The 572869-nt window shown below is 35.6% G+C and overlaps 11 protein-coding genes, 2 long non-coding RNA genes and 2 other non-coding genes across 21 annotated transcripts; 8 read left to right on the top strand and 7 right to left on the bottom strand.

The window, feature by feature from the left end:
* The first annotated feature begins 44349 nt into the window (after window positions 1–44349).
* LOC112052179 (uncharacterized) lies at window positions 44350–46153 on the top strand. Its single transcript, XM_024091161.2, has 2 exons — window positions 44350–44601; window positions 45408–46153. Exons 1-2 carry the CDS (start codon window positions 44466–44468, stop codon window positions 46055–46057), a joined length of 786 nt encoding a protein of 261 aa, XP_023946929.2. The 5' UTR covers window positions 44350–44465; the 3' UTR covers window positions 46058–46153.
* Window positions 46154–54345: 8192 nt separating this feature from the next.
* Window positions 54346–58016, bottom strand: LOC112052170 (GTP-binding protein Rhes). The gene is made up of 2 exons (XM_052885718.1): window positions 57842–58016; window positions 54346–56799 (listed from the first exon to the last, which is right to left on the bottom strand). Exons 1-2 carry the CDS (start codon window positions 57994–57996, stop codon window positions 56349–56351), a joined length of 606 nt encoding a protein of 201 aa, XP_052741678.1. The 5' UTR covers window positions 57997–58016; the 3' UTR covers window positions 54346–56348.
* Window positions 58017–64945: 6929 nt separating this feature from the next.
* On the bottom strand, window positions 64946–84090 carry LOC128198815 (uncharacterized). Its single transcript, XM_052885925.1, has 2 exons — window positions 83738–84090; window positions 64946–65147 (listed from the first exon to the last, which is right to left on the bottom strand). The coding sequence occupies exons 1-2, from the start codon at window positions 84088–84090 to the stop codon at window positions 64946–64948; spliced, it is 555 nt and encodes a 184-aa protein (XP_052741885.1).
* Window positions 84091–143657: 59567 nt separating this feature from the next.
* Window positions 143658–169604, bottom strand: LOC112051545 (E3 ubiquitin-protein ligase MARCHF6). Its single transcript, XM_024090244.2, has 10 exons — window positions 168278–169604; window positions 164100–164351; window positions 161913–162113; window positions 160420–160605; window positions 159215–159343; window positions 158273–158363; window positions 156190–156371; window positions 154951–155135; window positions 153344–153533; window positions 143658–152783 (listed from the first exon to the last, which is right to left on the bottom strand). Exons 1-10 carry the CDS (start codon window positions 169340–169342, stop codon window positions 152658–152660), a joined length of 2607 nt encoding a protein of 868 aa, XP_023946012.1. The 5' UTR covers window positions 169343–169604; the 3' UTR covers window positions 143658–152657.
* Window positions 169605–170233: 629 nt separating this feature from the next.
* LOC128198774 (uncharacterized) lies at window positions 170234–175775 on the top strand. Its single transcript, XR_008251477.1, has 2 exons — window positions 170234–174870; window positions 175518–175775. It is a non-coding gene; the product is annotated as an uncharacterized LOC128198774 (long non-coding RNA).
* A 746-nt stretch (window positions 175776–176521) lies between these two features.
* LOC128198773 (uncharacterized) lies at window positions 176522–178657 on the bottom strand. The gene is made up of 2 exons (XR_008251476.1): window positions 177593–178657; window positions 176522–176736 (listed from the first exon to the last, which is right to left on the bottom strand). It is a non-coding gene; the product is annotated as an uncharacterized LOC128198773 (long non-coding RNA).
* A 169-nt stretch (window positions 178658–178826) lies between these two features.
* On the top strand, window positions 178827–187981 carry LOC112052163 (adenosine 3'-phospho 5'-phosphosulfate transporter 2). 2 transcript variants are annotated; one of them, XM_052885713.1, is made up of 7 exons: window positions 178827–179008; window positions 179047–179088; window positions 179829–180192; window positions 181113–181339; window positions 182128–182354; window positions 183803–183984; window positions 185203–187981. In XM_052885713.1, the coding sequence occupies exons 3-7, from the start codon at window positions 179894–179896 to the stop codon at window positions 185378–185380; spliced, it is 1113 nt and encodes a 370-aa protein (XP_052741673.1). In that variant the 5' UTR covers window positions 178827–179008; window positions 179047–179088; window positions 179829–179893; the 3' UTR covers window positions 185381–187981. The 2 variants fall into 2 exon arrangements, with proteins under 2 accessions (XP_052741673.1, XP_023946904.2); XM_024091136.2 differs by having other exon boundaries at window positions 178836–179088.
* Window positions 187982–189396: 1415 nt separating this feature from the next.
* Window positions 189397–312955, bottom strand: LOC112051516 (tyrosine-protein kinase Src64B). 6 transcript variants are annotated; one of them, XM_024090201.2, is made up of 9 exons: window positions 312753–312955; window positions 256264–256291; window positions 238722–238788; window positions 202640–202724; window positions 198492–198629; window positions 197017–197227; window positions 196184–196437; window positions 195465–195652; window positions 189397–194974 (listed from the first exon to the last, which is right to left on the bottom strand). In XM_024090201.2, exons 4-9 carry the CDS (start codon window positions 202686–202688, stop codon window positions 194240–194242), a joined length of 1575 nt encoding a protein of 524 aa, XP_023945969.1. In that variant the 5' UTR covers window positions 202689–202724; window positions 238722–238788; window positions 256264–256291; window positions 312753–312955; the 3' UTR covers window positions 189397–194239. The 6 variants fall into 6 exon arrangements, with proteins under 6 accessions (XP_023945969.1, XP_023945987.1, XP_023945979.1 ...); XM_024090219.2 differs by lacking the exon at window positions 238722–238788; XM_024090211.2 differs by lacking the exon at window positions 256264–256291.
* A 1853-nt stretch (window positions 312956–314808) lies between these two features.
* LOC112051486 (tonsoku-like protein) lies at window positions 314809–331927 on the top strand. Its single transcript, XM_052885711.1, has 14 exons — window positions 314809–314990; window positions 315067–315324; window positions 316164–316329; window positions 316962–317238; window positions 318045–318198; window positions 319592–319796; window positions 320321–320510; window positions 321251–321485; window positions 322784–322896; window positions 323712–323898; window positions 324813–326151; window positions 326856–327031; window positions 327596–328298; window positions 329276–331927. Exons 1-14 carry the CDS (start codon window positions 314978–314980, stop codon window positions 329619–329621), a joined length of 4362 nt encoding a protein of 1453 aa, XP_052741671.1. The 5' UTR covers window positions 314809–314977; the 3' UTR covers window positions 329622–331927.
* A 384-nt stretch (window positions 331928–332311) lies between these two features.
* LOC112051496 (U3 small nucleolar RNA-associated protein 6 homolog) lies at window positions 332312–337330 on the top strand. Its single transcript, XM_024090167.2, has 8 exons — window positions 332312–332529; window positions 332792–333104; window positions 334076–334264; window positions 334405–334605; window positions 334692–334793; window positions 335497–335703; window positions 336122–336307; window positions 336906–337330. Exons 1-8 carry the CDS (start codon window positions 332438–332440, stop codon window positions 337314–337316), a joined length of 1701 nt encoding a protein of 566 aa, XP_023945935.2. The 5' UTR covers window positions 332312–332437; the 3' UTR covers window positions 337317–337330.
* LOC112051507 (mitochondrial carrier homolog 2-like) lies at window positions 337321–338528 on the bottom strand. The gene has a single exon (XM_024090180.2). The coding sequence runs from the start codon at window positions 338457–338459 to the stop codon at window positions 337572–337574; it is 888 nt and encodes a 295-aa protein (XP_023945948.1). The 5' UTR covers window positions 338460–338528; the 3' UTR covers window positions 337321–337571.
* A 374-nt stretch (window positions 338529–338902) lies between these two features.
* On the bottom strand, window positions 338903–380520 carry LOC112051477 (axotactin). Its single transcript, XM_024090146.2, has 30 exons — window positions 379892–380520; window positions 371716–371847; window positions 368138–368363; window positions 367243–367379; window positions 366238–366389; window positions 366037–366100; window positions 364726–365010; window positions 364319–364425; window positions 362961–363575; window positions 362188–362368; window positions 361209–361326; window positions 360345–360493; window positions 359750–359952; window positions 357241–357452; window positions 355605–355819; window positions 354918–355091; window positions 352950–353175; window positions 352090–352337; window positions 345942–346370; window positions 344739–344942; window positions 343998–344215; window positions 343320–343399; window positions 342651–342763; window positions 342175–342378; window positions 341634–341827; window positions 340907–341059; window positions 340575–340691; window positions 340190–340322; window positions 339789–339931; window positions 338903–339050 (listed from the first exon to the last, which is right to left on the bottom strand). The coding sequence occupies exons 2-30, from the start codon at window positions 371822–371824 to the stop codon at window positions 338934–338936; spliced, it is 5526 nt and encodes a 1841-aa protein (XP_023945914.2). The 5' UTR covers window positions 371825–371847; window positions 379892–380520; the 3' UTR covers window positions 338903–338933.
* On the top strand, window positions 347514–347631 carry LOC112052295 (U5 spliceosomal RNA). Its single transcript, XR_002887297.2, has one exon. It is a non-coding gene; the product is annotated as a U5 spliceosomal RNA (small nuclear RNA).
* On the top strand, window positions 348441–348562 carry LOC128198828 (U5 spliceosomal RNA). Its single transcript, XR_008251527.1, has one exon. It is a non-coding gene; the product is annotated as a U5 spliceosomal RNA (small nuclear RNA).
* Window positions 380521–396026: 15506 nt separating the features above from the next.
* Window positions 396027–567388, top strand: LOC112053988 (uncharacterized). The gene is made up of 11 exons (XM_052885691.1): window positions 396027–396376; window positions 450373–450415; window positions 505511–505620; window positions 556960–558805; window positions 558891–560993; window positions 561071–561348; window positions 561653–561859; window positions 562147–562436; window positions 562999–563110; window positions 563727–563990; window positions 565871–567388. Exons 3-11 carry the CDS (start codon window positions 505552–505554, stop codon window positions 566000–566002), a joined length of 5301 nt encoding a protein of 1766 aa, XP_052741651.1. The 5' UTR covers window positions 396027–396376; window positions 450373–450415; window positions 505511–505551; the 3' UTR covers window positions 566003–567388.
* The last annotated feature ends 5481 nt before the right edge of the window (window positions 567389–572869 follow it).

Raw genomic sequence — 572869 nt, 5'->3', positions numbered from 1 at the left:
TGTGGGGGAGGCCGCCATATTGGATTTGTAATAACGTTTCTTAGCTAGTCATGTATTGTCATCAGAACACAAGCGTGTGCAAAATTTCATCCTAATCGAAGACCGGGAAGTGGGTCAAATTAAGATTTCAAGATTTTTTTACATACAAGTGATTGGGGGGGGGGGGGGGGGGGCACCATATTGGATTTGTAATGACGTTTCTTAGCTAGTCATGTATTGTCATCAGAACTCAAGTGATTGGAGGGGCCACCATATTGAATTTGTAATGACGTTTCTTAGCTAATCATGTATTGTCATCAGAACTCAGAGCGTGTGCAAAATTTCAACCAATCGAGGACCGGGAAGTGGGTCAAATTAAGATTCCAATATTTTCTTACATACATAGTTACAAGTGAAGCTAATATAAAGCGTGTAAAAATGTTTTACGGATTCTGTAATATTAAGTACTTGTAATACTCTTGTAAAATATTGTAATGTATTAATTCAAAAGGCCAGTTCATTAACGACTGGCAGTGGAGGGAATTAATAAGACGGTAACCATTTGTCTGAAAATGTATCCAGTTAATTTAAGGGGTAGAAGAGCTCATCACGGACATCATAATTAATTTGTCAGTTGTGCCTCTGGGCCTCCGACCCGCGTGTCTGTTGTGATAACGAAGGGCAAACCGCTCTGCACCTCGCTACTGGCCAAAGAGGAATGAGTTATTATAGACTACGACAACGAAGTGTGGGGTGGGTTCGAATCCGGTCAGGGGCATGCACCTTCAACTTTTCAGTTATAAGAATTTCAAGAAATTAAATTAAATACATATCATCTGTCTCAAACGGAGGAAAAATCGTGAGCAGACCTGCATAACAGAGAATTTTCTCAATTGTCTGCATGTGTGAAGTCTGCCAGCGTGGTGGACTATTGGCATAACCACTCTTATTCTGAGAGGAGACTCTAGCTCACCAGTTAGGCGAATATGGGTTGATAATGAACGAATATGACCTGGGATTTAGTGGTCAAGTACTGATATTTTCTAGTTTTTGACATAATTCAAAACACATTATTGCCTCGTGGAACCAGTGGTTAGGCTAAGTGGTTTAGGATTACGAGGTCTTGGGATCGAATCCTTGACGGATCATTGAATGTTTACTGAACTTTTCTTTCTTCTAAGATTTTTTTCAGTAAAAAATCTCATCCCAGTTCGGTCCCAGTTATTGTCATTAACATCCGATAATGGCCATTAATTTAACATTATCATCCTAATCTCACCAACCCGTATTGGAGCAGCGTGGTGGGTCTAAGCTCCATATCTCCTCTCCCAAAAGAAGGGATGGCAAATTTTCTTGGGGACTCCTCAAACTAAACGCTTGGATTCGTTTGCTATCCTCAAAATAAATTTACGACGTTTCGATTATGTAAAAAAACACCAAAATTAATTTGAATGATAATGAATAAAATTATGAAATTATTCAACGACATTATAGTGTACCTTAAATCAATCTTTGATAAATGTGTCTTTATCCCACTGTTATTAATCTTCGGTAAAGTATAAGCGCACTGGCCATATAATAGTCGCCCGTACAGAAAGACCTGTTCCTTCTACAAATACTTATAGTCTATACCACTGACCCTTTCAATTGGCTTGCAAAATTCATCGCCCACTGTAAGTTTCTCTTCATTTAACTTTATATAAAGTCGTTGGTTGCGAAATTAATTTTAATAATGTCTTCCTCTTTGTCAAAGTGCCTAAAACCCGTAATGTTTTGAGTTGTTCGAAAGTTGTCAATACATAATTGAATCTGATATAGATAGGGATTATTTTAAAACCAATAATTGACGGATGATACATCTGATGTAAGATGAAAATCTATAATCTGTCTTTATTCAGCCAACAACAAATACCTACATAGTATGAATGAAAGTGATAATACACATAATTTTTAATTTAATTATTAATAGGTGGAAATTATTATTATATTTGAAGATGATTTCACTTACAGAAAATAAGTGCATATATTACAAATATCTTATTATGCCAAGAATTTTGGCGGGAAAAATCATAGGAATAACAACTCTCGTGTTATTTTCATGAAGGAAGAGTGTTCTAAGCATACCGAATCGTAAATCTATGGTTCTAAGTTATTCGATGTTCCCACAAGACTCTATCAAAAGTTATGATAAGTCCGTCCGTCCGTCCAATTGTACGACAATGGCGGACGATGTACTTTATTACAATTTTTGCTATTTGTGAAATAAATAATAAACTTAATAGCAAGCCAAAACTCATTAATATTATTCATTATCATCGAAAATAATATAATAATTTATGTTAAAATTGTTAACGTGTTGTAAATTTTGAATGAAACAGGAAACCAATTCTAATTAACGTAACATAATTTATAGGTTTTGCGTCGAATGCGTAATATTCGGACAAAATGCCCAGCAATATATAGCCTCAATAGTCAACGGTAAAAACGGTCGGATTCATCACCAAGGGGTGGTGGTTCGATCCTCGCCCCGTTGGTCTATTGTCGTACCCACTCCTAATACAGTCTATCCCGACTTGTTGGAGGGGGATGAGAATATTGGTCATATTGAAAAAATATGACAAACTATATTTAAAAAAAAAACTTCTGTATGCGATGTGTAGTGCTGATAAAAATTAATTGTACTTATTGGAAAACTTTCAGACAGCTTAAATATTATTACTAAGTATAAAAATGTAGTAAAAATAATTAAATATTTATCAATAAACCGTGAGCCTTCGCCCGAGAGATCGAAGAACCGATGGATATTGTGGTCCATTGAAATGAATGGCGACACCGCACTAGAAAGCGCAGTGTTGATCGACCCCCAACCAGGAGGACTGACGACACAAGTCGCAGGGATTCGCTGGTTGCAGGCGGCTCAGGATCGTGATGTTTGAAAGTCCCTACAAAGGACCTGTTTCCTGCAGTGGACGTCCATTGGCTGATATTATGATGATGATGATAAGCCAGATATTTTTCATTTGAAAAAGCTCATCAAGCCCACCTGTGTTTGCAAAATAAACGGATTTTCACGCGGTTATCTCGAACATTTTTCAAAAGGGTTTGCCTAAACGGGATCAAATAAGGACCGCCTTCACAAACTGTAACTTAAACCTACCCTAAAAATATGAATTAGGTGTTTTTATAAATCGGATCGAGAAATCAAAAAAGAACACCCTTTTTCATAAATCCTTTTTATAGAAAACAAATATAACAGAAAAAAAACAAATTTCACGTGGACGAAGTCACGAGATTCTAGTACATAATATTTCATACCAACCATTTTTTAATTACACAAATTATTTATTTAATTATAATTAGTCGTCGACGACTCACCGTGAACCCATGCGGTTCGTAGATCATTTAATTAAGGAAATTTAATTAAATCTGTCTATAACAGTTCACTTGATGATAACCAATTATTATATTAATAGTCCTATCATAATTAACAATTAACACTGTTAATTATTTGGTCCAGGAATCAGGATTACACGGAATTTGGGGCTATTTCTAGGTCTGATAGCTGATAGCTATATAGATAGATAACTTAAAAGCTTCTATATGTGGAATGGAATTACTTCATTATTAACAACCCATATTTAGTTCACTGTTGAGCACGAATCTATTTTCAGAATGAGAGGGGTTAGGCTAATAGTCCACCGCGCTGGCCTAATACGACAGACTTCATACATGTAGAGAATTAAGAAATTACTCAGGTATGCAGGTTTCTTTACTATGTTTTTCCTTCAGCGTTTGAGACACGTGGTATTTAACTTCTTAAAATACACATACTCGTTACTGAAAAGTTGGAGATGCATGCCCCGAACCGAATTCCTACGCCCTCCGAATCGAAGCAAAGGTGATTTACTGGGCTATCCTGATTCAGCTCAATCCACTTCTGAAAGCCGCATGAAAATCTGTGCAGTGTGCAGTGGTACATCTGTTCAGTAATTTCCGAAGAGTAGCGCTAATATACAGAAAATCGGATAAATTACTTAATTTATCCATTAATTATTAGATTATGATTAAGAAATTTTTCATCTTACTAGAAAAGAAGTTATATTTCTTAAAGTTTTCAATGTAGATGGTATGCACAGGAGAACAATTTTGCAGGAAGTATACATTACATAAATGGATGTTAACGAGCATCGTAAAACTTTAAGCGCCGACATCCGATAGCTCCAAGCGCTCTCCGGAGGTTAAAACTATGTTAGGGTCCACACAACCGTGTTAGAGTCAGGGCATTCCGGATTCCGGGTCACCGGAACTGATGAAGTCACTTACGACCGTTATATTCTGTGTCTGTATTCTGCATTCCGTGATACATACCTACGGTTATGAATATCGATACATCCATTGTATCGATATTCATGTACGTATGTATCCACATATGACATAGGACAAGATTAGATACGCATCTGTTTCTTGAGATAGAGTCCTATTAAAGATGTTAAATTAATTTATATTTCAGTATTTTTTAACCAACATTTTTAACAACATTTAGAACCAACATTTCCATTCTCAATGAACTAAAGATAAAAGAAAGACTTTCGTCGACTGTGCTTTTACGGGTCTTGAAGTTCTTTGGCCACATCTCCAAAAATCATGATTCAATTGAGCAGTTGGTAGTGCATTGCCAAGTGGAAGGCAAAAGATCCAGAGGCCGATCTCCAACCCGCTGGACGAATTTAGTTAAGGCTGTTACACAATCATCTTTGGTGGAGTGTACTCAAAATGTGAAAAGTGCAGCCAATCGCCAAAAGTGGAGGAGCATTGCAAAGAAGGCGTCGCTCATCGCTGCAACCACGACCACTCTGCCAAGAGTGTACGATTAAGAAGAATTTTTTAACCCTCGACACAAAGTTATAAGTTTGACGTGTCTGTCTGTCTGTCTGTCTATGGCACCATAACTCCTGAACGGATGAAGCGATTTATTAGTATTTTTTTTTGTATTAAAGATGACATAAATGCGAGTGTTCTTAGACATGTGTGATGAAAATCTGTGGAGCCGTTTAAAAGTTGTGGGGGGTGAAAGTGGAGAAGAATAACCTAATGTCTACAAATATACTCGAATGGGGTCTCAGATGAAAGTGCACTGAGAGCGATTGTTGATGACTTGATCGTGAGTGTAATTAATAATTTCAGTGTTTTTTTTAAAATTAAATTTTATGTTATTAAATATATATAATAGATATAATATATCCTGTTGAAATTACTAATTTTCAGAATTCCCCAAATAAATAAAATAATATAGATATACATCTATAGGGAATCTATATTTTTAAAAGAAGACTGAACAAGTTTCTACTATATCGTGTTTCAACTGAGGCTATATCTACACATTGTAGCGTGCAATTCAATGGAACATCTATTGACTTATTCGTCAGGAAATAGCGCTAGCTTTCAGGTTAATGTACTTTGAACACATATGGGTTCTAACAGGACTCACTTGGGACTGCAATATTACTCCACGAGTGACAGGTAGATACGGTCTGTGTACCTAGATTTAGTATGCTAGTTTCTATATCTCTATTGCCTTGTTATTTGACGGCCTCCGTGTCGAAGTGGTATGCGCGGTGGATTTACAAGCGGAGGTCCTGGGTTCGATCCCCGGCTGGGTCGATTGAGGTTTTCCTAATTGGTCTGGCTTATTCACTATCTTTGAGGTACTCGTATGTTTGTTGACATATATGAAATAGAGATTCTATGTAACAAATGTCATCCGATGCCAACTGGTGGATATCTTACAGTTATAGGTAGGTATATGACATTTTGTCAATTTATTTGTTGTTTATTTTAATAGGTGGATAATAAAAACCAAAATAGTAAATAGGCTATCAGTTGGCCTATTCTCTATTTTGGTCTTTGTTATCAACTTAATAAAATAAACATCGAATCAATTGACAAAATGTCATTTACCTACTGTTTGATATTCACCAGTAAAATCCGGATGTCATTTTTCCATAGAATCTTCATTTCGTATAAGTCAACTAGCATACGTCAAATATAGTGAATTAGCCTGCTGGTCCTGTAGCCTTGTGACACGTTGATTCTCTGTCTACAAACGCTTCGCTAACGCTAACGCTTCGAAAATTAACAAAATGTATGGGATTGACAGATCCGATCGACGACTTGATCTCGTGATCTGTCGATAGTGATGAATGTCATTCTCATACATTTTGTTAGATTAGCAATTGTAGAAAGAGAATCGACATGCCACATGGCTACAGCCCAGGTCTAGTGGGAGGCTTCGGCCGTGGCTAGTTACCATTCTACTTGCAAAAATGTACCGCCAAGCGATTTAGCGCTCCAGTACAATGTCGTGTATAAACTGAAAAGGGGGTGGATTTTCATCATCCCCCTAATAGGTTAGCCCGCACATAAATTGCATCATCACTTACCATCAGGCGAACACTTGGACTTTTTCAAAACATTGTTTGTAGCATCCCGAAAAGGCAAATTCTGGGGTGTTATATGATAGTAACATATTTCTATAGTACGCGCGTTAACAACTGAGTCTTAGGGCCATAAATCATTTCTCTATATCTATCTCGCTTGCACTTATGGGTCTTATGGAGCCGTCTAGTGAAGGGTGTAACAATGAAAGACATATTATCGATAAGTAAAGTTTATTATCGTATCTTGTTCACAAAATTAAAAAAATTAACAATATTTGATTTAATATAATACATATTTCATATTATATAATTATTAACTAAATAAAATTAATCTTCATCTGAGTCTTCATCATCAGAATCTTCGTCTTCTGCCAAATTTATTATAAGCGGCGCGTGATCTCTAATTAGAGCTTTTTGTAAATCTTTGTTTTGAAGTTCTTCGGCATGCCTAACACATTTGGCCCAGTCTTCTCGTGTGACATTTTCTATGGCTCGGTGGAGGTGATTTTCGACATCTGCTATCTTGAAGGTATTATTATTCTTCGCAACTTCTCCCTTTACTTGTGCCCAAATTAATTCTATTGGGTTATATTGACAGTGATATGGAGGGAGCCTTATTACTTCATGACCTCGTTCATTTGCCAGATGGTCTAAAGCGTAGACCTTCTGCGGGCCATGTAATTTCTTCAGATCAACGTTAGAAAATAAAGTATCCATAGTGCGCAACGAGTAACACATGAATGTATTTATTTAATTGCAGTAAACACATTTATAGCAAAAAAAATACGCAATGCAATTACATTAGAAACCGACCAATCAGAATCGTCCAAATCATTATTGACTCATCATTAGCACGTGCGCAGGTAGCCGTTTATCGATAATTAGGGTGCGCAGGTAGGCGCGCTGCACATTCCTATCTTTTTTGACTTTTATGACCGGACGACTCAGATGATAACGCGCATACTATAGTCTAGTCTTTATAAAAGTTTTATTATATGCAGTGGTTTAAAGCCAAATCTAACGCTACTCCGATCATTTGATTCTGTAACTAGTGTAAGTAACCTCATATTTCACACTATTTAATATGTATTCGTAAGTACCTAGATACGAGCTAGCAGGTGCTCTGATAAAGTTTACGCGCACATCCCAAGTTTGCTCGAGATAGATATTACACTTAACATGTTTCCTTTTATGCTAGACTAGTGGACGCCCGCGACGTCGTCCGCGTGAAAATCCATGTAAACTTTAAACCCCTATTTCTCCACTTTAGAGGTTGAATTTAAAAATTCTTGAATGACATTATATTTCGTATTTTTTTTCATGATTTATGAACAAATTTTAAAATTTGTAACTCAAAATTAAGGACTTTCCATATAAACTTTCAACCCCTATTTCACCCCCTTCTCATTTTATATACGCGACAAAAAGTACCTTCTAAGTATTATGGTTTTAAATCGTGCCAAGTTTCCTTTGAATTCATTCTTTCAGGTAACTGAAATAATCATCCATAAACACCGAGTAGGTCAAGCCATAAGTAGATTATTTTCTTTATTATTTTTGATTTTCCAGTTGTTTTTCCAGAGTTAAAGAAAACGTATAAAATGTTGAAAAAAATGCAATTTTTAGTGCACCCGTAAATATACAAACTAACTTGAACAAACATACTTAGTGTCGAGTTTCAAAGGTAGGAGATAGAAAAGCAAACATAATTTGTAGATAGAATCCTTAAATGGTAGACGAGTAAATATCTGACTGATGCAAAAGGAAATAGAAAACCTCATAAGCTCGTAATGAATAAATTTTCCGTGCGACTGACTGGCCTGCTCGCTGCGCCACGAGGTTGTGTATTTTCTACAGCTAGGGCGCCTTTATACTGGGCAGAATAGCAGTGTGAGAATGCATGCATTCTAGATGAGTTTCTAATCTATACTAATATATAAAGTTGAAGAGTTTGTTTGATTGAACGCGCTAATCTCAGGAACTACTGGTCTGATTTGAAAAATTCTTTCAGTGTTAGATAGCCCATTTATCGGGGAAGGCCATAGGTTATATATTATCTCCATACTCTTAGAGCAGAGTTTCAGTGGGCGATAGAAAGCGGGCAATAGTCAAATCAGAAACGAGAAGATTTGTTAAAGAACCAAAGTTACACATATAGGAGTTCACCTCAACGAGTCGTAGAGTTAAAGTGATCGATGTGTCAAAGGTTGTTGGGGTCCCAAAGTGTACAAATGTAGCAATTGAAAAACCCTTGTTTTAACAGAATAGCACTTTTCAGGGTGTAATTATACCGATTCACTTGTAGCCCAGTGACGTTGTTGCATCCTACGTCTTTACTCTCGTTCAATTTCTGGGAAACTTTATGTTCTCAAAAAAAAATTATATGTGGCTCCCTTATCAACAGGGACCTCTTACGTGTAAAAACTAAAATAAGTAAAATGTAAGATTAAAAAAAAATATTATTATGAAATCCTCGTCTGTGGACCGCGTTTAAAAATCTCGTCTGTGATTAGTACTGATGATTATATGCCATCCTTGTTCTTTTTACTACATGTGAAATAAGTTAGTGTGACAAAAATAGGTTTAAACAACAAAAAAAAGGTCAAAATGATATGAGTATGTCATCAATCTTTAGCTTGATCCACAGACAGGGTGTTTAAAATAAATCTACTCAATCGTGATCCACAGACGGAAGGGTATACTCATAGGTTCTTCAAACATATTTGTGTTTTTAGAAATCTTCACCCTTCTTAATGGGCCCCCAAGTAATTTTGATACAGGGTACCCCTCCAAGGCACGCTACGCCACTGGCAACACTGTTTCCGACTAAACAAAGTAACACTTGAAAAACTTTTGATTTAGCGGAAAAGTCAAAGCTTCAGAGCAAAGTTTCTCTCTCAACTATCAGCTACATAGCACAATATGACGGCACCTTTATGCATTGTCTTTATAAACGCATTGTTTGTGTATCTTACATAGCTTTCTATCTTGCAATAGGGTATTGATTGCGAATGTGTTCATATTTTTACGGAACAAACCGATAAAAAGCTATACAATGATGCGTTTACGGTTGCATTGAAGTTTTGTATACCGTGTATGGAGTAGGTATAGTACGCGGTCTATAAGTTGAACTATGCAGAATCATGATATTTCAGCATGGTAGTAATGTACAGCTAGTTACCATAGCGACTTTGACGCCATTACAATAGGGCAGCTGACTTATATCAAATTAATTATAAGCAATATTAATTACGCATAGTACATGGAATACGGGTAAGAAATAAATCGATTTTAAATAAAAAATCCTTAACTTTTACGATTTCTTATATAACTTAATTTAAGAACCATGTTTTTTTTTAAATTTTCCAAACGTCAAAATCGCTGTCGTCCATTTTGTGACGTCACAATGTTTCTTGGTGTACTAAACGTCAAACTAATTGTTATACTAATATTTTCGTGAAACGTTCCGTTTGTAAGGTGTTGTTATAGTGACGTCATGAAACAGTTGAATCAAAGACCATCATGATTCATGACCGACAGGTGTTTTGGCTCGTATTGTCAAAACCACATTTAAAAACTAAATTTTTTATGTAATCACGTTTAAAAAAAAACATTTTTTCAATCTAGTGGAACGATAATAAACTGTTTAAGACCATTTAAAAAAAAGTTTAATATACACGTGACCTGTCGATAGCAAACGTCATTCCCATACATTTTTCTAGTTTTCGAAGCGTTTGCGATCGTAGAAACAGAATCGACGTGCCACTTTACTATAGCTGTAGCCTATAAAGGCAAACTAGATCATCAATAATTATCCTAAAATCCTTTGTAAAATACATTTATTTTGTCGTTTTAATTTTTAACTTGTTACTAATTTTAGTGTTTTATTAAGTACTAGAAGACTTACAGCGGTTTCACCCGCATAGATCCCGTTCCCCTGAATACGTGGAATACATGTTTATTTTAAAACCTATAACACTCACATATAACGTTACTTTCTATTCGTAAGAGAATTTTCAAAATCGGTTCAGCAGTCCAAGACATTATCCACTACAGCCTCAGAAACTCACAACCTCGGAAACTTTACCTCTTTTCGGACGACCGCAAGATTATTAAAAGTTTTAATAGTTTTATTGAATATTTCTATAAGTTGTAATATATTGATTTTTTCTAGAAAACCTATGTTTAATATGGTGCATATATATTTCTATGTTGTGTGTTCGAAGTTGAATAATTTTGTGAAAATAAATGGGTAAGTTTTTTGCATTTCGTGAGCAGTTTTTTTTTATTCTTTACAAGTTGGCCCTTGACTTTATTTATTCTTTACGTGGAAGCGGGCTAACTTGTAGGAGGAAGATGAAAATCCACACCCCATTCGGTTTCTACACGGCATCGTATCGGAACGCTAAATCGCTTGGCGGTGCGTCTTTGCTGGTAGGGTGGTAACTAGCCACGGCCGAAGCCTCCCGCCAGCCAGACCTGGACAAATTAAGAAAATCTCAGTCTGCCCAGCCGGGGATCGAACCCAGGACCTCCGTCTTGTAAATCCACCGCGCATACCACTGCACCACGGAGGCCGGAAATGTACTGTACTTTGTGGAAGCAGTTTACTTTTAAACCCTGGATGGACCTGGACATTCACACGGTTATAATATTAGTAAAATATATTTATTTGCTAGAGTTACCAATTAAATTAGTATTTTTTTCATAGAAAAATTGGAAAATTGAAAATGCTCGCAATATGGATGTGCAGTCGACGTGAACAGCCCTTGCGGAAATTTGAAGAGTGCTCGTTTTCTCAATCGAGCATACAGCATCGGAAAACCGAGTACATTCTATTCTCAATGAAGAACTGACAATACGTGCCCTATATATGTACATATAGTGAGCCCTGATAGCCCAGTGCTTATGACCTCTGCTTCCGATTCCGGAGGGTGTGGGTTCGCATCCGTTTCGGGGCATGCACCTCCAACTTTTCAGTTGTGTGCATTTTAAGAAATTACATAATGTCACGTTTCTCAAACGATGAAAACATCGTGAGAAAAACTGCATACCAGAGAATTTTCTTAATTCTCTGAATGTGTGAAGTATGCCAATCCGCATTGGGCCAGCGTGGTGGACTATTGGCCCAACCCCTCTCATTCTGAGAGGAGACTCGAGCTCAGCAGTCAGACGAATATGGGATGATAATAATGAATGATGAAACGTTTCTCAGACAGTGTTCTTTATTGTAGCTTTTACATAACTACGAGTATACCCAACGATTTTAATAATATAATTCCTCTTTGGCTAAACCTGAATTTTACCCCGATTTTACACTTTAACACTATCACTATCGGATAAAAACTGCGATATATTTCATAAAACTCGGATGGATTTATGACAGTTCTATATCACCGGGGGCGTATATTTAAGTTCCACCCCAAGTTAGGCAATAAATTTCCCTTTTGCACCGTTGGTATAGGTATAACATGTAAATTCCATTTCATGCTCGAGACCTTCGCATTTTACAAGGTTTTAATTATATCTCGCACTGTTGTTTACACCTTTATTTAAGACTAGCGAATGCCCGCCACTTCGTTCGTGTGGAATTCAGTTTTTCACAGATCCCGGGAGACCCATGGATCCGGGAGGATCCTATTCAGAGTAAAATCTATTACCATTCCAAATTTTAGCCAAATCGCTTTAGTAGCCGCTGCGTAAAGGAGGAATAAACATACATACACACTTACATACACACAAACTTTCGCCTTTATAACATTAGTATAACTAGCGTACGCCCGCTACTTTGTACGCGTGAAATTCAGCTTTTTACAAATCCCGCGGGATCCATTGATTCTTCCGGGATAAAAAGTAACCTATACGTTGCTCAATAACCTACTCTATCTGCCAGTGAAAGTCCCATTAAAATCCGTTCTGCCATTTCAAAGATTAGCCTGGACAAACAGAACAAAAGACAAAAATTTGAAAAAAGCTGATTGTGTTGTTGAGAAAATGCTGTTATCTTGAAATGATAGACAGACACTTAGATTCTATTTATGTGTATTGATAAAGTCTTCATTCGCACGAGAGTTAAAAAACCGATACGTTAAGCCCTCATTCGCACGAGAGTATTTTTAAAAAAGCGTTTGTATAGAAAACCTGCACACCTGAGAATTTTCTTAATTCTATACGTGTGTGAACTCTGCCAAATCGCATTTGGCCAGCGTGAAGGACTAAAGCCCAACAGTGAGTCGAATATGGATTGCTAATGATGATGATGACCTACTAGCGCTTAGTAGGAAAAACCTATGTATCTTAGTGCGGGCACTTACCGGACACTGTAGACTCAATAGACACATGTTCAATCTTAAACTCCGGGACACAGATCTGTGCAGACTTTGCCCAGAGGCAGAGGAAACACCTATGCACATCTTATGCAATTGCCCAGCTCTAATACATAAACGCAACCTCCACTTAGGGCATTCCATCCACACAATGGATCCAGAGGAGGTGAAACACATCCCAGCCAAGAAACTGCTGCTGTACCTGGCAGCAACCAGTATTGGAGGGGATATCTAGTCAGTGGCGATCACAATAGATCGGTAACGGTCAACGTGATACAGGACTTCAAGAAGACCTGTAGGGCCGCGACATCAAAAAGAAGATCGGGCGGGCGCGTACTAAGCGGTTTAGTTCCTCATTCCTTATACGCACTGCAAAGATGTGGAATGCTCTCCCAGATTCAGTTTTCCCCACCACCTACAATATGGGTATTTTCAAGTCAAGAGTGAATAGGCATCTTCTAGGCAAGCGTGTTCCACCGTAGGCTGCATCATCACTTACCATCAGGCATGATTGCAGCTAAGCGCTTGCTTATTCAAAAAAAAAAAAAGATGAAGAATGTTGATGATGATTATGATGATGAAATCTTGTAATACGTTGCTCGCACCACGTTGCTTCAAACTGACCCTAGTTGTCGGCAACGTTTTGTGGTGGGTTTGAGCTCTGAAATAATAATGTATTTTTTATAAAACAAACTATAATCCCCAATATAAAAAGGCGGTCTCAATTACTCTTCAAAAAATTAAATATCCAAGTACCTGAGTAGTAATAGTCTTAATCTTTAATTTGTTTTTTTCGTTTATTTATTTTATTTTAGTATAGTATTATTATAATTATTTTTTTTCTCACCTATTTGTGTTTTGTTGTATTTTTAATTATTATTGTTATTATTCTCCCTATTTTTTTAAACTGATTTATGTTTGTGTATTTTGTGACGCCATTATTTTCGTGTGTGAATTCGAGGATAGTATCGTTGTTTACATGTTTAAAATATTTTTACGTTTATTTTAGATTTAAGAGATAATATGTAAATGTTAACTATCCCTAAGAAATAAAAATAAAGTGAAATACGGTTTTTGCAATATTTAGTGCTCAGTAGCAGGGTATTTATTATGTAACAGAAGGGAGGATTTGTGTCGGCTTTATCTGACAGAGATGTAACTTCTGTTCCAAGTTTTGGTGACAAATTCCCCTAATCTAGATGTTGTTTGCAGCTAATATTTCGTGGTGAGGATTACAACACTTGAATGGTCTTATAAAATTTTGTTGGAGTTTGCGAGCTTTGTCTGAATTTGTGAAAAATTAACAAAGATATTTTGTTTTGTTACTAATTGTACAATTTATTTTACAATGTATTGGGTTAAATTTATAATTTATAATAGTTAATTGTTGTTTTTTTTTCAATAATCTTTCCTGAAAAACAAAGTCTTCCTACTTACGAGTAGGTATTTTGATACAACGCAATGTCTGAACCATCAATACAGCGTTATTCTCTAAAAAAAGTTTCTATAAAAAAATAAGTGTAAAAAAATTTAGTTTTTGTCGTTCTTCGTTATCAACCCAGATTCGGCGCACTGCTGAGCTCGAGTCTCCTCTCACAATGAGAGGTCTACGCTGGCCCAATGCGGATTGGCAGACTTCACACTCGCAGAGAATTAAGAAAATTCTCTGGTATGAAGGGTTTCCTCACGATGTTTTCCTTCATCGGAGGATTTATTCAAAAACGGATGAACGTATTTGGATGAAATTATGACATACAGAGCTAACTCTAATGGAATATCTGTTACGATTATTTATGACAAATATTTTCATTTTTAATTTGGAGCAGTAAGTGTCTATGTAGGCTAGTAGATACCTATAAGTCTTTATTTCAATGATATAGATAAGGGATTTTATAAAAAAAAAACAGTATTCGTCATTTTAGTACTCGTTATATGCATCGTAATAGGTGTTTAGAAGTGGAACAAAATTACACGTCGTACAATACAAAGCAATAAGTATCAAAGTGTTGGAGGCACGCGCCCGCCGCCGATTTCAATTTATTTCACTTTGTAACGCGGGAACTGAATGGAAAACTAATTCTGTTAAGCATGTAGGTGCAAATTTGCGGCGTATCTTGTTTGTTTATTGAAACAAATGCTGATGAGTGCTAACTTCTTTCTTTTCTCCATTTTCAGTTACACTCTTTATTGATAATGTATTCTGATTTGTTTTTGTAACTTTGTTTATTTGCCTCCGTTTTTTTCGTTAACGTATTTGTGTGTTTTCCTTCGCCTCGTTGGTTTAATGAGTGTGGCCTGAGTTGTGGTTTGCTTTTCAGGAAATGATCAGGCTGGAGTTGAATTTTTTTTTATTTTTTTTTATTCTTTACAATTAGTCCTTGACTGCAGTCTCACCTGTTGGTAAGTGATGATGCAATCTAAGATGGAAGCAGGCTAACTTGTTAGGAGGAGTATGAAAATCCACACCCCTTTCGGTTTCTACACGACATCGTATCAGAACGCTAAATCGCTTGGCGGTACATCTTTGTCGGTAGGGTGGTAACTAGCCATGGCCGAAACCTCTCATCAGCCAGACCTAGACCAATTATTCCACCATCGAAACCAATTAAGAAAACCTCAATCGGTCAAGCCGGGGATCGAACCTCCGTCTTGTAAATCCACCTCGCATACCACTTCGCCACGGAGGCCGTCAAAATACTCAACGCATACAATAATGACTCGTATAATAAGGTTATTTGTTATCATCATATCAACATAAAATCAGCTATTGGATGTCCACTGTTGGACATGAGCTTTTTGTTACAAATAAGCTGAGACAGTAACGTTGGCAAACGGAAGGGGAAACCAACGTCTAGGGAGACGTTGAGTATCGCAGGAGACTCCCTAAGAGTAGGGCGTCTCCTGCGAATCTCGAGCCTCAGTGGAAAATTGGTAGATTAATACGTAGATATATTTTTATATTTAAAACTGAGATGCCTCGCAGTTTCCAGCGTAGTTATCGTCTCCGTGGGTATACGGGGATATAATATTTTAAATACTAGCGGACACCCGCGGCTTCGTCCGCGTGGGAATCAATATAAAAGCCCTATTTCACACACGACTGGCAGCGTATCGGTGTCTCCGCTGCCTAACAAACAACTGAGCTCAAGTCATCAAATATCCTCTTATTTATACCAATACTGATACCTCCCCTCTACAATAACATAAATAATGAATGTTAATATCACGTGGAATCGAGAAAATTTAACACAAATAAAATGACTTTCTATTGAAAATTAGATCCAAAGAGTCCAATATTTTATTTGTATAGACTAAAATAGTTGAATTTCCCTTAACAACTCTGTTACACAAGACACAGGTCTTGTACAAAACGGAAAAGGAGAAAATACGGAAATCGTATTATAAGATTTGGGCATGCTCGTTGTTTGCCGCTATCTCAGACAATGAGCTCCCACGAGAGATACCATTTTCCAGGTTTGGCACATTAAGACATAATACGAGAGCCCAACGTATAATGTTCTGTTTATGTTTATTTTGTATGTGGTATTTCTAATGCCTATCTATCGAGAAATATAATTAGATATGCTTATACAAATTGCTTATTTTTTATGATTTTTTGGGCAATAGGTATTACTACATACTTGTTGATGTTAATTATAAATATTCTTTGATAAATCATGATTATATCGTCCAAAAATCACAGGATTCAAGAAAGTTGTACCTATTTATTACCTAAAGAAAATTCCCATATTGACATAAGAAGTCAAGTTACCCAAAAAATTAAATAAGTAATATTTGTGTACGGTCCGAAATTTTTACACCATTGACGTAACATGCTGGCAAATATTTCATAATATTTTAGTTTTGAACTACAACTACGTAGACGACATTAAAAAGGAAAAGGGAAGCCGATAATGATTATGAAAATATAATATTTATGATTTCATCAGAATAATGGTTAATGGATAATCTCCTTTTACTTGAAAACCACTTATAAATCGCTCAATTCGCAAAAAGATCAATAATGCTACGTGGTATCTATGTATCTAATGTCCTTGTAAATGATACTTGAAATTTCAAAGAAGCAAGTTAAAGAGACATTCTTTAACTTGGTCCTTCGAATTAAAATAAATATCTAAGTATACCATCAAAGTGGAAAAAAGTCATTTTGTCTGTTACCTTTCACGGGTAAATAAAAATTTGGATTAAATTTTGGAATAGTAATTAATAAGATTTTGGAATAGGCATAGGCTACTTATTTTGTTGTGATAATATACGTGTGAACGTGTGGAATAGCTTATATAATAGCTTACATATTTTATGAAAATGTATGCACATACTCTCAGATAAATTTTTAATCGCTGATAAAATTTTATAACAAATATAAAATTCTTAAAATTTCAGCCGTAAATGGTTGAAACAGGGGTTAAGAGTAAGGGGTAAATTGTTCATATTTTATGTTATAATTATGAAAATTGGTAGGTACTAGAACGATCGGTGAATTAGAAAACAAAATGTGTTTCAAGAATTTTGAAATTCCACCTATACAGGTCTTTTAAATTTCCTCTTTTATAAATAGGGGTTGAAATTTGTATGAAAGTCAAACATTTTTCGAGATATACTCAGGAATGTGATGCTATTTTCTCGCGGACGAAGGTACTTCCGCTAGTAATACACAATTTCACGTTTAGCTAGTAAATTGGAGTTAAATTGCAAATCTAGTCGTGAGTGCCCGCCCACGTCACAGTCGTTTTATTTACTCGTGTAACACGAGGTAAAGTTTTAATAAGCAAGGTAGAGTGGACACGATTCGAGAGTTTGTAGAGGAGTTCACCGATTGCAGACTAGAGAACCCGCAATCGGTCAACTAATCTACGAACTCCTCATCGTGACGTCAATTATTTTCTTAAACCATATAAAAATAAGATGACATTCTTAATTTGATTTCAAAAGAGGAACGAGAGCTTTAATAGCCTGAGATACATTATGTTAGAAAGTTGAAAGTTTGTCAGTTCATGCTTTTTTGGAAGTATTTTGTATTGGTGCCTTGTGTAATATCTGGCGTTAATCGGGCTTATTATACTCGTATGTGGCGTTAATCGGGCTTATTATACTACGAGTATAATGAGATTTCTCAATTAATTTAATTTTTCTTGTTTCTTCATATTTTTCAATGCATAGAAATATGAAGTTTTCTGAAGAAAACTATGAATTTGACAGACACACGACATCAAGCTTTCGCTAGGAAGTCCCAACAAACGCCCTATGTCCTGCAGTGGACGTCCATCGGCTGACATGATGATGATTTTAGAAAATGTATGTTTCTTATGTGTAGACTCCATAACGGAAGAGGTCACTAAGGACTAACGGCGTTTATGGGCTGAGTGATATCAGTCCTGACGCCACACAACCGTAATAATCCTAAAAATGACGTAAGAAAACCTGCGAACACTTGGTAAGTATAATGAGAAATTAAATATGCAGGCTACATTGTCCCGCAAAGGTATTTCATCACGGCAAGTCGGATGAACTTGTACAAGTGTTATCTGGCAGGGCTTAAGTTCCGCTTTAAGTTTGGGAATAAATCCCCGCGGCTCGCTTCGACCGCTCAACTTGCATCAGCTTGCAGAGATTATATCCTCCGTTGGGTTTGCACGAGTAAAATGAACACCTTGATTAATTTTAGAATTTAAACTATCGTCAGTGTTATTCATATTAATTGATTATGAAACACGGCTAAAACTCACGTGATATTAGGTCGGAGTACGCTTGATTAGTTTCGACCCATACGGGGCCCTTAGTCATGAGCTGGTTCTTGCAACGCGGCACGATCCAAACTGCGAAGCATTTTAAGAAATCATTATCACGTGTCTCAAACGGTGAGGAAACCTGCATAGCAGATAATTTTCTTAATTCTCTGCATGTGTGAAGTCTGCCAATCCGCATTGGGCCAGCGTGGTGGACTATTGGCCTAACCCTTCTCGTTCTGAGAGGACACTCGAGCTCAGCAGTGAGCTGATAGGTTGATAATGATGAATGATGAACAAATCATAATGAGATTTGAACCCGGATCTCTTTCGAAAAAGGGGGGCTTGAAATACGATATTCAAATTAGATAAATTAAAAGAATACAATTGAAAATAGTAAAATAATGCTGAAAAAGTAAAGAGAAAGTAAAGTTAAATACTCACTCAATTTCGACAGTGTCTATACTGAACACTATCGAAAACATTTAAACCGAAATCTGCAGCTTGTTTGGTATCTTTATGCTCAAATATTCGCTTGAACCGTATGCAGGAGATACGTTTTCAAATGTTCAAAGTGTAATTGGCGTAAAAGTTTCAAAGTGTTATATATTCGAGCGCGCACTAAAGGTGCATGGAATAGAAGCGTTGGAGCGAACTTATTATCTTTTCTAAGGCGCTTTTTGCATCTGATCCAAATTTAAGAATACTAATTGTATTGGATTCCCATCTCCAATTAGTTGGAAAAGACCGTGTCACGGCAATCGGCTGGTGGAACTATTGAGGCATTTTTTTTAGCATTCAATATATATATAACTATACTATCTATAGCCATTAAACATAATGATGATGATGGTAATGAGTGAATGATAGCAATCATTCATTAATCATTTTCATCGACCATCGTATGCCTGTTTACCGTAGCAAACCGTGCGAAGGGTAGCGCATCGCTAGTAATTATGTTTTAAACATGAAGTTTGTTGGGGAGGAATTAATCTTAATTAAATTAAAAACCCTCCAACGATTAAGTGGACTGTATTTCTTGTTCAACTATTATTACAAAGTTCACTAATACAATGTTCACTGGTACTTCGCACTATACCTTGGGTTCTTGATGGTTCATTGGTTGGTTGGACCAATCAGCGTTAGTCACCACTGACGCCGCACGGGAAATGTAGCTCCTGTCCATAACAAAGTTAAAAATAAATATTGAAGCAAATCACATATTAAACAGCTAATATTTAGAAGAAATAAAATCCCCAATACAAAATTAAATGATACATAAAAAAGGTATGATATAGGTAAGGTACTAAACTCAATCTCTTTTATTTGACTAAGCGTTTTACAAGCCGGCGCCGACCTGAGCAAACCGCTTAGGGCGTTAGGCTAACCACAGTCAAGCGACTAAAAATTCACATCTAAATATTTATCATTAGAATATGTTTTATAACGCATTTTTTCTACCATAGTAATGAAACATCGTGATATCTTAGGATTGCTTATTCTAACTAAATCTAAGAATCTTCTCTCTAAAATCTCAGTTTTATAGGAAATAAACTGAATTCGTGTCGGTTCATCCACATACGAGATTCGTCGCCAATTATAGACACAGATACATAGATAATAATTAGATACTCATGGCAAACCTCTGAAATTCTTTTTCGTCAGGGGTAATAGTAAAAATCAGGAATCATTAAATAGAATCGCAATGCTGGAATTTTGATTGATGGACTGACATACTATCAACTAACATTCGAAACTTCTTGGACTCCTAATACCATAAAATATGCACCTGACATATTATTATGTAATAGAAACCCGTTGAACCAATCAGATTTGTCGACCAGTAATCGGATTGCCGATGCCTCTCACATTTTGATTATCGTAGTGAGAGGTAGAGAAGTGTACATTTCTACAAGATTCTCTTAGGAGTTAGAATGAAGGATTATTTGAGTAAGATTACAAAAAAAAAATAACTTCAATGAAACCCCAAAAGTACCTGGCGATATAGGGGATGAAAATCAGATAAAATGTACTTAATGCGAGTGAAGCTGGTATGTACAATAATAAATCGTTAGTCTATGCTGAGCCTTAGCCTCCAGGGACGCAAAATTTTGCAGGGTGGATACCTAACTAATATTTGAGAGAGGATAATGTGCTGTCATGTTACTCTTTTACGCTGTTACAAAAGGGGTAACTTGTCACGGGAAGGGCAAAGGTTATTAACGTAGCTATTAGTTTAAACTATTTAATTACTTTCAGAAAACGAACAGTGTACCGCTATATTCTGACAGCTTGGAACAGTAAAAAGGTCGAAGGGAAGAACATGATTTATAAAGGCCCGCGTTAAAGGATTTTGATTGATAACAAGCTTACAGTTAACTTCCCCTGTTTGTTTCTATCATTGGGAGCTAATTAACCCCTGACGAAAAAAGAGGGGTGCTATAAGTTTGACGTGTCTGTCTGTCTGTAGCATCATAGTTCCCGAACGGATGAAGCGATTTCAATGGGGTTTCAAATGAGGGGTGATTTTTCAAAATTTTCTTAGAACCACTTTAATGTATTTTTTTTCTCCTTGCTATTAGGTACCTATTACCTATTAAGTAATTTGGACTATAATAAGAAGGGAAGATCCCGGTTTTCGAAAAAATCGACTGTTTTATCGGATCCTTTATATATTATAATAAAGCCTTCCTCGATAAATGGGCTATCTAACACTGAAAGAATTTCTCAAATCGTTCCTGAATAATTTCACGAGCGCATTCAATGAAACAAACAAACTCTTCAGCTTTATATATTAGTACAGATTTAATACCTATTCAACAAGAAGATTTTAAGAAATCTCAAAAACTAAATTTCTATACATTTACAGACTCTCTCGCTATATTTAGTAAATTATTTTATTTTCAGCCATCCTGCTAATAAACTATTGCAATATTATTAATATTTTCCAAAACAGAGCACTTACGCCGGCAAGCGCGTAATCCCGCCAATTCATCACAAAAGTAGGTTAAGACTCTTATAGTCTGGAATCCCGGAAATAATGACGGAATTTCGGTTGCTAGCAACATTAATGTGCACAGAAATACGCCTCTCCAGTGTACGGGTGTGAAACTATATAATGCATCAAAGACCACGCTTGAGTACATTGCCAAGACACGCGACGCGTGTTGCGCCGAAATAAACATTTAAGTGCAACAGTGTATTAATAACTTATTAATCACTACCAGATGGGAATACAGCTATGACATTCACAAATAACGTCGCTTTCTGTTGGTAAAAGGATTTTCATAATCGGTTCAGTAAACTAAATCGGTCTTGGATTGGATATACCCCCTAGAAGCTTATAAAATCACAAACCTTACCTCTTTATAGTAAGTAAAGTGCATAAATTAAATTATAGTATATAAATGTTACCAGAAAACCTGTCTTGCATTCTGTAAAGTTACAGCGATATTACATCGCCCATTGCCAACTTCGTTGTTAGTGACATTTTTTTTTTGGAATCCCAGATAAGTAAAGTTCAAATTCCAATAAAATTTGTTATAATTCGCCTATAACAAATTTTATTGGAATTTGAACTTTATTTATCTGGGATTACATCGACGAGTATAAAATAGAGGAATCGCACCCTTCATCCACCATCTTCGATATTAGATTTATAACGTCAAATAACTACCTCAGACCAATTATAGAAGGACCTGTATCACACTCATAGTCACAAGCAAAATTGACTGTCATTTTTTGAGGAAAACGAGCTTCGATTTGGTATATATCTTATACTAAACTAGAAGTTTTTGCCCGTTTTTTACACCTCCTTCAACTTCACAAAAACATTTTTAAGGAGCTCTTTAATCGACGAACACAATTACAACTATTTAACATCGATTCTATAGTGACAGTTTTTGTAATCGCATTAGATTGTTGATCATATACTTTGACAGAAAAGTAACGTCTAGCGAGGCAGGTCCAATACAATAATTGGTCTGAGATAACTACCCATGCACTGACATTCAATCGACTAAACGTGTGTATAAAAAATAATCAGTACTTGTTGAGAAGCTATTAGACACTAATTAATTATCAAAATATGGTGAATCCGGTTCCAAAACTTTGAAAATACCTAGTTATATTTATAAAAGTATCTGACTGGATTTAGTAGACACATCTAAAGCGGTTTTGCCCGTCGTCTCATCACGTTACCACATTAATTAACACGCTTATGGATCCTCCACACGATCAAGCGACTTATTCCAACGTTTTGTAGAAACGGAAACGTTGATGCGATGAACGAAAAATTCAGAGGTACGGTACAGTGGTATAAGGTATTTTACAATACAAAATATGGTGGAGGAAAAGAACAAGTTATTTATTAATCGATTCAGCCATCCATACATTCATAGATTTATTGTTCCAGTAAGTATATTTTCATGTGCACCTATTATGCAAATTCTGCGTAAGCCACACTAAAATGTACATGATAACCTATGTAGGTATTACTATTATGTATTCTGTGATATTACCACATTATGACTATAAATTTATTTTGTATTTGGAATTGGATTTTAAGTTTACTAGGTATTATAGGAAACTGATAGCCCAATCATTTAGCTTTGTGCAAACTTGTAATAATTTGATTCCAACGGTTTGATCGTCTAGTAACTCCTTAAGTACAGTGGGAAGACTAAAACTAAGTTAGGTCTTGTAGTTAGTACTATGCTGAGATAACTTAGGAGCCATAGTCTTAAATGTAGTATTAAAGTTGTTGTAAATGTTTCTACATAATGTAAGTACTTATCATTTAGTTAAGATTCTTCTTTTTTTTTTAATTGTCTATGAATTAGCCCTGAAGGTAAGTGAGGCAATCTAAGATGCAAGCGGGTTAACTTGTTTGGCGTAGTATGAAAACCAACACACATTTTAGTATCTACAAAATAATTTAGATAGTAAGTTCAATAAGTTAAAATATTCACCTTAGAGAGATAAAGGTATAGACGAACTTACACCGCAGAGCGAGAGAGCATTGCAGTCCGAGTGATTTTTCGGCTTCGTCTCATTGCACAATAGACAGGACGAGTGCTACAATGGCTAATTACGTGCAGTGGCAAACAATACTTTTTTCTACGATCATGATAAAAGACATAAAAGAATTATCAGATCTTCGTAGGTAAATAATATAATAATTGGCGTTGGGCTTGGCCTCCTCGATTTCGTATCGGCATGGCCTCTTAGATTGTCTCTTTTATGGAAGTCTGAGTTTTTGTAGTTAATGCCATGAAACTATTAAAAATTAAAATAAAAAACATTATAGCACGGTCGTGTGCTAATTAACATTACCAAACCTGTAGGAAAAAATAGCTTTGTGATATTGTTTGAGGTTTTATAATTAGTAGATTACGAAATGGGAGTAGAAAAACATCGCTACAGAATAGCGTTACAGGTGCGAAATATATGGGATGCCAGTGACTTAGATATGAGAGATTTGTATAAAACTAATTAGCTTTGCGTTCACGTAAGTAGGTTTATGCCTTGTTCAGACCAAATAACTACTCGTATTTAAATAGCACGAACTCAAACATTTTATTATTATTTACGATCATCGTGCTTAAAATTGTCTTAGCTGATACAACTGTTACAATTTCGTCGATTACAGGTGGTATTAACATTCGTTATTTACGAGTATGTCATTGTAGAGTAGATTTCAGTGTTGGTATAAATATGAGGGTATTTGATGACTTCAGCTCAGTTGTTTGTTAGGCAGCGTAGACACCGTCACGCTGCCAGTCGCTTTATTGATTTTGTACTGTCGCTGCTACCCGTCACGTCACATTATGTATATCTCTTCGAATTTGAATACCTTTTGAAATGGAACTTCATGCAAAATAAATAGAGCTTTTCGTTGCAATATGGCAGTCTATGACACGTAAGTTTATCGTTTGGTTTAGTGTACCTTTCATCAAAATGCTTTTCAGTGTACATAGCTTGAATAGTATATTTTTGGCCAGCATACACACCATTTATTACTTCAGATTTTAATTACTTATGTACAATACCTTACGTACAAAGTTGTCCCTAGTTACCTAGTCACGACGCATATCTATTTGGATACATACATAGTGAAAAGGCACATTAATAAATACTTTACATACAATCATATTCAATTGAATTGAAACAGCGGTATAGTAACTTTAAATAGTTTAAAAAACTAAAATCACGCTTTTAGCACTCATTATAAATTACAAATATTGGATTTAAGTCACGTGATTATTTTTTTCGTATTCCTGACAGCAAACCCTTTCATTTGATATCCATGGGGGTGGATTTGAAACAGCCAGACCGCCATTTTGGGGAGGCCGCAATATTAGATTTGTAATGACGTTTCTTAGCTAGTCATGTATTGTCATCAAAACTCAGAGCGTGTGCATAACTTCATCCTAATCGAAAACCGGGGAGTTACAAGTGAAGCTAATAAAAAGCGGGTAATAAATAATGTAATATCTATCTCAATATTGACAAACGGATCAGCTTCCCGCATTTGAATAGACTTTGCCAATAATAAGCGGCGTTATATGAATAAGGCGTTCACAATTCTCATGCGAGTAAAGTTTCGCGTGTTATTGCTTTGTGTAAAGGAAGCATTGTATGCAAACGTTTGTTACGAAGTAAAACAACCCTCGAGAGATAGTGGGTAGGGATTTGAAACACGTCGGAAAGAGGGACTTTCTGTTGTGATAAATATTCTCTGAATCAAATTAAATTGTCGTCTATCTCTCTGTTATAGGTTACACGACTTTAATCAACTTCGTAAACGTAAACTTCGCATCCGTATTGACTCCTGCGACTTCATCCGCGTGGAATTCAGTTTTTACACATCCCGCGGGAACCATGTATTTTTCCGGGATAAAAAGTAGCCTATGTGTTAATCTAGAGTAAAATGTATTTCCATTCCAAATTTTAGCCAAATCGCTTCAGTAGCCGCAGCGCAAAGAAGGAACATACATACACACTTACACAAACTTTCGCCTATATTAAATCGTGTTATGTGTGTTAGTCCACGATACTCAAAAACTATTTTCTACAAAACAAAAACAAAATTTCAGGAATAGTTAGTAGAGAATTTAAAGGTCCGTTTTTCATTATAAAATATTCAAACTTATTTTGTTTTAGAAATATAATTCTTTAAAAAAACCGACTCCTTCAAGTTTAGTTACTTATTTTCCTTAGTTTACATTTCATTAACCACTCGGGGTTCTTTCGACCCTAAACGATTTATTAACAATGAAATAACGTTTTAGTTCGCTGGCAGTCTGATTATTTTACTAACTTCCTACCTTCTTTGTTTTTAAAGTGTTACTTGGTTATCAGTGTATAGTAAGAGTAATGGACAGACATACTTACTAACACAAATATGAATATTCATCAGTCAACTAAGTACCCGAGTGAGTGAGTGAGTGAGTGAGTGGGTGAGAGGTGTGATCCGATTCCGGTCCAGGCATGCACCTCCACTTTTCAGATAGGTGCAGTTTAAGAAATTAAATATAACGTGTCTCAAACGGAGACGAGTTTCAAGGGGAGACTCGTGCTCAACAGTGAGCCGTATATGGGTTGATAATGATGAACTTAGTACCCGCACACAAGTTTCGGCTAGATAGCGATTTTTATAAATGGCATAAGGCATACTTTAATTATTTCATAGTATTTTACTTACATGATGTTGCATTGCCATAGTTGGCATAAATTATGACATAATCATAAATACCTCCATAATTGTTGCAAGACTATAAAAAATTCGCGTGAACATAAATAAACCTTTTACATGGCACGCTATGGAACGCTATTTCTCAAGAAGCGAAAATAATTTTCTCATTTCGCGGCGCGAAAAATGTTCATTAAATAGAAGTACTCTCATACTCGTATTTATAACAAGGGCTGAAAAGGAACACGCTCTTATATTCCACCCAACAACTTTACCTCCCAACTTCCTTCCGCATTTATTTCGTTTTGAGTCTCAAACTTCTTGTTTAGGAAATATCAAAATATTATTATTAATATTTCTTAAATGCCTTGCTGGTCCAACTGTAACTGATCATAAATTCCTAAGTTCGATTTCGGGGTCGAGCTATAAAACGTACATACGAGGTACGTCAATCAGACTACACGCAGCATAAGTGCTCTTTGTTCTGTGATCATTATCACTTGGTGACTTTGGTTCTTCAGCGGATGTCCTCCTTTCTGATTCGATCACGCAGATACTCCGAGCATAGTTCGTTCTATCGCCCGCTGAGTGTCTCTGAGCCTTCCATAAGGCCTATAGTTAGCGATCATCGCTAGCACCACGTGGTCAATCACGTCTTATTCTTGTAGAATTAAAGATCACACTGCTACAATCTTTGTATATCTTTGTTTCTTTCATTGTCATCAACGGGTGGACAAAGACTACATCCTGCCACTCGCTACAATCATTGCATATCTACTTTGTTTCTTCCATTCACATCAATCTTTTCATATATATTCCTCGCTTAAGAGTATACTCTTGATCTGGTCTTCATTGAGACCATCCTGGATTTGGTTCATGAGCGTTCGCTTTGGCCTTCCCCTTCTAAAATTTTCATACAGCTCGACTTATTACCCTTTCATTAGTCTCCATTAATCCTCTATAAAACAAGAGCTTTTTTATTATATGTATTCCGGTTACATTAATTTATCATCAGCCGATGGACGTCCACTGCTGGACATAGGCCTCTTGCATGGACATTCCAAACAAAACGGTCTCGAGCTGCCAGCATCCAGCGGCTCCCTGCAACCCGTTCGATGTCTTCGGTCCACCTAGTGGGGGGTCGACCAGCACTGCGCGTTCCGGTGCGAGGTCGCCATTCCAGCACCTTGGGACCCCAACGTCCCTTTACGTTACATTCCTTATTCTAATTAAATTATATACTGTAGTCTATAGGTACTACTGTACTATTTAAACTCCATAAACTTAGTAAAAAGTAAATATTTAATGTAGATTAGGATTGGAGAGCTATTTCATATAATTCTTCCAAGAAATTCTCATTATTAGCAGCCCGTAGTTGAAAATTTGGTGTTATATTCTCTTCCCAGAATGTTTCGTCGGTTCCGGGTACTATCATTATCACATAATACCAGGAACCTAAGGCCTCCGTAGCATAGTGAAATGCGCGGTGGATTTACAAGACGGAGGTCCTGGGTTCGATCCCCGGCTGGTTCAAAAACCGTTTCCAAATCATTATCATCATCATCATCATCAGCCGATGGAAGTCCACTGCAGGACATAGGCCTTTTGTAGGGACAAACTGCATCCAGCGAATCCCTGCGACTCGCTTGATGTCGTCAGTCCACCTGGTGGGGGGTCGACCAACACTGCGCTTTCTAGTGCGGGGTCGCCATTCCAGCACTTTGGGACCCCAACGTCCATCGGGTCTTCGAACTAAATACAAAATAATGATTAAATAGTTATTAGTTTCGAAATACAAAATAGTAATTAATTCACCACGCCAACATTTTTGAATAGTCAAATTAATATAAATAGTAATTCTACAGCGGTACAATATTCTAATTTGATTGAGAAGAAGGCTGCAAGAATCTCAGTAGTTGCTCTTCTCTAAAATCAACATTGCCGACGTTCAACATAGATTTTATTCCATTATCCAGTTCAAAGCAGTGTTACTTTTTCATCATTTCATTACCTAAGTTTCTTTGCCAAGTGTTGTTTTAATAGGACTCCACTGTATAGCGATGAGTAGGACTCTTTATTAGCATAACAGTCATTTTACTAGTTTAAAACGAATTTTATTACTAAAAAGTTTTGAAAGTGTGCCATAGAGAAATGTTTTGCAAGAAACAGAATAATTTCCCATTATATTCGCGGCGTAGCGTGGAAATTGTTCATCTAAAATATCTTTAGACAATATTTCTTGGGAAAAATGTGTTTATTTTTGTATCTATCCACTTAATTTTTTTGTTATAAATTTAAACAACATATATGCCACAGAGCGTTATCTGTTCTGTGATATATGCCGATGACTTGCAGGTACGTACAAATCTAGCCTACAAAGCATTTGTAGAAGGTATTAATTTAATATGTCCCATTAGATATTAATGTAAGTAATAAACCTAGGTAAGAAAATATAAAACAAAATTAGCTTTGATTATATGTAAGTATACTAAAAAAAAAATTATCTAACCTATTGACGAAAAAGTCGAAATATTTGAGTTGAGATCCACATCTTACTAGCCTTTCCAGCATCTGTGTTTTCCAACACATTTGTGTACGTACCTAAACGGCTAGAGATAATTATGCACCTTCAAGGCAAGCGCGTTTAAACTTCTACAGCATTGCTTTCCATGAACCATGATTGTAGTCAAAGGCAAACGCAAACCTATTTCGTTTAAATAAAAATAAAGAAATATTTACTGATAAGCTATATCTATATTTGTACGTAAGCGAACAGAATACACGTGGCCCCGTTAATGCTACTGCTTACGTATTACATATTATAAACTCGTAAATATGCGAGAAGCAATCTCAAGAGATTTTAGGCGCTAAGTGTTCAGGTTAATGCAACTTAACTTTGAAGGAAGCCGCATCCAGTTGAGAAAGCTACGTACATTTTCCTACTTGCTCTAACGTCGCGATGAGGTATGTATGAGACAGACTTCATCCCAAGTATTTTACACCCATGGAAAGGTTAACATTTTTAGAGGTAGGTGTGAAAACTACGTACTTACTCTAACGTCATGATGAGGTGTTTATGAGACAGACTTCATCCCAAGTAATTTACACCCATGGAATGGTTAACATTTTTAAAAGTAGGTGAGAAAACTACGTTCTTACTCTAACGTCATGATGAGGTGTTTATGAGACAGACTTTATCCCAAGTAATTTACACCCATGGTAAGGTTAACATTTTTAGAAGTAGGTGAGAAAACTACGTACTTACTCTAACGTCATGATGAGGTGTTTATGAGACAGACTTCATCCCAAGTAATTTACACCCATGGAAAGGTTAACATTTTTAGAAGTAGGTGAGAAAACTACGTACTTACTCTAACGTCATGATGAGGTGTTTATGAGACAGACTTCATCCCAAGTAATTTACACCCATGGAAAGGTAACCACATTTTTAGAAGTAGGTGAGAAAACTACGTACTTACTCTAACGTCACGATGAGGTGTTTATGAGACGGACTGTTTTTTTGACGGCCTCCGTGGCGCAGTGGTATGGATTTACAAAACGGAGGTCCTAGGTTCGATCCCCGGCTGGGCAGATTGAGATTTTCTTAATTAGTCCAGGTCTGGCTGGTGAGAGGCTTCGGCCGTGGCCAGTTACCACCCTACCTGCAAAGACGTACCGCCAAGCGATTTAGCGTTCCGGTACGATGCCGTGTAGAAACCAAAAGGGTTGTGGATTTTCATCCTCCTCCTAACAATTTAGCCCGCTTCAGGTGAGATCAGGTGAGGTGATCAGAGTGATCAGGTGAGATTGTAGTCAAGGGCTAACTTGTAAAGAATAAAAAAAAAAAACAGACTTCATCCCAAGTAATTTACACCGCTGCGGTCCAATAAATAGTCCAATGGTACAGTTGCAGCTGCTGGTACTCTGGTGCTGTTGAAGCGGTTGCTAGTGGCCGTCGTTGATAGTGCGGTGCCTTGTGAGCGCGGTATTGTGTGATGGACGCGCTGGACAGCTGGTGGTGCGCAGGTATGTGCATGTAATGCCTTGATCACACGTACAGAGCAAACGGGCAAGACAGTGCCCTCGGCCGAGTACTCGGTACGTACAAACATACCGACGAGTGCTCGGCCGAGCATTCGGCCGAACGAAGCGCCGAGACAGTAGCTCGGCTCCCGTTCTATCTACTAGGCCGAGTGTCCACCCTCCCGCGTCCCCGCACTGTCTCGCTCGCTCAATTGCCAGGTCTGAACATGCATTGTCTCGCCACTCGGCCGACGGCCACATGATTATCGTTACGTCGCCGCATGCGCCTTTTCTTATGATAATTTTCGTTTAAAACAATTCCAAATAAAATAAAATACACCATGTCTGTTAGTAACAAATGGGATGTCGAAACAACTATTAAATTTATACAGTTATGTAAACTACCTATATAAAATAAACTATATCCACTAAATCCGACGTTGCTTTTTTCCTAACAATTCCTTTAATTCTTCTGCTAATAGTGGAATGAGTAACTTTGTATATAATAATCGTTTTGGGGTCCATCTTATCTGAATTGTAGTCTCAATTTATCTGAACTGACTGTGCTAATTTCAAAACACGTGTGAACAACTACTCGCTTACATTACTGTCTCGGCCGAGGATCATTTTACTCTCTCGTCCGTTTACTCGGTACGTGCGATCAAGGCATAAGGTACCTTGTAACGGTGAGTGATGTACATAGGCGGCGGTGAAGCCTGGTCCGGAAGCGCTTGTGAATTTTGTTTGCTGTGCGGATGCAGACGGGTCGTTTGCATATTGAATTCCGTTTGTAATGCGCGTGAGTTGATAAGGTAAATCGATAATTATCACGTCGGTGTTACCACTTTGCTGTGTGTGAGAGAAGGCTTACATTCTCTCATCTTCGTGAATAAAAGCGTGTTTATCGATCACTGTTTGTTTAATGTTCAACTGATTTTATATTTTACATAATGCTACAGCTAAAATATTCAAGTTAAGTGGTTGGCAAGCACATGGCGTCAACATGTGCATGCCACATGTGATTTACACTATCGTTATAAATTTATGGATAAACTACAAACTAAATATTACTATGGATAACGCTACAACGTAAATAATTGGAACGTTTGTTTCTTTTAAATGCCACATTGATTGTTATAGCATACTATAAACATGTTATTCATAACGAGGTCATTGTACTTGCATTTTTTGTATTTAATGTTTGTGCATTTGTATGCATAGATTTTTTTAAATTAACGTCTGGTTTCACCTTACTGACTTTAGTCACGTCATGCCTTACGTATGCAAATTATTTAATATAAAACATATTAAAATAACAGCGAACTAAAAGGACTTAATATAAACATTCTACCCTTGCTTTATCATATTTATTCAAGCGATTCCTACCGTTATCACAACTGAAATGAAAGTTAGTTTGCAATAATATTTGTGCCTTTAGGGCTATAGTTATATTAATTAATAAGTAATTAAATAAAATAAAATAAGTAATTACTGGGTTTTGAGGTTCCTTTCAAATAAACTAAAAATGTAGGCTTACTTTTGATACAATATTATTTCTTGTAGTCTTGTCTTGTATTATTTTTTTAACATGCAATCCCATGCGTGTATAGAAGAGGTTCAAATGTTAAATACTTGGCGCTCGCGCTTTTTAGAAATTGTGAAGTGACGATGACAGTTTTTTAAATTGTATATAAATAAAGAGAATACTAATAGTAAAGCAATTTTGTAAAAGTAACAGGGTATCTGCGATCATTACTTTCGGAGTTACAGCGAACTAAAGGGTCAGACTTACGGCGCTGCCACGGATCCCCGAAAAACGCCCCATACAAAATGGCACGAACTAATGACGTCGTAGGTAATGTAATGATCGTTAGATTTGTATGTGCGTTCAAACAAAATTACTAATATCTTTTTTATTTGTGCGTTTATGTTTATAGTTCAAATATTAAAAAATGTCACATTTAATGTAAAGAAGCTAAAACTGTATTTTAAAAATAAAAATTCTAAATTTTTCATCTAATTACGATAAAAGATTTTTAATAAATATTGAAAGGAGATCATTCACGCTCCATACATTTTTGGGCTCTTTTGAAAGTGCCGGCCAACAAAAAAAAATGGCACGACTCGTTAGAATTAGCTATTTGGAGCAATAGTTAGTACGGCATAAAAGTTGTCAGGTGGCTCTGAACCAAGTTATACAGGTTCGAAGATTCCTTATTTCCATACATTTTGTCAATTTTCAAAAGTGCCCGCTAAGAAAAAAAACTGATACGTATCGTTAGAACTGCCCATTTGAAACAATAGTTAGTATGGCACAAATGTTGTAAGATTGCTCTGAATCAAGTTATACAGGTTCAATGACTCGTCACTTCTATACATATTTTTTGGGTTTTGTAAGTGACCACCTACAATATAAATAATACGTATCGTTGTAACTAGCATTTGCAGCAATAGTTACTATGGCATAAACATTTGAGTATTGCTCTGTGTCCAGTTATGCAGTTTCGATGATTCGTCAAATCCATATGTTTTATTGATTTTCAAAGTGCCGTTTTACAAAAATATGCACTTATCACTGCACTTATCGTTAGAACTGCCCATTTGGAGTAATATTTAGTACGTCACGAATGCTGTAGGTTTGGTCTGAACCAAGTTATAAAGGTTCGATATCTCGTCACTTATATGCTTTTTATTGAGTTTTGTAAGTGCCCACCGAAAATATTAATGATACGTATCGTTATAACTGGTCATTTGTGGCAATAGTTAGTATTACACGAATGTTGTAGGGTTGCTCTAAACCAAGTTATACAGGTTAAATGGCATGTCATCTCCATACATTTTATTAATTTTAAAATGTGCCTGCCAATAAAATTCTTACAGGTATCATTTTAACCGATCATTTAGACATACTTTGTCAGTTAGTATGGCAGACACGTTGTATAAATGCTCTGATCTAAGTTATACAGGTGTGACTATTTGTAATATCCATACATTTTCTTGATTTTTAAGTCGTCGTCATCAACCCATATTCGGCTCACTGCTGAGCTCGATTCTCCTCTCAGAATGAGAGGGGTTAGGCCAATAGTCCACCACGCTTGCCCAATGCGGATTGGCAGACTTCACACACACGACACGTGATATTTAATTTCTTAAAATGCACACAACTCAAAAGTTGGAGGTGCATGCCCCGGACAGGATTCGAACCCACACCCTCCGGAATCGGAGGCAGATGTCATATCCACTGGGCTATCGCTACTCGATTTTTAAGTGCCAACCATTAAAATGGTACGTATCATTAGAACTGGCTGTAATAGGAACGGTTATTTGCGTTCGATGATTCGTCACTTATGTTTTTGTTGATATCTGAATGTAATGGGGAACAATAAATAGGTAATAATGATGAATACTTAACTAATAATATGAAATAAATGTCATCATGGTGTAAGAGCTGTGTCATCATTATTTGTTATGTTCTTCCTTCTGGACCGTTTCTGCACTTGGCCATGTGATTCCCCGTTGTACGTGTATTTGTTATGTTATTTAAGCTTGTAAACCGAAATTACCATTACTTGAAGAACTTAATAAAACGTTTTTATTTCTCTCAATGCACAATAACACAATTTTTAGTTACATTTGCACCATAATGTTGAATTTGTGCAAATGCTTAGAATCATTATTTCTATATTTTATATTATTGCTTTTATGTTTTCCAACTTTTTTGGAAATCAATGAATGAAAGTTATATAACTTGTTTCAGTACTAGAATTTTTTTGAAGCGTGTGCAACGTGTTACTAACTATTACTCCTAATGACTAGTTTTAACGTTAGGTACCATATTTTAGGTGAACTGTACTTTGAAAAATCAGTAAAATATATGGTTATGACGAATCATCTAAACAGTATAACTTGAATCGGATCTATACTACAACGTTTATGCCATAGTAACTATTACTGAAAATGGCTAGTTATAACGATAAATAGCATTTACTTTGTAACTTACAAAACTCCATCAAATACATTGAAGTGACGGGACATCGAACCTGTATAACTTGGTTCAGAACAATCTTGCAACATTTGTGCCATACTAACTAATACTCCAAATGGGCAGTTTTAACCATAAGTACCATATTTTTGTTAAACGGTACTTTAAAAAATCAATAAAATAAATGGATTGGACGAATCATCGAAACTGTATAACTCGACACAAAGCTATACTACAATGTTTATCAGTGCAGTCCTACAACATTTGAGCCGTAGTACTATTGCTCCAAATGGACAGTTCTAACGATACGTACCAGTTTTTTTTCTTGGCGGGCACTTTTGAAAATTGACAAAATGTATGGAAATAACGAATCGTCGAACCTGTATAACTTGGTTCAGAGCCCTCCTACAACTTTCATGCCATATTAACTATTATTCCAAATGACTAGTTCTAACGATTCGTGCTATTTTTTTTCGTTGGCCGGCACTTTCAAAAAGGGCCCAAAATGAATGATCTCCTTTTATAATCTCAAATATTTTGCAAATATCCAGACAATCTTTGTTTTTTTTGTATAAATTAGTTATCATTGACCCTATTTACCCGATGTATCATAAAAATCAATATATTCAAACCTAGTCATCATCCCCATTCTACGAATTTGATTAAGTACCAAAATTATTTACTATTTTTAATTTATCCTACTTTCATCTATAGAACGCTCTACGCCTCTATGGCCGTTTAGAAAATATTGCAGTAGAATTAAAAAACTGATTCTAAAAAAATATTCGAAAGAGAAATGAGCATTTTCAAATGTTTCCAAAGAAAATTTCTAAGGCGTTGTCTATACTATCTCGCAAAGCTTTATGTCCGTTATTTGGTACGATAAAACAAAACAAACGATTGGGTCTGGGAGAAAGTAGAGATAGCTTATTTTTGTTAACGTCGTATTTATTTGACTTAAACAAAAGAAGAATCAAAAGTAGACTCTATTTGAAGAAAAAACTGTTTTTTAAACTTGAGCAATATTTACTTTCCACTCCAAATAAACGATAGGTCTTTAACAGTTATATATATTCTGTAGTAGCAGTGGATATAGCAATCTAAACTAATATTATAATATTACAAAGCTGAAGAGTTTGTGCGTTTGTTTGTTTGAACGCGCTAATCTCAGGAACTACTGGTCCGATTTGAAAATTTCTTTCAGCGTTAGATAGCCTATTTATCGAGGAAGGCTATATGCTATAATATTATCCCTGTATTTCTACGGGAACGAGAATTTTAAATATTTATTCTTAGTTAGTCGAATTCATCTTGATTTCTTCTCAACCATCCTCTTTTTGACGATATGAGTGTACTGTTGCGGCAATTTGAGAAGTCTTTTTAGAAGAGCAGTGATTTTGTAGGAACGTAACAGGTCTATAGTATAAAATGTCTTTGCCCAGACGAGCTCCGGCACAAATACGCTACTTTATACGTTTAAATACGCACGCATCGTATTTTGTTCAATTTCAAATCACGAGATATTTGGTTAAGCCGACGCAATAAATTTGCGAACATAGAACGCAATTTGGCCATCACGGCCGCATGTTATACTAATCGATACCTACATTTAACTACTTTACCTGCTCTAATAGAATGCAGAGTGAATAAACAAGGCCACCATTATTGCCCGTTGCACTCTACCATAGTTTCCCAAAGTGGTCAAGGTGAACCCCCAGGGCTCTACCGAAGACTCGGCGGGGGTCTACGTTGACGTGACATACAAATGGAGGTTCACGATTCGTACGCTGGGGTCCGTGATAGTTTATCTGGTATCACACCGAATGGGGAGTTTTCTAAATAAATTAATTGTGAATCGATTGCTTCCTTGTGCTGTGAAAAGATATAACTAATTAAAGTTGGCTGAAATAACTTAAAGCACAATAAATTAATTAATTAACTAAGTAATCAATTCTCACAATTAAAAAAAAAACACTGTTATTTCGTGGTAGTGGCTGTTAATTCAGCTGCAACGGAAATTTTCATAAATGAATCTAAATAGATTTTAATAGTAATTTTCCACATCATTTCAGTGAATCCAGAGATTACCCCGTACAACACCACAAGCTTTACCTCTTTATAATATTAGTATAGTAGTATAGATTATCACAACAGGTCCGCCAACCAACATTAGAATAGCGTGGTGGGCTTAAGCTCTAAAAGCCCATTATATATAGGAGAAACTGTCCTCTGCAGTGATCAATATAATAGACTGATGATGATTTAACAAAAGCTTTGCCAAAGAAGAAACATTTTTTGACGAGTTTTAGATATTAGCAGGGGGTCCCGGGAATAGTTATTTTAGAAAGTATTCTATGAGAAAAAAGTTTGGAAACCTCTGCACTGGATCGTTGCTCACACAAAGATAATACGGCCATTTTGGCACCTATATTCCGGTATTTGCAAACTTTAGCAACATTTCTATCGCATTCAATTTAAATTGAATGCGTTGATGGATTCGTGTTGCCATTGTGAGTTTTTCGATTTCCCCAGCAATTCGTGTTTAATCTAGTTTTCGTTTTCAGTCACATTATTTGCTACTAGATAATAATATTACTTTAAAATTCGGATCATATCCACTTGGGTTATCACGGCTCGATAGCCGAATTTTCTGGTGGACTATCGGCCTTTTTATCGGACTTTTTATTTTGAGATTTTGAGACTCGACCTCAGCAGTGAGCCGAATATGGGTTGATGATAGATTATCACAATAAGTCTGCGAACCAACATTAGAATGGCATGGTGGGCTTCAGTTCTGAAATCCTTATACATTTAAGGCTGTCCTCTGCAGTGGGCATTAAAATTTATTGATGGTTTCAAAAGCTTTAACAAAGAAACACAGACAATGTAGCGTTCCAAACCGTTGCACTCGAAAATATAACTGATATTTTCTCACCTACCCACTGTTTTATTTGTATGTATGTTTCCTTTTAATTGAATACAGTCCGACTCTTCAAACAGAATATTTTGATGGAATAGAGGTGAGAGCGGATATTCTGTATATTTCGCTCACTTTTCAATGTATTTCTTTTGAAAGCTCAAAATAAAGTTTACTGGTACACACGAATACCCATGTTTATTATGTTAGCTTACGTATACGCTTTTAGAATTATGTAGGTACATAACCATAAAAGGAAAAAAAGGAATCCTATACCTTACCTTATCTTATCAGCCGATAGACGTCCACTGGACATAGGCCTCTTGCATGGACCTCCACGCACAACGATCTCGAGCCACCAGCATCCAGCGGTTCCCTGCAACCCGCTTGATATCCTCGGTTTACCTAGTGGGGGGTCGTCCAACACTGCGCTTTCCGGTGCGGGGTCGCCATTACAGCACCTTGGGACCCCAACGTCCATCGGCTCTTCGAACTATGTGGCCTGCCCATTGCCACTTCAGCTTTGCGACTCGCTGAGCTATGTTTGGTTCGTCTGTGGATCTCTTCATTCCTGATTCGATCACGCAAAGAAATTCCAACCATACACCCGCTGAGTCCTACCCTATAGGACCCTATAGGATTACTTTTTTTGTCCGTCTATCTGTCAAGACCATGACGCTGTGAAAAAATGAAACTTCTACTGGACTCGATGAGTTTATTTTGATTGGTTTAGATGTTTCCGGTACTAATATAATTATGTAAAGACAAGTTTCACATATTGAGGAATTTTCGTCTAAGTACTCAAATACATGAAAATAGTTCTAATTTAGCTTCAAAATTTTAATAATTTTACCCACACATTCTAACAGGGCAAGTTAAACAATCAAATATTATAATTATCACAATATTTGTTTAGATACCACATCCTAACGCTTACTAAAGCCAACGATATTTTATACTATAGACATGTACTGTGACTACAAAATCACCGCAAATGTAATCCAAATTTAGCTACTCCACTGATGCACAATTTTGTGTTTACTTACATTATATATTTATGTATATATAGTTTTTACGCTTCCTAAACACACAACTCGACATTGTATTTAGGTAAATCTGTGTGTTAAATAACTTTCGTTCTTTAATGAGTAACTGAATGAAATTAAGACAATTATAGACATTTGTCCTCCTCAGTTTTGATGCGCTAGTGCCCTATCTCTGGTATAAAATATCATTGACATAAAGCTTATAAATAAGTAATAATGAACTTAGACGAACTCTACACGATACTTCTGAACTAAGCCAACTCACGCATTGACAGATCGTGTGACGTCATCGTTCAGCTATCTCGACGCTAAACAGCACCTAAAGCTTAGGTAGATAATAATGAACTTTTAACGAACGAGGATGTCAATGAACTCTCCACGATACTTCTGAACTAAGCCAACTCACGCATTGACAGTTCGTGTGACGTCATCGTTCAGCTATCTCTCGACGCTAAACATCACCTAAAGCTTAGATTGATAATAACGAACTTTTAACGAACGAAAATGTCAATGAACTCTCCACGATGCTTCTGAACTAAGCTAACTCACGCATTGACAGGTCGTGTGACGTCATCGTTCGGCTATCTCTCGACGCTAAACAGCACCTAAAGCTTAGGTAGACAATAATGAACTTTTAACAAACGAAGACGTCAATGAACTCTCCACGATACTTCTGAACTAAGCCAACTCACGCATTGACGACAGTTCGTGTGACGTCACCGTTCGGCTATCTCTCGACGCTAAACAGCACCTAAAGCTTAGGTAGATAATAACGAACTTTTAACGAACAATGTCAATGAACTCTCCACGATACTTCTGAACTAATTCAACTCACGCATTGCGCATTGAGAACTCGTGTGACGTCACCGCTCGGCTGTCTCTCGACGCCGAACAACACCGAAGGCATGCGACGCGCAGGCGAGACGAGCGCGGGGAGGGCGCGGTACGCTAGCGGCGCGGCATTGACGTGGCATATTGCAAAATAGTTGCCCCTCGGCCCGCTCGCTTGCCGGTTCCGTGCCGATAACGGTCTCGTCGCGTTGAAACATTCTCTTGCTCGTGTAGCTTTTCGGTAACTGTGTTTGTTATAACTAGATTACGCGAGTTTCGAATTTCGACTATCTGTATAGACTACTAGCGGACGCCCGCGACTTCGTCCGCATGAAACTCGATGTAAACATACTACCACTACCCTAAAATCATTCAAAGACCAAATATTATCTGCACTGTTCTTATGTCTACATATGCGTACTTGTTTTCATTTCAAATTCAAATTCAAGATTTTTAAATAAAAAAAATGGTTGTTGTGCCTCACTCGACATAGATAGGTATAGTGTGCCGCGGACTTTCTGTAGATATCTATAGGATCTATAATTAATTAGAACATTTTATCGTTCTATTCTATCTTTTATAGTTTAGGCAGCGTACGCAAAATAAGTAACCTTTCTGGTTATTTTTTTTACACTTTGTGTTTGAAAAACTCAAATATCTTACGGAACCCTATTTTCTTCCAAATTAAATTTAGCCTATGTTACTTGTGGATAATTTAGCTTCTGAGCCTATTCATTACAAACAAACAAACAAAACAAAGTTTTCCTCTTTTTAATATTAGTATAGATACAATCAGACGATAGCCAGGCATACCTCATTCATAAAATGTGATAGGTAGGTATGCCTGGCTATTCCGATTCAGATTATCCTTCTAGTACTGTCATGATATTGTATGAAAAGAGAAAGATGACGCATTCGAAACGAATGGGGTCGAGTTATTAAACTTCCATAGACAATATATTAACTGTTTTGTCAAAAATCTTCCTACTTTCCTATATATCCTGATAAAATCATTGATCCTGCAGTGTTCTAAATCTAAATGTTTAAAAGGTGTCTCAAAATCACCTCTCAGTCAGTCTTAGGTGCGTATTAGAAACGATTTTCACCCATGTGTTTAATGTATGAATAGTGTTTTATATTAAAAATTATGATGTTAAAAAATATGTTGCGAGTAGGTTGCCTCAAAAACTCCTAGCTAAACTTTAATTAATGATAGTTAATAATAGTATAGCCAGAATTTTTTTAGTTCAGTCTGCGCCCCCAACGACTAAAAGTCATTAAGTACGAAACTGACATAGTTAAAAAAGGACTTTTTGAAAGCGTTTCTAATTTATTAAATGAATTTTAATTTGAATAGGTACTATTCGGTAGTTCCTCTTTTTAAAAGTGACTTTGTCAAACATTCACAGCGTAGTGAAAGTTCCAATGGCATTCCAAAATAATTGCGACATTTCATTTGCGCTTTCCATTCCTATGTCCCGGGAGTCACATGTGATTCATTGACATTGTTTAACCCATAGGTTCTCAACCTTATTTAGCCCACCCTTGAGAATATTTCAGCGTTCGATTTTCATCTCTAATTGTGTGATTATCACACGCATAAAAAAATTAAAAGGATTTTTAGGGTTCCGTAGTCCACAAGGAACCCTTATAGTTTCGCCATGTCTGTCAGCCCGTCCGTCCTTTTATCCGCGATTTAGCGCAGGGTCTATTACTACTAGGAAGCTGTAAATTAGCATGAATATGTAGATTAAATATACTATGCACAAAAATTAAGGGAGCAGAAAAAAAATCCAAATTTTTGGGGGATTTTCAACAGGCTGTAACTTATACAAAAATGGTCGTACAGCAAAAAAATAAAAAGCAAATTGTAGCTCTAAGTGTTTAGTTTTTTTTATATATGAACAAAGTCGTAAAATAAAATCTTTAAAAAAATTATTCTTAGAGTACCCAAGTATATGTTAAGTGAAGATGATTTTTTTGGACTCGTTTATTTCGTAATGTCTTTAAAAGATATGAGGGGTTTTCTACGAATACTTTTCCATGTAGGGATCCATTTGTAAAACATTAAGCTCTTATGAGCTAATTTTTGTTAGTGTCAAGTGTACTTCACGAGAGTAGAATATAAAATACTACTAATTCCGTTGTTAATTAAAAACAAAAAGTTTTCAGTGAGATCATTTTCACTCAGAGTCTGATAGAACTAAAAAAATGAAATTTAGTGTGGGGAATTTTATTAATTACGCCTCTAAAAAGGTAAAAAGAAAATTAAAAATTACATGCAAACTGAGAGTGAATTTTTATGGTCTATCCTCTGGTATGGAGCATCGTTATCGGTATTTTTGTGCAATACAAAAGAGATTAAAAATGCTAACTTAATTTACGGAACCCTACACTGCGCGTGGCCCAACACGCACTTGGCCGGCTTTTTATACTACACCTAACTATTACTTTGATATGACCTGCTTGCATCCCTTAATTAAAATCCATCATTTCAATGCCCTCTGGTTTAAACTTTCTCAGAGTCCCTTGAAAATCTCAACCAAGAGGTTAACCACTAGAGGGTGTTACCGCTCTATTTGAGAACCTATGGTCTATAATTATTGCGTCCGTGGGTTAGACAGGGTTGTTGTAAAAAATCTTCAGAATCAACTATGTCACTCTAATATTTTAGGCTGTGCCTAGAATCATAAAATATTCATTGTTTATTTTTGTGATCTATAGGTATACTAAATATTATATTATATAATATAATATTTAGTATTACATCACTTTTGAAGCGCAGACTCTCTGTCACAAGCTATTAAATGTGTGGATTTCCACAGAAATAGATTATAGTCTGAAAGGAGATCATTCATTTTGGGCCCTTTTTGAAAGTGCCGGCCAACGAAAAAAAATAGCACGAATCGTTAGAACTAGTAATTTGGAGTAATAGTTAATATGGCATGAAAGTTGTAGGAGGGCTCTGAACCAGGTTATACAGGTTCGACGATTCGTTATTTCCATACATTTTGTCAATTTTCAAAAGTGCCCGCCAAGAAAAAAAACTGGTACGTATCGTTAGAACTGTCCATTTGGAGCAATAGTTACTATGGTTCAAATGTTGTAGGACTGCACTGAACCAAGTTATACAGGTTCGATGACTCGTCACTTCTATACATTTTACTGAGTTTTGTAAGTGCCTGCAAACAAAATAAATCATACGTATCGTTATAACTAGCCATTTGCAGCAATCTTTACTATGGCATAAACATTGTAGTATAGCTTTGTGTCGAGTTATACAGTTTCGATGATTCGTCCAATCCATTTATTTTATTGATTTTTTAAAGTACTTTTTAACAAAAATATGGTACTTATGGTTAAAACTGCCCATTTGGAGTAATGGTTAGTATGGCACAAATGTTGCAAGATTGTTCTGAACCAAGATATACAGGTTCGATGTCTCGTCACTTCAATGTATTTGATGGAGTTTTGTAAGTTACAAAGTAAATGCTATTTATCGTTATAACTAGCCATTTTCAGTAATAGTTACTATGGCATAAACGTTGTAGTATAGATCCGAATCAAGTTATACTGTTTAGATGATTCGTCACATCCATATATTTTACTGATTTTTTAAAGTACCGTTCACCTAAAATATCAACCTAACGTTAAAACTAGTCATTAGGAGCAATAGTTAGTAACACGTTGCACACGCTCCAAAAAAAATTCTAGTACTGAAACAAGTTATATAACTTTCATCCATTGATTTCCAAAAAAGTTGGAAAACATAAAAGCAATAATATAAAATATAGAAATAATGATTCTAAGCATTTGCACAAATTCAACATTATTAATAAGAGTAATTGTAATGAAGAGTAATAGTAATTTCGGTTTACAAGCTTGAATAACATAACAAATACACGCACAACGGCGAATCACATGGCCAAGTGCAGAAACGGTCCAGAAGGAAGAACATAACAAATAATGATGACACAGCTCTCACCATGATGACATTTATTTCATATTATTAGTTAAGTATTCATCATTATTACCTATTTATTGTTCCCTATTACATTCAGATATCAACAAAAACATAAGTGACGAATCATCGAACGCAAATAACTTGGATCAGAGCAATCATACAATGTTTCTGTCATACCTACCAACTAACTGTATTGCTTAAATCGATAAAATGCATAGAAATTAAGACCAGGCCTACAACGGTTGTTATACTATACTAACTATTACTCCCCGTTCCTATTACAGCCAGTTCTAATGATACGTACCATTTTAATGGTTGGCACTTAAAAATCAAGAAAATGTATGGATATTACAAATAGTCACACCTGTATAACTTAGAGCAGAGCATTTATACAACGTGTCTGCCATACTAACTAACAAAGTGTGTCTAAATTATCAGTTAAAATGATACCTGTAAGAATTTTATTGGCAGGCACATTTTAAAATTAATAAAATGTATGGAGATGACATGCCATTTAACCTGTATAACTTGGTTTAGAGCAACCCTACAACATTCGTGTTATACTAACTATTGCCACAAATGACCAGTTAAAACGATACGTATCATTAATATTGTCGGTGGGCACTTACAAAACTCAATAAAATGCATATAAGTGACGAGATATCGAACCTTTACCTTTAACTTGGTTCAGACCAAACCTACAGCATTCGTGACATACTAAATATTACTCCAAATGGACAGTTCTGACGATAAGTGCAGTGATAAGTGCATATTTTTGTAAAACGGCACTTTGAAAATCAATAAAACATATGGATTTGACGAATCATCGAAACTGCATAACTGGACACAGAGCTATACTAAAATGTTAATGCCATAGTAACTATTGCTGCAAATGCTAGATACAACGATACGTATTATTTATATTGTAGGTGGTCACTTACAAAACTCAAAAAATATGTATAGAAGTGACGAGTCATTGAACCTGTATAACTTGATTCAGAGCAATCTTAAAACATTTGTGCCGTACTAACTATTGTTCCAAATGGGCAGTTCTAACGATACGTATCAGTTTTTTTTCTTTGCGGGCACTTTTGAAAATTGACAAAATGTATGGAAATAACGAATAGTCGAACCTGTATAACTTGGTTCAGAGCCACCTGACAACTTTTATGCCATACTAACTATTGCTCCAAATAGCTAATTCTAACGAGTCGTGTCATTTTTTTTTGTTGGCCGGCACTTTCAAAAAGAACCCAAAAATGTATGGAGCGTGAATGATCTCCTTTTGATTGATCCTGATAATTATCATTATCTACCACAACACAACATGCACGACAATAAATCTGTCAGTTTGTATTTCACTCCCACCTCTGGCCGCCTTTTAGATATTTAAGTACCTAAAAACGACTGAGTATTCATTCAATACTGCAATAATGTGAAATTATTTTTGTTATTATATCTATCAAGAACTTGTGTAGTGAAAAATATACCTCGTAGCTTACCTTGAAAACTTTTTGAAAATGTCATCTGAAGTCCGTCTAGTCCAGGAGATTGAGAAATACGAATGCCTGTACAACAACAACGTAGCCGAGTACAACAGAAAGGATCTCACAGACGAAGCGTGGGCGCATGTCTCGTGCGCCACTCATTTGACAAGTGAGTCATAATGTGGAAACATTACATGGATACCTACTATGTGCGCTTTATCATGGTACAGCGGGCGATGGAACGTTCTATGCTAGGAGTATCTTTCCGTGATCGAATCAGAAATGAGGAGATCCGCAGAAGAACCGTCACCGACATAGCTCGACGTGTCGCGAAGCTGAAGTGGTGTAGGCGGGGCACATAGTTCGTAGAGCCGATGTACGTAGGGATCCCAAGAAAAAAGACTACGCACTACAAAGCGCAGTGTTGGTCGACCCCAACCAGGTGGACTGACGACGATGGCATCGTTTACATTTATGTGAACTTACACTTATTGGATGCGTCGCATACAAAATGTATGAAACCGATTGTTCTGATGCGTTACGTCACGTCATGTCAGACAAATGTAAAACCGCCTTTATGTATCTCGATGTACCATTCATGTAATTAATCACTAATCAATCTCTACATTCGTATTTTCGTTTTGGTAAATACCTATCTAACATTGTGTTTTCAACGAAATTGCATAATTTATCGTCAATTTACGTAAAGTTACATTAATATAGTACTTAGTGGAAGTTATTTTAACAAAAAATTGGTATTTATGTTATTTTGTTGAAATATTCATGTTAGATGATTTTCAGGAAGAATAGCAAAATAATATTATTTTTCATTTAACGATAATGTTTTGAATGATAAATAGATGTTAGATGTGTGCAAAAACAATTAACGAGCAAAACAAAAAAAACAGTAACATGAAACATTTATACACTGAAATGAATATCGAATGAAATATTTAAGTGTAACCTTCTTTCCAGTTCCCGAATGCAAAGAAAAATGGCGTAACATACGAAGTTCACTGCTCAGAAGCCTAAAACCAACCGAAAAAGCCAAGAAGCCATATTACCTGTCTTCATACCTCACCTTCGTCTTACCATTCATGAAACCGCTCAACGGCTGGGAGTACAAGGAAGACATCTACAATCCCACTGCTGGTAATTCAAAAGATAACGAAATACTCATATGCGCTGTTAAATCTGAGGAAGATTCTCAAATAAATAGTGAGGCATTGAACGAAACGCAGTTCAACGAAGTACAGTTAGATCCTTTATTCAGCCCACTATCACCAGTCAGGCGTAAAAGGAAGAGAAACATCGACAGTACATCAAATCGTAAGAAAACTACTGATGAATCAGATCACAGAGACCAACTGTATCCTCTCACTCAAGACCCTCCAAGGACCAACTTAGAATCAATGCATTATTTCCTAATGAGTCTCATACCAGAGTTTGAAACAATGACACAAGAACAGACTAGACTCTTCAAAATAAAAGTCATGATGTTGATTGATGACATAAAATCAGATTATGATCATGTGAAACAAACTACCACGACATCTTCGGAAACGAATCGTCTCAATAAGCGGCTTGTAAATTTACTAATAAAGAATCTTGAAAAGAAAACTTGAAGGTGCCATTTCAAATTCACGATTTTTTAACTAATTTGACAATTTCAAAAGTGGTACCATACTTATTTACGTTTGTGTGAGATGGTGCTACTTTAAAAAATAAAGATAATGAAAATTAAAAATAATATTACATTAATAATAAAAAAATTCAAGAAACATCTTTTATTAATTTACTAGCAGACGCCCACCAAATTCGTTCACGTGAAATTCAGTTTTTAAAAATCCCGTGGGAACCTTGATTTTTTTCGGGAGAAAAGTAGCCTATATAATCCTCTGTCTTCCAGTGAAAGTCCCATTAAAGTCGGTCCAGCCGTTCCAAATATTAGCCCGTGCAAACAGACAGAAAGACAGAAAAAAGTTCGTGTTTTATAACTCTTAAATCTGAAAAGACAGACACTTCAATTTTACTTACACGTATGTATTGATTAAAACTAACTAAACTTCAATCTATAAGTTTCTACCTCAGTAGGTACAGCTCAGTATCAGCGTTGTGCTAGCCCAGTGGATATGACCTCTGCCTCCGATTCCGAAGGGTGTGGGTGCGAATCCGGTCTGGGGCTTGCACCTCCAACTTTTCAGTTATGTGCATTTTAAGGAATTAAATATCACGTGTCTCAAACGGTGAAGGAAAACATTGTGAGGAAATCCGCATACCAGAATATTTTCTTATTTCTCTGCGTGTGTGAAGTCCGCTAATCGCTAATCCACATTAGGCCAGCGTGGTGGACTAACCCCTCTCACTCTGAGAGGACTTGAGCTCAGCAGTGAGCCGAATATGGGTTGATAACGAACAGCTCATACCTTGTTGTTCGTACATTCATTTCAGCTAATAAAGTGACAACACTTTCACTCCATATATTGTTCATGTTAAAGTATCTTCTTGACAAGTTAGGTTATAATTTGTTTGGTTACTTTGTTTCAGTATGCATACTAAAATACTCTATAGAAACTAAACTTTCACAGTTAGAAAGTAAGCAAATGGGTGCATACTAATATAAGGAGGAATATTTTATAGAAAAGCAGCTGATGCTTATTTATGTTTAACCCATCGAGAAACCATTTCTAACTTTATATACTTACTTATGTATGTAGTTATTGTATATATTGAGGATAACTACAAAATCGTTAATAATACGGTTCACCAGTAGATCATGAAAGCAGTTAGCAAAGTGGAACCTTTGAGTATTAAAACAAAATTTCATCATCATCATCATCATCATCATCATCATCATCATCATCACCATCATCATCATCATCATCATCATCATCATCATCATCATCATCACCATCATCATCATCATCATCATCATCATCATCATCATCATCATCATCACCATCATCATCATCATCATCATCATCATCATCATCATCATCATAATGAACAGCCGATGAACGTCCTTTGTTGGACACAGGCATAGACTTCCAAACACTACGGTCTCCGCCACCATCCAGCGGCTCCCTGCAACTTATATTTACCAGTAATAGTACAGGAAATCTAGGAAATATGACTAAAAGAATTACATGACTCGAGATTTTTTAACCATCGGTAGGGAGCAACCCAACAAGCTTAACTTGAGTACATCGACCCCCCCTCCCCTGGAATGGCTCAGAAACTCAAAAATCTACAATTCTCATCTACAATAATTAATGTCATTTTTGATGGCCTCCGTGGCGCAGTGGTATGCGCGGTGGATTTACAAAACGGAGGTCCTGGGTTCGATCCCCGGCTGGGCCGATTGAGATTTTTTTAATTGGTTCAGGCTGGTGGGAGGCTTCGGCCACGGTTAGTCACCACCCTACCGACAAAGACGTACCGCCAAGCGATTTAGCGTTCCGGTACGATGTCGTGTAGAAACCATAAGGGGTGTGGATTTTCATCCTTCTCCTAACAAGTTAGCCCGCTTCCATCTTGGACTGCATCATCATTTACCATCAGGTGAGATTGTAGTCAAGGGCTAATTTGTAAATGATAAAAAAAACTATCGTACGTGGTTTACAAATATCTTTACGATTTTTTCTACATTTCCTGTACTATAGTTTAACGAAGAGATAGTTAGTGGCAAATTATATTCTAATTTGTTGTAATTCTAGAAGCGAGGTATTCAGAAATTATAGCCATTTTTCAAAAACATATTTATTTTCAGCATTACGGACAAGAAGGTATAGATAAAGATCACAAAAAGATACACAGTAGAATATTAATTTCTTAGTTACAATAGTATAAAGGACATGATACAAGTGATACGCAACGAGTATTTACTTATAAGGTACATAACAATGACATTCTTGTTATATCATTAGAAATATTTATACATAAAACATAAATTAAAGGAGATATGGCGAAAGGTCCGTGTTGTAAAAGCATCACATACATTGATATTTTTATGCAATACCTGCCGACGCCCCACGGTTTCACCCAATTAGTTCCCGTTCCTGTGAGAATACGGGAATAAACTAGCCTGTGACACTCACAAATGACGTGGCTTTTTAGTGGTAAAAGAAATTTTCAAATTCAGTAGATCCAGGGGTTACTTCGCACTACCATAAACTTAACCTCTTTATAGTATTAGTGTATAGAGCTTACGTGTATAGATAGTATAGCGTATTGTAGTCTGCCGTTGCCTTATTCGATAACTCGGTGTCTTTCTCTAAATTCTGCTTACTGTCTGATGTTAGAACGTTTTAGGTAACTCTTCAACTATATTCCGTGGCATTCTTATCTTCTACTAGCTAGCTGATGCCACGCGGTTTCACCTGCGGGGTTCCCGCTTCCGTAAGAATACGGGGATAATATAGCCTATAGTCTTCCTTGATAAATAGGCTATCTAACACTGAAAGAATATTTCAAATCGGACCAGTAGTTCCTGAGATTAGCGCGTTCAAGCAAGCAAGCAAACAAACTCTTCAGTTTTATAATATTATTATAGATAAAAAACACAGTACCTCAGTTACTTAACTTTTTGGCTTTGAATATATTAGTAAGATGACAAGCCATATGCGTTTGTTTAGAAACTGATGAAGGAGCATTATTACTGCAGATTGACAAGTAAAAGTGTCAGTTTTACCCAATGCAATTGTTTGGGGCACACTATTAAAGTTTGTTGGAGTTATATTATTGATGCCCAGTGAATGTTTATGTTTGCATAAATTTTAGCGCAGCAAATTACATGACGCTACTGTACTGATTGATATGAAACTATTGACTATAACATGATCTCGCAGAGGTTACACGATCAGGGCCTGTAGCTAAGCGGCACGTTGATTCTCTTTCTACGATCGCAATTGCTTCGAAAATGAAAAAAAAATATATAGGAATGACATTTGCTTTCGACAGGTCACGTGATCAAGTTATCGATCTGATCTCTCATTCCCTTACATTTTTCGAAGAGTTAGCGTTTGTAGAAACAAAATCGTCGTGCCACATGGCTACAGGCCCAGGCACATGCTCATTTATGTAATGGTCAGTTTTATTCAAAAGATGTCTCTGCTTTTTAGCATGAACTCCTTTACATCACCAAGAAGTTAAATCATTATCTCCATTTAAGAACGATTTAAAGCATACATAATTTATAATAATAGGATCTAATTTAATTCAACTAGTTTGCTATATTATTATGCGGGGTGCCAGCCTGCCTCCTATGTTATAAAAACTCTAGGACTCACCGTCTGGCTGAGTTTCTATAATCGCCCAAATCTTCCAATGATCCTATTGTTGAGTCCACAGCAATATCATCATCAACATTATCAGACTTTCTTATTGGTGATTAAATTAGTTTGTATGTTTTAGCAAACGATAGGTAAATCTAGGTAGAGTATTGCATTAAATAACTTAGCCGGTTCTCAATTTAAGAACTATTTTGAAAAGCTGTGAGTCACCCCAATCATGTAATTCATCTTTCAACCTCGACTTTAACGTTCTCTTATTTGACATCTTTACTGGGCCTGTAGCCATGTAGCATGTCGATTCTCTTTCTACAATCGCAAACGCTTCGAAAATTAAAAAATGGGAATGACGTTTGCTATCAAAAGGTCACGTGATCAAGTTATCAATTGACCTGTCATTCCCATACATTTTTTTAATTTTTGAAGCGTTAGCGTTTGTAGAAAGTGAATTGTCGTCAAAACCCAGTAGGGAAAGGTACCACCTATCTAATAAAACCAGCCCCTGTAGATCGTCTTTCTACGATCGCAAACGCTTCGAGAACTAGAAAAATATATAGGAATGTTATTTGCTATCGACAGTTCACGTGATCAAGATCTGTCATTCACAGGGGCTGGTTTTATTAGGTAGGTGGTAGCTTTCCCTAACAGGTCACGTGATCAAGATCTGTCATTCACAGGGGCTGGTTTTATTAGATAGGTGGTACCTTTCCCTAACAGGTCACGTGATCAAGATCTGTCATTCACAGGGGCTGGTTTTATTAGGTAGGTGGTACCTTTCCCTAACAGGTCACGTGATCAAGATCTGTCATTCACAGGGGCTGGTTTTATTAGGTAGGTGGTACTATCCCTACTGGGTATTGCTCACTCATTTTACCAACTAGGATTAGCTAATTTTCTTGATGCAAAGTGTAAGAATGTAATGTCGTGATATTTAGTAATTTTGTGTTTGATTTACATCGAAGTCTTTAGTCCAATAAGCAAAAAAGGTACCTAAATAGACATAATTACCATAATTACTAGTAAACCTAACGGAACATCAAAAAAAATGTTTACGACCTTATAACTAGACATGTTAGGTCCACTTTTCTATAACGTTATTTTGTTTCGATTGTGAGCGTGCAAATCTCATACGAAGGGAGTGTCCACATGTGACTATTTAGATAAAATTTATAAAATAACAAATATTTCATTAAATGGGTTCTTGGCACGATAATAAGCGAAATAACGAACAGTATAAAAAACAAAATCGGTTGTCTGTAAAATCGGTTTACTGACGATAGTTGAACGTGACAATGCCATAAGACGAAACTGATGGAATTGTTGCATTTTTTAAAAGAAAATGTTTGTTTTCTTAAATAATGTTCTACATAATCTTCATAGACCAAAATATACTTTATGTCTTGTAAAAAAGGTGGCAACCCTGGAGCGAGGGAACGACGCATGACGTCATCTTTTTTCGAGTGCGCAGCCGACTCCATCGAATTATAAGACGTTGTCACGTAAAAAAATATATTTGTCAGTTGTTTGCACTTTTAGATCGGTCAGCTAATTCACTAACTTTGACGTATGCTAGTTGACATATACGACATTGAGATTCTATGTAACAAATGTCATCCGGTACCTACTGAGTACTGACAACCCTTCGTGGATATCATACAGTAGGTATATGACATTTCTCAGTTGATTTGATGTTTATTTTAATAGGTTGCTAATAAAAACCAAATAGGCCAACAGCTGGCCTATTTCCTATTTTGTTTTTTTATTAACAACCCATCAAAATAAAAAACAAATCAATTGTCAAAATGTCATCCACGTACTATGATACAAATTACAAATTTCATCCGATTCTTACGGTGTATATCATTTAATATGTAGATGACACTTTGTTGTCTACTTCAATAAGTTGATAATAAAGACCAAAATAGTGAATAGGCCAACAGGACGGCATGAATGACAGATCCGATCGACAACTTGATCACGTAACATTTCGATAGTGAATGTCACTCCCATACATTTCGTTACTTTTCTAAACGTAAGCGTTTGTAGAAAAAGAATCGACATGCCACATGGCTAGGGGTCGAGGATCTTAGATGTCGGCTATATATTACGTATTTGTATATTATAATGTCGGTTTGTAGATGCTGACGCTTAGTTTAACCGCCATGTAATGTGAGTTTACGGAAATTCTATTAGTCAGTCCTTACCGTACCGGCGTGCGCATAAGACATACAATAAAGTGAATTACAGTGAATATTAAGGACTATTTCTCACCCCGCAAGGTCAACCGAATACGCTTACCATCATTGTGGATTAGAAAGAAGAAAGAAAGAAAGAAAAATATTTTTATTTGGTCAGTAAACTTAAAAAAAAGCTTTTATATTTTACAACGAAGAAGAAAAGTGAAAGTAAAAGCGCACTGACCAAATAAAGGTCTCGCACTCAGCAAGCTGCAGCTAGCTGCAGCGCTGGTTTTCAGTGGAAGCCTTTAAAAGGGTGACATCACGGGCGCAAACAACAGTTATTAAAAGTAATAAAATAAGTAAAACAAAAAAAAAAATTACAAAACAATATAACTACAAAAATATAAAATATAACTAAATAAACAATGCCTAAAAATAATAAAAATCACTACAAGTACTACACTACACTAAAAAGTAAATAATAAACTAAAAATAAAAATAAAACTGCCTACTTTTTCTCTATTAAATGTTGGAACTTTATGCTCAAAAATTCTGTAACCAATCAACCCCAACATCCAACATTGGCATCCAACAGATTTATATGTTACGTCATGTATGAACGCACCTTAGGCTTAGAGTAGGCCGACCCGGGCCATACATTTTGTATGAAGGCGTGCACATTCGTCATCACGGCATCACGACAGTGTCCGCACTACACACCTTCATACAAAATGTATGGCCTAAATACGGCTACGTCATTCCTCAGTACTACGAGTATAGTCAAAGCTTACATGCATTTTCAGTAACCTATACTAGCTATATCCCACCAACCCACATTGGGGCAGCGTGATGGATCTGAGCTCCATATCCTGTCTCTTATTAGGAGGGAGGCCTGGCCTTGTGGTGAGTTTTGGGTTAAATAGGCTGATAAAGAATACTAAAACATGATGAAATTAATGATGGAGTTTGGAAGTCCTTTCGGGACAGGCTTTTGCCCCGCAGAGGACGTCAAAAGACGTGAATTTTTAACCGACTTCCAAAAAGGAGGAGGTTCTACGTTCGGCTGTATGTATGTTTTTTTTTTTTTTTTTTTATGTATGTCCAGCGATAATTCCGTCATTCGTGGACCGAATTTAAAAATTCTTTTTTTGTTTTGAAGGGTTTGTTTCCAGGGTGGTCCCATTTTTTTCATGTCAGGATCTGATGATGGCATCCTGGAGAAATTGGGGGGAACTTTCGAAAATCGTAGGGACGGCTAGTGCGTTTGTTAGTGTTTCCATAAGGTATTTTAAACCACTACAATTTTATGAAGGTCTAGAGTTGGTCTGATGATGGAGCCGAAACACAGACGATGGAACTCGTCAACGATTTACAGCAGGTACCTTTTGTTTGGGCTTGATTTATTTGTATTGATGAGTACTTTCCACCTAGATGGGTTGTGACTGTATTAAGGGTCTGATGATGAAGACGAAGGTCAGTTAAGAGAACTCCTCAACGGTTCACAGTAGCTACCTTGTGTTTGGACTTGATAAATTTGTATTGAAGAAAACTTTCCACCTAGATGGGTTGTGACTGTATTAGGGGTCTGGTGATGAAGACGAAGGATAGTTAAGGGAACTCCTCGACGGTTCACAGTAGCTACCTCGTGTTTTGACTTGATAATTTTGTATTGATGAGAACTTTCTACCTGGATAGGTTGTGACTGTATTAGGGGTCTAGTGACGAAAATGAAGGAGAGTTAAGGGAACTCCTCGCCGGTTCACAGTAGCTACTTTGTGTTTGGACTTGATAAATTTTATATTGATGAGAACTTTTCACCCATATGGATTGTGACTGCACAGGGAGTCTGCCGATGAAGACGGAGGACAGTCACCTTTCACGTTTTTCTGAATATTCATATTACGTGAAGGGTGAGTGAAATTTTGTATATGAGTTAAAGTAGTATTTTTAAAATTGGAATTGTAGGACGTAGATACTTATCATAAGAAAATAACGTTTCAACTAATTGCTCATTAATTTTTGTTCACACTCAGTAGGTGTGCTAACACTAAAAATTAAAAAATAAAAATTTTAATAAAAAAAATTCAACCGACTTCCAACTGAAATATTAACCTAAACTAAAAAGCAAAAAATAACATCTTACCTACGTGCTACCTTCTGATCAGTTTGAAGGCGGTGCCAATCCAGTAACATGTTTTAATTAAAGCCGTTTCTGAAAGAACCACAGAAATTGTGTAATTTATACGGCTTGAATTAAAACATCACTGGCTTGGCACCGCCTTCAAACTGATCGGAAGGTAGCACGTAGGTAAGATGTTATTTTTTGCTTTTTAGTTTAGGTTAATATTTCAGTTGGAAGTCGGTTGAATTTTTTTTATTAAAATTTTTTTGATAATTATGTACCTTCTTTTGATAAATCAATATATAACAGGCCCTAGACCCCACTACTATCTAAGCTGGTTAGATTTTATCCAGTAAATATATCAAATATATACAAATGAATAAAAATGCTAGGCTTCTTTATCATCAGCTCTGTTTCGTTTTCGAATTTTGCTAAGTTCAGTTCTATCGCGAGTTTTTCTTACTCGGGGTTAATAAGATAGTATAATATGAAGGAGTTCTGAACATAAATATAGCCGGCTAGCTTTATTAAATTAGATCTAGTTCAAACAAACAATTGAAACAATTAAATTTCTTATAAGCACGTAATTTTACTACGGTGTATCCACAAGCCTACATATTTTCACACGAAGAGAGAACATTTTTGGTCCCTTATCAACGATATAATGTTAAACTCTCAACCAACAACGTAAATAGAAGTCGAATACACATAACTCCGAAAGATTACAATAGAGAGAATATAAATACAAAAGCAATAGATATTCACAATTAGGTACACCGAACCACTATGAACATACCAAGCATTCCTTTAAATATAAACACTGCATCAACATAGCAACACGATCATTTTTGAACATTTTCAATAACATTAGCGGCCATTTATAAACGTGGATTACGATTTAAATCTCAAGTTTCTTCAAGTAAAGTGGACCTAATCGCTAGTGTTAAAAGTTCACTTTATCATGAAGATATTTTGGGTTAAAATTTTAATCTATGTTTATAAATATGGCAGAAAGTGTACAAGGCCCTGACTTTACGACATTGACGTTGAAAATGCATTTGGTCACATTTTCGGTAGAGTAGCGTAGGTTTTCGCCACAACTTGAATTGTTACTTGAAAGTTCTAATACTTTAGTCAGTGGATTTAATTTAAATCGTACAACGTATTAAAAAAATCAAGAATAAACGACCACTGCATAGAAAGAAGCACACGTCATTAGAAAAACTGAGTGAGCCCAAAATTACTGCAGACTTTGAAGTGGCTAGTTGCTAAATAAGTTAGTTTTTGTCTAACGAGTCTTATGAGAAGTGTACATTTGGAATTTCCAATTCTTTTTATTTTCATTTAACTTGTCGTGATTTTGTCATTTTGTATGGCGACCGAGGGAGGAGGCCCTCAGTGCTCCCACGTGGCTTTGCTAATGCATTTTAACGACATGACGTGAAAACGCAAAGTTTTCAATATCATAGAGAATCAGAGTCTTTCCACCTTCCAAGAACTTTCCGTTGTTTTCTAAACAATCGATCTGTCTTTTGCCATTGTGTTTTACGAAGCTTACCTGTTGACAATGTTGTTAACAAAATTAACATAACTTTTTTAGCAACTTTGTTATTTGTCCATTTAGGTTAACTTTGACCGTTAACCACAATGATAAAGTTTTTTATTAAAATTACTGACAGTTCGCTTGTAGAAAACAATCGTTTGATTCTTTACAAAATTCTTGCAATTAACTTCTTATATCTACATAAGATATGCAATACATAAGTATATAACGATTTTGTAGTCGTACTGAATTCACAAATGTATTTTAGATTGGCCTTTTTACAGATATCTACTATAAATAAAATATTCAATTCCAGAAAATACTTTTCATAAACATCTTGATAAGAATATCGTAATATCCAAAAAGATCTCGGGGTTTATATCAGCTACAGATATTCAAATGAGAATTGGACGGAACTCTGCTTATTTAAACTACTTATAAACATTATCAATATATATAAATCCTTAAATTTAATATAACAATACTTCAATAATTATTTAAAATTTAACGACCATAGTTCATTGATGATTTGAATTTATTTTGCGTGTGAAATTGTCGACATTATTTCACATTTGCAGAGTCAATCCAATTCTCATTTGGTATTAAAACATTCATCAATTGCGGTTTTGTCCTATTGACATTGTATTCATGGTTCGAGTTACAGCTATTGGGGCCTCGAAATCGATCAGAATTACAAGCTAATTTATCATTTAGCCCGTCTGCTGATCCATATATAGCACCTGCAACCAACATTTAATTGCCTATATTCCTTTACTGTTACTATCACTGAATCGCGCAGGACCGTTTGTCATTTTGCGGATTCGAACGCACTAACCTATTTAAGTTGAGCTTTGGGCTGCCGCTTACACTGTCATTGTCTCCTTTGGCACACGTCTTGGTTCTCATGATCATCAGGTCGGTGCGGATGCTGGGCCTCCTAACGTTAGGTGCGACTACTCCACAAGCGTCGGACAATCTTCTTTTAATGGATAGGGTGCATTTCTTACTTCTACTACTTTGACTGCTGGTTGGAGGTAATGTGCAAGGGCTCCCGAATGCAGTGCTGACTCGTTTGTGGTGGTTCGGCGCCATTTCTAAAGGTAGGTTTGCTACAACGAAGAGTTCGTAGAAGAGGTCGTCGACGTGGAAGTTCCTTTTAGCCGACGTCTCGACGAATACGCACGCTGAGTCCTGTGTAGCACAGTACGCGCTCGCTTCCTCGGGTTGTACAGTCCTGGACAACAATATAAAACTACATGAGAAGAGTTTCCTTTATGCAAACTAGAGTGTCTGAACATACACAGACTTGTGTCCGTTAGCTAAATATGTAATATTGTGGTTACGAGCCGTACTATGTCAGCTGATGCATGAAACGTAAAGTAAAGGAAACATGAAATCCTGAGTCAGGTTATGAAATAACTGTTGTTTCTTTAAAAAGCTTTTCAGTAATCATTCTACAATGTTTACTATATATTAAGATATATAATTTGAGAGTGATAACCTCGGTCATTATTAATAACATCTTATAGTGATTGTTAATAAGTCACCTTAAGATCGGCAAGCTTCATTGGTTGATAGAACCTCCAGCGTGATGGATTAAGCTGTATATCTCCTCTGTCTCCTAGGAGAAAAGCCTGGACCCGTCGTGGGCAGTTAAGATGATAACATAAATAAATATATGCGGACGACACACACTATCTAGCCCTAAAGTAAAGCTTGTGCTGTGTGTGATAAGATAACTGTTTCATCAAAAACTATTCTATATATATATATATATATATATATATATATATAAAGTTGGAGGTGCATGCTCCCGACCGGATTCGAACCGTGATAACCCAGTAGATATGACCTCTACCTCCGATTCCGGAGGGTGTGGGTTCGAATCCGGTCGGGAGCATGCACCTCCAACTTTTTCAGTCTTTCTTGAAACTTTCTTGAAATGCACACACATTTCAAGAAATTAAATATCACGTGTCTCAAAACGGTGAAGGAAAAACATCGTGAGAAAACCTGCATACTAGGAGAATTTTCATAATTCTGCCAATCTGCATTGGACCAGCGTGGTGGACTATTGGCCTAACCCCTTCTCATTCTGAGAGGAGACTCGAGCTCAGCAGTGAACCGAATATGGGTTGATAATGATGATGATCATATATTTATATACTACTCTAAATACTGATATAATGTATAATATAGCTGCTGATAAGTAAGTCGATAGGTTATGCAACGTTTGATCGTCCTTATTGAACAACTCAAAGTTGAATAGTTCTTACTTTAAGTCTCTGTCACATTTGTTGCCAGCTATCGCCATGGGAACCCTCGGAGCCTGTTTCCGGCCCCGACTGCTCCCGCTGCTGGCATTAGCCTTCGTCTCCAGGATCTGCTCCCGCAGACGAATCACCTCCTCGAAGGATTCGCGGCAATCCATCGCGAATACTAACACGAAGAGGTCACCTGTAGGCGAAAAGTAAAATGTCAGTTAAAAAGTATAACCGTGATAGTCCAGGGTATATGACCTCTGCCTCTGATTTCGGAGGGTATGGGTTCGAATCCAGTCCGGGGCATACACCTCCAACTTTTCAGTTCTGCGCATTTTAAGAAATTAAATATCACGTGTCTCAAACGGTGAAGGAAAACATCGAACCTGCATACTAGAGAATTTTCATAATTCTCTGCGTGTGTGAAGTCTGCCAATCCGCATTGGGCCAGTGTGGTGGACTATTGGCCTAACTCCTCATTCTGGCGGAGACTCGAGTTCAGCAGTGAGCCGAATATGGGTTGATAATGATGTTGATGATGATGAACGTCAGCACAGAAAAAGCGCATTGTTAAATTATTTAGAGTTAAGATATATGATAGGAGGTCTATGATATCGAGAGCCATTTACCGAAACACCTTACAATAAATTAGTAAATAAAAATAATGTAGTAGGTACGGTAAATAATTAGCAGGAAGTATCACTGAGAACAAAGTCTTTAGAAAACCCGGTAAAATAATGGTTTTGTTTTACAAATCGTTTATTTATAGTTCAGTGAGCACTAACATTGATAAATATATAAAACCGAGAGCTCGATGCGCCTCAGATAGTCTGTATTTAGTCTTAAGGAATAAATCATTGTAATTGCTTAATCAATCTGGCTTTCGTCCTGCGGACAATAAACGTCTTAATTCGATTTGTAGATGAATACCATTACAATTTGAAATGAAATAATTATGAGTTTTCAACCGAAGCGACGTAAAACGGAAAGATAGTTATTAATTCAAAGTGTGTATTTTTTAATGTATGAACACGTGTAACTTTTTGTTGAGTAGTCCGATTTTAAAAGTAGATTTAAAAATAAGAAAACCAATGACGAACAAAAGTTACGATTCACAATATTGGTCAGGACAACTTAATTAACAAATCGAAATGTAACCAAAACAAGAAAAACCAATGGCAGAGAATGACCTTGAGTGGAGTCACGCACTTGTAAACGTTGTGTGTAGGGTTTAGGGCCCCCTTCACAGTTAACTAACACTCCCCTTTTCCACTCAAGTCACTCTCCCCGCCTATCCCAAGTAACCTATAAAGAATTACACAACAAGAAATGCGGATGGCTCGGACGCCACGAGCATACTAAATCCGATCGTACGTCGAGCGCCTTATATTGCAAGTCATTCCCGCCAACCGATTGCTACCCTCATAATCTACCCTAAATGCCTACTTTTTACGGAAACAAGTCGCACCACCTAGCGTCGGCACGAGCCAACACGAGCTCGAGCGACGTCGTATCCATCTAGACTACTATTTTCTACATTATATTAATTACAACAATTAGGTACATAATAAGCAAAGATACATCCGAAGTTAGAAAGCGCTTACGCTTGACTTGAAACCGATATTAGAAATAATATTAAAACGGCAGCTGGATTGGCATTCCATATCACCGCAGTACGAAGAAGAATCAATAAAATAAAAGTATAAGGTTAAACCTGCACGTAAAAGGTGCAAATTGAAAAATCGTGACTAGATAATATAACCTCTGGCGAGCTGGAAACCGCTGAATCTTAAGAGATAAGCGGAACAGTCGTTCCTTTTTATGTCTTAACGGAGCTGCTAAGAAAGGTCTTCCTCAAATTGAACTTTGTGCCGACCTGACTTTATGAGTTACCAATTTCAAATAAGTACGACTGGCTATAGGAACCAACTGTAATAAAATTGTAGAGTTATCAACGTTTCTAATAAAAACTGTTAAGATGTGGAATGCCCTTCCGGCGTCTGTACCTACAATTTGAGCACCTTCAAGGCAAGAGTGAATAGGCATCTTCTAAGCAAGCTCGCTTCATCTTAGACTTCATCATTGCTTTCCATTAAGCATGATTGTAGTCAAGCGCAAGCCTTTCGTTCGTTCGTTATCAACCCATATTCGGCTCACTGCTGAGCTCGAGTTTCCTCTCAGAATAAGAGGGGTTAGGCCTTAATCCACCACGGTGGCCCAATGCGGATTGGCAGACTTCATATAATGTTTCTCTTTCACCGTTTGAGACACGTGATATTTAATTTCTTAAAATGCACCCAACTGAAAAGTTGGAGGAGGATTGTTCTATAGGCCTGCGCATGAATACAGGAAACAGACGCCGGAAGGGAACTCCACATCTTAGCATTTCTTATTAGGAAAGTTGACGCAAAACGATGCCATTTTTCATGGCGTCTCGCTGTTCTGTGGTAAAATGGGGACGGAGGAACTAGATTGTTTGTTCCTGTGCACACTCTCCAAAGTATATCCGATAAAAGAAATCCTCATGATATCCTGTCATCATCATCATGCATGCAGGACATAGGCCTTTTGTAGGGACTTCCAAACATCACCATACTGAGCCACCTGCATCCAGCGAATAATTCTCGACTCGCTTGAAGTCGTCAGTCCACTTGGTGGGGGGTTGACCAACAGTCCGCTTACTAGTGCGGGGTCGCCACTCCAGCACTTTGGGATCCCAACGTCCATCGGCTCTTCGAAATATGTGCTCCGCCCATTGCCACTTCAGCTTCGCAACTCGTTGAACTATGTCGGTGACTTTGGGTCTTCTGCGGATCTCCTCATTTCTAATTCGATCACGCAGAGATACTCCTAACATAGCTCGTTCCATCACCAGGTGTGTGACTCTGAGACTTCTTATGAGGCCCATAATTAGCGACCAAGTGAACACCTATGGTTCCGAGACTAACCTAACTATTTTGCTAGTAAGACCATAGAAACTACTGAGTTATCTAGAGTCATGGTCTATAAGTAGAGTGTTGACATGCTAAATTAAAATTATCTATTACACATTTAATAGAAACAATTCCCTCAATCTTTTCCGGGAGGATGCTTGCACCATCCCCGTATCACCCATATTAAAAATGTATACAGAAAATATCTACCCTTATTACACATGTAAACAGATACAAATTGAAACACGTGATGTTTACAAATGCTAATTGGTAGCGACCGTACGCCGGAAAATTGTAAATCTCCCGCCATTTGAGTGCCATTAATTCATGGGATTTCCGTTGAGCGTGCAATGGCAATAATTCGGATATGAAAGTTGTGTATTTCACCCGTTTTTATAGCCGTGTGTGATTATCGAATAATCTCACTGCAATTTGTTTTATTACCATTACATTTCAACAGTAGCGGACGTGTGGATTTTTTTAACAAAAAAACATATTTTGTGTACAGTAATATCGATGTTACGGTTTTAAAATTAAAAATACGGAATTACTTTTTGATGTAGGTACTTATCTATACTAATATTAGCTCTATATTATAAAGCTGAACAGTTTGTTTGTTTGTTTGATTAAACGCGCTAATCTCAGGAACTACTGGTTCGATTTGAAAAATTCTTTCAGTGTTAGATAGCCCATTTATTGAGGAAGGCTGTAGGCTATATATTATCCCCGTATTCCTACGGTAACGGGAACTACGTGGATGAAATCGCGTGGCATCAGCTAGTATTGTATACAGTATTTATGTAGTTTAAACACTAGAAGTTTTTACACTTCCTGAACACACAACTTGACATTGTAGACAATATTTATAGGTATTACTTTCGTTTTTTACAATGCGACTAGATAAAATTGTCTTAATTTTATCTAGTCGCATTGTAAGCCACCTTTGTTCGCCTCATTTTTGCCGGATTAGAGACATATCTAATGATGTAAAATCTTTGTTCAACATTATCATTCCCAAATCCGACAAAAAATTGGGTCAGTGTGGCGGGTGTAAACTCTATAACCCCTGTCCCATAAATAGTGGCATGCCCTTTAATATAATAAATGCAATAATGCTTTGCTTACCCTTAGGCATCATTGCGAACCTTATTGAAGAAGGAACTTTCTATTTTGTACAATTTGTACGTATGCTTACCCTAGTTAGAAACTCTGTGGACTACCTTTAAGGAGATGGCGGTCAAAATAAACTGTTAATGACTTCGACTAATGAGTCATTACCATTAGCCTTTGACTATTTAGACTATGGACCTGTCAATCATCTTCATTAGTAATGACGATGATTGAATGTGTGGGCAGCTTTATACCCCAGTAATAGTAAAAGAGCGAGTTACCGCGGCTTCAATGACGATGATGGAATGTGTGGGCAGCTTTACACCCCAGTAATAGTAAAAGAGCGAGTTACCGCGGCTTCAATAGCAGCGTTACATGAAACTTGTTGCGACATGAACAAGTTGACTCGCAGATAGGAAGGCCTTTGTTCTCAGTAACAAAAGAAGCAGAGTAACGCTGCGCTCCAACGAGTCGTTTAACCGGAAACAAAAACTTAGTAATCTCATTACTAACTGTGCCAACAGGCGGACAATATTTGCTAAATGCTTAACGAACACTACGTAATTTACGACTTGTTATCGCCGCGTTTGCCGCTTTTAAATTTACATGTTGTTAATAAATAATGTAGGAAATAGTAGTCTGTGTCGGATATGACGTCGCTCGATCTAGTGTCGGCTTCAGTGTGCTCGTGGCGTTCGAGCCGTCCACATCTTTTGTTGTGTAATTCTTTATGGGTTACTTAGGATAGGCGGGGAGAGTGACTTGAGTGGAAAAGGGGAGTGTTTGTATACAGTCAAAGGTACCTTTAACCCTACACACATCGTTCACAAGTACGTGACTCCACTCAAGCTCATTCTCTGCCATTCTAGGGTGTTATTTTGGTTACAGTTTGATTTGTTAATTAAGTTGTCCTGACAAGTGTTGTGAATCATAACCTTTGTTCGACATTAGTTTTCTTATATTTGTAATCACTTTTGGAGTCCTATAATAGGCTTTAGGATTTCATTTAATTTAATCTAGCTACACTTATTATAAAAAAGTGTAGTTTGTGGATGTAGGAGGTAGTCTCTGGATCTACTGAACCGATTTAGAATTTTTTAGAATTTGAAAACCAATAGAAAACCACGTTATTTGTTAATGTCATAGACTATATTTTATCCCCGTATTTATATTTATATTAGTATATACGTGAACGGGAACGCGGGATGTTAGTTATTACATAAATATGTCTGTGTTCTAGTACATAAGAGTTTTTTAATATTTTTTTACCTACTCCTTAATGGAATTTGGCAAATTTTTATATCTTGAAATTTTGATATAGTATAGTACACTTGTAGTATACACAGTAGAATTCTGATAAGTTTAATTAGAACAAACAGAGATTTACAATATCGTGTTCCATCACCGAGAACCATAGCAAGAGAGAAGGGATGTCACAGACAATATATGTAAAGAATCAATAGATAACATCGACACTTACACTATGGTTGTAGGGCGATATAAGATAAATAGGGTTAACCATGGGTTACCAATATATTATTATTTCCACTTTGACAATAATAAATAACTGAACACTTTACGCACGCCTTCACTCTAATGACAATAATTTATCAGTTTGCCGAAGGGACGCACTATAAATAAACTGAGGCCGTAAGATCAGTAAGCAATAAGTCGTAGACCAAATAAAAACGTACGTGTAAGTACCCGCCCTAGCTGAGTGAAAAATTCAAAAGCTCGGAGCTTTCAGGTTAAATATACTAAGGCTGCAGGCGTTATGAAATTCGTCGGCTCGTTTTTTTTTCTACGCCCGCTGCAAACACGGCTGAATGATTTTTTATTCAGGCGCGTGTGTTTGACGTATATTTACTGCTGTGAAGTGTTGGGCGCTTTTTATAAATCGACTAAGGAATGTACCTGCTTGTTATAAGCCTTAATAGCATCGTGGTGCAGGAGCGAAGTTTAAATAACAGAGGTTCTAGATACGATTATTTTTATACCCAGGTTTTTTACTTAATTAGATGAAAAGTAAATCACTTGTTTGTCGTACACTACCTGTGCCTCGCGTTTTTATCCAGATAGATTATTTTCCTGTAGGAAAACTAGAGTAAAAAGTAGTATTTGTGCTATTCCATATTGTATTTCTTTAAATGCACACAACTGAAAAGTTGGAGGTGCATGCCCCGGACCGGATTCGAACCCATACCTTCCGGAATCGGAGGCAGAGGTCATATCCACTGGGCTATCACGGCTGAAATTAAATATCACGTGTCTCAATCGGACAACATCGTGAGGAAACCTGCATGCCAGAGAATTTTCTTAATTATCTGCGTGTGTGAAGTCTGCCAATCCGCATTGGGCCAGCGTGGCGGACTATTGGCCTATTCCCTCTCATTCTGAGAGGAGACTCGAGCTCAGCAGTAAGCCGAATATGGGTTGATGACGACGACATTATATTCTTTATGCCAATTTTCATACAGGACCGGTATGTCTTGATTTAGTAACAAACACACTTTCACTTTATAATGAAACGAATATTAAGGATTCTAAGAAATCAACATTCGGGTGCCGGGTCCATAGTATGGCAGAGAGAAAACCTTCGACCAGAGCCTTTGGAATTGAGAGTCGCATGTATTTTAAGGGGCTCAACACACCTTCCTGCCCAGCCTAATTTGGTAGGATCCTAAACATATAGCAAGTTCAAGCATTAATCATCAAGCAGCCGAGAAAAATAGTAGGTTGTATGTTTAATTATTACTCAAACATCCTACTAATATTATAAACGAGAAAATTTGTAAGGATGTTTGGATGTTTGTTACTGAAGCAATTTAGCTGAAATTTGAAATGGAAATAGATTTTACACTGGATTGACTCATGTTTGTTACTCTTTCACGTCTTAACTACTGAACCGAATTAGCTGAAATTTGGTATCAAGATATATTATAGCCTGGATTAACACATAGACTACTTTTTATCCCGAAAAAATCTGTGGTTCCCGAGGGATTTGTGAAAAACTAAATTCCACGCGGACGAAGTCGCGGGCGTCCGCTAGTATAATTATAAAACCTTGTACCTTGATTTACCTACCAGTCAAAAAAGAGAGTCTCCTCATAGCAGGAAACGGGTGGTTACCCGAAGTGTCGAGCAGGTCGAGCTGGTACACCTCTCCACGGATCCGGTACAGCTTGCGGTGGAAGTCTTCTATGGTGGGCGTATAGCTGTCCTCGAACTTCGTGCCCAGGAACCTCGCTACCAGGGACGTTTTGCCCACGCGGGCTGACCTGGGAAGGAGAAGAGTCATCATCATCATTCATCATCATTATCAACCCTCAGCTCAGCAGTGAGCCCAATATGGCTCATTGCTAAGCACAAGTCCCCTCTCGGAATGAGAGGGGTTGGACCAATAGTCCAGCACGCTGGCCCAATGCGGATTGGCAGACTTCATACAAGGTGAGAATTAAGAAAATTCTCAGTTATGCAGGTTTCCTCGTGATATTTTTCCTTCACTGTTTGGGACACGTGATATTTAATTTCTTAAAATGCACACAACTGAAAAGTTGGAGGTGCATGCCCCAGACCTGATTCGAACCTACGCCCTCCGGAATCGGAGGCAGATGTCACTGCTATCGGGGCTCGGCTCGGTGAGGAGTCATCACTACATATTGCCTGGTTGGTCTAGTTCTTGGCATCTTCGGCTACGAACAATGAAGCCCTGAATAAAGTAGACCTATGCGTATATACTCGCATCCAAATCCAAATTTAAAGATTACCCTCTACAACCTCACAAGCTTTACCTCTTTATAATATTAGTATAGATTAAGATTTTGTGTCAATTCACTGAAACATGACATTGATTGATTAAGATGTTAGAATCATGCTGACTGGGATATTTACTGGTGCCGCGTGAATCAATAGTAGGTACGAGATATAGCAACAGGCTGATACAATTAAGCAGATGAAATATTTGTAGCATATTTATGCAATATAGGCTTATGCTTGACTACAATTAAGTCTGATGGAAAGAATTAATGCGGTCTTAGTTGGAGCGCGCTTTCCTACAAGATGCCTATTCACTCTTGCTTTGAAGGTGTTTAAATTATAAGTGTCAGAAAACATTCCAGCATTCACCGTGCGGGTACTTGGTCCATCGTGTGGCAGAGAGAAAAACCCCGAGCAGATCTCCGGACTTGTGACCGATGGTGTTTAAGGACACTCCCCTTCTCCGCTCGTGTTGTTCTCCCTGCCTAGCCCAATTTGGCAAGATCCTATTAGAGCAACTTGGGATGCCTGCCACTCTAGTGAGGCGTATTAGTGAAAAACAACTTTTGAAAAATACACTCCTCGTATCTACTAGTTACATTTCTTAAATTGACAAATTATAACAAAAAGAAAAATATCAAACTGTTGTGTCTAAAAATTAATATGAGGCTTAAAAGTGTAACTTAACACGATATTCCTTTATTACAATTTTATTTTCGGGACTTAATAACAGTAAATTTATTTTACTTAATTCCTTGACCTTGCTTAAATAGTATAACCAAAATCTAACACCAATTAAACAGCAAATTAAATTACTTAGGTCCTATTATTAGATACTAGCTGATGCCGCGCGGTTTCACCTGCGTGGTTCCCATTCCCGTAGGAGTACGAGGATAATACATAGCCTTCCTGGGCTGGGCTATCTAAGACCGAAAGAATTTTTCAAATTGGACCAGTATTTCCTGAGATTAGCGCGTTTAATCAAAGAAACAAACTCTTCAGCTTTATAATATTAGTATATATTAGAGTTATAGTTTGCATTAATAACTAGAATTTTGATAAAAAATAGGAAATATTGAAGCAAAAAATAACTAAAACAACGCTATCCACAAGAGAATAATGGCACAGTATTTTATTACGGTCGAGCCGTAAATCAGAGCGAATAAAAGCCTATAAAATAATTTCATAAAAAAAAACTTTGCATACTCTTTTTATTTCTTTATCGTTGCGAGCCATAACTTTCATTCAAACCTGAACCATAATTTTCTTTTAAGAGCGGAGGGTATGAGATAAAAACCTTTGAGTATCAGTTTCCGGTTTGGGGACAATTTTACAAGATTTTCTTAAAAGGTTCAAGAGTTCAGCTATAAGTAGACTACCTAACTCTTTCTTTACGTTAAAGTTAAACTTGTTTTTAGGGTTTCGTGGTCAAACTCAAAAGGAAAAAGGTAACCCTTATATGATGACTTTTTTGTTCGTCTATTTTATGCAAATAGGCTCGCGTTGGACCATGATCTAACCCGATGGTAAGTGTAGATACAGTCTAAGTTGGGACACGCTTGCCTTGAAAGTGCCTATTCACTCTTGTTTTGAAGTCATAAGAAATCAGAAAACACAAACTTGGGAAGGGTATTTCTTAGCCGTGCATATGACAAAAGAAGGCGCAAAGCGTTTTGTACGAGTTCTAAGAACATCAGTAACTTCGCGTTGAAACCGACTGTCTGTCTTTTAGAACCTTTATTTGGAGAATGCGAGCAGGTATCAAGTTGCATAAACCGTATGCGCGGTGGATTTACAAAACGGAGGTTCTGGGTTCGATCCCCGGCTGGAACGATTGAGATTTTCTTAATTGGTCCAGGTCTGGTTGGTAGGAGGCTTCGGCCGTGGCTAGTTACCATCCTACCGGCAAAGCCGTACCGCCAAGCGATATGATGTCTTATAGGAACCGGAAGGAGTGTGGATTTTCATCCTCCTCCTAACAAGTTAGCCCGCTTCCATCTTAGATTGCATCAACACTTACTAATAAAAAAACATTAACTAGGGAGTTTGAAATCAAAAACTGAATAAAACAACTTTAGATGGATCGTTGTGGCGTTTCCTTAAGCGTTTCCTATTTGTGATAACCCAAAGAAAATACCCTTAACCCATAAAGTTATCTCGCCGAGAGTTTGAATTTGCATTCAGATATACACACTCAAGATTTTATCCCTCGCCCTTATTCCAAAATTTCGGAAGTTACACAAGTAGGTTTACCAACTTTACCGGATATCTCTAATCGGCCATCTTTTTAAGTAATTTGGGGCCACATAAAACACCAGCTTTATAATTATGTAAACATTATATTTTCAAATAAGATCAGGAATAGCTTCACACCATGCAATGATACGGATAATTAAAGACTAGAGAAAGCATGTTCACAATTTAGTTTAATTTCGCGGGGTAGTTAGCTTATTTTTGCCTTTAAAATGCATTGTTGTGTTTATATACTTACTTTTCAATGACATTACAGGTACGAGGGTACCTGTCTGACAGTTAATGGGCATTGGAAGCGAATTTTATAAGACATCTAGTCCTTTGCATGCCCTGTAAAGTATTATTTTATAGGAGATGATTTTCCATTACCATCACGCAGCCATATTTTTCATAAATATAAAAAAATCGAATATTCATCATAATCATCATCATTAACAGCCCATATTCGGCCCACTGTTGAGCACGAGTCTCCATGATTAGGCTAACAGTCCACCACGCTGGCCCAACGCGCGTTGGCAGACTTCCCACGCGTAAATTAAGAAAATTCTCAAGTATGCAGGTTTTCTCACGATGTTTTTCCTTCACCATTTGAGACACGTGATATTTAATTTCTGAAATCTTAAAATGCACAACATTGAAGGCAGTAGTCATATCCACTGGGCTATAAGGGCTTAATATTCACAGCCCTGAAATAATTTTACAGACATGGCAACCATTACGAGGTAAGTCGTCGACCTAATTGCGAATGCGATTAGTGTATTGTAGCTAAGTCAATGGCAAGTCAATTTGGAATTGGATATTACTCATAAGGAGTGCCCGGCGAAGGAGTGGCCCTTTCGAAGGGACTGACTCAAGTGCTTTAGATATCACTCTTAGAGTGAAGTCAATATTTACGATAGAAGTATAAATGAATAGAATGTAGAATAAATATAATATAATTTAATATTATATTTAACCGGTAAGTGGCTCAAGTATGACAGAGAGTTACATATTTGTACCTTTTGCCGTGGAGACCCTTGGGCCATGGAGTCGCAGTGCCAAAAAATGTTATCGAATAATTTCACCGCGGCTAGTTGCCTCGACTGGTGACAGAAGGGCTGGCTCATTTTTTGCGCAAAGGATCAGCCTGGCTGTCCAGCGCGGAAATGCAGCCAGTATTCTCGCCACCATTCCACGTGGGCATGATTTGTATAGTTATTAGGATAAGTTAGCTTAAGTTCCATATTGTATTCTTTCTCATATTTAAGCTAGTATTTTGAATCTATTAAAATAAAATTTCAATGCTATGTCTGACATATTGGTCCATGCGTCAGGTGACCCCAGAGCTGGCGCTTATTTGGCCCAAAGGTTACAGTCCAGAGGGCTATTAGCGCCAACGTATTGGGTACATTGCCTCTGGGTGTACATTTAGATGGTGTGTACTTCTTATAATTATTTTATTTATTAGAAATTTAAATTTAATTTACTGTTGATTCTTAGTTTTAATTTATTTTAATTAATATGTCGTTAGCTAGTATTAGATAAATATAACCTTACCCTTACCTTACCTTAACAGTCGATATACGTCCACTGCTGGACATAGGCCTCTTGCATGGACCTCCAAGCACATCGGTAATAAATAAATATAACATTGATTTTAATTTTTAAAAAGGTTTATTTTCACTAACTGCTCTGCTAGGCTGTTCTGTAATAATATTTTTCTAACTCGTAAGTGCGAGTTTCGAATTCACCTCTATCTCTCTCTGTTTAACACGATACTATAGAATGAGAAAGACAAAGGTGAATTCGAAACTCGCACTTGCGAGTTATATAAACAACGTTAGAGAATAGCAGAAATAATAACAGAAATGTCAGTTTCCACCAACAGTTTTCACATGTATTTTTTTTAAATATTTTCGAGCTTGTACCTGTTTTTTGGATGTTTTCTTATAGTCTGTATAATTAGGTGAGTACTCTAATTAAGTAAATGACACAATAATGAAAATTATTTTAAACCAAGTTTTGTGTCGAGCAGATTGATAAATATCATTTTTTATATCTATAGTTTGTATTCTAGTTCTATTTTTACAACAAAATCAGAGTACAAAAGATCATTTTATTCGCAAGCGTGAAGAGTAAATTTGAATTGTACTATGTAGACGAAAAGGGGAGTAAAATAGCAGTACAACTGTATGCGTGTACCAATTATTAGACAAATGGTTTTACAATATTATTGTAGTAATAGCCTAAAGACAATTCGGTTAGTCCTAGTCATTACACCACTCTCCTCGTCAACCTAGGACGCCTATTGATCAGACAAAACAATAAAATCGTGATGCACGTAAAATTTCTTTCAATAGTCAATTACTGTACAAAACATTACCTCATGATACGCCCTACGATTATTATTTTATGATTATTTCAAGTATTTGTAAGAAGAGTACGTCAAGCGTTATTTAACACGAGCATCATCCATCTTCGAATGAATACCGCATTAAAAGCTTCTTGCGTAATGGATAAAGGACGGTCGCTTAATGAAGCCTTCAAGTAATCCATATCACAGACACAGGTGAAAATGTTTATGTTACGATCATCACAGCAAAGTCCCAACAAACTTTATCCATACATATCAACATAATCGACGTCTTCAATCACAAATAAACAGGCACAATCTCTCTAACCCAGGGATCGGCAACCTTTAGAATTTGTAGAGCTAAAAATTTTAATTTACATTTTACGGTTTTTAAAGAGACAGCAATATTTTTCTTGGCAGTATGTTGGTCTTGCTTATTCTTTTATGATATTTGATTTAATTAAAAACTTGAAAATTTAATACAAAATCATTGTGTGTGTTTAATACAAAATCATTGTGTGTTGGGGTGTATTTGAAATTTTAGATACATAACTAGTCGGTGGTACTTAGGTACTCGATAATTCATACATTCATTGCATTGAACTAAAAAAAACACTTAATATTTGCATATGGAACTGAAAAAGCGTTTGGCAACCTGGGTGGACCACATTGACAACGGCCAACATTATTGGTCAAGTGCGGAAAAGGCCCGGGAAAGAATATGGAACTAAATAGTCGCAATTTAACATCGGCGCGAAAGTCGTAAGTTTAAAAAAATAAACAAACAAATGAAAAAATGTTACCGACCCCTGCTTGGACTAGAACTTTAGAAGATCTCACGAAGTTAGCATGTTTATAAAGTTGTATGTTTATTTAGGACGCCCGGTGACGTGCCCGTCTCCTTGGGTCGGCGTGAAACACATTGTTCCTAAACTTTAAATTGCTTACGGCTTTGCTTGGGTTCTTCAGACTTGAGATAACAAGTTTGTTACGACCACGTGCGAATGTGGTATTTATTTGGTTTGTCGAAGATTGTAGTGGAACTGTAACGACGACAACATTGATGAGTTCCTTAATGATAAAGATGCTTGGAGGCCGTTGGATCAGCTTCCACCTTCACACAGGAAGTAAAACTATAAGAAATGTAAACAGTAATTGTTATCAATTGTAAATTATAATACTGTATGACTTTTTCAAAAGAGCAACTGTTGAGTTTTTTGCCGGTATCTTCTCAGCAGGACCTGCCTTCCGAACCGGTGGTAGAATCTTTACAAATAGTCAACTGACGTGTCAAAAGTGCTTGTAAACTGAGCCTACTAGAAATAAATGATTTTTGATTTGATTTGATTTGACGACACAATGGTTAGGAAATGAACTTAAATGCAATAGGGAACTTTGTTTTAGAGAAAATTGTAAAATGGTAATGAAAAAACCGCCTATGTTTGCTGTGGGCTCTTTTTGAACCAAGGCGCGTCTAGAACGCTCGTAACTTTAATTTCAAGTTTTCGAATTTAATTATTACCATTATATCATGATATAAACTGACGTTTCAAAAGTGCTTGTAAACTAAGCCTAATTCAAATAAATGAATTTTGACTTTAATTTCAATAAATACCCGGGGTTATTGGGTCCCGTACCTATCTTAAAAAGAAACAAAACCAGCCAGTAAAAACCAGAAAGTATATGTCAGGCTACGCGCATAGTAGGGTTCCGCAATCGTATGACACCAATACCGAAATATATGTTAACACAGGCATACTATTTTTTAAAAACCCATCTCTCAATCCCCATCATCAATCTCACACTATCGGATTATAAAAAAAAACAATAGACTCGAATTGAGAACCGATTTTTTTTAAAGTCATTTAAAAACTCATACACTTTACATTTAGTCACCTTGTTAACAAAATTATGTGGGATTCATATCACTTTCGTTGTTGTATATTTTCAAAGTCTATTTCAAAAAACTTCATTCGTTTTGTCGATATAGTCTTTCGCGTCACAAAACTCTCGCTTATTGCGAAGAGTCATTGCACGGTAATCCCCGGCTCAGCTGTAAGCTCTGGAATTAGGATTGTTCCTAATAGGACGGCGAGAGCGTTCTTTTAATGAGGCCTTAGCTTGTTACGCGATTCGCGATGCTGGATCCGCCTCTGCGTCTAAATTGTCTTTTTATACTTCGTTAATTTGGACGTATCTCTTATACTGTTCTACTTTCCTTAAATTATTAGCTCATATGTTCTTTTATTTGCGACTTCATTGCTTTACTTTTTATTCGTATTGTTAGGATGTAGGTCAAATCTTACAAGCTAAATTAGTAACACTTCTTGATGTCATCTAATAAGACAAAAATTTGGTAACCAATAATATACCGAAAGATAAGTAGGTATACCTACCACCGAGGTGGTCTGCTGCATGATGGTATCGGAAAGTGACCTTAGGAACGCCTAAACGCTCGTTTCTCTTAGCAAACATTCTGGTGCTGCATTTAAATAAAAGATTATTATAAAATTTAAGTTTTCATTAGAAAATTGTAATTTACTGCCTGCCCCAATGGATTTTTTTACGTACCATGTAGATTTTTCTGCTGCAGGTGAGGATCGCCTTTGGTATCTTGGGTTAATTTGGGATTTTAGTCCGGTTAGCCACCAGTATAAGGTGGCTTCAGGTATAATTAATTACCGCTCTAACTCAGTGGCGTAGCTAGGTAACTAAGGGCCCTGGTGCAAATAAAAAAATGGGCCCCACGACTATGTAAACTGTTTAGGTTTTATCAAGTAAAAATATTCATCAGCTCTTTTTCTTTTTCAAAATCTTCTGAGTTAAGTTTGATCGCGATTATCTGGTCAGGATTAAAGGGGCCCCCTGAGCTTGAGGGCCCCGGGGCATTGCACCGCCTATAGCGTGGCAAGTTCGTTCGTAACACTCCCGATGGCCGCGCGGGCCGGGGGCGTGTAGCGATGAATGAAAAACCCACGACTGATGCACCTCACTTGCCCGCACGCACGATTTCACATGCGTAGTTTTCCCCCCGTCGCCCGCATATCATGGGAGTGTCATCAACGAACTTGCCAAGCTATAGCCCCTGAGTAGCTACGTCATTGACCTAGCGGTAAAGAAGTAGATCAAAATAATTTATTTTTCCAACACCATAACTGCATAGAAACTAAATGCAATTTAAAATGTTTGTTTAGTCACCAAGTACTACCTATTTTCATAACGATTTTACGCAAAAATTATAAATAACACGCACAAAGAAATAAAGTTTGCCAGAATTTTAGCTTGTAGCTCTACGTAAAACGCCCAGACACCTCAGATATTTAACAAAACTTTGGCTATCACGTCATTATCATTCTTCTTGCAGAATATTAAATATTTAGGAGGTCTGGTCTATAAGCCAAGTTCAAGCTATAAGAAAGTTCCGCTGGATGAAATGTTAACGCTCCAAAGTTGCTAATAAGTGTCGTAACAGTGACTTTTAATAAATAGACGGGTCATAAGCCAAAATTAATAAACTTCCAAACGTTAATGGCGCGCGCATTCCTGGGCCTGTCATTAATGTAATGACCCAAGGCGCAGCCACAATAGAGAACGCCAGATAAAGTATACACTCACTCACCAATAAATAAAAAATAAAATGGATATCGAGAATCATAGTAAACATAGCTTTCAAAACGCCTAGAACTAGAAAGATTAAATTTAAGTTGTATCTAACCTATAATTCCGAGACTTGGTCGCTAACTATGGGCCTCAAAAAAGGCTTAGAGTCACACAGCGGGCAATGGATTGTAATGTTTGGAAGTCCCTACAAAAGGCCTACGTCCTGCAGTGGACGTCCATCGGCTGATAGATGATGATGATGATGATAAGTTGTATCTTGAGTTTTAGGCTACCAAGCTCCAAAGCAAAAAAAACCACAAGTTTCATGTTAACGACTAAAATTATCACCATTACTCTACAATAATGTTAGAGTTCATTCAAGAGCTCCTCTACCTCATAATTTATGTATAAAGGACACCGCAGTACATGCTCCTGTAATAAATATATGAAGCACTGTAACGATCTACGAAGCTAACAATTATATATCGCAGAAAACATCAAGAAGGCAACTGAATTGAAAAAAGGTATGACGCGACAAAGATATTTATCGCGACTCAAGACGAAAGCCAGGCAATTCATCATTTCCCATATTCGGCTCACTGCTGAGCTCGAGTCTCCTCTCAGAATGAGAGGGGTTAGGCCAATAGTCCACCACGCTGGCCCAATGCGGATTGACAGATTTCACACACGCAGAGAATTAAAAAAATTCTCTGGTATGCAGGTTTCCTCACGGTGTTTTCCTTCACCGTTTGAGTCACCTTATATTTAATTTCTTAAAATGCACACAACTGAAAAATTGGAGGTGCACGCCTCGGACCGAATTCGAACCCACACCCTCCGGAGTCGGAGGCAGAGGTCACCAGGCAATTACCCTATTTTTATGCCGCGTTTTTAAATAACGCACAACGCATCTATACTTATTAAATAAACTTAACCTCTTAATTTGTATTTCGAAAGGGCGTTAGGGCGGCAGTGCCGAAGTTTGCTAATATTGGCAATAACAATCAATCAGTGTCGGCGGAATCGCGACGGAAACAATTAGGTACACTTGTTGACACGACCCTCAGAAGCCCGGAGTTGGAAAGTTGATGTTTTACACCCTTGTGTCTCGTAGAGCACGATAACTACTCGGTTCCGGTTATTACCAGCAACATCTGATAGTGTTCGTTACATAGTTCTATTTTATCAACTAAACTCACCAATCTGCATTAGAACAGATTGTGAGTGATTGTGGTGAGTCTAAGCTCCAAATATCCTTTTCTATAAGAAGAATGGCTTAGAACCTGTGCCTGTGTCATTCTTTAAGCAGAGGACGTATATACGTGAACATTGATAAAGCGCTGATAATCGGTGGAAGCGCTGAAATCTGTGCTTCTTGGGTCTTCTAATACTTTAAAACCCATAACCTGAGCGAGAGTCTACTGACTTCTAAACGCTTCTGAATTTTCGGCGTTAGGTTAGTTTTAATAATTATCAAACAAGACAATTTTTGAGGTCCAGGTGAAAATAATTCCAATTGTTCTCTCTGTCAATATAATTGGTACCACAAAATTTCTTTATTCCGGACCAGTGGCGCAGTTAGACGCAGGCGAAATGGGCCCTACCCACAGTGTCGCACTAAAATGTTCTCCGTGACAACTTGTGGGTGGTTTTGAGTTAATTACCTTCAAGTCCCGTTTTTGTTTAAAAAAAAAAGAATATTTGCCATATTTTTTATAATATGACCAGTATTCCCATTCCCCTCCAGTCGGTAAAGTCGGTAGTCAGGAAAGACTGTGCTAGGAGTGGGTACGACAATAGACCAACGGGGCGGGGATCGAACCACCACCCTTCGGTGATGAGTCCAACCGCTCTTACCGTTGAGCTATTGAGGCTATTGCGTTACCGTCAAATTGACGGTATCACAGTCAAAAAAGTTGCGCAAATTGACAAAGCTACCTTCAAATTCAAATTGAATGTGGCTTTTGTCAAATGACAATTAACGTTATTTTCATATCTGGATCCAATGATGTCATTGTTTGGATCCAAAAAATGTGTTAACAGTTTTTCGATAATAGCTATTTTAGGAAAAATTTGGATAATTATATTTGGGAACAGTTACTAAAAGTAAAGGGGCCTAACTGATGCAACTTTGCCCACGTCTAGATTAGTCTACGCTATACCACTGCTTTGGGACCCAATTAAAAAGTTCGCGTAGACAAACTACCCACGGTTAGTTAGTAGATAGATTTACGAGTATAACTTTTACCTTACTTTTCTGAAGATTTCTTACTTATATGCAAAATCAGATATGAAAAGGCAAAATGTGTCCTCACATTACTTTCGACATCCTTGTATGTGTGAAAATGAAAATATATTCAAGCTTAGGTAGGTACAAGTATCGTACTAAAGCAGAGTTTTTTTTTATCGTGAACATTTTCGTGCTTGAAGCAACCTTTTTCGAGGCTCTTCACATGAATGCTAAGTATCATTTTGTTTGAGATTGGCGAATAAACTAAAGCTCCTCATTGCTTGACAACGGCATCTTTAATTTGAATTCTAACAATTCAAAGTGTAATGTAGTGTATTAATACAAGTATAATTTATTACAAGTAAGTTTAATCTATATAATACGGTCATTTTAAATTTATAATATAATAATTGTGTCATTAATTTGAAAATAGAATCACTAAAGGCTCTAAATATGTCTTCCAAAAAAAAACAGCATAGCAGACAATAAATTTCGTCCGCGTGGAATTTAGTTTTTAACAAATCCCTCGGCAACTATGGATTTTTCCGGGATGAAAAGTAGCCTATATCCAAAGTAAAATCTATTTCCATTCCAAATTTCAGCCAAAGCGGTTTAGTAGTTGCACCGTTAAACAGTAACAAACATACAAACTTTCACTTTTATAATATATAGTAGTATATGATTTTAAACATATTTCGTGATTGTTCATTATGAATATTATTTAAAATATCGACATTAAAAAATCTCGTCGTTTTATCGTGGTATGTACTCGTTTAAATCACAGATATAAGAAGCGTTAGCGTTAGCTTTTAGCGATCTCTGTTCTGTAGTTTAAATAATATTCATGTGTAGTAGTATGGTAGGATGTGACAGTTTTCAACCTAATCTAAAATTCTTTAAAAAAATATGTTATTGCCACATAAATTCATCCTAAGTATATATTATTTTTGCAACCAATAGTAGTCAACCAAGAACTATAAAAATAAACTGAGCTGAGCTAAAATAAAAATCCTCAAAAATAAATGTGCCACATTTACAAAATTAGTAGGCCACTTGCAGCTATTTTCACATTTATAATACCGGGTAGGGTATCCCACAGGGAGCGGATTCAGACTTTCAAACATTATCAGGATATCGCGTATAAGCTTTGTAAATATTAAACAAGATCATAAGCCCCGCGGGAATCCAACGAGTATACGTTATATTTTAAGGTTCGTTCTGTATTCAGCTTATGAATTTTTATACCATGCTTAACGTTCCACCGATTTTAGCATTGTTTAACCGTTTTTTTTGTTGGAATTCTGAGAGCCTCAATTTAGTAAATGACAATTATCTAATCTATTGACGGCCTCCGAATCTAGAACCTCCTTGAACCTTGTGATCCGAAGTCGCAAAGACTATCCACCAGACGCCCTGACACACAGATAAATAGTTAACCTCTGGGGTGTGAAATTGATCGGTTACAGCTTATTTACGAGTACTTTATTGCTACTAAAGTACAAGTTTATTGGAATATTTGTATAAACCTTTTATTTTTTACAAGCGGCTTGTTTCCTACAGATTTAACTCGTGATCCCAGGGGAATATCGGGGTGAATGTGCCGATGTATTATTATTCCAAACTATTATCTCTATGCCAACCATAAACAAATTTTATAGAGAGGTAAAGTTTGTGGTGTTTAATTTCTGGATCTATCGAACCGATTTTGGTGATTCTTTTACCAATAGAAACGTTATTTGTGAGTGATATATTTTATCTCCGTATTTTCACGGAAACCGCGGGCATCGGCTAGTTCTTGTATAGATGTATTAAAGTTAAGTCCATACACAAAACTGTACACAATATAACCTAGTACCTGAACCGATTTTTGAAAATTCTTTTACAAATTGAAAGCCACGTTATTTGCGAGTGTCATTAGAGAAAGGCTTATCTATACTAATATTATAAAGAGGAAAACTTTGTTTGTATATTTGTTTGTTTGTTTGATTGTAATGAATAGGCTCAAAAACTACTGGACGGATTTTAAAAAAAAGTAACATAGGCTACATTTTATTATGGGTAGGCTAGGCGTAGCGTAAGGGTAGGGTAGAGGTAGAGTTATAGGGGTAGGATAGGTGTACTCAAAAGTTTACATTGAGTTTCACGCGGACGAAGTCGCGGGCGTCGGCTAGTTTTATTATAAAGCGGGCAAAACCGCTGGGCGTCTGCTAATGTATTGATAAAATAGTTACAGTGACGAAAAAAATCAGTTCTTTAAAATCAGTTTTTCAGTACTTACCTACGGTAGCCAGATAACCATAGACTATGGAGTTTAAGTTATGGTGGCTTATATTTTATATCCACGTTTGTAGTAGTCGTGCCGTGGTCTTTAACAGACCTAGCTAATGGCCATCGTATTGTAGGTCATGTTATTAGTACCTACTCGTGTCTACTGTAAACTGTTTTGTCCACAGACGACGGTTTCAGTGTGCCTAGCCACAGTTCAAACAAAACAATCGAACGACTGCACCGTCACGTTAATCGATTAGGGACACGTACTTCAGTGAACTAACTGCCTTGTTGGTCCTGTGGTTAGTGTATGTAGCTTCGGATTACGAAGTCCTGGGTTCGTCGTTATAAAATGCTGAGCTTTTCCTTCTTCTAAGAAATTTTTAGTAGAAATTCTAAGCCCAGAGTTGGGAAGTTAATGGTGGTTGTGGTAATGGTGGTCGTCAAACTTTCACCCTTTTCAGAGTTATCATGGAACTGCATGGCATTACATCGTGCTAATCTCCTCTTTTTCTGTTTTTTCGCTTCTTATCATTATTTTCTTATCATTATTATGTTTGTGCATATTTCTGCCACTCGCCTTCGCTTGAGATTTGTGTGTTTGTTAATCTTTCACGCCTCGGCTACTAAACTGAATCATCTGAAATTTGAAGTTGAGATAGCTTATAGTCTGGATTAACACATAGGCTACTTTTTATCCCGGAAAAATGCATGGTTCCCGCGGGATTTGTGAAAAACTGAATTCCACGCGGACAATGTTGCGGACGTCAGCTAGTCACACTAAAGGCGAAAGTTCGTGTGTATGTGTGTAAGTATGTTTGTTCCTCTTTTACGCTGCGACTACTGAAGCGATTTGGCTGAAATTTGGAATGGAAATAGATTTTACTCTGGATTAACACATAGGCTACATTTCATCCCGGAAAAATCCATGGTTCCCGCGGGATTTGTGAAAAACTGAATTCCACGCGGACAATGTTGCGGCGCTAGTACTACATATACGACAGGCTAGCATTGTATGTAATGTGATGTAATAAAGCAGAACATTCGATAAAGTACAAAACAGTGAGCGTAGTGTAGGCAATACGTTCCGAGTCTCGCTCCGATGGTTATCAGAGCGAACACTTGAACGCGGAATTTGCAATTTGGTTCGCTGAGGATTGTCAGCGTTGATTTATTGCCGACGCGGATCTATTACTGAACGGCTGAATGTTTTGTTTGCTGTGTGTTTAGGGTCTGCGTAGCCAGAGGTTCCCAAACTTTTTTGGAGTTTACTCCTTAAGAATCGATTTTTCATATATAGTCCTCGGTATGAATAAATATGGGCAGTAAAATACGATGAACGAATGACAGCGTTACGTTTTTGGGCGCAACCTATTCTGCGCACCTTTCACTTTTCAGGCGTAGTTATTGAGACGTACATTGTCTATGCTGCGGGGCAACATACATCTATTTAGACAGTCGATTTGAAAAAGTAAAATCCATTCGAGCGTCGGAGCTGACACACACTTTTTTTTCACATAGACAGTGGTCTAATTCCACTGTCTAATTGAACTGATACCGGTGCACCCCCTGCTTTTATATCCATAGCTCGAAAAAAATGTGATTAGATTCATCTACGAAAATTATTGTTGCAGCTGATTCAACAGCAACCAAGAAATAACAGTTTTTTGATTAAGTATTAAGATTGTGCTGTGCGTGGATGACAAAAAGCAAAATTGTCTTGACAAAAAGTTATTTCAGCCAGCTTTAGTTTTTGATATCTACTCACATATCAAAGATTAATTCACAATTATTTTATTTAGGAAACTCCCCATTTAGTACTAAATCAGCTAAATATTTGTGGACTCCCGCTTACGAATCATGAATCCCCATTTTCATATCACGTCAACGTAGACCCCAGCAGAATTTTCAGGAAAACCACTTTGGGAATCAATGGCTGAACATTTGAACTCTATATAAATAAAATTGTGTCTATCTGTGACTTCTAGATAACTGTGTTTTCTCAAGCGGATACCAAATCACAAACAAGCTATTTAAAAAGTTTTGTCTGTCTTTCTGTTTTTGTTCTGGTGTTTAACAGGACTTTATCTGAAATGTAATGCAGGTTATGGTGCAATATACTTTTTATTCCGCGGTGTTTGTGAAAAACTGAATTTTACGTGGATGAAGTCGCGGGCAACCGCTAGCAGGTATTTACTAGACTAATGTGATCTCTTTGTATTTCTGCGTGATCGAATCAAAAATTAGGAGATCTGCAAATGAACTTAAGTCACTGACATAGCTAAACGAGTCGCGAAGCAGATTAGGTTAATGGACAGAGCACATAGTTCAAAGAAGGAGTCTCAGAGGAGATGCCCTTAGAGTGTCGTTCAAAAGGCCATCTCCTGCAGTGGACGTCCATCGGCTGATTATGATGATGATGATGTAGTTTGCAATTTATACAAAATAGTTTTCAAACAATAAGGATGATGACTAGGTTTGAATATATTGATTTTAATGATACCTTTTGGGTAAATAAGGTCAATGTTAACTAATTTACACATAAAAAGCAAAGATCGACTGGATATTTGCAAAATAAATAAGATTGTAAAATTTCAAAATCTATTAAAATATTTTATCGTAATTAAATAAAAATTCATACAGTTTTAGCTTCCTTATATTAAATGTGACATTTTTTAATATATGAACTATAAACATAAACGCAGAAATAACAAATATATTAGTAATTTTGTTTAAACGCCCATATAAATCTAACGATCATTAATTGCCTATGACGTCATAAGTTCGTACCATTTTGTATGGGGCGTTTATCAGCGATCCGCGGCAGCGCCGCAAATCTGACTCTTTCAATCCCTGTTGCTCCGAAAGTAATGATCGCAGATACCCTGTTACTTTTACAAAATTGCTTTACTATTAGCATACTCTTAATTTATATACAATTTTAAAAACTGTCATCATCCCTATTCGATTTGTTGAGTACAGTCAGCGTTCCTTTATTTCCGAACATACAATGACAAAAACGGATGATTTAATTTATGGTCAAGAGTATAGTCGACGTAAATGTAGACGGGTGGCGAACTTATAATCTATTTTTTTTTTAATTAACTCCATAAAAATGTCTGTACAATTTCTAAGGAAATAATTACAACTAAAAATACACTCTCGACCTTCCGTTAATAAAAAATTCTTGGCCTAAACTAACCATTCGTGCTATTGTTACATTTTTGCGTTTGCCTTTGCCGTTTAAATAACGTTTTCGTGTCTTACTAGACAATTTGTTATAAACTAAGAAGTAGATTGAAAAATATTTCATAAATGAGGCGCAACCAGAAAGTCAAAGAGCCCAAAGTGACTCGCGAGGCACTGTTTGCCGACTGTGGAGTAGACGAATTCACGAACCTTCTTTTTTTATTCTTTACAAGTTTAGCCCTTGACTACAATCTCACCTGATGGTAAGTGATGATGCAGTCTAAGATGGAAGCGGGCTAACTTGTTAGGAGGAGGATGAAAATCTACACCCCTTTTTGGTTTCTACACGACATCGAACCGGAACGCTAAATCGCTTGGCGAATTAGCGTTCCGAAAAAGAATAACTCACTTTACCAGTAAACCACTTTCTATTTATTCCTTATTCAGTTATTAATTAATCGATTTAAAAACTATTTCGATTCGCCATGTTTAACAATAGTGTTTAGGTCCACTTTTCTTTGAAGAAAATTGAGGTTTATATCTCAATCCATGGTTATGAATATGGGGGCTATGGGTGATCACTTCCCATCATATGAAAGATCTGCTTTGTTCAGAAAGTTTGTGTGTATGTTTGTTCCTCCTTTACGGTACCTAAAGCGATTTGGCTGAAATTTGGGATAGAAATAGATTTTACTCTGGATGCTATGCTACTTTCATGCCGGAAAAATCCATGGCCCACGCGTAGAGCTGTGATAGCCAAGTGGATATGACCTCTGCCTCCGGTTCCAGAGGGTGTGGGTTCGAATAAGATCCGGGACATGCACGTCCAACTTTTCAGTTGTGTGCATTTTAAGAAATTAAATATCACGTGTCTCAAACGGTGAAGGAAAAACATTGTGAGGAAACCTGCATACCAGAGAATATTCTTAATTCTCTGCGAGTTCGAATTCTGCCAATCCACATGGGGCCAGCGTGGTGGACTATTGAATAGTCGAGCTCAGCTCAGCTCAGTGAGCCGAGTATGGGTTGATAATGATGATGATGATTTGGGGGTTTACTAAAATAGTAATTTTTACACATAACAAAACTTCACGGCCTATCTACATACCTACACGTTGCTAGATTTTGGCGCGCCAGAATCGTGCTAATCTAAACTGGAATGTAGGTAAATTGGCGGTTACGGAGAAGATATCGATTGTGTCGGTTTGATTTGAAACCATTAATTATTTATTGGTTAATGACAGATTTATTGACTAACCTATGCATTGATAAAGTTTACTTTTCGAAGTGCATTGTACTTACGAAAAGCCAAAAACAAAAGAAGAAGAATAAAGTTTTCTTTGACCTTAGGAAAGCATTCGCTAGTATTCCGATGACAAAGAAATTAAATCCTACTAATATTATAAACGCGAAAATTTGTATGGACGTGGATGTTTGTTTGGATGTTTGTTACTCTTTAACGCCGCAACTACTGAACCGATTTGGCTGAAATTTGGAATGAAATTAGATTTTACTCTTGATGAACATATAATCTACTTCATCTCGGAAAAATCCATGGTTCCCGAGGGATTTCTGAAAAACTAAATTTTACGCAGGTCGCGGACGTCCGGTAGTAAACTATATTACTTGTTATAGCCGTGATTCTGATAATAAAATTTTCACTGATGAGGCTTTATTAAAAACTAGTGGACCCGGTCAAGCTTCGCTTTGACTTATGTGCACTTCTTCCCTATCCCTCTACTCTACACTACTCTACCCCTACCTTACCCTACCCCTTGACTCTTAAACGTTTGTATGGGAAATAGAAAAGGGTCGTTTTTATGGTTTTCCCGGCAATAATTCTAATTTTTCTCACCTTTTAAACCTTCCCTATACCTCCACGAACATTTGAAGACCAAGATAAAATAAATCCGTTCAGCCGTTCTCGAGTTTTAGCGAGACTAACGAACAGCAATTCATTTTTATATATATAGATTTTCTTAATCTTATTTCGCGGAACCAATATTTTTTCTTGTTTTCTGAAAAAAAAGTTACAACTAATCTATTGATTAACAATTCGCAGGGCATGGCAAGAAACACAGTCTAGGTATATTGGGCACAGGGCTGTGTTATAGCCGTCTAATTGTGAAGCCTGTGAATTCATCTGCAACTATACCTACAGTTCAGACAGGACCACGCTGGTGCTAAAGAAAAGTATGGCGGCAGTTCTATTACAACTAACATTATTATATAAAACTTACCCCAACATAACCAGTCTAAAGCAGTTCTTCGGAGGCGGGGCAGACTCCTCACATCCCTGGGGCAACGGTGCGCTGGGGCCAGGTAACTCTGATCTGACCGCCTCTTCCACACCTTCAGCGCCAGCACCTCGGCGGCAAAGCCAGGAAGCACCACACTTATCCCTTGCGTCTTCTACCGGAGGGGCAAACTGGCATCTCCTCGGTGACCTTTGTTTCCCCGCTGGGGACAACGAGGATTTTAAAGGCGACGGCGGCGCTCGCACGGGGCTTGATGACGCTCTCACAGGCGAGGGGGACACTTTCACTGGGGACGATTGGATAGAAGGCCCCCCCTTGTCTGTCCCGTTTAACATTTTATATAAACACTTGGCACATGTCACTTGTCAACGCTGCAAAAGTTAAACACAGATAATGCACTCCAAACACACTCTGACACTGTACTGTGTATGTCCGTTACACGCGACACTTAGTTTGATGATAACAGTCATGATATTTTGTTTTATTACTTTGTAATTGTTTTGTCTGTTATACGAGTATACACACAAATAAAATAACTTAATGATTTTGGTCACAAATTAACGAAAGTGACACATAAAACTAATTAAAGTATTATTCTTGTCTGATGTCAGTATGTTCACGCAAATTTTCGAAAACACTGACGTGATCATCCTGAGAGGAGACTTGTGCTCAACAGTGAGCTGAATATGGGGTGTTAATGATGATAAAATGTTGTTAAATGTGAAGCACACAGGTTCGGGATATAGAGTATATATATCTATACTTTAAGTTTCTTCTCTATCTCTTATTTAAGTTAAAGCCAGTCTTATTTAATTTAAAGCCAATTACCTAGCTCTATGAATAGAAAATATGTATACGAATAAAAAAATAATTTCGATTTTGAATTTGTAACAAATTTTCACACCTCAACTACTTAACCGATGATCATGAAACGTATTTGTCCTAACTCATAACAGAAAAGAGGTACTATCTTTTAATTAAAAAAAAAAACATATTACCAAGGGATAAAATAAATATTTTTAATTATAATTATACGTGGTAAAGGCTCAGGAGTAAGAAATAAACGAATAAATCTAAGTTGTATTCGTGCTTATTCAACTAAATTGCTCTAAAACCCTCGTACAAACCTACCGGGGATGTAATTAGCAAGCAAATGTAGCTTGGATAAATATAATTTCTATTAACTACTGTCTGCTATTATAGACGAAGTGCCAGCGACAGCCAGACCTTTGACATTTTATAAAAGGTGGAAGTTCTTTTTAAAATTACACGAGCACTTAGCTGCAATCATGCTTGACAGAAAACGATGAAAAGGAAAAACCTGGCTGAATTTGTTGTGGGCTCTTCTCGGACCAAGGCGAGTTTGGAACCCTCGTAACTTTAATTTTAAGTTTTCGACTAATTATTATCACCATTATCTTAAGTATAATATTATTACCTGACGTTTTGAAAGAGCTTCTAAACTAAGCCTATTTGAAATAAATGAATATTGATTGATTGATTGATGATGCAGCCTACGGTGGATCGCGCTTGCCCAAACGATGCCTATTCACTCTTGACTTGATACCCATGTTGTAGGTTGTAGGAAAACGGAAGCTGGAGAGGCATAACTAACTCGCAATGCAGATCAGGAACGAAAAGCCAAACGCTTCGTACGAGTCCAAGGGACATCAACTACGTATGGAAGCAGACCCCTGCGATGCCTGGCAGTTCTATGATAGAAAGGTAAAGAATAAAAACAAAAAAAGGAACTAGATACAAAGTTGTTGGGCGCACTGTCCGAAATAAATCCTGTAGAAAACTGACAGGCAGGAAACCTTTCGGCAATGCTCTGACGATTGTAATTTAGCGTTAGATAAGGCTTCTAGGGTGATGAACTCGGCGACCCATTGAATCTAGAGCAGCGACCTGGTATTTGACTGATCCATCCCATATATGGGAGCAGTAGGCTCTCTGTTGGATACCACAGCACTATCAATTTCTCCCGAAAGGTCGTCACCTCTCAAAGTAACCATGGTGTTAACTTGATACGTAGCAACTATGGTAGAAGCTGCTAACAAACTTCCAGCTTTTTAGGGTTCCGAAAGTACATAGTACAAAAACGGAACCCTTATTTTAAAGGACGAAGGTCTGGCTGTCTCTAGCTCTTAGTCTATTATAAACAGAACCGCTAGACCGTAGCCGCATAATTACTAACACTTCACTACGAAATTGCTTCTTATGGAAATTGAATTTTGGAAATTGCCCGTTTTGATGGTGTTCCAGGTAAAATGGGTCTTCAATAACCATATTACTGTATTATCCTCGAAGGTGAGACCTTGTACGTAGTCCCTTAATTTGCATATTAAACTGTAAAATGTATTTCCGTAGTAGATTATGTGTTTCAAGTGTTTTTTTTTTAAGTTTATTCTCAATAATAAATAAGCACTTAACTATGATTTCACTAGAGTATGTATTCGGCTGGTTGGCCGTGGCTAGTTACCCTATACCTACGCACCACCAATGACTTACGGTTGAAACCGAAAGGGGTGTGGATTTTCCTCCGCCCCCTAACAACTTAGCCCGCTTTCATCTTAGATTGAATCATCACTTACCATCTGATGAAATTATAGTCTAGGGCTAACTGTAACTTTAACTGTAAAGAATAAAAAAAAATCGCTTACTCGATACCTTTCAGAAAGCCGTCGTACTTCTTTAATATGAATTTGGTTCTATAAAAAGTATAATACGATTTTTTATCAGTCAATAAAGTTACAAAGATATAGTAGGAATATTTATGGTCATTAGACTTGTCACCCGAAAGGCACCGAGTTAGCGAATGTCCCAGGAAATGGTACAGTAGTCTAGGCAGACTACGCTTATTCACTTCGAAGTGAATAGGTACTTAACATCGTTTAAGCAGCAAAAGTTTTAATTTTATTTTTCAACATTATTTTATGAAAATCTCTAGTTTTTGAAGAAACTTTAAATTATTATAAAATTTTACACGACCGAGGTCATTGACATCTGCTTGATATGTCGAAATTAAATCCCTGCAAGAATAATGCAATTTTGAATTCAAAGTAAGCCATCATTGCAATTATATTTCCTCAATTCAAAAAGGGAATTATATAAAGCGTAAAATCGAAATTTAAAATGCTCTGCACGCTGTCACAGTAGATATATTACAAGCAGTATAATAACTCGGCCATATTTTTGAAATAAATACCTACAGCCGCGCGCTCCGTAAACATGTGATAGGGCTGCCTGTCTCCAGCATTTTAATTACATTTGCCAACTTTGTGTTTCCATTTAGTTATGTGATTGTAAATATACTTTTTTTTAAATAAACAAATAAAATACTTTGTAAATTGTAGTAAAATAGGAAGTGATCAATAAAATGCGTGTTGTTTTTTGATTGGTAGATTTAAATAAGGCTGATACTAATCAATGATCTTGAAGGACCTTCATATATTTATTTTGGTGATGCCATCTATCTATTACCACCACACTAGGTGACCAAATAATAAAAAATCGGTCAAGTGCGTGTCGGGCCACGCGCAGTGTAGGGTTCCGTAGATTATGTTAGCACTTTAACCCCTTATGTAATGTACAAAAATACCGATAACGATACCCCCACACTATAGAATAGACGATAAAAAATTGACCCTGACTTGGCATGTAGGGAAGGAACTACAAAAAACAAATTGAGATTGACCGGGTTCGCTAGTAGTTTAATAAAAAAATCTGGATAGGTATATTGATATCAGCTGGCTCTTTACTTTTTTTATTCAAATACATTAAAGTATGAGCAACACAATAATGTTGTTAAATTCAAACAACTTCTTTACGTAACTTCTTTATTACCTTAAAATACAGGTATACAAAACATACATGTCATAAGATTTAAATCTATGTATTACATAATAATCAAAGAAAACAACCTAAATGAAGAAGTTAATAAATAATTATTTAATAATATTATATTAACGTTTACGTCATTTACCTATTTACACAATTTTATCATTTAAGCATTTATTTATATATATATTTATTAAATTATGCCTTTAGAATACAAAATATTAATCAAACTTTATAAAAATAATAACTTTTTTCCTAGTCGTCATAATTAAAAAATCCAATACACTGCGTTCGTCACTTCGGCACAGTCGCAACGGTCTTCACCCCACGATCACCCCACGTACGCGCTGCGTAGGTATAGCTCGCGTTTCGACCTTTAGTATGAAGTCCAACTACTGCTTGTAATATATCTACTGTGACGCTGTGCAGGAGTGTTTTCAATTTAATTATTTTCGCCATACATTACAGTCGTGTCGACGGATGAATATAAATTTCAATTTTGTTTTTGAAACTCATTCCCATGTTATTTTTCATTCGTTAATTTCCACCAAATTCTAAAGCTTTTTATAAATGAATGAATTTGAAACATGAATTTCAATTAAAACATATTTTTGTCACTGTGTTTAATTGATTGAACTCCGATCTCAAATTTTAGTTGTTTAAACTTCAATTGGTAGGTATTTTTCACTATGTAAATGATTTTTTTTTTGCGATTCGGTTCATGTGAAAATCTGTTATTTACTAATCCCGCAAGATTTTTGAATTTAACATGTAAACATTCAACACCCCTACTCTACCCCTACCCTACCCTACCTCTACTTTACCGTACCCTACCCCTACCCTACTCCTACCCTAACCCCTACCCTACCCCTACCCTACACACTACACAATGAGGGTAGTAGAATAAATGATTTTAATTAAATGAATGAATCATTTGATATTATCGGGCCGCAATTTAACTAGGCATCCTATTTGCAATGTGTCAATGTGAAATTTCCATCATTTATTTTTTATTTCTAATAAATAACAGACGAGGGTATATATTTCTAATGTCGGATCTCGTACTAACACTCGTTTGGTGTAATTCTTTACATGTAGCTTAGACCAATTATTACCTTCTTTGGACCAACAACAAAATTGTCTCGAAAATATTTAACACCAATAAATACATATATCCTGTGGACTAACTCTACACACAACTATAAATTTAAATCGTTATACACTCACATTCAAAGACGCAGTATGAAAACGTTTGATCATGATCAAGTAGTTTTGACAGAGGGGTAATCTTTACCGAGGCGGGTCCTATAGAAGGTAACTGGTCTCAGACCAGTTACCTACATTCTATAGGACTTATTTCATGTAAGTAACACCCACAGTATGCTGTATTGATTGGATCTGTCAAGTACATTTTTCCATTGTGTTTAGTCTGTAACCTATAAACCGGAACGACAAAGGTAAACGTTGCACGAGTTAATTTATTAACGCTCCGCTTAACCCAATTGTTGCCGGCCACTGATGGGAAACGCGAGATAAACAGAATCGAATACTATCATGTAGATACTCAGACCAATTATGGTATAGACCTGCCTCGCTAGACGTTACTTTTCTGTCAAAGTATATGATCAACGATCTAATGCGATTATAAAAACTGTCTCTATAGAATCGATGTTAAATAGTTGTAATCGTGTTCGTCGGTTAAAGAGCTCCGTAAAAATTTCTTTTTGTGTAATTGAATTGTGTAAAAAACGTGCAAAAACTTCTAGTTTAGTATAAGATATATGCAAAATCTAAGCTCGTTTTCCTCAGAAAATGACAGACAATTTTGTTCGTGACTATGAGTGTGATACAGGTCCTTCTATAATTGGTCTGAGTGTAGATATAATGTTGTATAACTCAGAAGTGGATTAAGGATACAATTAATATAGCTAACTAGCCAACGCCTCGCGGTTTCACCCTCATAGTTCCCGTTGGTTTATTCACTAACTCAATGTCTTTTGGCAGGTAAAGTAAACCGAGCTTTTTCATTGAGTAGTACAAAAAATATTTCGGAGCATATTTTTTTTAGGAAAACCATTAAATGTCGAACGAAATCGTTGACTTTAATTTTCTAAAAAAATCGGTTGTCTGTAAAGTCGGTTTACTGACGATAGTTGTACGTGACAACGTCATAAGAAAGTACTGATGGAATGGTAGCAATTTTCAAAAGAAAATGTTCGTTTTTCTAAAATACTGTTAAATACTGTTTAATAATCTTCATAGACCAGAATATACTTTATTTCTTTTAAAAAAAGTTGGCAATCCTAGAACGACGTATGACATCATCTATTTTTTAAGTGTGCAGGCGGCTCCATCGAACTATAAGACATTGTCACGTCAGAAGATCGAATTAGCGAATATCACTAAAATATATTACTTTTTAAATTAAATAACTAAAGGCCAACGTCTAATAGAATTTATTAAAAAATATGTATATATTATGTATTTGATTTGAATATTAAGATATTGATCACTCCCAAGAGTTTGCAACTAATTTGAATATTGTGGTATTAAGTTTAAGACAGCGTCTCAGCGGAACGACGTTGCTGGTTATAATCTGGCTTTTTGATAAGCTGTAGCTCTTTCCAAAATGGCTAAGTTTTATAACTGTTTTTTTAGTTTTCTCTCATTCATCATCATCAACAACAACCCATATTAGGCTCACTGTTGAACACGAGTCTCCTATCAGAATATGAAGGGTTAGGCTAACAGTCCACCTCGCTCTCTTCACACTTGTAGAGAATTAAAAAAAAAATCTCAGGTATGCATTTCTTGACGATGTTTTTCCTTCATCGTTTGAGACACGTGATATTTTTTTTTTATTGCACTAAACTGAAAAGTTGGCGGTGCATGCTCCGGAACGAATTCGAATCTACGTCCTCCGAATCGAAGGCAGAGGCCATATCCAATTGGCTGTAACGTCCCTCAACAAATTTTCTCTCTTTCTGTTTGAAAATGCCGATATCTTGGTATTCTTGGGATCGACTTATTGAATCGTCATTACATATCTATATAGTTATGAATCAACTCGATTATATAGTCAAGCTTCAACCGGACGAAACAACATCATAGTCCATTCATTTAGAAGGTACTCCAGACCGACTTATTTTTCTACAAGTTAGCCCTTGACTACAATCTCACCTGATGGTAAGTGATGATGCAATCTAAGATGGAAGCGGGCTAACTTGTTAGGAGAAGGATGAAATCCACACTCCTTTCGGTTTCTACACGACATCGTACCGGAACGCTAAATCGCTTGGAGGTACGTCTTTGTCAGTAGGGTGGTAACTAGCCACGGCCTCCCACCAGCTAGACCTGGACTAATTAAGAAAACCACAATCGGCCCAGCCGATGGGATCGAACCCAGGACCTCCGTCTAGTAAATCCACCGCGCATACCACTGCGCCACGGAGGCCGTCCATACTCTTATACAATGACATATAACTCCAAATTATATTATAACATTTACCTCTATTGTACGTCGGGTGTTAAAAATACTTAGGTATAAGAATAAAATACTTAGGTACGACGTCGTGTAGAAACCGAAAGGGGTGCCAATTTTCATCATCCTCCTAACAAGTTAGCCAGCTTCCATCTTAGATTGCATCGTCACTTACCATCAGGTGAGATTGTAATCAAGGGCTAACTTTTAAAGAATAAAAAAAAACATATTCAAATTCATAGAGACCCTATTATACCCCAGCCAGACACTACAAGTCCAAATTATACCATCCCTCTATTTTAGGTCAGATGACAAAAATAGATACGTATAAGGTATTCAAACTCAAAGAGGCTCTCGCACGAGTGACTTTCGAGGTGATGGCAGAAAATTGAAATCAGTAAATAATATTTTAATTTATTATTCAGCACGCGCTCTTTCGCTGCTGAAGTATGTCCTTAGCCTACCTATATCTACACTAATATCTTTATTTTTATTCTATACACTTTGACTACAATCTCACGTGATGGTAAGTGATGATGCAACCTACGAAGGAAGCGGGCTGGCTAACTTGTTAGGAGGAGGATGAAAATCAGTTTCTATACACGACGGAACGTTAAATCGTTTGGCGGTCTTTGCCGGTAGGGTAGTGACTAGCCACGACCGAAGCTTCCCACCAGCCAAAACTATTAACTGAGTCGTAGGTCCAGTAGTTAGCTTTTCCAACTACGGATCATGAGGTCCATGGTTCGAATTATAGATAAGGCATTCGTCAAGTTTATGAGGATGGCTAATTTGTACCTAACAACTGTAATTGTTTTTTGTACAATAAATTAAAAAATAATTATGGCACTAAAATCATTATGGTTGTTAATTGATTATGAACTTGACCCCTCTCCCAGCGCGCAATGCGAGCAGCGGCGCGTCGCGCAGCCGCTTCGCAGTTTGGATCGTGCCGCGAAATGTAAAATATGGGTTCGAAACTAGTCGGGCATACTCCGACCTAATATCACGTGAGTTTCATAAACAATTAATATGAATAACTCTCACGATAGTTTAAATTCTAAAATCATAGTTGTTAATTAAAAACAAGTATTTGACTTTTCCAGATGCTTGCAAAACTAATGTATTTTGCAAAAAAAAATTAAAACCCCGACAGGCTCATTTAGTTATTTTTTTGCTCTTTAAATATTTAATTTAGAGGTAGGAAAAAATATTTAATTTTAAGAAACAAGGTAAGCATTTCAGATTACGCCAAGAAATTGTTTGTAGAATAAAAGCCACAATCCCAAGCCATTTCGGTGTTAGGCTAGTTTATGAGAGATACCGGACTTTTCCGCTAACCTCTAATTCATTAATTACCAACCCATATTCGGCTCACTGTTGAGCACGAGTCTCCTCTCATGAGAGGGGTTGGACCAATACTCCACCACGCTGGTCCAATGCGTACCCAAAAATGTCCAGCTCACGGAATATTGCTTTCTACTTAGCATTACTATTACTACAAAAACTACATTTTTAAAAAGAAGTTGTTATCGGAAACATATATCCACATAGTTTTTTTTTCTAGACAAAAAAATAAATGATAAAAGAAAAACATTTTCTGGACTGTTATTTATTGGATTTTGGATCAAAAAACTCGTTTTATTTATCAAAACAAATAATTGCTATCGTACAAACAACAGAGACTTTATGTTCTTAATCTTTTGTGCTGTCTTTTAAGATCAAATAAATAATGATCTTGGCAACAGATAGAAGCCAGATCGGTGTAATCAGAGCCTTTGAAAGGTTCTAACGGTTGTACTAGGTTTACCTCTGATCCAGAAGTTTGTGTAATAATAAAATACCTTGTACAACAATACCTTTGACCTTTTAAATTTTGAAGGCATTTATAATGATCTACATTTTAATAAGTAAACATAGGGTACCGAGAATACAAGATTTAATACATATTGTTATGTAAGTTAGTGGGTTTACAAGACAGCTTGTCCAGTGTAAACCCACTAGGTGGACCGAAGACATTAAGTGGGTCGCAGGGAGCCGCTGGATGCTGGCGGCTCGAGACCATTTTGTTTGGAAGTCCATGCAAGACACCTATGTCCAGCAATGGACGTCCATCGGCTGATGACGACGATGAATGACGATGATGAAGTTTACAATATATGGATTTGATATTACCTAAAATTGACAAATTGCCAATTGCCAATTTATATAAAAAAGTAAGCACTTGACTTAAACACCTCTGCATTCTGCAATGAGATAACGGGCATAAAGCAGCTAATAGCGCCTTTGGCACCCAATATACGAGTAAACGCGAATGTTGATTAGTTTGTTACGCTTTCACGCCTAAACCAGTAATTAAAGTTATTTAAAAATTCTTTCACCAATAAAAAGCCACAATATCAGCAAGTAACAGTACGTTATCTCCGTATTCCAATGAAAACAGGCATTACGCGAGTACAGCGTTTACAGTTCAAATAAAGTAAACTTCGACTATGCGTCCTCTAGTTTTAAATAAAGTAAACGCTTTCGAATTTTATATCTTTTACCAAGTACCTTGACGCGATAACAAAGGTGGTCTCGGTTTCTTCATAATAGGGATGATGACAGTTTCTTAAATTGTATATAAATTAAGAGTATGGTAATAGTAAAGCAATTTTGTAAAAGTAATAGAGTATCTGCGATCATTACTTCTGGAGCTACAGGGATTTAAAAGGTCAGATTTACGGCGCTACCGCGGATCCCTGAAAAACGCCCCATACAAAATAGTACGAACTAATGACGTCGTAGGTACATAATGACCGTTAGATTTGTATGGGCGTTCAAACAAAATTACTAATATCTTTGTAATTCGTGCGTTTATGTTTATAGCTCATATTATATTCAAAAATGTCATATTTAATGTAAGGAAGCTAAAACTGTATGAATTGTCATTTAATTACGATAAAAGATTTTTAATAGATTTTGAAATTTTATAATCTTATTTATATTGCAAATATCCAGTCAATATTTGTTTTTTATGTATAAATTAGTTAACACTGACCTTATTTATCCGAATGTATCATAAAAATCAATATATTCAAAAATAGTCATCATCCCCATTATATGGTTTCTTCATATCTTTGTAATCTTTTCACCATGACTATTAAAAAAAAAACATACTTGGCCTTAGCCTTAAATTCATGGTTCGAGTCAAGTTTACACAGACAGTTGAAATAATTATATCTCTGATATATATCATCGAACAATACTTGATTAAAAGAAAACAGAATTCGAGCTGCCATTGTTGAAATGGGGGCGCGATTGATGGTATTGCTTTGAAAAAACATTATATTATTCTCTGACAAAATCGATGAAAAGAAATATCCAATACTTTGATAGATATCTAAATAATAATAATTATTATTATTGCGAATCTCAAAGACATAAATTATTGAAAGTTTATTAAAATACTTAAACTTCGTCCACCCTTTTAATCCTAGATGTGGCACTTTCGTAAAATCCATTCTTAGCGGACATCTATTACTAAAATTGTTACTAGCGGATGCCCGCGACTTCGTCCGCGTAAAATTTAGTTTTTCTCAAATCCCTCGGAAACCATGGATTTTACGGAATGATAAGTAGCTTATGTGTGAATCCAGAATAAAATCTATTTCCATTCCAAATTTCACCCGAATCGGTTTAGTAGTTGTGGCGTTACAGCGTAACAAACATCCAAACAAACATTCATACAAACTTTCGCGTTTATAATATTATTACGATAGCAATAGGTAGGTATAGCAAATCCACATTAGGCCACCGTGGAGTAAAGCTTAACCCCTCTCATTCTGAGAGTGGATCTTAGTTGTACTGGAACGTTAAATTGCTTGGCGGTACGTCTTTGACGGTAGGGTGGTAACAAGCCACGGCTAATGTCTCCCTTCCACCAGCCACACCTGGACCAATTAAGAAAATCTCAATCGGCCCAACGGACGATCGAACCCAGGTCCTCCGTCTTGTGAATCCACTGCACCACGTAGGCCGTGATAAATTTGGTGGTGTTACTTACCGAGCTTCAGAAAGCATATTAAGCTATTGATCCCTTTTATTATCATTAACATCTGATAGTGGTTACTAAATAAATTAACATTATGACCCTAAGCCCGCCAGCCAGCGTTGGAGCAGTGTGGTGGGTCTAAGTACCATATCTCATCTCCTAAAACAAATTTAGGTCGCCTAGGCAACTTACCTAGTGAAACACACGTATAATCAAGAAACTTTCAAATAACAGAATACGAAACCTATGAGTACTTTTTTTTTTTATTCTTTACAAGTTAGCCCTTGACTACAATCTCACCTGATGGTAAGTGATGATGCAGTCTAAGATGGAAGCGGGCTAACTTGTTAGGAGGAGGATGAAAATCCACACCCCTTTCGGTTTCTACACGGCATCGTACCGGAACGCTAAATCGCTTGGCGGTACGTCTTTGCCGGTAGGGTGGTAACTAGCCACGGCCGAAGCCTCCCACCAGCCAGACCTGGACAAATTAAGAAAATCTCAATCTGCCCAGCCGGGGATCGAACCCAGGACCTCCGTCTTGTAAATTTACCGCGCATACCACTGCGCCACGGAGGCCGTCAAATCAAACAAAAAATTGTTTATTATAGATGCCTGGTATGTGGGATAGATAGGATAGGATTTACTTTAATCCGTTTGTTTACTCAAAATAAGAGAAACAATATGTTTCGCAAAATAAAATTATAGATGGAGTCGCAATACAAAAACTGTAGAGCGTTGACATTTAAACAATTTAAAAAATTCTGATTTTGAAAAAAAAAATAAGAAAAACGGCAACTGTTTTTAACTGGAACTTATTTACTTAATATATAAAGATAATTATGCTATTATAGGTATACATTTTTATTTTATTTATTTACTTAATCATTATTTATTTAAGTGATCAGAGAAACAAATGGAAACAGTGATCAGAGAGTAAAATACAAAAGAAGAGTAAAATATTAGTAACTAGCGGACGCCCGCGTGGAATTCAGTTTTTCACAAATCCCACGGGAACCATGGATTTTTCCGGGATGAAAAGTAGTCCATGTGTTAATGCAGAATGAAATCTATTTCCATTCCAAAATTCGTAGTGTAACAAATACATAAGTCAATACAAAGCTTGACTAGGTCCGCTAGTATAATTATAAAGGCTACTCCTTGGCTGAAGTGAATAAGCAGCATTATGAAATTGGTTTGCCTAGAAAGAGTCTGTTCACTCGTTACTCTACGTTATAGTTAGTAATGAAAACAGAAACTGGAAGGGACCATAACACGCAGTGCGAATCAGGAACGAGGGGCCAACTTAAATCAGTTTTACACACAAAACCAATTAACGTTATCGAGATGGCGAATCCAGTGCCAGGCAGTGAGCGTAGGGTAAGCCCTAAATTGCAATTCTCATATACGAGTACGGTAAGCTATCAAATGTTACACCGGTCCGGACCAACAAAGAGAATCTACCTTACATGTAGACCACTAAATGCAAATGAGTTTCCAACTTTAGAAAGCTTCCACTACGACCTAACGTTCGGTCATTTTATTACGTTCGGTCACTTTCGACATTTCACGAAGAACATGTCGATGTAACTTCGAATGGACTAAGAACCTGTGATAGCTAGATATGCTTCATTTTCATCATCATTATCAAACCATATTCGGTTCAATGCTGAGCTCGAGTCTCCTCTCTGAATGAGAGGGGTTAGGCCAATAGCCCACCACGCTGGCCCAATGCAGATTGGCAGACTTCAGACACGCAGAGAATTAAGAAAATTCTTTGGTATGCAAGTTTCCTGACGATGTTTTCCTGCACCGATTGAGACACGTGATAGTTAATTTCTTAAAATGCACACAACTGAAAAGTTGGAGGTGCATTCCTCGGACCGGAATCGAACCCACACCCCTCCGGAAACATATTACGAAAACCTCAATCGGCCCAGCCGGGGATTAAGCCCAGGACCTCCGTCTTGTAAGTCCACACCACTGTGCCATGGCTGTCAAAATCTTATATTTGGACGATTGGAAGATGTCTAATAAATACTTTGACGATTAAGGATTCGACAAGGGTGTAGCACTTGAAAACTGCTTCCTTCCAAAGCCATTGTGATCCAAAGTCCATAATTGTCTACCGTACCGTACTAGAGTGCCTATAGTACATCATTAGCATGAATGTATAATTGTATATATGCATGCATAATTATATATAATAATAATATAATTTTATATCATTATGCAGGCTGACAAATTTTCAGCCTAGGTACGTCTGGCCATTGCATACTCTGTTGACCGGACCAGTATTGAAAATCGATTATAACAACGACTGCGCAAATTTCAGCAAAGCGCAGGTAAGCTCTGAAAACATAAAATTTAAATTAGCGTCGAACACGGTAATAGGTTCAGTGAAGTCATACAAGTTTTCAAAGAAAAGAGATTCTGTTCATGACTACTAGCGACCCGATAGACGAAGGGAACGTTGGCTTACTGAAATGAAAACTTATAAAGTAAAACTTTGTTCACTTTATAATATATAAAATTTACTCTCACTCCTAATGCTAGCCACAAACGGTCTATTATTCTCACGTTTCTGTAGCACCCACGACTTTAATAAATCGTGTGTTCGTCATTACGTACATGACGGTTGGACTTGAGCCGTCATGTACGTAATGCCGTAATGAATAATAATTGAACGTCAATGGGGCCCATTAGGGCCTTATCATACTAACGGTGTGCCAGCGGTTGCAAAGCAGAGTGTTCGCGCAGAAAATGTGTCGCTAACACGTCGCACTTGCGCAGCGAATACGTCGCGGAAGCGTGGCGGATTCGCCTTTCCTCGTCACTACTGTTTTATTTATTAAAATTTATTTTCAAAAATCAGATTTCTGGTTAAAAAGCTATAGTTTATATTGTTTGTAATTTTCTTTCCAAACCAACAAATCAATAGGTTAATTTTTCTTCAACTAGTAAATATTTTTAGTTCGTTATGATGATGGGCCTAAAATTTGAAAAGATCGTAAATTTTGCGTACGATTTCGATTAGTCGATCGTACATCGTACAAGAGCCAAAAAAGTCGTACTAATACGATTTAATCGGACATTTGACAACACTGGGACGGACTGGCGTTTGTACGAGACAGTACAAACGTGCTTCTGGTGACAGTTGCCTTATGAAGTTCATAATACTTAATATTATCGTGAATCGCGACAAACTTTCGCGAGTGAAACGATCTGTCACCCGCACCATGCTATAGCGCACGAACTATAACAGGCATCTTTTAAGCAAGCGCGCACTGTATAGCCTGAAAACCTAACAACAACATTTTTGCTTTAGTTTACTATTGTAAGAATGTTACAAGCATATTATATACCAATAGGTATATAAAAGCTGAAAATTCAGCCCATTTGCTCTTATCGCAGCCAGCTTTAAAGATAAGTTAAAGGGCTTTTAGGGTTGCCACAAAGGGGAATGCCCACCGCCCAATACAACTTCCCCGGAAGACCAGGTACGCCCCTGTGTATAAGTACCTATATGGAGATAATATGATGTATAAATAAGGATCTGATTAAATAATTGGTTTAATCTATACTAATATTATAAAGCGTTATTTAAACGCTGTAATCTCAGAAACTACTGGTCCGATTTGAAAAATTCTTTCAGTGTCAGATAGCCCATTTATCGAGAAAGGTTATAGACTATTATTATCCTCGTATTCTTACGGGAACGAGAACCACGTGGGTAAAACCGCGTGGCGGCGTCAGCTAGTCAAAGTTCGTAAGAACAATCCATTTTCTTATAATTGTGGTATGATCCCCGCCCACTGGGCTATTTTCGAACCAACACCTAGCATAGTCTTTTCCCAATAGTGGGAGGGGATTGGGAATTTTTGTCATATTAAAAAAAATAGAAGATAGAATGTCGCAGTGGCATGTTGATTCTCTTTCTACGATTGCTAACGCTTCGAAAACTAGAAAAATATGATCAAGATTCTCATCATTCTCATAAAATTCTCTATTTTTCGAAGCGTTAGCGATTGTAGAAAGAGAATCGACGTGCCACTTGGCTAGGGCAACTTATCATCGAAGACTAATTTATCATCTCTGCGACGACATTTTCATTTTTCACACGTAAAATTGTGTTGTACGAGCGTTATCTCCCGCAAAAAGATTTGAATACAAACAAAAGAAATTCTGAAGATGACATAATATAGCACGGGCAAGATACCAGAATCAGAACCATTGCCGAAAAGGATCCCTCATACCTTTTTACGCTACACGGAACGATGGTCTCGCAGTTAGCCCGCCGAGCGAATGAAATATTTCGTACTATATATAATGCGGGAATATTTGATATCTCGTAACACACTCCTATTTCTTGGGGAAAATATTTTCTCCGTCTCGTGTAACTGCAAATGATAGTTCCGTGACAATGGTCGTTTAAAATATTCTACTGAAAAAAATGCTTGCCCCGAGGAATGAAACGAGTATTTTGTTACTTACTTTTTTACTTTATAGACAGCCTTCTAGAATAAAATTCTACTTGCACATTTCTACAAGTCATAATATTTATTATTCTAGGAGAGTTTAATAAGGTACTAAGTGTTTAATATTGGAATAAAATTCACATCTCAATAAAAATTAAATGAAAATTTATTTTAGTCTTAAAACCAGTAAGTAAATTCGTGCGCCACCTACTCGTATATTTGACGAAAATCCAACAGACCGACTAGGATATTAAAAAATATTGCCCCTACAATGACAAATGAATAAAAAATCCCCTATTGTTGAACATACATGTGATAATTATGTATTATACCTTATACTATACGTATGTATTCTGTAATGTGTTCTACAAAGTACGAAATAATAAAATAAAAAAAGATTTGTATTTTTGTGTGTAACGAATAAACTCAAAAATTTCCGAACCGATTTGAAAAATTCTTTCACCAGTAGGTAAATATATTATCAGGGACTCAGGGAGTATTAAAGGCTAGTTTATCCCCAGTATAGTTTATCGCCATATTCTCAAAGAAATGGGAACCACGCGGGTGAAACCGCGTGGTATCAGCTAGTAGTAAATAAAATTCAACAGAGTGAACTGACTTGACAAACGGATTGTGATGAAAAAGCATCTAAAGTATACTTATCGCGATATACACAATAAACTTCCTTATTGGTTGAACCGGTTATGCATGATTACAAACTTCCACATCCAAATGAAAATTGCATTTTTTTGTTAAATTTAATTAACATTTCTAATATTAGTAGAACAGTAACTTTTAACACTTAAATTTATAACTTAAATGTAGTTATGTACATTAAAGTTCTTTTACCATTAAAAATATCTAGTTCCTTTGCAAACTATAGACTGAGAATTTTCCGGAAGAAAAATTGATTATCTCTACTTCATAGGAGGTATTAGTGATCGCAAAATCTATTAAAAACGACATTATAGTGTGCTCTTCACCTTGGGCTGATCTTATTAAACGCTACTCCAGAGCCTCGGAGGAAATTAATTTAGCATCATATATAGTATCTTAACAGGGTATTTCACGCGAACAAGTTTTTATATTTTTTTAGATGATACAACACAGTGGCGTGCACTTCATAGATGCAAAAATGCACTGCCTACCCTACAGCAACAATACAAACCTATGTTGGACCACAGAATACACAGTTTGACATGGATTTTTCAAATTTTTACTTATAGTGCATACCCTAGTTGTTCACCTTGTGCACAACTGACACTACATACTGTATAAAGTATGTAGTGTCCACTGACACTACATACTTTATATCCATCTTTTAAAATTAAAACACGACTTTAAAGTGCCTTTAAAATAAGCCTAATTGAAATAAACAAATTTATTTCAACTACTAATCGGGCTTTTAAGTGTGTAACATTTAATATCCTCTTACAAGATGGTACACCTAAGTCTCATATTTAAGGTCGCAGGGCAGCACTTTGAACGTGTTCCTTGAATGACCTACGGTCCTTTCAATGTTTATAGCCTTAGGTCCTCATAAGAAACGACCTTCACCCATCTGTTTATTGCATAAAAAGCGTATATATTGCATAATTTTATATCAAATTTAGTTTCGAGTAGGTTGAAAAGTCTTGTGGTCAATCTATCATGAATAGTTTAATATCACACTTTTCATTCAATAAACAGATGGGTGAAGGTCGTTCTTAATACGGATTTTCTACTATTATAGGTAATCTATACTAATATTATAAAGCTGAAGAGTTTGTTGGTTGGATTCAGTGTTAGATAGCCCATTTATCAAGGGAGCCTATAGGCTATATTTTTTCCCGTATTCCTTCAGGAACGGGAACCACGCGGGTGAAACCACGCGGCGTCGGCCAGTGGTTTAATATTTACTACCCCGGTGGGCCATCTGCTTGGTCGTAAACTATTGTTATAAAAAGTGACATAATTGAGATGATTAATGATGATTCGAGATGAAGAGAGAGATGATAAGCAAGTCAGAATATATCGTCGTTTTTCTGTTATGGTGGAAAGAATTTCTGTCATACAAGTCGTTATCGGATTTATTAAACGACATTGGAAATTTTCGACTAGATAATATCACCGACTTTTGACGTGACAACGTCTTAAGATTCGATAGAGCCGGTTGCACACTCACAAAATTTATGTAATGCGTCGTTCCCTTGCTTTAGGGTTGCCAACTTTTTTTACAAGAAATAAAGTATATTCTGGTCTATGAATATTATTAAATAGTATTTTAGAAAAATTTTCTTTTAAAAAATGCAACTATTCCATCAGTATTTTCTTATGACGTTGTCACGTTCAACTATCGTCAGTAAACCGACTTTACAGACAACCGATGTTTTTAAATTTGACTTCATGTGAGCTAACTTGGTCTGTTATTTCCAGTAGAAAGCGTGTAATCTAACTAAAAATGAAACAGGTCTCCCAACATCATAATACATACCTACTTCAAAATGCACGTAGTTATTATTCGTATCTCGAGTGTAGGTAATAACATTCACATCTACCGCATAACGGCGTGTACTGTGTGCTAATATTAATGGATGTTATCACGCAAAAGCTATGGACTGAGAGCTTGTAATAGCCAGATCAACCTCATGTTTTTAAATCTTTATTTTAAGGAGCTTGGTCCATTTCGGACTATGTCGATAAGGCAACCTTTGTATGTGTGACTTATATTAATTATTTTTTTTAAACATAATTAATTCCTCATCCTTTTTTTGTATAGTTTTAGGTACCAGTGCCGTGGCCTCCTCTGATTGAGGATGGGCCAGGACACTATAACAGCCCACCTCTCTTAGTACAGGAAATCGTTGTAGTTGTTCTTATAAGATGGTTGAAAGTTTGTTGTGTGCTGTGCCTGTGTTTTTTAAAAGTAAGTACGGAGTTTGGACTGTGGTGACTTTTGTAGGTAGTTTTCATAGATTATTTTTATATATATTTCTCGGTATGAGAAATCATCCCTAGTTGCCAGACATTGAGCTTCGCGGTAAAACACCATTGTATATCAAGCTTTAAACGTTTGTAAGCATAGCGAAGAATTACCACAAAGCTAAGGATCTGTCAACTGGAGACATGATTCCTAAGTATATCCCATAGACAAAATGAAAAAATGCGTTTTATACTGTCACAATAGAGAGTCTGAACCCAAACAAGCCTGCTATATTTTTAAAACACCAAGGCCTAAACTCCACAATAGCTACCGTACTTCATATTCGTAAGAGCATAGGCTGACAAACTTTTTGTAATATTTGTAATTTTTATACACCACATATAGTATAATCTCTCTATGGCTCTTGGTATCTATACATTATATCTAACCTATATGTTGATGAACAAAATTATCATTCATTCGTTCATTCAGCTATCGTAAAATGAGGTAAGTCTGACTATCGCAGACTCTTGTTCTATCACGTAAAAGCTACGCCAACTCGTTTCACGCAACACCTACATGTTGAGCCAAACGAAGCATAATAATTATTATTAGCCTATTTTAACAACTACAGGGTTAGCCTTCCCACTATATAGGAGAAAAAATATGCAGCTTAGATCCACTACGCTGCTCAAATGCTGACTGGCGGACTTAGAATGATAATGATTGACTTTGCACCGATCACTATCGTCGATACAGAGAGCCGTGATAGCGCAGAGGATATAACCTTTGCTTTCGATTTCGAAGGCGTAGGTTCAAATTCGGCACTTACAACTTCTCAGTTTTGTGCATTTTAAGAAATTAAATATCAAACGGTGAAGGAAAAACATCGTGAGGAAACCTACATCTGAAAATTTTCTTAAAATTCGCTTTAGGCCAGCGTGGTGGACTAGCTTAACCACTCTTATTCTGAGAGGAGACTCAACAGTGAGCCGTATGGGTCGTTAATGGTGATACAGTGCTTGGGTCACTCGATATCGAAAAAGCCGTCGTACTAGGTGGTCAGGTGATGCCGCAAGTTTTAATTGGCTCGTTTGCAGACCGCGTCCAACACAGCCGCAGCCCGGGGGAAATGACAGGCGGGTTTTGGTTCCAAAAATGAAAATAAATGGAAATACACCGCTCGACAATGATATTTGTTAAAAAAGATTGATAGTTTCACCTTTGTATAACAAAAAATGCCATTCTAAAAGATATCTAATAAATCGAAAAAATAAAGTGAAATTCATACTTTATATCAACATCATTCTCAACCTATATACTCACTGCTGAGCTCGAGTCTCCTCTCATAATGAGAGAGGTTAGGCCAATAGTCTACCACGCGGGCACAATGCGGATTGGAAGACTTCACACACGCGGAAAATTAAGAAGATTCTCTGGTATGCAGGTTTCCTCACGATGTTTTTCCTTCACCGTTTGAGACACGTGATATTTAATTTCTTAATATGCACACAACTAAGAAGTTGAAGGTGCAAGGACCAGATTCGAACAACACCCTCCGGAATCGGAAGCAGAGGTTATATCCATTGGGCTATCACGGCTTATACTTTATATTAGAGGAAATATTTGTATTTTAGTATATAACAAATAAACTCTAATAAAAAGTACTGCTCTGATATGAAAAATTCTAACATCAACATATAGCTACATTATCAGAGAGTAACTATGGTAATATTTTATCCCCGGAATAGGAACTCATCATCATTCATCATTATCAGCCGATGGACATCCACTGCTGGACATAGGCCTCTTGTATAGACTTCCAAACATCACGGTTTTGAGCCGCCAGCTTCCAGCGGCTTCCTGCAACTTGATGTCCTCGGTCCATCTAGTGGGGGACTGCGCGCTGCAAACATGCGCTTTCCGGTGTGGGGTCGCATCTTTCTAGCACCTTAGAACCGATAGGAGCTACGTGAGTAAAACCGCGAGGTTTTGCTAGTGTATTTAAAAAAAACGTGTGCGTCTCGGGACGCTTGGCAGAAGTGATAACTTAATTAAGAAGAGGTTAACATTTTGACAGCAAAAACATAAAAACTATTGCAATAGTCTGTGGACGTAAAATCAGTCCGCAGTTCGCTCTGTCAAGTGCAAGTGTCAAACGTGCCAACTTTAGCTGTAACGCGTTACGTTACAAAGCTGTTAAGCATCCCATAAGAAGTATAATTTCAAAATTACTACCTAAAATATTATACTTTTATTGTTAAAAAAACAGTTTAATTGACATTTACCACCATACAACTTGGAAAACAAGCTGACAAAATTGTTTACCACATTTGAGAACAAAAAGAGACTTGAATGTTTTACAATTTGGTGTTTAAAATATTTTAATGTTATATTAATTTTCATATGTAAGAAGACATATGTAAACGCTTAGTGTACCTGATGCACTCTACGATGGTATCGTACTAACATGATGAGGGTACTATGATTACTTTATAAACCTACATTAAGATATCACAGTCAAAGTTCTCGTTTAATAAAAAAGTTAATAAAATCTTCTCTATTCTTTATTTTCTTAGTCGTTTTACTTATTTTCCTTCTAAAATGCAAACAATGCCAGTATTTATGTAAATTAGCATTCCACTTCGACGCCATATAATAATAAAAAAAAATTAAAAGTGTATAAATACTCTGTAGTTCCACAGTTCAATTCAGACTGGACTCAATTCCAAGAGGCACTTAATTGAATTCCTTTCCCTTAGACTATTGTCTTACCCACTCCTGGCACAGCATTTTTGCTTAATTAGAGAGGAAAGGGGGAAATTAATCAAGTATACGAGACATGCCTTAAAAGAAATTGAATTGTATTAGTAGATCACAGCAGAGCTTGGAGAATGCGCGATAATATGCCTATTTCTGTCGCCAGTCATTATGTTCGGTAGGTACTGAATTGTTTTTATTGTAGGCTAACAAGGTTTATGACATCTGCTTTAGATTTTAGACGTAGGTTACCGTATACAGCGTGTGTCTAGTATGTTCTTTGTGTCATACATCGGCTTTTACCGTCTAGACTAGCTAAGTGTACTCGTATAAGCAACGCCTCGTTGGTTCAGTGGTTCAATCAATCAATCAATTTATTTATTTGCAGATACATGCATTATATATACAGGTGGTCGGTAGATGTAGATGGTAAACGTATCTTGCGAATTTGGCATGCAAATTATTTATTAAGTATTTAATGATTCAAATGACAATTTCACCATTTAAAATTTACATCTTTACATTAATTTTATAAGTAATTATATTACTAAAAATAGTTAGTGTGTACCTTTCTGTCTATCGGTTAGCCTATGTGGCTTCAGATCTAGAGGTCCTGGATTCGAGTCCTGGGTTTGAATCCTGGGACTTGTCCTGTGACGGGTTATGAGGTATTGGAGTTTTCTTACTTAGCTCGTAGTTAAGAAGTTGGATTGTTATACCCCGTGCTTTGGAGAGCACGTTAAGCTGTCGGTACTGGTCACTAGCTTTGACATCTGATAGTGGTCGTTCAAGACACATTACCACCCAAACCCGCATCGGAAGCGTGATGGGTCTAAGCTCCATATCCCCTCCCCTTTAAGGAAGGAGGCCTGGAGCTGTAGCGGGCCGTTAAAATAGACTGATAACGATGATGATGATCACCACATAACAACCAAGCTCTAACTTGGCATCGAATATGAAAAAAAAGACAACGTAGACGGGAAGACGAACGAGCAGATAAAACGATTACTTACCACTCCGCGGTGGGAAACGCCAGCGATTGCCAACCTTTCCTTTGACGCCCCTTTTTTCTTTATTAGTTCTTTATTGCGGTCAGCTTTTAGCGTTTGCCGCTTAGAATTACGGAGACGCACGGAATGTTTATAAATAAAGTTCAATTTAAAAAAATAAAACCTTTTTTGGGAAACCTCTACGAACAATTTCTGAGAAATACAATCGCCTAATGGTATAACGAGGCGGGCTTGAAAGTAACTTACTAGGCCCTATTAGTAGGGGTAAGCAATCCAAATTATGTATTACCTGCGCGCGGTTTCACCCGTGTGGTTCCCGTTTTCGTAGGAATACGGGGATAATATATAGCCTTTATCCATCCTTAATAAATGGGATATCTAACACTTAAATATTTTTTCAAAACGAACTAGTAGTCCCTGAGATTAGCACGTTCAAACAAACAAACAAACTCTTCAGCTTTATAATATTAGTATAGATTTTATTGACATCGAATTTATTCTAGGTATTTTACAGTTTAAAATATACAAAATTTTTAATACCATTTGCAATTGCTATTTATTTAATGCTAACTGATTAAAATTGAAATCAAAGGTTAAATGTCATCCGGTGGCTATTGACAACTCTTCATGGACATGCTTATGGATTGTCCAGTTGACATTGTAATATTTCTTAATATTTTACGGAATACCATTATTGCATTTCCTAAAGATTTGACGTAAATTATATTAGGTGGCTAAAATTTGTCAAATATAGTGAGTTGACCAGCAGTCAGCGTGAAATTAGCTATTTAAGTTATTGGAGTTAAGTTATTGTCAAGAATTCGTTGATTAATAGAAACTCAAGAAATGTAATAAAAATATACCTGTTATATTTAAGTACCGAATGCTGGTTATAAATTACATTTCGTAATAAGTCAATAATTGAAAAAAATAGAAAACCTAACTGCCTGACCTGCGCGCACTCGCTATTAGTAAATAACGTTTATCTATTAATAATAATTTAATAATTTGATACCAATATCACATATCTATGAACACTTGGGTTATCAAGACAAAATTAACAATGTCTTAATTATGTAAACCCCGGGTTTGGAAGATATGAGGTAAAAATTACATGGTTACATACATACATACAAAATACGCGTGAAAAACATTTAAATAACCCTTCTTGCAATTGGGTCAAAAAGGGGTGGAAAGATTTCGCCTCCCGTAAACTTGAGAATAGGTATATTCTGAAATTCTAGAGGGCCAAACCGAGAGCTAAAGCTGGTTAACATAAAACAACGCTTGTGTATAGTATCAGACAAACGATCGGGGGAAGGAACGGGCGAGATTTGGATATTCGATGCCTCTGAAATTTCTCCCACAGATATCTTATCAAACTTCAGTGTTTGAAGAAAAACACAATCGAAGTTATCCCCGGAACGAATTGAGGCCGCCGCTGATGGATTGCTTTGTTAATAGTTCTTTTCCGACCGGGGATAAATAAATAAAGGCTCAATAGCTTCAAATGCCTCTGTGGCGCAGTGGTACGCACCGTGGATTTACAAGACGGAAGTCTGGCTGGACCGATTGAGGTTTTCTTAATTGGTCCAGGTCTGGCTCGTTACCATCCTACCGGCAAAAACGTACCGCCAAGTAATTTAGCGTTCCGATACGTTGTCGTGTAGATACCGAAATGTGGATTTTCATCCTCCCCCTAACAAGCTCACCCGCTGCCATCTTAGAATGCATCATCACTTACCATCAGGTGCATCAGGCCCGCCCCGTTTCACCTTCGTAGATCTCGTTCCTGTAAGTTTACGGGGATAAAATACAATTTATGGTACTCGTTAATAATGTAGCTTTAGATTGGTGGAAGAATTTTTCAAATCGCTTTAAAAATTTTAGAGCCTATTTAATGCAAACAAACAATCACTCCTTTATACACATTATTAGCTTAGATGAGTATGGATTACCCAGGGAGTGAAGGAATGTAATTAAATCGATAAAACCCACTACAACCCACTACAGTACAAGCGTTATACGCTATTTTCCAAGAAGATTTTAATCAGTTTTCCACTCTTCAACATTATTACAGATTTAACCTTTATAATAGCGAGGCGTATCGTGCAATACCCCTCGTAATCAGGGGAACAGAGCGTGGCCTCCCACGCCGCGGATTATATACAGAATACATAAACGTTTTCTGTCTATCGACTGATATACTGGCTCATACATGGACTATTGTTACAAGTACCTACCTCGATTACAGGTGGTATTCACATTCATTATTTATGTTATTGTAGAGGCTAGGTATCAGTGTTAGTATAAATAAGAGGGTATTTGATGACTTGAGCTCAGTTGTTTGTTAGGCAGCGTAGACACCGACACGCTGCCAGTCGTGTAATAATGTTCTGTGTTGTAATTATTGTTTAGTGTTGGCATGGATAACATGTCGGGCAGAGAAGGTGAGTGTTGATACATTCGAAGGGATTCCTTAAACCTACTCTCAAGGTCACAAGTCCTGGGACCTGCTCGATGTGTTTCCTCTACCATTTAATAATGGTACAATCTCTCTGCTACCCGTTACGTCACACTGTACTTATTTGAAACTGAAAGTTTTTTGTTACATGCATTATATGTTATTGGAAGAATTGGAACTTGCTGACTTTCTTTTTGAACTTACGTTATAATTGTGTAATTTTGGTAATATTGAAATACGTGTATGTTACCGGCAATGCGTATAATTCAGGTATTCTACACAATGTCTAGGCAACGTATAAAATACCTGGGGTGTTTTGGCCTCGTATATTTGGAGTGGAAACTACACTACACAAAGGACATTATTATCAATTACACAATCAACATTCTCTATTCTCTTCTAGAGTCGCACGCAGCACAATGAAATTATTTCGTTCTGCCTGGACGTCACCTCCTTGCGTGGTCTCATCATACCTTCTTTTCTGGCTAAGCATCAGGTATTGTATAGAATACCCAGGCAAGGTATAAAATCAATAATATTTCATACATTGCTTTGCCTACACGTTTTAGACATTTTGTACATTACGTAGACATTATAAAGAATGCTAGATAATAAAAATTGCCGGCAACATATATACCTATAGCTTGGCAACTTCGTAAAACTCCCGATGGTCCACGCGGACCGGGGGGCGTGTAGCCATGAATGAAAACCTCACGACTGATGTACCTCACTTTCCAGCACGCACGATTTCACACCCGCGCAGTTTTTCCCCCCGTCGCCCGCATATCATCAATGAACTTGCCAAATTATACACAAGTGTTTCTGGTGCCATTATTTTAACGACATCCACTACGTATGCTCCTATGTCAATAGAAAATGTGAAAATGTTTTTTTACTATTCAACGAGCACTAATAATGATCAAAAGCGAGACCGATTATGTGCTTTCCAAGGCACAGAAGAACACCAAAAATTTCCCAACTCTGGGACTGAACACTAAAAATTTCCAAGAAAAATGAAAAACTTAGTACTTATAGCTCGAACTCATTGTAAAGCCATATCTTATATATATATATAAAAATGAATTGCTGTTCGTTAGTCTCGCTAAAACTCGAGAACGGCTGAATGGATTTATCTTATCTTGGTCTTGAAATGTTCGTGGAGGTAAAGGGAAGGTTTAAAAGGTGAGAAAAATTAGAATAATTGCTGGGAAAACTATAAAATCAACCCTTTTCTATTTCCCTTATAAACGTTTGAGTTTTAAGTAGGGGTAGGAGTAGGATAGGGGTAGAGTAGGGGTAGGGTAGGGGAAGTGTAGGGGTTGAGTAATGTAGTGTAGGGATAGGGAAGAAGTGCACATAAGTCAAAGCGAAGCTTGACGGGTCCGCTAGTATGCAATAAAACAGACAGGTAACGAGTATGATGGACCTAAATGGTGGGTATATGCACACCTGAACTGAATAAGATAAACCTGTATGTAAGTACTATATTGAGAGTTGGGTATATGCACATCTGAAGTGAAAAAGATAAACGTGTATTTGTTGTATATACTTTGTTGAGTAAAATCTTCTCGTATTTGCTTCATCCTATCTACTTTAAATAAGATAACCCAACAGATATTTTTCATTTTTCACGAAGATGCTGCTATTCCAATATTTCATTTATACAATTGAATTTTCTGAACAAACTTTGGCAGACATTTTTGTTTGGACTTTATCAATGTTTCGATGTGTACTTTGGAATTTGGGAGGTAAACTTTCCTATAAGTTTATTTTATAGAAAGTAAAAATGAATGAGTTACTATTTTTTTTAAAGAATATTAGCCATGTCTTTTTATAATATGACCAATATTCCCATTCCCTTCCAACTAGTCGGAAAGACTGTGCTAGGAGTGGGTAAGACAATAGACCAACGGGACGGGGATGAACCACCACCTCTCAGTGATGTGTCAACCGCTCTTACCGTTGAGCTATTGAGGCTATAAAGAGAACCTACACCACCATCAGAAAATAACATAAAATTGAAAGTTTTTAAAAACCCCCGAATGTCATGAAATACTCGATCAAGTCTCTTTCAGTGCGCTTTTATTTGAGACCCCCCTCGAGCATATTTGCAGAAATTCGGTTATTCTTCCCCACTTTCACGCCCCACAACTTTTAAACGGCTCAACCGATTTTCATCAAATATGTCTAAGAATACTCGCGCATAAGTCACCTTTAACACGAAAAATTGAAATTGAAATCGCTTCATCCATTCGGGAGTTATGGTGCCACAAACAGATTGACTGACAAATAGACACCCCTCTTTTTGCGTCGCGGGTTAAAAAGAGCAGCTATTATACTTTGACGGCCTCCGTGGCGCAGTGGTATGCGCGGTGGATTTACAAAACGGAGGTCCTGGGTTTGATCCCCGGCTGGGCAGATTGAGATTTTCTTAATTTGTCCAGATCTGGCTAGTGGGAGGCTTCGGCCGTGGCTAGTTACCACCCTACCGACAAAGACGTACCGCCAAGCGATTTAGCGTTCCGGTACGATGCCGTGTAGAAACCGAAAGGGGTGTGGATTTTCATCCTCCTCCTAACAAGTTAGCCCGCTTCCATCTTATCACATCTGCATCATCACTTACCATCAGGTGAGATTGTAGTCAAGGGCTAACTTGTAAAGAATAAAAAAAAACACATTAGTACAAATGAGTCTTAGGTATTATCTGCCTACGATAACAGAAAGTAACTTACTAATGTCTCAATGACCCGATTCAGAGTAATCTCCTGAGTTGAAGTGCGCTCAAACAATTCTCTACTTCTTCCTCCGATATCTGGGGCAACGAACACAATCTATTATTGCTCCGATAATAAGCTTGCTGTATAAATACGTACAATATTTTAGTTATTATTAGTTTTAGTTGTAAAACTTGTGATATTAGTTTGTGGTTATTATTTTATATTTCGTAATAAACGCCCGTGAGTTTTCCCGCGTGAAAACCTTTAACATTACTTTCAAACAAAGTTACGTCTCATTTCGACACTTTCAACATTTACCATCATATTTCACCAAATTTATACAAAACTTTGAAAATTATAAACTTAATCTTCATGCATGAAAATCCGATAGACAGTTTTCAAGTCCAACATCTTACAGGATACGTTAATAACCAGTGATACAATGTGTTTTTAAAGTTCTTTATAGAACAATACATGCAATCACTAATAGCCCCTTTCTGTATCCCCCCTTAGAATGTAAATCATGTCTTCACGCTAGACCTAGTATTTAACTAAAAGCCTTCCCTTTAAAATTTAACTCTTGAAAGTTTGAAAAACCTTCCCTTTAAAATTTAAATCTCCAAAAATGCTAACCTAAGCTGTGTGTGTCGTCGTCATCAACCCATATTCGGCTCACTGCTGCAATAGTCCACCACGCTGGCCCAATGCGGATTGGCAGACTTCACACACGCAGAGAATTATGATAATTCTCTGGTATGCAGGTTTCCTCACGATGTTTTTCTTCACCGATTGAGACACGTGATATTTAATTTCTTAAAATGCACACAACTGAAAAGTTGGAGGAGCATGCCCCGGACCGGATTCGAACCCACACCCTCCGGAATCGGAGGCAGAGGTCATATCCACTGGGCTATCACGGCTCTCTGCAGATTTGGCAGCTGTGTTTGTAATCCATAAATAAACCAAACATTAGCTCTTGATATTTGTGTTGGATGTAGATATAGCAGACATATATCCTTTCATAGACATAGGTATAAATATCACGCAAAAAAATATCTACTTCAGAAGTGGGTGCTTTAAGAGATCCCAAAATTAATTGGAATTGGGCTAAGCATTCTTTCATCGGCCTGAAATCTAAGAGCCTTCTCAAATCCGTCCTCGATCCATTAGCGAGACATTAACGTTAAATTTCAGGAAAATAATAAAGAAGCCGAAAGTAATTCAGTGTAATGGCGGTCGGAATAGCGTTGGATTAACTCGAATATTCCCACTCTGGAAGTTGAAAGTTTAAACGGATAGCACTTTTAAACTTCTTACAAAATGTTACCAAGCTATTAAAGTATGATCCCATACAGTGGGCTTCAGATAATATCGTTAAGAAGCTCTAAGCCTCTTCGGACTCAATGTTGCCAGCAAGTGCTATAAAAGTTTAAATAATCATGATTTATCTTAGGAGACACTAGATTTTTGTACATTTAGTAACATTTTCATTAATCAATATATAATAATAATATATAATATACATAAAAATAAAGTGTTTGTCTGTGATTTCAAAATATCTGTTTTTCAATTGCTTGTTTAAATTTTTTGTCTGTTTCCAGAGATTAACCCAGACGTTAATCTCTGAAATGACTAAACCCATTTCAATAGGAAGGATTTATTGTCATGATTTCCGTGGGATTTGTCAAAAACTGAATTTCACGCGGCCGAATTCGCGGTCATCCGCTAGTAATGTAAAAAGTAACCTGATGTTATATGAAAACACTGCCATTGGTAGAGCCTCCTACCTCATAACCTAAGATCACTTTATACTATCGGCTTCACTTTCTTTCTATATTTATCTTTCTTTTTTCCTACAATTATTAAGGTAACTTAAGTTAAGCGTTATATTATGCTCATAATAATCGATGTCGAAACAGATAAGCCCATATTCCTACCATAAATACGAGTAAGTACGGTTGGCAACTATATAGTTTGAACCCTGGTAGACTTGAGAGGGTTTTTAGAAAGTATAGATCGAGCCTTTAAAGACTAACACGAGTAGATGGTGCCAAATAACAAGATATACTCGTAAGTATATTATATATAACTATCTATTAGAATACGCTCAAAAACATAACCCTACTTTTACTTTGGTGAGTCTGCTCAGAAACTTCACCATCTAGTTCCTTCTTCTCCTTTAAACGCCTCAAAAGTGAAAGGTGTGCAATCAAGGAGCAGCAGGCCGCGGCGTGAGCGCCCGCCAACATGTGCACGCTATTGGCGGCAGCGCACGGTGAAAGGTGCACAGAATAGATTGCGCACAAAAAACGTAACGCTGTTATTCGTTCTTCGAATTTTACTGCCCATATTTTTTTCATACCGGGGGCTACACATACATGAAAAATCGATTCTTATCGATTAAACTCCAAAAAAAACAAATATAATTCACGTAAAAATACCGAATTTCGCGCAGACGAAGTCATAGACAAAAGCTAGTGCCGATTTTATTCGATTGGACTGTAAGGTCATAACAAAGTATTATCGGTTTACGGGCGATTAATTTTTGAACGATTTAGTACCGCAGTTACGATCGACTTGAGGTTTGCTCGAACTTTCTATGGAACTTCGGAGATAACATTGTGAACGTGTTGAACTTTATAGCAGTTGTAAAATTTTTCAAATATTCAATAAAACTCTTAAAATATTTGGCAAAACTTGTGACTTTATACCTATGATATTACATATAACCTTTTTTGTACCTCCGATCTTATTAAAATGCCATCAAAGACAACACTTTTAAAATAAAGCACTTAGCCCAACTCATTTATTCTACCGTTAAAAGTTGTGAGATCCATGTAATACCAAGTCGGTTACTCTATTCAGTCGGTAATTAAGGGATTTTCTGTCTCAAGTTATTACGTATTTAGCTAACCTAACAATATCTTATACTGACCATATCAAAATTAAAAATCTTTTATATTTTATAAATAACATAGATTGACTTGGCCATCGCATGAATATAAAATATATCTCACAAGTAGCACACACACAGTATATTCAATAAGATTGCTCAGAGCGAATATTTGTCTGGGGGCAGGCTTTCTTGCCGTGTAATCCAATACACTGTAACCTAAGTTAGTGTTTTGGGTATATAGGGCTCATTCGTTTTCGTTTGTTGAGCTCTACACCCAATTAAATAAAATATATTTCATAATATAATTATAATTATTATTTTATAAATAATATTTTATAATTATTATTTTACCAATATTATCGTCATCATCATCATCATCATTAGCCTATTGTCTTTTTCTGCTGAACGTATGCCATCTTTAAAGATATCCAAATACCATTGGCCTACAAGCTCCCAGTAAAATTCGCCTAAATATATTACAGGCAAATGAGGCTTAACGTATGCCTCAGGGTCCTCAGGTTGACAAACAGAGCGTATTTATTGTATGGCGCTGCAAAGTATTGCTTGGGAGAATTACCCGATAACTAATTAATGTTAAAAGCTAAAAGTTAAAAGCCTCAGTAGCTCAACGGTAAGAGCGTTCGGACTCGTCACCGAGGATATGCGACCAGTAAAGAGAAATATACACAAATTTCGTCCAATGGTGTTGGAGTTGTCTCAGACCCATCTCTTTCGTACCATCGCAACGAAAGAGATAGCGGTATTTCCGGTTTCACTGCCATTGGTTGAAATTTGTCGATTTCTCTTCACGAGATTGTCTCGTTGGTCGCTACTGGATCTCGACCTTCATTATCCGTAGTCAAACAAGTTGAACAATGTACTGGAGGGAGTTAAAATAACAATAAGTCCTAGACATAACAGTACCTAGGTAAAAATATCTTATGACCAAGGTTCATATTTTCAGTAGCAATATTTCATAGAGATAAACTGTATAAAATAATACAAGAACTCTGCCCTCCAGAGAACATCATAACTTTTTTTATTAAGACAAATAGCGCCCGTCATAACCAAGAAGGAAAGTTCACCTTTTTCCCTCACGAGAAGTTTCCCGTCATACAGGAAATTCCGTTGAGATATAGGTGTACAATATGAAACAAAAAACATTATATTCTTACAGTCATATATAAAATGGTACAACATTATACTACAATTATCAACGTAAATACTTTTCTTTAATTCATTATTGTGATGTTTGAACATTTTAGTTTATTCTTTATATGTTGACTACAATATCACCTGATCGTAATTGGTAAGTGATGATGCAATCTAAGATGGAAGCGGGCTAACTGTTAGGAGGAGGATCCACACCCCTTTAGGTTTCTACACGACATCGTACCGAAACGCTAAATCGCTTGGTACGTCTTTGTCGGAGGGGTGGTAACTAGCCACGGCCGAAGCCTCCCACCAGCCAGACTGGGACCAATTAAGAAAACCTCAATCGGCCCAGTCAGGGATCAAACCCCACTGCGCCACGGAGGCCATAAAACGAACGAACAAAATTGAGCCAGGCAGATTTGAAACATATTTATAAGAATTCAAACGCATAACCTGTGTCGTCACTGCAATTTTTACGCTAGATACACCAATATTTCACAACAAAAATCATTCCTTTTGCTGGCCACCCTTATTGGTCAAAGAACTTCTACGCCTTTTGGTTCATTTCCGGGAAAGAAAAGCTTTATACCTACCTAGTTTATAATATGATTATTCTTGGTATTTATCCTCTTCTGTTTGTTAATTACTTTTGTTCCTAAATATTGTATTATATAATAATAAAACCAACTGTGGTTTGTGTTGCACTATGATTTGGCTTAATTTAAATGTGTTTTTTGTTGAATAATAAATAAATAAATAACTACCGGTGCTCGCCACTTCACCAGAGATTCACATTCCCGTGGGAATTATGGGATAAAAAATAGCTTATCTAGACTACATTTGTAATATACATGACTGCATGTCAACAGCCTGCTGACTGTTGACATGAAAGAATTCAGTGTTGTTACCGGATGTTATCAATATTATGACAGCCGGATACAGTCTATGACACGTGGTCGTGATAGTGATGAACAGGATGTCAATATACCAACTATTGCAGTGACTATATAAATACAACCCTCTCATGGGAGTGGGGCTCAGTCTTGTCTAACAACAACATTACTAATGCATTTAACCAATATTGTTTTTTTTTTTATATTCTTTACAAGTTAGCCCTTTCAAAAATATAACGCAATATCAATTCAGACTCGCTTCGAGTAGAAACCCCAAAAAGATATCTAAAACCCGCTTATTACAAAAAATAAGATGAATCTGAAAACTTTACCCTAAAACGGCTCAATAATCCATTTAACGGTTCTACGTGTGTAACGCCTGGCCACGAGAACTAACTAACTGCTTCTAACTCCTAAGTCTAACACCTCCGTGATCTTCTAGTCCCAAGTAGCTCCCGTCCCCGTTAGAGCCTATGTCACTCGCTAATAATGTAGCTTTCCATTACAAAAGATTTTTTAAAATAGATCTAGTGGTTTAGACGTCAAAGCTTTACAATAACAATATCCCATTCACATTTTAATAATACGAGTAGTTGAGTTAACTTATGGACTGATAGATCTGGACCCTTAAAATTTGCTATCTTCCACAGCTACCACAGTCCAAAAAACATAACTGGCTACCGTACTTACCTATGGTAAGGGCATGACAAACTTTCAGCCATTATAAAATGAGCTGTCTCGATTACAGGCTTCCAATCTATTATCGTATTTCTGTATCTAGCGAATGGCCTCATTCGCACGAGAATAAGCCCTCATTCGCACGATGACTTTTTTAACGGACGTCAAAAAAAACGTTCAAATACAACAAACACACACAGACACAACGCTTTTTTTCGAGGTGTGTTGCATTTTCAATTTTGGCGTTGGAAATAGACCTTCATATAAATTCATAACTTTATAACGTTATTAATGTAATTCATTGTCCATTTAAAAGGCTCAAAATTGAAAATGCAACACTTGTCGATAAAAAAGCGTCGCGTTTTAAGAATACTGTCGTGTGAACATATACCTGGTTGCATTTGAACGCTTTTTTTGCGTCCGCTAAAAAAATCTCGTACAAATGAGGTCTTAGATACAGAAATAGAACTAAACTAAATCGTATTTCTGTATCTAACAGTAGAATTCATAGACGTTGTAGTGGCACCCCCTGTGAACCATTCACCTGTGTGTCGAATTATCAAACGCATAGTGTTATCGCCGCGTTGCAACAACTTGCGGTACGGACGGCTTCAGTGTGCTCGTGGCGTTCGAGCCGTCCACATGTCTTGTTGCATTCTTTATGGGTTACTTGGGATAGGCCGGGAGAGTGACTTGAGTGGAAAAGAGGAGTGTTTGTTAATAGTCAAAGAATCCTTTAACCCTACACACATCGTTCACAACTGCGTGACTCCACTCAAGGTCATTCTCTGCCATTCTAGGGTCTTATTTTGGTTACAGTTTGATTTGTTAATTAAGTTGTCCTGACAAATGTTGTGAATCGACAACCTTTGTTCGACATTAGCTTTCTTATTTTTGTAATCATTTTTGAGTCTGCTAAAAATAGAGTTGAAATTTAACACTCGGCGGGTGAACGATCCCCTAGAGACGCTCCCACAGCATATATGAATTCCACTGTAAGTCGCTTGTCGTCTCGCAAAACGCACCGCTCGTATTTTCACAGCAGTGAATCTTCCGTAGCCAGTATGAAACTCCAACACGATTGCCCCGTTATCCCAAGGTCGTTCGTGTAAAAACGATAATCGTTTGCCGGAATTGTTATCAGATCGTACGTGACGGCGTTAGAGGAGGAAGGATTTGAAAACGTTTTCGACGCTGACAGAACCATCACACTTTTTATTGCGCGTTTGCTTTTATTTGATGCATGGTACCGATGCATAGCTTGTTACAACCACAAAATAAAGATGATCCTGAATGAGTCTTTACAAGCAGCGTTGTGAAGCCGGTGAAACCAATAAAAAACATACGTCACGCGTCTTCTTGCAATCCGCTTAAACAAACTTTTTTCATAATTTGTATTTCAAAATTTAGCATAAAATAACAATCAATAATTACCTACAGATAAAATACTCCATCTTATTTCTTCAGTGTTTGTGAACAGTTTTTAAAATATTTACGAATTCATCCAGAACTTTGTAGGGGTTGTTCGTGCTTTACTATGGGCTAATGGTATCAATATCATAAAAATAAACTATAACCTTAAAATCACAAAACATTTACAATTCCATTCCAAAACGTGCTCAAACTTTATCCTTAAAACGGACCAATAGTCCATTTAACGTTACGTGTCTAAATTAGACACTTACCCGTTACACGAAGGCTGTTCAGCTTAAAACGATAACCGTTTGCCGGAATTGTCAGCAGATTCTACGCGACGAAGGGATTTAGAAAAGTTTTCTAAGCCGACATTAGCACAGGAGTTTCATTGTATTACGTAATTAATTAATTATATTTGTAAGCGTTAATTGGACATACACAAAAATGCTTTTACCGGAATTAATTATTTACACTGTAAATATATTTTTATGGAATGTGGTTATTGCTTAATGTTTGTAAAACACAATTATGAAACTCATTTGCAAAAATGTTTGTTGCTTTTGTATTATGATTCTATAAAAGCTGGCGCACAGTGTTATATATTTTATTTTACTGGTAAATCAATCAAAATTTAGGTTTACCAACGTGTGTTTACTGAACTACTAAACATCCGGATTTAAGAAAAAAATACGATGTTCGCAAGAAAAAATCGGTCATATTTTATAACTATCGTCCTTTTCTTATACGTATAATTAAATCAACACAACATGTCATCGGTCTAGATTTGATACCTCGTAACTAACAATTTTGGTAAAAATTGATTTTGATGCAGAAAGCTTCAAACAGGTTTATTCGGTGGTAGCCCGTAAATATTTTGTAGTACATACATTAAAAACGTTTTTGGTCGCATAAAACGACTTTTAGTGATACTTAAAGATGTTTCTTATCTCTCCTGTAAAGTTCGTCAGTTTGCATTTTCGAGCTATCAAATCTATACCGACGATGTCATTCCATAAGTATTTACATGTTGTCTTACATTTAAAAATTCACTAACCTATCCCTGAGAAATCTATGAACTCGTATTCTCGAATTATAGTAACGGTTGACGGACCTACATATTACATGTATGTGTATAAACAACCCAGATATTGAATCAAACAAATATTTTCCATTTGGGAACAAATCCACGGCCTTCGATACAACAAGCACTAACCACTACGCCAATCGGGCGTCAAGCTATACATAATACAGCAGGCTGATTAAAGTCGATAAAAAGACAAACTGTCCGTGGAACGATTTAATTACAGCGGGAAAGAAACACAAGAAGGCTTCGTCCGCCCGCGAAACGTTCCGTGGACATTGCTCTAATTAGCCCCATTATTTACTCAAACGGGAAGTCTCCTGTAATATTTTATTAAAAGGAGGTGTGTTTTTAACTGACTTCTAAAAATGTGTTCCGTAAGTATATACGAGTATATATTATATGTCAGAGGCTCAGACCAATTATAGAAGGACCTGTATCGTACTCATAGTCACGAACAAAATTGTCTGTCATTTTCTGAAGAAAACGTGCTTAGAATTTGTATATATCTTATACTAAACTAGAAGTTTTTGCCCGTTTTTTACACAATTCAATTAAACAAAAAGGTATTTTTACGGAGCTCTTTAACCAACGAACACGATTACAACTAATTAAGATCGATACTATAGAGACAGTTTTTATAATCGCATTAGATCCGTTGATCATATACTTTGACAGAAAAGTAACGTCTAGCAAGGCAAGTTCTATACAATAATTGGTCTGAGGTCGGAGGATTAGATAGTAGCGCCATCCTACATTAATTAGAGTAACTAATTAGGTGGCGATATCTGTTAGAAACTTCAAGGAGTTCGTTTATCCGTCAGTTGTTGTCTGTGGACATCTGACGATCGTCTCAGAGATCGTCAGTTGACGAGAGCTCGTGGTAGATTTCAAGTTTATTCAGTTGAACGCTTTAGCTAGATCTAGTCAGATTAGCAGTGAGTGAAGGAATTGGGTGAATCAGTTATCTGTATAGTGAGGCCATTATAATAATAACATTGTATTGTTAGTTACTTGGCTGGGAATCAACACGAGCGGGGATGGGTACAAGGGCCCTTTTACATGTAGTAAAAGGGCCCTTTAACCCAACTACTAGCGGTTGCCAGTCCGTGATCCTGCTCGTGCTTGACTCTCTGCTCCACAATAGTTCATCTTGGTTTACATCTGATAGTATCAGCGCTGTATTTAATCAATATTGTAGTTAGAGGGTAGAACTGTATAAGTAAGTTAAGCGGTCGTTCCGGTAATGATCGATAGTGTTAGTTCGTGTATCTGCCATCCTTGACACGTAAAGCTTAGAACCTGCTTTGAGGCTACGGCTTCTCCGTTATCAGAAGTGGAATTTAGTCTGCTCCGCCGACATATACGTATGTCCGCACTTTTGTTTAAACTATTATTAAATGCATATGAAAATAATCTGTTTTCCTTCAAAATTGTTTTACTTGCTGACGCCCCGCGGTTTCACTCACGTATATCCTAATCCCGTGCGAATAAGGGGATAAAATATAGCCTATGATACTCGCAAATAAAGTGTCTTTCTACTGCTAAACGAATTTTCAAAATCGATTCAGTAGACCCCCTATAACCTTACAAACTTTACCTCTTTATAATATTAAGTATGAGTTGGCAAAAAATAAACACGAAAAATATTGTAATTTATGTTAAAAATGAAAAGTCTATACCTGAATAAAATCTGAATAAAACATATTACAAAATTCGGATCCTACAAAACTCAAAAGGAGCAAAAGAATTGTATAAACACACAAAATATTCAAAGTGATTCTATAAATAATTCGGATACCAAAATACCAAGCTGTTATTTTTAAAATTCTCCCAATGTTGGAGAAATTTCATACTTCGTCGAAAGCTTTCGGTAAAGTTCTTAATTCTAACTAAGTGTAATGCTGGTTATAATTCGGAGATTTGCCTTCTGCGAAAATATCTTAATAATATTTTGTGGTAAACTGTAAATAATAAATTTAATTTGCCACTTTCCGCGAAAACTTAAAATTCTGCTTAGCCCTTGGCACAAAGTAAATCTATTGCATACACATAAATACAAATGTGCATTTTACGAAATTAAATATGTCGCATGTAATACGTGTCTCAAATGGTGAAGGAATTCTTAATTCTCTGTGTGTGAAGTCTGCTAATCTGCATTGGGCTAGCGTGGTGGACTAACCCTCTCATTCTGATAGGAGACTCGTGCTCAACAGTGAGCCGAATATGGATTGTTAATGATATTAATGACAAATACATAGATCTAATTTAAAATAAAGTTAATCTATGTTCATGCTTGTAATATCATTTTTAATTGTAACTTGTATGTACTAGAGTCCTAACCATAATGTTCTTGTATCAAAGTACCTTGTAGTATTCCAAAAGGGTTTTTTAGAATGCTAGTCGTAACTAGAGTTAAACGAGCGTTGATAGTATACTGAATCGATACATCAATGGTACTTTGTCTAATTGCGAGAACCGAAATAACAGCTTATTAAGCTAAAAAAAAAAAGAGAGCTGTGATAGCCCAGTGGATATGACCTCTGCCTCCGATTCCGGAGGATGTGGGTTCGAATCCGGTCCGGGGCATGCACCTCCAACTTTTCAGTTGTGTGCATTTTAAGAAATTAAATATCACGTGTCTCAATCGGTGAAGGAAAACATCGTGAGGAAACCTGCATATCAGAGAATTATCTTAATTCTCTGCGTGTGTGAAGTCTGCCAATCCGCATTGGGCCAGCGTGGTGGACTATTGGCCTAACCCCTCTCATTCTGAGAGGAGACTCGAGCTCAGCAGTGAGCCGAATATGGGTTGATGACGTGAAGCTAAAAAAAGGTTGCAAATGTTTTCGCTAAAATAGCAAAATAAGGTGCGTTGTGTTGTAAGATGAAAAATAAAGATCTAGTTATTTCTTAATTAAGTGTAAATCTCTCAAATTTTTATTCGTCCTTTTTAAATTTTTATCAATGTTAATAAACATCTGATCATTAATATCTCGTTTATTTATTTGCCCTTTTTAAAATTTTTAACAATGGTAATAAAATACAAAATATAATACAGAACACTATTAAAAAATTACTAAAAAAAGTTTATTTTTTACCAAGCTCTTTAGTTACGTAGTATGTTAATTAAGAAATCAATTAAAACAGTATCACCTACTTCTATTTAATATTTTGTGATAAAGCATTTAGTGTTTGAAAAGTGTGCACTACATTCGACTGAATATTTAATAAAATGACATACTTTATCCATATATTTATAAAGGCTCCAGGGAGTTTCAGAATTTTGTTTTAAAACTACTTTGTTTGCTAGTTTAATTAAAAATGTAATGGTAGCAATATAACTAATGGCACAATTGCCAAACTTAAATTTACGACTAACAATGAAGATTTTTATTTTTAATTAATACATTAAAAGCGATCCGCGCATAGTTGCAATTTTAATGTCGAATTAGTGAATTGATTAATTATGTAATTAATTAATTAATAGCATACATATTAGAAGGATTTTCAATTACCTAGCCGTTATCTAGACTTTTACAAAACTAATGTATTGTTATAACTTTCCAGAAAATTATATTGTGTGGTTTTTCTTTATCAATACGTACATAGAATTATTTAAACATTTGACTACATATGCGTTGAATTTGATTCTTTGTTTAATTTTGTTACTTACGACAATAATAAAAACAAAATCTACAATTATAAATCACTATTTTTCACATTTATGTAACAGTTAATCACTTTTGTTCACTTCGGTTCTACGAATTGCCCGTTCGTAGTCGCTACGTGCTACGGAGCTACGGCGCTACAGCGTAGTGGACGTGTGTCTACGACCAACGCATGAGCTACACTGAAAGCGCTGCTGAATTCAAAAGCTTCAGGGATACCACAGCCAGTGTTAAATTACCTTTATGTAACCTGCTTATTTGCAAAATATACTTTTCATCTTACTTTCAAAATAAATAGTGTTGAAACTGAAAACCGTCGCTTTTAGTCTGAAATAAATGTAACTAACGTGGTTTTTTATCCATTGCAATCCTGTCGATATGAAATGACTTGTCAACATAATATGAATGCATGTAGCAGCTTTTATTTGGTTAAATCATCATTCATCATTATCACCCATATTCGGCTCACTGCTGAGCTCGAGTCTCCTCTCAGAATCGCTCAATGCGGATGCAGGTTTCCTCACGATGTTATTTCTTCACCGTTTGAGACACGTGATATTTAATTACTTAAAATAATTTACTTATTTTTTTTTAAATATAGTAGTTTAACTTAGTAGCATTAAGTTTTTGAGGTCACTACATATGAGAATAGAATAAATATATCAATATTTTTAACTTTTTTGCTTACATAACACTCGCTGTCGAACCACAAAAATACACTCACATCGGCCAAGTTCGTAGTAGCAACAGATTATCTGTTGCGCTTTATAGGCCGCCTGTAGCCAATATACGCTAGCCATTTATATTTATTACTCTGCTATTATAGACCAACGACATATAGTACCTCCGTCCATAGACTGATCACTGTTAATCGCTCGGCTCATGGATTTGACAGAATATTCGTTTAAAATTTAATTAATAAATAAATTTAATTGTAAACAACTTTTTTATGAAACGTAACTGCATTCAAGTACAAACTATATATCTACGGAAACGGTTGATGACTTCTGAAGATAAACGAAATATAAAAAATAAGATAGAATACTTACTTCACGGAACCTACTTTGTGGTAGTTCATTAATTTCTTGTATTTAAAATTTACATGTTACATTACCCCTAGCATTTAATGACAGCTTGTCAAAGCAATAAGTGGCGACAGTTTGTGTGTAAGTTTGTTTGTTACTTCTTCAAACTTACTACTTTTTGTTTGAGAAAATCGTAATAAATATTATATCCCGGATTACCACATACTCGTAGGTCACCTTTTTATCTCAGAAAAATACATGATTCCTACGGTTTTTTTGAATAACTTAATATTATAATAATTTGCCCGTATATTTACACTAATATTATAAAGCTGAAGAGTTTGTTTGTTTGGTTGAACGCTCTAATCTCGGGAACTACTGGTCCGAGGAATCGAGGAAGGCTATTGGCTATATATTAACCCCGTATTCCTATAGGAACGGAAAACCACGCGCGTGAAACCTTGTGGCATCTGCTATTTTAACATAAGCCATGTTCCCTGCTCTCCAATTAAGTGATAATTCGAGAGTGTACGATAATATTTCAACGATTTATGGACATCGAACCCTAGACCTCTAGGTTTGAGTACGGTCTTTTAATCGTAGAGCTACTGTGGCTTATGTCGGAATGGTCTATCAAAAATCTTTTTCAAATTGAAAAAAAAGTAATAGCATCCCTCATTTAACACAGACGCACCCAAAGTATTTACAATTAAGTACCTTATGATTGACGGCGGTAAATTGAATTTTGAACTCCAATAGAACATTTCTGTCAATCATCCTAAAATTCTCCACGTCCGTAATACTTTTATCAACACCATTCGCCATAAAAACGGATCGTTCAATTAAATTCCTGTTTTCAAGTACATGAATAAAGTCACCCTACATATACAGGGTGCTCGGGAGTATTTCCCACAACTCTAGGGTTATATTCTTTAAGGAAAATTATTCAATTTAATTCAATTCAATTTATTTATTTGCAATTGTATAGTTAGGTACATTAGCTGGTATACAATAAATGTTGATGTAGGTACATTACACAATTCGCCCTAAACTGGCATGCAAATTTCTTAAAACACAATCTAAAAATCACTAGTCAAAATAAATACAAAATTAAATTTGTTTTTTACAATACCATATGCGCACTATATTTATTTATGTAATTTCAAATGTCATATTCTCTAAAGTGTCAATCAATTACGTCAAAGTTTACTAAAAATGTCAATTAAAAAATCTTTAATAGAATATTAATTAATCAAAAATGTCTGAGGAACATGTGTTCTAAAATGAATAATTGTCTCTTATATCGCATCCTTATATTATGACATAGCCAAACTTATTCATTGATAAATATCATGAAGTAGCTTACTAGTGAAGTGCGGAGTGCCAGTTGCAATATATCGTATCGATATCGACAGTCTTATCACTACGATAACGTATTTTAAAATGCAAGGATAGATAAAGACGTGTGTTGGCATAGGTAGAATTAGATTATTTGAATTACTTTGTATGAAAACATAAAAACTTTTTTTACTTAAAAAAATTAGTTACGCAGTTCGTCTCGTATATGTGAACTTGTCAACACCTTGCAGTTATGGGAAATACTCCCGATCACCCTGTATATTTATAAATAGACCGTACAAATATTTAGCAGTATGATGTTTTAGAAATAGACGGGATACTGAGAAAAATATAATCCATCTTAAAACTAACGGATCCGTTTCTATATCGTTCTGTTTTACATTTCTTTATCTACCAGTGAAAACCGTTAATCACAAATCCATTAAGCATTACAAGAGATTTTTGGTTTTATTAACCGACTTCAAAAAATGGAGGAAGTTCTCAATTCAACGCGTATGATTTTTTTAATGTGTGTTACCTCCTAAATTCATCATTTATTAACCAATTTTAAAAATTCTTTTTTTTGTTTGTCTGAAAGAGTAAGTATAATTCCAGATTAATCCCATTTCATTTAAATGAAAATCGGTTTAGTGATTTTATGTTCCATTTTTATGTTAAAAAGATTATTGTGTACTACTAATCTTATATCGCTAACTCGATTTTTCGTAATTAAAAAAAATAATACTTTGCATGCCGCCTTGCTTATCGCCCGAAGACCTAAGACATAGGTGCTAAATAACTTAAGTTTGTAATTTTAACGCTAGTCATACCCTTTCAGACCACAGCAAAAATAAAAATTTGTACATTGATAGAAATCCCCAGACGAGCTTTATCACAAAGAATTTCTACTACAACTTACTACTACTTAATAACTTAACAAGACATGGCGTTAAAAACTTGGGTTTTTGCCTCAATTACATAAGTTAGCCACGCCATCTATTCTTCTCTAACATCTTAGTCACAATATATTTGGATTGTCATTCTGAATTCGTTCGCTCATGTCTCACAGAAAAGTCCTTCACATACTTCTGTGTCCCCAATAAAATGGGATTTTGTGTATTTTGTTTTTATTTTACTTTACTTTATTTTGAGGTAAAAGTACAAACATAAAAATTTGTAATTGATAGTATCATGTGCAAGGATTGCTTTGCTTTTGTACGTGAACAGAAGACATGGGTTCTTATTTATAATGTCGGTAAATGTTCCTATATAATAGTCTATTTATAATGTTCAGAAACTGTGCCTGTGAGAAAAGGCTTAGACTAGTTATTTTAGTTTAGTTATTAGGCTTAGACTCGCCACGCTACTCTGATGGAAGTTGACGGCGTTAAATAATGTTTGATTTTATAATCATCACTAACAGCTGATCTTAATGATAATGACCGACTGTTTAATGAGTCAGTTAGAATATTTATTCTAGAGGGAAATACAGTAAAAATCTTTTCCTAACTTAGGCTATCATCTTAGTTCATGACGTAACTGAGGCGAGACCAGTCAAAGTACAATAAAAAAAACTCCGATATACCTACACAAATATATTTTGTAATTCAAATCGAACGGTTTATATCCCTGTCCAAATCAGATAAGTCGTTTATGAAAACTCGCATACAAGATATGTACACATTGTAAACATAAAAGTCTTTTTTAGAAGTCGGTTTATAAAGATTAATACAAACTGTAATGTACGTAAGCCATTATATTTTAAAGTCGTAAACTGTTTGTTTTGTGCGCGTCAAAATATTTACGACGTGACCCGTAAAAGCAACATAATGTCGAATTATCGTAAGTTCATACAAGCGACATGTTGTCAGACAAAATGTTGGGACATTATCCATCACCTATAAATCAGTAAATTTAATTTAATTAACAAGAAAAATAAAAAATATATTGTTTTAACTAGCTCCTTGGCGAAAAGACTGTTTTAATTTTTTTTAATAATCTAAATACCTATTGTCTGTAAGTTAAAGAAGCAAATTAAACTACGCCAAATACTAATATAAGCTATAATTTCATCATTTCAAAATCATTATTAATTTTCCAGATTGTGGTAGTGTAAGTTAGTCATACTTCTCATAAATTGCGGGTACAAAAGTAAATCTAACCTCAATGTTTCGGCATCATAATTATATTATACTTGAAGATCATATCATCAGAAAGAGCATAGCATTTAAAATACAAGCATAATATAAGACTAACCTATATCTAAGGCTAAATGGCACGTGATTTGAATACTTACGAGAGTAGATAAGTATGTGCTAATGAACATAACATTACGTTCGAGACAAAAAGTCTTGTGTATGTCCTCAGACTTAAGTACACAAACGCGTCTCCTTTACAAATTTGTGCGTCCTTGCCGCTATAATTACGAGTTCCATTTATTTACTTTCTCTGCAATGGCTTCTTTGAAATTATATTTGATACTAGCGATAGCCTCTAACCGGACTTCTAATATTTCATTCGCAAAATAGTCTTCAAATTGTTTCATTAAATTTTTTTCCCTAATTTTTGAATAAATGCAGGCTTTACTGTCTTTATGAACAAGGAATAATTAAATATTTTTTGTGCGAAAAACCTAAAAACGACTATGCATCCAAGACCCAACAAATAACCCTATACTTACATCATATGTTACCCATCCGGAATTTTCCATCCTACATCCTACGTTTGTTCCAAAACCAGGAGCAACCTTTGGGATTTGACTCTACAATTTTTAATTGTAAAACTTTACAATTATACGAGTATACAGTGGGTATTGTATACTTTTACAATTATACGAGTATATTACAATTATACGGTGGTATTGTAAAATTAAAATTTAACAATTGAAATTTGTATTGTATACCTCTATTTGCAAGTGGATAGTTACTTTCAAGTAGAGATTTTGCCCAAAATGGCTCGAAAAGATATCATTATTTTATCATAATTATCAGTCAATTTGAATTGAGTTTAGGGTGTTTAACTCTGTAACGACCACTATCAAATGACCGGAATCGATGGCATAATTATAGTCTCCGAAGCACTGAGGCGTAACCTTATCAACTTCTTAATCTCGAGCTGCTTCTGAGAATTTCTCAGCAGAAAGAAAACCTCATAATTGTGTGGTCACAAGATTGACCCCGACTATGTTATGGCCCAGTGAAGATGAGCTCTGCTTTCGATTCGGAGGGCGTAGGTTCGAATCCGAACCGGGGCAAGCACCTCCAACTTTTCAGTTTTTACTGACCAATTAAAAATATTTCTCTTTCTTTCTTTCATATTTTTAAGAAATTAAAATTCACGTTTATCAAACGGTAAAGGAAAAACACCTGCATACCAGAGAATTTTCTTAATTTTCTACGTATGTGAAGTCTGCTAATCCGCATTGGGCCAGCGTGGTGGACTAAAGCCTAACCCCTCTCATTCTGAGAGGAGACTCGTGCTCAACAGTGAGCGGAATATGGGTTGTTAATGACAATTTGACCTCAGAGACTTATTGAATCAACGAGGAAATTACTATTATACCGTAAATATAAACATTACTTTTATATAAAACTTCTAAATCCACTAGATAGTTCTTATTAAATTATTATGCTATACGAACTACTGATTTAATACACCCAAACGCCCGTAGAGCTGTATGTAATAAAAAAGTTTCTCGTCTGCGTCTCTAGAGATTTCGTTATTGATTTATATGAAACGTTGACTCCGTACCAATGAGTTTAGTATAGTTGGTATGCGTAACATGGTAATTTACGGATGGGTAACATTTCACGCGTCTAAGGTTGTGCTTTAGGGTTAGCAGATAAATTAAAAACAGACTTAATAATTTTAGGGGCGGCGAGAAAAGAAACTCGAGGTTCACAATACGTATATTGACATAAGTTCACTTATGAATTATGTCACTATACGATTTTAAATATATTTATTTATTTTAGTTTAGTTTAGTATATTTTAGTTTAATTTTAAGAACAATAACAAGAATTATTCGTCATTATACGTCATGATAACTACGTATATTGACAACACTACAGTTATAACAAGGTTGTTTGTAACATCTAATGTAGCATATTCGTTAATACAAATGCCTTCTTAATTAATTTTCTAACACTAAACAAATAAAAAAAATGTTTGCAATCTACTATATAAAAATAAGTCGGGTTTTCTTTCCTGACGCTATAACTCCAGAACGCACGAACCGATTTCCACGGTTTTGCATTCTTTGGAAACGTCTCTGGCTCCGTGAGGTTTATAGCAAAGAAAATTCAGGAAAAATTTCAACGTAAGGTAGAGGTAGGGTTGGGTACGGGTAGTTCCTGATCGGACCATTAGTTCCTGAGATAAGCGCGTTCAACCAAACAAAGAATCAAACTCTTCAGCTTTATAATATTTAAGTATAGATGTTAGGAGTGGGTACGATACGTCAATAGTCCAACAGGTGGGAATCACCACCACCTCTCTCGGTAATAAAGTGTAGCCCCTTTACCACGGAGCTATTGAGGATTCAATGTCTGTAAAAAAACAAAATGCCTCTTTTGTATTTACATTACGCTTAAATATGATAATGTACTACTAATGCTTAATTACCCTTAACAAGTAACAACGTAATCATTCGATATTTTTACCATAGCACACCAAACTACATTGGAGCATCATGGTGGATCTAATTAATTACTTTATAATTATGTAGAAAATACACATAAAAGACGATAATGTTGATATAATCCCATTACTCAATCCGGCGCCAAGAAGCCTGTGTTATAGTGTGACCAAAATTTTGATACGAACCAATTTTTTGAAGTACTGTACAAATAAATCATGCGGGTACAAATATAAATTTGCAAAATTCAAAAGTCTCGTATAAAAATTTTTGTCGAAAAAATAAAAAAAGCCCGAAATTGGGCCTACTCTTTAGAACGATACAGAAATGTCATAAAAATCTTGTATTATTTAAAATGATATTGGCTAAGAGGAAAAATAAGCTGAATTTATTCTTTTCATACCGTTCCAGCTTTATAAACTCGCGCTGTGTTTGAATGTGAACGTCAATGTCATCAGATACGTTTGACAGTAAATTAATTCTATTATACTATTATCTTTGTCAAACTGACAGTTTTCCTAGAGATTTTGACAAAATGTGTCAAATTTATATCAAATCCTTAGAAAACTGTCAGTTTGAGACAAATAATGCAATGTATTTGATATCAAACGGATTTGATCAAGTTGTTATTAAGTTTGCTTTAGCTGATTTAAGATTGTGTGGATACTATTCCTCTATGTTCTAATTTATGGTAAATTTTCAGCTTTGTATCGTTTGAAATTTCTTTTATCAATAGAAAGCCACGTTTTTTGTGTGTGTCATAGGTCATGTCTTATCCCCGTATTCTCACGGGAACAGGAACTACGGAGGTGAAACTACGGGGCGTCTATTAGTAACTAGTAATTAATAAATACGTTTTATCGCCAATTATTTGCTAAAACCATGGTGCCCCTAGCGAGCATCGTTAAGCCAACCACCCGTTGCTTTACATTGAGAGCTTTTTAGACCGTCCGTGCTTATCCTTGTGTCAACATATCTCTATACTGTACGAGTAGCAGCTATTTATGGGTCAATGACCTGCAACTTAAACCATATTAAGCTTTTAGAGCATAATGATTAAGGGGCTAAACTAATGAAATTCTAGGTTCGATACTCACAAGCACTGGCTTTATTACCAGTTTGATAAAACTCGGCCAATGTAAAATAAATATTTTTGACAATACTTGACGCCAGAGCACGTTCACTCAAGTCATAGATTGGCTTAAGTGCTGTGTTAAGTTAATCAGTCTAATAGGTAAGTACACCTATTAGACTGATTAACTTATTTCTTCTCCCTTTCATTCCATTAAAATTTATATATCTAACTAGCGGACCCGGTCAAGCTTCGCTTTGACAAATGTGTGCTTCTTCCCTACCTTTCCCTACTCCAACCCTACCCTACCCCTACCTTACCCCTATCCTACGCGTACCCAACCCCTACCCTATACATGCTATGTATCAGAGATGGTGCTGTATGTGAAAAAAGATTTTCCCGCTTTTCTGTTGAAATTTTTCCTGAATTTTCTTTGCTATAAACCAATTTTCAACCAATTTTATATCTTCTTATATCTTATTAAATCGTCATAGATTACCTTTGAACTGGATTATGGAATCAATGTTGGAGTTCAATAGAACGTTTTCCATTGAAAACAGTATTTTGAGATTTGTACGTGAAGGTAAATGCTGTCATTTACCGTTTCCCGTTCACGTCTAGTCGCCTGCTATGTAAGCTCAGCCTGTCTTCTTGCTTTTATGATGAAAAAAATCAATTTTAAATTCATTCTTATACTATTGTAATGTAAATTATGGATATAAACGGTCGTGTATTTGTATGCTTGTTAATTTGTTACACAATCACGCTTAAACTACCGAATACCTAGATCTTTTAGGTTCGCATATAGAGTAACGTTAGGTAATCAGTGTGTCTGTTTATAAGTGTGTGTGTCAAATACTTATTATATTTTTTTTAAAGGTAACATGTTATTTTTTTCGAATGTATTTACACATTTTAACATTAACATTTTAACACTTACTTATCGTTTATTAACCGACTAGCGGGCGCCCGCGAAGTCTGCTTGGACGTTCGTTCAGTTTTTCACAAATCCCGCAGGAACCATGGATTTTTCCGGGATGAAAAGTAGCTTACGTGTTAATCCTAAGTAAAATGTATTTTAATTCCAAATTTCAGCCAAATCGCCGCAAAATTGTCAAAGTTTCATACAAACTTTCATTCCCTATTTTATCCCCTTGGGGTAGAATTGATCATAATCCTTTCTTAGCGAATGCCTACGTCATAATATCTACCTTTATGCCAAATTTTAGCCCGATCCATCCAGTGGTTTGGGCTGTGCGTTGATAAATCACTATGTCTAAACTTTGAGTTTTATATATTTAGATTACGTCTTAACCAAAAAGAAGGATCCTTATATCTTCCTATATCCAATTTATATATTCTTGTATATTTGTAGATATGTAGGACTTATTTTCCTCAAAAACACCTCAAAATATTCATCCGAATTTGTTGAATGGTATATGTACAATGTACACTATATTTTCACGTTTTTATTTATAAAATTCGACTATTATTTTTATTTTATTTCATTCTTCTTTATCAAGTTTTACGCGTGAACTTGTCTTAACGGTTCTTTATAACTCTGGTAAAGCATCAAATTTCAGGTTACCTCGTAAAAGACCGTAATATCTGTCTGCATTTTAATATAACCCTGAAATTTCGCACACAAAAACAAAAAGTAACGTAATTACACCTAATGACTTGAGGAATTTCATTTTCTCGCGTCAATAATATTATATGATCGCACATTATAGAGCTTCAGCAAACTCCAGAAACTTCGTCCACGAAGAAAACCCTGATCTATTTAACTTCAAAGAATAATCTTATAGAAAAAATAAATCCATCATTTATAATCAATATTTACACTTTATAGGGTAAATTAGAATAAAATAGGCTATAATTGTATTTATCAATAGCTGACTCTCGCAACATCGTCCGGGTGAAATTCGATAGTATATAATTTTTATTTATTTTTATGAGACATTCGGGTAAATAAGGTTAACTAATAAATTAACTATTTAATACATAAAAAACTAAGATTGTCTGGATGTTAAAAAATAAATAAGATTATTTTATTATTACAAAATCAATGAAAAATCTTTTAACGTAATTACAACAATTTATGCATTTTTAGCTTCCTTTCTTTTTTTTTTTTTTTTTATTTTTTACAAGTTAGCCCTTGACTACAATCTCACCTGATGGTAAGTGATGATGTAATCTAAGATGGAAGCGGGCTAACTTGTTAAGAGGAGGATGAAAATCCACACTCCTTTCGGTTTCTACACGACATCGTACCGGAACGCTAAATCGCTTGGCGGTACGTCTTTGTTGGTAGGGTGGTAACTAGCCACGGCCGAAGCCTCCCACCAGCTAGACCTAGACCAATTAAGAAAAACCTCAATCGGCCTAGCCGGGGATCGAACCCAGGACCTCCGTCAATAATTCCACCGCGCATACCACTTCGCCACGGAGGCCGTCCTTTCATTCAATGTGTCATTTTTCAGTTAAAATAAACACACATTAATAACAAAGATATTTTAACGCCCATTCAAAAACGATCTATCTCAGCGACGACGTTATTATTTTGAGCATAACAGCAACGCAAAATTGACCCTTTAAATCTCTGTAGCTCCGAAAGTAATGATCACAGTTACCCTGTTACTTCTACAAAACTGTTTTACTTTTAGTATACTCTTAATTTTACAATTTAAAAAGCTGTCAAAGTTCGTATATTTGAAACTGAAATTGTCAAACAGTAGTATTCGAGTAACCTTGACAGTAACAAGTGATTTGATGTGCGTTCAGCACTGAGTTAAAGTTTTTTCTACCGACATTAGTCCTAATCGCAAAGATAACAAATTACTGTGACCGTCGCTTTCGTTGTAAGAGGTAAAATGATCTTACGTCCACTTAAAATATAGTCTGTTTTTCGCTGAAAATAACATTTCTAATTATTTCAGTTACAAGGATAGTTAGCATTAATTGTAAAATATAAATACGTCACACTAAAAGCTAGTTTTAAGTATTTATTTTTTTATCAGACTGAGACTGCAATACGAACAGAAAATTGAAGACGAAAATCTATGTAATAGACTAAAAAATTGATTAAAATTTTATTGGTATTACTTAAACTAAACATTTCATGATTAGCTTTGTTTTCAAACCTAAAGCGTAATCCAATCCAGCCCAGTTTAAAATTTAGGCATAGAAAATGCATAGGGACATAAGTGACATCATACAATAGCACGTTAATATTATAGTATATAGGTACAGTTATTTATTTAGGTATTTCACAAAGAATATAATATTAACTATAAATTAGGAAAAGGTTCTTAAAAATACAACTTAGTAGGTATATCTTTATATTTGCTGGTGGATAGCCAATATCCACCAGCAAATATAAAGATATGGTGGAAGATGGAAGGCTTTGGCCGTGGCTAGTTACAACCCTACCGGTAAAGCCGAGCCAAGCGATTTACCGTTCCGGTACGATGTCGTGCAGAAACCGAAAGGGGTGTGAATTTTCATCCTACTCCTAACAAGTTAGCCCGCATCCATCTTAGATTGCATCATCACTTACTATCAGGTGAGATTGAAGACAAGGGCTAACTTGTAAATAATAATAAAAAACCTACAGTGCTATATTAGGTTTATGTAGCAAGCTATACTATATAAGCTTGGGTACACACAATCCAGACAAAAATGTCTGTATCGCCCTTAGACAAATAAGACGGGGAAATGTACCTACTCTAAGCAAGAAGGTAGATTTTATTGGGGAGCCCTGAATACGGGAGCCAATATTCTGTTGTTTAGTACGCAATAAATATATCAATTTCGTTTTAGGTATAATAGAGTTTTCGGGCTATAAAGTAAGGCTACGCGGGTACAATAAACGCATTCCACCGTACATATTGTTTTTATTGGCTTTCTAACTCTTAAGGAGAAACTGTTGCCAGTACTTCTGATAGAATATAACCTTTTTTAACCGACTTCAAAAGAAGGTGGAGGGCCTCAATACGACGCGTATGTTTTTTTTTCTTTTTCAAAAAAAAAACATACGCGTCGAACGTATGTTTTTTTTTCTTTTTTTTTTTATTTAAGTGACGATGCAGTCTAAGATATTATATGGGATAACTTACAGGTGCAATTAGATACAATTCCTCAGACTTTCTGTTTATTGAGTTGGATAACTAGGAGAAACTTGCAGAAGAAAAAATCCACCTCTTAATTTTATTTTTTTATTCATTTATTAGGTTTACTTACAATCACTTGCACTAACTACAATAATAAAATGTAACTAAATTATAAATAATAATAATAATAAGTGTAGTAATTATTTACAAATAAACACAGCATGAAATAAAGAAGAACAGTGTGCCTAGTAGGAGTTACTATCACGTTGACTTTTACGCAAATTTATATGGAATTGTGCAGTAGTGCCACTATAGTATGCGCATTATCATCTGAGTCGTCCGGTCATAAAAGTCAAAAAAGATAGGAATGTGCAGCGCGCCTACCTGCGCACCCTAATTATCGATAAACGGCTACCTGCGCACGTGCTAATGATGAGTCAATAATGATTTGGACGATTCTGATTGGTCGGTTTCTAATGTAATTGCATTGCGTATTTTTTTTGCTATAAATGTGTTTACTGCAATTAAATAAATACATTCATGTGTTACTCGTTGCGCACTATGGATACTAATATATAATAAATTTGGCAGAAGACGAAGATTCTGATGATGAAGACTCAGATGAAGATTAATTTTATTTAGTTAATAATTATATAATATGAAATATGTATTATATTAAATCAAATATTGTTATTTTTTTTAATTTTGTGAACAAGATACGATAATAAACTTTACTTATCGATAATATGTCTTTCATTGTTACACCCTTCACTAGACGGCTCCATAAGACCCATAAGTGCAAGCGAGATAGATATAGAGAAATGATTTATGGCCCTAAGACTCAGTTGTTAATGCTATTAGTATAGATGGCGCTGTTTCAATTCCTTAGAAATTCGCCTTTACGTTACGTGACAGTAACAGTATCAAACTGCCACTAGGCCCTCAGTAAATAAAAGATAACTTAAATATCACAAAAAAAGAACATACTCACTCGTATTATTCACTTAAAAAGAAAAAAAAATAAATAAAAAAAGAAAAGAAAATGAAATAAGGTGAGCACATTTTAGTCATAAGAGTACCTACCATGTGGAGAGGATTTTTTTCCGAAAACTATATATTGATTCAGAGTAAATGTTTACTTTAAACGTTTACTTTGATATAACAATTAAATACATCGGTTTTTGCGGAAAATATAACAAATTATGCAAGTACATAAATTATTCACTAATCATAATTTCGTTAACTTAAAATTAAGCTTGATAATATGCCCATAGGTAGATATTTGTCGATCTTTCGTATAAAAGCAGGATTAATACACTCAGTTAGGTAGGTAATATGTAGAGAACCCCTTAAAGCTTCAATTCCCGGTGCGTTGGGTTTTATCGTCGTCAATCTGTTACACGTGATCGATTCAAATCAGCAGATTCTTTTTACGACGAATGATCGCTGAAGCTTTTTGATTCTTTATATAGCTGGTAAAAAGGCGATAAGTATGTAGTTACTACGTACCTGCCAGCGTTGTAAATAAAAAGCCCGTTTTATAAAATACTTTCCCACATCACAGTATAGGATATAAACTTGGCAACTTCGTTCGTAACCCTGCCGATGTTGCGCGCCCGGGAGGCGTGTAGCGATGAATGAAAAACCCACGACTGATGCACGTCTCTTCTCCGCACGCACGATTTCACAAGCGCAGTCTTTCCCCCTGTCGCCCGCATATCATGGGAGTGTTATCAACGGACTTGCCAGACTATAGTTATCTAAGTTGTAGCGTCTATGCGGCTTCGGATTATTCTAATATCCTCTCCAGCCTGATAAAAGAAATTGTTTTTGTTATCAACCTAAACACAAGCTGTGCAAATTCTCGATAATCCATTATTATATTATGTTTCCAACAAACAGCTTGCCAGGAATAAAAATAGTTCAAATTATTATAATTGAAAGATTATGAATGTTCTTAAACATTCATAAAATAAACTAGCGGATCCGGTCAAGCTTCGGTTTGACTTATGTGCACTCTTCCCTATCCCTACTGTACACTACTATACCCATACCCTAACCTTCCCCTACCCTACCCCTATCCTACCCTACCCCTCTTTACTCTTAAACATTTGTATGGGAAATAGAAAAGGGTTGTTTATATGGTGTTCCCGGTAATTATACAAATTTTCCTCACCTTTTAAACCTTCGCTATACCTCCAAGAACATTTTAAGACCAAGATAAGATAAATCCATTCAGCCGTTCTCGAGTTTTAGCAAAACTAACGAACAGCAATTCATTTTTATATATGTAGAAGAAGATAAAAACTAAAACTAGATATATAGGTTATTTTTAAATATCTACTAATGCAAGTGGTCGCGCGGATTGCATACACCTATGTAGCTAATTGATCACACTTTGCGGAGGTCCTGTGACACAATTATTGGTGATTGGTGCTTGTGCGACTCTGAACTCTCTCCAACGTCCATTTGAAAGAACCTAGAAGCGCAAGATCTAAGGCATATAATATATATATTTAATTACATAATGTAATCCGCGCGACCACTCCAGAATTATTTTATTTATTTTATTATAATTGGATTATCAGCTAAAGTTCCAATGGATCATGTCCATGTTTGCGCGAACCATAACTACGTACAGTACAGCCAAACATTTCATAACACGCATTAATTCGCGCGAAAGAATTTAATTTGCCAGCGCCTCACTCATTCGGCTCGCATTCCTATTCCACTCATAATGGTTCATTTTGTATTTGCAGATATGACCTCTCCGACCCAGTTTATTTTATTTTCGTTTACAACAGATAGGACCTGGGTTCGAATGCAAACTTGGCTCAATTTAGAGGTATGCATTTTCTAAATTACTCTTGCCACGATCTCCTAATGTTAAATTGACTTCAAGAGCTAATTATTATACAAAACGCATATTAAGTATATACTTACCTACATTAATTATTTAGGTACGAGAAAAACGCAACTATACCTACCTAGATTAAGTTTTTTTCTAGATTCGAATCTTGAGTCGAGTGGGCTATACAATTCGAGTTTTTCTTTTTTTAAATCCCAAGTATAGAAAATGGTGGCGGTAAACCCTCATGCATCGTAAGCCGTCTGCTACAAATTATTATTATTAACATACGATAGTGATCTTTAAAATATAGTCACTCTTTAAGCATTCGAGTAATTTTTATTGATATAAGCTACTGTCTACTACTATTACTAGCATACTTACCTTCATCATCATCATCATCATCATCATCATATCAGCCGATGGACGTCCTCCGCACATAGGCCTTTTGTAGGAACTTCCAAACATCACGATACTGAGCCGCCAGCATTCAGCGAATACCTACGACTCGCTTGATGTCGTCAGTCCACCTGGTGAGGGGTCGACCAACACTGCGCTTTCTGGGGCCGCCATTCCAGCACCTTAGGACCCCAACGGCCATTGGCTTTTCGAACTATACATACCTTACTATCTCATATCTTCGAAACCCCTTTAAGGAGAGATGCTTGTACCCACAGTAACCTATTAAAATAGGCTAATGATTAGCTATAATAATAATGTTTTTTTTTATTTATATAAAGATTTCCTAAAGGAAGAAAAATACTGTAATACCCTACTAACATAACCCTTTCTACTAACATAAAACGTGACCACATTTGTCTCGTTTAGCTATGTACCTATGCTTTTTAAACAAAAGGCCTATATAAAGGGAATTTATTACAGGAGAACGATCCGCTCTTTGAATTTATACTAGACGTGTTTGACGCCAACATAAAAGTTCCGAACGCATTATTTAGTTGTGGGCGATATGAATTCAACTCGTGTCTTACAAACAGGGTGACCATAATACGAGACCTTCCTGTTGAATTTTTGAACGCATTATCTGAAGGAAGCTTCAAAAAAGGTATACAATAGACATGTAAAGTTATTCTATGAATATTGTATTCAGGTGTATTATACTGTCCGTTTTGCGTTTAGGTTGTTCGCTTGCAGTGTGCCTAGTGGCAGTTTGATACTGTGACGATCGTGTAAACGTAAACGCGAATTTCTAAGGAATTCAAACAGCGCCATCTAGTGGCACTACTGCACAACTGTTACTTTTACGCGATCGTCACAGTATGAAAACATTGAAAACTCCTACTACGCACTCAGATCACATCCCTTCATTGTAGTTTTGATATTCAGCTTTCATTCAACTCTTAACAAGCTAGTCCTCTTCAATCTTAGATAGCATTATCACTTACCATCAGGTGAGATTGCTTGCATCTTAGATTGCATCATCAATTACCATCAACAGGCTAATTCACTATTTTTGACGTTTGCTAGAGTGCTAGTTGACATACGAAATTGAGATTCTATGTAACAAATGTCATTCCGTGCATCAGTAGGTAGATGACATTTTGTGAATTGTTTTGGTGTTTATTTCAATAGGTTGATAATAAAGACCAAAATAGTAAATAGGCCAGCAGGAGAGATTGTAGTCAAGGGCTTGACTACAATCTCTCCTGCTTGGGCTTGTAAAGAATAAAAAAAGCTTTCAGAAGTCGACATTAGCCCTCTTCTTACCTACTTAGACACAGTTCTTCGACAAGACTCGATAAAATGAATAAAGTTAGAACATTGCATCGGCATTAACATCAACAGGCACCAGCATTGCATCAACGTGTCGCGAAGTTCAAGTGGTAATGGGTGGGGCACATACTTCGAAATGCCGTTGGGGTCCCAAGGTGCTGAAATGGCGATCCCACACTACAAAGCGCAGTGTTGGTCGACCCCCACTAGGTGTAAGTCTTACTGACTTGCTGATACGCTGGATGCAGGAGGTTCAGGATCGTGATGTTTGGAAGTCCCTACAAAAGGCCTATAGGTTCTGCAATGGACTCCATCGGCTAATATGATGATAATGATTGCATCGGCTTGCAAAATAAGTACTTTTACTCTCTATGATATTTAATTAAAACACTTAAAACGCACACAACTGAAAAGTTGGAGGTGCATGCCCCGGAGCGGATTCGAACCCACACCCTCCGGAATCGGAGGCAGAGGTCATATCCACTGGGCTATCACGGCAATAAAAGAAATAATTAAATATCACGTGTCTCAATCGGTGAAGGAAAACATCGTGAGGAAACCTACATACCAGAGAATTATCTTGATTATCTGCGTGTGTGAAGTCTGCCAATCCGCATTAAGCCAGCGTGGTGGACTATTGGCCTTACCCCTCTCATTCTGAGAGGAGACTCGAGCTCAGCAGTGAGCCGAATATGGGTTGATGTCGACTCTCTATGAAGCCCTACGCTCGTATATTTTAAAAGTATTTTCTGCCATTATATGCAGCTATATGAAAAAAAAAAATCAAAAATTCATTTATTTCAAGTAGGCTCAGTATACAAGCACTTTTGATACGTCAGTTATCTATTTGTAAAGATTCTACCACCGGTTCGGAAGGCAGATTCTGCTGAGAAGATTCTGCTAAGCATATACTTCATACCGAAGGCAGCAATTGGCCGCATAGATAATTAAATATGGCGGCAGAACGTTTCAGAACGAACTTAATCACAAACTAATTTAAGAAGGTAGATTATAATGAAATACCTATCAAATGGTTACCCTAATCACAAGACGCAATATATCGCACGGTCTTGATATATCGCTACGAGGCCTTGATTACAAACCACGGCCTCGTTTCATAAATATGTCGTCGTCAGGGGAAATATAGGCGCTGAAATTAAACATTTCAACTCTATTAAACGTATTGAACTTAGCTTCGTCACTCGTCATTTCAACTGATTGACTTTCACTGAAGTCGGCACTAGGTACATATCGTCGATCAAGATGTGATAGCTCGTAAGTACAAACTGACGAACTTTACAGGAGAGACAAGAATAGTAGATTGTTAACCAAGGGTGGAAAGAATAAACTTCCGAAGTATTTAGACGCACGAGCGTAGCGAGGGCGGCTATAGTCCGAGTAGGAATTGATTCTTTTACCCGTGTTAAACACTCTACTTTTCATTTCGAATATGAGGAAATTTCATTTCGATTACGAGGAAATTATAATTATTGTCTATTTTTTGGCCCGCTCTTGGAACGTCGGTAAAGCAGACGTCAAATTGGACGACTGCTTTACCGACGTTGTGACTACTCCTCGAGGCGACTCTCTCTAAGGAGAATGACTTACGTAAAAATCTCGACATCCTACTTGAAAACCACTAATGTTATAGAATTCACTTTTCCTTTGGTGGAAGACCTATATTGCTTCTTGCAAGATAAAATTACTGGTTCACATTTATATGGTTTTTAAAATAAACCTTCAGATAGCAAGCACTATGCACCTTAAAAACGTCTTGTTTAATCCACCGTCTTGGGGAAAGAGAAAGAGAGAAAGCGCGAGAAGAAATGAGACGGTAAATAGTCGTTCGGAAATAAATATAACTTTAGACAAAATTCAGTTTAGATTTTTTTTTAATATTAAATACTATATATAATATATAATATTTCAAACTAATTGTCATTTTATTTTTTAATCATTATATATTTTTTTAAACTCCGTCACTGTTATGTATCCCGCCAATTTATGTCGACTTTTCAAATTTTATTAAGGGAACTCAACACGTTATAGTGGCGGCTTATTTTGATTAAGAAGTTTGCGCTAAATTTACACTGGCTGTTTAGAAACTCACATGGCCGTAGCATTTTTTTTATAATTACTTTACTTTTTACATAAAAGTTTTCCTCTAGAACTTCATTGACGTCTGACTGAACAGGCTGTATGGTCAACGATCTTTGCCTGTCCCCGAATTTAGTTGGGGACAAATTAAAAAAAAAAACATAAAACTCTTCACAACTGATGACAGCAGTTCTAATTTTAAAGTTCATTCCGGCCCTTAGGTGGGAAGTAATTTGTATGAGTTATTCCCTCCCTGTGTAGGGAATCAGCATTTTCCACCCAATACTCAGATCAAAACAACACTACTTTCCGAGTATGAGAAATGAAAACATCTTTTAGGTGTCACTAAAAGTCGTTTTATGCGACCAAAAACGTTTTTAATGTACCTACGTACTACAAGATATTTACGGGCTACCACCCGAAAAGCTGTTTGAAGCTTTCTGCATCAAAATCAATTTTTACCAAAAATTATTAGTTACGAGGTATCACATCTAGTATATATAACTTTATACATTTGAATATTTAATATGCCGGCGCTATATTTAGCTTTAAACGTTCGAACACTTGATGTCATTATACGAATACGTCATAGTTATTAACTAATAATTAATAATTTTGTCAAACACTCCGTTTGGTAAGGTAAGTGTGACGTCATAAAACAGTTATAATATAGACCGTCATGGCAGACAGCGTTTTGGGTTGTACTGTCAAAAAAATATTTAAAAAAAAAAATTATGTAGGTATGTATTTGTCTCAAAAAAATACTATATTTTTTCAATCTTCTAGAACGCTAATGGACAATTTAAGACCCTTTTAAAAAGTGTCAACTAGCCTTTTACATTTAGTTTTACATACACCACAAAATTTTATGTAAATATTTCCTTCATGTTTCGTTCTCTTGTTTGGTACTTTACCTATTGTTTGAATGACGGCCTCCGTGGCGCAGTGGTGTGCGCGGTGGATTTACAAGACGGAGGTCCTGGGTTCGATCCCCGGCTGGGCCGATTGAGGTTTTCTTAATCGGTCCAGGTCTGACTGGTAGGAGGCTTCGGACGTGGCTAGCTACCACCCTACTGACAAAGACGTACCGCTAAGCGTTTTAGAGTTCCGGTACGATGTCGTGTAGAAACCGAAAGGAGTGTGGATTTCATCCTACAAGTTAGCCCGCTTCTATCTTAGATTGCATCGTCACTTACAATCAGGTGAGATTGTAGTCAAGGGCTAACTCAACAAAAAAACTTTTGTTTAGTTAAATAAATAAATAAATATACTTAAACAATACACATCACTATCTAGCCCCAAAGTAAGCATACAGAGTAACTTGTGTATGGTTACTAAGTTAGTTGATATTATAATATTCATATACATTTATATACTACATGTAAATACTTATATAATGTATAAATACACACAGACACTGGAAAATACCCATGCTCAGCACACAAATATTTTCCAGTTGTGGGAATCGAACCAACGCCCGTGGATGCAGAAAGTAGGGTCACTACCCACTGCGCCACGCGGCCGTCAGTTTTTCGTATTTACAAAGGGACAACAATAAAACATCAGACTTAAATAAAACAGTTTATTGATTTACAAATTATTATTATTTCTTCCATCTACATCTACCTATCCTCGAGAAACTCGTCTCCGCAACCCATCCTATCATTTTCAATTTAATTATAATAAGAAGAATATTTACACAAAATTAAGTGAATTACCTATACGCATTGTAACATATCTTTCACCTTTGACGAGACTAATTTCATTTTGAAAAAAAAAAAAAAAACTAAAACAACAATAATTTTGACTAAAATTTTTAAACCAAAACCTAATAACAATTTTCTTACATCTAAAATAACACATACTATACAAACAAATTTTATTTTCACCAAATATATTTTTTTTATTAATTATTATTATTACCAAAGGTGAAAGAATGGGGCCTTATATAAAGACATGCCTAGAGAAAATACGTTAAATAAAATATTACAACAATTATTTATAAAATTAAAATGTATTTTTTATATTTATTTCTAGAATTTATTGGTACTATTTTAATTTAAAAAATAAATGGCATACTTTATCTATAAACAAAGCAAATTATTAATAATGATTACTGGTCCAATCACATATAACAGGGAAGACCCGATCTGGGTACTTAATTGGGTATGTTTGGATAAATCTTAAAAATATAAAAAAAGACAAACAATTGGATTGAGCATTATATAAATAACAAAAAGTATTACCTACTTAACAAGACTACGGAATAAAGTCACAGACAAGACAAGACAGTCGCTTGTCCTAGACACAAGGCCGACAAGTATTTAGGGCCCCTTTGGTAAGTAAAAGAAGTTATACGACACAAAAAACATTTTTCTATTAGGATTTATAATATTATGGATCGACAAGAATTTTCATATGAATGATTTGAAGCTAAAAGAAAACATGAAGTTCCACATTTTATCTCACACACATATACAGGGTGCTCGGGAGTATTTTCCCATAACTCTGGGGTTATATTATTTAGCGAAAATTAATTAAAAATGTTCAAGGAATATGTGTTCTAAAATTAATATTTTCGGGGTGAATAATATTTATTTTGTAAATAGATCCTAAAATGTGTTCATTATACGCAACCTTATATTTATGACGTAGCCGAGTTTGACGTACTTTAAAATGCAAGGATAGATAAAGGCGTGTGTTACATGGATAGTCGGAATTATTTGAATTACTTTGTATGAAAACATAAAAAGTTTTTATTTTTTAGTTAAAAAAAAAAAATTAGTTATGCAGTTCGGCTCGCAAATATGACCATGTTTCCGAATTTCGCGAAAAACTCAAGTGGCCCTCGATCCGCCTTCGCAGGAATACTCACATTCTGTCTTTTTTGTATAATGTCCTGTTTAATCCTACGACTCCGATTTATTTAAAAGAGCGTTTTAGCTTTCTAAGTGATACTCACTGTCGCTCCCTTCGCTCTGAAGACAACCTAATCTTAAAAATTCCTTCCCATAATACTTCCTTCTATTCTAAATCCTTTTCTGTTAAAGCTGCTCGGCTCTGGAATTCATTGCCCTTAGACATTCGGCGTGCCCAATCTCTAACCTCTTTCAAACGGCTGGTAAACATGCACTTTTTTCCTCCCTGATCTTTTAATTTAACTTATTAATCCAAATTACGCTTGTATGTGTATTATGTTTATTTATTATTATTTTTGAATTATTTTGTTTATTTATTTTTCTTTTGTCTTCCCTTAGATGCCGTCTTGTTTTTATATTTTGCAGGTTTTCATGTATGTATGTATGTGTGTATGTATGTATGTATGTATGTATGTATGTATGTATGTATATATGTATTTCTTTGTATATATGTATGATGTAGTTAAGTATAGTCTATGTATTATTATTATGTATTATTGCTTAATATTTATGTATTTAAATTACTTAACTTTTCTTATTTTTTGTGTGCGTATACCCGAATCGGTGCTTACGTTTTTTTTTTTTTTTTTTTTTTTTTCTCTTCCACAGTGGTTGTCTGGAAGAGATCGCTCTTTAGCGATAAGACCGCCATTTGTACATTAGTTTCTAAGTGTTATTATAAGTTATTGTTTATTTTTGTTTTTAATGTACAATAAAGTATATTTCTTCTTCTTCTTCTTCTTCGGCTCCTATAAGTGGACTCGTCAACACCTTGAAGTTATGGAAAATACTCCCGAGCACCCTGTATAATTTGATAGTAACTACAACTTTTCCATGGTAAATGGTACTAAAGTAACACCTTTTATTGAATCTTTAAGCAAAATATTTCTTAAATAATAAATATTATTTGTTTTTTTATTGACATTTCACGGTTACATTTCCTCTAGTGACATGACTACATAAATTATACTATTGATAAATAAAGTTAATTAATATATGAAATGGTGCACCAATTTTCAATTGTCAAGCATCAATAACAACAATTTTACAAGGATTGTATTTAAAATATATGTGAATAAAAGGAGTTTTATATATATTTTTTTCTATAATAAAAAGAATTTACAGGAGCCAAATTATTTCTCACTTTAGTCTTTTAAATAAATTTTAGAAAAATAAAACATCTATTTTGAAGCCATTATAATTTTAATTAAAGTGCCGACACGATAAGAAATCTATGTGACTTCATATATAGTGGAAATCAAAAATAACTTTATATACATAACACATTTTATTGAGACAAAAATATTTACTTAATATATTTAAGGCCGGTTTAACCACTTTGTTGGATAGTCCAAGTGTATATATTGTCTCTTTCTTATAATATATCAACCCATGTTCGGCGCACTGCTGAGCACGAGTTTCCTCTCAGAATGAGAGGGGTTAGGCCAATAGTCCACCACACTCATAGAGAATTACGAAAATTCTCAGGTACCTATGCAGATTTCCTCACGAATTTTTCGAGACACGTGATATTCAATTTCTGAAAATGCTCATAACTAAAAATTTGGAGGACTACCTACGCCCTTCGTGACAAATACTCTTAAACTATCAAACACTAATCAGAAGGTGGTGAAACTGGCCCTTAATCAACTAATATAGCCAGAGTGTCAGAACCATTCCTTCATCACTTAAAAAAGTTAAAAATTTGACAGCCCTTGCTTCTACCAAACAACACACTATCCTCCTAATAAACTCATGTCATCAGGGGTTGCCTGTTAGAAATTGCTTATAGCAATAAGGCCGAATTTTTATTTTTAATTATTCTTTATTTAATTTGTTATGCATTTTTGTGTGCAATATAGTATATTTCTGCTTCTTCCAATCTTTTAATAGACAGCACACAAATTTTTTATATGACCGCCCTTGCATGCCAATTTTCAGTGTTACCTATTTTTTTTTAATTTAATCATATCTATATAGTCTGTGTAATAAAGTGTTTTCTTCTTTTATAAAATAACGAAGGTATGGTTATCACAAGCGCATTGACCTCAACTTTACTAGTATCAAACTTACAGTTCGGGAACGAATGAAGGAAACAGACTAACTCATTTCACGAAAACTTACCATTCATTCATTATTCATTCAAATGTACTACGAGTACAAACTTCATTTACTTCAAAATATACTTCCACCAACACTTTTGCATTTGAAACAATATATTTACGTAAAATATACTATGTGTTTATATTATCTTTTCTAGTTCTGCCTGGTCTATTTCAAATCAGAGGGCCTAGTGGCAGTTTGATACTGTTACTGTCACGTAACGTAAACGCGAATTTCTAAAGAATTGAAACAGCGCCATCTTGTGGCACTACTGAACAACTGTTTCAATTCCATATAAATTTGCGTTTACGTCAAGTTTAGTAACAGTATGAAAATATTAAAAACTCCCACTAGGCACACTGAACCATATGCCCTATAAAGTATAATATAGTCACTGTCTGTTTACTGTAATTCTTTCTTTGAACGTGGCTGTAAAGGAGAATGCCCACTGGCCCATACAACGTCGGCCTAGGGAACCCAGGTATACCCCCGTATAAAAGTACATGGAGATAATAATAAGATGTCTAATCTGATTAAATAATAATTGGCTTAATAAAAGTATGTTGCTTGAAGAAAAAAAAATTGTTATCGATCTTCTAGGGCAAAATGTACGCCGGCGCAAACATTTGAACTGTATTATATATTTCTTTGTATTATTTCTACTGTACCAACAAGCTTAAAAAATAAGAAAACGAAAAACAAACAAATCATAAGTCTTCAAAAAAATCGTAAAACTCAGGCTGTATGGGCAACGATCATAGCTTTTCCCTGTTGTGGACAAATAAAAGATGATTTAAAAATGTCGTAAAATGTTGTAGCAAACTTTTTTATTCAAAGTAATGATTTCATTATTAAAGTAGAATTTATCAAGATTTTTTTAGATATAAGTAAATTGCCGGGTGGTTAGGGTAGGCCTGGACCCAGTGGCGTGCATAAGGTTGTCGATCAGGGTATGCACTAGTAATAAAATGAAGCAAACTGGAATAATCCGTATTTAATAAGCACTAAGAAGACAACTCTTAGGGTATGCAGTACTTTAATGCATGTATGAAGTGCACGCCACTGCCTGGATCGGGGACGGGCATTCCCTTTTATACAGACTCTCGTAAGTGTTGAAAACCTCAAATTGGCCCTCCAATTGTGCCGCTACAACAATCAAAGTCAATAGTACTAGGATATGACGTCACGTATTTTATGACGTCATAACATACCAAACCGGCTTTTGCAAGAGACCTAAAGAGATTTTTTTATACACAAAATCTATTATAACATTGAAAAGACTAACCAATAACCCTAGAAGTAGTAGAAATACATAAATATAGCTTTGCAACTTCGTTCGTAACACTCCCGATGTTCCGCGCGGGCCGGGAGGCGTGTAGCGATGAATGAAAAATCCACGACTGATGCACGTCACATCCCTGTACGCACGATTTCACACCCGCGCAGTCTTTCCCCCTGTCGCCCGCATATCATGGGAGTGTTATCAACAAACTTGCCAGATTACAATACACCATTGTACGTGATATATTATTTCTATTGAAAATTTCACAATATTTTTTTCTAATAAAAGTCCGTGTCAAGTCTTTTAGGGTAAAATTAGTAGTACCTTATAGTTAATAATATGTATTATTAATTTCTATTGTCTGTCTATTTGTTTCGGCATGACTGGAAAATTACTTAACAGTTTTTAATGGGACTTCTACTGTATGATAGGTTACTATAGCTCGGCAAGTTTGTTGATGAAACTCCCATGGTATGCGGGCGACGGGCGAGGAAGGACAGCGCGGGTGTGAAATCGTGTATTCTCATATCAATTTATGTTGTATAGAATATTCGGATATATCTGAAGACTTATTCGTAACGTAATAAGTTATGTGTAGCGGTCAACTTTTTGCTGTCATCGCTACCAGCTCCCCGGCCCCCGCAGACCATCGGGTGTGTTACGAACAAACTTGCCAAGCTATAGTCGTCAAAATTGCGTGATAACCACGGAGGCCAAACCGTGGATAAAAGCTAGAATGTTTTAATGATTTTTCACGAATATATACGAATATAGTACAGGTTCATATTATACACATTAATTTCCGGCCGCTCAGAAATAGCGTTTCTGACAAGTCGTGATCGAATCGGCGAGGTAACTTCGAACTTGCGCACAAGGTTAAACTGAGCTGTTTCAAGGTTATGCCAACTGTTTGTCTTTGTAGTGATGAGACAAAAAACGAGACAATTGTAATCAAATATGTTTGTCCCATTCGATCACGACCTGACAGAAACGCAATCTCTGAGCGACCGGATTTTAGGATAACATATAAACGTAAATTTTTCAAACAATATACAAATAGTGATCGGAATTATGTAATATTTCGACAAATGTAAATAAGTGCTTCAAGTCAAATAAGAAATGATACTATCTTACAATATTTAATATTGCTTTTATTTAAAAAAATTAAATTAAAAAAAAAAAAATTATGTCCTTTATCACATTTTATACAATCATCATAGTGATTTATAATCCCACACAAAAATATCAAACGCAAATCTCCAAGCAATGGCATAGACTATAGAGTATAGACAAACCACATAACTGAGTCCAGTGGCGTACACATCATAGGTGCAAATATACTTCTCATTACGAACCTGTGTTTGAATAGAAATTTCCCATTTTGTACAATAGGGTAGTTGACTCATATCAAATTTATCATCTAATATATAAAATTCTCGTGTCGCGGTGTTCGAACTTGAACTCCTCCGAAACGGCTTGACCGATTTTGATGAAATTTTTTGTGCATATTCAGTAGGTCTGAGAATCGGCCAACATCTATTTTTCAAACCCCTAAATTCTAGGGTAGAGTAGTGGTAGGGTAGGGGTATGGTATAGGGATAGGGTAGGGGTAGGGTACCGGTAGGGTAGGGTAGGAGTAGGGTAGGGGTAGGGTAGGAGTAGGGTAGGGGTAGGGTAAGGGTAGGGTAGGGGTAGGGTAGGGGTAGGGTAGGGTAGGGTAGGGGTAGGTTAGGGGTAGGGTAGGGTAGGGGTAGGGTAGGAGTAGGGTAGGGGTAGGGTAGGGGTAGGGTAGATGTAGGGTAGGGGTAGGGGTAGGGTAGGGGTAGGGTAGGGTAGGGTAGGGGTAGGGTAGGGGTAGGGTAGGGGTAGGGTAGGGTAGTGGTAGGGCAGGTTTATGGTATAGGGATAGGGTAGGGTTAGGGTAGCGGTAGGGTAGTTGTAGGGTAGGGTAGAGTAGGGGTAGAGTAGAGGTAGGTTAGGGGTAGGGTAGGGGTAGGGGTAGGGGTAGGAGTAGGGTAGTGTAAGGTAGGGATAGGGAAGAAGTGCAAATAAATAAATTAATAAGTCAAAGCGAAGCTTGAGCGGGTCCGCTAGTTATACCATAATAATTTCGTATATTACCAATACCAATTTGAATATGAAATAGAAAAAGATTATTTTAAAAACTGCGTAGTTAAAAATTGCGTAAATATTTTATATTTTTGTCCAAAGGTCCCCATTTCGTGACGTCATAGTATTAGGAAACATATATACGTCAAACTAAACGATGTCCGATTTTTTGCTTAAAAACGATCTATATGCTTTGAATCACAGTTTTCCAGCAATTTCGTTAAATACAAAGTGGTAAAAAACTACCTTGACGTTAGTCACAGATAACACATAGACCATCACTGCGGACGTTTTCGGACGTTTAATCAAGATTTATTTAAAATTAAAATTTAGGAGTATTGAAGTCTCAAAAAATTCAATACATTATTTTACGTTCTAATAGAACGATAACAAATAATTTAAGAACGTTTATAAAAAAGTCAACTAGCTTATTTGTACGTGTAGTGCTTACCCTAGTTAACAAACTTATGCATGCCACTGACTGAGTAATCCCCTACAGGGGTATTAGGCGAGAAAGTATGTAGCGGCTAGTAGGCACATTCTACTACTATTTATTCTTTGACGGGCGCACGTGTTTCTCAGTTATGTGGTTTGCCTATAAAGGTTTAGCCGGCTCATATTACTGTCGGATCCGATTATCGTGTCGTCTCATTTAAAGGCGATTTATTCATTATACGACATTATTGAGTCTATCTTTATTGCAAAGCAGAAATTTAATTTAAAATGGATTTATTACCCTTGTAATTGAATTGGCTTTTCTACTTTTTATGCTAGAAAATATTGTGTTAACACTGCTAATATGGATTTAGTGCAATGAGGATACAAATAGATATAGACATAAGATAAATAATAGTATTGTTTTAAATTATTTTTTCATGTTAATCACTGCAAGATAGGCTAATGATTCTGATTTGTAGCCTTTTTAAAACACTTTATAATTCTCAATCACAATGATTAATATCATAGTAAATAGTTATCACACGTATGTATGATAGAACGAAAATTTCAGAGACTTATTATTTACTAATAAACATCAATATACAGATCTGTATGTTAGTTATACTCGGAGGGAATGAAATGGTTATTATTATTTAGCTGAGCAAAGATAAAATCTTCATATTAATTAGTTACACCGAATTTTTATTTGTTATAATAACAAAAAATTTTTTTTACAAAAAATATATAATTTACGCATGGAAAAAGTTCCCGTTCGTTTTTTTCACAAAACATTTTTTTATATGTTTCACTAAAATTGCAATAACTATATTTACTAAACCTTACCTGCATGAATTCGATAATAATATTATACGGGACGATTCGCACAGCGTTGAAACAGAATCACATATAGAAATAAAGACAAAAATATGCAACATATATTCAGCTTTTCATTTTCATTTTCATGAAAAAAATTGTCACGTGACTTAAATCCAATATGGCGGACGTCCAAGATGGCGGACAGGCTATATGAAATGCAAAATAAAAATATGCAACATATATTCAGCTTTTCATTTTCATTTTCATGAAAAAAATTGTCACGTGACTTAAATCCAATATGGCGGACGTCCAAGATGGCGGACAGGCTATATGAAATGCACCCCCATGATAGGTATCAAGCGTGTTTTTTAGTTTTTCAAACTATTCATGTTATTACTAAATATCTTTGCTTTCTAAAAAACCAAGTGTGCTGTAGACCACATGACTGTAGCAAAATTTCTTTAAAAAAAAAAAAAGAAAACTTATCGCATAGAACGCCATCTATGAGCGCCAGGCATAACTGCAATGCAACAGGTTCTTGAAGTGTACATAAAGGGATTGTTTCAAAGTTCTCTACCAACGCCATCTACTGGTACATACAAAAAACAAACGCAGTCTCACTGTGCCTGTAGATGGCAGCGTGCGTCACCCAATTACAATTTTCGTAACGCATTCACCAACTTACTACTCAAGTCTAGCGTACGTATAAAAGGTTTACTCGTACGATACGATACTTGAAAAAATCGTACGATACGACTTTAAGACAATCGGATCTGATAATAAATGTGCCGCGACCTGTAAAATTTACCTTAAATCTAGTCGCCATCACAAGTGCATACAAGGAGATATAAGCCCGTCTCTGTCGCACGCGGTCACGATTATCTATCTGTCCCTTTCCCTCTCTAGTGGTGAGATGAGATGGTGCTATGTTGTTGCTTGTGCCGCCGATGGTCGTAATTCACGAGCCTCTGCCCGACGAGGTATTTGTCGTTCTTTATGTGTTCGTACAGTTTGCGGAACTGACGTATCTGTGAAAAATTAAACGGATTTCATTACTATGGATAGGACACAGTTTCAAAAACCGATGGACTTTGGGGTCTATAGCTTGGCAGATTGATGACACTCCCATGATTTGCGAGCGACGGGGGGAAAGGACTGCGCGGATGTGAAGTGGTGCGCGCGGGCAGAGGAAAGGACTGCGAGGGTGTGTAGTCGTGCGCGTGGGGCATCTCTACCCCCGGCCCGCGCGGACCATCGGAAGTGTTACGAACTAATTTGCCAAGCTATAGCGACGTAGCGAAAAGAACAGTGTGTTGGTCGACCACAATGTGGAATTCTAGTGTGGAAAGAAAATGTTTGGAATTCAAAAATTTCTTGAGAACGATGTTTTCATTTCCGCAGCTATTGGTTGACATTCCTTTCTCTCGTATCGAGATATGTTAAGGTGCGCAACTGACGCCTGCTAGGTTCAGAATGCACGCCACGAGATTTCGTCCTATTGCGATAAGAGCGATATTTATGATTTCGCCGCTATTGGTCGACGCTGCTGCGACGCATACTAGCGGTAGCTCCAGAAGCTACCACTCACCTGGAACAGCGCCAGCCCGGCGAGCATAGCCAGCAGCAGCAGCGCCGGGTACACCCGCCGCGCCAGCAGGTTGCGCTGCGCGGGCGCGGTGACCACTAGCGGCGCCACGCTGTGCGCCAGCGCGTACGGCACCGCCAGCGCCAGCCCCAGCCAGCGCACCAGCGGCGCTGCCACCTCGCGGAGGACAAATCTGGGGACACGAATAAATTGTTATAGCTTAGCAACTTCGTTCGTAACACTGTAGCGATGAATGAAAAACCCACGACTGATGCACGTCACTTCGCCACACGCACGAATTCACACCCGCGCAGCCTTTCCCCCTGTCGCCCGCATATCATGGGAGTGTTATCAACGAACTTGCCAGACTATAGTTGTTATCAATGGTTATGGTCTAAGATACGGAATAAGATATATAGTATTTTTTTTTTATTCTTTACAAGTTAGCCCTTGACTACAATCACACCTGATGGTAAATGATGATGCAGTCTAAGATGGAAGCGGGCTAACTTGTTAGGAGGAGGATGAAAATCCACACCCCTTTCGGTTTCTACACGGCATCGTACCGAAACGCTAAATCGCTTGGCGGTACGTCTTTGCTGGTAGGGTGGTAACTAGCCACGGCCAAAGCCTCCCACCAGCCAGACCTGGACTAATTAAGAAAATCTCAATCTGCCCAGCCGGGGATCGAATCCAGGACCTCCGTCTTGTAAATCCACCGCGCATACCACTGCGCCACGGAGGCCGTCAAACGTACGTTTGTAACACTCCCGATGTTTCGCGCAGGGGGGGGGGGGGGGGGGCGGCCGTGTAGCGATGAATGAAAAACCCACGACTGATGCACGTCACTTCGCCACACGCACGATTTCACACCCGCGCAGCCTTCCCCCTGTCGCCCGCATATCATGGGGTTGTTATCAACGAATTGCCAGACTGCAGTTGTTATCAATGGTTATGGTCTTAGATCCAGAATAAGGAATATAGTATACCCTCATCTGTTATTTATTTGGGTTAAGAAATAAATTATAGAAAATATTTACATTAACACATTGCAAATAGGTTGCATAGTTAAATTGCAGCCAAACCAAATAGGAAACTAGATCAAAGGCAATTTAATACAGTAAAATTAAGCATACGATGTGATAGTCCAGTAGAATCTCTGACTTCAATTCCGGAGGGTGTGGGTTCGAATCCGGTCTGCGGCATGCACCTCCACCTTTTTAGTTGTGTGCATTTTGATAAATAAAATATCAAGCGTCTCAAACGGTCTTTCTTAATTGTCTGCGTGTGTGAAGTCTGCCAATCCGCATTGGGGCAGCGTGGTGGACTATTGGTCTAACCAGGCCTGGCGCACTCCGTGTTTTAGCAAAAACGTACAGGTCGCGGTACCCTAGGCAGCGGTTTAAACAGGCGAGTGTCACCGTTCGGATCGGACGATTTTGCACACGCTGCGCGACGCGCCAGACGACGAGCGCCTTATATCGCAAGTCGTTCCCGCCAACCGATCGCTACCCCTCTCTAACTCCCTACTCTTTTCGGAAACAAGTCGCGCCACCCAGCGACGTTATATCCGTCTCTACTATTTCCTATTGTATGTACAGTATACTCACTTGAGGTCCATCTCCCTGATGCCGTCCCGGTAGGCCTTCTCGATGGCGCGGCGCATGCTCCAGTCGGGGCCCATCATGATGAGCGCGCACACTATCTTGGTGTACAGCACGCCCAGCGCCCAGTCCTGCCACACGAACAGCACCGGCGACTGCTCCAGTGGCACGCGCAGGGGGATCACCAACACCTGCAATTATAAAAAAAAAAAATAGAATATTTGCCATACTAGGGTTCTGAACGTACGTAGTACAAAAACAGAAGCCTTATTTAATAATATGATGAATATTCCCAATCCCCCCCCCTTCCCCCCTCCCAACTAGACTTAGGAATGGGTATGACAGTAGTACAGCGAGGCGGGGATTGAACCACCACCTGTCGGTGACGAGTCGTAGAGCTATTGAGGGTCTGAGATTATACTTTTTATCGACTCTAACTATCAAAACTATCAATAAACTTGAATAATGCATTTAAAAGATATATTATCTTAATTTTTTTCCAAACCGAAAAAAAATCATTGTAAGTCTGAACACTAAACTTGCTTTTCTTAATGAGTACTGTTTACCAACAAATAAATTAGAAATGAAGGTAGAAAACGCATGTCATTTAATAATTTATTTAATTTAAATTATGTATAGTTTGTTTAAAAAATGTTGTTCTAAGTTTATTAATTAAAGGAGATGGTCCATTTCATTTCCACTCCTGTACCCCGTTATCATTATAATTTAAAAAATACAAGGTTTTATGACATGAAAATTGACAGCAAACGTCAAATTGACTACTGCATTGAAAACGTCACCTATCCGCCATTATGATACAATTTTGTATCATCTCCTTTATGTTCATTAATTAAAGAACAACTTCATTGTAATTATTATTAGGTGTGAAATTACTAGTGATTTATACCATCATTTTTAACTTGTTTGTAAACAGTACTCATCTAGAACAGCTGCAATATAATAGAAATATTCAGTCATAAACTCGACACCAAAAAAGATAGATTATAACAAAAGTATGGACATCATGGTAACATGCAAAATCATAATCTGCATGCTTTTCTAAGTTCAAAACTGTAAACAGAATGTTGTCCTCGAATTATGCACACTTAATACTTCACAGCGCCTGGTCTTAATGGTAGATAATACTTTTATAAAAAAAAGAACAAATAACATGGAGAAACTTTTTTAATGAACCTGGACATTTAGAACGACGCCATTAATAATGGAGAGAAACTCATGACTCACCAGTTCCAACAGAAGTCCAAACATAAGAGGGACCAGTCCCAGCAGCGCCAGAGCCGCCAGCGCAGCCCTAACGGCGCGGTGCGTCCACAGAGCTGCACGGGCCAGCAGCGCAGCCCTGCCGCCCTGCGCCCAGCCGGCCGCTAGCGCTCCGCCCCGTCCAGCCGCCCAGCACACGTACATACCTGTGTACAACCCGAAGCTGACATTCTTAACCTACTTCAAAAAAATCGGTTATCTGTAAAATCGGTTTACTGACTATAGTTGAACGTGACAACGTCATAAGAAAATACTGATGGAATGATTGCATTTTTCAAAAGAAAATGTTCGTGTAAGGTCCCTTGTCTGTAATAGCAGTAAGTCACTGTCTCACCACTACACTATTATACACTATAATGGCCAGCAGCACACGTCCGCCTCCTCTCGATGCCAGAGACAGACTGCCCGCTTTCTCCCACTACCGGTGTATATATACACAAACACTACAGTTCGTTTTTCTAAAATACTGTTTAATAATCTTCATAGACCAGAATATACTTTATTTCTTTTGTAAAAAAAGTTGGCAACACTAGAGCGAGGGAACGACGCATGACGTCATCTTTTTTCGAGTGTGCAACCAGCTTCATCGAATTATTAGACGTTGTCACGTCAAAAAGAAGGCGATTCTCAATTCGATTTTTTTTATGTTTGTTACCTTATAACTCCGTCATTTACTAACCAATTTTTAAAATAATTATGTTTTGATATATTCGTATTCAGATTGATCTCATTTAATTTTCGCAAAAGTCGGTTCAATAATTTCGTTTTATGATCAAAATAACTGAAAAAAAATGAACAAATATGCTACGAGTAGGACTCACTAAAAACAGAAAAATAAAATCTTTTTAACAAAAATTATTAACCGACTTCAAAGATACATTAGTCTATAAAGGGATAAATAGCATTGCACCTAAGTCCTTTCTATTGATCGGCTTGAAGGCGGCGCTAAAAAACCAAAATATGTCATCTGATGAAGAACCGCACTAAAAATTACAAATATTGGATTGAAGTCACGTGACTATTTTTTTCGTATTCCTGACAGCAAACCCTTTCATTTGATATCCATATCATGGGGGCGGATTTCAAACAGCCAGTCCGCCATCTTGGGGAGGCCGCCATATTGGATTTGTAATGACGATTCTTAGCTAGTCATGTATTGTCATCAGAACTCAGAGCGTGTGCAAAATTTCATCCTACACGAAGATCGGAAAGTGGGTCAAATTATGATTCCAAGATTTTCTTACATACATAGTTAAAAGTGAAGCTAATATAAATGACTACAAGCCCTTGAACAAAAATTATGTGTGAAATGTACCAACATTAATAACGCTTAAAAGGCTGTTACTATATCAGAAAATAACTCTGAGCACTATGCCGTCATTTCTGAGCGGTACAGGTGAGTATGCGAGTGAAGAGTAAGGCTTGCGACCCTTATATTTCGACTCCTGCGCTGGAAATATGTACAAAAGGAATTGCACAAATTCCTTACAGTAATAAATGACCTATTTTGTTTCTGCAATTTTCGACGAATTAACATTTGTTCTGACTTCCGGCACCACCATTTTAGTACGGCACTAGGATTGTCGACATTTATTTTTAATCATCTTTAACACTATAACAATAAATAAAATAAAATAAAAATAAAAAAGCCTTTTATTTCCAGTACAAACATACATATACAATTTTGTGAGAATTACCTACTTTTAAAAATTAATATGTAACTATTCTATGGTATTTATTTAAAAAAACTATATTTGCTGGAACCCCTCTCAGGTAAAGGCCACCTCCAAAGATTTCCATTTTTCCCGGTCACACACTATAACAAAGCCGTACATTATTAATTAGTCGTAATTCATCATTTGTACCTGAGAAATTTCATTCTCTCGCGTACTCACCACTGTACCGCTCAGAAATGACGACATAGTGCTCAGAGTTATTTTCTGATATAGTAACAGCCTTCTAAGCGTTATTCACGTTGGTTCATTTCACAGGTAATTTCTGTTCAAGGGCTTGTACTCTATAAAGCGTGTAAAAAAAAACAACTCACCGCATGCTGCCGTATACAATTCGTGCACACCTTGGGCTGCCTTGGGTAGCCATAGTGCCATCACTTTTCTGCCTATAGCCACTGGTATGACCTACACACATAATACACATTTAGTCTCTATCGTCCCAATATGGGGTCCTAAGGTGCTGGAATGGTGACCCGCACTAGCAGTGTTGGTGGACCCCCCACCGGGTGGACTGACGTCATCATGCGAATCGCAAAGATTTTCGGTTTCTACATATCGTACCAGAATGCTTAATTGCTTGGCGGTACGTTTGCCAGTGATAACTAGCTACGGCCGAAGCATCCCACCAGACCTGAACCAATTTGGAAAACATCAATCAGCCTAGCCAAGGGTCGAACCCAGGAGCTCTGTCTTGTAAATCCACTGCGCATACCATTGCGCCACGGAGACGACCATGTTGCGTTGACATTCAGCTCTACCTCGGTTCAGGTGACACCACCGATATGCAAAACCGCACAATGACATAAACCATAATATTAAAAACATAAAACAGTTACGTGCCGACAAAATCACTGCAAAAAGTGATCCGAATTTACATTATATGTTTATGTTACTTATTTTATATAGTTTTTACACTTCCTGAACACACAAATCGACATTGTAGACAATATTTAGGTATTATTTGTTTGAATAACTTTCGTTGTTTACTACTTATGCGACTAAAATAAATCAAGACAACTACAGTTCGTTTTAATGTAGGATGGTGCGAGTGACTGTTCGTTTCACTTTTGAAAGTTTGCCACGATTCACGATAATACGTATATATTAGGTTATATAGTACGTATTATGAACGTCATACAAGCGATTGTCACCGTTACCATGCTATCTGAAAAACACTTTAGCCGCTTGTGTTCGCCTCAGTTTCAACGCGCTAGTATAAAATCTTTGTTTGTGTATGCAACCTATAAAAGACTTACAAGAGTGAGCGCGCTCGCTAAAACCAGCGAGACGGACACCAGTGCCAGAAGAGCGCCTAGTCGCAGCGGGAACCACGACACGCGCACGTAGGGCTCGAAGCCTGCCGGACCGTCTCGCCACATCAAAGCCTGGAAACAACGTCACAATCATTATACATCTTCACTGGCATGCACAAAATATTTAACTAAGGTAAGCACTATCATAATTCACCCTACTTTAGCTCCAATCACAAACCGATGCCTTGTAGCGAATGACGTTACAGTTTATGATTGGCGTTTGCGGTGACATGATTCATAAAAATACAATTTTGTTTTATAAAAATATTACAATTACGAGATTATTTTCACAAAATAAAAATGTGATTAGAGTTTTCAGGCATCTAAACTGCCTTCAAAAAATCTTTAATCTTTAATCTTTACTGATATGAAAATATGTAACTTTCTAATATTTTTAATGAATATTACGAAATTGTTTAATTACGTCACACTTATTGTTAATTTGTTAGGATTACTAACTCATTAGGTGCGGGGACAGGGCCTGGTGTCTTGCAACACAGGTTTTGTACCCAGTGCGAGCACCAGTCCCCACATTATCATGTATATTCAAATTATAACCTAACATAGTTATATTTTTGTACATAATTCAACCCATATTCGGCTCACTGCTGAGCTCGAGTCTCCTCTCAGAATGAGAGGGGCTAGGCCAATAGTCCACCACGCTGGCCCAATGCGGATTGGCAGACTTCACACACGCAGAGAATTAAGATAATTCTCTGGTATGCAGGTTTCCTCACGATGTTTTCCTTCACCGATTGAGACACGTGATATAAAATGCACACAACTGAAAAGTTGGAGGTGCATGCCCCGGACCGGTTTCGAACCCACACCCTCCGGAATCGGAGGCAGAGGTCATATCCACTGGGCTATCACGGCATAATTATTATCATAATGTGGAGAAAAATAAATTTCATTTCATTTCATTTCATATTTACCGGGTCACACTAGAATAAAGTTTGGGAAACGCTGCTCTAGGGCTTAGAGCAATGCCGCAACGGATCAAAAGGATGCTCTCAACAAAGCATACAAAACAAATAAGCGCTGTCCATCGTCTGTTGAACGTGTGTACTGTGATTTAAAATATATGCAAACGACGACTCTGCGTCATTGCAACGTAACGCAACGCACTAATGGTACATCTCCCTTACCCGGTGAGCAGCCCCCAGCTGGTGCGGCGGATGCGGCGGCGGGTGCGGCTCGTTCTCCCGCGACGCCTCGCCCAGCAGGTACGAGCGCAGCCCTAGGGCTCCAGCCGCGCACGCACACCACGCGCGCAGCCCTGCCTTGAGCCACGTGCGCGTGTGGGACTGCTCCAAGAGTGCTGGGAGGATCACCTGGAACAATAGGGTTAAATAAATCGACAATTTGGAGCCTTACTATCATTATCAGACTATTTCAAACAGTCCACCATACAGTGGCGTAGCGTGCCTTGGAGGGGTGCCTGTATCACAATTAGTTGGGGGGCCCAAATGAAGGATAATGATTTCTCACAAAAGAAACAAATATGCTTGCTTAAAAGAAATATGACAGTGACTTAAACTATGTATGTTTCCAACTTTTGGGCACACGCTATTTTACTATATTTTGCATTTACACGTACGGGGCCTCTGTAGTCCGGGGGCCCCGTATCATTGACACGGCTGATATGGCGGTAGCTTCGCCCCTGACCAGTCAGGCTTTCTTATAGGAAAGGGGATATAGAGCTTAGACCCACCACACTACTCCAATGCAAGACCACTAACCGATTTTAATGAGGATGACCGGGAGCAACGTACTCTACGAGGCTTAAGATTAGGGTTTAACACCACCAATTTCCCAACTTTGGGCTGAAAACTTCTTTATCACCATGATCATTAGCAACAACATTTCGGCTCACTGTTGAGCCCGAGTCTCATCTCAGAATGAGAGGGGTTAGGCCAATAGTCCACCACGCTGGCCCAATGTCGATTGGCAGACTTCACACACGCAGAGAACTAAGAAAATTTTTAGCTATGCAGGTTTCCTCATGTTTTTTCTTTACCATTTGAGATATGTGAACTGAAAAGTTGGAGGTGCGTGCCCCGGTCCGGATTCGAACCTACGCCCTCCGAATCGAAAGCAGAGGTCATATCTACTAGGCTATAACCCAGGATATAATGTTCCCATACCATGTAGACTATCATTGCATGAACAAGACAGTTAGATAGTGTTTTTCAGATAGCATAGGTACCTACAGAGACAGTCCGTTTCACTATTGAAAGTTTGTCGCGATTTTTTTTTTTACAAGTTAGCCCTTGACTACAATCTCACCTGATGGTAAGTGATGATGCAGTCTAAGATGGAAGCGGGCAAACTTGTTAGGAGGAGGATGAAAATCCACACCCCTTTCGGTTTCTACACGTCATCGTACCGGAACGCTAAATCACTTGGCGGTACGTCTTTGCCGGTCGGGTGGTAACTAGCCTCCCACCAGCCAGAGCTGGACCAATTTAGAAAATCTCAGTCTGCCCAGCCGGGGATCGAACCCAGGATCTCCGTTTTGTAAATCCACCGCGCATACCACTGCGCCACGGGGGCCGTCATAAGATTCACGATAACAGTACGTATTACAACGTCCAGCTGTCACCGTACCCATGCTATCTGCAAAACACTGTATACTTACTTGCAACAACAGCAGTTCCAAGCTGAGTTCATTGACCGGCGCCTCGGTATGTACTGCCACAGCGTAAGGCAGAAACCCTGGCAGCACATACTTGATCACCCGGATGGGCAACCACAGCATGAACAGTACAGCCGTACCGAACACCATAGCGGAGACCACTAGCCGGCGGATGTGCGACCACACTGGCAGGTGGATCATTTCCTGAAACCAAATCTATATCTATCATCATCGTCATCGTGTCCAGCTATCCACTGGTTGGCCTATATAAAGTACTAGCTGACGCCGCGCGGTTTCACCCGCGTGGTTCACGTCCCCGTAGGAGTACGGGGATAATATATAGCCTATAGCCTTCCTCGATAAATGGGCTATCTAACACTGAAATAATTTTTCAAATCGGACCAGTAGTTCCTGAGATTAGCGCGTTCAACCAAAAAAACTCTTCAGCTTTAGAATATTTGTACCGATTACTAGAGGACCCGTTCACACTTCGCTTTGACTTACGTGCACTTCTTTCCTGTCCCTATCCTACTCCTACCTTAACTCTACCCTACCCTACCCCTTACCTTGGGTACCCTAAAAAAAACTCTCCATAAGATGCATACTCATACTTCAAAGAGTATTTCTAAATAAAGAATTAACGAAATTGGTTAGGCCGTTCTCGAGATTTGCGCTTAGCAACACATTAAATACATTAATTTTCATATATATTAAACTTAATTAAGCCCAACAAATATTTTACAAAACTAATAACTCAAAATACTAACGATTTATAGTTAAAATCTTCGACTACTTTTTAACCATTTAATTTTGAAAAATCTTGAATGAGATTATTTTTAGTATTTTTCTGGTAATATCCATTATCTCAGGAACCACTGGTCCGAATTGAAAAATTCTTTCAGTGTCAGATAGCCCATTAATCAAGGAAGGCTATAGGCTATATTTTATCCCTGTATTCCTACGGGAACGGGAAACACGCGGGTGAATCAATTATATATTATAAAAAATACAAATGTAACTTGAAAAATTAAGGACTTTCCATACACACTTTAAACCTCTGTTTCACCCTCTTCGGATTGAATTCGCAACAAAAAGTATCCTATAATCATCTTCGTATTATGGTCTCAAATCATCAAGTTTCATTTGAATTCATTCAGTAGTTTCAGCATGATAGTCAACATAAAATATGGGTATACAGACAAATAATTAAAAAAATATATATATTTTTGGCTTCAGTATCGATTATGATGCCCTACAACAAATATTTTCAAAATATCATAAATGTACATAATTCGACCTGCTACAGTATTATTATAAGTATAGATTGTAATCACTATCCTAAATAGTACATGTACTAGCATACATACATAATATGCTTTTTCCTGAATACTTGCATATAAATTAGCTGCGAATTTAAAACGATCGAATTCTACTGACGTGGGTAAATAATGAATTAATTTGACTATATAATCAGGCGATGCATTAATGAGGCATACAAAATTGACCAATAGTACATGTCCAACCGTAACAGTTGGATAAAAAATATTTCATTAGCTTCTCTGATATAATATGCTAAGTAAACGCGTGCTTGAGGGGTCTATTCGCGGTTTATGAATATAAGTAATTGGAAATAGTATTCATGATCATATACTTTTGACAGAGAGGTAACGTCTAGCGAGGCAGGTCCTATTGTAATTGGTCTGAGGCCACACACCAATATTTTTTGGCGAGTTCGTAAATGTACTTCTGGTCTGCTAGCAAATGTGTTTGACATCCAGTCAGTTACTTAGATGTTTCTCTTAAAGCTAATTGTATGTTGAATGTTTCCTGGCATGTATGATTTGTGTGCTTTTGAAGCAAGAGTGTATAAGCATCTTTAAATAAGAGGGCTTTAATATGTAGCCTACAAACCTGTTATATTGTGTTAAACCTCACATCCTTGTAAATGCACCAACAAATAAACCATTTAGACCAGAACACAGCAATACTGTTTGGCAGCAGAAGTAAATATAACAGTAGTACTTTCCCAGATAAGCTGACACTACTACAATAAATCTACTCTTACTATAGCTTTGCAAATTGGGTGATGACACTCCCATGATATGCAGGCGACGGGAGGCGAAGGACTGCGCGGATATGAAGTCCCAACCCCCGCGGATCAATTTGCCTAGCTATATATTGAAGACTCACCTGCACTGGACTGAAATCGGGATCGTTCAAATTCTTCAAGAACCACAGGACGCCGGGCCTCAGCACTTCTCTTAACAGCAAAATGAATGACGCGAAGTAATACACGTAGACCATCCCAACGAGCCAGTGTATGAAGATGAGGGTCCAAGGAGCAGCTTGGAGACTTGACTCGCGGTCCTTCAGAGTGGCGTCGAACATTGAGAGGGAACATAGGTCCAGCCACCATCCACATACTAGCGGAATGACCCCAATCTGAAAACAATAAGACATCGTCTTTATCAGACTTTAATAGCAAAGTACAAAGGGGGTTTTGGTAATTAACCCACCACCCTGTTCTGTGGGTTGGTGATAATGTGTCTTTTTTTTGTATGAGAATATTTGCCATGTCATGTTAAACATGACCAATATTCCTGTAACCCTACAATTAATCAGCAAAGGCTGTTAAGAGTGGGTTTTTTATACTTTTCAAGTTAGCCCTTGACTGCAATCTCACCTGATGGTAAGTGACGTGGAAGTGATGCAATCTAAGATGGAACCGTTCTCAGTTAGGCGTAGGATGAAAATCCACACCCATATCGGTTTTTACACGTCATCGTACCGGAACGCTAAATTGCTTGGCGGTACATCTTTGCCAGTAAGTTGGCCACGGCCGAAACCAGGCCAGACCTGGACCAATTAAGAAAACCTCGTCCCCAACTCCTCACAGGGGTAGGGTAGTGTTCTTGGTTCAACTGTCTTCGCGAGAACACCTATCAAGTTATAGTGGTTATGTATTGCAATATTAATAAAATATTAACTAATTAATAAATAAGTTAATATTTTTTACTTATTAAAAGTATAATTTATACATTCTTCTGCATTTCTGAAATGAGGAGAACCGCAGAAGAACCAAAGTCACCGACATAGCTCGACGTGTCGCAAAGCTGAAGTGACAATGGACGGGTCGCATAGTTCGAAGAGCCGATGGATGATGGGGTCCCAAAGTGCTGGAATGGCGACCCCGCACTACAAAGCGCGGTGTTGGTCAACCATCCACCAGGTGGACTGACGACATCAAGCGAGTGGCAAAAATTCGCTAGATGCAGGATCATCAGGTTCAGGTTCAGGATCGTGATGTTAGGAAGTTAGTTAGGTCCCTAGTCCCAAAAGGTCTATGTCCTGCAGTGGACGTCTATCGACTGATATAATGATAATAAATATTATACATAGTATTCCTAAGTTGCGTGATTAATCAACAAGTTTAAAAGATAATATATAGCAACTAATCATTCATATTCCTTGCTGAAATATCATTTATTTAAGAATTAAAGAATAATACTATGATAAATTAGTTTCACATTCTAACAACAACAATGCAATACAATAACCTACTTAGTGGTACTTATAATTTTTATTAAACTTCTATTAATTTGATAAGCGCTATCGATCGAAATAAAATAAATTTTAATGGCACTTAGCGCCTTAAGTGCAATTAAAATGCATATTAATTTAATATTTCCGCGCGAAATGCTATTTATATTTATCATGTTGCTGACCGCGTGACGTCATTAAGGCACCTAGCTCATTAGACGGCCACGAATACGACTAGTCCTTGACCTTGGTCGCAAAAGCCACATTTGGTGTTTGTTTGCGGTTACAACTACAATGGTCTGGTCATTAAGTATCCAATTGTCTGGCTGCTGCTGTTATTCTGCCCACGCAACACTGGCTGGCACTCATAGTTAGACAACTTTTACGCGAGTGCTCATAGCAAACAATACGCAGCTTGGTCGCATAAACAGTCGTGCCAGGGCAGCCAAGTTTCCTTGGCAACCATATGGTTCAGTTAACGTGGTTGTTGTGGTCACTTGTCATGGTAGAGGGACTTCTTAAAGAGACTTAGTGTGCAAGGTCCCTTAAATAGTAAGCAAGTGAAACACGATATTGTTACAAATAAAAACTCCACTATAATAATGGAACACATTTTATTACATTGTTGGTTTGTTTACTTGGATTCATCATAAATAGTCAGTCATATTTTTTTTTAATATAAGCTTTAATAATACTGGGATTGATGATATGTGTGCATTTAATAATTTGTTTGGACAAAAATACATAAATGTGCAGGAAAAAAAAAACAACTTTATTGCCCTTTTCCAAACAGGTGCAAAATACAAGTTCTTAATGCATGTTTGCAATATACAATCAGCTGCACAAAATAACACAATTCTTAAGTGCACAAGTTACTAACAGGAATTTCAAGAAGAACCTGTTATTGTCACCTGTTTATTCACACTCATAAATATTATAAATGCAGAAGTTACTATCTTAGTTTGTATGTTGCATTAACACCTAACTATTGATGAGTAATAAATAAATCAATTAAACAAATAAAAAACCTGACTGCATAAAGTATAGAAAACTGAAAAGTAAAAAAAACAAGCTCAGTCCAGAAGTAATGTAGAAGAAAATCATTCTATCCAATATCTAAGGTCCCGACTGTTTTCCAATTGCTTTCTACACTTCTGGACTGAGCTTGTTTTTTTTTTCTTTTCAGTTTTTTTATACTTATGCAGTCGGGTTTTTTTATTTGTTTAATTGATTTATTTATTTCTCTCTTTTTAGTTACGATATATGGTTAATTTTGGATTTATTTATTACGTTTATTACAAAGTATGATTACATGAAAAGTTTCTGAGTGTACTATACATATGTATAAGCAAGTAATAGGAAAGTATAGTAGTTCCTATAAAGTTATAAGTTACAAGGGTTCCAAAGAGTTGAGCCTCAATAAGATGGTAAGAGGGTCAGACTCATCACAAAGAGGTGGTAGTTTGTTCCTTCTGTTGGTCTATTGTCATATGATAAAAGATATGGCAAATATTCCTTATTATAAAACAAAAGAAAAAGAAACTTGCCTTAGTCTGCAAAGTATTTCAATCATTAGTATTAAATATAATATACCTACTGAATGATACTTCACAGTATTATATCTTATAAATCAGCAAGGCAAATGCGCTTTGATATGATAATTTACCTATGTTACACAACTATAGTGGCAAAATCTATTGTTATAATATTTTTAGAAAAAAATGGCACTATTTATAATCTTACTAGCACAAGTTTGCCATTTTGTCCATGTGGAAAACGTTTGACAATCAACATAATATGTTTAAGTCTTTTTTTCAAGAACCTTTAGAAGAGGACCATGCCTTCATAATATATGTTTTTTGCATAACTTTAACTCTTTATGCAGCCCACACCACAGAATCTCTCAAAAGGAATATTTTTACCCATTTTTGGCACAGTTTTCATTTATGCTCCACTCCTATTGGACATAGCATGATGAATGTTTAGCTTCCTTGATAAATGTTTCATAAAAAATAAATCTATACTAATATAATAAAGCTGAAGAGTTTGTTTGTTTGTTTGATTGAACGCGCTAATCTCAGGAACTACAGGTCCGATTTGAAAAATTCTTTCTGTGTTAGATAGCCCATTTATCGAGGAAGGCTATAGGCTATATATTATCCCCATATTCCTACGGGAACGGGAACCACGCGGGGTAAAACCGCGCGGCGTCAGCTAGTCTATAAATAAATCCAACAAAAAGTGTTCAAGTGTCAACTAAACAAACTCTTCAGTGATTTATTATAAGTACAGATTTGTGAATGTAAAACATCTTTTAATTATTGTTATTCAACATACATAACATTACACAATATAGATTTATTATAGTATTTATTAATTATTATTTTCAAGGAAAAATAAGATTTAAACTTGTAAATAAACAATGAGGAAAAAAATCAAGATTTTGTATTACATTGATTCTATGACATTCAAGTTGAATAACTACTATTTTTAACATGACCTCAAAATTTGACAAACTTTAAGATCACTAGGAATGAATTATCATCATCACTAACAGCCGATGAACATCCACTGCTGGACACAGGCCTCTTGCATGGACTTCCAAACAAAAGTCTTGAGCCACCAGGAATAAGAATCATTATGCTTGATAAATTTCTCAATGGATCAGGTTTCTCGCAAATGCAGTTACTTTCAGCTTATATTGAGTAAAATGTGCTTTCCAAACTGGTGCAAGAATCACTCAACTCACTGGCCCTCTTAACTTTTGAAAAGTACTGAAATATTTTTATTAGAATTAAAGAAACTTAAGAATAATAATTGTCACTCACCTCAACTACAGACAGCAATGCCACTTTCACCACCAGATAACAAAATCCCAAAGCTTGTTTCACACCCCGTAGTCTCAGTAATGATGCCATTCCATGTAAAACAGCTAGGAGAGCGCCAACCATCACATATCCAGCCAGGGTAGTGAGAAGACCAGCAAATGGACCTTCGGCTGTTAAACCAGCTAGTGTAGCTCCTACTTTGCCTATATGGTATGGACAAAAGGCAAAGACTACAATGAAAAATGTGTTCAGTGACACAACCCAGAAAACATGCTCTAGGAACACCATAGAGCCGTCTAAGCCCAGCAAACGTGCCCACGTTAATTCTTCAGCTGCCGCTTGATCCCATTCCATAGGATTCCAATTCGCCTCATCTCCTACTAAAGCCTCTTCACCACCTTCAGCATTAGGCTCTTCTCTAGCTCCCACTGCTCCTTCTGCTTCTCCTGCAGGTTCGTTTACATGATCATTGTTATTGTCTTGTAAAGGTAAATCCTCAACAGGTTGCGGAGGCAGATTCTCCCGTTCCATCCAATCAGGGCCACCCCCATGCTTAATCTGCTCTCGTAACCATACCAGTCCAATGAACGAGAATAGAGTACATGTTACTATGAAGCAACCAGAAAACACATCCTTTGCTAGATTTTCTGCTGACACTATATCAAATGGAAGTGATATTACAGGCTCCAATGACCCGGAAAACAGGCAGCGATACGTGCGACAGGCGGTGAGAGGCACTATTCCAAGCCAAGCGAGCGCGACTAACGTGTAATGCAGCCAGTCTTTCACGGCTGAAGCGACGGACGTGACCAGCCCGCCGACAACGTCCGTAATCGGCAGCCGGCGCGGCATATCAGGGGAATAGATCGGCATAAACGAAAAACGATGCCCGCACAACTCGCAAATCTCCTTCCGCGAATATCGCATCCATTGCACCAGGCACTCTTGATGTATCCACTTTATCGAGCCTGTACATATACAGGGGTGGTACAACGGCCGGTCGGACGACGCTTCCGATCTGCAGAACCGGCAGAAGTCCGCACCAGACGGGTCCGAGTCCATCATTGTTGCGATTCGGTTCCGTCAGCTCGAACTGCGAAGTCTGCGAAAGTTGACGTGCTGTTATTCGCGAGCTCTCGTACAGTTGTTGCACAAATAAGACACTGGTCACTGAATCTACATGTGTACACTGTTCTACACACCCGTCCTATTTATTAATATTATTGGCACTTTATAATCATTTATCAAGGGAATTTAGAAACGTTTTACTCTATCAATAAATTATTTTGTTTAGATTAGGACAACACAGACAGAAAATGATATTGCAGAGTTGCCATAAAATTTCTTGATTTTCTACCTTTTCCTTAAAATACAGGTTATAAAAGGTAGAAATTGAATAGTGATGTGAACTTTGACCTTAGACTTAGTACATAAGGACTTGTATCACATCCAAATTCACCAACAAAATTGTAATTTTTGAGGGGACGAGGGGAGGAAGTTCAGCTCACACATCGAAAATATTTAATATCAGTCACAGATATGCAGTTAAAGCGTACGGAACACAACGGTGTCATAGCTATATCGAAATAGTTTCGAGAGAGCTGTTTCATAAAATTTGCTAATCCGTCATTAATTTACATTTAAGTCTCTACGATTACAACAGTAAAACAAATATTTCAAACAATTTATAAAAACGCGTTAGATCGTTGGTCTTTGACGGAGAGGTAATTTCTAGCGAAGCAGGTCCATTTAAAACTCTTCTGAGCAAAAACTATGCACGATAGAAATAGAACAGCAACAGGGTTGCGGGCTTTGGGCACAGAAAATATATATACAAGTACAAGTTGGGGTTTATTTCGTAAAAGACCCATGGGAAGATATTTATTTTGTCAAAACAAAAGACTTCTGGGTGCAAAGCTGCAAACATAAACTGTGGGAGTGAATCCAACAGTTCGTGGGCCTAATTGTCTAACGCAAACGATTGAATTTGACAGTTGAAATCGTACGTTTTTACTTGTCAAACGGCTATTTCGGATTGTGTAAGCCAATGGAAAGCCATCGGTTGGGCATAGTTAGTTCATTACGATTAGATCGTTATTTTTATACGAAGAGTGAATGATTTGTTAAGATTTGACAGTTATTTGCGATTGTCTTCGAATTGTGTAAAGTTTTATGTTCATGGCTTATGTCAAAAACTTACGATGGGTCTTGAGTCACCTTTGATCGTAAAACGGACAAATTGTGGATGTCCAAAATTCCAAAATAATAATTTATATTTTATTAAATATCTAAAATTAATATTTTTTCCATTCTAAATCTCTCAATTCAGTCTCCCCGTCCACAGTTAGCATTTTTAGGACGAAACTTTGCGAAGTGTTTTGTTTGTAAACAATGAACTCTGTTAAAAAGAGTATTAGATAATATATTCTTTGCAATGAACCTATAAAGTCAAAACAATGAAGTTAATTGAGTGCTATTAATCGATTTTTTTTTTTTTTCTCTTCTTCACAATATTTTACAATTCATTTAACTTAAAGTAGGTATTCATTGTTATTATTAGTCAGTCACAATTTTTAAAACAACACATTACATAATTATTCTGTTAGATAATCATAATCCATGCATTTTCATAATCATAAAGAATATTTAATTAATTAATTACAATTTTAAAACAATAAATCTAAAATTACACATGTTTCCTATTCTTATTCCGTGCATATACCTAGTCATTTAACATAATTATAATCCGATCTAATCATTTATTCTAATGCATACATTTTTTATCTAAAATATATAATTTATTCAATACATTTAGTCATTTAACATACTTAATCATAATCACACATAGTCATTTAAGTCAAAAAAAATATATTTAATACCGTTATGAGTAAATTTTCATTTTGTCTTTTTGTTTTTTTTTTTAGCAATTTAATTTATTATTATTAGATTATGTCATATTATTGTATTTTTTTTTTTTTTTCTTTCTTATTCTTTAATTTCCAAAATTATGTTAGGTTGAAGATGAGAACCCTCTCGGGTGTAGGCCTCCTCCAAAACAGACCATTTTTTTCTATCTTTTGCAGACTCTTGCCAGTCTTTACCAGCGATGGCTGCTATATCATCAGCCCATCTAGACACCGGTCTGCCGCTTCTCCTCTTGCCCTGCGGCCCTTTCCATGTAGTAACCTTATGAGTCCATCTGTTATCTTGTTGTCTAGCCACATGTCCAGCCCACTTCCATTTTAATGATTGTGCTTGTTTAAGAAAATCTAGAGTTTTCGTTTCAGCTCTTATGTCTGATGCTTTGATTTTTTGACATTTTTTAATGCATAAGAGGCTGCGTTCCATTGCTCGTTGGCACACTATTATTTTAGTTTTTACACTTTTTGTGAAAATCCATGTTTGTGCACCGTATGTTAGGCATGGGAGAACGCAGGAGTCCATTGCTGTCTTTTTGAGGCTTACTGGCAGTTGGCTTTTAAAAATTTCTTTCAGCGACCAGTATCTGTTCCAAGCAATTGTTATTCTCCTGTTTACCTCCTCTACATTAGAGTATGGGTTAAAAGATATCTGCTTCCCAAGGTAAACATACTTCTCTACATAATCTAAGATTTTATTGTCAATATATATGGGAAGGGTGTGAGCGTTTGTCATTAGTTTTGTTTTCTCTTCATTTATATCCAGCCCAACATTTTGACTAGCCTTATGTAGAGTTTCTAACATGTATTGCATATCTCTTCTAGTTTCTGCAAAGAGTATCAGATCATCCGCGAATCTTAAATGTGTTAGGAGGGAACCATTGATTTTTATGCCCTTATTTTTCCAATTAAGATTTTCAAATATTGATTCGAGTACTGCAATGAAAATTTTGGGAGAGAGTGGGTCTCCCTGTTTTGTGCCTCTGTTTATATAGATTGGTGGTCCAACGCTCTCCATCTTTACTCTGCTTTTACTTTTGTTGTATATATATTTAATTATATTGATATAGTTTTCATTTATTTTGCAGTCTTTTAGAGCTTTCCATATACTGTCATGGTAAATAGTGTCAAAAGCTTTTTTGTAGTCTATAAATGCCACATAGAGTGGCACTCTGTTCTCTTTATATTTTTCAAGTATTTGCTCTACCGTATGAATGTGATCCATGGTGGAAAACCCTTTACGAAAACCAGCTTGTTCTTTTGGTTGTTTGGAATCTATTTGGGTGTTAATTTGGTTAAGGAGACAAGTCGAAAAGAGTTTATATAAACAGCACATCAAACTTATTGGGCGGTAATTCCTGATATCTTTCGGATCTCCTTTTTTGTATAAAAGAGTGATATGTGACTCTACCCATTGATAGGGAACGGTTTCCTCTTTTCTTATTAAACTAAAAAGGTTATGTAGAGGGCCTAATAAAAGATCAGCAGCATATTTAATCGCTTCGTTTGGAATGTTGTCTGGACCTGTACTCTTTTCGTTTTTCATACGTTTGATTGCGTTCATTATCTGAAGCTCATTCCACTCTTCACTCACTAGTTTATCAAACTCATATTGGTCAGTTTTTACATAGGAAGTGATTGTTCCGGACTTATTACTATAGAGATCTTTATAGAACTGAGACGCTGTCTCTAAAATAGCTCTTCTGCTGTTTTGGATCTTGTTTTTTGTCTTGCAAACAAGGCACCCATGTTTTACTGAATGTGAGCTCTTTATTTGCCTGTTTCACACTACGTCTTTCTTTAAGATTTTTTTCGATTACTGAGTATCGGTAACTTTTGTAATCTTCTTTGATTTTGTTATTTATTATTCTATATATTTTTGAGAGCTCTTTTTTTATTTCTGGAGTTTTTGGGTGGGCAGTTTGGAGTTCCAGACGTCTTTCAATTAAGCGTTTTGTCTCTACAGTTATGATATTTTCATTTAGTGTTCCTTTTCCATGGGACTTGGACTTTTTTTGGCTTGAGTTTGTTATGCCATGTTTTATGTACTTCTCTATTTTATCGTAGTAACTTTGAACAGTGTCTTCGTTTTCTAATTTTAGGTCGATAATGTGCTCTATGAGACAATTTTTGTATGCTTTTATCTCATGGTCTTGTTTCAGAATCTTTTTATTGCAGCAAAATTGAACTCTGCTTTTCTTTTCTGTCTTGAGTAAAACTTTTGCCCGTACAAGTCTATGATCAGAAGGAAAGGCTACCCTGTTTAAGATTTCAACGTCGAAGATTATTTTAGGTGTATTTGTTAAGATAAAATCAATTTCATTCTTGGTTTTACCATCCGGTGAGCACCAAGTCCATCTTGAGTTAGATCTCATTTGGAAGAACGAATTCATTATTGATATATTATGTTCCTGTGCATAGCTTATCAACAGCTCTCCCCTTTCATTCCGTTCTCCTTGGCCATATTTACCTAATATTCGACTTTCTAGCTTTTTTGGTATTCCGATCTTTGAGTTAAAGTCTCCCATTATAATGTAATGCTTTCCAGCTTCATTTTGGGCTTTTGTTAGGGTGTTAAAGAAACTTTCCACTTCTAGATCATTTGCGTCGGCTGTAGGTGCATATGTTTGTATAAGAGAAAGTGTTTTATTGTAGAGTATTAATTGAAGCATTGCCACTCTATCGGAAAATCCAACAAAGCTATGTATATTAGGTTTATACTTCTTTTTTATTAGAAAACCCACGCCGTGTAAGCCTTTAATTTCACCTGAGTAACATAATATGTGTTTATCATATTCCTCTATGTTGCAACCTTGCCTTCTGGTTTCTGAAAGTCCGATGATGTCGAATTTAATTTGATCTGTAGCGTTTAATAATTCTAATAACTTTTCTGTGGTTGATAGAGTCCTAACGTTGTATGTACAGATGTATAGATAGTCATTTGTTTTGAGTTTTGGAGGGTTTTGGTCTGTCTCTCCCGCGGTGACCAACCGTGGTGGGAGGGTTAGAGAGTTCTCTATGCTTGATTGCTATTTTTTCTGAGTATACTTTGAATGAGAGGGGTTGACGTTACTGGATTCTTTAGTTCTCAAATATTCATGTAGAGATACCCTATTCTTTTTTGCTGACACAAAAGTTTTATTTTCTTTATCTTTTGAAGGTGGTGACTGAGAGAGATTTCTTTTTCGGTTTGCGCTAGTGCTTCTTTGTGTGTGTTTCGAGTTTTCCTTGTCCAACACGATGAGTTTATCATATTTTATGATAGCCCTGTTACCATTTTGTTTTTCCTTTTCTAATTCTTTTTGCAAAAGTTTTCTTTTTTCCAGTACCTTAGGGGGGAAATCTTCTTTTAGATAATAATCCGTGTTGTGCAAGTTATTTTTGTTTTTTATTATAAGAATTTTTTTTCCGAGAGTTGTCAGAGTAACTATTATTGGGCGAACTTTACCTTCAACCCATTTTCCCTTTCGGAACACACTTTCTATTTCGTTCTTCTCGCAATTTACCTTTATTGTGTTATTAATAATTTTTAAAATATTTTCTTCTAGCATTGTATAGCTTTTTTCGGTTTCTATATAATAATAATAATAATAATAAAAGGCTTTATTATTATTATTATTATTATTATTATTAATCGATTTATATAGGATGCTGAGACTTGGACTCTGAGAGAAAGTGAGAAAAAGAATATACACGCTCTAGAAATATGTTGAAGAAGAATGCTTGCATATCCTGGACACAGTCTCACTCCTCCAAGAACTGGGGATCAAACAGCATCTTTCTTCCAGCATCCAATGTCTTCTTACACACACTTTCTTTGGACGTACCAGAGAAAGAGACGATAAGTCCATAGAGCGACATAAACTCAATACCTACGATATTTAATACCATACCATGTTTTAGATTTCTGCGACATCTTGCATGTTGTTGTATCCAATGTGTTGGGATCTGTGTTCCAGGGCTTATGTGTGTGATTTAGTTAAGTTTGCTGGTTACTAAGCAAAAAGGAATCGAATTTCATTTTTAAAATTATGATTATGGCGAACGTACTCTTTCGTCATCGCTCATAGGTACATTTACATTTTCCATTGGTGCATGCCCACCCTAGGAATCCTAGGATTCTGAGCTACCGAATAGGAATAGGAAATAATAGTAGATAAGCCAATGGGTGGGAGTAGAATAGGATAGGAATAGGGAATGAGTCAAAGCGAAGCTTGTCTGTCTGCTATATTATCTTAGTACACAAACTACACTTACATTGAGACTAAATGTTGATGTGTGTATTTTATAATATGCTCAATATTAACAATTTTGCTTTACAGGATATTTGGAACATGCCCTATAACTGCAGACTCCAATATTGCAAAAAGCACCTGCAATACAGTGGAATAACATATTGGTGTGCTGAAGAAAAGATGGCAAAGGCTTTTAGCTGATAGGACATTGTACTGATGACCCTGTTATCTGGTCAAATCATAAATGTGTGTGTATTATCAAAATATTTGCATAGATTGTGAAATGCTGATGATATTTGATTTGGTCTTTGATATTTGAAAATAAAAGAATACTTACTTCGCTGAGTTTGTTTTTTGTAGTCTTTTCCAAAACTAAAGCTTTCAGTTTAACATTTTACTATTAATATTTTTTTTTACCATTACAATAATTAAATAAATTATTCAAAAAAGTGTAGTTGTAAAAAATACATTTATAATACCTGTGTATGTTCGCCCCCCTGCAGTTTCACCCACATAATTCCTGTTCCCGTGGGAAGGAATACATGGCCTATAATACTCAAATGTGGATTTTTATTGGTAAAATAATCTTCAACATTGGTTCAGTAGGTCCAGTGTTTACCCCTACAATCTCACAAACTATCTTTTTATTACAGTATCTTGACTACTAGTATTCTAAGAATTATGAAAATGACACCCTGAGGGTGAAATAGGGCTTGGAAGTTTATAAAAAAAAGATTTTTTTAAGTTTATTTATTATAATAATAATAAATACAGTAAACATAGACTTTCAGTTAGACATTTTTTAAACCCTGAATCCACAAAGCTTAAAAATAATCAAATATATACTTCTCATCCAAACAGTCGGCCTGTACAGTACTTGCAGACACTGTTTTGATGATTAGTATATTTTCTTAAATCAGAAAAACGAGTCATCAATCATGGATTCAGCCCTGCCCACTGTACTTGACAACATATTGGCCATACTTAAATGTTAAAGCATGTTTATTTTTAAATATGTTTTACCGTAAATAAATTATTACAGATGCTATCTTTCTAACAGCTAGCAGGATAGGTACAATGAAGTTACACACTAAATAATCAAATTTATTTTATAATTAACAAAAATGAGTAAGAATATAGATGGATGGCTGACATAGAGAGCTCCTGGAATTAGACACACACACACACCACATAATTCTTAAGCTGGCTCAGCTAGTCAGTCTTGTTGTCAAAGCACTCATCTTCATGTCTCTGAGTCAATATCAGTGGTTCATCATAATGGTCTGTTCATAATAATCATTTTAGTCTGAAATTAAAAAAAAAATAATATTTCATACTAAAAGTTAGATAGAATCTTTGAGAGGAAAACATTAGCAGTGGTGTCCTGGGTTTGATCCCTGGCTGGGCTGATTGAGGTTTTCTCAATTGGTCTAGGTCTGGCTGGTGGGAGGCTTCGGCCAGTTACCACCTTACTGGCAAAGACCTACCACTAAGCGATTTAGCATTCCGATACGATGCCATGTAGAAACCAAAAGGGGTGTGGATTGTCTTACTACTCCTAACAAGTTAGCCCGTTACCATCTTAGATTACATCATCACTTACCATCAGGTGAGATTGTAGTCAAGGGCTAACTTGTAAAGAATAAAAAAAAAACCTGCTCCAATGTGGATTGGTAGTTATGGTGTTAATATACCACTATCAGATGTTAATGATAATTAATGTTCCGAAGGTCCTGTGTTTGATCCCTGGCTGGACCAATTGAGACTTACGGCCAAGCGATTTAGCATTCCAGTGTGATGACGTGTAGCAACTGAAAGGGTTGTGGATTTTCAGTTTAACTTGGAAAGAATTAAAAATAAAATAAAACAGTAACATTTTGCTCTCAGTAGAGGATTTTGAATGGTATATCTAAATGCCTAGATAAACTAACTCTGCGAACCCATTGTAATTATGACACTGTTGTTGGCTGGTGAAGGAATAAAACACCCTAAAGAGCTAGAGAACTGTTCAAATCCTTTAATAATAAGTCTGTTTGTGAAGTCACTCATCACACACTTGGGTAAACCTATGTATATTAGTGCCGATTCATTCGAGACTTAGAGATTAACACTGGGATAAAAATAACATGCGGACTTTTCTAAGAGACAGAGGAAATGCCCACCCTCTCCTTTTGTGCAGCTCGGATGTGCTAAATACTTCCGAACAAAGAAATTACTGCTATAACTAGTGCAGGGACATGAGTAGACAAGCAGCGCGATCACTTATTAATCGGGCATTGTTGATTGTTCTTCAGTTGGCTAACTGTAAGTAAACCACTTGTAGTTACGCTAACCACCTTAGCCCTGCCTTGCCTGAGTTAAGGGTTGTTTTAATGAGAAACTTCTTAAGAAATGGACATCGACAAAATTAGATAGAGGTAGTTTTCTTTTTTGTTTACTTTTATATTTTTGATTAACAATAACACAAACGAAGTAAACTTTGCTCCTAAGATCACTATAATTTAGTAAAACTTTGCTCAATTTCTAAATTCTCTTTAAAACCTGAAAAATAAAAATTTTGTTTTGTTTTGTTAAATTAAAATTTCTAATCCACAGGTTATTAATATGCTATGTTTCACCACAGACTAATAGGATACCCCGTTATTTTGACACTAGCCTACACAGACAACAGGGAGATTACCAAATAGTCCAAATAGCCCTTGGTTAAATTCGTTAATTGCGTTTTGTTACTTGAGTTGCATGTACCATTTTCTCATGCTATTTTCTTCAATAGTAGATGTTTTTCGTGAAATTTAATGCTTCTTTAATGTTTTAAGTAAAAGAATTAAAATTTTGTTAAAATATATGCATTATTATGGAGTTTAACTTAAATTTGATAATATTATTAACGATAGTTTCACTATCGTTTTGCATAAACAATACGCAATCTTCATGAATGATTTCAGTTCATCGTTCACCATCCGGTCTTCATATAATGAACTAAATTAGACAATACCAATGTAAAGTTACGATTGATCGTTGATCGTAGCCGATCGTATGAACTTTACGATCAATGAACTCCGTTAGACAATTAGGCCCCGTGTGTATAATTTGTATTCGATATATTCATGTCGATACCAATGCATTGTTTGAGATGATACAATGACTTCAGCTGCGATTTTTATCAATTTTTTCACCGATTTTTCAAACGTTTATATTTTAAAACTGGACTCAATGAATCATTGATCATATGCAATTTTTGTGCAAGTTCTATTTTGTATTCAGATAAATTATAAAATTATTTTTGTTTTGATAAATTCTGGACGCAACTTATTTTTACGCTGTTTAATGTCATTTGTCAACGTCAACAATCGAGATTTGAGAAAAAGACTCATCAACATCAAGTCATCAAACAAATTCGAATTTCGAAATTTCGATTTCGATTTTCGATGTTTCGTTTCGGAAATCGGCTTATAAATTTATTTAAATAAATTCAGAATTTCGGAATCTGGCTGTCGTGTTGTGATTGTAATTAATTAGATTTCGGTTCTAATTATTGTTGCGATGTTCAGATTCAGGAGAAAATTAAAGGCATGAGATTTCGTTCGCTGTAAATTTATGATTAAATGTAAACGTAAATTGTTTACAAGTAAAATATTGCTTGACTTAGACTTGTAATGTAAGTATTCAATATCACTTGTTTAAGTACTTTAAATGCCGGTGTGTACTATGGTATAGGTATATTAAAAGCATAGCTTTTACAATAATATTTATAATAAATTTATCATTGGTAGATAATATGCTTACAAAGGTGTGATGTGGAACCTTTGCCACATTGTTAATCTTGTTCACTATTTTTAGTTTTGTAGGTTTAATTGCATTGCCCAAGAAGAACTACTACCATATTATTTTAATGTATTATGTACCTTCTTCAAACAATAAACGAAAGGAGTATTAGTTGGGACATGCAGCTCTATTAATGACCCTTAATAGAACAGCACTATCCAGGGCATGTTCTTCACAGAGAAAATAAATTTAAATGTGCTCTCCTGGGCCTATCACCTGAGGCATAGGTATTAAATATGCCTCATGCTGGTAACCATATATTAGACCGGAACAGCATTGCTGGTTGAAGTATAACATGTGACCAACAACTTATCTTGTGAAGAGGAACAGACATTTCAACAAATGGCAGCAGAGTAGTTCCCATCTCATTCATCTTTAATTTGTGGTTAACAGTGCTGGATACGAAGAACTTAAATAAAAGAGAAAAAAACTCAAAGCAATGAAAAAGATAGCTGTATTTCCAGTTGTGCCTCTATTGGTTGAAATTTGTCTATTTCCCTTCAGGAGAATGTTGGTCTCATGTTACGCGAGGAGTACTATAGCAAAATTATAACTGATGACTAATTTTTTCAGATTACTATATAATGATGGAATGAAAAGAGTTTTTAATCAAATAAAAAATCTGTGATATTATTAAAATGAACTCCGCAAAGGAAGTCCTAATCAAAATAGACGATGCAGGTACTACAAATGGGCAAAGAAAGTCTGAAGTGAATATCTTATGTCTGGATATAACATCTCTCAGTCCTCTACTGCAATTTGTGATATGTTCTATATTTGTTTTTGTATGCTACTTAGCATATGGATACTTCTTGGAATTAATATTCTCGGTACCAGAGGTTAAACCAGTGAGCTTGTATATAACTTTAGTACAATTTATTATAACAATGAGTCTAAGTTATGTAGAATCACTAATAAGGAATCCAATCAAAAGAAAGTGAGTATAATGTTTAATATAATTATGTTTGTTCCTTTTAACACGTTTGCTGCAGCACTGATATTTACTGAGTTACGAGGTCAAGAGTTACAAGGTCCATTGACCTCGTAACTCTTGAAGACGCTAGGCGAATCGCAGCGAATGTGTTAAAAAAATAATAGTTTTTAGTTTCTAAGCTAATATGTGTGTTCACCATAATCCATCCAAACCATACTCTACCATAGATGTAAGGATTGTGTGTGATCATATGGAAATCTGTTTTTCACGAATGCCACATATTGCATATTCATATTCATTTATTTATTGAGAATACAGAGATTAATAGTGTAATTATGCATTCAACCATTTCTGGCATACAACAATTTAGAAAGTCACGATTAATTAAAAAAAGTCAATAGCAATTAAACGAAACTTAATTGGGCATGGGTATAAGAAAGTAGCCTATGAGCATAAGCCTTTTGCCAAATCGGTTCAGTAGTTATGGTGTGACAGAATAACAAACACATACAATTTTATAATATTAGTGTGATTTTTTTTTTATCCTTTACTAGTTAGTCCTTTACTACAATCTCATCTGGGGTAAGTGTTGAAGCAATCTAAGATGGAAACATAGTAACTTGTTCAGAGTAGGATGAAAATCCACACCCATTTGGGTTTCTACATCATACCGGAACGTTAAATTGCATGGTGGTACGTCTATGCCAGTAGGATAGTACTTGTAGTCACAAGTCCTGGACTTTGCTTGGTGTTTTTCTCTCTACCACACGATGGACCCGGCACCTGCACAGTGAATCCATGGAATGCTAAGATATTCGTCTCTGGCCACGGCCCACCAGCCAGACCTAGTCTAATTAAGAAAACCTCAATTGGCCCTAATTTTACTGTTATATCTATTGACATCATATATGTTTCATTTACAGAGTACCATTACGAACATACGCAATCTTAGCTGCGCTAACACTAGGTACCATGGCATTCTCAAATCTAGCACTAAGTTACCTAAATTACCCAACTCAGTTGATATTCAAGAGTTGCAAACTCATTCCCGTGATGATTGGCAGTATTATTATTTTGAACAAACGATATGGACTATTGGACTATGTTGCTGCTGTTATAATGTGTATAGGACTGACTATGTTTACTTTGGGTAAGTTATAATCTATATATATGTAAATGAATCCATATATCCGTTGAGACCAATGTCACAATTGTTATTTTTTGATGAGTTTGTTATTGTCAGCAAAGTTCTTATGACAGAAAAAAAATAAAAAATTGAATGTGTAAGGTAGGGGTACGGTAGGGGTAGTTGAAAGTTTACATCGAGTTTCACGCGGACGAATTCACGGGCGTCCGCTAGTTATATAATATTTTTCATACAAAAGAATCTAAATACTATATATGTATAAAAGTGAAAGGAAACAAAATTCTTCTTTCTTCTTAAAATCTTGAATACTGCTTGACGTAGAAATTAGGCATGGTGGTAGTTTATAGTTAGTAGAACTCCACTAAGAACAGATAAAGTGACAGAACCGGATTAAGTCTTTGTGGCTCATAGAATGTTTGTCAAGAAATGTGAATTCCAGCCCAGTGCCTTTGACATTAGAGTTACCTTTAAAATTATATTTGTTTTTTATTTTTATCATCTTCATCATTATCAACCCATATTCTGCTCACTGCTGAGCTCGCGTCTCCACTCAAGATGAGAGACGTTAGGCCAATAGTCCACCACGCTGGCCCAATGCGGATTGGCAGACTTCACACATGCAGAGAATTAAGAAAATTCTCTGGTGTGCAGGTTTCCTCACGATGTTTTCCTTCACCTTTTCAGACACGTGATATTTAATTTCTTAAAATGCACACAACTGAAAAGTTGGAGGTGCATGCCCCCGACTTTTTTTTTATGTTTATTATATATTTTATTTTTTATTCTTACAGCCGACTCAAACACATCCCCCAACTTTGACATAATAGGGGTGATAGTGATCTCCCTTGCGTTACTCTGCGACGCTATCATTGGTAATGTGCAGGAGAAAGCCATGAAACAGTTCCAAGCAACCAACAACGAAGTTGTGTTCTATTCATATGCTATAGCATGTGTTTATTTACTTGTCATAACTGGGTTCAGTGGAGTGTTGACTGATGGATTCACTTACTGTGCGAAGGTGATTATGGTATTTTTTTTTTAATATGAAGTAATTGTTCATTATTTGTAAACTAGTGGACACAAGCAACTGCGTGAATTTATATTTTTCTCAATTCTCGCAGGAACCAAAGTTTTTGTCTGGGCTAAAAATGTTATGCTTTAATGTCCAATTTATCCTTCTTTTTCTTTTTTTTTCTCTCTGTTGTAAAGTACCAATTAGGTTCGTCGTAAAATTACGATCTAGCCTACTTATGTGACTAATTAGTAATTTATATTTAACTTGCAATAAATTTAATTACCAAAATTCATCAAAATTTTTATCCCAGTTTTCTTGCGGGAACGGTAACTACACGGGTGAAACATGGGTGCGTCGGCTAGTCACTTATTAAATGTCACTATATTTGACATTGGAACAGTTTATTCATCAAATTTTGGTCTTAGTCAATGTCTGAACAATGCAGTCTTCAATGGCTGGACCCTTAATCCATCATAAGTCCCTGGATGGGCTTGGAGATTTATTCTCTGCCACACAATAAAACCAAGACCTGTATGATCTTCTTAAAAGTGCCTCTCCATTACTGAAGGTCAGCGGTGAATTTCTTCTCCTTGTCCATGGCTAGGCGGAAAATTCTCCAACTGTCTGTATGCCAGTCCTCTCTATTATGTTTCGTAGCCACGACTTCTTCCTATTCGCCAGTAATCTTGCCCATCATAATGATTTGAAGCAAACTGTATCTATCGTATCTCAAAATATGCCCTAGGTATGATACTAACATTAAAAAAAAATTACATTTGCTATATCTAAGACTGTATTAGGAGTGGGTACGACAACAGTTCGAGGGGCGGGGATCGAACCACCACTCAGTGATGAGTCCGGCTGCTTTACAATTGAGCTATTAAAACCAGGGCATAGCTACCGCTATATCAGCTGTATGAATGATAAGGGGCCCCTGAACTACAGGGGCCAACAACTAGTAAAATATAGGTACCTAATCCACAATCTCTTTGTTTCCCTGTTAAGCGTGCCCCAAAAGTTGGAAGCATCTTATATTCTAAGCGAGCAATTCCCTCTTCGACCCTTCATTTTGGTCTTCCAACTAATTTAAAGCCAGGCATCCTTGGCAAGGCACGCCACACATTGAGTCTCTAAAACCTTATGTTGTAGACTCCATCAACAATGTACGCCAACATCTGCAAGCTGACTCTCGGCGTAACTCTGCGTGTATGAAAAATGGTCGGGCTCCTTTAGCTGGACTCTTAATCCATTACAAATTCCGGGATTTGCTCGGAGATTTATTCTTTGGCACACAATGGAACTAAGACCTGTATGATAGCAAACCTTTTAAATATGACCAATATTCCCATTCCACTTCTAATACAGTCAGGAAAGACTGTATTAGGAGTGGGTACGACAAAAGTGCAGTAAGGCGGGGTATCGAATTGGGGCTATAAAATCTCATGTTGTAGACCCCATCAACAATGTACGCCAACATCCTCCTGCTAAGCGTGAGCGGCTACATGGGGCTGCAAGCGGTGCTGACTCTGGTGCGACTGTGCGGCGCGACCGTCGCAGTCACCGTCACCACCATGAGGAAGGCGCTCTCCATTGTCATCTCGTTCCTGCTTTTCAGCAAGCCGTTCGTCTTCCAGTAAGTATGCTATTAAATTCAAATCTATTTTATATGGGATATGTTAGGTGCCTGCAAAATCATCACAAATAATCTTTTTAACATAAAAATGGAACCGACTTCAAAGACATATTTCAGTTGTTTTGATTTTAACACAAAATTACAGAACCGATTTTTATGATCTCGATTTTTATTATCTGGAAGTTTCAATTCAAACAATAAAATAATTTTAAAATTGGTTATCACAATGGCAAAGTTATGAAATACCAAACATTAAAAAAAAAGTACTCATCTAATTGAACCCATAGATTATTATACTACTACTATACTACTATACTACTATATGTACTTATAATACTGAAAATTGAACCTTACCTTTGAAGTCGATTAAAAAACTCCACAGTTCAAATTGTGGATGTATGCGCTATACAGTCACCGTTGGATTGTAAAACGTTAGTTTATAATCTCACTTGTGAAATTATAATCTGCCGTTATATTGTGAACTGAACATACTGATTACAATTTAACGTGTTATTTTTCGGTATACCATAATCTATATACTTTTTACACTTCCTGAATACACAACTCGACATTGTAGACAATAGGTATTTGTTGTTACGATTGTGTACGTACTTGGTTCTGATAAAGTATAATGGTGATAAACAAAAAAATATATATACCCTGGCTGAGTGTGCTCTTCTCGGACCAAGGCACATTTGGAACCCTCGCAACTTGTTTTCGACTAATTATTATCACCGTCTAGAAACCTGGCGTTTCGAAAGTGCTTGTAAAACCAAGCCTAATTGAAATAAATTAATCTTTCATCATCATCATTATCAACCCATATTCGACTCACTGCTGAGCTCGAGCCTAACCCCTCTCAGAATGAGAGGGGTTAGGCCAATAGTCCACCACTCTGGCCCAATGCGGATTGGCAGACTTCACACACGCAGAGAATAAAAAATTCTCTGGTGTGCAGGTTTTCCTTTCACTGTTTTAGGCACGTGCTATTTAATTTCTTAAAACGCACACAACTGAAAAGTTGGAGGTGCATTTCCCGGACCGGATTCGATTCCACACCCTCTGGAATCGAAGGTAGAGGTCATATCCACTGGGCTATCACGGCAATGAATCTTTACTTCAACTTAATTATTATTAGAATTAAATAATATTTATAAGTTCATTTTGTATTGTTTATTTATAACCGAGTTACTGACTTCATAATATCTTTGCTTTCAGATATGCCTGGTCAGGTATGTTGGTAGCATTGGCTATATACTTGAACCATTATAGTAAGAAGAACCCGCAATATGTTCCAGGGGTTATTTTGTCGTGTTGGCACTACATGCAATCGTACTACCAATCAGAGTACAGGTATCTTAGGATTAAGAGCAAAATGTATGCGGATACAGTTTAGATAGTCACAAATATTATAATTATTCTATGTCATATCATTATTTTATATTTTGTTATATATTATATATCTTTAGAATTAATATTGTAAAAAATATATGTAAGAGTTCTTTCATACTAGGGCGTATATGCCCATATACGCACTCATTCGCACGTGAGTTTTTTTAACGGACGTTAAAAATATACGCCGTTTATATACAACAAATACATTCCCAAGTAGATAGTCATAGTCATATTTTATTCATAATTATACATATTACTCGTCACAAAATCATTATTATTATACTTAATTATAAATTGTTTATATCAATAAATTATAAAAATATTTTTAAAATCATTATACATTACAGTACTTACTAACAATGTATAACAAAATAAATGTCACAAAAGTTCATTTTCTAGAAATTCGTTGTAGCTATATATATTCACACGACAACGTTTTTTTACTGAGCAGTTTTGCGTTTTCAATTTTGGGCGTTGCAAATATACCATGAATTAAATTTAGAACGTCGATAAAAGCCCTGGGTTTTAACGTATCGCTATTTTAACTTTTTAACAGACGTTGAGAAACCCTTCAAATATAGTATCAAGTTAAATGGAGGTCTATTTCCAACGCCCAAAATTGAATATGCAACATTGCTCGAAAAAAGCGTCATGTTTTCAAAACGCTGTCGTGTGAACATATACTTGGGAAAGCATTTGTTGTATTTGAACACTTTTTTAACGTCCGTTAAAAAAACTCTCGTGCGAATGAGGGTTTGTCTCTAGAATTGAAAAAATAAATACTTTTAAACTTTGTTTTAAAATATTTTAAAATGTTAGTTGTGACTTGTATTTATTTAATTCTCCAGAGTTTTTTTTAATTTATATTTATTATTTTTAAAGACTTTTAAAAGAAGTATATTTGAGTCCCGACGGCTAATACTGAGACAGACCAGGTAGAGAACCCATGTAAATGCTAGTATGAAGAGGCCTTAACAGTAAATTATTTGCAGTTTCAATTATTTAATTTAATTGCAAACTATTTGTCTCAATTGTTTGTCACAAAATATTTTATATTTGTTTATAAATTGTTTTCTGTTACTGAAATTATTTATTAGGAGACATGGCATATAAGTCGTGAGTAGCATAAATTATTATGATATTATTTATTAGATTAAGACAGAAAAGGCTCAAAGTGATTGGTGTAGAATTAGAACTTGAGTTACCATAATAGAAACTACTTACTTTGTTGGCCTAAACAGCCTGCTTGGTCAAGAAAGCCTTTGTGGCTTCGATTTTTTGTGGTTTTTTACAGTCTATGGTTACATTCATGAAGTCTTTTTTTTGTCTGTCTATGTCTATGTATTACTTATAGTGAGAATGTTTGATTCTGTAACTGTATTAGATGTTAATTGTATCGACTGGGATAGACGGCTTCTATATCCCGGGCCTTTAGCCATTTGGCACGTCGATTCTCTTTCTACAAACGCTAACGCTTCGAAAATTCAAAAATATACGGGAATGACATTCACTATGGATAGGTCACGTGATCAAGTTTTGTTTCACATCACGTATGATCACATTTTGTTAGTTTTCGAAGCGTTAGCGTTTGTAGAAAGAGAAACGAAGTACCATATGCCTAAAGGCCCGGGATATAGAAGCCGTCTATCCCAGTCGATATAATTAACATTTAGTACAGTTACAAAATCAAACATCATTATAATACATGCCCGCCAATCGGAATGGGGATGATGACTAGGTTGGAATATATTGATTTTTATAATAAATTCGGATAAATAAGTTCAATGTTAACTAATTTATACTTAAAAAGCAAAGCTTGACTGGATATTTGCAAAATAAATAAGATTATAAAATTTCAAAAACTAATAAAAATCATTTATCGTAGTTAATTAGATAAAAAATTATACAGTTTTAGCTTCCTTACATTAAATGTGACATTTTTCAATAAATGAACTATTAACATAAACGCACAAATAACAAAGATATTAGTAATTTTGTTTGAGCGCCCATACAAATCTAACGATCAGCGAGCCAACGACGTCACTAACTCGTGCCACTTTGTATGAAGCGTTTTTCAGGGATCCGCGGCAGCGTCGCAAAACTGACCCTTTAAATCCCTGTAGCTCCGAAAGTAATGATCGCAGATACCCTGTTACTTTGACAAAATTGCTTTACTATTATCATACTCTTAATTTATATACAATTTAAAAAACTGTCATCATCCCTATTGGAGCAGCGAGGCGGATATGGAGCTACACCAGCTCCATATCCTCCTACAAGGAGGCACGACCAAGCAGGCTAATTCACTTAAGGGGACTACTCATCCCCAGCCTAGGCCTACCCTAAACACCCAGCAATTTACTTATATCTAAGAAAAACTTGATTAGGTACTTTAAAAATAAAAGTTTGCTACAGCGTTTTACGACATTTTTAATTCGTCTTTAATTTGTCCACAACGTGGATATGCTAAGAACGTTGACCATACAGTCTGAGTTTTACGATATTTTTTCATGACTTATGATTGGTTTGTTTGATCATTTTCTTGTTTATTAAGCTTGTTGCTAACATAAAAAAATAATATAAATAAAATAATACAGCTTTACTTCGCCGCTTCTCTACACCGGCGTTTTACTCTTGAAGAGTGATAAAAAACGTATTTTTCTTCAAGAAACATACTCATCTCCATATACTTTTATACGGGGGTAAGTATACCTGGGTTCCCTGGGCCGATGTTGTATAGGCCGGTGGGCATTCCCCTTTGACAATGTTAGTTGACACATACGAAATTGAGATTCCAAGTAACAAATGTCATCTGGTGCCTACTGACAACCCTTCGTGGATATCATACAGTAGGTAGATGACATTTGTTATATAGAATCTGAATTTCTCAGTTGATTTGATGTTTATAGTTTATAGGTTTATAGTTATAAAACCAAATTAGTGAATAGGCCAGCTCCAGAGAATAAAAGGCGCACATCTAGACCTAGAGGTTCTACTCTAGAGCCCTGATCGCTATTGTCTGGACCTAACTTTGACAGCAATGGTTGTTCTTTAACATTCTTTATTGTATTTAGTTGTATATATTTTTATGTACATTGTTAAAAATATAAAAAGTAATACCTAAATACATAGATAATTAAAAATTTTGATGTGTTTTAATTAGGTACCGTCATATTTATGAATGCAAATGTGAGTTTTTAGTTTTCCTTCTCCGGAAACTAGATTCTCAGCAGCGTTCTTGGAAAAATTATTTCCCCTTACATGTATATGTATAGATTCTACAGAATAGATAATAATTAGTACAATATAAACGGCTTTATTGGCTATCATCATTAGCAACCCATATTCGGCTCGCTCTTGAGCTCGAGTCTCCTCTCAGAATGAGAGGGGTTAGGCCAATGGTCCACCACGATGGCCCAATGCGGATTGACAGACTTCTCACACGCAGAGAATTAAGAAAATTCTCTGGTATGCAGGTTTCCTCACGATGTTTTCCTTCACTGTTTGAGACACGTGATATTTAATTTCTTAAAATGCACATAATTGAAAAGTTGAAGGTATGTGCCCCAGACCGGATTCGAATCTACGTCCTCGAAGGCAGAGGTCATATCCAATGGGCTATCGCGTCTCAGGGCTATTGGCTATATCTCGGGGAAATCTTCATTGCATACCATAAAGTCTGTTGGGGTCTAAACTGCCCCCCTAGCCAAGTGGCATGTCGATTCTCTTTCTACGATCGCTAACTCTTCGAACACTAAAAAAAATATGGGAATGATAGATCTTGATCACGTGACCTGTCGATAGCAAATGTCATTTCCATACATCTTTCTAGTTTTCGAAGCGTTAGCGATCGTAGAAAGAGAATCGACGTGCAACTTGGCTAGGGGAGCTGAATCGATTTAAAAATTCTTTTGCCAAATAGAAAGCTACCGTGAGCTATCACCAAGAAACAAGGTTATATTTTTTACTCCCAAGGGAGTAAACCCGCGGTATTTCTGCTAGTAAAAAATAAAACAATTTTATATCAATAACATTTATTCATTGTATGTACAAAATCTTACAAATCTAATTGTTTCATACAAAAGTGTCCAAAGTTAGTGTTTGATTACTTGGAATGTTTTAAGACACTATATTATAATTTTTTTTTTATCTCAAATTTATACAATCACTAGTTGGATGAGAGGAAATGGTTAAGTGATTAAAGCATACCTTTAATACTTATTTGAGGCGAAAAAATTTGCTAAGTCATGGATTTTTGATCAGTGGCCATGTTTTATAGTAAACAAATGCGACACTTAGATCTAACTGCTATTTGGAGTTAACTTTTTAATCGATTTTCATGTAAGTATTATCAATAGGGTAGTTGACTCATATTAAATTTAATATAACCAATGTTAGGTGATTTCGTATTATACATGAAATAAGGGAAATATTATCGATATCAATTAATAAAAGTTAAGGATTTCTTAACTTAATTTAAAAATCACGTATTTTTAAAAATTTTTCAAAAGTAAAAAATGCTGTCGTCCATTTTGTGACGTCATATTGTTACTTGATGTACTAAACGTCAAACTATTTACTAACTAATGTTTTTGTGAAATGCGCCGTTTGGTAAAGGAAACAACCTAACGTGACGTCATAAACAGTTGAAATATAGACTATTATGGCCGACAGGTGAAATATATAAAAATTAAAATTTTCATGACATCGTCCCAAAAAAAAATATATTTTTTTTTTATCTAGTAGAACGATAATTAACAATTTAATATCAACTAGACTATTCCTACTAGTTGTTGTTTTTGTAAATAAAATATCATCACCATCATTATCATTATTTTTAGCTATTTGGAGTTTACTTTAATTGATCGAATATATAACACTTCTTGTTGTTGCTGCTGTTGTTGTTGTTATCGTTGTTGTTGTTGTAAATAAAATATCATCATCATTATTATCCGATGGACGTCCACGGCTGAACATAGCCCTGTTCTAAGGACTTCGAAACAACATGAAAACTAAATAAAATATAGTTATAGATATTTATAGTTTCTATATTATCGAATAGTTTTTTTGTATATTTTTCAAATTTGATTGGCCAGTTCTCCTTTATAACTCAAAGTCGTAGACAGAAAAGTAGTCGCATTTTTAACTTGAAAACATAAACAGACACTGTCAGCATATTATTTGAATGTTAAAACGTTTTCACAATATCCGGTTTAGTTTTGGAACAGTAACTATATGTCGTATTATTCAAAAATAATATCATTAAAGACTATTGAAGGAATTTAATATTTTTTTGGTGGATTGTATAAATTGTTTTGTTTCACTCAATTAATTAAAAATTTAAATATGTTTTATCTTTTTAATAACGTGTAGTTATGATAATAGTTATTTTTAATAAAAGTTTTTAAATATTGATATTATGATATCGGGTATTATGAAAACGTTCCAAATAATTTTTCGATTACATATTAATCAAAAAAATTAGTAATACATATGTAAAAATTGGGAATATTGGTCAAATAATTAACAGTAGGTACACAGGTCACAATTTCTAACTAGTCTAAAATTAAATATGCCCCCCGCTTATATATCTATCCTGCGTTCGTAATGTACAATAACTCTTTGGTATATGGTCCTAAAGCTATTTTTATTTTATTTTTCTCATGTGAAGGAATTTGGCCCCTTTGCATTCAGACAACTTGATATATGTCAACATTAGAATTTAAAAAAAAAACAAGGTCCGATTCCACAAAAACTTAATTCCCAAATAGTGTCGTTCCTTAGGGCGGTATCGATATCTCGTACAATACTGGTATCGTTTCAGTATATCGTTCTTTTTTCGCCTTACAAAAATAAATCTTACATAATATTGATTATCTATGGTAGTTTTTAAAGTTTACAATAAAAAATCGCAAAGGAGCCTAAATAATTTCAGTCGAGTGAATATACGTTATAAACTCTGTATAAACTTCGGTATATTAAAGTGGGCATCCAAATTTTTTTTTTTTAATTTTAATATCTATACACGTGTTTTCATTTAGCTTATCTATGATTTCTTTTCACTAAAAATGGACTGAACATATTTTGTACGCAATATAAATTAGAATCGTGTTCTGTGTGCAAATTAGCAAAAAACAGAATTAAGGATAGAATAAAATTAAGGATAGTCGACCTCATTGTAGATAAAACTATATGAAAGTTGGAACCATTATTATAAATGAGGGAAACGGTTAATTGACATCAACATTTTTATCATTTAAAGAATATAACACCTAATTTACAAGTATTAAGAAATCATTTTTTTTTCCAAAATTCAAAGAATACATTTAGGCTTAATATACATACCATTATCAAAAACAATACTTATAATAAAAAGATTAAATAAAATATTTCTAAACAATCACAAAACATCTCCCAAGATATTTTGTAGGAAAATTATTCAGTAACTCTTAAAATATTCATCAGATTTTTTTCTATTCTTACAATTATTTTTGTACAGAGATCTCAACTTTGGTTAAATTATTAGAAATATTGAGGCCGACTACTTACTAGCACCACATTGAAAGTAAAAACAAAACAAATGAAGCGTGTGCAAAAATTTATATGAAATTTTGAATTCACGTGATAAAAAAATATCACATCTCAATTTAGAATATGAAAATATTGCGTTAGAGCGTTTTTACACTATCCGACCCAATATCGGTGATAAGTATCGAAATAACAATAACGATATCAATACGGTATCGATATTGAAATAACGATATCGATGCGGTATCGATATTGAAATAACGATATCGATACGGTATCTAAAATGTTATTAAAAAAAGTGTTATATTGCTTTGAATCATTCTCAGTATAGAACCAGTAACCAATGTCGGATAGGATAATATGAAAATGTTCTTACGATTATTTATTATATTACGCATTTAACCTTATTGTTTAATCGATAGTGAACAATTTTGTACAAATGCAAAGTAATGCCTAAATATGCTTAAGCTACAGCTAATAAATAAGAAAATAGGTGTTTGCGTAGACTTAGATATCTCTCAGAAACGCGCAAAATTACGGGCGGTAATCTTAATTACACTTTATTCTCATAATCCATATAATATAAGGATTATATTCAATCTCATGTACTGAGTAATAGTCAACATATTAGATCAGTAAAACTTAAAAATTAAAATATTAAAACTTTACCCAAAAAAAAGATGTCCACTAAACAAAGAAGCTTAGTTCATAAAGCCCAGAGCAAACTTTGAAGGTGCTTTTGGACTTTGACTTTGACTTTTGGACTTTAAGGACTTTGAAGTCAGTAAGATGCAGTCATATTATAATATATTGTTTTCGCAATATCAATTACCGATTCGCATAATCACTGCTAGTCGGCACATTTCGTAAATTGCGCTTTTTTTTTAAATATCCAAAACATTAAAATATCACCTAATCAATCTTTCATTATTAAATTAAGCTAACTCACTAATTCGTCATTAAAAGAATGATCGATGTATTTTGACGTACGGTTACATTAATAATGTTGTATAAATTAAAAAAATTTTAACTATTTAAATTTATATTTATATTTATCAATCAAAATACCGCCCGGCATTTTGATGTCGATTTTTGAGAGACGCGATGTTACTTAAATTATTTTTCAGTGGACTTACATTAGTTCCATGTGATTTCCGTCAACTTACATTATATTTTCTTAAATTACCTCATTCGTATTGTTCATAAATTATATGAAAAGCCGGTGAATAAAAATGACAAGCTCAAACTTTCCTGTATAGTTTAGTAATGCTTTTTGAGTATAAAAATACTAAAATGGAAACTATAACTGTCTGTGTGTGTTCAAATTTCTTTCTAATAGGTACTTCAACACGTTTGATTTGACTTGCCAAGACTTGATTATATCTAACATCTGATGTTAAGTGACAATGGAGTATAAGATGGTAGCACTCTACGTTGGAAGGGTCAAGGGATATATACCTATACCCCTGACTGGTTCCTTATTGTCTTTCATTTTTTCACTTTTACTGATAACTAACCATGACCGAATCCTAATAAGTTAGGACTTATTAGGATTCGGTCATGGTTAGTTGATTTACAAAAAAACCTTATTTAAGAAATGTCCTCAGGACATCAATAATAACGAAGGGTGAAGGTCTACTGCTCCCTTGAGATACTGTTTCTTAAAGGATTTTTATATATTGGAAGGAGAGAAAACCACTGTAACGTAACATACAAAACACTGCTAAAATGATTGTCAAAATCAATTAATTTTCCAGATCGACACACACAAACCTGTTATACTTCCGTTTATTCGCTAAGGACCCTACACAATTTAAAACTTTAATCCCTCGCACTTCCTATACATAATCAACGCTCACATACTAAATGTCAAGTTATCATTAGTTCAGTGCATTAATTTTCGTCGTACAAAACAGTTATTATTTTAGTCATTTTATAATTCATTTGAGCTAAGAAAATGATACAAACATGTAGGCCTAGCATGCGATCAAACGACGTATTTCGAGAAGAGAAATGGACAAAATTTCAACCAATGGCAGCGCAACCGGAAATATCGCTATCTCTTTCGTTGCATTGGGAGACTGAGTCTACTCCACCGCCATTGGTTGTCTATTTTCTTCATAATATGTAACTTTGGTCACATCGAGTCTAACAGTGCATCACTATCCTTGACTCAAATGAAATATATTTGCAATACAGCAGCATGTCACCGCCAAAAAGCAAACCATTAGTTATCAACAGTCTACAGTACCAAATTTGAAAAGAATACGGCTCATCACTTCACTTGTTCACATACTAGAGTGTACATAACCTATATCACTATATCACAGCACTAGTCTTGCACTTCTCTGTACGGTATCTCACTGGTCACTGTGAAAGATTCGAAATAGTGATTGAGGAATTCGAAAGTTGGCCTTTTCTCGGGTATAGCGTCCCAACATTGTAGCATCAGTCTATAGATATCATCCGGTAAGTAATGGCCAACGGGTTTTGGCATTCTATAACCCCTTTCCACTTGTTCTATAACTTCCTTCCCATGCAACCCCGGGTACGGAATCTGTCCATATGTAAACAATTCCATTAAGAGTATACCGTACGACCAAACGTCACTTTTAATGGAGAAACGTCCGTAAATTATAGCTTCTGGTGCTGTCCATTTTACTGGGAACCTTGAGCCTTGTTTCGGACAGTATTCATTGTCCTCGATAACTCTGGCAAGTCCGAAGTCACATATTTTCGCTACGTTATTTTCACCTATTAACACATTCCTCGCTGCCAAATCTCTGTGTATCAGCAGTTTGGATTCGAGGTACTCCATTCCACTGGCGACTTGCGCTGCAACGTAGACTAAATCTTCGAAATGGAGAGACTTTCCTTCGCCATTCCTCAAGAATTCTAGGAGGGAACCTTTGCACATATACTCTTGTACGATGTATACAGGCTCCTGTTGGGAGCACACTGCGTATAGTGCGACTAGGCGTTTGTGACGGAATTTTTTCATTATGGCGGCTTCTTGGAGGAAGGCCTGTTTGGACATCGTGCCTTCTCTTAGCGTTTTTACTGCAACCTGGAAAATGGAAAGGAAACAATGTATTTTAACTTGGAAGCGGTTGTGAGTTATGATCTGTGAAAAAGTTGAGATATAAAGAGAGAAGACAAGAAACGAGAATCTTTGTAACAAGATTTAAAATAATAACCTCTTTGACCATTTTTCTGTTACTGCAAAGCGTTCTTTTAAATTTTTTAAGTATACAACACGTACAACAATATGTATATCTGTTATTTCAATTCAAGTTACTTATTTCAAGAAGAACTTCTAAAAGTTAAGTCTCTCTATTCACTCCACAGTTGGTTTGGGAAACATACAAATGTACTTAGTACATCCGGCAAGAAACCAAGCATTTGTGATGGAAGCTAGGACAAGATACCTGGGAAACATCCTTGAAGGCAGCCTTCGTCTCAGACTACGTCGGACGTCTTCGTCGCTATTCGAGTGACGTAGTACTCTTAATAGCTCTTTTAATACTGCTAAAATTATGTAAATAATAATGTCTCACCTCAATATTGTTACACCATTTCCCATAATACACTTCTCCGAAGTTCCCTTGCCCAAGTTTCTTGATCAGTTGTATTTGACTCCTAGGGATCTCCCATTTGTCCCTCAATTCTGGCCCTAAGTCCCACATCTGGGGCTCGGGCTTCGGGCAGGGACGGGCTAGCACGTGACACAGGCCTAGCGCATTCTCTGTAAAGTGTGAGTACACATCATTGGAATTATGAGTTATTCTCGGTTAGTTGGTTAGGTTTCAGGTTATGAGTGCTATTTACATTTTTAGGAGTTTGGGCACTTGGATTGTTATAACTACAAATACATTTAAAGCAGTAAAGATAGGAATTAAGAGGAATTAGTGTTTTTAGGATTTACCCAAAACCGAATAAGAGAAATGCAAGATAGTGTAAATTATAGAAATACTTTTAAAACACTTTCATAGGGATGACCATTGATACCTATAAAATAAATCTTGCTGCCGGCTCAATAATAATCTAGTGGAATGGTTTTGTCATTTAATTGATAGAAATAACTTTGTCAGGTTTAAAACCATAAATGATTTTTTGAAAATCTACATAGGCTCGGGTTTGACCATGATCCGACCTGATGGTAAGTGTAGATATGGTATAAGATAGGATATCGCTTTGCCTAGAAAATGCCCATTCATTCTCATTTTAAAGATACCCAACTCCAAAGTTATAATAGAGGTAACTCAAAAAGACTCACTCGTATAAGACATAACCAGTGCCGGTAGACTAGGGAAAGTCTGATTGGTTGCTATATAAAATCCTCCATTGTCCAACGGCTTGATCTTGTAATGCTTGACATGGTACCCGCGCCCTTCCTCCCAGTCCTTGACGCTGAGGCTGAAGCCGTGAGGGTTGTGCTCCGCCGGCCGCACGAGGAAGGTCCCTCGAGGGTTGATCTCAGCCAGGAGGAGCTTATCAGCCTCCTTTCTTGACACGTGCGGGAAAAACCAGCTGTAAAATGAAGAGAATGAAAATGAGTTTATTACCACTTCGTTTATATAAGCTCTTCTGTTGGCCTGGGCCGCGCCCAATATATCTTAGTAGAATCTTTCTTTAGACCAGTAGAAACAGACTAATTGACTTTCCAGAAAAGCTAGGATGCGTTAAATACATGTCTGAAGATAAAAAGACTATATATTGTCGCAACGAAAAGAATTCTTTTTCGTATTCGTTTTCCGCTGTTGTGAAGGCAGATTCTATTGAGGCTTTCGTACAGTATTTTCATTAGTCTATCTTCCTACCTAGAGTAGCCACGAAGTAAGCCGCCAATCATTCCGCCTGATGGACAAGTTCAGGACCCGCCACATGTTGGGCTCAGCATCGCTCAGCACCTTTGGTATCCCTTTAAAAGGAGATGCTACAAAAATGTCCAACACACTCTTCACATTTCACCGAACTCTCTTCAGCCACCAAGTTAGCCAGCATCAACCCTTCCTGCCTGGTTTACAGTTTCAAAACTGTCAACGGATCGTTCAGCACCTCTATACGGTCTCCCTTCGAACGGAAAAGCAACGAAAATGTCCTACTCACTCTTCACACTCCACCGAACTCTCTTCAGCCACGAAGTTAGCCGGCACCAATCCTTCCCGCCTGGTGGACAGGTGCAGGACCCGCCACCAGTCGGGCTCGGCGTCGCTCAGCACCTCCATACGGTCTCCCTTCCGGAAGGAGATGTCGGACTCTGCTCGAGCCGTGTACGCGCATAGTGCTTTCACTACACGTCGACCACCGTTCGATATACCTGAAATAATACAAATTCAAGTCATTTATTTGCTAAAATTGATAGACTAACATCAGAATTAGAAACGGCTTTCACCCATCTGGTTATTGGTTGGTATTACATTAAATTAAATATGTCAACTACTCTACCCACCACTAAGTTGAGCGACGCAACTCCGGAAGGTGGCTGTCATCGATTGGATGCAAAAAGCCAAAGAAAGAGCGCTACTTAAAATAGGTGTATGTCCAGCAGTGAATGCATAACGGCTGGTGATAATGTTCGAAAACCAGGGCAATTTTTTTGCAGACTACCCTATAACACCGTGTTCGTAATGAAATTTTAACTTGAACTTTAATTATTTATCTAAACCAGTGCTATTTACTAATAGCCTTAAGAGTTGTGACGGGAAACTTTCTTGTGCGAACATATAAATTTTATTCCACTTCATTATTTCTATATTTATGTAGGTTCATAACCAAAATATACGCCAACCTTCTACTTATTTACTCCAGATATAGCAGATCTCGTGTAAACTTCCTTTTCACAAAGTTAAGATTTTCGTTAGACTGAATTAGCGTGTATTGGCATTCAGCCAAGCCTACGCCTTCCTTGCCCTTCCCTGGCGACAGCGCTTTATGAATATACATGCGTAACTTGATGGCATAATTTCATTTTATTAATTCAGATCGTTATTCCTCAACTGCCATTGCCTTATCAGTTACACATTACTCAGTGACTCATTCCTAGTATAAATCACTGAATGTTTAATTAAAATATTCACTGTTTGTACAGTAAATGTGATCAATAGGTATATGTGATTTTTGAGGAAAATGTTTTTTTCGTTTATGTCACATTTCCCTAGCGCAGTTTTCAGCGCAGAAGAACTTATGGACGTTGCTATCTGCTCTTCTTGTACGCTCGGTATTAAAACTAGTGTGATGACTCATGCCCCAGGGTTCCTGGTGCGCACGATGTCGGCCGGGCGGCGAGTGACGGCGCGGTTGTTGGCCTTGCCGGTGTAGCGCGTATCTAACCAGGGGCAGCTCGTGAAGCCTGCTTCGTTCTTCTTATACCCTGGTATTACGAGTAAAACTAGTGTGACGTTGATGACTCACATGCCCCAGGGTTCCTGGTGCGCACGATGTCGGCCGGGCGGCGGGTGACGGCGCGGTTGTTGGGCTTGCCGGTGCAGCGCGTATCTAACCAGGGGCAGCTCGTGAAGCCTGCTTCGTTCTTCTTATACCCTGGTATTACGAGTAAAACTAGTGTGACGTTGATGACTCACATGCCCCAGGGTTCCTGGTGCGCACGATGTCGGCCGGGCGGCGGGTCACGGCGCGGTTGTTGGGCTCGCCGGTGTAGCGCGTCTCCAGCGAGGGGCAGGTCGTGAAGCCTGCTTCGTTCTTCTTGTACGCTGGGTATACTGGAATATAGAAGAATGCAAATTACAAATAGGGTTCCATTTCCAAAGCTAAGATAATAGGGAAAAAATTAGAAATGGTACACAAAGGATTGTAGGACTACTTGTATATTTTCATTTGTAGCAACTGCAAATTGAAACAGTTGGTAAGTAAAGGGAAGGCGCCATCGGTACGGGCGGCTAATATTTTTTACTCCTTTTGTTTATTCGTACAGTTCTTATTTCGTAGAGAGCGTTCGGAAACAGTGAAAATGTTTTCCACGCTTAAATGTATTGATCATTTGCAAAAGCTGCTTTTCGTCTGTTTGAAATACCTACTCGAAATTTACTTTTGGCGTTTTAAAATGCAGGCAGTTAGAATTACACACCGAAAATCAATGGAGATTCTACTTTCACAGGGTGCAAACTTTATTCTTTCCTTCCATAATTGAAAATTTTAACTCAAGTTTACATCGGACTTGCATTTTTCATCGGAACGTTGTAGAGTTAATATCTCCTGAAGATGCTCCGATTTCCGTGTGCAACGTGCGTAGAATCTTTTTCTCTCAGATTTGGGTGACGTTGTCGCTAGGGTTCGTTTTTTCGCCGGTATTAAAAACAAATTAACTATTTCAAATTAAAATCGAGAATAACTTTAAATACTATAAAAAACTAAAAAACACGCTTTTAGAACGCACTAAAAATTACAAATAGGTATTGGATTTAAGTCACGTGACTATTTTTTTCGTATTCCTGACAGCAAACCGTTTCATCTGATATCCATATCATAGGGGTGGATTTCAAACAGCCAGTCCGCCATCTTGGGGAGGCCGCCATATTGGATTTGTAATGACGTTTCTTAGCTAGTCATGTATTGTCATCAGAACTCAGAATGTGCAAAATTTCATCCTAATCGAAATCCGGGAAGTGGGTCAAATTAAGATTCCAAGATTCTCTTACATACATAATTACAAGTGAAACTATTAAAAAGCGTGTAAAAAGAAATATCAAAATCGATGAGTTAAATTTCTGTTTACAATCTTAATTTGTTAAAGTTCATGTGATCTATAACTACAGAAATAATATAAAAAAGCCTGTTTCATTAAGTGAAAGCAAAGCTATTGAATGAGAAAAAGAAAAAAAAAGAGAGAATCCTTTCTTCAATCCTTTCATACGCTGGTAAATGCACGAGAAAAGTACAGAAAAGTAACCGAGAAAGTGGAACGCATTCACAAGAACGTTATTGAGCCGAGCATATTGATATTGCTAAGGCTACTTACACTTGACCGAAGTTAAATAGGTCTTTGGCCGACGATCAACCCTGTTATCGCGTTTGATATGTACCTAATAATACAACTGTATGACAGTAATGGCAATGATTGATGCACTCGTACGTACGATATGCAGTATCATCATCATCATTATTATCAACCCATATTTGGCTCACTTCTAAGCTCGGATCTCCTCTCAGAATGAAAGGGGTTAGGCCAATAGTTCACCACGCTGGCCCAATGCGGATTGGTAGACTTCACACACGCAGAGAATTAAGAAAATTCTCTGGTATGCAGATCTCCTCACGATGTTTTTCCTTCACCGTTTGAGATACATGTATATGTTTTTGTAATTATGGTATTTGGTCTTCTGGAGTGCAATGGAATTATAAATATCCCAGCGTTTACCGATTCACGGTTCCATAGCGCATTAACACACAATAGACAGTGAAAATACAAAACGATAAACTTTTTTCAAATAACCAACCCACCACATAGTTCAAACCCACTCATGAATTCAATTGTCTTTTAACAACAATTCCATCTATTTCTAACAAAATATCATTAAAATTAACCTTAATTCATAAAACATTTCATTCAAAAATTTTTGTAGATATAAATCGACAAAAATGTCACTCAGAAGTCGAAACTAACTTTAAGAGGAATTTAGAAAACAACAATAATAATTCTCAACTACAAATACTAAAGAAGATTGCATTGTTCCTTTTTCAACCATTATAAAATACTAACAGTTTTAAAGTCAAATAGCTGATGTGACCAAAGTTATACAAAATACGAGAAAACCAAGGGAACAAAGAAAAAATAAACGCAAACAGACCAAGCCCTAAGTGAGCAACTTAAACATCGTGCGAAAAAATGTCGAGGATTGTTTTTAAAGAAAATTGTTTCCGTTCTGGCGTTCGAGACTGGAAATTTTGCGGTATTTAACTTGGATGATGAAATGTTTACATTTTACAATGTAAAAGGAATATTGAAAATGTAAATTATTTTAGTAACTTTACCTTTGTATTTTAATAACGTCTCAAATAAAACTGAGACGAACAACAGGAACTGCCGAAGGCCGAATATTACAAAATTTAAGAGACTAAACTAATCTGAGTTAAAAAAAAAATCACAATGATGCTAAGCAACTGCTCGATTACAAATGTATAGATTTTGCAAAAAATAAAGATAATAGACTTGATGGGTATCTAATTTCACGTATTTAAATTCACAGTCTTATCAAATCATTGAAAAAAAAAAAATAACCAAACCAAATAACGGTTAACATGGTAAGGAGCCATGTTAAAATATTAAGCAAACTCATAAAATTCCTCAAAACTACTGAGCAATAAAAAACTACTACACATAGAAACTATACAGTATCCTTATGATACAAAGAAACAAGTTTACAGCAGCAATGCGGCTAAAAGTTCCCAAATTAACGGTTCCTCAAACTTTGGCAACTTACGGTTTTGTACTTATGGGAGCTTACTTCAAGCGTGCACCGCAAAGAGGATTTAGTTGTAGGAGTTAGTGGGAGACAGGTATACTTAAGAAACTTTGAGAAAATCGAGTTTAAAAAGTTTGGATGAATAAGCAAACCAATACCGACGTAGTTATATGACTTTCTGATAGATACTCATTTGTGCACAAAATTGTAAAGGAAGATAAATAATTATTGTCTAATCAAGGGCAAATAAATGATTTGCTGAATGGTCAAGATCGGCAAAGTTTTAAAGACTAAAAGCTTATTAATATGCTGTCGGTTCTTGAGACTAAGCAAAGTAATCTATTAAATAAATATACAATTGAAGCAGCACTCGAGACCACGGCAAAAGGGTAGACGGTCGTTCACGGCAGACGCGACAAATAGAATAGAGTGATTTAAAACCGTGCAAAGTTTGAGTGGAACTTAATTCTAAGGGACACCCGCTTAAATTCTTTATGTAATAGCCAAGGAGCATACATAATACGAGTCCATTACGGTTCTTGAGAGTTAGCGGTTTATTACTATCAATCTTATATTTATCTTCAGTCATAAATGTACATTTACGTACAATTTTATAGACACTATTTGTCGATCAAACTGTACATAAATTTATGTAAAAATAAAAAAAAATGACAGCTATAAAAACAGGTATTCACGGTGATAATCATAAAAAATATTTTGTACGCTTCCCCGCATATTGTCTCTTTGGGAAATGTTTAAAAACTCGCAACATTGTCTCGATAAATTAATACTATAATTTATCGAGACAATGTTCTGCAAGTAGGTTTAATTATCACATTTGTGCATTAATCTATGGCATATGCATGTATGGCATATGCTTGTAAACTAAGCCTACTTGAAATAAATGAATTTTGAATTTTGAATTTTTGCATTGCTTAGTGGAGGCAAAAAGCTTTGTCATAAAGATCTCTTTTGTGACGATTTTTATGCGTATGCTAACTTTCATATTGTCGCCTAAGAACCTAGGTAATTCAACATTTGATGCTACTTATAAATTCACCTCATTCAGGTTAACGTTTACTTCTTATCAGGGAAATAAAAAGAGCCTCGCAAAACTAATACAAATCAAAAAAATCCAATTTTGGTCCAATGTTATTTGAATGAGTGTAGAATTATTGGGTATGATTGTTGTATTCGTTTATTCAAGATGGCAGCGAAAAGATCACCACGGGAATAGTTAAACACGGTTAAGCTTTGGCTTGCGTAGTTTAGGGGGCACTTTACTGGGCAGGGGGTCACATCGTACTCACCCAGGGGCCGGTCGGGGTCGTGGCGGCGGCTGCAGCACTTGTTACCCATGGCGCGGCCCGCCCGCTACGCCGCGCCAAGCCGCTCCTGCGAACAACACAAACTATTTGTTAATTACAATTATTATAAGCACTAGCGGAAGCCCGCGACTTCGTTCGCGTGGTATTTAGTTTTTCACAAATCCCTCGGGAACCATGGATTTTTCAGGGATGTAAAGTAGGTATCCTATATGTTTATCTAAAATCTTCCAAATTTCAGTCAAATCGTTAAATTTCATTTAGTAGCCGCAGCGTAGCGAACAAACATACTTACACACACACACCCACACACACACACTCACAAACTTTCGGCTTTATAATATTAGCTTTATGAATAATATATGATAGCTTATGAATCGAGAACTCCTGGTCAACAACAAAAAAAATTATTATCGATCAATACCGTCAGAATCGAAATTATCTTTCGTTGACTGACTGATGATTTTTTTCAAGAATTAATATAGTAGTGGGTATAATCTGAAATTGGGAAGTTGGTGGTACTACACATCCGTGCCTCGAAACACAAGCTAAGTTATCTCGATCGGTATCATAAAAAGTTGATAGTCAAAACATTATCATCCTAAGCTATGTAACCAGTATAATATAAGTTCCTAAGCCTAAGGATGCCTGGTAGAAATCGCTACTAAGCGATAAGATCGCCTTTTGTGTTCTGCTTCTTTTTGTTTCTGTTTTGCTTGTTTTCTAATTATGGTGGTGTACAAATAAAAAGTATAAATAATAACATTAAATTGAAAATTTTGAAAAACCCCTGAATGTCATGAAATTATTAATTACACTCTAGATCAAGTCAATATTCTCTTTCATTTGAGACCCAACTCGAGTATACTTGCAGACATTCGGTTTTTCTTCCGCACTTTCAACCCCCACAACTTTTAAACGGCTCAACCGATTTTCATCAAATATGTCTTAGAACACTCACCCGTAAGTCACCTTTGATACAAAAAAAACTAAATTAAAATCGATTTATCCGTTCGGGAGTGATGTCACAGACAGACAGACACGTCAAACTTAACACCCCTCTTTTTACGTCGGGGGTTAAAAATAAACCAGAACTGCACTTGCATGGTGGGTCTGAACTCCGACTCTCTTCTTTTATTTAACTTTACCAGAGAGTAGGCGTCAATAACAACTTACGAGTACCTTAATCATATTTAATTCCAATTTGTTTCCGGAACACTGCAACGGTTATCTGAGCAGGCACAATTTCCTGGTACCATTTCGAGCGACGATAAGCGAGTGGAATGGTTGATCCTATTAATCACGTCATATCAACTTGTCCCGCTATCACTATCGCTGAGTCCACAACCAGTTCCCACGACTCTTTCCGATACGCGATCGGGAATATAGCGCCGATAGGCTGTGATTTATTGTATCGTGTTCATTGATATAAATCATATGATTACAGGAAAGGATCGATTTTACAAACGGATGATGTAAGTGATGATGTTTTGGCTGAATATCGGCCACGGCGGACACCGGTCAATTTAATGATGAGAGTTTCAGATCGGCTTTGGATCATTAGGGTTCGGCTCCTAGGTCTGAGTTTGAATGAAATACCGACTGAGTTTTTCGTTACGCTAAATTTTTCCTAGCATTTGAGTAGGAAAGTTGATGTTACACTACTATTCTTAGGAGGTAATAGGGGTCGTTACTCGTCACAGAGTCAAACCTCAAATAGTATCATAGACACGAAGTCACACGAAGATGTATTAGAACATCGTGGTGGGTCTAAGCTCAAATCCCTTGTATAAGATAGGCGGCTTTGCCCGCTAGTGGAATGATGATGATGATGATGATGTTGAATTCTTAAAATAGGTCTAGGTTGGTAAGGTAAAGCCTAGGTAGATATTACATGACATTAAAAGTGACTATCGCAATCAAGTTAGGTGATTTGTGCTATTAAACAATCGTAAAGCTGAAGTAGCAACAAGCGAGACATATAGTTTGAAAAACCGTTGGACGATAGGGTCCAAGGCACGCCCGCGAACCCACACTGCATAGCTCAGTGTTGGTCGACCACCTACTAGGTGGAACCAATGACATCAGAGAAAGAGGGTTTTCTAAAGCTGCTGCATGAAGGTAAAAGGAGACTAGTGGTCTATACCCAGCATGAGACTCAATCGGCTGATAATGATGATTATAACAAAGTTTAACAAATATAATCATTTATTTTATTGTATCCAAAGCCAATATTTGCCTTTAAGTCAGAGAAAAGTTCGAGAAAACTTATTATTTGGCCGTAAATGAATTGTACACAGTTGGTTATAAGAATAAAAGAAAACCAAATCATTATATAGTTCTCTCACGGAGTTTTCTTGAAATTTCCAAGACCGTAGCGAATCCTTTGGCGTCAAAGGAAAACAACTCGTAGGTAGGCGCACGTTGATATACAAAAGGTAAGATAAGAATGTAAATTCAAATACATTGACTGATGTGATTCGAATACTATCCTGACTATACTATTTTTCCAATAAAACGAAAAAAATAACGGAATAAAATAAAAAAAATAAGGTAACTGTTTAGACATGTTTAATATGTAATTTTATAGCATTTTTTTGTTGGAATTAGTTAAAGCGTTAAGTGTTCTACGTACTGTGGTACTCAGACCATTAGATCAATACCAAGAATCAAGTAGTACAAACACCAAGACATATTGTTATATATTATGGTACAGCACTAAGAAGGTAATAATTCAGAATTGCACTTCATGAGCCATTCATTGCATTATTTTTGCAAAAAATACGGTGCGTCATAATACATAATGCTAACGCTATAGAAAGAAACAGTGTATAATTAGTTCTGTTATATAGACGTTATCATACGTATTTTTATTTACCGACCACGCGTTTCGATCGACTACTAATGAAACGCGCATAATACAATGGAAGGTGGAAAAAGAAACAGTGTATCTTCGGTTTCGTTATATCAATGTTATCATACGTACTTTTATTTACCGAACATGTAATACGAAGAAAGCCAGTTAACAGAACGCGCTATGAATTCCGATGCCACCGTCATAATCGGAATACTGATATCGAATCACATTTTTGTTTGTGTTCAAGTTTCTAATTGTTATGGAAAGCATGCGCGTTCCTATCGTACACAGACAGATAACTAGCAACAAATCATTATGGTGCTTGCTTAGTAATATGAAGTATTTATATATAATAACTAGATGATACAACGTGACTTCGTTTACGATGATTTAGGGTCAAACGCCTTTCAAAATTCGGTGACAAGAGTATCACACTAATATTATAAAGGCAAAAGTTTGTTTTGGCTGAAATTTTAAATGGAATTAGATCTTACCCTGGATTAACACATAGACTACTTCTTATCCTGGAAAATCCATGGTTCCCGTGGAACATAGGCACAAATCACAGGAACAGGAAGTAGTCGTATTTGTAACTAATAGTCCTAAAAAGTCTTTGTTTTCATACAATTTTTTAGTTAAAAAACTATTAATTACGCAGTTCGGCTCAGTGGACTCGTCAACACCTTGCAGTTATAGGAAATACTCCCAGCACCCTGTATATTACTGGTATATAATCTTAAATTGTGCCGAGTTGGTTTACAGGCGGAACCCGGTAACCAAACCAAAACATAAACAACTGTGCTAGAGAAGTATCATCTACAACTTCTGAATGACATAAAATATTCACAATGAAACAGCTTCTAGCATAGTGTGTTTTACTAAAACAAACATTCACAAACTGTAAAGAGACAAAGGACTGTGAGTGTGTTGTGTATACCCGCAAACAAAGGGCATGAAATAGAATTTACAATTGATTCGTTTCAATGGCTGCATCTGTAATTTACTATGAGTTTGTAATATACTTCATAGCTGCATGTTGATATTTGTAACATAAAATTTTGAAATTATTAGATCATGAAATTCTTAATTACACTCTCGATCAAGTCATCAATATTCTCCTTCAGTGCACTTTCATTTGAGACCCCACTCGAGTATATTTGCAGACATTCTGTTGTTTTTCCCCACTTTTAACCCCCAGAATTTTTAAACGGCTCAACCGATTTCTATCAAACATGTAAAAAAACACTCGCCCATAAGTCACCTTTTATAGAAAAAGAAACTAAATTGAAATCACTTTATCCGTTCAGGAGCTATGATGCCACAGACAGACTGACGGACAGACAGACACGCCAAACCTTTAATACTCCTCTTTATGCGTCGGGGGTTAAAAATACACTAGAAGTAGATATTTAGTTTTAGAATTATAATTACACCGTAATAAATTAAGAAATATCTGTACAACAAATAAACCATGGGGCCTAAGGTGCTACCATGGCGACCCGTACTGAAAAGTGCGTTGGTCGATGGCTTACTAGATGGAACAACGATACTAAACGAAAGAGGAGGGTCATAAGCACAAATCACAAGAACAGGCAGTAGTTGTAAGTATTTGCAACTGATAGTCCCTACAAAAGGTCAATGTCTAACAGTTGAGATCCATCGGTTGACGTGATGATAATGATGATGATGACCAACAAATCATTTAAATCAAAGCAATTCATGTATTTCAGGAAGCCCTGGTGCAAAGTTAAGTTGTTATTTTTTACAATAAGGATATACATATCAGGATATCATACAGTATAGGATTGTACAAAAGGATTCGCCTTGCTGAATGTTTTATTAATAATACCCCTAGGGCTTCATTAACAAAGATAGATTCATGATGGAATACGAACTTATTGTTGCAAAGAGAATTCACCTTGATGTGTGTTAATTACCAAAAATTCTTGGGTATTCAGGTGTGAATCTATACTTAATATTATAGCTGAAGAGTTTGTTTGTTTTTTAGTTTGTTTGGTTGAACACGCTAATCTCAGGAAACTGGTCTGATTTGAAAAATTCTTTCAGTGTTAGATGGCCCATTTATCGAAGAAGGCTATAGGCAATATATTATCCACGATTTCACCCGGGTGGTATCAGTTTGTGGTAAAATATATACGCAACATACAAATAATAATAAAAATTATAAATTGCAAGTAACATAAAATTGCATTAAAACAAAACAAGCTGAATATTATGTCGCAGTTAGGGAATAAGTTAACTAATTAATAAATAATTAATCAGTTTGTAGAATATGTTTTTAATTTATATGATCACGATGTTATAGAGTAAACAAGCGAGAAGTTTAAAACACATAAATAAACAGGAAATAAATTAAGCCCAGCCATTTATTTGACGAATAAAACACATCCCAAACTCCCGAATTGAAGGAGGCTCTTGAACCAAATTTGTGAAGAAAGTGAAGGTGCAAGCAGTGCGGGGGGCGAGACGCCCCAACAACTTGTTGCCGCCAATCAATAACACCACCAACGCCATACTGCTCATATACCCTCATCCGCCGGACCCCATGGAATTATTCACGAAAATCCCTTTTGAAATGCTCCGTGAGCTATACAATTTTGATAAACAAAATATTTTACTGCACACTCTTTGTAAAGGTGAACTTGGGAAGGATTAATTTTGATAATAGGCTTTTTAAGGGTTGTACAACTATTTTGTATACGGTAGCTAAGTTATAGAGTGACTATAAGTTGTATTGTAAATGGTGAACATATTGCAAATGATTAAATTATAATCTCCTCTAGAATACAATGTCTCAATTTCCAATTTCATATGAACCAAAAAACATATACATTAAACAATACAATGATTTGATTAAAAGGATTCTGATGAAACGGATTGTATTAAATTGAGATATGAAAAGAAGAAAAGCATGGCAGAGGAAAAGGATAACATTATTAATTTTGTTTAAATACCTATTGGGGTTTAAAGGCAACAAAGACAACAAAAGGAACGAACGGTTGGTTTTAAAATATTAACATCATAAGCCCAATACTAAATCCGTGTTCCGAAATTGCCGTCGGGTAACACGAGTATGTAATAAAAAGGGCTTAACGAAAGCCTGTTCAAACAAACACGATAAGAGAAATAATCAATATAAATATTAATCTTACTAACTCATCTAGATTATTATTTATATGGTTCTTGAACTGAAATAAAAATTCATTTTATTTATTTTATTTATTTAATACGCAAATAACTGGCTGAATGCTCATAGCCAGTCGCAGGATGAATATAAAAAGTAATATTTGTATAACATTTTAGATTACTAAAAGGAATATAAGATAATTTCCCAATGTATTTGAATTTGTGGAACATTTCGAGGAAACTGCTTGTCGCGCATGTACCGAACGCGGTCAATAACCCCGGTGGGCGGAATCTTGAACTTGAACTATATAGCGAAATGCTAAAACATGAAATCCAATTTCTAAAAGACAAATATATTTGAGTTTCATTGATAAAATCTAGCACGAACGCTAAATAAATTGTGTCTACTGAATGGAAAAATGTCTGAATGAATTAGGTAACAAATGGGATTCCGATACGGCCAAGGATGAAACCACCGAAATACAATCGAGGATAGATTACATACTGAACTGTATGTCGTTATTTATTTTAACCAAAGGAAATCTACATCGTATCATCTTCTCGTGGTATATTGTCTTTAGTTACAAGTAACTTTAGCCCTCGTGTCATCCTTAGAATCAACCAGAAATAAACCACATAATAAGGAAGTAACACGATCGATCTTATAATGACATTATCAGTTTACTAAGCAAGTTTAATTTTTATGAATAGCGAGTCATCAAACCCGTTACTGAAGGGGTTTTTTCCATAGACAACAGTATAATTTTTTGTGAATTGTTATCTTAATGGACATTTCCACAAAAACTAATTATTGCTCCGGCGTTTACGAAATCTAAACTGTGAACGGCTCCGACATTGCCATTAATTTTAGTTTAGATGTCTTATGATCTACATCTACAAATTAAAATTGGTAATCAAAATTTGATAAATGAACACGTAGATGTCAGTTTCACTTGCTTTAGTGATTATTTAATTATTTTTTGAGTGGTTTTAAATAACTTTTAATTAAAACTCTCAACGTCGTTTTAATTAATTATGGCTAGTGAAATATGTGGATATCTAGACAGATTTTGATATGCGCAGACCAGAGAGTTGTTAACGAATCCCCACACGTCGGTTCTGTTGAACTTGACAATGATTTGTATTTAGAGGACGTCGGCCGGCCGTCGGGCGCAGCTGCGGGCGAGACAATGGGTGGGTGCCTGAATGCTGTTATGATTACCGTACTCACATCCGCGGATTTGCTTTCATGTAATATATACCAACTGGGTAATCAAGAGGCCGCGGCTGTATTGTGACAGATTAATATACCATAAGCTACTCGGTTAAATTAAGAACTTGGGGATCATTCAATGCTAGCCTACCAAATATCAATAAGTGGTAAGGTAAGCTATGATTTTAACGTACTTACATCTTCGGATTTGCTTTCATGTTATATATATCACTAGCGGACGCCCGCGACTTCGTCCGCGTAAAAATTGATGTAAACTTCTCTATCTCTACCTTACCCTGCTCGTAAACCTACCCAACCCTACCCTACCCTATCCCTACCTTACTCCTACCCTACCGCTAACGCTAACCCTACCCTCCCCCACCTTACCCCTACCCTAACCCTACCCGTAACCTATCCATACCCTATCCTACCCTATCCCTAATCTACCCCTACCCTACCCTTACCTTACCCCTAGCCTAACCCTACCCTACCCGTACCCTACCCCTATCCTACTCCTCCCCTACCCTATACGTTCCATATCCTTCCCCTACCTCTACCTTGCCCCTACCCTACACTACCCCTACCTTATCCGTACCCTACCCTACACTTTCCCTAAATTACCCCTACCCTACCTCTATCCTACCCCTTCCCTACCCCTATCCTATCCCTACCCTCAGCAAAATTGGTCCAGCCTTTTGTGCGTGGTGCAATGACCAAAAGACTATTTCCCAAGCGACTTCTATGCTAATACTATAAAGAGGTAAAGTTGGTTTGTGTGGTTGTCGGGGGTAATCTCTGGATCTACTGGACCGATTTGGAAAATTCTTTTACCAATAGAAAGCTACATTATTTGCGAGTGTCATAGGCTATGTTTGGTCCTCATATTCACACGGGAACGGGAACCACGTAATTGAAACCGCGGGGCGTCATATAGCGGCAATTTCTGCGACTTTCAGAAATTTTGTATTATCTCCGAAACTATATAACTAATTAACACACTGTAAAGGGCAAATCTTATCTCTATAATATCCTTGTGATTATTAATTAATTTATTTTAATAAGGATTTAAGTTTAGTTGTGTAAATAATGACGTAAACCTTAATTTAAAATTTAAATAATTTATTAAAGTACTAAAGGTAATATATCTGCTAAAATAAAAAAGATAGATATATGGTGTCGCAGACTTTTTTGTAGAACTTTTAAAGGTTCAAAAAGCCTCCATACATTTATTTCAGTTATACGCAGTGGTTGAGGCAGCGCATGCGAATAAGTAAGTTTTTTGGTCCGACCTGTAAGAGAAAACCCGCGATAACTCAGTAGTTATATATGATAGAAATATAAAATATAGCCTATAGCACTCCCCCATAACGTAGCATTCTACTGGTGAAAGAATTTTTAAAATCGGACCAGTAGTTCCGAAGATTACCCCATTTCAAAAAATTGTTACAAACTTACAAACTTACAAACTTTACCTCTTTATAATATTAGTATAGAAGAGGCAGAGGCTGAAATGTGACAGATTAATATACCTAAAGCTACTTCGTTAAATTAAGAACTTAGGGATCATTCAAAGGCCAATTTTTTTTTTTCAAAAGCAAATGTTGTTTTGTAATTCAATATTCAAAGTTATCTTTGTATATTTAAATTTGAAATAATAACGGATGCCGTTTTGAGGCTTCAGTCAACTTTATTTACTATATGGATCAAATCATCATCATCATCACCATCATTATCAGCCGAGCCGCCAGCATACAGCGGCTCCCTGCAACCCGCTTGATGTCTTCGGTCCACCTAGTGAAATCTAGATCAATTTAATGAGGTCATTAAATGGATTAAATCTAGATACATTTAATGACCAAAATTGAAATTAGGTAAATAAAGGATAATCACTACAAATAAATAGTATAGGCATACAGTAAATAAGTACGTATATAATACGAGTGTAATTTTTCTGTACGCCGTATGATTTCATCATGATATTATCACAGTCTATTTAATCATTGTATGTTAATGTCAAATGAATTATATTGCGTGATTTGCGAATTATGCCTTGCTTGGTGAACTGTAAAATATTTGTGATACCAATTAGGTATGTACTGTAATGTATGAATTTCCATGTTTCAACAGTTAAGTAATCTTAAGAGAGTTATATAACAGCTGTTATCGACGCGAGATATCTCAAGACCTAATTGCATTGGGACACGAAATTGCTTCTCGGGAGAAAAATCTAGACGCAAAAGTAATTTCGTATATAACTCGTGAAACTCGTTCTAGGAACGCCATTAATATGTTGTCTATAACTTTGGAAATACTGAGATAGATGAGCAAATTTCGAGACAAATTAGAGTTCAGATCATCTTGAAACTTACTTTGAAGACCATCTCAGTGATGACACATGCGAGTCTATTAGACGAGACTCGGTAAAGAGGTGTAACTCGTATTAAAGAAACTTGTCATCAGATGATTGATGAGTGATTTCAAAATAAAGCTAGTTATTAGCAAGAGTTTATAGTTATTTATACGATACTAAAACAATAATTTTTTTCTTTATTTTGGTCTGGACTGTCTGTCTAATTGTCCAGGCTAATCTCTGGAAAGGCTGAACCGATTTTGATGGCTGTTTCACTGGAACAGAAGAGGTAATTGAGCAACATAGGCTATATATATTGTATATATATACTTTTAATTCCGGAAAAGTCCAAGGTTTCCGCGGAATTTGTGAATAACTGGTGTAAAAATCTGAGTATGAAATAAAAACGCAACATTCATAAACCTGGAACGAAAACAAATTATCGTTTATCGACAAATTGACGCAATCGCTAATTATAAGCCAAGTGTGGAGACCAACATTAAACGATACAGCGAAGCATATAGCATTATAACCGACCGTGAAACCAACGGAGCGAGCAACGCCAACCATGATAAACTACATAGCAAGGTTTCCCAGGAAAACGACTGCTGATTATGCAGGAAACGTCGAGTTACAAGTGTTTGGTACCAAGATTATAATAAGCCTTATTAAAACTCTATGCACGCTGCGATGGAACACTGGAGGTACTGCGAGACGCTTTCCGCCGGAAACCGTTGCTATGTGAATCTTGTTAGAACATACATCAAGACAAATATATTTTTACTATCGATACATATATATTTTTTATGAAAGATAGGCTCCCGCTTGACTATAACTATGCCTGATGGAAAGCATTAATGCGGTCTAAGTTGGAGCGCTCTTACCTAGTGGATGCCTCTTGCTATGAACGTGTTTAAATTATAAGTATTCAATAAATGCCCTGAGAAGGTTTTTTTTAAATGCTACACTGTTCTGTAAGTCACAGGAATTATCTGATATAACATTCAAATTCAGATTCAATATCTTATCCTTCTGGTAATAATGTTGCTTACATAAACGTAAATAAAGTGTTTAAATTGTCGTCTGTTTACTTATTTCAACGTTTTTTGTAATTAGGTGTGCTATCTACGATTTATTGCTGCATTTACTACAACAATTTACAACTATAGATACTACTTACGGTTGATAAAGTTTTGCTCTTATCTGAAATCAATAAAGTCGACATTGTAAAATTTATGCCCTTTCGAGAATTTTAAAGTAGTATTCCTACCGCGTGACGCAGAACGTATCTATGATAATATACTCGTGTTTATAAATATATGTTTATATCTAATGTTAATTACTGATTCAGTAAATATACTAACTTATACAGTACCTAACTCTGCTACTTTCCGGCTTTTTAAACGTTGGAAATTAACGATTTTAAGGTCTAAATACTACATTTTTTGTAGACTAGCAACTTTAAACTGGATATTTAACAGTTCATCGCATCCTCCAACTGGTGTAATAAAAATTTAAATCGATCCAATCAAGCGTAAATTTATAATTGGTAATCGCGCGTAAAGCAATAAATTTATTTAGTATAAAACGAGAAATATTAGATAAAAAGTTATGTTTTAAATCATCGTAAATATTATAAATTATATAGGAAAGCAACAAACCTCATCTTTGCTTTGCTTAGTTTTTGTATAAAGCTTGAAAAGGAGTAATTAAATACGAAGTTAGGTTTTCGAACCATTAGAAATAAGTATTGCTTCTAGTGATAAATTAGTATGTATTTTAAATTCTGCTTTGCTAAATTGTATTGCACTTACCGTCAGTGTTGCTATAATCCTTTGGGATGTTCCATTTCATAAATAAATCACAAAAGCCTATCTTACGCTCTAAATCATCGCTCCCCCAGGACAAAAATATCTCGGAGATTCTCCATCTGACCCTTTGCTCGCGTTTACATAATATTCACTGACCGAAAGGTTTTAGAGCGCATTTTGTTTTTGTGGTTTACCTTTATCATAGTTGCAGTAACTATTTCTCTTGTATTAAAAAAATGTCTCGTGCAGTGGTTTTGTTCTTTTGGTTCGATTTGGAATCGGGAGTTTTTAAAAATGCTTTGATAGTGATTTTAGATGATGATTTTAGAAATGTAACACAACACACCAATCGATTTAGCGTTTATTTAAGGTATTTTTATTGATACCAATTTTTTCAAGTGATTGATTTTCATCATCCATATAATTTCATCGAATCATGGCTAAAATGGTAATTAGTAATCTTTGTTTAGAAAAAGACAACAAAGTTCAGTTACATTCTTAAAAATCTAATAAATAAAAGAAAGAAAAAAAAGAATGACTTTTATTTCAGACTAGCGGACGCCCGCGATTTCGTCCGCGTGAAAGTCGTTGTAAACTTTCAACTACCCCTACCCTAACCTACCTCTACCCTACCCTACCCTACCCTACCCCTACCCTACTCGTTAAGGCTGCACTTCTTTATTTATTCCTCCCACTGCGAGTCGCGTCGAGCGCGGCAACCGTTACACAAAAATAATCCAGCATGAATTAGTATTCACGCGCGATGGCTAAGCGTATTTCGTGTATAACTTTGGTGTTTCTTTACCGATTTTTATGATTCTTTTTTTATTGAATAGGTAATAATGTTAACTTTCTTATTAGGTATGACTGATGAGTGTTATAAACGTAAGAGTACACAAATATAATTAGAAAGCTCAGAACTGCTAAGCTATCGGGAGTTACACGTGTTATTGTGAGTCAACCATAAAAGATAGACATATATATGCTGTTGTGTTTTTATAGATAATTATAAGGAGAACATTTCCGTCATACATGATTTCTATGTAGCTTTAACCATTAAGGCTGTACACGCGACGGAATCTTAAAAAATTGAGTAACTTCTCCCGTTTTCTCAACATTTCTCTTCACTGCTCTGCTCCTATAGATGGTAGCGTAATGAAAAGTATACTATAACCTGCCCAGGAGTATGTTGAATAATTGTACCAAGTTTCGTTAAAATCCGTCCAGTAGTTTTTGTTTCTATAAAGAACATACAGACAGACAGACAGACAGACAAAAATTTTACTGATTGCATTTTTGGCATTAGTATCGATCACTAATCGCCCCCTGATAGTTATTTTGGAAATATATTTCATGTACAGAATTGACCTCTCTACAGATTTATTATAAGTATAGACGAAGACGATAAATTAATGTAGACCTAAGGGCCTAGTGGCAGTTGAAGTAGAAGTTGATACTGTTACTATCGCGTCAACGTAAACGCGAAAGGAATTGAAACAGTGCCATCTAGTGGCACTAATGCACAACTGCATTCAATTCTATATAAATTCGCGTTTCCGTTAACGCGATAGTAACAGTATGAAAATATTGAAAACTCCCACTAGGCACACTGTTATCAAATCGAGAACTTTCATTTGCTAGTGGGTAGCATACGCAATGATAAACCTAATATTCTTTGAAAAATTTGGATAAAACCACGATTGATAATACATTCTGTAAATAATAAAACCGGCGTCTCTTTGTCGCCATTTTCAGACTTCACGCCGTTAATCTTGTTTATCTCGCGAAGCCACCGACATGGATCATAGAGGGCGGCGTATAGAATAACCAACAATGCACCTGCATATGGGCAGTTTGACGCAATCTTGTTCCGGCATACATAAAACATTTATATTTTTCATCTCCCTATAGTACCTATCGTTTACATCAATGTTACAACGGTGCGGTGGGTTATATTTTGATAAAAGGGTTCTTTTAAGAATGTGTGATTTTATGTATGTTTTTCTTTTTTTAATCTCTAGGGGCTCTAACATCTTCTTATTTCATCTTAACTTATTGACATCATATGAGACATTGTGAATCTCGAGACTGATAATATTTTGGGATATAATCTATCAAAGTTTCACAGGTAATTAGATAACATCGATACAATAATATATACATTTGAATTTGTAGTCCACAAAGTCAGAACAAAAATTAAACTACACAGAAAATGACCAATGACCAAACCAAATCAAACACGGACTTACTAATACATTAGTCCATAAAATTATTATGCTAGAGGCGTAAATATGACTTAATTTAGTAAGCTCGTATCCTATTACGCACTGATTAAGTTATATTTAGTTAACCCACTTCCTTTGGTACGGGATGTTTATTTGAGAGCAAAATAGTACCAGGGCAGACATGATCTGTTGTCAGTAGTCATGATCGTTCTGCTATTACAAACTAGGACTACGCCGAAGCAAATAATGCATTATATGTATATTTAAAGAACTTATTTTGAACTAATACTTGGCATATCAGATTTACCGACAGAAGACAATGCTGACTGGCGGCAGAAATAAGCGTTTCCGTTGTACTTTCCTAAACTACCTACGTCCACACAAAGGTCTTTATAACCTACTTTCAAACAGGAGGACATTCTATGTTTGTCACATCGTCATCTTATTAGCTGTTAACTTGTTAAGATTCTCCACAATTTAAGCTGTATGAGGTCATTCCAATTATTACACATTTAATGTATTAGGGAACGCCGCTGGATGCAGGCGGTTTAGGATCTTGATGTTTGGAAGTCTCTACAAAAGGTGTATAGCCTGCAGTGGACATCCATCAGCTAAGATGATGACGATGATAATGATTAGGCTCAAACCGCTAATCGGATTTTAGACGGCTACTTCTTACCGGCTAGTTCTTACCGGAGCTTAGACACCCGTGACTTGCTTGAAGTTTTTAAGTAGGGTAGAGACACAATACAAATTATACAAATTACTAAAATCCTTCTCAGTCAAATTACTAAAATCCTTCAGAGTCATTACATAAGCAGAGCTTTTTTGCATGTATGTGTGCGTCACTGGTAGATACTATTACCAGAACGCTACGAGTATCAATACGCATCAGTGTATGCCAGTAGACTGGAAATCTCAAATACACATATGTTGGGAATGTTACCCAGATCTTGCAAATTCCGAAGCGTATACTGAATTCCATGATCGATTATTCACTATTGTTGTTTTGGTGATCAAGTTCGAGTGTATTTTCTTTGACGAACAATAATATTGTAGTTATGAAATCAACTGTTACAGGATGTATAATGAAACATACGAGTATATTTTAACACATATGTACTAGAACATTGTTCAAACTAATTACATAAATTTAACCATATTATAACCTAAAATACAAAAAAAAGATCAACATTCAAGATACCAGAGATAGAATAAATGCAACCCGAAATAATCGAGTTTTTGACTATGTTAATAAGTAATGACTAATAATTATAATTTGAATATCTCAATAGATTTTCGATTTGAATTCAAGGTTATAACTAAACCGTAAAACATATTCGAAGTTAGTAGCCCTACATGCAATGGTACCAGACAAAACACGCCACAACTGGGACATATCCACACTCGTGTCGATTAAAAACAAGGCGCCATTAAGAAGATTGGAACGGATGCTTGATAGCTATTCACGACTTAAAGGATGTTAGGAAACTGATGTAGTCCTTTTGTGAAGTCATATCCTTTTCTGCATGCAAAAAATAGCGTCATTTCAAAAACAGATTGGGCCGTTTGTATGACTAATCATTATAATGGTTGAAAAAACAAGGAACTCATCTGCGCCAGAAATGCTAAAGTTTTCAGACGTTGAGGATTGGAGGGGGCAAAGTCAGATGTTAGGCGGTCTTCTTTCGAAAGAGAAAGAAGGCCACGGTCGTGGTTAGTTACCACTTTACCATAAAGCTATTTTAATAATGGGCAATGATACTTTAAAATCTAGGGGAATGAATTTAATAAGCCCTTTCAAGTTTATGTCGAACCATCTTAGCTTGTATGCTGCTTTTGATTGTTTGCTTTTTGGGTTTTCGTAGTACCAAAGTAGCAGCAAGTGTCATTGTTTGGGGGAAAAGGACGATTGCGTAGTCACTTCCATCTGCAGAGATATTGAAATCGATTTTTATATAGATTTTGAATTTAAATAGATCTACAAAACATACTTTCGTATCGCACGGGATAAGGTAAAACATAGCATAACTGAAGAAATATATAAAATAATCACAATAAGTGCAAATCGCCAAGTACAATGTGACATTCAAAAAATAAATGAGAGATTTAATGTTATGATTACAATTTGCAGTATAGCAACGGAGAGTCGACAAAAAAAAACAAAGTTTTGTAATCGAAATATTTGCCGTTCTCGTTTTTACTGTTAACAGTTTGCACAAAATACGCACAAAACAATAGTTTCTCGTTCAGCAGTAACAAAAAAGGCTTTTTCGCGTAAATATAAAATCATTCCGGAAACCGGAGTAATTTCACAAACTACTCACTTTTGTTTTGCTTATTTGCGTCATTACAATACTTACGGACAACAATTTAGTATGCAAATTTAATTTTGCCTTCTGAAAACAATTCACTTAGACCGGTAGGTAGGTTTGTTAATAGTTAAAGTCACCACATTTGTAAACACACGTATTCTTGTAAGTCCGAAAATCTATTGAAATGAACGTAATAACCGTATTGATAAAAAGATCATGATAATAGAATACAAAGTCCGAAATTAGAGACGAGTGGAACGCAAGTTCCTAACGGTAAAACTATCAAAACTCTACAAAGCAAATAAAGTAAATTCGCCAAAATTCATTTGCCAAACAAAAATTCATCCAATAAGTAATCAACGTCCAACACAACTTTGTAACAAAACTAATAAAACTTTACAAAGCAAATAACGAAACGTATTTCCCAAAACTCACCTTCCTAAATAGATAAAATGCGGATATTAAAACCAGTATAGCAATAACGCAGACTACAAAATTAAAAACGAAATTGAAAATTTCACTACAAAGAGCGGTATGAATATTTGAATGGAGTAAACACTTTTCAATAACATTTATAATATAACATCGTTCATTCATGTAGCGCTGAATACAGAATAATTGGATACAGTAGAGACGAATGGACTAAATGGAACGGCGAAATTAATTCCTATTATTGATAACTATTTATCAACAAAATTAAGAACACAATTCACGTAGATAATAAGGGCTATAGAAAACTTGGCCTATTCAGTCGACTTGTTTACAATTAAAGCTGATTATTGTGGTGACTCTAAAATAAGAAACACTTCATTGAATTTTAAACTTAATATTGACATTCTGTATTATTTCTTCAGATAATTATTTTAGAGTAGTAATTATGATAGATGAATACTAAGATCTAGGCAACTTTCTCATTTATCTTGATAGTTATTTGGTAAATGTACAATAAACTATTTACATACACATTCATTTAAACTTGCCAACTTAACCTATTTATTAAACTGACACTGATTAATTGAAATTCATAACTAATCAAAAGTTTTGTTAAAAATGCTTTCGTCCTTATCGTGTATCGGCTATGAAGCTATTTCATTTGATAACTATAACATAGTGGTTGTTCTCAAAAATCATAAATCGCCATGTAGTCGTACATCGGCCATTTTGGATTAAAGATGGCGGTATTTTAATCATAATACAGTCACCAAAACCTAATTTGTGTGCCAAATTTCTAGTTCAATGTCTCAAGTAGAAGTAGTAAGAAATAGCAAACTTCCAGAAAATATTATGTGCACGACCAATAAAGTTTAATATAAGTAGAAATACAATTCAAGCAGTTATGAGGGTATTATGAACAGTCAGCTGACATTGTGCATGTTTAGTGGGAACCGGGAGCGCCCTCCTGCCGCCGGTGGTCACGCGTGGCTCGATCAATACAGGGCTTCCCTACCGCTTCGGGCCACGAAACAATACGAGCTTCCTCGCCGAAATATCCTTTATGGGGCACCATTAAATACGTATATGACTACAATTAAATACACGCAACGAAATCGACAAAATGGCTCCATATAGTAATCCGTAAGGATTTATTAAAAACGAAACCTATTTATTTCTCTATTTATAAACTTTATTACAAATGCATGTGTGTTTTACGCAAATCAGTGCGATTAAACTAAATTGATAGCTTGATCATGTTACAACGTTTAGCTTAGTTTAAATAGCTAAATGTATGCTATTTGTGTCTTGGAAACCGACAATTTATAGCTCCCGTAAACTACAGACTTTCCATCGGCCGATATTAAAATCGCATTGCACGTAAAATGGACCCAGTAAATAGTGTTGATGATAGAAAACTTTAAAAAAAAACGAAAGAGAAGAATTATGTAGAGAACCGAAAATATTAGGTGCTGGCGCGAATACATGCAAATAATGTTTTACATTACACAATGCAAATTTTTACCTTACATCGCATACATACCTACTTATAAAAGCTATAGGAAAATGAGTGCCGCCTAGGCGAGCTCACAAGGATTAATTTAGATTTTCAAGGACGTTGAGATCCTATCACACACTTTGTGGTGTTTGATAGCTGTAAAGAGAGATATGAAAAATTAGGTTAAGATTGACACACATACCTTTGATCTTCAATGGCTATGATAAATAATAATAGATAGCAAATATATTTTTAATACATATCTAAATGTTAGTTGGATTCGGTAAGCATCTACATCGGCATAGCGCAGACACATAATGTAAAGTATATAAGGATACTATCAGCTACTATAAATGAATGTTCTGGAAGCCGGAAGCTACATCCTGTGGTCAGGAGGGTGTGATCAATAAAAGGCTTCCCTACTGACAGTGCAAGACCACAAAATGACAGGAATTACTCGTTGAGCAAATTCCGCCCGTTCCGTGAAGATGCCTGCAGGGCCATGGGGTGGCAATCTAAGTTTTCGGCTGACTATTGTTATATCGTTATTGAGAATTAAATCTGAAATGTGACGTTATAGTTTTGGATTTGAGAAAATTCCAAGTCACTTATTGTCTTACATCAAAAGAAATTTCAAATATGTGTAATATGTTAATAATATCAAAAAGTATACAAAGAATTTGTAAATATAAATCTGTCAATGAGGACAAAGACGTCGACGTCCGATAGTAAAATTCCAATTCAAAGGATTTACAATGTAGTACAAATACAACCTACCTAAATCATAGACCATAGAAAACGCTAAAACTGATGCTTTAGTGATGTAAATCATCATTTGCATATGCGAAAAAATTGTCCCCGCAGTAAAATAATTCATACGCACTACATTATCAAGTCACAGAGGAAATATTTATAGGGATGTCGTGGCCAGACTTGCAGGATACTAGTGAGAGACGCCTAGGATCCTCCCGGCAGATTGAGTGCCGACGCGTGATAATATGCGAGCCAATGTAGGCTTATTAAAATCAATGACGGTATCAGGGAACAGTGAGGAACACTGTTTCACATGTAAACTTAATTGAAATACGGCTACCAGTTTTATTACATTGGCGAACGAGGGAGATAAAAATTGGGGAACGTCTATCTATAAACGTACGCAATTACACTAATTCAAATAAAGGGGAGGATGTTTGACAGAGTAATACACAGAATGGCGTAGGAGTGATATGATTGCCGACTGTCTGGACTTTTGGTACCGATATTGGTATTACTTGTAACTTTTAAGAAATGCAAAGTTAGAGACAAATGATTAGTTCACATTTGTAACAACAAGCATAGATGATGTACATAAAACTATCTACGTACCTTTCACTAAAAAACCGGAACATCCTTAGATGTTGACTCAACCATATAAATCAGTTGATTAAGAGCACATTAAGCTGTCAATAACCTCGGTAGTGAACAATTTAAATTTAATAATAAAATTAATCAAGGTCCAAGTATCAAAATACTTGGACCTTGCTCACGAGATTACCGCCATGTGGAATGTTGAGTCAACTACTATTGTTCCGATAGTTGTTTCAGTCAATGGTCTTATAGCAAAAAGCTTCGACCAACACCTTAAGAAGCTTTCGCTTAACTGTTGGATCAAGAGTCGGATACAAAAGGCAGTGATTCTTGAGACGGCGCGTATTGTGAGGAGGTTCCTCACTCTGGAGCCCTGACCGCCGGTTGCTTGGACACTCAAATGTCCCGCAGCGGGAGGGTGAATTTTTTTTTTTATAATTTTTTAATAATGTTTTGTATTTTATACTAATATTGTTAAAAATTTACAAAAAAGAAGTAATAAATAAATGAGAGATAAAATTAATCATACCTTAAAGCAGCGAATTACAAGTCACTAATTTAACGAATCATTTACAAGAAGTAGTTATATTAATCACGCACATAAACTTCTAACAGTAGTGTAAACTTAATGTAAAATTAAAAATTGCTATTGAAGACGAAGTGCAAAAATGCAAAAGGAAAACATGGGGACTTAAAGCGTGACTTTAATGTGAGCGTAGTATCCGAGGCACTCTGCGAATCAGCCTCTGGCGGAAACCCCGTCCGCATAATAGATACAAGCACTACGCCTGTAAAAACACACACATCTACACACACTAAACATATTTAGACTGCATTAATGGAGACACAATCGCTTGGTTTCATTATAACAACATAACGTTTATTGCACAGAGCTTTTTCATTTGTTTGCGGAATGTATTTTCCGCTTGTTTATACAAAGTAGGATTTCGGTGCGTATCTTTAACCGACTTCTAAAAATGGGGATGTAATATTTTGGTTGTATGTATTTTTTCAAACACTTGTTTACGTAACTTGCCTGTTTAGCCTTGCTTGCATGTGAAAGCTTAATTATTACCCTTCTTCTGTCGCAGTCGGGTAAAACCAATACCTTCTATGCAGTGCTTTGGTCAATTTATTTTACTTGAATCTAGAAGATATGAATATACTAGTAAAAACAGCAATAAATTAAACTATTTGTGCATAATGATATCATAAATTTCGTACAATATTTTACACTAAAAGTGATAGGTTTTACACAAACAAAAAAAAAGATGTATGAACTATGAACTTAAAATTACTAATAATATATTTTGTTCGCACAACAGCTTCAATTCAGTTTTGTCTGCTTAGCTATCCAGCCATACCTAAATGAATGGATAGCTAAACAGCCAAAACTTGGCAACGATCAATATAACAGGGATTTCCGCTATGCAAGCAACTAATAAGTTCTCTGCGCAAATATTATATTTGATATCTACCTACTCCTACGTCCAGAACTCCAGACGTACCTACCTAAAATATATCGCACGTAAATAGTTTTGTATTTAAAGATATTTTTCATATTATTTTTGTATTTTTTTCAATAAATAGACTAAACACAAGTTCATTTCACAGACTATACCTCAATAATTATGTATATTTGTAAATGCGAAAATTTTTGTTTGTTACGCTTTCACGGCTAAACAACTTAACCAATTTTTAAAATACTTTCACCAATGGAAAGCTACATTAATTCATAAGCGAGTAACGCCAGTATTTTTTATCTTTTGGAAAATGTAGACAAATGTTCTATTAAACTCCGCGACGAACCAAAACGTAGCAAAGCGGGAAGAATAAAACCAGCAAGTATAGGTAAATTTATTTATATCCAAAAGAAATGCGGCACACGTCCTCTACGTGACATGATGAATTCTCTCCAAGATGGATACCCTGTTTTATATCCCCGCCATACGGCTGTTCGGGGGTTTATAAAAGAAGGTGCAAGTCCTATAACGGATCGTTCCAAACGAAAAGAGGAAATACGTATTTGTTGTTGTGCAAAACTTTTCTTCTTAACATCCTACGTATATCTAGATATATGCACTTAAAGAGTATATACGTATCCCTCTACAATCATCTACGTGTATTGTACAAGGATGATAATGTTTTGTGAAGTTCCAATTTCCATGTTCAAGTCTAAGATTATCGTAAGATTCTGGACAAACTTAGATAGCAGTGGAATATGTACTTACTCGTATTAGCGACGTCGAAAAACGTGACTAATATTTTACTGTAATTATTATGGTCGTTAGAGCATTGATAATTTCATATGTATACCATGTTGTGACGTTATATGACTGGCAAATTGTTACTATTAGACGAGTACTACGGGGATTATTTTTTGTTATAGACAGACTAAAACTCTTTCTCTCATTTAAAAATATTTTTATACTTTTAATTCTTTTTGATATTTACAACAGGTTCATTTATTAATTATTGTAGTTATTAAGTATTAACTTGATCATTTTAAATTTATGGTACATTAATTAAACACAAATTGATTGGAAAATGTAAATAACACAAATGCGGCGACAAAGAATTAAATCTACCATTTTATGTAATCTTCAATGTTCACAAATAAATAAACAACAAATTTAATTTTCAAAACAAATAATGAAAGGGAAATCTTTTAACATGCCGCAGTGAAAGTAATAGGATCGCGATTCAAAAAGGTTCAATGAAAATGACGACGCGACTGTTGATTTAAATCTTTTGAATGGAAATGATTTCCAGAGAAATTTTCAAAGCAGAAATCCATTGAAAAAAGAAGTCCTTTATAATGCAGGTGAAAGTGATTCGATCCGAATTTTAAAGGTTCAATTCAGAGTGTCAATGAATGAGTGGTATGAGTACGAGGTATAGCAGGTCGCAAACGAGTAACGAAATATACTAGTACGGAAACGGTACGGTACGGAATTACGTGGAAATAGAATATTTGCCTTCAATTCTACAGCAACAAGGTTTCTTTTATACTAATCAATTGATGCTTGTCTAATTCAGAAGGGCGAAAAGGCACATAAAGCGCTTATATTGTCTGTGGCCTAAACGATCCTTATTCTATCTGATGTAATAAATACCAACTCATGCACGTTAGGAACTTGTATTACAATACTAGGATTCCCTGCAACCTTCGTATTTCGCGAGCTACAACCTTCAAACGGGAACACAGAGAGACTGCTTCACAGCAGAAATAATTCGAATGAGCTCACAAAGAGCAAATAATAGTCCATGTGCTATTCCAGACTATTAAGTGTCTCTATTGCTTAATGTCTTTCATATCCGTTCAGACTCTAATAAATGGTGAAATCATAGTAGATACCTATAAGATTTACTCAAAAAATGTTTCTTTGTGGATTTTTAATTATATTTATATCTTACTTATACCACTACCGAATGTGAAAACTGCAAACTCGTACTAAGGATGCAGAGCGCTATTTGACCTAGATCTTTATAAAGTTCACATCGAGTCATTGCAGTGACTATATGAATGGAATACTATCGTCACGATTGAAAGCAAACATCAGCGTGTCTATTTTAAGATAATAATAGTTACTCTCAATTTAGTAATGCGACCTTCGCGCAAATACAGTTGGTCAAATCGGAACGATATTTTAACAGCATTTATTCATACTAGTGTTTTTATAAACCAGAAAGCAGAACTGTTTGAATAATTAAGATTTTCATTAATATTAATGAACTTTGGTAAATGAAAAGAATAAAGGCTTTTAAAGAAATTCATTGTGTCATTAAAATAAAACTTTAATTGGGTTGAAACAAATGAAGAATGAAAGTTTTAGAACTTATCATTTCTATGAAGCGATCAGACACTCCATTACGAAAATTGAGAACTTATCGTAAATAAGAAGTTTCGAGTAGGCAAAACTATAAAAAATGTAGTTAGATACATGAAGTGGCATTACTTGACTCATTACCGGAAAGATGTTTGCTCGATAAGAGATCTTTTAAGATCTAATTAAAGAATCTTGTGGTTTTATTCAGAATTAAATTATTTTTGAAAGGCTTGAGAAATAAATTAAATGCTAGTGTTACTGAGTTCTTTTAGTAATTGAAAAATTACGTAATGTACCACTTACATGATTTTTTAACATTTTTGTAGTACTTTCACTATTAAGACGAGAAAAACAGTAAATTCTAGCAAAAACAATTAACCAAAGCAGCTGCTCGTAACTCGTGTAAGTAGATCCGCAGGTAATTTAAATGTGGATTTCCAGTGCCAATATAACACTAAAAATGTTTGCTTAAGCAAATGAACCCAAATTAAATGAGTTTATTTTTTTCAGATTCCGGCATAAGACCAACTCCATAGTAGGTACAATTTAATGCATTATCACCGAAGAAGTCAAGTATATCTTAATTGAGTACGTTAGGAAGGGGTTCTAAAGAAGCTTTTATATATATTTTAACCCATATACATACTAAAAGGGCAAGTTAAAGAAAAGTTTGACAAGCAATATTTAACACCACCTAAATAGACGCCTAAAAGCATCAATAATTTTATACTGGTTATTTTTAAAGTAAACATCCATTCATAAATAAAACAACTACTCCTACTTAATACGTCACATTAATGGCATGGAATTCGGACGACAAACATCAAGTTCAAATGCAAAATCAAGATTCTCGAAAGAATCTTGTACTACAACTATATAATATTCAAACTTGTTTGATCTCGCATCTTTGACAACAATCACGACACAGTTTTGATATTGAGAATTCTCACCTTACCTAAACTTAAGTTTATGTAGGAACATCGATACTAATTCGATTAGCTGGATGTAATTGCCAAATAATGACCTGAGATGCTTGGAAAGCATTTCTTCGGGGGCAGGAACTTCCAATAATTTATTGCCTCTTTCCAAAGAGAATTATGGCCCTCAGTTGGAAGGTCCTAAAGTTTTCCTAGTATTTTTACTTATGACGCAAATAAACCTTTTCTCGGGAGAATTACCTTTTTTAGCAGATACACGTAACATTACGGTAGCGAGCTCTGTGAATATTTTAGGCAAAGGAGAATGATAAATAATTTATTAATACGCAATATTCAAATAACGTTATTTGTCACTTTAATAATATACGATGAAGACTATTTGGTACGGCCCCTAGATATTTTGTATATTGAAATTAGTTGCAGGAATTCTTTAATGACATTTCCGAGATATTTATTGCTTTGCCACAATTTAATAAGGCTATTTTTATTATATTACTCGTATTTAATGTTCTTTTAGTAATATATTTAATTATTTATAGAAGCAGGCATACTTTGAGAAAGTTTATTATGATTAGTAGTTAATTGATCTACATTGTTATTATCCTCGAAAAACTGACAAATCATTGCCACGACATCCAGAACCGATAGTAAACTATCAACGCACGTTTCACTCAAAACTTAAACATTCTCCATCCAACAAGTGATGTTGACTTAACAATATTCAGATACGAAGAGAAAATTACTTTAATCTTTTTACTGTAGAACAAGATTGTTTGGTCATTCAAAAATCAACTTACCTAATATTTTATACTAAAGGAATAACAAGAATCTCCATAAAATCACACCAATGTTCAATTTAAACTCTTAAGCTTAAAAAGCTCCAAAATAAGCGCTTCGGCTAGTTTTGTATTCAAAATGAATGCCATCAATAATAATCCAGAAAAAGGATGAAAATGGTATTACGGTTACATTCAGTCTGGGAATGACCAGAATAACAATGACAATAACGTAAAAATAAATGACCCACGAAAATAAGGGAACCTTGCCTCTTATAACTTTGACTACTTTAGTAATATAGCTTTAGTTTAATAATATTGCATAGAAGTAGGCGTTATTTTGCGCAAGGTAAATATAAAGAATGAATAATTGATTTATATCCAAGTTGAAATGACAATCATCCTGACATGATATTTTACACTACGTATGTGTTTCACTTCTAAACATGAACATTCTTGTAATGAACTTTTACAAAGCAAGGCCTGTTTCTTGAGTTTTTGATTAAGTTTTCTGTTTAGGTTCATTAACTTAATACATACATCACAATTGAACATGTAAATTTATTTAATTTAGTTTTTATACTTGGTTAGTTATATTCGTTGAATTATGCAGCAGTCGAAGGGGAAAATGCTGCAGGATTTTCATATTACAAAAGCCTAAAAACAATTCGGTCACATCGACTTTAACCGACCGCAATGCAGGAATTGGTGCGGGCTTGAAAATTGAAAAATACAAATAAAAAAGAATATCTGAAAAGATATTTTTGCGTTTCGATAAAATGATCGAGTTTTTGTTGGCGACTCTGGTGATGATTTATATTGATTATTATATACTCGATTAAACATAAGACTATCTTATAATTCTAGTGTTATAATTATATAGGGACAAGTCTATCTTAAGTGTTATAATTATTAATGTTTAGAAGTCCCTATGACTTCTAAACATTGCTGACTGCATCCAGCGAATCCTTGCGACTCGCTTGATGTCGTCAGTCCCAGGTGGACGACGTAATAACCTGGTAGTTACTCGAATAATATAATTATAACATTAACTTAGCGTTTTGGTACTTGTACCATTCCTTTGTAAGTGGTAGGGTGCATTCACGTGCCTACCTTCCTTCGGAGGACCTATTCTTGATAGTAATAGAGATGTCCATAGCGCATCTCAGGGACTTCGATTTGAACTGTGGTTTTGGTGCGAGTTTAATAATAGGTGAAAGGCACGTAGTATTCGAGGTGGGTTTGCTACGACGGAAATCCGCTAGCGAAGTTCGCGGTTCATAACTTCCCGTGTCTCCGCCGTTAAGCGGTGAGATGAAACTTCGTAGGGTTTCAGTCGGTAAGAGTCTAAAAGCTTCGCCATCCCCTTGGTGCAATGGTATCAATTAGTATAGTATTCCTCTACGGCAAAAAATGCATGGCCTATCACCACGCTACTTCAACATGCAACGATTTTTGTCATAAATTTATGCATTTATAATTTTTAGTAAGAAATCTGTGGTCGATACATCATACGTACATTTAATGTCATCATATCAGCCGATGCTACTCTCAGGAACTACTGGTCCGATTTGAAAAATTCTTTCAGTGTTAGATAGCCCATTTATTGAGGAAGGCTATAGGCTATATAATATCTCCGTATTCCTACAGGAACAGGAACCACGCGAGTGAAACCGCGCGGCGTCAACTAGTATATAATATATTGTAAAGACTTCCAAAGAACACTGCATTTTCTAGGGCGGGGTCGCCATTCCAGCATCTTGGGACCTCAACGTCCATCGGCTCTTTGAACTATGTGCTCCGCCCATAACCACTTCAGCTTTTTTTTTTTTTTTTATGCTTTACAAGTTAGCCCTTGACTACAATCTCACCTGATGGTAAGTGATGATGCAGTCTAAGATGGAAGCGGGCGAACTTGTTAGGAGGAGGATGAAAATCCACACCCCTTTCGGTTTCTACACGGCATCGTACCGGAACGCTAAGTCGCTTGGCGGTACGTCTTTGCCGGTAGGGTGGTAACTAGCCACGGCCGAAGCCTCCCACCAGCCAGACCTGGTCAAATTAAGAAAATCTCAATCTGCCCAGCCGGGGATCGAACCCAGGACCTCCGTCTTGTAAATCCACCGCGCATACCACTGCGCCAAAAAGGCCGTCAAAAAGCTTCGCGACTATTTGAGCTATGTCGGTTCTTCTGTGGATTTCCTTATTTCTGATTCGATCACACAGAGATACTCCAAGTTTGGAGTATAAACAATTAAACATAGCTAGTTCCATCACTCACATCACTCACACATCGCTGTGTGATTTTGAGCCTTCTTAGGAGGCCCATGGTTAGCTGCATTACTTACATATAAATAAAATCTATATAGTATCTGTTTCTGATTTCAAAATAACTGTCTTTTTTCAAGTATTTTTTCTGTCAGTCTGTTTGTTCAAGCTAATTTCTGGAACGGCTTAACTGATTATAAAGACACTTTCACTTTCTTACTATCCCGAAAAAACCAGGCTTCCCATGGGGTTTGTGAAACACTGAATTTTACGCACAGTCGCGGGCATCCCCTAGTGCACATTAAATATTTGGTCTATTAGTGTAAACACTGCATTGTTGACTTTATAATGAAACTTACAAATGCATTTACACAAGCAGTTATTGCTTATAAGAATTTATTACTATAGTCTAAACTCTACGATTTACGGGGAACCTAATTTTCGGTCATTATTTACCTCACAGTTTACAAAGAACTTGTTTCTGCTAGATTTATGCGAAAATAGCTGCAACCGTGTTGTATTGAAAATATTCGCTCGGATTTGTTGTAATCAATTTCGGTTTACATTCATTTGATCTATGAATAGGAGTGGTGAATTCTCTTGTATCTCTTGAAGAAAACCTTATTTCGTTAGTTCACGGTAAGGCGAGAACAATAATAATATGCTCCTGACTGAATTGTTGTTTCTTTCAGCCATGGCCAATCTCATTTTTGAGATAAACCATGTACGCAGGAGATAATTTTATAGTGCACAAGTGTGAGTGCATTCATAGGTGCACTCTTTATTCTCTCACTCTCTAACCCTGACCTCCTCCTGTATTATTTATTTCAGGCATTTAATTCGTTTGAAATACTTTGTATAATTATTGAAAATTAATGATTATTATCAAGTTTACAAAAGCTTGTTGTTGCTTGAACCACAGAAAGGTCGATGAACTTTATTGCCAGCTCTTTTGGTACGGAGTATAGAGCTCGATTTGATTCACTCGATTTTCTTGTATAAGATACTAGCCAATGTCCCCCGGTTATTCCCGTTCTCGTGAGAATATTGGGATAAATTCGGGCCTATAACAAAATAACGTGTTTTTCTAGTGGTAAATGAATTTTTCAGTGTTTCCTAATTCTTACAACCCGGTAATTTTTAAGATGAGAGTGAATACGCATCTTCCAGGCAAATGCGTTCCGCCAAGCTACATCTACAGGTGAGACCGTGGTCAAGCGCGACTTTATTCCTCATTAAAACAATAAAAATTTGTTTAGTAGATCTAGATATTACCCCATACAACACCACAAACTTTACCTCTTTATAATGTCAGTATTTGGTATAGACTAGCAAAGGCTTTTCGCTTAGTTGAAAACAAAAAGAAAATGTTAGTTACGCCTGAAAACGGTAGCTAATATTCTATTTTTTTTTTCAATAAAAAATTTGGTAGACATAGAGGTACCTGTAGCGGAAATCCTTTAGTTTTATTGTGAACTGCGAACCATATAATCATTTTGAAAGCTTTTAAGTCTTTTATCCTTTTTCGGTGTCGAATTTCAAACGACCAAAATACGTGGTACCGGGTACAATACAAGCCAAAACAAGAGGGCCATCGCGAAACTCCCGCTGTTTTTAATGTAATTACAGGGCTATTGTTTGTTATTTAACTGAGGGGTGATTGTTGAGGTCCGACGCGACCAAGTTTGTTTTATATACTTGCTAAATAACTAGTTTTTGCCTTCCACTCCAAATGCATATATTACATTATTTTGTGTGGGTATTTACTTTGCAGCTTACAGCAGTGTGAACTGCAGGGCTAGCACGGGCAAGGGAAAAAATTATCCACGGGGAGAGGATAAAACGTTTATCCCCCACACTCGTTTTATCCACTCACCGCGCATGGGCACGCCGGTGGATATAATATCCCCGGTGGATAAACGGAGGGAAAGACTTGTCAACCCATTTGTATATATCTTATAAATTGGCATTAGGTATATTAATAGTCCGAAATAAACGTAAATTTGATAATATTTGGTTATTTTGTGCATATTATTTATCTGTTTTATGTTGGCATTGTTTTGTTTGGTGATTGTTTTTTGCGGTGGTTTGTAGTAGGTATCTATAGTATCTATCATACTAGCGGACCCGGTCAAGCTTCGTTGTGACATAAGTGCACTTATTCTCTATCCCTACTCTACCCTTCTATACCTCTACCCCTACCCTACCCCTGCCCTACCCCTACCCTACCCCTGCCCTACCCCTACCCTACCCTACCCCTACCCTACCCCTACCCCTACCCTACCCCTACCCTACCCCTACCCTACCCCTACCCCACCCCATATTGCGAAGCAATTGTTAAAGACCAAAACATGCGAGACATAATTGTTTTTTTAAGTAAAGTTTTATCCCCACATCAACTTCACAGGGATAAATTTATCGCGTTTAAATGTCAAAAGTCCCAAAGTATATCATTTTATCCACTCCATATGCCATAGTCGAGGAAAAGATCTCCACGCGTAATGTCAATCGGGGATTAATTTGTCTTTCCCTTGTGGCCATGCTATGACGGGTGGATTTATATCCTTAGTCAGTGGATATAATGGGTGGATTATATCCACTGACTAAGGAAAATTTTATCCCTTGCCCATGCTAGCCCGGCTGGTAGAATGTGGTAGTGGTCGTCATGTAGCGATACAGCGTTAAACAACGCTTTCTTCGTGTTTAACATATAATTTACACGGAACTTTTTATTTAAATTTTAACTGGTATTTTTTTATTTAATTTTCATTCTAGAAGAATTGATAAAAGAATTCATTCTAGAAAACACGCCCTTGAAAGCGATCTCACCTGAAATTATGTGACGGTGGTAACAGGCTAACAACTAATTTGAAGAAGTACAAGTCCGAGCGGACCGAGTCGCGGATACCTGCGAGTATGTATTTAAAGAAACCTATGTAATTAAAGAAACAACATTAATCAGGGAGATGATACTTTAATAGGTAATTTTTTTTTGTATATAGTAGACCCGTAAAACTTTGTAAGTATGGTTGCTACCTATATAGTTTCTTTTATTTATTTTGATTTACAATCACAACCCCAAATCCCCAAATCAATACAAAACCAACTTGTACATGATTGAACAAAATTTAAATATTTCCAAAAGTATGAGTAACACAATGTTTGGTATATTTTTTAGTCAACCAGCAACAATTCTATTTTCAGCCTTCGCCGTCCCCCACACGTAAACCAAGTTTAAGACAGAGGCACACTTATAACTGTTCTTGCCACGTTTGTGTAATCAAAACAAAATATTATACGTTCACAAATATTATAGTTCCACAAAAATATTTCGACGACCTGTAGGTATATATTTCTCAATGGTTTCGCAAAGATTTTTTACTGAAAAATATCTAATAGGGTTTTTTATATGTGACCTCGACCTTCATTGTTATTCCTGCCGCTAAGAAGTATCCTAATTACTTAATATTTTTTTTAATATCTTTAAAGTTGATGGTTGTGGTTTAGTCACAAGTACATGATTATAAAATATTCCACTATCAGGTGGGCCCGTTACGTCAATTAAATACTTGTCTTTAAAAATTAACAGATTCGCCATTTAGTCAAGTGAATGCATTTTCTCTTACGTAGAGAAGATAATTATTTCACACCGTTTTTAGATTCTTGAGATCCTAGGAAGCTATCCTGATTGTTTTACGATAATATAAAATGCTATGATATTCATAAATCTGAATATATGAATATCATAGCATTTGAATGGCTAAGCCTTTATGAGCTCAATGATAGCATTAAATATCATAAAACATTTGAACCGCTATTGACAATTTTTTGTAAAAACACGTTCAAATTCACTATGACTGGGTTCTGAAGTATAAACAAAAAATAAAAAAGTCTATTAGCGTCTTAAAAGTGTGTTCCCACTCCTAATTCTACACGATCCCTTTGTACAACAATATATATACGATATATGTATTATAATTTATATGTGTACACAGTACCGCATTTGTTATAAGCATACTTAAAGCGGTCGTCCTTAATTCGTCCGTACATAAAGTATAAACACCTATTGTTGTGAACTAGAGAGCTGTTGAAAGCATTTTATGCTCCAATTAGGCAAACCTCTCGTATGTCGGAAAAAACTTTAGAATTTCATTGCGGGTTACGTAAACCACACTTTCGCTTGTGCTATGCGGTTGCGAGTTTTTTTTTAATATTAATTGTTTGTGGATTTTTTTTTAATTACTTAATGAATTTTTTTTCACAAATGGCAATTATTAATTTTTTTTAAAGAATAATTGCCATATTTTTTATAATGTGACCAACATTCCCGTTCCCCTCCAACTAGTTGGGAAAGACTGTGACTGTTACGACAATAGACTAGCGGGGCGGGGATCGAACCACCACCGCTTGGTGATGAGTCCAACCGCTATTACCGTCGAGCTATTGAGTCTTATCCTTATCCGGAAAAAGCTAAAAAACTCAAATTACCGACTCATAAAGTGTGTTTGATTATTATTATAATTTTTCAGTAAAACCTCCATTTAAGAATCTGCAGAATACATCAAAAGATGACGAATGGAAAAAATGGGCATTAAAAAGCGTTTCTTTGTCAAACAAAGAATTTTGAAAGAAAAGATTTCTCCGGTTTTCTAAATAGTCATTTCATTTGTAACAAGCCGAAAGTTTTGACGGCAAAATCATTAAGGATGAAATAATACCGGGGGTATTACGTCTACAGAGTTAGTATTAAAATTTTGTCATCCTGTCAGAAACACAAAAGGCCTGAACACTAAGCGATTAAGCGTTACGGTACGTATAGACGAGAAAATGAGTTATTGTTCTCTACATCTGCGTACAGTGAAGTTTGAAATACTTTTATTAATCAAATACAGATTCTTTAAGAATGTTACTTATTTCGCATAATAAAATCGCATTAGGCAACGTATCGTGTGATGTTTGTGCATTTTAGATTTCAAGGTCTCAGTAGCTCACGGTTAAAGGTGTCAGATTCAAAAAGTGTAGGATTCGATTCCTGGCCATTGGACAACTGTCTTATTACCCTCTAACAATATAAGACATTCGCTCACCTAAAGGGTGAAATGGGTAATATATAATTAATTCTTTTTTTCATATTTTAAATACTAACACTATAAAAACTAAATAATTGTTTCACTACTAAAAACACAGGCATGGAGGTAGGTACAACTAAATTAAAAAGGTTGCAGCTTGCCATTAATACAAATAAAAATCAAAGGTTAAAATTTTAAAATGTGTTAATACTGCGATTTAAAAAAGCATTCATTATGCGAAAACTCCTAAAATTATTTCTGAGCTCAGGGTTTACCAGTGAAGATGATTCACCTCGTCAAGATAGCATAAGAAATGAGCAAAAACTTTATCGTTTATTTTGGTTTAATGACATTTATCTTCAAGTACAAAATTAATGGAAAACGTCTTTTTCTAAGATCCGCTTAGCGTTATACTGAGTCATTATAACGATAATAAAACTAGGTTTTTATAAACTGACTAGCGGACGCCCGTGACTTAATACGCGTGAAGCTGTACACATACCCTACCCTACTTCTACCCTACACCTACCTTACCGTACCCGTACTCAACCCTACCATACCTCTACTCAACCCTACTCCTACCCTACCATACCCCTACTCAACCCTACTCCTACCCTACCTCTAACCTATCCTACCCCTACCCTGTCCCTATCCTACCCTATCCCTATACTACCCCTACCCTGTCCCTATCCTACCCTATCCCTATCCTACCCCTACCATGCCCCTATCCTACTCTATTCCTATCCTACCCTCTCCTACTCCCACACTGTCTCTACCCTACCCAACTTCTACCCTACACCTACCTTACCATACCCGTACTCAACCCTACCATTCCTCTACTCAAATCCTACTCCTACTCCTACCCTACCATACCCCTACTCTATCCCTATCCTACCCCTACCCTGTTACTATCCTGCCCCTAGCCTGAGTATCATGTCAGTATATGTCCTGGCTCTAAGCTACCTCTCCACAAATTTTCAGCCAAATCGGTCCAGTCGTTCTTGAGTTATAAATAGTGTAACTAACACCTATTTCCTGAGAAGACCATCTGTTTTTCTAACTATGAAAAAAATTGAGAGATTGGCATTAAAATAAACAAACAAACTCTTCCGTTTTATAATATTAGCATATAGATAGGCCCTTTGAATTAAAATTATTAATTAGATCTTTGTAAATTTTGAGTAATTCCTTTGCGTTGCTTCTTCATTAGCTACCTATTAGCATCCGTTAATATAGATGAAGTAGGTACCAGATAAACGTTTTAAGGAAATAATTTGTATACGACCTTTGAAATAATTTACTAAACGAATTTACATCCTAAATTAGTATCAAGTATATTAAGTATGTTTACCTAATACAAGGTTAATTTTTTATCAACAATTTATAATACGACTTACGTTAAAGCAAGTAAATATTTTTTTTTCACAAGAAAAACCGAACCGCCCTTGTATTATGTCAGCCATTGACGATCAAGTAATCTCACATGCCTGCATCGCTAACGGCTTGACGTCCGATAAAACTGATCGTGTATTGGTCGCGATCGCATGACGTTAGCGCTGCAGCCATGTGAGATTACTTGATCGTCAGTGGTTGACATTATGTACTATCTTCCTTGAGAAAATATGCATTTAAATACCTTAACTCCATCCAAATCAGATTAGCAGAGAATTTGATTACAGACATACAACCAACAATTGTAAAAATACACTCGGTTTCGAATACAGAACCACCTTTTGTCAGTTGAAAATATTCAAATGTCATATATTACCAACGATGTTCACGTTATAATTAATCAGAATTAATCTAATGTCGGTAAATAACGGTGGACTTTCAATAAAGTACTTAATTTTCCATCCACTTTCGCCGATAATCATGCATATTGATACCTATATCGTTATTTAATACATATTTCCAATAACAAGTTTTATATAATACAAGTTAAGTTGGCACTTGTCCATGACCGGTAAGTGTAGATATGGCCTAATAAGGAACGCAATTTAAGAAGCTACCGTTTTTTTTTAATTATACCCAAGTTATAGGATACATTGTAAGATCATTAAAGAGAAAGCCCTGGAAGTAAGGCTTGTGTCTGAAAGCCATGGTAAACTAGAAAAGAGGACTCGAAAGGGTCTCTAAGATATAGGCTACCGGGTTAGAAAGAAGGAAATCTCGATGGTTTTCTTTCAGAAGCTTTAAATATACACACCCTTATATATAACACACTCTTGACGTCTTGAGAAAATCCACCAAATCCCTGATATCCTCATTTATTTGCGACGCAGACATCTAACTCACAGTGAAGTAAATTAAACAGAAAGTAAAGAAAACACGGCAAAATAAACACATTATACGCCCATGTTTAAAGGAACGTGGTTTCGTATATTTGACGTGTAAAACAGAGATATATATTTTATAAGACGGGTTATTATTAAAATGGAGTTTCACTCTGTGAGTGGAAGCTAGCAATATCGCCCTTGTTTCTGAATGGATGATCAATAAACCGGTTAACTAACATTCCAAATAAGATAATTTGGAAGATTTAAACAATATGAATACGTCATGAGAAGTATGGTTATGTCCTATATTATAAAACTCAAGTAATTTATCCTTAATTATTGCAAACACCCAGTATTTTATTGTTAGTTTAACAGGCGAATAATGTTACGGAAATGCTAATAAAGTTGTATATACCTTTGCGTTTAACAAGTCTAAAATATTATTATGACTTATTTTCGACGAAACTCTGCGGTGATCACTACAACTATACGATGTTAGGCTTTATTTATTTGGTACATCGACCAGAAGAACAATATTACAACGCTGAGTTAGATTATATCAACGATTAAAATGTTGATTAGCTAATTTTACCAAGGATTAATTAATGTTTCATAAACTGGGCGGCCCCGTAGTTTACTGGGTATAAAAGTAAATAATGAATACTCAGAAATCTTCCAAACATTCAAACTGCCTAAACATCGTAAAGCTGTTAAGAATAAAGGAAGTGGGTGCGGTTAATGATAACAATGAACTTATAAAACTATTTTGTGTTTGCTGGAGCTTGCATGACGCGGCGATAAAGTTGAGAGATAAAGAAAATTAGATACTTCTTTATATGGAAATGTTAGGAAACTAAATGTCTATATTTAAAATGATGATATCTTTGATGTATTGAATGAAATGGTAATAAAAATAATGGATATTTTACATTATAATGTAGTACGAGATCCGGCATAAGAAATATATCCCTTCATCTGTTATTTAAATGAGATAAGAAATAAGTGATAGAAAATATTCACATTGACATATTGTACATAGTTTGCCTAGTGAAATTGCTAAAAAAAAAGTAAAGATTGCCTTATATCACACAGTAATGTAATGGTTTTTTTTTTTTTTTTTATTCTTTACAAGTTAGCCCTTGACTACAATCTCACCTGATAGTAAGTGATGATACAGTCTAAGATGGAAGCGGGCTAACTTGTTAGGAGGAGGATGAAAATCCACACCCCTTTCGGTTTCTACACGGCATCGTACCGGAACGCTAAATCGCTTGGCGGTACGTCTTTGCCGGTAGGGTGGTAACTAGCCACGGCCGAAGCCTCCCACCAGCCAGACCTGGACAAATTAATAAAATCTCAATCTGCCCAGCCGGGGATCGAACCCAGGACCTCCGTCTTGTAAATCCACCGCGCATACCACTGCGCCACGGAGGCCGTCAACTTTTTAGGAGGAGGGAATAGGTATTTATATAGCCTCATCAGTTATTTAGGGCAAATAAAAGCTTATTTTAACTGCAATTTAACTAGCATATTATCTATCATTTATTTCTTATCAATAATGAATAAGAGATGAGGGCATATACTATGTATACAATACATATGTTCTGTCATATTATGTAGTGAAATAAATGGTTATTGTTATACCTATCTGGTATAAACCACAGAACAGCAAACATCACTTAATATAGCGTTTTATTACTAGACGATGTTCTTACCCGTTCACAAGTCATTCCAAAACTTCTATTTTCATAAATAACATCTGGTACAGTGTCAATTACCCACCTGAAACAAAGAAAAACAATGTTATTCGAATCAAAATTATTTTAGCATAATTATTTTCCTAAAACAGACAAAACTGTTTTTGCTTTAGCTTTTTAAAGCTCGAGAAATTTTGAAAGACAAAGAACGCTGTAGATTTTTACATCGGATCGTCTTTACACGGATAATAATAAAAATCGCTTGTAAATAAAGACTGACGCAAATGAAAATGGCACCAAAAAGCGAATGTTTTATGAATGAAATGAAAGGATATATAAAAATGGCACCAAGAAACGAATGTTGAATGAATGAAATGAATAGACATATTAAATATACGATGTTCTATAACTCGTCAGTGTAAGTTTAGAATTCCTGTCCATCTCTCTCTATTAATATGGTGTTACACAAAATACCATTGAGAAGAATCTAATACTGAGACACACTGTCACCCAGGTATGAGAACATTATTACTGAATAGCCCTACAGTTTTATAAACCACGCGTAGTATAGGGTTCCGTAGATTGAATTAGAACTAGCAAAACATTATTTAATACCGACAACGATACCCTACACTATAGGATAGACGATTAACAAATCATTCTCACTTTGCATGTAGTGAAGGAACCCAAAAACATGTACATATACTCATGCTAAATCACAGCTTTCTACTAATAATAGGGATGATGACAGTACATTAAATATAAAAGTATGTTAATAGTAAAACAATTGTGTAAAAGGAACAGGGTATCTGCGATCATTACTTTCGGAGCTACAGGGATTTTACGGGTCAGATTTGCGGCGCTGCCGCGGATCCCTGAAAAACGTCCCATACAAAATGACACGAACTAATGACGTCGTAAGTAATGTAATGATTGTTAGATTTGTATGTGCGTTCAAACAAAATTACTAATATCTTTGTTATATGTGTAATTTTTGACTATAAGCTATTGTTAAGAAGCATCAATAAATCATACATGTCGTAGAAATCGTAGAGTCATTAATAAAAAAATGGACAGAACCGCTGACCTAACCTTGGTCATCGGCTCTGCCAATTACAATAGGTATGCTATGCTTAACCTCACTAATCGCTTACACAATAATCTACTCTTAATTTTACTATTTTACCCTGGTAGTTGTGGTAGAGGAAGTACATCGAGCAAGTCCCAGGACTTGTGACCATTGGGTGTGGTTTAAAGGCGCCTTTTAATACTAGTAAACACTCACCAACCCTGCCCGACGTGCTCTCCATGCCCACAGTAAACAATTTAAGATCAATAATTACTTCATCACGAAACATTATCGAACAAAATCACTAACGCGACAAGCAGCATGACGCCTCAAGCTGCTCAACAAAGAATTGAACCAATTAATAGCCCAAGTCACTAATTACTTTCCTTTTCTTAATAACACTACTTAACACTTCACTATTTCACTATACTTAACAGCCGACTACGGAGACAGACGGAGGCAGGATGCCTCACTAGAGTGAATACACAGTGACGGTACACGCGTACGCGCCATTTGGGACGCGATGCCATTGGATGAGAGTTACGTGATCTCCTATTGGTCGATCGCCGCCACGTTCGTTATGGTGGTAACGTTTTACAATCTTAATTACTTCAAGAGTAAATAATCAAAACCTAATTACATGAAAACTTGATTCTAAATTTATTAAATTAATTAACGTAGATTTTGCTGACCATTACGACAGCAAAATCTCAACACAGAACCTAAAGAGTTTTTATTTTCTACTGCTGTCAACTGTCATCATTACTTGAGAGACCAATTATTAATCAAATCAAAACGGAACAGTATTTTGACTGCAAAATGATCAGACCACTAGATAACAAGTCGATTCGAAATAACCACAGAGCAAACATGACAACTATTAGGTCTGAGGCCATAGAGCCCTCAGTGAGCCAAGCTTCCCCGGCGACATACATGTTATCATAAAAGCAATAACTCGAATGGTCAGTAAACATTGTGTAACTCTTCCATATAGCCGGCACATAAACATTATTTCCCATCATGAACCAGGTCAGTTGTGATTGATGGGGTGATATGGTGATTTCTTTGTACATTGGCGACTAGTCTTTAAACTGTTTATCGCTTCCTTGCGGGAATACGGGATTGGGTAATGACTTAAATAAATTACGTAGATACATTTGTAATGTATTTATGCCATAAAAATCAACTCATTTGTTCTTCATTTGTTCGTAAAAAGTTGTGAGATTCATGTAATACCAAAACGGTTACTTTATTCAGTCCGTAATTAATAGAACTTCTGTCTTAAGTTATTACGTGATTGGCTAACCTAACAACATCTCAGGTTAGGTTAGGTATGGTCACACCTAACCTAACCGACACAATTCACTTTACAATTAAAACTTAATATATTCAATAAGATCTTAGAGCGCCAAGTCAATCAGATTTAGAGATTTTAGTTTTTCGATCGATCGAAATCGATTTTTCATATATAGCCACCGGTATAAAAAAAAATGTGGGCAGTAAAATTCTATGAACGAATGACAGTGTTACGTTTTTGGGCGTAACCTATTTTGCGCATCTTTCACCGTGCGCTGCCGCCAAAAATTAATGCGTGCGCACGCTGTCGATGGGCGCGCACGCCGCGGCTTGCTGCTCCTCGGTTGCGCACCTTTCACTTTAAATGCGTTAATATTGAAACGTACATAGTGTATGCTGCGGGGCAACATACACCTATTTAGACAATCGATCTGAAAGAGTAAACTCCATCCGTGCGTCGGAGCTGACACACACTTTTTTTTTATTACTTGACTCTTATTTGTCACTTACGAGTGTGTAGGTAGTATATTTCTAGTTCAAGAAGCTCAAAAATAGGTCCAAATGAGTACACTTGCACGTTTAAAACGGTTAAATAAAGCCAAGAACTTAATAGCGATATTTTTACTCTGAACACTTGGACTGAAATTTAGAGCATACGGGTCAAAGAAGTTGCTAACTCTTTTTTACCGCAAAGCTGTGAAATAGGTCAATCCATACAAACTGTTGAACGAGTGTCGGCGTTTCACGACGTACGTATGCGGTGACTCATATTATTATAGAACGAGAGCGTGTGTCAGCCAGACCTTAGTTATTGAAGTGATAACTTATTATGGGAGGGTAAACCTGAGCCATGATAAAATTCAAAATTCATCTATTTTTATTATGTTTAGTTTACAAGCACTTTTGAAAATCAGGATTATGTCATAGTTTAATTTAATCTATGGTGGTAATAATAGTCCAAAACTTAAAATTAAAGTTACGAGGGTTCCTTGGTCCGAGAAGAGCCCACAACAAACACAGTCAAGGTTTATTTTTTTTTTGTTTACCACCATTTTACAAACTTATACATATAGCCCAGTGGAGATGACCTCTGCCTCTGATTCCGGAAGGTGTGGGTCCGGATACCGTCCGGGGCATGCACCTCCAACTTTTCAGTTATGTGCATTTTAAGAAATCAACGCCTACGCCTTCCGGAATCGGAGGCAGAGGTCATATCCACTGGGCTATCACGGCTCTTAATAAAATAATAATAAAAAGAATGGAGGAAGGTCTAGCCAAGACTGACACATAGTACAGTATGTTCGGTTCCAACTTGCGTATATGCTCGGTGTCTATTCGTTCAATCAGTTCAGAATAACTCCTTTTATTCAATTGAATCATAAATGTTCACTTTAAACCATCAATGTATTGGGCATGTATGCGGAGTGATGAAACTTGAAAGTAGAACAAACAGAAATTTAGGTAGAAGAATTAAAGAGAAGAGGAAAGTAGAGATCGTTGGAGTATATCAAATAGTACCCTGTACTAGACAGTGCAGTGTGACCTCACCAGGTAGACTGCGCGACGCGAGCGAAGCGAAGTCTCTACAAAACGTCTATGCCCTGCAATGGACGACCATCGGCTGACATGGTGATATTCCCTATTCCAATTACTCTATTAAATGCGGGAAAAATTAAATTATAATAAAATAACAACTGCAATTTGTTACATGATAAAATAAAAGGTAAAACAAAACTCTATTAGAATTATTGGTGCAAACAAATGCGGTCAAACCTATGCTCGTTTTATTGATAACCCAATAATGGCAATCATAATGTAGTGGATATAAACAACATTGGGACGTGTGTGGCAATTAGCAGCTGCGCTTTGTTGCAGAATACATAGATAATTCATGTGTGGTGTTACATCGGCTGTGTTTAATAAGCGGGCACCATTTGCGGTCACGTTTTTAGAGAAATAGTTAATAACACACGACTCAGGTGCTAATGTACAGGTTTAGGTGATTACCTTTATGTGTATATGTTACTGGCAACGTATATAACTCAGGTATGCTATACAATGCCTAGGCAATGCATAAAATACCTGGGGCTAGCTTCATTCTGGACCGCCTTCACGAGCTTCTGGCTTCGCTTCATAAAAACAAGGAGAAGACAAGACTGCGTGGAGTCGACATAAAAGTGAAGATTAGCGAGGAGTAGTCAGATTCAATACACACTGCTATTATTTTCTAGTCTTTAGTTTCCAAACGATGGTCTTCTTCTTCTTCTTCTTCTTTTTTCCTGGGCCTTTTCCGCACTTGGCCAAACTTGGCGAGATGTTATTAAGCATTGATACATGCAACCAATTTCCAGTTTCCACTCGACTACAACGTAGTTAACTCACGTAACCTGCAATCTGTTGCAGACGCCTCGCGCTCACAGTCGGTGCACGATCACACGCTCAATTACACTTCGGGAACCAACCCTCTGTAGCGACATCCTAGGTCAGTCTTTACACAATACACTTGTATATTCTATCTAATATATAAATAACGCACGGTGGTATTAACTATTGATACGTAAAACCAATTTCCACTCGACAACGACGTAGCTAACTCACGTAACCTGCAATCTGTTGCAGACGCCTCGCACTCACAGATCAATTACACTTCGTTAGGTTAGCCTTAACACTACATACATACTACCTCCTAAGGATTTGAACTAAGTATGTACGAGTATAACAAGTCCAATTTGTTGTAATACTCTTGTAGTATGTCCAGAACACTAACTACATTTATATTTATATGTATGTATACCGCAGAAATATATAACAAGTCCGAATCACAATCTTCATTTACACTTCGGAAACCCTCTTTGAATGCTCTCTAATTACTTGGATCATGCAGCAAAATGCTGAGCTGGTACCTTTTTTAAAGTTGTGCCAAACATTACAGTGTGGTGTTTGATGCTTCTGCTGCTTGAGTTTTGGTCTTCCCTTGCTCAGGTGGTTTAGGCATCAATCGCTGCATCGGTTTTATGGTGTGTGGCACAATTTTAAAATGAAGGTTTTTCCTTCTTTCTTTATTTAGCGACATCTAAATCTTCACACAATAGACTAGTATAAAGTAATCTATAGTAAGGCTAACCTAGGCATAATCTAGCAAGCTATGACTAACAATTGAACCAAATATCTATTATCTGCTTCTTGGTCATTTTCTTCATAACTGAATGAAGTCATCTGCTTTTCTGATAGTCGATGTAAAAATGCAAGTAAACTTTAAGTGGCTAGATGATCGACTGAATAGTCGTTTTCGCTATACCCTCCCACAACTGAGTTTATTAAAATAAGAAGGAAGAAAAGAAATACACAAATATTTCGCGCAAAGACGTCTAGTTCCTCCATCACCTTTCTACCACAGAACAGAGAGATGTTGTGAAAAATGGCATTCCTTTGTGGTCAGGGTCCAGTAGATACGTACGAATTCTTTTGCATCAACGTTTCTAATTAGAACTGCTAAGATGTGAATGTCCTTCCAGCGTCTATTTCCTGACACGTACTATTTGTGCTCTTTCAAGGCAAGAGTGAATAGGCATCTTCTAGGCAAGCGCGCTTTTTAGCCCTCATCATTGCTGTCCATCAGGCATGATTGTAGTCAAGCGCAAATCTCAAAATAAAAAAGACGTCTACTAGTGAACTGTATATAAAATGTTGATCGAATACAAACTGTATCCGTACGACGCTGAATGATGTTTACCGTAAGCTACTGAGAAACAAAATAGCTAACAAGCTTGTTTGCAAGCGGTTCGCCATAACAGGACAAGATATTTCATGCAAGCGGCGCGGAAAATGTGGGAAAAAGCGTATACGATTGGAGCAAATACGTAAACAGTTATCGTTATAGCGAGCCAAAACGTAAATAGCTTAAATGGAATTCAAATGCAAATGTGTATGTTTGTCAGTTTGTTTGTTGTAACGCATTCACACTGCACAAATGATTATCCTTATTAGAGAAAGAGCCTGCATAAGCAGACATGACACATTTTATAAGGGCTAAAAGGAGAAACCCAGTCGGTACTCTGCGCCAAATGATACAGAGATGAATATTGGCCTAAAATTAGGATAACTAAGGAGAACTCACGAGGCCAATTTTCAAAGAAATCTATATTTGGACAATAAATAGTATCCCTTTGACTTGTAGGTTTCAATGGACCAGATACAATTGAATACATTGTAAGTACAATAAAAGTGAATTTGACATTTATTTATCCCCAAGACGAGAAGAAATTTTAAATAAAATAAGAAAGAGTTTCTTTCTAAGAAAAAAATATTTAGTCACGACTCATGAAGTACCGGTTGAAGTTCATTTGAGCTTACTCATGCAATCTGGTTGTGCAGATTTGAGTTCGTATGCACGCGCCGTATTATAAATACTCTTTCAGTTTCAAGTTCAAGAACCTGGGAATGTATCGGCTGCGACGCCGTTAGGTCTAGCGGCTCGTTTAGTACTTTTGTTTTTTATTCTCTCCGGTTATTATTGGTGCTATTTATCTTTTCCGGTGTATTTAGCTCCCTTGTGCGATGTTACTGATCAACTGTTATATGGGGTTGTTCACTGAGCAGAAAAATATATTCCTCTCAATTTAGACTGAAATAATATACAATGAGAACCGATGTATTCAACATGGTATGGAGGTTGGCACATTGAAGAGGCGTGATAGCCCAGTGGATATGATCTCTGCCTTCGATTCCGGAGGGTGTGGGTTCGAATCCGGTCCGGGGCATGCACCTCCAACTAAGAAATTAAATATCATGTGTCTCAAACGGTGAAGGAAAACATCGTGAAGAAACGTGCATGCCAGAGAAATTTCTTAATTCTCTGCGTGTGTCAAGTCTGCCAGTTCGCATTGGGCCAGCGTGGTGGACTATTGGCCTAACCCCTCTCGTTCTGAGAGGAGACTCGAGTTCAACAGTGAGCCGAATATGAGTTGATATTGATGAATATACAATGAATAAATGTAGATCAAATAAATCACGTTGTCCGAATTTAATTATAAACGCAAAGTAAACGTCTACCTATCTGTTACCTTTTCAACTAAACCGACTAATGAATTTTTTGATTGCTTGATTTTAAGAAATTTTTGTGTAGAAATAAATTGGACTTAGGAGCAGAACATAGGCTATGGAAGAAAGTCCTTAAACAGGGGTCCTCCATTTTTCAAGTAAATGGTAAAAATAGGTACATACATCGTGAGGTAGGTAAGTAAGTGTAATGTGATTGAAGTTTTTTTCGACCCTAATAAAACTGAAGCAGGTCCAATTCTGTATACTGAAGATATTTTGAAAATGTTTGTTGGGGAGGGGCATTATATACGGACATTATATATGGATACTGAAGTTAAAATTTTTGTTTTTTCGATTTCGTCTGTCTGTCTGTCCGTGTTTTTTTGTTAATTCGGCATCACGCTGAAACTACTAAATGAATTCAAATGAAACTTGGCACGGTTCAAGACCATAATACGGAAAAGGTTATAGGATAATTTTTATATAAAATTAGAAGGGGGTGAAATAGGGGTTGAAAGTTTGTATAGAAAGTCCTTCATTGTTAACGTTATAGTTTTACAAATTTGTTCATAAATTATGAAATGTTCATTTTGTAGGTTTGGGTGTACTCTTCTATAACAAGATCCCCAAGACTGTGATAGACCTGCCAATGCATAGCTTTAAGCATGTGTCAAATAACATTTACTTAGTCGAGGTTACTACACCATTGATGAGTTCCTCAATGATAAAGATGCTTAGAGGCCATTGGAACAGCTTCCACCTTCACACAGGAAGTAAAACTATAAGAAATTGTAATGTTATCATCAATTGTAAATTATAATACTGTATGATTTTTTAAAAAGAGCAACTGTTGAGTTTCTTGCCGGTTTCTTCTCAGCAGAACTTGCCTTCGAAACCTTGGTAGAATCTTTACAAATAGTCAACTAACGTATCAAAAGTGCTTGTAAACTGAGCCTACTTGAAATAAATAAATAAATTTTATGAATTTTCAAAAATACGAGATATGATTGATAATATGATTCAAAAATTTTTAAAATTCAACACTTATAGTGGTGAAATAGGGCCTGAAAGTTTACATTGATTTCCACGCGGACGACCGCCAGTGACGCATATTGCAAAAGTTCTATTACCTATCAAATGTTATAAAAAAAAACGGAAATGAAACAAAATATGACAAAGCATAATTAGACCGTCATTAGAACAGTAACGTGTTTATCAATAGATAGCACTAAAAATGTAAACATCCACCCGCAACGCAAACAGGTATTACTCGTACCAGTGAGAATAGATATCGCAACAGTGGGGCCCTCTGACGACATTAATGTTGGAAACAAATGATGGTGAAATACACAGAGCGTATTTACTGCTCTATTTTGTGCAGTTGAGCAAGAATACGAGGCTAATCTGTACTGCATTATAATATTATTGTTATAATGCGGTGCTATATGCACCTTAAATCTATATTCTATACTAATATTATAAAGCTGAAGGGTTTGTTTGATTGAACGCGCTAATCTCAGGAACTACTGGTCCTATTTGAAAAAATATTTTAGTGTTAGTTAGCCCATTTATTGAGGAAAGCCATAGGCTATATATTATTCCCGTAGTCCTATGTGAACGGGAACCACGCGGGTAAAACCGCGCGGCGTCAGCTAGTTACGTATAATATGTAACACATACTTAATATATTATACATTATAATTACTAGTGCTACTGACTGAGTCATCAACACAAAGCTAGAATTACTGAGTCTAGAAAGCAATAAAAACATTGGTTTAAAAAAAAGGATCTTTAGACATTTTAACACTAAGTCATAATCAATGTAAAAATAAAAGATGTCTTAGCTCAACAAAATATTTGTAGAAATATGTATTTATTTATTTATTATCATTCAAGCAATACATATTTTACATTATATAATATAAAAATTATACTAGCCACACTTTTATTACATAATGCAAGCTATGGAGCCCAGTTTGGGCTTAGCTTTAGTTGTCGAGTGATAGGGAGATCGTTTTTATTATTTTTCTTTATCATGCATGTAGTCATTTACAGCGTAGTAGCATGTAATACTTCCATTGTGTCCTTTTATTGAAGTTATTCAAGGATTTTATAACAAAATCGGTCTACAAATAACGGAAATATCGCTGGACATACCAAACCGAACAGAACCAAACGAAGAGCTTCCTCCTTTTTGGAAGTCGGTTAAAAAATTACCTCAATATATTTTTGAGTTCTAAATCTCATAACGTCATTCTCAAGAACGCCTTTTAGTTTAGTTAGTATTTAAGTCTACAATCAGTTGGGGGTGTGACAAAACTTTTAACTTCTACAGTTAACCTCGTTCGTTATCAACCCATATTCGGCTCACTGCTAAGCTCGAGTCTCCTCTCAGAATGAGAGGGGCTAGGCCAATAGTCCACCACTGGCCCAATGTGGAATGGCAGACTTCACACACGCAGAGAACTAAGAATATTCTCTGGTATGCAGGTTTCCTAACGATGTTTTCCTTCACCGTTTGAGACACGTGATATTTAATTTCTTAAAATGCACACAACTGAAGAGTTGGAGGTGCATGCCCTGGACCGGATTCGAACCGGAATCGGAGGCAGAGGTCATAGCCACTTTGCTATCACGGCTCTACAACCAGTCAGTTAACCTACTAAAAGATAACTTAAGCCGCATATTTTTACACAATATTTTATAGCACAAAAACCATAAAATAAATTTTCAATTATATCACAAAATAAACTATTTAATACAAGTTTCTAGATACAAGCCAAGTGCGGGTTTTTTTAATGTTTTCAAGGATTACTACTCTATGCGGATGATGACACCGCATTTAAATACGTACTCGTGTTCTTTACAACAAAAACTGATTTTACCTTTTTTGGACTTGTAGCAAACAGTCGCAACACAATACCGACCCAGCGGCTGTTCATCTACATTCTTTAACATATGGCTATTCCAGTTATTTATTTTTCAAAAAACAGGTGTTCCCATATTTGAACAATAGTCACTGATTAACATGTGAGTCATACGCACAGGAGGAGGATTCGAAAGAGATAAAAAACATATGATTATGTTTAAATTCCTGTAAAGTATGAGTCAGATAATTTAATATTTGACTTTGGTTACGTATGAAGTTCATATGCCGGCAATGTATTAAATACTAGCGGACGCCCGCGACTTCGTCCGCGTCGAATTCAGTTTTTCACAAATCCCGCGGGAATTATGGATTTTCCGGGATCAAAAGTAATTTGTCTATGTGTTTTTACCACTAGAAAGCCGTGTTGTCTGTGAGTGTCATTTGCTATATTTTATCTTTGTATTCTCACGGGAACGGGAACTACGCGGGTGATACTACGAGGCATCGGCTAGTGATAAATAAAGGTCGTTATCGATCTATTTTAATGTTAAAATAGACCCCAGGAGAGGGCATATGGAGCTTTAGCTAACCATGTTGCTGCAATACTTGTTAGCGGGCGTATGGGTGACACTTTTTTTATTCTTTACAAGTTAACCCTTGACTACAATCTCACCTGATGGTAAGTGATGATGCAATCTAAGATGGAATCGGGCTAACTTGTTAGGAGGAGGATGAAATCCACACCCCTTTCGGTTTCTACACGACGTCGTACCGGAACGCTAAATCGCTTGGCGATACGTCTTTGTCGGTAACTAACCACGGCCAAAGCCTCCCACGGTATTCCCACCAGCCAAGAAAAAAAAAACACTATAATGAAAAACATAATAATGAAGTAAGCTCATATTATATTTTGAAGCTCGTAGGTATACAAAATAAGAGATGTCAACATTGCTGGAAATATAATGTGTTACGTCGTTTATGATAATAATATAATTTAGAGATATAAAACTGTCCGCTATTACGTCCTTCCTGATTCACATTTCTTTTATTTCGTTACTCAATATAATCTAAAAATAACAACCAGATACTGTCATGTATTCAACATATTTTTCTGATAAAACAAAAATATTTTAGTTGCAACATATTTATTATTAACTAGTAGACGCCGCGCGGTTTCACCCATTTGTTCGCATGGTTCCCGTTATATAGCCTATAGCCTTCTTCGATAAATGGGCTATCTAACACTGAAAGAATTTTTCAAATCGGATCAGTAATTCCTGAGATCAGCGCGTTCAACCAAACAAACAAACATTCTCTTCAGCTTTATATTAGTATAGATGTTATCTAGGTATTTTTACTGTCTCGTCGGTCCAGCGGTTAGTTTATATGGCTTCGGATTGCGAGGTCTTGGGTTTGAATCATGAAAAAGTGTGAAGCTATGAAATACTCAGCTTATCCTTCTCCCAAGAAATTTTCAGTACTATTTATTATCATCGAGTTGAGATGTTAGTGGTGGTATTTCCCGTGCCTCGAAGAGCACGTTGAGCCGTCAATCTCGATCGTTATCATTAACATCAGCTGGCCTATTCACTAATTTGGTCTTTATTAACAACCTATTGAAATAAACATCAAAACAACTGAGGAATGTCGTCTACATAATTTATGATATCCACGAAGTGTTGTCAGTAAGCACCGGATGATATTTGTTACTTAGAATATCAATTTCGTGTATGACAACTAACATATGTCAAAGATAGTGAATTGGCCTGCTGATGAGAAATACGTAATTCGTCTGACTTGACATCAAAACCACGTAACTTAATATCAGGCAATTTACGTGAAGGGATTGCAAACTGGAATACGTACGTGATCTGCACTTTACCCCTAGTACATATTTTCTTATGTTAAAAAAAAACGATAGTAAGAAGTCCATCCATATAACGCTCAATATTTTATTTTAAAACAGAGTGTTCGTTATTAACCCTTATTCGATTCACTGCTGAGCTCGAGTTTCCTCTCAGAATGAGAGGGTGTAGGCCAATAGTCCACCACGCTAGCCCAACGCGGATTGGCAGACTTCACACAGGCAGAGAATTAAGAACATTCTCTGATATGTAGGTTTCCATACGATGTTTTCCTTCACCGTTTGAGACACGTGATATTTAGTTTCTTAAAATTCACACAGCTGAAAGCCGAAGGTGCATGCCCGGATCGGATTCGAACACACACCCTGCGGAATCGGAGGCAGAGGTCACATCCACTGGGCTATCACGACTCTCGTACATCTTTACAGAGTATTACATAAATTGACTGGATTCTGATAATCACTAACGGCTCTACAACTAACAATGTCAGAATACAAGTACATAATTTTAATTTTATAAAAGCTGAAACCACGTTATTTTATTTGGAATAGAAGTATAGGTTTCATTAAAAAAAAAAAAAAAAATTTTTAACAAGTAGGCTTAGTTTACAAGCACTAGTGAAATGTCAAGTTTGACTATTTGTAAAGACTCTAGCACCAGTTCGGAAGGCAGGATTTGCTGAGAAATGCCGGCAATAGACTCATACATTATTATAATTTAAACGTACTTAATAGTTAAAACTAATACAATTTCTTTTCATTTCACTTCCTTTATGAAGGTGGAGAGCTTATCCAATGACCTCCAAGCATATATAAAGATATGGCAAATATTCTTAAAGAGAAACATTCTGTCAGCTGTGTTACTTTTACATTGTGAGCACAGAAGCTTATCCAGAATATTTATAGAGTTATATTTTTTTAAAAGTTGGTTATTTTGGGTTTCTATCTAATGTACTGTAACCAAATAGTATCAACTTTGTGTTCATTGATTTTAGTTAGCCTAGTTTAGCCGCAGGTATAATAGTAAAAGGTAAAGCATAGTTTTCGAGAGTTGGTAAACTTGTACTAGGGTTGTTGAACGTGATCTGGGGCGGCCTGCTTATGGCATCCCGATTTTCGGTCAACGAGCCCCGATGGGCTTTTGCAGCCTAATTCCACTGAAAGTTTATCCCAACAAATTCATCTTACTGACATTTCACGGCCAAGTCGAACGCTTATCTTAACAAGACGACTTACTGTGTCGCCCACAGTTTATGTGAGGGTTGGAATTATATGATTTACCTAAGCTCAGGAATTGGGTAACTAGTATGAGGTACTGAAAGTTAGATACTCTATGTCACTTGAATGAAGCATGTGGTTATAATATTTATTAATACTTTATCTAGATATTATACTAATTGAATAAAGCTAATCACGTACATTTGTGTAAACGTTTTAATCTCCTACCAGACTAAATTGAGATGTTTTTGCATTTCACAGAACAATCATTAAGATTATTAGGTTTCTTAGTTATAGATATAAGCAATTATCTGTTACGATTTCTCTAAACTGGTATTGAAATTGCAGAGCACAGCTTTTAGACTTTGAAACTACAGGACCGTTTTTGAGAGTTCTTTCACCAATGGAATTACATTATTAGCGAGTCACACAGTCTATATTTTTATCCCCGTATTCTCAAATGGAATTATAAATTACAATTTTCTTGCCGACTGTTCTCGGCACCATTTGGTTTCCGAACCAATGATAGAGTCACAACTTACTAACAGATTTGACAGACTTGACTTTTCAAACGTGCTTTAATTTACATAGCTGGACCCGCCACGCCTGTACAACACAGTGTTGTATCAATGCATTACTAAGTTGGTAATCGTATAAGGGAGCGATCCACTTAGCGGTGAGCTGTCGATGAAGCCATAACAGGCCAATAATAAGATTGCATCCCTTGCATTCTAACCATAAGTGACGCACATCACATCACTAGTGGGTTAAAGAGTACAATATTGTAATATCATTATGCATTAATGTCTATAATTGTCTATCAAATATTAATACTGTAATCATTAAGCTGATCTACTTTACAAATATATTTAATTAGTAGCATTATTAAAAATTCTTTAACTGATAGGGTTGAAGTTTAACTGATACTTCCCAAGAGGAAAAGTTGAGAAAAGTTATAAATTTTTCAAACTTAACTTTTTCTCCTCTAGGGCAGCATATTAATTCAGTCTTAAATGTCTTCATCTCTATAACTTACCAATAATAGATGATACTTACAACTTGGTGACATTTTTAAGGGTGTCAAAATGCAAAAAATCACAAAGATTTCATTCTGATGAGCTGTTGAACCTAAAAGTCAACTTGAGGATTCACTTGTAATGAGCATTAGTGATGTTACATGAGAGAAAATACGAGAACATTTTAGCGAGCATTCTATAGAGCGTTCTGGCGAGCATTTTAGCGAGCAGATATGCTTGGAGCTTATAATATACTAATAGACACATGTTCGTCGCAATATTTGGCTCTATGCTTGGCTCGGCCCGTTGTTCAGTTCAAAAAATATAAAAACGGCGAATGCTCAATATTCTGTTCCAAGTGAATGACCAAGTCTATCAGAACCTTAAAATTCACGCTATGCCAGTATTTCATCTCGTTATAGTTAACTTTATGATAAATTAGCATTACAAATCCCAATAATTTTCTGTATGTAAAAACGTGATTATGTTTTATTATGCCCCATTTTCCACTTAAGTTCTTTATTTATAGTTAACAAAATCTATTCTGTACTAGTTCTGTGATATATTTCAACGTTTTTTTTTAAATATTTCCTTTAAATAGAACTAGACAAACAGTATATATATACCTATCAGTGAAATTCAGGGCGAAGTCGAATTAAGTATATGGCATAGTTTTGCGACCACATCACGTCATATGGCGTCATACAAATCACGTCATATAAATCAGAGACGTTGAAGTTATGATTTGTCGTTGTTTCTGAAAGTTGGAAAGTAAGTTAGAAATCATGGCAAAACTGGCGTGGTATATGCCTACGATATTGAAAAGCAATTCTATGTATTAGAAGTAGGAATAACTACTGTTTCTTACAACATGATTATTACCATAGAAATGTAAAATAGAAATGGCGTGTTCAGCTTAAGAACTATAGCAAACGGTAGCGTCAACAGTTAATTTGATTCTAAATATGTTTGTTTCTGAATGTGTAGCACTATGAGCCGTGATAGCCCAGTGGATATGACCTCTGCCTCCGATTCCGGAGGGTGTGGGTTCGAATCCGGTCCGGGGCATGCACCTCCAACTTTTTCAGTTGTGTGCATTTTAAGAAATTTTAATATCACGTGTCTCAAACGGTAAAGGGAAAACATCGTGAGGAAACCTGCAAACCAGAGAATTTTCATAATTCTCTGCGTGTGTGAAGTCCGCATATGGTAGACTATTGGCCTAACCCCTATCATTCAGACGATGATGAATAAAAACTTGGTTTTAAAAAGAGGTTTTAATTGTAGTCATGTTTATTTCTTTCTGTAATGATATTGACAATATGGGCGTCAAGTACTTAGATTTCTATAGTATTTTTACCAATACATACTAAGCGGAACGTGAGAATTTCTTGCAACGAACTTTCGCTGACCAAATCATTATCGTGACAGTCTAACGATCGGTTGACGCGTAATAACTATAATTAAAGTTACACATCGCCTAGGGGACAGTCCTACAGAGCTACATTGTAAATCTCACCATTATTATTTACCACCCTTGGATAAAATTAAAGAAATTGTGCACCCATTGTCCAACTTTTAAATTATCCCTATTAAAGTCCACATAACAATGCCTAAGAACGCTTTTATTTGTATTCATTATAAAATTGTTTTTATTTGTATTGAAATAAGAATACAGTTTTTAATAATATCACATTTACGAAGAAAATTCTCTCTATGTATACTGAGCTTTGCAAGTTCTTTTGCAATTTGCACCTTGTCAATGAATTCAATCAATATCTAATAAGTATATGCATCGAAAACCCCTATAAGAAAAGTATATAGAATCCGTTACGCCTGCCATTAATGGCAGATGTCCTCAGATCCGCATTGGACTCGTACGCATTTTAGTGTTCTTTGTATAAAGAGTCATACAAGTGCGTCCACTGATCCGCATCGTACGGATCGCATTGAACGGATTTTATAAAAAAAAAACAAAATTCATTTATTTCAATAAGTTTACAAGCACTTTTGAAACGTCAAGTTATGTCATAATTTAATGGTGGTAATTAAAGTCGAAAACTTAAAATTAACGTTACGAGAAGAGCCCACAACAAACTCAGCTAAGGTTTATTTTTGTTTACCAACATTTTACAAACTTATCTAGAACAAAGTACACAATCGTATAATGCAGTTCAACACCAAGCTTTTTTATAATTTACCTATAATCCTTTACACTTTATTACGATTTTCTCATAAGCTTCGGTTTAAGGCCCCTGTGATACAAATCGCACGAAACGCGCAATGTTCACTCTACTACAACTACATTTTATGTAAAATTGTATACGCTATAAAACTTCCCTTTAATAAAAACTTTGAACTTTTTGAGAGATATAATACTAGCTAACGCCGCGCGTCTAGGAGTACGGGCATAATATAATATAACCTATATAGACCAGTAGTTCCTGAGATTAGTGCGTTCAAACATACAAACTCTTCAGCTTTATAATAATTATTATAGATATTATCTACCATAAATCAAAAATCCATTTGATGCGATGCGTCCGATACGTACGGTGCGGATCAGTGGACGCCTAACATAACGTTCTCTCCGAGACACGAATAAGATTAATGTAGGTACAAGAAGAAAATAAGTAATTTTCCATAGTTGAATCGAGAAAACACCGTGACTAATTGTTAAGGTTGTTATACTCTAAATATTAAAGGTCAAAGTCCTCTTGCAGTCATGTATGGTTACGCGTAGGTTTCTGTAACCATAGACGGTCGATGATCCATGCCCAGTCACGCAGGGGTTGCCATGTAAATGAATATTCCTTTTATGGTTAATAAATCGTAACCACAAATCTAGGTAAGTTACAACCCACTTGGATTATTCATCGGAGATCTAACAATATGGTTTACAACTAAATAAATAAATTATTCATTATGCATTAATTATAATCATTTTTTTTATGCGTTTTGATCGTGACTTGTGTTTTTAAGTTGTTTGTTTATAAGTATCATTGAAATCTTATTTAGATCGCATACGCAAGGCTGTTAAACATAAATAAAATTTAACACCTAACGGATTATTTTTTTTATTATAAGAAAGTTTCGACCTCTATTTTTCTTATTATATTGTATCTTGTTAGACAGAGAGAGAGAGAGAAAACAATAAATTCATAAAAAATAGATATTTTAAATCATACCGCTAAAACGTAATTACATGACGCGTACCTGAAAGCAGAAAAAAAATCAAATATAAAAAAAGGTAAAATATTTTTAGTATCTATGTGCCTTACACAAATAAAGTACGGAATTACATTTATCTTAATCTTACAGTACAATATAAATTATGTCATCATATTATCTCAGAGATATGACAACATTCCTCCTAAATCATGTTGCGATTATCGATCGATATCAAATATCAATAATATCTTTTTAACATAAAAATTGAACTGACTTCAAAGACGTATTTCATTAAACCTATTTTCATGAAAATTAAATGGGACCAATCTGGAAGTATACTCTTTTAAACAACAAAAGAATTTTCAAAATTGGTTAATAAATGACGACGGGGTAACAAACATTACATAGGCCTCGAATTAAGAACCACCTCCTTTTTTTGAAGTCGGTTAACAAGGAAGTAAACGCCAAAAGTGGCACTCAAAAGATGGATATAAAACTTTATCTACACTAATAAATGTTAATATACAAAAGTTAGCGCTCGAACAATTTTCAACTAACTTTCAAATGAAAATAATTGATAAGGGCATGAAAAGATAATGTAAGATGAACCTTTTTGCCAGGAAATAAGGAAAAAGATTTTCAGATCAAAAAGATCAGATAAAGATTTCAATCAGAAAATACTCATCAATTCTGATGTACATCAATTCCCAATGTTAAGGTAACTAAGCCTCGCATGAATACATCGTAGTCATCCTAACTTATCTAGCATACAAAATATCTCCGTTTTGGCGAGCGAGGTGAATAAATAGCTAAAAGTTTTAGGCATGACAACATCGTTGCCGAGTTTATTTGCATAGTAACGGTCTTCAAGCAAATGCGTTAACAAAGTTAAGAAGTACTGCGAAATTTAAACATGGTAGGTATGTACTTATTTAATATTAGCAGACGCCGTCCGGTTTCACCCGTGTGGTGCCCGTTCCCGTAGGAATACGATAAAATGCCTGGGGATGGTGTAGTTTTTCAACAGTGAAAGAATTTTTCAAATCGGTTCAGTAGTTTCGGAGCCTATCAATGCATACAAACAGACAATCAAATCTTTCCTCTTTATAATTTTAGTATAGAAGTATAGATACTAACACTTGGAGGTAACAAAATTAATTAGATATTGACAATAATCAGTTCATTAACTAGCTTACTAAATTCTAAATAACTATTATCATAATTATCAGACTATTTTAGCAGTCCATTAAAGGGCAAGGTCTTCCTCCTATAGGAGAGGGGATTTGAAGCTTAGACCCTCCCTGCTGCTCTAAGTAGTAAAGTAGGGTAGTCGAGCTAAGGGTAATGAAGTTTTGACCATTTAACGATCACTATCAGATGTTAATGTTTACGAAAGTTCGGGATTCGGAGGTACTGGGGAGCAACATATTAAATTTCTCAACTCATGACTGAAAATTACTAAAAAGAAAGAAAGTTCTGCTTTTCATGACTCAGGATTTGAACCCCTCTTGATCCGAAGCCGCAAAACTAGCCATAGGTCTTACAAGGCATGATTATGTAATAGATAGGACATAATGAAACATAAAACAAAATCAGGAAAAGATTGTACAAATAGAAATTCTTGATGTAAGATAAGAATTTCAATATATATAACAAACTACTTTCACTATTTAAGGTTGTAGATCGAATGACGTACGAGAAATAAATTGCAAAGGAAAAAACCCATTGTCAACAATCACAAATCAATTTATGATCAACTTATTCTTTTGATGATAAGAAAAACAAATTCAATGTAAGTGAAATATTCAATATACACGTACGAGAGAAAGTTGTTTATAAAAAAATATCTTCTAGTTCATGCAATAGGTACTAATTTATCTAACAAAAAATTTCGTACTTTCATGTCTTTTTTACAATTTTGTTTGTATGCTTTGGTTTAGTTTTATACAATTATCTAATATCGTTTTATAGTTTATAGTAGGTATAGTATGCGAATTTCTTTTTCGTGCGACAATTTTCAAGGGGAATCAGTATTATTTTTTACTATACACTATACATATTATATATAATAGTCAACCGCTCTTATTTAAACGAAACTGGAACTTTTATCTCTAATCTTTTTCCGTCCAAAACATTTTAACTGATACTGCGCGCAAAGGATTTGTGAACAAAAACAAAAGAATGGCCACATGACCGTTCTTTAATTTTACGACCACTTGTTGAGGTCAGCGCACCACAAACATCGGACTACCACTCCCAACTTTATGGTCCCTTATCAAGGTACCGTTTAGACATCGACTTTATACTGCCGTTGTTTCCGCTAGAATGGTTTTAAGCGTTTCGACCAAACATTCGTTCTGAATTATTTTCTATTTTAAAATTTACATTTATATTTTTAGCAGATAAGTGGCACAATTATTCCTCTCTGACCGAGAGTTACATATTTGTTCCTTTTGCCGTGGAGGCTTTTGGGCCATGGAGACCAAATGGAGACGCGAAATCAAAAAAAATCTCCGAACTATTTTACCGCGGCTAGTTGTCTCGACTGGTGACAGAAGGGCTGACTCATTTTATAAATATATATTAAATAAACGGCTTGGCTGTCCAACGCAGAAATGCAGCCAGTATTCTTGCCACCATTTCCACGTGGGCATGATTTGTATTGTTATTAGGGTAAGTTAGCTTAAGTTCTCTATTGTATTATTTCTAAATTTACATTCAAAATGTGGGAATCTTCTCCCCTTGCTTGTTTATTTATAAGTTTTAAAACTATTTCTGGGACATCAAACGCAACGGTGGTAAAGTCTCAATCATAACAGTGTGTTAATTAACAGGCAGATATTCGACACTTTGACTCTGTTCGTCTACGCTCAAATCGGGTGGATCGTTCAGCTTTCTTTGATGTGGGACTTACGAAAATGATATATTGCCACATTGTCAGAATAGCTATAATTGGGCTCCTTTCGACAAAGTGTTTGTGCATCTATTTTAAAACCTTTTAAGATTACAATATGAGTCTCTCGTAACAAGTTTTACATTAGCCTATTAAATTCCATAGTTTAAACATAAAACAATATTCGTTTTGCGCTAAACAAAAAGTGTATAAATGTAAATTTTTATCGATGGTAAAAGTTACGATTTTTTAAGGGAGTTGTACCATTGTAATTAATTTTTATTAGGTATAATTAAACACTTAACTAATCACTAAATAATCGCTTATTTTGAAAATAGCTGGCAAGATATTTTGATAAAAGTCTGTCAAAGAACTTCTATAGCCTTTATAGCCTTTAAAGCCTTTATCATATTACTCCTATGTTTAAAAACTTATGATAGGTACGTACATAAATTGTGTGCTGCAATTTTGTTCCTAAGCTTTTTCAAGTAAGCAACAGTTTTATACAAGCTATTGATAAAAATCACATCAGTTTTTATGAAGAGTACCAAAACAAATGACAAACATAAAAAAAATGTTTTTTGTGTAAAAGATGGTTAATTGGCTGCAGCTGTTTGAGCTACATCATCTGCATAATAAGAACAAAAGTATGGGGCCGTGATATACAATGGCCTTTAATAAAGAGCGCCTCCGCTAAGTAAACCAGGTCGGGATATAATTTTTTGTGGTATGATATTGTCCTGCTAGCAGCGAAATGCGAATACAAGAGGAGGCAAAATACAAGGATTTTTACTTAATTTAATTTTTGGTGAGAAATATTTTTCTTTCTCTTACCACATCATTAATATAATTTTGTTAAAATATGTTGAAATTATTTATATATTGATTATGCAGCAACTTCTGATTACGCAGATTGAAACGAACTTTAGTAAAACTGAAAGTTTTAATTTTCTTACCCTAATAAGATAATTTTAGATGTTATGTTGGCTATGGAAGAGTGAAGCCTTCTGGCTCAGGCACCATAGTCCATAATGCCCAAAAGAAGGTCTCAACAAGCTATTCATAAATTTGTATTTGTATTTTTTAAATATTTCACTGGTACTTTTAAGATTCCATTCGTACCTACCTGGCTAGATAATCGCATTAACACAATTCTAAAGAATTTTATCTCGACTTTTTAACAAAATTTAGATGAGAAAGTTAAAACACATAACAATTTCCTAAAAAGCTTTCTAAAACTACTATTCCATGACCACTTGAAATATTTAGTTGTTTATGTGCTTCAACATTTTTCATAATTAGTGTTAGATGGAAATTTTATAGTTAACGTTTCTATCTGCCTTTGAAGTTATGGGATCGCCCACGATTAGAAGTTAAAATGTCACACTCACAGCACTTTATAAATGGAAACTTTATTAGCTGAATCTCTGGCAATTTTATCCCTCATTAGCGTCTATATCTGGTGGTCCCGCTTCTACGATTTTATTACCAGCCGATGATAGACCGGACCAGTTAATGGGTGTGTCTGGAGCGTTAATTGAACTTAACTGCACGCCCTTGCGTTCAATCACGGCAATCGCGAACGCTTCATCAACTATAATTACAATGATCAAGTATTAAACAAGTTACGGGTAAGTGTTAACAACAACATCCTTTATTTGTTTTGTAGACACTCTGAAGTCTTTATCCATCGTCAGTTATAAGATTCGAGTTCCAGTTTCGATTGAAACAAATTACAAGAATATCACTATCTAGCTTTTGCAAGCTACGCTCACTTTAATGTAGATTTTATCAACCAGTTTTATTTGGGAATCTACACCTATACAATAATGTTATAAAGAGACTGTCTGGGAGGTTTTTTTAGGATTATCAGGGAGTAACATGGGCTTTATTACAACGGAAATTTGAACTATGCGGGTGAAAACGCCGAGTTCTGCTAGAAGAACATAAGGAGTGTTTTCTGTGTTTTTAACAATATTTCGTGATGATCTCCGGTTGAGTTGTAAAGGTGTGAAAGCGTAAAAATAGACTCACATTAGCATTTATAATATTAAAGTTAGAATATGGATTACTACTAACATAAACATCTAGTGGACACACCAGTAGACATTTATGTTAGTAAAGTTATATAGACACTTTAACAATTAGACCTAATAAAAGATAGTTTATCTAATCTAAAATATAAAGTTTTGGCGTAACTAATAACTATTAATGATGTCCAAAACTTTAAGAATTATCGTTATTAAAACATCTTATACGGAATAAACAACTTCCTCAATTTTGATTTAATTATTAGTTGAATATGCTAATACGATATCACGGACCGCTAAATGGAAAGAATTAATAGAAGCATTTGACACACATCGATGCCCAGGGTGACGGTGACGCACGGAGCCAATGGCCTCCTTGAACATTTTATGGAGAAATGGACAAGCCCATTATTGTTCACGCTTAGCAACGTTTTTAGGGTTCCGTAGATAAAGGGTAAAACGGGCTCTATTACTAATCCGTTTGTCTGTCACCAGGCTGTATCTCTTAAACCTTGTCTGTCACGTTACTATAAAATTGCAAAACTTTAGTTCAATTAATGGCAACTCCGACGGATACTCTGTTTAAGTCAGGGATTATTAAATTATTTTAACGTTTTTCAATTACGTTTTTACCGTCGTTTTTTTATTTTATTTTTTTTGTAGTTTCCTTGCTTTTTATTTCAAACATTTTAGAGTTTCATACTTCGCTATTCTCTACAGAAATACTTATTTTCAATTTCTATCGAGTTTTTGAAATATATGGCAATAAAGTTAAGCAGTAGTAATATGTTAATATAAATACTTCAGCTCCCTCCAGTGAGGTACTACCGTTACGTATAGTTACTTGTACATATGTTTTCTGTGCTATAGTAATTTGCAAATGTTTTGGCGTTTTATAGATAATGGTGTGGAACCCTTAGAGCGCGAGTCCGTCTCGCCACTTGGTCGGGTTTATTTGTTACGCCTTCTAGCGATTGAACTGCTTTTCACCAAACCTTATCTAAAAACTAACCTTAACCTTTAATAAAGCTCGTAACGGCTATTTTGATTATATCGGAAAACTTTGTGGGAATACAATATTCTACGCAGCCACGCTATAGGTTAATCACCTGTATAGCACCAAGGTTAAATAATTCGAATGCCCGCGAAGGACGTGTTTTAATTTAACTTCTGTTATACGAAGTTTTATTGACACTCCCACACATAAATTTGCTTATTCACAGCGTTATGAACAATATTCAAAACGAGATTTATCAGTACATACATAATATAAATTATGATACAAGTACTATAGCATAATAAAATTTATTGATACTACTCGTAATCCACGCGAAATCGATGTTATCTTGGTGCATAAATTTATCAATTACACATGTGAAACCCAAGAAATGATCGATTACCAATATTATGCACCCATATTAAATATAAAAAAAGAATTATACGGAGAAATATTTCGTTAATAAGAGTTGTTGGTAATTGAAGAATAGATAATGCGGTTTTATGATCGCAAGGTGTGGATCCTACACTAGGTGGGCTAACGACAAATAAAACATGATGCGGTGAGCCGATCCCAGGTCCTCGGTTTTCGGAAGTCCGTACAGAAGAACAGCAATGGTCCTCCAATGACTTACGTTACATCTTATTGCAATTGCAATTATTTATTTTATTTTAAATTATTGCAACTGTACTTTTGACATAAATATTGTATGAGCTGTTGGTTATACTGATAAAATAAAAATTTAATTTTATTACCAAAAATAGTTGTCAGATGTCAGTTAATAAAAATTTTAAAGAATTAAATGCATAATTTTTAGTTCAACGATGATTTGGACGACAACATATTTAGTTGCAAAATCACCTTCAAGTAATTGTTTGTTGTAACTAAAGTCATCACGATTAGTCTTATAATGACTTTAATCTCCCGTCTTCGTGCGCCATCAGTAGGAAACGAGACTTCCGTTCCGCATACGTTTGCGCTTCGCAGCATGTAATTATACACAACTAAGGAATAAAAACAAAGATTATTTTGATACCAAACTAGTCACCGCGCAGTTCATACTATGATCACACATTTAAAGTTTTGAAAAACCCCTGAATGTCATGAAATTAATACAATTACAGTCTCGGTCAAGGCATCAATATTCTCTTTCAATGCACTTAAACGCTCTCTACTCGAGTATTCTTGCAGAAATTCTGTTATTCTTCCCCATTTTCACCCCTCACAACTTTTAAACGGCTAAAGCGATTTCCATCAAAGATGTCTAAGAACACCCGCGCATAAGTTATTAAAAAAAACTTAATTGTAATCGTTTCATCCGTTCGGCAGTTATGGTGCAACAGACAGACTGATGACAGACAGACACGTCAAACATATAACACCCCTCTTTTTGCGTCGGGGATTAGAAATCGAAATTTTTGCAAAGCACAAATTTATCTCCGAATACCACTTTTCGGTGTTTGTGAGTCTTTAGGTCCTAAAAGTTTAATAAACATTTGGATGAGTTAAAAATACTTCACCGTTGTATTTGTATTCTTTACTATTGTACTTCTGAGAAACTGGGGTATCTTTCTATCGAAAGTATTACCTTCCAACTTGTCATTTTAGTTTAAATCGTTCGTTTTGTCTAATGGCTATTTTCTGAGGGTAACAATTTCACTAATTTAGGTATTAGATAGGCAGTATAAAAGCAATCAAAGAATTGGTTAATCTCAGAATTAAGATTTGGTAAAGCAGTTGAACTCAATGCCAACAGAAAAGCGTAAGAATATCTACGCATTGTTATTACGTTATAAGTAATGATGTGTACCAAATCTTTTCACATCAATAATCCCCCAGCCTTGGCATAAACTCTTTGACGAGCGCTTTTGGGTCGACTTATTCAAATACGTTACTCATTGAAAGCGCTGCGTCGATACTGATTTTATCAATTTTGAAATGTCATCATACGATATAAAGGTTATGGGCCTACAGACTATTATCTACCGTATAAAGTAGGTTAATGGTTGCTCCAAAAATGAATAATTCACAGAAAAGTTTAACTTTGGAGAATATTAAAAATACAATAATCGTTATTAATTGACAACATTTAAAGAATGGTGTCAATTAACTACAACCATTATCTACTATTAATGTGTATGACTGATTAACTATTTTCTATTCCAGAGTTCCATGACTTCCATGACATGACATGACTCGGCAGATAGATTTCTTCAGGTCAAATATAATAGATATCTCGAAAAATTATATTTTATAAGATAATCAAGTAATAGATAATAAGGTAATAAGATAATAAAGTAATCAAGACTATTTGCATTAAAAATAATAATGGTATTTATTATAATTGAATTAGTTTGTTTAATTAAAATAGGTGCGATTTACTAATTACTCATTGTAATTAGTAAATCGCACTAACACTTCATATTAGCAAATAGAACGTTTAAAAAATTTAAAAAAAAAAGTAGATATACGTGTATTTAGAAGCGGATTCTGGAAAAACTAGATTACACAACTAGCTGATAGGATTGTCGAAAAAAGATCGGCACATCGGCATTGTCTGTTTAATGAAACTTTGAGCGATCTTTAAAATTTCTGCCCTGCATAAAGCGCATAATTCGTTGATACGTCCTAGGCCAGGGTAGGCGAACCAATGGCACGCGTGCCATTGATGGCACGCGACACAATATTTTGGGCACGTCGCCGATCATAAAACATGTGTAAAGTAGGTATTTGACATAAATTATTTGTCATCTAACCTGCAGCAACAGAAGTCACACTAATTTTACAATAATTTAATTTATGCGTGTAATAAAAACATTCCAAAATGTACCTCTTTTGTTTACTTTATTTCATAAAGAGTTTTGATAGTATTTATTATTGTTATTCTCCAAATAATCAGAAAGTCCAAATTATTTGATGGCACGCCAATGACCCCATTAAACATTTTTTAGAAAAAATGGCACGTTGATGCATAAAGGTTCGCCTACCCTGTCCTAGGCTGATATTCTATGGTTGCTGTTCACAGCTGTATCACAGCCTGTTTGTATGATGAATTGCCACTTAGCATCAGGTGGGTTTAGCATTTACTGATTCCATCAACTATTAATATAAATAATAAATTGAAATCCCCATGAAAATCCATTTAGGACTTTCTTAGATTAGCGTGAAGGGACACTCGATTTCTACTCTTTTATTACAATTACCTGTAGATGATATTTTAACGAGCCTTGAGGTACGATTCGCATCGGATATATTAGTGTCAAGATTACTTATGCCAACAGCGTTCGCAGGGTCAGGATGGTACGTGGAACGTTTCGCAACTGCCGTTGACATCCCACGTCCGTCTGACAATACCAGTCTTGATTTCTTCGGATAACGAGAATTTGTAATAATGTCACTGAAATAAGGACGAAAAAGCTTGCGAAACGACGATCGTTATAACAGGATTTTATGTTTCAACACCGACTTCTTCACAATACAACATAATATTTGACAGAATTATGCGGATGGATAGATTAGGGCGCGTAGGTCCGTAAAGATTGAATAAATATACAACACACAACACAACATAAGAAACCTATTTTTAAAATATGCTGCCGATTAGTTTAATTATATTTTGGACTGTAGATAAATATTAACTGCAACACTGGCTACCAATTTTGTTATCAACAAAATCCAAATAACCTCACTCTTTGTTAGCAAAAAGAACGACAAAAATAGAGTAACAGAAATTTTACGCGAGATGTAAAAGTATCTAACGGCTACCTCGATTCACGATTGGAACCGTAGCAACGGAATGTCGATAAAGTCTGCAGTCGGGTGGAACATCTCCATTTATTTCCATACAAAATTGATGCACTACGGGCAGGAAATGGTGACAGCGACACGGTGCTGTCTCGACTCTTGTGGATAGCGATCGTTAGCCGTGTTAGTCATACCACGCGTGATATGGATATTAACTGTGATCAACTCATTAACTCGACTAATTATACTTTGGATTGAGATATTCTGAAATTGATATCTAAGTTACTAGTACTAATTAAATGTTTAATGCCTCAATAGCTTCCTAAATAGTATTTGAAATAGGTTAAGGATAGGTTATAACAACATGAAGGTCAAACATAGGGAACAAACTATAAATTATCCGAGTGACTTTGAGTGAGGTCTACAGGCAACGTACATGACCAGACCAGACTTGTGCCAATTAAAGAAGTTAGAAATGCCTTATATCCCAGAGCACGACTTTACCTGAGGATTTATATGCTTTATATAGACTAGCAGACGTCCAAGTTTCACCCGCGTAATTCCCGTTTAGTTTTGGAATACGAGGATGAAATATAACCTATGTCAGTAACAAATAACGTAGCTTTCTATTGGTAAAAGAATTTCGAAAATCGATTCGATAGATCCAGATGTAGCCTCCTACAATACCACAAACTTTACCTCTATAATATTAGTAGGTATAGAAAAGGTAAAGTAAGGAAAAGTAGTTATGGACGGACCAAAGATCTTTCAGATTTTAACGAACCTTTAACCGTTAAACTATTATAAGCTTAAGTATTAAAGAGCTGCGGGAATAAACAAAAAGATTTTTATGATCACGTTCTGTTCTTATAAGAAAGTTATGTATTGGTGCACAGGTTTGTTTCCCCGGACGCTAGATAAAAGGCAGGCTATAAATATTAATGACAACGATTCAATGGCAAGACCGCAGAAAGGTCAGCGGCCTTTGATCCGTTTGTTTGATGCTCATATCTCTGTCTTAATTAGAAATGCCTATTAGGCTAAGACACGACGATATGTGCATGAATAAAATATTAGATAGAATTGTTAAATATTTGACGTTGTTAGGGTTTTAATAAAATTTTAATAAAGACAATTATGCACGACATTGATGCAGATTTGATAATACTAGATGCCAGTTACAACCTTTTACAAAATTTCGAACATTATAATTTATACCAACTTGTGATAAATAGATCACACAAAATCTTAAAAATAACTTACATCCACGCGAAATTGATTTTGTCTGTTGTTTCTTAAACATAAAATAAGTGATTGATTTATTTTGCTATTTGCGCGACGAATCCAAGCGTCTACCAAGGGTCGCGTATCACCCCGAAACCAATACATCCTCAGAAGGTATTGACTTTAAAATATTAAGTAGGAAAGGTTTGATCACGCCTTATGCTTTACTAATGTTTAAACTATGTTTTTGATAAGTACCTATTTGCAAAATTCACAAGACAGCCTAAGACTGATGTTACGTTACCTAATATGTGTTTTTATAACAGTTATATTGATACTTTTACAATCAACATTCAAAGATAAACATTAATTGATGAGCCAACTACTTGTTATCAATACATTACACTGCCAAACTTGTTTGTTATATGATTCATCTATTAACTAACAACGGGCCTACAATGGGGGAGCTCACTGTTATTACCTATTCAATCATAATAATAACTATCGAAGACATTATTATCAAACTATACTCATATTGTTAATCAAAGGTTCCTTCATAGAACCTAAATCTACTTTTCCTAGAATATTATCGTAAAATATAAAATGCTAATTAATTAAGCTAAAAATCATACTTAATCTTAATGTAATTACGTTTAAAATTATATTGTCTTAATACGATTACACATATGTACAAATATATATCTAAATATTTATATATTTCTCCGATACATTTCACCGCGCCTAGTTACCTCGTCTGGTGACAGAAGGGCTGGCTCATTTTTTTGTGTAAAGGATCAGCCTGGCTGTCCAGCGCGGAAATGCAGCCAATGATTTATTTAGTTATTTGGATAAGTTAAGTTCCTCATTATATTCGATGTTCTTTATTCAAGACTGTTTAATATCCTGTCATGTCTTCATCGCTTCGAACACCATGGTCTTAAGCTGCCTGCAACCAGCGGTTAAGCTAATTTCTATGTAGATTATAGTAAAAGAGGAATAGCAAAAACGTATAATGTAGATTTACAGGATTTAGACAACAGAGGGGCTAGTAACATACATCTTGAAATAAGCATTGTATTAAGGTTAGATCTGATTCTATGACATTTTGTAAATCATTGTTCGTTTTATCTTATTTTTCTAACGGTAAAAGGAATCCGGAATATCGGGTTAGATGCTTATTTCAAATGATACAGTTTAAAACATGACCTGTAAGAAATTTGTGGATTTTAAATTTTCAACAATCGAGGGTTCAGAAAATACAAACAGAAATAACACGAAACTATTAGCTATGACTAATAAACCTGTTCATTTTGAGCTAACTGAACCAAATACACTTGGCAAATAGTTTGCAAATGAAACACACTGTGTCAATTGTGGTCATGTTTACCATTTTGTTTAAAATATACATTTCAAACTTTGCATTGTAACAGAAATCATACATGTGTATTATGAAGCTTCAGATATTAATGATTTTAGTTATGAAATTAATTATGTAACCAGATATACAGATATTTAAAGCGTTAATAAATATAACATTAAAATGAATATTAACCGTAAATCATCAGACAGTAGGTCACTGTCCTATACATTGACTATAAGTGATCTCTCACATCAATAAAGCAAATTAATGCTTGTGCGTAGTCGACAAACACATTTGGCCACTATCAATAGAAAGTGGTTGCCTTTGTTGTTCAATTGATTCTAAAACCAAACAATGAGAACAAAGCTTTGGTAGGTGCTTAATTTACAAAGGCTTTTAATAAATACTTTTAAATCACTCGTGTGAGTTTTTTGTTTTATTCTCTACAAGTTAGCCCTTGACTACAATCTCACCTGATGGTAAGTGATGATGCAATATAAAATGGAAGCACTTGATTGGAGTAGGAGGAAAATCCACACCCCTTTCGGTTTCTACACGATATTATACCAGAATTTGAAATTGCTTGGCGGAATAACTTTGTCGGTAACTAGCCACGGCCTCCCACCAGTCAGACCTGGACCAATTAAAAAATCTCAATCAGCCCAGCCGGGGATCAAACTTAGGACCTCTGTCTTGTGAATCCAAAGCGCACACCGAGGAGTTTAGTAGTTTTATAATAACTTCTAAATATCTGATTTGGATGTATGAGTATCATTATTGATGACACTTGCTATGAACTTGGAAAATCAATACTTAAAGCAATCATATTTTTCGAACTTGTATTTCTGATTATGACGCTATATTTGTTTCAAACATCAGAAACCAGATAATAATACATTGGTGAGATAGGACAGATTCGTTGCGATTCTCTCGTCCATGGAGATTTAAACATTTCTGATTATGGAAACTGGGTCATTAAGTTACTTATAGCATTATTTGACCCTAGCATACTAACACAATGAAGTGAAACAAACGCTTTAATTATATGTGTTGAGTTAATAAAAAAAGTAATTGTAACGTTTGGTGGCACACATTTAAGTAATTATGAGTCTACTTTGTATGGAACTGCGAAATAGCCCTGTGAAACCAAATTAAAATAATTTAACGTGAACGTTTATCTTATGCAAGCTCGGATTGCGGTTGAGATCAGCTTTAATTATAACGACTTAAAACAGTAAGAGTTCGGTAACAATTTTACAAACTGCCGTTAATTTTGATGATAATGCACATTTCTATAGTTATAGCAGTAAAATAACGGTAAATCTTTTTGATTGAGCAGTTAAGTTTTAGGCTTAACTAGACAACGTCCGGAGGATTCACCAGCGTAGTTCCCGTTCCCGTTAGACTAGGGGGATAAAAAAACAGCCTATGATATAAAAAATATGTCACTTATTAGTGGTAAAATAATTTTCAAGATCGGAACAGTAGATCCAGAGATTTTACCAATTAGAATAACACAAACTTTATCTCTTTATGATATTAGTAACGATGACATATAATACACATAATATGATATATATATATGTATAATATGACACATATACAGGTACGATAATTGTATGAGACGATGTAAATTTTATAGGTAATCAACTAAATTAAAACGTACTGGCATATGAATAAGAGTGACTTTTTCAGTTCGTTCCACAGTATTTTGAAGTTTTTGTGATAACTTTATAATTCGTTAATTACATATAAAAAAAAATCCTTAAAATACCGTACTCAATTACAATTAGTCACAATGGTTGAAAATGAATAATTCTATAAACAAACTCAATAGGTCGTTTACGTAATCTCAATAAACAATGCAGATATAGATGACCGCAAGTGATCAGGCTTAGGTAATACCTACTTACATACTATTTGCATAGAATAAATTGTAGTAACATTGCTTTTATGGCAATGTTTGATCCGCTAGAAGAGGTATCATTAGCAAATTAATATATACCTACGTATTTACAATAACTTACTAGAGTAGAACTAGAGCTTTTAGTGACACAGCGGCTATAAATAAATAAAATGACAAATTGTTACGTAAAGATTTAAAGTCTCAAGGACTCAAATCAGGACAGGTCAATCAAGGACTTAAATCCTATAAACGTAAGAGATATCTTAGGGTTAAGGGACATGATTGCTACAATTTTAAATAATAAAATTGAAACACATAATATCTAATACAAGTTAGGCCGTTGGTAAAAAATTATCACTACTGATTGTATAGATTAGGTACCTACCGCGTAATCGACACGGTAATTCGTGTTACATCTTTTTTAGCGTCATTAATAGTGATGACAATCTATTTACGTAGATTGTTAGAAGATAAAGCATTGACCAAATATTTGATCAACGTGTGCATATTTTCCGATTTAGTACCATATCCCCAATACTTTGAATTGCAAATTCTAAAAAATTAAGAAACTTCACGAACATGGTACGGCAGTTTTTCCAACTATATTTTTGAATTAACATATTACAGGTAATTAAAGTAAATTAAGACTACAACGGAGTAACGGAGTCTGAAACTGCCCTCTTCGTTAAACTTGGTAAGTTACGAGTAAGTAGGTAGCATTGTCCTTTACATGAGGAATATTTATAAATATGAAGCAATAATTAAACAAAAATTCTGGTAATAGGTATATAAATAATGTTTTATTATAATTAAGAATTGTAATTGTATCTTAATTAGTATATTAGTATCTTAATAAGTATGGAATAGAAATTACAAATACAGATATAGCTAGTAAACTAGTTCTAACAGATGGTCTCTTATGTACCGAGAAAGTAGATATTTGTGAAAAGGCGTTATTATGCTCTTGATCTATTAACTTTCTAACTTTGCGAATAAAGAAAAACATTTATCGTGCAAACACATCTTTAATTAATTGTTAGAAATAAATTGAAACACTAATTTGTTACAGTTCAAGATATATTAATCTGGTAGGTTTTTTAAATTTAATATAAACAAGATAACGAAACGTAACGTACAAACATGTACATTCATGATAAAACATGGACGATATGGGTCCCATTACGTCAATATACTAAACCGGAAGAGACCCTAGTTAAGAGCACGCACACAACAATATATGGTGATGTATTGTTTATACCTACGTGTAATACAGTCAAGTGACTGAGTGACAAGACGTAAAAGTAATTTAGATATTTAATGGGAAATAACAAAGGACAATCATTAAAACATGTTAAAATCTTTTAACTAGCAAGACTGACGACTTTTTTCAAATCAAAATAACGAAAAATGCTGACATCTTCAGATTAGTTTATTAAAACAACAGCTACTCGCAAGAATCTTCTCCCTAAAAATATTTTCTGATTTAAAATGTATGTGTTTAAATCGACCCACCCGTTTATAAGTTACAATGCCACCAATATACCCACGATAAACATATAACACACTTCCATTGCGTTGAGGGTTAAAAAGCCTTAAGACAAAAGTAGTAGAAGTAATACACCACTTTGTGATGCAGGTAAAAGTCAGACATTTTCTAGTGTGTCGAACGCAACTTTAAGTTCGATAAGGATTTCAAGAATCCACTAAATGCCTGTCTGAGTACATTCTCCTGGAAATCCCTCTATTGTGCTCGAGTGCTGTAAAGCACTGGCAACCCCTGTATTGGAATATGGCTATCTCGTTTCCCCACACCATACCGTGTTCCACCCTCCGTTCAAAACATCGTGGGATAATTAAATATTTATGTCATAGCAGATGGCAGTAAATTTGTAGACGTAAATAAAGGTTAATTAAAACTTGATACAATTATTTTTAATTGCGCTCTTAATCGTACCAAATTACTCGCTACAGACATAAAACATCGCTAAGTGCACACATTACAAAATGTGAAAGATGAGAAGGAATGTTAATATTTCATAACAATGGCCTATTGTCATGTATGAAGTTATAAATTAAATATAATGTTGAAGCGGTTTCATGCAACGAAATTAATACCTGTTTTCTTTGCAAGACTCTTAAACTGTTTGAGACATCCCGTCAATTGACATAAACACATTCACGAACTTAGTTAAAATAGACGATACTGACACAAATTTAACCGTTAACGATCCAACGATAAATTACACAAGCAAAAGTGCATACACTGTTATCACTGACACTGAATTAAACGCAGTTGTAATGTAACTTATGGGGCAAACAGATAACACTTCATTATAATTACGATATACAAAGCTCGATCACGAGAGAAGCTTTAAATCGATAATGGCGACGTGCGGCCTTTCTGACGACAGAAATGAGACTGCATCAGTCGGGGGCAGTTGGGGACGGAGGGGAGTAGGAAGGGGGCGCGCGTCGGCCACTCGCTCGGAGGCGTCGAACCAGCTTTGTATCGCGGTGATATGATTACGAATGTTTACAAAGTTGTCGACATCACATCCAGAAAAAAAATCTTCGTACTGATAACCTTCTCTTTTTGGAATTCGGTTATCAGGAGATAATATGAATGTGTAAAAACATTTTTATTTTCACCTTTTTAATACCTAATTCAAAAAACATCATTTTCCTGAGTAAAACATCATTCAGACAGACGGGAAATATAGCGAACTTTTAAATATTAGGAACCCTAAATATCATTTAGATATCACGAAGTCGAACTGTAATATGATAGATATATTATTGTTTTTTGATGAATGCGCAAAAACAAAAAAAAACGACGAAGCATACAAGTATAAAAAAGAAATTCCTGAGTAAAATAAAGCTATCATGGAAAATAATAACAAAATTAATCTATCAGAAAATCTTGCCGGCGTATCGAGGAAATTAAGCATGTAATAAGCAACGGGAAACAAAATACGTAAGTTTCTTGATGAATGTCGAAAAGTTGATCTCTCTTTCTGTCCGTTCGTAACTCGTGCCAAAGTAAACAAAAACAAAAAGAGACTGTTATGTTACGCCTTACGTAATTAAGAAGCATATGGTCCTCATTCAAATAGCTGGGCGGTGTCAGATACTTAAAGAAGAATTATGGCCTTTAAATATAAATATATTGTTATTCCAATAAACTTCTTGGTCGTATCAGTAGTCATAATATTGGATAGATGAAAGTGTACTTTTTCACTTCAATATAATATAAGATCGTTAACTGAATGTTAAAATGAAACTTTTGAAAATCGCTACATAATACTAACATGATCATTACAATTATCTTGCAATTTATAAATAATAATCTGTCCATTAGCAAACATTTTGAACTTAATATCTATAATATATAAAGATTTGTTCAAAATAAATATAATATATAACTAGAACTCATTTAATAAAGCTTTAAAGCATATACGTTTCAATTGAGAAACCTCCTCCTGTTTTAGAAGTCGGTTAAAAAGAAGATCTACATTTACAGATTTAGAGATATTTTTAAATTGGTTTTCTTACGACTCAAAGGTTTGATACTCGTCTTTAAAAGCAGTATTTTGACTCGTTACTCGTATGTTATATCTCATGGAAACTGGAAGTTATATAATTACTTTATCCGATATTAAATGCAAATACCCTGTCGCGATGAACGCATTGCTGCTGATTCACAAACTGGATCGCAAAATCAAAGTAACCACTCAGCCAGTAAATGAGTTTGCAGCTCATGTGCAACGATACAATTCCTATTAATGTAGTAGAAAATGTATAATTGTTGTATTAAGTAATATTAATATCGAACAGAATTATGCCACTACAGCAACTAGAATAGATGGTTGAGGGATAATTAAAAACTGCTAATGCTCAGAGTCACCATGATCCAAACTCCATAGTTTCTAACTTACTAATAGAAGGATCGTAGGGTCGGAAGGCAGGGTCTCCGAAACTTTCAGCTTTTAAAAAATAACAAAGATCTTGCATATCATTTGGAAAAAAATAAAAATCCATGTACGAGTAAAATGTAACAGAGTCGCAAGTTTTATAATAAAAACTAATATTTATGTTTGTTAATACGTAAAAAAACTATTGACAATACAAATAATATTGTTTCATAAATAATTATCTTCTGAATTAATCTCACATCTAATGCCTATTACATAAATATATTCGACATGCGAAGTAGAAAGCGATACCTCATTAAAAGTTAAATTCTATTCAAACTTTCAGAAGATCGTAACAATATACGGTTCTGGGAATACATTAAAAGTAAAATAATTATACGAATATGTATAACATTAAGTAAGTGTCCTTGAAAACTGAAAATTAGCGCTGGGTATTGTATACCTATGATTAATTGCAATACACGACATAAATGCTGAGGTACAGTGATGTACACCCATTCCCTTTGGTGTTGTAGACAGACAGACGGACATTATACGGATTAAAAATGTTTGTGACACTAAATATGCACTAATGCATTTTATCCATTCGTTTTCTTTCTAGAAAAAATCATTGCTATCAAATGAAAACTGATTCAGCTTTAAAAAATAATTAAACAAAAAACAAATGGCATAAATCATTCACAGACTGAGTCACAGCCATTAAGACATTAGTTAAAGCAACTGATGCAGATGGAATGGAATAGAAAGAGTAATAAATAACACGCGTTTGCCGCTTGCCCGTCCCCAAAGCATAGATCCAAGAAAGGCGTTCACTTTTAATCTACACAAAGCAAACAAACACATCGACATTTGGTATAATGTCCAGGTAGACAAACGAACATACGAGTATATCTCAATATGTGCAGATTTTCTAGACGAGATATAATTTAAACATACAAATTGCTATCAAATAATTTGGTATATACTATCAATGGGTTTTAATGCAAATAAATATTACGGATACGGTGAATAAGACAGAAAATGGTTTTCAATTTCATAAATACCTCATCAGAGAAACTCAACTAAAAGGGACCAGTGATCGCACACGATGGAGGAACATCGTATCGTATATCCGGGGTTACTCGCCATGGGATTATCAGCCATGTGGGATGACTATAGAAAGAGAGAGATCAGAAAAGTATCTGTCTCTGCTTTTCAATAAAGGTACTACTTTTTTATGGTAATGTTAACTTCATTTTCAAATGAAAAATATTTTTTCCTCCTGAGATGGGTTTCATTAAAACATCTGTTGGTTACTTAAGAATAAGCATCAGCTGTTTTTGGTAATCGGAAATCGGTTCAGATACACCTGTATCAATTAATTCTTTAAATTGCCACCTGACAAGGTGAAAAATTTAATTAATAAAACCACAACACAGATAAGTAAATCTCAGTCTTGAGTGGAATAAAAAGAAAAATGTTAAGTAAATATCGTCGGCTAAATCAACAAAGCAAATAACTCCTATAAATATCGGTCATAGAGAAGTAAACAAGTTCAATGTAAAAGAAAATGGCCTAAGAAATTACATAAGAAACAAATGGCATATAATAGCGGTGAAAGTCAAACGTCCCATGCTGTGACAAAGTGTGGCAATAAAAATACACAAGGGCCCCGCCCTAGTGGCACAAACGTGCCGATCTGCACCATCTGAGTTTGTTGGTCGTATTTTGAGACGAGCTCGGTAAGCAAACGTTAAAGATTTATTGCCAATCAGTGCGTGTGGCAAGCAGTGCTGTTTAGCACTCTGCACCTCGTGTCAAGTATAGCATCAAATTCGACGGCTAGTATTTGGAGCGTTATTCATTTGAGATGAATTTAACATTATGAACAATTTATGGTTTCTTGATAATCAAACTTATAGTTTCTCATTCTCAATCTTATTTGACGATCCCCTTAGAGAATATTTTGTTCATCCAACGTATTTCTTATGCTCTAAAAATTTTATTGTTTTTTTCTAGCATCTGATTGTATTTAAATGTAAATGAAAAATCTTCCAGGTCCATATAATTATGTGAATTTTCTCACATACTAAAATTATTTTGAGAGTCTTAGTTTTTAGGGTATATAGTATATATTAATTTAATTTTAATCCTAAATGTTGATTTCCCTTACATGCTATTATGCACTTTAACTTCCTCTGGGTTTTGTGCCTCCTGAAAATCACACACACACAGGGGGCATTGAGAACCTATGATCTACCTATATATATCAGATTTTGACTAGTTATCTACTTATTAATTTTTAAACGGTAAACATTTTGATATTGTCAGCCACGTTCCGTTTTAAAAACCTTACAATATATTGTTAAGTTTCTTTATTATGTATTGTGATAATATTTCTCAATCAAGTACCGCTTAGCCTTCGTAATTATTTAAAAATGCGTAACGATTTGGACACACTATTGTATGTCGTTGTGTGAGTGTGTGATTTTTTTCATTATGACATAAACTTTTAAAATAGAGTTGAATAAATGGTGCACCCTTACAAGCAACAATACAATTATTATTATTGACTAATTACTACTTTCCTTGAAAACTATTAATAATAATATATTATGAGATGGATTAAATAAAATAAAAAGTACAGCGACAGTGGAAGAGACAATTTAAATGCAAAATTAGGTAAAACTAATTTACGAGTAAGTTACAATTAAAGTAATATAGCAAAGAGAGCTTTTAAAATGTAGGACAGAGTCCAACTTATAAAAGTTACTGAGGAAATAGGTCGCTGTAAAAGCTGGAATATTATGAGATAGATTATATGCCTACTTTGTGCTGTAATTTGAGTTGAATGGGCACTGTAGTACTTCGTGATAATTTTCTTTGAAGTACTAATTAAATGGGAGCATAATTGCTTCGAAATGTTTGAGGTTTTGAATTCGCAAAACAAGACACAAAAGCCAAGCACAAAGAAATTGTAAGAAGTATCATTATAAAAGCTTTTAAAATTACTTCAAAGTCATAATCTTGTAATACTATCACAAAAATTTACAGACAAACTTATAAAACGACTAACACGATTGTAGTTTAAAATTTAATTTGACGCCGACAGAGCAAGAGTTATTGAGAAAGTTTGCATATAAATACCGTACATTAACCTTAAGAACGATATAAAAACAGCACGTGCTCAATAAGGATCGCCCCACGACAAGTATGCAGGGTTGAATTCTGTAGCTAATGCCAGCAGATGTGGACACTTATATAACAGCATATTGCAACTGACGGTAGCCATTTACATTTGCCATATGCTTTCTAAAGTTTTTAGGTGAAAATATTATAAGGTCTCAATGCTACTTGTGTTTCAAATTAAGTAACTTGGCTTCTTAAGCATAAAGGGCGTACAAATTATGAAACCGATACGTAAACTTGCATATCAGATGACAACGGCGTTCAAGTTTCCATCGCAAATATAATTGTGCGTAATCATCGGCCACAAGACAATCAAGGAGACGTCAGACGGTTTCCTTTCATTATCTCATTGTGGATTACTAACGGAAGCAAAAAGCGTACTCAGTACTTGTATGAATAACATTCTAGAACTTTGCCCAATTCATTTGATTCATTCGACGCCTTAGCGAATTCACAATCAATATTGGCAAATCTTCTCTAAATATCTTTGATGGTCTGTATTGGAGCTAAGTTCATATTTTCAGGACTGGAAAGCCATAGCATGAGTATTTTAGTAATTTATAGTGTAAATTATTAAGTTATATATACAAATTGCACCATACTCTCTCTCCACGGGTTCTGTCATTAGCAATAAGGCCTCTTTTGCACAACTTCATTTACTTCTTCTTTGTATGTATTCTTATCTTGTGTGCAATAAAGCGTTTCTACTTCTTCTACTAGATCACATTCAAAATCTGGCGATCTCATTCGTTGCTCTTAAATAACAAAAACAGTCGACATTCTTCGTAACAGTGTAGGTGAGAAGTTTACTAACTTTCGTAGGCATCAACTTCAATTTGTAATTGATCTCCTCCTTATCGGTATTCCATTCCAAGCGGTTGCTAACCAAGCGGTCTCGGATCATGATAAGATTAGACGACTAGGAACCGAAGTTATCAAGGCCCTTAGTAATTAACAAGGAACTAGCACGTGCGTAGCTTTGGTTAATGACTTGGTATTTGCTCTACTTTACTAAAGCTTCGTCCTAGTCTAGTTTCTGTATTTCGTATTTGTTTGTACTGGTTTCCTGAGACTGGGCAAAGTTTTTGTTTTTTAAATGGTTTTGTTTAGCTTGCCCTGTTTATACTTAAACTTAATAATTTAAATTTTACTGCGTGCCATGAGAGCGGTTAGGCTAATAGTCCACCGCGTGGTGGACTATTAGCCTAACCGCTCTCACTCTGAGAGGAGACTCGAGCTCAGCAGTGAGCCGAATATGGGTTGATAATGGTGAATTAAAGGTACTAAATGAGGACCTTGGTGTGATGACTGGTACCTATAACTTACCGAATTATTTTTTGGCTTTTAATACGTTATCTACAACATAAAAACATTAAACTTGAAAATATTTTTACTTATTTTATTATTTATTAGCTTGATGAATTTCTTAAGTTTTGAAAGTAAGCTCGCAAAGCTGTTTCAATGCGGTCTAAACACAATCAAAAGTTTCCGAAATATGCAGATTTTATACAATGTTTTGCCAAAAAGCGTTGATTAACGAAATTAAATCAAAAGCCAGAGACGGGGAACGGACAACATCTTATACATAAAACTAGCCGTGGTTTCACCCGCATAGTTCCCATTCCCATGAGAATTTGGGGATAAAATATAGCCTATGATACTCACAAATAACGTAATAGTACATGATATAAATGCGGTAAGTTGAAAATTACAGCCGAGGCGACATTTCAGCTCGAGCCAAAGGCAAGAGCTATAGTAAGGAAGCAGAGACTGTAATTATCAAAGCGCACGTATGTCATACGACGTTTTATAACACATTTGCGAGAAAACACACTTTCTGAAAATGAATTTGCATCTTTGCCTGTTTTCCTTATGATGACATTTTGATACGCTTGTCATTTTTGCAACAGATTACGAAATGCGCACACCAGCGTTTGTTTCTTTTGTTTTGTGTTACTGATACAGATAAATGGTTGACATTGTCAAAAATTATTAAAATTAAAGAAATAAACGTTTTTTCATTATATTTTATATCACAAAGTAAATTCTATTTATAAAATGTTGAGCACTTTTCTGACATAAAAACTCTTTGCCAAGATTTTAAAAAGTACCGTTCGTTATTAGACGGATGATAAAGGTTTTATATTACATTACGGCACATGCGCCTAAAGAGATTCATTACGATATTGAAATTGGTGAAATAAGCAATACTTTACGAGCAAATGTTATAAAAGATTTTTTCAAAATCAGTTCAGTAGTTCCAGATATTACCTCCTACAACCTCACAAACTTTAACTCTTTAAAATATTAGTCTACGTTACGAAAAACTTTATAAAGTTACAATATATTACAGTTTACTATACTTAAAATGGTAAAAGTTTTTTTAAATGTTTATATATTTTTAATAATCGAGTTCATGATAATATAAAATGAATATGAATAAAAGAAAATGTACGTAAAGTAAAGTAATCAAGAAACGCTCCAATAATATGTGTTCCTACAAGCCCATTTTTACTAAAAACGCCGAGGATTCATTGTATATTCTCAATAAGGTTCAAAACAATATGTGGGAGTAATTCTATTTGGCGGTTCGCTGTTCTGAATGGAGCCCCTTTCTTTGATGAATTAATTCATGTTTATAGCACTTATATTTAATAACATTTATGAAATAATATTTAACGTCTCTCCAGAAATTTATTAACGAACCGGTACGACGTCGTTTAGAAACCGAAAGAGTTGTGGATTTTCATCGTCCTCCCAATATGTTAGCCCGCTTCCATCATAATGGATTCCAATATCATAGATTACATCATCACTTACCATCAGGTGAGATTGTTGGTTTCGGCGTTAAAGAGTACCTAACTAATAATAATCAAACGCACATTTTCATTTATATTATTATATTAAGGATTTTTTAAGTTAACAGAACTTATATTTCTGAAGTTAATAATACTTCAGATAACATCATAAGAATTTTACTATAGAACATTGTTTTATAAATTAGTTCTAGGAATTCATAGTAATACCAATTCTTACTTACATATATTTAATAGCGGATACCAAAAAGCCAAGATCATTAAATTGTTATACTCGTAATTACTAAGAAGTTAATGACTTCTAATAACATAAGCCACATATTTCGCCAGCAAATTATTGGCTAATCTTACCCAGTAATGAGTTATTACACCCTAGTGACTTTACCGAACATTTAACATCATACCAATCAAATACAAAAATATATAAGCCTCAAAACTAATTTTTATGATTTACATTGTACTAGCAGACGCGCAGACTTCGTCCGCGTGGAATTCAGTTTTTCACAAATCCCGCGGGAACTATGGATTTTTTCGGGATGAAAAGTAGCCTATGTGTTCATCCAGATTAAAATCTATTTCCATTCCAAATTTTAGCCAAATCGCTTCAGTAGCCGCTGCATAAAGGAGGAACAAACATACACACTTACACACAAACTTTCGCATTTATATATTAGTGCGATGTGACATTTATTTACGAAGGTGCATCAAGCAGATCGCTCACTTTTAATTTAAAAAAACTCACTTTACCAGATAATCCGTATTTCGGTATATCCCAAGTGTTAATTAATTACGTTCAACACAATCGTATTTGCGTGTTTAAGTAACATTAAAAAAATACAAATTTTCACATGTATGGTGGGGTTTATTTATATAACCATTTGAATATGTACTATTGATTTGTTCAGTAAAGCTCATTGGTTAAGAAAAAAATACGCAATAAGAACGTTTTTAAATAAACATTTTGTATACTTTTATCATGTACTAGCGGACGCCCGCGACATCGTCCGCGTGGAATTCAGTTTTTCACAAATCCCGAGGGAACTATGGATTTTTCCGGAATAAAAAGTAGCCTATGTGTCAATCCAGAGTAAAATCTATTTTCATTCCAAATTTCAGCCAAATCGCTTCAGTAGCCACAGCGTAAAAGAGGAACAAACATACTTACACACTTACACACAAACTTTCGCCTTTATAATATTAGTATGAATTGTATACATGGTAAAGGTAGGTATATCTATAAAACAATAATTGTAATAAAAATAACTATTGGCTTTTAACGAAAAAATAAAAAAAAAACAACTTCAACTTTAAATCTTCACAAACCAAAATCCCGAAATTAAAAAAATATAACACAAACAATATTTTTAAATGAAAGACCTGTGTGCTAAGCCGCGGACCAACGGATAGACAGACAGACAAAGTCAATAGGGTATAAACTATTAGGGTTCCTAGTTGAAGCTCTAAAATCGATTTAACAAAGATAGATTTATGTATTGATAAATTGTTGAAAATGTCCGAACATTATCAACATGAATATTAATTAAGCACAGCATGATCAATATCTCCCGTCCCACAAACTGCCAGTTAATCACAGCCGCTAATTACTCAATTTACTCAGGACAGGACGTGATAACGTCAAAGAATTGCTCAGCTATCAAGTACGGCAACGTTGAGCTTGATAGATATTTAATGAAAACTTCTTCAAAGTATCATCTAGTAGGAATTTCCGACTTAGACGCGACATTTTATAAATTAAGACATTTTCTGGAATAAAAACAGGAAAATATTTTACCTAAATCTTTTGAAAAGTTAATAGATGAGATATTTTTAATCTTTCCTTCCCGGTGCGCAATTAATAGATGTAGTCGTATAAATTGCAAAGAAGAAAACCAAGCTTTAAGCGATATTAAATTCGATATTTCCTGCTCATTTTTAATAGGTGTTTCATATTATTACTGACACCATCAACATCTTAGAGATTTTATTTTGTGAGCCACTCAAATTAATTATAGTAGGGTAGGGGTAGGGGTAGGGTATGGTTGGGTAGGGGTAGGGTAGGGTAGGGGTATGGTAGGGTAGGGTAGGGTAGGGGATGGGTAGGGAATGGGTAGGGGATGGGGTAGGGGATGGGGTAGGGGATGGGGTAGGGGATGGGGTAGGGTAGGGGTAGGGTTTTGTATCCAGTGCGAGCACCAGTCTCCACATTATAACATATTCAAATTATAACCTAACACAGTTAGTTATATTGTTGTACATATCATAATGTGGAGATAATAAATAAAATTTCATTTCATTTCATTTCAGGGTAGGGGTACGGTAGGGGTAGGGTAGGAGTGGGGTAGGGGTACGGTAGGGATAGGGTAGGGGTAGGGTAATGCTGGTTCTTAGACCATAAAAGGTGGTCGAGGTCGCAAAATCACGGACAATTATTACTCAATTTAATACAACTCAGCACTAATGAATAGGTATTCAAAACCTTATCCTACATTATTTCTCCATTATTCATTCATGGACGTGACGAATTAAATACTAGGTAAATCGAAATCTAAGAAAGTAGGTACTTAGCATTCAAGTCTCAGAAATATTCCAACGTATTATTAAAGGATCTATATTCTACGTGCTTCATCTATTAGGTTGTCAACCTCAGTTTTTCAAATTAATGGTCTAAAAGTCTTTGAATGTCCTTGTCATTATATTATTATTCAAGGTGAAATATTGTCAGAACTACCTCCTAATAAAAGTAAGTATGACAAGGCAAACATGGAGTTTGGACCATGGTTATTTTGGGATATAGCAGGTTGCAAAGGTCGAGACTATAGCTTCATCACAACCCGTCGTTAAGCCCCTATAAAATTTAAATTAGTATCTATAGCCAAGGTTTATCATGGAGCTAAGTGCCTTAGTAATTGGGTACAAGATTCCATAGAAATTAAAACTAATACGCTTTGTATACTTATGTATTCGTTGCGCTTTGTATACTTGGGCGGTTAAGGGTCTTTGAAACTAACTACCTCAAATAAAAATATCATTGGATTCTATCTAGTAAAGTAAGTAATCAATAATTAAAAAAAATAAAAAACCCCACTAAACCTGCTCGCACCCTAGTCATCCACCTCGCGTATTTTGTATAGCGATTAATAAATAACTTTTTTCTAATTGTGCATTATTGTTGATATGGCCATGAATTACCATTTTGTAATCCACTTGATGAGCCCTTGAATTTGATACCCATATTGCAATATTCGAAAAAAAAAAGAAAAAATTTCAGCTCGAGTCTATAGCGTCTCACAGTGATTCGTGTTGATTTTTTTTTAATTTCACCTATCTAAGAACACTTGAATTATTAAGACAAATCTAACGAAATTATGAGGTAATAAAGAGTATTACATACATACAATATACGCGCGAAAAACATAATAACTCTTCTTGCAGTCGGGTAAAACACAACCGTGGTCCAAGCTTAATAGAAGTCATACTTACCCATGAGAACTGACTGACAAATAACTTTTACTGAAAGACGAACGTCTAAGCATTCACTTGCTCTTGCTCTAAAATGTTTAATTCATGTTAGTGAATACCGAATTATAATTTTGTTAAGACTAAACGGGAATAACCACTTAGGCATTAAGATCAACGTCACATTACAACACTATGATAGGTCCTACTTAATGAAAACGCTGTGTCACTTAATCTTCCCCAGAAATAATTACCAAGCTCAAGATAGATTAAACTAATTACTAAGGTTTTAAAAGGTTTGCAACAGAATAGATATAACATTAAGTGTTTGTATAATAACGTATGTTTTCTAAGTTTAATATCTTCTAATTTCAAATTAAAACTTATCGTTAACTCTGTTGACGATAAGTTTTAATTTGAAATTATGAAAATTAATTTAGAGAATTTTCTGCATGATGGCTTTATAGATATAATGAGGCTACCGTATTTTAGACACAATCAATCTAATAAAATCCAAGAAAAAAACATTCATGTATGTAACCTTTAGTTTTTAAATAGAAAAGAAATCTAATAATGTAAGGTTTCTGTACATCTCCTTTAGTAAATAACAAGTGGAAAGGTCTTCAATTTCTATTGCATTAATAAACACACTCATTTATTTGATTCATTTAAGCATCTCTTTTAAATCCGATGACAATTTAACCCATCTGAGTGGCCGTTCCATAATTCTTCATAATTATTGCCGCTATAAATAAAAAATTTCAATAAAGCCATACACCACGCCCATACTATACACAGAGTTTATGGGTGATAAACGTCCCATCAGCAAAGATAATTATAAACGGAACGGACGCGACCTAAATACTGGTACACGTGAGACTATTTCCAGAACTGGAAGGTATGTCAGGTAGATTTCGAAATAGCACCTACATTTTGTGGTGTACATTTACTTTTAGCAACGGCTTATTTATATAAACCTCTGAAAGTGTCCTTCAAAGAATAACGGGCTCTGTAGATGTGCCAGTGCCTGTGTCATATCACGTTGTTTTCCACATCCCAGCAACTAACGCAAAATAGTTTGGGTCTTCTTTCATCATCATCATAACAGCCGATGGACGTACACTGCAGGACGTAGGCCTTTTGTAGGGACTTACAAATATCACAATCCTGAGCCACCTGCATCCACCGAATCCCTGCGACTAGCTTATATCGTCGCTCCACCTGGTGGGGGGTCGAAAAACACTTGCACTTTGTAGTACGGGGTCGCCATTTCAACATCTTGGGGCCCCAACGGCTCGAAGAAACGAACGAAATTTTTTAACTAGCTATTGTTAGTATTAGTAATATTTCGAAATATTATAAGCCTACTGACAACCCTTCGTGAATATCATAGAGTAGGTAGATTGACATTGCCCAGTTGATATTGTGCTTTAACAATGTGCTTTGCGGAATACGAATGCAGTTGTTATTGATTTGATGTTAATTTCATTAGGTAGCTATCATACGACAAAGTTAATGAATTGGCCGCCAGGAATGTACTACAGCTATACTTGTTGTAGCCTAGGCTCGCTATGTTTCAGTATAAAGATTGTGGTTGCCGGTGTAACGAGGCTCAATAATAGATGAGGCTTAACACTGCAGGTGGATGGGCAGTACAAAGCTTTGTAAGACGTGTCCCTAGTGAATATATGGATGGATACTGGAAGATAATGTTCGTTAAGTATAAGTGCTGGTTCAGGGTTCGTCAATTTCCAGTATGTGTACATACAGAGTAAAAAATTAGAGTTGATACAATTATTTATTACATACTTTATAATAAGAGTCAAACGATCTTTTCGACAAGCCCATCTTCATTCTTCATCTTTGCTTTCTGATAAAATAATTAATATTCTCTTTTATTTTTTACAAGTTAGCCCTTGACTACAATCTCACCTGATGGTACGATGCGGTCTAAGATGAAAGCGGGCAAACTTGTTAGGAGGAGGATGTAAATCTACACCATTTTTCGGTTTACACACGACATCGTACCGGAACGCTAAATCGCTTGCAGGTACGTCTTTTGCCGGTAGGGTTGTAACTAGCCACGGCCGAATCCCCCAACCAGCCAAAGTTATTAGTTAGAGTATTTTTGCAGCATTGCTAAGTGATAGTATACGAGGACGGCTATGTTTATTTTACGTAAAGTTTCTTCTTATTTCACACTAAAAGTAGAGGCAATATGCCGAAGAAAATCTAAAAGGTTTTCAAAACTCACACGCTTTTAGTTTGTCGGTGCTGTCGATGGAATATTGTTCGAAAATGCAGCAAAGGCTAAAAAAGAAAGCACATAATTGGACACCCCAACAATAGCTGCAGATATACAGGAGAGCAGACGGGATGCAAATAACAAAAATCAATACGATGAACGGCCGAACGCGGCGGTCCAGTATGAACAAAATTAACCATAGGTACCTACTCCACTCACATTCGTTGCTCTATAGTGTTATACTGCTAAAATTAAAATCGAATCAAGTGATAAAGAAAACCATCCATTTCGAATGGATTACAAAACAATCAGTTATTTAAAAAAATGCCAGGAAATCAAATGATTAATCAGATATATATTAATAGAACAATGGTGTCGTTTCAAACGGAATATTTTTGTATTTAATAACAAAAGTTAATTATTTAAAAAAAATACAACGAGTATGTAGCTAAGCTACGAGTACATTTCATTTTAAAATTACAAAAGCCAGTATATCCTGATTAAGTGCCAATCCAAACAAACCAGATAAAACTATATAACTCATTTTAAATTAATTAAAGCATTGCGTGGAAAAAATAACTGATGAAATAGCAACCCACAGAACCAGAAACAAAAACCAAACCAAATACAATATACATCGAAGCGCAAACTAGAGAAATAAGGAAAACAGATAAACTTCAGAAACAAAAAATCGTTCTTAAAGTAAAATATATCTCAGTTATTACTTATTACATTTCGCTATACAGCTGACAACATCGTTACGATGTAGATGGAGCAGACTAAAGCTAATGCGTATAGTTTCAAACTTTTATCAATTTTGGCAATACGACCAAAAGAACTGGCAAAGTCTGATGTTTTCAAGTGAATCTCTTCGGATATTAAGATTGAAATGGATATAAAAAAAAATCTCAGTGTCATATAAATTCAAAATCAGTTCGATGTAGACTTTTCAAACAAGATGATGAAACAAAGTCGAATAGAATTGTTGTGTGAAAGACTACTTGGTAAGCGTAATTTCTCCGCAACTACGAGTAAGGTCTTGCCCTTCGTGCAAGACAAAGGTTCTGGGTTCGATCCCCGGCTGGACCGATTGAGATTTCTTAATTAGTCTGGTGGTGAGCCAAAACCAGGTTTGGCTGGTGGAAGGCTTCAGCCGTGGTTAGTTAGCCCTACCGACAAAGACGTACCGCCAAGCGATTTAGCGTTCCGGTACGATGTCTTGTAGAAACCGAAAGTGCTGTGGATTTTCATTCTCCTCCTAACAATTTAGCCCGCTTCCATCTTAGATAGCATCATCACTTACCACCAGGTGATATTGTTGTCAAGGACTAACATGTAAAGAATATTAAAAAAAATAGTTATTAATATTAATGGATATAGAAAAAAAACTCAATCTATATTAATACTAGCGGACTCCCGCGACTTCGTCCGCGTAAATTTTGATGTCAACTTTTCTACTGCCCCTACCCTACCCTGCCCCTAACCTACCACTACCCCAACCCTACCCTACCCAACCCCTACATCTACCCTACCCCTACCCTACCCTACCTTACCCCTACCTCCACCCTACCCCTACCCTACCCCAAACCTACCCCTACCCTACCCCTACCCTACCCCTACCTTACCTACACCCTACCCCCTTCCTACCCCTACCCTCCCCGTACCCTATCCCTTTCTTACCCCTATCCCACCCGTACCCCTATCTCACGCCTATCCTACCCCTACCCTACCACTTCCCTAACCTACCCTACCACTACCCTACCTCTACCCCTACCCTACCACTACCCTAAACCCGGCCCTAAACCTACCCTACCCCTACACTACCCCTACGCTTCCCTACCCGTACCCTACCCAACCCTGTAACTTCTCTATTTGACTCCTACCCTTAGCAAAATCGGTCCAGTCCTTCGAGAGTGGTGGTATGACCAAGAGAAATAGAGACTTCTATGCTAATAATATAAAGAGGTAAAGTTCGTGTGGTTGTAGGAGGTAATCTCTGGATCTACTGGACCGATTTGGAAAATTGTTTTACCAATAGAAAGCTACGTTATTTGCGAGTGTCATAGGCTATGTTTGATCCCCATATTCACACGGAAACGGGAACTACGTAAATGAAAGCGCCGTGCGTCATATAGCGGAATTTCTGCGTCTTTTAGATATTTTGTATTATCTCCGAAACTATTTAAGTAATTAACATACTGTAAAGGGCAAATCTTATCTCCATAATATCCTTGTGATTATTAAATAATTTATTTTAATAAGGATTAAAGTTTAGTTGTATAAATAATGACGTAAACCTAAGTATATAAAATTAATAATTTTTAAAACACAAAAGGTACTATATCTGCTAATATATAGAAGATAGATATATGGTGTCGCGGACTTTTTAGTAGAACTTTTCAAGATACATAAAGTTTCCATACATTAATTTCAATTTTACACAATAGTTAAGGCAGCGCATGCGAATAAGTCTGTTTAAGAATATAATGATAACTCGGCTAATATATATGATACATACAGGAAGAAATTTTTTTTAGTGCGGATATTTTTATATTTTGTACATAAACAAAATTTAATGATCACGTATTTTTTCTTTTTTTTTTTAATTCAAAAATAACAAAATTATCGTTAGCTAAAGTTATTTACTTTTGAACAGAATTTTAGGGTCACCCTATTGTGCGTTTATTTTATTTTCGTTTGATACCTAAAGGACGTCACCAGATCACTTTTAAGCTGAATATATCTTGTTTAGTAATAATATGTACATTATTTTGTTATTTTAGAGACATAAATTAAAAAAAAAAATTACATTAAATGTATCGAACTGTTTGTAGATTTATATTCTATTAATGATACAGAACCACGAAAAAAAATATCCGCACTAAAGACCGAATCACCCTGTATATAAAATATAGCCTATAGCACTCCCTGATAATGTAGCATTCTACTGGTGAAAGAATTTTTAAAATCGGACCAGTAGTTCCGAAGATTACCCCATTTAAAAAATGTGACAAACTTACAAACTTACAAACTTTACCTCTTTATAATATTAGTATAGAAGTATAGATTATAAAAAGGTAATAACAAAACAGGCTAATTCGAGGATTTTGATTTTTTTTTACCACTAAAAGGTCACGTTTTCACCAGGGAACGGGAACTACGCGGGTGAAACCGCGGGGCGTCAGCTAGTGTAATATAAATTCAAATAAAATTAGTTCGATGTGGTCTCTTCAAACAAGATTATGAAACGAAGTCGAGTCGTATTGAGTAGGTAGACTTGGTAAACGTCCTTTCTCCACAACTAAGGTCTGGCTCTAGATAGCTAGTTATTAACCCGTCTGCGTCCCTAAACGGATGTCAGATGATCTATTGTCTATTGCGAATATGTCTGTCCGTCTGGGAATTCTGTCCGCGCAAACGTTGTATCTCAAATACCTTGTAATTTGTAAATCATACCGCTTTTGGACGTATATGCTCTTTGTTGCATTGTAATTTTCCGTCCATTGTCTAACGAAATAGCTATTTCTGTTTTGTAAGTTAATAAACAACTTAAAATGCGTGATTTTAGCTTAAATAACTATAGTAGATAAGTCTTCAGAAGATTTTTTTATTAATTTTCTGTGTTCGAATATAATAGTGTGTGTGTTAATTTTAAGTTTTACCATTCCGATATTTCAATATTTTTGGCATTTCCTCAATTTTTGGGATTCAAATAATTTTGCATAATTTTAACAGCAATAACAAAATTCAAGAAAACTAGCGGACGCCCGCGACTTCGTCCGCCCTTTGACTTTTATAATCCGGCCCTTTCGAAAATTTGTCCTTAATCGATATCTACTAACTATAACCTACCTCCCTGCCAAATTCCATCTTAGTAAGTCAAGCGATTCTCGATATTTTGTGATGTGATTGGATTACCTTTCGCTTTTATATATTAAGAATAAAGAAAATAAATAAAGTATATTACCAAATTCAAAAACATCAAAAACCTATTGCCCTAATCTACTTATTCAATGTTCTAGATTCCATCTCGAAATAATAGCATCACTGTTATTTTATTTTATGGAGAGTTATGTATTATGTACGTAGCCTAAGTGTTTGAAAGAATGAGTCTACGAGAATCTTGACCTAGTGAAGAAACGCCTCAGGTCACAAGCACTTCATATCAGGTATACTAGACATAACTCTACCATAGCGATCGTTACTTCCTCATAGTATATTAAATTGTCACATGCCATTGGTTAGTCTGGCAAAATATGGCTTCGAATAATGACGGCCTGCGCTTGAATCCTAGATCTCGCTATGAAATATTCTATGATAGTTATCGCTATTGACTCTAACATTATCAGCCTAAGCCACCCTAAGCCTAAGCTTACGTGGAGCTAAAGCTTTAACTAGAACTTGCGAGCTTAGGCTCATCGCAATAGCATGAGGAGTCAAAGCTCCAAATCGCGTCTTCTATAACGCTAACCACCCACCATCCAATAAACCTACATGTCTACAGTGCATCCGATCAAACTGATCATGTGTTGGTCGCGATGTGCATGACATCATACAGATCACGACCAACACACGATCAGTCCTCACATTCTGTAAAGTTACATCGCTGCGACATCGTTGGTTTCCATGGAAACTTCGTTGTTTGTGACATTTTATTTTTGACATCTCATAGAGTTAAAGTTCAAGTTCTAATAAAATATGTTATAGGCGAATATTACATCGTCGAGTATAAAATAGCAGAATCACATCCCAGTTTTATTGGATGTCAAGCCGTTAGCGCAACAGGCATGTTAGCTTATTGGTGGGGTTTACAGGTACGGGTGCTTGGCCATAATAATCTAGTCTAATCTCTTCTTCTTAATCGTTCACTCTTGGTAGTGTGGTCGTGGTTGCAGCGATGAGTGACGCCTTCTGTGCAATGCTCCTCCACTTTATCCTTCTCCCACGGATGATTGTGTAGCCTTAACTAAATCCGTCCAGCGGGTTGCAGATCGGCCTCTGGATCTTTTGCCTTCGACTTGGCCCTGCACTACCAACCGCTTAATTGAATAATGATTTCTGGAGATGTGGCCAAAGAACTTTAAAACCAGTTAAAGCACAGTCGAAGAAAGACTTTATTTTATCTTTAGTTCTTTGAGAATGGAAATGTTCTGAACGCTGTCCAAGAAATCCTCAACAAACGTCTCCAACACCACATCTCCAGTGCATCAATATTGCGAAGGTCTTGTAGACCTTCACACGTTGACCACGCTTCATCTAATCTAATCTATTTAAAAACACCATAGTTAAAGTACAATTTTACAACAATAATATTGCTATACTACACTGGCCTTTCATGTAAACATTAAACACAAGGTTCTAGTTGTTTACAGGTACGTAGGCGATATAAAAATGTCTTCGCACAACAACAAACAGCTGTCTAGACAGAGACACTACAGACACGAGCAACTTCGTTTGTCGAAACAAAGACAATCTTAGAACTTGCAGCCTCATTACCGCTACACTAGTATCTGAGCTACTCTAGGTGTTTTAATGTAGCTTTTTTAGCTATTAGCATAGTGGACACAGTTAGGGTTAGATTTTTATCTTAAGGGCGAAAGTTTGTGTTTATGTGCGTGTGTGTATAAGTATGTTTGTTCCTTCTTTACGCTGAGACTACTAAAACGATTTGGCTGAAATTTTCAATGGAAATTACTCTAGATTAACACATAAGCTACTTTACATCCCGGAAAACTCCATGGTTCATCCATTCGTGAAAAGCCGCGGGCGTCTGCTAGTCTCTTTATAATTTTGACGGCCTCCGTGGCGCAGTACTACAAAAAATTCTTGAAAGAAAGATATACCCGTCGTTATCAACCCATGTTCAGCTCACTGTTGAGCTCGAGTCTCCTCTCAGAATGAGAGGGGTTAGGCCTTAGTCCACCACGCTGGCCCAATGCGGATTGGCAGACTTCATACACGCAGAGAATTAAGAAAATTCTCTGGTATGCAGGTTTCCTCACGATGTTTTCCTTTGCCGTTTGAGACACGTGACATTTAATTTATAAAAATGCACACAACAGAAAAGTTGGAGGTGCATGCCCCGGACCGGATTCGAACCCACACTATTCGGAATCGGAGGCAGGGGCCATATTTACTGGGCTATCACGGCTCAATATACACAATACCAGATTTACTTGCTGCATATTCAGAAGGTTACGAGTAAGTAAACTTATTTGAGTAAAGTACATTTTGATCCGAAGATAGAAGACGGAATCTAAAATGAGATATGGGGAGTTTATAGAAGCGTATTATCTTCGCTGCATTGTGCATTAGGAACGCAAAACCACTGGCTTCTATGTGACTGGAAATGTAAAGGGTAGCTAAAGCGTCTAGCATGCTCGTATGCGAACTTAAAAATACCTTTCGTTCATTAGATTAATACGAAAAATGCTGTTAATCTATATATATATAAAAATGAATTACTGTTCGTTAGTCTCGCTAAAACTCGAGAACGGCTGAACGGATTTATCTTATCTTGGTCTTCAAATGTTCGTGGAGGTATAGGGAAGGTTTAAAAGGTGAGAAAAATTAGAATAATTGCCGGGAAAACCATAAAAACAACCCTTTTCTATTTCCCATACAAACGTTTAAGAGTCAAGGGGTAGGTTATGGTAGGGGTAGAGTAGTGTAGAGTAGGGATAGAGAAGAAGTGCACATAAGTCAAAGCGAAGCTTGACTGGGTCCACTAGTAATTAATAATTTTTCTGGTGCTAGGCATACGCCATTGATACTTACCACCCTACCGGTCAGTTTTGGTTCAGGTACGATGTTCCGTGGAAACTGTCAGTGGTATGGTTAAAATAAACTTGTACCTCTTCGAACTTTGACTGCATCATCTCTTAACATCAGATGAGATTACAGTCAAAGGCTGATCAGTGGCGTAGCAAGGCGTGGGCGAAGTGGGCAATTTTATTGTATTATTGATACCGTTATCAATCCATATTCGGCTCACTGCTAAGCTCGAATTTCCTTTTAGAATGAGAGGAGTTAGGCCAATAGTCCACCTGTAGTCCACTAGTACCACGCTGGCCCAATGCGGATTGGCAGACTTCACTCACGCAGGTTTCTTCACGATGTTTTCCTTCACCGTTTGAGACACGTGATATTTAATTTCTTAAAATGCAACTCAAAAGTTGATGCATTCGGATTCGAACCCACACCCTCCGAAGGCAGAGGTCATATCCACTGGGCTCATTATTATATAAATGGTTTTAATTAATGTAGCACTACATAAAATATCTAAAGGAGAAATTCTAGTTTCTTTGAGGTATACTCATGTAAACAAAAAAAAAACCATAAAATTCGGACAAATGAGAACCTGCTCTACTTTTTCGTCGGTTAAAAAAGGGCCTCGCAGGTGCGTTATTGCCCACACCTACATTTGTACACGCTACGCCAATACACACGTGTTTTAATGTAAAATTAGCCCCAATTTTACATTAAAACACGTGTGTATTGTCTTATGTGTTCTGAGCTAGATCTAGTGACTAATACACTGGAAAGTATCCCTGTTTATCTCACAAGCCTTCTAATTGTGGTAATCAAAATCACTGCCTTGGATAGAGTATGCCAGGTCTGTCACTGCATCAATAGGCCGTCAACCGATGATTGGTTCATATGGTGGAACTGATACGAATAGGCATGCAACTATAACCCCGTTAATTGCGAGACGGGTACAGTCACCGTTTCGCTACAACTGTAGCCCAATTTGATGGACACTGTACCAGTTTCACGAAATTCACGGGTAAAAGGTTTTTGGAGCAATAAATCGATTGGCAACTTCATTGGTGGAAAATTCGCTATCTCCGTTTGTGACTGACGTCCCATTTCAGGACATCAAAGGATTTTGTTTTCCATTAAAGTTTAATTTAGCTTAATTTTCAACTATTAGAATTAGTTTATTATGAAGATCGAGATGACATTCGGGAACCGTCGGAGAGTGTAAGGGAACCTTCACTCCTTTCTCAACGAGCGCTGCGAGCGGCTGCACGAGCCGCCGCGTTGCAAGAACTAGCTCATGACTAAAGGCTCCGTATGAACTCGAAACTAGTTGGGCATACTCTGACGTTGTACCATATGAGTTTAAGCCGTGATTCATAATAAATTAACATGAATAGATACTCCTCACAATAGATTAAATTCTAAAATACAAATTATAATGGTACTTAAATAGCCACATAGTAATTGAAACGCGAACTTTGTACAAATCATCTTTTACTAGCTAAAAACAATAACCTATTTAAGTCTGACAAGCTGTTGATTATCAAAATTTTATTGACCTAAACTATTCCCCAAACAAACGAAAAAATCCCTATAGCTTTATGTTTAAGTATACTAGCTACTAGTAGACTACTAGCGGACGTCCGCGACTTCGTCCGCGTGAAAGTCGATGTAAACTTTCAATTATCCCTACCCTACACCTACCCTACCCCTACCCTATCCCTAATTATCTTTGCTATAAACCTCACGGAGCCCTAGACCTTTCCAACAAATGCAAAACCTTTGAAATCGGTTCGTGCGTTCTGGAGTTATAGCGTCAGGAAGGAAAACCCGACTTATTTTTATATAGACTACTAGCGGACGCCCGCGACTTCGTCTGCGTAAAATTCGATGTCAATTTTACTACTACCCCCTAACCTAACCTAACCTACCCTACCCCTACCATACCCCTACCCTATCACTACCCCAACCCTACCACTGCCCCAACCCTACCCCTACCCTACCCCTACCTTACCTATACCCTACCCCAATCCTACCCGTACCCTCCCCGTACCCTATCCCTTTCCTACCCCTATCCCACCCGTACCCCTATCTCACGCCTATCCTACCCCTACCCTGCCACTTCCCTATCCTACCCGTACCTCTACCCTACCACTACCCTACCTCTACCCCGACCCTACCACTACCCTAAACCCGGCCCTAAACCTACCCTACCCCTACACTACCCCTACGCTTCCCTACCCGTACCCTAACCTACCCTGTAACTTCTCTATCTTACTCCTACCCTTAGCAAAATCGGTCCAGTCCTTCGAGAGTGGTGGTATGACCAAGAGAAATAGAGACTTCTATGCTAATAATATAAAGAGGTAAAGTTCGTGTGGTTGTAGGAGGTAATCTCTGGATCTACTGGACCGATTTGGAAAATTGTTTTACCAATAGAAAGCTACGTTATTTGCGAGTGTCCAAGGCTATGTTTGATCCCCATATTCACACGGGAACGGGAACTACGTAAATGAAAGCGCCGGGCGTCATATAGTGGAATTTCTGCGTCTTTTAGAAATTTTGTATTATCTCCGAAACTATTTAAGTAATTAACATACTTTAAAGGGCAAATCTTATCTCCATAATACCCTTGTGATTATTAAATAATTTATTTTAATAAGGATTAAAGTTTAGTTGTATAAATAATGACGTAAACCTAAGTATATAAAATTAATAATTTTTACAACACAAAAGGCCTTTTTTCTTCTATATATCAGCTAATATATAGAAGATAGATATATGGTGTCGCGGACTTTTTTGTAGAACTTTTAAAGATACATAAAGTCTCCATATATTAATTTCAATTTTACACAATAGTTAAGGCAGCGCATGCGAATAAGTCTGTATAAGAGGATTTTCAGTCCGACCTGTATGACAAAAACTGTGATAACTCGGCTAATATATATGATACCAATATAAAATATAACCTATAGCACTCCCCGATAATGTAGCATTCTACTGGTGAAAGAATTTTTAAAATCGGACCAGTAGTTCCGAAGATTACCCCATTTAAAAAATGTGACAAACTTACAAACTTTACCTCTTTATAATATTAGTATAGACTACGTATGCATATCTTTTACAAAATTAAGTTAACACAAAACACTATAATTACACTTACTAAGTTTTAATTAATTTATATACACAACAATCGAAATAATACCATAAAACGAAATAATAACTAATTACACGAAATACGTATGACGAAAGTCGAAAGTCGAAACGAAACGAATAAAATAAAATTACAAATTATTTATTTGAATTTAAAGTTTAAACCTGATTACCTGAACCTGGTCCTGAACCTAAACAAAGAAAGTACGACGTATCTAAACTATAAATTAAAACTTAAAGTATGTCAGATGTCTCTAATCTCTAATCTCTATTTCTAAATCTAAAAAGCAAATACGTAAATAGACGAGTCAGACAAACAGTACCTAGCTAACTTTAACTACCTACGTGGTACGTGGCTACGTGCCTAGAAGTAAAACATATTCAGTAACAATTAACATCGACTTGCCAAAATCTAAGTAAATTTTTCACCACCAACACCAACAATCAATCAATTTCGATCATCATGTAGTCGGCATAAATCTCCCTAGCGCCGTACAAAAATATGGTGTTTTTGCTCAACGCCATCTATTGGTAAATGGATAAAACGCCTACATAGAGTTTAGTAACCAAAAATGCTGATCCCTATAAAATACGTAGAAACCTATAGAGGAAGGTTCAACTTAATTTGGCGGTTGGCGCTTAAACATAAGCGGCATTCCGCCTTTTAGAAATTTTGTATTATCTCCGAAACTATTTAACTAATTAACATACTATAAAGGGCAAATCTTATCTCCATAACATCCTTGTGATTATTAAATAATTTATTTTGATAAGGATTTAAGTTAAGTAGCATAAATAATGACGCAAACCTAAGTATATAAAATTTATAATTTTTAAAACACAAAAGGTACTATATCTGCTAATGTATAGAAGATAGGTATATGGTGTCGCGGACTTTTTTGTAGAACTTTTAAAGATACATAAAGCCTCCATACATTAATTTCAATTTTACACAATGGTTAAGGCAGCGCATGCGAATAAGTCTGCCTGAGAGGATTTTCGGTCCGACCTGTATGACAAAAACTGTGATAACTCGGCTAATATATATGATACCAATATAAAATATAGCCTATAGCACTCCCCGATAATGTAGCATTCTACTGGTGAAAGAATTTTTAAAATCGGACCAGTAGTTCCGAAGATTACCCCATTTAAAAAATGTGACAAACTTACAAACTTACAAACTTTACCTCTTTATAATATTAGTATAGATATATAGATTAAAACAAATGTGGCAACACAGCACTGTGGTAAAATCTGGGTTAATATCTCAAGAAGGTACTGAAGCTGTGAACTTATTGACCCAGAACGTGAAGCGAATATCCACTTAAAGCACCGATTATTGACACACTTACTTGTAGTTGTATGTAAAGGCGTATCTTTATTGTACCTTTTCTCTAAAAAACGGACAAGTATGAGTTGGACTCGCACAACAAGAGTTCCGTACGTAGGATCATTATAAATCGTTTAGGAAACGAATTGCGCAGTTTTGCCAAACTTTTCCCCAAATTCAGCTTCAAACACTCAAAAAATTAACGATTTATAATAAAAAACTTTAACCCTTTATAACCTTTTAGAGGTACTCTGGTTTTAAGTTACATTTGTAAAAATTGGTTTGTGTAACTAAAAGACTTAGAAACTTTCAACCCCTGTTTGTCCCCCTTCTGATTTTTCTCGACTAAAAGTATCTTATAGCCTTTTTCATATTATGGTCTCCAATCGTGCCAAGTTTCATTTGAATTCATTCATTAGTTTCAGCGTGATGCCCGGTCAAATAAATACGGACTGACAGACAGACAGACAAAAAATAAAATATGAAATATTTCTGGCGTCAGTTTATGCCCTCCAAGTATAATTTTCACCTGTACAAAATTTTACCTGTTTGATTATAAGTATAGATTTTTATAGTAATAACCAATTGATGAATCACCTGATGGTATTTGGAAAAACATGTCCTATTTTTATTTATTATAAGTAACATGTCCTATTTTTATTTATTGTAAGTGATGATGCAGTCTAAGATGGAAGCGGGCTAATTTGTTAGGAGAAGGATGAAAATCCACTCCCTAAACGCTAGGAACGCTTAATCGCTTGGCGATACGTCTTTGTCGGTAGGGTGGTAACTAACCGCGGCCGAAGCCTTTTTTTTTTTTTTTTTTTTATTCTTTACAAGTTAGCCCTTGACTACAATCTCACCTGATGGTAAGTGATGATGCAGTCTAAGATGGAAGCGAGCTAACTTGTTAGGAGGAGGATGAAATTCCACACCCCTTTCGGTTTCTACACGGCATCGTGCCGGAACGCTAAATCGCTTGGCGGTACGTCTTTACCGGTAGGGTGGTAACTAGCCATGGCCGAAGCCTCCCACCAGCCAGACCTGGACAAATTAAGAAAATCTCAATCTGCCCAGCCGGGATCGAACCCAGGACCTCCGTCTTGTAAATCCACCGCGCATACCACTGCGCCACGAAGGACGAAGGACGAAGCCTCCTACCAGCCAAAAATGGCCCACCCTTGTTTTTTTTATACTCAGTTCATTATTATTATAATTTAATAAACACATAATAAAAAAGGTAATTTTGTAATAAGAAATATAATTCCTTATAGCAATATCTGAAAAACAACCCTTGGATACATGTATTAAAATGCAGGATAGTACAAAATGAAAAAGGTGAACATAATAATATACACGTGGAAAAAGGAGTATTTTAATTTTGAATCCACTAATTTATAGCCATGTAATATTTGGTTCAGACTAATAGGTATTTGCATACAATTAACGAAAATGGAAATGCATTTTCATCTCTCGTCTGTATGTAAATTTGCTGCCCAAACCTAACTATATTAGTGATAGCAAAAGTTAATTCATATAAATAATAAGTAAGTATACATTTTACAGTTGGTTTTTATTAATTAGGTAATGTGGTTTCATCACTTTAATATTCGCTCTTGTGAATTACAGGGTACTAACCAAAGTTTTATTTATGGTTTTAGAATGTTTTTTTTGTGTACTTTGATTTATTATTTAACAACCAAAACCATTGCCTAAAAATAGAGTAAACATTTCACAGGACTTGCAAGGAACACGTCCACCGTGTTTACCAAGACATAATGAGTCCAAACTCAATGATCGTAGTTCTTTTAGTTTAGGAGTTCCCTTGGCCACCTTCCGCCTGTATAATCAGATCATCCAATGTACCATATTATTTACTTGTCACCGAACATTCAGAAGTATAACAAGAATTAAATACAACTTAGCTTTAACTCTTCTTCTAATTTAATTTCCAAGAATTGACCCACATATACTAAAGGGTAGGTACACAGAAATACAGGGCAAGTTTAATAAAAGCATGTAAAATACTGTTGACGTAACATTCGTAGCACCGAAAGTGGGCCATTTAAGCCACTTGTCTAACTCTGAAAACCCTCAAAAACGAATTCAAAGACACGTGAAAAAAAATTGAAATTCACGAGGCAACCTTTTCGAATTCACTGATTTTAAAAGGCTCTCAAATGTAGAATCACGTCAAAACTTCAAGTGCGCCCCACTTTACGCCTGCTGTATTCACAGGCATAAATAACTAGTTTCTGGTTTTCAATAGTTTTTGAATGAGTTATAGCCCTCTATTATTATTTTTTGGTGGATTTACTATGCGCAAAGGCTTACAAAGCCAGTAAGACTTTATTTTTTGGTGGATTTACTATTTCAATAAGGCTTACAAAACTGGTAAGGCTTTATTGCAACGAGAGACCTATCCTATATCGATTTCTTTTATATGTGTAGTAGATGACTACAATTACATCGATTTCTATAAATCTTTGCTTCAAAACTGCTTTTGTTTTAACATGCGACTGCCAAATAAAGGTTGTTCTTCAAATGTACGTGTGTTAATAAAGTTGATAAACAAACGCGGCTGAAACCGCGTGGCATCTGCTAGTTAGGTAATACATATTTGTAGTAAGATACAGGTAGTAGGTATGTAGGAAAATTGTATATTCAAAAAAACATCATTACTCGCAAGAACAAACCTCAAAGCGTTCCCGTTAGCCTCGTGTTGACAAAGGCGAAGATAACGAGGCTATTCTAAAAAGTACGAGTAAAATCACACAATAAGCCATGATTATGAAAAACACAAGTTCTTGAAGATAAGATGAAAGGAGGCCGGTACTCGGATACCACAGACGTTTACCGCCTACACACTCGCGTGGGTGGAAATACTATTGGACTGAAGCCTGCGCAGTCAGACTTACTTCATTTTAAGTAGGCTGAATATTTGTCAGCCTATGCTTTTACAATAAGTGAGTACTGTAGCCAATTATGGAATTTGAACTGTGGCTTTGGGTTTGGAAGGTAGCAAGGGCTCTCAAGCAAGTTAAAGGCGTATTTTTTTAATTTGCGGCATAATATGTGAATTCGAACAGCGAATGTTACGCAAACAAGCGAACTATGGGCTTCATAAGAAGGTTCAGAGTCACACATCGGACGATGGAAAGCATTTGTGCATGATCAAATCAGAAATGAGGTGACCCGTAGAACAACCTAAGTCACGAACATAGCAGAGAAGCTGAAGTGGCAATGGGCAGGGCACATATTTCGAAGAACCAATGGACGTTCGGGTCCCAAGGTGCTGGAATGGCTGACAACCACTAGAAAGCGTAGTATTGGTTCACCACCCACCAGGTGGACTAACAACATCAAGCGATTAGCGAGTTGCAGTGAATCGATGCAAGCGTCTCAGTTTCGTGGTGTTTGGAAGTCCCTACAAAAGGCCTAAGTCCTGCAGTGGACGTCCATCTATGATTATGAATATGAAAAATCATGTCCTGTCATGTAAAACACCGGTATAGATCGATCAAAATTTTAGAATCTATAGCGAAGAGTTGCCACAAAGCTGATTCTGATTGAGTCTGGTGATTGAATATACGATTTCTGATGGTATCCTGTAGGAAACACTAAAAAACTATATTTATCCTTGGACAATTGAGGATGTGGTCCCCTGAAAGTAGAAAATTGCTAGCTTCCAATTCCAAAGCCACCACGATCCAAACTCTATAATTCTCCATCGTACTTACCTATGTGAGGAGAACTGGCTGATAAACTTTTAGCCTTTATAAAATGTGGTTTGTCTGGCTATGGCAGATTCTCGTTCTATGTGAGCTTATTATAATCAGTAAATTTGAATAACGATCCCCGATTTATCTTATAGATTCTATAAGGAGTAAAAAGACGAAGGAAGTTTTAATTAAACCACACAATGAATCCAGTCTGTTTTCCTAATCCTGAGATAAAGATACTAGTAGCTACCAAGTGATAAGCTTGCCATTTATTGTACTTCTTTCCTTCTCCTTTACTTGTTCTGAACTTATAATATCACTAGCGGACGCCCGCGACTTCGTCCGCGTAAAATTCGATGTCAACTTTACTACTAAAAATATAGATACAATGTAAAAAAATAGTAATCTACAATTTTTTTTACATTGTATCTGTATACTTACGTATTAAGAAATTGTTTCTTTATCATAATAAGGCTAGTTCATTAATAGCTTCTCTTCTCTTAATTGTAGAAGGGATTTAGGAATTCATAATTCGTAGATTATTAAGTGGTACGAGACAGTTGCATCAATAATGAAGAGAATTTGATACGTATGGTCATTGGTCATATTGATTTAAAAAGCATTGGTCTACACGTATAATATTGAATTTCATTGCATCTTTTGATTATGACTATTGTTTTTAGAGAGTATGTAAAACTGGCTTGTACTGAACCCATTCCTGTGTCCCACTTTGGAACCGGTAACGATTTTCGCTTACCGCTGAGCTTAAATTGGGGTCTTACAGAATACATAATAAATGGCGTGATAAAACCGCCGATTACTGCCTACTGGATTAATCTCTAAAGGAAACTATACTGTCATTTAAAATATGATGATGGTGGCGATGATACAATGATATGAGATGTAAATAATCCATTACACTTTAGCCTGTGTTAAGAAACAATTGAAGCCGTGGATATGACCTCTGCCTCCGATTCTGGAGGATGTGGGTTCGAATCCGTTCCGGGGCATGCATCTCCAAGTATTCAGTTTTGTAAATTTTATGAAATTAAATATTACGTGTCTCAAACGGTGACGGAAAAACATCGTGAAGGAACCTGCATACCAGAGAATTTTCTCAATTCTCTGCGTGTGTGAAGTCTGCCGATTCGCATTGGGTCAGCGTGGTGGACTATTGGCTTAACCCCAAGCCAAAACCACCGGTTTTATGTTCGCCCACCAAATCAGTCAGTCCCGGTTCAGTCAGTTAAGGTCTCAACCGGGGAAAAAAGGCCGAAATTGACCGTAAGGGTTCATTTACACGAGCGGCAACTCTACCGACGACCGCAGTCGACTGCAGTCGGCGACGTGTTGGCTGTAGCAGCAGCTGCCGCTCGTGTAAATGAAAACTAAGAGCTCTGCGTCATTAAGACACCATGGCGACGTCGCTGGCTACGTATCCAAGCAGTTAATATTGAAATGTATGGTACCTAACTCACTTGGCGATAGTTTGGCAACGTCGCCAAAATGGAAGCGTGGCCACGAGCTATATGTCTCTACGTGGCTTTTGGAAACTCTGGCGGCTTGGCGATGTTGCCACTATAATGTACACGTCACGGTAAACTGCACCTCGCTCACTCAGTCGCCAGTCAGCCGCCATTTTGGACGCTCGCTCGAAATATATTACAACCTAGTTGATGTTGTAAATAATGAGTTTCGATACTGAAAATTTTATAATAGAAATTCAAAACTGTCCTTGTATATGGGATAGTTCATCTAATGAGTATTCTGATCGTAACTTCGCATTTTCGTAAATCTTCATACAGTTTCAAAAAATACCACTTCGGTTTCGATCTTATTTAAAGGATGAATCCATAGTTTCTTTTTTTCTATTTTTCTACGACGTAGATAACAAAGAAGTGCGATTTCTTCTACGTCCATGCCAGAAGTAGCCAGGCCGGCGCCGCTGGCGACGTCGCCATGGCGTCTTAATGAGGCAGAGCTCTTACTGTAACATAGGCAATGGTTTCCCGCCTAACGTCAGAATAGCTGACGTATAGTGCAAACAAACACACCCAAAGAATGCCTACGTTGTGCCCAAACCGTGAATTCTCGCGATTATTTTTAAAACTCCGCAAACGTGCAATGAAATTTGCATTTATAAACTTTTAACCTATTCCGGCTTAGTGATATAACTCTTTAAATAGCATCCGACGTGGCTTACTTCCGTCCCGGTCCCGTGTTCCGCTTTTAAACCAGTAACGATTTTCGTTTAGCCTCAACTTGCTATTGGGCCTCACTAACTGCATGATAGATGAGGTCTATAATAAAACCATTCAAGCTGTATCTCGGTCGTTGCTCTGATATGGTATTTTTGTTTATGCTCTGTTACTGTGTGAATCTTGCATTGTCTATTTTATTCTTCTCTTATTTTTAAGCGTATTGTTATAGGCTGCTAGTTTACCTAGCAAAGGTTGTTTTACCTTAAAAATTACTAGCTGACGCCGTGCGGTTTCACCCGCGTGGTTCCCGTTCCCGTAAGAATATGGGGACAATATATCTAACACTGAAAGAATTTTTCAAATCGGACCAGTAGTTCCTGAGATTAGCGCGTTCGATCACTCAAACAAACAAACTCTTCAGCTTTATAATATTAGTATAGATTTACATAGAGATATGAAAAACCCACCTACTCCATATGCACACAAAATTTCATAAAAATCGCTTAAGCTGTAGATAATATAAACGATAATTGGCAATGACATTGCAATATGTTTTAAACTATTTTGTGAAATGATTATAACTAAGTAAAGTAGGCTCTTCCCAGACCAAGGCGCATTTAAAACCCTCGTAATGTTAATCTTAAGTTTTCGACTTTACTTAGGTACCTAGCTAAACGTAACGTGACGTTTTAAAAGTGCTTGTAAACTAAGCCTTATTCTGTACTTGAAATAAATTAATTCTAAATTTGAATTTGAACACAAACTGTTAGATAAACGAGTGCTGGTAAACTAAGCCATGGGTATTCTGTACTTGAAATAAATTAATTCTAAATTTGAATTTTAACAAACTGTTAGATGCGTCTAATGCGTACTTTAATCACATTAACATCAAGCAACGCTGAATCATTTCGCTTTAATTAGAACCGGAATCGCTGTACCGTTCGGACTTCGGACACATCGCGCAGTGCCGAATGCATACTGTTCCGAGAAACGGGGTGATTTAGAAGATGCCGTTGAGTGAATCAATGACCGGTTGACCGCCCAATGTACGGAGATCTCTCGATTTAAATGAACTTTTGATCTCTTTATTCTACTTACAATTATTAGGATGGGCCTGTAGCCATATGGCACGTCGATTCTCTTTCTACAAACGCTAACGCTTCGAAAACTAACAAAATGTATGGGAATGACAGACCCGACTACTTTATTACGTGACATTACTGGCCTATTCACTATTTTGGTCTTTATTATCAACCTATTAAAATAAACAACAAATCTATTGACTTAATGTAATCTACAATACTATGTGATATCCAGCATTTAAGCGCCGGATGACATGACAGATGACATTTTGTCAATTGATTTGTTGTTTATATTAATAAGTTGGTAATAATTAATAGCCTCAATAGCTCAACGGTAAGAGCGGTCGGGCTCATCACCGGGTGGTAGTTCGATCCCCGCCCCGTTGGTATATTGTCGTACCCAGTCTTAACACAGTCTTTCCCGACTAATTGGAGGGGAATGGGAATATTTGTCATATTTAAAAAGATATGGCAAATATTCTTTAAATAAAAAATAATAATAATAGTAATAAAGACCAAAACAGGAAATAGGCCACTGTCGATAGTGAATGTTATACACATACATTTTTAAATTTTCGAAGCGTTAGCGTTTGTAGAAAGAGAAACGTGTCACATGGCTACAGACCCTGAATCCGAAATTTCGGCCGTTCGTGTTCAAGCGCATACTGCTGACCTGCGGACATTATTTACAAATTCTTAAAACAAAAAACCCCACTGATTGAGTGGATAACCTTTGAGGATTCAGATCATGAGTACGTAGGTTTGGCTCCTGAGTAGGTCTATGAAATATTTTTTCATTCTTCCGCTAAATTCTCAGTCCGAAGATTAGGAAGTTTATAGTGTTAATCCCTGTGCCTCTGACAGCACGTAAAACAGTCGTTTCCGCTCATTATCGTTAAAAATCTCCTCTCATCTATGTAACTTTAATTTTTAAATTTCACTGTACTTATTTGTATTTCAAAGATATGTTGCATTTTACGATGCTGATACACAATATCTAGATAAATGTGTAATTGATTGTATTTACAAGCAATCGATTCGATTGCTAAGGTAGGTACCTACTTGTACCTAATCCAACCTAAGCGTGTTAATCTAATGCAAGATTAAGCAGCTTAAGTGATTAGAAAGTGATTAAGGGACGTAACGTATGAGTTAATTGTATGAAACTCCTATAAAATAGTATACATAATACTCACTTAAAGGAGGTATGTTTAGGCATTGCGACTGGGACCGGAAGTTCCGGGTTCGAGTTTTGGGTTGTGCTATGAAATATCGAGTTTTCTTTCTTACCAGAAATTAAAGGACCTGGTTGAGAAGTTGATGCAATTATATGCGTAAACTGATCTAGGATGCTGGAATAACGACTCCAGTATCGGTTGGTTTTCCCCCCACTAACAGTGGAATTCATAGACGTTGTGGAGGCGCCCCCAGGGGATCGTTCACCCGCTGAGTGTCGAATTTAAACTCTATGCATTTGAGAATTCGACACTCAGCGGGTGAATGGTCCCCTGGGGGTGCCCCTGCAACATCTATGAATTCCACTGTAAGTGGACTGACAACAAGTCGCAGTATGTTGCTGGATGCTGCCGCGTTTTTACCGTGTTATGTTTGGATACGCCTTTAGGTTGATGGACAGAAGGCGGCACTTCGTTCGTTGTTACTTACATGCTCTGTAAAGTGTTGCTCTATTATGTAAAGTCGATGGTTATCCACTTACTATCAGGTGGACTTGATACTAATTGCTTGGTCCGCTTATTATATCTATAAAAAAAGTTCATCAAAATATTTTACTACTATAGACTCTAAAGTTAGGGTCATTAAAAGTTTGTTTTTAAGCACGGAATTTGTCACCGAACGTTTCTATAATTCCGTGGAACGAGAAAGTACGTAAATAACTAAAGTTCACGATACTGATTGGCTTCCACCAATAGAATAATGACCTACTTGTTGGAGCGTGTTGTTAGCATGAATTCAACGTTGCTCTGAAATGTGTAAATAAAAATGTTCGAGACTCGGATTTATATTTATCTAGACGCCGTTTGTTCCTTAGTAGTTTACTGTTTAACATACTTTAATTATTATTATTAGCAAACTATGGACGACGGTATTTGAATCTAAATGATAGATAGATAGATAGATAGATATACTTTATTTGCACACCACAAAGACAAATACAAGTAAAATAATAACAAATTAGGCAGAGATCAGCATACAAAAGGCGGCCTTATCGCTAAGTAGCGATTTATTCCAGGCAACCTTCGGTTTAGGAAAACTTAAGAACATCAGCAGGTGGCGTAAAACAAAAATAACTATAGTATTAGTAATACACATACATACAAATAATTTACATCATAATACATAAACAATATTACACAAATACCTACAATAATGAATAAAATACATATCAAAATATACTAATAAATACATTCTATTGAAGAGAAATAATAGATACAGATCGTCTTTACTGCACCAGATAATGAGACTTTACGGCATTTTTAAAAATGATGATGATGACCACGAATGTTCTATTTAGTCGATAATTATTAGAAAGTTTAATAATATATAGTTTAATATACATGATAATTTTAGACAAAAATACATTTAGGTTATAGCTAGCTATTTCCCAGCAAGCAAGTTGAACCAAAAAAGCTCTTATCTGCGCACGTATGTACAGCTATAAACCAAAGTGTTAAACACGTGCTCCGTGTTTGCCCAGTACATTAAAAATGTGAACTTACTGAAAATATCGTACGCGACTGTAAACGAATCAACGAGTGCCAATGGTCACTCGACCCCACGTAGCTGTACTAACTCATTTGTGGTTGTAGCTACGTGGGGTCGAGTTAGCCCCACGTAATAAAAATTAGTTACTGTGCATAGTTCAACTTATAGGCAGCGTCTAATATTAAAGTCTACTTCTCAGAGCACGTATTGAGTAAAGTCCTATGGAGTTCCAATTCTTTCGCTGGCGGCGATGACAACGTAATCACACACCACCCTAAACATCAATGGAGTACACCGATACAGACCTACCACAGTCAATACGTGCCTTAGTTATACAAATTCAATAAGTAAAACATTTGTACTAGGCACTAATTTCTTCACTACTTATAAGACGTGAATATATGTATCATTTTATAGACATGAAATCTACAGTGTGCGGCATCTAGCTAAATACATGTCCGTGTTTAGAATGCTTTCTTGGCCCACTTTTGCCGGTTCGTCGGCCATTTTCGCGTTTATTTCATGAACGGATTCCTCAACGATATCGCAGGTGAAGTTGGCTTGGAGCGCCGGTTTCAGACTCCAGGATATATTTATAGGAAAATTGATTTTGTATTCCAGCATTCGGTGCCCCGGGAAATATATCTGCATTTCATACGAGTAAATATTGCAGGTGAAGTTTATTGGAATTTATAAAAATAGTATTGTCTAGCAAGTGGGACTAGGAGTCTCAAAGCTGAAGTAGCAATGGGCAGGGCACATAGTTCGAAGGACCGTTGGTCGTAGGGTGTTGGAATGAGGAGTCGCTATTCAAACACTACAAAATTGCAGTGTTGGTATATCGCCTGCTAGGTGGAAGGACAAGAGTCGCTCGAGCTTGACATAGGACTTATGTCTTCTAGCAGTGGACGCCCGTCGGCTAATGATGATGTGATATACCGGGATAGAATAGTGATCTAAAGTATACAGATAATGTACCGTAGAAACCACGTTTTTTTTTTATTCTTTACAAGTTAGCCCTGGACTACAATCTCACCTGATGGTAAGTGAAGATGCAATCTAAGATGAAAGCGGACTAACTATATAGTTAGGAGGAGGATGAAAATCCACACCCCTTTCGGTTTCTACACGACATCGTACCGGAACGCTAAATGGCTTGGCGGTACGTCTTTGTCGGTAGGGTGGTAACTAGCCACGGCCGAAGCCTCCCACTAGCCAGATCTGGACCAATTAAGATAACCTTAATCGGTCCAGCCGGGGATCGAACCCAGGACCTCCGTATTGTAAATCCACCGCGCATACCACTACGTCACGGAGGCCGTCAAAGTCACGTGTCGGAATAATATAATTAAAGATAAACCTAAAAACATAAAAGAAGAGAAGGGAACATAAAAACCAATAATCAAATTATCCGCCTTTCTAACCGATCGCTGTACTTATTCTCCGAAACTAATAAAAGGATTTTCATGAGTATATTACAAAAAGATAAGGAATGAGAGTAGACAAAGACATGGTCATTAATGGTCTTATAACGAGAATTTGAGTTGTAAAATTTCTGCCATCACTTAATTATCTATATATCATAGATATTTTATTATAATAAACCACCAGATGCTATCAGAAGATAACCAGATGCCATCAGAAGATAACATCAGGTAATCACTGATATTTGATGGTATCCTAAACCTACAGCTACTGTTCAGAATACCAACGCCAGATAATGTTATCTCTAAAATAGGTACTTAAAGATCAAATCTTTAAGATCATTATCTTATGTATGACTAACTTACTTTAAATAGATAAGTAATTATCACAGATATACGTAAATTAGAAGGTTTTTACATAAGATATACGCTCAAAAATTAGCACGTGTAACATACATACACACTGGAATAATCTTAATATGCTTAGTATACGAAAGAAATGAGGAGATCCGCATAAGAACCTAAGTCACCGACAAAGCTAAACGAGTCGCGAAGCTGAAGTGGCAATGGGCGGGGCACATAGTTCAAACAGCCGATGGACGCTGGGGTCCCAAGGTGCTGGAATGGCGACCCGCACTACAAAGCGCAGTGTTGGTGGCGACCCCCCACCAGATGGACTGACGACATCAAGCGAGTCGCAAGGATGCAGGCGGCTCAGGATCGTGATATTTCGAAGTCCCTACTCCCTACAAAAGACCCATGTCCTCCAGTGGACGTCCATCGGCTGATATGATAATGTTATGAAAGAAACTGACGTGCCAAAAGTGCTTGTAAACTGAGCCTACTTGAAATAAATGATTTTTGATTTTGATTTTGATTTTTGAAAATCTCGAGTATCATTTTACATCATGATTCTATGTCGAGTTTAGTGTAAGCAAAGCCAAATCGTGGCCTTGCCATTAATGGACTCAGACTCAGTAGAGGTTGCGATTCCCAGACTTACCTAATTTAATGAAGGTTGAAACTTTGGTAGTATATGCTCCTATCATAGGTAAATATGGCAGCCAATTATAGAGTTTGCACCGTGGTGGCTTTGGAAGGTAGTAGGTTTCAAGGGTCCAGATCCTCAATTGTCCAAGTATACATCGTAATTTTTTGATATTTTCTACGGAATATCATAAGGAATCATGTCCCTTCTCACCAGACCCTTAACTTCGTGGCAACCCTTCCCGAAAGACCCTTGAAGTTTGATCTTTTACGGTGTTTTTGGAACTGCCTCGAAGCTAAGTAACTGCAGGAGTCATGATTTCTCACATTGTTCTCCTTCTTCTGTTAGTGCCATTTCCTATCGGAGGTTAGCAATCTTTAAGGCCATTTTAATAATTTTAGTTCATTCACTGCTGCCCGAAACAGTGATCTGGTACGCATATTGAAACCATTGACATAAGTTATTGAGCCAAGTTTTACGTCTACGACCAGACCTTCGTTTTGCCTTTCCCTGGTTAATGAGTTGGAGCACGTCATATTTGGAGTTTGTTTTATATGACCCAGGTATTTGAGCTTCCTCCTTTGAACTTGCTGCAGGACCACACACATTAAAAAAAATCGGGAAGTACGTACTGTTTACGACCAGACCTTCGTTTTGCCTTTATCTTTCTTTAATAAGCCGAAGCAGATCATATTTGGAGTTTTGTTTTATATGACACAGGTATTTGCGCTTCGTCCTTTGAACCTGCTGCAGGACACAGGCACACACATTTTAAAAAATCGGGAATATGTGAATAACAACTCGTGGCCATGAGAATAGTCTGAAAAAGGCTAGAATCTAGAGCCGTTACGTCAGTTAAAAAGATGTCCGTATGAATCGAGATGCGCTAAATAGGGAAGGTCGCAACTGGCGCCTTGCTCGGCGCCGGCACGTCGCCCTAGCACGGGAATGTTAAAGATATAGGGACAAAACAGCTATGATATTATGTCGTCGACCCATGTCCCATGGCGTAATGTGGGGATCGATACGCGCTTATTGAGTTATTGTTGTGCTTATTGGATTTATTTAAGTTACGTATTTTTTCATCAGAATATTTGCCATATCGTTTAAAACTGTAAATCATTATTTTCAACCCATATTCGGCTCACTGCTGAGCTCGAGTCTCCTCTCAGAATGAGAGGGGTTAGGCCAATAGTCCGCCACGCTGGCCCAATGCGGATTGGCAGACTTCACATACGCAGAGAATGATAAAAATTCTCTGGAGTGCAGGTTTCCTCACGATGTTTTTTCTTCACCGTTTGAGACACGTGATATTTAATATCTTAATATTATTGTTTAAATATGACCAATAAAGCCTGCAATTACTCGAAATAGAGTGAGTTAGTGATGGGTATACAATAGTTTTCACATAGTATTTAAGAAATAAATATCACGGGTCTCAAACGGTGAAGAAAAAACATCATGATGAAACCTGCATACCTGAGAATTTTATTTATTCTCTATGTGTGTGAAGTCTACCAATCCGCATTGTGGGCTACTACAGTTCGTTTCATGTAGGATGGTGCAGATGACAGTTCGTTTCACTCTTGACATTTTGTCGCGATTCACGATAATAGTACGTATTATGAACATCATACCACTGTCAATGGCGACTGTCACCGTACCCATTCTATCTGAAAAACACTTTAGCCTAACGCCTAACTATTGAGCATGAGTATCCTCTCAGAGTGAGAGGGGTTATCATTCTGAGAGGATACTCGTGCTCAATAGTGAGCCGAATATGGGTTGTTAATGATGATAATAGTCCAGCAGATGGTGATGGAACCCACAACCTCTCAGTGTTGAGTCCAGCCCCTTTACCGTTGAGCTATTGAGGCTTCTTTGTAACCCTCAAAGGTTCAATTTAAGGTCTACTGTTTCAATAATAAATTTAATAACTTAACAATAATGTAAAAATTTACATGGCAAATACACACCCTACTGACAATTTGAAACACGGAAAAATAAATAAAATTAAAGTATTAGAAATATAACCCCCTGATAGTTATTTTGGAAATATATTTCATGTACAGAATTGAGCTCTCTACAGATTTATCATAAGTATAGATAAGTAAGTTTAGCTACATAGTTTGTACTGTGGTGTCTTTGATAGGCAGCCAATTTTAGGAGTCCTTGGAAGAGACTTGGAAGCTCCAAGTATAAAAAGTATGTTTTTTAAAGTATTTTTCTCATCATAATATGACAAACTAGCAGACACAGTGTGCTTTCACCCTGTTCCCGTTTCTGTAGGAATACAGGGATAAAATATAGCCTATAGCAGTCAGGGATAGTAAAAGTCAAATCAGTGCTGTAGTTTCAGAGCTTATCTAATGCAAACAAACAATCAAATCTTTCCTGTTTATAATATTAGTGTAAATATGGTTTCCATTTGCCACATAGCTTTGGGGCAAGCCCTCCGAAAAACAATAGATCAAACTTTATTAGAATAGTCTCACACATGGTTCCCCTATGGCTTCCCCATTCACTAGGCACATTGCTTCATGGCAAACCTTTTCCATGAAGCAATGTGTCTAGCGACTGGGGACATGATTTTTCATGATATCATGTAGAAAATATTTAAAAAAATACATTTTATAAATTACTTGGACAATTGAGGGTATGGATCCTTTAAACCTGCTAACACCCAAAGACACCACAGACCAAACTCCATACTTGTCTACAGTACTTATTGTATGGCATGGGGTGACAAACTTTCAACTTTTTTATAATGAGGAAGGTCTGGACACTTCAACTTCATCCTTGTGGAATTAAATATAATTTAATTTTACAAGGATGAAGTTGATAAAGCAATTTTTTTTTCTCATAAATCTATATTTTTATATTTAAAATCTCAATCAGTGAACAATGCATGAGCCATGAAATTTTGTTTAAAATTTTTGTTCTTGTATATAAATTAGTCCATTTTTGAGTTTGGAATTCGTTAAGTTTTCTCACGAATTATCCACTAGTGAGGGGTTGCATGGGAGAGTAACCCCTCCCCTTGCCCCCATACCCTATCATATACGCCATCATTAATTATCATTCATTTAATTACATTATTAAAGAAATTAAAACGTCGCAGTTTTAATTAGGCTAATAAGGTGTATTAAATTCTAACGTTAGGGATACGGTTAAACTACAAAATTAAAAAAAATAATGAAATCTCTTAAATTAAGTACATTACGTACGTACGTACGTTACGTTCTATTTTCAAAATATAAATACAAACTCTTGACTCTTGTTCTTCAAAATGATACACAAATTCAAACAAAAAAGAGAACATCAACATCAATATAAACAAACTTACTGCCACCGGTGAAATGGTCGCAGCGGGTGATCCTTAATTTAAAACACCTCCAATATTTTCTCACTAGCACATAAAACGGTAAACAGCGTATTTTACTTAAACTTTCATTTATAAATATGATATTACTGTTCGTGTTTTATTACTTATTAATCGAAATCTCAGTTCGTGAATCGCATTCGACTTCAACAGTAAAATGCAAATGCCACAGATTATTAGATTGGCAAATGCAAAAAGTAAAAACCACAGAACACTGATACTCCTATGAAGTAAAAACACCTTTAACCACAGAATAATGGATACCATAAATTTACGAGTCGGTACAAGATAATTAAGTAAAGAACATATTACTCCAAGGAGAAGAAGTGAAGATACATTCACGAAAACGTTGGACATAGCAGCGCTACTAGTTCCGCAAACGGAATATTTTGGAACTAAAACAGTGGCAATTTTAAATGGAGAGTTTTGATTTTAATTTTTTTTCAAGGTTCGTCGAGGTTTGACAAAACACATAAAATAGTTTAGTTTCAAACAATTGAGAAAAACAAAAAAGGATTTTTTTTTCTGGTATCGTTACCGGGCTCGAACTCATGATTATTTTAACATTTTAACGTAACGACCAAATGACTATGTTGAATGAAGTTGAAATTAAGTTGAAGTTAATTGTCAGATGTCTGTACCTACTAATTTATGTTCGCAACCAACACATGCTTAATCTCCTATGTCCAAAAATCAGCCCCTTGTAGTTAAGATTCGTAAATTTATGGATACCTCTATCATAGTCATAGAGTACATTACTATGTTATTTTTTTGCTGAAGCCTGAAGCTGAACAAAGAGTATAAAATCACTACGTAAGCTGAAATCACAGTTCACTCTATAAGGCTGCTATAATTAATTTAAATGTTGCCATTGCGACATTCATGGAATTAAGAAACACTGCACCAAAGAATTTATACTCCACAGCACACAACACAATTTCTAGACATTGATAGACATTGACACCAAAAGCAATTAAATTAAAGAAGAAGAAGAAGATTCACACTGCCATTTTGAGTTCGATTCTTTGGCCATTTAACTAACATCATTAGTAACATTAACACTAACACTAGAGTTTGGCTAATGGAAGTAGAGAAATCCAGATTAAAAAAATTAAAAAAGAACATGCGTTTTCATAATTTGTTGAAGTTATTTTTTTTTTGTTTGTACTTATCTTATTATTATCTATACTATATGTAATAAACTCAGTAATTCCAATATTTGCACTACAATTTTGAGAATTTCCTTCGATTTTTTTGAAATTTGATCGTCGATTTCAGTCTCTACTTTCATTAGCCAAACACTATACAAACATAGATAATCGTTATTAGAATCATCGGTAATTCTATTCTATAATAAAAAATAAAAATATAGCCTGATACATCAGTTTAAGGACCCATTATGGTTATGGTATTAGTAATAATTTACAGCTCTCTATTTGGAAAACAATAAAGTGATACTTACCTCCAACTTTTTTGGACACATACAGTATAGTGATGGAAACATAGATGGATTTTATAACTTCTTTAGTGAACAGTGAAATTCAAAGAAACCCTCAGAGAGTCGTTCCGTCCTTTATCTTTATTTCAGCCTTCGCGTCTCATCAGGCGATGTTTCTGCGCTCACCTAAACCCCCGGTGTCGCCGTAGTGGCCCCACATACAGCCATCGGCACTTACTCAACACGAAATAAAAAGAATACAATTACTCCAAGGAGATTATATCAGTAATGTTTGGACTGTTTTAGTAATATAGTCGAGTACGAACGATTTTTGGGCGGTAAATCCAAAAATTGTTCGTACTTGACTAAAATACTAAAGTACTTTGTAGGGCCTCTAAGTGGTGTGCCACATTTGGTACAGTGCAGTTTGTACGTAAACCACAGACTTGAAGTTCTCTGTCTACGCTTTGAATATTCTATGGTCTTCACTTGACACCTTTCAGTGTGAATCTTCAAAACTTTTTAGGTCTATTCTGTGGTCAACGTCAAACGTCAATTTTTTCATTTGACGTTTGTGGTCGATCAAGTGTCAACGTCAACGTCAAGTTCAGTTCAAGAAAAAAAGAGGCGCTTTTATTTTGTTGAACTTGAAAGGGAAAAAATATTTATTGTTGTATTGTAATTAATTGCAATAATATTAATGCTACAGAATAATACTGATGAATGAATTATAAACATATTAATTACAGTCATGGAAGAAGAGAGTAATGCCCCTATATAAATGTCTTGTGTAACCTAAATAGCAACAAAAGTTTACCTTTCGTGTAATTATGTTTTCAGAACTTATTCGTAAAAAGAAAAAGGCACTAAACGGTAGTAACAGACGTGCGTACGCGGAGGCTTGTAATGATTTGGCGACGTTTTATTACAAGCAAACTAGGTACAGCGACGCATTAGATGAGTACCGAAATGAGGCTTCAATTTGTAAGGAACTTGGTCTTCGTATGGAGTGGGGAACTTGTAACAGGATGATGGGTGAAATGTACATGCTCATGGCGGAGTTTGACAAAGCTCTCAAATATGAAGAGCGGCATTTATGTAAGTACCTCTATTTTTCTACTAATATTATAGAGAGGTAAGGTTTGTGATAATGTAGGGGGTAATCTCTGGATCTAAGAAACTGACTGACTACTAAATTTTTTACCACTAGAAAGCCACATTATTTGTGAGTGTCATAGATTTTATCCCCTTATTCTCACAGGAAATGAAACTGATAGTATTCTTTAAAGTAGTAGTTTGTCTCTATGTGTTGTTCTTTGTAAGTAACTTTTGATTTTCTTGCTGGCTCTTCTCAGCAGAACCTGCCTTCTAAACTGGTGGTAAAGTATTTACAAATAGTCAAACTTGACGTTTCAAAAGTGCTTGTAAAGTAAGCCTACTTGAAATAAATGAATTTTAAAGATATTACCGCCAGAATTAATTCAGGTGCTAAGGACCAGTTGTTTTTCAACCTGAAGGGTATGTGCCAATTTTAAGATAAGCTTGTAACAAGTTATAATTTTTGCCTCTTTTTTTGGCTAAATTAGTTTAATAATTTCAGTAGTTCTAGTGTGAATGACTAGCAAACATAAAATCAAAACTCAAAATTCAGTTATTATAATTAGGCTTTGTTTTACTTTGTTTAACTTATGTCATAATTTAATTTAAAAAAATAATTTATAGTCGAAAACTTAAAATTAAAATTACGAGGGTACCAAATGTGCTTTGGTCCGAGAAGAGCCCACAACAAACTCAGCCAAAGTTTATTTTTTTACCACCATTCTACAAACTTATCTAAAATTAAGTACGTACACAGTGGTATAGTGCAGTATAACACGAAGCTTACATACTCATACACACACTTTAACTTTTGCCTTATTTGTGTTTCTTATTTACAGCTGTAGCCAAGGAACTTAACAATTTAGTGGAGGAACAAAGAGCAATGGCAACCTTGGGAAGAATATATCTACTTCAAGGTCAAAGTACAACAAATGAGACAGAATCAAAACAATCATTGACTGCTGCTGAGAAGGCTTTCATGAAAAGCCTTGTGCTTTGTGAGAAGTATGTTTCATTATATTTCTAGCACCCACATAGTACCCTATCCTTTGGGAACAGGAGGGTAAAATATAGCTTATGATTTCTATTCAACATTCTAATGGTGAAAGAATTTTTCAAATTGATCCAGTAGTTTCAGAGCCTATTCAATGTAAACAAACAAAAAAATAATCAAAACTTTCCTTTATATTTTTACTTTATAAGTATAGATTTTTTTTCTGATTGTGTAAGTGTCATAAGTTGCTTTAATGGGATATCAGGGGCAATATAGAATTAACTACAGATTAGAATGTGAAGATTGCTTTCCATTGTGGATTTATGTTGTTTTTTGTCTTGTGTTTGTATGACATTCATTTTTGGTACAATTTTTTGATGATGGATGTATATTGTATATTATGTTTGTAGTTTAGTAGTGTATACTAAATATTTTCAATTAATTGGCATTCTCAAGTACTTAGAATAATTTTTAAATTTTCAAATGTATCTTTATGATTTAAAATAGACCAACAGATGCTTTCCCCAAATGTTGGCTTAGAACTGTAACTTATTTACTTCTAAAATTTTGGTATATTTATGAGTGTACAAAAACTTTCAAGAGATATAAGTACAAGTAAACAGTTTTTATTTGATCTTTTTAGGTTAAATGGCAAAGTTACAAAAACTGAACTGATGGACATGAGAGCCCGATTACTACTAAATATTGGTGTGGTGCAAGAACATTTAGGGCATCTAGAAAAAGCCATAGACTGTATACACAAAGCTATCACAATATGTACTAACCAAGATTTGTATGAGATCCTACATAACTGCTATGTAACTGAGGCTTTATTACATAATAATAAGAAAAAAGACTATGCCAAAGCGCTGGGCTGTTTGAATAAAGCATTGGAAGTTGCTAGCAGGCTTGAAGATAAGGTTAGACCTGTTTTCAATTATATTTTATACTAGAGATAGGGCATCAAAACTGAGGCAGACAAATGCGCATAATTGTCTTAATTTCATTTAATTTCTTATTAAACAACAAAAGTTACTTAAACACATAATACCTAAATATTGTCTACAATAAAGTTGTGTGCTTAGGAAGTGTAAAAACCTAAGTAAACACAAAATTTTGCATGTGTGAACTCAGACAAGTTGTTCAATTCAGATTGATTTTTGCAGTGATTTTGTAGGCACAGTGTAACACATTTATAGTATAAAATAATCATTTCTTATAGTTTTAAATTGTTATTGAAGTGATTGACATGATTCTTAGTTATAATTTATGAAGGTGTTTAAATATTCATCAGCTCATTTCAGTGGGACTAGGGGGCAGTTGCCCTGAGTGGCATACAAATGGGGGCATTGGAAAATAATAAAATTTGGAGAATCCAAATATGCACTCTCCTCCTCTCTATGCCTCTTCAAAACCTGCATTAATGTTAGTGTTGTGTAGTTGGCCATTTCTCCTTATAGATTTGTGCTTCTCCCGAATATGAACAAAGTACAATGTTGATCAGGACAATTAGGATATGAACCACATTTCCTAATTGACATGGATTTTAATAACTTTCACAGATGAATAATCTTTTAAATTTGTTTTTATGGGTATTATCATATCTCAAAGAGAGCCTTTTTGAAGTAGTAGTTACTTTAGTTCAAAATTCTTCTTGTGTGGGAATGATGATTTAACTTGCCTGACTGTATATACTTTGTGTTATATGTATTTTTCAAAACTTCAGGTATTGAAAACTTGTGAGACATTATCAACAAAGGCAGAGATTTTGTGCAAGATGTCAGATTACCAAAGTGCTAAACAGGTTCTACTCAAGGCATGGAAACTCAAAACACCTGATGAAGAGGAAAGGGAGAACATTGAATCAAACCTTAAAGTTGGTAAGTATAGGGAAGTTCTTCTTCTTCTTTCCTGGGCCTTTTCCGCACTTGGCACTTGGAAACATAGAAGATGTAAGGATACGCAATGTCAATAAAAATTTACAATAAACTTCCACACCATATACTTAATGAGGAGAAAGATATTGCTTTCAAAAAGAAATTAAGGGACTTTCTGGTCGAAAAGTAAATGACTACATGAATGAAAACAAAAAATAAAATCGGTCTCCCTATCACTCACTCGACAAAAGACTAGGACTCAAACTCACACTCACTCACAGACCCAAACTGGATATCCATTAACTTGTATTATATAAAATAAAATGTAACATGTATAATTATTATTATATTGTATAATGTAATGTGTGGTATTGCTTGATTATTAAATAAAATAAATAAATATTCCATACTTTATGATTTAGATGGTTGGATAAGAAACAAATCTACCACAAGTGAATATTTCACTGAGGATCACTGGTCTGTGGTACAAGGGTGAAGCATGCATAAAATAGTGGTGTTCCTCTCCAAAATATATAGTAACTAGCGGACCCGGTCAAGCTTCGTTTTGACATAAGTGCCCATATTCTCTATCCCTACTCTACCCTTCTATACCTCTACCCCTACCCTACCCCTACTCTACCCCTACCCTACCCCTACCCTACCCCTGCCCTACCCCTACCGCTTGACTCTTAAACGTTTGTATGGGAAATAGAAAAGGGTTGTTTTTATGGTTTTCCCGGCAATTATACTAATTTTTCTTACCTTTAAAACCTTCCCTATACCTCCACGAACATTTCAAGACCAAGATAAGATAAATCCGTTCAGCCGTTCTCGAGTTTTAGCGAGACTAACGAACAGCAATTCATTTTTATATATATAGATGCTACAAATTCGACGGCCTCTGTGGCACAGTGGTTTGTTCAGTGGATTTGCAAGACGTTTGTCGTTTTGACGAAGATTTTCTTAATTGGTCCAGGTCTGTGTGTTGGTGGGAGACTTCGGCCGTGGCTAGTAGAATACCGCCAAGCGATATAGCGTACAATGTCGTTTCGATGTCGTGTCGAAACCGAAAGGGGTGTGGATTTTCATGCTACTCCTAACAAGTTAGCTCGCTTCAATTTTAGAATGCATCATCTTACCATCAGGTGAGATTCTACTCAAGGGCTAACTTGTGAAGAATGAAAAAAGGAATTTTCCATCAAAATCGTTCCATAAATGACGGAATATACGCTAAACATACATAAAAAAAACATACTTACGGCCGAACGTAGAACCTCCTCCTTTTTGGAAGTTGGTTAAAAATAAAAAGAAAATTGTCATTTTGTCTATGTAATTAGTTCAATACTGTCCAATTATCCTCTTAAATCCTTTTGAAAGAAAATTTTAAATCCCCCAGTTGCAGCTATGTGCTACACAGAAGATTTGCTCGTGTCAACTGATCCGTCAGACCATATCACATTTAAGAAGCTGTATGAAAAGTTAGGAGATGGTGCGTGCCATTTGCGGAACTACGCAGGTGCTGTGGAATATTACCTCAAGATGCTCGACCACGCTGAATTGGCAGGGGACTGTGGGAAAACATTGATTCCTATTTATGTTAGGTATGTAATTGATGATGATGATTAAGAGCTGTGATGCCCAATGGATATGACCTCTGCCTCCGGTTCCAGAGGGTGTGGGTTTGAATCCGGTCTGGGGCATGCACCTCCAACTTTTCAGTTGTGTGCATTTTAAGATATTAGAATGAGAGGGGTTAAGCCAATAGTCCACCACGCTGGCCCAATACGGATTGGCAGACTTCACACACGCAGAGAATTAAGATAAATCTCTGGTATGCAGGTTTCCTCACGATGATTCCTTCACCGTCTGAGACACGTGATATTTAATTTCTTAAAATGCACACAACTGAAAAGTTGAAAAGGACCGGATTCGAACCCACGCCCTCCGGAATCGGAGGCAGAGGTCATATCCACTGGGCTATCACGGCTCTGAGAGAAATTCTTATTAAATCTATATTTTCTACTTGGCTCAGCTCACATATAGTATGTTACCAGATTTACCAAAAAAAAAAAAACTGGTCACAAATTGGTGTTACATTATTTACAAAATTTAAAAACATTTTCAGTTTATATCAAACATACAAAGACATAGGCGACTACTACAACGCGTTACGATACTACTACAAGGAGTATGAACTCATAAAGGATGTGCCCAAAGAAGCCTATACTACTCTGTATAATATTGCTGATGTGTCGTTCCTCGCTAAGAAGCCATATGACCAGATTGAGAAGGCCTGCTTGAATGCTAGGAATGCAGTAAGTAACTAGTTATCTTTATTAGCATACTTTTAATAGTTAAATCAGGCAGAAGCCTCTGGTCTTATATTTTTTCGAGCATAGGCTCACTGCCTGTAGGCCAATTCACTAACTTTGACGGTTGATAGAGACATATATGAATTTTACAAGCTAGCTCATCATCATCTCCCACTTAGGTGGGGTCGGCTAAATATGTCAATCTCCTCCATTCCTTTCTATTACCCGTCATCATCCACTCCTTTTACATACATGTCCTCTTTCACATACTCCAACCATCTCTTCTTTGTCTTCCTCTTCTCTTGTGTCCTTCCACTTGTAATTTCAATATTCTTCTAGTAATATAACTTTCATCGTTATTTTATATCTAATGTATTTTCATATTCGGAAATATTGAAGAAGCAGTGCCCTTTGCAGGGCGTTCTTATTTACGTTCTTATTGCTCTAACTATAAGCTATATATTTAGAATTTAATATTGTAATATATGGCACTACCTAAAAATAAAGATATATCTTTATTTCTTTCTTGACTCAAAATTCGTCTTTGAAGGTACTGCTACCTTGCTTATTTATACAGCAAAACTGCATTCCTGTATTCTGCCCACATGGGCATGAATTTTCAGTGTAATTTGATGTAAATAAAGTATCATGAGAGTTAAAATGTCAGAGTGAAAGTATCATGAGAGTGTCTTTGGTAATTATTACTGTAAAAAATTACCAAGAAACATTAATGTATATTCCAGGCGAGAAATTGGAATAAAAAGAAATACGAAGTAAGAATACTTAAGAATCTATTAAAATATCAAGATGAATATGGTGAGATAGACAAAATGGAAGATACAAAATCTGAGCTCCAAGCTCTGGGGTATGAAGATGTTGAAAATGTGGAACATTCTGAAGATGATCAAAGTTCTGCTGGAGGGTGTGATGAAGACACTACGCATATTGGTGATGACATATGTCTTGATGATTTAACAGGTTCGTTGAATGTGTATCAAAGTTAAATTTCTCGAAATTTCCATCATACGAGTAGAAAAAATAGGAATGGGCTACTCGCCTGCTGTACAAAATTAAGAAGATTTTTGGCATAAGGCAGTTTAGATGCGTAGAAACACTAATAACATTTTTATTTGTGAAAATGATCTCGTAATTGTAATATTTTTATAAAACAGAATTGTATTTTTATCACGTCACCGCAAACGCCAATCATAAACTGTAACGTCATTCGCTACAAGGCATCGGTTTGTGATTAGCGCTTGCGGTGTTGAATGTTTCATAATGTGATGTGTTTCAGCAGCAAAAGTTTTACGTAGATATTTTTTCATTTATATTAAATTTTTTACTGGTTATTATTGACGGGACAAAATAAAATAAAGCTTATAATACTTCCATAATTCAGTTCAAACACTGTTTACAAAAGAGGCAAATAGCCTATTGTACCCTGTCTCTTCATTCACTGTAGTGGACAAATATCTCAGCATTTCATGGATACACCGTTCTGGTGCTGGGACCATAGCGTGGCAGAGAGAAAATCTCCGAGCAGATCCTTGGACTTGTGACCAATAGGCAGGGTTAAAGAATGTTTCATAAACTTACTTGTAATTTCATAAATTAAAGACATAAATTTTCTTGTCCCAAATAACAGCGCGCATCGCGCCGAAAGAGTAATATTTTAAATTTTGCTCGACTACATAAATCACTCATCATGACTTACGTTGACGCTAGGCGTGTGGTAGTAAAATTTTCAAAACCGTAAACCAAATTTTTCGTTCATTCATATCAGCCGATGGACGTCCACTGCAGGACTTCCAAATATCACGATCTTGTGCCGCCTTCATCCAGCGAATCACATATTATGTTACACATAATTACATCTAGGAATTTAAATAGCTTAAAATAGAAGTCGACCGTACGGCGAGCACCTTATAATAATTATATCTAGGAATTTAAATAGCATAAAATAGAAGTCGACCGTACGGCGAGCGCCTTATAATAATTATATCTAGGAATTAAATAGCATAAAATAGAAGTCGACCGTACGGCGAGCACCTTATAATAATTATATCTAGGAATTTAAATAACATAAAATAGAAATCGACCGTACGACGACCGCCAGTCGCCAGTCGCTCCCGCCCGATCGCACAAGTCAGCGTAGCGAGCGACGTCATATCCGTCTTAGACAATTTCCTACAATGTGGATGTAAGTATAGTTTTAAGTAAATAATACAATAATTGTATTGATATAGCGTCAAATGTTTTTTTTTTGTTTCTTTTAGATCTTTCTGATACAAACGAAGAAGATGTAAGTGAAGCAAAGCGTGAAACAAGAAGACGAGGCAAAGGGTTCGCAATAAAGAAGAATATGAAAGGAGAAACCCAGTTACATGTTGTACGTAGTTTTGCGTTTTTTTTTTATAAAAAAGTGGACTTTTGAACATGACTATGAGTATAGTATAGACTAACCATATAACTTAGTTTCTTGTTAGTAGATATTTTTATTGTAATACTTCATCATCATCATCATCAACAGCCGATGGACATCCACTGTTGGACATAGGCCTCTTGCATCAAGGTGGGGCTTCGGCCGTGGCTAGTTACCGCCGTACTGCCAAGTGATTTACCGTTCTGGTACGATGTCGTGTAGTAACCGAAAGGAGTGTGGATTTTCATCTTACTTCTAACAAGTTAACCCACTTCCATCTTATATTGCATCATCACTTACATCAGGTGAGATTGTAGTCAAGGGCTAACTTGTAAATAATAAAAAAATGGGTTACAGAACACAGGGTTAACCTATGAACGACAATAACTTTATTTTAATCATAAATTTAATCCACCCCTTACAGTAGTATCGCTGTAAAAATGGACTAACTTCTCCCGTTCTCCCAACATTTCCCTTCACTTCTTAGTTCCTATTGATCGTAGCGTTATGAAAAGTATACTATAACCTGCCCAGGAGTATGAAGAATAATTGCACCAAGTTTCATTAAAATCCGTTTTGTTTCTATAACAGAGTCAAAAATTTTACTGATTGCATTTTTGGCATCAGAATCGATTACTAATCACCTCCTGATAGTTATTTTGGAAATATATTTCATGTACAGAATTGACCTCTCTACAGATTTATTATAAGTATAGATAGACAAGGACATGATGATGGTTGACTGGTGATAATTAATGATATTTTAATTTTTCAATTTACAGGCATGTATCTCCGGTAACAAACTACTAGTAGAACGTCTAATAGCTAAAGGGCATCCGGTCAACATCAGAGACAACGCTGGGTGGTTGCCTCTACACGAAGCCTGTATACACGGCCATATTGAAATTGTCAACTTGTTGATTGATCATGGAGCCAACATCAACGACCGTGGTGGGGTCAATTGTGATGGTAAGATAATTTAGATAGATTTAGAGAAATTTTTGATTCATTTCTATTACCAAACCAAAACATTTTGTTAAACTGGGTTAGATGTTAAATTACCATATGCTATAGCCAAAAAAAGAAGCCGTGATAGCCCAGTGGATATGATGTCTGCCTCCGATTCCGGCGGGTGTGGGTTTGAATCCGGTCTAGGGCATGCCACTTTCAACTTTTCAGTTGTGTGCATTTTAAGAAATTAAATATCACGTTTCTCGGTGAAGGAAAACATCATGACGAAACCTGTATACCAGAAAATTTTCTTAATTCACATTGGGCCAGCGTGGTGGACTATTGGCCTAACCCCTCTCATTCTGAGAGGAGACTCGAGCTCAGAGCCGGATATGGGTTGTTAATGACGATAGCCAAAAAATTGACTTGTAAACACTGATTGTTAGATTAACTCAAGTAACCCACAAAGAATAACACAACAAGAAATGTGGACGGCTCGAACGCCACGAGCATACTAAAGCCGACCGTACGACGAGCGCCTTGTATCGCAAATCGTTTCCGCCAACCGATCGTTACACCTCTAACTCCCTACCGAAAAGTGTCCGTTCACCAAGGAGTTATTGTTGAGTTGACTTGAGACAGAAATGAATGACAAAGATTAATAATTTGTGCTGACCCTACTTATCTATACTAATATTATAAAGCTGAAGAGTTTGTTTGTTTGGTTGAAAGCGCTAATCTCAGGAACTATTTGAAAAATTATTTTAATGTTAGATAGCCCATTTATCCAGGAAGGCTATAGGCTATACGTTATCCGTATTCCTATGGGAATAGGAACCACGCGGTTAAACCGTGCGGCGTCAGCTAGTGTAGTGTAAAGACAAAGATTTTATAAATCTCCGTAACTATAATATTTATTTTTATATTTACAGGTATTACACCTTTGTACGACGCAGCTAGCAACGGCCACTTAGATGTAGTACAGTTATTGCTTGAAAGAGGTGCTGTACCCACATTAAAAACAGACTTCGGTGAAACACCCTTACAAGTACTACAAAAATGGCGTACAAGCACCATACTCACTAGAGATGAAGAGATACTGTACAATAATATATCCAATAAAATAAACAATCTAATCGACAAAAATAACCCTATTGAGGCTATTTTGAATAGATCAAAATCAAAAACTCCTGTGAAACAAAATGTTAGAGGTGGAACACCTCCTAGTTCATCGAAAATGAATAGCAGTGTCAAAGAATTATATTCACCGGCGTTTAAAAGACGTAACATCATTGACGATGAAAGCGATGATGAAATAAACGCTTCACAAAATGTAAGAAACCAAATTGCCTTTCCCTCTGATGATTCAAATTCCTCTGATGACGGTAACACTGCAAAAAAAGATAAAGATAAAATATCAAGTGTCAAAGAATATAGAAACGCCATTTCTGCTTTGAGAAACCGTAACATTGAATTACCTGAAGAGGATGTAAAGAAATCAAAAGCCAAACCAGCGTTATTGGCCCCTGACGAAGTAGACGACGATTGGTTGGACGATGACATGGGTTTTATGAATAAAGCGAAAAAGCGAAAACTAAGCGATCCATTAACAATAGTTGCGAAAAAAACATCAATAGACAGTTTGAAAGACAGTATAGAAAGTTTAAATAAAATCAGTCCATTGACTGACAACAACGGAAACTCGAAAAAGAAATCTCGTTTCAACGAAGTTGTTGATGTGAGCGAAAATAGTTCAGATTCTGATCATTTTCAGAAAAACGAAAATGTTTGCCCCAAGAAAACAGCTGAATCATTTAGAAATATACATAAAGAATTGAATAATACCAAACTGAATGACACAAGAGATAATATGAAAAGACGTTGGAAACGACAAAGCACGTTACTGAGAGCTGGTTTTCAACGACGTACATCTGAAGTTGAATCGAGTAATAGTGGTAGCGATGGTGAAGTTAGAGAAACTAATGTAAGAACTAAGACATTTTCGAGACATTCTTCAGGGGAGAATTTCGGTTTCAACTCCAATATAATGCAAAATGTAAATCCCAATATAGTGCAGCCATTAAATTTAATACAACCTATAAATATAGTGCAGTCAAAGAATGGAAGAGCGATGCAAACGCAAATATTACCTCCCGCAGCTGTTAAGGTGAAGATAGAAGATAAAATATTGTTGATATCTCTAAAATTGGATATGATAAACAAACTGACAATTAGTTGGCTGGTCGAAGAAGTAAAGTCGAGATATTACAAGTAAGTTTAATAAATTAACACGTTAGCTGCGGAACGAGGTCGATCGACCTCGTAAGGTCGATAAACCTCGTTCCGCACCACAAAATGTTTTAATACGAGGTCACAGAACCTCGTTTCGCACCAGGGGAAGGGATCAGTCCGTGATAGCCAGACAATCCTTATACCCGCGCAGTCCTTCCCTCTGCCCCGCGCGCACGACTTCACACCCGCGCAGTCCTTTCCCCCCATCGCCTGCATATCATGGGAGTGTCATCAACAAACTTGCCAAGCTATACACATTTTACAGTACAGTAGTATGGCATAAGCTCACAAACTTTTAGCCTTCACAAAATGTGGTACGTCTAGCTAATATAGGCTCTTAGTCTATGACATAATTTATGTTTTATGATATGAAAGTGAGCCGTGATAGCCCAGTGGATATGACCTCTGCCTCCGATTCCGGAGGATGTGGGTTCGAATCCGGTCCGGGGCATCCACCTCCAACTTTTCAGTTGTGTGCATTATAAGAAATTAAATATCACGTGTCTCAAACGGTGAAGTTTCTCTGCGTGTGTAAAGTCTGCCAATCTGCATCGGACCAGCGTGGTGGACTATTGGCCTTACCCTTCTCATTCTGAGAGGAGACTCGAGATCAGCAGTGAGCCGAATATGGGTTGATGACGACGATATGAAAGGAAAGTAAAGATTTATTCTATTTTTACCAGATTAACAGGCGTGCGTCCGGTATTCAGTTTGATGACGTCAGACGGCGCCATATTGTCTGAAGAGGATCCTCTCAGCCTCGTCCTCTCTTCCCCCGAACTGCAGACGTGTATAAGCACATTCAAGGCATCGCCCGCCGAAGAAAGATATCTCGAGTGTTGTGATGCGTTGGAGATTTGTAAGTTCTTTTTTAATAAAACGCAATAAAAAAAAAATTATATACTAATCAACTTGAGAACCTCCTCCTTTTTGAAGTCGGTTCAAAATAAACTAAATGTTAAAATTTTAGATGTATTAAAACTTTCAATATGCTGTAAAACACTTTTTTTTATCTCAAAAACAAATATTACTGAACTAAATTTAATGAAACCTGCACTGTTTTCTATTTTGAATTATATTCCAATTTATAAAAATCCTTTTGAAAACTTTTTGGAGATATGCGCGGATATGCGGAGACATACAAAAGAAGTTTGACACACATATTTGAAGCTGTTTTAGGCTAATGTAATACAAAAACTGCAACTCTGATAATTATGTTGTTTGAATGACAGTTTGAATTAATAACCTACATATTTTTAGAAATTCGTTGAAAGCAAACATTAGTCATAAATTTTTAAAATGACCAATATTCCTGTTACTGTAGAAGTGAATATAAAGTCGCCACACACAACACAATTGCAACACTAATTTTTAAGTATGTATAAATATTTAGTTAATTAATACATTTTGAAATATCTTCTAGCACCATCGGAGGAAATCCAGCAAGCTGTAGGAAGAAGTCATACAACAAAACGCCTAGCCCTCGGCGCACAAACACTAACCGCACTACAAGTGCGTCCACTGTTTCGTGCGTTGACGCACCAAACGCACATAACAGCACTAATGCTACCCAACAACAACATAGGAGACGACGCCATGAAATACTTAACCGAATGCATATGCACCATGAAACACCTCACCATATTAGATTTAAATAAAAACAATATAACCGGAGAAGGAATCAAAATATTGCTAAACGCTTTCGAAAAAGCAACAAGACTAGTGTGTCAAAGTTTAGAAGATATCGATATAAGTAACAACCCTATTAGTGATGATGGATTTAAATCGATAACAAAATTGACACAACACTTAAAACTAAAAGTGTTAAAGTTAAATAATTGTAAAATAACAGATAAAGCGTATGATGGAAGTTTGAAGTTTAATTTGGATGCGTTAGAGACGATTGATGTTGGTAATAATTTAATCAGACAGACAACAGTCGCGTCGTTGATGGCCGCCTTAAATCCGAATACGTTGGTTGATTTGGAATTGGATGATGTTGGTGTGGAAGGAAGTGTCGTGGCGTGTGTAGCGGGCTTTATGGACAAGGCGAAAGACTTGAAAATAAGAAGATTCAGTTTGTCCAATTGTAAATTGGTGGATGGACAGTTTATGAGGATATTTAGGTATGTGGAAAAATATACACTAATAAATGAATAATATAATTTTCTACTTTTCTAAATTAATGGTACTTTAGCAAACATTGTTTTTATAATTATGTTGAAATGAACCTGTTTGCATCAAAGATATATCTTGAGACGGAAGAAAGACGTATTTTTGACCAATAGTGGCAGAATCAAAAATATTACTCCCGTTGTGATGAGATGAAAAAGTGATATTTTTGATTTCGCTGTATAAAATGATTTCTTTGAGAGTTGAATAAAACTAAAGTTGCCATAGCATAGCTATACTGTAATTGTATTGGCTACAACAAGCCTAATTCGCAGAAAGCTCCAATTATTAATTTATATCAATTAAAAAATTATTATTTTTGCAAACAGTGTCCGAGACCGTATAGGTTTCCTTAAATGTTATTGATGGATTACTTCGTCAAATTTTTTTTTTGTTTGTTTGTCTTTTTTCTTTATGTTTATAGTAAGTTAATAATTTGTGTTATGTACCCTATGTTTTTTTTTTATTCTTTACAAGTTAGCCCTTGATTACAATCTCACCTGATGGTAAGTGATGATGCAGTCTAAGATGGAAGCGGGCTAACTTGTTAGGAGGAGGATGAAAATCCACACCCCTTTCGGTTTCTACACGGCACCGTACCGGAACGCTAAATCGCTTGGCGGTACGTCTTTGCCGGTAGGGTGGTAACTAGCCACGGCCGAAGCCTCCCACCAGCCAGACCTGGACAAATTAAGAAAATCTCAATCTGCCCAGCCGGGGGTCGAACCCAGGACCTCCGTTTTGTAAATCCACCGCGCATACCACTGCGCCACGGAGGTCGTCAAAATGTAAGCATATTGTGTTTGCTTCAAGTAGGCACAATTACGTGAGGATATGAAGAAGCTACTTTTAATATATATGTTAGGTTAAGTCATTGTGCCAGTTTAGCGAAACAATAAAAAAAAAATCTAATTTCACTAACTTCTTTCAGGTGTCTCGGCAGAGCTAAGCATTTACAATCAATAACATTAAAAGAAAACCAATTAACATTCATCACGTTAAAGAAACTGTTGCAACGTCAACCACCGGTGCCGCAGATAAACCTGGAGGGTTGCCAGGATATATTCAAATATTCCCCAGATTCAGATTTCCAAGTGTGGCTCCCCGCTATAGACTTTGGGAGGTGTACTCCAGAAATAAATGTAACCCCTGTATCAAAAACGGACGAAGAAAAGGAAAGTTTGAAACTATTTTCGAAAACTTGGTTGTCTTGTTTTAAAGGCAGAGGGATGATTGAACATTGTGAAGGTGGTGTCACTAAGTTTACTGCGAGATAATTTATAATGAACAGAAACCTAAATCCCTAAGTACAAGTTTTTTAGTTTTATATACCGAGAATGTAATAAGTATAATAATAGAAAGTTTTCAGCCCATTTCCCTATCACAGGTAGCCAAATATGGAATTTGGACTGTTGCGCTGGGAAGGTTTTAAGGGTTCTGATCCTCTAAGTATAAAATGTATTTTTTAGTTATTTTATATGACTTAATGGCAAATCGTCGCTACAGACCCTTATAGTTATCTTTAACTACTCATTATAAAACCTCAAACGATATTCACACACACATTAATTATTATAAATTATAAATTCAATATTCCACAGAGGTAATTTATTTATTTATTTATTTGGTCCACCAGTGACTGTCGCAGCATTTACACAAATACAATCTAAAAAAACAAACACAAGGCTCTGCACAATCAAATGAAGGTAGACACGGCATGCACATTTCCGTAATATTAAAATAAGTTGACGATTACATTAAATAAGTTTACATAAGAAAAAAATACATTTTACAGTAACAAGAAAAGGAAACATTTTACAACTACTATTTGAATATACTATATAATACAAAAAATAAAATGGAATTGGTAAAAACAAACGAAAAAATAGTTTAGCAAATCTAGCAAAACTAACTTGCGATATGTCCTTGGTGAGTCTTTATGGATATCTATAGACCGACTAAGTGCGTTTTATAATTTACATAGCCTGGGCATAGTAGAATAGGCGCCAAAAACACTAAACCGTGCTACAATGATTTTTTTAAATTTATAAATAGTCCCATGTCATTGGCTACAAAAAATCAGGCTTTTTAGAGACAAATTTAGGCCACGCCGATGCAAAAGTCGAGGAGGCCATGCCCAACAACAATTTTATATTATTTACTAAGTTTTGTTAATTATTTTATCATGGTCATAGAAAAAGTACTGTATGCCACTGCACGTAATTAGCGATTGTGGCACTCGTGCTACAATAACAGTGGCATATAATATAACTATTTACTTTTGTTTCCCGAAGGTTTATCGAGAAGCTAAGTGACTACTGAGTGGGGATTTAATTTTCTGTATTATACCGACAAAAATATTAAAAAAATAAGTTTTATATTTAGACGCTTGAATGACCCTTGGAACTTGCTAACTTCCAAAGCCTCTAAGTGCAAACACCATAATTGGCTATCATTCTCACCTATGTTACTCATAGGAGCTTAGACTGAAAAAAACTGGGAAAAGTCAATGAAATGAAGTAAGTCTAGCTCTTGCAGTCTCTCAGTCCAACAGTATTAGCGGATATTATGGAATTTTGTTGTGTTATGATCAAGTTTTCGAGATGTGTGACTTACCATTAATGTAAAAACTATTAATAAGTGAATTCCTAGTTATATTATGGCCCGCTTTATAGTTGCAACACGCTGAGCTGAGCAGGTGTATTGGCAAATTCGTTCGTAACACTTCCGTTAATCCGCGCGGGCCGGGAGGGGAGTAGCGAGTCCTCCCCTCTGCCCTGCGCGCCCGACTTCACACCTGCGCAGGCCTTTCCCCCCGTCGTCCGCATATCATGGGAGTGTCATCAACCCTTCTATTCAGCGGACTAGAAGTTTGGCGAGATCTAATCTATACTTGATACTATAGTCCACCTGTTTTAAGACTTACTGGTTTAGGTCTAAGAAAAGTATAATAGTCAGGGATCGCTAGAACATTTTGTACACCTGATTACTAACAAGCTAATTTTTCGTGAGTAGTTAGTAGTCGTTTTCATCTCGATGAGGCGATCAACTTTTTTATTTACGAAACTTCTTTATTCTGTTAGCTAACTGAGTTACCAGGAAATGAAATTTTCAGAGCGTCAAAACGAGATAATGTACTCAGATAGTGTAATCAGATGTACAATTGTTCTAGGGATCCCTGATTATAAGTTTTACTGGTCATAATGCCATTTTATGTGTGGATCAAACTAATTCAAATACAACCAATGTAAATTATTATTTAACTAAACTGAAAATGTCGTTTTTTCTGCTTATACATATTAGAATATTTAAAAATGTAGCTATTTTTCAGGAAACATTTTGCTTTCTCATAGTATTTTATTTTTGTCATAAATGAATATGTCATGATAATTTACTTAATGTCGTTACTCAATGTTATTCGTAACTGAAAACTGTGCCTATAAAAAGTTTTATATAAAAATTTACAAAGATTTATGATATTATGTAGTAGATACAAAAATGTAATCGTAAATTATTTAGTTAGGTACATTGTTGTAAATAAATAATAAATAATAAGAGACTTGAATAAAGATAATTATTTCTATTTATAGAATTTAAATTTTTCTCCCCTTACACTAGTCGATGAAGAGTCGATAAAAATACGTGTTTAAACCATACAATTATAATCCGAATCGTAAATCTAAAAATCGTTTATGGTTTAAACTGAGTTCATTCAATTTGACGTCTAGAAGAATGTGCAAAAACTGCTTATAACTTAATAAACGAAACGAATTGCAAATTACAGTGTACTTTGTCCGCGAATAGGTAACCTGTGGCCCCAAAGAATTTGTACCGAATCATAAATCTATGTGTGGCCCTAACCCTAACTTTAGCCTCGCATTCGTAGGCTCAAAAAGTCTAGAACGTATAGCCAGTTTATAAAAAGAATAAACTTAACCTCAGTGCGCCGGTACCCCACGAAGCTGTCAAGTGTCAACTTGTCAAATCCATGCGCGCATGTTTTGGTTTTGAATATCTACACAGTATAATTTAGTTTAGAAAAAACTTGAAAACAGATTTTATTTAAATACGAAGTTAATAATACTACTTAGAAATGGCGGAACAAGTTAATCAGCGTATTGAGGGAATGATAAATGAGCTAGAACAAATGAAACGTACTAATCTTTATGACGACGCCGAAATAAGGTAAATACTTAGCCTAAATAATACTTATTTAATCATAACTATCGTGTTATTGCTTTTTTTTTTATAAAAAGCAACAAGCCTAGCATTATCAACACGGCCTGTAAGTATATTCACAAGTTTAATTTTCGTAATAGTAAAGTAGGGTTATGTACATCAGTACCTTTAAAACGGCTGACTTTTGTCACAAATTAGTGAAGCTGTATTTGAACAGAAATGAAATCTCACTTGATTGCAGTACTTTAATTATAAATTGGTTTTTTAGGGAAATATCAAGGAAAAGAAAAGAATTTGAATACAGAATACAGCGCAGAATAAAAGAGAAAGAGGACTTTGTTCAATACATATCCTATGAATTGACTTTACTAGAAGATATATCACTGAGAAGAAAGCAGGCTAAACTTTCAGAAAAGAAAAAAGATATAGAGTATGCTATAGCTAAGAGACTCAATAAGGTGTTCAGGCAATTTGTCTATAGATACCAGAATGATGTGGCTATATATTTTGAATACCTAAAATTCTGTCAAAGTGTTGGCTTTGATTATGCTGTAGCAGCTATTATTGGTCAAATGTTACAGGTAAAGTAGTAAATGATAAGATTATATATAGGATTTTTATAGGCAAATCCCTAGAAACTAGACGGAGTCTTCATCATTTCATTGTTACGGAAAATGAGCCTAAATAGTCTGACATACCTTATTTTATGAATATCAAACATTCATAATTTTGTGTTTACTTGTATAGTTTTTACACTTCTTGGACACACAACTCAAAAATACTTAGGTATCATTTGTTTAAAGAACTTTTTTTGTTCACTATGCAACTAAATAAAAAATTAGCCACCATTATTCACCTCAGTTCTGCGCTGGTGACATATCTAATAATATAAAATCTTTGCCTACCACAGCTAAATACGGTAGACAATTATGAAGTTTAGACTGGTGGCTTTAGTAGTATGTTTCAAAGGTTCAGATCCTTGTCCGTGGTCAAGCATAGACAATTCTGAATCTGGACCCTAGTTTAGATCTGAAATGTTAATTAATGTTAAATAGGGTTTTCAGTGCTTAATGAAGTACAGTTTGTTTATTGGTTTGTTAAGTAATATGTTTCAGTTTAGCACATAATTACCAATTTTAAATTTACTTACATTTAGGTCAGTATTTCATTCTTCTTTTGTACACCACAATAAATGAAAAAAAAACAAGCAAAACAGAAACATAAGATGTAGAATACAAAAGGCGGCCTTATCTTAAGGTTGCCTGGAAGAGATCGCTACTAAGCGATAAGGCCGCCTTTTGTATCCTACTTTTTCTTATGTTTCTGTTTTGCTTGTTTTCTTTTATTTATTGTGGTGTACAAATAAAGAGTATTAAATAAATCTCTTAGTAGCGATCTCTTCCAGGCAACCTTAGGCTTAGGAACTTATTAGGACAACTGATGTATGTTGAATAAACAGTACCATACCGTACAATAAATTGTGTATACCTATGTATTTGTAATTTTTTACATTTTATGGTCCTTTAATACAATTTTTGAACATATTTTATAGATCCATGGCGACAAACCGAAGATGTGGCAAATGGCAAGCAAGTGGGAGAGTAAGGAACAGAACAATTTAGAAAATGCTAGAAGCTTTCTTCTAAAAGGCATTCACAGGCATCCAGACTCAGAAATACTTTATTTGGATCTCTTTGAAATTGAGCTCATGATTGCTTACCAAGCTGATGAAGAAGATAAAGTAGGCATTATTTTAACATGTTTTTTATATTTTAGCCTACTTACTTTCACATTTATTTAAAAATGAACCGGTCAACTTGAGATCTCCTCCTTTTTGAAGTTGGTTAATGTATAATAAATTAATTACTATTTCGATTGTAGGAAAAATATCTAAAAAGAGCTGAAGTTGTTTGGAGAAATGGAATGAAAAATATATCAGATGTAAATTACTTGTTGAAGCTGTGTGATTTGTCATTGAAATATGGAATTGATGAAACAACTACTGCTTCTATAAAAGAGGAGATTTGGAATAGAAGAACAGAAAGAGATGTTTGGACTTATATAGCAAACAAAGAATTAGAGGTAGCATTAAATCAATACATAATAATATGACTTACTGTTACTGTAATCAGACTCAGGCAGCCAGTTAATAAACAAATAATTTTCAGGGATTCCATTGGACAGAAATTGAAGAATTTCTTAATGATGAATTAAATTATCCTCCAGAAATAAACAACTACATTGCAGTGTATGAAGAAGCTTTGCAACAGGTACATAACTATACTTTATTGTGTCAAATTAGGAATAAATTCTAAATGTTTTAAAGCACAAGTTATTTTACAAATTGCTTTGTTTTTCATCCCATTATAACAAAAGAAAAAGTATTGTTTGTATTTTTTGGATATATTCAAAGAGGCCCCCAATATGAGTTTCCCGGCTTGAGCCTAGAAAGCAAGATAGTCGGAAAAAGGGCACCAGAGCGACAATGTTAATGGGTGGACAATATAAAGAGTAATTACAATAAAATGCTTAAGTTATTGGAAAAGTTTTCTGTCTGATTGCCAAACTTCAGTTTGAAGAGATGAACCTGATGATGATGATGATATCGTACATAAATATTGCTCTGCTTCATTGGCATAAGTATAGCATTTGAGACGCATTGGCAAATTTATTTCCCATAAATTCGCCAATGAGTCTCATAAAAAAGGCTCAGAATAATTTTCACGTTGATGTGACTAGCTCACATCCTTTTAGACTGGGGGTCCATTCAAGATATGGGCACATGGCATATCATGTTAAACCGTCTGTTCCAGTTATATGTATCAATCATTTGAATCTAAGTCAAATATTATCACCCTAAACCCGCCAACCCGAATTGAAGCTACAAGCTCCATATCCCTTTTCCTAAACGACAGGCGGCCTAGCCCTTAAAATATTAACAATGATGAAACCTTATTTACGTTTACCATTTAGTTTCCAGATGCAGCACTTTGCACTAAATACATCCATGGCCTACTTGGTGTAAAGGATAGTGTTTGTTCTGAGATACAGAAAATTAACACTGTGAAACACGCTTGGAATTACGGTCACGAAAACGGGCTCCTTACTAATGAAATGTATGCATTTGGCATTAGTGTGTTAAAGTTGGAAGATGAAATGACGAAAGATGAACTCACTGAGGTAATATTTCTTTGTGTGGAATGATTTTTGTTCAAACTTACCTTTAAATTTTCTAACTTTCTTAAAATTTTGATATTTGCTGAAGAGGTTTTTTACTTAAAGTGATGATAATTATGCTTGATGTACCATTTTTAAATCACAAAGTATGTACAGAATTATTTATTTCAAAAACTTGAAATGAAAATAACATAAAATGTCTCATAATCAAAAAATTGTAATACATACACTTATTTATTTCCCTATCAACAATTTCTGGTTCTCGTATATTTATATTATCACATTGTTAGAATTATTAATAAATCTATATATAATCTCTGGAAAATATATTTTTTAATCAAATCCCTATTAATAAAAAAAAAATTAGATTAGATTATTTTTTGGTTTTTCTTTTTTAATGTATTATGTTAATTTATTCCAGATTCTTGATGCGGCATTAGCTAAAAACCCACATTGTAGAAATTTATGGGAGGAAAAGCTTTTGCTTAACAAGTCAGATGAAAAAAAAATGTTATCCATACTCCAAGAGTCGGGCAAAAGTCTTAAATCTGAAGATTATCTTGCACTGTGGAATTTCATGTTTGATAATATTGATTCAAATGTTGTAGTAAGTAACAAATAATAATATTGGTATAGTAAAATAGTAATTAAGCCTGCTAATAAATCCAAATGGCCATGTTCAACAGCTTCTTTGAAATTATATTAACGGGTGGAAGAGCTTGCAGAGGCTTGTCTATCTAAATATGAATTAATAATATTGTAGAAACAAAATATCTGCTTTAATAAATTACTTGTTTTCTATGTAGGTAAAAAGTTTTCAGTAGGCATTAAGATGCACACCATGACTTATCTTAAAACTAGAGAAAGACGAATGTACATTGTACACCAATAAAGGTGGGGCTGAAAATATTGCTCTCCCTTTTGTTGTGTTGGGCCAAAAGAGCAATATTTTAACTCTGCCACACAACACACCTCACTGAGTCACCCATATAGTTCCATTTCCAGAGAATATGGGTCAAAATATATGCCTATGACACTCACTAATAATGTGGTGTGGTGGTGGTAAAAGAATTTTTAAAATTGGTTCAGCAGATGCAGAGAAGATTTTCTCTAGGAAATTATGTGTGTACAGACAAAACACAGTATTTGGATTTTTTAGTTCTTATTTTTTCAATGCATAGTGTAAAATTCACATAATTTTTCAGTTCAAGACTTGTTATGAGAAATTCAAGACCTGTGAAAATGCAGTAATATTTTCCCTAAAGCCTAAGCTTTTACAAAAAATGTATGAACACAATGGCATTAAAACTGCAAGACATATCTATGAAGAGTTTATTAGAACTCCACCAACTCAAGTTGAGCTACATAGAGTTATGATTGAAATAGAAATGTCCCAAGAGAAACCGGCTTTGAAAAATGTTAGGAAGTGTTATGAAGCATTGGTGCAGCATCATGGGACCAATAATATTGAAGTATGGATGGACTACATGAACTTCGAACAGACTAAAGGTAGTGCTGCATCTGTGCCGGCTATTCATAGAAGAGCTATTGGAATGTTGGTGAAGGATTTAGTAGACAAGTTCATTGAAGCTCAAACATTATCAAAATTGAAATAAATAATTTAATTTAATCTGGTATTTTATTAAAAACAAATAATACATTGAAACAAAATATATTTATAACCCCCGAGTGTACTTTGACAATCTAGCATAACGGATTCACATGAAACATTTATACTAAATTATTTACAGTGACCACTTTACACATACATCTCTACATGAGGTCAAAATCTCTACTTTGGTGATTGTGGAATAACACTTAGCGAATAAACACAATGTAATAAATGCATTGGTACATTAGGACTGAGGCAGTTACTGTGTAGCTGCGATGGGAGCAATGTAGTACCTAAAGATTAGGGATGAACCTCGTTTGTGCTGCTTGTTCCTTAGAAGTTCTCTCCAGCAAGCTTGCCATGATGGGTAGGCGGGCATCAGAGGTGGATTACCAGCCCTTAGACTGCATCCAGCGACCGCCATACATGTCGACACAACCACTAGCGGGTAGGTTATTGTGCTAGTTACAAATGTGAGCAATGGTAGTGTGTAATATCTTAAATCTTTCGTTTTCACCAGATATTTGTTAACATAGTAGGCCAAAATTCCAGTCACAGCAACGCAGGTCAAATCTGCAAGCAGCTTAGGTATTATTCCGTGGAAGAACCCGAGGATACCGTCGTCTCGGTAAATTGATACGATTGCGCCCAACAGAGAACTGTACTCTTCTTCTTTTCCGATAAATGCAGCCATCATCCTTACCGACACTACGTGGAAAGGATAGGACACCAAGACGGACGCTGTGTGCATGATCACATCCCGACGCCCGAGCTTGTAGTAATCCTCGAGTTTGGGTTCGTCGTCCGATACGATGTTTGGAGGATCGTTGATCTCCGGTAGATCGATACCACAGGCATGTATTACCTTCGAGGTTAGCTGACTAGAGGCGATCAACCCCAGCACTCTCGCCGACAATCCCGTGTAACAACCGAAGAAACCGTCGGACTTCTTGATGAACTTTATGTATTGAAAGACGTTAGGTAATATCATAGCGGGCCGACCGAACAGGGTTGTCGAACGCCGCGGCGGCAGAGGCTCGTATCCGAGTTGAATGAGCACTTTCGCATACTCCATAGGGTGACATATTGTAGTAATCAGCAATTGTGAAGGCAGAGCCGCTATTTTTTCTTTTTCAATTTCGTCCATATTATTGTAATTTGACAAAGTCGACAACCTATTTTTTTCGGAAATCAATTATCAAATATTGACAAGCACTTGACAAATATATACTACCATAAACAAAAGAGTGTCACAGATCTGTCGACTGTCACGCACATGTTCTAGACGTTATGGTCTCAGATTTCGTCGTAGACACTAGACAGAGAATCCACGATATTTTCATTGTAGATTTTGGCTGCTGAAAGAGACTGAAATGGCCCGACACTTGCCGTTCAGAAATCCAATACTTGTCTAAAAGAAAATTGAAGATCAAACTGGGTTATTCCAATCATCATCATCATCATCATCATATTTTGTAGGAACTACAAAACTAGAGCTTTATAGATCGTGTCTTTTTTTGAATATACTGAATTATTCAAAAGAAGCCAAAAGCTTAATTTCCTACTTTTAAAGGGGCAATTGATATATAATACGTTTGAAATTTTATAAAATTTTATTTCATCATGCATTAGTCGTCAACTCTATAGTATTTTCCTCTTCAACTTTATAAGGCTGGTGTGTTGATATTTTCCGGGGACTCGGTTCTGCTTCATTTTCTATGCCATTTGGTAAAGCATTCTGAAAATAAGGTTTTAAATAACTGATTAATGTCAAAACTCCTTGGAGAGCACGTTAAGCCGTTAGTCCCAGTCATTATTATTACTGTGATAGATAACATTATCAACTTAGGCCAACACGAATTGAAGCAGTAGTGGGTTAAGTAAGCTCCTTATCCCCTAAAAAACCGTGATAGCCCAGTGGATATGACCTCTACCTCCGATTCCGGAGGGTGTGGGTTCGAATCCGGTCCATGCACCTCCAACTTTTCAATTGTGTGCATTTTAAGAAATTAAATATCACGTGTGACGTGTCTCAAACGTTGAAGGAACACATCGTGAGGAAACCTGCATACCAGAGAATTTTCTTGATCCTCTGCGTGTGTGAAGTCTGCCAATGCGCATTGGGCCAGCGTGGTGGACTATTGGCCTAACCTCTCTCATTCTGAGAGTAGACCCGAGCTCAGCAGTGAGCCGAATATGGGTTGATAATGATGGTATAAGTTTAATAAGTTGTCCAAAGCTGGTAATGAAGGAATAAAGTAAATCATAGGCCATGGTCCAAGTCCAACTTTCCAATGTAATCGATTGCTACGAACATGCTCGGGAGAATGTCTCGTGGGACAGTGTAGTAAAATCATCATCAGCTAATAAATCTCTTATGAGACATTGTTAACGAACGGTTAAAGGTTGTATTTCCATGATACAAAAAAAGAAGTAAGACATATCAGGTACAATAATTAACTTGTCATTTACGTACACTTTTATTGTCTACATCAGTATCACTCTCATAGTCACTTGCTTCGTCCGAATCACTCTCTTTATCGTCTTCTTCTTCTTCATTTTCTAGCATTTCATCTTTCTCTTCTAATGGTTCCCATGCGATATCCTTATCTACCATGTCTGTGAAAGATTTTTTGCATGTAAATATTTAAATTTTCATAGATATTAGGTATTTGTAGTTAATTCACTAATCCCTTATTCAATATCAAAAAGCTGAAAGTCACTTTGGTACATTATTAGTCAAACTTTTTACACTTTCACATCCTACTACCTATTTCGAAAATATACTATGAATCGCAGGGATTTCTAGGTTCTCTTTGTTTTCTTATTTGAGTGTTAACGTCGGTGTTCAGAATACTGTAACAGCTTTAATATTACCTCTAAATCTCAGGGACCCACGTCTACTGGGTGGTTTATCCTCGTTTGCTTCTATTATGATGGCTGGTACGATATCAATGACAACTCCATTCGGTTTCTTATCTTCTTCTTTAACTTCTTCATCTTTATTGAGCTTTGGAGAGAAAATATTATATTACTATGTTTATGTTGGTGTATAATAAAATAAGAAAGGGGGATTTATTTTTATAGTGGTGTAGTTTTCAGTATTCATATAGTACCTATCAACCTGTTTGTTTTGTTAATATTTAATTGCAGTTGCTAAAAGATACTTTTCCACTAGACAATAGTTATGCAGGTGTATCGTGTAGTTATAGATCATTGTAATGAGTTCAAACCCAAATGATTCAAATAGATCGTATTTTACCTGTACTAAAGATACAGATGGTTCCTGATATTTGGTGGCTTTCTCCTTATTCCTCATGATATTCTCATCTGTTTCTTTCTCTAGTCTCAATTTGTAGGCTTTGTGTGTCCGCCACATCTTAAACAAAATTGTAAATCTAAGACGATTTAAATTCAAACTAGATGAGTTATCTTAATTTACAGGAGTTCTTCCAACTCAATCATCAGACCAGCTCCATCATAATATATTATTGCAATGCCGTCACAGATACTTAATTTTATTTCAATGGTCTTTTCAAGATTGACTTAATTAGCATATACTAATGGGAAATTAAAGCTTGTAATCATACGTACATGGGATCCAGTGTAGCACAGACCCAGAAGAAATATAACCGTTAGAGCGATGAAAAACTTGTCGGTGTTTTCTTCTTCAGTGTCGATTTGTAAATGCATGGAGTCGTATGGAACTCGTGAAGGCGGATCCTCAACCCACGTTTTATCAACACTCTGTTTTGAAAAAATATGTTAGAACACTTGGAGAAAAAATATCGGTATGAATAATCTAATAAACGCACAAAGGAAAGAAGACTGGAACTGGAAAGGAACAATAAAGGAAAGGAAGATAATTATTTTGGAATTGCACCTGAACAGGACAGTAAAATAGCAGAAGATAAGGCTTAGTGTGATGGTATACCACTTATAGAGGTTATTGTTTTCAGTAATAAATTGCAATATCTTATAGGCAGTCAGATACGTAAATTAAAAAAAGAACACTGATTATTTTGGAAAAATCATGTTTGGAAAAATACTCGGAGAAGTAAAACTAATAATGAAAAATAACTAAGCAATGAATAAATAACGGACATAGAAGATTATAATTACGATGACTCAATCTTAAACGTAGTAAAATGGCTAGGCTAGGCTTTAATAGAGCTTCTGGTTTCCAGAAATAAATTCAAATCTTTTGAATTCTGTTATCTGCATCAAATATTATTACCATAGAGATGTAAAATATATTTACGAAACATCATCCAAATAGTTCTCAAAAATATTTCATCTGAACGAAAAGTATTATAATTACAATGAGGAAGCTTCCGTTATGTGTAGCTCCTAGTTGATCGTGTTCAGGCCATGCTTCATCGAAATCGGCAGAGCATTGTGCACTTCGAACTCCTTGAGCGTTCACGGCGTTTACTTTTTCTGTGTCAGATCTAGTGAACAGCATGTATTCTTCTAGCGGCTTCATTTCATAGTCATTTATTTCAACGAATATATCTGGAATTTTTGAACCATTCATTGAGTGCTACACTTGTCTTAATTAAGGGTGTAAGATACAGGTGCAAATCATTTAAGAGTCTTCGCCTAAGCGGTATTTGCATTTTTGATTATTTTAGTGAACCCTATATCAGGCGAATGAGTACCGACTCTGTTAAGTAGTTTGCTTATAATAATTGTCGAAGTCGTTATTAATTCGCAGTATTTTGTTAATACGCGTAGGTTTATAAGTAAAGTGTTGTAAAATTTGGTATATTTTACACTATTTACGACTATTTGTTTAAAACAGTTTTAACTAATTTCTTCAATATTGTATAATAATTATGTTTTTAATAATGACAACTTACTAGAAAGACATCCATTATATCCTTTATATATTTTAAGTCTAGGATCTGTTGTGTTTAGTCCACCGATCTGTACTTCATTAGAGCCCACATCAGAGACCTCCCATAGACCTTCTGGTGGTAACTTCTCTAAGGGAACTTCTATTCTATCTATTAGTAACATTGCTTCTTGTCCTATCCTTGTATAATATACTGTGTGGCGTGCTCCTGCATTAAATATTACATAATGTTTCAGTACATAAATAATGATAAAGATTAGAAAATATTTTATCTTTTAACTTATTATTATCGTTCATAAGATTCTCAGTTGTCACATACGTCCCTGTCCAAAAGCTAAAAGACATTTTCCATTGTGTTGGTAAATAGATTATATTTCATACAAACACTTCAATACTTGTATGTACTTGTAGTTATCTCTTTAAAAACCTTATCATTAAACTTATTATCATTCAAATGATTGTCAGATTCACTCAACTTACCGTTTAGGAAGTTTCTGTTTTTAACTTCACCACCGTAAGCGGATTCTTCTCTGTCTTCTTCGAATTTCAAGTATCCGTCCTGTGTTATTGCTACCAGTAAATAATAACTACGTCTGTAAAGAAAATGGAGTCAAAGATTAATTTTTCTACGAGTTAATCTATTACTATTTGTAACATTTTATTTCGAGTCTGCTACTAATTTAGTTACATTAGAAGTAGATTTTCTATTGATTCAATCTATATGTGTATATGTGTTATTGTATGTGTGTATGTGTTTAGTATTCACAGCTGTGTGTGACCGTGTTTCTGTTTATTTGCATATATAGCCAATTAGCCATACGTAAAGATTTTTGTTCGTGTACTAAATACATAAATAAAGTAAATACATAAATGTTATATGACTATGTGGTTTGCCTTTTTTACTTCATCTTTGTCGTTGTAGTATATGTCAACAGCCTAGATTGTCAATAGATGAGTCTATAAATACAAGCCTCGGACAAGAGGGGCAGTTAGTTGCACTTTATTGCTACAGCAGTACGTACACGAGGTACTTAGGTAGATACAGTGTTCAACCAACTGGATGTGATAACCCGAGTGATCAACCGATCACCCCGAGAGTGTGTGCAAACACTACAGTCGTGTTATTCAGATTTTAGTTTAGAAACTTACTTGTTTTCCGTTTGCACTAGTAACAACACCGTATTTTTTTGACGCAGATCGTTGCTGGAGAACGCTAAATTTATTTTTACCTGCAATCAAATTTGAATTGAAATAAAAATAAAATTAAATCCGGTTGCTTCAATTAATAAATATTTTTAAATTCTGCGGAAAATCTATACTTATAATAAATCTGTAGAGAGGTCAATACTGTACATGAAATATATTTCCAAAATAACTATCAGGGGGTGATTAGTGATCAGCAAAATTTTCGTCTGTCTGTCTGTATGTTCGTTATAGAAACAAAAATTTAAAGCAAAAAACTTGTATATCAAACCACACTACTTTACCAGGCTTGACAGTCAAAATAGTTTCTAAGATAAAATTAAGATAAAATTGACAGGGTTTTATGGACATTGGACATGCAACCACCGAAATTAATCTCTTTATACGAGTATTTTGTTAGTCCGAGGTTTAGTTCAGAGACTCCAGTAACTCGTAAGTAAACTACAAAGCTATATTTTGGCATAAATTATTGTTTTTACCGTTAAAAAGTGGTAAAATATTTTTTTTTTTTACTTAAAAATGGGGATGATTTTTTACAAAATAATGAAACGAGCAAGCTCGTGTGACGTCATTCTAATTACAACGACACAAACAAAGTTCGTATAACTAACTTTTGACACTTACTTTGAACACGGGCCCGGCTAAAACAAATTTCCTCTGTAAAATGCTTTCCCCATTGAAATCTGCCCCTTTTTCCTCCATGCAATATTCGCCGAAATAACTGGTCAGTTCGCAATCACAACTGCTCTCCTGGTTTGTGAAGTCCTCTGTGCAGATTCCGCCATTTTTGCAAGGTTCTGAGTCACATTTCATATTGCATTCCGGTAGCACGCCCGTTAGATCTGGTTGATGATTTTTGATTGGATTAACCATTTTTATCTTACGAAATACATTTTTCATATAAAAAAGACTCACGAATTCAATTTACTATTCTATTTCTACACTAAATAAGAGATTTGTGGCTTTTAGTTATCATCACAATACAAGGCCTTTTGGGTGGACTTCCAAGCAAAATTGTCTCGAGCCTCCAATATCCAGCGGCTCCCTGCAACCCGCTTGCTGTTCTTGGTCCACCTAGTGGGGGGTCGAACACTGTGCTTTCCGGTGCGGGGTCGCCAGCACTTTAAGACCCCAACGTCCATCGGCTCTTCGAACTATGTGCTCTGCCCATTGCCATTTCAGCTTTGCGACTCACTGAGCTATGTCAGTGACTGGTTCTTCTGCGGATCTCCTCATTTCTGATTCGATCTCGCAAATAAACTCCAAGCATATTCCGCTGAATGACTTAAAGCCTTTGAATTTTCCTTGTAAATGTGCAATAAAGGATAAAGAAAATATTTTGTAATTATTCGTCAGAGTCATTACCTTGTTCAATATTTTGTTGAGCTTTCTTCGATAAGTCGACCACGTGATCAGCAATTTTGAACCCTCTCACACATCCAACGTATCCCCCTTGCGGTAGAAGGATGGCTCGGGGAGCTAAATGTAAGGAGTACGGGTCGTAGCCTCCGAGGTTCATTTGGAAGTAATCTGTTGGTGGAGCTGGAGGTCTTTGCGGACGGATCACCTCTAAAACATAGAAAACGAAACCGTGCATAGATATGTATGGTTTTTTATTTTGCCCAACTCTGAGTCTGCTCTGAACACGATGCTTATAGCTGTGTTGTATAGGAAAACATAATATACCAGCCTATACCAGCAGAGATAACTATTTAGGTTATCGTTAGATTCGTCTTGAACGTATAGACTCGACGTGAAAAAAAAGTTAATATTCGCCGTATCTTTTTTATAATATGGTCAATATACCCTGCGCAACTAGTCGGAAAAGTTTGCCAGGGTCGTAATAGCGGGCGAAGATCGAACCACGACCTTTCGGTGATGAGGCCAACCCCTTTAACCGTTATACTGTTGAGGCTATACTTATAGTTGGGTGTGTGCAACGTCAGAGTGGACAAGAAGTTTGGCGCATACTATAATTAGTATATCGATGGAAATATGGAATGATGGAATATGAATGAACTTCATAGCTTAACACCTCAGGGTAATAGGCCAGAGGGAGGGGGGAATACCAAGATACATAATACGACATATGTGCAAGTGTTCTAAGACATGTTTGATGAAAATCGGTTAAGCCGTTTAAAAGTTGTGGTGGGTGAAAGTGGGGAAGATTAACCGAATGTCTGCAAGTATGAAAACGCACTGAAAGAGTATATTGATAACTTGATCTTGAATAATAATTAATAATTGCATGACTTTCGAGGGATTTTCAAAATTTTAAATTTTATGTTATTAAGAGCCGTGATATGACATCTGCCTCCGATTCTGGAGGGTGTGGGTTCGAGTCTAGTCAGTTGTGTGCATTTTAAGAAATTAAATATCACGTGTCTCAAACGTTGAAGGAAAACCTGAATACCAGAGAATTTTCTTGATTCTCTGCGTGTGTGAAGTCTGCCAATCCGCATTGGGCCAGCGTAATGGACTATTGGCCAAACCAAACCAAACCAAACTCCGCTCAGCAGTGACCCAAATATGCGTTGATAACGATGTTATTTAAAAAAAAAAACTTACCCAAATCAGCGTTCACCCACGGCTTATTAGTGTAGTTAGACAGAAGCTTTGCAACTTTATTAATCGTTGTGTTCTTATCATTAACATGCAGAGTGGTCGTGTTCTCAGTCCTTATGATTGCTATCTGCACACTTTCCCCTTTGTTGATTTTCTCGTAAGTAACATTCATTTGTACGATCTCATCTTCGTTGTTGAACAGATAAATGATTTCCGTTCCATTGTGAATGAATAAGTGAATGAAGTTGTTGAGATTGTCGTTCGCGTACAACACTATTGCGTTGTCGTCGTACGTCCTTAGGTTCATTAGGACGTTTTCTGTCATCATTTTCTTGAGTCGCATCTTTTCTGCGTTTGTCGCGTTGTCTACTAGATAGTTTTTCTTTAGGTAAGCCTCTTTGGTTTGGAATGTTAGTGCTTTTTCATTGATATCTGAAAGTTTGTATTATAAACAAATAATAATATATTTTAAAGCCGAAAAGGAAGGAGTAAAGATGATACAGAGCCAGTCTTTACAAGCAGCGTGGTGAAGCCGGTGAAACCCATGAAAACAAATCCGTGACATTTGTCTCTTTGACATCCGCATATACACAGTTTTGCTCAACATTTTATGAATAAAATTAACTTAATGAGATAAAATATAATAAAAACACTAACAACAATTATACCAAAATACTCCATCTTAATTCTTTAGTTTTTATAAAAAGGTTTTTAAAATATTTAAAAACATAAGACGCCATTTTTCTTGAATAATATTGAAAATTACTAATGCGACGCTTCGTGTCGTACTGACTCGAGAGTGTATTCGTTTTTAAATTTTGTATTTAGAGAGGCTACGACACCGTCGTGTGCCGTGCGCTCCGTCTGCCTATTATTCTTAATATGTGCAAAATACTTGGACTTCGCTCACGAGATTACCGCCATGTAAAATGTTGAGTCGACTGTTATTGTTCCGATAGTTGTTTCAGTCAATGGTCTTATAGCGAAAAGCTTCAACCAATACCTTCAGAAGCTTTCACTTAACTGTTGGATCAAGAGTCGGATACATAAGGCAGTGATTCTTCAGACGGCGCGTATTGTGATGAGGTTCCTCACTCTGGAGCCCTGACCACCGGTTGCTTGGGCACTCAAATGTCCCGCAGCGGAAGTGTCGATGTTTTTTTTTGTTTTTAAATTTTTAATAGTGTTTTGTTATTTATTTTTATATGAACATTGTTAAAAAATTAAAAACTGCCTTGTGTATCCGACTCTTAATCCAACACTTAAGCGAAAGCTTCTTAAGATGTTGGTCGAAGCTTTTCACTATAAGACCATTAACTGAAACAACTATCGGAACAATAATAGTTGACTCAACATGACTTATTATTGGAAAAGACTAAATTGAAGGAATGATTTTGATTATTATTGGTACATAATATCGTTATTATTTATGCATCACAAGCGACGCACCCATACTGTAATGAACAAATGAGTGTTTACTAAACCTGGCGATAGATGTCGCTAATCGTATATAAGTACGCGCTAGCGTTGTGTTTTTCGCCAGAGTACATAATCTGCTAGTTTAGAATTTTTTGGTAACTCTGGTTTCCCTTCATAACGCATAAATCTTTCGCCTTTTACTAAAGATTTCCGTGGAGGGGAACACTCAAATGAGTCTTTGAAATTTTTTGAAGCTTCGCTACCTAGCGGAGCTATGTAAAATGTAAATTAAAACTATAGTATAAATTTAAATATTAAATATCGCCAGGTATAGATACTCAATGTATAATTAGTATTTATTATTTAGTAATAAACAAAATCATTCTTTCATTTCAATTTAGTCTTTTCTAATAATAAATTATGTAGACTTGTAGAGTCAACTATTAGTATTATTGTTCCGATAGTTGTTTCAGTTAATCGTCTTATAGCGAAAAGCTTCGACCAACACCATAAGAAGCTTTTGCTTAAATGTTGGATCAAGAATCGGATGCAGAAGACAGTGATTCTTGAGACGGTGCGTATTGTGAGGAGGTTCCTCAATCTGGAGCCCTGACCATCGGTTGCTTGTGCATTTAAATATCCCGCAGCGGAAGTGTTAATTTTTGTTTTTTTTTTTTACAAATTTTTAATAGTGTTTTGTAATTTATTTTTATACTAACATTGTTAAAAATTTAAAAACGACCTTCTGTATCCGACTTTTAATCCAACATTAAAGCGAAAGCTTCTTAAGATGTTGGCCGAAGCTTTTCACTATAAGACCATTAACGGAAATAACTATTGGAACAATAATAGTTGATTCAACATAACTTATTATTGGAAAAGACTAAATTGTAGGAATGATTTTGATTATTATTGGTACATAATATTGTTATTATTGATGCATCACAAGCGACGCACCCATACTGTAATGAACAAATGAGTGTTTTCTAAACCTGGCGATAGATGTCGCTAGTCGTATATAAGTACGCGCTAGCGTTGTGTTTTTCGCCAGGGTACATAATCTGGTGGTTTTGAAATTTTTGGTAACTCTGGTTTCCCTTCATAACGCATAAATCTTTCGCCTTTTACTAAAGATTTCCGTGGAGGGGAACACTCAAATGAGTCTTTAAAATTTTTTGAGGCTTCGCTTCGCTACCTAGCGGAGCTATGTAAATAATTTCAGTTAATCGTCTTATAGTGAAAAGCTTCGGCCTTCGACCAACACCATAAGAAGCTTTCGCTTAAATGTTGACCCTAGAATCGGATGCACAAGGCAGTGATTCTTGAGACGGCGCGTATTGTGAGAAGGTTCCTCACTCTGGAAGCCCTGACCATCGGTTGCTTGGGCACGTAAATGTCCTGCAGCGGGAAGGTTAATCTATTTTTTTTATAAATTTTTAATAGTACTTTTTGATAATATTTTGTATTAATGACATTGTTAAAAATTTACAAAAAAGGACAAATATATAAATGAGAGTAATTTTTATTATTAATAATACAGTTTTATATTATGTTATAAGCATTGTTAAAAATCACAAAGTGTTAGTAAGTATTTATGTTATTTATTTCTATATTAGTCTATAATATTATTAATTTATTTATTATTAGGTTAATGTTTGTGGTGTTGTAGGGAGGTAATCTCTGGATCTACTAAACAGACTTTGAAAATTCTTTTACCACTATAAAGCCACGTTAATTGCGAGTGTTATATTTTATTCCTGTATTCTCACGGGACCGAGAACGCGGGTGAAACCATGAGACGTCGGCTAGTCTTTATATAAATATTGAATTAAAGATGCAACTCTCTGTATTTTATTGTATTTTTTTTTGCTGTAGAGGTAGCCGCCACAAGCGAAATGTCAGGGACGTTTTCAACTCACAATAAAACACTTCAAATTTTGCATTCATTAATTCCAAACGAACTATCAATAAAAACAAAATCTTGCATGTTTTATTTGTTTTATTTATTATAGACATCTGAGATAAATTGAATAAATAAATTAAAAAAATACTTGGCCTTTATAGGTAGGTATATCTTTTGTTTTTGATGACGCAGGTGAGTTTCTAAAGATCTCAGACGATTAATGCTAAATGTTAAACTTTCAATATCAAAAGTATACCTAAAGTTATATTGTATATCTAGAATATTATCTATTTTAATTTTTAACCGACTTCCAAAAAGGAGGAGGTTGGAAGGAAGGTCTGGCTGGTGGGCTTCGGCCGTGGGTAGTTTAAAAGGCGTACCGCATAACGATTTAGTGTACTTCTAGATATGTATTCTGTGGTTCCGTTATGTATGTAGAAACCGAAAGGGGTATGAATTTCATTCAACTTCTAACAAGTTCGTTCGCATCCGTCTTAGATTGCGTCATCACTTACCATCAGGTGAAATTGAAGTCAAGGGCTAAAAGCTATAGTGATTTAGATTAAACTCTTTGCTTATATGCATTCTTTAGAATTTTTAATCAAAGATTTAAAGGCCTTGGTATGCAAATAGTAATTGCTGGTAAATTAAATGTTTCCTATACAAATACATCGGTGTGCAAGAGAAGGAAGTAATTAGTGAAATCTTTGTAATTACGTTTTTCAATAGCAAAACATAGTACAAGCGTTTAATTAATAATACTTAGATATACTCCTATACTCAAACGGTGAAAGAAAAACATCGTGAGGAAACCTGCTTATCTGAGAATTTCTTTCTTTCTATTCTTAATTCTCTGCGTGTGTGAAGTGAAGGAAGCCAATCCGCATTGATCCAGCGTGGTGGACTATTGGCCTTACCCCTCTGAGAGGAGACTCGAGCTCAGCAGTGAGCCGAATATGGGTTGATAATGATGATGATTTAGTTTATTTAAAATCTGATCTTTTGATGGAAAAGACTTTTAGAGTAAAGTATCTAGGTGGATTGTTAAAGCTTTCGAGGTAGATATAGGTATGTACTAGTGGTAATAAATGGAAATCACAAAAAAGTTTATTTTTAGCGTACTTACCTTATTAATTAGATATTATAGAAATTTAGGGCTATTATTAAGTTATTATATTTCTTTTTGTACGACAAGATTGCCCTTGACTGAGATTCTACCTGATGTATTGTCTTATCCGTCTGGTCTGTCTGTATATACTCGCAATTATATATGTATATTGTATATTAATTGTGACTTTCTATCACGGAATAATTTAAGCGTTAACTTCGTTAAATAACAATGCGTATCTAATAGTTTTACAATTAAAATTTTCAATACGTGACTTCCATTCAATACTAAGCGCCTATTAACGCAAGATATAAGGGAAGCGATAAGAATGATAGGTATCATTATCATATATAGTATAAAGTCGCTTCTGCTGTATGTTCGCTTAGATATAATACCTATTTTTTTTTTACAAGTTAGCCCTTGACTACAGTCTCATCTGATGGTAAGTCTTGATGCAATATGAAAGCGGGCTAACTTGTTAGGAGGAAGATGAAAATCCTCACCCCTTTCGGTTTCTACACGGCATGGCTTGGCTTTACGTCTTTGTCAGTAGGGTGGTAACTAACCACGGCCGAAGCCACCCACCAGCCAGACCTGCACCAATTAAGAAAACCTCAATCGGCCCAGCCGGGGATCGAACCCAAGACCTCCGTCTTGTAAACCACCGCACGTACGTCTCGTCATCTATTAGTATCTACATAGCACCCGTGCAAAGCTGGGGCGGTCGCTAGTCTCAGAATAAAATGTAAGATACCGTCTGATAAAACCTTTTTGTATTGAAGATTAGGTAACAAACGCGATAAATCGTGACAATCTTATTAGTATTGTCTTTTCTTGTGTAACGGCAAATTACCGTTTTTGCAATAGGATATTTTTGTTAGGCAATTTAAGAGCTGATAATCTAAACTTTGCAATCTTTATAGATATTTCATGGGGTCTACGGGAATAAAACTGAGGGGTCCAGCTAGTATTACTACGATATTGCTAGGTCCCATAGTAATATCGGAATAAAATCCAGTGTTGTAAATTATATACCTTGCATCTTCTTTACCTAGAGTTAGGTAATGTTTTTGTTTTTTTTTGTTCTATATACATATATTTTGTTTTCATGTAGTTTAAATTTAATCTAAATTTAGATTTAATGTTGTTCGTCTTTGTATATTGTAAATCTGGATTACTTATTTCCTTAATTAATGCCGTTACAACCAATAATTAGTACAAAATAAAAGTATAATTAAGTACCTCCTATACCTACTTACTAATTTTAAAATGCGAAAATCCGTCTGTCTGCTACCACAGCTAAATGGATGAACCGATTTTTATGAACTTTGTTATGTAAATAAATTGTACCTCGGATCAAAACATGGGCTACTTTTCTCCCAAAAAACCCCATCCTGCTCGGATTTCTGAAAGACAATTTCACGCAAACGAAGACGGGGTCCGCTACATGTACAATACAAAATGAAACAAGTTTTTTTACTTACTTTATTTACCTTTGAATTCACAATTCCGTATTACTTACTAATTTAAAAATGCGAAAGTCCGTCTGTTTTCCCTTTTCATGGCTAAATCGCCGAACCGATTTTGATGAACTTTGTTATGGAGACCTTGGACCAGAAATTTAGGTACTTTTTTTGAAAACCCATGCTGCCCGCGGGATTTCTGAAAGACGGCATCCGCTACATATTACAATAGAAAATGTAACAAGTTTCTATACTTACTTTCTTCACAATGTACTCCTAAATGCGCCCAAGGGTTCTTACAGATGCACTCGTACGTCGACCATAACTCCTTACAAGTGGCTCTATTCTGACAAGGGTTGGGCACGCACGACGGCTTGCAGTCCTTTATGATTTCCGACAAATGGACCGACATGTAACTGTATATATCGAGGATCTCACCATTCACCACTAGACCGCGGAAACAACCGATCAAACCTTGGTGCACTGCGGATTTTTTAAGATGTTCTCTGAAATTTAAGGATTTTTTGGTTAAGGATATTATAAAAAACTGGCAGGTGCCCCGCAGTTTCACTCTTACAGCTCCCGTTTCCGTGGGAAATATAGCTTAAGACTCTCAGAAATAATGTGACTTTGCACATTTTTTAACACTTTTTTTAAATCTTTGTACATTATGAGTGTTTTATTCTTTGTTAAAGTAAAATAATGTATAAAAAAGTAAAAAACCATAAAAAATCTAGAAATAATAATAGAAATAATAATAAAAAATTTAAATTTTATGCAATAGTCGGGCAACCATCGCTCGTTCTGATTTCAATATTTTATTGAAAATTACTTGTGAAAATCAGAACGAGCGATGATTGCCCGACTTAATTGCCCGATTTAATAGTGATAATTAAAGTTGAAAACTTAAAATTAATGTTAAGAGGATTCTAAAAGAGGGTTCGAGAAGAGCTCACAACAAACGATAGCCAAGGCTTATTTTTAAACCACCATTTTACAAATTTATGTAGAGTTAATGGCATAATCCTACAGTGCTGTTCAATTACTAATTTACCTCATTTTTTTTTTCTTTAAAATATTAGTACAGATAAAATCAATACTATTGAACAAATACTCACGCGGTAGCGCCTCCAATAAACATAGACCCTTCAAATGGCCCGAACTCCTCTTCTTGCAAGAGATTCAGCATCTGATATTCTGTGTTTAACATGAAACGTACGTGGTAGAAGTTGTAGTCTATCCAAATCTTGTGCCATTCGCCACCATTGAGTTTCCTTTTGGAGTTAATCACTAATTTTCTTGTAGTTCCAGTGTTGAGTGTGAAATTGAATGTGAGCTCATGTTCTGGGAAAAGTTAAATAAATAAGATTGATATAAGTTGCTTGATTGATATTGCGTTGGTCGTTAGTCCGTTGTACTATACGCATGTCAATTTTTATTATCATTAGGTAAACATCATCATCATAATAATTATCAACCCATATTCGGCTCACTGCTGAGCACGAGTCTCCTCTCAGAATGAGAGTGGTTAGGCCAATAGTCCACCTCGCTGGCTATGTATGTGTTGAAGTCTGGCACGATTGCTAGACTTCACACACATAGAGAATTATGAAAATTCTCAGATACCTATGCACTATTTTCTCACGATGTTTTTGTTTCACCGTTCGAAAAACGTGAAATTTAATTTAAAAAAAAAATTGCCTGCCTCGGATCCGATTCGACCCCACACCCTCCGGAATCGGAGGCAGAAGTCATATCCAGTGGGCTATCACAGCTCATTATTATTTAGTATATACTCTGGCATATTATTATTTAGCATATACTAATAAAGTTACACATACTCGGATGGAAGCTATAGTGGTGTCTGTGCATATGCAGCCTGAACGTATAATATAACATATTTCCCAGTAAGGCTAACCACTTCTTTTTGGACGGATCATGTAGAAAGATGACGGGTTCAAAGAAAGTCGGATATTACATCTCAGTAGCAGCTTGGAGAAAGGGAGTTGGTTTTCTGGAAAACTCCCGTGAATTGCACAGCATGTCTAATTGTTTAAGCATCATTTACCGCATTGGAGGTAGGCTTAAATTTCAAAGCCCTTCCTTCTTTCATTCTTTCTTTCATTAAATATCTCTCCTGTATGAAAAAAAGGCAAAGAAAGCATAGGGCAGAAGAAAGGCAAATGTAAAGGGAAAAGGCAAGGCAAGGCCGCGGCATGTGCGGACAACGTATAGTTTTCACTTAGAAATATCTGGTTTCTCTCTAAATATTATCAACAATATCCGATGATAAAGTTGATAACAATAGTCCATCTGCTCTATAGATGAAACTTTCACTGATCGATTTTATTACACGTACAAAATCATTGACTGATAATCGTGATAGTTCGATGACAGAGATCGATCAATGACAATTCGTTGAGATGTCTGAGATTGTAAAAAATAATTGTATATTGATCATGATTGCAGATAAAATTATACTTCGTAACGTAGATCAATAAATTGATATGCTATTTATTAAGTTAATAATTAAGTTTTTCTAAATACGGCTACTGATACGCAATGGCATACTTTTCTCACGATTGCTGATAAAATTATAGTTTTTATATTATTATCAATATTTATTTTTAATTTTTTTTTATTCAGTTGGTGCTTATTTTCAATACAACAGACAAATAGAGAAAAACTCACAAGTTAAGTAACAGCAAGGTAATCATAAAAATATACAATTTCGGTATTTACACGGAAAGTTTTTATAGTTCACAACCTGCGTCGGAACTCTTCAAAACTTACTCTGATTTATGCCATATTCACAGTTGCTATTAAAAACAATTGAATAATTTTTATTTCATTTAGAAATTTATAGTTTTTGTGTGGAAAAATCATTATTCTGAAATCTGACACCATAACTAGATAATATTTCAATGTGGCCAGTGGGTTAGAACGACAATTTTATATTTTAAACCCCTGTAAATAAACAGGGGTTTAAAATATAAAATTTATGGAACATGATGTAAAGCGTAGTATAGTGTTGTGTGATGTTAGACATAATGAAAATAAGTCATAAAATATCCAAGAGGACTTACCACTCGTCAAAGCAACCATAAACGAAGGGTAATTAGGTCTTATAGGGGGTTGAAACAGCAATATAGCGCTGGTCCCAGTAGTACGAAAGCTGAATGCAATATCGCCTTTACGCCAACCTGGCACTTCGATATACGATTGAGATGTTGTGAACGTTACTACGTAGCGTTGAGTGTCTGAATGGAAAGAATATTAGTATCAGAAAGATTTAAACTACTTGTAACAGGGAAACCTCATAGCTTTAATCTACGTACGATGGCTATTAAAAGAGGTAAAGTTTAATAGTAGTAGTAAATATTTGTATATACCAATAGTAAGCTACGTTATTTGTGAGTGTCAAAGACTATATCCGGATCCCCGTATCCCACAGGAACCTTAACCGCGCGCGTGTATCGATGATACCAAATGAAAGTGAACGAAAGGTCGACATTTACTCGTACCTACTACTAGACCAATTTGCCAGAGAATCGAATCCAGGAATTGCTCATTAGATTCAAAATATTCCCTACTGTGTCAAATTATTTATTAAAAAAAAGACTCATCTAATATTTAGGATACGCAAAATAAAGATGATTTACGAACATAAGGCCGCTGCATATATGACGAGTGCATACTATGAGTAGCCCATTTGCCTTAAAGAATGGTAAAATAGGACTATAATAACAGCAATCAAAATAAATATTACTTACTAGTTTCAACACATTCCAACGGCCCCAAAGTAATTCGACCCTGAGCTTCTTCAGTCAAGTCTTTCTGTTGTAAAAAGAACATCTCTGTGATTCCCAAACTTCTGGGATCTGTCAAAGTTCCCTCATCCGATAGCCATTTGTTCTCGTTTGCATCACAGTTACACGACTGAGTGGGATTGACACACGTCGTATTTACTCCACATGGACAGTAGCCTCTAGAATGATTATTATTATTACTTACTATTTTATAAATACTACACTAGGTGGACCGAAGACATCAGGCGGGTTGCAGGGAGCCGCTGGATGCTGGCGGCTCGAGACCGTTTTGTTTGGAAGTTCATGCAAGAGGCCTATGTCCAGCAGTGGACGTCCATCGGCTGATAATGATGATGATGATGATTTTATAAATAAATAAATTATGCTTTCTTTCTTTAGGCTAAGAAAAGGTCTAATTTTTCCTTGGAATTAAAACTACCACGGAGCTCCAATGGGATTTAGATAGCTTGGCGTAATACATTAATCATTATTAAATCGTATTTTATTCAAGTCTTATTATTTAGTCCCTTAGTTATGAAGGGAACCAATGACTCAACTGCCAACTGCTAATTCTCGAAATTAAGAAAACTCAATATTTTTATAGACTAATCCAGGATTCGAACCCATTCTCCGCATGATCCGCAGACACTAACCACTGGAACACTTAAAATTGGACAGTTAAAATAGCGAGAGAATTTTTTTATCAAGATTTAATTAGGTAATTAATCAATTTGCTCTTGCTTTGCGTAAATTATTTAAAAGTATTGTGTAATTCAACAAGTTACAGTTGTTGGTTGTAAATAAAATAATGTTTTTTATTTATTTAGTTTTTTTTTGTATCTTGTTAGTAACTTATTTTGCTTTAAACATTATATAATTTTTAAAGTTGAGTAACTTAAAATTGAAAGAGCGAAAATAATAAAAGTTTAATTATATAATTTAGTTGATACATTAAAGCCTTAATTTATTGTGTGCGATAAATTTCAATAAAGGTCCGATTAAATTCGAAAGTCATTTACTAAAACGGTCGGTCAAGGTTGAAATGAATGTGCAAAAAGGAGTAATCGAGGGAACAGCGAACGTAATGTATTGCGGTTACGGATCCCACGGCAATCTGTTAAACAGCAACCCTTAGAGAGGTCAGTAGGTACCATTATTATAGCGGTTTAAAACGCCCTTAATCTGGCAAGGGTTCTAATATCTTTGACAGCTTCAACGGTTTTTACTATCTAAATCATGAAAATATTTTTTAAAAAGTAAAATGTTTTTTGAGTTTTTTGAGTTTTATTTCTTTTTTTTATTTTTGAAATTGATGAGTTTACACCTACGTGCCCTAAAGAGCGTCGTTAATATCTGGATAGTGAGTCTGGATAGAGTATAGTATATTACAGAGACATACATATTATAAAAGCATACAAAAAAATTGCATTTGAACAGCGTAATGAGTCTGAAATCTGAATCCTTCTACAGTAAAAAGAAAATACTAATAAAGTTCGTACGTTCAACTCTCCAGGTCTCAGGATCTCGAATCTTCCCCAATAACACTAATTATTTCCTTAATAATTAGCGGGAAGTTAGAGGCTATAACTAAGTAATTTACCTTTTGACATTTCCAATATAATCCACAGTGTTGTTAGAAGATGATATAAACCACGTGGCACTGTGTAACTCCAATGGCGCCATATTGCAATCGTACTTCATGTATTGGCGACAAAACAACGAATGCGATATCAACTCCTGTAGCATTTCCGCTGTGAACTCGCGATACTTGATCTTGAAGCTAAAGTCCTGGCCAAGGGCAGATCTGACGTCCTGAGTTTATGAAAGGAAACTTTTAATAAATAAAATACATCTTTTACTATTGACGCACTTTGCTTTTAACATTTTTATTTATAACAAGTGGATGCCCGTTTGTTTGCCTGCGTTGTATTTTATTTTACTGAATAAGCTTTTATACTTTCAACCCCTATTTAGCCCCTAAAATGGATAATTTTAAGGTTACCGGGCATACTGTGATATTCGTCTTTATGCGGTGTACCAAAATCTGTACTGATGAATACTCGCTTTGTATTTTAACATACATTACATTTCGAAACTCTGAATCCACCTCTAGGGGGTGAATTATCAAAATTTTTAAACCACAAACTAAAATGTCAGTCCATAAACAACGATTTTATACAAACTTTCATACCAATTTCACCCCATTTAACTTTTATTTTCATGACAAAAGCTATTAATATGTTATTATTTTATGTACCTTTCTAAAAAGGAATCGGTGGTTCAAATGATTGATAAATTTTTGCCTCGGGCCTGTGTCTATTACTTCTAAGTTCTAGATATCTTTATTTATGTTAAAAAACATTAGTTTTGGTACACCGTGACTAATTTAGACACAGACAAACTGTGGAATTATTTTCACATTTATTATTTATGGATATCAAGACCCTTATAGTAGACTTATACACTCTTATAGTAGAGTAGGTATATACCTGTATCTGCAGCGCTAGTTACATGCTCACTTGCTTACTTGAGTTACTTGTAGATATTTCTATTTGGTCTTGTTAGTAACAAGAGTTTTAAGACCTTAAATGTGACATATTTATTTAATATTTTTTAAATTGAATACCAGCTGAGAAACATTTTCACATTTATAACAGCATGGATATCAAGACCTTACAGTTTTACCTATACCTGCAGCGCTAGTTAGAGGCTTACTTGCTAACTTACTTGAGTTACTTGTAGATACTTGGGCTTGTTTAACTGGCATTGAGGTATTTTATTTCGAATTAAGGCCTTAAATGTGACACGTTATTTAATCATTTTTAAATTGAATACCTGTTCTGCGTCTTTATCAGTCGACATCATTATATTTTAATATTGAAGGCTAAGGCAACAAAAATATGATAACAATAGAACACAATCCGAAGACATGCCTTGTTTCCCACCTATTAGTATTGTGTATCACCTCGTATTATGCATTATCATAGTTTTAGAACCGTGCAGCTAAAGTGCCTATTGTCATTGCTAACTTGTACCACGAATCGGAAGGTTTCGCTTTATTTTTAATTCTAATTGCTGCGAGATTTCGTAATAAAAACATCCGGACCAAGCGCTGCTAAATGATAAGTAAAATAAAGAACAAAAAGGTTTTGCTGACAAAAAGTTTCAGTTGCACAAAATGAACCGCGATTGTATACTTCAAAACAAATGAATGAAGTAAATGATGTATTCAATTTATTTAAAACATTTAATATATTTATATTATACAATATTTTAGAGTAGCCTACGAATGATGCATGTTTAAATATAGTCCATATCCAGAATTGCTAAGTTAACTATTCTGTTTTTCTAATTATTCGATTTCATCTTAATATTGAGTAAACTAATTTAAAATAACATTTAATCTAAACGCTTAAAATACCAAAAGCTAAGTAAATTGAAGACCATTGGGCATTTGCGTGTATTAGAAATAAGCCACCGAATAAGAAACCTCATTATATCTTGAAATGAATTAAGAGCACGCAGCGCGTCGGTACGTTATGGATAAAATTCGAAGCGCAAACGAGATGCGGAATTATGACTTTCACGTGAGTGAAAAGCACGGAGCGATTGACGCGAGACGCAAATTTTATGACATGAGCGCCAAAACCATTTTTACCTAATGGCAAGTAAATTAAACAACATAACGAAAAACAAAATGGCCATATTCAAGATATATATCAAATTTTCTATACAAAACAAAAATTTAAGAAAATAAGTTTGCTTTTCCTGAGATTGAAAGCAAAATGTGAGCAAAACATGTATTTTAAAAAAAAATAAACTATCGAGAAAAGTTTTACAAATTGTGTATTTTGTACAGTCATAACGAAGCTAACATTTTGAAATATCATTTACCCAAATATCAGGCTCCTAACTTTTCCAGAATCTGAGATCCAGAACCATTTGTAACCACCAAATTACATATTGCACACTCTTAAAATCGTTGGCAAGTACCATCTCGTTTTCAAGATTTTAGTTCAATTATTATCGTTTTGATTATATAAGTAATTTAAATGCTTAGTTATATAGGTTCTTTAATCTCTGATAGTATTAAAATGAGAAATCCTTACCACTTGACTGGGCAGATTATGCTCAACAACAGTGGTAGAGGAGTCAGCTTCAATCTGAAATTCACATTTGACGTGTGCTGGTGGGAACTTGCCGTTGCCATCAATGTCTATGAGGTAAACATCGTTTCTCGTGTACCCTAGAAGTGCCAACTCTTCACATGTTTTCCTGAAGGTTGCGAAATGACAATTTTCACCGATGTAACCTGAAAATATAATGACGCCTTTGAATATTGCTGTTTTTTATGTTTTATTGGAATGTATATTTTGTCTTGTCCTTTTAAAAATACTACTTTGTTGATTCATTGATAAATATACTTTAATATAGATATACTTTAATAGTTATTGACTATTGATGTAATAATAGACGCACTAAACGTATATACAAATGAAAAGTAACTACAATTTAGTGGGTTAAGATATGTAAGAAATATGTTACATTAAATATTCAACATTTAAATTAAAAGCAATAACATTGCATATAGATGAAGTTAGCGTCAAATTCCATAATTATTTTATTTCGTAAAATGGAATAAACAATATTTACAAATATATTGAAAATAACAATTTTTTTTATTACTATAATAATTAGATTGACCTGTTTGTTCACAGTTGCATATAACTCTATCCTCTCTAATAGAGCATATTCCACCGTGTTCACAAGTGTTTGGTCTTGTACAAGGGTCCACGTATCTACAGTCGTCTATTGCTACTTCACCCACTACTCGTTCTGTGTTTATGACGAACCTGAAATATAAAACTACCTTCACAATTGTCTTTTTCTTTCGAACAAGTCACTGTTTACATTAACGGCCAGTTTCTTCATCGCAAGTAACAGTCAAAGTAACGTCATAAATCAAAGGTCTTATTCACTGAAAAATAAAGTCTTCTTTACTACTTACTACTTTTACTGTTACTTAGCTTTACATGAAGAAACTGGCTGTTAATAAGTAAAAGAGACTTTAAGGCTTCTTACATTAAAAGGATAAAACGGAATTCTTATAAGTTTCCAATGTCAATGTTCTTCAACTCAGTTTTCGATAGCAATGTTTGCTGTGCTTTTATACTTTATAAAGTTCAATAATATTATCATTTATAATTATATAATTTATTTTCAATAAACATTACATATTATCCTACAAATATGTCGTAACAATGTTAGTTAATTTTCTTCAAATTCGTACGAAACTGTCTCTTCTGAGTCCATCTTGACCTATTTCTAACAAGCTATTCAAACCTTTCTATTTCAAACATAACAAGCAAAAAATAATAGAAAAAAAATTTCGTCTACTAAAACTCTCCCAATCCATCTAAAGAAGTTATAGGTAGGTTCTTCAATAATATTATCTTCAAATTTACACAAATATTCATTAAATCAAATAAATAACGAAAGTTTTTCCTAAATTTAGTTTTCCTTATTGTCTAAACAAAAATAAATTGTCGTTAGAATCGTTGAGCTCACCTCGGTTCGATCAGAAGGCCATTGATTTTAATATTCCTCATACAACCAATCAGACCCAAGTTAGCTGATTTTAATCCACTACCAATTACTATCTTGTCCTGCAGCTGAAAGTCAAGCCCTGTACAAGTATAACAAATAAATTATTTCCTTTTAATTGTTTAGAATGTCTCTTGTATTGCTGAAGGTTAGTCTGATACCTGTTAATGTATTTTCAATCATAATTATTATCATTTACATTATATCTTAATTAAACAACTATATTGGTTTCTTATTGGGCAACTGCTATAAAGCAATGCTCAAAAGACCTTTTTTTCTGACAAATCTTTCTAATCAGAAGACTTTAGGTCTTCTGATTAGAAAGAGTTGTCAAGTTACACGTAAATTCTTTCTACAAACGCTAACCTTCGAAAACTAAAAAATGTATGGACACAGTAGATGGATATGACATTTGTTAGCGCGTTAGCGTTTGTAAAAAGAGAATTGATGAAACATGGCTGAACACACCCAGAATACATATGACATTTAAAAATTTAATCAAGCATATCGTCTTTGGATATTTAATGATTATTGTTGTTCAGTGTTCTCATAAATCATGCGCTATGAACTTTTTGTCAAGATTTTCTTTTATTACCGATTTTCATGAGTTAATAGGCTATTTATGGATTAGATTAATAAAATAATGATTATTGACTACTTTGGCTAAAAAAAGTGTGTGTTAGCTCTGACGCACGAATGGAATTTACTCTTTCAGATCGACTGTCTAAATAGGTGTATGTTGCTCCGCAGCATACACTGTGTACGTCTCAATACCTACGCCTGAAAAGTAAAAGGTGCGCAGAATAGCTTGCGCACAAAAATCGTAATGCTGTCATTCGTTCATCGAATTTTACCGCCCATATTTTTTTCATACCGCGGGCTATATATGAAAAATCGATTCTTAAACTCCAAAAATTACTAATGTTACATCTTCTTTACTCACCAAACATTTGCGCATGTTTATTATGATAGTCCACAGTTAATTTGATCCGACCTTTTCTATAATCTAACTCGACGTTGTGCCAGTCATTGCTTACGTTAAACTTAACCGATTTCAATACTGTTACATTCTTGCCAACATCCGGTACTAGTTCGAATCTTATTTCCTCTTTTACCATTCTTACCTAAAATAATATAGATTTTATTATTTTCAGAATAAAGTTAAGTTTCTAAAATATTGTCTTCTTTGACCTAGTTGTTAAATCAAGATTAAGGTAACCTATTTATATCGGCATTTCACTCAGCTTATTGTATTGTTAATTATATATAGTTGAATAAGAGCTAAAATTATATTTGGTAGATTTATTCTATTTTCGGAATATCGTTTGGTTTGGATGAAATGTCAAACGTGTCTCAATGTAAAGTAAAGGATCATCAGCACAAAGGCATTGTTAAATTATTTAAAGTGATACAGGGAAAGACGTGAGACATCAAAAACCTTTTCTCAGCCTAGCTATTGCTTAGCAGCAACAGTTTTTAGATAACTTACAGATGATGATTTTAGAAATGTCTTTCTGTTTTGCTGATGTTCCTTCAGTTTCAATCAAAGCCAAACTATTAATCAAAAGTTGAATATCTACATATGAGTATAAACTCATCATTCGTTATAGAGAATCAAATAAGTTCTCGAAATAAAATACTAAAATGTAAGCAATTCCTAAAAGAGTCAATTATGTTATCGCTAAATAATATCTATTTAAAGACAGGTAGTCTTACCTCCCAGTAGCCTTGTCCCGATGTGATCTGACTGTAAGCCAAAACCGCCATATTCTTACTGGTTTTAAAGTCGAAAATCAAATTGATACTATTGCTCTGATTCAAAGGCCACCATATATGAGACGTGGCGAAAGGATAAGTTATAGGTATCACTTCTATATCGATCTCTTCGAACTCAGGATCCAATACACCTATGTAGTGGACTTTAGGGTTATTTTGCTTCAATTCATAAAGTATAGACACATCGTTATAGTAAACATACTTGAGATTCCCCGCGAAGTTGTTGAACGATTTGAGACCTTTCATTTTGTGTAGATCTGGTCCACCGCATATATAAATTTCAGGGTCAATACACACATATTTAGCATCACCTGGCACTTCGTAAGTTGCTCTGATGTCATCTAGATATACATATACTGTGTTTTCTTGTAAAATCACAGTAATGTTATGCCATCGGTTATTATTAACTTTATTTCCTAAATAATCTTCTACGGCTCCATCACCCAAGTCGATTTGTATGGCGACTCTTTCTTGGTGTATCGATAGAGCAATATAATGGTGTTTGTCATCTATTTGTCCGCTCGCATAATATAGTGCGGAATCGTCGAAACGAGTCTGAAAGTAATTTATTGCTTCTCGTTTAAGCCTTTTAATGCGTGACATTAAAATTGTGGGTCTATATTTTATACAGCCTGTTTACTTGTATTTTTGTGACATATATTTTTTTATATTGTGTTTTGAAGAAGGTCATGATTTTTATTTTGATGTATTCGTTGTATAATAGTAACCCATTTTAGGCTCACTGTGAGCATGAGTCTCCTCTCAGAATGAGAGGGAACTCATGAATAAAGGAGAGGGTTGTATATACTGCTTCGTTGATCTAGTTAATCATAGGCTAACCATAGCCTATACGGCTTCAGGTAATGAGAAACCAGAACAGACTCGATTAAGCATTCTTTCTTCTAAGAAATTGTCAATTTGGTAATGTTATACCCCCGTTAAATGTAGAGTGTGACGCACGGTATGCCGTCAGACTCAGTCATTACCATCAGTTTCATCTGATAGTGATCGTTAAAGTTTCAAACACCTTTGGTTGGCCTGAGTTGCAATACTAAAGGTACTAGGACTAGTCTAGATAATGATAATGGTTTATAGATTGAATACGATAGTTTTAAATTACAATTGGTTAGGACTGTTCCTATTAAAAGTAGTTTCTTACAAATGGTTCTTAGGTTGTGGACTAAGAACTGAAAGTTCTACCCCAGTCGTCGGTTAAGTGTACAAGCTATGAGCTTAAATGGCATGGAACGAGATGCGCTTGTGGCAATGGAGGGGAAAGTAAATAAAAGAATATATACCTTAAAATGCAAGCTCACTCTAGTACTAGTGGAGTGAACGCGATCCTTCCAATCGTATACGCGATAAGAAACGTAGCTCGAACCTCGTAGAGTAAGTATTGTTGCGGCTAGCAAGGGAAAATTATAATAAATAAATCAAGAAAGTAAAACAATATATAAATTAATCATAAAAAAAAACAAAAACTTAAAAACAAAGTTAATATAACAGACTTTTTGGTAGAAAATGTCTCTAATTAAAATAGTATTTATGAATTAATGAACTAGACAAAGATAGATTTCAAAGTGTTTAACCGACTGCTAAATCTAAAATTATAAGGTACACAGTAACTAATAGAGTTTCTTGATCTATAACGAAAGCTAACCAAGACACAAGAAAAAGGTATAATGGTAATAATATACACACTTACTATAGACATCACATAACTGTTCTTCATATAAAGTCCCAAAACAATCGCATCTGTATCCATTATACTCATTAATACATCTAGAACCTTCAAAACAAAGGTTTTCCATTGTCCGACATTTATTAATACAGCCTTCTTTAACGTTTTCATGTTTGGTAGCAATAAGTGGTACGATTGGTAGGAGATCTGACGCCGCTTTGCCTGAACTTAGTACCATATCACTGATGCAGCCGACGAATGATTCTATTATGTATTTCACACCGTGTAGTTTTTCTTCAGAACTGAGACCTTTGTTGATTATAATAATAATAATAATAATAAATCTTTATTTCAGATAATAAAATCCATAAATTACATTCAATTGATTAAATTTTAATATCCTATTGTTAGTAATATTAGTAGTTATAGGTACTTGAAAAAACTAAATTAAAATATGTTAGTGTGTTAGTAATGACAGTATCTACCATTTATGAAGCACCGTGAGTGCATATGCAAGTGCACCCAGTGCTTCATAAATGGATTACCACCATTTTCCACCAGCGTTTTTAATATGCTGTTGGAGCTCTCGCGCATTCTGTGCATTATAGATATATTGTCTTTTAGTATTGTTGTCTACAGACAAGGGCTTACTTAGATTAGACTAAACTTGATATAACATCATCATCATCATTATCAACCCATATTCGGCTCACTGCTGAGCTCGAGTCTCCTCTCAGAATGAGAGGGGTTAGGCCAATAGTCCACCACGCTGGCCACGGATTGGTAGACTTCACACACGCAGAGAATTAAGAAAATTCTCTGGTATGCAGGTTTCCTCACGATGTTTTTCCTTCACCGTTTGAGACACGTGATATTTAATTTCTTAAAATGCACACAACTGAAAAGTTGGAGGTGCATGCCCCGGACCGAATTCGAACCCACACCCTCCGGAATCGGAGGCAGAGGTCATATCCACTGGGTTATCGCGGCTCTCTGACACAACAACAAAATTAGGCAAATAGGCAAAAAATTATTTAGAGATCAATTTTCAGCAAAAAAGTTAGTATCTTACAAACTTTTTTTAGAATTTGAATTTGTTATAATCTATCCAGAAGAGTGATAGACGTTGGGGTCTCAAGGTGCTGGAATGGCGACCCCGCACCTTAAAGCTATCGATCCCCCACTAGGTGGACCAAGGACATCATGCGGGTTGCAGGGAGCCGATGGATGTTGGCAGCTTTAGAGAGTTTTGTTTGGAAGTCCATGCAATAGGCCTATGTCCAGCAGTTAATGATAATGATGAATAATCCATACTAGTAGAAATATTAAACTTACCACCAATAAGAATGACTGATGTTAAATTATCCGTTATACCGTAATTAGTATCAAAACTCAAGCCCTAAAAATAAAATGTATATAAGGTTATGATTGTAATTGTATAACGCATCTTTATGATATATTCATATTTAGTAAAATAGCAGTTATTGGGCGAAAACACTAATAGATTATCGTAATTGTAGGAATATTTTCCTTTACCTTTAAGTAAACTTCTTCTTTTAATTGATCGACTTTAGCTATGAGCCTGGCTCCATGGACGTCTATAGTAACTACTACACTATGCCACTGGTCTCTGTTCAAAGCTCTACCCACTGTTACAGAAGTAAGATGTTTTCCAAACACGTGGACAACTGTAATATTAAACAATTTACTGAACTTTAGTTTTAATGCCCCATTAAAATGAAATGTAATTCTATATTTCAAACTAGCAGGCCTAGACACTTGCAGTCTGACTAATGGCTTAGAATTTTACATGAATTTATGATATCTTTTATTTCGAAATATTGGGTACCTATATCCTAAAACGCAGTACCATCTATAAGTTCTAACTGTGACTAAATTATACAAGATCCGTTAAAATGTACAAACAAAACATCAAAAATTGGGGACGGATACGATATCCTAAAACACAATACCATCTATCAGTTATATTGTAATTAAATCATACAAGATCTATTAGAATGCGCAAATAAAAACATTAAATATTCGGGACAGATAGGATATCCTAAAACGCGATACCGTCTATCAGTTCTAATTGTGATTAAATCCTACAAGATCCATTAAAATGTAGAAATAAAAAGTTTTGTTAATATCAGTAAAGCTTAAACATATACATAAAATTGAGATTCTATGTAAAAATGTCATCTGGTGCTTACTGGTGGATATCACACACAAGGTAAATGACGTTTAGTCAAATGTTTGATGTTTATTTTAATAGGTTGATAATAAAGACCGAAATAGTATATAGGCCAGCTGATTTCTATTTTATAGGTTATTAAAAAATCTCCCATACTTGTGTTTTAGAATACTCTACTGCCACTAGCTATTGTAGGAATTATTGTAGGGGTACCAAAGAAGATAATGTCTTCAATCGAAAATGCATGTGTAATTTCAATGACATAATGAATGCTTAATACAACCAGAATATAACGTATAACTTTCGAAATGGTTATTCAGCTGTCAGTTGTTATTATTTTTTTTTACCTTTAAGTTCGCCCTTCTCCACGATGACGTACAAAGCATAAGGCTGCATTTTAAAAACTGGATTCTTAACGTTGTGATACACTAGAAGACCATGAGGGAGTCGTGTTCGAAACTTGAACGATATTTCTCTGCATAATCTGTAATCAAAATTATATTTTGCTCTAGCATACGAGAACTACTTATTATCTACGTATTGTTATTCTTTTTAACTTACTATTTTACGATTTTAAATGAAATTCTAAAACAATTGCCTAAGTGAGATAAAATTATTTACTCAAAGTCATGAAAGATATCAGTGTAAAGAATTTTTAACTTGATACATTATGTTTAAGTGACTTGACTAAATCATCATCATCATTATTTACCCATATTCGGCTCACTGCTGAGCTCGAGTCTCCTCTCACAATGAGAGGGGTTAGGCCAATAGTCCACCAGGCTGGCCCAATGCGGATTGGCAGATTTCACACACGCAGAGAATTCTGAAAACTTCTCTGGTATGCAGGTTTTCTTCTGGATTATTAAAATGCACACAACTGAAAAATTGGAGTTGCATGTCCCGGACCGGATTCGAACCCACACTCTACGGAATCGGAGGCAGAGGTCATATCCACTGGGCTGTCACTGCTCAATTTGACTAAATCCATTATGTATATTTTAAGCTATTATTAAACAGTCAAAATAGCTTCACCTGTGAACTTGTCTACTATTTTTCTAACAAAAATATTCCGTATTAAAAGCTGAATATTTAAGTGATTTCTAAAAACAGCAGCGGTTGCATTTTCGTCTACAAAATTTGCATGAAACGTTGTAGATTCAGAACAACTTTGACCAGTCTAAAACTGTTTAAAATTCAGACAACTTCTGCTAACATTTTCATATATTTGCATCTACTGACCTTAATTGAAACCTTTGGATGATATCGCCATCTAGCTGTATGAAGGTGTTGTCTTTGGCGAACATGAAGGTTTGGTGATGACCAGATTCAGCGAATGTGAGGAACCGGTCCCGGTCGCTGGGTGGTATTGGTGGAATAACTGTCGCATAGGTGGAGGTAGAAATGTTAACTGTTGTGGGGGTAGGTAATGTTGATACGGTAGGCGTTATCGTTGTTACTTGAGGAGCTGAAATTGGAAAAAAAAAATAGAACTTTATAACTTTTATTCATTTTGACAGTTCATCATCATCAGCCGATGGACATCCACTGCAGGACATAGACCTTTTGTAGGGACTTCCAAACATCACGATACTGAGCCGCCTGCATCTAGCGAATACCTGAGCCTCGTTGATGTCGTCAGTCCACCTGACGAGTTTGACTATATTGAGAGTTAGGCGTATTTTTCATCATGCATCGAAAGGCTTTTAACTTCACGATATAGGAAGCTTTTAAAATGGACCTTCAAATCTTTAAATACATTGTAATATTATTGATAATCTGGTGAGTTTTTTAGTAATCATTTATTTATTATCTTAGTCTTACAGGAACAACTTAATTTGCTAGCTTAGCAAGTACGTTCGCTCGGTACCACCAGCAACTGAGGCTTGCGTCTCCGTAAGTAAAGGTCTGGGACGTTTAGGCTCACCTGTACTAATACCTCCGCATTATACACCTTTCCTTCTAGGAGTTTAAAGATATATCATTCAAAGATATTCATCATCAGTGATGGTTGTACACTGCTAGCAGTGATGACATATGCTAAGGACTTCGAAACACCATGTCTCGAATCGTCTCCATCGAACTGCTATGTACTACTCGTTTGATAACATCGGTTTAATTAGTGGAGTCAACTGGCCACTGCGCTTTCTAGTACGCGAGTAATTTTAAAGTCTTCGGTTACTTGGTTTCAAAATAAACTATTCTTCGTTGAGTTGTTATGCAATATTGTTATTTTGTTGAACATTTTATTTTTACGAATAAACACTGCAATTTGCCGATTAACAAAACGATTTATCTACAAAGGTTATTATTATTTGGCCCAAAGGTTAAGCCTTGCTATCCAGAGGGGTAATAGCGCTAGTGTATTGGGTACCTTGCCTCTGGGTGAACAATTAGATGGTGTGTATTTGTTATAATTATTTTATTTATTATAAATTTAAATTTAATATACTGTGTAATTCTTAGTTTTAATTAATATATTCTATGATAAAGTTATTGTATCGACTGGTGAAGTCTACGCTCCGACCTACTCGTGCCCATATCCAAAACCCCGAGTCCTTTCAACTAGAACTGCAGAACCGCTTTGATTGCCTAGCAAATTGCGAAACTGTGGACGATCTGAACAACAGGTTCGTGGAAACTGTCCATTCCGTTGGGTCTAAGTTCTATAAGACCCACCGTACGAAAAGAACCAAAAAGTTCTCAGACCATACACTTAAACTCATGGAAGAGAGGCAAGAAATGAGATTGCAGTGTTCAGCAGATGCGTCAAAATACCGACAAATCAGTAGACAGATCTCTAAGTCGCAAACCAGCGACTTGCGAAACTTCAATACCGAGCGTATTAAAAATGCGATTGAAAACAATCGCGGCTCGAAAGTTTTCGCCAGAGATCTGTCTATTGGACAGAGGCAGCTGACGCGTTTGAAGACCGAGCACGGTAATCTGATTTCTTCCAAGCCCGAGTTATTAAGTGAGGTCGAGAAGTTCTATGGACAGCTATACACGACTACCCAGCAGCCTGTTGACAACTTGGCTAAAGACCCCAGAGCCAAGTTGACCCGACACTATACCGAAGATATCCCGGACGTCAGCCTATACGAGATTAGTGTGGCTCTCAAACACCTGAAGAACAATAAGGCGCCAGGTGAGGACGGAATCACAGCAGAACTCCTGAAAGCGGGTGGAAAACCGATACTTAAAGTCCTTCAGCGATTGTTCAATTCCGTCATTCACGAGGGCACGACGCCTGAGGCGTGGCATAGGAGCGTGGTGGTTCTGTTCTTCAAAAAAGGTGACAACACCTTGCTGAAGAATTACAGACCCATCTCGCTGCTGAGCCATGTTTACAAATTGTTCTCGAGAGTCATTACGAATCGTCTCGCTAATAGGTTTGACGACTTCCAGCCTCCCGAACAAGCCGGTTTCCGAAAAGGCTTTAGTACCATAGACCACATCCATACGCTGCGGCAGGTTATACAGAAGACTCACGAGTATAACCAGCCACTTTGTTTAGCGTTTGTGGACTATGAGAAAGCCTTCGATTCGGTGGAAACCTGGGCTGTGCTAAGGTCATTGCAGAGATGCCGAATTGATTACAGGTATATCCAAGCGTTGAAGTGCTTGTACGAAAACGCCACTATGTCAGTCCGTATTCAGGATCAGACTACGAGGCCAATCCAGTTGCAGCGAGGAGTGCGTCAGGGAGATGTGATCTCTCCGAAGCTATTTACCGCCGCATTGGAAGACGTCTTTAAGCTTCTGGACTGGGGCGGACTTGGCATCAACATCAATGGCGAGTACATCACTCAACTGCGGTTCGCGGATGATGTAGTCATCATGGCACAGACTCTGGATGACCTTAGTACCATGCTCAATGACCTCAGCAGCGTTTCTCAACAGGTGGGCCTGAAAATGAACATGGGCAAAACAAAAATAATGTGTAATGCTCATGTATCGCTCCACCCAGTTATAGTTGAGAACGCTGCACTCGAAATTGTAGACGAATACATATACCTAGGACATATGATCCAGTTAGGTAGGTCCAATTTCGAGAAAGAGGTGAACCGTCGAATCCAACTCGGCTGGGCTGCATTCGGGAAACTTCGCGACATCTTTTCGTCCGAAATTCCTCAGTGCCTGAAGACAAAAGTCTTCGAACAGTGCGTGTTGCCAGTGATGACCTATGGTTCCGAGACTTGGTCGCTAACTATGGGCCTCATAAGAAGGCTCAGAATCACACAGCGGGCGATGGAACGAGCTATGTTAGGAGTATCTCTGCGTGATCGAATCAGAAATGAGGAGATCCGCAGAAGAACCAAAGTCACTGACATAGCTCAACGAGTTGCGAAGCTGAAGTGGCAATGGGCGGGGCACATAGTGCGAAGAGCCGATGGACGTTGGGGTCCCAAAGTGCTGGAATGGCGACCCCGCACTAGTAAGCGCAGTGTTGGCCGACCCCCCACCAGGTGGACTGACGACATCAAGCGAGTCGCAGGGATTCGCTGGATGCAGTTGGCTCAGTATCGTGATGTTTGGAAGTCCCTACAAAAGGCCTATGTCCTGCAGTGGACGTCCATCGGCTGATATGATGATGATGAAAGTTATTGTAAATTTATCTACATAGATCGTGTGTTGGTCGCGATCGGCATGATGTCATGCATGTCATCGCGACCAACACAGATCAATTTTATCGGCTGCCGTTAGCGCTGCAGGCATGTGAGATTACTTGATCGTCAGAGGCTGACATAAGTAATCACAGTTTTGATTCTATGACACGAGTTATTGAAAGTGTTCTTGATTGTATTCATAAATCTTACCTTTTTCTTCTACAGCTAAATCTACGGGTAAGCTGGTTTTAATATCAGCTATTCCATATGAAATCAATAAAACGGCTATGAATATGCTTCTTCTTTCCCGTACACCCATCTCGTTTGATTACGGTCATTTATCTGAAATTATAATAATACTAGTTACAATTCTCTCTCCCTCATGACTAAGGATCATGACCACCTTGGCGAGTCATCTTTCGGTATACAATGCTCCTCCATCGAGTACAGTTGCTGGCCATTTGGACGGCACTGTTAAAATGTGCGCAAGTGATATTATAAGGGTTCTATAATACACATGCGTGATATTATAGACTTGTACTACGTACAACGTACGGAACCCTAAAAATTGAAGTTACAATTTACAAGTTTAGTTAATTACAATTAGAAATACTGAAAACGCGCGACAGTCACGAGTATCTCAACTTTTAAATCAGAATCTTTTCCCTCAATATAGAAAAACAATATCTTCCGATTGGCCACACATTATGTTTGACGTGTTATAAATTTGCCTGCCTCTTTGGTGGCAGTCCAGTGGTGGATTTTTATCCTCCTCCTAACAAGTTAGCCCACTTCTATCTTAGATTGCATCATCACTTACCATCAGGTGATATTGTAGTCAAAGACTAACTTATAAAGAATGGGTTGATGATGAATGATGAGTGATAACTTTCTTAGATTTAAACTAACTATATTATAACGAGTGTTATTTATATTAATTGATTATGAAACACGATTATTTAGAATGATAACTTGTTTTTACTCCATACACCTTAATTTCTCAGTTTACGAGTGAAAAATAAAAGTTGTCAAACCACTTCCGATAAAAGAGAAAATGGAAAATGGGTTTCACTTGTTTTTACGCCAATGTCATAATTATAATTTGATTCTTTGATTGTATAAACTTACGGACAAAGTTGCAATGAAAGTAACGAGACGAGTTCTGTGATTAAATTCACGCAAGAATTAAATAACCAGTACCGTAAAAACGTATTAGCAGCGTTTTACCTGAAATAAAACGCATATTAAAATACTTACCTCACTGGAAACTTTATATTGAGAGTAGCATTTCCGTTTCCGTCGATTTCATACCAGTTTTCGTACTTTTATTGACGTCACGTCGGGCTATGTGGCGCCACCTGGCGGTGTCGGGCTCGGGAAGTTTCGTAAATCGCTGAGCGCGACTTTAGCTCATTGGCTCAATATATCACCAGGCAGGAATTACTTAAAGTTTCCAGTGAGGTAAGTATTTTAATATGCGTTTTATTTCAGGTAAAACGCTGCTATTAAAATATTGACCGTAACTGGAAACTTTATATTGAGAGCCTGTTTGTTTTCGCCTGGTGACGCCACATTATGGTATTATTTCGCCAATGTGATTATTAAAATAAAACTTTTTATAACAATATTATCTCTAATTCGATTAGGCTTTATTTAGAGAACAAGCTAGTAACGAAGTTTGACTTACTGTGTCTGTGCATAATACAATATTCCATTTTGTTGGAATGTAGCAAAAATACATGTCTACGGTACAATGGTAGCCAGTAATAAGTATCTATTGTCTGTGGATATTATTTATTCAAACTGTCAACTCTTTGACATTCAAGTGTCATTATATGTCATCAGCCATTTACTATATTTTACAAATATTAATAAATAGAACAGTTAGCAGTGCTTAACGTGTTTTCGTTCATCTCGCGACTCCAACTCTCAGCACATTCAAAAATAAATCAATGAACTAAAAACATACCATACATTTTTTGGCTTGGAGTTCAATACTTTTAATTTTAGGGATTTCATCATATAATTGATATTCACACTAAATTATTTAGGAAAAACACTGCTGACCGATATAGTCGTTATGAAGATTTCTTACGTGACGTCTTTACTCATTCTGCTATAAACATTACATTCTGCTATAAAATTATTACAAAAAAAATTAATATTAATTCTTGCTGCATTTAGTCGTAGTGGATAGTTATTTTATTTAATAATGAAATAGACTTATTATTTCCTAAAGAAAAATTATGATAGTGATTATTTTATTTACAAATAATTTCCAGCCAGAGTAAATAGTTCTATCGGTTTTTGAGCCAAATTGCGGCCAAAATTGAACAAAATCATCAGATTTTATACTATGTTATCCCTATAATAAGTAATGTTAGGTCATATACACGCCTTTCAGAGTGTACCCACAAAAATATAACTATTGAAAAAATAACTTATTAAGAAGTTACTAACATTCCAAACTGGTGGCATGGAATTTTTAGGCTTTCTTAACAATTTGGTATGAATTTAAGGATATACTTTACAAAGTTATTGATCTCTTAAGTAGGTTACTTGAAGATTCTAGAAACTAAAACTGAGTCAGTTCTTAGACATTAGGTCATATAATGTACTAAAACTTTTACTTTTAGACAAACACTACACAAGCCGATTTTTAAGTTTTGACAGGAAATTAAAAATAATTTCAGGTTTTCCCATATTTCTTGAAGACTCCCTCTAACAGTTTTGTAACTGCTAAGTCCGTTGTCGTGATTATAATAAATTTGTCTTCATTCTATAGAATTATCGGTACTGCTAGCACTCTGAATCTGAGATCCAAATGACATAAGACTTACTCTTATCAAGGCTATTAAATATATTCCTGTCAACCGATTCTGATGATTCTCTGAGAATCAGTGTAAGTGGTGGCGATACCATAAAACAAGTGGGAAATTCCCTATTCACACTGTACACATCGTATAAAACAACTTGAGCGTAAGTTACATCTAGGGATACGTACAAGTAATCATGGACTACGTGTACCTTATTTAATGAGTCAGATCAGAATAGATCAGTCACCGACATACCCTATTTCACAATCACTTTTTCTATGCTACAGTAATGAAAGCGCCAAGTATGGAAGATGGCGATGTTGTATAACAAGTGATTTGCATGCTTGTTGTTCCTGCCGCGTATACTATTGTGTACTGTTGTGAACTTAGTGATAGTCTAATTAAGGTTACTAGACAAAGATCTTGCAATTTTAACTGTTATATTCTATATTTAACCTCATTTCTCTTTTCCTCCGTAATATGTAACGGCAGTCATTTTGTCCAATTGAATGTTGCTTAGGAGGTGAGTTTGATTCTAGGGACATATACGAGTAGTATGACATACATTTCCTTTTTATTGGAATGCAGTACCTATTCCTCTCGTGACCATGAATACCTCAGAGGGTGAATGTTTAGTAACGCTGCCCAAGCGTGGTCAAAGGCATCTGCTACTAACAAAAACACTGGCTGAGGGTGTCAGTGAAGTAGGTAGCTAGCAGTCTGATTATATTAAACAAGGTCATTCATTCATTCAATGGTAACGGGCAAGTTTTCGATATAGTCTACATCTACATGATAAAATTGTCTATTCTTAATTCTACATATCTCTTACAAAACATGCTGCGAATTCGATAGCATTGAGAAAGTATTTGAGAAAGAGACATGCATAGTTCAAATGACAAGGAAGTAATGTCCAACAATTCCCTGTATACAAAACGTAGGAAGCACCTTTGGGATTTTATTACATACACATGCAAGTAGGCTTGTGTCTATTCTTCAAACTGAGTTTTTGATGCTGTGCGTATTTAGCAAGTGGAAATGAGGTTAAATATTGGTCCGGCTTCAGTATTAGCAACAGAGCATGGTGCTTTTATGATCCTTTGTATTTCATTAAGTAGACAATTGTTGATATTTCTTCCAAAACAGGAGTGTGGAACGATATTCCATATAGATTAAGAAAAACACGAGGTTATTCGAGAGAACGGTAGGAGATAACCTCAGATTAACCTCTGTTCGTTTCTGGTGCCACCATTTTCTCCCATTGAAAAAGGTGGTGAAAAAGGTGGCTAAAAAGACCGCTTGAAATTAAATCTATCTCAAAATACTTTATGTTTTCTGGATGCATTAAACTTTAAAGCATACATAATACCCTTGATGGGCCTCGAGCCCCTGAAAAAGGATTCATTTAGAATCCTTTGTTTTAATAGAAATTTATATGTTACCGCTTATGCGTTTTTCTACATTTGCTAGGTGACGGAGGGTATCATAATTTGTTTTACCTTTTCGTTTGTTTCTAAGTTTTATGAAACCTGGAGTATGGTTATAAATTTTGCAAATAATAAACTGTATACATCCAGTAATACCTTTAGAAAACTTTGATGTATTCGGAAAAATAAGTTTCCTGCCTTTAACCTCTATACCAAAATGTACATGATGTTTTAATCTGACGCTTTCATTCATCAGATTTTTACGCCATTGTTACAAAGTAATTAATTCACCCATTGGTTACAAATCTAGTTGGCCTATTCACTATTTTGGTCTTTATTATCAACCTATATCAATTGGAAAAATGTCATTTACCTACTGTGGGATATTCACGAGTAAGCAATAAATGACATTTTTACATAGAAACTCAATTTTGTATATGTCAACTAGCAAACGTAAAAGATAGTGAGTCAGCCTGCAAGGGCTTTAGGACATTAGTTTCTTGTACATTGCTGATAAACACCCTGCGAGAGTGGATTATAATGATCATACAAGCAAGGCTGCGCAAGCGTTCCAAGCGATGCAACATTAACATTTTTCATGCATTACCCTCGCGAGGGGTGGCGATCACACACACACGACATCGACAAGGGTATTTGAATAATTTATATAGATAGATAAGATATTCGTATCCATACATCGTTGATAAACACCCCGCGAGGGTGGATTGTATTGATCATGCAAGCAAGGCTGTGCATGAACGTGTGCGCATTACAGATATGTATATTCCGTGTTGTATGTTCCACGCGATGGAACATTACTCTTCATGCATACGCCCGCGACGGTGGCGATCAAGGCACCGGTATTTGAATAATTTATATAAAGAGATAAACACCCCGCGAGGGTAGGTTGTAATTATCATGCAAGCATGGCTGTGCATGAGCGTTTGCGCATTGTATGTATATTCCGTGTTGTGTGTTCTACGTGATGAAATTTCAACACTATTCGTGCCTTGCCCATGCGAGAGGCGGCGATCCTCAGTATTTGACTGGAAATACGTCTAGGAATGTTAACACTTTCTATAACCTCGTCCCCATGAGGGGCGGTAATCTATTAGTCCGGTATTTGACTGTGCAAATACGTCTAGGAATATTTAAACTTTCTATACCTTACTCAGTAAGTTGGTTTTGCAAATACGTCCAGGAACGTTAAAAAACTGTGTATACCTTGCCCCCGCGAGGGGCGGTAATCTATTAGACCTATATTTGACTGCAAATGTGTCCAGCGACGTTAACAGTGTCTACGCCTTGCCCCTGCGTGGGGTGGCGATTTATAAGGCCAGTAATTTACATCCAATCAAAATTCCTGTGCTAAATTCTGGCGGGATTTGTGAACCTTTTTTCAATGCTGGTTTGAATTGGAGTAACAATATGTTTGAGTAACTTCCAAAAACTCTTTGTCTAACTTCTCTTCGAGCATTCGTAATTTATGTACTCCTCTGAAACGAAAGCCATTGGCCACGCGTTCGTTTTGCAGTATATATGTTAGACAACAGTCTATTGCTAGAACGTTCACTTTGGTTTCTGAGTTCACATTTTTAGGAAGCCCGCTGGGCCCCGCCACTTTTAATACTATTTTAACTGTTGAAAAATAACTACAAAGAAAATATTATTACATGCAAGTACGAAAACATTTGCAAAAAAGCAAGACTTTCAAACACATGAAGTAGTGATCCGAACGGAAAAACCGTTAAAATAATGATCACGTACTATTTTCAAATGAAATTTGAAATTTTTACATAATTTAACGTTAATTACATTAACGTTGTATGTTACAACGTAATAATTACAACGTAATAAAATATAAAGTACTCACAGCGAATTCACTTCACTTATTACACTTTATCTTGCAATTGCAATGTCGGGTACCAACTGATTGCAAGATGTTGCTTCGACGGTAAACAAAACGCCAATGAGCTAAAGTCGCGCTCAGCGATTTACGAAACTTCCCGAGCCCGACACCGCCAGGTGGCGCCACATAGCCCGACGTGACGTCAATAAAAGTACGAAAACTGGTATGAAATCGACGGAAACGGAAATGCTACTCTCAATATAAAGTTTCCAGTTACGGTCAATATTTTAATTTGTAATTATTGTATGTGATTTGAACGTGGGAAACACTAATCTTTTAGAATTGGATTTCAAAAAAGGTGATTTTAAAATTGATGTGTATTTTTTGTTATTTTATCATCATCATCATAATCATTAACATCATCATCAACTGCATATTTTTTAACCGAATTTGAACTTTTTTTTTGTACCTCCTATCAGATTTTTTACGTGTAAACAAGATTTTCACAAAATAAAATATTAGCGGACGCTCGCGACTTCCATGATTGCGAACCATGAATTATTCCGGGATAAAAAGTGATAAAAAAAACACATAATTGCCTATGTGTTAATTCTGACTATAATCTATCTCTACTTCAAATTTTAGGTGACTCGGTTCAGTAGCCGAGGCGTGAAAGAGTAACAAACATTCATACCATCAAAATTATCATTTTTGGCAAATCTCTGGAATCCGTGGATTTTTTTGGGATATAAAGTACCTATGTGTTAATCCAGAGTAAAATCTATTTCCTTTCCAAATTTCAGCCAAATCGCATTAGTAGTAGCGGCGATAAAGAGTACCAAACATCCAAACATCCATACAAACTTTCGCGTTTATAACATTAGTAGGATAATAAATAGTAATAAATATACTTACATATTACACACGTTACAACGTAGCTACAATGTGAGTGTTTTTGATATTATTATTTTTTTTAATGAATAAATTGCATTATCTTTTTTTAATATGACCAATATTCCCATTCCCCTCCAACTAGTCGGGAAAGACATAATAGGAGTGGATACTACAATAGACCAACGGGGCGGGGATCGAACCAATCGTATTGGGTACTAAGATATCGGATTTTGTTATATATATATTTTTAAAATACATTTAAATACTTATATGTAGTTTAAAAATATATACCTATGATAATACTTATATAAAAACTCACAGACACTGGAAAACACCCATATTATGCATAATACACAAATATGTTCCAGTTCGGTTTAGCAATAGAGGAGTATTTCCCATAACTCTGGAGTTATATTCTTTATATATAATATTTTCAGGGAAAATATTCTTATGTAAATAAATATTAAAATTACGCATCTTTACAACAAGTTATGACGTAGCCAAGTTTTACGTATTTTAAAATGCAAGGATAGATAAAGGCGTGTATTACATGGATAGTCGGATTTATTTGAATTACTTTGTATGAAAACATAAAAAGTTGTCAAATATTGCCTAATGGAGCAGCATGGTGGGTTTCAACTCCAAAACAATCCGGTTAAAGAGGGGCCCTGAGCAGTGGAACGTTAATAGAGGCTGATGTTGGTTGGCATTGATGTCCATCAAATAGATATCCTTCTTCATCAAATTTAAAAAACTTATTCACTACTACTAACAACATTGCCGTCGTTATTGTAATTCGAACCCTTTGTGTTTTGATATAGGATTCAATTTTATGTACACACTGGTATAGGGTTTCGAGCGGAAATATGGAATCAGAGTGCACACACACTACATCGCCGCATCTGAATGCCACCAGTTTAACTTGAGCCGTCTTGGTCTCGCCGTTTCTTTAACTGAGTAATCCAGAAGGATTTTACTTAAACAAGAGGGGTCTTTAAAATTTGGTCAGTGCGTGCAGTTAAATTGATTCAAGTGATATACGACGGTCACGAGATAGTTTTGGTATGACACGGTAAATAATTTATGTATATTGTTTTTATTGTGTGATATTGCTTTTATATTAAATTACTAGCTAAATTATTCTTAGCTACCGTTTTAAATAAAATACAAGGGTTAAAATGTAATAGTACACCTAAATACGTCTGCTCCGATAAGGTGACAACGTTTTGTAGTAAATCGTATTAAAATCAGTTCAGTTGTTTTGAGGAAACATACAAATACACAATAATGTTTTAACTCAGAATAATAAAGATTACATACTCGTACAAAAATAAATATTCAAACGTTCAAGATTTACGTAATAACCGCTAACTAAAGTAAGTTAATATATAAATACTTACATCTAAATATAATTTCAAAATAACAAAATCAACAAAAGATCACATTTAAAATCACCGTTTCATTTTATAATATTTAAATCACAAAATCCATAACACAAAATAATATCGATATAGTAAATTTTTAGCATCACAATTTGAAAAACGAACGCATAAAAAGTTCGCGTTCATTAATTGTCCAACCATAGACAATTATTATTTTATTAGATTATTTTATAATAATTTTTTTTTACAGCGTTAGGACAAGGACGCGAGGACGCGGCTCCCGGCAATCGCGGCGGGAGTTGGCGGGAGTTTAACAGGCATAATGACACCTACAATTTGTCCTCGGGGTCGCGGGTCAGACCCTGTTCCCAGACACGGGCGCATGGCACTAGCGGCGAGATTGAGGAAGCGTTTTGTGGACTTCATTTTGCAGATCTATTGTTGTGTTGTCATTGTTGTTGTGTGTTAATTATTATTATCTTTGTTGTTGGCTTGTCATTCAAAGACCAGTTTTTTTCAATTTCATAATATTGTGTATAGTATTGTTACCCTGTCTACTACTACTGTCGTTGAATAACGTGCCTAAATACTGCTATGGTTTCCATTAGAGCGGCAAGGGTTCAATTCCCAGTTTGCGTCAACGTATGATTTTCTGTATTAGGTCAGGATCTGGATCATAATTTCGAAATTCAACTGACTGACTATTAGTGGTTTTTTTTTGTAAAAAAAAGGAAGGAAGAATTATTTATTGCTTCATTAGCTACAACGTGCCATGGTAGGCAGTTTATTACGTAGAAGTTCATAGTCCAGTTTAAGCTAAACTGCCACTAAGTCTTGCTTCATTCAGTTCTGCCACAGTAGATATATTACAAGCAGTATAATAACTCGGCCATATTTTTGAAATAAATACCTACAGCCGCGCGCTCCGTAAACATGTGATAGGGCTGCCTGTCTCCAGCATTTTAATTACATTTGCCAACTTTGTGTTTCCATTTAGTTATGTGATTGTAAATATACTTTTTTTTAAATAAACAAATAAAATACTTTGTAAATTGTAGTAAAATAGGAAGTGATCAATAAAATGCGTGTTGTTTTTTGATTGGTAGATTTAAATAAGGCTGATACTAATCAATGATCTTGAAGGACCTTCATATATTTATTTTGGTGATGCCATCTATCTATTACCACCACACTAGGTGACCAAATAATAAAAAATCGGTCAAGTGCGTGTCGGGCCACGCGCAGTGTAGGGTTCCGTAGATTATGTTAGCACTTTAACCCCTTATGTAATGTACAAAAATACCGATAACGATACCCCCACACTATAGAATAGACGATAAAAAATTGACCCTGACTTGGCATGTAGGGAAGGAACTATAAAAAACAAATTGAGATTGACCGGGTTCGCTAGTAGTTTAATAAAAAAATCTGGATAGGTATATTGATATCAGCTGGCTCTTTACTTTTTTTATTCAAATGCATTAAAGTATGAGCAACACAATAATGTTGTTAAATTCAAACAACTTCTTTACGTAACTTCTTTATTACCTTAAAATACAGGTATACAAAACATACATGTCATAAGATTTAAATCTATGTATTACATAATAATCAAAGAAAACAACCTAAATGAAGAAGTTAATAAATAATTATTTAATAATATTATATTAACGTTTACGTCATTTACCTATTTACACAATTTTATCATTTAAGCATTTATTTATATATTTATTAAATTATGCCTTTAGAATACAAAATATTAATCAAACTTTATAAAAATAATAACTCTTTTCCTAGTCGTCATAATTAAAAAATCCAATACACTGCGTTCGTCACCGCGGCACAGTCGCAACGGTCTTCACCCCACGATCACCCCACGTACGAGCTGCGTAGGTATAGCTCGCGTTTCGACCTTTAGTATGAAGTCCAACTACTGCTTGTAATATATCTACTGTGGTTCTGCTAATAAGCACAAAAATCAAACTTACGGACTACCCTTTGTTCTATTTACTGCTATACTTCATCAAGTACTTAATTCAAATTCAATTTTAGCGCAGAATTAAACTTTTCCGAGCAAGTGAGATATAAATATTATTTGCGCCAGAGTGCATGCAGTACATTGCATCAATGCACATTTACCAAGATAGTAATTAAATCCACACTCTGCAAGACATTTGACACTATGGTAATTGGCATTGAGAACGAATTGAATACTTACCTTGTATTGCGCGCCACAGTTTTTACCAAGATTCAAGGAAGGAAAAAATCAATTTAATATTAAAACACAATACAATCTTGAACGTGATATTTTTGTCTTGGCAGTATATGTATACTTTTTATAAGAGTTTATTGTAATAAAAAACTGGCTGGTTAAAAATTATCCTCTTTGGTATCTGTGCATAGATAATGGCCACATAAATTAAATTCGATTTACGAATTTTATGGATTTCTCATTGTTTTCTATTCAAGCGTTTATCGACTTTCAAATTTTAAACGCTTTTACCGAAGCGTTTTGTTAAAGTTATAAATCTTAACTATTTTTGCAGAATTTATTTTAAATTTAAATTTAAGAGAAATTTAAGAGATTTCCTTCTGTTAGATGAAGCGACGGATAAGTGAAAACTACATTATACTTCGTAGATAATTCAGGTGATATTATTCCGTCATAATTCGAGTTTCATTCAATATGCTTTTTAGAGTCTTTAAACTTATTGGTGTACTTATCTCATGTCTGTTCTAATAGTAGACTATAATAGGATAGAGATTCTTATAATTTACAAAATGTGGTAATCGATTATGGGGAAGTTACTAAAGAATTGATGAATTTCTTACTGACAGAGACAGACAGCTTTGCTTTCTTGTGAACACATAATTTGTATTTTTTTTAAAGAATATTTATAAAATATATGGATTTTATAATATGACCAATATTCTCATTCCCCTTCAACTAGTCGGGAAAGACTGTGCAAGGAGTGGGTACGACAATAGACCAACGGGGCGGAGAGCGAACCACCATCCCTCGGTGATGAGTCCGACCGCTCTTACCGTTGAGGTATTGAGGCTACTTACACTTACATAACAATTAACCATTTTATTTTAAAAGAACTGAGTTTAAAGTTTGAGCTCTTCTGGATAGAAGGTCACAGGTCATTTATTCATTTCATACTTGACTTTTGAAAATTGCTTGTTTTAACCACTTGAAATCAATGACTTTACACCGGCCAACATCATCTTTTGACTAGACTTTCCTATTGGAAATATTTTAGTGCATAAGTGCTTGTGCACTCTGTATTTAATTTAATTAGTTAATTTAATTTGGCCTATGTCCTGCGGTGGACGTTCACCGGCTGATTTATTTATATACCTATTTGGTCAACAAGTGATTGTTACAGTATTTACATAATTACTGTCCAAAAAATACAAATACAAGGCTATGTACAATCAAGTTACAGAAGACACGGCATGCTTATTTCCGTAATATTAAAATCCGTTTAAAGATTGCATAAAATCAGTTTACAAAAAAAAATACAATTTACAGTTAACAAAAAAAAAATAATTTTACAACTACTATTATTTGATATAATGATGAGTCAATTACCTATATTTTTTTTTTTCATTGAGAAAGAATACAATATGGAACTTAAGCTAACTTATCCTAATAACTATACAAATCATGCCCACGTGGAATGGTGGCAAGAATACTGGCTGCATTTCCGCGCTGGACAGCCAGGCTGATCCTTTGCGCAAAAAATGTCACCAGTCGAGGCAACTAGCCGCGGTGAAATTATTCGATAAAATTTTTTGAGTCAATTTAAAAGTCTAAATTAAAGTCAAAATTTAGTATGTACTACTTTGCTAAGCAAAGTTGTTAGGTACTTTGCTTAGTCAGTTGTAAATTTTTTGCGCCAATTAGTTAATTCGTTTTATAATAGTATTTTTTATTATATAATTTTGTAGCCTGTCCAAACCAAAGAACTTGTTCTTCTTTACCAGCTATGAGGTACTAGAGATCTTATTATAATGGTTGTATTAAATTTTATTGAACGATGAAAGGTACGTACTGGAGGTACCGGTTTCAAGCAAAAGCTAAATATTTTTGTTATTATGTAACGAGCAATGATACAAAATCAGATGACTGGATGAAGTGGTGAATGGCGTTGGCCGTTGCTTGTGTCCCGTTTCCATTATCATAGTTCTTGTAAGTGCGATATTTTGTTACTATTTTTGTTACATACGCTATAATAATATTATAAAGAAGAACAAAGTGTGTGTGTGTGTAAGTGTGAAAGTGTGTAGGTATGTTAGTTCCTCCTTTGCGGTGCGGCTACTGAAGCGATTAGGCTGAAATTTGGAATAAAATTCGGTAAAAAATGATAAAAACGTATTAACTAAAATTTAAAAAATAATAATAAAATTAATGTATTTTTCTTACTCAATTAACGAAATTTACTGAATATGACTTCACTCTTTGAAACGATCTACAGAAGACATAAATGAGTTTAGTTGTTTTCAAGTACCTATTCCATAGCTTTTGGTGAATATAATGAAATAGTTTACAAAATAATTGTAAAAATTAGAAATGCACACCTTTTTAAGACAAACATTCTTATAATATTATATTTATGCAAAATATACCTTTATGGAGATTGCTTCTTAGTGATAACATCGGCGCTAATTGTACATTACTTTCGAAGTTTTTATAGTATAGTTTAGTAGTACGTGGTAACTCCACGTACTACTATCCATTCATTGATAACGTTCATTCATTCACTCTTTTGGTAATCGGGTAAAAAACCGTGACTGACGTTCATTATGGAAACGCACATACGTCTGCGCATTGACCGGTGGCGGATGCGGCGGCGACCGGGCCGGCTGTGACCATCCACTGTTACGATTGACCCGAATACTCCTCGTACACGGCTCCATGTCGAGTACTCTTCGTATGAAAGGCCTTCTATAGACCTTCTTATTGCTATGAACAATGAGTGAGCGTGTATTAGCTGCAAGGTTGCGTACGAATGATTTGTATTTTAGACAGAATAGGCTACTTGCCTCTTTTGTAAACAGTGTTTAAACTGAATTATGGAAGTATTATAAGCTATATTTTATTTTGTCGCGTTAATAATAACCAGTAAAAAATTTAATATAAATGAAAAAATATCTACGTGAAATTTTTGCCGCCGAAACACAGCACATTAGCAAGTGACGTCATTCATTGAGATAACAGTGTGATTCGCATTTGCAGTGATGTGATATATCACGTCACCGCAAGCGCCAATCACAAACCGCGGCAAATAACGTCACAGTTTATAATTGGCGTTTGCGCTGACGTGATAAAAATACAATTTTGTTTTATAAAAACATTATAATTACGAGATTATTTTCACAAATAAAATGTGATTACAGTTTCTAGACATCTAAACTGCCTATATGTTAAAAATCTTCTTAGTTCTGTACAGCAGGCGAGTAGCCTATTATAATGTCATGTACTTTTGTAATACGCGACCGGTCGCATCGACAGGGATTGTAGCAATATCGTGTGGTAGAGGAAACCATTCAAACAAGTACTAGAACTTGTGACCTTTGGTGTAGGTTTAAAGGAACCTTTTAGAATGCACTCAACTTCCCTTGCCCGTCGTGTTCTCCATGACCACATTAAACAGTTTATCATAAATTAGCGGACGCTCACGACTTCCTCCGCCCTTATACCTCTTTAAACCAGCCCTTACAGTAGTATCGCTGTAAAAATGGAGGAACTTCTCTCGTTTTCCCAACATTTCCCTTCACAGCTCTGCTACTATTGTTCGTAGCGTGATGAAATGTATAACCTGCCCAGTAGTATGAAGAACCACATTCGATGTTTACAACTGGCACACAAAAATTATTTCACCAGCGATGTCAACGGCGCGAAGATAGCGGCGACAGAGCTCAGGTTTGCTAATTAGCATAATTTTAACGTGTCATGCGAATAACCTCTCTACCTTTTTTTTTCTTCAAACATCATTGCATACTACCAAATTAACGTACACTTTGGAGTACTCTACCTGTACATACCACTTCCATCGTAAGCCGCAATTTCGAAAAAAAAAAATAACGGTAGTGTGTCTATTATGTCAGATCAGTTCAATGTCCTTTGATTTGAAAATTGATCTATGCAAATTGTAAAAGCTCGAACAAGTAGAATATTGCAGCCTGCCTTTACCGCTACCACGAAAATGGTCACGCAAGACGATAAAAGTTCTTTACATAAGAGGACAGGAAACGATCGTCTGACGTACGATTTGGCAGGGTTCCCAACTTAGGGGATTTCCCCCAGATTTAGGGGGTAAATAAGTGAAATGGGATTTTTTTTCAGGGATTTATTAACTCTTTAATATTTTTAAATTCATGTTAATTTTAATATTTCTTTCTTGACCTAGCGACTTATAACGATATTACGTTATTCTACAACCACTCTGAGGCAACTGGCGGCAATTTTCATCGAATAAAAAAAAAAATTATTCATTCAACATGTATGATTTCAAAAAATCTGAATCTTCAGATAAAGACGTAATATTTTGTCTGTATTAAATATAGACTTTTGAAATATATTACAGCATATTATTTCTAAATTATTATGAATTTATATTATAGGGAGACAACTCAATAATTAAGGCGATTTTAGGGGTTTTTGACACAAACTTTAGGGATAAATATTTTGGAGAGTTGGTAACACTGCGATTTGGTATGATTCGAGTGAGCTTTCGTGTATAGTCGGGAAATAACTTGCGACAACTTTGAAAGGTCAAATTGTTTATTTAACATTACTTTTGTACGTTCTTGTATTGAGACATGTAGTAAGTGGGTACCTGAGTTTGTTACGTTAGTATTAAGCAAATATTATGATGTTTTATTATTGTGTATTTGAACGATGTAGCGATTTTACTTTTAAAAGATGTCTTATGTAGTCGCCTATACTGTTTTTTTTTTTAATTTACTTACTAGATAATTAGGTAATTTTTCGTATAAATGATAGAAACTTTGAGTTATCTAATACTTTGGTAAGTATAAAGCCAGATATTCACCCTTACTACACCTCAAAAAACCACCACAAATTCAATTGTGTGGATGGCAAAGGTTTTATAATAGAGATATGCCACTAACGAATCAAATGCAGCTAATTGTCTTAATTTCATTAAGTCGCATAGTAAACAACGAAAGTTTATAAACAGATAATACCTAAACATTGTATACTGTGTCGAGTTGTGTATTCAGGAATTGTAAAAATCATAGGGCTAGGCGATGCGATACCCCGGGGCCCTTACCCGAAAATCGCGATCGAACAGAAATTTAAAAAATTTGAAAACGAAAAAGAGCTGAAGAATATTTTTACTCGATAAAACCTATCCAGTTACTCTTAACTGGTTAGGTTATGGGCTCACCACCAATAGTGTGGCCCATTTTTTTATTTCCACCAGAGCCCTTGGTTATCTAGCTACGCCACTGGATGAGGGTATTATATTCCTAATGCTGAAACTCTTACTATAAAAGCATTATAGTAAAAGCATATTTTGACGGCCTCCGTGGCGCAGTGGTATACGTGGTGAATTTACAAAACGGAGGTCCTGGGTTCCTTCCCCGGCTGAGCCGATTGAGATTTTTTTAATTGGTCCAGGTCTGGCTGGTTTGGTTAAAGGGGTGTGGATTTTCAACCTCCTATCAAGTTAGCCCGCTTCCATCTTAGACTGCATCATCATTTACCATTAGGTGAGATTGTAGTCAAGGGCTAACTTGTAAATAATAAAAAAAAAATGAAAAAAGGCATCTACAGAAGTCATTCCATAGCTCAGTACATAACAAAACGCATTCTCTCATCACACTAAGGCATGATATGTACACAGCTGTATCAGCCAAGCGTGTGCGTATGTAACGGTGTATACTACAGTTGGTATGGAACGTGTCTTCAGCTAAACTAAGAGTACGATTAAACAAGAACGTCGTACGTGATTGAATGTTACATGCTTTGTTGTTACATTCAACAATAATCCATAATACATTCTCGTTTGGACGAAGAGCCTGTGGGCTGTAACAGCCAGACTTACCTCGTTTTGACGGCCTCCATGGCGCAGTGGTCTGCGCGGTGGAGGCCAAGACGGAGGTCCTGGGTTCGATCTCCAGCTGGGCAGATTGAGATTTTCTTAATTTGTCCAGGTCTGGCTGGTGGGAGGCTTCGGCCGTGGCTAGGTACCACCCCACCGGCAAAGACGTACCGCCAAGCTATTTAGTGTTTCGGTACGATGCCGTGTAGAAATCGAAAGGGGTGTGGATTTTCATCCTCCTCCTAGCAAGTTAGCCCGCTTCCATCTTAGACTGCATCATCACTTGCCATTAGGTGAGATTGTAGTCAAGGGCTAACTTGTAAATAATAAAAAAATAGAAGTTTTAAGAAGGCTGAAAGTCTGTCTGTGTTCCCGTCATAAATAAGTACTGCAGAGAAAAAGATCCTTATTCGCGGGGGAAACCTTCTGTAAATGTGCCGCGAATATGTAATGGTATTTTATATCGAATTATTGGGGATACGTTCTTGGGTGACAAAATAGAAAACAAATATGTAAATGAAAAAAAATATTAATTTATTTTTTGACCAAATTTTGTATTTTTTTCTTGCTTGACAGTTTTTAAAATCTTCTTTAATTTAGACTATTGCCACTGCTTGAGTATATTATTATTATAATCAAGCAGTGGCATTTAAACCTTCATTTTACTAGGTCACATTTACTCCATTCATTTTTTTATTCCATTTGCAATCTGGACAAAATGTGCAGGGTAAAGTTGAAATTTGCAGATTTTACGTCAACTTCGGCAGTCAGATCCGCGAATAACGAAAGCTTTAAACGTAACACGTGCCGAATAAGTCTTAGTTGAGGAACATCAGTTTACGAAGCTGACTGCCAGCTTTCGAGAAGCACTCAAAGAAGAAGAAGATTTGAGGATCTGGAATCTTGAAACCTTCCAAAGTCAACATGGTCCAAACTCCATAATTGGCTACCATACTTACCTATGGTAGGAGCATATGTTGACTTTCAACTTTTATAAAATGAGATAGATCTGGCCAATACAGATTCTCGATATAGTATCCATCAAATCGGCAACCGGATGTTGAAATTGATCTTAATTATAAATAATGAAATGTTTGACAATTATTATCAATCTCTAACTATCTATCAGTTTATCTTGTGCTATTATCTGATATGGTTCACTAGCAAACATCGTCGACTTCGTCTGCATAGAGATCCCTAACCTTTTAAACTTCGGAAATTAAACTATACAGAATTTGCTTGGTTTAGTTATATTTTGTATTTTAGGTTTTTTCAGCATTTAAACATTAAACAAATTTCGAATTATAGTTAAATTCAAACTCAAAAAAAAAAAATTACAAGTAGGCTTTTACGAGTAGGTAGGTAGGTAGGTAGGTAGTACCTATACAAATACTTTTGAAAGTCAACTCTATCGGCTTTAAAAATGCCGATTAATTTATTTATTACATAGTTTAAGTTCACAAATCACATAGAGCTTTAGTTTTTAAATAATTTTTACTAGTATAAGTATAACAATCTTAAAACAGGCTTGCATTTCACTCGACCGTGTTATAGTTATTACGCAAGTCGCATTTAAGTCTCATTGCGGAGAAATGGTGCTGGAAATTTGCATTCTATCTCGACGCAACATCCGCTGGGACCATGAGAATACTTAGATTGTATATTTTATATTGATAAGTCTTGTTTTTATGAGAAAATTTCATTTTTAATACTAGAATAATGTTACGGTTTACCTACTAAGTTGATTTTATTCATTAACTAGCTGACGCCGCGCGGTTTCACCCGCGTGGTTCCCGTTCCCATTAGAATACGGGGATAATATATATAGCCTTAATAATAAAGATGCTTGGACGCCGTTGGAGCAGCTTCTACCTTCAGAAAGTAAAACTATGAGAAATTGCAATGTTGTCATCAGTTGTAAAATATAATATTGTATTTTTTTTAAAAGAGCAACTGTTGAATTTCTTGCCTGTTTCTTCTCAGCAGACCCTGCCTTTCGAAACGGCGGTAGAATCTTTACAAATACTCAACTGACGTATCAAAAGTGCTTGTAAATTGAGCCTACTTGAAATAAATGAATTTTGAATTTTAGCCTATAGCCTTTCTCGATAAATGGGCTATCTATCACTAAAAGAATTTTTCAAATCGGACTAGTAGTTCCTGAAATTAGCGCGTTTAAACAAACAAACATTTATAATGTAAGCTATAAAATATTAGTATAGATCTATATTCTGGGATCAGTCCTAGCACTTTTCTGGAACTACGTTTTTATATCTCTACAGTGTGACATTCGCAATTTGGTGTGTGTGTTCGTTTTGTTGTTGGTAACGGAAAAAATAAATGTAATACAAAAAAAAAATAATACAGCTTCAAATGTTTGAAGCTGTATTTTTTTTTGGTATAGCGGCGAACTTTTCGAGCAAGAAGAGTGATTAAAAAATGTTTTTCTTTAAGAAACATACTTTTATTAGGTAAGCCAATTATATGACTAGATCGTTATTTATACATCACATTATAATCTCCATATACTTTTGGCCAATACGTTGTATTGGTCTGTGGTCTTTTTAAGTTTGTATTGTACCACGTCAAACGGTTTTCGATATTTCGTGATGACCTTTCGCTTTTAAATAATTAGATTTAGATAGATAATGTTCTTACTATTTACATCATAATAATCAATCTATATTCTGCTCACTGCTGAGCTCGAGTCTCCACTCAGAATGAAAGGGGTTAGGCCAATAGTCCACCACGCTCGCCCAATGCGGATTGGCAGACTTCACACTCGCAGATATTTAAGAAAATACTGTGGTAGGTACGCCGGTTTCTTCACAATATTTATCCTTCACCGTTTGAGACACGTGATATTTAATTTATTAAAATGCACACAACTGAAAAGTTGGAGGTGCATGCTCCGGAACGGATTCGACCCCAAACCCTTCGAAATCGAAGGCAGAGGTCATATCCACTGGGCTATCACGGCTCTCTGATCTTACTAAATATTTATATTTTACTTCTAAGAAATACTTGCCGTGAGTTGCTGAAGTAACTTTAAAAGACTTATATGAATTACCTGAAAGGCTTCACTGTATATAAAATTAGCTTTGCGATAAGCGCACCGGTCTCGCATTTCACTAAAGCGTGTAAAGTAATGGTTATTACATAAAGAGTCTATTTAAGTCTCATTGCTGTGAGGTGTGATGGTAATTTCACATGCAATCTAGATCCACTCGCTTCTTTTATGCGAACACTTACATTTTACTGGTATACGGCACAGATTGAGAATGATACAGAATGAGTCTTTACAAGCCGCGCAGTAAGGCCGGTGACATTCATAAAAAAAAACAAACGTTACGCGTCTCCTTGACATCCGCATAAGCAAACTTTTTCACATTTTGTATTTTAAGATTTAACACTAACAACAATTAGGTAAATTAACATTTTAACACACATAATAAAAATAATAATTACCTATAAAAATACTTCATCTTATTTCTTCAGTCTTTACGAACACTTTTTAAAATATTTAAAAACATAAGACGCCATTTTTCTTGAATAATTTTGAAAATTGCAGATGCGACGCTTTGTGTCGTACTAGAGAATGTATTAGTTTTTGAATTTGTATTTGGAATGGTTGCATCACTAATGTGTTCCGTGCGCTATATCTGCCTAATATTCTTTAATCTGTGTTCTACGGTGAAAGATTTTGTTTATTGTTCACGCGCCGAAGCAGTGTCTCCGTTTACTTGGATGACTATAGGTGTTAGATGTACCCCTGTTAACTTTAAAACTTTTAATTATATTTTTGAAAAGTAACAGTTAGTAGTAAAGGCAAACAGATAGTCAAACAACAATTATAAAAAAACTTGATTGTGTTTTAGTGTCGTGTAAATATACTCAGAGGCAAAAATATCCGCCCTCTTTAATAATACGCGAGTATATTAAAGTGGGCGGATAACTGTGCCTCTGAGTATAATAAGCACTTGCGAAAACGTAGTTTCTTGAACTCACAGACAGATACTTCAATTTTATTTATATATGCATTGATTAAGCATTAGATTTTCTTTCACGAAAATGGAACGTAGAAAAATATATCGCAGGATGCGTGTATTTAATTGTATATACTTTTCATAATACAGTAATCTACATTTTAATTTGGTAATATTGTAAAATACATATTTCGCAAGTAGAATAACGATCATATATAGAATAACGATAATAAGTTATAAATGACGCTTTTTGTCCGACTATAGTCGGACAAAAAGCGGAGAACGAAAAAGTAGGACTTCGCCGAGCCGCTTTATAAGGCTAATACTTACAGCAAACATAACAGTAAAAAGATCGAAACCCCAACAAGGCCGCGTATTAAAAATAAATACAAGGTAGACTTGTATAAACCTACGTACAAGTTGTGGACGCATAACCTAGATTGCGCGCGAAAAAATGTTTCACGGCACATGATCTTGCTTGTCTATGACAAATGACACCGATTAAATGTTTCGTCACCATTTCACTAATCAACACGCCGTCACATTCCACAACCTACTAATATTATAACTGTAAAAGTCTGTCATAATTAGGGTTCTGTACTTAAATGGTAAAATAGGGCTAACAGCAGGTGTACACATAACACACATCCGCAGCGTACATTCAACGGATTTTAGTATTCTTTGTATAGACAGACGGACGGACAGGCAGCGAAGTCTTATGGTAGGCGTCCACTAATCCGCATCGTACGGATCGCATCGAACGCTTTCTTCTACCGTAAAATTAAAAATCCGTTTGATGCTCTGCGTCCAATACGTACGATGCGGATCAGTGGACGCCTACCATAAGACTCCGCTGCCTGTCCGTCCGTCTGTCAACAAGCTGTATCAGTGTGCCTAGTGGGAGTTTTCAATATTTTCATACTGTTACTATCGCGTTAACGTAAACGTGAATTTATATGGAATTGAAAAAGTTGTGCAGTAGTGCCACTAGATGGCGCTGTTTCAATTCCTTAGAAATTTGCGTTTAAGTTAACGCGATCGTCACAGTATCAAACAGCCACTAGGCCCTCTGATGTCATAGATCACACACATGATAGTTAGGCAGTTGATGGTACAATCTCAGAATACAGAAATTTCTGTATTCTGAGGATACCATATATGAGATAATGTATTTCTGTGGCCGCTTTAACAGCAAACACTAAAAAACAGAATAAAATAAATATTTCAGGAGGCTTCCTCACAAAAAAGTGATTTCCGTTTTACAAATAATTTTATAGACTTCATGCGCGAGACAAGCCTAGACCTCCCTCCGTAAAAATATGGAACGGGTTGCTTAGGGACGACCACTATCAGACTTTTTTTCCCATTATGGCTTCTTTACATTTAGCCAGTCCGCAAGTAATTTTTTTTTATCAAATAATTTGCCTCTAGACACAGAAAGGTCTGCTGTAAGGTCGACCAATCAGAGGCAAGTTCAACAGTTGACGTTTTTAGATTGCAATTTAACGGTTTCACTTCCGATAGATTATAATATACCGAAAAATAACACGTTCAATTGTAATCAGTATTTTCAGTTCACAATATGACGGTATATTATAATTTCACGAGTGAGATTATAAACTAACGTATTTAACAATTTAACGGTAACATTATAAATTACACTATAAATCACTTTTTAACCGACTTCAAAAAAAAGGATGAGGTTCTCAATTGACGCGTATGTTTTTTTATTGCAAGATTTTCACGTGTTCCAGCTTTGTAAATATCAACAGCCTTGACATAGAAATCGTAGACACTCATGAATTTTTCAGCATAAAAATAGTCACGCTTCCTTCCTCAAGAGCCTTTTATTGAATCACCTTCGAACCACACGCGTTCTGAAATATTAACCTTGGGATATTAGATTATTTGAAAATAGAATTTTCCGTAGCGCTTTCCAACTCGAAAGAAACAGCATTTTAATTTGCAACCCACATTCTAAGGAGGTGATAGTTTGTGATGTTGTAGGGATTGTCTGGATTTATACTGATATATTTTATCTACGGGAATATTTTCACGGGAACGGTAACTACGCGGGTGAAACCGCAGGCCGTCTGCTATTTTATGTATACTTGTATGTTTTATACTAAGTACTAGTAGACGCCGCGCGGTTTTACCCGCGTGGTTCCCGTTCCCGTAGGCATACGGGGATAAAATAGCCTATAGCCTTCCTCGATAAATGGGCTATCTAACACTGAAAGAATTTTTCAAATCGGACCCTTAGTTTCTGAGAATAGCGCGTTCAATCAAACAAACAAACAAACTCTTCAGCTTTATAATATTGGTATAGATGTGAAGATTATGTTTTTGATGAATATTTACGTATTTTATCTGTATCATAAAACATAATTTTCCCAAGGTTTGTTAAAATTATAAGCTTCTTTATGTCATCATTGCAAAAACCTCAAATCAGACATGAGATCGTTATGATAAAAATATTACATTATGTATTCTCTACTAGTCCACAGCCCTAGACTTATCATGCTTCCGGCAGAGTTCAAGTACATTTTTACCGTAAGAAGAATAATTACAGTTCTATAATTACATGGTGTAGTCAGAACCATGTAATTATAGAAACTTGGCAGATTATGTCCTTTAAAAGAATTAAATTTTTTAAAGTTTCAAAAACAGATAAGTGCCAATTCTCCTGAGATTAGTGTGTTTCTTCATTAACATTACAAGTACAACGAAATCATAAACAACATCTAAATCAATATTACAAATTCACCAAAGTGCAGTGGCGGATTAAGGTCCAGAGCGCCCTAGGCAATCAATCTTAGCGGCGCCCCTGTACCGGCCATAAATGGCCATCACAATCTTACGATGACGTTGTATCATCAAAACCTAGACTTTAGTAGACCAGGATGTACTTACTCTAATGCGCAAATGAAATATGATGTTTTGTGAATAAATCAAGAGTGACGACAGAACGAACATTGAAATTCATGATTCCTCTCTGCTCTGGGAAATAGGCCTTATGTGTGTTGACTGATGATGGTGTGTTATGAATATATCACTAGAGATTTAGAGTATAAATCAGCATTTAGTTCTTAATAGTCGATATGTTATTTTCTTCATTTATTTAAAATTCTGAGCTCGCGCGCCCCTTTTGTCTACACGCCCCTAGACACGTGCCTAGTTTGCCTTATGGATAATCCGCCTCTGCTAAAGTGTAACATAGATCTAAGACTGTCTAGTCACTTACCGTCAAGTGAGTTAGCAAATAATTTCAGCAAAAGAAAAAGAATTTCCTCACAAAGCCGAAGTTTAACTTCCAATCTATTATTAGAAATGATTCAATTTGTCAAGGTTTAAAAAACAGATAAGTACCAATTCTCCTAAGATTAGTGTTTCTTTATTAACATTACAAATACAACGAAAGCGTAAATAACATCTTCATCAATATAACAAATTCACCACAATGTAACATAGATCTAAAACTGTCTAGTCACTTACCGTCTAGTGAGATAGTCGTCATCAACCCATATTCGGCTCACTGCTGAGCTCGAGTTTCCTCTCAGAATTAGAGGGGTTAGGCCATTAGTCCACTACGCTGCCCCAATGCGGATTGGCAGACTTCACACACGCAGAGAATTAAGATAATTCTCTGGTATGCAGGTTTCCTCACGATGTTTTCCTTCACCGATCGAGACACGTGATATTTAATTTCTTAAAATGCACACAACTGAAAAGTTGGAGGTGCATGCCCCGGACCGAATTCGACCCACACCCTCCGAAATCGGAGGCAGAGGTCATATCCACTGGGCACGTCTCTTCATCTATCACTGGGCACGTGTCAAGTGAGATCTGAGTTAGCAAATAATTTCAGCTAAAGTAAAGAATTTCCTCACTTAAAAAAGCCGATCTATTATTAGAAATGATTTCCATTATGTATCGGATACTTTCCGCAATAGGCAATAGTTTTCAAACTTGCAAAAATCATTGCGGTAAACATTTCCACAGTTGCCATGCAACAAGAAATTCTGCAAGGAAACAGCTCGCTGAGGTTGTTTGCGAAACAGGCGAGCGCGGCGAAGGTGAAGGTATGGTCGAGCGCCAGTCGCTTGGAGTGAGAGGCAGGCGGTTGACGTCGACGCCTGCGCGCCCCAAGCCTCATTATCGACGCGCGCGCATATACCAACATTCTAAAACCAAACATACTATTCTCCCACAATTTTCTGAAACAAAGTGACAAACTCCGAATTGATTTTCAAGAAGTGTGTTTCTGTGACAGACTTTCCCTGTGTGTTTACAATTTCCATTTGAATTTTTCTCTTTGACACACATATGACGTGTAACGGTGTGGAGATCTGACGATCCATCGACTCGCTAAAAATCTGTGTGTTTTGTGTGTCTCGGAACATTGTGCCGGAATTTTTAACGGAATTGCCTTAGCGGAGGTAAGTAAGAACGGATGTTTACTGTTATGCTCTATTGTATAACTTGATTGAGAGAAAGCACTCTCTTATAAAGCTTATGTCGGACATTATTTTCATTAGCGCATCATGATACCTTTGATAAGTTTTGAATTGCATTTAAACTTCGGCAAGTGATAATCTTTAACTTTTGACGGTGTATGGTTGGCTAGTTCTGGCTTCATTCAAGATTCTAAAAAAGAAGCATTAAAATATCCAATTGATGAAGTTGGTGGGACTTACCTTGGTTGTATTTTTTTATTGAATTTTTGCCAGGATTTTATAAAATTGGTAGATGGCTTTTTTGTATTATTTCGCCCTAGCAAAATAGTGCATCTCGCAAATCCCAGTTTAGATCAGTACACCAAATGATTTTATTTTCACCTACCTACCCGGAAATAAGTAGGTAGGTAATATTTTGGACATAACTTGCATAATTAAGTAAACTTACGAGTAGTATTTATTTTTAAGCTTTGTTTGATAAAATCTAGATGTTTAGGTACCGATTTATTATATTTTTAATCAACATAAAAAAGGAGGTTCTCAATTAAGTTGTTGTTTTATAAAATTAAAATAACAACTTAATTGAGAACCTCCTTTTTTTTAATTCTCGGTTAATAATAACTTTTGAAATGAGCGTTTTACATTTTCTTGTTCAAGACAGCCTCATAAATGAATGAAACAAATAAATTAGTGTCATTTTAGTGAACACTTAGTGTCTGTGAAGTGATCACGATGAGAAAGTTCTTTAGTGCCGCGCGGCCAATGGACCATATTCGCCATGATGAAAGTTCCAATAAAATGCGATAAACGTTGTTATTGCAAGAACAAAAAATGCGTTTTAAGAGACGTTTCACTTCGACATTGCTTTGAAACAACATTTTGTTGGTAACATCAGCACATTCTCAGTGTTATTTGTTAAGTAGATACTTTGAGCTTATTATTCATGAAAAAGCGCAAGTAAGTACTTCGTTGGTCCAGTGGTTAGCCTTTGAGGCATCGGATCACGAGGTTCTGGAATCTTTCAGAGTTATTCTTTCTTATGAGAAACTAAAAAAAAAATCTTGAAAATGGCAGTCTTACATTCCCATTCGCTCGGTGAGCACGTTAAGTTGTCGGTCTCTGTCATTATTACTATGACGTGAGTGTCATCATCATCATATCAGCCGATGGAGTCCACTGCAGGACATGTCCATGCATCCAGCGAATCCAGCGACTCGCTTGATGTCGTCAGTCCACCTTTTGGGGGGTCGACTAACACTGCGCTTTTTAGCAGTATCTATGGGATCTCAACGTCAATCAGCTCTTCAAACTTACGTGATTGTTAAACTGTTTAATATTATCACCATAAGCTCGCCAAGAGCAGCGTGGTCTAAGCTCTGTATCCTCTCTAAAGAGGGAGGCCTGCCCCAATATGGGTTGGTAAAAAGGTTGATATTTATTAGGTTGCTATAGAATCTATAGAAAATAATATGACAATAAGTCAAGTTGTATTCATACTGTCTGTATATAAATATTCATAACGTATATTTGAAACATTCTAAGAAAACGTCGGGAGAAAACCGTTTAAGGAACGAGTTTGCGTCCAGAATAAACAATGCAACGGGTGAAAAGGTCCCTGACTCATCTCTAAACGTGCGCGTGTCCTAAGGCATTTGTTCGGAATATATTTACGTTTTAAATAACTTAAACCACATTTTGTACACATATGGAGATATGTTATTTTTGTACAATCGAATATTCAATGACTTTTTGTTTGGTATTTTATGTATCTACCTACAACTGTAAAATCATCATTATATCAGCCGATGGACGTCCACTGCAGGACATAGGCCTTTTGTAGGGACTTCCAAATATCACGATACTGAGCCACCTGCATCCAACGAATCCCTGCGATTCGCTGGATGTCGTCAGTCAGTGTAAATTTATACGGATTTTTAATTTTTTTTTATTAAGGAAAACAATCAGCTTTACATATTACTTAAAATTAAACTTATCTAGTTGTTGAATTAATCCAGCGAAGTTTTCATATTTATATTGAGAAATAATTACAAAAGTACATAAATATGACTAGTATTGTTTTGTAGGTTGTTTATAGGGTTTTTCAAAAGTCAAGGTGCATGGTGCACTCTTTTATAGATCTACAAAAAATCCATCTATTAAGGAAGCGATCTTTTAGAAAAATGGTTAAGTGCAGTGATTTATATCGATTTTCTTGCGGACGAAGTCGAGGGGTACCGTTACTAAGTAAATACGAAATATTGGACTTCAGCTATTCGCTAACCCTGTTGATTTCAGAAAATGAAAGCCAGACGCTAGTATGACGTTAAAAGAAGGTAGTATGACATTAAATTAATGTGTTTCCTTTGGAGGATTTGCTACGAAAATAAATGTTTTTTCTTTTATATAATTTCCAATGTAATGCCAAACTGGCTCTCTTGATTTTGTTCTCCCAAAGACACCGAGTAAGCAAATAACACGGCAAAATCAAAGTTATACATAATTTTGGAATTCATATTTTTTAGAAAATTGATCGATCTTCTAAAAATGGTCAAGTATGTACAATGAAAATGTATACCGATTTTCTTGCAGAAGAATTCGTCAAATATTTTTTATTCATTGCTAATTGAATAAAAAATATTTGACGTCAGCTCTTCGCTAACTCTGTCTATTTCATAAAATGAAAGCAACCTAATTAGCTTGACATAATTTTTTTCCCTATGAGGAGATTTGCTATGAAGAAAAATTGTGTATCCCTCTAATAAGATCTAATATAAAGCGTAATGCTAAACTGGCTTTGTTGACTTTATTCTCCGAAATACACTGAGTAGCGAATAACACGACGAAAGCAAAGTTATATACATTATTATGATTACATACACACACGGACGTTAAATTCATACCTGCGATTTTGGCTGTGCAGTTTCAACTAATAACACGGCAAAAAACAAAGTTATACATTACTTTGATTACATAAACACACGGATGTTCAATTTAGATCTGCGATTTTGGCTGTACAGTTTCAACTGATCAGTTCAACTGTGCAGTTGAAACTGTACAGCCAAAATCGCAGGTCTGTAGCCTGAGTTGACGACAACTGTAGTGAAGGCGTCTCCAAGCATTTCTCTGTTCAACTAAAAGCGTATCCTATTTCTGGATCTTGAATTGAAAGTAGCGTATTCTTTGTAACGAGAGTATGCAACATTGTTAGGAGGCTTGTATTACAAGTAGCTACTGTGTAGTTGGACTTCTATTTTTGCCTTATTCCTGTGTAATCGAATACCTACCGACAAGATTTCACGCGAGTACATTGTATTCTCACGGTGTAGGAAACATGAAAAGTACTGTTATGGCAGCACATTTTTATTAATTCTGTCGAATGAGAAACTCCTCTTTTTTGAAGTCGGTTAATTGATTGGCTTTGATAGGTAGGGTAGTACGGCCATGCTTGTTTTGTCGTCTTGGCGGTAGCACTACTGTTTCTTGGTTATCGTCCAACTTCGACTTCCAAAAATTATCTAAATTGTAATTCGGCCGTTGCTAGTTACCACCCTACCGGCAAAGACGTACCGCCAAGCGATTTAGCGTTCTGGTACGATGTCGTGTAGAAACCGAAAGGGTTTTCATCCTCCTCCTAACAAGTTAGCCTGCTTCCATCTTAGACTGCATCATCACTTACCATCAGGTGAGATTGTAGTCAAGGGCTAACTTGTAAAAGAATAAATAAAAAAAAAAAAAATAAGAAACTCCTCCTTTTTTTGAAGTCGGTTGAAATGACTTGAATGGCTTCGAGAAAAAGATACTATGGCTTTGCCCGTTTTGTTGACTTGGCGGAAGCACTGCCGTGACACCTGATTATCGTCCAACTAAAATATTAAAACTTTCCCTAATACTTGACTAGATTTTGTCTGCAACTTCCAAAAATTATCTTAATTGTATTTGACATAAAAAATCACCAATATTATTATATATATTTTAAACTAACGTTTTAAAGCAATCGAAAGAAACAAAAATATCCAAAATGATTATATCAATTTAAGTTTAACAATATTTAGAGACTGCAAATAAGTTCTTAAATACGTATAATGTAAAATACGTAATTAATATATGTACCTAAGTTTTCTGAAAGCTTCTTCTCTTCTGAAAATTGCTAGTACCTAGTCAAAGTTAATTTACAAGATTATTTTATAATTTATATAATTAAACACTAGTTAGCAAAACAGGTCGGTACTCATGAGACTGGTCATAACTAAAAATAAGTATTAAACTTCTTGATGCTAACATAAAACATAATAATAATTGACCCATGACCTATGTATGGTACGCAATGTACCATCGCACACTTTGTTGCAAATGAACAAGTTTGTATTTACTTGACTTTTGAGATAATCGCGTTATGACGACATCAAACGAGATGTGGAGATTCGTAAAGTTTTTTTTTATTTGTTTTTTTTCATTGTAATTACAGACGCTGCATCCTGTTCGTTAGTTGTTTTTTTTTATTTGGATTTTCATTTATTTATTTTGTTGATGCATGTAAATTAGTTACCTACAGTCAACGTTATGATGTTTCTAGTGACTTACGTATATTATATTTGGAGTAGACGTTTTGTCTTTGAATGTAAGATAAAAATACATGCGCGTGTGTGTGTGTACAAGTAAGTATACTCGTACACACACACAAACACACTCGTACACACAGCATAGCACAGCAAAAACGCATTAACACAGATATAAAACACTAGCAGACGCTCGCAACTTCGTCCGCGTGAAATTCAGTTTTTCATTAATCCTGCGGGAACCATGGATTTTTTTCTTGGATAAAAAGTAGCCTATGTATATATCCGGGGTATTATATATCTTCGTTTTAAGTTTCAGTCAAATCGGTTTAGAAGTTGCGGTGTTAAAGAGTAACAAACTCAACAAACATCCTACAAACATTCGCCTTTTTAATATTAGTGTGATAGGATAGCCTGTGGTACTCAAAATATGCTCTCTATTGGTTATAGACTTTTCAAAATCGGCTTAGTAGATCCAGAGAATACCCCCTAAAACCTTACAAACTTCCAAACTACCTCTTTAAAATATTATTTAGTATAGATTTATTAGAGACACAAACGTCCTATCGAATTTGTGATTAAAAGTGCGCAATCATTATGGTGACATGAAACAAGTTGTGACCAAAATGTTACCGGGCAACGTTTAACATTTAAATAAATACCTACATTTCTTTGAACATCTTTTGCAGATATTTCTAAACGTATAATAAATAATGATGAACACGACAACGTACAAAAAATAATTAATTACGCAAAAGATATTTATTTATAAAACCATTGACACGCGATACATTAATTCCATGGTTTTTATAATCTGCTAAGTTTTATATTATTATCTGTTAAAATATGAACAAAAGATGTACGTCACGCTCGATTAAAAGTTTCAAATAATCTATTTTTTTTAATATTATCGTACAAAGTAAAAGTGATTAAGTGGTCCTACGACCATTTATCTATCAACCAAAACGACATCAGTGACATTTGATGAAACTGATCGTGTGTTTTTCGCAATGCGAATGATCAGTTTTTAGTTGTCAAGCCATTAGCGCTGCAGGCATGTGGGCTTGTTGGATGGTCAATGGCTAGCATTAGTGAATTATTGTTTGTTGTTTGAAAAATATTTTTAAACAATAAATTGTTAATTCATACTTATTCACATGCATGTATTCATAAGTTTACCGAGAAGAGGAAAAAAACACTAGCGTCTTCATTATTTTTGTTGAAATTATGGTACGAGGAGGTAATTCGTTACTAATCACGTATTCCATGTCACGATCTTAGTAACTTAATAAAGGAGTTGATTGAATATTAATAACAATAAAAACCGCATACAAAACAAATTTCAATACACATGTACTTGCATAGACCGTGCTATTAAAAAAACCATTACTTGAAATTCATATTCACGTGTCTCAAACGGCAAAGGAAAAACATCGTGAGGAAACCTGCATACCAGAGAATTTTCTTAATTCATTGCGTGTGCGAAGTCTGCCAATCCGCATTGGGCCAGATGGTGGATTATTGACCTAACCTCTCTCATTCTGAGAGGATACTCGAGCTCAGCAGTGAGCCGAATATGGGTTGATAATGATGAATGATATGAATTTCAAATAATTCATCATATTATGGTCAATTAACGAATTAATTAATGAATGTATTGTTATCAGAATAGGTTATCTTTCACAATAGTAACGGCAAGATGGTAAGCAGGTTTTCCATAAATTGCAGAATTTTGATTGATTTTACTTGATGTGGTACTAAATTGATTTCACTTTAGATAAGTGGATTGGTAGCTCTGATATCATTTGTGATCATTTTATCACTGTTAATTCGTTTCAAATTAGGAAGTTATTTGGAAGTGTTATCACATATTGTATTCGTCATACTAGTAGACACTTGAAGATATGCAGGCGCCTCTTATAGTTTTTCCTCCCTATTGATTTTTTCTCTCGGCATTTTAGCAAGAAAACGAAATGGGTACCCATTTAATAAGGTGTAGCTTTTTCTATGAGGCTATACATATTAAAATTTCCCGTTCCCGTAGAAAAACGGGTATAATATATAGCCTTCCTCGATAAAAGGACTATCTAACACTGAAATAATTTTCCAAATCGGACCAGTAGTTCCTGAGATAAGCGCGTACAAACAAACTCTTCAGCTTTATAATATTAGTATAGATTCCTGCGGGAACGGGAACTACGCGGGTGAAACTGCGTGGCGTCTGCTAGTTTATAAACAAACGTCCGTTACTTAGGTATAATACTTCGTTCCAAACGACCACTAAAGTATCAATTTAACTTTACAACTGGTTTTGCTCGGTCAACAACGTTATGGTTTAATTGGGACACCGTCCGTGAGTCAGATCGAATGGTAAAAGCTGTGTTACAACAGGTTATATAAACGCAAGTAAATATCGTAATAAAATAATCGGTATCCTTATCATGTTTTTATTGAAATAAACACTTACCAAATACGGATGTAAAAATATTTTTACAGTGAGCAAGAAGCGCCTGCGACTTTGTCCGCTCTTAGACCTCCTTAATCCGGCCCTATCGCAAAATCCGTTTTTAGCGGAGCTCTGCTAACTATAAACTACCTCTCTGCCAAATTTTAGCTATGTACGTCAAGCGGTATTAGTTATTTCGTGATGAGTATTCTTTCGCTTTTATACAAAGTAGTGTCTGGAATATGCCATTAATTAAAACCATAATTATAGATAAATATTATGAACTAACTAAAAAGGTTAGGTATGCGGTTAGTTTATATACGGTAGAAGTGGGTGCAAGGGTACATACTTGTCACCAAAATCTCTCTATAACCTGAAGACCAGAGCTCGACTAAAACTGTAGCAAGTTCTATATAAGAATGGCTAATAACATCTGCTCTAGTAGAATAGTAATAATTATCATCATCATCATTCTCAACCCATATTCGGCTCACTGCTGAGCTCGAGTCTCCTCTCAGAATGAGAGGGGTTAGGCCAATTGTCCACCACGCTGGCCCAATGCGGATTGGCAGACGTCACACACGCAGAGAATTAAGAAAATTCTCTGGTATGCCGGTTTCCTGACGATGTTTTCCTTCACCGTTTGAGACACGTGATATTTAGTTTCTTAAAATGCACACAACTGAAAAGTTGGAGGTGCATGCCCCGGACCGGATTCGAGCCCACGCCCTCCGGATTCGGAGGCAGAGGTCATATCCAGTGGGCTATTACGGCTAGTAATAAATATAGCTTGCTCAAGAAAATGGGTGTCTGTATTTATGCTACAAATTTGTCAATACATGAAATCGATTCGTTCTGTACGTCAGAACATTATAATCGAATCAGAGAACTTGTTATACTATATATAGCCTCCGAGCATGTTAGACATTCGAAATACCTTCTGTCGCATGTCTACATACACTATCATGGGCTTATCGTCTCTTATCAACCTTACGCGCTTTTATATAAAGGGAGCGAGAATCCATGTTAAAATAAACATGGGAGCCACAAAAAAGTTTTGATAACCTGTGTTAACAAAGCATTATCACGTTAGGGCCTTTGCCGCTTTGACGCTGTAAATTTAAAAAAATACACCGGAGTTTTTTTTATTTGACTCCTAAGCAAAGATCGGTGATTACACATACACAAGATAAAATTTTAATTTCTGAGAAATATTTATTACTAGTAGACGTCGCGCAGTTTCACATGTGTGGTTCCTGTTCCCGCAGGAATACGGAGATAAAATATAGCCTATAGCATTCCTCGATAAATGGGCTATCTAACACTGAATTTTTTTTTCAAATCGGACCAGTAGTTCTTGAGATTATCGGGTTTAACCAAACTCTCCAGCTTTGTAATATTAGTATAGATCATAGAGAAAGTTGAATATTCAGTTCTAATCTTATATAGATTAATGAGGCATTCTTGTAATGTGACCTAATTTTTCATTCTGCTTTGAAATATATTCATGGTCGACACTCCAATATATTTACGTAAAACCCAAGGTTAATTGATTTAGGAATAGCAGATGTCTATCAATTTAGAAAGCCTAATGAATAACTTGATAGATACCTGTAGCTAATTAATAAATGCAGAAAGTTAAAATATTCTAGGCCATGAATATTTTTGAATGTTTAAAATGTAGCCTATAAGTCTATAATACCTATAATATTTATTACAAATTAGCCGACGCCCAAATGCCTAATATACATTGCAACAATATTATTGCTTGATTTATTAAAAATCCATCTGTTTTCTTATTATTAAAGACACTAATAAAGAATCCATTAAAAACACACACAAAAAAAAATTAATAACAAAAATTCTTTATGACATAAATTACTCCGAAACTACTTACTTAAATTGATACTACAAAGAAAGTCATAGGATATTTGTGGTAGCGAAAATAACAAGGGGGTTTGCACGGAAATTCCTTTTTAACTGACTTCAAAAAAGGAGGAGGTTATCAATTCGTCGGATTCTTTTTTTTTATAACCAGAATGAGGTCCTCATACTCGTATTACGCACACTTAATTTAATTTCATTTCAACTCCTCACAGCACCAGCGTCTGGTATACGTGATAAACACATCCGGAAAAATCCGTAGACGCATTTGAACGCATCGGTGTGGGTGAGGTTTTCCTTTTTGTGTTGTTTGCCAATGTGATGCAGTTTTTGTGTAGGTGTTAATGTTTGTGTTTATTTTGGCCAACTCGATTTCATACAATTAGGTATATTGTACAGGGTGTTCTCGTTGACGTTTGCCAATTAAATTAAAGATATTTTGGTATACTTATCCAATTTATATATTATGGTACGAATACCGGCAATATTTTGTTCTGGAGTTATTTTAAAACTGATATCCATGACACTCATAAATTAAAAACAATCACCCTATACAGTTTTCAGATATTCTTTATAGTCCACTTGGAAAAAAGGTGTATTCAGTTTTTGTACAATTCCTACTCGGTTCTTTGTTGAGCTTAAAATTTTTTATTTCAATACTTTTATGTTGCTTGTTTGTCCAAGATATAGGAAAATGCACATAGTAAATCGTGGTCGAGAATTTGAAGTTAAGCCTAAAAAAGGCACATAATATCCAAAATTCTGCTTTGTGTGTTCATTTGAATTTCTAAGCCGAATTTTTCGAAATAATGACTGTATTAACGTAACACGTCAGTACAGGTTTTTATGATTGTTTGAATATTGTTGATTAATTTGTAGTTGTCAAGATATTTGAACTGTTAAGGCATAGATTCATATGATCTCTCTCTGATTTTAGTCCTCAATTGTCAGATTGTCAAAAACACGTTTAAGTTCTTTATACTGTAGGTTTTTCCTTTAAAACTAAATTCGATATTAAGATAGATATTGTTTCTACCTAAGATAGACATAATAAATCATTTACCGATGTCTTGTCTTACATTAGTCGTGTCCGTGCTTGTTATTAGAATAATTAATGGCATTAAATTAAAAAGTGCTAATGACTCTGGGGCCGTCTAACTTGTTTTGGGTATAATTACAAAAAGAAACAATATTTTCTGTGCGACAGGGCTCCCAAAAACGAGTTTTGCTAAACTACTAGTTTATCTTCTTTTACTCGTATGTCTATTTTAGTCAGGTTCCAAAAAATATATCTTTTATATTCGTCTTTAGCTAATTTATCAACAGCTGCTTAGTTGGAGTAACATTTGTTGTTTAAGTAACTTGACGACCGCGTGGCGCAGTGGGTCCCTTAGTGATGTGTATTGTTTAAGTATATTTATATATTTATTAAAAAAAAAAAACTTGTTCGAAGTTCTTGCGCCCAAGCTTAAAATATTTTTTCACTGATTAAACTTTGTGTAGGTAATTAACAACAAGGTATGTACGGACAACAAGCAATGTAGAGTGCAATTTTGCAATGGCGAGTCAAACTTTTGAAAGTAGCGAAGCATGGTGGTGAGGCTTTCTTTCCAAGCCAGTATATCTTCTCTACTCTTCCAGACTCTAGACCAAATAACTTGATAATTCTACTAATACAATGATGACGTTTTACGAAATTTCCATTTTATCTTTAATTTCTTTCCAAAGGGACTGGCAAAGATTTTTGACCATACAGTCTGAGTTTTATGACATTTTTTGAAGACTTACGGTTGGTTTGTTTATTAGTGTACTTGTTGGTAACAAAAACAATACTTTTTCTATACTCTCTAGATCTACTGAATTGATGTTGAAAAATCTTTTACTATTATTTGTGAGTTATTTTCACGGGAACGGGAACTACGCGGGTGAAACCGGGCGTCGCCTGGTATCTATAAACAAGCAGTTAAACGTAAACCTGCTAAACAGAAAAGTTCATTAATAAAAGTTAAGAATCAAATGCACTGTTTCGCTACCAACAAGGCCGTTGGCATTCGTCGACCTGCCTACACTTTGAGCCCACATAATGATAATTTTATTATTATTATAATTTATTTATTTAGAGCACCTTAATTGGAGCGAGGAGGTTTACACTGTGAGTAACGTTAGACGTTAACGCATCTTGATATAATATTATGTCTACTTACATTATTTTTGTTAGGTTAGGCACATACGCAATAATAATGTCAATAAAGATGTCTATGGTTTCTTAAGTCAAGTCCTTACTTTGTAACCGACTTCAAAAAAGGAGGTACTCAATTCGAGACTATGTTTTTTATGTATGTTACTAGCGGACGCCCGCGATTTCGTCCGCGTGGAATTTAGTTTTTCTCAAATTTCTCGGGAACCATGGATTTTTCAGGCTATAATATATCTTAATACCAAATTTCAGCTAATTCGGTTCAGTAGTTGAGGCGTGAAAGACTGACAAACATTCATATCATCAAAATCATCAATTTTTGCAAATCTCGGGAAACCATGGATTTTTTTCGGGATAAAAAGTAGCCTATGTGTTAATCCAGAGTAAAATCCATTTCCATTCCAAATTTCAGCTAAATCGCTTCAATAGTAGCGGCGTTATAGAGTAACAAACATCCAAACATACATCCAAACATCCATACAATCTTTGGCGTTTATAATATTAGTAGGATTACAATTGGGAAATCTTCGACATTTTCGAGGTAGAGATTTATAGGGTTATGTGGGACTCTTTACAAACCCTTAACTTGACAGTATAATGTAGTATGGATGGCGTGAACCCAATACATATTATTATGACGTGGTATGATCACAATTCAGTTTTCAAAGCATTGGGAAAATCCTAGGATGCAAAGAACTGGGAAATTAGGTCAGGTTGTTTAGTGCAAACAAAAAAAATACGTATTCTAATAGCACTTACTTCTTGGGAGTGAAGTGCATCTGTGCATAATCAAAACTAAATTTAAAATGTAACCCAAAAGCAGAGTTAAGAGTTATTAAAGATCTAGAATTACTGGATGAATAAATTTAATGATTAATCTTTTTATTAATAAACGTGCTAAATAAAATTTAATGACCCATTCTGTAAACAAACGAAAGCTCTTACGAAAGCTCAAACGAGATCTTAACTGAAATCAAACAACTATGAAATCGAATCTTTTACATACTATTTTTTTAATATACTGTGTTATGTACTTTATACCATACTTATAGGTTTATAATAAGGTAGTTGCAGGGTTTTACCAATATACTCTTGCATATAACTAGGAAAGGTCGATGTCCACTAGAGCCTTTTCCCATTGTGGATATAAATAGAATGTAACTTTGCAGGTTGGCACTGTAATGGAACAAAACCCAACGTAGCTTAAACGATATTTTACGTTCAATGCCTTTTAAAATAAAAATAAGTTACTAATTAAAACACCAAACAAAATGAGTTTCAGTCTGCATTAAAGGCGACATAAAAAGAACCTGTTGAATAAAAACCTTTCGTTAATGAGTCAATAAAGAATAGCGGCTAGTTCAGGCTTGAGTATCGGCAAAAGGCTCCCAGACAACCCGATATTAGGGTAGCTTCACATATAAGTAGGGGAAAGTGGGGTACATACGAAAACCTAAGAAAAAACCTTAAATAAAACAATGGAATTCGAACACAGAGTTTTGTTAATTGTTAAATCATAAAGTTTACTCATCTGTCTAACGAATATACTAATCAATGTATATATTTTTGGAATAAATTGTAAAAATATGAAAAAAAAACCCTTAGTATTCGGCTTTGACATTAGGTGGGTAAATATGAACACCAAATGGGGTAATTATTATAATAACATTAATAACGACAAAAATTGGTTACATTTCCTTTGCCGATTAAGTCATTGACATTTAGCAGATTAAAATGTTACTATTCCATTATATTAAATTTCTATTTAGATATAAATAAAGTAACTTTAACTTGAATTTACTCAAAAAATTACATCAAAATGAAGAAAGAATAGATTTTGAAGAATGCTTACCTTGACAAGTACATGCGTCCGCGCCTCCAGTTTTGTTGATTGTCTCTAGCGGTGGCGTTATCTTGGAAATGGCGAAAATTAAAATATGGGTATTTCTTACAAGCATATTAGAACCATTGGATTCGGGATTACCTCGCGTTCGAGTTTCCCCCACTCTTCCCTATACATGTCCAACATTATTCTAACAGACACTGAACACAGTTTAGTTGGATACAGTATACAGTAATACTAACTACATTTATTACTGGGTATTTTCTTGAACTTCATTAATATTTTCATATGGTCATGACTCAATCTTACACTAGTCTCCTCCGTGAGTCGTAATCCTCATATGTTAGTGTTGTGACCACCTCCATCTCTGATCTTTGTTCTTAGGATGTTATGTCATCATTTCCTATCTCCGGCTACGTGAAGAGCATCGTAAACAGTGGACTCGAGTGAGTGCGGCCTTGGTCGGACCAACGCATCAGGCTGCGCCCCCTCGGTCTTTTTCCTTCCACCTTGCCAGTTATAACTAACTTTTCCAGATTATCTCCGTCTTTCCTGGCAATGCGTCCGAAGTACTCTTGAATACGCTTGAGGCATATGGTCGTCATCGTCGTTATGTACGGCTCACTGCTAAGCTCGAGTCTCCTCTCAGAATGAGAGGGGTTAGGCCAATAGTCCACCACGCTGGCCCAATGCGGATTGGCAGACTTCACACACGCAGAGAATTATGGAAATTCTCTGGTATGCAGGTTTCCTCATGATGTTTTCCTTCACCGTTTGAGACACGTGATATTTAATTTCTTAAAATGCACACAACTGAAAAGTTGGAGGTGCATGCCTCATTCGAACCCACACCCTCCGGAATCGGAGGCAGAAGTCATATCCATTGGGCTATCACGGCTCATGGTAGAGAGCCATATGGTAGAGAGTCTTATTTTAACTCTGAGTTTAGAAAGTATATATTATGTGTTAGTCCGAAATGCAGTCCATGGAATCCTTTAGGACCCCATAGAGAAAAATCAGCCCCATAGAGAAAAATCACAAGAGCACAAGTCCCATAACCCATAAAAATGTGCATATCATGCTTTCAACTGTGTATATTACGACGCAGAACGCAAGTTTACGTTTTGCTTAACGTTGCTGATAAACCGCAAGATTAATCAACGTAACACAGTAGAACACATTCCATGTAATATTCTGGTCACGTAATGGTCAAGCTCGTATGGGTAAGTTCGGGTCAACACTTTAACATCTTTTTGGTGTATATTTTCCTCTTGACAGTGCTTCCATGTTTGAGAGCAGAAGATACTCAAGCGTAGTGTGTTTTGAAAATTAAAATAAAATCGAATGACATAGTGTTCTTTATGCTTTTTTTGTTTTCAAAGAATATTTGCTGAGATAATTTTTAAATATGACTGTTATTCCTGTTTCCTTTCATTTAGTTAGAAGTCTGAAAGCCATGTTGGGAGTGGGTTCGACAAAAGTCCAGATGTCGGGTATCCACCTCTGAATGCTGAGTCCGGTTTTTTTTTTAAAAATGAACTTTGAAGCGCTGTCCACAACAGTGTTGAAGAACTTGAGATCTACTATAACAAAATAATATTAAAAATTGTAGTTGATAATTGTTAAAATAGTTAATTTATTCCGTAAATATAAAAAATATCTACCTATATCTACAATGTCTACAAAAAGAAAAATTTATTTTAGAAAGTACATTTATTTGAAATCAAAACAAAGACAAAACTAGAGCAAAAGTTTAATTTAAAGCCAAATATTTAGTTTTATGTAACTTAGGAAACTTAATTTATTAAAATTTGGGGGTACCACGAAATATAAAGAGACGAATATCTTAGCAATAGCAATCCCCAGGATTCTACCGTGCGGGTGCCGGGTCCTTTGCGTGGCAGAGGGAAAAACTCCGAGCAAAGTCCAGGACTTGTGACCAATACGTAAAGGGTTAGGAAATTCCTTAACAATCGATTAACACACCCCTTCTCCGTGTTGTAAAGTAAAAACATTTTAAGGAGGTAAAAATAAACAGTTAGCGTGAGATAGTCAATGTGAGTTTACCTTATTAGCGAAGGTTATCACGAAACTTTATCCTCACAGATGAATGCGGGTAAATCCGCCGCGGTTTCATTGTATTTTAATACTTATTATTTTCAATGACCCTTTTAAAAGGTGAGATTACTTGATCTTCAGTGGCTGACATTAGTCACAGTCTCTTCCAGGGAAGTCTGCCATGCTCACTTGTGCCGCTAAGCAGCAATGCTGTGTTTTTACATGGTTTTTACGGTTTTCACTTACCATTCAAGTGGTAATGGTGAATAAAAAAAATATATCGCAAATATTCTTAAAAAGAATGGACACTTTAAGTACATAAATTGTACCTAGTTAGAGAAAATGATATGTTCAATTGCTTAAAAATACTCAGACTCCGCAAAGCAAAGATGTATAACTGGATTCGAAACTCCGATTTTTCCCCTAAGCGCCCATTCGCACGAGAGGTTTTTTAACGGACGTTAAAAAAGCGTTCAAATACAACAAATGCATACCCATGTGTATGTTCACACGATAGTTTTTTAAAACGCGACGCTTTTTTTCAAGCAGTGTTGCATTTTCAATTTTGGGCGTTGGAAATAGATCTTCATATAACTTCATACTATGCTTTTTTAACGTCTGTTAAAAAACTGTTTGTGCTAAGTGGTAGTCTCAACTTCGCCGCTTGGTATACTGAAACAGAAGCTGTATTGAATTTATTTGACATCAATAAGTTACAGATAAAAATCTAAGTGAAACTGGTTTTGAACGAACTTTAAGCAGCTCGCTTCAAGGCTTTCAGATCGTACACGGATATAGAATAAATAAATATATAATATAGAAGTCGTGAACCCGTGATCTGTGTAGACTGTACTTATCTCTGCTCTTACTAGTACTTTTTCATTGTTTATACTTAGTAGTTACTAGCTGACGTCGCGCGGTTTCACCCGTGTGGTTTCCGTTCCCGTAGGAATACGGGGATAATATAAAGCCTATATAGCCTTCCCCGATAAATGGGCTATCTAACACTGAAAGAATTTTTCAAATCAGATCAGTAATTATTGTGATTAGCGCGTTCAACCAAACAAACAAACAAACTCTTCAACTCTATAATATTAGTATAGATAATAAGTGCATCGCACTTAAGATATTCGGCTGTGTATTGTAATGTTCCTACATTTAAGCCCTGGGTAGGCATGATTTTTTTTTATATATAGCTTATAATTGAGAATGGTAGATTTTGTTAAATAACAGAAAATACATGAAATAATTATTCCAATGTCACTGCCACAACTAAGACGAATTTTATAACCATCTCATATTGTGTTAAAATTCTATTCGTCAAAAGGATGTTGGTTCGCTATAACTATTTATTATTATCATGCTTTATCGCATTTTAAAATGGAATAAGTTTGTTTTGCCTAGGTAGACAAACTTATTCGTCGAATACAATGACTTTTCCGAGCAAGTTAGATGAAAAGTAATTTATAAGCTCGAAAAACATAACCGTAATTCAGCAGTCGATTAAAAGCATTGTTTATAGAATACTAGCGGACGCCCGCGACTTCGTCCGCTATTAATTCAGTTTTTTACATTACCACGGGAACCATGATTTTTTCCGGGATGAAAAGTAGCCTGTGTGTTAATCCTAAATGAAATCTATTTCCATCCTAAATTTATCCGCAGCGTAAAGGAGGAACAAACATACACACATAAACTTTCGCCTTTATATTATTAGTGTGATAATAAAAAAAAAAAATTGTGTGCGAAATTAATTCAAACGAAAAATTTATTTTAAGTCATTTCAAAGACTCCAAATTCTTACGCACCAAAACCACAGAATACATATTATGTACAAGCAAAACTAGTACAGTAGGTATATTTAGGTGTATTTAGTATGTAGTAGGTAGTTTGCATATAGAGAAATAAAAACAGCCGGTTGCTCAAACGAAAATACCGCTACTCATTTCCGGAAACGGACGTCGTTAAGTGTAATCAACGAGATATCACCGTGAAAAACTTGTAAGGCGGTCGCTTGTAATGATAACAAGGTTTTCTCTACAGCAATTAGCATTAAAACTCAACCTATTTATTTTTACAAATAATTATATAGGTCGACTGGCATTGATTAGATTGAAGTGAATTAGACCATAATGTCAAGTTTATAGTACGAGTGGCGGCCTCCGTGGCGCAGTGGTATGCGCGGTGGATTTACAAGATGGTACTGGGTAGACCCGTGATAGCTCAATGACCTCCAATTTCGGAGGGTGTGGGTACGAATCCGGTCCGGGGCATGCACCTCCAACTTTTCTGTTGTGTGCATTTTAAGAAATTAAATATCACGTGTATCAAACGGTGAAGGAAAACATTCAGAGGAAACCTGCATACCAGAGAATTTTCTGAATTCTCTGCGTGTGTGAAGTCTGCCAATCCACATTGGCCCAGCGTTGTGGACTAATAGGCCTAATCCCTCTCATTCTGAGAGGAGACCAGAGCAGCCAGTGATGTAGTGGACTAATTGGCCTAATACCTCTCATTCTGAGACGAGACCAGAGTAGTTACTGATGTAGTGGACTAATAGGCCTAATCCCTCTCATTCTGAGAGGAGACCTGAGTAGCCAGTGATGTAATACATTTAATTTCCAAGTCTTTTTTGCCGTTTATATAATAGATTTTGCATTGGAGCAGGCACTGAACAAGCACTTTAGGGGCACATCAAATATAAGAGTACATGTAAAGCCTTTGACCTCTCTTATCCGATGTTAAATGTAAAAGATCAGATAAAGATCTGACGATAAAGGTCAAAAGTGGTGGCTCGGAAAAGATATAAGTTTGTTTTTTTTTACTCAGACTCCTTATTTATTCCTACAAGTCATCTAACTGACACTCTAAATTGTTTGTTGCCATCTTTACTGGTAGGATTAACTATAGCCAACCCTTTAAAGCGAACCCTGATCCTGATTGTGATAAAACACAACGATTACGCAACTGTGCCATAGAGGTCGTAATAATCAGGTCGTGATAATTTTAATTGTAATATTTCACCATTTAATGACTATTACAAAAATGTTAATACCTAATTTAGCGGCAAATTCAGCCAATCGCAGCGGTGAATGCGCGAGGTTGCCGCAAGGTTGTATTGAGGTTTGACAGTAATTCGCCAGCTTACGATACTGTTCTTATATACTTTTATTATTTAAACTAAACAGGTGTTTATTAACACAAGTATAAAAGTCAAAAAATGAAAGTCTTCCTGTTTTTTTTTTCGTGTTGAGTAAGTGCCGATGGCTCCATGTGGGACCATGGCGACACCGGTAGGCTTGGGCGAGCGCAGCCTCGCCTGATGAGACCCTAAGGCTGAAATAAAGATAGTGGACAGAACTACTCTCTAAGGGCGTCTCCTATGAGCCTCAGACCTCGGTTTAGAGGGCCATTCGGGAGGGGTTAACCGTGACTTGAGTGAATCAGTCCGGACACCCCCAAGATCGTGAGTTAGAAAACCCACGTCCGGGTGACGTTAGATATCGGGGACCTCGTCTTCGCCGGCGAAGACACTGCTTCCTGTTATCTGTATCTGTTATCTTAGTTTTAATAACAATGTATTTCCAACCCGATGTCTCCCAGGGTGTTCCTTGAGCGTAATTCAGGACATTTTATAGCACCTCTTCATTTTGAGTCTTTGTTTTTCTACAAAACTACTTTCTACCTAGCCGATTTTTTAGGATAATTTAAAACAAACCAAAACTCATATAGTTTTGGTTTGTTTTAAATTATCCTAAAAAATGTATGAAGTATGAATTTTCCTAAATTTTTAAAAGACTTCCTAAAGATTTGTAAGTTTAGAAATTTTTGTTTTCGCCGTGTTGTAAAATGCCAGTTCGCGGACTGCTGAAAGTAAGAGACTTAACTTAGTTTATTGATTCGAATCTTCTGACAAGTTATACAACTAGTCAAAAAGCAGTTTTTATTTCATTGGATAGCAACGTGCCTAGGTATAATCGCAGTCAGATAAAAGTCGGACTTTGTTATCTGTATCTATACTCTATACTAATATATAAAGCTGAAGAGTTTATTTGTTTGTTTGATTGAACACACTAATCTCAGGAACTACTCGTCCGATTTGAAAAATTCTTTCAGTGTTAGATTGCCCATTTATCGAGAAAGGCTATAGGCTATATATTATACTTGTACTGTTACGGGAACGAGAACTACGCGGGTGAAACCGCGCAGCGTCAGCTAGTGTCGAATATTACAGAAACCATGGAAGTTTTCGAAAAATCCAAACTCCTAATAAGTCGAGTAAGTTTATGCATTTGGTGAATAATATTTAATTTTTTCCCGTTTTTAAATAAATAAAATAAAAGCAGCGCGTGCACGAGTGCGAAATTATGGCGAATAAATCGATTTTGACATGAACAACAGTAAATTTATCGACAGTAATTGGTTTTTATTGCGCCAGTGGGTTACTTGTAAATAAGAGTATGCCAAAAATTGAAATCAGCGCCCGATAAAATTGCCCAAAGACACGAGGTTCTTGCTTAACGGTTTTGAGCTGACGCCGAGTTGCTTTCGACTTGCACAGTATTGCTTTTAGGGTCGGACTGCGTAATAAATTATACTTGTTTTTCTCGTATTTTAATACAATTTTTATATCTTTCAAGTTGATCACGCAATGCACTGATGTTTTGAGCTTTAACGACCTCTCTAAAGATCATTGCTGACACGAAGTTAAGGATTCATTTTGCGATTTAGTCGAAACCAGTATTATAATTTATGTTTTTTTGACTAGTTTAATGTAATTTTAGCTGTCTTAGTCAGTATTTATTTTGACTCTCAAAATATTTATCATCGAAGTTTTTAGTAGACAAGTTAATGGATAACTATATTTCTTTTACTTTTTTTTGTAGATACATCAAAATTATTAGATTAACAAGTTTAGAATGCGTTAATGTTTGGAAGTACTAGTTTCTGAAAAAACATTTAAGTTTGAGGGATTGATTGACAACTAATTACAACATTTAATAGAATGAAATTAAATAATAGAAGCCGAATTACATAGTCCTAATTATTGATAATAAATAAAAAAATAAGGACAATGAAAGGCTTATTAGCCTTACTATTAAATTTACTTCAATAGTTGTAGTTCGGCTCACAGCTAGTTTTTTTTTCTTTTTGATTCTAAATAGACTTGCGTTTGACTACAATCATGCCTGGTGGAAAGCAATGATGAGGTCTAGGTTAGAGCGCGCTTGCCTAGAAAATGCCTATTCACTCTAGTCTTGAAGGTGCACAAATCCATCATTCTTTCCATCATTATATTCCTTTACTCGTTTTACTTCGCATGTCGTTCTTTTTATGTAGTAGCCGCTTTTAGCTTTAGATTTATAGGCTTGGCTTTTAATCATTATCATTTAAACTGTATTCAAGCATTTCGATTTTGTATCGGTATAAAACCGCCTCAAACTTACCATGACTAATTGTGTGATGCAACCAAAGTTGTTTTGGTGTTTTCGCCGCCACTCGCAAAGTCCGATTGTTGTAAAAAGACAATGGTCAAAATCACTTGCGCGGCGGAATCTCAATAGAGTTTCGAAAGTGACCGTCATTTGTATGGAAATTGTCGTTTTACGTGTTGTCCTAGAGACCTTATTACATACGTTAACTTTGCACTTGTTGGGGTATATTTGAAGGTTTTCTTTCAGCAATGTTGTGTTACAAATAGAACCTGCTTCCCGCCTATTTCGTATAGATAAGTGTCGCCGCCTAGCGTATAGTAGCGTCATTTCATTTCATACTTTTATGACTTCCGGTTATTAAAGTTAAATTTAATTAAGAAACAATGATTGTCAATCCGAATAGTGTAGAGGTTATTATTAATTATTTATATAAATATAATTATTTATTTTACATGATATAAATTCATCATTTGTTATTTTACTCTTAACAGTTGTGACGTCACGTTATGATTTATATTGTATTTAATTTCTCAACTTTGTGTTTCGATATTTTAATATTATTTTACGATCGTTATAAATATCCTCTAATTAATTAATGTCTTTTAGATAGAATTAGAACGTTTGGTTTGTATAATAATACTCCGGAACTATTATTAAAACGTACTTGTATTGTTAACATATTCGTGCTACCAACAGTAGACACTAACTTTGCAAATATTATAAAATAGAGGGTTGTTTAGCAGATTCATTCATATACCGTCAGCGTGTAATATTAACATTATAGCGGAAGCTATGCTGAAACTGTTATCGAATAAATTTGTGTACAGTGAAATTATTATTTTACTTCTCCCACCTTCTGTTACAGTTGATAAATTAAAAAAGAAAATTGTTAATGAATCAAATAATTAACTAATCCTCCTCAACACATAACTGAACACTTAAACACAGACTAAAAAGGACTAGAATTATCATTTAACTTAGGTAGTTGCCATTGTCAAAGAGAAATCTTTGTTAAATATGGCTGTTCCATTATGCCTCCACTAATTCAAACTTCGCGCAATCGATGATAGATGTTGCACAGTATTTCAGGCAATAGCAACACAGCTTACATAAACTGCTGTCATGCACATCGTATTTGTGACCAATTGGAACTACTGTTAGTATGTGGCTCGCATCGAAATGACAGCTTTTGTCAAAAACGGCAGTTCGTTAAAATCGTTGAGATCCAACGCGTCGCGCGAAGCATAAAAGGAACACAAATCAACAACGAAAATTCCCTGTACCTACGTGGAGTCAACGCAAGCAGTAGCAGTCCAAGGTACGTCGTGCATTGTTCTGTTATTGACTAAATCTTGTAACATGTCGATATCGTCATACACCCAGCGCGGAGTTTGAATTCCCAGTGTAGCCGGGCCACAGAAGTGCAGGTTGCTACAATGGCAATACGTTTACACTACGAGAAGATATAACATTAAGAAAAGAATAACAATAAGAATTAAGTTCAGAAAGTCAAGATAATATTTTTGAAAATTCTCAAAATTTTCAGATTTTCGTTATTATACTTATGGTTTCTGAGTTAATTAATAGAAACATGAGGCGTTTATCGTAAATTATCTGTTTTCCTTTTGCGAAATTTTTGATTTGCGCACTTATTTCTTAACTTGACCATTATGTTTGTCGAGAACTGTGTGCCTAGTGGGAGTTTTCAATATTTTCATACTGTTACTATCACGTTGACGTAAACGCAAATTTATATGGAATTGAAACAGTTGTGCAGTAGTGCCACTAGATGGCGCTGTTTCAATTCCTTAGAAATTCGCGTTCACGTTACGTGACAGTAACAGTCAATCAAACTTTAAAACCCTCTAAACTTTAAAGCCCTCTGATTGGTTGATAATAATATTCAACACATTCATTTCTAAGTTATACCTTCAAACAACTCGTACTACGCACTAAATATTATATCATTCATGCGTAATTAATTATACAGTTAGTACACACTTGCAGTGGTAATGGGCATACCAATTTATTCACACTCCAGTAAATCGTTCAAAGGTTATTCGTTTTTTTTAAATAATTAAGTATATTGAATAATAATATGTTGTAAAGATTTGTTTATTCCGCGTGTTATATTAATTGCTTTTTGTTATTACAAATATTGGATTACCATTTTGTGACCTACTTATGTACTTATTTGTTTTATAAAACATTACATTATTTTTTTATGTACACTCTTATCAAATATTATAAATGCAAAAGTAATATAGACCGTCAAGTTTGCACATTTTGTGAGAAAAACAGCAAATAAAAAAAAGTATTTTTTCAATGATAGGTAATAGTCGAATTTCGGTACTTAACTAACTAACTAGGTAAAGGTATCATTGTATTTAATGGTATACCTTGTAAAATCAGAAAAAGGTCCCAATAAAAGCAAATCTGCATTTTTTGCATCAATTTACCCACCTGTGTGTCCATATTGTTTAGACGTTTAACTATTTCGCTTGATTTGTATCAAGTATTTCATCATTAACCTATTTTAATAAGTTCGCTACAGGACCAGGCTCTCCTTGTATGTGTGGGATTATAGAGCGAGGGTCTCCATTCTTCATTCCATTTTTTCATTCAGTCTTCATTCACTCCAACGTGAGTTGGCAATATGGGTTGGGTTAGGCGGTATCACCTCCGCCTACATTTTTAATTTAGTAGCGATCACTGTTGATGTGATGATAATGATCGCGGCCGCTGGCTTGAAGTGTTCTCTCAGGCAAGAGGGTGTAACATCAGCAACTTTTACTCCGGGTTGTCAGTTTTTACTAATAATTTCTTTGGATGATAGAAAAGTGCAATATTTTATAGCTCAACCCAGATCTATTTAGAGACCTTTAAAGTCTGATTTTCAACAGTACTTTTAGGTGGGTTACCACAAAGCTAAGTTACTGGCGACTGGAGAAATAGTTTTTCAAATTATGCCGTGGAAAATATTAAAAACATACGCTTTATACTCTGGACCCTTAAAACCTGCTATCTTTCAAAGCCACCACTGTCAAAATTGCCAAACTTCTTTATTGGCTTGTATTCTATGTTAAGCGCATAAGCTGACAAACTTTCAACCTCCATAAACTGAGGCATGTTTGACTAGACTCCGCGCCACAAAATAAGTCCCACGGCTAAAACTTGAACTAAAATAGACAGCGCCTTACACAAATGGCTCAACCATTAGGCTGATGGCCTGAAATTCGGGAGGGGTTGAAAGAGATTACCGGGGGAGCAAGATCCCCTGCGATGCACCCGGGCAAGGAGGCATTGCTTCGAGGCCCGTATCCCCGCCCCGTTCACACGGGCCGGAAAAGACCCACACATCGTATACAAATGACAATAAGACCGCCATTACCAAATCACAATGAGCGCCATTAAGACATTAGCGCCGCGTATACGGGACTTGTTTCATGGCGCGGAGTATATCAGAGGCTCTCAGTCCATACTGTCAGCGGTACGCCACCGCTAATTCGTCAATTGCAGCCCACAACCGGTCGGCTTCAGTTACATCACAGTGAAATTTGAAAGTTATAATTAACTTTCTATATGTTGAGATTTGTGTCAAAGGTGTAATGTGTTACTTAATGAGTGGTTGTAATTGGACGCAATTGAAACCGGTACGCAGATTTGTTGTTCGATTTGAGATTTACACGCTTATCTGGTTCAGCCTAATTTCTTTTAATGTGACATTTGATGGAATTAATGCCGATTAGCTGGAACTTTTTTTTAACTGTCTATTTGCTCTAGAGAGAACCGAAGACACTGACATAAATCAGCGAGTCGTGAAGCTGTAGTGGCAATGGACAGGGTATACTGTTCGAAGAGCAGATGGATGTTGGGGTCCTTAAGTGCCCCCATTCCGAAAAACGCAGTGTTGCGTTTCCTGCGTGGATGCTGGCAGCTGGAAACTGTCGTGTTAGGCAGTCTATGCTTGACTTTATGCGGTGGACGTCCATCAGCTGTTAATGCTGATGATGATGATGATTTTCTAGAGACTGCAAAAACTTCAGTGGGGAATTTGAGCGTGCGTGCAGAAGCTTACATGACGCAAGCTTGCTTGAGGCCTCGAAGAACATGAGGTTGCTGTTCGTCTCTAAAGGCGTTTCTTTTGAGATTTAGGCTCTCAATTAGACGTAATGTCATAAGGGATCTCGTCTTGATTAGTGAAGAAGTTATGCAGAGCTTAAATGTGTTGCCAAGAGTACGATTTTCAAGTAGATTTCTCTTTCTGTAGATCTGCGTTTAACTAACTAAACTAATCAAATCAAAGTAAAACTAATCAAAGGGATTTATAGTCATGGTCATCTCTTTTACTCTGTGTGATATTTTAACCTTTGTATTATTATTTACCAACTTCTTGTTCTTAGCGTGGTCCCAATATATGGGCTCTGTTTTTCGAAACAAACTCATTGGGCATTCGACTTCTTGAATTTGTTATTAGCTCTCATATCGGCGTTTACAATGTCAAGCCAGCGCTTTTCTTGTTTTTTGTTTTTTTTTATTCTTTAATGCGGTTAAAGCACTTGGATAATTGCAGTCAACTACCGGTCACTAACGTAATAGTTTCCGTCTACATGATTGGGATGTTACGTCATAATTATGTATGTAACAGTATGTAATCAAAAGTAACATCATCCTTCATAGATTTATCAGACGGTAAATATCGATGTCATCATCATCATCGTCATATCAGCCGATAGACGTCCACTGCAGGACATAGGCCTTTTGTAGGGACTTCCAAACATCACGATACTGAGCCGCCTGCATCCAGCGAATCCCTGCGACTCGCTTGATTTCGTCAGTTCATCTGGTGGGGGGTCTACCAACACTGCGCTTACTACTATTTGTTAAAAGTATACATTATTAGTAATGTTGATGTACTTTCAACAAATAGTAGTAGTGACATAGTACTGTCTGTAACTATACTGTGTGTACTACAGATATGGTACAGTCTGTAACTTTTAAATTTGAATAAATTGGTTTCCTTTCGTTATAGAGCTCTTAGTGGCATAGCTTTTCGGGGCTAGTACTAGCTTCAAACAGCCTTGTTGTGTTCTGGTTTTGAGATTACGGGTCTTCTTCTTATTAGAGTAAAGTCTCTACAAATAGCCAATCTTGAAATTTCAAAAGTGCTTGTAAACGAAGCCTACTTGGATTAATCGAATTTTGATTATAATTTTCTACGTAATATGTTAAAACATGAAAAGATCATTATTATCATCATATCAGGCGATGGACATAGGCCTTTTTGTAGGGACTTCCAAACATCACGATACTGAGCCGCCTGCATCCAGCAAATCCCTGCGACTTGCTTGATGTCGTCAGTCAACCTGGTGGGATCACATGAAAAGGTATCAAGAAATAAATATAATTTAGTAAGACCAGATAAATGACATGAGTAGGAATTAAGAAATAAATATTAAGAAATTTATAGATAATTTTATTTCGTAGATATTTTTATACAAGCTTGATATCGTTTATTTAATATTAATACTCGTATGTGACTGTCTTTGATGTTTTTAATATAATTCTTAAGAAAACCTAAACCTTTTCAATTAAAGTATACCGTATGCTATTATAAGTAGGTATTTAAATTTACTTTTAGCAATGGTACCCTACTTACATAACTGTGCCTTGATAGCCCAGTGGATACGACTTCTGCCCTTCATTCGGATTCGGTGTAGGTTTGAATCCGGGACATGCACCTTAAATTTTTCAGTTATGTGCATTTTATGAAATTCAATATCACGTATCTCAAACGATGAAGGGAAAACATCGTAAGGAAACGTACATTCTGAGAATTTACTTCATTCTCTGCGTGTGTGAAGTCTACCAATCCTCATTGGGCCAGCGTGGTAGAGTATTAGCCTAACCCCTCTTATTCTGAGAGGAGTCCCGTGCTCAACAGTGTGCCGTATATGGGTTTTTAATGATGATGAATGAGTGTTACTGTAGATAGGGAAGCTCGTTTGTAGTAGGGACGTACTATACTAAATCAAAGTCAAATTCATCCATTGAGTGTCAAATTCTCAAACTAAGTTAAATTCTACACTCAGCGCCTGACCACCGCTTCCATCTTAGACTGCATCATCACTTACCATCAGATGAGATGTGTTAGTAGATACATTAATGTAAAATGTAGTATTTAGTATTTTGTTTGAAACATGTATAGATCGTCACATAGAAAACAGGTGATGAATAAGTAGCTCAACATACGAATACATCTGTACGATTTGTAACACTTTTTTATAATAGCACTTAATGACTTAATGAAATTTAAATTACGATAATAAAAATCTTATTACATTTGAATAGAGTCTACTTTAGATTGCGTTATGTTTTTGTAAATGTCAGCATAGATGAAGACTTGCAGAAAATTGAGTCTTTGGCTTACCTACCTACTGACATTTTATATGCAACATGGTTACATGTGCATATAAAATGATTTTTTTTTAATTTCGTTTCTAAATAATGTCAAAAGATTTTGATTTCTGATGTATTAATGTTATACGTAAGATCTTGGTATTGTTAAAGAAAAGTAATGTCATTTATAAAGTCACATTTTGAATGAAAATCATTACTTAATTACGTAATTTTTTAAACTTTGCTGATAGGTAGGTACTAAATCAATAACGACTGATCAATGTAAACTTAAACACTCATGCTCTGCTTCATTGAAAAGTCTAGGATGTTTCGCTTCAACTACAACAAATACGCAGAAGTGAAAAACTAATATACGCAAACCACACACCAGTACCGGGTACCGACCACATAAAGGTGAAAATGTACATCACATTTTCAACCTTATTGTCAACACAATAAGGGGGACATAAACAAGTGTGTCTAGTATACGTTTATAGACAAAACAAGGTGTATGTGAAACGGCGTCGCGTGCAACGCAGATTTCTTTTAACATTCAAGGAGAGAACGCTACTGATGTTGTAATGCTCTAAGATCCGGTATAAGAAAATATGCCCTCATCTGTTATTTATTATTAATAAGAAATAAATGATATATAATATTTACAGTGACACATTGCAAATAGTTAATTTGCAGCCAGACACATTTTTAATATAGTATCTAACTAACACAGTTAAATTAAGCATAAAATAAGCTTTAATTTGACATACTACATGATTAAATAATTGATGAGGTATGTATATACCATTTACTCAACTGTTTATATCTGACAACCCCATAGTTGCAGTGTGATAGCAGGCAACATTTACGAGTACGTTTTCAATTATATTGGGTATGTCCTTGAACTAGTGTATGTTTTTTTAATTAGCACATAATATAAGTAGATTACATAAATTTAATAATCATTTAATACTTACTATGCCGCAATTTGATTAGGCAAGCTATTTGCAATGTGTGAATGTAAATATTTTCTATCATTTATTTCTTATCTATACTAATATTATAAACCTGAAGAGTTTGTTTGCTTGGACGCGCTAATCTCAGGAACTACTGGTCCTATTTGAGAAATTCTTTCAGTGTTAGATAGCCCATTTATCGAGGAAGGCTATATATTATATATTATACTCGTATTTCTACGGAAAGGGAACCACGCGGGTGAAATCGCGCGGCGTCAGCTAGTCTCAAATAAATAGCAGATGAGGGTATATATTTCTTATACCGGGTCTTGTACTATAAAACTATACTTAAATATCTCTTTTGGCTGCGGCCTTGTCAATATACACTTGACCGCTTCGTTTTCGTGTATGCAAATGGCTCTTGGTTTCGTAAAGTTCTGCTCGAGACATATAACTTGTTGTTTTTTTGTATTTTGACGACGCCTCTCACGCAATTTTGGAAACTATAATCCTTTTTGATTGAATCAGGTTTTGGTTTTGCTTGTGGGAGGTATTGTTGGCTAATATTTCTCTATTATAGTTTAAATATGTGTTAATGGGAAGTAGCTCTTCATTGTCTTTCAACTTATCTGGTTTTCTTCAAAACTGTATTGTTTATTATTTGTGTTCGAATACGTCTGAGTGAAACGTGCGTTGAGTGTATTCTGTAGTGTACACAGCTGTGAATGGAAAATAGCAAAATAAACTTATTCAATATCTTCTTTGACTTCCGCAGGCTTTGCATGCCTTTGTTCAATATTTTTAGAAACAAATAATAATTGACATGACATTGAAAATAAATGAATACTTACTTTGCAGCTCTTCATTATGCACAATGATCACTCAGTTAAGTGACTTATTTTGATATTTTTCCCAAAAAACCGGTAAACCCAAGCCTGCCGCTTGGTTAACGTGACTCAGAAAATCAACATTCGTTTAACTTCAAAAACAGACCAGGAGAAGTTTAGTATACAACATTCCATTGTACAAAAGGGTTTCTTTAAAAACACATTATTCCTGTAGAAAGATTAATATCTGCAGATTGTCGAGTACATTATATAAATTTACCGCGTCTGATTTCAATTGAAAAGTGTCTCCCAGTCGCTATTATATCTAATTACCTTACAATATCGTATGAGAACTGGAGACATTACCGCTATTACGTTGCGCAAGCCGTTATCGCCCATGACACAATTGCTGGTTATTAGGCTTTATTAAAGTGGTGTTTAATTTAAAATTGTATAAATATTGCGTGTTGTACGGGTATTTTTAATTAGTAAAATAAACAATTCTTTATCAAATCATGTTCTCCAATAGAAAACACCTCTTACTAAGGGTATATTTTGAGTTTAAATGCACCACGTCGGTTCATTAACAATTGGCGGGGTTAATTTGATGATATTACGAGTAAGTTAGGTTTACTGTTTACTGCACTCCATCATAATGGGCAAGATTGCAGTGAAAAGCAAGGAAGAAAGAAGGAAGAAGTCGTGGTTACTGATCGAGTGGACTAGCATAAAGACAATCGAAGAACTTCCTCCTAGTGACACTGCAAGTAGAAGAAGAGTGTATAGTCAAACTTAAGTACAAAAACACACACAGTCAATTTTATACATCAACACAACAAGCACCTTTCAAACGCTGCTTGTCTATAAAACTTACCTATACATTTACAGCTAAACCCTGAACATATTGACTATAGCATTCAATAATTCAATGGTGTTAAGGTGTTAATAACAGATGATTATACAAAATCAACAATAGAAGAAATTTGAATGAAAATTGATTCTAAGATTGCCAAATAACTAACGAAAAGAAAACTTTTACACCATGGAAACACTGATGTGTATAGCGATTACTATTACTAAAGAAATATAGTTTTTATTTAATATCATACACGTTATGAAAGTACAAGACTTACATATTCAATATTGATGGGCGGGTAATGAATTTTTAATACGCGTCGCCAATTTACGCAAAATTGTTACTATCTCAGCACAATTCAGTCGTTTTCTATTTAGTGATGTACTTATAATAGTTATAATCTATCATTAGCCGACTCATCAGTTATAATTAGGGCTTATGTAACTAGTTCTGTAACCGGTCTCACACCGCAAATTGTAGTAAATATACCTAATGACTAGTGGGATGTTTCCAAACATGGTACACTGTAATTTGATTTTTAATGTTTACTTTGCTTTTAGTAAGTAGGTAAATTGCTACCATAAACACTACTATTACATGCATTCTTCTGAAATCCAGTGCAGTCAGTCGGGTATTAGGATTTACTGCTGCTTCAACTTCAGCTATTTAAATATCGGCTTCCTCTCTGAAGAGGTGATTTGGATCTTAGGACTACCACACTGCTCCAATGTGAGTTTGCTTGCTCAGTTTGATAATATTCTTAAAACTGCCTATCATGTAGGTTTAATGAAGGTGCTCCTGGCATATTCATTCATCGATCGGGTATTTATATACTAGCCGTGCAATATGTTCATCGTATAGCATTCTGAAATGAAATTACTGGATCGTACAAACTGTACGACTGCATTTTAAAGGTATATTTTGACTTCAACAATATGACGTCTTTAAACACATATTTTTACTATTGATACCAAACACGTGACGATTATCTCAGGTATTTTGAGGTTAGAATCTGAGGTATAAATTAGTATTTTGAGGTTAGAATCTGAGGTATAATTATTATTATTATTATTATTAATTTGAGGTATAATTGAGGGATTAATTATTATTTAATTATAATTTTGATAAAATTTATATATCTATCCGTGAACACACAAGGTTTCACCTGAAAACCAGCGCCACAGCTCGCTGTGGCATCGTGCTGAAGTGGATACCTTTTTTATCCACGACCAGATTTTTGTATGTTCTGTTTGTTTATTTTTTTTTATTACTTGTGTGTGGACAAACAAAAGTATATTCTATTCTATTCTATATCTTATATCATCTGGGTCATTGTAATGAATTTTTGACACCTCTTTCATAAAAATTGGTTCCGTAGTTTAGATGCTAACATACAAACATACATACATAGACAGCCCAAATCATTACCCTTCCTTTGCTTTGCTGTAGTCGGGTCGGGTGAAGGTATTGCAACTTCTGTAAAATAAAGATCTGTAGATGAGATCAATATCGAACGTAAACATGTAGCCGATAGCCGAGGCCATGGAGCGAATAAAAGAGAAAATGCCGCAAAAACTATTGAGGTCTTCGCACTGAGGCTCAACCACTGAGATGTGACTGATTGTGCACATTGTATTTATTATCGATTAACTATATCTTAGAGACATCGCTGCAACTTATCTTTGTAAATAAATAATTCAATTTCACTGATGATTGTGATAGTTTTTTTACCAATGATTCATGGAACAAGCAAATGGTTCACATGACATCACTGAGATGGTGGTAGGTATCTATAGGTAATGTTTATAACAGAGCGCATACATGACAAAGAAGGAAAATGCAAAAATATTTAACAAAGGATGCGATATCTATAGGCTTAAAAAAGTAAATTATTATGTGCTCAATGTAGCACCATAGCTCCGGAACGGATGAAGCAATTTCAATTATTGTTTTTCTTATTAAAGGTACTTATGTACGAGTGTTCTTAGACATATTTTATGAAAACAAATTGAGTCGTTTAAAAGTTGTAGGGGGTGAAAGTGGGGAAGAATAACCGAATGTCTGCAATTATATTCGAGTGTGGTCTTTAATGAAAGCGTACTGAAAGAGAATATTGGCGAAAGATGACTAGATCGAGTGTGTAATCAATAATTTCATGACCTTCGGGGGTTTTTCAATTTTATGTTATAAGATAATATCGTGAACATGGTGTACCGTACATTGATATGTGATGCCTATAGTTTTAGGCCTTAAGTGCCTTGTTCTTCCCCGGCAACCATACACATAATTTTCACAGGGTTTCAAATAATAATACTAAAGATCTTAATAGAGACTTCGAGATGAATTGGGTAATACTTATTAATAACTCCGTGTTTTCTTTTTTGCAGGTAAATGAGGGTTCTTCGAGTATAAATAAGTAAGCATTTAGGCCTATCTGCTAAAGTATAAGTTGGACCACACACAAAGATGCTATGCGAAAGACTGAGGGACTAACTTATCACAGTTGACCGTAAGCATAACACACCAAAAACTCCTCTTCTTGCGTGAAAGTAATATATAGACTTCATAAGGACTTATTATTGCAAGGAGTTTACACTAGGGGCATAATAGTAAGTAAAATAGAAATCGAGTTTCGTTTTCAGGACTATAGTTGCTCAGAATGATGGTAAAACATCAAGCTTAATTAATTATGATAGTAAAATTTCCACTACTAATGTTATTACCTCATTAAAGAGTTTCTTCTTACCATTTCTTACCAATTAAACGCCAGATACAATGGACGCCATTTAACAGCAGAAAGTTCTTAACTGTACCAAGAAATTAGTTTAGACAGCCGTTTTAACGATTCAATGGAGCAAGGCTGTAACTAGCGAATTTGAATCTTACACTTAGGTAATAAAGACGATCAGAGGTGATAATATCATAACGAAATGCCTTTAAAATGCATTGCTTTTCGAAATGGTGGCCGCGGTGGAAAATCGTAGATTTCGTGCGAGGTCAATGACCGTGTGACGGATTGGTGATTATTTTGTATCGACGCTCACAATGACCATTCCGTAGGTTGGGATGACACCGTTATGTGTTAACTTTGGTGGGTGACGCTTTATTCAAATCATAGTACTAAATAGGATTATTGTCGCGTAGCTACTATTATCGCTTCAGCTGCTACACTGGATTGAAGGTACTTTTTACATGCAATTTATTAAATTTTAAAGTTAATGTTGCAAATGTTATTGTTCTATTATACACCATCTAATATAAACACCTTCATAGTCTTTTCTATAAATGAGCTCCAACTCGATGGGGCTATTTTGTTGTAAATAATATTATTTATAAAAGATGAGGCTGTTATTCTTTATAAAATAATTAAAAAGAAATCATTACACAATATATAGTATACGGTATACTAAACTAAGAGCCTATCTTCATCTCTACCAAAACATATAGTGACGCAATTTCTTTGTTTTAAAGTCAAGGACCTTTTGTATTTTAATCGACCATTTCCAGTTTCTCGAAACGTGTAAAGAATTGTTATTAATCTAGGGTTGCTTGCTTAACGTTAACAATTACATTTTTTAAGATCACTCATAACTCGACAATTAAGCAAGCAAGCAAAGCAAGGAAATCTTAATTAGTTCTAAACTAGATTATGTACGGACTTAGCTTGACTCAAAACATAGCGGGCGATGGAGCGATTCGAATCAGAAATGAGGAGATCCGCAGAAGAACTAAAGTCACCGACATAGCTCAACGTGTCGCGAAGCTGAAGTGGAAATGGGCAGGGCACATAGTTCGAAGAGCCGATGGCCGTTGGGTTCCAAGGTGCTGGAATGGCGGCCCCGGACCAGAAAGCACAGTGTTGGTCGACCCCCCACCAGGTGGACTGACGACATCAAGCGAGTCGCAGGTATTCGCTGGATGCAAGCGGCTCAGTATGAAAGTCCCTACAAAAGGCCCATGTCCTGCACGTCCATCAGCTGATATGATTATGAAAATCAATTAAGAACTCTGTCCAAAACATTTTTGACGACCGGGAATTTTCGATGCGGTTTTGGGTCAACCCTAAAATAGTAGCAGATATTATCTCTCTGCGCTTGGATTACAAGATTTTGTAATTCATATAGTCACGCACGCAGTAATCTGCATATAAAATAGTTCTGGACCCGTGATTCCGTTAACTTTACAGTTTTTGATATCGCCAAAATAACCTTGGATAATGTGTTAACGTGTTTTCTACGTATACAAAAGGTTCATTGCCATGAAAACGTAATAATGGACCGTAGCGAAATCTAAGAGCAAAGATTTACTTGTACATAAAACTTAATTACTTGGTGCTTAGCGTTATTAGCTCGGGTGCTAGATAAATTAAATATTTTTTACCGTGTATTGTTATAGATATAGTTGAGAACGTTACAGTTAGGTACGTCTAATTTCGAGAAAGAGGTGATCCGCCGACTCGGCTGGGCTGCATCTGGGAAACTTCGCGATATTTTTTTGTCCAAAATTCCCCAGTGCCCGAAGACAAACGAGCTATGCTGAGAGTATCTCAGCGTGATCAAATCAGAAGTGAGGAGATCTACAGAAGAAACACACACATAGCTCAACGAGTCGCGAAGTTGAAGTGGCAATGGTGCACATAGTTCGAAGAGCCAATGGACGTTGGACTCCCAAGGTCCCTGAATGGCGACACCGCACTAGAAATCCTGACCAAGTGGACTGATGACATCAAGCGAGTCGCACGGATTCACTGGATGCAGGCGGTTTAGGATCGCGATGTTTGGAAGTCCCTACAAAAGGTCTTTACGTCCTGCAGTGGACGTCCATCGGCTGATACGATGATGATGATGACCTTGTATTGCACGAGTATCTGCCTACTTATTTTGAAGGTGAAAATAGTAGGCAATATTGTGTTAAGAAATTGTAAAGTTGGTCTATGCGACGTCGAGTAACGAGGTCACAGCTATTCTCTAACGATTATTTGTATAACTCGCAAGTGCGAGTTTCAAATTCACCTCTATCTCTCTCTGTTTAACACGATACTATAGAATGAGAAAGGTAGCGGTGAATCAAAACTCGCACTTGCGAGTTGTACAAAACATCGTTAAGAGTATAGTGCGGAATCGCATTAAGCATTTCTTTCTGACAATGAAATCTTACAGCCCAGAGTTCGGAATGATGGTGGTGGTACAACCACATGTTACACCATAGAGAGTATATATATTTATATCATGTATACCTACTATAACAAAATATATTTTTATTACATTTTGTTATCGTGTATTTTATGCACCTTTTTAATGAATTAATTTATGCGTTTATTGTCAGTCATCAAACGAAAAGCAAACAAAAATTGTGGAAAAAAACCTAACAACGAATTTCATTATAAACAAGTTTTATCTGCATCCAATTCACATGGATGCAAACATGCATAACGTATGAATCCACATAATAGTATAAGAGCTGGTGGATCTTATTATCTTTATCTTTAGCAGTGTCAGGGTTTCCATGATCCTAAGTGTCTGGCGACTAAGTTGATGATTACTCATATTATCCCGAAAAAAATATAAGAAGCTAAACTTGGACAAATCAGGAACTGGGTCTGTAATCTGTTACTTTCCAAAACCACCATGATCCCAAACTGCTTATTGGCCATACCAACCTATAGACAGGAGCATCATTTTGTGTTTCCGGAGTTAACCAAAATGAGCTGAGGGTGACCACAAAGGAGGTTTTAGTGGTAAGTCCCTCATAACCCGTCTTCTCCCCCAACAAGTCACCTATCTCTGAAAGAGATTTCCCCCCTGTTACAAAAAACGGAGCATCAACTGAGGGACTTTTTGACTTTTAGTGGACTTACAAGACGGAGGTCCTGGGTTCGAACCCTGGCTGGACCGATTGAGGTTTTTTTAATTGGTCCAGGTCTAGCTGGAGGCTTTGGCCGTGGCTAGTTACCACCCTACCGACAAAGACGTACCGCCAAGCGATTTAGACGCCCCGGTACGACGTCGTGTAGAAACAGAAAGGGGTGAGGTGTTAGATTTTATGCTCCTCCTAACAAGTTAGACCGATTCCATCTTAGATTGCATCATCATTTACCATAAGGTGAGATTGTAGTCAAGGATTAACTTGTAAAGAATAAAAAAAAAAATAAAAAAAAAGGACTTTCAGCCTATATAAATTTACAAAGGTCTGTTCGTCATAGGCTCTCACAGTATAAAGACGTATTCTTATGTTGATCATGCTAAAAATATTAAAATAGCTACAAAAACAAAGGCCGATTGCCAGATTCGGTTTTATTGCGACCGCACGCCAAGGTTGCTTCGAGCCCCGACATCTGATAATTCACTGGTCCAGTTTTTAGATCCGGCTGTGGCATAGGTGTCAATGTCGTTGTTCTTTTACTTATTGTTGTTATTAAATCATTTTTTAATAATAAAAGGTTGACGATACAAGATCCATCTGATGTTGAGTGCAAAATCACGTCCTATAACTGAGCAATACTTTATGAAGTACTAAAAATATAAAAAGCTAACCCTATATTAGTAACTATCATCATTATTAGCAACCCATTTTTGGCTCACTGTTGAGCACGAGTCTCCCCTGTATAAGTATGTGAGGGTTTAGGCCAATAGTCCATCACTCTGGCCCAAGATTGGCGGACTTTACACACGCAGAGAATTATGAAAATTCTCATGTTTCCTCACCTTCACCGTTTGAGACACATGATATTTAATTTCTTAAAATGCAAACAACTGAAAAGTTGGAAGTGCATGCCCCGGACCGGATTCGAAACTATGCCCTCCGAATCGAAGGCAGATGTCATATTCACTAAGGTATTGATTAGATTTTTTGGGTTAATTATCGACTTCAGAACCCTAAAATCATAAATTTCAATAGTAGCTAGATTATTAAAATGCTGTCTACCGAAACTGTGTATCTAGGATTTTTTAATTCATTACAAGTTAGCCCTTGACTTCAATCTCACCTGATAAATCCGGTAAGTGATGATGCAATCTAAGATGGAAGCAGGCTAACTTGTTAGGAGGAGGATGAAAATCCACACCCCTTTCGGTTTCTTCACGACATCGTACCGGAACGCCAAATCACTTGGCGGTACGCCTTTGCCGGTAGGGTGGTAACTAGCCCGCCGAAACCTTCCACCAGCCAGACCTGGGCCAATTAAGAAAACCTCAATCGGTCCAGCCGAGGATCGAACCCAGGACCTCCGTCTTGTAAATCCACTGCGCATACGACTGCGCCACGGAGGTCGTCGAAAAGGTACTTTCTCGAAGACCTTTATTTTATGGATTAGGTAAAGTTGTGCAAGTTTCGCTGGACAAGCGAATAAAAAAAGTAGCGGATGTTATTCACAGCTGAGTAAGTAAATGCTCAACAAAACAACAAACTAGAGTCTTCCTTTGACACTGTTATAAAGTTCATAATTATTATTTTACTTTTTTTAAATCTTTGTGTAATTAAATCTGTTTAGATTCTTACTGGAGCTTCTTAGTAGAATCTGCTTTCTGTATCTAGTGTACACGTATTAGGTCTCAGACTAATTAGATAAAGACCTGCCTCGCAAGACATCATTTTTCTGTCAACGTATATGATCAACGATCTTATGCGATTATAAACACTGTCTCTAAAGAATCGATGTTTCATAGTTTAAAATCGTGTCCGTCGGTTAAAAACCTCCTTAAAATTACCTTTTTGTGTAGTTATATGGTGTAAAAAACGAACAAAAACTGCTAGTTTAGTTTAAAATATGTATGAAATCGAAGCTAGTTTTCCTTAGAAAATGGCAGAAAATTTTGTTCGTGACTTTGGGTGCGATACTAGTCCTTCTGTATTTAGTCTGAGTATTAGGTAGTAGAGTCATTACAAATATAATTTGAAGTTTTATATATCACTAGCGGATGCCCACGACTTCGCGTGGAAATCAATGTAATCTTTCAACCCCTATTTCTTCAACTTTTATATACAGCCAAATCATAACATAACCCTTCTTGCAGTCGGGTAAAAAGAATTTGACTCATTCTATCAAGTCTAGACAGGTTGTTTCTTGCTCGATTCCACAAAGCGATGTTTCGTTTCTCGGCATACCGACAACTAGACTTTCAACTTCCAATAAGTGACGAGTTTGAATTCTGCAGAACAATGTGGGAGCAATAGTTTCAAGCTCATTGTGTCTAGTTACAATATGTCCAGTTTTCAATGTCTACCACATTGTTCTATTAATATCTGGTCCAGTTTTGAGATCCGGCCTGTGGCTTGGGTGTCAATGTCGTGGCTTTTAGATTGTTTATTATTTGCATCAACTACCATTTGTAAGCTACTGATATGTGCATTGTATTATAGGACTCAAAGGTGATTATAAAAATATGAAAAGTAATGTCAAACAAAGGTTATGATTCACAACACTTGTCAGGACAACTTAATTAGCAAATCAAACTGTAACCAAAAAAGACCCTAGAATGGCAGAGAATGACCTTGAGTGGAGTCACGTACTTGTGAACGATGTGTGTAGGGTTAAAGGTACCTTTTACTGATATCAAACACTCCCCTTTTCCACTCAAGTCACTCTCCCCGCCTATCCCAAGTAACCCATAAAGAATTACACAACAAGAGATGTGGACGGCTCGAACGCCACGAGCACACTGAAGCCAACACGAGATCGAGCGACGTCATATCTGTCACAGACTTCTATTTCCAACACTAAACGGCGATAACAATTGTTATTTTCAAAATTTTTATTAATGTAGCAATTGGTTTTTGGGTTTTAATCAGAAGATTTTTCACCGTGGCACTAATCAGATAGACTGCTGAAATTTGACAAAACACAAACAAAACAATAAAATGAGATTTGTAAAAATGTACTTTTAAATAACAAATTTTCTAAAATGAATCGAATCAGTAGTTGGAATTAAAACACGGACGGACAGAAGTCCAATATGATTTTATTCTCTATCTATTTTTGAAGCCGATTAAAGATCTATACTAATATTATAAACCTAAAGAGTTAGTTTGTTTGTTTGATTGAACGCGCTAATCTCAGGAACTACTGGTCCGATTTGCAAAATTCTTTCAGTGTTAGATAGCCCAATAGCTATAGACTATATATCATCCCCATATTCCTACGGGAACTGGAACCACGCGGGTAAAACCGCGCGGCGTCAGCTAGTTAAAAAAGTAAGGTAGAGCTGTATTTTAAGTAACATAATAGATTGCTTATATTTTTATTTTTTCTTAAGTATGATATGAATCACCTGGCTCTTAGAACAAAGACTTTGAAATTTTTGCACCCTGTAATGTATAAATTACACTTCCCTGATGTCATTTTAATTTACATTTCTATTAGACTAGTATTATTTAATTTTTCCTGCTACGTTACAATATTTTCTGTGGTTAAGAAGATCAAATAATCAATCGTGTAATATTTTTAACAATTTGTTTTGATTTTTAATTAACTTTTGCCAAGGTGTCAATACTTTCAATGTCACGACTTTGAATCTGTAAGCGCGGTTAGAAACATTGTCTTTTTGTGAATCTAACAATGCTAATAAACGGCCAATAACAAAATGAATTTAGTTTAGGTGCATTATCAGCATTGAATTATGTTGTAGCTTTGAAAGTAAATCGTTATTTTAACCTAGAGAAATTCACTTTTTCAAAATTGAAAAAGTCATGGTAAAAAGTAGGCTATTTATCTTATGTTATCTAGAATGTAATCTATTTTCATTGCAAATTTCATATAATAATTTTTGAGTGAAATAGTTATCAAATCGTTAACATTATTAGTAGTTTTATCGTGACTTTTAAACTCATTTTTAAATAGTTTTTAGTTCTTAATTTCTAGTTCTTTCACCGTTTGTGTAAGGCTTCTCTCAGCATAAAGAGAGATCGTGTAAACAATAGTCTACCGACTCGTGGAAATACTGTGATGTAATTGTTTATCTCTCTCATTTATTAAATACAGACACTTACATGTTTTGAGTAAGACTTTCTTTCCTCTTGGTATGTACATTGACTTTATTACTTAATAATTATTACAAATTTAAAATTAATAATTCTATTACGTTACTACAAATTGTATGAAATTATAAAGCCATTAGGTATCTTAAGATTATGATATAATGCTGCTCTTACAAGTATTTTTAATGTATGACTAAAATGAACTTAATACATTAATATTTGAGTACATTGATTTGGCTCATATGCATTTTTTTAATTTTTATTAATTCGTACGTAATATTTTAATTGTACTGTTGTACAATTAAAATATTATTTATGATATTATACTTATGCACTTACATAATAATAATAATAATAATAATAATAATAATAAAAACATTTATTCAGCCAAAACAACATAACATAAATAAGAAAAAATACATGAGAATTAATACTAACTTAATACTAAGGCTTCGGCTGAATGGGGGCTGCCTCAGCTCTATGCTACAGCTAAGACGCTAACTGTAGCGCTGATTTTCAGACATGACCCCAGGGTGAGCTCACGGACTGATCGGGAGAGCGTTGCGTTGTTTATTGATTCCAAATTTAAAATAGATAAAATAATATACTTCTATGTATCCACATATCTATAGTAAGTAAAAAACATAAGTACATACAGACGAACGTAGAACCTCCTCCTTTTTGGAAGTCGGTTAAAAATTAGATTGGAGCGAAGGACAAACATTAATATTATATGCAAAAAATAAATAAAAAATAAAATAAGATTACTAAACAACTACAATAAGGACAAAAAAAATACACAACAAAAAAATACAACTGTCCTGCAACATAGTGTTTAATAATAATAAAATAACGTTTATTGAGACGTTGTGTTACATATTTTGTAAAATTTCTAATTATAAGGTGACATCGGTAACTTTGTATGTTTGTGCAACTTTGGCAAAGGCATCCTCCATTTCTTTCTATTTCAACGTCTTCCTTGTCCACGCCTCCGCTGCTACAGCCTTTAACTCGGCCACCCATCTTTTGAACTGTCTGCCTCTATTCCTTTAGCTGTTTCTTGGATATCAAAACACAATATTTTTATTCCATTTCTCAATTATTTATATTGTAAAGCCTGTCCATTTCCACTTAAATTTCCTTATCCTTATAAAGTGTTTATCGATGGAATGAAGTCCGTCACACTTTTCTACACGCGTTTAACAAACGATTACATGGTTTCACTTTTTTGTTGTGACAGCATTTCAATTGTCACTTCATCTGGTGGATTATAAACCTCACTTCCGACGTAAGCTTCCTATAAGAAACCATCGGCTGTTGGAAGAATTGCATCCAGTATTCCCATCATCGTTGTATCGTCTATCGACCTGCGTTATGCTTCACTAATCTGTGTAATAAGATCTCGAAACACTTCGCTCGTCACACTTCGTTCGGTAGAAATCTCGTTGCGAGTTTGACGGCTACTTGATATTCAAAACGGAAACGTGTTTCTGTGCGATCTCTGCATACGGGATCGCTTTTACGTGTCCATATTGGTTCCGAGTAAAAGTAATGTCTTGTTTGGTTTACTGAATATTCTATCCTACCAAAAACATTGTCATGTCAAGCATGTGATTGCTTGTACTGCAAAAAGTTGGGAAAAGGTAGACAAAATAAAGCCTATTACTATTATATGAAATAATTTTTCAAATTGGTCCAGTAGTTTTGAGTTTATTCGTTACATGCAAAAAGACAAATCTTTCCTCTTTGTAGTATTAGTGAAAATAGTGTTCTATATGAATCCGAGTCTCAAGAACTCCCTACACTTTTTTTTGCACGCTTTAGTCACAAGGTGTGCATTTGCCATTCATAAAGAGTGCCCTGTCCTGCTGTTTTCGCCTTGGTAGGAGCCCTCCCGCACCTCCTTACGCCACAAAATACATGTTTAAAGTGTTTTTGTAAACAAGGCCCACGACAAAATTAAAAACAATTTATAAATGCAAATTCACGTGTTAGGAAATTTAAAGGATCTAGGTCGCAAATTAATTTCGTATTCAATTAAAAAATGGAAATTTTGTGCAATGTCAGAGTCGCCATAACGTAGAAGTTAATGATGATTCCATTATAGATTTTGTAATTCGTGTGAAACGAGTTTTATTCAAACACTGATGACAATTTGTTAGTTATTAGAATTATCGGTCTTTTTTGTTTTAGCAAGAATATGCCATATCTTTTAAATATGACCAATATTCCCTATGGACTATGGTCTATGGATGTCAGGACATAGTCCTTTTGTAGTGACTTTTAAACATCACGATACTGAGCCGCTTGCATCCAGCGAATCCCTGCGACTCGCTTGATGCCATCAGTCCCTCTGATGGGGGTCGACCAACACCGCGCTTTCTAGTGCGGGGTCGTCATTAAAGTACCTTGGGTCCCAGGGTGTTGTTTTTGCCACAAACTTTACCTCTAACATTAGTATATAAGTATAGATGCGTTGGTTGTAGGATATCACTTACTGCGGTATATTATTAGAAGGCGATTTATCTATATAATAGTTTCTAAGTAACTTGTCCTTCATTTATTGTAAGGGTGTTTAGCACCATGTTAGCATTTTAAACAAAACTTATAATATGCGCTTTAAACACCACACCATTCAAATGTCGAAATTTTTCTCATCTTCCCCGTTAAAACGAGAGATGAATGCTGTAAAAAATATCAGAGTCCTGGATTGAATCGCAGACCTCCTAGTCTTAAGCTTTTAAGTGTTACTTAACTCACTAAGCTAACAATGAGATTATTCATATATCCAGCATAAATTAAACTGATATTATAATACACAAACATTGTTATCTTATACCATGGGTGAAAACATTCTACACTTTATATTCGTCAAGAGGAAGGTTCGTGATACCAGCAAAATGTCGTTCACGCTTCAAAGCACATCAATCATGGAATTTTGAAGATGTTTGTGTCGTCACGTTCGTCTTGCGGAAAAACGCCTCTTAACTACAAAAACGTGTTACAATTGGAGACCTTCACAATTGTAATGAAAAAATATAATTAGCGTGTATTCTCCAACAAGTAGGTAGTTACTTAACGTAACGCAACGTCTTTCCGTGTTACAGTAGGGTCACCATGAGACAACATTTGAAGATTTGTGTCTGTCTGCAGTTAAAATTTATTTAAAAAAAAAGACAACCCATATTCCCCTTTTACTAGGCGAAAAAATTGTGTTACAAGTATGACAAAAGTCCAACTAACTAACTAATCTAAACCTTTCGAATTTGTGTATGGCCCTTTTGCAATGGAACTACTGAGGTTTTTATTTGTGGCTATTTGCTGTATGTGCGGTTGAAAACCTTACTCACTCACTCACTCTCACTGAGCGACTCGCGTGATAGATGTCATCAGTCCACCTATTGCACTGTTGACCAACACTACGCTTTCCGGTTCTGGGTTACAATATTAAAACCTTGGTTTTCCAACTTCGATCGGATTTTTTCGTTTTTGCTTTCAGAGTGAGGTTAATGATATTATCATAATATACCTATTGAGCCGTGATAGCCCAGTAAATATGACCTCTGTCTCCAATTCCGGAGGGTGTGGGTTCGAATCCCGTCCGGGGCATGCACGTCCAACTTTCCGTTGCGTGCATTTTAAGAAATTAAATATCACGTGTCTCAAATGGTGAAGGAAAAACATCGTGAGGAAACCTGCATACCAGAGAATTTTCTTAATTCTCTGCGTATGTGAAGTCTGTCAATCCGCATTGGGCCAGCGTGGAGGACTATTGGCCTAACCCCTCTCATTCGGAGACGAGACTCGAGCTCAGCAGTGAGCCGAATATGGGTTGATAATGATGATGATGATGATTATTGTAGTTACCTATTGTTATTTACGTCATAAATAATACACCATCAAATAATAACATATCGAGTATTAAATTTTTTCCTACCATTTTCCTACCATTTTCCCCGGACACTTCCATCTTTTTCCGAACACATGCAGCCCCTACGTGTGTGTCTTCAATCATCTGAACATCTCATTTGTCGTGAGAAAAAGGAAGCCGTCTTGACTTTCACCTACCATTAACGGTGCCATGTTTACTTTTTCACTTATATGTCGTTGTTTGACAATAATATTGTAGTTTCATGTTGGAAAACTTTATTGTTTGGTGTTTGTGGCTTGTTTTAGCCTGATGTAATTTTTGGATACAATTATTTTAGCAGACTCAGAAATGATTACAAAAATAAGAAAACTAATGTGAACAAAGGTTATGATTCACAATATTTGCCAGGACAACTTAATTAACAAATCAAACTGTAACCAAAATAAGACCCTAGAATGGCAGAGAATGACCTTGAGTGAAGTCACGCACTTGTGAACGTTGTGTGTAGGGTTAAAGGATTCTTTGACTGTTAACAAACACTCCCCTTTTAAACTCAAGTCACTCTCCCCGCCTATCCCAAGTAGCCCATAAAGTATTACACAACAAGAGATGTGGACGGCTCGAACGCCACGAGCACACTGAAGCCGTCCGTACCGCAAGTCGTTGAATTTTAAAATCATTATCTGTCTGGAGACACTATTTTCGATTGGTTTTTGGAAATGGCATCGGCCCCGGGCGATCCTGCCCAGCGTGGTTTTCTTTCCTTCCTTTTTATATCTGACTCGCCGATGCCATCCATCCATCGGATACTGTCCATCAGTTTCACCATATTTCCCGTTCGCGATGACACTCACAAATAACGTGGCGTTTCAGTGGATTCAGAAATTATTATAGCATAAATTTTACCTCTTTATAATATAAGTATAGATTAGATTGTCTGATGACGATAATATGATTATGATATTAAAATAATGAGTGTAATTAAGAGGTTAAGCCAAAGTTCAGAGTGCATTGTACCTGCTAGTAGAACTTCATGACATAATCAGCCTGCTATTTTCTACGCGAGTCATCGCTGCATTTAACTAGGACGCCTGATGGTCTTTGCCAAAAAGGCTCACAAATATTTTCCAGTTGTGGGAATCGAATCCACGGCTGTGGATGCAATAAGATGGGTCTACTACCCACTGCGCCACGCGGACGTCATAAACCTAACCTTTGTCTATCAGTTACACTAAGCCCTCATTCGCACGAGAGCTTTTTTAACGGAAGTCAAAAAAGCGTTCAAATACAACAAATGCATTCTCAAGTATGTTCACACGACAGCGTTTTGAGACACGACTCTTTTTTTCCAGCAGTGTTGCATTTTCAAGTTTGGGCGTTGGAAATAGACCTTCATTTAACTTTATACTATATTTAAACGCTTTTTTAACTAACACGTTTGGTTTCCTGATGGGAAAAGTTACGTCACCAAATTGCCCAAACTGTGACAGGTCAGAAGACATCTACCACGTGTTGTTGGAGTGTGTCAGAAACGAGGCAGTGCGACGGGAAGTACTGCTAAGATTTCTTGCACTAAGAGAGGTGGGCGGCTGTAATAGTGCACTGGCACTAAGTCAGAGAAGGCCAGGGCGCTGGTATAGCTTTATAGAAAAAGTTTTAAGCAAATTAATTAAATTATAAGATTAGCATTGTTACAAAGGCGGCCTTACGCAGCGGCATAGTCCAAAATGGACTCAGCTCCTTAAAATAAACATTTATATATATAAAACGTCCGTTAAAAAAACTCTCGTGCGAAAGAGGGCTAAGACAGAACATCTGTTTGCCATTCAAGATTCACACTACTACGGAGGCGTGCGTAAACAAATCGTTGTCATCAGTCGCTCGTGCGTGCCTTGTGTGGTATCAACGGAATAGAAAGCATGTGAAAACGTACGCATATACATGATGCGTGGATTAAATGGAGATTGAAAGCGCTTTTGTATCATGGCTTTTATTTTTGGTATTCAACAACTGTGGAAATCGATATCACTCAATTTACTGACTACGTGATTGCACCTCTATGGATTACGAGTACAGGATGGCGTTAAACATCTGTTTGTCATTTGACGCTTTAGAATAGGTCACGTTATATAATTTTGTTTGTTAGTAAAAAAGATACATCATCATCATTTGGCGGCCTCCGAGGCGCAGTGGTGTGCGCGGTGGATTTACAAGACGGAGGTCCTGGGTTCGATCCCCGGCTGGGCCGATTGAGATTTTCGTGGTCCAGGTCTGGCTGGTGGGAGGCTTTGGCCGTGGCTAGTAACCACCCTACCGACAAAGACGTACCGCCAATTGATTTAGCATTCTGGTATGATGTCGTGTAGAAACCGAAAAGAGGTGTGGATTTTCATCCTCTGCTAAACAAGTTAGCCCGCTTCCATCTTAGACTGCTTCATCACTTAGCATCAGGTGAGATTGTAGTCCAGGAACTTGTAGAAAATGAAAAAAAGAATATAAAATACACGTAGAATATTAAGAAAATTCTCAGGTATGCTATTTTCCTCACAATGTTTTTCCTTCACCGTTTGAGACACGTGATATTTAATTTCTTAAGATGCACAATGCAAAGTTGAAGTTCATGCTCCGGACCGTACTCGTATATGCCCTCCGAATGGAAGACAGAGGTCATATTGACTGGGCTGTCATGGCTCTCATAATCAAAATCAAAGTTCAAGTAGGCTTAGTATACAAGCACTTCTGAAACGTCGAGTTTGACTATTTGTAAAGACAACTACCGTTTCGGAAGGCAGGTTCTGCTAAGAATAGCCGTCATATACCTACATATAAATTATGTACATGGACGCCGGTAATCACTTCAGGCGACTCGCTTGCTTGTTTTCCCGCTACTATAACAATAAAAAATAAACTAGTTACAAAGTATCCCCTTTCCGCTGCGTAGGTAAAAAAGTAAGGTTTTCATTCACATTCCGCGTGTTCATTTTCATCGCTGTCGAGAAAACCGACACCCGTGACGCGTGTAACGAGAATACTTCCTGTTTTTTCACATTATTTCTCTAATGTCGGTAATTGTAGGTATTTAAAACTTAGTTACTTACTTTGCTTACTGTTTTGTGACATTTTGACGACCTCATAAGGCTTGTTCGGACTAATTTAGCAGTTTAGTCGAGTAGCGTATATCTGCTAAACGTGTCTGAAAAATCCTCAGTGCTTGACGACGAAAGTCTTCGATCAGTGCGTGTTGCCAGTGATGACCTACGGATCCGAGACTTGACTTCCGAGATTTAACTCTATTTTAATAGACGAGTAGCGCCTCCCACCATGCGTCCTCGCTGACTGGTTCAGCGGCTAAATAAGTCTGAACCTCGCGAATTAGTCGAGCTCCTGAAAATGCATAGACAAAACGAAAATAATGTGTAATGCCCATGTTCCGCTCCGCCCAGTTATAGTTGAGAACGTTGCACTCGAAATTGTAGACGAATATACCTAGGACATATGATCCAGTTAGGTAGGTCCAATTTCGAGAAAGAGGTGAACCGCCGAATCCAACTCGGCTGGGCTTGGGGAAATTTCGCGACATCTTTTCGTACGTTATTCCTCAGTGCCTGAAGACAAAAATCTTCGAACAGTGCGTGATGCCAGTATAGACAGTGTTGGGATGATAATAAATCGTTATTTAACTGCTGAGCTCGAGTCTCCTCTCAGAATGAGAGGGGTTAGGCCAATATTCCACCACGCTGGCCCAATGCGGATTGGTAGACTTCACACACGCAGAGAAATAAGAAAATTCTCTGGTATGCATTATCTAATATAAGTTCTAGGATGCAAATTCTGCTAATTTTCATGTAAACAAGATCAGGATAAGCTAACTAATAAACAAACAAATTTGCTTACACATTTATAATACATTATTTTATTATTTCTTCAAAGTAACTTCTTTAAATAACTGAAACTGCTCGACTTTTGCATTTATAAATATTCCAAGGATTTTATTATTACGAAATAACTTCTCTGAATATCTGAAACAGTTCTCTCAAGTCAGACAGTCTCCGCCAAGCAATACTAATGAGGCGTATGCATAACAGGAATGTCTTTACACATGAGAATTCCCTTTGTTGCGTTATTTCGGTCCGCTTTTGTGTTTGGCGTCATTGTTGTTCTGAAGGTCTGGTTCGTGTAGACAACTGTTGTTTATACTTTGAGCTTCATTTTACTAACACTTGTGTTGGTTTTGACCCTCAACCACAGCCATGACAACCTCTGACAAGCCTGCTAGGTCGGATGAAGAATTTTATAACATAGTATCGGACCCACCGCGTTTTCACCCTGTAGTTCCCGCTCCCATGAGAATAGGGGGATAAAACATAGCTTATGACACTCACAAATAACAGAGCTTTCTAGTGCATAAACTTTATCTCTATATAATATTAGTTTATACTAGCGGACCCCCCGTATATTCAACCGCGTAGTTCCCGTTCCCGTGGAAATACGGGAATCAAATATAGCATATGTAACTCTTTATCACATCAGCTATCTGCCAGTGAAAGTTCCATGTAAATCGGTCCAGTTAAATTTTTAGATTAGCCAGATACTACAATACACATACATAATACACATAATACAGACAGAAAAAAAAGTAAGTCTGTCTGTCTGTCCATTTGTCTCTCTGTTACCTTTTCACGGCTAAACGGCTGAACCGATCATGATAAATTTTGATATAATGGTATATGGGATTTTGGAGCAAAACATGACCCTAAATAAAAATAGAAGGGGGTGAAATAGGGGTTGAAAGTTTGTATGGCAAGTCCTTCATTTTTTGAGTTAAAGTTTGGTTGATAAATTAGAAAAAATAATAAAAATATAACGTGATTCAAGAATTTTTGAAATTCAACCCCTAAAGTGGTGAAAAAGGGGTTGAATGTTTACGTTGATTACCACGCGGACGAAGTCGCGGGCATTCGCTAGTAACCTATGTATAGAAATTTTGCGTGCTCATGGGAAAATCGTGATCGATAAAACATTTCAAATTACATTACATGAATGTCTTCTAACGCATCTTACGCAACTGTTGGCAATAACTTAACTATATAATTGTTATAGTTATTCGTTCAAACTTAATAGTTGTGGGTAAAATAACATTGCATAACATAAACAATGTTATTTAGGTTGTTCGCACACTTTAATTCGTTCGAGATATTTTTTTCAAGATTATGATAACATCCTCTTTTGAACCGACTTCCAAAATGGAGGCGGTTCGACGTTCGACTGTATGTATGTTTTTTTTTTGATGATTTAAAAAATTATTTTTTAATGGTTAAAATAAACTGGATGTATATGATGTAGATGTGATAAAGGTAATAAATTCCGTATTCCGTAAAACCTATATTGCTAATAAGTTTGTGGTGTTGTAGAAGGTAATCTCCAGATTTGCCAAACCGATTTTGAAATTTATTTTATCCCTGTATTGTCACGGGTACTGGAACTAAGCTAATAAAGTAATTTTTTATAATCAACTTGTGTAATTCATATGAAAGTTTGTCAAATTACATTCAATTCGGTTCAGTATTGTTTTCGCATAATTAAGTAATAAATATCCAGACACAAACATCATAAACATAGATCACATTTCAGTTATGCTTTAAATGTACTCGTAATGAAATGAAAAACAATACAAATATACAGTAAAATACTTTAACACTTAAATTATTAGTACAATCTTATCAATACATTGTCGAACAAATCAACGTTTCCTAGGCAACACAAACACAAGCTATACAGCATCTTCACCGGCAAAGACGAGCTCCCCGGTATCTTACGTCACCTGGACGTAGGCTTTCACGATCTCAGGCTCGCCCGGACTGATACACTAAGGCCATACACCCTTCCCGAATAGCCTTATAAACTGAATTCCGAGTCTCAGAGGAAACGCCCTTAGAGAGTCGTTCCGCCTTTCTTTTGCTTCAGGCTTTGGGCCCCGGCGTTATGCTTCTGCGCTTGCTTAAAGCTCCTGGTGACGCGTTGAGGTTTAGGAGGAATTAGGCTAAGGCACTTACACAATCAGAAAAAAACAAATATATGTATAGGTACCTTATCTGTATACTGTTAGTCGTTTTAGACCGATTAAAGATTTATTCGCAAATATAATTAATGTTTTTGATCAATTATAGCTAGTTTAGGCTTACGTGTTACATAACATTGAAGATCTATTGATCAATTATTATTATCTAATAATATTTATCGAAAATCCCATCTGTGTAGATGGCTGTGTAAAAGACGTGATCAATTTATTTTCGAAAGTGTAAGTCGGTAACTACGATGATGTTTTTCCTGTTTTGGCTCGAAAATTAAACATCATTATTTAAAAATTAAAATTCTAAATGAATATAGGAAATGAGTTTGTTATTGTAATCTATACTAAATTTATAAAGCTGAAGAGTTTTTTTTGTTTGTTTGTTTGATTAAACGCGCTAACCTCGGGAACTACTGGTCTGAGTTAAAAAATTCTTTCAGTGTTAGTGAATAGCTCATTTATCGAGGAAGGCTATTGGCTATATATTATCCGTATTTCTAGGTGAACGGGAACCACGCGAGTAAAACCGCGCGGCATCAGCTAGTTGATATATAACTGGTTTTTAAGACCGCGTTTCAGATATCGTCAATAAAACATTTTTTTGATTTATACCTGAAGGTAGATTAGATATATCTTTATAATCATGATTTATATTTCTCATATTTACCTAACCCTTTCCCTAAACTAATTTAAAATGTTATGCGAGTTATGCTATAGAGTTTAAATGTAATTGTGTAAAAAGTTAAAAAATATTTTCGATGTGTGAGTTTACTTTATCCCCCTCAAAAAGTGACAGACATTTTTGTTGCATAATTTGGATGCTGGTACAACGATAAATGGCGGTATAAAAATTTCAATTCAGCTAGACTTCATAAGTATCACAGACCGGTTCGAGAAGTCTAGGCTTGCGAATGACCAATCCACATGCCCAGAGTGGTCATTCCTTGGGCATCAATCTTTTATAGATACAGCCAAAAACAAACAGCCCTTAGTCTCCGATATCCCCACTATTCCCGGCTCTGACAGTGGTCGTGGGGAAAGAGGTGTCAAGTATCTCTCTTATAAACGACAAAATTGCTTGAAATGAAATGTATTACATGACAGGCTACTCATATACCTATTGTTAAATGGTGATAAACTAAAAAAGGATAAACCTGGCTGAGTTTGTTGTGGGCTCTTCTCGGACCAAGGCGCGTTTGGAACCCTCGTAACTTTAATTTTAAGTTTTCGAATAATTATTATCACCATTATCTTAAGTTTAATATTGAACTGATACCTGACGTTTCGAAAGAGCTTGCAAACTAAGCTTATTTGAAATAAATGAATTTTGACTTTTGACTTTTTGACTTTTGATTAATAACAACAAAAAATGGCGCTTACCTAATGAAATAGAACGGAACAATTATCGTATAATGGTTCTCATTACACCAACCACGTGACACGATGTAATAATACTATACTTATTTAGATTCACCAAGCGTAGGATAGAGTTCAACGCCTCGTCTAACTATAATATCACTTATCATAAGTGGACCTTATTATTTATGTAATACGAGCTATTATTCAAAAGCAAAGCTTGAAGAGCTTTGACCCGGTAAAGCCTGTAATAAATACAACTTTTGGTTAGGCTCTAAGCATGTTAACATTTTTTATGTTTATTTCTTCTTTAACAGATGTTTTAAGCTATTGTTTACGGTACTCCCGAAGACTTTTACTGATAAAAACATTTATTTTTGGTTAGAAAAATATTTTACTTGTTTTTCGACATTAAATAAGTAGAACATTAATTAGAACTAATTAGAACGTAGCTTATAACATTTTGTTTTAAATATAAATACGTTCTAGCTTCTAGTTCTTGTCCACGACAGTTGCTAATTGTGGGTTTTCACCGCGGACTGAAAATTTCCCGACCAAAAATAGACAATTTTAATGATTATTCTAAAGTAAATATATTTTATTTAATAGTCTTAATTCTCATCGTACAACTTAATAAAAATCAAAATAAATAAAATCAATTAAAAATCGTAATTAAAAGTCACAGGCATGTGTAAGTAATTTATACTAATATTATAAAGCGGAAGGATTTGATTGTTTGTTCATTTGTTTGCATTCAATAGGCTCTGAAACTATTAAACCGATTTGAAAAATTATTTTACTGTTGTCCCCAAGCGCTGTAGGCTTTATTTTATGCCCACGGGAACTTCGCGGGTGAATTTCTAATAGATATAATCAATTTTTTTTCATACATTTGTAGTTGTCACTATTATTCACATCACTAGCTACAAATAAAGGGTCTTACTAAAACTACTCAAACCTAATCAATTACGAAATACGTCACTTCCTTCCTTTTAACAGTTCATTATGCATAAAATGCGGACCAATAAAAAAACTGCTTTACGGCTGAGTTCACTTCCGCTATGCACTTGTCACTGCATCCGGTTTCGATGTACCTACGTATTGCCAGATTTCGGTTATGTAACAAGACGAATTTTATGACATTTTATATTTGCTTACATAAAGTCTGATAGTACAGGTTATTGATTAATTTGTAGTTGGTTACTGTAACTTGATTGCTTCGTTGGTTCACGAATTATTAGATAAAGTATAGACTAAGAGTTAAGTTTAAAATCTAAATTCGATTCCAAATGTCACCAGTGAGCCTAGGAACTTAAGGAGCCTACGAGACTTACACAATCAGAAAAAAAAGATAAATGAAATGCTTATAGTAAATTCAACAAGCAACTAAGTTTTTGTAACTTTAAAATAAATCTTTATTAGTCCTATATTATCTGTTTTAGAATTTAAACAATCGTGAGTGTTATTTATATTAATTGATTATGAAACACGGCTAAAACTCACGTGATATTATCTGGTTATTTGCTCTTGGTTCTTTGTCTTTTGAGATTAATTTAGTTTTCTATAAACGAAGTCAGGCTATTGTTTTCATTTTTGTTACTTTATTAATTTTATTTTGACAGAAGACCGACCAAGTAAATGACCCGTAATTGATCAAACTTTTAGTCAAATCAAACATGTTTGTTAGACAATTTGATAATTTTGCGCCTTTGGTTTAAGCGTTTGTCAAATATTACTCAATGAAATGAAAAAAATGAGAATGAAAACATCAAATTTGACAAGCAAGTTTGTCAATATCATTCCCAATCGTCTAGGCGAGCTTTTATGTCCCAAGTGAAACTCTAGAAACGTGATTAAGGAATTAAAACGCTCAAAATATAACTAGTGCGTTTGCTTCAGTGCATACAATTGTCCAATTAATTATTATTATGGGAGTATTAATATTGTTTAAAAAAAATTAAATGAAAATATATTTTATTGTACACTACAAAGAAACATACAATACAAGAAAAATAATAATAGAAAAAAAATGCACAATAGGCGGCCTTATCGCTAAAAAGCGATCTCTTCCAGGCAACCTAACTAAGAAACTAATAATAAAAAAAAATATAAAGATATATGCTAGGGTGTACAGAAGTGATATATAAAAGGAAATAACATTCACGCATAAAGTAACTATTCTGTTTGTTTATCTTGTTGTAATCTGTTATTTGTTTGGGGTTACGTGTTATTCTGTTACGCGTATCTTTAATCATTGTTTCAATGCTAACAGTGTTGTCTTAAGTATTTGCGTTGTTTTCACACAAAGCCTGTCCGCCGACAGTAATTTCCACATAATGTTTGCAATTAATGCGCTTAGATAACTTGTCACATCGTATACATAATATGTCGAATAAAGTAGTGAAGTTGATAATCGTATTCAAATCCTTACCGCGCCCAGCATACCTGAGCCTAATGACACAGAAATATCAATCGTATCACCTAAATGATTAGGTACAAATTCATTTAGTTGTTTTGGTCAAAATGGCCGATCAACTTGTCGGATCACCTCTTACTTTCGTTATTTTCACTTTCGATGGAAGTTATTATAATATATGTAATACGTTAGTTAATTTTGTTGGGTACAATGTACGATGATTTCCTTGGACGGTGTTTGCGGTAACTGCTTTTTGATGAAGGCTATGAACTCTGGGAGGTCATCTTGAATGACATCCGACATCACGTCATTAAGTGCTATATGTTTACTCTTGGTTTCTACTACTTAAGTGACATGGAAAGCTTTTTGCGATTTGTATGTCTAAAAGCTTATTACAACTTTCGCTGTTATTTTGTACGTAGCTTGTAACACATTTAGAACATAAAGTGTTTACTTTCGCAAAGAAGTTTGTGTCGTAATTGAAGGTTTTTACAGTTCTGTTTTAATTATTCTTTGCCTTTTATTAATTACTAGTGGATTTATTTATTTTATGGTTATTAATATCGAAATGTTATATATACTTCTGGGTATTTCTGGGTTGTTGTGGCTTTTGAATTCTATGAAGAAAATAATTCTAAATATGGCTTTAATTATGTAGGTTTTATTGTAGTTATTTTTTTTTTGAATCTTGATTTCATGATCATCTCGAGAAAAATAGTTTTTTCGAATCTTATAGTTACTAAATTTTTAAAAGTTTTTGTTACGTTTTCACTATATTGTGATAATAAAATTTAAAGGACGAAGAAGCAATGTTTAAAAATGTTTTTATTTCTTTCCAGACACTTCCGAGAGTGGCGTATACAATTATCCAGATATTTTAAGGTAAACTTATTGTATTAAAATCCTTGTTTTCCAAATTGTTTATAGACTATTTTCAAAAATATAACTCTAAAAAGCTGTTTTTTTTATTTTTTTATTATTTTATACTTATTACTATCAAAACTCATCTTGATTAGTCCAACGGTTTAGCCGTGAACTGCTAACTGACAAACAGACAGACAGACAGACAGACGGACTTACTTGCACATTTATAATGTTAGTATGGACTTAAGCACAAATTGTCGTAACTAAAACTTTAAAAATTAAGAACCATACTAATATTTAACCCATATATGGAAAATGTGTTTTTTAGAATGGATATATTTTAAAATACACACCTAGGTGCAAGATTTTATCAATTTTATCTTTACACTCCGTCAGGATTTATTTATAAACATTTAATTGACGACTACCAGGTTTCATGCAGATTTTAATCGCTCTTGAATAAACCAAAGGGGAACCGGTGATACGGGTTTAGGACTTGGCTAATAAACTGATCGTATTAAAATAACGAGGAAGACGAGTAGGTATTGACTAACTTAATCTATCATCATCATTTTAAGAAATTAAATATCACGTGTCTCAAACGGTGAAGAAAAAACATCATGAGGAAACCTGCATACCAGAGAATTTTCTTAATTCTCTGCGTGTGTGAAGTCTGCCAACTCGCATTGGGCCAGCGTGGTGGATTGGCCTAACCATTCTCATTCTGAGAGGAGACTCGAGCTCAGCAGTGAGCCGAATATGTGTTGGTGATGTCGATGAATCTATCATCTCGTTTTGATGTGTATAATTCAACAATATTTATACTAAAGAACTAAAGAACTAATGAAAAGTAAGGCGGAAAAATGTGTCTTAATTTCATTTAGTCGCTTATTAAACAACGAAAGTTATATAAATAATATTACCTGAACATTGTCTACAATGTCGAGTTGTGTGTTCAGGAAGTGTAAACACTATATAATTAGTAAAGATATAATGTAAATAAACACAAATATGTGCATGTGTGTGCTCAGTGGAGTAGCTAAATTCGGATCACGAATTGCGGTGATTTCGTAGGAACGTAACATACCTATAATATAAAATAATATATTCATTCTTAGCAGACTATTTTAGCTCACTACGGTTTAGGCTTCTGCACGTTTATTAGTGTCTCCCCCTATAAGCAAGGGGAAATCGGAGCTTAGAACCACGAACACCGTAACTCTTCCAACTCCGGAATAATAGGTACTTTGAATATGTATATAATAATATATAAATAAAAAAATAAATAAATAATGTAATAAATCTATACTAATATTATAAAGCTGAAGAGTTTGTTTGTTTGATTGAACGCACTAATCTCAGGAACTACTGATCAGATTTGAAAAATTCTTTTAGTGTTAGATAGCCCATTTATCGAGGAAGGCTATATATTATCCCCATATTCCACGGGAACGGGAACCACGCGGGTGAAACCGCGCGGCATCAGTTAGTAAATAATATATTCATTCTTAGCAGCTAATTTTAGCTCATTGCGGTTTAGGCTTCTGCACATCTATTAGTGTCTCCCCCTGTAAGAAAGGGGAGATTGGTGCTTAGAACCACGAACACCATAACCCTTCCAACTCCGGGATAATAGGTACTTTGAATATGTAACGATGACCAATTTATAATTAACCGACTTCCAAAAAGGAGGAGGTTCTACGTTCGGCTGTATGTATGTTTTTTTTTTTATGTATGTCCAGCGATTATTCCGTCAATTATGGACCGATTTTGAAAATTCTTTTTTTGTTTTTTTGTTTATAGCGCTCTTAGCACCAATAATTCACAACATGAGTCACACTAAACTTTATACAACAGTTGAGATGTAAAGGACGCCCATTTGCTTAAAGGTTATTGAGATTAGTATTCTGACATTTATAAACATGCCAATATGGCGCGAACCGGTATCAGCTTTACCTTATTATAATAAGAATTACTTGTATTGATTGGCGTCGCGAATGTTTATTAATTGTTATTTAACTTTTAGAAAGGCAGATGTAACAAATTAACACAGTAACAATCCATACAACTAAGCTTTGAAGGTTATAGTAAACCCTTTAGGTAGGTACTATTAAATGGGAAAGTAAGTCTGACTGTCACCTTTTCAAGGCTAAATGGCTGAATCAATCAAGATGAATTTTGGTATAGTGATAAACGGGACCGTGGAGCAAGCAGAACAGGCTATTTTTAATCCCTAAAACAAAGAGTTAAGGGGATTAAATTAGGGTTGAAAGTTTATACGGGAAAGACCTTAGAGCAAGCAGAACAGGCTATTTTTAAGGGATTAAGTAAGAGTTGAAAGTTTATACGGGAAAGTTCATTTTTAAAGTTATAGTTACGAAAATCTGTGCATAAATTATGTAATAAATTTAAAATACAAATGTGGTTCAAGAATTTTTGAAATTCAACCCCTATAAGGTTGAACGGCTGTAAAATTGTTAAAATAAGTGAAAATCGGCCATTGTCAACTTGTCCGGTTGTACTATAATATTACTAATCGTACCTATTTAAGTGTTAAACAATTTGCCTTTCCAACTACAAACATGCCAAAAACATCATACTATTACGATCATCTAAACGAGGTTTCTTAAATTTAATTCAAATTTTATACATTTTATTTGTGTCGACTACGTTGTATAGAATAGAACAAAATGATATTTAGGTAGGTACTATAAATCTAATTAATCATGAGCAAAGGTCACTCGATTCTATTTAACAATTTGAAGTGAAGAATATTTTAGCCATTTAGCATAACCGTGAACTTTTGCAACTTAATGCTAACGCTTCTGTGTAATGTGGTAATTTTTTATAACAATGAAGTGTTAATTTTTCACTAACGAATGTTCACGAGTTGACATAAGTTTTGCTATTTTTTTGCTAATCATCTTCATTATCAGCCTATTTTAACTAACCAAGATCTGCCCCTGTAGCCAAGTGGCACGTCGATTCTCTTTCTACGATCGCAAACGCTTCGAAAACTAGAAAAATGTATGGCAAATATCTTGATCACGTGACCTGTCGATAGCAAATGTCACTCCCATACATTTTTTAGCTTTCGAAGCGTTTGCGATCGTAGAAAGAGAATCGTCTCGTCACGTCGATTCTTTTTCTACAAACGTTAACGCTTCGAAAACTAACAAAATGTATGAGAATGACCGATCCGATCGACAACTTGATCACGTGACCTATCGATAGTGAATGTCATTCCCATACATTTTGTTAGTTTTCGAATCTAACTAATTTTCAGTAACTTTAGTAAATATACACGAAAACTAGCTATTGTAAGTAATTCTTAAGTCACGTTATTTAGTATTCACTATTATTTTATTGCTAACTGATCAAAACCACTAACTACCACCTGTGTGTTTGCCTTTGTTTTTGCCATTCGTTAACAATGGGTTTATGGAATACGAAAAATACAGTTGTTATTGATTTGATGTTAATTATATTAGGCGGCTAATAGACCAATGTTATTAAATCCCTTAAAGGCCTCCCTCGATACAGCTAAGGGCGCACCACGCGTAGCCCTTGACTACAATCTGACCTGATGGTAAGTGATGATGCAATCTAAGATGGAAGCGGGCTAACTTGTTAGGAGGAGGATGAAAACCCCTTTCGGTTTCTACACGATCATACTGGAACGCTAAATCGCTTGGCGGTACGTCTTTGTCTGTAGGGTGGTAACTAGCCACGGCCGAACCCTTCCAGCAGCCAGACCTGGACCAATTAAGAAAAACTCAATCGGCCCAGAAAACTCGACTTCCCTAATCCTGGCTGAAATTTAGTTATTGAAAAATTCTTAAAACTCAACCGTTGTTTTGGGTTAAACCCCTTAAAACAGTCAAAATCTCATGCAAATGCATTTCACGAATATGAACAACTATCATTCCTAAAATCCATCAATTTTAAAAAGGAAATATCTAGAATAAGGATAAAATTAAGAACTAAATAAATTAATTATAATCGACGTAGCTGATTAACCTTGTTTATACCTAGTGACCTTTTAACACATGTATTAATTATTATGAACATATTAAAATGCAATCAATGGGTATTAAAGTAATTACTATAGTAATTTAGCGCAATATATCGAAAAATAATTGAGTCAAGTTCAGATATAATTAGCACAGATAGGTTAGTCTTTGACGATTTGTCTCAATATTTAGGATATGAAAATAAATTCTGTATTCTTTAAAGTTTAAAGTACCACCTCTTAGTAACGAATTATAATCGGAATGGTCAAAGAATGGATTAACTTAGGCAAAGCATGTAGGATTATAGTGTTAGAACACTATTCGTACCGTCAGAATATAAGCGCTAATTTGTTTATATTTATTATTAATATATAATAAATATAAATAAGTTTAATAAATATAATAACGAAATATCGAACGCCCGCTAACGCTTTTTTAAAGTCCGTTAAAAAACTCTCGTGCGAATGGAGGCTAACGTTCAAAAGTTATGTTGCAATCAAACAAAGAAACTCGGCATAATATAAACATTAATTGCCAAATCTACAACCGGTCTGTCACAGTGAAAATCAAAATTCGTTTTGTTTTATTATAACGATGTAACACCTGCTACTTTCGCCGAGTTTAAAAGTCACTAAGAACTCATAAAAATAGTCATAATATTACATAACTTAGAGGTCTGGGTCAGACAATGACCCGTAGAAATTAGAACCAAAGTTAATTAATACATTGACTGTTTTAAAATTACTATAATATTAATATGGTTTTGTTATTGTTCACTTTTAAAAATACTGCTTTTATTAACATCTTTATGAATGCAAAAATTAAGTATAGTGTTTATTAATTTATGCTTAAATTGCAGCTTTTTTATCCTACATGAGTGAATTATTTTAGACGTCATAATTATTAGGTAGGTAACGAAAGAAAATATATTTACTGGCTACAATTATGTGTTGAGTATATTTACTTTGTATATTATATATATTAACTAGCAATATTTCTATACCTGTATTACTCGTATAAAAAGATTTATGAGTTTGTACGGTTGTAGGGATATCTAGATCCATTCGTTTTGAAAATTATTTTGCCATTAAAAAGTTACATCCTAGCCGAATAAGATATATTTTATACCTACACGTTTTTTACATGAACAGGAACCACGCGGGTTAAACCGCGGGGCGTCTGCTAGTTAAATATAATTTATTGAATGTTGAACGCTTAATCGGATTATATTGAAGCCATTGATTAATCGCTGATTTACGCTAACAATCGATTGAAAGATAGTGTCAGATACAAAAGGATTATAAATAAGTACCGACAGCCGTCAAAGCTGCGAGTGATAACAATCGACACCGTGAAATCGATTATTCGCTTCCATTGTTCTAAATTTCTCTTAGCGTTTGGCGACTGGGTCTTTTATAAATTTATGCATAACTACTTTCGACTGCGACTCAGTTCAGCATCTTGTCTCATTGCCTGATGAATGGCTTTTAAATGATAATTGATTTAATCGATACTTTTGTAATGGCGTTTAATAGGCTAGTTGACGGTTTTTTTAATTCCATTTCAGCCATTAAAACTGGCTGATATTAAAAAAAGTAGGAAGGCTTAGAAGTATTTATTGCCCATATAAATAGCCTGACAACTATGACAATATGTCAAAAAATAATGCGCTTGGTCATGATTACAGTAAGATGTAGAGAAATCCCTAAATTATATTTGTAATTAAAAAAAAAACAATCTAAAATATATTGTCATAGTTTCATTTTAGATTGGGTGTTCAAAAAAACTAATATAAGATTACCACCGAAACGCATTATACTCTGTGAACGTATTTCCCGTAAATGCTAATGGCATGATTTTAGTTTTTCTTTTCACAAATCCATGTAGGTCATTCAAAAGTATGGACCACATTTGAATAGGAATTTTTTACCTTGTAAAATAACGATGATTTTAATAAATTTAACCCAAAAATAACTCCCAATTGCCACGATATTCACAATGGGACCAGCAAGAGCTTGCTGCAAATTAGCTATCGATCATAATAATCGATACTTTTAGCGCCGAAACGTGCTGATGCACTTTAACTACAAGTATTTGATTTTGAACTTTATTTCAATGGGGTTACGGTTTATTTTCATTTGCTATGGGGTTTGAGGGAATAATTTAGCCTGGCCCTTTAGCGATGATGATGAAAACGCGATACGTGAGGCGTCTGGAGGTGAATGATTCCCTCATTATTTTAATAGTGTGTTGGTAAATTGGTGTTCGTTTGATACTCTCCATCGTATCCGTTTGAAGAACCATTTTATCTTGAAGGCAATTTGAATATGAACCGTATTCTTTGGTGAATTTGGCTTTTTATGAATGTATATCTTTTTTCTTATTTTACCTATATTATGTCTCTTTTTTATAGCCTTGAATAAATTAGGTATATAGTTGAGATTGATTAAATAATAATTATTCTATACTTGTACCAGCGAGCTTTGGTAACAATGTTTTGTATATTTTGTTTGTAATATATTGGTTACAATATTTACTTTGTAAACATTATTAAATTTTAGTGATAGTCCCATTAAAATCGTTTCAGGCCGTCTAGAGATTAGTCTGGACAAATAGACAAATAGGCTAACATTTTTAATAACACTCGCTGACGTCACTCGGTTTCACTAGCGTAGTTCCCGTTTCCGTAGGAATACGGGGATAATATGTAGCCTATAGCCTTCCTCGATAAATGGGCTATCTAACACTGAAAGAATTTTTCAAATCGGACCAGTAGTTCCTGAGATTAGCGCGTTCAATCAAACAAACAAACTCTTCAGCTTTATAATATTAGTATAGATAAAATGAAAAATTTTGGAAAACCCCCAAATATCATGAAATTATTAAATACACTCTCGATCAAGTTGTCAATATTCTCTTTCAGTGCGCTTTCAATGCAATTTGAGAACTCACTCGAGTATATTTGCAGACAATTGGTTGTTCTTCCCCACTTTCAATCCCCATAACTTTTAAACGGCTCAACCGATTTTCATCAAATAAGTCTATGAACACTCGTCCGTAAGTCACCTTTGATATAAAAAAAACGAAACTGAAATCGCTTCATCCGTTTGGGAGCTATAGTGCAGACAGACTGACAGACAGACAGACACGTCGAACTTATAAAACCCCTTTTTTTGCGTCACGGGTAATAAAGTTTAGAAAATAATTATTTTGTCATCACTCAATCACATACAGACACTAATTATTTTTATGTATCTATTATTATTTTGATGTATTGATTATTATTTACTGTCTATAACTATAATATTGACACTTCGCCACTGGCACATAGTCGAATGGCAGTGTCAGGAAATCGCATATCACAATACCTGCTTAATATTCATTTCACGACCATCGGTGACTTTGTGAACATTTCCAATAAGATTATAGTTTTCGATCGGCTTGTTGGAGATATTCATAAGTATAGTAGGTACTCGTACGACTAGATTTTGTATGTACCTGCCTCTTATAATAATCCTAGGTACTTAATATTATAAACGCGAAAGTTTGTATGGATTTTTGGATGTATGTTTGGATGTTTGTTACTTTATAACGCCGCTACTACTAAAGCGATTTAGCTGAAATTTGGAATGGAAATAGATTTTACTCTGGATTAACACATAGGCTACTTTTTATCCCGAAAAAATCCATGGTTTCCCGAGATTTGCGAAAACTGATGATTTTGATGATATGAATGTTTGTTACTCTTTCACGCCTCAACTACTGAATCGAATTAGCTGAAATTTGGTATTAAGATATATTTTAGCCTGCATTAACAGATAGATGGACGAAGTCGCGGGCGTCTGCTAGTAATCTAATATATTATAATATTCTAATGGACTGGACACTAATATTATACAGGAAAGCTTTTTTGCTTGTTTGTTTGTAGCAAATATGAAACTACAAGATTGATTTAAAAAAAATATATTAATTATTTATATAATATGTTGGTGCAAGTGAGTTATTTGATCAGTTAGCTCGTGGTCATGAGCCGAGATATGCGAAGTGTTCCGTGAGATAGATGAGGAGTGGCAAATGGCATGGATGACCAATGTCAGGTCAGCGGTTCTGCCCGTAGTTTTTATCAATGAGGATACGGCTTCATCTCCGTTATATATATTAAAAAAAAAACTGTCATCATCCCTATTATGTTTCACGTGATTTTCATGTACAGGTAGGTATCTACATAAATGTGAGTGACGCCTGGGTGGGTCAGCAAGTTCGATCATACCTCAGTAATTATGCAATAACTCCCAATAAAATGTGTGTTATTTACGTAGGCAGGGGCCGTGTTAATATTGCGACAGTATCAGCCTTCGATTCGTTTATCGCGTTCGTTTTAATTGACGCCATATTGAGTGGCGCGAATAAAGGTTGCTCTATACGATTATTCTGTGGTTATCTTAACGAGTTACACTGTTCAGTATTATTTTATACTCTTGCATTGGTAAAGGAAATTGTATAAGAATGCTCTTAGTGGACCTCTACTATCTAGAAACTACCTCCTTGCCAAATTTCATCTTTATACGTCAAGCGGTTTTTGAGATGAATGACCTTTCGCATTTATATATTAAAATAAAACTCTTTTTAGTAAGACACTGTAGTGATAATATACACAGAATTAGAAAACAAATATAGAAAAGTGATCGTCTTTCAAAACGTGTATTGTAGTCATCGAAGTCAAAGGTAAATACAACAGACAATAATTTAATTTATTTGGATTTTCTTTATATTTAAATATAGACTCACGCTTGGCTACGATGACGTTTAATCAAGAATTAAGTAAGTAATTTAAAAAAAAACACGCACTAAAAATTACAAATATTGGATTTAAGTCACGTGACTATCTTTTTCGTACTCCCGTTTATGTTTCTGGCAACCCCACAGTTGCAGTGTGAAAGCAGGCAACTTTTAGTTTTTAAATTCTTTTGGGTATATTGTATTGAATAATATACGGTTTTTTTAATTAAACAATGAGGGAAGGAGATTAAATAAAATAAAATCGTTTACATGTGGCAATGTGAATATTTTCTATCATTTATTTTATATCCCAATTAATTAGGAGATGAGGGTATATATTTCTTATACCGGATCTCATACTATAAGTGATCGACTTGCAAATAATATTTAAAATTTAAATTGATAGGTAGATATTTTACATAAAGTCGAGAATGATGCAAAACGTTATAGGTCAAAGACGTCTAGGTAATTCTAGATACGCAGAATCTAGATGAACTTCACGCTTATTGGTGTTATTAATAGTATTATATCTAGCCACAACCGGACAATAACGCAGAAAATCTGTAAACTATACCAAGGTCCAAGATATGCAGGATTTTTGTTACAACTACAATAAATATTATATTTTCTCGATTAATTATATTTATATCTCAAAAACGGTTAGTAATTTGGTTTTAATTTGGAATTAAGGAAGTATATAATATATTTGAAATAACCAAAAAGCTTTTTGAAAATCTTTATTTTAAAATCATAAATAAAACTATTAAAATTAAACTGCTTTAAGTACATAAATCATTGAATTATACTTGTTTTTACCTTTAATTTTGAATATATTAATAGTATAAAATAATTAATATTTTTTATATTATCTGGGTTTATTTCTACGAACTCCATCTTGATCAATTTTAATGATTTGAAACATTAACAGAATAACAGAACAATACCATGACTTTTTTCTCGGCATCGTGAACATAACTGAACGAATACAGCAAATAAACTTGTATATATAAATAGCAAGAATAATTTATGTGACTTCAGTTAGTATTGAGATGTCTGCAAAAAGGTAATTTATTGTAAGGGTACATTTATCATTTGCCAACAACAATCTGTAATAAAAGTATCCAAGGTCGAATGCCGCATTAAAATCCAAATAGTCGTTTAAGTCGTAATCAGCCAGTTTTTGCGTATTACGATAGCAATCGTATTTATTTTTTTTATTGAGCTGTGATAGCCCAGTGGATATGACCTCTGCCTCCGATTCCGGAGGGTGTGGGTTCGAATCCGGTCCGGGGCATGCACCTCCAACTTTTCAGTTGTGTGCATTTTAAGAAATTAAATATCACGTGTCTCAATCGGTGAAGGAAAACATCGTGAGGAAACCTACATACCAGAGAATTATCTTAATTCTCTGCGTGTGTGAAGTCTGCCAATCCGCATTGGGCCAGCGTGGTGGACTACTGGCCTAACCCCTCTCATTCTGAGAGGAGACTCGAGCTCAGCAGTGAGCCGAATATGGGTTGATGACGACGTATTTATTTTTATATACACGGATAAATGTATTAACAGTAAAAAGTCAAGGAACCGTTAACATTACCAGTAGAAAACATTTTTCAAAATCAAACGTTATCTTTCATTTTATCCAGCCACTGACGATCAAGTAAGCACACCTGCAGCGCTAACAGCTTGAAAGCCGTTAAAACTGACCGTGTGTTGGTCGATGTGCATGTTGTTATGTGAATCATGATGTCGGGCGTGTGAGTTTACTTGATCATCAGCGGCTGACATTAACATGTTAAAGTAACTCTTATATTTCTTTATTATATCATCATCACCATTATCATTACAGCCGATGGACGTCCACTGTTGGACATAGGGCTTCAAAACATTATAGTCTTGAGCTGTATGCATCCAGCTCCCTTTTACCTGATTGATGTTATCAGTGCACATAGCGGGGAGTCGACTGACAACGCTTTCCAGTGTACATTGCCTACAGGTTCTATGTATGAATGAATGTACAAAATATAAAAAAAAAAACACGAGTAGCCAAATCCATGATATGCCCTGTCCACTGTCCAGTAGGCCTATTCACTATTTTGGTCTTTATTATCAACATATTTACCTACTGTGTGATATCCACCAGTAAGCATCGGATGACATTTGTTACCTAGAATCTCAATCTCGTATAATATGTCAACAAGCATACGTTAAAGATAGTGAATAAGCCTGCAGGTGTCCGGTGTTGCATTGTTATAGCCAATGGTTTTCCACTTAATTTGATTATTCCGTTAACTATTACTTTAAAAACCAGCTATTCGAATAAATAAATCATACTAATGTTAATGTTGGTAATGATAATATAATTTGATCTTATTCTGCTTTAATCTGAAAAATGAAATCGTTTTAAATGGAAAATCTAGAGCCTCTAATTTGTATCTTATTGCTAATCAAACTGTTTACCATAACGAGTGCCTGCTAAGTAACGCTTATAAAACTGAAGGTACATCGGGATGCTAAAATAATAGCCAAATAATGGAAAATTTTAGTCGTATTTTTAACAAAACACGTTAATAAAAAACAACATAAATATCAACACTAACATCAATGAGAATAAATTATTTATGGGCTCTTTGCGATACAGGATCTATTGCTAAAATGCACAAATATGATGCAAGATTTTTTTTTAATATCGTAATCAAAGGCTTCCTAGTGCCGTTTATTGCTATACATAATACATTACCTGAATTGCTACGTACAATATTAGGAAAAAAGACTTACTAAAACTAAACAACTTTTTTAAGGAAAAAAATCCAATACATTTATAAAAATATGTATTAAATAAAAAAAAAATTAAATTCAATTCTCAATAATATTAAAAATACTCTCTATGCTAAATTTATAAAAGTACTTAAATTTATTGCAATAATAAAACTTAAAAGCTGTGAGATAGGGGTTAAAAGTTTGTATGAATAACCCATTCTCATGAATATTGAGTTAGATCGAATATTTTTTCTAAAGTTTTCCGTTGGTGCAATATCTGGTAACAGTGAAAGAAACAGTAAGTCCTAGATATTATATTGGCGCATATGAAAACACAGATTTCCTAAACATGTATTTTGATATCCTGAGATTATTTCACAAAGTAATAAAATATGTGACAAGTATTTAGAGCAAATCAGCTTGCCAATGATCGATAGCAATACTGAAAGATTAGAAGTAAATAAGTAACTGGAGCCAGACGATTTTCTTCCGCAACGCGAGGTCAGGCGTGACCGAGGCAAATTCTTCAAAGGTAGTTATTCTATAAATATGAATATACCAGCACATTTGTAGAGTGACTAAAAAAAACCAAAGTCTATTAAGATCGGTCAAATTAAAACTTACTGGAAATTTAAATAGATTCTTTGATATTTCGTTTTAACATATAAAGCTATTTTATTATTTCCACTAGCTGACGCCGCGCGGTTTTACCCGCGTGGTTCCCGTTCCCGTAGGAGTATGGGGATAATATATAGCCTATAGCCTTCCTCGATAAATGGGCTATCTAACACAGAAAGAATTTTTTAAATCGGACCAGTAGTTCCTGAGATTAGCGCGTTCAATCAAACAAACAAACAAACAAACAAACAAACAAACAAACAAACTCTTCAGCTTTATTATATTAGTATAGATTACTAATTTTGTAAAAACAAAGTGAAAACGATAAGAAATTATTAATCGTACGTTAAAAATGAGAAGTATTTGAAGTTGCTTGTATGTTGTGATGATTGCTTAATCATACATATAAGTAGCGCCAGAGTTGTTGCCTTTGTCTGAACATGATTTTGACATTGAAAAATTCAATAGTTCAAATAATGTTTTCGGCTGACAATTGAATAATTTTAAAATGCTTAATATAATTTTCTCTTTTGTATTTATAAAAATATTGAAGGAGAATTTAGGAAACGAAATTCGTTTGTTTAAATTAAACTGACAATTGATATAGAATAACGTAAGCATAATAGTAACTTTTTGCAAGAAGAACTTCTTAGATTTGCAGAGATTATGGACAGTAAACCGTATTTAAAATATCATAAGCTCCCATAAAATCAACCATACGTTCAACTGATCTCTTGATTTATCTGTTTCTTGGTAATCGTTTAGGTTTTTAGACCATGAAACTGCTGTATAGGCATTAAATTGAAGATTGCTATCTATGCTATCTGTTACGCTTAATGTTAAACCATAATTTTAAAATCAGTCTCTCATGGTAATTTTCAATAGTAAGATAAAATTGGAAATGCTCTATTTATTTTATGTATAAATAACATCAACGATTTGAATAAACGCAGACTCATTTAAATAACTCAACCAACTTTCTACCAGTATTGTAGGTTGGTACTACGGCCATTATAACCGCATTATCTAGATAGCTGGGAATCTCCGCAGATGCCACTAATGTGATCTATGTTTATAATATGATAAAACTATCTAGAATATTACAGGTCATTATTATTAGGTTTTATTATTATTTTATATTAGTGTATTTTGTTCTGCAGTTGTATTTTGTTCTACTGCTGTTCGTTTACTGGTCATTAAATCTTTTAAAAATAAAGCTGCTACGCAATCTTTATGAATTACAATATCTTTAACTCAATTTATTGCAATTATTTACTTTACACACGCTGTACATTTTAAGTCTAAAGTTAATTTTCTATTCCTCAAAAACGGGACTTTCCTCTTCTGGATAAAAAGACAAAGTATAACTATATTTACAATTGATTGGTTTTAAAGCCATGAAAGCTTTTAAACAATTTTTATTTGTTTGTACAAATGAGCTCACAATCAAATTATTAGGACGTCTAGGTTAAACTTTAAGTATGACGGCTTAAGTTTATAAATTAAGCAGTATATCAATCTATGAATCATAATTCGTCTGGGTTTGAATCATTTGCAATTAGATTTACCATAGATATACAAGCGTGTACGGAATTGCACACAGTGGGTTACAAAACATTTCACGACAAAAATCACGAATCTGACATTTGGATTATTGTAACGGGCGGGGTAAAATGTGGCATTTGTACGCATACCTACCTCTCTGAGCTAGAGCGTACGAACTCTTAAATATTTGATACTCAGTTTTGGCGAATCACAGATGAAACTGTACCTTAAAATTTACAATGAAAGTTCAGTTTTGATTGGCATTCGGCGTTAACATCAATGGTTGTATCTTTTTAACGTATTAGAAGTCTTATGTGAATTGAAATAAAGGCAAGCATTGTGTTCACATAAAAGTAAAAGTCAAAGTATGATGCTGAGATACTCAAGTACTTGCGTACCCTTTGACTACAACGACCTTGATACGAACATGGGCTGGTTTCAAAAGACATAATAAATAACTTTTTACGGCATAAATTGCACGTATTAGGAGCAATTTGCCGAAGACGTAAAAGGCCAAAATGTAGATCTCGATAAGGCTTATGATAATAATAATAATAAAATTTAGCGTGTGAAAATGTTGAATTTATTATGATATTTGTATCTGGATTTACCTCTTTATTATAAAATTTTAACTCTTATTATTTATTTCATATTGAGCTGAAAAAGTAATGTGCAGTTTCAATAGATCCATTCTTTTTCACTTAATAAAAAAGTACCTTTCTATCTAAATCTACGGGTAACCAAAACGATTTAACGATATTTTGTACAAACAAATCGATTTATTTGGTTCTCTGAAATCTCTATATATCTCTTCAACCGAATAGTCACCATTCTTTATTCTATAGAGGTATCGTTACCATTCAATCAGAATTTAAGCGCGCCCAAAAGCGTTTTAGTTGTATGTAATTACCAATTTATCATGTTGAATAGAGAATGAAACCTAGAGGCCATTGGTGCTATTGTGTTGAAATTACAATGCAATCGAACTTTATCACTGCTGGGCTAACAGTTGAGTACTATTTTCCTAATATTGAATAAAAAAATCTTTAATGTTGTTTAAATCGTTAGTACATTATGATTGTAAATGAAAAAAACATTACACTGAAGATAATTTGCAAAGAAATAAAAAAAAAAGAATACTATGTTTTCTGTTGTCTATTTTACTTACCATATTTTTCCTGTAGCGGTAAAAATCTTAAAAAGGCTAAATACTTTTTCTACCTTCTAAACGTTACACCATCGTCACAATTTGCTTCACCTTACGTTTTTCCTTTCGTATTTTTATTTATCTGTGTTATATATCCCAGAAAGTCTTTATTACATCCTACTTCTCAATGGATGCCAGCATTATATTCATTACGTTATCTTCTTTTATCTATTTTTCGTTACCCCTGCATTTCAACTATAAACTGACGATGGTGTAACGTTTACTATATTTGTTACTAAGATGTACATTTATTTTTGGTTAAATTGTCTATATTTTTAAACTAATGTTATAAAGAGGTAAAGTTCGACATTGGAATCTCTGGATCTATTATTGTATAGTACCTAAGGTACGTTGTTTGTGAGTGCTTAGGCTTTATCCCCGTATTCCCATGGGAACGGGAGCTACTACTCGTACGTGTCTGCTAGTTTTAGATAAAACACTTTGATAAATAACTCAAGTATATTCTTGTGTTGCGTGTCGCTACTCGAATAATTAATGTCGACTCGTATTAACTTTACATCATCGCTATGTATCCCACAGAGATGTATGAAAGCGAAAGCTTAATTAATTATATCCACGTAGGTATCTCGAATTATTTCAACCAAACGTTGTTTAAAGCGATGGCGCAACACTTTCGTTACCCATGCTTACAACTGTCTGACTATTACGAGTCATAATCTCATTTTATTTACAAACTACGCCATTGTGAAGGTCTGGGAATATGAGATCACTATTGCGAAAAAATGCGATCCCGCTTTCATCTTTCTCACTTTTGTTGTTTCAGTACGCTTTCTCACAAAGACTTTGCTATCGTACATCATTATTATTGTCACTACAGTTTCAAACATTTATTTATGTACAGTAGCCAGTTTTATGCTCTTTGCAATACATTACTTAAACTTTCAAACAACAACGGTCACGACAAGCTACAAATTGTTTACGAAACGGAGACCTTTTGCAGGTTGTTCATTTATTTCAATTAATCAATATCAGATATATTCTAGTACACAAGTATTTACTGTATGACGTTATTATGAAAGTATTATTACCAATAATGAGATATAAATATGGATTATTCAATTTTGAAACAAGTATTCCTTAATGATGCTTCATGAAATAAACATTATACGTTTATAAATATTTTTTTATATACGATGACAACTATTTATTGATATTTATTTTATTGTAGAGATTATTGTATTGTTTTTATATCGGTTTCAGTTACTAATACGATGCACATCATTATGGTCTAGTAGTCGTCAAGAAAATAATCGATTACACTGGATTAATTGAAGAATTAATAATCAAAGAATAAACGATTTGATAAAATGAATTAAAATATATATTTTTTTACATGCAAGAACAAGTTACATTTCTGACATTTGTGCAATTATGTATAATGCAGTTCTTTGATAAGTGAAACGAAGAAAATGGATTTTTCATCAAATTAAGTAGAAGGCATGAAGCTTTTTGCAGACGAGCATGGAATTCTATAAACGCTTTTGCGAAGCGTAATTGCATCTGTAAGTAGGTGCTTGGTCACTATGTCAGGCGAAAGTACCAATAAATCTTAATTATCGTTACCCAGAAATTGTCAATCCTTAACATCATAATTCCTTGGAAGATTGGCGTCGGCACTTAATAGTGCATTTCGACCTACTTAATTTAGTTTTTACCTATACATCTACATCTTAATCTATATACGTAAAATGTATGGTCTGAATACCATACATTTTACGTATATACTACACAAAGCTTATAAGATTTTCTGTTTAATAAATATATAAATACAAAAATGTCTGTTTATCAACACTTTTTCTGTATATTACGATTTCTATGCAGTAACAACTAAACTTCGTTTATAAAAAAAATGGCCGTATTATGTTTGCCTTATTTGGATTGGTCACAGAAAAAAAATGAAGTATTTAAGTAATTTAAATGAAGATATCAAAATAATATCAAATACATCAGCAGCCTGATCAATATTCTACCGCTGATATTACTCTGATCAGACAAGGTAGAAATAAGTGTTAAAGATTTTAATCATAAACTCAGCCTAAACCTATTCAAGACTACCTTCTGTATTGGATTCATAGTTTATATTCACATTGTCTTCTTTTTAAGTCAAACAATAAAATGTTTCTTATTAATTTTAACCATGTCTAGAGTACTTATTATTAGCTGGTAATGTTTGATAATAATGGATTGTGCAAGTAGCCTGAGTATCATACAGTATTGATAAAAAAGTACAATTGTCACATTGCATGCGGAACAAATCAGCCTTGCTGTAGTAAAAAATAACAATAAACCGGAGGCAATACATGTTCTCGTTGCATTTCAATGCTGTAGCTGTAATATAACTTTAGTTAAGAGTATTCGTTTATTATAGGAAAGATCCAAATCATTCTTAGTGAATATAACTTTATCTATGAGTATTAGTTTATTATAGGAAAGATCCAAATATTTCTTATAGAATATAACTTTAGATAAGAGTATTAGTTTATTATAGAAAAAAACAAATCATTCTTATTGAATATAAGTTTATAAAGGAATATTGGTTTATTATAGGAAAGATCCAAATAATTCTTATTGAATATAACTTTAATTTATAACTTTAGTTTATTATAGGAAAGATCCAAATCATTCTTAGTGAAAATAACTTTAGTAAAGAGTATTAGTTTATTATAGGAGAGATCCAAATCATTCTTATTGAATATAACTTTATTTAAGAGTATTAGTTTATTATAGGAAAGATCCAAATCATTCTTATTGAATATAACTTTATTTAAGAGTATTAGTTTATTATAGGAAAGATCCAAATCATTCTTATTGAATATAACTTTATTTAAGAGTATTAGATTATTATAGGAAAGATCCAAATCATTCTTATTGAATATAACTTTATTTAAGAGTATTAGTTTATTATAGGAAAGATCCAAATCATTCTTATTGAATATAACTTTATTTAAGAGTATTAGTTTATTATAGGAAAGATCCAAATCGTTCTTATTGAATATAATTTTATTTAAGAGTATTAGTTTATTATAGGAAAGATCCAAATATTCTTATAGAATATAACTTTAGTTAAGAATATAAGTTTATTATAGGAAAGCTCCAAAGCAGTCTTATTGAAAATACCATGTAATAAGTATTAGTGATAAATGGATCTGGGTGCATGCAATTCGCGATCCTTTTACATCCCAATAGGACGCAGTTGGCCCCGCTGGGTTTTAGTGGGTATTCTGGTTTGGGTAAACTTTTGTGAAGTAAATGTGCAGTCTTGTATGGCTTAGTGGGTTACATCTAGTTTTCCCTGGAAAACAGGTTCTGCTTGGATGAAATCACGCAGACATGATGATAATAATTGAAAGAGAGATTTCTACTTAGAAATTAGGATATGAACTATGTTTCTAACAGTAGCAGATTTCCATAAGACATCTTCCGTTAGTTTTTAAATCGTGTCATGTCAAAGAAAAATAAATGAATATAGAAAATCTTACAAATGGTTTTTTAACTGAAGATAATAAAAAGACAGGTCAATTTATCAAACTGGCTTCACGAGTTAAGATAGGAAACAATTTGTTAAGAAGAAATTCTGATAAATGTTTCTGGAACGGTTATTAATGAACATTTTTCCGTGTCGATAAAATGTTTTATTGATTATTTAAAGACAATTGTGAACGTATTACTAGGAAATATATGAATTTTATTGATTATTGATATTATTTTAGTTAAAAAAATTACAGTATTTTTGACTCATCTAACTTAAAATAATATACTAATGTGGTTAGTTAAAACAAAGTGCCTTATGGTGTTGAAGTTTTTTGTTATATTTCTTGTACTCAACGGTAATTTCCAAGGTTAGTTAAGTAAATTAAAAAAGGTGTTCCTTTTGCGTCGCAATTTTATCGCAAATTTAAATGTAACATTTGGCGTATACACTTTTAATGTATCTTTTGAAACCCTCTTCCGGGCAGGTGAACACAAAATCCAGCTGCGGTTACAGTCAATAATGGGAAAATTTACGCAAACGATAACCACCTTAATCCTTTCAGAATAAGCTTTAAAATTGCATGTTCACGTTTAAACGAGTTCTTTTGTCGTTTGATGATATGGGTCAAAAAGTTTAACATATGGCGAGTACGCATCAAAGCTTTTAGATAATTATCAGGTGCTGTTATTGTCAAGGTCTCAGTTAAACGTAATATAGTAATCATTAGTGACACTGGTCATAAAGCACACTAAATATGAATGAGTCAGCAAACTAGAATCGGCCTCGATTTGACAACTTGGTTAAACGATTGTAAAGAACATTTTTCGATGAATATTTTATGACGCTGATGTAATAAAATAAACCTTTTAGTTACTAATCGTTATTTATCGAATTTCTGTGTATTTTGTCAATCAAGTTTGAGGTCACTTTCGAATGAAAATGTTACTAGTGTAATATTTTTACTTTAGTTAACATTTTCTATTTATATTTGTAAAGGATGTGAGGGCTTCATCACATATTTTTCAAAGCGAAAGTTTTTCCTTTGTTTATTGTAGAATTATCGTATGTGGAAAAACAGACGATGACAAAGGCAAATGAGAGAACAAAAACATAAGGTCTTGGCAACGATATATAATAACTTTATTAGAAGGAAGTGTTTGATCCATACATCAAGGTTGACCGGCCTCTCACCGATGCGGCGCACCCAATAAAACACAACCGGTATATGTATACTAAGTTACTAATCATTCAACTGACTCTTTGGTCCAGTGGTTAGATTGTGTCTTTTAATCACAAGGTCCTGGCTTGGGCTATGATGTAATGAGCTGTTCGTTCTTACGAGAAATTCTCCGTAAACATTCTTAGCTCGGGATTGGGACGATGATGTTGCCCAAGTGCCATAAAAAGCACGTCGTCCCGATCATTATTATCATTATCATTAATAGTGATCGTTACAAAATAAAACATTAATTCAAGCCTAACACCTTCGCATTCTATAGATTTAAAGTGCGGGTACAGGGTCCAGCGTGTGATAGAGAGAAAAACTTCGAGCCGAGTCCGGGACTTGTGACCATTGGTGTAGGGTTAAGGATCTCCTATGGTCAAAGTCAAAGTCAAAATTCATTTATTTCAAATATATTTAGTTTACAAGCTCTTTCGAAACGTCAGGTAATAATATTAAACTTAAGATAATGGTGATAATAATCATTCGAAAACTTAAAATTAAAGTTACGAGGGTTCCAAACGCGCCTTGGTCCGAGAAGAGCCCACAAAAAACTCAGCCAAGGCTTATTTTTTTTATTTGTCACCATTTTACAAAACTTATTTAAAACTAAGCACACAGTCGTATAATACAGTTTAAAACCAAGCTTTTTTATCATTTAAATACTCATTAACACTATAATAAGACTTTGCTAAAAGCTTGCGTTTAATAAACACTTTGAACATTATTAAAACAGATTAATACTTTATAGCTATATCAACATACACACACTATTAAAACTAATATTCATGTAAATAATAAGCATACTTAATAAAGGAGTTGTTGAAACTTTTATAATCTATTAGTTATGAAGGTAAAAGGACTATGATCTAAGCCCGTATCTGATAATAATTGAGTGTCAAGTCGTATCTATTCACATGCACTGAAGAGAAATTTCTCCAGACAGTGAATGTATAATGGATGTCTTCTTCGGTTATCCACAGATCTCCATTGATATGTAAAACCGCAAACTGGGCCGTTCCGACTTGTACATTTAGTTCAGATAACGGTTTCGTAGGTACTCAGTAAGTCGACATGACTCAGCTCTGGCTATTTGGAACAGGGAGGCGATAATTAAATTACCTCGATAATAGAAAATATATTTTTAATAGACTTTATAATTTGATAAAAACTTTGCGCAATATTATCACCTGTAATCATTTGGTTTATTTTAATTATTAAATATTATTATTTTTATATTTATTAATTACTTAATTTTGAATGCGATTTGTGTTTTATTTATTTAATTTTGTATTTGTTCATTGATTTCCAATGAACAAATACAAAATTAAATAAATGGTGTTAATGTTTAAATAAATGTGGTGTTAATATTTTTTATATTTATAATACATAGTTGTAAAATGCGTCACAAAATATAGATATAGGATTAGGCCATTACATACGATTTTATAAATATTTTTGATTTCCTCTTTGTGCTGTGTTTCGTAAATTTCTGCTATTAATTGTCTGAATTGAATTAATTACCTTTTTCATCACCTCTCATTTTTTTGTCTTTTACACTATCCTATTATATTAATGTCGAAATATTGAAATACTTACGTATTTCACAGTAAACGTTACTAATTACTCAACGTAGGTTTATTTCATTCAATTATTACAAATTATTTATTTCCGTCATGCCGTTAACTTCGTTTACAAAATGTGTAATGGACATTACTATCGTTTTATCTTTATCTCTCTTATCGATGCTTAAACAGAGTTGCGATAGACTTACTAAGTACCTCGGAACTTAATCACATTTTAAGTATCTTAATCAATAATTTAATAGAAGTTTACATCAGAACACGATTTTTGCAAACAGACTTTTGTCTAGATTTCTTCCGCATGTGAAATCCATTTTTTTTTGTAATAAATATTATAGGACTCAATAATGATTACAAATATAAGAAAACTAATGTCGAACAAAGGTTATGATTCACAACACTTGTCAGGACAACTTAATTAACAAATCAAACTGTAACCAAAATAAGACCCTAAAATGGCAGAGAATAACCTTGAGTGAAGTCACGTACTTGTGGACGATGTGTGTAGGGTTAAAGGATTCTTTGATAGTCGACTAACACACTCCCCTTTTCCACTCAAGTCACTCTCCCCGCCTATCCCAAGTATCCCATAAAGAATTACACAACAAGAGATGTGGACGGCTCGAACGTCACGAGCACACTGAAGCCGTCCGTACCGCAAGTCGTTGCTAAGCGGCGATAACATTAAGTCTTTGAAATAAATGAAGAAAAGTGATATACAAAACTTTTTTTTAATACAAAATTCGTGGTAAGACATCCAAACAACCAAGAAGCCGTGATTTGTCATTGAATAAAAACTAAGAGCAGGGACACACGATGCGTTGCGGCAGCGCACCGTCTTGCAACCACCGAGTCGAGGCGGGGAGGGGTGAATGCGTTGACGGAGCGGCACCGCTCAGTTGTTTATGCGTCACAAAATTTCTTTATTAACCGACTGTCCAACGCTGCTACGGCGTTGTTGCGACATAACAACGTTGCGGCGCCGCACCGCTCGTGTGCCCGCTGATACGGTGAAATCTTTGCGCTCCGGCGCTGCACCGGACTTGCAACCACTGAGACGAGGCGGGGAGGGGTGAATGCGTTGCGACGTCGGAGCGGCACCGCTCAGTTGTTTATGCGTCATAAAATGACTTTATTAACAGACTGTCCAGCGCTCGACATAACAACGTTGCGGCGCCGCAAGGCTCGTGTGCCCCCGCTCTGACTGCTCCTAAACAATAAATTTTAGTTCTAATTAAATAAAACCCACGTGTCACAGTTGGAACAATACTTGTACTTACAGTATTCATACCGTGGAACGAAAGTTCCATACAACTCCACGTTCATTGGAGCATTAAAACCGCTTTGAAATAATGACAGGGTACAAATGGACGAAAGTAAGTCTCGCATTGTGTTAGATGATTTCCGTATTTTGTGTCTCACTGCACTGGTTTCTTTACTTGATATTTACTAGAGCGTAGGATGCGCGTGCCTTGATGTGTTTAGTGAATGAATGCTACTATTATATCATATCATTTCATGAATGTGATTTTAAAATAACTCATTATGTTTGTTTGTTTTGATTTTATTTTATACTAGAGGACGCCCGCGAATTCGTCCTCGTGGATATCAATGTAAACTTTCAAGCCCTATTTCACCACTTAATTATAAAAAATTTGGATCCTATAATATTTCGTATTTTTTTTATAATTTATGAACAAATTTTTTAAACTGTAACTCTAAAAATGAAGGACTTTCCATACAAACTTTCAACCCCTATTTCACCCCTTCTTACTTTATTTTCGCAATCAAAAGTATCCTAAAACCTTCTTCGTTTTATGATCTTTAACCGTGCTTAGTTTCATTTGAATTCATTCAGTACTTTCAGCGTGATGCCCGAATAATAAAAAAACACGGACAGACAGACAACAAATAGCCGCTACCACTGAAGCTATTTGGCTAAAATTTGGAATGGAAATAGATTTTACTCTACATCCAAACATCCATAGAAACTTCCGCGTTTATAATATTAGTAGGATAGCTGAGTCACCTGGAAGAACAATATGCATCACATTACATGTATTATTGTAATATACGTACTATGTTTTGTAATATTACGCAAGAACAGTAACTTCGTTGCAAGTATTAATTTCTCGAACATCCATCTTACTGTCATTTCAATTGCTCATAAAGGCTGTGAATTACGCTATTAATAACTTTTTGTTAGTTAACGTATTCTCATAATCTTCATATGAAAGCGTACTAAGAATGAAATTATACTCATATGTACGCGTAGGGTAACTGCAACTTAGGACAAGAGTGGATTTTTTTTTTATATTCTTTACAAGTTAGCCCTTGACTACAATCTCACCTGATGGTAAGTGATGATGCAGTCTTAGATGGAAGCGGGCTAACTTGTTAAGAGGAGGATGAAAATCCACACCCCTTTTCGGTTTCTACACGACATCGTACCGGAACGCTAAATCGCTTGGCGGTACGTCTTTGTCGGTAGGGTGGTAACTAGCCACAGCCGAAGTCTCCCACCAGCCAAAAGATAAAAAGAGCATCTATATTTTGATCTATAATGTAATCTTGACTGAACAAGTTAACCTTGACTGAATTGGTTAATCATGACTGAACATTTCAATCTTGTTTAAAACAGTTGTTTTTATTTTGAGAATTAAAATTGTTTTTACCAGGTAGGTACTTACTCGTAGGTACAGATATCCAGTACGGGTCAATTTATCTCTTTTTTCGAAAAGTTAAAATGATGAAGTCTGTGGCGAATTATCATCGTACATTTATATTTACCATGAAAGATTTAACGATCTGATTACAGACCATATAGGTATAAAAAATGTGGGTTGAATATTATAAATTGGCGCCCCATTTTAGACTGTGTCGTAACTCAATAACACAGAAAACAATATGAGATAAAATTCATATACCGGATAAAAAAGTTTAATTTAAACATCATTCTTTTATTTCAACTTACATGTGCTTATACGTAGCCCGATGCGTTGGTCAGATCAAATCCGCACCACTCTCGATACAAAAGTACACGATGCTCTACAAGTCGCGAAAAGCCGAGCCGCAATGCGTGACATCGTGCGGAAAAAGTTATGAATGTGTGATAGGGGTCACGACCCTCAGTAATGAGGAACACGACGCGGAGAGAGAGTGCTTATACATATAATACAACTAAATACAATAATATTTAAATTACTAGTAACTAAACTAACCCATTCTAAAAAATAAAATAAAAGGAAATATAAACTTATATCTACAGACTTAGGTGTCGTAGAATTCATCCAAATCGATGGTCATTGGTAAAGTGCCCAGAAGGCTGGCAGTATTGCCACATGTTACACCACAACAAACAACGTTTAATCACTTTAGTATACCATGAACTAAAACTACGACTTACACGACAAATCGAATTGGAGATTTCAATGACTCATACAAAAAAACAATCTCGACTAGTCCTGTAAAATGAAGATGCTTGGAAACCCCAATTGCGCGTAAACTCATCATTTTAGTGAAAGCAGTGTGAACAATGGAAATTGGATTGCGATAACAGTCCTAAGTACTTTATTTAGGTATTTCATGGCCGAAATGTGTTCTATCAACTCTCTATCAATTTCTGGACTATGAAATTTGAACCAATTTAGCGTTTATTGCTTGTAGGCCTCGATTTGAGGCTTTGTGAAATTTTGTATTATCACCTTTCAATATTATCAAACGTAAATGATTGATTAAACTACTGCTAAACAAACTCTTAGCTTAATTGCTCCATTTAAGAAAGGGATAAATTAGCCATATTACCATAAATTAGCCATGTCGCCAGTCCCCCACCAGGTGGACTGACGACATGTTTTGCGAGTCGCAGGGATTCACTGGATGCAGGTGGCTCAGTATCGTGATGTTTGGAAGTCCCTACAGAAGGCCTATGTCCTGCAGTGGACATCCATCAGCTGATATGATGATGATAATGATTAAAAACATAAACCTTCTTTAAAATAAAAGGTACATTGTGAACGTAAATGGATTGCGTATTTCTTTGTTAATTAATTAATTTACGAAACTATTTGTTTTGAGTAGGCGTAGGGGAATGAGTTTTTAACAAAATATACCTGTTATGACAATCTTGAATTTTTTTTTTTTTATACTCGGTACATAAATTGCAATGACGTCCTGGCCCTTAAACTAGGTAAGCCCGTTTCTGAAGGGTCAGTGATTATTACATTATTTGAACCGTTTGGGTTTTATTCTAATGAATACACACTTTAGTACCTAGTAGATGGAATCCTAGTAGCATTACTAGTAGTTATCCTTTTCGTGTTAATAATTGATGTAATCTATAAGACCTTCGGTTAAGAGAAGAGCATGTTTGTACGCTTTCGTTCACAATGCGAACATTGATATTTTTAACCAATTATTATTGTAAATATTTGTTTTGTTCGTCTACGCTCTAATTACTAAACCGATAATCATAAAATTTTACAAATTAGTAGGTACTATTATAATATATAATACCTACAAAAGGCCAGCAGTGGACGTCCATCGGCCGATATGATAATGATGATGAATATTTTTGAGCATTTTCGGTATTCTATACCCAGTCGACAATTTTTAAGCCAGTTTTGTTTGTTCCTCTGAACTTCCATTGTGTGCCATGTTTTGTTTGCCATATCGGATGTTTATGTTTGAGTGAACACAAACACAAGTGCATATCTAAGCCCCGAGTTGAACCGTGTAGGAACTGTATTGTGTGACTATAATAGAGCTTTAAATTCCATTTTTTTTTTACATCGTCAAATTCTGTTGGCATCATTAGATTTGAATTTCAAAAATCATTTGAATGTACACATAGAATAAATGATTTTTTAATTTAATGTGTATCTACATAAATTTCTATCTGGTTCTGTAATCGAAATCTGTATGTCCTATAATATTATTATAGAATAATGAAAAAAATTTAAACACAATAAATTTTATAACATATTTTACGTACAAAGTTTTCTATATATATACTCGTATATGTATAGAAAACTTTGTACGTAAAGTTTCTTGACGATCGGAAAATACTTAGATCCTGAAATTAAAAAAAAAACCTACCACCCTACGGACAAAGACGTGCCGCCAAGCAATTTAGCGCTCCGGTACGATGTCGTGCAGAAACCGAAAGGGGTGTGGATTTTCATCCTCCTTCTAACAAGTTAGCCAGCTTCCATCTTAGACTGCATCATCACAATCAGATGATTGTAGTCAAGGGCTAACTTGTAAAGAATAAAAAAGAAATACAATGCACCATATGTAAACAGAAGAGTGCAAGACATCTGCAGTAACGTTCGCCAGCTGCATTTGGCAGTAACGAGTAACTAATTAACTGCGCTTGCCTTCGAACTTTTGACAACACGATAACGGAGTGCATGCAATCTCGATGAAGTTTCACAGGTAACTGGTACCAAAAAGTTAATTATTAACTGATAATAAAATCTTTTTTTACTAAATGCTAGCAGTGATAGCCCAGTGGAAATGACCTCTGCCTCCGATTCCGGAGGGTGTGGGTTCGAATCCGGTCCGGGGTATGCACCTCCAACTTTTCAGTTGTGTGCATTTTAAGAAATTAAATATCACGTGTCTCAATCGGTGAAGGAAAACATCGTGAGAAAATCTGCATACCAGAGAATTATCTTTATTCTCTGCGTGTGTGAATTCTGCCAATCCGCATTGGGCCAACGTGGTGGACTATTGGCCTAACCCCTCTCATTCTGAGAGGAGACTCGAGCTCAGCAGTGAGCCGAATATGGGTTGATGACGAATAAAATCTTTTTACCAAAAAAGTTCAACCGAATTCAAAAAATAAACTCAAAAGCGAAAAATAATAACGTATGTGCTACCTTCAGATCACTTTGAAGGCGGTGCCAGTGGCGTATTAATTAAAGCCGTTTCTGAAAGAACATTGAAGGTAAATCTAAGTCTCTAGGGAGGTCGTTATTGCGTACAACCCACGATGCGCCCGTGATTTGTCACAGAAACCGGTTTTTCTGAAAATTCTAAAACTTTATGATTTAAAAGGCTCGAGTTAATGCATCACTATGTTGGCACCGCCTTCAAAGTAGCAATGTGATGAAGTTATGAGGTAACAAACATAAAAAAAGCATACGCCTCGAATTGAGAACCTCCTCCTTTTTTAAGTCTGTTAAAAAAGGAGAGCATATAAATAAAATTAGTTAATCGCCAAAAACCGATCGTCTGGACCAGAGTTACCCAAACTTTTTTGTGTAGTAGACCCCTTGTCATGTTTTTCCATGTTGGGTAGACCCCCTACGTATTTGATATTGATTTTCTGTATCCTGCAAGTTACACAATTTTATAAACATATATAATATTTTTTTTACTTCATAGTTACTTTTAAAATAATGTATATGTTTTGATATTAAAAGATAATATGATGTAAAAAATAGGTACTATCAGTGTATGTGTTATGATCCACTATCGTGGAAACCATTTTCATTTGATGGGCCTCCAAATTTTTTTTTCGCTGACATAGACCCCTTGCAGTTTGTCATAGACCCCTAGGGGTCGATATAGACCACTTTGGGACCAAAGGAGATTGACCATTTTGCATACATTGCTATCCCCGATGTGATGAATTTTACTATTTAAATTAGGTTAGTAATTTTAATTAAAGATTTAAAAGATAGGTTGAGTAATTTCCCTGCCTTTTCCACTTGACTATTTTCCTTTCCTCTCCAATTAAGCGACAATCTTGAACTGAGAGTACGACAATAGAGCAAGAGATTCGAGTGCTATTGAGAATTTTTATTTCATAGTGAATTTCATTAAATTTACAGTCATTAGTGATTTTAGTGACGATATAAAATAATTACTATATAAATATATAAAGATTATATGAAATGGCACATTGACAATGGAAGTCGTGTAGAAACCAAATTGAGTGTGGATATAATCCTAGTCCTACTCCTAACAAGTTTGCCCGCTTTCATCTTAGATTGCACCATCACTTACCATCAGGTGAGATTGTAGCCAAGGACTAACTTGTATAGAATAAAAAAAAAAAAAAAACTTAGGTGTATAAAAAATAGATATAGGCCGATTTTCAGACCTACCCGATATTTTTATCAACACAATAGGCCACAAAATTCATAAAAATAAAAATTCAGTCCAGCCGTTTTATAACACGGTAACGAAAAAAGGCAACGAATGAAAGAACGTCAAAATATTTTATGAATCTAAATATATAAAACTCAAAGGTGACTGACTGACATAGTGATCTATCAACTCACAGCCCAAACCACTGGACGGATCGGGCTAAAATTTAGCATACAGGTCGATGTTATAACGTAAGCATCCGTTAAGAAAGGATTGCGATCAATTCTACCCCCAAGGGGATTAAATAGGGGATGAGAGTTGAGGGTGTATGAAACTTTGTCAATTTTGCGGCTGGAATTTGGAATGAAAATAGATTTTACTCAGGATTAACACATGCTATTTTTCATCCCGGAAAAATCTATGATACCCGCGGGTTTGTAAAAAACTGAATTCCACGCGGACGAAGTCGCGGGCGCTAGTTAAAAATAAAAACGATTCTCTAACGACGGAGAAATTAGAAATTCAAATAAAAAGTTGCTCGTTGGAAAGTTTCCGAGGCAGTCAGTGTAAAGGTTAAAGTGAAGTTAGTGAAACTAACTGCAATGCAGGAGGTAGCCGAAACAGCTGTGCTAACGTTCAATTGAAGCCACCTGCATTTGGCAGAAACTAATCGGTAATTAACTAACTGTGGTTTTGACGTCAGGCGATAAGATATTTCTAGCGAATTGCACTGTTCGTGTTATCTTAATGGTTAATAAGTTAATTATTAACTACCATATTCTTGTTTTTTTTTAAACAGTTAGATGTGTTTGTTCGTTATCAATCCATATTCAGCTTACTACTGATCTCGAGTCTCCTATTGGAAATAGGTTAGGCCAATAGTCCTCCACCTCGCTGGTCTAATGCGGATTGGCAGACTTCACACACGCAGAGAATTAAGATAATTCTCAGGTATACATTTTTAACGTTATTCTATTCATATTAATATATAAATTTAAATTCTTGATTTTATTATTTAACTTGAAGTTAACTAACAAAGATCAGGACATAGACCTAGTGCATTTAGTAATATCTTGTCCATATCGATTTATATTATTTATCGCTTTATTAGTTTCAAATAGGTTTTTATAATTCGGCGCACTGCTGAGCTCGAGGCTCCTCCTTTCAGAATGAGAGGGTTTAGGCCAAATAGTCCACTACGCTGGCCCTTCCTTTTTCCTTCACCGTATGAGACACGCGATATTTAATTTCTTAAAATGCACACAACTGAAAAGTTGGAGGTGCATGCCCCGGACCGGATTCGAACCTACACCCTCCGGAATCAGAGACAGAGGTCATATCCACTATCACGGCTCGCACGGATATATTTTCAATTATATTAGCCATTAATTTTAGACTTGACCAATGTTCCTTTTCCCTTCAACTAAGCTACGCTAATGTACCTACTACAATAACCCTATGAACCGATGATATCAAACGGACGAAAAAACTCTAGTCTTACCCCTTCTCAGTAGATATTTTGTCACAAACTTTATATTGTGAACAGCAGTGTAAGTGGAGATTCGTAAATTGTGAGCCGACGTTGATAGAAATACCTGTGGTATGAGCATTACGAAAATTGGGAAACTTGCCACATTAAAGTCACGCCATAAACGTACAAATTGTTGTGTAAAGCTCTGCGCGGCTGTAATGTCATTTGCTGTTGTCATCTGTTAATCGCATTTACGCGAAATGTGTGGGACTTGTAAACTTACCTTCTTCACCAGTTGCATATACATCGTTCCATTGTTTTACTATATGGGTTCTACATTAAGGTACTAAAGACGGTTAAGGTACATATTTGTCTGACGTGTCATGTTGAGACGCATCAGAACAGAATCATACATTTTGAAAGACAACGTTTACACTTATGTGTTTAGACATATTGTGATGGTTTCTTACGCATATACAACGACACGTCAGACAAATATAAATACGGCTTAAATCGCATTTACGCGAAATGTGTGGGACTTGTAAACTTACCTTTTTCACCGGTTGCATATACATCGTTCCTTTGTTGTTTAGCACATTATATAAGGTTTCTTCAGTACACTAGGTTACTAAGAATCCATTATGTATTGGCTCGAACTTTTTTGTAGAGAAGCTGGCTGATACGACCTATCATTTTTCATATATAGCTCCCGGTATGAAAAAAATATGGGAAGTAAAAATCGATGAACGAATGACGTTACGTTTTTGTGCGCAACCTAAAAATTCTGCGCACCTTTCACTTTTCAGGCGTAGGTATTGAGACGTACATAGTGTATGCTGCGGGGCAACATACACCTATTTAGACAGTCGAACTGAAAGAGTCTAACTAAACTCTATTCGTGCGCCGGAGCACACTTGTTTCTTTTTTAACTGCGGGGTTTCTTCTTTTCCTGGGCTTTTTCTGCTCTTAGTTACCATGTTAAAATCGCGAGCCAACATGAAGTATATGGGTAGAGGACATAAACGAACTAAAAATGTCAAATAAAATGGTAACGCGTTTTTGGAAAAAACCGCACCTTTATTTTATACTTACCAACGCCCGCGGTTTTACCTCTTGTGAATACTGGGATAAAATAAAGCCTCACAGCTGTCTAGTGGTAATAGAATTTTCAAAATCGGTTGAGTAGATCCAGAGTTACCCTCTATTCTTCTTCTGCTTTGACTAGGACTTTGAATGTATTTGTTTTTCAATTTAGGAAAACAAATACAGTCCCGTGACAATTGACAATAATTGAAAAGTTATAGGGAACATAAACGATATTTTGTTCATTTCATTTCTTAAAAGATTTCTCAGTAATCTGACCCACATTCTAAAGCTAGAATAACGTAATCCGCTCCCAGTCACAACTTAATTGAATCTAGAACAAACGGCTTGGTTTATAATAAATTATAAATTGATTGTGGGCGGCATTGTATTTTGTAAAGAAATTGACAATTATAGTATTGACATTCAGTTAATTGTAAATCACGGTATGTAATGCAATGGAAGTAATTCTTTATATCTGATTGGCAAGAGACGGAACGATAAAAAATTGCAATTTAAAAGTTTGCATGTTTCGTTTTTCGAGAAAAGCTTAGCGTATATTGCTGGAAAATTACAGACGGTTTTTTTCAGCCTGTCAGGTTTGTCTTTACTATCATGTCTGTCATTTCTGTGATAGATACTTGTGATAATGTACAAAGTCTGCATCTTCTATATCTATACTTATAATAAAGCTGGTCGAATTCTATACATTTATTCGCAATTTGAGATTTTACTTATACCATTTGTAACACCAAACGTTACCGTGGCATAACGGACGCCAGCGCCATCTAGATCTATACTTATAATACGAATTCTGTACATTTTGTACGTTCTGTAAATTGAAGCTATTTTGAAATTTCTTGTTGGGGGGCCATTATATAATCGATACTGAAGTAAAATTTTTTTTTTCGATTTTTCTGTGTTTTTTTGTTATTCGGGCATCACACTAAAACTACTGAATAAATTCAAATGAAACTTGGCACGGTTTAAAACCACAACACAAAGAAGGTTAAAGGATACTTTTTATTGCGAAAATAAAATAAAAGGGGGTGAAATAGGGGTTGAAAGTTGGTTTGGAAAGTCCTTCATTTTTAGAGTTACAATTATTAATAACTGAAACTGAGCTTAAAAAGTCATTATACACTCAGTCACTAACAGACACGTGCGCTGCGAGTTACTACATGTGTCTCTTTGCTAATCTCTTTGGAAGAAGCCTTCGCATAATTAGGATAGAACTTAACTTACAGGTTCGTTTGATCTCTAAATATCGGTTGTATAACAATATGTCAAACCAGCAAAATATATTCCATCAACCTTTAAGAACTATTTGGCTTCCCGAATAGACTGCCTTCACTGTTTTACGACTACAGCGCTTGTAAAAGTGGAGCCACAAATATCTTGTACCTCTTATGCAAAACTTTTATGTGATCGTGTCAATATTGCCATTGTATTTTTATCGTCTCTGATTGCGTGCCTCCTTATTCTAGAAGCGATGGTTTTTTTTTATATCATCGTCATCGCGTGAGCTATGCCGTTTGTGTATTTAAGTTAAACAAAAATTTTCGAATTCGATTCTTATGGTCTATCCAGATATTGTTAATGTCAGGACTGAGTCAGGAAATATACTGTTTGTGTTAAGCTATAGCAGACATCCGGACATTTGTGCTGTCGACTATACATTATACAAAATATTACGTCAGCGTTAACCAATTTTGTGAAAATTCTGTAACAATATCTCTCAATTCATCTTTACTATCTTATTTTAATAATTAGATCAATTCATTATTTTTTAATTAATTACATAACTTATTTACTCATTTAATGCTACACTCAGGTCTCAAGTATCAGACTTTGCTCGGAATATTTTCTATGCCCCACGCCGGTTTTTTTTTGATGTGCCGGAAGTCGGTTACTTTCTTTAATTTAGGTAAATCTTATTATTTGACTTTTGTAAAGGTACGAGTATACTAAATAAATTTATTTACATAAAATGTTTATCTAGACGTGGAATTAAAATTTGTATATATTTAAAAAAAAATGTATATTTATTTTAATTAACATTATTTATGAGTTTCATTTTTGATATATTTTTGATATATTATTTACTTTTGTTATATATCTATTATGTATAATATGTTTCTACACTTTTATTGTTGTACCTATCAATTTTTATTGTTTACAACCTCTGCCACTGCCAAGGCTCACTGATCTCATATAGAGATAAGGGTTTCCTTGTTCGTCGTTTTCCTTTTTACTTTTGTGTGTGACTAATATTGGTACTAAATAAAGTAAAAAAACAAATCAAAATTGAAATAAATAAGGTAATGTTGACACCAGCTAGTTCCGATGGTCTAAGCCCCGGAACACCCTGACTCCGATATGTTTGAATACACCCTTTTGTTTTATTAACATAACGAGATTCAAAATTGCAAAGCTATTCTGGGGTCAAATGAACTGGTTTTCTTTATCGTCCTTGTTCACGATTCTTCCGTACTTCTTGCACGTTTCATGTCGAACATTTCAATGGAGTTCAAAGTTATTTGTGTTAACCTCTCCCGTTAGTATAGACATTGTTTAATAATAAATATGGGCAAACGAGATGGTTTTTTTAAAAATAGCATCTGTCTATTTTTGTCGTAGAAGGTCATACAAATGCATTTTAAAAAAAGAGCTGGTGTTTGTGATGTGGTGATTTTTAAATGTGTTTCTTTATTTATTAGTGGAATCGTGTTTTCTTATAACCATATATACTCGTATATATATATACTTAACAAGCAAAGTCTATACTAACTATACTAATATTATAAAGCTGAAGAGTTTGTTTGTTTGTTTGATTGAACGCGCTAATCTCAGGAACTACTGGTCCGATTTGAAAAATTCTTTCAGTGTTAGATAGCCGATTTATCGAGAAAGGCTAAAGGCTATATATTATCCTCGTATCCTACGGGAACGGGAACCACGCGAGTGAAACCGTGCGGCATCAGCTGGTCTAAATATAGAAAAAGATCGAAATCATCTGAACTGTTTTCGAGATATACTAAATGTTTGGAGTTTATATAGTCTAGTAATAACGGATAACGGATAACGGTACAAGCTATCCACGTATCTTGCCTCAGGACCTTCGGATATATTACCTGGCTACTATAATAACAAGGTATATCAAAACAAATGCAATCTAAACAGTAATGTTATAAACTGCAATGTCTGTTCCTAATCCTTGGATCGCACGTTTAACATTTCCTAATATGGCGTGGTCCTTTTGAGAACTTTATAAATAACTTCTTAACCTCAATGATGCCATACACACTATATAGCCTCTTTCATGTTATTTTATTTATACACTGAATCATAAACAAGGGTTATTATTTGTAGCAATTTTTTTTAACCAACAAGTAAAGTTATAAAGAAATTCAGGTTGAAATTTTATGCATTTATGCATTTTATATGAATCCATATCTGATTGCCTAACTGAGTCAAATTATTAATCAAACCTTACTTTGCCTATAACATTGTCAATGATGTATTTCGTTAAAAAATGAGGATTTATCTTATGAGGAGGTCATTATAATTTTTTTTTTCCTTTCGATTATTATTCACTTGTAAATCCTCTTCCACACGTACTTATCCTTTTACATCCACTCCATCTTGTTTGTTATCACCTTTTCTTATTTATCTGTGCACTTATAAAATAAACATTCTAAATTAAACTAAATATCTTCTTCAAATCAACAATTACTTGCTTTATTTACACATCCTATTAAAATATCTCCAACCTAGTTAAAGTGCAATTATTTCTTCCTTTTCTCCTTGCACCTACATATTTAATTGACTATCATCTTTAAATCATTCTATTTCAACCATCTCTGTTTCAGTTTTAATGTATTTTATCGTTTTTGCCATGCTATCCGTAAAATTCCAGTCAATGTGCGTCTTTCCTAAATGATAATATTAGACGACGGTTGCGCAGTAGGTCTAATAGATTTAGTTGTGAAATCGGAGCGAACGTGTCTGCGTAAGGCTGTTAACCCAGCGCTTTGTGTTTTGTGGTTTTTATGTGCTCAGTTGTAGCACGTTATTTGGGCAATACGAGGTTGTGCTTCCAGCGCATTTCACCATAACAACATTCGACCGTTTTCTATAACCTATCTCTCTGGTGTTGAGTTGCTAATTTGACATGTTTTTTATGTTTAGTTTATTTTATCATACTGATTAATATGTAGCAGAATATATAGATGACCCATTTCAGGTGAAGTGGAAAATTATAACAAAGAAACTTCAAAGGGTATGCACGGAACATAAATCTAATGGTGATGCCCATCAACCTAAGGTCTAAAGGCATTTTTCTCAAGCCTCATGTGCTTCTTTCACTGGCAACCATACTCTTTAGACCAGATACAGTAATGTTACTTAGCAGCGGCGGAACAAAACGCTCTACTACTACTATTGCCTACCCCAAAATGTAAACCTCATAATTACATTTCATCGGGCACGATTATAATAAAAATATATACTGTCGAATTAAGAAACTTCCTCCGTTTTTTGAAGTCAGTTTTAAAAAAATAGATAAGCAATTGACCATTAACAAAAAAAGTTTAATGGCGTTAAACGAACATAATAATATATTAAGCATACATGAGCATCTATTTAAATACTTACATAGAACCGAACTGAATTATTATTTGATGTGAAACTTTTGACCCTTCAATGATAATTTCTGTATTAGTTCGTAATTGAAACAAAGCTTTGTTCTGTTTGAATTTGAAATAATATCTGTTATTTTGTTGAAATGTTATTTCAATTTCGTTGGTTTATTACTATAAAACTTCTGTTAGATACTTTAAAAAAAAGTTACTTTGAAAATGTGGAATGAAATTTACTGGCCGTAGCTTTGGGCTAAATTAATAAGACCAAAAACATAAAATTAATAAATATTTATACTTCCTGCACTCTTTTTCCATATTTATCTTCCGTCACTCTTTTTCACGCCATAATAATATGCTTCGAAGACTAACAAAGTTTTATTCTTTATCATAAATGTGAATGTTACGAGTATATTTAAATGTCTATTAATGTATGATTTAAACGTTATATTTATTAGCATTGTCTTTTTTACAGGTAACCTTCATTTCTTCATCAGTTCTGGTCCTTCAGAGTTCTGGTCAATTCAGGTAAAATAATAATGATTTAAGGAAATTATCAATCTTTTGGTAATGTTACTTTTTAATTTAATATATCTTTCAACCATGTTCTTCAAACATAATGGACCCAGAAATAAATTCATGATAAAAACTATAAATTCATAACAAAAACTATAAATGTAAACTATGGTTGTGGGTTTTCTTCCTTGCCTTCCTTGGCTACCGCACTTACCTTTGTAGGTGCTTGCGAACTAACCTCTATAAAATGTGGTACCTATATCTGTATAGCCCAGAACCTAATAGCCCTGTGGATATGATCTATGCCTTTGATTCGGGGGTGTAGGTACAAATCGGGTCCGGTACTTGCATCTCCAACTTTTCAGTTGAGTGCATTTTAAGAAATTAAATATCACGTGTCACAAACGGCGAAGGAAAAACATCGTGAAGACACCTGCATGCCTGAAAATTTTCTTAATTCTCTACGCATGTGAAGTCTGCCAATCCGCATTGGGCCAGCGTTGTAGACTAAGGCCTAACCTCTGTCATTCTGAGAGGAGTCTCGAGTTCAGCAGTGAGCCATGAATATGGATAATGATGAATACAACAACGGTACCAGTTTGTACCAACTTGGTCGCTAACTATGGGCCTTATAAGAAGGCTCAAAGTCACTCAGCGGGAGCTGGAGCGTGCTATGCTTGGGGTTTCTCTGCGTGATCGAGTCAGAAATGAGGAGATCCGCAGACGAACTAAAGTCACTGACATAGCTCAGCGAGTCGCGAAGCTGAAGTGGCAATGGGCGGGCCACATAGTTGGAAGAGCCGATGGATGTTTGGGTCCCAAGGTGCTGGAATTAAGACAACAAGCGGGTTGCAGAGAGCCGCTGGATGCTGGCGGCTCGAGACCGTTTTGTTTGGAAGTCCATGCAAGAGGTCTATCCAGCAGTGGACGTCCATCGGCTGACAATGATGAATGATGAATGATATTTATATATCTCGTGTCTGTATATATATCTGTATATCTCGTGCTTTCGATAGTTAGGTATCTTTACGTGGCTGGAGATTTTGCGCCTGTATACATGCGAATTTGTTGTAATTTGGACAGGATATATATTCTATCTCTAATGACCTGTGATATCCCAGTGGATATGACCTCTGCCTCCGATTCCGGAGGATGTGGGTTCGAATCCGGTCCGGGGCATGCACCTCCAACTTTTCAGTTGTGTGCATTTTAAGAAATTAAATATCACGTGTCTCAATCGGTGAAGGAAAAAATCGTGAGGAAACCTGCATACCAGAGAATTATCTTAACTCTCTGCGTGTGTGAAGTCTGCCAATCCGCATTGGGCCAGCGTGGTGGACTACTGGCCTAACCCCTCTCATTCTGAGAGGAGACTCGAGCTCAGCAGTGAGCCGAATATGGGTTGATGCCGTATATATTCTAAACATTAGCGCGGCGCACTCTGTTGGTACAATAATATGTAACAGGGACACATATGCACATGCCGCATAAACATAATTGACTATTGTTTCTCAGTTTAACCTACTTGTGAAACGGAGCGTATGGAGCTCGGTGTGCGAGTGCATCCCATTTGCTTTTATCACAAACTGCATGTTAATTGTTTATTTCAATGAGACGGATTTATTGAAGTGATATCTGATTATTCGTTAAGCAGTATATGGAGTACCTTTGTACGAGAGATCTTGAAATAGGGTAAGTAAATCAATACTAACTTTGTTCGTACATTTATTTTGCTATTGAAAATTCTCATCTATACTTTAAAGCTGAAGAGATTGTTCGTTTGTATGTTTGAACTCGCTAATCTCCGGAACTACTGGTCTGATTTTAAAAACACTTTCACTGTTAGATAGCCTGTTTATCGAGGAAGACTATAGGCTATATATTATCACATACATTGCGCGGAGCACCAATGAATAATATTTCTTTGGGGATTTTTTTCCTATTTGAGAGCTTACGCTGCATGCGCTGCGTAAACGGTTAAAGTTTCGCAAAAATCATGTATGACAGAATTGTTCCCCTTTAAAAAAAGTCCGCCTCAGTTCCCGCGGGATTTTTGAAAAACTGAAATCCACGCGGACGAAGTCGCGGGCGTCCGCTGGTTTTTTGTAATAGTTATTTCAGTTCAATGTTACTCAATTATATAATTATCTATAGATAAATTAATCACATTTTCATCGTACAGTTACGCACTGTCGCTTCACAACGTCAAATGATTAAATGATGAAATTCTCTCATGCAGTCGTAATGTACAAAGCTATTATTGTAATCGCTTAATTTAAGTTATCTACATAATGTTGAGTGTTTATCTGTTTTGAAATAGCGATTTCTTGAATTGTAGCTCATGAAATTCCATCCTAACCATATAGCTGGTTTTTAACCATCCCTCCACAAAAATTCTTATTGTGGAACCAACTATTGGTTTCTTGTTATAGTTACTTAAGAAACGGTTATATATTTGTAACAGATATTCTATAACTTCCAGTAATTAGTAAAACTTTGCAAACCCAAAAAAAATACATAAAATCCCTCAAAATCTAGCAGTACCGACAGTAGCAAAAAACAAGCCAGTGACGTTTTTCTACACCACTAATTTTAATTTTATTATACTCTCCTAAGGGAATAATGGAAGAATAAACTATGGAAGATATAATGGGAGATGCCTTAGCCTGAAAATGGGACGCGCAATAAAAATAATAGTTAAATAAATATAAAAAAATAACCAGCATATATGAATGGGAATAGTTAATAAAATTAGTTAAAAAAATCACCACTATATCTATATATAGGTATATAAATTTACACCAATGCGGATTGGGTATAAGGTATATTATTTCGAAACACCATCAACATCTAAATCTACTAAGATTTTTTTTAGAAAACCCAATAAATAGATTATATTATAGACCGACCCAGGACTCGAACCCGCTACGTATCATGATCAGTAGCCTTATTTCTGTATTCTGGTAAGATACAAAATAATATAAATGTTATCATCATCTCCTTACCCTTATCCCACTTAAGTGGGGTCGGAAAAATATGTCAATCTTTTCCATTCGTCTCTATTACTCGTCAACTCATCATCCACTCCTTTTACACACATGTCCTCTTTCACACAATCCAACCATCTCTTCTTTGGCCTTCCTCTCCTCTTATGACCTTCCTACATTGACTAGCACATTCAACATTTTTCTAGTAATATGACTTTCCTCTCTACGCATTACATGTCCATACCAAGCTAACCTTATGCTCCTCAATTTTTCTGTCACTGGCGCCACCTTCAGACTTCCTCTTATATACTCATTCCTCATTTATTATACAAATGTAACATAAATATTACATAAATCATACAAATAAATCTAACACTAGGTATAAGAAATAGCCAGTAACCTGATTTTCGCAAACCTTTCGTGTGGGTCCGTAACACTTATCAATTATATTATAAGCCCGATTATGATAATAATTTGGCGGTTAAATTAGCATAACTAAGCTTTGCATGCACTTTTATATCTACTTGTGCAATTATTACGCAAGTAACCCAAGTAGATGCCATTATTAAAATCTAGGCTATTAAAAATGTATGAACTACCTACCTAACCTACTTAGCAAACAGTTATATTTACTATATTTGCTGCTGCCTGCTATAGTTACTCGTAATTCAAAAATGACTTGATTTATTTCGATAAAGGTATGTATTCATACATATATGAATACATATCTATAACGAAGAGAGAGATGGCGACTATTTCGTTTGCGTGAAATTTATTTTTTTATAAATCCCGCGGAAACAAAGCAGCCTATATGTTGCTCATTAACTTCCTCTAACTATTCCCGCATTCACACGGGAACGGGAACCACGCGGGTGAAACCGCCTCAGCGCGCCTTCAGCTAGTTTATTTATATGCATTGATGATATAATATGATGGGTGTGTATAATATCGGTATTTCAGATTGCGTAGCACAAACTTGTGAAGTTATAATAAAGTTAGACGTTTTTGCATGTATTAAAGTACACGATGTTTCACTATAATAAAGTTATTATAATGTTAATATTTTCTCATGGCAAGTGTTGTTTACTCTTGACACAGTTATAATATAAACTGTATCATGTAATAGAAACGCTTATGGACGAATAAGGCACGTCTACGCCCTACCAGCTACTGGTCACTCACATTAATTAAGGACAGATAGAGAGATTTGGTGTATAGTACAAGATTTTAAGAAATTAAATATCACTTGTATCAACGGTGAAAGAAAAACATCGTGAGGAAACCTGCATATCAGAAAATTTTCTTAATTCTCTGCGTGTGTGAAGTCTGCCAATCTGCATTGGGCCAGCGTGGTGGGCTATTGGCCTAACCCCTCTCATTCTCATAGGAGACTCGAGCTCAGCTGTGAGCCGAAAATGGGTTGATAATGATGATAATGACAAGATACGTAAGAAAAATACGTAAAATAGATAAAGTTTAATCGTTAAAAGTATACACATACTTTTGACCCTATGTTTTTCTAAGCCTAGGTAAGCTAATTGATAAGACCGCTAGTATATAAAAACGTGGCCTACAGTTTGGACTTTCGATACGTAGGCCCTCATTTATCGGAGCTACAAATGCTAGGTGATTAATCCGGCATTGCTTTATGACTTCAAAAATAAAGATTTTGTATTCCACTGATTTTAATTATTGTTCTTGAGAAATTTTAGACAGTCGTCAGCAGTAAAACTGATATTTTAAATACGAGTTAAGTTTAAAGGATTTGGAGATCAGTATCAATTCATTCTAATATGCGGATTGGTTGGCTTAGCATAGGGTGATAATGTTTGACATTGTAAAACCGATCATCATCATCATCATCAACCTATATTCGGCTCATTGTTGAGCAAGAGTTTCCTTTCAGAATGAGAGGGATTAAATTTTGGAATTGACAGACTTCACACACGCAAAGAATTAAGAAAACTCTATGCAGATGTTTCTATACCGTTTGTGACAAGTGATATTTAATTTCTTCTTATTGTACTCACGACTCGAACTCGATACCTCATGATCTCAAGCCACACCAGCTATGAGATTTCGTTGGTCCTTACACTGGCCCAACGAGGCAAATAAGATTTGCATATTAATAACAAAAGAATACCGTCTTTAAAATCCTGTTAATAAATCGCGTTCGCCTATAAATGGAGCCATACGTAATTTTTTACCGGCTTCCAGCGGTCAGGTTAACGGTGTCCGCTAATAGCGGCGTGCCGCGAGGGATAATCAGCTGACCCATAACCGCTTCTGATAACTTACACCTGATTGCAGTTTTTGTTGTGCGCCTCGGAATAGAGTCATTTCTGCCTTATACGACGGTAAGAGTAACGTCTATAAATATTACATTATGGTGGTATATTTTTAACAAGTAGATACAAAACTTAATTCTTAAGGTTGAATTTGCTCTAAATTTAGGATTTTTTGAATGTTGGGCTATACTTCAAGGCCTTTAGGTATAATTTTCTTTAACAATAATTCTAAAACATTCAAAGCAATTGACTAGTTTTTAAGTGAAATTGTCTACATGATTGTCTTCTTCTTCTTTCTTCTTAGGGTGCCTCTCCGACTAGCGAAGGTTGGCAGTCAGTTTCTTGAACTCGTCTCTATCCTTCGCGAGGCGAAATAATTGTGCGGCGCTCGCGATCCCGGTCCACTCTCTGATGTTTCTCAGCCAAGACTTCTTCCTGCGACCAACGCCTCTTCTACCAGCAACCTTTCCCATCAAGATGAGCTATAGAAGCTCGTATCTCTCGTGTGATAGCACGTGCCCTAGATACGCGACTTTTCTCGTCTTGACGGTCTGCAAAAGTTGTACATGATTGTGCGTCCTTTCATTATAAGAGGTCAATGGATACTATAGATAAAATAAACTAGGTCCCGGGCCACAGATTCGCCACTCAATTTGCATATGGATAGACGAAATAAAATAACGTATCAAAATACAGAGCGCGCGTCCGTGACGTGTGAACGTCACAGTCTACTTGCGGCGGTAATTAGAGGCGTTGCGTCAGTCAGATGGCGGCATCGGATAACGTACCAAACATCCAAATGTTGTAACTATTGTATCTAATACTATTATAACACCTTAGCGAGATTATTGTAATTGTTCATCTAAGTATATAAACAGTCACTCATCACTTAGTATCGAAAACAGCTTGACGTAATTTATGTAGGCAGGTATGTAGTTTAGCTCGAATCTCCTCTCAGAATTAGAGGGGTTAGGCCAATAGTCCACCACGCTGGCCCAATGCGGATTGGCAGACTTCACACACGCAGAGAATTTTCTAGTGTGCAGGTTTCCTCACGATGTTTTCCTTCACTGTTTGAGACACGTGATATTGAATTTCTTAAAATGCATACAACTGAAAAGTTAGAGGTGCATGCCCCGGACCGGATTTGAACCTACGCCCTCCGGAATCGGAGGCAGACGTCATATCCACTGGGCTATCACGGCTTATTAATAGACGTCCACTAAGAACGGACTTTGTGACAGGGCCGGATTAAGGAGGTCTAAGGGTGGACAAAGTCACGGGCTTCCGCTAGTATCATAAATAATATTGTTTGATTGCGAACTTAAAACTGTACATTAGAATTAAAATGTAAACTCTCATTAAAATGTAAAGTGAGATTTATCTATGGCAACCCTAGGTACTTTTGACCGATTGTCTCTAGATTAAGGTACTAAATTAATTACGACTTCTGTTTGTAAAGAAATTATACAATGAGCAGTTATTACATAAGTGTTTGTGTTGCTATCCAACAAAAAGACCTGAAAAATAATTAGGACCATCTCATCATGATAATTATCAGGCTATTCCACTACCAAGCAATGCCTTCCTTCTATTTAGGTGCAGAGATTCGACCACCAAACTACTATGGAACTAAATTTTACCAAATTAAAAAAAAAAAACATCAAAATCGTAAATGACGGGAGATAAGAAAAATTAATAATAATACGGATTAACTCCTCATTTCTCAACCAAGAAAAGTAGAAAGAAGAATAAAAGGAGTCATTAAATAGGTAAATACAAGCACAAAATAACCAAGCATAAAGTAATCTACTCATACTAATAATTTAGATACAATTTGGCCAATTGAAATCCGAAATAGAAGAACATGAATGGAATAAGGTCAGCCATATTGGTTGCCCAAATAAGATATTTCCATTTTTGTAACAACACAATACATATATTTAGCGAAGCTTAGTCATGATTACCTACTTTGTTATAGTCCTAAAGACGGCGGTAAGTTTTCCCATGGATCGGATACATAAAATTATATTGTACTGAACTGGCCTACATTTTTTAATAGTAGATTCGTATCTAGGTTTGAAATTGAAAAAATTGCAATCGAAATTTAAAAAGGTAAATTAGTTTTTGATAGAGACACAAGTATGCAGCTACCTCATTTTCGTAGTATTAATCTCTGAGTTAAATACCACAGACAGACAGATGAACATGACGAAACTATAAAGGTTCCTTGTTGCTTTCGTCATGTATTAACCACCTAGCTAGAGGTATCACCCTCTTGGTTTCTGTTCCCGTAGGAATACGGGGATAATATATAGCCTATACCCTTCCTCGATAAATGGGCTATCTAACACTGAAAGAATTTTTCAAATCGGACTAGTAGTTCCTGAGATTAGCGCGTTCTATCAAACAAACAAACAAACTCTTCTGCTTTATAATATTAGTATAGAGTATAGACTAGCTGACGCCGCGCGGTTTCACCCTCTTGGTTCCCGTTCCCGTAGGAATACGGGGATAATATACGAGTATAGCCTTCCTCGATAAATGGGCTATCTAACACTGATTTTTTTTTTCCAAATCGGACCAACCAACCAACGGTTTGAAAGAGTTTTAACTTCCAGATTGGTCCCATTTCATTGTCATGAAAATCGGTTTAGTAATATTGTGGTAAAATCAACATAATACGTCTTTATAGTCGGTTCAATTATTATGTTAAAAAGATATTATATGCTAAGCAGGATCTTACAGTAAACTCTCGTTCCATTAGTATCTTCACAATGAGCAATTTTAGGTCGTGGTCAACCTGTAATTTAAGTTTTTTCACGACACAGCCTTGCGTTAACGAGCATGTACTTGTATGTCTGTGTGTATACACAATTAAATTGACAGCTTTCGAAATACGCAGTGTATACTCGTTCTACTTGATTTCATTTCGATCCGTGTAAAGAATGTGGCGTATGATGAATTGTACCTAAAGTAAAGTTTGGAATGCGACTGAAAAAAATGGCAGCCTTACTTGAAGTGCGCATAGTAAATACTTCAAGTGACTGGAATTTTAGGCATGCAATGCTATTTAAATATTAAAATTTGTTATTGGGTTTGACTCACATTTTATAGTGTTCGATCCATTCTAAAATAATGATTAGTTGGGATTTCAAATAAAAACAAATAAGCATATATAGCAGTCAAAATAATTTACGGCCTCAGTTGGATTTTCAAGACGGAGGTTCGATCCCCGGCTGGGTCGATTGAGGTTTTCTTAATTGGTCCAGGTCTAGCTGGTGGGAGGCTTCGGCAGTGGCTAGTTACCACCTCACCGGTAAAAACGTACCGCCAAGCGATTTAGCGTTCCGGCACAGAAAACATATTTACAAGGTTCCGGTACGATGTCGTGTAAAAACCGAAAGGAGTGTGGATTTTAATTCTCCTCCTAACAAATTAGCCCGTTTCCATCTTAGACTGCATGATCACTTACCATCAGGTGAGATTGTAGTCAAGTGCTAACTTGTAGAAAAAAAATGCTAGCGGACTTCGTTCGTGTAGAAATGAGTTTTTTCACAAATCCCGCGGCCATAGCCTTTTCCGGGATAAAAAGTAGCATATGTGTTAATCCAGAGTAAAATCTATTTCCATTCCATATTTCTTCATATCGCTTCAGTAGCCGCAGCGTAAAGGAGGTACAAACATACACACTTACACACAAACTTTCACCTTTATAATATTTATGTGATAATGTATTGTTAATTTATAAAATGTTATTCAAAATATATTATATATTTATTATTTTTGTTAATTTAAAAACAAGTTAATTGTAATAAATAATTATTAGGTGTGAAATGACTAAGCGATTTAAACCCTCATTTTTAATTTGTTTGTTGACAATCTTTCAAGTTTTATATAATGACAAAAGTGTGATCGTCTAGACTCTTATCTACAATACATCACAAGTCGGCACGTGACTGAGTTATAGATAACTTAAATTGCAAACATTAAAACTATGTTCACAATTTAAAGCAAAGCTTAACTTTAAGGCGCAGAGCTTAAAGGCTTTATTTTAAAACAGTTTTTGCACCACAATTTACCGCGGTGTTAACTCGGGGCGATCGTTTATCTTCTCAAATAACTACAAGTGAAGAAAGTAGGGGGTAATAAATTGTTTCGTCGCAAACTAATGTTTACAGGTATGATCATTTATTTTGTTGTTGCTTGTAATATCGGTGTTTTCGAAATCTGTTATATGGATTAGAAATCGATGGTGAAGGCTTGTTTGTTTATTTTGGTTGTATAGTGCATAACTCGAGATTGGCGGGAAGTGATGATGCAACCTAAATCAAAGTGTAATGTAATCAAAAGCCATAGGTACGGGTTTTTTTATACAATCACGATCTTCATCAGAAACGATAAATTTTAGCAGGCTCAATAAAAAAAAGGTTTTCAGTTCGTCGGCATGTTTTTTTTTGTTATGAAGACCAAGAAATACTTTATTAAAATGTTGCTGAAAATGTTCTAAAATAAAATAAGGAATATGACATGGCATATATAAAGCAAATGACTTTACTAACTTATTTTTAAAGAGTTACAATATTTAAAAAAATATTTTTTTATTATTAAATCGTGCTTAGAAATAAGCAAACCTACTTCAAAGTGCAAATATTTAAACCATAAGGATTATCAAATTATTAGGTACACGTTACTAATTGTTGTACAAAGTAATTGATTAAATAAAATTAATTTAAGTATTTATTTACCGCTATAGGACTTTATGCCTGCCCTGCTTTAGTCATAAAAAGTGTTATGCCATGCCTCCGTACTTGGCGGAGATAGCTGTTAGAGCCTTACGGGCGAGCCAACCGGACTTGCAATTTATATCCCTCTAAACCTGCCCAGACATAATTTTTATTGCTCCTCAAGTAGTATGAAATTGCCCGTTGATTTTTCTTATCGTTTTATGTCTCTTTCCCGTTTTGACATAACTTTATTATCGTCACAGTATTTTTAAATGGTTATGAACTTGTGGAGTAATGCTGCTGTTTTTTGTTCTATCACTATATCCTTTTTGGGATACAATCTGAAGTACTTTATGATCAGATTAGTTTTGTCCAAGTGCGTTGTTAGGTATATAATTATCGGACATTCTAGGATATGTGTATTATGTGTATAACGTCTTTATGATAGTAAGTTTTCTGAACCTGTATCCTCTATTTTATCATTCCAAACGCTTTAGAAATAAATTTCAAACACACATCAATTTCAAACAAACATTAAGAGTTAACACTTTACCAGGCCCTTATTGTAAGAGGTACATGGGCGGCAATAACCCTATGCATACTATACTAAACTCGTATTTGAACAAAGCATTTCTTCGCGGCATTATTTGGCTGGGGTCTGGAATACCCCACCGAGCACGGACTAACTTAATCCGTGCTTCCGAGGTTTGTAATTCTTGCAACATGGATGGATGAAAAAGAGACGTGATATCCTAGTGGGAAATGACCTCTACCTTCGATTCGGAGGGCGTAAGTTCTAATCCGGTACGAGGCATGCACCTCCAACTTATCAGCTATGTGCATTTTAAGAAATTAAATATCACGTGTCTCAAAGGGTGAAGGAAAAACATCTTAAGAAAACCTGCATACCTGAGAATTAACTTAATACCATATATGCATATATGCATACTAGTTCGCATATAGCCAGCATATTAATTGAGATCATAGTCAAATGTTATCTTATTAAAAAAAATCCCAAACCTCCAGCTCGTAACAATATTAAATCGTTCTAATAGGGACACCGCCACTTCAATATTGCCTAATACGTCGATAAAGCATTAACATGTCTCGCGTTTCTCTAGAAAGTAGCACTTGTTGTATGTTGTTGTGACTGCCAATGCGCCGTCTATCGTGTGGTTCCGGTCTACGTGATCTATCGAGACCCTTGCAATGAACATAATGCAATATCTGGGTGAATGTCGTGAGTTGTGTCTTTATACATTCGGTCGTAGGACTTAGCTGTTTCGTCCCCATCGGTTTCTCCTGCATGCTAAACGCGTATTTGGCTGGGGTCTGGAATATCCCTCCGAGCCCCTTCAAGACCTGACCTGAATGTGGTGAGTTGTGTCTTTATACAGTGGACCGTAGGACATGTTGTTAAGTTTCGTCCCCATCAGTTTCTCTTGCTTGCTAAACTCGTATTTGAGCAAAGCATTTCTTCGCGGCATTATTTGGCTGGGGTCTGGAATGCCCCTCAGAGCCCCTTCGAGACCCTTGTAATAAACATAATGCAACAGTTGCGTTTTTATACTAGGCCGTAGGACATAGTCGTTAAGTTTCTTCCACATCGGTTTCTCTTTTATTGATTTTTGTTAATTCTGAAGTGCAGATAACTTTTTATGGGAGGCTAAGCCGCTTCGTTAAAAATTAAAGCTATTAAACAAGTCAATAATTAAAAAAATATATAAAACCCGACTGCCTAACCTGCTCACACAACCATCCGCCTCGCGTATTTTGTATAGCGATTAATAAATAACGTTTTTTTTTGGTTTTTTTAAACTTTATCTATCTAAGATTGATTAAGATTATTATATTAAGAAGAAAAATCTAACGATATCTTAATTTTGTAAATCCGTTCAGCGGTTTGGAAGATATGAGGTAATAAAGAATATTACATACATACATACAAGATACGCGTGAAAAACATAACCCTTCTTGTTGTGGGCTAAAAAAGTATAAAAATGACCTACATAATTTCCACATAGTCTGTTATGATCAGTCAAAGGAACTGAGTGTGGGCTTAATGACGCTTTCTTGCACCTACGTCCCATCGTTTGCAGTGTCGATACAGTTTACTTTGTGTGGTTTCAGCTATTAAACTGTGAATATACTGGTTGTTTATTATCCAAGTCAAACTTGTTTTCCATTTTAGTTTGTTTCTCAAGTTAGTCAAACAACTTTTTAATAGAATTTCTATACGAAAATATCAATACAAATTGTTTTAATTTTTAAACCTTATAAAATAGTCAATTAAAACGAATCCAATGATTTGATAATGACAATGTCAATACAAATTGTTTTAATTAATTATTTAAACCTCATAAGAAAAAACATACATACAGCCGAACGTAGAACCTCCTCCTTTTTGGAAGTCGGTTAAAAAGTGTAAAGTGATTTGATGATGAATATTGTAGACAGCCACATGACACAAAGTTTGTAGGTCACGTGATTTTTTATTTTTAAAGCGTTAGCGATTGTAGAATCAAAATCGATAAAACGTACATATCGATTCTGATTCGGCTAGGGTGGCAGAACATCGATTTTGAAGTAAACCATACGTAACGTAGAAAAATTTTTGCTAACTGGCGTTACCGCTCTGTCGTTAGGTAGTTGTTGAATATGAAAATAAGTAAATTATCCATAATGAACATCAACATATTCAATATTTTTCAATTGAAAACGTAATAACGAAGCAATTAAGAGAAAAATGTTTTACTGTAATTTATATTGTACGTTGGGAGATGAACGTCATAACATGTCACAACGGTTGCAGAAAATGAAAGATAATTATGCTTAATTGTTTAGACAAGCAAGATTGCTGTGGTTAGATTTACTTTACAGTAAACGTTAAGGTTGCCACCATAGACTTACTACTACTTAACAGGCCATGACTTTGTTGAGGCATATGTAAAATATAAATTAACATTTATAAGGAGGTGGTCCATTTCAGGTCCACTCTTGTACCCTGTATCATTAAAATTTAAAAAATACAAGAATTTTATTAAAATCTAAATAAGTGAATAAATCTAACTAAATAAAATTAAAACCCAAGTTTTTGTTGGCCTCCTTAAAGCAACTATGACATGACAATTGACAGCAAACGTCAAATCGACTACTGCATTGAAAACGTCATCAATCCGCTACTATTACCCATATTAGTGTTGCATTTTTTGGAGAGACTGAATATTATTTCGATAGAATAAAGTAAATTCCTAGATTTGTATAATCAGAAATAGTTAAAAATAAAATATGCCTTATGTTTAGTCAGTCTTTTAATTTTACATAAATAATATTACAAAGCTGTAGAGTTCATTTGTTTGTTTGTTTGGTTGAACGCACTAATCTCAGGAACTACTGGTCCGATTTGAAAAATTCTTTCAGTGTTAGATAGCCCATTTATCGAGGAAGATTATAGGCTATATATTATTCCCGTATTCTTACGGGAACGGGAACCATGCTGGTGAAACCGCGCGGCGTCATCTAGTTATACATAAATAATCTGAATCGTTGTTCTGTCTGTTAGTTTTTTGTCATACAAAAATGGGTAAATAGTCAATACTTTACGACCAAATCTCTTACCTTATTTTAGTTATATTATGGCAAAACGTTTAGCCGATTTAGCTAGTAGGTATAATATAAATATAAAAGTATGTAAAACTTTGCGGTATTTATAACAGCATGTCGTTTAATTAGTATTATTATGATAGCTGTGGAGTGGCTTACATATCTTCCGTTATTATAATAGCTAAATTATATGGAAATTCGAGGTGAGTAGCCAATTACGTTAACTGTTGTAATATATACTTTTATAGGCAACACCAAGGTTGTGGATCTAAGATTGTCTATATCCACAGACTAATTACATAAGGACTAGATCGCACCCAAATTCATGACCAGTCTGTAATATTTTTTTGGAAAATGAGCTCTTAGATTAGGTAGGTATATATCTTATACAAAACTTTTTTTTTTGACAAAGACGTATCGCTTGGCGGTACGTCTTTGTCAGTAGGGTGGTAACTAGCCACGGCCAAAGCCTCCCACCAGCCAGACCTGGACCAATTAAGAAAACCTCAATCGGTTTAGCCGGGGATCGAACCCAGGACCTACGTCTCGTAAGTCCACTGCGCATACCACTGCGCCACGAAGGCCGTCCAACAACTAGAAGTTGCTGACAGATTTTTTACACTATTCAACAATAAAAAAAGGTATTTTACGAAGCTCTTTAACCGACGAATGCAATTAAACCTATGAAACATCGATTCTATAGAGACAGATCTTATAATCGCATTAGATCGTTGATCTAATACGATTATAAAAACAGTTTCTTGTATACTTTATCACTAAGACAAACGAGTGTTAAGTTAGTAGTAGTAGTATTTTACTCCGTACGAAGGTACCTACTTTTTTTTTTGATTCTCTTTGATTAAAAATCACACCTGTACAATGCAGGAAGCCTATACTCGTGCTCTCATTATATTACTCGTACTCATACGTAGTTAATAGGCATCGGTCGGTGGGAATAGGAAGCCGGGGTCAATGACACCGCACAGCGCAGGCGCCGCGTGACGGATGCGTTTGCATTGCGCAATAATAGCAGCAGGTTGAATGCTATAGAAAAAATAGACCATTAAATACGTGACTTGGTATGAAATATTTTACGTAAGTTACTTCGATTGGTATGCTGTTAATGTATTTGGTACTATGTTCATCATTATCAAACCACTAGCTGACAACGCGCGGTTTCACCCGCGTGGTTCTCGTTCCCGTAGAAATACATAGCCTATAGCCTCCCTCGATAAATGGGCTATCTAACACTGAAAGAGTTTTTCAAATCGGACCAGTAGTTCCTAAGATTAGCGTGTTCAATCAATCAAACAAACAAACTCTTCAGCTTTATATATTAGTATAGATATAGATATTCGGCTCACTGCTGAGGACGAGTGTCCTCGCAGAATAAGAGGGATTAGGCTTTAATCCACCACGCGAGCCTAATGCGTAAGAAAATTCACAGGTATGCAGATATCCTCATCTTATCTACTAAAATAGATGCGTAAATTATGTATTCAAATATACTTTTATAACTATATACTTTTAATATAACTATTCTCTGTAATATATTATGAACTTTGCTTTATTTAATAGCGTTTTTGCCCTTGAAAACTTTATAAAACAAAAGGTAATAAATAATTTTCGTTAGAGTAACTTTATACCTACTTAGATAATAAATGGGGATGATGACTAGGTTTGAATATATTGATTTTTATGATACATTCGGGTAAATAGGGTCAATGTTAACTATTTTATACATATAAAGCAAAGATTGTCTGGATATTTGAAAATTAAATGAGATTATAAAATTTCAAAATCTATTAAAAATATTTTATCGTATTTAGATGGAAATTCATACAGTTTTAGCTTCCTTACATTAAATGTGTCATTTTTTAATAAAAGAACTATAAGCATAAACGCACAAATAACAAAGATATTAGTAATTTTGTTTGAACGCGCATACAAATCTAACGATCATTACATTGCCTATGACGTTATTAGTTCGAGCCATTTTGTATGGGGCGTTTTTCAGGGATCCGCGGCAGCGCCGCAAATCTGACTCTTTAAATCCCTGTAGCTCCGAAAGTAATGATCGCAGATACCCTGTTACTTTTACAAAATTGCTTTACTATTAGTATACTCTTAATTTATATACAATTTAAAAAACTGTCATCATCCCTATTGGCGTAACATAACATTATTAGCATGCATTTTTTTTCCAAACATTTTAATAGCCATAGTTTTTGTTACTTAAGTTAATGTTCTATTAGGAGCTAAGTCGTCATAGTACAGCCAGAGTATTAGAGTATGGGTTGTTAATGATAATGATGATACCTTGCGCCAACGCGTAATGATTTTAAAATGTCGTATCTTAAAAGTCGATTGTAAATATTTTAATCATTCAACCCATATTCGGCTCACTGCTGAGCTCGACTCTCCTCTCAGAATGAGAGGGGTTAGGCCAATAGTCCACCACGCTGGCCCAATGCGGATTGGCAGACTTCACACACGCAGAGAATTAAGAAAATTCTCTGGTATGCAGGTTTCCTCACGATGTTTTCCTTCACCGTTTGAGACACGTGATATTTAATTTCTTGAAATGCACACAACTTGAAAGTTGGAGGTGCATGCCCCGGATTCGAACCCACACCCTCCGGAATCGGAGGCAGAGGTCATATCCACTGGGCTATCACGGCCTAATGCATCACAATCTTACGCGGCAGTGCATAGCTCTATCACTAAAATGAATTATTGCTCTGAATGCCAGGAACATTGGCGTGACGTATAGTGGTATGAAGACCTTCAAAAGGTTCTTGGAGAGTGTATTGACTCAAACCTTTGTCTTAGATGTTAAACAACTTCTAAAGAAGACTAAAAAGAAAAAAAGTCGTGGGCACGTGTAAATAAACCATTTTCTTAAAAGTCATTCATCTGTAATTGGAAAAAGTCTGAAAACTTTCTTATTTACTTTATATTGACAAAAAAACTAATACAATTTACGTGGTGCCTCTCTAACTGTAGAAATATCTAAGAAACTCTAAAAAGTGAATTAGGCAAGAAAAACAATTCTAATTTTGTGTTCAATTTATTCTTGTTTAATGGATTATTTTCCTCACCCAATCTTGATTATTTCTATTAAACACAATAGTAAAAAACGTCCAAATTAAATTTAAACTAAGCGTTAATAAACATGAACCACGATTTAGCACACAGTACTTACGAGTTACACAAAAAAGTTGGTTAAGGGCGATTAATCGCTCTCTGATAGGGTTCTGTACTCCGAAGCGTGCTTTTTAACTACTAGCAGACATCCCGTGGTTTCACCCGCTTAGTTTCCGTTCTTGTGAGAATACTGAGATAAAATTATGACACTCACATATACCGTATCTTTACATTAGTAACGAGTTTTTAAAATCAACACAGCGAACATAATTTAAAAGAGCTAGCAGAAGTAAAAGCATTTAACCAGTCCAGCTGTTGGCTGCGTTATCTTAATTATTACCAGTAATTAAAGGCATAAAAGGCTTAACATATATGCTTCAAGACATCAGGCGCAGAAAGGTTCATAGATTGGCCTTTTCTAGGGACTTCCAAACATCATGATACTGAGCCACCTGTATCCAGCAAATCCCTGCGACTCGCTTGATGTCGTCAGTCCACCTGGTGGGAGGTCGGCCAACACTTTGGGACCCCAAATGATGGGCCGATGGACGTTGGGGTCCCAAAGTGCTGGGGATTGACCTTTAACTAGAAACATTATCTGCTATGAAAAATTTAATTTATAGTCAAGGGACTGATCACTGATAGATGTAACTGAACACAAAAAAATAAATTTGCCGAACAAGAACTTTGTCACGGAACCCCAAAATGAGAATGAAAGGAAAACTCGTTATAGCAGGCCTTGTTCACTGAAGCGTATAGACTACCGTTGGTACCGTTTAGTTCGCCCTCAGTCTAAAGGTCATATTAACAATGCCTCGCTGGATTGCGTTCAAAGTTCCTAGGATCAAATTCCAGGTTCTATGCGACTTTGGTTCGCAAACTTCATAAACTTGGTGCATAGTTTGCAGTAAATCAATCATTGTTTTGAATTTAATTTACTTTTGTGAAGATGGAAAGTGTTCTTTATACGAGGGGCCAAAATTACATGGTATTTTAAATCACTACATAGTATAAAGTCGCTTTCTCTGTCCCTACTTATATATTCTCTGTCCCTATATCCTTATGTATGCTTAAATCTTTAAAACTACGCAACGGATTTTGATGCGGTTTTTTTTTAAATATATAGAGTGATTGCAGAGGAAGGTTTATATGTATAACTAGCGACCCGCCCCAGCTTCGCACAAGTGCAATGTTGATACTAATGCAATAATCTACAGAAAAACTGTGAACATTGTATATAAAAACGTAGTGTGTGTATGTTTGTTCCTCCTTTACGCTGGAGCTACTGAAGCGATTTGGCTGAAATTTGGAATGGAAATAGATTTTACTCTGGCTTAAAACATAGACTACTTTTCATCACGTAAAAATCTATGGCTCCCGTGGAATTTGATAACAACTGAATTCGACGCGGACGAAGTCGCGAGCGTCCGCTAGTATGAGATATAAAGAAGTTTTTTGATTTGATCAACCCATAAGGCTCACTGCTGAGCTCGAGTGTCCTCTCAGAATGAGAGGGGTTAGGCCAATAGTCCACCACGCTGGCCCAATGCGGATTGGCAGACTTCACATACGCAGTGAATTACGAAAATTCTTTGGTGTGCAGGTTTCCTCACGACGTTTTTCCTTCACCGTTAGAGACACGTGATATTTAATTTCTTAAAATGCACACAACTCAAAAGTTGGAGGTGCATGCCCCGGACCGGATTCGAACCCACACCCTCCGGAATCGGAGGCAGAGGTCGTATCCAGTAGGCCATCACAGCACTACATAAAGAAGTTATTTAGATCAAAATGCGAATGCACAATATCTTCAACAGTCTATTATTAATGTTCCGGAATCCTCTATTATACGCAGTGACGTACACTTATTACATGCAAAATGGCACTGCCTGCCCCAAGAACTATTTGATGATGATGATGATAATGTACACACACACACACACACACACACACATAATTATTCTATATGCATGTTAGTTTTAATTTCTATAAGGTACTCCTGTATAGATTGCTGAAATACCAAAGTAGGAAGAGTGAGGAGCCTGAGATACAGGTTTTTTCAAATTTAAATCAGGTTCCTCAGTACCAATGTAAAGAGACATAAATTATCAATAAATTTAATTTCATTCATTCATTTCATTTCAGTAATTCTTTAGGAACTCTTTTGAAGAAGAAATAGGCTCTTACACGTTATGTAGGAAAAGTGTGCCTACCCTGGTTGAAAAACTTGTGCAAGCCACTGGTTCTACGAGTCTTTACTACAGGTGTGTTTTGCACCTTTCCCAAGGTAGAATACATGGTGATATGCACTACAATTGCTGTTCTTTTGTTTCCAGAGCAATGTCTCGGTGGAAGGGTAAAGTGAGGTAGCTGGCAGATGGCAGCAGTCAGCGCGGCGATGTTTCGGCCTGGGGGCGCGCTCGACCCCCCATGTTACGGTCAACGGGTACGTAGTTCCTCCATTTGTCCATAGATGGCGCTTTACGATTTTTTTTTTTACAAATTGCGTGAATTGGTTGGCTTTTTTATTATCTACGATAAATTTAATTTAAATTATGTGTGCGTAACTATTTACTTTTTTAATTTAAAAGAAAACTAAATTTTATATTTAAAAATAAAAAAAAAATATTGCACTTTGTTTTCGTTGAAGAAAAATTTAAACCATGAAAATATAGTGAGGCTATAAAATAACCAAGAAAAACAATTATGAATTTGTTTTGCTTTGTTCAATTATGAATTATGAATTGTTTTCAGAATTGAATGTGTCAGATAAGCGAAATGAGATTACATTTTAGAATGCACCTGTATTATCGCAATAACTATATACGTACTTATTTTGCAGAAAAATAACTTTGAGCCTTTTATTTTCGATTTTGCATCGATCGTAGATCGTTAGATGAGCCTCAAAGCGTCGCGGAATTGTCATGCACATTGAGTACGTCGTCACTCGTAACACATTTCTCTTTATTCATGTTTTTGTTTGTGTTTTACACTAATGCATTAAAATAAATAAAAAAAATCAGTAAATATTTTTTTAAGCCCACGTCCACTCACAGCATGCGCTTGTTACGTACTAAGATAAGATGTGCGTGCACGTATTTGGGTAATGACATAAAATTTTGCACTCTTTAGTATAGCGAGGCCCATCTAACGATTTTTATCGATGAGGTTTTGGTATATTTTTATTCTTGTTAAACACAAAACACATGTTTTGTTTTAATCTTGTGTGAGTGTGTTAAAAACTAACTATTTTTGAATCATGTGTATGTATATTCTAATTCAGTGTTGATGCATAATCAATGCCGTCCATCAGTAATGTCACACAAACAACATATTTGTTTGCCGTGGCCCGTGCAACACGTGTAAACAGAACCCGAATGTGCCTAAATACACACGACTGTGACAAGATAAGCCGTTTAATTTGAATAGATTACTTGGTGAGGATATTTTCGAAGAATAAATTGTAAAATATAAACAGAGACACTAATTAATAAACCCAAAATTAATTTGTAGGACAGAGAAAACGTGAATGCCATCAAAAACAATACTTGTAAAAAACCCAAGTCTCGCAATTCAGTTTTTCTACCGAAAAAAGTTGTGAGATCTATGTAATACCAAGTCGGTTATTTTATTCAGTCCCTACATAAATAATCTTCTGTCTTAAGATATTACGTAATTTGCTAACCTACGAGTAACAACATCTTATAGAGACCATATCAATGCTAAGGATCTTTATTTTTTTATAAAATAGATTAACTTAGCCATCGCATCAAAACACAATATATCTCGCAAGTAATACATAATATTATATTCAATTGATATAATTGCTAACACCGATTGCCAAGTCAATCTTTTTTATAAAAAAAATAAAGATTCTTAACATTGATATGGTCTCTATAAGATGTTGTTACTCGTAGGTACCCAGATTATTACAAATATTAGAGAAGTGATAGCACAGTGGATATGACCTCTGCCTCTGATTCCGGAGGGCGTGGGTTCAAATTCGGTCCGGGACATGCACCTCCAACTTTGCAGTTGTGTGCATTTTAAGAAATCACGTGTCTCAAACGGTGAAGGAACACATCGTGAGAAAACCTGCATCCCAGAGAATTTTCTTAATTCTCTGCGTGTGTGAAGTCTGCCAATCCGCATTGGGCCAGCGTGGTGGACTATTATTAGCCTAACCTACCGACGAACCCATGCGTGTGCCTAGTGGGAGTTTTCAATATTTTCATACTGTTACTATCACGTTGACGTAAACGCAAATTTATATGGAATTGAAACAGTTGTGCAGTAGTGTCACTAGGTGGCGCTGTTTCAATTCCTTAGAAATTCGCGTTTACGTTACGTGACAGTAACAGTATCAAACTGCCACTAGGCCCTCAGTTGTACAAACTGTTGACTATTAATTTGTAGTCTGTTAAACGTTACTCAATCATTATTATAATTATGTCGATTTCGTAGTCTGCCGCTTGATTTCTGCTTCGCGAACACGTCCGATAGATAATAATCCGCTCTACAGAAATGTCCGAATATAGTTAATAATTTAAGTTAATTGATTATTACGCACCGCATGTACTTTGTATAATTAATTCCCATTGCCTACGCGTAATGAATGCGAAATGCGGATATTGTCAAACGGTAATATAATTTCGATACGAAAAGTCACGTATGTGTCGAACGAATCGATATGAAATAAAATTCATGGGTTTCATATTTTAATGAAATGGCGTTTCTTTGCTTTCTTGTAATCTTGTTTCTAAATGTTTTATCATGTAGTAATCAGCCGATGGACATAGCCGTCTTTTAAAAAAGTTTGACACACCGACTGACAGACTAACTGAGACTGAGGTATCCAATAGACCTTCTACTTCGTCATCGCAACGCGTCCATACAATAGCTTACTTGCCTAAAAATGATAAAAACAAAACCAAAAGAAAAGACTGTGCGCACTGCTTAAGGACCTTTGCCCAACACGTTTTGAGCCGATGGCGGTCCAGCGGTTCTCGCTTAAACCGTATTGTCAATCCAGCAGAGCAGCTGCAGCTAGTTCTATATTAGAACGAGTATCCAAAGCTGCTCTAATAGGATCTTACCAAATTTGGCTAGGCAGGAAGAACAATACGAGCAGAGAACGGGGATTGTTGATCGATCGTCAAGGAATTCCTTAACCCTACATCCTGTAGTCACAAGTGCAGGATTCTGCTCGGAGTTTTTATCTCTACCACGCGATAGACCCGGCGACCGCACGGTGAATCCATATAATGCTAAGATTTTGATTGATTCGTCTCTGGACCAACCACAATAATGTTATTACAAATTTCTGTGGTTGATTTTACACGTTTAGAAGCCGTACTTTTAATTTCAAGTTTTCGACTTTACTTTTTACCCGATCAACCTGATCAATCAAAAGTGCTTGTAAACTAGGCCTATTTGAAATTAAGGAATTTTCGAGTTTTAAACTTGTGGAAGATATTTATCAATCTCAGTAGCGGACGCCCGCGACTTCGTCCGACCTTAAGTTAGACCTCTTTAATCCGCCACACTCGCAAAATCCGTTCTTAGCGGACGTCTACTAACTATAAACTACCTGCCTGCCAAACTTTTAGCTTTGTACGTCAAGCGGTTATCCAGATTTCCTGATGAATGACCTTTCGCATTTACCAGTACATTTATCAAGATAAGCGAAAGTTGTATAAGTGTGTATGTTTGTTACTCCTCAACGCCGCAACTACTAAACCAATTTGGCTGAAATTTTTAATAGATATACTTGGATTAACACAAAGGACCTTTTGTTACCGGAAATCCCTTGAATCCCGGATATTTGTGCAAAATCAAACAGATTCGCGAGTGTCCGCTATTGAAAATATTCATGGAATCTATACTAATATTGTAAAGCTGAAGCTATATGGTTTACAATCACAATTATCGTCTGTTGTTGTGTGTGTTAGTTTTGCGTCATAATAATATAATGTTAGAGATGTCCTAGAACTTAATATCAGCCAGCAGACTAACCGTTCTAAAATAGATAAACAGAGTGACCTCCCTTTCAGTAATTTCCCTATAAATCTATTAAGGATGTAATTCTAGAACCATCGATACTTTGTTATTTTTTGTAAATCATTTGCACATCAATAAACTGTTTGACACGTATAATCTTACGCGGCCTTTATACTTCTAGTTTTAACAGCACAGTTTTGTCAGTACAGTTAAATCGTCCGTGTATAGGCAAAACTGAAAACTGAACAATTTTCATCGTACAGTTTTAACTAATGATTTTCATTGAAATTTCGATTAGATAAAACTGCACACTTAAAACTATGCAGTTAAAACTTAAGATCTGTAGCTCGTATTAGGCGTTACTTCATTTTAACAGCCTAATGCAAAGTGCAGGCCTACTTTCTACTTTATGACAGGTGAATTTGGAATTTCGATCCACCATACTGATAAAATGCAGGTCGGCTGAGTGATAGTACGTTCTTAACTTTATGTAGCAGAACCAAGTTTTTTTTTTTAAAAGAATATTTGCCATAATATCTTTTACAATATGACCAATATTCCCATTACCCTCCAACTAGTCGGGAAAGACTGCTAGGAAAGGGTACGACAATAGACCAACGGGGCAGGGATCGAACCACCAACCCTCGGTGCTGAGTCCAAACGCTCTCACCGTTGAACTATTGAAGCTTAGTTAGAAGTGTGATACCACTAGCTTTTTTGTCGGGGTTATATTCTTGTACGGAAGAAAAACAAGTTTTCAGTCCAAATTAAACACCACATTTTTAAACATGTAGGTAGGTAAACCAATAAAAAAGAAGTAAAATAGATATTTGACGGCCTCTGTGGCGCAGTGGTATGCGCGGTGGATTAACAAAACGGAGGTCCTGGGTTCGATCCCGGCTGGGCAGATTGAGATTTTCTTAATTGGTCCAGGTCTGGCTGGTGAAAGGCTTCGGCCGTGGCTAGTTACCACCCTACCGGCAAAGACGTACCCCCAAGCGATTTAGCGTTCCGGTACGATGCCGTGTGGAAACCGGAAGGGGTGTGGATTATCATCCTCCTCCTTACAAGTTAGCCCGCTTCCATCTAAGACTTCATCATCACTTACCATCAGGTGAGATTGTAGTCAAGGGCTAACTTGTAAACAATAAAAAAAAATAAAAAAAAATAGATAAAAACGCAGTATAACGTAAATCTGCAAATAAAACGACACAAAATGGTATGGCCTGCCCACACAAAAAATGGGCGATCAACTTGACCTTCCTTTCAAATCATTTGTCCACGCTGGAATGTATAGAAAAGGTAATCTTGATACTTGTATCACGAGCTGTCTGGGAGCTAATAAGGTCGAGTGATGCACGACTTTAGTACTTAGGCCTTCGGAAGTCTTTTTAGGGTTCCGAACGTACGTAGTACAAAAACGGAACCCCTTATTTTGCTGTTAAAGTTGTATTTGTTTTTACATCTGTAATATAATAGCCGCGATAGCCCAGTGGATATGACCTCTGCCTCCGAATCCTGAAGGTGTGGGTTCGAATCCGGTCCGGGGCATTCACCTTCAAATTTTTTGTTGTGTGCATTTTAAGAAATTAAATATCACGTGTCTCAAAAACATCGCGAGGAATTCTAAATTCTCTGCGTGTGTGAAGTCTGCCAATTGGGCCAGTGTGTTGGTGCGTCTAACCCCTCTCATTCTGTGAGGAGACTCGAGCTTAGCAGTGAGCCGAATATGGGTTGATAATGATGATGATGATGATCATAATAGTAGGGTATGTTGTTGTTTCTGGTCAATTAATTTTTTTTTTTGATCTCTAACACAAAAGAAGCGTGTTAAGTTAGTTAGTGTTTTTAGGTATATTGTACTAGTGTTATATCAATTAAATGTCCTAAATCAAATGTAATGAATGAAGTCGCAGCAATTGCTTACAAACCATATATGCGAGAACTGCTTACTGCAACGCTTCTCATGATTTGTATTAAAAAAAAGTTTTAATTTAGTATACTTAATGGTTACACAAACTAAAACTCTTGTGCACACCGTATCGGAGCAACCGTAATCATTATTACATAACCATATCAGCTGATATAACTTGTATTAATCAAGTGCGTTGCCAAGTAAAGCAGACATTCCCAGTCTAAGGTCATCGCAAATACCTCACGTGTTCACTTTCGTCTGGTATGCTATGCGCGTTACCATATTCATGAGTTGGATGAAAGGTAATCCTTGATGCTATAGTTTGGTATTGAGATTTTGTATTTGGCACGTTAGACGTTTTCAAATCATCTATAGGTATAATAGTACATCTATATCTATACTAATATTATAAAGCTGAAGAGTTTGTTTGTTTGTTTGTTTGTTTGAACGCGCTAATCTCAGGAACTACTGGTCCGATTTAAAAAATTCTTTCAGTGTTAGATAGCCCATTTATCGAGGAAGGCTATAGGCTATATATTATCCCCGTATTCCTACGGGAACGGGAACCACGCGGGTGAAACCGCGTGGCGTCAGCTAGTGTGTTATAAAACGTCGTATGAGGTATGACATACGTGCGCTTTGATAAATAATTACAGCGTGTGTGAAGAATGCCCCTCTTTCCGAGAGGAGACTCGTGCTCAACATTCAGCCGAATATGGGTTTCTAATGATCAGCTGTCAATGATAATGAACGGCCGACGGCTTAACGTTCTCTCCGGTGTAAGGGGATGTGAAACCAACACCTTCCTAAGTCTGGGTTGAGAATATAAATAATTATTAATAATACGGAAAAGCTCAGTATTTAGCCCGTCCCAGGATTTTATCCCAGGACCTCGTGATTCGAAGTTTAACCACTGGTCCAACAAGGTAGTGGAAAGTTATGTCTATCTATCTAAGTTAAATTTATTAAAATAATATTATAAAGATTTCTTATTCAACATTTAAGCCCGTAAAATGTGGTAATACTCCGTAATGGGAAAACGTATAATCCTACTGCAATAATAAAACCATTCTCAACAAAGTAATGCATGTAAATTACTGTTATTTCACTTTTACCAACTAAACATTTTTAAATGCAAGCTCAGCTTAAGATTTTCTCTCAAAGAAAAAGTTTGAAGTGCTCGTCCATTGATATCAAATTTTAAGATTACTCAGTTTCTTTAAAATAAAATTCGATGATATCGACCCCGCACCGGAAATCGCAGTGTTGGTCGACCCCCCACTAGGTAGACCGAGGACATCAAGCGGGATGTAGGGAGCAGCTTGATGCTGGCGGCTCGAGACCGTTTTGTTTGGAAGACCATGCAAGAGGCCTATGTCCAGCAGTCCATCGGCTGATAATGACGATGATGATGATGTATTTAATTTCATTTATTTCTTATTAAAATATTTTATTATCTGACTGTTCAGATTGTTTTTAATGCAAATAAATTTTCTATTTTTTTTGCGAAAATAACGGACTTAAAAATAAATAAATATACAGTTATACCCATACCTAAGCTCTTTTTAAATAATTTAATATTTTTTGAGGTTTCTTGTCTTAAGTTTTGTATCAACGTGCTTCTTAAATAGTACGGTAAGCGTATTTTCGCTTGCAGCAGAAAAACCGGATTGGAACCGTTAGCCCATTCAATTTGCAACAATGACCACGCTTAGGTGCAAACACAAAGAAAACAATGTTGCGTAAGTATAAGGGAATACTCACACTGCTGGCGGTTTTACATCGTTTTTTTTAAAGGAAGATTTTTGTCTCTTCAACTAAATACTTTGTTTAGGCCTACTTATACATGGTATAAGTGGCGAAGAAATTAAAAAGGATCATCAAAATTGGTTTACTTTTGAAGTCTGTATTATAAAAATACTTGTAATAAAAGAAATACATTATCACTTGAAGAAATCAGTAAATAAAAAAAATCTCTTTAATGTCACGTACTTAAAACTTTATCTTTTGATTGGGTAAAATAACACGTATCCCAATTGCATAGTCACTGACTAATTAATGTACTACAAAGAATTACGTACTAACTTTGAATGAAATACGTGATGAAACTAAAAAATATCTTAATATCGAATCCTTATCATAATGTTTACTCATTGTTTGTTAATAGTCGTTTTTGATGTTTTTCTTTCATTTACAAGGATTGAATCGATCAATTGAAATGCAGTATTTTGATTGATCGGTTCGATAATACCGTAGTTATGTGCGGTTAGTTTGAGAATTCACATCTCAAGAGTTTATTTTTCAATTATGTTTGAGTTTTAATTAGATTGAATTAAATCGAAATTCAACGAGTTGCGAAGCTGAAGTGGCAATGGGCGGGGCACATGGTTCGTAGAGCCGATTCACGTTGGGGTCCCAAAGTGCTGGAATGGCGACCCCGCACTAGTAAGCGCAATGTTAGTCGACCCCTACCAGGTGGACTGACGACATCAAGCGAGTCTCAGCGATTCGCTGGATGAAGGTGGCTCAGTATCGTGATGTTTGGAAGTCGCTACAAAAGGCCTATGTCCTGCAGTGGACGTCCATCGGCTGATATGATGATGGTGATGATGATGAAATTCGTTAATTTCAAAAAGTATCCTTGAATGAAATTAATTCCAATTAACATATAATAAGCAATTTTGGTCTTTGTTTTGTAGTTTGACTCTATCACGGTAGTCAGCATACGGCGTTAGGTTAATGTTCTCAGGTGGAAACAATCAGGTGAGATCACAGTCAAGCATGAAGTTGTTGAAACAAAAGATGTCAAGCTGAATACGCCTTAACAATGTCTGTACCACCCATAGAAAGGTTTCTATGTACAGGTGCGCGTGCGCTGGTTATACGCCCACGAAGCTTTCCAATACTAAAATATTAATCTATTGTTCTGCCAATTATTGGTTATTATTAAATTTTATAGTTTAATAATTTTAATGGGATTAAATAGACAGTAATATTGTAATATTGACTGCACTGTGTTTTACATGTTTATATATTTGTCAATGTTTGTTTTTTTTTTAATTCAGCTTATTAAGGCTTTTACTCGTACCTGGAATGTTAAATTAGGAATTGCCTGGTCATAACAGTTTGTCAAATTTAACAAAGATAGCCCTTAATAGCGATTTAACCTGATGTTAAATTACAGTGTTATCTTAAGGTGACCTTTAAGAAGAATTGCCTGGTTTTCATAACTTTTTTAATTCATCAATTTAACAACATGCACTTTTTATTATCTGCGTTGTTCTGATATATAAGATACTAGCGGACCCGGAGCAGACTTGAGATTTGAGATTTAAACTATCCTATCTCTCAAGTTGGATCGAACTGCACATGGTGTGTAAATTTTATTATAATCGGTTAAGTGGTTTAGGAGTCCATTGAGGACAAACATTGTGACACGAGTTATATATATATTAAGATGATATATATTATGTCCTATATCCTGATACTACATGATTCTTAGGGTAAGGTTGCTGCTAATTTTGAAACATTGCAACATTGCGGTATGTATGTTAATTCTACGACATACATACTGTTTTCAGCGCGGTATTTTTATTTTTTATTTTATTCTTTACAAGTTAGCCCTTGATTACAATCTCACCTGATGGTAAATGATGATGCAATCTAAGATGGAAGCGGGCTAACTTGTTAGGAGGAGAATGAAAATCCACACCTCTTTTGGTTTCTACACGACATCGTACCGGAACGCTAAATAGCTTGGCGGTACGTCTTTGTCGGTTGGGTGGTAACTAGCCACGGCCTAAGTCTCCCACCAGCCAATTCAGGTATCCAGAATATTTAATCACTTAGCGGCACCTATTTGCCTGAGGTGACTTTACCACTAATAACAGTCAGATTCCAATTAAAAGTAGACGAAGTATCGAGAGAGTGTTCTTATGGAAATTAGTAAAATCATTGTAGATGTTATAATTTCGTATAAATCCGCCGGTCGAATCTTTTAGCGTGTTATTGCCAATTTGTCTCTTTTCCGGTTCTCACGGGTAATCAAATAAATTATTGAATTGTCGTTAAGTTACGTGATTGACCAAAGGAAATTATAGAATACGCTATCATCATACGTATCACATGTAAATGTACGTGATGTATTTTCTCCTACTTTCGCTGATATAACATTGCATACTAGAGTTTGTCTAATGAATGTAGAGACATCGCCCACCAAATTTAAAAAATCATTTAAACAAATTATAAAAACATGCGTTTTCATAATTTGTTTAAATATTTTTTTTGTTTGTCAATACTACCTATACTATAAGTATTACACTCAGTTATTCAAATATTTCCACTATAATTTTGAGAATCCACTCCATTTTTTTTTAATTTGGCAGGCGATTTTAGTTTCTACTTTTATTTGCTAGACTCTACTTACTTGCTTTTTTTTGACCATTTAATGACATATGTGACTTCAGATTATGAAGTCATTTGGTGTCCTGGCTGATGTGTTGAACTGATATTGTTTTTTTTTTAATTTTTACCTATAATTTCTCAGAAACTTGCCTCGATGAGTAAATCCGTCGTTACCAGTCATCATCTGATTGTGATCGTAAGCAAGCAATCTTAGCCAGATTGCAAAATGATGTTCGTTTTTAGGCAAATTTCAATGGTTTGTGATATAAATAAATATATCTTGTTTTATTAATATTCTAGAACTACATTTCTGAGATCTAATACAAGGTATTAAGACTTAGTAATTTTAAGCGAGTTGCAATTTTCAAACGTTCTTTCTCGCCATTTGCCGGTCCGGTTCGCCCCAAAGCAGTAACGATGGCTTAAAATGTCCCTAGACAGCATGAATTTTAACCAAGTTAAAGTAAATTGTATAAAAATTCTTTAATTTGTAAGCGAAACTTTCAAAATTCATACTGCGCAGAAGTGTTCTATTCAAAATTCGAATCTTTATACTTTTTGAAGTTCATATTTACAAAAACTAACCGATGCAATAAAAATCAGTTTCAACCTTCATAATGTATTAATTTTATATTCATTCATACTGACTTAATCAAACAATGATAATCTTCCAGATAAATAATGTATCACTACCAATCCACAAATTTTTTTATCTACCTTTATTGCTATAAAATTAGTTATTAATAGAGGCGTTATAAATCATACATACTATTTTTAAAAATACCTCTTTTCTATTTCATCATATTTTCTGAGCTAAGGCACTAAACAAATAAAGTAAAAGACTATCAAAAACTACTCGTCGAAAAAAAATCTAATATTCTAATATCGCGTAGACAAAGTCACGAGCGCGATTTAGTTTATACAATATGTTTCTTATTCATACAGTGTAATACGGAAAAAAATCTAATATTCTAATATTGCGTAGACAAAGTCACGAGCGCGATTTAGTTTATACAATATGCTTTCTTATTTATACAGTGTAATACATCTCAGGGCGTCTGAGCCAACAGAATACCGATTTTCCATTTACGTTTTTCATTCCCCGAAGCGACTTAAGAATGGAGAAAAACTTGACTTTCCTTTGTTACAAACTTGACTAAAGTTTTAGCTGCTCCCCCAAAGACAAAAGACATTTTCTTATTTTTTAAAAAGAAAAGTGTCGAAAGGAGTAAGTAAGCGTCTTTTAACTATGTCACTGAGGCTATTTCATCGATTTTGTGCAACATTATAGAAATTCAGGAAGGTTGCAACCAAATTCGCAGGAAATTCATATCTTTGTACGATTTTTAAATCAGTTTGCTTTCATTTACTACTTTAGGAATTAGAAATTTGGTACAACTGCAGTTAATACACATGGACAATTTCATTGTACAATTAAAACTGCACAGTAAAAATTGAAGGTCTGTAGCTCGCATTAAAGTATTTACTTAATCGTATAACGTTTCAATTAAAATAATGCCAAATTCACTTTAACTTTGCCAAATAGCGGAAAATTTCCTTTTAAGATAGTTGTTATTGTCAGGATAATGGGTTTTCTTATTTCTAGTTAAGTTTTTGTCCCAAACGACTCGACTTTTTAGTGTATCCATTAGCAAACGTTTATAAAGAAAACCAATCAAATCAAACTACATAATAATTGTATAATAACAATTTGTTTTAAATGTACTTATAGTAGTTAAGAAAGGAGTGACGAGATAGCCTTCGATCTAGAGGGCGTACACCTTTAACTTTTCAGTTATGTGCATTTTAAGAAATTGAATATCGTTTTTTTCAAACTGTGAAGGAAAACATCGTGAGCAAACCTGCACATCTGAGAATTTTCTCTCTGAAGTCCAACAATCCGCATTTGACGAGCGTGGTGGACTAAGCCCTAAACTATCTTAATCCGAGATCTACTACTACTTTATTAACCTAATGAAAATACCTAGTTTAGACAGACAATAAGACAACAATCATCAGCTTACACATACATCCTGTAGGGCCGCCCCTTTTCTACTGTAGGGAGGCAAGTTTCTGGAGCTCAAACCTAACACGCTGCTCTAATACTGATTGGCGGGTTAAAAACCCAGTATTTCATACGTGTCCCAGGATTCAAACTCATAATTTATTTGCTTTGGGACGGACTGGACCGGCAAATGGTAATAATACAGTTATTAAGTCGAGTACCTTGTACTCGATCTTAGAAAAGTAGTTCTAAAATGTTAATAATATGAGATGATTAAAAAGAAGAGTGCATGAGGTGGCCATAGAGGTTAGATTGAACTAACAAGACTAAACAATAAAACAATAGCCTTCATTTAATGTAATCGAATAAAAGCACTTCATTTGACGATATTCTCTCTAGTGGGACATAGAGGATTTTAAACAACATCTTATTACAAGAAGAACTTGAAATGTTGATGTAACTTGGCCAAGGTTGGCCAAGGCGTGGAATTTATTAGCAAAAACCGCGACGCTGGGGCGAAATGTCAATACTGGAGGTCATTTTGTATCGTTATAATATTTAAATTTGTTGTCGTGATTAAATTTGCATTCGTACGATATTCTCTGAGACACTACATTGTTTCAACGAGAATTTTTACATAAAATATTGGTTTCTTATGTAAATCGTTCTAAGCGTTTGATATCTAGCTGAGTGCATGAGGTCGACAGTTCAAGTTGCGCGTGAATGTTTCAATAAATGTTCTTTGATATTTCGATGAAATAACAAAGAAGGTTATGTCAATTACTTCTTCTTCTTCAACCGAATCATCATTATCTACCATATCATCATCATCAACGTGTGCGATCCTTGAATCAAAGTTTGGCTGTCTTCTTCTTCTTATAAATAGCCTATCTCAGTCCATTTTTTTATCGTCCAACGGTCTAACCATTGTCGTCTTGGCAGTAGAGTGCTCTTTTGCCCAATGTTAATTTTCCAATATTAATTTGGAAGTGAAAAAAATTCACCATTGTAGGATGTACTCGTAGTCTTAGGTGCCCCGCAAGGATGGTTTTTTACTTACCATCAGGTGTGCCATCTGGTTGTTATATCAACTACTTCAAATAACCTAACCAAATACCACACACCCAATGAAACTATATATCCAATACTAATTTATCGGAAACCCATATGCCGCTAATAAGGATCCAACGTAATTCTACGTAACAGTAAAACCAAATAAGACACTCGCAAAAATCGAAGAGCAATCTCGACTCCTATAGAAGACGTAAAATTTATGGCGGTGATAAAATGCGAGATGCTTGCCGTGGTTAAAAGCACCGCACCATGCAAGTATGGAACACCATGGACCTTTATATAAGATACTGTCTAGTGAATTAATGATGGTGGTAGCTTAAAACCATACAAATATCTTACGTCATTTTGTAATACTAATATTCTATACATAAGGGATAATTCAAACTAAATAACTGATTTATACAAATGCACCACTCACGCAGACCACTCTACTGGGGATACTACCATGAAAACTTACGGATCTCTTTTATACTGTAGGTTAGCACTAAGGAACGATTTTCCGAATCGATTTAAGGAAAAAAATACCTAAAAATAAAGGAGATAAAACTTCGTATAAAAGGCTATCACACTATTTACTTAGGAAAGCTTATAATTTATTAACAAAGACAAAGTTAAGGAGAACCGCTAGTAATGAATGGACTTTAAAAGCTTTGTAAAAGTTGTTTTTATATTACTTGAGGATGTTGATCTCGTAGTGATTAGTCATTATATTTTTGCCGTAATACTTGTATGATGTAATAGAGAAATGTCTATTTTAGAAAGGGACATCTTGTTTACATCATTTGAACGCATGAACGAAGCAGATGGCCCACCTTATGGTAAGTGGTAAAACCATCGTCTTTTTAATTAAGGATGCAAGTAACTCGTCCTACAAATACTAAGTGTCATCCATCAACAGAAACGTAAAGACGTCATGTGTTTGTAATTACACCTTCAACAATGCCTATAGCAACACGGCAATGTTGCTTGCGGACATAAATTAGTAAGGCGCTAGTTCTTCCCTCAACGAACTGATGTACGAGTATAAAAAATCTCTGCTACCTTACTATTAAATTTTCTTTTGATAGCATTTTTAATGATAAATACTCTTAAAGTTAACTTAGCGCGTATCAAATATTTCAATATATCTACAGGTTGGTTTCATTCACTTAAAATTTAATATACCTATTTTTTTATGCCACAGCCACATACCAACACTTAATGCTGGATGCCCTTGACTTCCTTGCTTGGAATTTGATATACATACGTGGATTCCTTTTTAAGAAACTTAATTTTCATACATTCGTGTTCACTGGTTGCCTACCTGTTTTCGGTGCACGACTTTATTTTTTCAACAAGTTATTTTTTTAGGTAAGTATCTTTAGCATACCTAAAATGTTATGCTAAAAATATTTTAAATAATATATTTTTATTTTAGCCAATGTTGTGAATATTAAATAAATATGGCATCATATTCAGCACCCTTTGTTGTGAACCTAACCTTTATGAAAACTCGATTTATACGTATTTTATTTTTCGTATATCCTCCGGAGTTTGTTGAATTATATGGGATTTTTTTATTTTTTTTTCCGACAAACCAATGACCTTTAAGATAATATTACCATACTATACCCAACAGCTAAGTTCTCGTCGTTCCTCAGATATGTATCTATTTATTTAAACCTTTTACAATCTAAAATACATATATATTACATATTGTTTAGTTATACTTGGTCCCACAGCTGGGCAAAGGTCTCCCGCTTCCTAATCCTTTGTTTCTTATAAACGGTTGTTCGAATCCAGTCTAGTACTGCAGTCCTTCAACGGCAGTTAAGTATTTCAAGGTGTTGGTAATTTATTTTAGACTGTATTTTATTGCCAGCTATGTTTATAATAATTTGAAAGTAATCAATGCATTACGCTACATTTTACCAGATATGAGTCGTTCCTTAGACTGCACTATCAATAAACATTGAATCAGATTGCAGCTAATCAATTATTCGATTATATACTACAATTTAATAGTTTTTGTTAGAGAAAAACAGCGCTGTTTCTTCTTCAATTATTACATTCGTAATTTTTGAAGTACCCGCATAAAACCCAAGACGCTTATCTCAAATTTGACACCACACATACAATTCCCGTTCGTAATAATCGTAAAACGGACTTAAAGGAAGTAGGAATTACGCGAATGACCCATAAAGACAGTCAGGCGCTAATCGTGGCCCTGACACGGACGTTAGCTTCGCTTGACGCTAAGTTTCGGACCCCTAAGAAAATTATCCACGACGTTTCTACTAAATGGTTATTACTTGCAATTATTGCAGTCTTCTGCAAAGAATTAGCAAGGGCTACTTGAATTTAAACAATTAAAATATGTATAATATTGTAAAAAAATACTATTGGTACCTAATACCTATATTATTATACATATACACCTACCTACCTACACTTCACGACGTGGTTCATCCGAGGAGGTACTATAGCGCCATTACTTTTCTTTTCATCGGGCAGCTTATGCTTTGTTCTGATTTAACTTCGGTCGGTTGAACAGCAATGCAAGATGTATTCTTTGCATGTTGTGCAATATATGTATGAGTATATCACATTGTTATATTTGCCTTTGCCTTCTTTCTTTGTCTTTTTTATTTAATTAAAAATTTTGATTTAATTTATGTATTTTCATTATATTTGTCAGTTATTTGTTATTTTAATAAACAGCTGAAAGCTGATTGATGCAATTTAATATAGGATACACTTATTACGGTCCGCTTTAAATTCTTGAACGAATTTGAAATTCAAATTCTTCTCTTCATTAGTTTTACGCGGGCGGTTCCATAAAATTAGAATAATGCTTTCAAGAAAAATTTCAGGGATATTTACTATTATAGAGTTTTAAATTATCTCCTTAATATAAAGAAAATCAATGTGATATTAAAATTAAAATATAATCATAAAATCAATTTAAATAACAGATAGTTTTTCATCACTCTTTCACATTTTCTGTTCTACTGATTTATATAAGAACAAAATATAATATGAATCCATATCATTGTTTTAAGTAGTAACCAAACCAGTGACTTCTGATGTTAATTTGAAAACCATCCTACAAAGTATTGCCCTGTGTCCATCAATCAGTCTGATGCATAGGTGTTAAGCCCCATCTATACTAATATTATAAAGCTGAAGAGTTTGTTTGTTTGTTTGTTTGATTGAACGCGCTAATCTCAGGAACTACTGGTCCGATTTGTAAAATTCTTTCTGTGTGAGATAGCCTATTTATCGATGAAGGCTATAGGCTATATAATATCCCCTATTCCTACGGGAACGGGAACCACGCCAGTGAAACCGCGCGGTGTCAGCTAGTGTACTAATTAGACAGGCAACTATAAAGTTGCAGACCGGAACTGCTCTTGAATATGTCCCTTCCATGTGGTAGGTGAGAGACGTGATAGTCCAGCGGATACTACCTCTGCTTTCGATTCGGAGGGCGTAGGTTCGGATACGGTCCATGTACCTCCAATTTTTTTGTCATGTGCATTTTAAGTAATTAAATATCACGTGTCTGAAACGGTGAAGGAAAAACATTGTGAGGAAACCTGAGAATTTTCTGTACTCTACGTGTGTGAAGTCTACCAATCGGTATTAGGCCAGCGTTTTGGACCAACCCCTCTCATTGTGAGATGAGACTCGAGCTCAGCAGTGATCCGTATATAGGTTGTTATTGAAGATGTGGTAGGTAAAGCTAGTCAGGCACTTTAAACTATCTTCTAAATCGATGGTAGAGTCTGTACAACTAGGCAGACATGATTTCTAAAAGAGTTTGTAACATTAGAACATTAGCCTATTTATAAATGGAATTTTGACTTTATCACAAAACACAAAACAAGTCAAGTGCAGTGAAGAATGGGCAATATTTATTTTATTTGTATAGTCGTTATATCAAAGTGCTCTTTTTTTTTAGTATATTCGAATGATACTTGCAAAATAACAATCGCTTTTACATATCACAGTGATAGACACGTCGAATAGATGTATCACTTCTTTTATACTACACGTGACGATTACGATACGATTAAACATTATTAGCTAGGTGTATTCAAGTTGTGTTCAGTTAGTGTTCATTTACACGAGCGGCAGCCAACGGCACTCGACTGCAGTCGGCGACGTCTCAGCGGCAAGCGACGTCTCGGCGGTAGCCAATGGGAGTCGCCTGCCGCCGTGACGTCGCCGACTGTAGTCGAGTTCCGTTGGCTGCCACCGAGACGTCGCTGACTTCACGACGTCTCGGCGGCAGGCGACTGTAGTCGCCGACTTTAGCCGAGTTCAATTGGCTGCCGCTGATACCTCGCTGACTGCAGTCGGCGACGTCTCGGCGGCAGGGGACTGTAGTCGAGTTCCATTGGCTGCCGCCGAGACGTCGCTGACTACAGTCGGCGACGTCGTCGCCTGCCGCCGAGACGTCGCCGATTGCAGTCGACTGCAGACGTCGGTAGAGTTGCCGCTCGTGTAAATGAACCCTTAATCAGCACAGAAAACATAATAGTACTAGGTTGTAGTCAGTCATATTGATTGCGGAATAAAAATATCAAAATGTATTTTCTAAAAAAAATGTTTGCTATATATTAATGATTAAATTATGATTATGATCTTCAAGGGAATGCAATACACAATATTAGTTTTCAAATAAGTAAATTTATTGTTATCTTAGTTTAATCTTTCAGTGAATAACAAAGAAAACTTTTTCGTTGATTAACCTAAATAAACAGATTTAGGATAACAAGAATGCCAAGCGTTAAAGTAAATAACAATAATAAATAAATTTATTAATTTATTATAAAACACGGCTAAAACTCACGTAACGCAACGTTGGTGTATGCCTGACAACTTTCGAAACCCATACGGGGCCCTTAGTCATGAGCTGGTTCTTGCAACACGGCATGACACAAACTATGAATAACACTCACGGTAGTAAAAATTTTAAAATAAATAAACTTGTGCCAATTTTCGTCCAAATTCTTACACACCAATCTCGTAAGTCCTGCACATTTAATTGGCTCAAATAAGTAAAATAAACAAATTTTTCATGTAATTCTTTATAGTTTAGTTTTGGTGACGTGTAGTATAAATACCCTTGTTAATATGAATACAAAAGCACTACCTACAATAGCACTCGACCACAAAAAAGTGGTATTTTTGTATCGCAGAAAACAATTTTGTCCTCTGATGCACTATTCACGCCGGCCGATAAATGTGATTGACATTGTAAAATAGACAGAGAGCCAGCGACAGCCAGACCTTCGTTATTTTATAAAAGCTGAAAGTTTGTCAGTTCATACATCTACTATAGATGAGTACTGTAACCAACTATGGAGTTTGTACCGTGATAGCTTTAGGAGATAGCTGGTTTCAAGGATCCAGACGCTCAACCACATAAGTATAAAGTATTTTTTATTTTATACTTTAACCGACATTATGTGAGAAATAATATCCCAATTGGCTAAACACTTGGCTTCAAGGCAGACCTTCGCTAGAGACCCTTGCAGTTTCAAATTAAATAGTGTTTTTTAAAGAGTGGCCGCGAAGCTATGGCTTGGCAAGTTCGTTGATGACACTCGTATGATATGCGGGCGACGGGGCGGGAAGGACTGCGCGGATATGAAGTCAGGCGCGCGGGGGCATCGCTACCCCCTCCCGGCCCGCGCGGACCATTGGGAGTGTTACGAACGAACTTGCCAAGCTATAAATGACGCCACTGGGAATTTCAAATTTTATAAAATGACGAAGGTCTGGGGTACACGGGCTCTTAGACTAAAAGCTTTGACCGCGTTAATGTGTTTTAAAATAACGTTAACTCTCTAATTCTATTGTTGGTGTATAAGATTTTCAACTTTTTTTGTGAATGATCTCTTTTTGTTTGGTGTAACTAGAATTTATTGCTGAAGGATTGCGTGCAATCATCGATTTTGAAGTTAAAGACGGATTGTCTATTCTAATAATTCTAATATTATGTATGCGAAAGTAATTATGTCTATCTTTTTTCGCTGGCATAAGCGTGTAATATTTTTTTGTGATGCGTAAGTGATACACTATAAATCTAGCCTAAGCATGTCAACCATCCTATGATATTTTATACTCTACTAGCTGACGTCGCGCGGTTTCACCCGCGTGGTTCCCGTTCCCGTAGGAATACGGGTATAATATATAGCCTACAGCTTTCCTCGATGAATTGGCTAGAAAACACTGAAAGAATTTTTCAAATCGGAGCAGTAGTTCCTGAGATTAGCGCGTTCAATCAATCAAGCAAACAAACAAACTCTTCTCTATAATATTAGTATAGATATTAGTATAAATGATATGTTACGTCTACAAAATCACCGCAAACAGTTATCCAAATTTAATTTCTTCACACAGTGCACACACACAATTTGTTTACATTAAATTATCATTATCGACCCATATTCGGCTCACTCCTTAGCTCGAGTCTCTTCAGAAATAGAGGAATTAGGCGTAATAGTCCACCACGCTGTGGATTGGCAGACTTCACACACGCAGAGAATTAAGAAAATTCTCTAGTTTGCAGGTTTCCTCACGATGTTTTTCCTTCACCGTTTGAGACACGTGATTTTAATTTCTCAAAATGGAAGTAACTGAAAAGTGGGAGGTCTGGATTCGAACCTACGACCTCCAAATCGAAGGCCGAAGTCATCTACTGGGCTATCACGGCTCTCAATGCTCTCAATTACGATAGTTATTACAGTAATCATATGATAAAATATTAATAATACAGTAACTGCACTATGAAAGTGCATTTGAAATTGATGTTGGCAGTCCTATCTCGCAGCTCCTCATATAAAGCTCGGTTCGTAGTTAAAACAATCGACGGCGGAGTCGGCAAACAACATAAGCTGAAATTACACGGAGCCAGTGGAACGAAACAACTCGACAGAGTATTTGATGACGTCAGAGCGCTGGCTCGGCGCTTCCCTCGAGCTCATTTCGTACTTCAGTTTTGAATGAATCCAGCATTGACTATTTTTGCTTAAAGTTTAAGGGGGGTTGCTAGTTTAGGTTGTTATGGAAGCCATGTTTGCTGGGTTTTAACTTATATCTCCTGTTTGTTTTGGCTGATCAGATATTGTTAATCTAGTAGATTCGATTCAAGGACCCTCTATCACATTTGAAGTGACGCATCAAATTAAGGAGGAACGGTGCGTTGAGATGGCACTCCTTTGAATGGTTATTTTTTTATCGTATACACCTAATAATCTTATTTTTGCGGATGATGAATGAGAAAACTTGACGTTCTCAGAGTTCAGGTGTGTTTAGTCTACTTAAACTGCGTCGTTTATAATAGTAGAGTAGCCCGGGATGCTAAATTTGCAGTTACTAAAGCGTCATGGGAATGGTTATATACTTTTTTCGCTTTCAGCGGTGGGGAAAAAAACTAGAGACTTTAATTTTTATTACTTTGGCTTAATGAAATCATCAGAAAACAAGAGCAATTTATTCAGGAGATTATTTCATTCAAAATAAGTAAAAAAAATAACCGCGCTCGTGGCTCAATAACAGAAATATAAGGGTTTTATTTTGTAACTTTGGAACCTCATTCCATTACATTCCATTACGTTACGCTCAAATCAGATTTTCAATTCATATTTTCGAAATGTACACCTTTTAGCTATTAACTCACCTACCTTATTTATTATTACTTAATATGTTGTGCTGGTTGAGTATTTCTGAAGTTAGTTTTTTGGTTGCCTTAAGCGTACCACCAATATTAAGGGCTCATACTTGGTGGAGGTACTGAACAACGTGCAAGTTATACCTACTCCCTTATATTCATCTGTCGCGCTCAAGTAACTGCAAAAATCACCCTCTTCGGCTCCCCTACTATAAGTCTGTTGGCTTGTGGCAATGTGGTGGGTCTAGGCTCTACAGCCACACTTTATGTGAACCATTGACATAGACTAATAATGATAATGTGCCTACTTACTTAAAATAAACCGAATTTGATTAAATTGGTAACTCGATTAATCATATTCTCTTAGTATTTAAGCTCTATTTTAGAGATGGCTTCTTATAACTTAGGTTAATACTTGTGCAAGTTTCGTGTAACTATGAAGTTTACAAACATTAAGACGGGTATACAAAGTTTGCCGCGCAAGATTAGTTGTACGCAGCTTCAGTTCCAATGCGTATTAAATTTCCTCTTGCTAAATTGGATATTATGTCAACATTAGTTAAGAGTTTCATAGGGTAAATTTATACTTGTAACGCCCCCGACTAGCTGAGGCTCGTGATTTTGTTCGCTTATTTTACATTAACTGCCTCGTTATCTCACAGATTAATTTCTTTTATTCATGAGGTTTTTAGTTCAACCCTTATTCGGCTCGAAGCGAGCACGAGTCTCCCTCCAGAATGAGAGGGTTAAGGCCAATAATCCACCACGCTGGTCCAATGGGGATTGGCAGACTTCACACACGTAGATAATTTAAAAAAATCTCAGAGGTCATGTCCACTGGGCTATGCTATATTGGGCATATAATATTGGATATTTCTTCCTTCTAAGAAATTCTTAGTAGTTGCTTTTAGAGGAGAAAGAATGCATGGTCAAAATGACGAAAACAAAGAAAACGTAGCTAAGTAGGTAAGCAAATTTTAGACTTCTTAGATGCGTTGAACCCTCACAGTTTTCTTTATGATAACGAGTGTAATCGTCACCATTTACATAATTTAGGAAAGAAAATATGTACTCTCGAAAATAAATAATATTTGGGTAAAAACCAGCCAAGTGCGAGTCGCGCGCGAAGTATAAAAATGGCAAAAAAATCATGCTTGTTGTTTAGGAGTCCCCTTAAATATTTATTTTATTCGGTTTTTAGTGTTTTTTGTTATAACAACAACAGAAATATATCATATTCTGTGAAAATTTAAACTGTCTATGATATACAGTATGAATTATGAAGTTCATGAGATACAGTATGGTGATAGACGGATGCACGGACGGACGGACAAAAGACTCTTAGTAATAGGGCCGTTTTACCCTTTGGGTACGTAACCCTAAAAAGGTAGAAATATGAAAGATGAAATGTTTGGTATTACTTGAATATGAAATAAATAAATAAAAAGATTTAAAAAAAAATCGGTTGTCTGTAAACTCGGTTTACTGATGATAGTTGAACGTGACAACGTCATATGAAAATACTGATGGAATGGTTGCAATTTTCAAAAGAAAATGTTAGTTTCTCTAAAAAACTGTTTAATAATCTTCATTGACTATATATAACTTTATTTCTTGTATAAAAAGTTGGCAACCATAGAGCGAGGGAACGACGCATGACGTCATATTTTTTCAAGTTTGTAGCTCCATCGAGTTATAGGACGTTGTCACGTCAAAAATGACGGTAGTTCGTTTAAATAAATTTGACGTTCGTACGAATCGTGCCCTAATGCTGGCAAACGCTCAAATGACGCGAAACTAGGATGACGGGAGCACGATCTATCCGGAATAAACGTTTACGCTCTGTAAATCTTTATTCGGGCATTAGCTTGCAGCTCAGACAAATTATTGTATAGGACCTGCCTCGCTAAAAGTTACTTTTCTGTCAAAGTATATGATCAACGATCTAATGCGATTATAAAAACTGTCTCTATATCTCTATATGTTGTAATCGTGTTCGTCGGTTAAAGAGCTCCGTAAAAATACCTTTTTGTGTAATTGAATTGTGTAAAAAACGGGCAAAGACTTCTAGTTTAGTAGAAGATATATACCAAATCTAAGCTCGTTTTCTTTAGAAAATGACAGACAATTTGTTTGTGACTATGAGTGCGATACAGGTCCTTCTATAATTGGTCTGAGGCTTGCAGCGAATTGTGGCCTGAGACACGTACTGCGAGCTGGTAGGCTGCAATTCAACTAGATAATATGGGTGTCCTGTCTGTTCCTCTTGTAATTACTCGTAGGTTTATGTCGTAGAGTAATACATCCTTGGATAAAGGACCGGATAAACGGAATTATTATTATTATCGGACGCTCGTGACTTCGTTTGTCCTTAGACCTCTCTAATTCGGCCCTGTCGCAAAATCCGTTCATAGCGAACGTCTACTAACTGTATACTGCCAAATTGAATCTTTGTGAGCGGTTTTCGATGTTTTCGCTTTTATATGTATACTAGCTGACGCCGCGTTGTTCCCGTTCCCGTGGGAATACGGGGATAATATATACCTTATAGCCTTCCTCGATAAATGAGCTATCTAACACTGAAAGAATTTTTCAAATCTGACAGGAGTTCCTGAGATTAGCGCGTTCAATCAAACAAACAAACAAACTCTTCAGCTTTATAATATTAGTATAGATTTTGATTATAAAACATTGTATGTTTTGGACCATAATTTAATTGTACCAAAAATACGAATTCGGCTACGGATAAGATTATGTACTATGAGTACATATTAAGTAATTCATTACATATGATCCTATATACTTGGATGATGGCCAAAGAAGAAAGAAAATAGCATACGATGCACGTTTGTTTGTTTGTTTTGAGACATAATTATTCAAATTGGACCATTGACGAAGGAGATTTGAAAATTACTGTTTTCAAAGGACTGCTTGGATAAAATTTATTTCTTGTATTGTGATTCAACATTGTCATCGTGTGCCATGCCCGAGCCTTAGTTTTGCGGTCAGGTACCTACGTGAAAAGCTTTTTATCTTTAACCCCTGCTTTTAGCTACGGATTAGCCTAGCCTCGCCAAACCAATATGACGAGAAGCTAGAACGTAATAATTGGTAAGGGTTAAAAATAATTGCTTTAATTTACATTTATTTAACTTTTCGGTCTTCCTTTTTTTACCCGACTGCAAGAAGGGTTATGTATTTCGCGCGTATCTTGTATGTATGTATGTATGTATGTAATATTCTTTATTACCTCATATCTTCCAAACCGCTGGACGGATTTACGTAAACCTAAGATATCATTAGATTTGTCTTAATAACCCAAGTGTTCTTAGATAGGTGAAATTAAAAAAAAAAAACAACAAGACGACTGTGAGACGCTATAGACTCGAGGTAAAAAAATTTTTGTAAAAAGGCTTTTTGTGAGTAATTCAAAATAGTATATCATAGCCATCTTAAAAAAAAAACTATAATTTAAAAACGTTATTTATTAATTGTCTATACAAAATATACGCGAGGCGGATGACTATAAGGTGCGAGGTTTATGAAGTGAAGTTATTAGTTAAAACAGTCGGGACCTGTAAAAAAATGTAGACGAAAATCATTCTATTCAATATAATAGGTCCCGACTGTTTTCTAATTGCTTTCTACACTTCTGGACTGAGCTTGTTTTTTTTCTTTTCAGTTTTTGTATAATTTATGCAGTCGGGTTTTTTTATTTGTTTAATTAATTTATATTTACATCGTATATGAACTATATACGTCCTTGTTGCAGGCAGTCGTATACTGGTAAACAGCGTGCATTTACCTAAATGACTATAGCTTACCTGAAACAGGCACTGCATTTGCCTGGAAACATTACCTTAATCGAAACGCTTAGTCACTTTGACTAAATTTAACTCGAATTACACATTAAGAGGCGCAATTAAAGTTAGCGGCGTCTAACTGGGCACTCTACAAGGATGTGAATGACATGCACTGTTTGTTTTGAATGTCTGTTTCTTTGAAATATTGTCTTTTTGGAGCTTTTAAGAGAAATTTTGATCTATTGCGTTCATCTGATCTATAAAAACATGATATATACTCTATGAATAAAATTATCTATTATTTTTTGTCAGTGTTTTAGAATTTATTACGTATTATGTATACTGAGTTAGGTGATTCTATTAATTTATATACTGTAATCAAAATTAGGATGTACAAAATAATCATTATCATTTAATTAAATGAGATGGTCCAGAATTGTATGGAGCCCAGGATCAGTCATTGAACCCTGGTGGAAATAAAAGAAAATATTTTTTTCAACTATTTTTGATTATACAAATCTACGAATTTACTTTAATTCTTTAAAAATAATATTAATTATCTCCCAAGAAATGCAACACTAACGTGGGTAATATTGGCGGATTGATGACGTTTTCAATGCAATAGTCCATTTGACGTTTGCTGTCAATTCACATGTAATAGTTGCTTTGTGGGCGCCATCTTGATATAATTCAAAAACTTGGGTTTTAATTTTATTTATTTCTTTTCAATTAGTTAGATTTATTCACTTATTTAGATTTTAAAAAAATTTTTGTATTTTCAAAATTGTATGATACGGGGTACAAGAGTGGACCTGCAATGGACCTTGACTTAACTTTTTACTAACAAATTTTTGAGATAATGTTAAACAGTTAAAATCTTTCCCAAATGTAATTTTTGTAAGTGTGAGTTTCTAAAAATATAATTATAATAATGAAATGATATAGTAAATGTTACGAATCGATTGGAGGCGACTTAAAGAAAATAAGTTTTATATAAAATTTCAGCTAATGCTGAAAAAACCTCAAGTTACAGCCCATCTATCTAGTACCAAAAGTCTAGATAGATAGATGACATGCAATTTGTTACGAAATGGGTGATATCCCTTTATTTTATTTGAGATAGTGTCAGCGGGTTTTATGTCAGAGGAGTCTTTATTTTATCGGTTCAATTCGGTGATGTCTGACAATGAGATAACAGTTATGAGAATCTTTGCAAAGTTTTCCTTAACACGGTTCGACTCACACTAAAAGTCAACTGACTATTTCTTTTTAAGCAGCATTCATGATTCACTTCACCATAATACGTCAGCAGATATTGTTTTTTTCTGCAAAATAGGGTTCACTAAAATCTCGTTTTTCATTCGGGAGGAAATTACTGAATTAATAATATATATATTATAGGACTCAAAGGAAAAATTACAAATATAAGAAAACTAATGTCGAACAAAGGTTATGATTCACAACACTTGTCAGGACAACTTAACTTACTTTAACAAATCAAACTGTAACTGTGACATGAATTACTAACAATAGTCTACATATATGTCAACATACGTAAAATTAAGTGAATTGGGGATGGAAAACGTAATTTTTTTAACATTATATTGATATATCTCATAGATAAATAAATCACTAAACACACGATGTTGAGAAACAAGGGCTTGTTTATGAAATGCAGAGTAAGCCCTTCATAGCATTTTAAGCAGCTTTATAAGTTGAAATTTGTAACAACGAGCAAAATTAGTCTTTATTACCTAGTAAGCTTAAATATTTTATATATTATAAAAAAAAAAAAAAAAAATTTTAAAGAGCTGTGATATTTTTCTAAAGAGCTGTGATAGCCCAGTGGATATGACCTCTGCCTCCGATTCCGGAGGGTGTGGGTTCGAATCCGGTCCAGGGCATGCACCTCCAACTTTTCAGTTGTGTGCATTTTAAGAAATTAAATATCACGTGTCTCAATCGGTGAAGGAAAACATCGTGAGGAAACCTGCATACCAGAGAATTATCTTAACTCTCTGCGTGTGTGAAGTCTGCCAATCCGCATTGGGCCAGCGTGGTGGACTACTGGCCTAACCCCTCTCATTCTGAGAGGAGACTCGAGCTCAGCAGTGAGCCGAATATGGGTTGATGACGTAAGCTTAAATATTTTAGATACCAAACAAATGAGAAAGTTGTCTTTTAAATCTATACAAATGCAGATACTTGTAGGAGTATAGTAAGCGTAAAATCTATTCAACGCTGTAGAAGGATAAAGTTTCTAATCTTGGTTCTTACACGCGATAGTATGAAGTCGAATCAGTAACAGGATCACGTAGCTGTGTTCTAGATAAGCGGGCTTGTGTTACCTTGCAGTGCATTATCTACACTAATGAAGAATTAATCTTATAATGGGTGGAAAAGGTTTATTTTCATCTTTTATCTAGATTTTGTGGATTTTGTTGTTGTTGTTGTCTGGGAGACGAATTTATTCGCATGGAATTAATTTTTTTTCGATATTTTTTCTTATAATTTCAATTAAGCAAAGCTTGGAGCTTGGAGCAAAGCTCTGGAATGGCGACCCCGCACTAGTAAGCGCAGTGTTGGTCGACCCCCCACCAGGTAGACTGACGACATCAAGCGAGTCGCAGGGATTCGCTGGATGCAAGGGGCTCAGTTTCGTGATGTTTGAAAGTCCCTGCAAAAGGCCTATGTCCTGCAGTGGACGTCCTGATGTCGTGCTGATATGATGATGATGATGATGAAAGCTTGGAGTCTGCTTCAAAATTGGCATGGCTGTTATTGTAACGTAAACGTTTGATTAACGTTTGACGTGAATCTATACTAATATTATTAAGCTGAAGAGTTTGTTTGTTTGTTTGTTTGATTGAACGCGCTAATCTCAGGAACTACTGGTCCGATTTGATAAATTCTTTCATTGTTAGATAGCCCATTTATCGACGAAGGCTATATATTATCCCCATATTCCTACGGGAACAGGAACCACGCGGATGAAACCGCGCTTCGTCAGCTAGTCATAACATAAATACTTATATTTTACGTCAAACGGATAAGCCGTTTTAGTAGGGGAGCCCGAGATGCTAAATTTGCAGTCACTAAAGCGTTATTGGAATCGATTAGAATTGGTAGATGAGATGATTGAAATAATAAAACGTTATGTACTCGTTTCGCTTTCAGCGGTGGGGAAAAAAAACTACAGATTTAAAAACAATTTTTATTACTTCGGCTTACCGAAATCATCAGAAAACATAAGCGATTATTCAGGAGATTACTTCACTCAAAATAAGTAAAAAATTAACCGCGCTCGTGGCTCGATAATAGATATATAAGGATTTTATTTTGTAACTTTAGAACTCTCCCATTCCTCGTAACGCTCAAATCGAATTTTCGAAATGCACACCTTTTAGCTATCAACTCAGCTACCTTATCTTAATAGCTGGTTGAGTATTTCTGAAATTAGCTTTTTTTCTGGTTGCCCTAAACGTACCCAACAATATTAAGGGCTCATACTTGATGGAGGTAATCAACAACGTGCAAGATTTATTCCCCTCTTCGGCTCCCCTATTATTTTGAAGCAAATTATTATTTAAAAAATTGTATTCTTTCTTTAATTCCAACTAAAAAATATTAAAGTTTAATTTTACAGTAATATTAACTGTATTTTCTAGATAGTGAAGTTTTTAATGACATTAATTTTAATATATTTGGGGTTTGGTTTGTGGAATATTTTTTTTTAAGTTGATGCGTACCATTTATTATGCATATAGGTTTTTGAAAATTATTTATTTTTAAATTCTGGTAGCATTTACTTTATTTCTAAGTTTTCTTTTATTATTGAAATTTATAATGTTTCCAGTAGTTGTGTGTGGGCGGTTAGTTCGTAGTTCAATCTTCCTTTTTGCGCATTTCCTTTACAACTTTCTGCTACTGTTATAAATAAATAATTAGATGGACTTTTGTTCTTACTACCAGGATAGCATGAAACGCGATTAGCAGTGAGCTCACGTAACAGTGTTCTAGATCGCAGACAAGACGGAGTTGGGACTAATAGTGTTTTATCCGCGACACTAATGAAGAATTAATCCTCACTTGAGTGAAGCCACGGGTTAATTTTTGACTTTGTTTTATTTTAGCTCAAACTGAAAAGATACAATTTTAGAATTTAAACTATCGTGTTATTCATATTCATTGATTATGAAACACGGCTAAAACTCACGTGATATTAGATCAGAGTATGCCCGACTAGTTTCGAACCCATACGGGGTCCTTAGTCATGAGCTGGTTCTTGCATCGCGGCATTATCCAAAGAAAAGAATATTTGACCAATATTTCCATTTCCCTCCAAGTAGTCGGAAAAGACTGTATTAGGAGTGGCTACGATAATAGGCCAACGGGGCGGGGATTGAACCACCACCCCTCGGTGATGAGTCCGACCGCTCTTATCGTTGACCTATTGAGGCTATAAATAACAATAGAAATACAAAGTAAATAAAAGAATTAAAACGAATTAAATTTATTATAATAAACTTTTCTTTCTTCCAAGAAACTCTCAGTGAAAATTCTTAGGCCGGAGTTAATGGCTTTTTACCGTCACACGTGGTATTTAATTTCTGGCACATAACTGAAAAGTTATGAGATGAAGAGGCGCATGCCCCGGACTGGATTCGAACCTGTGCCCTCCGAAACGAGGCAGAGGTCATATCCACTGGGCTATCACGGCATTAAGCCTTAAATAATCATATCTATTTATGTTCCTATAAGCCTTACCAATATTTCTTTATGTTATGAGAGTCTTTATATAAGAAAGAATACAATACAAAAAGATCTCTGTGCCATATTTGGCTCTATTTGACAAAAATAGAGCCAAATATGGCACAAATAAAAAGCGCAACCAATAGGTACATGAACGTTATTATTATGTCGAGTATGGAATTGAATGGAAAAATACGTATATTCAAAGCCTAAGAAAAGAAAGCTTAGGCTCTGAAAAGATTTTGATTAGCTTTTTGTGTATACGTCCGGAGAAGTATCTACTAGACTTTTTATGCCACTAAGTAGATTTGCTGGCTTACGTTATCAACCCATATTCGGCTCACTGCTGAGCTCGAGTCTTCTCTCAGAATGAAAGGGGTTAGGCCAATAGTCCACCACGCTGGCCCAATGCGGATTGGCAGACTTCACACACGCAGAGAATTAAGAAAATTCTGGTATGCAGGTTTCCTCACGATGTTTTGATTTCCTCACGGCTTAGTTATATGAAATGATTTTTTTATATTTTATATTCTTTTACAAGGTAGCCCTTGAATAATGTGTGATGATGCAATTAAAGATGGAAGCGGGCTAACTTTTTAGGAGTACAATGAAAATCCACAACCCTTACGATTTCCACACGACATCGTACCGGATCGCTAAATCGCTTGGTGGTACGTCTTTGTCGGTAGGGTGATAACTAGCCACGGCCGAAGCCTCCCAGTTTTTATTTAAGATTGTTAGGTAGCTGTCGGTGATATGAAACACACTTTTCGTTATTTAACTGCATATTTTCTGGGAAATGTTTTTGTTCATAATTTAAGGCGAGTCGTATTACCTGCTGACCAATTTCCTATTTTGATCAACCCATCAAAATAAAAAACAAATCAATTGACAAAATGTTATCCACATACTATGATACAAATTACAAATGTCATCCGGTGCTTACGTATATATATCATATAAGTAGTACGAGTATGCAGATGAACACTTTGTTGTCCACTGCATTAGGTTGATAATGAAGAGCAAAATTAGCGAAGGCCAGCCAGGTATTTAAAGAAATAATTTTTTATGATTTTGAAATTTAGTTCAAAATTTAGTTGCTCAAAATCGGAAAAACGAGGCTAGTTCAATTCAATTTAGTCTCACTTTAGTTATTTTGCATTAACATTCCTTTTTCCTCAAAGGAAAAGTTGTGATCGTTTTAACAGTAAGACCTCCATAAATCTTTACAATACTTTAATTCCCGATAGAACAATTTTATCTGAAAATTCATTTCGCTAAATTGCTTTTGAAGCCTTCTTTTACGAAAAATATTAGCCCAATACGTTTAAACATTTCTCATCCTTTTTTAAACCGTTTCCCCGGCAGTAAGTTACGGATATCTTTTATTGGAATCGAAAAATGCTCTACAAAAAAATTTCATGGATTCCAGCTCGCTTTTGTTTCCCGTTTGAATTTATAATAAAAATAAGGGGAGATATGGCGCGATCTACATCTGAAATAACAAAATATTTATGATGAACATTATTTGCCAAGCATTTTTTATTGAGATTACAATGCTTTTGATGAAAGATGAAATACAGAGGCTTTTTTAAACTTTTCATTCTAGTATATTATATGTATTTAGTAGCGTGAGTTTAAAAAAAACACAGAAAACACATTTTAATTTGTGCTAGTTCTACAAGTCACCGTGTCTAAAATTGGATGTATGCTATTTATTCAGTACGCATGCTACTTAAATACGTTTAAGTACGCATGCTACTTAAATACGTATAAGTATGCATACTACTTAAATACGTTTAAGTACGCATGCTTCTTTAATACGTTTAAGTACGCAAGCTACTTAAATACTTTTAGATACGTATAGAGGAGAACGATAGTGGACGACTAAACCTCTTTCCATTTATCTTAAGACTAGCTGACGCCGCGCGGTTTCAACCGCGTGGTTCCCGTTCCCGTAAGAATACGGGGATAATATATGGCCTATAGCCTTCCTCGATAAATGGGCTATCTAACACTGAAAGAATTTTTCCAATCAGACCAGTAGTTCCTGAGATTAGCGCGTTCAATCAATCAAACAAACAAACAAACTCTTCAGCTTTATAATATTAGTATAGATTAGTTTTACGTGTACCGCAATGTTCTAACGCAGGTTTGCGGGGATTTAATGGTGGCAATTGTCTCTCTACGATTACATTCATATTAATTTAAAATGTATTAACGGTTTGGCACGTGACGATGGCAAGAGACTAGACGGCATGTCATTGATGCCACAGAAGATGGGCCTTTGGTGTCGGACGCGACTTGAGTAGACACCCTTGCGTCTTCACACCTTCCTGGCGCGATGGTCTGTGCGGGCGCTGCTGCTGCATCAGCAGAGACCCTCAAGCGGCGCAAATAACGCAATCTCATCGGAGATCACATATTTGAGCCGTTTGCTGTCGAAACACTAGGACCGTGAGGTCCGAGTAGGTACTCGCTTTCTTTTTAAAGAAATCGCAAGGCGATTAGTCGACGCCTCCCGTGACCAGGAAGGCTGGCCTATATTTAGATCAGAGAATCATTATTGCCATACAACGTGGCAATATTGCCAGCCTTCTGGGCACTTTACCAATGAACATCGATTCGGACGAATTCTACGACGCCTAAGTCTTTCGATATAATTTAAATTTAGTATATTTCCTTTTTTATTTTTATAATATTTAGTTAGTATAATAGCTGTAGGTAGTTAATAAAAACGTATTTATTATTTATTTTTAATTTTTTCAGGTAAGTTCCAGTTTCGAGTTGGTTGTATGAGAAAGTTAAGGCACCAGAATCAAGCGTATGTAGTTTATTATTATTACGTATATTAGATACCTACTAATGTTCCCAAGACTATCTAATGGCCCAGAACCAGGTTATTTAGCTCAGCTGCAGCTTAGCAAGTTATTAGGTATGACTAAATCATATTTTGACCTTGAGTACCTTTTACGATTCAGAATATCTTATAACATCTTATCTTATTTTCATTTTTACTCCAAAGAAGAACAAGGAAAGAATCTCGCCGAGATTATTGTTTATTTCAGTCATTGATACCGATAAATAAAATTAAACTATCTGTTTGTGTGATTTTAAAACTACGATAAAATCTATTCTTTAATGCATCTTCAATCTCCATTCTGAATCGTCATCATTATCAACCCATATTTGGTTCACGACTGAGCGCGAGCCTCCTTTCAGAATGAGAGGGGTTAAGCCAATAATCCACCACGCTGGCAATCGGATTGGCAGACTTCACACACGCAGTTAAGAAAATTCTCTGATATGAAGGTTTCCTCACGATGTTTTTCGTTCACCGTATGAGACACGTGGTATGTAATTTCTTAAAATGCACACAACTGAAAAGGTGCATGCCTCGGACCGGATTCGAACACACACCCACCGGAATCGAAGGTAGAGATCATATCCACTGGGCTATACTAAGTTCTGCCTACATATTAATGGAAGATTTCCGGTTTAGAAATCATAAATTTCCACATAAACTTTCCCAATTAGCCGGAAAAATTAAAATTGTTACTGAAAGTTAAACAGACAGTAACTCGGATAGCATAAATCATTCATGTAGGTGCTCGTACACAAACGTCATATATGATTAAAGTTTTAAAAGCTTTTAAAATTTCCCCGTACAAACTCCTTTAACATTCAGGATGCGTTTTATTTATTCACATTTCCATATCGGAAGAAATTTTCGAGCTGGCGCAATAATATATAGGATGCAACTGGATTTTGAGAGAAGTTGGTGTCGAATTTGATATTATCGGAAGAGGAGAGGAGGGTATACCTAATACTTTAAGTCCTATATTTGGATCACCGCTGAGCTCGAGTCTCGAATGTCATACTTACCCAATATACAAAAAAAAAAGTGAGCTATTACGGAACTAAATATGGAGAGAATCGCACAATCGATTGCGCATAGCGACGCGTCGCCACACCGTACACACTACTGTATACAAACTGTACATATATATATATATATATATACCATCATATAGCGTGGCGACGCATCGCTACGGCATGCTTCGCCACGCTATATGATGGTATGATGATAAAATTACTACTCAAATAAGTATTCGATTTTGTATTGCGTAGTACCAACTCGTAAAGGAAAAACTCGACTGAATGAAGCCGAATTACATTTTCAAAAGTGTCATGCGAATAAAAAAATCCACTCAAAAGTTACGACGTTCGCGGACGTAAAAATAGACCGATTTCACACGTCGCAAGAGCCTATACGTTTTTATATGGCGGCATAAAACTTTGTTCAATAAAATTTTAACAGTTCGTAACGGATTCGTAGGGCCCTTTTTGTGCTATGATAAGTTTGAAGTGAAACGGTAATTTTCGAACTTCCCTTATTTTCTTCCCTAGTTTTATAAAGTTTTTGTTTGTGGGTTGTGCATAGTTGCATTAACTTTGTATGTAACTAATCAAAGCAATAAAATTTTACATCAAGTTTATTTAATTAACTTGATGAATTTCCAAAATTACAGGCCTAGAAAAAAGCGTCATTCTTATGCAAGGTTTACCTATTACCGATGTGCCTTTGGAGGGTATTCTTTAGCGAACATCCGCTGGTGAAGTTTGCGGTCGTACGCACAACTTCCCGTGTCTCCACCGCCATGCGGTGAGTTCTATGAAATAGAACTTCGTGGACCCGTGCCTCCACGTAGTGCGGTATGGGTATCTATATCGATTTTCTCACGACAAGAAAAGGGGTTTTCTATGATCATAGTTACTATATCTATGCAACGACAAGATTAGCCTTTAATATCAAATATCAATAAGTAAAATATCTCTCTATTTTTTTTTTTTGTTGTTTACGCTATACTTCGAGTATTTTTACGGATTTAATCAACGAATACAGGTTGTATTCGTCCACTGCTGGATATAACCCTTTCCGAGAGTGTACCATCACACACGATCCTCCGCCTTCCTCATTCAGCCACTTCCCACTACCTTCTTGATGTCGTCGGACCATCTAGCTGGAGGGCGTCCTACACTGCGCTTGCTGGTACACGTGGTCTCCACTCCAGAACACGTCTGCCCCAGCGGCCATCTGTTCTATGACAGATATGGCCCGCTCACTGCCACTTCAGTTTGCTAATCAAAATCCGGAACCTTGATTATTTTTTTGTTGGTTTTATCTGCTAGTCGACAGACTATAAGCGGATTAGTGGTAGGAAAGCATGGCGTTGGCAGAACTGGGGACCACTGTCCTCAAGTCTGCATTGTATTGAGCACGTCTGCCTGTTTTAACCTTTTGACTCTGTCAGCAGTCAACAGCCTACAAGCTAGTGGGTTTGGATGTTTCAACAAGCGTGTCCAATGTTGCATTTTCTGCTTCTTTATCTCTCCCTGAGTTGTTGGTATTTCCAAGTATTGGTGTATTTCAGTGTTGCGTGAGTACCAAAGTTGTCCTTGATTGAAATGAAGACTTTTAACTGAGGCAAAGTCACAGGCAACTATCAGGCAGTGCTAACGAAAGTCGAGCGAACTGACCACCGTACGAAAGAACCAGTTTCGAAATTGTTATAGTTTATTCTAATAAAGTGAAACGTATATCTCAGCACAATAAACTATTGTGTCTAGGAAACCGTACAAAGTAGTTTCAACATTGGCATTGTGCTGTGCGAAAAGTTAAACGAAATACGGAACTTTCCCGTCACGTATTTGATAATCCATTTCGGAACCTGCGATTGCATTTACATTCTGTTACATAACCAACGTGAATATATTGCCTCTATCAATTTTATTGTATCTTGGCGGTAGTTTGAGGTTTAACTGGCGAATTTTTTGGTGGAGTTCTTTTGTGTTAAAAAATAACTCTTTGTACGAGATCAAGCTTATGATAATACCCTCATCTGTTATTATTTAGGATAAGAAATAAATGATAGAAAAAAATCACATTGATACGTTGTACATAAGTTGCCTAGTTAAATTTCGGTCGGATAGCTTTAAATGATTAATTTATTTTATATATTTCCCTAATTGGTTAGTTAAAAAAATACTATAATCATAATTATCAACCTGTTTTAAATGCCTACTGCTATATGCTATAGAGCTAGGCTTCCATTCTTAAAGAAGAGGAGTTATGATAGCTAGAAACACCACGCAGATCTAATGCGGATTCACTGGCTTAGGTTGATAATTTTAAAATTATTAACGATCTCTGCACAATTTCTTTTTCTCCCAATTTTGGGCTGAGAATTTTAACTTAAAATATCTTAAATTATATTGTAGGAAATAGTAGACTGAGACGGATATGACGTCGCTGCATCTCGTATTGGCTCGTGCCGACGCTATATGGCGCGACTTGTTTCTGTAAAGAGTAGGGAGTTAGAGAGGGGTAGCGATCGGACGGGAACGACTGGCGATATAACACTCGCTGTACAATCGGCTTCAATATTCTTGTAGTGTTCAAGCCGTCCACATTTCTTGTTGTGTTATTTATTATTAGTTATTTGGGATAGGCGGGGAGAATAGCTTTAGCAGTGAATGGTGAGTGCTGGCATGTCGGAAGGGATCCTTTTAACCTGTACCCGAAGTCACAAGTCTCTGGGACTGCTCATGGTATTCTCTGGTCATTCTAGGGTCTTATTTTGGTTACAGTTTGATTTGTTAATTAAGTTGTCTTGACAAATATTGTGAATCATAGCCTTTGTTCGACATTGCTTTCCTTTTTTTAGTAATCCACATCAGAGTTTGCTAAAACAATACTAAAAGGAACTACATGATGATATTGCACATGATTAGATTAGAAATTCGAGGTTTAATTATGAAATGGGTTTTCGTGTACAATCAAATATTGAACCAGGAAATTTGGCTAACAAAATGTATGAAGCGGTGTCAAAATTGCTATTATATTGGGCAAATTTAAATACAAAACCCCAATTTCTAGTCACGTTCGATTCGGTTCACGTTGATTGGGCAACTATATTGGTATAGTTTCTCTATTTAAAACTATAGGTGGAGGGTTAAAATTGTTTTTCGATATAGTACAGTTAGTGAATTAGTGCTATATTGGTTTGGAATGACTCAAAATAGCATTTTTAGCATGAAAGTTATAGCTTGATTGCAATGTTGTAGTCAATTCTATTTTATTATGTCCGCTTGGCTTGGATGTAGTGGTACCAAATATTGATGAATTTTAAACAGTCAAGTCCATCAGTGAGTACTCTAGGTACCACTTGTTTAAATAGCACATGATAGGATCTGGGAAGTGTCTACAAAAAACTCACCAGTTTAAGTAGCAGATTCTACAAGCAACACTTTATTTTTCAAAGAATTGTCTTGTTTTAGAATTTAAACTATCGTGAGTGTTATTCATATTAATTGATCATGAAACACGGCTAAAACTCACGCTAGTTTCGAACCCATACGGGGCCCTTAGTCATGAGCTGGTCCTTGCAACGCGGCATGAACTAGTCGGGCATGCTCCGACCTAGTATCACGTGAGTTTTAGCCGTGTTTCATAATCAATAAATAAGAATTGTATTGAATTATAATACAAAAGTTTAAAATTTTTGTAATGTGTAAATTTCAAATATCATCATCATTACCAGCCCACATTCGGCTCACTGTTGAGCACGAGTCTCCCTTTCAGGGTGACAGATGTTAGGCTAATAGGCAGAGGTATGCAGGTTTCCTCACGATGTTTTTCTTTCATCATTTGAGACACGTGTGAAAAGTTGGAGGTGCATGCTTCGGACCGGATTCGAACAAACACCTTCTGAATCGAAGCCAGAGGTCATACCCACTGGGCTATCACGGTTATGATATCAAATATCATGTATAAGCTATATTTAAATTTTAAACATACATATATGAACTACAGATGAAAGCAAAGCAATATCAATCGCTTATAAATTATTGTTTTCTATTCTAATTAGCGACCAAGTCTCGGAGACTTGGTCGCTAACTATGGGCCTCATAAGAAGGCTCAGAGTCTCACACAGCGGGCGATGGAACGAGCTATGTTAGGAGTATCTCTACGTGATCGAATCAGAAGTGAGGAGATCCGCAGAAGAACCAAAGTCACCGACATTGCTCAACGAGTTGCGAAGCTGAAGTGGCAATGGGGGGGCACATAGTTCGAAGAGCCGATGGACGTTGGGGTCCCAAAGTGCTGGAATGGCGACCCCCCACTAGTAAGCGCAGTGTTGGCCGACCCCCCACCAGGTGGACTGACGATATCAACCGAGTCGCAGGGATTCGCTGGATGCAGGTAGCTCAGTATCGTGATGTTTGGAAGTCCTTACAATAGGCCTATGTCCTGCAGTGGACGTCCATCGGCTGATATGATGATGATGATGATGATGATGATGATGATTCTAATTCAAATAATACAAGTCAAAATATATCGTTACGTGAAACAGGGCCCTTATACCAAATGTTCCACATCGCTTTACGGGGAATTACCCTTTTAGGACATAATAGCTCAGGGGAAGCCGACGTTTCAATCCATTCTGAATAGTACCATTGCATTGGTACTCATTACTATTCTATTATCGTATTACTATTCTATTCCTTTATTCAGGACACTACTCCAAGTTACAGTCTAGTAATCCCTAAACAGAAAAAGTCCTTTTACTACAGCCTTTCTTGATGAGTACTGTTTGCCAACAAACAAATTAAAAATGAGGCTGTAAATCACTAGTCATTTCACTCCTAATAATAATTATAATTGACTTGTTCTTAAATTAATGAAAAGAATTTTGATTAATTAGCATAGAACAATTAGATATGGTTAATATATTTTATACAACATTTAACAAACAACCCATATATAATTTAAAATAAATAAATTATGAAATGACATGCGTTTTCTACTTTCATTTCTAATTTCTTTGTTGGTAAACAATACTCATCAAGAAAGGCTGTAGTATAGGTACCTATTTTATTTAGTGTTTTAAAAAAATCAAGTAGGTATAAATAATAAGCTCCCAACCGAATTTATATATTTTTGGTTTTTCATGGTGAGATTAACCATGTACGCAGAAGATATTATAGTGCATAAGTGTGTGCGCAATCACAGGTGCACTTTCTTTTCCCTCACTCTCACAGTCCGATGGGACGGCTGACCGATACGACCGGTGAAAGATCAGGCACAGGACTGACGGCTTTACGTGCTCTCCGGGGCAGGGGGGCACCCATACCGCCAACTTCCCATCTACAGGCTGTTATTAAGATTTTTCATGTAAGAAAAATACCAATAACGCATTTTTTTTGTTGGCCTGACGCGAAATTTAAACTCTGGACTTCATTGTTTGTAGCTAACCACAGGACTAAAGGCAGTGGTATTTTTTGGAATAAAAAGCAGCCTAGTGTTGCTAAATTTCCTCCACTATTTTCCAGTGAAACTCCAAATAAAACCGATACAGTCAGATACAGTTGTTCCAAACAGTCAGATACAGTTGACAAACCCGATCTGGACAAACAGACAGACAGACAAAATTAAAAAAATATATATTCGTGTTTCATTACCGTGTAAATAAGCATAAAAACTTGAGATAATTATTTTGATATTACAGACAAACACTTCAATGTTATTTATATTATGTAGGTTGAAATACTTATACTAGAATTATTATATGTTTATGTTGTTCTCAAAAAGGCGCAGAAATTATTATTTAACATAAAATTAGTAAAACCTAAATTGATACATCATAGATACTTATCACATTATTTAACGTACGCGAAAGCGAACATAATCAGTAGACTCTTCACAAATATAAATATCAACACAATTTCAATATCACTTTTGAGGCATTAATACTCGAAATAAATAAATGAAAAATAAATAAATATGCTACATAGGATAAAACCTAAATAAGATAGATCATAGACACTTATCACACAACCATACGATATCCTGTTAATATTTAACGCATGCGAAATCCAACATAATCAGTAGACTTTTCGCAAAAATAAACATCAATACAATTTTCTTCACCCAAACATAACAATTTCAATATCACTTTTGAGGCATTAATGCTCGAAATACGCTACATAAAGGGGATTTCGCAAAAACGCTGACGTTCGCGTAACACCCCTTATCTGGCAAGCGGGATAAACGCTACAGAAAATCGACATAAAGTTGTGAAAGGTCAGCAAAAAAATAAATGCGCATTTTAAATGTAGAGACAATTTACATTCTCTGTTTTAACTGATCAATTAAAATCAGTATTGAAACTGATCCTTTCTTTATTTTAACTACACTAGTTTATTATTATACGTTCCGAAAATAATATACCAGTGTAGTTAGCAAAAAGTATAAGGATTTTTTTTACTACGTACCCTGATTATAACATTTAAGAGATTAGTTGAAACGTACAGTTTTTCTTTACCTAATACATTAACGGTATCGATTTTCTAAATAATCCTTGATCAAACGATTTAGTTCGTTCAGGATTTATTTCTTTTAGATATTAATGCAGCTGCTTTTGCCATTAAATCATTTTGTTATTCCTATTGCTATAAAGTTTGTGACTTTGACTTTATTTCAAAAATATGCACATAAATAATAAGCGGAATATATAATATAACCATCCTGAACGCGTGATCCAATTTGAATATAATTTGTCCTATTAATAAAATTACAAATAAGTCTTTAGTTACAAAAAATATATAGATTCAAATTAATAAAACAATATTGAAGAATATAATCGACAAAAGTTAATTGACGAAGCTATAAAATATAGAAGTTGAATATAAATTGATAATAAAATCTAAATAACGCAAAATTGACCAGGTGGACTATTACTTACTACTAAATTCTACTAGCTACTACTCTAAGCCTACATATAAATTATTTAGCTATTGCTTTGATTTTTGTTACCCTTGTGTTAAACCAAATAGATTAAACAATTTTTACGAGACTAATAGACAACATTTTTTTTAACAGAATCACAAAAAATATCAAATTAATTTACAAATTAAAGAATATAAACGACGTATGTATTAATTGACGAAACTATAAACCGAAAAAGGCGAATACAAATTACCAATAAAGTGTTAATAACATGAATTAATAATTAATTAAATCTTTTGCAAACGGTACATGATGTCATATTGTTATGGAGTTTCTGAGGTAAAACTGATTTTATCAGACACATTAATAGCATTAGCTCGTTTGCCGTCTTTATTGCGACCGGTAAATGCGATTCTCTCGATTGGAAGATGTAATTTTTCGTTCCATTTTCCCGTTCGTTTTATTGATGGCGAAGGTGGAACGTAGATTACACTGATTGTGCGTGAGATTTATGTGCGAGTACCCGCGATTGAGAAATAAGCAAAATATTGCCAAACGAAATCATTTGTTTATGTTTAATAATGTATTTTGAGTTATTCATCATCATTGTCATCATTAGCAACTGTTATGGCTCACTGTTGAGCATGTGTCTCCTCTCAGAATGAGAGAGGGATGAGAGGCTAATATATAGTCCACCACGCTGGCCCAACGCGGATTTGCAGACTTCACACACGTAGAAAATTAACCAGATTCTTAGCACCTGCTTACCTTAAAATCTGGCAATTGTAAATATATAAAAATAATAAATGACCACGGATCCTTAAAAAGGTGTACAGTCATGTACTAAAGTAATAAGAAATTCCACATAAAATTATTTATCATTTAAATTCACAGTTGTATTGATGCCAATACATGTTTATTTTCATCAGCAAATGGACAAGATTTATGTTCATGTTACTTTTAGTAAATAACACAACATTAGAAGACTCAACTCGATTCTCACAGGTATAGTGTACTTCAGGTCCTTGGAGGTTGTATATTTATTTTTTGTTTATTTTCTCATCGTATCTTAAGAGTTGTATTATTAATTATTATTTAGATATTCTGAATTAAATTGACTTCGATTTTTTTAGTGGAATGAATGTCGTATAAACTATTTTCTGTAAATAAAAATGTATCAAACGGAGTTGAGTTACGATTTATTACATTTTTAAATCTAACTTAATATTATAAATAAATAGTAAAAGAGATGTTAGCACCTCCGATGTTAATAAAGTGCTTCAGGTGGAGCTCTACAGATTTTGGTATTTATAAAAGGTTGTCAAATACAAATTACCATAAAACAACATCAAGCAAGAAAGATTTATTATATTTCGTATTAAATAAAATAATAATATAATAGACAATAACATAGGTTACTTACATGTTAAAAAACCGTTTACACGAAGCTCATTCAACACATCCCCCGGTGACACCACTCAGGTCTTTTAAGGAGTCTACGGCACTAATTAACAAACAGTAATAAAAATCATCATCATGAAAAGTATTTATAAAAACTCTTCAGTGTTCCTCATTGGAGTCATTACATCAGAGCTTTACCCATCATTGTTTGAATATTTATCCATTAATTAAATTAGTCCTGGGAGTTCGGCTTTGACATTCGCGGGATGACGAACGTACATTAATATTTAATCATTTGCTATTAGCGATGATGATAATAATTATGAATTAATCAATGAAAATCAGAATAGTTCCGTGTATTTGAATATGTTTAATCAACTATATGGCTTTTTGGAGCAAAATTATTAATGTCACAAAATGTCAATATATTCCCTGAGATGTGCAAAATTAATGTCTTTTGGACTTCCTGTTTACCTCGTTTCCAGTGTGTACAAGTCTTTAAGAATACGTTTTTCTCAACAAGAGAATCCACTTCTTTCTGTTCTTCTCTGTTCTTCTTGGAGATTGATCAAAATTGAAAATAAACCAATAGTATCAGTTTAAAACGAAAAAATTATAAGATACTGAATAGCTAAAAAACTTTAAGCTCTCTTCAATCTAGCGAAGTGGATTCAGGAACACTTGAATTCGAAGTTAATTCTTTTATCATAGTTGATTGCATGATCTACTTCCCGTTACTTCCTTTTGTAAATGTAAGTTTTTTCTTAATTTATTTCAAGAATTAGATTAAGGATTTACATAATTAATGTTGTTCTTAATGCTGTTAGTGTTGTTGTTCTCGAGTTGGCCTATTACTCTTTTAAATATTTAATCATTGCTGAGTCGATTTTTGCTATTAAAGAGAAGTGTTGCAAATGCAACTTCAAACGAATCTTTAAGCTATTTGGCCAGAGTTACTTTACGGAGGTTGATTAGTACCGATTAATATTAATTTTGCTTTGCATTCAGATCCAATTAACACTCAAAGCATTCCTTAAGCATTGTTTAATCTTCATCATTATCATTATCAACCTATATTATATATTCGTCTCTCTATTGAGCACTAGTCACCTCAGAATGAGAGGGGTTAGGCTAATACCACAACGCTAGCCCAATGCGGATTGGCAGACTCTTTGTATAGGACCTCCTTAATATAAAAAAAAATAACTTCAAAAAGAAACAATAATGGAAACGAACGAATCATTTGTTGGCGGTAAAAAATGCGTTGTATTCGAATAAATCGCGAGAAACTTGTTAAAGATACGTCAAAAGAGAAATATGCAAAGGTATCGTATATTACCAGCTCAGTTACCGACGTACTGTAACGCGATGCGAGGAAATCACTCGAAAGTGAGAACGGGACTGGAAACAGTCGTTTTGTTACGCTCACTTGTTAGGATACCTATTGTGTCGTTGCTTTGTTTATTGCAACGCTTTTCCTTTTATATTGAGTTATATTTTTAATTGTGGTTAGTTTATGTGGAATCAGGTAAAGCTTTTTATATACTCCTGTCTTGATTATTTATAGAACCACTTATTTTTCGGCAATAGATTCAACAGTTGATTTTAAAATAAAAAGAGAAACTGTTGGTTATATTATTCCTTCTATTCCCAACCGGTGGTTAAAGTATCTAGTTTAACCAACTTTAAAACGTGACGTTTCTAAAGTCATCAACTAAACAAGTATGGAGTCATAACTCAATTAATAACACCATGGTACAGGCAGCAGCAGAGAGGAATGTGAGTTGTGAAGGGAAGTTACTGGAGCCGTAGCGCAATTCAAATATGATGCGCATTATTTCTTTTTTTTCAATCTACTGCTTCGTCTGCTTACGACTTGCATCTGTATTGTGAATGGAGATTGTCATTATAGTGTCCCACCGATGGTTTGAGTTTCGATTCCAGCCAAGGTTCTGCAAATTATGGGGTTTCGGCTTAGTATCGACTAAAGCTGAAATTCGGTTTCGGTTTTGGCCGTTAAAACTGGTGTGGTCGGACAGTATCAATTAGCAATGTGAGATACTCAATTTAAGTATATTGTGCCCCCCCCCCCCTAGATACAATCCAGGCTAAGCCCATGAATAACACTGACCATAGGTACAGGTTGTTATTCGAACTCAACCAAAATGTAGGTCCTACTTTTTCTGTGTGTATGATGTAGGTTTCTGTAGATTGTAGGTAAAATTCGTTCGTTCGTTCGTTCGTTTTATTGATGGCGAAGGTGGAACGTAGATTACACTGATTGTGCGTGAGATTTATGTGCGAGTACCCGCGATTGAGAAATAAGCAAAATATTGCCAAACGAAATCATTTGTTTATGTTTAATAATGTATTTTGAGTTATTCATCATCATTGTCATCATTAGCAACTGTTATGGCTCACTGTTGAGCATGTGTCTCCTCTCAGAATGAGAGAGGGATGAGAGGCTAATATATAGTCCACCACGCTGGCCCAACGCGGATTTGCAGACTTCACACACGTAGAAAATTAACCAGATTCTTAGCACCTGCTTACCTTAAAATCTGGCAATTGTAAATATATAAAAATAATAAATGACCACGGATCCTTAAAAAGGTGTACAGTCATGTACTAAAGTAATAAGAAATTCCACATAAAATTATTTATCATTTAAATTCACAGTTGTATTGATGCCAATACATGTTTATTTTCATCAGCAAATGGACAAGATTTATGTTCATGTTACTTTTAGTAAATAACACAACATTAGAAGACTCAACTCGATTCTCACAGGTATAGTGTACTTCAGGTCCTTGGAGGTTGTATATTTATTTTTTGTTTATTTTCTCATCGTATCTTAAGAGTTGTATTATTAATTATTATTTAGATATTCTGAATTAAATTGACTTCGATTTTTTTAGTGGAATGAATGTCGTATAAACTATTTTCTGTAAATAAAAATGTATCAAACGGAGTTGAGTTACGATTTATTACATTTTTAAATCTAACTTAATATTATAAATAAATAGTAAAAGAGATGTTAGCACCTCCGATGTTAATAAAGTGCTTCAGGTGGAGCTCTACAGATTTTGGTATTTATAAAAGGTTGTCAAATACAAATTACCATAAAACAACATCAAGCAAGAAAGATTTATTATATTTCGTATTAAATAAAATAATAATATAATAGACAATAACATAGGTTACTTACATGTTAAAAAACCGTTTACACGAAGCTCATTCAACACATCCCCCGGTGACACCACTCAGGTCTTTTAAGGAGTCTACGGCACTAATTAACAAACAGTAATAAAAATCATCATCATGAAAAGTATTTATAAAAACTCTTCAGTGTTCCTCATTGGAGTCATTACATCAGAGCTTTACCCATCATTGTTTGAATATTTATCCATTAATTAAATTAGTCCTGGGAGTTCGGCTTTGACATTCGCGGGATGACGAACGTACATTAATATTTAATCATTTGCTATTAGCGATGATGATAATAATTATGAATTAATCAATGAAAATCAGAATAGTTCCGTGTATTTGAATATGTTTAATCAACTATATGGCTTTTTGGAGCAAAATTATTAATGTCACAAAATGTCAATATATTCCCTGAGATGTGCAAAATTAATGTCTTTTGGACTTCCTGTTTACCTCGTTTCCAGTGTGTACAAGTCTTTAAGAATACGTTTTTCTCAACAAGAGAATCCACTTCTTTCTGTTCTTCTCTGTTCTTCTTGGAGATTGATCAAAATTGAAAATAAACCAATAGTATCAGTTTAAAACGAAAAAATTATAAGATACTGAATAGCTAAAAAACTTTAAGCTCTCTTCAATCTAGCGAAGTGGATTCAGGAACACTTGAATTCGAAGTTAATTCTTTTATCATAGTTGATTGCATGATCTACTTCCCGTTACTTCCTTTTGTAAATGTAAGTTTTTTCTTAATTTATTTCAAGAATTAGATTAAGGATTTACATAATTAATGTTGTTCTTAATGCTGTTAGTGTTGTTGTTCTCGAGTTGGCCTATTACTCTTTTAAATATTTAATCATTGCTGAGTCGATTTTTGCTATTAAAGAGAAGTGTTGCAAATGCAACTTCAAACGAATCTTTAAGCTATTTGGCCAGAGTTACTTTACGGAGGTTGATTAGTACCGATTAATATTAATTTTGCTTTGCATTCAGATCCAATTAACACTCAAAGCATTCCTTAAGCATTGTTTAATCTTCATCATTATCATTATCAACCTATATTATATATTCGTCTCTCTATTGAGCACTAGTCACCTCAGAATGAGAGGGGTTAGGCTAATACCACAACGCTAGCCCAATGCGGATTGGCAGACTCTTTGTATAGGACCTCCTTAATATAAAAAAAAATAACTTCAAAAAGAAACAATAATGGAAACGAACGAATCATTTGTTGGCGGTAAAAAATGCGTTGTATTCGAATAAATCGCAAGAAACCTGTTAAAGATACGTCAAAAGAGAAATATGCAAAGGTATCGTATATTACCAGCTCAGTTACCGACGTACTGTAACGCGATGCGAGGAAATCACTCGAAAGTGAGAACGGGACTGGAAACAGTCGTTTTGTTACGCTCACTTGTTAGGATACCTATTGTGTCGTTGCTTTGTTTTTTGCAACGCTTTTCCTTTTATATTGAGTTATATTTTTAATTGTGGTTAATTTATGTAGAATCAGGTTAAGCTTTTTATATACTCCTGTCTTGATTATTTATAGGATCACTTATTTTTCGGTAATAGATTCAACAGTGATTTTAAAAGAAAAAGAGCAACTGTTGGTTATATTATTTCTTCTATTCTGAACCGGTGGTTAAAGTATCTAGTTTAACCACCTTTAAAACGTGACGTTTCTAAAGTCATCAACTAAACAAGTATGGAGTCATAACTCAATTAATAACATCATGGTACAGGCAGCAGCAGAGAGGAATGTGAGTTGTGAAGGGAAGTTACTGGAGCCGTAGCGCAATTCAAATATGATGCTCATTATTTCTTATTTTTCAATCCTAGTGCTTCGTTTGTTTTCGACGTTCGTCTGTATTGTGAATGGAGATTGTCATTATAGTGTCCCACCGACGGTTTGAGTTTCGGTTCCAGCCAAGGTTCGGCGAATTAACGGGTTTCGGCTTAGTATCGACTAAAGCTGAAATTCGGTTTCGGTTTTGGCCGTTAAAACTGGTGTAGTCGGACAGTATCAATTAGCAATAAGAGATACTCAATTTAAGTATATTGTGCCTCCCTAGATACAACCCAAGCTAAGCCCACGAATAACACTGACTACAGGTTGTTATTCGAACTCAACCAAAAACCTCAATGTAGGTCCTACTTTTTCTGTGTGTATGATGTAGGTTTCTGTAGGTTGTAGGTAAAATAGCAGCATCGGGATAGGCTAAACTAGAACTAACTAGAAAACTTTTAAACAAAAAACAGTTTGAAAGTAGGATTATTTAAAGAATTGATGACTGACTTTTAACGCAAAACAAATTTTTTAAAAACCATTTTTTCAAATATTAAACGAAATACTTCATATTTTTGACAGGAATAAAATAAAGCACCTACACTCGAAAGTACAATTAAAAATTTTTGCATGAGAAAATATACAAAAACGTGTTTTGAGAGAGAGTTTTAATAAAACAATATTGCATCGTTTGGACGTTCAAAGTTTAAATGCGTCAGCATTTTAGAGATAAAACACGCATTTTATATTTATTCCGTGTCTACCAAATTTGTATCATCATCATCATCATCATCATCGTCATTATCATCATCATAATCGGCTCAGGATCATGATGTTTACGTCATGCTGTGGACGTATATGATGATGAAATTTGTTCGTATTGCCTACCCAAGTTAAAAACCCCGTGCACGCCACAGCGTCACCAATAGCTTAACTTGTTCTCCGAGGCACGGTTGGATAAAACTGATTTCTAGGGCAAACAGCAGAGTACTATTGAGATTTTCATGAAATAAATAAAACAAGGCAACATTTCATAGCCTTACCTCGTTGGACCAGTGGTTAGGCTATGTGGCTTCATTTCACGAGATCCTGGGTTCGAATCCTGGATCAGGTCATGGAATTCTTTCTGAGCTTTTTCTCTCTTTTAAGTTATTTTCAGTAAAAATTCTCAACTCGGAATTGCTAAACGTTGTTTATTATAGCTCGGAGAGCACGTTAAACAATTATTAGTGAGATATGCTGATCCCGCCAACTCGCATTAGGGCAGCATGGTGGGTCGAACCTCTATATCCCGTCTCATATAAGGTTGGAGGAGGTAATAGACTTATAATGGTGCATATTTTATAGCCTAACACAGGACTTGATCGCAAGACCTTATAACCCAGTTAATCGCCTTAACTGGGTTTAAGGTATATATGCTTCGTTATATATCCTTCGTTGATCTAATGGATACATTAGATTAACGAAGCATATATACCTTACGTATACACGTATACTATGAGTATGAACCCAATACAGTATCCGATAACCTTTTAAGAAAGTTCTAGAACTACCCTGTTATCAAGTTCTCCAAGAAAAATACGATATATTTGAACGGAACGCGAAGTTTTCCGCGCGTCTCGCGAACGCGGGATTGGTTTTGTATCGCCTGTTTGATAGTTTGTTGGATTGCTTGAGGGATTCTTTGTGGGATTTCCTCAGCTTTATTCCGATTTGGGTAACAATACGTATATGTCGTATTAACGTTGCTCGGAGAATCTCGTATACGATAAAAATATCGAACGTATCGATATACGAGGTTAGTTAGGCACATCAAATTGTATGCATTTAAAAAAACATACATTTACAACTTCCTCTTTTTATAAAGTCGTTCAAAACTTGTAACTGCCACTTTGTCTCTGTTATGATCATTTGGCTAACAATAAAAGAGTAGAAATTAAATATCTTGAAAAATTGTAATGGACCGATGAAAAAATAAGAAATAGAAGACAAAACCATAACAACCGAAGAAAACTTTATGATTTCCATGTAGAAATTGAAACATAAAAGGAGTAATTCGCATAAACGCCAGAGTCCAGCTGAGAGTTCCTCAATTTGTTAAAATTTAATGAAAACATTTAATATCCCAAAATTGTTAATATAACTCAATATCAATATTTGTCTCAAGTACTAGTCTACCTAGCTACCTTATGATTTTGAATATACAGGTTTGAAATGAAATGAAATGAAATGAAATTTATTGTTAAAATAAGTTCTTTTACAATGGTGCTGAGGACCCTGATTTAAGTTTGATAAACCTGTATCTCGGGATCCTCGCTCTTCCTACTTATAATAAAAATAATTTTAACAATCATGAAGGATATGGATTAATAGAAATTAAAACTAACATGCAAAATAATTGTGTGTGTGTGTATGGGTGCGTGTGTCTGTGTTTTGAGTGTGTTTGTGTGTGTGTTTGTGTGTGTGTGTGTGTGTCTGTGTGTGTGTGTGTGTGTGTGTGTGTGTGTGTGTCTGTGTGTGTGTGTGTGTGTGTGTGTTTTATTGTGATTCTAATTAGCTTTGTACCAGATAATCTCTAATAACTCAACATACGTAAATGTGTTTGTTAAAGGTTTTGTTTATTTTTCATTTTTTTTTTTTTTTTTTTTTTATTTATTAGGATCAGACGTAAGGCATAAAAAGGATGTGAAAGGATACAAGTTCTATGTGAATGAAGTCGAGGACCTCTAATAGTAAATAATAACATCTAGGATTATTACACAAACAAGAATCGTATAGATTTCGGACTTTCGGTGGTAGAGTCTTTAGAAACATTGGAACTTGACTAAGCCTATTAGACAGAGTCCTTTTCATAAAAGAAGTCCCGCGTCTTAAACCTGAACTAAAATTGGCAGCACCTTACACAAATGACAATAAGACTGCTATTACCAAATGACAATTAGCGCCGCGTTTGGGGGACTTCTTTCATGAGAAAGACTATACTAGATTTTGATTTTTAATTTCGAATTATAATTCGACGCTGTATAAAAATTTCGTCTGAAATACTGTGAAATTAAATTGTACCTATAGAAATGATGTTTATTTTAAGAAGACGGAAGACTTTATCCTTAAGGTTGTCGATTCCTTTTGTCAAAGTATACAAGGACGAGTCTACTTTAAGGGCAATTAAATTTATTGCCTCCCAAATAAATGTTTCGTTCAAATAACTTATTCATTAGCAGAATCAATTTCGCGTAATCTGTTCCGTATCTCAAATTGTTTGCTGAACTTTGAAAAGGGTTCCCCTTTTTGGAAGTTGGAATTTGTTTTAGAATGGCCCATTTGGACTGAGTAGAGGGGGGGCTAATTATTTTGTTCGTTGTCTTTTTCAGATTAGTGAACATTTTATGTTTGAGAATTTTTAAAATACTTCCTGTTTTATGTAGACCTTTTAAATCTCTATTGTATCACTCTTTTCCTTCACTATTTATAGATAAACTTTTGGTGGCATCTCAAGATAATTATTAGCTGCTATTTTTAATAATTAGCTATTTGGGATATATTATTTTATATTAGAGCTACTGAGCATGTTAAAGAAGTCAATGTCATGCTCAGTAGCTTTTTAATGTAGTAGTAATTATTCTGTAACCAAACCATGTTATAACTCCACAGTAAACTTCAGTTTATATTTTAGATAGAGACAGAGATGTCTACTACTGTTCAAGTAAAAGCGTATTTTTTACTATATTCCTCGAAATATTATGAAGACTTCGTGTCCCTCCAGTCGTCAGTCACTTATTCAATTGAAGTGTCTTAGTAAAAACGTACTTTTGAAATATGAACCCTTGACACCAAAACTGCATAATTGGTTATCCCTCTGACATGGGTACATCCATCGTACCGTATCGTATGCAGCATGGACGGACAAACTTTAGCCTTATTATTAAAAAAAAATACAATATTCAATTTTAAAAGGAATATTGTTATTATTATTATAATATAAAATCTTTTCAACAAAAAAATTTAACCAACCGAAAAATAAACTAAAAAGCGAAAAATAACATCGTATGTGCTACCTTCAGATCACTTTGAAGGCGGTGCCAAGCCAATGGCGTATTAATTAAAGCCCTTTCTGAAAGAACCACGGGAAAGAACATTCTTTGAACCCTAAGTTTATGATTTAATCGGATTTAGTTAATGCATCACTGTGTTGGCACCGCCTTCAAAGTGACCAAGGTAGCACATACGATGTTATTTTTCGCTTTTTAGTTTATTTTTATGATTTTGAAGTCGGTTAAATTTTTTTGTTAAAAATATTTTATTTTTCTGTTTTTAGTGTGTCCTACGTTTCCAATTTCGTTATTTTCATTTTAACACAAAATTAATAAACCAATTTTTTTGAAAATCAAATGGGATCAATCTGGAAGTAAATTCCTTCAAACAAAAAAAAAAGGTTTTTATAATTGGTAAAGAAATGACTAAGTTATGCGGTAACAAACATAAAAAAAACATACTCGTCAAATTGAGAACCTCCTCCTTCTTCTGAAGTCGGTTAACAGAGTATAAATACCTCTTGTATACGTACTAACGTATACAAGAGGTATAACGAATAAAGTGATGTAGTATTGCCAATTGTATGTCTTGAATAAAGAAACCTTTGTTCAAAATAAGAGTTTTCGAAATTCAGACGGTCGTGCTAATCGGTCGAGGCAAGCACAAAGGGAACTATTGTAAAATAATTACAAAAACGCTTTTTAACTGGTTAAAACTCATTTCTTTAACAATTGGAAAATATGTATTCAAATCGAATACTAAATAAATTGTTATCGAGTTCTGATAATGAATGAAATTTATTTCAACACTTTTTAAACGTTTAATGTAAAAAATTGTCTTTTTATTTATATATTATATATATTTTTAATTCAATTAATTATATTTTAGTTCTCATTCAAGTTCATTAATTTTGTTTTACAGTACGATATAAAATGTGTTTTGTTTTCTTTTCAGATTTACGAAACACCTGAAAATTCACGTCCGAAAAAATGGTCGTCGAAACTGAAACTGAATACTTCGGGAAGTTCCAAATCTTCTGAAAAATCTCCTGAAAGTCCATACATGTATGGAACTATAAGTGGACAAGGTGGCTCAGCACTGTCGAAATCCATGAAGTACGCAGAAACGTGGCTCTATGGGTCCGTAAGGACCCAGACACCCACGGGGAGGCCGAGTGTCTTCTCAGCATATCCGGAAGTTCCCGGTCCAGTCTTAATAAGTACTCCTCAAAAACCAACTCCTCATAATTATGCTGTTATACTATGTTCCTGTCCTGAATACCTTAATGGTACGAAGAAAACCAGCTCAACCAAAGTCAGTATATGTAAGAAATGCAAAGGATCTCGTTTGCCACTAACTATAACAGAAAGTCCACGATTATTAGTAGGTGGAACTGTACGTGGTCCTCAAGTTAGCCGTGACGCTGGTGGCTTATTAAGAGCTGGTACTGTACGAGTTCAAAGCACAAAATCTAGGCCTAGTATTCTGAAGCCCAGTGGTGATAATGATCCATACGACTTAATGCGTAGGAGTAGATTAGCTCCTCCACATGAGACTCGTATCGGAAGTCAGTTTTCAACAACAAGATCACGTGCAAAGAGCATAAGCCCCTGTCGTATCAAAACTAAACAACCAAGTCCAGAAACTCTTAACAAAAGTAGAAGTAAGTCAGTGAGCAGAGTTAATGAACTATGGATTGATGAAGATAATTCAACAGATAAAAAGAAATCTATTTTATCTTGCGATATAAATCCCTATGAGTTGGTCAAAACTAGTAGGAGTTCAAAATCTATGGTAGAAATTGAGTTTGATGATGACTACGGTGACGTTTTTCAAGATTCTAAATCTAGATCTTCAAATAAGTCCAAATCTGATACAAATGTAAAAGCAATAAGCGGACAAAGAATTCGTGTATCTACTGAGCTGAAAAATAATAGTATAGAAGAAGTGTCTGTATATGATTCTGTCAATTATGATCTCAAAAGTTATGACTTCAAATCTACTGATATGTCTTCAGCATTATCTTTACCAAACATTAAAAATGAAAATAGTAAATTAGGGTCATTAAGTAAGAGTAATAATAAAAAAGTAGTAAGTATATCAACGTCAAATCGGGTTAAGCAGAAGAGTGTTTCACCGAAAAGACCACCGAGAAGAATAAGACATAACAAAACAGACGATGACAGTGAAAGTGATAATCAACGTCTACCTGAAAGAAACTTTAATAAAAAGCCCACCAGTGAATATTCACGCAGTCCTAAATATAAAAATCATAATACTGATACAATTAAATCAATTCTTAAAAAACCAAGAAACTATGAAATCAATGACTCTAAGAATAAAGTTGAAGTTCCTGAAGACTCAGTCGAGATAAAGCGTAATAATTTATCGCAGTTTTACCTACCTAAACCTAAAGACAAAAACTTAAACTCATCTCAAAATATATATCAAAGAAAAAGAGTTCAATTCTTGGTTGAAAAAGAAGAAACTAAAGTAATATATACAGCAGACCTTAACTTACATGACAATATTTTAGAAGATGAAAAACCAAGTATTGTTATTGAGGCGGAAGAAGAAGTTATAGCAGAAGGTGACGTTGTGAGTCACAGTTTAGAAGCAGCAGAAAATAATATGTCTTATTCGAATTCAAATGAAAGCAATGATCTCCAAAATGAATCAGAATTGTATGAAGATATGCAAATTAATTTAGAGTTAAAGAAAATTGCAACTGAAATTATAAAAATGGATTCTAATAATTCTGCAAACGTGGAAGCTGAAAGTACCTCTACAAACATTGAAGGTAGTATTGATTTATTGTGGTAATAATTTTCCAACGTATTTATCATGTTATTCACATAAAATATAATTGAAAATATTTATTTCAGATAACAACGTACCTAAAATTCCAGTCTTACGCCGCTCAGAATCAGAAAGGTTAGCGTCAGCGATATCTATTTCTCCTCCAAAGTTTTTAGATACTATGGCTCTTCGGTCAAAAACAAAACACGGTCATACTAGTCAAGTTTTCTTGGAATTTGTTAATGAAATAGAGTCAATGTCACAACAAAAATGCAACAATCTTGAGGAGTCTAATATGAAATCAAATGTTGAGGACGTTCAAGAAACTCCAAATAAAAATGATATCGACATTGGAAACTTGAGTGATAGTAGTGAAATAACAAGTAAAGTACTAAAAAACCTACGTCATGGTATAACAGGTTCACCAGAACCACCACCAAGATTAAAATTAAAATCAAAGAAACACAACTATGTTAAAACTAGATTTGTACGTAGTAACTCAACAAGTTCTACAAGTGATGAATGGTCGGATACAAATGACAATGAGCAAAAAACCGTGTTAAGGGTTAAACAATTTGACTCTGATGAGTTTGATGAACAAAGAGATAGAAAAGAATTCTATAAAACAAATGAAATTGAACCTAGGAAAACCTCGATACAAATCAATGGCAACGAATGCTATTCTACTATGAATGTAAGGGGTGATACGCCGATATACCTCTCATCAGTTGTTGTAAATGACGACTACAGTAATCCATGTAATACATATCAATCAGGAACTACTGTTACCATAAGTGTTGGGACGCCAGAAACCGAACTTAAAAAATCAAAAAGTCAAATATACATTGGAGCAGAATTTCCAAGACAGCAAAAATTAGAAGAATCAAATACATATGAAGACTATTGCAATGATACATACAAAAACCAATATGTAGAATCGATTCATAACAATGACATTACTTCAATTCTAAATGATCCAGTTGAAGCTGTAAGAAGAAATCTTATACCCCATGTTTGTGGAAAAATAGATGACAAAGATATCATAAGAAATAAAAAAGATATGTCAGATGAAAATAAATCAAGTGAAAGTGGTAATTATATCACTAAACTCTTTGATGATCCATTCTTTTCACATTTAGCGGAAGGACTTGATTCAGAACTTGTTAAAAAGTTAATAGAAAATTCATTAATTAAACTTCAAGAGACAAAACATCAAGAAGGGGCGGAAGGCAGCAAAGCAACCATAGAAAAACTTATAGAGAGTTCTCTCATAAGCTTGAAAGAAGAAGTTCAAAAAGAAAACAATCAAAACGATAGTAAATTAGTTAAAGTTTCAAAAGCTTCAGAAGATATTAGTGAACATAATACAAACGATTGTTTAGAACACAATGATAATTGCTGCTCTGCTCCTTATGAAAGTATGGAATACGAAAGTGGAGTCATGGGAGTTTTTTCAGATCTCGAACCAATGTCGGACTGTTATAATGCGTCAGCAAGTGAATTATCAACAGAGGATGATACTAACTCTACGAGATCAAAGTTTTATCAAATGTTAGTTGATGCTGCGATTTGTGATATTGAAACAACTAATACAGATGACGATCATCTCTATGAATCAATTCGCTTAAATAGTGATCCAATATATGAAGAAATCGGAGATATGCCTCCACCTTTACCAGTAAATCCACCTCCTAATTCCTTATTATTATTAGATGATGAAAAACGGAGTGGTTCTCGATCTATATTTGAAGGCGCATCTAAATATGATATACTTTCTTACTTAGTTGATGCCAAAGAAAGAGGAATTGATGATGAAGAAACCTATATAACAAACTATGACAATGAAGGAGATAACTCAACTTTATTGGATGAGTCAAAAGAAAAACAAGATGTAATTAAATCAAAACTTATTAGTAGTAATACCAGCCAGCTATCCAATGCATCAGATTCAAGTGAAGATAACTCATTAGTTATTAACCAAGATAGTATTGAAAAAGCTCTGGTATGTAAAAAGCCTTCAACGGAAATAGAGAGGAATGATTCTGGAGTTGGATCTGAAACAAGTAAGACTTCAAGGAGTAGGCTTCAAGGAAAAATTACTCCAAATAATATTATGAGTGACAAAGATGCTCCAATTCATTTATGCGAAGATTGTGATACCGCAGTTGATTCTCAAGTTACAGAGCAAGGTAAGATTGTGTGATTCCCAAAGATTATAATTATTGTAAACACTGTAATGTTTAACAATTGTTGTATTTTTCTTTAGGTTCGGTTTATGCTCCGTTAGTATGCCGAAAATGTTCAAAAAGAAGAACAGAAAGGAAAGAAATAATAACAGAAATTGTTGAAACTGAAGAGAAATATGGTCGTGATCTACAAATTATTCTTGAAGAGTTCTATAAGCCAATGCTAGTGGCTGGTCTACTTACACAGGAGCAATTAAGTGCTATATTTTTAAATGTTGAAGAATTAATAGATAATAATCAAGTTTTATCTGAAAAATTGAGAGATGGTCTCGAAATTGCAGTTGAACAAGGAGATGAGGTATTTTTTATAGGTTTACTTGAATTTGCTTAAATTCTAATTTATTTTTGACTAATGAATTGTGTAATTTATTCTCAAAGCTTTTCAAGTCAAAAGTTGATTTTTGATTATGGGATTGGAACAGTAATTTAGTATACTGCGTATTCGTGCAGTCGTAGGAACGACCGCAAATTGCACTTAATGCAAATTATTTCAAGTTCAAATAGGGTCAATCCGATAAAATGAGTCAAATTCAGATTAAAATTAACTATTTCTTAAGATTCTTGGGAAAATTTCGTGTTGTAAATTTAAAATCTTTTTTTAGGACTTACTGACGGTTAACGTTGGCAAGATTCTCTTGGAGTGCTCTGGTATGCTGACAGCCTTTCAGTCATATTGTGTTAAACAAGCAGGCGCCGCATTGCTTTTAGCCGGTTTGGAGAAGGAGAAGGAACTCCTGAGGATATTCTTGCGCGTCTCACAAATGGAAAATGCGGTTCTGAGAAGGATGAATCTTAACTCGTTCCTCATGGTACGTTTGGATGTACTGTTTCATTCAATCATTTAATAATATTTCTTTTTTATTAGGGGTACTTAAATTACTAAGTAGGTAAGTGTGGAAAATTATTTTAAAGCCCCTACGTTACTGTGGAAATAGTCTTGTTATAGTGATAATCACAATCTTCGGTCACGAAGGACCGTCCAAAAAAAGGCAGACATCTTTAAATTTTAATGGGACTTATTTAGTTCTGTGGTTCAAGCGGTTATTGATTATATAATGATTTATTATCAATCTATATAAAAACAAATTACTCTTAGGTGCCGGTTCAACGCGTGACAAAATATCCCCTCCTTCTTTCGCGGCTGTACCGTGCTACACCGACTTGCGCATCAGAAAGGGAAGAAGTGAAAGCTGCTCAACGTTGCGTTGAATCCAGACTTGAAGAGATCAACGCTGCAGCTGCCGCCGCCGCCGCCGCTGCAAGAGATGTGCCATTGTGGAGAAGACTTGCTGCTGCAAGGCGGACGGCGCATGATCTGCACGTCGCTGACATCAGGTTGAGAAAGATGGCAGTTGATGTGCTGGATTGGAATCATGATGATGCTAGGTGAGAATGAGATTCATCAACAACCTCTATCCATTCACTACTGGATATAGACCTTTCCCCTAGTAGACCACCACACATGATTCTCCGCCTTCCTCATCCAGTCACTTTCCACTATCTTCTCAAGGTCATTGTACCATGTAATTGTCTTCTTTCCTTTCCTCTTTATAATCAATACTTCTATACTAATATTATAAAGAGGAAAGATTTGATTGTTTGTTTGTTTGGGTTTAGGTTAGGGTAGGCGTCGGATAGGGGTAGATTAGGGGTATGGTAGGGAAGAAGTGCACATAAGTCAAAGCGATGCCTATAGATTTTAAAACTTAATTGAAATTTAAACAAATTAATTAAAATTGCTAATCTATTATTTATACAAATACTTGCTATTAGGCAGATCTGCTTTATTTGGGGATTTATTCAGAAATTTTGGGTTGTGGCTAATGGTAAACTTTAGAAAATTAATTGGGCAGTCGGCAAAGTTACGTAGTCCGAACGATTTGTGGTCCAGACATTAATAGTAAAAGTTTTCTATGCCTTAATTAAAATGTCGTTATATATTTTATAGGTTTGCAATGGAAGGCAAGTTGCTGTTTACACAACCCAACGACAACAACTGGCGCAAGGGTCGTACGATCAAACTGATGTCGATCAACGCACTTTTGGTTACTAACGGAAAGGTGAACCTGTTTTTTTTTTAATTTTTTCAAATTGAAATTTTTTGGCTGGTGGGAGGCTTTGGCCTCGACTAGTTACCACACTACCGACAAAGACGTACCGCCAAGCGATTTAGCGTTCCGGTGCGATGTCGGGTAGAAACCAAAAGGAGCGTGGTTTTCATCCTACTCCAACCAAGTTAGCCTGCTTCTATCTTACATTTCATCATCACTTACCAGGTGGTTTGTAGTCAAGGGCTAACTTGTAGAAAACAAAAAAAAAATACTAGTATTTAAACGATTATTTCTTGTTTTACTAATAACGGAGGAGCCGTTTTTGACAAACACATTTTTGCTTCTCGAATTTATCTCTGAAACACGACAAAAAGAAAAAGACGTAGGTATAGTCGTAGGTACTTTGTTATTTTATTCTCTCTGATTTTATTTTACAAGCTCTTGCTGAGCAAAGTCTAGGAAATTATATTAAATATTTAGTTAGCTTAGTTTAAAAATTTTTAGTAATCACAACGACTATCAGTTATTTTAGTACGTTAGTTCACAAAGTATTTGCTTTTACATAACTATTATTTTTTACGCAGTATTATTTTTAAACAATAAACCTAATTATATTAACTTCCAGCCAACGATCGCTCACAAAACGAACGAAATACGGGAGACGAGAGAAGCAAGAGATCGAGAGGCAAGAGAAAGAGAGGGGGAGGCTCTTTTCGCACGCAGTGGAGTGAGAGAGGCCGCTCTCCTCCTTGTGAGGGAGAAGGCAGGGAGATACACGTTGCAGAGGGAGCCGCTTTTCCTCGATCGCTGTGTGGTCGCTGCGGATCACGAGCCTGAACATTTCTTTGAGGTCCACGAGATTACGACTAAGGATTCTTTTATTTTTAAGGTAAATTATTACTTAATTACTAGATAGAAACGAGCGTTACTTTGTCTTCCACAAAGTGAGCATTTAATATTAAATTTATTTTATGTTCTCCGCAAGAAACTGTTACTCGAAACTCTAAATTATGTCAGCAATGCACAAACCACCTACGCAATGATATCTATTTGCAACTGTTTAAGTTGGATATAGGTGGCATTGCTTAGGTGGTGGTAAGCATGGTTACATCAGGTGATGTTGACTTTACAAAGATCTTTACAAGAGTTATGTTATATACGGTAGTGGTTTGTCGGGGTTTGGCGGCAAAATTCAACAAAATAAATTGTTAATTGCATTAATTAATTTATCAAAATAAAGCGTTCATCTACACTACAGGGGCCTTAGTCACTTCGATTCTTTTCTACAAACGTTCTCTTTTTATAAAAAATGTATCGGAATGACATTCACTATCGACAGGTCACGTGATCAACTTGTCAATTGGTTCTGTCGATCCCATAGAAAAAAGCGTTAACGGTTGTAGAAAGAGAATCGACATGCCGCATGGCTACAGGCCCAGTTTAGATACATATTTAGGGCCTTAAATTTTGTTACATTTCTGGAAATGTGATGATATTTGGCAGCCTCATCAAACATAACTACTTGTAATTTGATGTTGAGCGTCGTCTGTGAATTTACTATAAAGTAAGAGTATCTAACGTGGTCCGTATAAAAGTCCGCTTATATCTACAGACATTTAGCGTGCCAGACACGTGCCGTGGCAGACAAAATAATATTCTTCTATTCAGTATATAATATCGTATTTATATATATGATAACGCGGCCGCGCAGACGCTGACAGATACAAGCCGCGCCAGGCCACTATTCGCAGAAAGAATATTTTGTCTGTGGGGTCATGTCTGTAGAGTCCTTTTGTGTCTGTGGAAATAAGCGGATCTTAATATGTTATCTAACGTGCTCCGTATGGCCAATAATATGTTTTTTTTCTTTATTTCTTGTGCAAAAATGAATGCTTAGTGTGACGTCAACAGTTTATCTAAGCAGTATGCTGAGTCCAGGCTATGCCAACGTTTATGGTTGCAGTGTAGTCAGCACTTGCAATATATTTTGGCACAAACCATTGCACTTTATTTACGAGTGCGATGCTCGCTTTATTTGGCACGCGAGTTTTTGACGCGCCTGCGGTCAGGACAATAGCAAACATGTGTGTTTGCATAAATTGTGTAGATTTTTTTGTAGGCATGTGTTGTATTCAGGATTTTGGAAGTGATTCAGAACACGTAGACTTTATTTGTTTTTTAAATTATCAGCATAGGTGAAATTTAAAAATTATATATTTTTTTTTAATTTTATACAGAAAATCTTGGTAATACTGCAGTGGCGTAGCGTGCCTAGGAAGGGCCCTGTATCAAACTTAGTTGAGGGGCCCAAATGAAGGGTAAAGACTTCTCACAAAAGATAAAAAAAATGCTCGTTTAACCTTACCTATCTAGAATGTTACTAACTTTTGGGCACACGGTTAACCAGGGAAAAAAAGAGATTGTGGATTACTTATATTTTGATTTCACACGTAGCTAAGCCCCTGTAATACTGGTGGTAAGCGAAAGGTTTTTAGGACAACTTAGGATGTTATATTTTCTAATTTGGCTCGGGTCTAGTTTGATGTTAGGTATATAGAATGTGGATACTTACCGGCAAAGACGTAGATACCACTAAGCGATTTATTATTAGTTTAATAAGTAGATTTTCCAATAGGTATGATGTCGCGAATAAGCCGCTAGAAGTATAGGTAGAATGGAATAAACTATTTTTATTTTTATTTAAGTTTTTTCAATTAAAAAAAAAAACAAAAATAAATAAAAAATCTACTTATTTTTTGTACGTTGCAGGCAGAAGAGAGTGCGCGCACACGCATCTGGTACCGACAGATCCAGTACCACGCCCAAGGCGCAGGCGCATGGCGGAAACGACGCAACGCGCTCGCTAACATCATGATCAACCCTATGCTTACTAGAAACTAGTTAATAAAGAAAATATATGTAGATCGAAGTTTACTCCCTACCAACGATTGACATAAAATATACTCGGAGGCACAATTGTTCGCTCCGCCCATTTTAATAAGACGCTACTATATTGAAGTGGGCGGATATTCCTCAGAGTATATATATTTAGAATAAGAGAATGGAGAAATAGACGTATCAGAAATAACATAACTGATTCATTTTTACTTGGCACTTACGTATATTTACAAATTGTGATATGTGTTTATTAGTACGATGTCACGTATTTGCTTCAAATACACAAACACAAGGCACCAGATAATAAATACGTCCATATTGTAATTAAAGTACTTATTTAATATTATCGGTGTACTGTTTAAACTTCAATTAAGTTAAAATAATATATATGAATATTCCAATTAGGTTTTCAATTAAAGTGCTCAGCTAACTTAACTTAGCTAAGAGATACAATTACATTTTTTAATACACCATCATAATATGAAAAATGTTAAGTAGTGGAAACTGTATATAACTGGAAACTGAACTTGCAACGAATGTTTTAAGAAGTATGCAGGTCGGTAGTATACTTAAATTCTCAGATCATCTTTTCTTTACTTTAAAAATAATGTGTACTTTTTTTGCGAAAAATTGTACACTAGTTGTAACTCAGATAATCTTTTTTTTAGTTTCCAATAACTTTTAATATACTGCTTGTGTATGAAAGATTATGATAAACAGTTAACACAAACGAAATGCGTAAATGATTAATTGCAAAGTAAAAATGATTTAGTTATTTATATTCTATCTAATCGCTCTTAAACTTTTACGATATTTTTATTTTTTAATATCCTGACACTTTTAAAATATTATATAATATTTTGAACATTCCGTAGTTGCTATTATTACTTATTGTATATAAGAAAAAAAGTTTGCCACTAGTTTAGACTTAGCTTATACCAAAATGTAGTTATTTTAAAGATAAAATTTTGCGAGCTGCCTTTTAACTTTTAAATTAAGACTTTTATATTATCAAAATGCTAAAAAAACAATAAAGCTTTTTTTATATTAACATGTAAATAGTTAACTATAATAGCTGTGATATCCCGACTTTTAAAATCGAAAAATGCATTGTATTTTTTTTTGAGTTCTTTAATTACGTATAGTTAACTGAAAAATTGTAATAGGGTCGTAATAACTTCCTGACTAGTCTTTAAGGAAAATGGAGTAAATTGGTAATTTATAAGTAAATATAAAACCTGGATTGTATTTATTGTATGTATTTTTAAATAATAAAATATAGTTTATAAAAATGCTATGTAAATGTAGAATTCTTTCGTCTTTAAAAGTTATTGTTTGTTAATTTTTAGGGAAGACAAGGAAAATAAATTAATTAATGAAAAAAAAAAACTATTTGTATCATTTCCTGTCATCAAGGTCTTCTCTTATTCAATAAAAAATAATACAGCCATTAGTGTGACTAGAGTTTAAAACGTCTTGATACCAATAAAAATAAAAAAATAGTCAAAATAATTTTGCACTGAAAGAGATTAACACGGTTTTGGTGTTTCTCTAAACTTAACTAAGTTTGCTCGGTTAGCTAGTGTATATAATATACTAATACAAGTCTAACAATTAAAGTATGGAGAAATATTATAATAAATAGCACTCATAAACACGTAATTTAGGTATTGCTGGCTCACAATGCGTAGACATGTACCAATACGTAGACTAATTTACACTTACGCTGAAAAAATCTTGAATTACTAAGTGACCTAGTGAACAGCCTTAACATACCAAATTACCAAACGCTTATATGTAAATATATAGTAAGTGTAGTATATATTACATAGAGAGATCCAAATTCCTTTCTCCATATCTGTGTTAAGCGACCCTTGTCGAAATTACAGAATTCGTAATTAGGTGCTTATTTTCCGCCGTCAAGAAGGAATGTCACCGATATTAGAGGCCCTATTAGATTTTCCCTGCGACAAGTTTCATATATACGATTTAATATTAATACTGTCTATGTAGGTATTTAACGTAGGTAGTGTGCCATTATTATTACAGAATTGTCTTAGAAATAATATAATAAATAATATTATTATTAATTTTTATACTTATACTTTTACAAAAATGCCATATTTCAAAACTCTTTGAATGTGGTTCAAATGTGTTCAAATAAAGGAACTTTCATTCAGGCAATATATCGTAGGTAATTTTTTATTAGATGGCCTATTTGTGAATTTAAAAAAAAAATCATTATTCAAATATTTTTTTTATTCAATTATTATAATAATTCACCACGTATGTATGTACGTAATGTAACACAACAAATTAACTAACTTAAATTTGCTATGTGGTTAGTTTGTACGCCATAGAAGTGGTTGCGAGACGATAACCAGCAAATTTAATCTTTAACTTGCATAAAGACTTTGGCCTCACTAGAACTGCAGAATTCCTAGATTAGAACAGTTATCCATAGCTGCTCTAGCAGAATCTTACCAAATTTGGCTATGCAGGGAGAGCAACAGCAACGGAGAAGAGGATTCGATTGACAAGGAATTCCTTAACTTAACCCTACATCCGTTAGTCACGAAGGGCTCTGCTCAGAGTTATTCTGTCTGCCACATTCCTGGCACTCGCATGGTGAATTCGAGGAATGATAATACATTCGTCTCATTTCCATACATAACTCGTACATCAATTGATTATCTTGTTATTTTTTAATATTTACAAGTTAGCCCTTGTCTGCAATCTCGCTTGATGGCAACTGATGTTGTAATCTAAGATGGAAGCGGGCTTACTTGTTAGGATAAGGAGGAGGATGAAAATCCACACCCCTTTCGGTTTCTACACATCGTACCGGAAAGCTAAATCGCTTGGCGGTACTTCTTTGTCGGTAGGTAACTAGGCACGGCCAAAGCCTCCCACCAGCCAGACCTGGAGAAATTAAGAAAATCTCAATCGGCCCAGCCGGACCCAGGACCCAGAACCCAGGACCTCCATCTTGTAAGTCCACTGCGCCACAGAAGCCGTCTCTGCCACATTATGGACCTGACATTCACACGGTGAATCCGAGGAATGATAATACATTCATCGTCTCATTTCCATACATACCTACTCGTACATCATTTTATTATCTTGTTTGGTTCATATCTTACGATGTCTATCTTATAAGCTCGTTAAGTATAACATATGAAGATTTAACTCTAATTTCAAGTTTAAATGTTATAAGCGTAGTAAGCAAGTGGGAAATAAGCCCACTAATTCCGCGCCGGTTAACTGCGTTTCAGCTAGTTGGAAACTCTGTTTGAATGTAACCGCCTTTAGTTTCCCATGCGAACTTAGTCACTTAGAACTTTTGTCAGTTAGAGGAATATAATCTAGACTGTATACGTTCTACACCTTCAGTTTGCCAAATCCAACCTATGAAGTAACTAAATCAAACACCAATGGCAACCTCATCTTGACGCTCAAACTCTACTAGTCATATTCTACTAATAAAAAATTTTAATAAAAAAAATTCAACCGACTTCCAACTCAAAAAATAACTTTAACTAAAAAGCAAAAAATAACATCCTACCTATGTGCTACCTTCTGATCAGTTTGAAGGCGGTGCCAAACCAGTGATGTTTTAATTAAATACGTTTAAACTACAAAATTTCTGTGGTTATTCCAGAAACAGCTTTAATTAAAACACGACACTGGCTTGGCACCGCCTTCAAACTGATCAGAAGGTAGCACATAGGTAGGATGTTATTTTTTGCTTTTTAGTTAAAGTTATTTTTTGAGTTGGAAGTCGGTTGAATTTTTTTTATTAAAATTTTTATTTTTTTATTTTTAGTGTTAGCATACCCACTGCGTGTGAACAGTCACAACCTATCTAAGTGGAAAGTTCTTATCAATAAAAAATTATCAAGTCCAAACACAAGGTAGCTACTGTGAGCCGTCGAGGAGTTCTCTTCACTGTGCTTCGTCTTCATCACCAGACTCTTAATACAGTCGCAATCCATCTAGGTGGAAAGTTCTCATCAATACAAATTTATCAAGTCCAAACACAAGGTAGCTACTGTGAACCGTCAAGGAGTTCTCTTCACTGTCCCTCGTCTTCATCATCAGACCCTTAATACGGTCACAATCCATCTAGGTGGAAAGTTCTCATCAATACAAATTGATCAAGTCCAAACACAAGGTAGCTACTGTGAACCGTCGAGGAGTTCTCTTCACTGTCCCTCGTCTTCATCACCAGACCCTTAATACAGTCTCAACCCATATAGGTGGAAAGTACTCATTAATACAAATTAATCAAGCCCAAACAAAAGGTGACTGCTGTAAATCCTTGACGAGTTCCATCGTCTGTGTTTCGGCTCCATCATCAGACCAACTCCAAACCTTCATAAAGTTGTAGTGGTTTAAAATACCTTATGGAAACACTAACAAACGTACTAGTCGTCTCTACAACTTTCGAAAGTTCCCCTCAATTTCTCCAGAATGCCATCATCAGATCCTGACATGAAAAAAATGGGACCACCCTGGAGGTAAACCCTACAAAACAAAAAAAGAATTTTCAAAATCGGTCCATAATTGACGGAATTATCGCTGGACATACATAAAAAAAAAAAAAAAAAAAAAAAAACATACATACAGCCGAATGTAGAACCTCCTCCTTTTTGGAAGTCGGTTAAAAATAGCGACTCTGTCGATTATTGTGTCAAGAAGAGAGAGAACAAGAAAGACGGAGAGACGCTGTTTTATTAGAATTTAAAAGAGATTTTGTTAGACTTTTAAACTATGATTTAAACGTAGGTACTGTTATCAACTCATAATCGGCTCACTGCTAAGCTCGAGTTTCCTCTCAGAATGAGAAGGGTTAGACCAATAGTCACACAACTGAAAAGTTGGAGGCGCATGCCCCGGACCGGATTCGAACTCACACCCTCCAGAATCGGAGGCTGAGGTCATATTCACTAGGCTTTCACGGCTCTTAAACGTATAGTGAAGGTATTTTTAGTTATTTTGATTCTGTATTAAACTTTTAGTACATGATTTTAAAATTAACTATTAGTTGCATAAAAAGTTATCTATAAATTCTATAGGTAATTTTATGTATTTATTAGAGGCACGGGGGCGTGATGCTCTACCAACTCCGAGTGTCTTTTAAGAATTTCTTTTTTTAATTTTTGCAGTCATCCCAAGAACTTCAGAATCCCAAAATGGATAAGCTTATAAAGCCAACAAGGCAATTAGGTATGTAATATACGATCGTTGCATGATGTTTGAGATTGTGCAAACCTTTACCTTTGCTACTGTAGAAATGGAAATTTAATTCTCAACTACGTATGTGGAACCTTTGTAAATAGAAGTTTGTACCTATGTTATAAGCGTGAAATAATCCAACTAACTTCGTCTCGGTTAACCGCAGATTTCCTGAACACAGATATACCTAGTCTCAAGTACGTGTAATATATCTAGTTATCGTAAGCCAGCGGCAAGAAACTTCACTTTCAGTGTCTGTTTAAGATATCAAAGTCAAAGTCAAAGTCAAAATTCATTTATTTCAAATAGGCTTAGTTTACAAGCTCTTTCGAAACGTCAGGTAATATTAAACTTAAGATAATGGTGATAATAATTATTCGAAAGCTTAAAATTAAAGTTACGAGGGTTCCAAACGCGCTTTGGTCCGAGAAGAGCTCACAACAAACTCAGCCAGGTTTATCCTTTTTTAGTTTATCACCATTTAACAATAGGTATATAAGTAGCCTGTCATGTAATACATTTCATTTCCAAGCAATTTTGACATTTACGTAATCATTGACACTATAATACGACTTTTCTATAAGCTTACGTTTAATAAAAACTTTGAACTTATTGAGAGACATGCCAGCGATTTCATGTGGCAGTTTATTATAAAAACGTATGCAATTGCCCTTAAAAGAATTACTAATTTTTTGTAACCTAGTGTGATATCCTCGAGTAGGTAGGTACCTACGGGTGGTGTTAACATTCATAATAATTAATTTATTATAAATTCCGTTTACGTGCAAATATGGGGATAAAACATAGCATATGACACTCGCAAATAATGTGGCTTTCTATTTATCTATTTGTGTAAGAGTTATTAAAATCGGTTCATTAGATCCAGAGTTTACACCCTATGACCTCGCAAACTTTACCTCTTTATAATATTAGTATAGATACCAAGACGGTAGGTAGTTAGTTCATTTGTTACTATAAGCTTGGCTTGTTGATGACACCCCCATGATATGCGAGCGACTGGCCGTAAAGGACTGCGCGGGTGTGAAGTCGTGCGTGCGGGGCAGACGGCAGGACTGAGGGCGCGCGGGGGCATCGCTACCCCCTCCCGGCCCGCGCGAACCATTGGGAGTGTTACGAACGAGCTTGCCAAGCTAAGTTGCGGGTGTAAAGTTAAATTTTTAACATTGAATTGGAAGTTCGAAGCTCGAAGAGCTGGACATTGGACTGGAGATGGACATTGGGGTCTCAAGATGCGGGAATGGCGATTCCCCCACCGGAAAACGCAGTGCTGTTCGACAGCCCACTAGGTAGACTGGCGGTAGATCACCCTGGTTGCTGGGAACTGCTGGATACAAGCGGCTCCAGGCCATGATATTTGGAAGTCGATACAAGAAATCTATGTCCAGCAATGGACGTTCATTGGCCGATAGCCATTTATTACACCTAACCTTTATGGAGTTACTAAGCGTTTTTGAGTAGGTAATTAAACCAAGGTAGGTGACATTATGAAGATACCACCAAGCGTGTTATCCAGAATGTACTTAAGAGTGTAAAGTCTAGCAATCTTGTAGGTACTTGTCCAATGCCCAGCCCAGCGTAGTGGGCTACTACTTGAGCTCGTTTCATTTTTTT

This window comes from Bicyclus anynana, chromosome 15, assembly GCF_947172395.1.
Source record: "Bicyclus anynana chromosome 15, ilBicAnyn1.1, whole genome shotgun sequence".
Classification (NCBI taxonomy): Eukaryota; Metazoa; Arthropoda; class Insecta; order Lepidoptera; family Nymphalidae; genus Bicyclus; species Bicyclus anynana.
The sequence above is the reverse complement of the archived record's forward strand: the minus strand, read 5'-3'. Positions and strand labels throughout refer to the sequence as shown.

What these genes read in the sequence shown, in the direction of transcription:
- LOC112052163 (XM_052885713.1), top strand. Translation starts at nt 179,894, where the DNA reads ATGAACTCCGCAAAGGAAGTCCTAATCAAAATAGACGATGCAGGTACT. An exon ending in GATTCACTTACTGTGCGAAG is followed by an intron (nt 182,355 to 183,802) that starts GTGATTATGGTA and finishes CTCATGTTGTAG; the next exon opens with ACCCCATCAACAATGTACGC. An exon ending in AGCAAGCCGTTCGTCTTCCA is followed by an intron (nt 183,985 to 185,202) that starts GTAAGTATGCTA and finishes CTTTGCTTTCAG; the next exon opens with ATATGCCTGGTCAGGTATGT.
- LOC112052179 (XM_024091161.2), top strand. Translation starts at nt 44,466, where the DNA reads ATGTCATCTGAAGTCCGTCTAGTCCAGGAGATTGAGAAATACGAATGC. An exon ending in GTGCGCCACTCATTTGACAA is followed by an intron (nt 44,602 to 45,407) that starts GTGAGTCATAAT and finishes CCTTCTTTCCAG; the next exon opens with TTCCCGAATGCAAAGAAAAA.
- LOC128198815 (XM_052885925.1), bottom strand. Translation starts at nt 84,090, where the DNA reads ATGTTAAACGGGACAGACAAGGGGGGGCCTTCTATCCAATCGTCCCCA. An exon ending in TTTAGACTGGTTATGTTGGG is followed by an intron (nt 65,148 to 83,737) that starts GTAAGTTTTATA and finishes TCTCCTTCCCAG; the next exon opens with GTCAGCCCGCGTGGGCAAAA.
- LOC112052170 (XM_052885718.1), bottom strand. Translation starts at nt 57,996, where the DNA reads ATGGATTGCCGCGAATCCTTCGAGGAGGTGATTCGTCTGCGGGAGCAG. An exon ending in AAATGTGACAGAGACTTAAA is followed by an intron (nt 56,800 to 57,841) that starts GTAAGAACTATT and finishes ATTGTTGTCCAG; the next exon opens with GACTGTACAACCCGAGGAAG.
- LOC112051516 (XM_052885712.1), bottom strand. Translation starts at nt 202,688, where the DNA reads ATGGGTAACAAGTGCTGCAGCCGCCGCCACGACCCCGACCGGCCCCTG. An exon ending in CACCAGGAACCCTGGGGCAT is followed by an intron (nt 197,228 to 198,491) that starts GTGAGTCATCAA and finishes GTATTATTTCAG; the next exon opens with GTATATCGAACGGTGGTCGA. An exon ending in AATGGTGTAACAATATTGAG is followed by an intron (nt 194,975 to 195,464) that starts GTGAGACATTAT and finishes TCCATTTTCCAG; the next exon opens with GTTGCAGTAAAAACGCTAAG.
- LOC112051507 (XM_024090180.2), bottom strand. Translation starts at nt 338,459, where the DNA reads ATGGACGAAATTGAAAAAGAAAAAATAGCGGCTCTGCCTTCACAATTG.
- LOC112051486 (XM_052885711.1), top strand. An exon ending in GCTTGAATGCTAGGAATGCA is followed by an intron (nt 320,511 to 321,250) that starts GTAAGTAACTAG and finishes TGTATATTCCAG; the next exon opens with GCGAGAAATTGGAATAAAAA. An exon ending in ATGTCTTGATGATTTAACAG is followed by an intron (nt 321,486 to 322,783) that starts GTTCGTTGAATG and finishes TGTTTCTTTTAG; the next exon opens with ATCTTTCTGATACAAACGAA.
- LOC112053988 (XM_052885691.1), top strand. Translation starts at nt 505,552, where the DNA reads ATGGCAGCAGTCAGCGCGGCGATGTTTCGGCCTGGGGGCGCGCTCGAC. An exon ending in CAGTTGAACAAGGAGATGAG is followed by an intron (nt 561,349 to 561,652) that starts GTATTTTTTATA and finishes ATCTTTTTTTAG; the next exon opens with GACTTACTGACGGTTAACGT. An exon ending in AGGATTCTTTTATTTTTAAG is followed by an intron (nt 563,991 to 565,870) that starts GTAAATTATTAC and finishes TGTACGTTGCAG; the next exon opens with GCAGAAGAGAGTGCGCGCAC.
- LOC112051545 (XM_024090244.2), bottom strand. Translation starts at nt 169,342, where the DNA reads ATGATGGACTCGGACCCGTCTGGTGCGGACTTCTGCCGGTTCTGCAGA. An exon ending in CCGATTTCAGTCCAGTGCAG is followed by an intron (nt 162,114 to 164,099) that starts GTGAGTCTTCAA and finishes ATTTGGTTTCAG; the next exon opens with GAAATGATCCACCTGCCAGT. An exon ending in TTGGACTTCTGTTGGAACTG is followed by an intron (nt 155,136 to 156,189) that starts GTGAGTCATGAG and finishes TTATAATTGCAG; the next exon opens with GTGTTGGTGATCCCCCTGCG.
- LOC112051496 (XM_024090167.2), top strand. Translation starts at nt 332,438, where the DNA reads ATGGCGGAACAAGTTAATCAGCGTATTGAGGGAATGATAAATGAGCTA. An exon ending in TTATTGGTCAAATGTTACAG is followed by an intron (nt 333,105 to 334,075) that starts GTAAAGTAGTAA and finishes CATATTTTATAG; the next exon opens with ATCCATGGCGACAAACCGAA. An exon ending in ATGAAGAAGCTTTGCAACAG is followed by an intron (nt 334,794 to 335,496) that starts GTACATAACTAT and finishes TTTACCATTTAG; the next exon opens with TTTCCAGATGCAGCACTTTG.
- LOC112051477 (XM_024090146.2), bottom strand. Translation starts at nt 371,824, where the DNA reads ATGGGTGTACGGGAAAGAAGAAGCATATTCATAGCCGTTTTATTGATT. An exon ending in TGGGTCCCTGAGATTTAGAG is followed by an intron (nt 339,932 to 340,189) that starts GTAATATTAAAG and finishes AATCTTTCACAG; the next exon opens with ACATGGTAGATAAGGATATC. An exon ending in CTGATGTAGACAATAAAAGT is followed by an intron (nt 339,051 to 339,788) that starts GTACGTAAATGA and finishes CCTTATTTTCAG; the next exon opens with AATGCTTTACCAAATGGCAT.